The following is a 576,716-nucleotide window of genomic DNA, read 5'->3' as shown; positions in this document are numbered from 1 at the left end:
TGATTACTCTGGCAGTATCAATGGCAGTTATATTGGTTTTCACTGTGTTGTCGTGATGTATTTAACTGATGGTAATATAATATCTTCCAACAAGACACCGTGTGAGGGTCTACAGGTTCTAAGATATCTACCAGGGATTGTTCTTTACATATGGTTTACAGATGGCAGTGGTGGCTTTTAGTATTTCTCCGAGGCCAGAATGGTCATCTTGTCTGGTAAGAACATTGGTTACACTGTTGGATTCGTGTCTGATTGAGGCTAATCTATTCTTCGAAACTTCAAGGCCAGTCCCTCAACAAACTTAGCCAGATTTCCTACGCCAAATGCACCAACTAGCGTTACATTTTCATCAATGAACTCTACAGGGTGGAACATCAAACTAGTTTCAGGAGTATTTGGGCTAGTAGCAAAATCTAGCTTCTTATGAAATATTTAATACTGACCATAGTAGTTGTTATCATTGTTACTTCTTTCTATACTAACTTCAATAAAAAAATGAGGCTTTTGTGCTTAAGTGTGGAATTCAGACTAATTGAAAAATAGTCAATAATTTGATATTAAATAGCAAAAGCTCGTATTGAAAGTATAAAGTCAGATAAATTCCATTTGGTCAGAATATCAGTCCGGTGTATTGGCTGTAAAGTTATATCCATACTACTTTCTGAAACACAACTTTAGAGACGTAATAATTTATTTATAACTGAATAAATTTACGTTTCTATAGGCTTCAAGTGTATTTCTCACACCTTATTCGCCCGTAAAATATGTATCCACCACCCTCTAATCGTGATATAAACAACAACTGGTTTCAGTTGGAAAAGAATAAGACTAGGATTGAAGACGTCTCCTAGACATACAAACTGACTCTAGCTAGGAGACGCCAACCTCTGAACATTGAAATCCACTTATGTGTTTTTTTCATCAATTCTCCCTCGTGACTTTCTTCAGGTACAAGTTTAGCACTAGTGTATTTTTCAAATATTTTAATAACATTGTGATGTTATTTTTCACCACATCTTTAACATGTGCAATCTGTATTGCAATGCATCTTTAACTACATTTGTACTGACATAATGTTAAAATACGTATGAAAGTATGTACTTGCTAAATAGTTCAGTCTGCATACATGAATATATTCTTTCGTAGCTAAATTGGTACGTATTAAAGTTGTTAACATCGTTGAAGTCTTGGCCACTTGACGACGTTCTAATATGTGAAAAATAAACATATTCAAAATAACTGGTAAAGTTTCATTAATACAGTGAAACAATAAGGTAAAAAACACAACCATTAATTCTTGGAATACTCTTATCTGACCCAATTTATATGAGCTGGCGTATATATGTTAATGTATATGCGTATTTTGTTTTGAATTTCGCACAAAGCTACTCGAGGGCTATCTGTACTAGCCCTCCCTAATTTAGTAGTGTAAGACTCGAGGGAAGGCAGCTAGTCATCATCATCCACCGCCAACTCTTGGGCTACTCTTTTACCAAATAGTAATACCGAATAGTGGGATTGATCATCACATTATAACGCCCCCACGGCTGAAAGGGCGAGCATGTTTGGCGCGACGGGGATGCGAACCCGCGACTCTCAGATTACGAGTCGTATGCCGTAACACGCTTGGACATGCCGGGCCTATATGCTTATAGTGTGTGTATGCACAAGAGTTTTACAGTTTATTAGTAGTTAATTTCCATCAAATATTGAAGCAAATACTAATAATTGGTAAATGTTACATGCATATCCCAACATTTACTATAATCCATAGTTAAACCCTCGGGTTTGATTCCCAGCGGTGGCTATAGCAGATAACCAAAACAAACAAACAATATTATAAATCCAAACGAAGAGTAAAGAAATGTTTCTGTGAACATAAATATAATATTGATTAAGAAATAAAGCATAAGCAGCTTTACTTGTTTTTGGCTCTTGGTACTATTGCACTAAAACAGAGAAAAAATAGTTATATTAGATATAGAACGTCTGAGCTCCAGCTTTAGAATAAAATTTCGAATTAGTTTTATTTAGAAAAACTTTTCAAGTTGAGAAGATTAACAACATCAGCGAAAGAAATATGAGTTGCATTTAACAATATTAATTAACCGAAGCATTTTCACACGAGATGTCACCACGATTCGATCTCTTTTTGGGTGCTTGTATGTTGGAAAAGGTGGAGTGTTATGAGCTAATTTTAAATCTTTGTAATCTGCTGATCATTGCGTATAAAATTTTAAATATTGTTATCTGGTTAATATCTCCACCTTTAATTGTCTGCATTTATTAATTTATATATATATATTTCAGGTGACGACATTGACAATATTACCATAATGTCTGACGTCGAAATGTAAGTTTTTTCTCTAAAAGTGTTATAATTTGAATAATTTTTAAAGAATAATGTAGTTTATTTCTGTTGTAAGGAAATACATTGGTAAATATTGGACAATTTGTTGGTTTTTCAGTGAAAACGGTACATAACTGCTATTGAGTTTACCCTAAAATTCGCATGTTGGAGGTTACGTACATAAAGATAGCAATAATAACCAACACGTCAAGTATTACTGCAGTGTTGGGTCCTTTAAGTTCAACATCAGGGCTGTCCTTGCATGAAAATTTGAAAACATCTTATAATTTTCAGTAAATCATCTGTTTTCCTTTTAATTTGATAAGTATTACTGTTAGTTTTCATTGCTGCTGACATTCAGTGTACAAACAAGGCACTATGTTACTTAATGTATCAGAACGGTTGGTATGGGTATTAACACTTTTACTAACAAAGTAGAGAACATTTCAACCTGTCTTTTGGTTAACCTGAATATGACCTAAGAAAGTCGAAACGTTGTTCTCTGCTTTATTAGTAAAAGTGTTAATATCCGTACCAGACGTCCTGAGATACGTTTTTACTTTCAGTGGGTTTCTTGTCATCACGAACTATGCTACTTTATTATTGTTTCAAAAATAAAACTTACTTAATTGGAACCTAGCTTGCCTTTTAAAAACCTTAAAATTTGTCCCGTTTTAAGAATGTACAATGAATTAGAGGCCTTGTATGAAATTTTTAAGAAATTCAAAAATCAAACAAGTATCCCATAATATGAAACTAACGTTTAGTTTTTACAAAGTAATCTATTCTGACTTTTTTTTATTTTGATAACTTACTTTGTATATTTAACATAATTTCCATTTAATATTGTAAGTTATCATTAAGAAGACCTCTTACTCTTCTTTATGAAGAGAAAAGTTGAAAATTGTAAGTTATGCTTGAGATTGGGGATCCAGTAACTTTGCAGTCCTACAGTGCTATGTCTGCATTATCAATTGAGGCAAAGAGGGAAACAATGCAACAAAGGGCAAATTTCATTCATTCTGTACACTTGCCTGCTGTGTAGACTTGTATTTGTAATGAATATTTGTTTGTGCCGAACATTTGTTGTTCCAAAACCTGCAAATGTGGTGAAGAATTGTTACATATTCAGTTGCACCAGTAATAACTTGAAAAGACTTGAACTCGACTTTTATTTGACACCCAGACCTCAGGTTCACCTTAACTCTTTCAGCATGGGCTCAATTCTTTGGACCAACCTTATAACCAGTTTGTACTGGTTATAGCTTTCATACTACTACTTTTAAATTAGTAAGCATATGTTTGTGAAACTAGGCAAGTATCAGTAAACGTTGCAGTGCTTTCATATGCAAAATACTCAGGTTTTTCTTTGTATTAAGTCTCAAGCAAAGTTTTTCTCTTGCCTTTATTTTCACATCTTACATTTTCAACATGCGACATAATTTTCATTGTAAGATTAAAATATTTTTATGCATCAGAAAATTTTCAAATTTTACATAAGAAATCCTTAAAATGATTGTATAGTTTTTCCAGCGTTTTCTGAGAAAAAACTTTATTATGAACGAAAAGATAAACAGTGATGACGAGAAACCCACTTGTTGAGAAATTTATATGCAAAAACGGCTCGTTTGGGCTGAGAAAACACTTTACATAGAAGAGCGAACAACGTTTCGACCTTCTTCGGTCATCGTCAGGTTCACAAAGAAAGAGGTAACTGACCGGAAGCTGACCACATGTTTGAAAGGGGTTGTGTAACTGTGTGTCGAAATGTAGAGGGCGGTATTAGATGTTTGAATATATAATTTTATTTATTATATTAATATAGGTATAAAGGCGTTCCTTTATATTGGTTTATTTTGGGTTTAAGTTGTTGTATAAGTAAGGCTTCTTTAATTTTACGTTTGTTTATGTTTGTTTCTTTATTTAGTATTTGAGTGTTTTCTATGGTTATGTTGTGTTTATTTGACTTGCAGTGTTCGAAAACGTGTGAAGGTGACTTTTATGTTCTTTGAATCTGGTTTCCATTTTCTACTTGTTTCTCAATATAGAAGTCGTGGCAGTTATCACATTGTATTTTATAAATAATGTTGGTGTGGTGTTTGTCAGTGTAGTTTTACATAGTATAGACCTCAGTTTTGTGCCGGGTTTTGAATAAATTTGGTATTAATTGAATGTCATATTTTGTGACTAATTTTTTTGCCAAATGTTGGTTATTTGTTTGCTGATGTCGGGAATATATGGTATACAGCAGTATATGGTTTCGTGGTTTTTTGATTCGTGAGCTGTATTTACTTTAGTTGGTTGATTTTGCTTTCTGTCTAGGTGTGTGCGTATAATGTTTTCTACGGTTTGTGGAGGAAACTTATTGATGTTGGTGAAGTATTGTTTTATTTTGTCTAATTCATCGTTAATTTTATCTGGTGAGCATAGTTTTATGGCTGTGTTTATTTGGTTTCTTAGTATGTTGAGTTTTTTGTTTTGTTTCATGTGCTGAGTCCCAAGGAATGTATAGTCCAGTATGGGTGATTTTTCGGTGGATTTCTGTTTGAAATTGTGTATCAGTTCTTGTAATTTTGAGGTTAAGAAATGATATTTGATTGTTTTCTTCCTGTTCACATGTGAAGTTGATGTTGGGATGTATAGAGTTAATGTGATTGAAAAAATTAAGTATGTGTTCTGTAGATTTGAACCCCGCTACCGTGTCATCTACATATCTATACCAGTATAGTGGTGGTTGTAATGCTGTGTTAATTGCTTGTGTTTCAACTTGTGTCATAAAAATATTGGCTAGAACTGGTGATACTGGGTTGCCCATGCTTAGGCCGTTTGTTTGTATATAGTTTTGGTCGTTGAACATGAAGTTTGTCTTTATCGTGGTGAATTCTATGAGGGTTGCTAACTGGTTACTGGGAATTTCTATAGTTGGGTTAGGGTCTCGGATATAGAGTTCTAAGGCTATCTTGCAGGCTTCAGTGGTTGGAACTTCTGTAAAGAGGGATATAACATCGAAACTGGCCATTAAGGCTTTATGATTAAGTTGATTTAGATTAGACTTGAAATTAAAAGAGTCTTTGATAAATGAGCTGGCTGATGTTACATATTTGGAGAATGCCCATGCTATGTATTTACCAAGGTTGTAATTAAACGATTCATATGTGGACATTATTGGTCGTAATGGACAATCTGGTTTATGAGGTTTGGGGATGCCGTATATTTGCGGTGTGCGTGAGTCGGTTTTACGTAGGTAGGAATAAAGTGTTTGTGAAATTGTGTTGGCTTTTTTCATTTGTAGTAATTTGTTCAGTTGCGTCTCGTGTGTCTTTGTTGGATTTGTGTGTATTGGTTTAAATTTGTTCGTGTCTGATAGGATGTTATTCATTTTGGATGTATTCATTCGTGTTCATTATGACTATAGCGTTACCTTTATCTGCTTTTAGAATTTTTATGTTTTTGTCTTGTTTTAGGTTTTTAATGCAATTAATGTCTCTTTTTGTAAGGTTGTTTTTCAGTTTTCTGTTTTGTGAAATTATGTTGATGGTTTTGTGAGAAAATTCTTTGAAAAAAATCGTTTAAGATGTTGTTTTAGGTGTTTCTGGAAAATATAAATTTGTAATTTTACCTGGGAAGGTTGGCTGTTGGATGTCAATAAAATTATCTAAGTTGTCTTCTTTCTGTTGGTTGTTTTTGGTTGTTTCCTTGTTTTTGTTCTTGAATATTATCCTACTTTGTGTAAATAGTGTATACCAAAGTACCTTTAATTTTTATTGGAATTTTGGCAATTTACTGAACATGTGTAGTACAACAATTTACAAAAAGAACTATGCTTTATTTTCGTATTGCAAGGTTCTGTCTGTTAACCCTTATCCTTTAACTTTACTTTTTGAATATTCTCTTTGTCACTTTAGGTTGAATGGTCCATTACAGTTTTGTTGTCTTTTTTCTTTGAATTGTTCAGATGTATCTGTTTAAGGATTATGTGGAAGAGCATGCAATAGAAAGTCTCTCAAAATATGAAACAGTTAACTAAATTCTTTTGTATCTGTTAAATATTTTTCCTTTAGGTTTTTTGTTTACTTCCATGCTCTTATGTACTGTTTACTTTGAAAAGTTGGTTATTGAAGAATAATTCTAGGGCTATTTTTATAGGTAACTTATATTTGTAAACATATGTTTTGCACTAAACTGTGTTTCAACATTGGTTTCAAGGTGTGCTTTTTGTGTTAGCGGCACTTGAATATTGTATGCATTTAATACAAAAATCTTTGTTTTACTGGCTGTTTATGATTAATTGGGTTCAATGCTTGATATGAATAAAATAGGATTAGCTTTTAAGTTGAACTAGTGAGTTTTCAGCTTTGATGGCTTAGTAGGTGATGTTACACAAGTTTAATCTATATCAAGAATTTTAAAGCAAAATTTTGAATTTTACACAACAAATATTATTCCTAAATATAAAAATAAAACAAACTGAGGTTTTGGTATGTGTAAAGTGAATATTTGTGAAAAATCTGTTTTTTGCAACTTTATCAAATTGACAAAAGAATTATTATATGCTTTACACAAGAAAAATTGTTCCTAAGTATAGAAGAAAAAATTGTTCTAAGAATCCAGTACCTTTAAGGTTACATAATTTTCATGAAAATAATGTTGCATGTACCTTTACTAATGAACATTAGAATTAATATATACAGGGTGGCCTGTAAGTCTCTACCCATATGTTATCATGTTATATTCAATTACACATTTATTATAATTTTTTTTAAAATCAGAAATATGACCAATTTAAGCCCATTTACACTTGAAAATGTCTCACAGAACATGGTGTCGCATAATATTATGCAGTGAGGAGGGACAGCACACAGATAAACTGGATACATAAGATATATGGATGGGGAGGGACTTGCGGGCCACCCTGTATATTCTCATAACTAAATTAATTTAGGTGATTATACAGTGGTATAAAACAGACTTAAAAGCCTCACAAAATTAATATATGCTGCACATATTTATATCTCAAATCTTTTTTATTCTTAGTTATTAAGATTTTAACTTTCATCAGCAGAGAAGGTGCAGTGGCTGGGACCATGGACGTTAACACAGCCCTACAAGAAGTTCTCAAGTTGGCTTTAATACATGATGGCTTGGCACGTGGCCTTCACGAAGCAGCAAAAGCTTTGGACAAGTAAGAGTTTCATTTTAGTTTGTAAAGTTAGTTAAATAAGTTAATGGAATTTTGTTTTCAATTCAGAGATGTGTTTAGTAAATATTATCTCCAAATAGATTATCTTGAGGGTTTGTCTAGTGTAACACCAAATACTAATGTTTTCATAAACACTGGATTTATATGCAACTTAATTTTGTGATAATGTTTTTATTGTAGCTAAGGCACTGTCTTAAGAGTTTTAATTTGTTCCAAGGCATAATGTAATACTTCCATTTTTCACAATCCAGTCAATTTCATGTTTTTCTTCATCCTTACCATTTTTCTTATTCACCTGGAAATACTCTTTGATTTGTGGCAGCTTGCATAACCTCCCATTCACTAATTGGACTTTGAGTGCCTTGTCTTCAGGTTTCACACCTTGCATTCACTTTCTGCACAATAGGTTATTTTGTTTTAGGGATCATGGCTTTTTTGGCACATCTTCTACTTGGCCTCTACAGTGGAATGTTTCTCTTCTACTCTTCTCATTAATCAGTCTTCTTCTTTCCTTTCTGGGGAATTTTGTTCTCCAACACTACCTCTGGCATTTTCTTGTCCTCCCATACTAGGTTTCTATCTTTTTATGAATGCTTTGCTTTTGAGATGGGAGGCATCTCTGATTGGTGGTCTTACTTCTGGCTCTTGGTCCACAGAAGATCATCCTCTACTTGTCACACCTTTGAATTGCTTGTTATCCATCAGACATCCTCATATTTTCTTTCAATCTTTGTGTATCATTTAGTTTTGATTCATTTAGACAATTCTAATATTATGTTTCAAGTCAACTGTTAAGGGAGCATACACTCTGGGTCTTTTTGTTTCCTGAAACTGGACCTCCTTCTTTGGGTCTATTCCAGTTAGGTGAGTTTAATAACCCATAGTTCTGGGTGCACTGAGCATCATCACAACCTGTTTTTTATGATGAGACTGTGTACTCCACACAGTATAAATCCTAAACTCAAGTTTTCTGTTGATCTGTTCTCAACTTGATACCATATAATGCCTCTACTTAAGGCATCCTCTCTTTTGGTTTTCTGTGCCTCATACCCAATCTGGGAGATGGGTAGAGACTGATTGTAGAGGAGGTGATTGTAAAAGGTAAGGTCTGAGCAAGCCATCCACCTGCATTTGCCTCTTCTATTCTTCTAAAGGGTGAAAAGTATATTTTGGATGTGTTCTCACATGGGTATGTCCCTATTGAGCTTCTGCCATTGGGTGTCATATCCTATGGGCTTCATTTGAGCACTTAAGTAATCTTGCCACCATCTTAATGTGGAATTCAAGCTATTCTGTGTAAGAAGATGAGTATTTATGTACAAATGGCTCGTTTGGGTTGAGAATATATTTTACATAAAGGGGCGAACAACGTTTCGACCTTCTTCGGTCATCGTCAGGTTCACAAAGAAAGGAAGAGGTAGCTGACCAGAAGTTGACCACATGTTTGAAAGGAGTTGTGTAACTGAGTGTTGGAATGTAGAGGGCATGCTTAGTTTGAATATATAATTTTATATTATTTGTCTTATTATTATTATATTATTTTTAATATGGGTATAAAGACATTCCTTTGTATTGGTTTATTTTGGGCTTCAGTTGTTGTATAAGTAAGGCTTCTTTAATTTTGTGTTTGTTTATGTTTGTTTCTTTATTTAGTATTTGCGTGTTTTCTATGGTTATGTTGTGTTTATTTGATTTGCAGTGTTCGAAAACGTGAAGGTGACTTTTTATGTTCTTTGAATCTGGTTTCCATTTTTCTACTTGTTTCTCCAATATAGAGGTCATGGCAGTTATCACATTGTATTTTATAAATAATGTTGGTGTGGTGGTTGTCAGTGTAGTTTTTACATAGTATAGACCTCAATTTTGTGCCTGGTTTTTGAATAAATTTGGTATTAACTGGAATGTCATATTTTGCCAAATGTTGGTTTTATTTCTGCTGATGTCGGGAATATATGGTTTTGTGATTTTTTTGATTCGTGAAATATATTTACTTTTGTTGGTTGATTTTGCTTTCTGTCTAGGTGTGTGCATATAATGTTTTCAAATAAACACAGCCATAAAACTATGCTCACCAGATAAAATTAACGATGAATTAGACAAAATAAAACAATACTTCATCAACATCAATAAGTTTCCTCCACAAACCGTTGTAAACTGAAGTGAAAACTATTCTGGAAAGTCTTAATATTGAGTTAGTTACTTCAATGTGATGACGAGAAAAGCGTTTTATTAAGATAGTATTTACAACCATTTTTCTTTTGTTTAGTTTTCTGGTTAAGTAACTTCCCATAGAAATAATTTTATGTGGACATTTTCTGTAATATGATCTATGTATAAAAGAATGTTGAGTTATTCCCAACAAATATATTTTATCTCTTAAAACAAATGAACATGTTAATGTACTAAATAGGTAACTTAAGAATATATAAACATCATTTTTTTCACTCCATTAGCCATCATGTTTTAACATCTATGTTGACAAATTGGTGTACTTAAAATTATCTTGATGATTTGTAATAGCTGATAGACAGTTATGTAAATACTTTAACCATCTTCATCCTTCCAACTATGAAAATTTGGCTCCCTCTACTGAATGTTTGGGAAGAAAAATTCAATACCCACCTGAGGAAAGATGTGCTGTTTAAATCTTTATGATGTTTGCCAGAAGTTACTTCAGACTTCACAGATGTGTCCTTTAATGACTTTTCAGATTAACTTCTTTAATAATCAGTTTTGGTTTTTTTTTTTAGAACTGCAATAAATAGTGACACATTGCTTGTACAGAATTCATAAGTTTTTATGCAACAATAGGAGTTAGTATTAAATGGATGTAATTTATTCATTCTACACAATTTTATCCTAATGCATATTAAGCTATTTTTTTAAGTTATTAACTTCCTAAATTTGTAGAGTAAGTGAATTAATATATTGAAGTGTTTCCTGTGTTTAGTTTGGCAGAAAATTTTTAAATAACTGATTGTTGTTTACTAGGCGTCAAGCTCATCTCTGTGTTTTGGCAACAAATTGCGACGAAGCAATGTATATAAAATTAGTGGAAGCTCTTTGTGCTGAACACCAGATTAATCTTATTAAGGTAAGGTTTTTTGAATCCTTGTTGAGAATCTCAATTCAATCATCTACATTATACTAAATTTATTTTTAAAAACTATTGTGATAAACTTATTAAAAGTGAAAATTTTGTCTTTGATATGAGTTATCTTGTATGAACAAGTTATCTGTTGAAATGTTTACACAGGTTGTAAGCCTTGAATTTTAAAATTTATTTTTTGAGAAACTGGATTAAATATCCTGTGATAAAAATGCTCCTTTTTTCTGATGGGTTAAGTGCAGATTTGTCTGTTTCTATGGAATATTTGAAAATAAAAAAGTTCACTTTGTTAGTGTTTTTCTACTGTAGGTGGACAGTAACAAAAAGCTTGGGGAGTGGGCTGGACTTTGTAAAATTGATAAGGAAGGCAAAGCTAGAAAGGTAGTAGGATGCAGCTGTGTTGTAGTGAAGGTAGGGAAAAATTAACCAATCATAGTAATTTTTTAGGTTTTCGTGTAATATCTATCCATGAACAGTGGTTTAAAATGTTTTAGGTATTATCAAAACAAATTTCCCAGCTTACTCTACTTTGTCAATTTCATTTTTTTTTACCTTATAAAAAACATTTTACTTGTATTTTAAAAAGAATTAGATCAGATTTTTATACATATATACACATAAATATACAGAAAACATTGAATATAATTTTTGTATATATTTTTACATCTGTAGTTTCTATAAATTAGCTTCGTAACATTTTTTATTTTTGCCATGTCTAATTATGTCAGTTTTTAAAATATTTTAGTGGAGATATATTTGATGCATACTGGAAACTTGTCTTAGTTGAACTTATTTAAGAAAAGCCTTAAGTATAAGAAATTATAAAAACATTTGTACTTTGCTGTTAAGTGCAATAGTTTTTAGAATTATTTAAAATGTATAATTTTAAACTTTGTGAACTAGCACAGTACTTTGAAACTAAGAAATGCTTAAACACTGCTTGACAGTACACATAAATTAATGTTGTTTAAAATCTCAATAGATTTTTAGGCTTTTGTCTATTACCACAAAAATAGCCTGCCTTTCATCATTTAGGTTTGTGTGCTGTAAGCTAATTTTGAAAATATAAACTCCGTTTATATTTTCATGCTACCATTGAAAATAATTTAAGACTACAAGCATATCTTTAATCAATGTACAGACCTTATTGTTTTGATTTATTGGCAGGTTAGACCACAGATGCATGTATATGATTTTGTATATATATAAATATTGAATTTACCACAAGTAGAATAAGTTCTAATAAATACTAATTACAGCTGTGTTAGTTTGTAGGATTTAGACATGTTACAGTAAGTGATTCCAAATTTGAAAGAATTTGGCATTTTTAGTTAGTACAACAGATTTTGGTTTATAATATTTATAATGCTTGATGATGTTCTATTACAGGATTATGGTAAAGAAACGCAAGCCCATGATGTGTTGAATGAATATTTCAAGTCTAAACGAGGTTAAAGGCTTCATATGTATACAGAGTAAAAGCTTTCAATAAAGATTTTGTCATATCTTTTCAGTGTGTTTTTTTTTCCAAGAACGTTTCATATTTAACCCTTTCAAAATGAGTTTTTGATTGTGTTAATATGTTTACAAGCTTTTGTACAAAAAATATCTTGAATTAAGTATTAATATTTTTTAGTTAAAGATTTTCATTTTAAAATAAAAATACATTGCATCAGAAAATTTTCAAATATTACACACAAAATGTTTATAACCTCCAGATACTTCATCTGTTATTTTTGCCATTGAATCAATCTCTGTGTGGGTTTGGTTGATTTGAATGACCTGGTAACTACTGTACAGAATCAGGAAATATACATATAAATTAATTTTTTTCTTTCTAAAGTGGCTACACATATTGATTGAAAACACAAATATTCAGTGTAAATAGCTTAAATATCTTGCACATCTGTGTATAATATTTGTTTTTATAGTATTGACCTTTGCTATATGGAAACCAACACATTGCCTTCTTTTCATTCAAGAAGTTAATCACATTCCAACCTTCACTTTGCCAATAATTTGTGATGTAATGAAATCTTAGTTACGAACAATACTGAGTGAAATTTACATATATTAATAGCTGCAGTAAATTTTATGAAACATAGTATCTGGCTACATGTTTCATATTTCACTGAATGATATTAACATAGCAAGTTTACTCTGCCTGAAATTTCACTGAAACAACATACTTCCTTGTAAAAGAAATGTACACCTGGCTTGGAATTTTCAAATTACAGTGCATAAGAATCTGGGTTAATTGATTTTAAAACTACTTACATAATACTTATGTTTGAAGTTAACTGTTTGTCAAAATGTAATAGTTCTTGTTTGTATACAGATAGATAATCTACTCTTGTCTGAGCAACTGTATTGTTAGCTTTAAAGTTCCATATCCATAAAAGGCTACTAAGATTAGCTGTCTTAAATTTGTTTAGAGTCTCCACACAAGCATTAACACCCAGGTGTCTTCTTTACTGCTTGGGAATGACTGTTTTCACTTTGAAAGTGATTAAAACCAGGTCTAGTGTTAGAACATCGTAACATAGCCTGAATTACATATCTCTAAGGAGTCAATCATCCATTCTTGTGACTGATAGTTCCTTCAGTACTTTTACAATATTTTTTTTTCTTTCTCATCAATATTTTATCTCTTCTAGTCCAGTGTTATAAATGCAAATAAATATTGAGTTACTCCTTCAGCTACTGACTTGTTTTTATAATATAGGGGAACTGTGATAATACTAAACTTCTTTGTGTAAGCATCATTCAAAGCCTGCAGCTGAAGAAGAGAGACTCACTTTTTTCAGTTGTGCATGCCCCTCGGTGTGGATTCCTGTATGTGGTGAGGGGATCTCCCAGGGAAGGTTCTGTTCTTTCAGGTTACCCATGTGTTTGCCGTGCATGGCGACCCGTGAAGGGGAGGAGAGGATCCTGGTGGTTGAGGGGGTCCAACCCTAACACACCACTTTGGCCTTGAATTCCTGTAGATGGATGGCCCCCATGGGCTAGGGTCAACCAAATACCAGTGTTGATAGTTCTTAACAGGTGTTGTGGACATTGTGTCTGATCCTGGTGTTTGGGTATAGTACTCACGAAACTCTAGTGTTGCTGCAGTGTCCTTGATTAGCATTGTAATGCGTCTCCATGGTGGGTGGGCACTGAAATTTTTTTCCCTATGAATCCTCCAAATGAAAATTTAAATAAAATAGTGAAAAAACAGTCAATAGCTAAACGACCACATCTTGAAGACTGATCAGCAATCTTCAACATCTGTATCACCAGTTGTACCTCATTTTCTTTTAGAGAAACCTTTAGGGCAATTATCCCACTTTTTTATTCTGGAGGGACTTGCTGGCTCTCAAGTCAGTAAAGAAACTTCAATCTGGATACATATTGGTTGAAACATCCTCATCCCAACACAATGAACTTCTCTTGAATTCAAAGACAATTGGGGATATACCTATTGAGGTTACATCTCATGCTACTTTGAATTCATCATGAGGAGTTATTGTTGAGAGGGATTTGAAGAACATCCCTGAGTCAGAGATTCTCCCTGGTTTCTCCACTCAAGGATTTTCTGCAGTAGGGTGCACCTCCACTTGCAAAGATGGAATTACACTGCTGACAAATATCCTTCTTTTGACATTTACATCACCACGTGCACCTGCCACCATCAAGGAAGGTTATCTAAATTGCAGGGCACGGCTGTACATTCCAAACGTTCTTTAGTGTTTCCAGTGTCAGAGATTTGGCCACTCAAAGATGTCATGGTTCCCTGACATGTGCTCGTTGTGGTGGCAAGGACTACGATGCCTATGAGTGTGAAACGGACCCTCACTGCATTAATTACAATGGCTCTCAACCATCATACTTTTGTTCTTGCCCTAAATGGTTGGAGGAAAAAGAGGTGCAGCATTTAAAAATGACACATAACATTAGTTATTCTGAGGCTCGGATTTTGCTGTCCGCCACTTCATCTTGGACATATGCTGCTGCACTTCGTTCCACAACTACAGTGGGAGTACAGACAGATCTCTGCCTCCAAGAGAATTGTTCTCAAAACAAATTAAAAGTCTTTTTACCTCCATGGCTAAAAAGTTGAATCAACTACAACACCTATTTCTGTCCCTAACATACATTCCAGCAAATCCCAGGATCCACTTCCTTTGGTTCCAGATATGGGCATTTCCTCAGGTACTTCTCCCACCCCAAGATGTAAAACAATCATCTTCCAGCAACAAGGAGCTGCCCAATTGACCCAGGGCAGGATCCATGGAGGTCGACAGACCTTCCTCGAATAATGACAATAAAGAAAAAAGATGTGGTCATGAACAGAAGGGCTATCCACCCAGTTCACTTACACATAAATAAAAATGGCCATCTTGATACAATAAGAGCTGTGGAGGTTTATGTTCTAATCTGGATGACATCAAAGCACTGATTGCTTCCCACTATCCTGTATGTCTTTCCTTACAGGAAACATTTCTGAAACCTGCCAATAGTCACCTTTCAGCAGTTTTCTATGTACAGAAATGACAGGATGTGTGATGGAGGGGTGGCACTAATGGTTGATCAGCATTTTGAGATTTCCTATTTTTAGGCATGTTTTTACATTGTTTCCAAAATAGTACCTCTCATATCACTGTTTGCTTTCATTATTTTTATGCTAAACAATTAATTCGTTTTTCCAATTTGATGCATCATTTTTTCTTCAGTTTATTTGAAAATGAATGGAAACTACTTAACCTTTCAATATAAATTCTTTGTTAGAATCACTCACTTTGTTTTTCTTTATGCAACAAAATGATCATGAAAACATTTGACTGGACTTCATGTATGCACTTAATTTGAATAAGTATATTTCTGTGATTTTTTAAAAACGTTTGTATTTTCTTGATTTTGTATAGAGACAAGTCTTCCATCAATTAAGAAAAAGGGGGGGATAGCTTAAACAGCTTTAAAAAAAAAAAAACAGTTTATCATACTTAGCCCAGTTGTCCAATTTACTGCTTCTATTTGGCCCACTCTCAAATTTATTTAGGGAGCACATAAGGTAATGTTACCACAACCAATTAGCAATTAGGGTGGATGGGAATGTTGGGCATATTTACTGTTTCTTTTAATAAGCTCACTTGACAATTTGGTCCTTACTTGTTCTCAATCTTTAGGGATGTTTATCAGTTGTTTTTTTTAATTAGATGAGAATATCATGCTATAACTAACCATACTTATGAAAAGATTAAAAGTTCCAGGCTTTGATCAGAAAGGATAACCCTGCAATAGTGACATTACTATACCCACTATTATTAAATCCCTTATTGGCTTGACATGGGATTTTGTTAGCTTCACTAAGGAAGCTTTGTGGCATTTGTATTCTTGCAACTAAATGTTTATACTGTCCTTAAAAGATGTCATCTGTATGACTTATGTTGCAATTTGAGTGTAAAGTCTGAATGTGAAATTACCATGTGTGTCACAGTTGAAGTTCCGTAGTAAGCATGAGACTGTTCCACTAAGATTTTGTATCAAACATGAACTTTTGTCACACATTTTCTGATTTATTAATTCACAGATTCGTTTTTTCAGCCAGTGGTACTCTCCTTTGTAACATTTTTTTCTATACACTAAATCTTCCAGTATTTACAAGATTGTGAAACACAGCCTAGTAAATTTTGGCAAGTAGAGTAACCAAGTGGTATCTCTTCTATTTTCTTCAACCTCATACATGACACTTTTCCTTCCTTTTCACTTACTATCCAGCTAAGCGCATTCAATTAACTTAAGGTTAGCATCTCAGTTTATAAGGTAGATGTCTACAATTAGGATAGAAATTACTTTATACATGTTAAATGTTTGTCCTCAGTAATGAATAAACATGCTTCAGCTGTTGAACAATACTTCTCAATGAAAATGTCTTCTACATTTTACAAAGAACAACAGAATAAAATGAGCACACATTAAATGAATTTTTTCTTTTAAGATATAAAATTTCATAACCAAATTACAGGTTCTAATTTCTATTTCAAAAGCCTAGCTTTCAGATATTACTTGTTATTCATGTCTATAATATCCCAAAGCTCTCATTAGCACCCACTACTCCTGGCTTAAACACAACTACTTTCAAATACTGTATACCTTAACAGTGCCTTACAATAACTGCTGCTCACTGAAAACCCTTTGACTTGTTTATAGCTACAGTTGCCACATGTGAATAAAAAGATATTATTCAGAAATATTAATAAATGTGGGTGAACTTATGGCATAATTTCAATTGAAAATTATTTTGGTTCCAATGCTTCTGTAGTATAGAGAAGGATTTCATATATTCAAGTGTTACACATTTGAATAAACACAATTTTTAGGAAGATTTAGAAATCCATTTGTTGTGAAGCATATTATTAGATGAATTCACAGAATAAAAAATATGAATACACTTAAGATGTTCAGTTAATAAAACGAATAAAACATTTTTTGCACAATATAAAAATGGTATTTGTTTTTAAAATAATGAGATATGGTGTTTACCAGTCTTTACAAGTGCAAGATTTGAAGTTCTTAGTAAAATATTATACCTTACACACATATTAGAAGATAAAACTAAAGATGAGTTAGAAAATGTACTTTCAAAGTTTATTTCTCCATACACTTTTAACTTATAAAACAGAAAATTACAAAATATGCTTTGTATTTTGAAAATCACCTCTCCATCTGTAATTTCACTTGGTTCAGTAGCTGTACATGCATATTGTATGGATAAAAAAGTACCTTTACAACTGGAAACATTGGAATTAATGGCAGTATTAGCAAATTGTACTGTTCCAGCCTGCAGACATTCTGGATTTTTTTTTCAAGTCTTGGTTATGTGGTTGAAATACTGAATTATTTCAAGGAGAAAACAAACTATCCAAGTTACTTTAAGGTACAAGTAAATACATAATATGTACATATCATTTTGCTGATATATCATCACTGTAAGTGTGTCTCAAACTGCATCATCCACTACACCATCTGAATGGTCAGTCTGAGCTACTGCCTGTAACTGCACTGTGGGAGCTCCTCCTGAACCAGCTGATGTCAAGAATACAGGTGTAGCTGTTGTTGCAGTTCCTTGGCCAGGTTGTGCTACTTGTTGAATCTGGTACACTGTCTGCAAAGCAAAAAAATAAAAGTAAAATAAAAAAAATAATCTTTTGCTACTACTAACTGAACTGGATATCTAAAAGTGTGGATGATAACATGTAAATTTGATTTCACTCATGAAAAAGGTTATACTATCACATACTATCTTTGGAAATTGTATTTCTATTAGGTGTTGAGATACATGTACCCCAACTGTCTATGTTTAAAAATTGCAAATTACATTAGTAAAAGATTGATTTTTGTTTACAAGAATTTTTATTAGCCATTTAACAAATAATTACATTTTAATGTCTTATTTACACAGGCTTAATTCTTATATCAGTATAATTTGCTATCCAACACACCATGTCTTCAAAAGCTACAACTGCATACATTTCAAATATTTGAAATATTCTGTTACTAAAAAAAAACCACCTAATAACATCTAGCTTTTAAAAAAATATTTATATGCAGGTGACTACAACATTGATTATTTTATGTCAGTGTTATTAGTTTTTGGATAAACCTTTAAATTAAATTTTCAAATAAGTTTTTATACACATTCAAATGACAAGTAAAAAAGTAATGAATTAACATCAGAATAGATCTTCATTGTGTCAACACAGCATTGAATACCACCAATCTTTCTCAGCAGCTTAATTTTGAAGCTATGAAAATCTTTACAACATTAAGTTCTGTAAAGGAAAACTTTTGAGTTGGTAAAATGTGATCAGCTTAAGAATTGTTTTAATGTTATGATAATATTTCATCAAATTTACTATTTTGTCTAAACTTGTACAGTATTCAGTGTTAGTACTCCAATTTTACTGACCATACAAAGAGCTTGAAATACACGATAATTTGTTTACATCTGTGTAACGTATGTTTCAGATGTTCCATGTTAATAACATCTCTGTACACATTTTTTAATTTTGGTGTAGTATTTTTAATTCATTTAGCCATACTACAATATTTTAATTTCTCTCTAAGAAAAAAAAACTATAAATATTTTTTTCTTTAGCTGGGTTGATTTTTATTAAAGTTACAATTTCAGAATATTAAGGAACAGATACTGAAACAGGTTTGTTGAGAATGCATGGAACAGCAAAGGTAACACTTTACTGAGTGAAACACTTCCATTCATAATCATTCACTGTGTGTGTGTACAAAGCGTTTGCAAATATAAAAAATAAGTTTCAAAGTTGAATTGTAAACTGTTTCATAAAATGAGTACTGGTCAATACAACTAAGTTACTTACTTACAAATAGTTACAGTTACGACAGAAAGTGTTTGTACCCCTGTGTCATGAGCAGTTTTTTTCCTCATAACTTAACAAGTATCATGATTAGGATAATGAAAGTATAGTATATTATAAATATTATACTAACACATCTACATAAATTTTTATGAAAATTGAACGACAAATAACCAAACATAGGAAGGTCAGAAAGTGTTCGTGCATCTACTCTAATGGTCAGTTGTGTAGCTTTTCAAGTGAATTACTTGGTGCAATCTCTCCTCATTGCCCTCCATGATTATTTGACAGTACTCAACTGGTATTTTCTTCCATTCTTCTTTATAGAGGGCCTCCAACTCTTGCAAGTTTTTTGGATGATGCTGATGAACCCTGGTCTTCAACTCATGCCAAACGTTTTCACTTGGGTTGAGACTGCAATGGCCACTCAAGAATACTTATATGGTTACTCTGCAACCAGGATTGCATATATTTCGATGTGTACTTAGGGTCATTGTCGCCCAAGCTGCAAGTTCCGAGCATCATTCTTGACATAAATGCCTAATATATCAATGTACTCTTCTTTTTTCATGATTCCGTTGATGCAGTGAAGGCTGCCTACACCAGAAGAGTTAAAGGAACCCCATAGCATGATCGAGACACCTACGTGTTTAACTGTAGGGATGGTGTTCTTTGGATGAAGATTTCGTTCCCCCTTCTTACAGAAAATATAACAAACATCATTGTGCCCGAAAAGCTCGATTTTAGTCTCGTCTGACCAAAGAATACTCTTCCAATAGGTAAAGGGTTTATCTACATGCTTTCTTGCATACCTCAATTATACTTCTAAATGAACAGGCTTTAAATATAGAGCTCTATGAGGACGGCATGATTTGAACCCAGAAGAACATAACATGTTCGTAACTGTAGAGGTGCTTACTTCAACCCCAATTTCTCTTACAAGTTTCTGTATGTCATTACATTTTAAATGAGGGTTCCTACTAACTTCTCTAAAAACTTTCCTCTTGGTTCTCTCTGGAATTTTGGTGGGGCGTTCGAAACGAGGAAGGCTAGCAGTTGATCCTGTAAGCTTTAACTAGGCAATTATGTTTTGAACAGTAGATTTTGGCACATTAAACTGTGTAGTAATAATGGACTGATCATTTATAATTTTTAAGTAATAAAATATTTTTTCCAATAACTAATTTTTTTTTTTTTGAAATATAGTTGACATGTTAAATAATTATATTACCACTACTCACAACTTTTCCTAAAAATTTTCATTTAAAAAATCACACTTTCCCAATTAAGTTCTTTGTTTTAGCTTTTAAATCTTCAAATTTTGAAATTCAAAAGGATTTCAACATACATCTAAGCATTTGACACACACAAAATACCCAGTAAATGTAAATAAGAATATAAAAAATATAGTAACAATTAAGCATAAGATCTGAACCAACTTAAACTCCTGGAAGACCTTGACCTTAGGAAGTGTTTATTTAGCACTCTTCAAAAGTTCCTCTGTTTATGTATGATATGATACATCAGCATAAGCAACCCTAAACTCATTCCTGGATGTAGTATAGGATTATATTATTCTCTTGGCTTATAATCATTTTAATCAAAATATTTACTTATCAAAAACTGGTGAAAGTTCTTCAGAATAAAATGTTTTCATTCCTTAATATTTTGTTACCATCAGCAAATTTTTGGCTGTGAGTTTCACTTTTAAAAAGTTTCCATTTACAGTAAATTTATATAATTAGAAACCTCACCGATTTTGTCAATAATATACATCTAATAAAATGTAATTACACTTTTGTATAGCACAACAAACCTAAACAACTCACAATTAAAGAAACTTCCCTCCTATCAAGTGATTCTCATGGCGATATCACAGCACTAACTAAGACAAAGAGAAGCAGTAACGTTTGTAACATGTACCACTTGCTTAAACATAAAACATCATTAAACCTTCACTCCCATGACATTTCAAAAAAACAAGTGCATTAGGCGTCTACCACTGAAGCATCCACATATGAAATGTCATTAAAGTAACCACACTTGCTTTGGTAAATTAGGTCCTAACACCATCTCAGTAAAAGCAAAATTCTATTTTTACACATTATAACACATCTGAACATGTCTTTTATTAAGCCATGACCTGTATTTCACAATGGCTGGTATGGGTATTAACACTTTTATTGATAAGCAGAGAACAATGTTTTAACCTTCCTAGGTCATCTTCAGATTAACAAAGAGTTTTGCAAGTGACCTCTGTCAGACAGGTCTTAGGGACAAGAGTATAAACTAGTGTAAGATTGTAGGGGGCATTGCACTTGGATATTAAGTTATTAATTAGTATAGGTATAAAGGTGTTCCTTTATATTGGTTTAATTTTGGTTTTTGTGGCTGTATAAGTAGGGCTTCTTTGATTTTGCATTTGTTTTCCTACTTGGTATCTGAGAGTTTTCTGTGGTTATGTTGTGTTTATTTGATTTACAGCATTCAAAATGTGTGGTGTTCTTTTTTTTTGTATCCTTTGAATCTAGTTTCCATTTTTCTGTTTGTTTCTCAATATAGAAGTCATGGCAGTCGTTGCATTGTATTTTATATATTAAATTGGTGTTCTGTTTTTCAGTATAGTTTTTACATTGTATGAACAAATTTGGTGTTTACTGGAATGTTGTGTTTTATGTTGTTTTTTTTCCCAAAAGTTGGTTATTTTTTTGCTGATGTCAGGAACATATGGCATGCAGCAGTGTAAGGTTGTGTAGTTTGTTGTATCTTGGGATTTATTGTTGGTCTAGGTGTGTGCATATAATTTTTCCACAGTTTTTTGATAAACCTTGTTGATGAAGTGTTGTTTTATTTTCTTGATTTCATCATTAATTTTATCAGGTGTGCATAGTTTGGTGGCTGTGTTTATTTGGTTTCTTAACATGTTGAGTTTTTGTTGTGTTTCATGTGCTGAGTTCCAAGGAATGTATAATCCACTATGGGTGATTTTTCTATGGATTTCTGTTTTGAATAGTGTATCAGTTCTAGTGATCTTGAGGTTCAGAAATGCTATTTGGTTAGTATTTTCCTGTTCACAGGTAAACTTAATGTTGGGGTGTACCAAGTTAACGTGACTGAAAAAACTAAGTGTGTGTTCTGTAAATGTGAATCCAGCAACTGTATCATTGTATAAACCATGATCTATATTCTGTTGTATTTTCACATGATAATTATATATAACATATAAATGTAAAATAAAAATCTTGTTTTCTTTTACTGGAAAGTAAAATACATTTTATGAAAATTTATAGTTATGAAAATACACATAGATTTAAAAAGTTACCATGTGAAAGGATTAACCACTTGTTTTATTGATTGTTCATTACACAAGATTTATTTTAGTTACACATAGTAGGAAAAGACGAAAATAACTGCCCTTAATGGTGTAATGTCCTTTAACCCTTTCACAACAGACTGTACAATATATGCGAGTTTGTCTACACATATGCACGTTAGGTATTTGCACTATAGCTTTTGATACAGTATATCTTCACAAATTTTGGTACATTTTAGATAGAGATTACAAATTTTTGTACACAAAAAATCAGATTTTTAATGAAATAATTTTACAAAAGATTTGGTTGTGAAAATATCAAGTCTGTTTTGTTACTAGTTAAGAGTGAAAAGTGATTTCATGTTATGATTAGAAACTATTCTCCATCTCCAAAATCTCATGTTTTACTCGCATAATCTCTAAAACCTTCTAAATACATTTCAAATATTTGTCTTCAGTAATACTTTATGTTTTATGTTATTTTCTATATCCTAACTAGGTGGGGTGAGTTACTTGACCAACCTTGTAAATATCATAAAAAAAATTAAGAAATAGATGTAAATTGTTGGTGTTTTTTTTTCATGCTAGAATGACTACATATTATAACATGTAAATACAAATATTCATATTACTGTGTCCAATAATATAAAACTGACCTTTAGCCCTCCCTGTCTTGGCTGTGTTTTAGTAGTTTAGTATTTTCTAATATACAGTCACTTTTAAATTAGAATACATAAAGTATGTATATCAATTATTACTATTTAGAAAAAAATTATTAAACTTATTTTTCTTAAAATATGAAACAATAAATAAAAAAGTAAAGCAAATAATTATCTCTTCTTACTATAATTTTTGAACTTAGTTCCTGCTTGACATATGTTGCTAAGACTTAAAATTTTGCACATGGAGGAAATCAATTTTTTTTTAGGTTTTATATATAAATTTGAATAACCAAAAAATCATAAATAACTATACTGATACCATAGAATCCCACTATAATTTATAAAGCTTCGTAATTAAGTTGTATTTAGATTTTACAAATATATGACACTTCGACAGACTAAAAACACAACCTACCTTCATGAAATTTTAGTTCAAAAGAATTTGGTAGCCTCTTCACAGATTAATATGGATGAAAACCAATCACTAGAGGGACACTGTAAGCTTTCAACTAGTTACTCACATTTTGTGTATTGAAGTAAATGTATATAAGGAACCATTTCCAAACATGGAAAGAGGTGAAAGGGCCACTGTGTTTGATTCAGTATATAAGCTATATATCAGCAAAATAAAATGATACGAGGTTCTTATTTTATATTCTAGCTTGTTAATATGGGTTTCTAACATGTACAAAACTACATACTTAGTACTTTAATATCCCAAACATCTAATTTTAAACAGTGCTGTATTAACCCCATCATATGACTTGCTAAAAACTATATTTAGGTGTTCTTTTAATATTTATATTAAAATTAAGAAACCAACTCATTTATAATATTAAGGTTTAAATTATAATCTACAGTTTGATTCCAAACTTATGACATAAATTCATAAAATAGTAGTTCAATAAAATTTTGAATTTAACTTATCAAATGCTATGACAGCCAGTTGCTAAAGGATTAACAGATTAAAGGAAGTAAAGGATTATAACCCGTATCAGAATGAGCAGTTAACTGGAGAAGCTCAAAGAGATTATCAGAATGAGCATATAAAAAATAACAACTGAGAACTCACGTGAAACCAAAACAACTCCTGAGGATGACAAAGAATGTAAATTAGAAGAAGATGATGTGTGAGATGATGAGATTATCAGTCAACATAGTAGTGCTCCTCCAAGTTGTTTGTATATGAAGTGTTTACATAAAGTATGTTTCATAATCTTAGTAAATATAATTATGCACATTAATAGTAGATATATTCTTGGATATATCAGAATCTTTGTAGTACTGATGGTGGAAGTTTTAGCTGAATAAAATGTAAATTTTGTGACATTGGGTACTGTATTTGTGGAAGTAGAAAATTTAATTTTGTCTGATGATAAATGAATAACTATAAAAGATATTCAACTTCCACAGTATTTTACATTGTTAACGCAACTGTGAGACAAATTAGTAATGCTTGAACAATTGTTTAATTAAAAGAGAGTATTAAAGGTAATGTATACAGGATTAATAGGAAATTATTAGAAATTCACTAGAAAGTATTGTAAGTGAACCATTATTAGAATCAAATAATACAAAAGATAGCATTAATATCTGATTGAAACTGACAAAAACATGGTTTAATTAACCCTATGACAACCACGTGATATTGTTCATAGCATTAATTAACCCTATGACAACCATGTGATATTGTTCATAGCACCTAATGTCATTATCGTTATACTTTGTTTCAAAAATCAAACTATGGTTGAAATTGTTTGAGATATTAAACGACACTTTCTAAAAGCATGTAGTTTTAGAAAAATAATATAATTTTAATTTTTTCAATTATTTCTAATATTTTTTTATGTAATTATTTGCACTTAAAATATGAATAGTTCCATCTGCAAGATGATTTTCATTTTGAATATAAAAACAGTATTTATTATCTTACAATTTTCATATTTCATTTGTATATTCTCTAAAACCTCTTAAATGAATATTTAAAGTTTTTATGGTAAATGCTTATATTTTATTTTCTGTTTTCTCTACTATATCACTAACTCTAGCTATTATCATCAATGTACAGTGTAATGAAATGTTGAAAATTAAGAAATGGAAATATTTAGGTACTTATTAACTCTATGTAGAATACTTTTCAAACTTCTTTTTATCATGTGAATACTTTCACAGCTTTGTCTTACCAGTTATATGACAATGGAAATTATCTAATTCACTGCTCATAATACTATACTTAATAGTAGTGCTAGTGAGCATACTGTTTTACAAAACACACAACAAGATTAACACAGTTAAAAGATTGTCATATTAAGACACTAATAAAGTAGTCAAAATGTATAATTGTGAATACTCACACAAAAATTACAACATACAGAAAGTGTGCAAATTGAAGACAAAATAACGTTAGCTTAATAACGAACTGATGAAATTAGCTGATTATAAAATACAAGTATTCTCAACAATATTAACAGTAAAAGTTAACAGGATTAGTTGAATCGTTGAAAGCAAAAAAATTAGAACTGCCATAAAAGAAAAATAACTACATCTGAATGTTATATGAATAAACCAGAACTAATAAAAACAAAGAAACAACAATGAGAAGTGAAGAAAGCAGTGTAAATTCAAAATGCAGAAGATACTCAAAACTTTAAATTGGATTTGGAAACATTGGAACATGGAAGATGACACATGAATCAAAAGTGTGTTATAGGGTAACATGAATAACATTTTAATTTGTTTTAACTATATGTGTTACAATTACAGAAAGAGAAAAGTAGCAGCAGAAATAGAAGGATTTTGAGTGGCTGATGTATTTTTGTAAAAGAACTGGTCATCAAACACTGGATGGAATAATATGTACAGTTTTAAGGCTCCTTTTATGAAAGGCATACGAAATGATAAGATGTGTGATATCTAGATTAGTGTATAATGTATCTTTACAACATAGCATGGGGATAGACAATATAACAAATTTACAATTCATAAACTAGAAGATCAAACACACTTGCTACATCCTCTCTTTCACAAACTGCCAATAGTTTTCATTGATGTTTTATACTGTACTGCTTATAACCAATAGAAAACCAATGTATTATTCTATCAAACAACATTAAATTGTTTTTTACTACAAAGAATTGTTTATTTCATCTTCAGTTTGAAAGTTTCTTTTGCAGTCTTCAGATCAACAAGATTCGGGTAAGGTTTAAAGGCTCTCATATTAAAGTTGTAAATCCAGAAAAATGATGATAGTTACAGGACATTATTTACTTTGTGTGTATTATTATTCTATGTTCTTAAGTGCATAAAAGTGGCAAGTAATGCGGGATGGATGTTTATAGTTATTGTACTTGTGTAGTAGTTGTATAAGAAGTTTTAGAGTTCATACAATGCCACATTACATACACACTGAGTATGATGTAAAAGGTTTTCAGAAGGCACAGGTTGAATATTTGTTTTCAATGGTTCAATGTGTCAAGCTTTGTTCATGCTTTCTTACTCATTACTAATTATAAACTACACAAATTACCAGTTAAGGCTTTCTTGCATCATTTCTTTTAGCATCACAACTATATTATTTTCTTATTAATTTCTTCCCTAATTACAACAAACAAATATGCATAACAAAAACATTACGTGAATGAGGCATAGAAATATATATATATATATATATATGCAACACATCTCAAGCCACCTGCTGTACATTAATTTCTGAGACTAATGAGTAGAACACAAAGTGAAATAAACAATGATTATTATATGATTTTTGAAAAAAAACCATTAGTTAAATGAAAGACTGACACTGGTGCACTGATGACCAATTTCATTTTTACAAAGTTATATATAAGAATGTTTGTTAAAATTCTGAACTCATTAGGTGAATCTTCACAATATTTGATAAGCTTTTAGTAAACGTTACAGGTTTGTAATATATAAAAAAAATCTAGTTTTAATAAGTATTTTTACTAAAGTTTTGGTAGTGATCTTACAATGCCTTTACTGAATTAATCTGACTAACAATCACTAGTATGAGTGAAAGATGATTTTCAGGTTAAGACTGAAATTACTTTTTTCATCTTATAGTTTCATTATATCAGTTATATAACGTCTAGAACTTCATAAGTGAACATGAAATTTTTATATTCTATTTATTTTCTCTACCATAACACTAACTGAAACAAAATTATCAGTTGACAATGTAAAGTTGCAAAATATGAAATAAAATAAACAATTTTTACTTTGTCTTTAACTTTTTCCAGATGGGTCACAGGTCAAAGACCATGTCACCACATATACTCTTCAAAAAAAGAAACGCAAAAGGGATATTTTTGTCATTTTAAAGAGAAATATATGTAATAACGTTACAAGCTCAGAGTATGTGATGTAACACGTGTTAAGGCACTGATTGTCAGACCAAAATGACAATAAAAGTTGTGCACTTTGAAAACGGAGGAAAACATCGGATTTTTCGCCAAAACGCATTCGTGTTCAATAAATTTGAGAGATCTGCATGTTCTGCAAGTGCAACATGTGCAAAATCTCTATAAAAGTGACGAGTTCTCGGTTTCCATAGCTCAGTGTTAAACCACCGACACGCAATACAGTTATGCCAAAACTGACTGAAGCACAACGCAACAACGCTATTGGTTGCTTGGAAGCAGGCGAATCTCGATCAGATGTTGCCAGAGCTGTGAATGTCCACCCAAGCACCATCACAAGGCTATGGAATCGTCACCAACAACATGGATCAACTCGTGACCGTCCACGATCTGGCAGACCTCGTGTGACCACGCCCGCACAAGATCGCTACATCCGGTTATGTCACCTTCGGGATAGGACCACCACTGCAACATCTACTGCTTCAACCATACCAGGGCTGCGCAGGATTTCCGATCAGACCGTACGCAACCGTCGACGAGATTCTTAGGCCCCATGTGCAACCCATCATGGTGAACGTCAACAACGTTTTTCAACATGACAACGCCCGTCCTCACACAGCCCAACTCACCACTGTCTTCTTGAGACACCACAACATCAACGTTCTTCCCTGGCCCTCCACATCACCAGATTAAAACCCCATCGAACATCTTTGGGACGAGTTGAACCGATGTCTGCGACGGCGACAACCTCAACCGCAGACTCTACCTCAGCTTGCAGCAGTTTTGCAGGCTGAGTGGACAGCCATTCCACAGGATGTGATTCGTCATCTCATCGCTTCCATTGGCAGGAGATGTCAAGCAGTTATTGATGCTCACGGGGGGCATACTCGTTATTGACGTTGAGTGACGTTAAACTTCACCAAGTGAGCGTAGACTTCGCCTTTACAGACTTTGGATGTTCAGCAGTGAATGTGCAAAGTTTCACACATGTCATACAGAACTACCTGGAATAAACTTGTTAACAATATGTCTCAAATTTTGCCTTTCTTTTTTTGAAGAGTATATGTTGACTTGCATTCAAAATGTTATCAAAGTCATATTTCATTAATTTATAAAATTTATACTTAAGTTTGAAATCAAACTGTAGATAATTAAAATTTTCTTATGTTATTTAATTTCTTAAGCTAAAAGTAAATATTAAACAAACACAACCAAATATTGATTTCTGTATATTGAATGCAGCACCGGCTTAAATTAGATGTTTGTGATATCAAAATGCAAAGTCTATAATTTTGTACAAATTAGGAACTCAACCTATTACTATTTAAAGGCTAGAATATAAAATAAAAACCTTTTATCTTTTCTATTTGCTGAGCTATCACTATATTTAGTGAATCAAATACAGCAGCCCCATTTATCTTTTTCTATTTTTGGAAATATTCCCTTATATGCACTTCTATATACATAGCAAGCCAAGTACCAATGAGTACAAAGGTCACAACATAATTGTTTGCTTTATTTTTTTATTTACTGTACTATGTTTTAAGAACTTCTTTGTAGATAGTAATAATCTATAAACATATACAACATTAAAATGTGACTGTATTTTACCAAATACTAGTCCACAAACACAGTCAAGATAGTTCATTCTGTAGACTAAAGATCTGTTTTATATTACTGGATTTGGTAATATCAGTGCACACGTGCCATGCCATTGTATCTTCTGTATTGTCAGCCAAGCACAGACAAAAGGTCAAAATAATGTTATGATATTTAAGCTATTCAGTTTAAGCATTCATGTTTTTGTTTTGTAATCTGTTGTCATTCTAGAACAAAAGCAGCAATGATTAATATTAATTTCCTAATATTTTATGGTGGTTATGAGATTGGTCAAATCAATTGAACCATACAGATTTTGTTTTAATGAAAATAACAAAAAAAGTTTTTTTTCTTAAGAAACATTTGATAAAACTATATGGACATTATAAGGAATTCACATGTGAAATTCACAGATTTTCTGATGCATAAAAGTATTTTTAATCTTCAAATGAAAATTATTTTGCATTTTGGAGAGACAACTTGTAAAAATAAAAAAAGCATGAGAAAAACATCGATTAACAAACCTTATGGCTTGACAAACAATTTGGATATATTTTCTATGAAAAACCTTGTAGTATTTACTAATAATCTAACAAATTTTATGAACATCTGCTTAGCAATTTAAAAGCAACAACATTAAAAGTATAACAAGCATAAACTGGTTATAAGGTTAGTCTCAGGGATCAAGTCCATGCTGAAAGAGTTAAACATTTCATTATGCAAAATTCACAATTTTATTATATTCACAATTTCAGCTGTTAATCTTTTCTCGCTTGCTTTCTTTTTAATTTATGGTTTTATTGCTTGTATCTTGGATCACTTTCCTCTGTCAAAAGCAATAAATCAGATAAACCTCATCACCCATTTGTAGCAAAAACATGAGCAAAGTGCATTATACTTGTGATTTTTGTATTGATTAGGAAGGCCTCTTTTTCTATTTTTACTGAGTTAATTGTTCAAACAATAAATCAAAGCTTTCAAATATGCATTTTAGATCACAAAAAAATACATTAGACACTAAAATATAATACCTCAAAAGTACTATAACGTAACTAGCTTTCCAACTAAGCCATGAATAGACTAAAAAAAACTGTGTTAGCTTCTTGGAGTTCAACAACAATGATTACAGGTAAATAATCTGAGGCCAACTGTTTACATATGCCTGCCAAAAAGAAGAATTTTAATCAGCTTAAAAAGGACATGACCATCAGATAAGAATGTGTAGTCAGAAACATACATGGAGATTCAAAAAACACAACAGTTTAAGGATTTTGTGGTTGACTACCCAATAAGATTTACTACATATAGTTTCAACTGCATAATATATCATCAGTGTCAATGCTACTGGGATAAGTGCACCAAACAACCAGTAAAAAATGCCAAAAAACACAAAAACTATAAGATGTAGAAATAAATCAAGTTAAAAACTTAACAAAACCTAAAAAATGAGATGAAATTCAAATAGAATTAAAAAGGCCTATGGGCAACAAACATTTAAAAACACAAACTGGACAGTGTCACCATTGCCAATGACACCATCAAACAACAAGGGTAAACCCTTAGAAAATAAATGTGTAAAATTGTGCTGCTACTCACATTCATAACACTATGATGAAAGTAAAACATGGGCAATTGTAACCTGAGCATTACAAAGGCCACACACTGGCATTTCAGTCCCACATAAAAGTAAATTATGAGTTAAAAAGATATGCTTAGCCACAACTTCTTCCAATCAATACTTATGGAAAATAGATGGTCAAACAACAACAGGAGGTGTGATCTCAAAAAGCTTGATATGATGTTGCTCACCCCAAACTGACTGCATGATGTAGCCATGGATCCAGAAAAATTGGATAGAAATGGATAACAGAAAAAAAAACAAAAACTGATCCAGTCATTTCTGAATGTCTGAGATAAGAGAACAGGGAGGGAACTGACATTAAGCAATTTCAAAGCCAATATAGAGCTAAGAGAGTCTATGCAAATAGTACAGTTAGTGTACTGCTTAGCTTCTATGTGATCCAAGACAAGCAAAATAGCACACAACTTTATAGCAAACACAGAAACAGCAGAGGGAATCTTGTGAGCAACCACCAAGTTACTACAAAATATGACAATTCCAACAGTGTCATTTGACCTCAAACCACTCATAAAATCAGAAACAGGAGACTGGTTCAAAAGATGTTTGGCAAAAATAAGACACTACTTCCAATTGGGGATATCCATCTTCCTCAGATGACTCAAAGAAAGTTCATGGGTGGGGATGGTAATGAGCCATAGTGAATAGGCTGATCACCAGACTCAACATCATCATCCAATATTACACCCAATTCAGACCAAGTGAGCTTAAATACACAAGCCAAAAGGAGAAATGGCAGATTGTCTATAAGAACACAATCCATCAAGGAAAGACGACACAACCCCAGGTGGGAAGCTTAACATAAAGCAAGGAAATTTGCAAACATCTGAGATGAAAAGAAAATTCATGAGACTCAGTGCAGCATAGTCAAAGCAGCAGTTGATGTATAGGGTACAAAGAGGCCTTTGCAGACCCACATATCAGAGAGTGCAGCTTGAAGTATGTGAGAACATGACAGATCTTTACTATAGAACATCTACCCACTCCCCAAAAACTGGAAGAGAGAACGTGGGGGATGTTCAGTGCCCATATACAGTTAAACACAAAGCTGCTTAATGTAAGAAATACAAGTCAGCTTGCAGTCAAACAGAAGCCCCAAGAACTTCATTTCAGGAACAATGGGAGGAACACCACCACTGAGATGGAGCTCAGAATCAGGGTATAAACCCCACTGGCAGCAAAAATTAATGCAAATAGTTTTAGAGGAAGCAAAGGTGAAACTGGATGATGTGATCAACCTAACAATTAAGTGAAGGTAGTCTGAAGCTGCTGCTCATTAAACCTTATGTTTGATACCAACAACAAATGTGGAAGGTCTTTGACATAGAGGCTGTTTGCAAAAGTAGGAGGAAGTTACTTAGTAATAGCATTAATATTTATAATGAAAAGGTTGGCACTCAAGACATAGCCCTAAACAATTCCAAGTTAATGTATGAAAGAACAGGATAAGATCAAATCCACACAGACTTTGAATCTCCTGTCAAGTAAAAGTTACAAATAAAAATGGACAAATGACCAACATCAAGAAACACATTCTCATTTCAAATTTGGCTAAAAACAACCAGAAGAAGAGCAACAGTGACAGAGGAAAGATGAGATAGCATTTCATAATGAATATTATCATGCCCAACTTATGTATTGCCAGACCAATGAAGAGCTAGCTTAAGTTCCACCAATGTAAATAGGCAATTATAATCATATATATGATTGGTCTGACAGAAAAAGGGCTATCTCTCCATCCAGGACTTGATGACCAACAAGTCAGGAGAAGAGATAGAAGTGTTGAAAAGGGGAAAAAGCCCTCCCCAAGAGCATAGGCAATGCTCTGTACATCAGCAACTTCTTCACTATTGGACAGCATGATGAAAACGGGATGGAAAATATACTTCCAACTGACATTTTCAATCTTTTTCCAGATGACTGTGAAACTATTGGTAGAAGAGATGCTAGTGGTGAATTTAATCCAGGATTCCTTCTGGCTTTAACATCTCACCAATCATCAAAAGGTACAGGTCTACCAGAAAGCAACATGGTTGAAGGTAGTGAGATATCTGCAAAAGATATCCTAAGCCAATGTCTAAGATTTTGTGTCTGTTGGCAGGCAGGAGACTACCATGAATGAGGATGCCATGGGAAACACTGAGGTTTAGAGGACAGAATGAGTAGCTGCTTGAATCATACAGTTATAGCTTCCATGGAAGATTAATGACAGCAGGATCAAATTCCAAGTGAGAAGTGAAGGAGAGCCAATCAGCCTGCTGACTTTCATACTAACACTACATGAGCTGGTTGCACTGAACACAACAAATCTCCCTCAAAATGACATGAAAATGATCACTGTTCTGTGGGTCACTGTCAATCCTCCAACAAAAATGAGAAAATAGTAAAGTTGAACAGATAGATTAATAGCTGTAAAAAATAGGCAAATGAACCAGTATGAAAGTGATAAAGGTTGTTACCTATGAGCATATTCCTCACAGAATGACCTCTCCCATCAATATCAGCACCTACCCAGAGGGAATTGTGTTTATTATAGTGTTCCAAGATGAACACAGATGGCAGCTGGTAAGTAAGATCTTCAAGGTCTGATTAATCATAAGTATTTCCCAGTGATAGGCAAAAAGTACAAGCAGTCATAGTATAACCCAAGGAAATACAAGTGGCTACCGCCTCAAGAGTGTACTGAGTGGCATGGACACAGTGGATATACACTGATCAACCAGCCATGTCACACCTCCGTAAACTCCTTTATCACACTGTAACAGTATCAACAGGCTGAAGAAGTGTTTCTTGTAAGGAAAAATGGTAAAAAAAAAAAAATCAATCAAGGTCTTACTGCCATCCAAATTAGAATAGAACCTTCGACAGTTCTACTGTATTAAATTGGCCACTTTCATTTAGGAGGAGGAGAACTGGGCAAAGAACCCTTTTGTTTGTAACCATGATGGCAGTCTTTAGTAGAAAGGAGTCTATAGACTTCCATGCACCTGTTCTAGGACAACTGGGCAGATATCTGAAGAAGGAGACTCCAATGACTGATGTCATGGCCAAATAATAAAAGTTCTACCTCTTGGAGCCAAAGGAGATGGATGTGAACAGTTACTGGAACCAATAATAGGAACAAAGACATGAGTAGGCATAGATCTGTCAACTCATGTATTCACAGAAGGCAAAAGACTCTTGACATGAGGGGGGAGAGGAAGGGAGAAGAAAAAAAAGATTCTGATGAAGACACAGAAAGATCTGTCTGCACTCCCACCACAACAGTGGAACAGTGTGCAGAACCATACATCTGAGATGGAACTAGGGACAACAGTGTCCAGGCTCTAGGATAAGAAATGTTGTTCATAGTACATACAAACATTGCATATTTTCTTTCCTCTAACACTTATGGCAATACTTAAAGTACAAAGATTGGGAACCACCACAATTGATGTAACATCTTGAATGAGTTTGGAGACCAGCAAGCCCCTCTAATCCCTTCTGGATGAAAAAGCAAGACATCTGCATTAATGTTTTCCTAGTCAAAAAACTGAGATTGAGGAAACGAGATATATGAACTGACTGGGGTGGTGACTGTGAAACAGTCTTCTATATGTGATCACGTATAAACAGTTTTTGTTTTTTGGATTTCAGGAATCCGTGAGAAACTGTATCTGCTTTATTTCATTCTCCAAATTTAAGCAAAGAAAAATAATTTTATTTGTGAAGTCTTTAAAAAATATATAAAAATACCAAATATCTTACCTGAGGTGCAGCCTGTTGAACAGTTTGAGCAGTTGCTCCCTGAGCCAAAGGAGATGTCTGAATAATCACTGGCTGACTATTTGCAGCCTGTCCTTGCATTTGCATTCGAATTAACTGGAGTTGAGTCTGAGTAAGCTGGATCTACAGAAATTAAACCAACAAGATAACTATAATTTATTGTAAACTGATTCACAAGGGAACTAAAACTGTTTCATAGTAAGGTATTACAGAAGATAAAAAAACTACAAATTACAAAAAATTAATTATCTTCAATCAGTTCAATGAAAATGAACAGGCAACAAAAACATGTGTACTATCAATAACTTACTGCAAATTCAATGTAAAATATACTAGTATACTTCTATTTGTAAGCTTATGACATAAAACATTAATTATCCTATAGTTCAAAAATAATAATCAATATATATTGACTTTTATGACATTAAACTATGATAGAAAAGTTGTTTATAATGCATGAAAATGCTTTACTGAAACAAGTTTTCAATAGGGGTTCCTGCTTCCCCTTATTCCTAAAAATATTTTCATAGAAAACTTTAAAACAAAAAATAATACAATAGAAATAAAACTGAAAATGTATCTTAGTCATCACATAATCTGACAAAAGCCTCATATTAAATTAGAAACACATGGGGCCTAGAAAACCCAACTGTTTAAGGTCTGCAATGGTGACCACTATTTAACACATCTCAACTCTCCATAAAGCAAGCTCATATCTTCTACTTTTTCTTCACAAGCTTCAGTAATGAAAAACTACTAACATGAAACATTTCACTGCTTAAATATGAAACTTAACCAAAAAGCTTAAAACATCACAAATTCTTGTGTTATTTAAACCAGATAAATACTCAGAAAACTAAACTGCAATGATACAGCTGTCATACAAACAAACCTTAGCTACAAATGACAGTTTGTATGTACACACATATAATGAACAGATGAACTTCCTAAATGGCTTAAGCATTTAATAGTAGATCGATATGATCCACATTATTATGTTGAAACCACAGTAAAATTTAATAAAACATGTGTCACAAAAGTCATATTGCAAGACTCATCATTATCTCAGTCATTTGATAGGTTTTTATATATTATGTAATAACAGCTTGTACATTTCACTCTTCATACATAACTCCAGACAAGCCCAACTCTAAAAACATGTCTTAAGCACAATTACTGATGAATTATAGATTCTTCAAAACCTGTTTAACTGAGTGGAAAATGGAGAATCAAGTAACTGGACTTCATATTTCTTGTCAAAAGATGATTAGTCACTGGTCAAGTTAATTCAAATGTTTGTTTCTCAGATACAAAATAAATTAACCGGAACTAACAAAATTCTGTAAAAAGCATTGAAATGAGGAATAGAAGCCCTTCAAATAAGCAATGAAAAGGCACAAGTATTTGACATATACTTGTCAGGTTTTGATATGTTACCTCAGTTTTTATAAGTTTTAAAGTGTTACCAGAGACCAGTATGAACATTATTATAAAGCTAAGAATCACACTCTAAACTCATGAAGAAGCTGCATGACTGCAGAAGACAATGAAAATGTGATTACTTTGAAAAAGATCAAAATCTTCACTATTACAGATAGGCAAATGTTCCTGCTTTAAATATGTTTAAAGACACATTGTATTAACGCTTTCTGAGAGTGTTTAATAATACTAACTTCCACTGTGTTTGTGTTAAACTGTTTAACTTTGATTTTTTTATTTACTTATTTTAATTATTCATAAACAATCTAAACCTTGCTACTAAGCATTTATTTTTTAGTCAAATTAGAATTAAAATTAAAAGGCAAATCTAGGTATTAAGTGAAAATATTTTAATAAAAACCAATTTGACTGGTCATATGAATTAAACTTGATAAAATATTATTTTAAATTATTAACTGAAGTATATTTTTAACACTCATTTAAAAACTACAAACATTTTTATGAAAATAGTAGATATACAAGTTAGAAATAAATATGCAATTTATGTTTGTTTTTCTTTTCATTAATTATAAAATTACTAATTTAATTGCATATTATTTTTTCAGAAAATTTCCCTAACATTAAACTCAACACTTTGGAAAAGGTTATACACTATATCCTATATCAGTGGTTCTCAAACCTTGGGTTGAAACCCCAGTTAGAGTCACGGCAGACTCTGACTAAACAAAAATATACAAGAAATATAAAGCTGAATGGGCCAGTTGAAAAACATTTTTGAACAAACAGTGTCATGTATATTTAGAATATCTTCAATGTAATCAGTAATGAAAAAGTCTGGGAATCGTTATCCTAAAAAACACTTATAGATTTCAGTGTCTTACTACTTTTTGTTTATATTATACCAATTAGAAAGTATAAAATCTTAGCTAATAATCAATATTTTAAGAGCATATATGTTTTAAGTTCTTACTTCTACAATGCAATGAAAAAAATCCCGAATTTCCCTTAGTTAGGCACTCGTGACATATTTTCTCTCAGCTTGTCATCTTTATTTTATCCACCAACCCTAAAAAATTTATGAAGTTAAATGTAAATTACTGTCTATAAGATTATCACTGCTCAGACAAGGCACATTTTCTATAGTCTTCACTATTGTTTAGTTTGAGCTACTAAATAGAAAATCAGACCCTTCCTGCCACACCCACCAGTCAGTCACATCCTCTCTTCCATAATAATAGTTTTTTCTTATGTTTAATTATACATCACCTATAACCAACAGAAAGTCAAGGTTTTCATCTATCAAATGATGTATTGTATAACATTATGTTTTGAACAGTTAAATATCAGTTTCACCCAGAATATCAACGTTATTCCTGTGGAAAAGTTAACAACTGGTTTAGATGAATCTGTAATGGCTCTTATAGCAGTTAGAAAACCAAAAAAATTTTGAGACAAGAGAATTTGTCAACTTTTTGCATGTTATTGGTCTATATTCTTTGGTGCATTACTTAACTGAATAAAAATTAAGTGCATTACTATAACTAGCAAAATTAGGGTTAACTCTCTCTAACAGTTGACAGCAAGAAAAAACCTTGGTTAAGTATTTTCTTATTTTTGATGTGCATTCTTTATATATAATTATAAAATTAACTAAAATGTAAAAATACAGATCCTTTTAGGTTAGCTAAGATTAGAATAGGTAAAATGAATAACAAAATATAATAATGTTTCATGAGGCACACATGTAAGTAGCTCATGGATAATGGAATTTGTTAACTTAAAGTAAACTGCATGTTCCCGGAGTGATTTATAACTTATTATGGCATGGATAGTAGATAGACATGGTTCAAAGGGCATTGAAACAACATTTAATTATAAATAGATGTATACTGTTACAAACTTGGAGCTACTTGGGATAAACAAATGAAGTTTCATGTTACAATCTGAAGTCATTCTAGAAAGAAAAAAAAAATATTTTTCTTTTCATGGTTAGTTACAAGGTTGGTCAAGATGACTTATTCTCTTTTGAGATAGGGTAAAAAAATAACAAAAACTATAAAGTTTCACTGAAAAAAAAAAAAACATTTGAAATGCATTTAGGAAGAGGTTCTAGGGATTACACAAAGAAAATGTGAAATTTTTGAGACAAAGTATTTTTAATTTTAACACAAAAATTACTTTTCACATGGACTATTCAAAACAAATACTTAATGTATTCATGGACAAATCTTTATTTCATTAAAAATATACTTTTCTTTTAGTATGTGAAAGATTTATTGTATTAATTAAAAGACTGCCAAATTTTCTGAAGATATACATTCTACAATGAAAGTTACAGGTATTAAATCTAAAAAAAGACTTTAAATGAATACAAAGAGATCTTGTAGTTGATCAAATCATTGAAGCCTGTATTGAGACAGTTAAATTAGGTAAGAAAAATTAAATAAAAAAATTACTTGTAACAGCACACACACACACACACACACACTTTGCTTTTGGGTGTGTCAAGTGTGATAGTAATTTTACTTTGTGTACTAGTAACTTGATCTTTTATTTACATAGAGCTGCTTGTTGTGATAAATAGATCCTGCATTACTATAAAAGCAACTTAAATTTATTTTGTATTTTTCAACTTTCAATTTTATCCCTACACTACTGATTCCACTACAGTTAGTGCTATGCTATAGTAAATAACTGGTAAGATACAAACTTTTACTGAAAATATTTTGATATCCCTTCAGGAGGTTCTAGAATTTATACACACAAAATGTGAAAACTGTAAGATGGAAAAATATTTTTATTAACTAAAGCATGACAGCTCTTAGAATGGCTACAAGTTTTTACACGCACACAGTTTTAGCTCATAAATCCATCTCTCAACCTATATGAAATCTAATTAGAGCAACAGCTATTGAGGATTCTCACTTCTGTTTAACAGAAAAACCACCTTGAACTCAGATTAGTCAGAGTCTAAGTCACTGACTAGGTATACTCACAGACAAATCTTCAGAAAAATAATTTATCAAAAATTATGAAAATTATTGTCTGTTCATGTACAACTGTAATCAAACTTTAATTCTTCCACATGAGTTTGGCACCATATTTTTAAAACTATAGACAAAAATGTAAAATCTTACTGGAATTTGCTGGATCTCTCCATTACTGTTGATGACTTGCTGAACCAGTTGAACCCCTCCAGTCTGGTTAAGTTGCCCTTGCTGCAGTGTTTGTGGAAGTTGAAGAACTTGAGGTGATGAAGCTGCTGACTTGGAAACAAATATATAAACTGTAGCTGAGTGTGAAAATGAATAAGAAAACACAAACATCTACAAATAAACCCCTTATGGTGTTTATCCTTATCTAGTTGTTCTGTGCTTCAAGATTTGGCTCAAATATGTTGGTGATACATTCACAATACAATCATATATATTACAGAGAAGCTTCAAGAAATTATGAACCATTAAACAGGAAACATCCTGTAATATAGTTCACAATGGAAATAGAAAAAGATGCATTACCATTTGTTAATGTCATGTTTACCAAGATATATAACTCATATACCAGAGTAGCTTACATAAAGCCCAGAGATATGGGTAAATATCTCGGCTATAAATCAAATCACTTTAAAAATGTAGAAACATGTGTCACAAACTGCTTAATGTCCAGAAAAGAAAAATATCAAAGAAACTAATCATTTAAAAGAAAACACACATTAATATGTTTCTTTACAATGGATACTTGAAACACTTGATAAATTTAAAGAATTAAAAAAGACAACAACAAAGGAACAGCCACATGTATTCCCCATGAATTTCAATACACTGGAAAAACAAAAAAAAAGAACAATAAAAGATCAAAACTTAAAGGTAGAGTAGATAAACAACACTCAGCAATACTGACTTATTATCTATCTGGAATAGTTTAACATGCCAGAGAAGAAAAACCTTATTATAAACTGGAATATTACAAAATAATAGGATATTATTGACAGATGAAAACAATCTGTCAACCAAACACAGAAGTTATCAAAATACTGAAAATCCTCATGAAAACATTGTGATAAAACCTTAGGATAAACTACTTAGTAATTAATATCTAGTCACAAATCTATTATCATCAGATGCAGAGGTACTTGCTGAAACACCATAAAATAACCAACAGCTAACCCAAATACTGTATCATTATCAATTCAGTTAACACTTATACTAAATATTGTATCACAATAATTTAGTCATAACTGTTCAATACTATATCAATTCAGTTTATCAAGTGGTGGTGAATGGTATAAAAATAATTCTGTAATTTGAGGATTCAAAGGCAGTTTAGCTGTTGTGTGAATAAATATTATATTAAAAAGTCAATCTCTGTGTTGTGTGAATAGCTATTCTGTTGAAAAGCCAATCTCTGTATTGTGTGAATAACTATTCTGTTGAAAAGCCAATTTACAGGTTGTATAATAACCATTCTGATGAAAAAACAATTCACAGCTTGTATGAATAACCATCCTACTATAAAGCCAAATTCCATGTTATATGAACAACTATCCTGGTAAGACCATGTTCATTATTCAGTAGTCTAAAAAACTTCAAATTCAATTTTAAATTTGCAGTTGGCTGCTCATTTTCCACCACAAATTGGAGAAAACATTTTTATTGATAGCATGGTTTTACAACAGAAGTACACTACTCACAAAAATTAAAAGATAATGAGATGTGTTTAAACTTGGATATTTTTACGTTATTAATTATTATTCAATTTAGAAAGGTTATTTTAAAAGATTACACTAATCCTATCTAAGGCTTGCAAGGTTATGCACCAATGATTCCTTATGTAATATGTCTTTCTTATAAACGACTCAAATACTGGGAAGAATAGTTTTGGTTGATTGAAAAAAGATATTTACAGCTGAAATAATGCTAAGTTTATAGATATGTTGGTACTAGCTTTTCAAAACTGTGTATGAATCATTAGAAACTAATTAATTGAAAGTTAACATTTTCCTAAACTGAATGTTTTTTCAATAATACTTACCTCCACTGACAATACAGCTATTTCTTCATCTCCAGGGTTTTCACTCTTTGCCCATCTACACATTCAGAATTCTTCCTTCAGACTTTTATACCCCTCTTGGCTGCCTTAGGCAAATTCTAATTTGCAAATTTCTCTTCCAATTTTAATGTACCCTCTACCTAAGCACTATATATATATAAACACCCTATCCCAATAATGTAATCAATTTTTCAAAACATAAACCAGATCCATGAGGCTGGGATTAGGTCCAGGATATCAGTTACAATCCCTGCACTACCCCAAGTTACTGAACATCCTGGATGATGTTTGCCCAACAACATGTCATCTGGGCCATTCAGCAATGAGACCCTGTACTGTTCACAGATGAGAGCAAGTTTAGTGCCTCTCCAAGTGATCAGCACATGAGGGTTTGGATATATGAATGAGAGTGATTTTGGCCTGTAATACTGTCCAATATGATACCTTCATGAATGTCTCAATCATGGTCTGGGGTAACATTTCCTCATAGGTTAATACAGACCTCTATGAGATGGATGGAGGATAACAAACAGCAAGACATTACATGGGTAAGATCCTGCTTCCCATTATTTGTATCATTACACCATAAAGAACATGCAGAATTTTAAGGATGAAAGAATAGATACTGGACTGATCTGCTAGGTTGCTGAACTAAAACCCAAATCAGCATGTGTGAGATTTGGTAGGGAAACCAGTTAGGAACTGACAACCTGCTCCTACACCTGTCTGAGAGATTAGAGCTGCCTTCATCCAGAAATAGACTGTGTTTCTCCAGCAAGTCATTGAAAATGTCATCAGCAATAGAGATAACAGGCAAAGAGAAGTCATAAACAACAGAGAAGTTTGTTCTTTTAATAAGTGATTTTTTTTATATGTCCACATTCAAATACTGACATTTTTGCTCATCTTTTTTATTACTTTTAAGTTAATTTTTTGACTTCTTTAATATTTTTACCTGTTTTTTGTAATAAAAGGTTTTTTCAATACTAAAAATCAATGTTTTTTACTTGTCTTCAAATTTTTAAAATACATATCAAATCTTATTATCCTTTAAGTTTCTGTGGATATTGCAGAAACATAAATGAATAAAGTCTACATTTTCCTAACACGAATAACTATACATTCTAATATTTCCTCTTATATTTTATTTGTCAAATTTTCAAATTCACATTATCTTAAAACAAATTAATTTATCTCCACCATAAAAACATTCATATTTTGACACTTTTTAAGCAAGCTATCATGTCCTTACCCATAGCTTATTTACATGTTGAATTAAGCAATGGTTCAAAATAATGATTAACTGAAATAACACATTCCAAAACAATTGTACCACTCATGAAATCAATGCCAATGACACATTTACTTAAACCCACTTGCCATTTGTTTCACTTACTGTCTGAACTTGAAGAACTGAAGGAACTGAAAAAGTAGGAGTTGCAGTTTGTACTGTTAGAGTTGGAGTTGTTGAGGCCATAGTCTGAATGCCACTACTGGTTTGTACAATTTGTATCTAAAAAGATATTTAAGTACTGTTTGTACAAACAAGACTATAAAAGAAAAGAAACAAAATATTAGTGCACTGTGCAAAAAACTAACAATAAACTTGTCACATGGCCAAGCAAATCTGTATACAAATTGCAAAATATTCAACTACTAATTTTCTATGACAGTATAAAGCTAAAATACCATTTATATTCACGTGATTTTCATGTTTTAACAACAAAACTAACATTTTTCTCTACTGTAGTTGAGCAACTTGTTCATACCACAATCAATTAAACATTTACATATCATTTATATCAGCAATCTTAGTATGAAAATTATATATCTTTTCAAGAAGCAATAAAAAAGCAAAAGAACAGTTGGCTACCCAGCTGCTAAGACTTGTGCCAAATATAAATACATGTATGTATATTGCAAAAAATATGTAAAACTGTTTCACCTACGACCTAAAGGGTTGTCTTAATTGTACTATGTTTACAATTAACAGAAAAATAAACATCATTGTGTTCCGTGTATTTTTAAATAAAAGTAGTTCTGTACATAGTCTACAGGTGGAAACACTGTACAACAGCAAGTTATGCCACCCATCCCATAACTGGAAGATTAGAAAAATTTAATATTAAGTGTATTCAACACAAGTCAACAGAATTAAAAACAGGATTAAATGAAACAAAATATCCAGCTGATAATATTCATCAAGATGACCAATCATTTTATGTCAAAAAAATTCACAAACCTTGGAGGAAAGGTGTAAAGTATCCGTATCACAAATTTTTAACAAATTTACATTCAAAAGGTAAACAACTTCATTATTGTTGTATGTTAATACACTTGACTCCAAACATAGTTTATGATTCAATTCTTAATATTATACAAGTCTTACTATCAAAAGGGAACATTTAAATAAATTTTCAATTTATTTCTCTATGCATCACATGACACTTATTCGCTCCAAATTACTCACTTCAGATTTAATTTCTACCAACTGTAAATTCGATAAAATCACACACTTATAGTAGAAATATTGCTAAAACGTAAAATAAATTTATAGCCTCCAATCTTCTTTCTTTACTAGAATACAAAACCAGAAAGTCAAGCTCACATTCCACACCTTCCTATCACTTTTCATAAATGTCAATAATTCTCTGTTATTTATTATTGGATCATTTATTACCAATATTTTGTTTTACTGGCTACAGTGAAATCTGGAGCTGTTGAAATAACTGGTTTGAATAATTTGCCATTGTTTTCATTGCTTTTCAATGAAGGGAACTATGCTTGACCAGGTATGGGAATTATTTTAATCATTCATAGATAAGTTAGAAAGCCAGAAAAAAATAAAGTAGTAGTAGTTTTAGAGCATTCTACTTTACATGCTTGGCAATATTTCATATTCTACATTGTATATTTAAATTTTAAAATGTAATATTAAAAGGCCAGTTTTAATTTTATCTTATGTTTTCAACAGTCATTTCAGATAATTCTGTTGCAGTTAGTGTTAGATTGTATAAAATAAGAAAAACTTTTTAATATTCATTTAGCAGTTTCTAGAATTTAGGTAAATGAAAAATAAGTAGGATAAAGTATTTTTTCTCTTAACATCAAAACTACTTTTTACTACAACTGACTACATAAATATCTCGTCAAGTCATTTGTAAAAATGAGTCATTAAAAAAAAATGTCTTCTTTGTTGCTTTTTTTGCATACAACAGACGTGATGTTTACTAAAAGCTTGCCAATTTTAATGAAGATAACCTAGTTACTTTGAAATTATAGTAAATATTACTACTCCATCAAAGGATAGAGACTTGAAAAATAAAGAACAGCTTTCTCATAACTTCAAAAACTTTTTGATTCATCAGTAAAAGAATCTGCACCATTAATTTTGGTTTTTATAGATACTAGTCATCAAGTATCATACCAAAACAATTTCTTCAGTAAAATATACACTCATAAGACATTTTAAGCAATCCAGCATGTTTTTGAAATTTTTTGAAGAGTAAAAGATATAAAACTGAAACCAAAATAAATCTAGCTCAAGAAAAATACCCATAATATGGCAGTTTATCATTAAGTTAACTCTAATTTGATCAACACATTCTAACAGCATACCTGTTGTGCAGTAGTTTGTTACCAAGTAAATTTAGTTTACTTTATCAACACAATCCATCACCATGACTATAAACTGTAATACAATCTAAGACCAACTGAAACATACCTGTGGTGTGGCAGCTTGCTGTGTCACTGTCTGCTGTTGGGGTGTGGCAACAGTATTGTTCTGTTGTTGCAAGGCTGCTTGGTGTTGCTGAGCTAGTTGAAAGTAGTACTGCACCTGATCTGGGTGCATGGCTGCTGTAGTTCTTACACTATCATCTTGTCGTTTGGTGGGTTTCAACTCATCTCGAGGTACAATGTCAATCAAAAAGTCAAACTGATCATACTTTGTGATTGCCATGGCAATGTCATTTTTCTGGAATTTAAATATAAAATATTGTAAAACAGTTTAATTAATTGTTTGAATAACAATTACTCATTTTATGAAGATTACAATTAGACATTTTCCTCTTCCTCTCTGTCTACAATTTCATAAAATAAATAAAACCTACCTACTGTAAGAAGAACAAAGTTACTATGACACTTATGTACAAGGATATAATGTACAATGTTCTACATCCACTGTGACCACTTCTACTACCTGTCAATAACTTTTCACTCAATTGCTAATTTCTACCTCATTTTATAGAACATAACTTCAGGAATTATTTCAGCACCATACCTACAATATTCATCACTGAACTCATTCTTCTTAAACTTACCACATTTGGTAAGAAAACCAAAGAATACCGGTACAGTTACAGTTCATTTTTCAATCTAGTATATATTATCCACGAAACGTGGTTCTAATGATTAGAAATAAATTAATTTTTTTTAGGTGACAAAAGTTTTTATTTATTATGTCTAAATGTTATAGTTTTAAAAAATGTTTTCTTTTCTTCAAATTTAGACAAGCTATTTGGCTAACTCTGATCCACTGGTACATTTATGTCTGAATAAAAACAGATCAAATGGTCTGGGATGAAAATATCAAAACTCTTCAGTTTCAAGATAAGACATGCCTACTTCTACAGTAGAAGCTGTGTAGATAAGCAACAGCTTTAACTTGAATGCCATGTTTACAAGTGATAGAAAGAGTAGATTCTATGTTGGCACATCATCATATTAATAATAAATGTAGACACATATATCCATTTATAAACGAGGCAAGGAAAAGCTTAGTCTACTGTTGATGGTGGGGTCTCTAGTGTGTGGTTATTTTTTTCTTATACATATTAGTTAATAGACTGTTAAATTGCATTTTGGATTTACTTTTATATTTTTGTTAATTATTCATTATTTGTATTTTAAAATTCACATTTGAAAGGTATAATTTTTTTTACAATTATCCGTTGCCTCTTCTTGATGACAAGAAACCCATTTGAAATAAAAATGTATCTCAGAACAGCTGGTATGGCTATTAACACTTTTATTGATAAGGAAAGAACAACGTTTTGACCTCCTAAATCATCTTCAGGTTAAGAAAGTGTTTGCAAGTGACCATTGCTGGACACGTCTTAGGGATGAGAGTATCAATGGGTACAGGAGTTGTAGTTAGATGTTAGGTTATTAATTAGTATAGGTATAAAGATGTTCCTTTATATATGTTTAATTTTAGTTGTTTTTTATACTCTTGTCCCTAAGACATGTCCAGCAACGGTCACTTGCAAATTCTTTCTTAGCCTGAAGATGGCTTAGAAAAGCAAAAAACATTTTCTCCTAATCAATAAAAGTGTTAATACCCATACCAGCCATTCTGAGATACATTATTATTCTTTGCCTCGATCAATAGGTATTCAAAAAGTTCACAAGTGAAAACCGCCATTCTGTCAGGGGCTAATTCATCTTTGCCGATGTTAATGTTACTTTATCTGTGAGTACCTGCCGACTTATGTCAATAAAAGTAATCAAGGGTGAAGAAAACAAAAGGAAAGTAAACAGTAAAAAATAAACTATTATTGAAAAGGTAAAAAGATACATAATCCAAAGAAAACATTTTAAGATTATTCAACAAAGGGATAAAAGGTACAGATATATTTCCATTTATTAATTTTCTTAAATTTCATGGCACATTAAATTGATAATAGCTAGAATTAGTGATTTTGTAGAGAAAACAGCAAATAAAGTGCATTTATCTTTAAGAAAAACCTTGATATCCTTCTACAAGGTTATAGAAATTATGTAAGTGAAATATGAAAACTGTACCATAAGAAAAAACAGTATGAAAAAACTTTACAGGTGAACTATTGAGAAACCAAGAACAAGTAACTAGATTAAATAAATGTTTGGTAACAGTAGAAGAAAACTTAAAATAAATATTTTATTTTTCTCAAACTACATGTCTTTATGAAACTTCACTTCAAGTTTTAAACAATTTTATCCACTGGTTTTTTTCATTGGAAAGAAATTTAACAAGAATAAACTGACATCACTAAGTCTGAAGCTTGTCACCATTACTGGAGTTAAACTGATATATCATTATTTTAATAGCAGAAAGTCCCAAGTCCACAAGCCTTTGTAACTATATAAAAGCAAACATTTTTCACAGCACTTCTTTAAATTTTAGTTAATCCTTTTAATACAGGTTGGTGGATTCTACCCAACCTGTATTCCTGAAAGTAACCATAAAGCAATTACACTAACTTTTTAAAATGTACATGTTTCTTCACAAAATGTTGTAGATTATGAGTAAACATTACAAAGTATTTGTGCACAAAGTACAAGATTTTTTATTTTTGAATATTACCTATCTAATATGTGAAGTAATTTTGATTCATCAGAAAATTATCCCATTTCACCTGCAAAATTTCTGTAACCTCTTAATATCCTCTAGAAAATTATCAAACATTTTTAGAAAAACAAAACTAAAGCACCAGTTATACTTACTATTGTAAATTTCTATAAATTTGCTTAATTCTACTGAACTTGCAACTACAATAAAAAAACAGGAAAGAGATATAAATTATGTTTCTTCATTCTAAAATCACTACTAATTATAACACAAAACTACAACAACAAATGTTTTGTCTAAAAAAACCAAATAGCTTAAATTTCATAACATTTTACATGTACAAAAAATGTTTTATTTTTATTTACTGCCCTTTCAACAGTGTAACATTTCAGAATTTGAATGGCCAGGTGCACATGCACTCATGTTACTGTATCCAACAGTATAAAACTGTCCTTTACAAAATGACCTGTATTGGCTATATTCTATTGGACCAGTATTTTGTAAAATGCAGTCAAAGTTTGTTTGTAATACATTATATGTATACACATGATTATGAATTACAAATAAGTTCTTGAATTTCAGTTATTTTTTCTTAAAACACACAACAGTTACCTTTTCTAGTTATGAACTTTGTACTCAATGCTGGTTGCCGTAATTTGTTAAGCCTTACCAAATTCTGTACTTAGAAATTGTCATATAAAATTTCTTTCGGTTTTATATATACACATATATATATGTTGTGGTAGAGAAAATAACTGGTAGAATATAAGTTATAAAATAATAACGTTTGAATTCTATTTAAAAGGTTTTGAGGATCATACAAAGGAAATCCGAGATATTTTGAAATTAGGAAAAGCATTTCTAAATTTAGCATGAAAAGTACTTTGTACACGGGTTATTCAAAATAAATGCTCAATATTTTAATGGGGAAATTTTTATTTTAATTTATTAAAAATACTTCATTAAAAGTGATTTTCTTTTGTATGTGAAAGACTTGTAATGTTAACTGAAAGACTGCTCTATTTTGTGATCATATACACACTATACTGAAAGTTAAATGTATTAAATCTATACAAATTTTAAATGGTACAAATGGTAAAATTGGCCAAGCTTGTGTTGAAAGAACTAAAGGAATATTTTATCCCTCTCATCTCCATTAACCCACCTGAATCAAAATGAGCAGAGTTGGAATAACTTTTTTATGGCTTCATAACTGACTAAATCAGGAGGATTTTTTTTACTGTTAACAGAAACTGTGCTCAACAGAGCTAAAAACTATCACATACACTAGTTACTCAAATCATGCTTTTAAAGTTGCTCTTACAGTACTAATAGATCAATAATGAAAAGAAGACACTGCTCAGCAAAGAAAGAGAAAATAATGTGTGCCATTTACCCCTTTCACAGTGGGCTCAGTATAACACACTCAAGTTTGTACACACACCTGTACACATTAAGTATTTATACTGTAACTTCTGAAGCAGTGTGTATCTTCACAAAATTTGCACATAGAAAATCAGATTTTCTAATGAAGTATTTTTACGAAAGATTTGATTGTGAAAACAGCATTTTGTTACTAGTCCAAGTGTAAAGTGATTTTCATGTTATGATTAAAATATATTCTTTATCAAAAAAATCTCATTATTTGTGTAATCTCTACAACCTCCTAATTACACTTGAAATGTTTGTTTTCAGTAAGACTTCATATTTTTTCTGTTATTCTCTCAACCTTATGTGGGATCTGTCAATTTGACCAACATCATTACCATCATAATGGAAGTAGGAAATAAATATAAATTGTGTTTTAGAATGACTATTTAAGGACACAAATGCTTACAATACATAGCTTAAATCATATAACATTGTGCAATAACATATATTTTAATTATACTGACCTTCCAGTCATGTCTGGCTAAAGTTATGGAACTTGCATTGACATGGCACACATGCATTCATATTATTGTATCTAACAGTATAAAACTGACCTTTAGCTTTTACAAAATCAACCTGCCTTGGATGTGTTTTAGTGAACTGGTAGTATTTTGTAATATAGTCATATTTCAATTATTTTACATTATATATGTATATAGATTATTACTATTTAGAAATAAGTTAAACTTATTTTTCTTAAAACATAGAACAGTTAATAAAGATATAAAGCAAACAGTTATCTTTTCTGGCTACAACCTTTGAACTAGGCTGCTGCTTGAGGTAGGTTGCTGAGCCTTTTAAAATTTTGCATGAAACAATTTTATTTTTTTTTGGGGAGTTATACATACAGATGGAATAACCGAAAATCATAAATTACTATTGATAACTAAGCTGTATATAAGTCTAAAAAACATACAAAATTACAAGCAGACTAAAGCCACAACCTAAATGTTTCAAATCTTAGTTTGATAGAATGAGAAAGCCTTCTAACAGAAAATGGCTGAAAAAAATCACTAAGAGGGCATTCCAAACTTCTGATTGATTATTCACATACCATGTACAAAAGTAATTGTATATAAGGAATTGTTTCAAAAATGGAAAAAAGGTGAATGAGACCACTGTATCTGATTCAGTACATAAGCCATATCTCAACAAAACAAAAAGGTACAAGGTTCTTGTTTTATATTCTAGTTTGTCAATATTGTTAATCTGAGTTCCTAATTCATACAAAACTACGAACTTTCTACTACACTGACATCAAGGATGTCCCGATTCTCAATATTTATCAACAACAACAAAAAATAATCTGAGCACTAGACCCATCCCTGATTTACCAAGTACACACCAATTTTTTAAACTCCTGTAAAGTTTTAGCATGTATTTGTTTGTTGTTTTTTTTACAAACATACAAAATGTTTAGTTTCCAAGAACTTTTAACCAGTTATTTGCAGACAACAGTATCTGTCTGTTTGAAATTAAGCATAAATTACACAATGGATTGACTATCTATGCTCTGCCCACCACAGGTAGCAAAACCCAGTTTCTAGCAGTGTGAGTCTGTAGACATTTGGCTATGCCACTTGCAGGCATAAAATAGTGATTACAACCAAAACTAATAGAAATGATAAAGACCTATTGTAATCAAGCTTGGTTTTGTTCAAGATATTGTATTATTTTTCTCTGTGAAACAAGTATACCTGTAATGTCCTACGTTTGTTATCTTCTGTATGTATCCAGGCTCTTAGAGATAGCTCATTGATAAAGATTTCTGCTGCTTTGGCAAATAGTACTGGAGCTTCAGCACTGATCATCTATTGATTTAAAGACAGAGAAAAAAATATTCAAAAAATATAAACATCCTATATCTGAATATTTAAAAACAATCTCAACTGACATAATTCAAGAAGACATATTCACAATCAAGATTTGAAATATCACACTCATAAATATACATACTAAAATGTCTTCACTTTGTTGCTGACAAGTTTGAATGTTACATCATAAAACAAAATCATTCTAATCTTTAAAACAATAAAAGAACTCATGGTTACAAAAAAATTTATAATTTGTTTTTTATTACATTCCTTTGTGAATACTATTATAAAAATTAGAGCCATTTCACAAAAATACTCATCAATGCAACAGTGTAACTAATAAGCAAATCTTTTTCCAAAATTATTTTAATTTCAAAGAACTTTAAAATTTTCATTCAAAAATAACCAAGTTTTAAACAATACTCTGTTTTCTCTGACTCAAACAAAAACATCTAATTACACATCTCATACTTTATTCACACTGCTAATACATTTCTTAATTATAGAATAATGATTAATTTTATAACCAATATATTTTGAAGAGATGATCATTTGGTATAATCTTTTTCATTAATATTTTACAGTTTTTCATACAAAATAAAACAGCATGTTGTAATTACATTGTGGGACCACATTACATAAACTTCAGATAAAGTTCAAAAAGAAAAATTGTATGGAACTAGAAACACAATAAATAAAATATTTTAAGCTCTATTTTTCCTATAAATTTACAACAAATAAATATGCAGGTTGTAACACTTTAAATCATAAAACACACAGTAAAAATAACTAATGATCTTTTTTCCTTGTTTATATTTATAAGATATTTTACATGTAAAATATTTTGAGCATGAAAGTAGTTAAATTCTTAATATCTCTAAAGTTTACCTTAACGTCTTCATCTAACTTCATAATCTTCTTTATTCTTGCCAAAGGTAATTCTTGGTTTTTAAATTCCCCCTGCATTGACAATTATCACAAAACAATTATGTATGATAGCTGAATGCAGGTAAGTTCACCATGAACTGAAATATTAATTCAGCATTATCTTATCACTAGTTTAACTTAGATTCTAAAATCTGATTTACAAGACAATGTAAAGTTGAGATTAACCTGAAACAAAATCACAACTTTAATTTATAATGTGAACCTGTTACGTAAATTCAGCATGCTGCATTTCTTATCAGTTGTGTTCATTTGTTTAATGTTAACATGGAAACTTTCAAATTAAATAAAATTGAATTCATTCTGATTAACCTGTTTATGAAAAACCTTAAAAGGACAAAGTTCTCATTAAAGTCTCTAAAGGTAATAATGACAATACAGACCACAGCCAAAACAAAACATGCAGAATGACATATTTTTGCATTGTAATAAAAGATACATTATTTTATGTTAATCCTTTCAATTCACAGAAACACAATCCAACAAAATTTTCCTGAAAATAAATAATGTGATAATAAAAAACATTCCAAAAATTTCAAAAGAATGTAACAGGTAAGATGAACTCGGGTAGTCATCTGCAATGATTATAAAGAATACTTGATTTCTATGAAAGTGTATAATAGCTTACGGTATATTTAAAATATTACCAGACACACGATAAAGGAGTATTTAACAGTTAAATGCAGTTTTATAAATCACCAAATCTTCAATCCATTCAAAACTACAGATGATATCCTAATGGAGAATGCACATGTCAAACTTTCAGTCTTGAAGATGCTGTTTGATAGTCCAACATTAGTAGTTTGTAAACTCCTGTTCATTTTTGGCTCTTACTTCTTCTATAGTAAAATTATACTTAAACAAGAGGAAAACTGATTCTGTAATTAGATCTTATATCAATCATGAGTTAGTTGGTTGGCTGATTTAGTGTTTTATGGCACAAAGCAGCTAGGCTATCTGTGCCAAACATCCAGTAAAAAGTTAAAATTAAATTTAGTAAAATTCATAAAAGGAAATTAAGGTAAAACAAAACAAAGTTTAAAAAAAAACAAGATATAAATAGCATAAAACCAATGTTTATATCTAGTCTAGAACGTTAAGAGAAAAACTATAGTAATAGAAGTCATAAAGGACTTTCTGTAGCATAATTGTAATTATCATAACCTGTCAGGAAGACTAACAGATAAGTACAAAAACCACCGTCAGACATCTGAAGTTGGCCTTTCCAGTCCTGGTTCCAAGTTATTTGACGTTATGGCCATTTTCAAAAAGTAAAGTCATAAAAGTTTTAAAAGACGTGTAGCAAAATTTTAATAATAACTCACCAGGATGACTAACAGGTAGTTCAAACAAGCAAGTCGGACAGTGTCACCATTGCCAATGACACTATCCAATGTCAGGGTTAAACCTATAGAAAAAACACATCTAAAACTGTGCCACTACTCCTAGCCATAACGATGGCATTGACAGTAAAATGTGAGCAGTTGTGGTTTGAGTGTCACAAAGGGCACACACTGATGGTTCAGTCCCAGATAAAAAAATGTATTAAAACATTGTGACCACTGTATAGCTTAGTTAAGAAAACTTCCTCCCTCCTTCTGATCTTAACAGAAATAATACAGCCAAAGAACAACAGAAGGCTGGATCTGAGAAAGCTTGTTGCAATGTTGCTCACTCCAAGTCAACTGCCAAATAACATGAAACTGAGCCAACGATATGGGACCATAGTCCATATATGGAATAAGCACAAGTTTGATGGCACTAGAACAGACAGAATTAGCTACAGTGTCAACAAGTTCATTCCTGCAAATACCAACATAGTCAGATATCTAAAAAAAAGTGGATATGAACATAAGATAAAGGAAAATGGGCCACTCCTTTTTAGATATCACCAAGAACAGAGCGAGAACTAATGTTAAGCAATTCCAGGGCCAGTAGAGAACTAAAAGAGACAGGATAAATAGTACAATTTATGTATTTGCATAGCTTCTATATGATCCAGGACAAGAGAACTAGCATACAACTTTGCAGTGAACACAGAAACTGTAGAGGGTATCCTGTGAGCAACCATCGAATCACAACAAAAAATAGCAGATCCCACAGAGTCACCTGATTCCAAATCATCCGTACAAACTGAAATGGAAGAATGTTTCAAAAGATGTTTGGAAAAGAGAAGACAGTATTTTCAAATCTAGAATATCCTTTTTCCTCAGATGACTCAATGAAAGGTCACAGGTGACGATATTAATAAGCCATGGTGGGATGGGCTGATCAGTGGAGACAGCAGCATCATCCAGTGACACATGCAACTCAGTCAATTGCAACTTGATACAAAGGCCAAAGGGAAAAGTGGCAGACCATTTATTCCAAAAGAGCATAGCCCACTGAGAAAGGAAGACAACCCCAAGTGGGCTGCTGTGGTAATGATCAAAGTTTCTACAGAAGACATGTAGGGAGAACAAAAGGGGATGGTACAATCTAATGAAATACAGACAGCAACAGCTTCAAAAGGTGTATTGAGATGAAAAGACAGGATAGACAGGTGCTGATCAACCAGCAGTACCACCTCTTCATGCACTCATCCATCGCACAACCTGTCATTCTGGTAAAACTCCCAAAAAGTGACTACATTTGTAGGCTTCAGAAATGTTTGCTGTGAGGAAAGACACATAGGAAAATAGGAGTCAATCAAAGCCTTAATGTCATCCAGATCAGAAAAGAAACCTTGACAGTTCCATTGTATCAAAGTAGCCATTTTTATTTAGGTAGATGAGAACTGAACTCTGTGGAGAACCCTTTGGTTTATGACCATGCCATTTTACTGTATTAGAAAGAGATCTGTCAAACTCAATGGATTTTGCTCTGGGTCAAGTTGGCATATTCTATCAGTAGACAGAGATTCAAATAGCTGAAGACATGAACAAATAATTGTTCTACATCTACAGGCTAAAGAAGATGAACCTGACCACATGCCAGAAACAGATACTGAAGGAAGTGGGCCTGGGCAGAATGGAGAGGATAGAGACATGAGTAGAAACTCACTTGTCAATCTGCTTATCTACAGAAGACAAAAGACCCTCACATGATTTGAGACTGACTCTGTTGGAGGCATGGATAGATCTGTCTGCACTTCCACGACAGCAATGGAACATAGTGCAACAGCACTGTCCAAGATGTATTTGGGAACAATAACTTCTGAGCCTTAGGGTAAGAAACATTGTTAATCATCTTCAAGCACTGTATCTATGTCTCCTCCACCCATCTAAGGCAAGAACAAAAGTAAGAGGGGTGATGAGAGCCACTACAATTAACACAATGAGTGCCAAACTCACACTCTCAGGTGTAATGGTCTTTACCACCACAACAAGGACATGTCAAAGAACCACATGATAACTTTGAGTGACCAAAAACCTGACACTGGAAACATCTGAAAGAGTTGGGAACATGTGACCCTACCTTACAGTTCAACCTGCCATGACAGCAACAGGTGGATATGGTGCTGTAAATGTCAAAATTAGAACACTAATAGGCAACATAATTATATCCTTACAACTGAAGATATGCCTCACTACAGGAACTCCTTAGACACAGAAACCAGAGAAGACCTCAAACTTAGGAAAAGTTCTTCAAATCCATCTCAATAATAACTCCTTGTGAGGAATTCAAAGTAGCATGGGGAGTAACTTCAATGAATATATTCCTAATGATCTTCAAGTTCAAGAGGAGTTCACTGTGTTTTGGGACAGATGTTTCCTCCAAGATGTTCCCAGAACACAGCTTCCTGACTGACTTAGAGAAGCCAGCAAGCTCCTCTAATCCATTTTGAATAAAAAAAGGGGAAAATATTTGCCCTAGAAACTTACCTGAAAAAGAATGTAGTATGAAAAAATGAGGTACAGTTGTAGGAGGTGGAGACTGCTGTTCAGAGTCATTAAAACATAGTCATTTACAGATGATCTCTTTTTTTTATCACTATTTCCATTTCGATTTGGGGAATCCATAATGAAAGAAGAAAGATTCAGTACCCACTGACCCCATCCACCATGGAGTCCTACGAGGAAAAAGCATTACAATACCAATCAAAGACACTACAGCAACACCAGTGTTTTATGAATGCTATACTCAGACTCCAGCATCAGGCATAATGTCTACAACACTAGTAGTCAGCTGACCCTAGCCCAACAGAACCAGCTGACTGACCCTGGGGGGACACCCTAAAGCCACCTGTTTAAAGGAATTCAAGGCCAAAGTGATGTGTTTGGGATGGACCCCTCAACTACAAGGATCCTCTCCTCTTTGTCATGCCACCACACCTGACAAACATGCGAGTGAACATTCAGATTCCAGAGAGGTAAACTGCAAAGACAACCTTCTCTGGGAGGTCTCCTCACCACATACAGGCATCCATAATGAGGGTTTATGTTTTTGTTTTAGAAAACTGCTAAACATATGAATATTGTATGTGTTATTATCAATCAGAATACTATCCAACTGCATCAATATATGGCAACACTATATGCCATGTGTTCCACAACACAGCAAAAAGGTGAATTTGATAACCAATAATGATCATTGCCTAAATCAGCATGTTGCAACTGCCCTAGCTCTATAACTGGAATTAATGCTGGTTCTGAGAACTCTCTAAACCTGTAAACACCTTTTATCTGGTTTCCATGTGAATCATGCTTTATTTGTGAGTAAGATACCTGCTCAATGACAGTTGACCAATCCCAATGTTCTTAAATCTACCAAAGGCAACTGACTTTGTGGTGGTAAGAAGAATGCTACTGGTAATCTGCCCAATAATTACAAAATAATTTCTGACCATTTTCATGCTGATATGCATCCACTTCCTGCTTTAAGTTGTTGAGTTGAAGAGCTGAGGCTTAGTGGTTCACTTTGAACTATCATCTTGGAGAGTCGTTGACAATCATCTACATGTTCAGGTGTATTTTAAGTCTTAAACCAAGTCTAAATCCTACTAGTCACAGTGTTGTTGTTGTTGAAACTACTGAGAATAAGCTGTATTTCCCACACTTTTGTGTGAAGTAAAATGTGCATGTTAGAACATTTATCAGAATACCTGATATATTTTTAAAAATATAATGAACTTAAGACTTCAGATTATTCCATAACACTAGACATGCCTTGTCATAGAAAACTTGGATTATCATCTAATCATTCTGAGCAGTGTATTATAAATTCCTTAAAACATTAAAGATATAAAACAGAATAAATAATGGTCATGGTAAAGTAGTATTCTTTTATTGGATTAGCTAAGATTGATAAAGTATGCTTGAAACAGCTTCTACATTACTGATACATCTTGCACTTTAAGAGGACTTGCCTACAAGTTGTTGGTACCATTCTTCATGAGACACAACACAAATTTAAAATTGCTACTCTGCATTTTTCTCAAGTTATTATGCCAGTCAGAAATGAGATATTTAAAAAAAAGCAATGTATTTGTCAGCTAGACTGCATTGATAACCCACATTTACCTTTAACACTCAGTAGCAAAATCTAAAAAAGTTGTTCTACTTACTAACTCACTGACCCCATTTCTGCATCACTGACCCCAATAGTTTCTTTCCATGCAAACAAATAAACAATTTAAAGTGATTTCTCTCAGCATGCTTACAAAACTATGATTCATCTATTTTTCACTCAAGTAAAATTTTCACCATGGAAAATTCTGTACTGAAACATATGGCACTCCATTTGATATAATTTTGCTTGTTGCAAAATCAGTTATTTATTCTGGATTATGAAAACACAAAGATGCATACAGATCTATAAACATCAAAGTTAGACCCACATGTAAATCAAATCAAATATTAACTGATCTACCTAATTTTCATCAGCATGTAAAAAAAACAATTTTTTTTTAACTACAGTAAAAGTAGCAACAACAAAGACTAGTTAATCACATTCTTCAGAAACAAATGTTTAAAGGTCAGTAATACTAACCACGGTAACAGTAGAGCTGAGCAATTACATCAATGTAATTGATTATATACAATTAGAGATTACATCAATTACTATTATGTAAACTAATCAAAATTATGATTAAGTCAACTGTCACAAATAATAAACCAATCAATATTAAGGTTGCTGATTACCACTATTTTCAACGACTATAATTATCTATCTAACTGAAATATTGCTAGAACTTATAATGGCAACACATTTTCTTGTCTCATCTTTGTTATGCAAGGGCTACTAAGGTTATCTGCCACTTCTGAAAACTTTTCTCAAATAAATAAAAAAAAATTGATGAAACATGACTATTTCATAAACTCTGGTAGCACTCACTGCCAGCCAACTTATGTATGTTAGAAGGAAGATAGACTCTCTGATAGCACCCATTGCTAACTGAAGGAAACAATACTGATCAATTAACTGACTGTAATCACTGAGTATATACAACTGACTACTCATCCAACATTCGTTACAATATAACCAGAGCACAACAGTACTACACTTAGAACTATGATTCACTATGTCAGCAACAAATCAATATAAATTTTTTTTCAGTAGAATCACAGAATCGTAATGCTAGCTATTATGGAAAATTACAATGCATTTTATTCTGCAGTATGATTTTGCAAAAAAAAAAAACTTTGTAGAAACTCATTTTCTGTAGGTATGCAGAGAAACCATGTATTTAATTTTATTATATTACAAAATTAATTTCACAAATACATGAAGAAAACCTAACAACACAAGTTCTGTATGTTCTGTTACCTTTAGCAAGTGTCTTTTGAATTTTGTGCAAAGCTACACAAGGACTATCTTCACTACCCATCCCTAATTTAGAAGTGTAAGACTAGAGGGATGGCAGCTAGTCATCATCACCCCTTCCAACTCTTGGGCTACTCTTTTACCAATGAATAGTGGAATTGACCATCACATTATAACAAACCTGTGGCTGAAAAGGTGAGCATGTTTGGTGTGATGGGGATTTGAACCCACAACCCTCAGATGATGAGTTGAGTGCATTAACCATCTGGCCATGCTGGATTTTTAGCAAGTGTCTTAACCACTTAAACAATTATCAAGTTATTACCACTTTGATATCCAGCGTTTGAAATCTAATCTAACCAAATACGAATTTAAAATATCAAGAGGTTTGTGTTTTATCAAATATTGAAAACTCATTCTATACACAATCACTTATTTTAAAAAATAAATAAAATTTAAGAAACATCAAATGTACTGGTATTTGAATGAGATTTCTGCACGAGGGTAAGCCAATTTGAAACATTCCCAACAGACAGTAGCTTTTATAGAGTAAGAGAGATTCCAGTTTATCTCAACTGTAAACATCTTTCCTAATCAAAACTAGCATTTTGTTTTACAGAATATGGATTATTTCTAATAAAAACCAAGTACATAAGGAGTCGTTAGTGCATAAGTTTGCCAACTCTATGGAAGATTAGTGTAATCCTTTAAAATAAGCATGACAAATGTAAAAAACTGAAAACCTAACGAGTCACAAATTTAAACAAATGTCATTATCCTTTAATTTTTGTGAGTAGTATACATTTCTAATCCACGTTTATTGATGTATATTGGTAACAATACTGTTTAATTAATATGAATGTAATACTGAAATATTATGACATGACAAAAGAAAGTCTAGTTACAACGTGTTAATTTCCATTTCTGATCTCATACTTTCTCCCCTCTAATAAACCAGTACAATTTTCCCCAAACTTATCTTGAAATAACAAGTTTACAAGTGACATGTTATGTTTTTCCTAGACTCCTTAAAGTCACTCCAAAATTTGTGGAATGCTTTGTATGATTATGTGTAATATGCTATTAACAAATATTTTTAAACATTTATCAGACACTTACTTAACTTAATAAATGGACACTCTTTATGTGCATTTTACGTGATGGCTCATTTTTGTTGGTGAGGAGTACCTTTGATTGGACAAATGTTCTTCCTCATCTTTCTTTTTCTTGTTTAATATAATATTGCTCAAGTTCTAAATATGTTTCTAACACCACTATACTTAAAAACAAAAAAAATTCAGTTTTCAAAAAATTTCAGAACACTTCAGATGTTAAAAGTGATGTTAGTGATACAACAAATAATCCCACCTGGTTCATTGTTCTAATTTCATCCATAACATTCAGCCAAAATGAGTCTAGTTTCTCATGGGCTTCTGTCTGACTTTGACCACTACCTGATGTAGCATTATACGTCAGTTCTGTCTGAGACATCTTTTTTCCTAAGCTAAAGTCACAAGTTTTCTTCTATTCTACAGAGTAAAACCTATACATACAAAAATTAAAAAAACAAAACAAAAGCAAAGGTTAAGTACTAATTTTAAGATAAAAAACAAAAACTTAATGTTATTTTAGTTAAAACTACATACAGCTGAAAATTGTGTATTTAGGTTACTCACATTATAACTACAGTCAATGCTTTAAATAGTAATGGATTGACTTTAAATTGAAAAAACAAAATTTTTATATGCAAGTACAAAATACTTGTACATATTCTTTAAATTCAAAATATGAACCATGTTTCCATGTTTAACCTGGATGAAAAATTGAATAAAAATTGTACTAAAAACAAGGAAAGTCAACAAAACATGTCTCCTACAACAAAGTAACAGTGGAGGTAAAAAGCAGATTATAACAATTTTTAAAATACAGACACTTCCTCAATTTCAGAAGTTGGAAATGTTACCAAAATACTTTCATAAATGTATTCCTACAGCTACTTGTTACATAAAAACACATGTACTTGAAATTAAAATCAAGTTCTGCTGTCTCATTTTACTTTGTCATAGTTAACTAATTTCTGCAAACAAAACCTCAGTGTACAAATGTAAAAACGGACGGTATGGGTTGAGAAAATTCTATGTAGAGGAGCGAACAACGTTTCAACCTTCTTTGGTCATCATCAGGTTCACAAAGAAAGAAAGAGGTAACTGACCAATAGCTGACCACATGTTTGAAGGGGGTTGTGTAACTGAGCGTAGGAATGTAGAGGGTGTGCTTAGATGTTTAATTATTATTATTAATATAGGTATAAAGGTGTTCCTTTGTATTGGTTTATTTTGGGCTTGAGTTGTTGTATAAGTAAGGCTTCTTTAATTTTGCATTTGTTTATGTTTGTTTCTTTATTTAGTATTTGGGTGTTTTTTATGGTTATGTTGTGTTTATTTGATTTGCAGTGTTCAAAAATGTGTGAAGGTGACTTTTTGTGTTCTTTGAATCTGGTTTCCATTTTTGCCATTGTTTCTCCAATGTAAAAGTCGTGGCAGTTATCAGATTGTATTTTATAAATAATGTTGATGTAGTGTTTGTCAGTGTAGTTTTTTACATAGTATAGACCTTAATTTTTGTCCCTGGCTTCCGAATAAATTTGGTATTAACTGGAATGTCATATTTTGTTACTAGTTTTTGCCAAATGTTGGTTATTTTTCTGATGCTGTCAGAAATGCATGGTATGCAGCAGTATATGGTTTTGTGATTTTTTAATTCATGGGATATATTTATTTTGTTAGCTGATTTTGCTTTTTGTCTAGGTGTTTGCATATAATGTTTTCTATGGTTTGTGGAGGAAACTTATTGATGTTGATGAATACTGTTTTAGTTTGTCTAATTCATTGTTAATTTTATCTGGTGAGCATAGTTTTATGGCTGTGTTTATTTGGTTTCTCAATATGTTGAATTTTTGTTTTGTTTCATCTGCTGAGTCCCAAGGAATGTATAGTCCAGTATGGAAAATTTTTCAGTGGATTTCTGTTTTAAATTGTGTATCACTTCTTGTAATTTCAAGATTAGGAAATGATATTTGATTGCTTTCTTCCTGTTCATATGTGAAGTTAATGTTGGGATGTTAATGTGACTGAAAAAAATTAAGTGTGTGTTCTGTAGATGTGAATCTTGCAATCGTGTCGTCTACATATCTGTACCCGTATAGTGGTGGATGTAATGCTCTGTTAATTGCTTGTGTTTCAATAAAACTATTGGCTAGAACTGGTGATAATGGGTTACCCATGCTTAGACCATTTGTTTGTACATAGTTGTAATTGTTGAACATGAAGTTTGTCTTCATCATGGTGAATTCTATGAGGGTTGCTAATTGGTTGCTGAGAATGTCTATTGATGGGTTAGGGTCTCTGATATAGAGTTCTGATGCTATCTTGCAGGCTTCAGTGATTGGAACTTCTGTAAAGAGGGATATAACATCAAAACTGGCCATTAAGTCTTTATGATTACGTTAATTAAGGTTAGACTTGAAATTAAAAGTCTTTGATGAATTAGCCTGACGATGACTGAAGAAGGTCGAAATGTTGTTTGCTCCTCTACATAGAATTTTCTCAACCCATACCAGCTGTTTTTTACATGTACATTTTTCTCCACAAGGAAAATCTCTGTGTGCTTCTCTGATACTAGAAATATTTTCTTCTATTTCAAACATTTCTGTAATTTTCTATAACATTTATACAGTACATGAATCATATCAGTATTTGAGTTTTTATTAGTAATATTTGCTGAAAGAAAGAAAATTGTGTTTATTGATTCTTAATTCACAATCTTGAAAGACTCCTTTGAGTGAGAATAATCTCTGGAGAATTATATCGTAAGTAACTATGCAAGAATTAATAACAAATTAAGGAAATAAAGAGTAATATTACAGAAACGAATAGTATTTGTAGGGTCAAAACATACAGATAATATAGGACCTTTTATTGCTAGTCCCAAATGTTGTAAGCTGTCCGAAACACTCACTACAAATAGAACATAAGGTAAAAATTAAACCCACCCTTTATGTTTCAGAAACTCATCAATTTCTCATTTAAACTCCTGTAATATGTTGGCCTCCAACACTGTCAAAGGCAACTCATTCCAAATCATAGATACCCTGTTAGAAAGAAAGAAAATGTTTTAAGCATGGCTCAGCCCCTCTTTTCCAAATCTTTCAGTTTTATCCTCTTGAGAATCCTATTTGTTGCCTTCATAATTTTTTTAATTAACAAACTATCATATAAATTACCTGTATAACCCTGAAAATATCACCATCACTGTAGCATCAGCATGATCATTTCTTCTTTTTTTCACTAACCCTACCCCCACAAGATTTTTCCTACCATCTTCTGAATCATCTGGTATCAGTATTCTTCCTCAAAAGCCCTTCCACTAAGTTAACATTATTTCTCAGATAAGGAAGTCAAAATTGTACAAAAGGAAGTCCAGCATGTCAAAGATATGTATTATAACAAAATGTAATTTGGAAGCCTATTAAAAGTAACTAACTGAATAAGTGAGACCTTACACTTACAGTCATAATAAGATTTAAAAACGAAAATCACAATTTATTTGTTTATTACTGTGCATTTTATTTTTAACGCACTAAATAAAAATGTGTGGATTATTTCAAAATTAAAGAAAACCTTCATCTGGGAATCTGTTGCTCAGACTGAGTTACCACTTGCAAGTTACTACGTGAGGAGAGATCTACTAATTAATTACAAACAGTTCAAACACGTTCGAAACAGAATGATAAAAATAGAAACCACCTAGCATAAACGTCTCTATTCAGTATTCTACACTAAAGAAGTATAAGCCTACGGTGCAACAGAAATTTCGTGTAGTTTACCGACAGGCATTGATACAGGAAAAACAATGTTGTCATCACATAACAAAACTTAATGACAACGAGATTTTACTTGTGTTATTTTAAGATTTGCCCGCGTTTCCAATTCATCAATGAATGTTAGTGGATCCAACAGTGAAGCACAAGGGAAAACCAATCACACGTAGACTGGTCGAGAGGAAGATAACTATTTGCCAGTATGGCGTCGACCGGATTGGATGACACAAAGTCCAACGAACGTGCAAGTTACTCTTCTTTAGCCAATGACCTTTCCAGCCATTAAAACTTTAGCCCGTATTAGCGTATATGGCGTGTTTTAACAAAGAAGCTAAATTATTTATTCTAATACGATAATAAAGAATTAAAACAAAGCTTACCGTGAAAAAACAGTTTATCAATACCGTCTTTCTTTTCACAAACCGATGAAACAGCCTTTGTGTATTAAAGCGCCATCTAGTGGTACGTTATCCATAAGATCCCAACATTTCATTTTTGTCGTGCGTGTTAAAGGTGTGTGGACAAGGGAAGTACTTTTTTACCTTAATAATACTCATGTTGTAAATGCTGTCGATAGCAAACAACTCTTTAAACTTTTATTATAGGAAATCAAATACGATTACATAAAACATATTTTCAACAAATGTATTGGAGTAAATATTTTTAGAAAGAAATATTAGATAAGTCCAACTGCGATTGGAAACGCTCATTCGTTGCGAATAGAGACGATAGGGATGTACTCATTTATCTCTGAGGGTAGACAGTTTGTTGTAGTTTGTGAAGTACTCCAGGGATTCTTTGTTTTTCCTTGCGATATTTTAAATTGTGCACATTCAGTTTTTCTTTATGTTATTTTAAAAACCAGAATAACTTATATTGCTTTTTACCATTTATTTTGTGAAAGGAAGTTATACTACGATTGTGACTTTAAATTTTTAAGTATGATATATATATATAGACATATATTAAAATAACATAATTTGGCAGAACGGGTATGTGTTTAACGGAGTGGCGCTTAGCTCAGCCGATTTTCTTTTGACGGTTGTCTCTATCCAAAATACGATTAATTATTTGTTTTGTTTTTGTTTTTATTTCGCGCAAAGCTACACGAGGGCTATCTGCGCTAGCCATCCCTAATTGAGCAGTGTAAGACTACAAGGAAGGCGGCTAGTCATCACTATCCACCGCCAACTATTGAGCTACTCTTCTACCAATGAATAGTTGGATTGACCGTAACATTATAACGCTCCCACGTCTAAAAGAGCAAGCATGTTGGGTGTGACGGGGATTCGAAGATACGGTCAATCTATCGCTTTAAAATACATTTCCTTGAACATGTAAAATATTGTTTACAGGAAAGGTTGCAAAAATTTTCCTCTTTGGATTCGATAAACCTCGGTTTTAGAGCGTGGCTTAAAATGCCACAACTCTATATATTTTGTTGGATTTCACTTCGTGATTACTAAAAGAATAATATAGTTTGGAAAAAACTGAAATCTCTCTGTTCATGGAGTATGACGAGAATGAAGAAGAGACATATAAATAAAATAAAATAAGTGTTATGTGAATAGATTGTTTTTGTTTTGCTTTCAAAATTTGTAGTGCATACAAGAGAGATTTAGACATTGCAGCAATCCATTTCATTCATCATTTCTCCATTGTGGTTTAATCAGGTCTGTTAGCACAATAACTGTTTGATGTGAAAATATATTAAACAGTCATTGTACTATTAATCGTGGTAAAGCTGCAATAACGAAATGTTGTATATGATAAACTGAATAAAATAAATCGAATAGTTTTCTTCTAACTTTTATTAACTTTTCTAGATGTTTGTTACTTTCTGTGTGTGTAGGTTGATAAATTTTAACAAAAACGTTTTTACTATAAAACTGTTAAATTATACTCTTTCTGTATTACTGTAGTATCACAACTATTTTTAAAACCAATTTTCAGTTATGTTTATGCTATCTTATATTCATGAAAAATATCTTACATTTTTATATTTTAAAGAAAATCATGTTCAATAAGTATGTTTGAACACGTTATGAGTTTCGATTAAATTTATTGTGTAAGTTCTCTTAAAATGTTTAATTACAAACTGAATGTTTTGTTTCGTCATGAGAATTCTGCCAACAAGTGATAAAATATGGATGAATAATTCAGACTTTTGAAAGAGGGTTATTATAAAGTTGTAATGCTTACAGAAAAAAACGCATAAGTAGATATAACTCAAAGTTTGGAGACAGCTTCATTGGGAAATAAAACTTTATTAAAAACGTCTAACATTTTGATAGAATTATGTAATTATCCCGTACAAGCAGTTTACATAGGCACAGAAATATATATATATATACGTACAATATGAAACAAAGAGGTCACATGACCCAAGTAGATTGCATAACAGTTTAGTAAAGGTATTTTGGTACTTCGGGATGTTGAGGAAGTGAATGAGTTATAAGAGTGAAGATCAAATCAAACTATTCTATTACAGTAGCCCAAGAATTGCACTGGGTGGCAAGAGCCAACTGCTTTCCCTAGTGTATCAGTTTAAAAATAAAAGACTGAAACAAACAAAACTAAGAAGTAAGTTGTGAGGTAATGAAACTAATCCAACATAACAAACAAATTAGAAACACTTATAACTTCACAGATTAATACACAAGAAAAAAATATCTGATTAATATGATATGTTAATATATGTGTGATATAATGTAACAATAAAACTGATAATAATTTAATTACATCATTATAATGTATTAAATCATCAGGTGTGTACCTTCCCAGTTACAAATATTTTCGGCCATAATCCCAGTAATATATCATAAGGTTTGATTAACTTTAGAGATTTAGGCTAATACTAAAATCCAGATTAATATATATTAAATGGAAAACACAATATAATCTTCATGGTGTAAAAATTAATGAAAAAATACAAATTAAAAGACACTATACACGTGTGTATGTATGTATGCATATATATAAGTAAAAAGTTCTTAATACTATTAATTACACATAGGTGTGTGTGTGTTTTCTTATAACAAAGCCACATCGGGCTATCTACTTAGCTCACCGAGGAGAAGTGAGCCCCTGATTTTAGCGTTGTAAATCCGTAAACTTACCGCTGTACTAGCGATGGGCGAACATAGGTGGTCAAATTATCACAACGTAACAATGATGGAAGTTAGCATGGGGTATTACAAAATGTTACCCCTTTATCATATGAAATTGAACTGGTGAATCACTTTGTTCCACAGTACAGCCATACTGCCCAGTAGCAGCCAAAGTGCAAATCAAATCATAGCTCCTAGGTCTAAAACAGTGAATGACAATTATGTAGAAATTATATATTATATGGTCAGTTATGCTCTATGAGAAAGAAATGAGACATGTCACTATGTTTCAGCAGAAGCTGAAGCAAGACTCTAAAAAAATACATGAAACTGCCGTTGTTAACAATAAAAGTAGTCAAGGTAGGTAACAAATAGGGCATCCAAAAGTGATGTCAATATTTTAGGGTACGTTCTTCAAGAAATAGACGATGGTTTTACCAACAACGTTGGTGTAAATAGAGATGTGAACGTTTGGTTTGAATTTCGCACAAAGCTACTTGAAGGTTATCTGCGCTAGCCGTCCCTAATTTAGCAGTGTAAGATTAGAGGGAAGGCAGCTAGTAATCACCACCCACCGCCAACTCTCGGGCTACTCTTTCACCAACGAATAATGGGATTGACCGTCACATTATAACTCCCCCACGACTGAAAAGGCGAGCATACTCGGTGCGGCGGGGATTCGAATCGCGACCCTCAGATTACGAATCGAGTGCCTTAGCTACCTGGCCATACCCAACCCAATGTGAATATTACTACGAAAAATAAACATTGACACAAAGTAGCCAAATCAAGAGGTTAAAATGTGCATCGTACCACAAACAGTGGAATAGGTATCACTGGGAGATTTGTTTTTTACAAATCCATCTAATGTATATCTCCGGATGGCAAGATTGCCTGATGTATAACCGATTTCTGCAAAACGTTAACTTCGGAAACTGAACACTGAAATAGGGCATTTAGTACTGAAACAGAACAGCAAAATATATTTTTAAGGGTGTTTTTATTTTTTTAGGCATAAATATTCGAAATTTTATGATCGTTTGAAAATGGAAATTTCGACTACATATTTCGGAAAAATGCCTCCTTTTCCACACCGTCTTCTGTTGATTTTCTTGTTCTTTCAGTTCCTTCTTCTTTCTCTCATAAAAATAAATGCAAGTAAATGATAATTATTTTATTTTATTTCGTTATTTTTGGAATTGATATTCATGTTGACCTTCAAACAAGTACAGAATTCGTAATGAAAAGCTTCCTTGGTCTCTTCCTTTAGCTGCTTGCCTTCCTTTTTTTCTGTTAGATTTAGTAGATCTTGTTTTTTTATTTTTCTCTCAACAGATAGTTCTTCGATGTGGTTTGCTTCTTTTATAATCTCTTTTTTTTTTATAGAACATTGGTTGAATATAGTAGAATTTCAATAGGTTCAGGAAGATCCCAGATTTGGGTTCGTTACATTAAAAACCAAGCAATACAAAAACATTTAGCCAATTTTCTTTTCTTTTTTTTTTTTTTTTTTTTTTTGGTTTAAATAGCTCCATGGGACTGAGAACTAATTTGTACCGCGGAGGTATGTATTACGCGTTAAAAATTCATTATTTGTCAAAAGTCTGTGTGTATATATTCGCTTATAACTGACAAGTCACTGTACCTATTGTCACCAAACCTGACGTACTCTATTACGGCACTCAGCGAGAGACATAAGAGAGTCGTTATTCGAATTTAAAATATCTGCGCCACTTCTGTGGGCCCCCGTGTCTTCCTCGTGCGTTGTGAATTTCGCGCAAAGATGCACATGGGCTATATGCGCTAGTCATCCCTAATTTAGCAGTGTAAGACTAAAGGGAAGACAGAAGTAATCACTACCCACTGCCAACTCTCGGGCTACTCTTTTACCAACGAATATTGAGATTGACCGTAACATTATAACGCCCCATGACTGAAAGGGCGGGCTTGTTTGGTGTGACGGGGATTCGAACCCGCGACCCTCAGATTACGAGTCGAGTGTCTTAACCACCGAGCTTCGTGGTAGAAAAACTGATATAAAGTCTTGTGAAATCAAGTGTCGATTGTTTTTGCGCTAAATATTTAATTTTATTTTTGCATTCATTAAAGTTAATCATCTTAACTAGTGTATAGATATTGTTTCTTTCCTTGATAATTTTACAGCATTTTGTAACTGTTCTATAATCTATTTGCCATTTAGAACGGGTAAGTCATAAGTTTTATGTATTTTTTTTCTCTTCGTTATGGCTTTAAACATGTGTTTGAATAATAATTTTAGCATAAATCAGGTGTTATATTATCTTTTTCGTACTTGACACCAAAACGTGCTTCTGTCTGTTATTCTAATTGTTTGATTCTATATCGTTTTTTATACAAGATCTATTATTTACATAAAATAAATAATGGATCTTTTATATACTGTTGTGTGTATATATACATGTATTTCAAAAAGAAAAAAGTTATTGACTGTTTTCAATGAATAATTACTAATTTCCTATGTAAACGATCAAATTATTCAGTAAGATCTTTCTTTTTAAGTTGCTAATACAGTATAATACTTATTTTCTTTCACAAATTTATATGTTTAGAAATTATTTCCTTAACCACCTGGCCATGTCGGGCCGTATATGTAAGTAAAGAGTTTTTACAAACTAAAACAGTGCATGTTATATGTGCTTAAACGCAAATACAAATTTAGAATTTTAATAAAATTTATTGAAAAAATAGTTCAATTACAATATTAAGTTTACATTATAACACGTGCAATTTTTTGTGAAATGTATGAGGGGCAAATGCCTCCTCTTGCCTCTTCCTGTGAGCACCCATGTATATGATAAACAAAACGTAGTTGAAATACTATTAGTACACACCTTTATGATTGTTGAAAATCCTTAAAGAACTTGATTAAAATGTAGTGTGTGACAGATTTACTGTCATACGTTTATTTTAGTATTTGAGTTTGTTTCAGTTTGATACTTGTGACATATATTGTTGGATGTGTATTGCGCGAGTCCGGCCTGTTCTCTAAATTTGTAAAATATTCTCGAGAGCAAGAATCAACAATATATGTTTACGAAAATATTAGCATATCTTCGAATATTGTTGAAATTCAAGATTCTCACTTCAGAAAATATATAAACCGAAGCGCCGAGAGACAGTAATAGAATATTGTATTTGGTGGCTACAGTCAGTAAACTATAAGCCTCAGAAGCTATAATTATGATTAACGTTTAGCAATCGGAAAACTACAGAATTTCATCAGGAATGTTTATAGATTTCGAGCATTACAAACCGTTTCATTTCAGTGAAATCACTGCGGACGTTGGACAATAGCCTTAGATATTGTCTTCGGCGAAAGCTTACGTGAGCTTTAAGCTAACTAGTCGTCAAGAGAAGTGTACAGGGGTATCAACACATAATTAATCCGTTTTCTGTGAACGTCGATAAAACATTCAGTCCCAGGTGTAAGACTAAGTGTTGTTTGCAAGTTTGTAAAACTCTCGTATACAAACCATTATATGTAATAACCGTTATTATAAGTTGTACTGTTTTTCTTTTGTATATAAAAATATATTTGTGTTAAGAAAGAAAACGGTGTGCATCAATCTTGTTTGCAGATACATATTGACATTTAGTTAACTTCTAAATTAAAATTAAAATTTCCGGCTATTTGTGTGTGAGTTTTTCTTTTAGCAAAGCCACATGGGGCTATCTGCTCTGTTCACCGAGGGGAATCGAACCCTTCATTTTAGCATTATAAATCCGTATACTTGTAGCTGTACCAGCGGGGGACGAGGTTATTTGAACTCGTAATATGTAACGTACGTAACAAGTACTAAATATGTAATAAGTTTAATAATTATGTCTTATTACAAGTATAATTAATTATAACCGTTGTTGTAAAAAATGCCTTATATAAACGGTGTTCCAATCAATAGTCTGTTTGTTGTATGCTAGGTAACCTAATGAACTCTAGATTGAGTGAAATGGTCGTCAGTGAATATTGTGAACATAGTGCAGTTGGAATACTGTTACTATATGTTCCTCTAATTCTTGAAAATTCCTGAGGCACTACATAATGAATGTAGTGTTAACATATATAATAGGCCTAATAACAATGCCTTATGAAAAGTATAATTAATTATAATCTGTATTTGGGCTCTAATCTTTGGAACTTTCTCTAATGCTTTATTTTTGTTTCATTTCGTTTTGAATTTCGCGCAAAGTTACACGAGGGCTATCTGCGCTAGCCGTCCTTAATTTAGCAGTGTAAGATTAGAGGGAAGACAACTAGTCATCACCACCCACCACCAACTCTTGGGCTACTCTTTTACCAACGAATAGTGGGGTTGGCCGTTACATTATAATGCCCACACGGATGAAAGGGCGAGCATGTTTGGTGCGACGGGGATTCAACCTCGAATGTTTTAGAAATAATTTAAGCCATGTATAAAAATCTGGATTAGCCAGAACGAGGTAATTAGTTTGTTAGAGACAAGATAATGAGCAAATAACTTCGCCAATTAATGAGTACTTAATCAATGATTTAAACAATTTGCCTGTTATTGTTAGCTATTTAATTAGTTAAATGCTGTTAATACCAAATTTGTATTTCTACGAAGAATTACAGGAAAACTAGTAAATATTTGGTTAGCGTCTGCTATAGCGTAAGGTCTGTCGACAAATGTTGGTGACACTAACCGTTGAGTGAGAAGTTGAAAACGCAAAATATTTTGTTGTTGTTGTTGAGTAGGTTGTACTTTATATTATTCTTTTCTACCCAATAATCCATTAGAATTCGCCCAACAATAAGAACCGTTTCAACATAAGGTTAGGAATGACATCATTTTGGTAATAATGAAATGAAATGCAAACACAACTTTAGGATGACGACGTGTGCCCAAAGAAGGATTAAAAATTTAATGAAAATGATGAAACAGTGAACAGAAACTCAAGAAGAAAGAGGTAGGGTAATTAAAAGAAAGAAACTTAAGATTCACAAAAAAATTTTGAACAAAATATCAGTTGGATTGAAGACAAAATTAGAGAAGGCATAAAATGTACCGAAGAATTACAACGACAAAACCATACATTACAAGCTATAGGACATCAGCAAATAGCACAATGATGTCAGTGAAGTACAAAATGTAGTACCTATGAAGTATTAAAAACATCAACGAAATACAGAAGTATCTTAAAAACAAACCAGTGAAGTACTAGAAAACATCAGTCAGATACAGGAGTATTATAAAAAAATAAATCAGTGAAGTACTAAAGGACATCAGCAAAATCCAGAAGGAGTTTTAGACAACAATCAAAGAAGACTTTGAAAGTTGTAGCATATGTTGGACATTTTTCTAGATCCCTATTGTTGTTTAGTGAGACAGTAGTTCAACATTAGGAGCTGAAGGTACGTGTTAAGAAAGCAAAAAGTGTATGAAGAACAATGTTAGATAATTTTCCTCTTCATTCTTTCTATTTATTAAATTTCTAATGATCCCATGAAATGCTAGTTATATATTATACTGCTTTGTGAAAGGTAATAACTGACATATTTAAACGTTTAAGTACTCGTGTCTTTAAATTCGAAACTTATATCAGGATGTTTTTATCCACATACACGAGCAAAAAATCCTAAAACAAAATAGTTTTTGTACATTTTTAGACGGTTTCCAGTTATCAAGTATACATATAATTACAGTATTTGAGTCAGCCAACTCTGAATGGGATAATTTTATAATGAGATGGTGGACGTCTCACTAATCTGTAAGATTTTCTCCAATGTCTAGAACCTTATGAAGCAATTTGAGCCATATGTAAAAAGCGATTTACAATACAATGACTTAAGAATGAACGAATTAGTCAGTCAGTTAGCCAGTTAATTAGTTAAGTGGTGTTAATATTGAGTTGGCATTTCAACGAAGAAATAGAGATACAAAATTAGGAAATAAGTGTAATTCCTATTAAACTTCGTTTGTTTGTGAAGTTAGGCAATCGGTGGCACGTGATGAATATTGTTACACTAACCATTAAATTTGAAGTTGAAGAAATATAGTACTTTTGCTACATTTAGTACTTTTGTTACATTGAAACAGACTGAGCTTTTCATTGTTCTTTCTTACTGAATTATCTAAGAGGAATCATTCTTAAAAAAATGTACAAATTCACATCAACATTGGTATAAAGAAATAGAGAAACTGACTGAACAGAGAAATGCAAGGATCAAACCAGCCATGCCTCTCTCTGCATTACGCTCAAGAATGTCAGCCTATAAAACCATTAAATATGCGATAAGAAATATGAGAAATCAAATGTTTTACACTTGTTACTACTACTTTTATGTCACTTTCAACAACAGAACTTTGGTGGACTATTCCAACGACAGCATTACTTCATCATGTTATTGGAGTAAAGTAGGCAAGTTGAACAATGCCACACAATCAACAAATCAATAAGCTATGTGAGAAAGGTACCAAGGAGAGCATATCAGGCACAGTTTGAAATAAAGAAAGCAAGTTATTCATCCTGCTGCCCATTTAAAATTGTCAGCTTTCACAATATTCATTTAAAACGTTTCAACAGAGAGTCATAGAAATCATAAGGCATTGGTTGCTTGCTTTATCATATGGATTTGGATTTTTACACTCGTTTAGGTGCGGATTAAGGAATAAGAACGAGACCTTATCCACACTGCTGAACATGTGAAAATACTTATTCACACTGCTGAACATGTGAAAATACTTATCCATACTGCTGAACATGTGAAAATACTTATCCACACTGATGAACATGTGAAAATACTTATTCACACTGCTGAACATGTGAAAATACTTATCCACACTGCTGAACATGTGAAAATACTTATCCATACTGCTGAACATGTGAAAACACTTATCCAATTCTCTTATCCAGATGCTCCATGTGAACTAATGGTTTTATTTACAAGTGATAAATTCAAAGTCGATGAGAAAATGCAAATTAAACTGAAGCAAAGTATATGTAGATTTTTGAGGGAAGTTGATCCGTTCACAGTGGGACCATAAAAAAACCCGCAAAAAAACCAACAAAAAGCCCTGTCCAGGAGTTATAGAAAGTGTTTGATCAAATAGCATAGAAATATTGCCTGTCTTTACCTGTTGATAATCTAGGAAAACTCAAACGATTAATTACACAACTGTTTACGTAGACTAGAAGAAGTAACCCACAGGACAGTAGACATTTCAATTGTAACTTAAAAAATTATATTACCAGAAACTCCAAGCAAAAGCCTTTATGAAACGGAATGTTCTCAAAGAGTTGCAGGAGGAGAAAACTGCTTTCAGTGCATAAAACAAAGACCTTATAGCCCATATTGTAAGGAATCAGCTGAGTAGGTAGCTTAATTTGATCTAAAGTCAATATTAATGATAAGAAACGACGAAGATGATACCCAGAGAATGACACTTATCACCTGTGTCAATGGATCAAGAAAGGGATAAAAGCAATGTTAAGCAAACATAAGCTGTACTAGTGGGTGAAGATCGTCTGAGAATATTTCATCTTTTCTTATTACTATAAGAAATTCATTATCCACAAAAAATTCAAATCACTCTACAAATCAACAGATTCATCGATAAGAAGCCTTACAACATCTGCTCTGGTTCTATCGAAAATATTGTTCAGCCTTATCGGTAATGAAAGCTGTGAAATTACTTCCAAAGATAAAGCAAGAAACTGGAATGGTATGTGAAAAAAAAAGGAAATAAAGCTCAAGTAAAAGAAAAGTTGTATTTCAGAACGACTGGTATGGGTATTAATACTTTTACTGATAAGTAGAGAACAACGGCTGGTATGGGTATTAATACTTTCACTGATAAGTAGAGAACAACAGCTGGTATGGGTATTAATACTTTCACTGATAAGGAGAGAACAACGGCTGGTATGGGTATTAATACTTTTACTGATATGGAGAGAACAACAGCTGGTATGGGTAATAATACTTTCACTGATAAGTAGAGAACAACAGCTGGTATGGGTATTAATACTTTCACTGATAAGGAGAGAACAACGGCTGGTATGGGTATTAATACTTTTACTGATATGGAGAGAACAACGGCTGGTATGGGTATTAATACTTTTACTGATATGGAGAGAACAACGGCTGGTATGGGTATTAATACTTTTACTGATAAGTAGAGAAAAACAGCTGGTATGGGTATTAATACTTTCACTGATAAGTAGAGAACAACAGCTGGTATGGGTATTAATACTTTTACTGATATGGAGAGAACAACGGCTGGTATGGGTATTAATACTTATACTAATAAGTAGAGAAAAACGGCTGGTATGGGTATTAATACTTTCACTGATAAGTAGAGAACAACAGCTGGTATGGGTATTAATACTTTCACTGATAAGTAGAGAACAACGGCTGGTATGGGTATTAACACTTTTTTTGATAAGGAGAGAACAACGGCTGGTATGGGTATTAATACTTTTACTGATAAGTAGAGAACAACGGCTGGTATGGGTATTAATACTTTCACTGATAAGTAGAGAACAACAGCTGGTATGGGTATTAATACTTTCACTGATAAGGAGAGAACAACGGCTGGTATGGGTATTAATACTTTTACTGATATGGAGAGAACAACGGCTGGTATGGGTATTAATACTTTTACTGATAAGTAGAGAACAACAGCTGGTATGGGTATTAATACTTTTACTGATATGGAGAGAACAACGGCTGGTATGGGTATTAATACTTTTACTGATAAGTAGAGAACAACGGCTGGTATGGGTATTAATACTTTTACTGATATGGAGAGAACAACGGCTGGTATGGGTATTAATACTTTTACTGATATGGAGAGAACAACGGCTGGTATGGGTATTAATACTTTTACTGATAAGTAGAGAAAAACGGCTGGTATGGGTATTAATACTTTCACTGATAAGTAGAGAACAACAGCTGGTATGGGTATTAATACTTTCACTGATAAGTAGAGAACAACGGCTGGTATGGGTATTAACACTTTTATTGATAAGGAGAGAACAACGGCTGGTATGGGTATTAATACTTTTACTGATAAGTAGAGAACAACGGCTGGTATGGGTATTAATACTTTCACTGATAAGGAGAGAACAACGGCTGGTATGGGTATTAATACTTTTACTGATATGGAGAGAACAACGGCTGGTATGGGTATTAATACTTTTACTGATAAGGAGAGAACAACGGCTGGTATGGGTATTAATACTTTCACTGATAAGGAGAGAACAACGGCTGTATGGGTATTAATACTTTTACTGATAAGTAGAGAACAACGGCTGGTATGGGTATTAACACTTTTACTGATATGGAGAGAACAACGGCTTGTATGGGTATTAATACTTTTACTGATATGGAGAGAACAACGGCTGGTATGGGTATTAATACTTTTACTGATAAGTAGAGAACAACGGCTGGTATGGGTATTAACACTTTTACTGATAAGTAGAGAACAACGTTTCGACCTCAGTAGGTCCTCTTAAGGTTAAGAAAGAGAGAGTTTGAATGTGACCGTTGACGGACACATATCTTAGGAGCGAGAGTATAAACGGGTACAGGATTGTAGAGGCGTTGCAGGCGGTTGTTAGGCTATTAATTAGTATAGGTATAAAGATGTTTCTTTATATTAGTTTTAGTTACCGTATAAGTAGGGCTTCTTTGATTTTGCGTTTGTTTATATTTGTTTCCTTACTTAATATGTGGGTATTTTCTATGGTTATGTTGTGTTTATTTGATTTGCAGTGTTCAAAAACGTGTGAAGGTGTTTTTTTGGTTGTTTTTTTTCTTTGTATCTAGATTCCATTTTTCTGCTTGTTTCTCCAGTATAGAAGTCGTGGCAGTTGTTACATTGTATTTTATAAATTATGTTGGTGTTATGTTTGTCAGTGTAGTTTTTACATAGTATGGACTTCAGTTTTTGTACCTGGTTTTAAATAAATTTGGTGTTTACTGAAATGTTGTGTTTTGTTTAAGTTTTTCCTAATGTTGGTTATTTTTTCGCTGATGTCGGTAATATATGGTATGCAGAAGTATACGGTTTTGTAGTTTGTTGTATCTTGGGATTTATTGTTGTTTGTTTGTTGTTGATCGAGGTGTGTGCATATAATTTTTCGAGGAAATTTGTTGTTGATGAAGTGTTGTTTTATTTTATGCTAATTAATAACCTAATATCCACCTGCATTGCCCCCTACGATCCCGTATCCGTTTATACTGTCGTTTCTAAGACATGTGTCCGTCAACGGTCACATTCAAACTCTCTCTTTCTTAACCTGAAGATGACCTAGGAAGGCCGAAACGTTGTTCTCTCCTTACCAGTAACAGTGTTAAAACCCGTATCAGCCATTGTTAGATATATTTTTTAATTCGAGTGGGTTTCTCGTCATCAAGACAAAAAAAGTTGGATGTTACTCTTACTTCGAGAAGCTTCTCTAGACAACGTAATGTGTGGGTAATTGACACCAAGAGAGAATGCATATTAAGGGTATACTTTGTTCAGAAGCACAAGTGTGAGGTTGGATTTGCTTGAAACAATTTCAAAGTCAATAATAAGGAAATCTTTGTGCACTATACAACAATTACAAAGCCAAATTTTAAACATACAGTACTGTCCAAAAGTGTTAGGACAAGATAATATTTTTTGTCATTCTTTCCATTTCATGAGGATAATTCTTCCATGCTATTATAGAATGTAAATTTCAACACTATTGTAATGCTTCACTGATCCCTATTGACAACTAATGAGCCAAGATGATATTACTTGTAATTATTTAGAATTTCTATATATTTGTAAGAAGAAAACGTCATAAGGGTTCCGCTTAAAGCAAATTTATCAAATTTAGGGTCTGAAATATCTATCATGGCACCCTATACAGTGTTCTACTTATATAGAAAGAAGCTAGCAAGGAGCTAGCATATGGCGCCAGTATATGCTAGAAGAAACAAATTTAATAGTACTACACAAATAAAACATTTATAAAAAGAGTGTTTAATACTACATATTAAGGTTGGTCATCATGATATGGCCCAAAAAGCGTAGAAAATTGACAAAATATAAAAGATTGTTGTGAAAGTAGAACATCTCCAAAAAAGGAGGGCCTGGCATGGCCTAGCGCGTTAAGGCGCGCGCTTCGTAATCTGAGGGTCGCGGGTTCGCGCCCGAGTCGCGCCAAACATGCTCGCCCTCCCAGCCGTGGGGGCGTTATAATGTTACGGTCAATCCCACTATTCGTTGGTAAAAGAGTAGTCCAAGAGTTGGCGGTGGGTGGTGATGACTAGCTGCCTTCCCTCTAGTCTTACACTGCTAAATTAGGGACGGCTAGCACAGATAGCCCTCGAGTAGCTTTGTGCGAAATTCCAAAACAAACAAACAAACCAAAAAAGGATAAGCAAAAATATTTAATAAGTTGATTTTTAAATACAAAGCTATGTAATTGTCTGTGCCAACTGTGAGTATCAAACCCAAATGTTTAGCTTTAAAGCCTTAGAGTTTACGTTTTATCATTAATATGACTAAATGCATTACATTATAGATAATAGCTAATAAAGAATATACGATATAATAATTTTATTTTTTATTGACAAGGATTGGGCCCGGCATGGCCAGGTGGTTAAGGTACTCAACTCGTAATCTTAGGGTCACAGGTTCGAATCTCTTTCACATCAAACATGCTCTCTCTTTCAGTCGTGGGGGCGTTATAAAGTGATGGTCAATCCCACTGTTCATTAGCAGAAGGGTAGCCCAAGAGTTGGTGGTAGGTGGTGATGACTAGCTCCTTCTTTCTAGTCTTACACTGCTAAATTAGGGACGGCTAACGCAGATAGCCCTCTTGTAGCTTTGCGTGAAATTCAAAAAACAAATAAACAAATAGACATAATTAACTATCGTTTTTAACGACTTTTATCTTTTACTTAATGCATACTTTTATTGTTTTTATCGTTAACAATAGCTATAGGTTCATACATTATGTAAATAATATGAAGTTTAACCTAACCAGAATGTGTACATTCTGTGTTTCTATTAACATTACCGAAAACTATGGTTTTGTGTTCAGACCTGATTTTGTTTTTAATCTACGGGCAAAGATACGCGGACTTTCGAAGCACGGTCTATTTAAGTTGGTTTCATTCGCATTTAAATTTAATGAAAAACTCAGGATCAAGTTGAAAGGGTTACTAATATGGCAAATTTAATTTTAAATTTTTATAAGAGTAATTGTTTAGAAAGCAGCAGTTTGCTATAAAAAATATGTAGAAGGTGTTTTTATTGCTCTTCAGCCACAAAGTCATGATGACAAATAATTTAAAACAACAAACGTTCAAATACTGATGAGTAAACTGAAATGGACGGCAACTATCAGTCGTAGATAAACAAGCGTAAAGAACAACGTTTTGAAAATCTTCCTTCTTCATGTCTTATCTATAAAATAATATCTAAACATTTATTTTTACAATTGAATGTGCACAAGAATCTAGTTTTTCATTTTGAGAAACTTCGGAATATAACAGACACTATGGTTTTAAAATTGGTATATATAGTAATCCAAGTTTCTAAGGACTTTAATAAACCCGTCATAGCTATTGTTTCTCAGACATTTAAAGTATGTATTAGTCGTGCTAACATGATTATTATTGATTTTTCATGATAAAATAGTTCGCGTTACTGGAACCTAATCGGTCATTTAGTTGATACATCATGGATAATATTATCAGTGAAATGCTTTCTACACTGATAAACCTCGGATTGTTTTATATTAATGTAATACGGATTCAGTGATCTACACCACTGTAACCCAAAAATCTGTTTTTATCAATTTACACATACCGGTTATTATTCATAAAGAAAAGAACATGTTTCCGTAGACACTTCCAAGCATTTGTTATACAAATAAGACAGTTCTATCAATAAACTATAGTTATGAGGTGGTTAACCGGGTAGCGGAGCAGGAGTTACATAAAAGTTGGTCAGTGTGCCATTAAATATTCAATACATTTTATTTGTGTTCAATAATGATTATTCTTCCATTTTACACAATTGTTGGTTCTTATTTTTCGCAGTCTTGGTTGATTTTATTTTATTGTAATAATTAATATATAATAACATTCGATTATTGTAATAATTAATATATAATAACATTCGATTATTGTAATAACTAATATATAATAATATTCGATTATTGTAATAATTAGTTCTTATCAGTTGTTTCAGTTTTGTTTGTGAATATCATGGACTAAGCTATTAAGAATTAATATTCGCTGAACTTTGTTCTGCTTAGCCACCTGGTTGCTATAAATTCAATAGAATAGTAAGTTTTTATACCAAGATTGACTAAATTATTAAGTTATGATACCGGTATTGTAATCAGGTATTTTCTTCTACTGAACTTATTAATAGATTTGTTCTGTTTAACCTTTTGGATGCCGTACAAAATATTTTCTGAGGCCAACCTCGGACTTGCAGGAAGCAGGAGGAAGATGTGGTTGAAAGGTGAGGAAATGATCTTTTCGCCATCTGGACTACAGCTATATCTATTTTTTTTTTTATTTGTCCTAGGACTGACAAACTGCAAGTTGTTAAGAGGAACTACAGCTACTACACCAACTTGCTCTGCCCTTCTGTATTTTGGACAGGATCACCTGAAGCCAGGAAAAGAGTTCAGTTATAAATGGCAGACATTGTTAGTCAGGTGTGTTACGTATTATTATTTATTATTATTATTTATTTCGAACGAGTCTTCGATTTATTATATTACGTATGTTAACGTATTATTATTTCAAATAATCGGAAATTTTAATTTTAATTTAGAAGTTAATGAACTGTTAATATGTATCAAATGTATTTAATTTGTCAACAAGTTGATACACACAATTTCCCTTTTTAACAGAATTATATTTTAAAATACAAACAAAAAAAGCAATAGAATTTATAATAACGGTTATTAATAAGTTATTAGAAATTATGGTTTATATAGAAGAGTTTTACAAACTATATTGATTCTTACGTCCGGTATAGAAATAAATATTTTATCGACGGTCCACCTCCGCAATGAACAAATTAATTCTGAGTTGATATTGTCACACCATGCTTTAGATAACTAGCTGTTGCTTCTTGATTGGTTTCACAAGATGAATCCTTCCAGCGAAAATATTTAATGTCCTCGTAGGAGTAATAACGTCTGAAGTAATTCACTAAAGTTCAACGGTTTGTAATGTTCGAAATCTATAGCGTTATTGGTCCAATTCTGGAGTTTTCTTATTAATAGACGTTAATCACAATTATAGTTTCCCAGACCTACTGCATACTGATTGTAGCTGTCCAAAAATATTATTTTACTGTCTCTCGACTAGCTGTTTTTCATACAAATCAAGTGAGATTCTTGAATTTTCACCAAAGCTCGTGACAATACTGTCAAACTCTGGTATTACATACACATGTAGAATATTGTTGATTCTTACGCACACGAACGTTCTACAAATTTTGGGAACAGGTGGAACTTGCGCAATACATAGTCAACATTATACGCTATTTATAACGTATATATAACGTTTGATAACATCACATCCAAACAAAAACTATAATGAAACAAGCATAGGTACTAAACTAAACTTATAACGGTAAATCCGTTCATGTGAAATAGCCAGCATCTTGTCATAACCCGGCAGTTTCTTGGAGAATTATAAAGCTATTCAGGCACTCTTATTATGTTTTGAGACAATATATAGTGGCTCAGGTTGATGCAGAATGCAATGATTACATGTGTCCCTACTTGTTCTGCTGCTGACCTTACTCAAGAACATTACATATTTCAGGATTTGCATGTATCCAGACTTGAAGAAAATTAGGAACGCCTCCAACAAGCACTACAATTATCGCAGGTATATAACAGTAAAGCAAATCTCACCAGGTACCTACTTTTGCTGCATTTTTTAGTAATTATATGCTTATTGCTTGAAGAGCAACTTCATGACTGATACGACTATCTCTAAGCTGCATCTCAGATTCAACCCTCTGTAGGCCAAAGTTATCTAAATGCAATGCTTAAAAGCATGAATCTAATGAGAATTTGGTCATTGAAGATGACATGAGGATATTGCATAGGAAGATCAAACAAATTAATGAAAACTTTATCATTATCAGTGTAACATACTGAGACAAAGGTAGCTTGTTGACTGAACTACATAGTATCATAAGGGCGTTAAGGACATTTTGTCTCTGACCGGAATATATGTTTGATGACAAATTTCAAAGTGGTCACACTGAGTTTCATACAGAAACAAACAAAAAGAGCTAAAACAATGACTACTGTTATGGCTAATTTGGATCAGAAACGATCTTACGGTTTGACAAAGAATTTACTTATAACACACTGGTACTGACTCTGCAAGTTATAATGATACATATTCCGTAGTTCTGTATAAAACAAGGCATCTGAGGTCCATTTGCATCACTTTTACATCTTTTCTCACAGGAGTGGTCTTTAAGTAGATGATTAGACTCTAAGAGGTGCATTCCTTCTTTTAACTATGTCTTACCAAGACAAATGTGTCATAAATTAACTGCCACATGAACTTATTCCTGCACTCTGCACAGTATAAAAGATGGCCATTATACTTGACAAGGTTACTAATAACTTTCGTTGCATGAATTACGTTTTCAAATATTAATAAAATTAGTAAATATCCTTGATAAGTTTATATCTACTGAAAAACTATTCATGTTGTTTGATAAAAATAATTAAAATGTCTTTGCGAACTCTTAAAAATTACACATCAATACAATGTAGCACATAATTATTTATACTTTTCATTGAAGTAAGATTCATTTAGTCCTCTAGTCTACATGTTCCCAACCGTAGACCTCCTTTGTGATGATTTGTTTATGAATTCTTTCATAAGCTCTTCTATATTTATCTTGTTGACTTCATCTTCGTGGGTGTGACAAACTGCCACATGGTTGAGGTGGCACTGAGACATAGTTGACTTTGACCACGTCTTCAACCGTCTTAATGCAGAAAAGCTGCGTTCACATTCGCAGCTGGATACTGGACATACAAGCAAAATTTTCATGAGAAGAAACACTTCACTAAACATCTGCTGGTTTGTTTCATGCATTTTACAGTAAGCATCCTTCGCACCTTTCAGAGATATTGCTTTTGTTGCTCCTTTGAACATGGGCAACTGAAACTCGAGCCGTTGTGCAGAGATTTCTGGATAGAAGTTTATAACCGGGTTGTCAATCTTCCCAGATGTGATTATGTCTCAAGTTCCAGATATTGCCTCAAGTCATTGTTGTCTGCATTGAATCTAGTGGTCAGATGTTCTATGACTGTGTCCACAAATTCAAAATATTGGCTTCTGTAGTAATTTATAGCTGTTGCAGAAAGGAGTGCTGTGATCCTTCTGGGGGGTCTGCGAATACGTGGTAGTTCAATAGGCACCAGATCTAGGCAAGTTACCTTTTTCTCAGCTTCATCAAATATCTTGTGGTAATTTTCCTCTGTTCGCAATACCTACAATTGCTCAACTGTCATTGCAGATACTTCAATCATGGCAGATACTGTCGCTGATTTTGCTTGGAATGCATGGTTTAGTTCCTCTAATGCAGCTAATGGATGCTGAGCCATCAACAATCCTAAAACTGTCTTTCCTTTGTCAAATCTTTCCAGCAGACCTCGTGCTTTCACTGCTACATCTGATTTTTCATTTGCTTATTCAGACAAAGAATCAACAATGTCACTGTAGTGATCATCAGCACATGTAATTGCAGATAGGCGGCACAACCAGCATGTTGGACACAGTGGGCGGATGTATTTAACTGGACCATTGTGGCTGTCTAACGATACAATATTTTCATAGATTGTCTTGTACTTGCCTGACCTCTGAAGCAAGACACCAAGTTCATGTACCTACTGGACAGAATCTCGAACACATTCACAAGCTTCAACTGAATGTTGCATTATTAAATTAGCCTTGTGTGCTCCGCAATGAAAAAAACAAAGCTGACGGTTGCTTCTCTTTTATTTTTGCCTGGCATCCACTGTACGCACCACTCATGTTAGCGGCTCTATCATAAGTTTGTGCTCTTAATCCTGACAGTGGTAAATTGAGTCTAGTCAGTACATCAAGTATAGTCGAGAATATTGTTTCACCAGTGGTATTGGAAACACTGTACAAACAAAGAAATGTCTCATGGACGTCAAAGTTCTCATCTACGTATCGTACATATATTGCTTCCTGTTCGGCACCTGTAACATCTTGAGTGCTATTAACCATTAATGCAAAGATTTTAATTTGCTGCACTTCGTGTGCTATGTTCCTCAGTATTTGATGGCTGAACATCTCCATTATTTTATTCTGAGTCTGGGGTAATGTGAATGTAGTTTTCTTTGAGAAGCAGGCTGTCAACTTAGGATCTTCCTCTTCCAGCATCAGTATATCCACGTACTGCTAAACCTTGACGCAGTATGAAACGTAAACTTCTGAATATTTTGGCTAGACTTCTTTTGCATTCTTCCTGTCTGCTTCTTTTTCCATCATGTAGCTGGACAGTCACTGGAGTTACACCAAGTGAACCTTCTGGAGATATAGCGAATCTGTGCTGGGAAGAGGATTGGTATTCGTTGAATTTCTGTTTTGCCTTTTTTCAGTTGCAAAAACCGGTGGATATGAAGGTATGCTCCACTGGCCTCTCCAATTTCCCTGTAAAAAGGCCTCTATTTTTCGCCTTGGCACAATGAAAGTATATGACTTTTTGAGTCTGATTGTCGAAGTGCAGCCATGGGAGCTCATCAAACCACTTGCCCTGGAAGTTAATATTTTGAGATTTTGCTTTCTGTCGTGGTATTAGTTGTGCGTCTGGATGATATGGCTTTCCACACTGTATCTGTGGAGTATGAGATTTTTCATTACTGCACAAACTTGTTTCACAACTATTTGGTGGTTCATGATGTGCAATAGTTGCACAAGCATTTTCAGACTCGTCCTCTGATGGACATGGTATTTCCTCTGTATGGCAAGTTTCTATTCCTTTGCTTGAGGTTGTTGGATTATCTGCATCTGCATTGTCACTTGTAGTACTAGTAACCGGCTTGCAGAACTGTCTAATAGAGGAAAGTTTCAGACGCTTGCTTGTCATAATTGGAATATGTTTCACAGATGACTAAACAAGCTAAAATACAGTCTTTATTGAAAAACTCCAACGTACAACGAACGAAGATAGAACAGAATGGAAATAGGACTGAGCTGTACAATGTATTTAAGTCGAACGCGCGAACCTCACAGTGACTACCGAGCCGGCTGACCGCCTGGGCATCGCTAGGACAATAATTTGTGCTAGTTACAACACAAGTAATTGCAAGTTTCTCGAAAAATACTTAAACAATCACAAATATATTATATTCCTGTTAAAGCTCATCAAAAGCAAACACGTTGTGATATAATGTCTATAAGCACGTCTATTAAATAAAAACACCTAAACAAAAATTAGCAATACAATTCGAGTAGAGGCTTCAGGCCGTTGAAATCGCTCCTTTTGTGTTCTAATTATACAAGAAAATACAATATTTTCACTATCTATGATAAGAGAATATATTGTTCTTTTACCATAAAGCACCAGCACTTTATTAGAGGGTGGTGATAATCTGAAATTTCATGGATTAATGAGAGCCACAAACACAGGTCTAATGAGCCCTGTTGTAAAATCGAGGTTCAGACTAAAGGGAGCGGAGGGGGATGATGTAGGGCGCGTTTGAATCCGAGCGGCCCGAACCTGTCGTTAACTGTACTATTGTCAGCGGCTTTGGCAGCTAAGGAGAGTAAGGCGTTCGACAATAAAACCGGCTCGACATGCATAAGAACAAATGGCGTGGGAAAACCGCAAAATATACACATAAGATTGATGCAGCTACAAATGGCCTGCCAGATCTAGATCACAGGAGTTTACGCTTGGGAGTAATATTTTCGAATTTCATGCTCTGTTCAATCTGTTGTGATGAAAAGTTTACTTAATATTACACTACATACAAGACGTAGGTAGATTCTGTGATAGTGTTTGCAAACCTCGCATGTATACTTAGGCCTACTGACTGATACTTACGAACTATCGCTCAGATCGAAAAGCTTAGAAGCACGACTGTATTAAAGATGTACATTTTGGCTACTGAAAAAGCCTACATTTAGGCCTAATTATGTAATTTGATTGGTAAAAAACACGAGAATCACAAGAACAAACACACGATTTGTAAGCCTGTGATGCAATAAAACAATTCAACAGACCAAACTGTAGGAGGGTGATTGTATGCACCATACCCCCAACCTAAAATGAAGGATCTACGCCCCTGTTTGTAATGAGACGTGGATCTGCTACATTGTTACCTGACCTTGCAATATATCATACAAACCATTCATCTGAAGTAAAGAACTACAATCCAGATGTAAGGAGTAGAGACGTACTATCTCTGATTTCAATGTGACATTAATGCTCATTAAACAGAGGTTCAGACATTTGTATTTTAGGAACTGATCCACGGTAGAAATGAAATGCTATTGAAACAATATCCAGTACTACTAATAATGGAAGTGGGTTATTTTTGTTCGAAATAGAACTCGTTCCATGTGTGACTGTGGTATCCAAGGATGAAAAAAAAAATCCAAAATATGTAGTGGTTTCCTTATTATTACCACAAATAAAGGTTTCTACTAAAATTTCTCTAAGTATAAAAATGTTACTTTTGCATGAATGCAGTGTTATATAAAAACAATTATTTAATGAGAAGCAATCATCAAAGAAAGGACGAAATCAATGTTAATAGGAGAGCGGAACTTTGGCAGGAGTGGAAGCTTTGTTTGTCCCACAGACCCTCCGGCTATAGGCTTGAAACGGTTTTGTATGTTGCATTCACAACTTTTGTAAAATACTAAGTAAAGTAATTTAAAAACTTTAGGGTAGTGAAAAGTCGATTTGTTACAATTATTCATCAGAATTAGCTTTATTACAAATATATGGTGTTCCTTTAAAAAGCTTAAGTACAAAACAAGAATTACCAGATAATAACAGATCAGCATGAACTGACTGTAACATTTAGACATTCAATGCTTTGTACACTGTACATACAATGACTTTAGGGAGCCAACCCATATATCATGTATGGAATGAAGGAATAAAAATAAATATAATAAATAAACATACACAATATTAAATTTTATTAAACACATTCGTAGAATAGTTACTTTAAAAGACACGTAAATTTATTTAAATGATGTTTTAGATGTATATGTTTTATTTGAAAAGGCTGTTACTCAACTGGTAAAATTTTATACACGCTTATTAAAGATTGTGTTTAAGTCTAGGCATATATTTGCCTATTGTTATGCATTTTATATAAAGAATTTAGAGCTGTAAATGCTCCTTACATCCTCAAACAAATCACCATGACAGTCTCCAATCACAGCTTAACATTTTACATCTTGTGACTATTACATAATCATTTTAATATCGATATTTGTTTCATTTAAATACGTATTTAAAAATGCATATAACTTATACTATTAAATGTGTATTGCGAAATTTCCACCTACTCAATAAACTGTAGGAGAATCTCAAGTGTGAGAATCAACAATATGTGTATTGTAATAAAATTATTATTATATATTGATTTTAATATTGATGTTTGTTTCAGATAAATATATATACATTTATAAATGCGTGTAACTTATATTGTGAAATTCCTGTCTATTCACTAAAGTTGTAGATTTTTGAGTAAAAGAATCAACGATGTGTTATGTGTGAAAGTAAATACTAGTAATTGTCAGTATTGTTGCCCTAGCTGAAATTTCTAGAAACTTTCCTCTCAAACCTATAAAATTAACCAACACAACGTGTCAAGAGACAATATATATGTCTTGCTATAGTTATAGTATACTATAAACCTCGGAAACTATACTTGTGATTAACGCTTATTAATGGGGAACTTCAGATTTTTTTACCAGGAACGTTTATAGATTTCACTCATTATAAACCATGTAACTTCTTGTTGACCAAAAAACCTACTTGAAATAAAGATGTATCTCAGAACAACTGGTATGGGTATTAACACTTTTATTGGTTAGCAAAGAACAACGTTTCGACCTCAGTAGGTCCTCTTAAGGTTAAGAAAGAGAGAGCTTGAATGTGACCGTTGACGAACATATGTCTTAGGAACGAGAGTATAAACGGGTGCGGGATTGTAGGGTCGTTGCAGGTGGATGTTAGATTATTAATTGGTATAGATATAAAGGTGTTCCTTTATACTGGTTTAATTTTGGTTTTAGTTGCCTTATAAGTAGGGCTTCTTTGATTTTGTGTTTGTTTATATTTGTTTCCCTACTTAATATGTGGGTGTTTTCTATAGTTATGTTATGTTTATTTGATTTGCAGTGTTCAAAAACGTGTGAAGGTGTTGTTTTTTTTTCTTTGAATCTAGGTTCCATTTTTCTGCTTGTTTCTCTAATGTAGAAGTCGTGGCAGGTGTTGCATTTATTTTATAAATTATGTTGGCATTGTGTTTGTCAGTGTAGTTTTCACATAGTATGAATTTTAGTTTTGTGCCTGGTTTTTGAATAAATTTGGTGTTTACTGGAATGTTGTGTTTTGTTGTAAGTTTTTTTTCCAAATGTTGGTTACTTTTTCGCTGATATCGGGAATATATAGTATTCAGCTATGTAAGATTTTATATTTTAGGATTTATTGTTGTTTGTTTGTTGCTGGTCTAGGTGTGTGTGTTTTTTCTACGGTTTTTGGAGGAAATTTGTTGATGTTGATGAAGTTGTTTTATTTTGTTGATTTCATCGTTAATTTTATCGGGTGAGCATAGCTTTGTGGCTGTGTTTATTTGATTTCTTAATATGTTGAGTGTTTGTTTTGTTTCATGTGCTGAGTCTCAGTTCAGCGTTTGGGGGAAAAAAAACAAACCCTTCACACGTTTTTGAACACTGCAAATCAAATAAACACAACATAACCATAGAAAACATACAGATACTAAGTAATGAAACAAATATAAACAGACGCAAAATCAAAGAAGCCCTACTTATACAAGAACTCAAACCAAAATTAAACTAATGTAAAGGAACACTTTTATACCTATACTAATTAATAACTTAATATCTGCCTCCTACAATCTGGTACCCGTTTGTACTCTCGTGCCCGCCAACGGTCAATTGCAAACTCTATTTTTGCTAACCTGAAGATAAACTAGGAAGGTCGAAACGTTGTTCTCTGCTTATCAATAAAAGTGTTAACATCCATACCAGCCATTCTGAGATATAAACCATGAAACTTGATCAGATTAACTTCAGACGTTAGTATTTCTACGAAGACATTTTATAACTTCAGTTGTGAAAAACTCACGTATGATTAGCGAAGATCTAGCTAGCTCCCCATTAAATAAATTATACCTCTATCAATTCAGAATTAATTCGCTCATCGTGAACCCTTGACAACATATCAAGGAAGTTTCTAATCGGATAAAAGACTCAATATGGTTTGTAAAACTTTTGTATATAAATCATTATTTGTAATAACCATAATCATAAAGTGTATTATTGTTTGTTCATTAAAATATATTTATATTAAGAAAGAAAAATGTGTGTATCAATCTTGTTGGCAAACATAATAAATTTGATACATATTTACATTTAATTAACTTCTAAATATAAATTACGATTTAACTCAGTTTTAGACTATTTGAAATCGTAATATGTAACACAATTAATTGGAGGCTTGTCCAAGATAAATCGTAACAGTAACAATCTCGAATTAATGCAGTCAAGTAGCCAATAGATACAGTAGATCATCATGAATTGTATTATCTACCTTCTAGTTACGTTTATTTTATCATTAAAATGTATAAAGTTAGTTGCAATATGAAATAATCCTTTGTTCACAGTGACGCATAAAAAAACAACAACAGTAAACAAGATAAATAAGTTCAAAAACCTGCTACTAGAGATCGTAAAAAAAAGTAAGAAAACATGGCTGGAGATACCGTAAACTATTTATTGGAACTGCAACCTCCTGTTTTGGCTCTACACCATTCCGTTATCTTGGTTTGTTTGTTTTTGAATTTCGCACAAAGCTACTTCAGGGCTATCCGTGCTAGCCGTCCCTAATTTAGCAGTGTAAGACTAGAGGAAAGGCAGCTAGTCATCACCACCCACTGCCAACTCTTGGGCTACTCTTTCACCAACGAGTAGTGGGATTGATCGACACATTATAACGCCCCCACGGCTGAAAGGGCGAGCATGTTTGGCGCGAAGGGGATGCGAACTCGTTATCTTGGAAATGTAGTTTGAGAAAATGATGTCTGTATATGTCTACAGTAATTTTAGTTTTGTTTTATTTCTTTTTTGCACGATTTTAACTTTTCAGTTATCTTGTTTGTAAATGGGTTGACAATAGTTGTTTAAATGTGAACTAGAAAGAATTATTGAAGTATAATTTTTCATCAGTTTTTTCTAAATACCAAATCACAACATTTAGGATTTATGTTTAGTACATTAAATTATTTCAAAACTATTTGTTATTAATTCCTTTAATTAACCAGCTCATTTTTCATCAGCTTAGGGCTCTGGTCGCAAGTATATTTTTGACTGAGTATTATATATATATATATACACTTTCATATGAACTTTAAAAAAATAAAAAGAATAGAGGAAGAGAAAACATACTGTCTCTACCTGTATCATGAATGGTATGGTCTAGAACGAAATGACGTAGTATAAGTGCAACTAATGTTACTTTAAGCATGTGTGTATGTGGTGGAAAGTAGTTTAGTTGATTTTGATGGCGATGTTGTAGAGCCAAAAATCAAGCGTAAATCGTGTATGCGAAAACTATGAAAAGAACACGCGACAATTAAAAACTTTCGTTGTAATACAGATACTAGTGTCGTATTTGAAGTACTACTTTAAAACATGTGGCCCAAAATACTTCTTTATAGTTTCTCTATTTTAGTATATGCAATATTTGGATTAATTTTATTTAAAGGTATGTATAATATTATCTTTGGAATCTTTGTTTTGGCAGTGTTAGTTAAGCTGTATTTGATGTTTTCGACCAGTTTATGTAGTAGCAATGCTGATCTCGCTGGGAAGACGGCCATTGTTACTGGAGCTAACACTGGTATCGGAAAAGAAACGGCTCGAGATCTGGCGAAGCGAAATGCGCGGGTTATTCTCGCCTGTAGGAGTGTAGAACGAGGAAACCTTGCAGCTGAGGACATCATTCATTCTACTGGAAACAAACAAGTTGTCGTAAAGAAACTTGACCTGAGTTCTTTAACATCGGTAAGACAGTTTGTAGAAAATTTCAAAAATGAAGAGTCTCGTCTTGATATACTGGTTAATAACGCTGGAATGATTGCAAAGCATAGATGCAAAGTAATAGTCGAAGGTTTAGAAGAACAGTTTGCATCGAATCATTTCGGCCATTTTCTTCTCACAAACTTATTGTTAGAGTTTTTGAAAAAAAGTGCCCCATCTAGGGTTGTGGTCGTGTCATCTGAAGCTTATCGTTGGGGGAAGATAGAATTTGATAACTTAAACATGGAAAAACGTATAGATAGCCCTTTCATAGTTTACAGTAACACTAAATTTGCAAACGTTCTATTTACTAAGGAACTGAGCCGCCGTTTACAAGGAACTGGTGTGACAGTGAACTGTGTACACCCAGGTGCTGTTAAAACTGAAATAGGAAGAAATGTGGATCGATTGTTGATATTTCTTCTAGTACCATTGCTTACACATTTTTATAAGGATAGCAAAGAAGGTGCGCAAACTTCAATCCATGTAGCAGTGTCAGAACATTTGGCAAATGTAAGTGGAAAGTATTTCACGGAATGTCAAGAGAAACCCTGCTGCCCAAAGCCGAAGATGAAGGGTTGGCCAAGAAACTTTGGGAAGTTAGTGAAGCTTTGACAAAGCTTTAATAGGATAGAAATGTTGTGGATTTTGTTTATTTTCGTTTGTTATAAGTAAAAGAATATAGTATCTAGTAAATATTTGTAATTGCATTGTTTAAAATGTGTTTACTTTGATAACAGATTGTGTTCAGAAACTATAAAACTAAAATAATTGTAAAATAAACCCTAATGAATGACTAGAAACATAAATATTGGTTGGTTAACTATAAAATAAAACGTTTATTTCAAACTGTACCGTATACTATGAAACGCATTTTATATTTCGTTTAAAATAAGAAGTGTCGCCATTTCCGAGGTTAACCATACGTGCACATTTGTGATGTCAGAGGTCAGTTACTCAGTGGTATCAACGAATGTTTCCTTGAGAAAAATGTTCCCAAAAGCGCCCCTATTAAAAAAAAAACAAACTCAAAACATCTTTTAAAATTAGAACAGTACAGTAGAAATAGTTTAAGTGTCTTGCATATAGTGTAGTTTGACTACTCGTGCAGTCAACGCTGTGACTATCTTTGTCAAAACATATTTACACGCACTTTTATAAAACACAACTGATAAGCTTTACCACCACCGCCTGCATTTTAACTACTGTTACCTCAAGCCCAAGTTTCCGGTTTTTGTATATTAAGTATGGTCGTCTTACCGTTTCCTGAATACACTACAAATCGATTTAGCAATCATATTATTAAAAAGTACAATCTTATTTTGTTTTCTAACTTGCATTTTTTGTTCACAAGGTTATAATTTGGCATCTATAATTCTGTTCTCTTATTTTACGCTGGTACTGATATTTCACTTAAGCTACAGTAATTTATGCTTTTTGTGTAAACTTTGTTAACGATTTTATCAAACAAAATGCGGAAACAATAAAACATTAAATAACTGCCTCAAAGAATTTGTGCAAGTTCAGTGTTTTTACTTCAAGAATACTACATTGAGATTATATGCAGTTATTAACATGTTTTAAAATATTTTTTACACCAGTATTACTAATACTATTTAGTTTGAATATCGCTTAAAACGAGAACGTCTGAGACACTGGTGTTTTTGAAGTAATGCAACAACCGTAATTTAACCTCAGCTTAACAGTTACACCCTCGAGGCTATCTTAGGCACTTCAGTCTACCTTCTAACGCTGGTTATCAAACTTCATATAAAATGTCGAGGGCACATACTCGGAAAGTTTTACTCCTGAGTCAGGGGTACCTCAAGGAGCGGTAGTTAGCCCCACACTCTTCATCACGTATGTAATCCACATGCCATTAGACAACTTAAATTACTGTTTCACTTCAGAAATTGCAGACGATGTAGCTATCGGGAAGAATGCCGAAACAACGACAAAAGCGGCCACGAATTTACAACCCTCACTGAATAACACCTCTAAATTCTATTCTAAGAAACGAATACAAATTAATATACCAAAAACACAAGTTTTCGTACAGACAAAAACTAATTCAATCAACCCCAAACTTTATCTTAACGGAACACTTCAAATAGTTGCATCAACGACATTTCTTAGTCTCACCTGACAAAATAACAAGTGAAATTTCAAACAAAATCTGGAAAGAAAGAAATCAAATTAGAAGTCTGCCAGGAAAGAATACAGGAACAACACCAATTAATGAATTAAAGATAAATAAACAATACTTACGACCAATTATAGAATACTTGTCTAGCCTGTATCAAGGTCGCACCCAAGAAAATTACAATTAACCTACAAAAAATAAAAGAATGGAATACTTACTAGTGCATATAAAGTTCCCCGCTCAACTCTAAAATCCTACATAAATACGCAAACACACAACCTACTCAATGACAGACTTTCTAAACAGATCATTCACATACTTTAAGAAAAGCTTTGTTTAACTTGTATAATTTTGCTGTTTTTATCATATTTTTTACTTTTGTACATTTTTGCTTTGCTTTTAATTTGTTCACTTTTTGGTACATTTTTCTAACTATCAAAATTTTTGTCATTATTTCATTGTACATTAAAATTATCTTTTTTGTTTAACTTTGTTTACTTTTTGTACATTCTTTTTTCTTTTAATTACTACTTTTTACATTTGTTTAATTTTTACTTTTTACATTTTTGTTTAATTTTTGTACATTTTTGTTTTTGTATTTTGTGTCATTTTTTCTTTTATGTAATTTCTGTTTAATTTCTGGTATATTTTTTTCACTGTCACCATTTTTGTCATTATTTCATTGTACATTTTGCTTTTTGTACAGTTTCTTGTTTATAATAAACACAAATACTTTCACATACTTTGAGAAAAGCTTATATAAAAATGAAACGTTATGCACAATAGAACGGTAATCATATATGATGAAAATGAGCCACGTTCATCTCACCCTTAAATATCAAAATATGTACTAAAAGTTTAGTAATATGCCACCTACTGCTATACCGACATACCTTATCATTGTTTATTATATAGTGTACTAAGAAGGGTATTTATGTAAATGCACATAAAATAACATGAAAAATATTGGAATATATGGACTATTTATATAGCGAGTGAGTAAATGATAAACATTCGAACATAAACATATATGGCCCTGATAGGGGTTTTGAAATCGTATCAATGAACATTTGTGAAAGCTGTACCTTTTTTATGTTGCGTTCAACATTCAACAGTTGCCTAAACGTAAAATTATTGATAACATCATAAATTTAGAAGGAAGAGTTCAAGATTGTATCTGACCTTGTCAAGTCCACCAAAAGGACCTAAATACCGACAATTAGAAACAGCAGTTGAAATTGAAGGATCTTGTTTAAAAAGCTACTATAAACAAAATTATATTTAAAAAAAATTAAAACAAGTACACAAATGAAATCAACTTCGTTAAGTGAAATAAACAATATTAAAATGCCATGATAACCAAAAATTTAGTTATATGGTCCTTAAAATATCGCCTAACACGAGTAATTTACCAGAAGAATGAGTTTCTAGGTCTTACGTCATTCGCACATATATTATTGACAAAGGAGTGGATAAATAGAGATGGTTTATAAATAATTTACAATGATTGTTTCTTTCCAGTTTTTTGTGACAAAAATGTATTTGACCGGCTAAAACACTGCAGGATTGAAAAAAAAACGACAGTTCTACATTTCACAAAAAATTCTCTTATTAACGACCATGGTTTCGCCGGTAAGTTATGTTTTCACTGGCGAATTGTTTGTTTTTTAATTTCGCACAAATCTTCACGAGGGTTATCTGCGCCAGCCGTCCCTAATTTAGCAGTGTAAGACTAGAGGGAAGGCAGCTAGTCATCACCACCTACCGCCAACTCTTGGGCTACTCTTTATCAACGAATAGTGGGATTGATTTTACATTACAACGCTCCTATGGCTGAAAGGGGCGAGTATACTTGGTGCGACGCGGATTAGAACCCGCTACCCTTGGATTACGAGTCGAGTGCCTTAATCATTTGGCAATGCCGGGCCTTTTGCGGGCGAAACCATGGTCGTTAATAATTGAAGGTATTGTGAAACATACGTTTGTTTTTTATTTTTTCCTCAATTCAGTAAAGTTACTGAAATCTGCCAACACATAATTAACTTAAAGACCAAATACAAGAAGCGTGGAAGTTTGCCATTGACATGCAGCGGTATTCAGAATTCGTTTAGAATCACCTTGATAGTTGTTTTGCAACAATCGGTGCAATGTTGTACCTGTACGTTGTTTTCAAGGAATTCCTGTCAACTTTACTGATATATACTGAATTTATTTCCAGCTGTTAGGCCTTAGTACTAAATAATATAGAAATTGAGGATGCTGTTTATTCAGTTAAAATTTATAAATTAACAAATGAAAACTCGTCTTGAAAAGATACGCCACAAACCACCGTCTTTGAGAGTTTCCAGATTAAACTTTTAATATTCAACAAATTGTAGTGTAAAAACACCCCTTGACTCCTGAGGGACATGTTTAAAGCGATAGTTTATCTCACTTTTGTTCATATAACTGTATTTAAATCTTGCATATATAATAATAGAAACTTCTACGTTTTCTCGTTGTTTTGTTTGAGTATTATTGTATCATAATATTTCGTAAAGTGTAAAACGTTCTAGGCCTCAGCCTCTATAAAACCAGTACAATGTAGTTCAATTAAACAAGAATAGAAAGGAGATACAAGAATTAGAAAGAGAAAAAATAAGAGCACAAACTGAGATTGGACAGATGGAGGACTTAAAAATGACAATGACATTAGGGCCAGCTTGTTCAAGCTGCCCAGAATTGATCAACAGAAAAATAACATGGATGCTTTTCTGGTGAGGTATGATAGGTTTGCCCAAATTCAAAATTCATACAAAGGCAATTGGGCAGTCTGTATCAGTCCTCTTCTCACAGGAAAAGGTCTACAAATGTATGCTGACATGAAATTGGATGTCATAACATTATGACAAGTTAAAAGTGATGACCTTGCTGAAATGCTCAGAATTTATTAAGGATAGATTTTTGCTAGAAGTGAAACTTGACATTCAAGACACTATATTTCAAATTATGTCATGACTACAGCAATACTTCACAAGTTGGACTCACATAGCCAAGTGTGAATAGAGTTGTGGAGAACTGGCAGATCAACTAATATGTGAACAATTTATGATCATTTGCTTCTTTGGCAGTCACTATTCCTCAAGTTGAATGCACCAAAAGATGTGGACAAAATGATCAATGTGGGAGAACAGTATATGGAAGTCAATGGAAGGGGTAAAACTGGCAAGTATGAGAAGAAACTGTTAAAGTTAAAACCAAAGGTGACAAGAAGTCAACAAAAACAAAAGGGAGAAGAAATGCTATGATTGTTATAAAATGGGGCACATTGTAAGGGATTGCAAGTCTGTCACCAACAAGCAACAACAGTAATCTCAACATAAAGTAGCTAGAGGCATTACTGGCAAGAAATAAGAATAGAAGTACTGTCATCATGGCTGCTGCTGCCAGAAGAAAGAGTATAGAGAGAAGTCCTCAGATTCACTACTAGAAGGAAATTCTATCTCTGTGAATGAAGGCCAGCTCAAGTTAACAAATAAGTCAGCAGTATCAGCAATGATTGGAACATGTGGCAAATGTTAAGAGGCACCAAACCACAACATTTTACCAGGTGAAGGCAATGTTGGTTACAAAAAAGTGAAGGTGCTGCAAGACATTAGATGCAGCAGGGAGAACCAGTCTAGTATTTGATGACCAAGGTACATTTATGTGTGCTGGTTGATAGGACAGTGAGAAAGCTTCACATAGCAAGAATACAGGTGGACTCTCCATACTACATAGGAGGCCTTGAGCCTATGCATATGAAGCACTAATCTATGACTTGATGATTGGCAATATACCAGGCAGTAGAAGTTTGGAGGAACCAGATAGAATGGAAATTCATGAATAATCTGCAGTCATCACAAAGGTTCAAGAAAAGAAAAGCATGCAAAATATCAAGCTCTTGCTAGTATCAAAAGGTGATTCCTGGATGTACATCTACAGAAACTGATGGAAGCACAGAAGAAAGATCCTTCACTGCATAAATTTTGGGACAGTGTCCTGGATAAAGTGAATTAAAGGTTAAAAGGGATAGAGACTTACGAAACAGACGATTAGAAGGAAATGTTGCACCAGGTCTCTCAAGGCTGCTCTACTGAGGAAGTTAAACAGATCATGGTACTAACATAATTCTTGGCTCAACTAATGAAGTTGGCTCACAAGTCAACTGTGTGAGAATGCCTAGGAGCAAAGAAGATGGCATACAGAATCACCAGCAATTTTCATTGGCCAAGGGCTATTTGAGATGTGACCAGATTCTGCAGGTCAAATGACATCTGTTAAAAGACAATGATTAGAAGTAAGATAGCTAAGGTGTCACTGGGTGAGATATATCTCATAGAAGAGCCATTTAGTAGAGCAGTTGTGGAATTTATCCGACCACTACCATCTATATCTGACAAGGGCAACTAGTACATGCTGACAGTGGTCAACTGTGCAACATTATCCAAAATCCACAGCAATGTCAAAAGTAAAGATGAAGAGAGAAGCAGGAGCCCTCCTGGAAATGATTTGTAGAGTACAATTTTCAAAAAAGTCCTAAGTGAGAGAGGGATCTAGTTTACTTCAAAACTGATGCAAAAGGTATGCAGGCTCATGAATACTAGGCAACTCGTTACCACCTAGTACAACTTCAAATATTGGACTTTATGACTTTAACTTGCTAAAGATGTACCAGGAGAGATCATGTAATGGAGACAAGTATCTACATGCTTATTACAAGTATCTACATTTGCTTATTGAGAAGTCCCATAAGTAAGTACAGGATTTCCACCCTTCAAGTTGGTGTATAAAAGAATAGTACAAGGTCTGATATAGATATTGAAAGGACTTTGAACAGGAGATAAATATTCAGAAATGAGGAACACATACTAGTACATATTAAATCTCAAAACCGACCAGAGTAGACCTGCCAACTCATTCAAGAAAGTTTGTGTGCATCATAAGAAGCATTTCTATGACACAAAGGCCAAGGATCTCCACTTTAAGGTCAGACAGAAAGCCTTAGTTATGCTACCAGACAACAACAGACTCACCCTCTGGTCAACAGTAGGGAATATAAGGTGAAAGTTGATGGGAGGACCAAGATTTACCATGCCAATCTGTTGAAGTACTTCAAGAGGGAAGATGAAGTTATTGATGCACAAATATACATTGCAAATATATCAGTTATAAATGCAGGACTAGAAGATGTGGACTTACTTGACCTGAAACAACTGGATGGAAGTCAGATGTAGAAAGACATCAACATCAGTGAAGAACTGACTGGTAAGCAGAAAAAAGAGCTACAAGATCTAGTGTGCCAGTATGCAAAATGCCTTTAGGGGTAGATTAGGTAATGTAGACGTGTGCAACACAAAATCGGCACTACAACCAAGGTCCCATTCAAGATGAAACCATATCAGATGCCTTTTAATTATCGTGAAAGACCTGATCGAGCACGAAGCTGTGATAATGTTAGAAGCCTTCAAATTCAGCTTACTGTTCCCCAGTGGTAATCAGGAAGAAGAGGGATGGCTCAAACTGCTTCTGTAAATATTTGTAGAAGCTGAATCTTATGATGAAGATGAATTCTGAACCTGTGGTAAACCCAGAGGTTATTATGGCAAAACTAGATTAACCCCCATAAAGATTATTGGCAGCTCTCAATGGTGACAGGATCTAGCAAGAAAACAGCCTATGTAATACCAGTTCAAGAATATACCATTTGGGTTAGTCAACTGAGCAGTGATATTCAAATGCATGATGAAATGTTGCACAAAACTACTAACACTGATCATTGTGTGAGTGACATTCTGACTCAGACAGCCAAATGGAAAGAGAATCTGAAGAAACTCAAAGATATATTTGGGTGAGTAAGGGAAGCAGGTCTGACCATTACTCCAGTTAAGTACTACATCAGTTATTCTATGCTGGACTTTGTTGGACCACTGATGACCAATAGATAACCATGGAAAAGAAGCTAAACTGCATAAGTGATGCATAAGCTCCAATGACCAAGCAATAAATCAGTCATTTTTTTTTCATGTGAAGTATATTTTTGACTGTGTATTGTGCAAATCCTGCCTGTTCTCAAAATTTATAGAACATTCTTGAAAGTAAGAATCAATAATACTTGTTTTAGAAAAATGTGCCAGAATATTGTTGAAATGTCAAGGGCACCAGAAGCTGTAATTTTGATTTATACATAGTAATCGGAAAAGTATAGAACTGGACCAGGAACGTTTATGGATTTCAAACATTACAAATCGTTCAACATCAGTGAATTAACTCCTGACATTAGTATTTCTACGAAGACATTAAATATCTTCATTTGTAAAAAGTCAGCAGTGTAAGGCCAGTCAAGTTAACTAACTAAAGCGAGATGTGACTATATCAACTCAGTATGAACTTGTTTGTTGTGGACCTGAATCATCGATAAAATATTCAGTTCCATATTGGATATATGATCCAGTATCATCTCTAAGTTTGTAAAACCATTGTATATAAATTGTTATTTGTAATAACCATTATTAGAAATTGTATTGTTGTTTGTATATTAAAATATATTAAGAAAGAAAATTGTGTGTATCAACCTTGTTGGCAAATATAAATTTGATACATATTAATACTTAATTAACTTCTAAATTGAAATTTTAATACATAATAAATTGAAGACTCATCCGGAGAGTAAATATAATACGTAACACAACATACATTACTTTGTTCAATAACCTAAGAGCTCAATTCATTACGTACTATGCTACATAAGGGAATGCAGGCATCACACATATTAGTCTCCTATAACATATCTTTAATATGGTGTAAAATTATTTATATATTTCAAATACTTAAATTTAAAACCTGCTAAATCCAGACTGGGTCACATGCTAACTTAATCCTGGGTGATACAATCTATGCCATTAATTCACCAAAAATGCTGTATTCTGTTTTATGGGATATTTAGTAGGGCTTATTTATTACTGTCACATAAAATAGAGGTAACTCTGGATTCTACTGAATTGTTCAGGTATAAAGATAATTTGTATTATGTGAGTATTTATCGTACTTTTGTTTACCAACTCTGAAAATGCAAGATATACTGGTGAAGTTTTGACTGTATTTCTTCTTAGTAAAGTTAGTGTTTCTGCTGTTGATGAATACCTGTTAATTTAATAATTCAGCTCAAAATGGAACTTGCTCTTTTATATTTCTATTAGTTTTTGTTTGTTTTTTTCCACACAGTATGGAGGGAAGATTTCTGTACGTTTTTCACAGAAATTGGTATTGTTGCGGAAATCTAAATGAGATAAAGCTTGCTGCTCTAGAAACATCTATTGTATGATATAACCATATCATGCAAATTCTGTATTTGTATGTTAATGTAGTATTATTCTAAATTTATTAGTTATATCTAAGTATGTGCAGTTTCTTCATAACAAGAAGTCAAGAAAATCATTACTCTGATTATGTTCTATGTGCTTTTGTTCCTGTGTCATTCTCTGGAGATAACACCTATTCAGACTGTGATGCTTTGTTATAATGTCACACATAATACAAGAATGAAGACAGCTGACTTTGTCAATGGAAGACCAGATTGTTTGCTTTAGGGTATAATCTTCCTTATGTTTTAGAATTTTATGAACAATACAATGATTTCTAAGTTACCTCTCTCTTTAAAGCTCAAACCCCCAATGTGGTAAGTGAAGTTTTACTTCTTCCTGTAAACTGTAATACTTTCCTAAAGTTTGACCTGTAAAGTTAACTAATTTTTATTTACAACATCTATTATAACTTTTTAAATGTTCAGAAAAATAACTATAAAGCTGTTATCCTTCACCTTATATATATTATTTTGATTGTTTCGTGAGCTTAAATATTGTTTCAGTGTGCACATGTGCATTAGATGTGCACAACTGTTTCATATAAATTTAATGAGAGTTATCTGTATAGTTATAAAGTATGAGTGTTAACTTTAATATTGTTAGAAGCAACAATGTATCACTGTTTAGACATCATTTGTTGTGTTGTTCAGTTGTTGTGAATTGATGCCATGTTACTCAAACTTTCTGAGTTTTTCTCATTACTTTAAATGAGTATTGTTACATCATATAATTTTGTACTTTGTAGAAAGTTATAGGTCTCAGTCAGGCAATTTATATATATATATATGTAGGCAACCAGGTTAGTGAAATTAAAAGTGAAGTTAGACTGCATGATTGTCAGTTTAGTTGTAACTGGCAATTTCTGAAGTGATTTTCACAGCTTGTATTGTAACTACAGAGTAGAGGAGAATAATCTATCTTGTAAAAGGGTGTTCTGTAGGTCTAAACCTGTCTGTGTGGGCTTTGACAAAAAGGAGATACTTACTTAAAACATTGGATACAACTGTGGTAACCAGCAGTTATAGCAGTGGTTTTAAAGTGAATATCACAGCTTATATTGTAATGACAGTGTAGAAGAGAATAATTTGTCTTGTCAAAGGTATTCTAAATGAATTGAACCTGCCTATATAGACTTTATAAAAAAGACACAGGCATTTAAAGCTCTGGGTACAATTGTGATAACTAACAGTGTAATGAATTTTTTTCTCACATATATTTGACCTGTTTTGAATATGTTATTTTAAAACAAATATATTGTGTGCTGTCTGTTTATTGTCAAAATGTGTTGCCAATAAGCCACAGACACCTACTCTAAAGAATTTTGCCTTTATTAAAACCTGACTACATTTAAAATTGTGTTCAATCTCTTTCTTTCTCGAACGTAATCATAGTCAGCAAACTCAAATTACTTCATAATAAAGATTTTGTTGAATCTTTTGCTATTCTATGAACCTATCCTGTTGCTTTAAGGGTAATAAATTTCATCTGAACACAAACTGCAGTAATGAGTACACCAGAATACTGGTTTACAGTAATGTAAGAATTGTCTGTATTATTTCTCTCTCACTCTGAAAAAGAAATTTACACCAAATAATTTTTCATGAAATGTAAATGTGGAAAATTTGGTATAGTTAGTTTATCTTTTATTTAAGCAGTTTAAAAATATATGGTAGCAAAACTGTGTAATTGCTTGTCTAACCAAGTGACAAATTTGTGTTTTATAGTAGTGGAATATAGGGTTTACAAACTATATTCTTTCTTATTGTAACATATAGTTTGAAAAGCACATCTAAGTATATTCTGTTTGCTTAAATTTTACATGATTCCTTGATCAAGAGACGTGGATTGTAGTATACATTTTTTTTATGTGTAGTTTTTACATATGCATAATTGATGCCTATATATAAACATGTTTAATAATATTTCCCTACAAGATGTATTTATGATAAGATAAACTAATTATTAATATGAAAAGTAATTTGAAAGTATCAATTTGTTGTACTTCTGAATTACAGTTATTTCACCAGAATTTGTTTCTCATCCATAACGGAAAGTTAATGAATAATTTACAGATTAATTTATAAAAATACCAACTTGAAACTACAAATAAATATTCTTCAATTTTCCTGTTTTTAATGAAAAAAATTAATAAAAAAACTCAATTTTTTAAGTTATTAATCTGTTTCGTATTGAGTAAAGTTTAATCTGAAAGAAAGGGAATCTACTCTAAATAGGATTTGTATCATTTATATAATATAAATTTTAAAATATTAAGAGTTTTAGAACAACACAAACATATTTTGCCTTATGCTATTCATTTTTTTAACGATTTATTAAAAATTTGATTCATTGAACCATGAGACTGAAAAATGTCTTCAAAATTATATTGTATATTTTCTAAGGGTCAACAGTATGACAACAGTACACTATTTGGAACAGTAAAAAGGAAGAAACTAAATTTTCAGTTAATCAAACATATTTATTAACAGAAAAAACAATGTGTAGAAGAGTTTAAGAACTACAAAAAGCTGAATATGGAAATGTATTAAAAAATTGAAATCACAGCCAAACTGCATATTAACAGGAACAAGTTTTATAAATTATTCAGACATTCTTTCTCTTTTAAACGTGACAAATCACAATATTTGAAGCTTATGAAATAAATACAACTACAGATTATTCACAATATTTAATCTTTTATGTAAACAGAAGATTAAACACTCCACAAATACTGAAATGTAGAACCTCGGAGCTATACCTTTGTTATACTAACATTTCTGTAATCCACATATTCTAATCAAACACGTTTTTTTAAAATTAACACATTAATCACAATTTTGTCAAACAGATTTCCATGATTAGCATGGTAGTTAAATTCACTTTTATTTCAAGACTGGAAATTTTAGCATCTGAAGAATATATCAGTTTTAGTTACAAAAGTACATGTTTTATAGCCATTGACAAAGAAAGCATTGCTCAGTAACAAATGTATTAGAATATGAAGTGGAATTGTACAATCTGTTCCATATAACTTTTCATAAAACCAAGCAAGACCCTAGTACAGTGATAACAAGTTATGAATGTGTTTGGATAACACTACATATATACCTAACATTTCCAACATGATAAATAATGAATATTGCATACTATGAAATGCACTAGTAGTTTTTCACTAGCTTTGGTAATAAAATAATTGTTTGTTGGTTTTTTTGTTTCAACAAAAACTACAATCAGTTTTAATAAATGTTCAATCATATGTTTCATAATATTTTTATAAAAGATAACACACTTAAACAATAATCTTAAAAATTCTCTGTTGCTGTATTTTAAAGAATAGTTGAGTATAATTGAGTATTGTAAACAATATGGTATAGAAGCTACCATAACATAAAATCACAACCTACAGTAGATGAAAAAAATTAATTTTGTAGCTCTATGAGGTAATTTTACATCTTACTGAAGTCGAAGACAAAAGTTTGGTATAATACGTTTGAGGCAAAAAGACTAAGTTGTTATTTCCTTCAGCTTTTTAAATATTCTACCATACACAATGTGTATGAAAATATCTCCAATTCTCAGTTAAATAATCATAATTTCAGAAGTTTCTTTAGTTGATATCAGTAGAATGTGCTATAGTAAGTTTTCATTATATACTGTTTGCCACTGATATCAATATCACTGCATAGATGTTTTTATACAAATAAGGATAAAAAAGCAGATTTACAACTGAGGACTTCTACTGGATAAAAATATTTTAAATATGTCTCACATATAAAATATACTGAAATAAGGTAGTTTCTGTTGAAAAAACATTCAAGATCCATGAAGTAATCCTCAAAAAACAAATAATGTGTTCATTGTGTAATAGAGCAAAACTCATGACTTTTCAGGAGTTTTTTCCCTCAATACACTTAATTACTTAAACGTAAGTGTAATAGAAGGGGATAAAAAAACTTTCATTTCCTTTACTCCTATAAATCCTACTTAAATGTGCCCTTCACAAAAATGTTTGTGAAATAGAAAGTATATATTAATTTCAAGGTGGTTCATAATTTCACAATGATCATAAACCAATGTGTACACTTGGAGTTAATTACATATACCTTTCCATAAGATTACATTTGAATGAGAAGGTTCTAACTTTCTACAAACATTACATGAAAAGCTAGATTAAGGTTACACCTATACAGACACTACATGAGAAGGTAGATAAAGATTCAAACTTTGTACATACACCAAATGAGAAGCTAGATAAAGGTTTAATCCTTTTACATATATCTCCTTGAAAGTAAGCACACTTTGTAATATTCGATGTTTAGAAAGAAATCTGAAAAATTTATGGCACAAAAAACACCATCAGCAAGAACAGATTCAATCAAGGGCACAAAGGTACATCAATATCACTCTTTGTAATCAAACAAGGCATTATTAGTTACATTATTTTAATTGCTCTAAAAATTAATATCCTTTTCCAAACTATCTACATCAATGAGATTCACAAACTGGCATTTTTCTAATTATTTTTCATTAGAGCCTATAAAATGCTCAGTAATCATTTGTAGACTATTTTCACACCATACCAAAATGCAAGACATTGGAATTTGGTGGTGTTAAATTAGTTAAATATAAAAAAGATACAGACTACAACAGGTAACAGAACTAAGAAAGATGAGAAATAAGGAAGCTGAATAAGAATACAAAATATTAAGGTCTTAACACTAAAATTTGCATCATAACACTTAGAACCCAAGCATTTATGGTACATTCATCACTACCAACATTAAATAACATTAAGAACTAACAAAAAAATTGTGAATTGAAAAGATGAGGATGTTTGGAAAATCTAAGAGAATAATCTTATATATATATATATATATTACATTTAAAATATATATAAACAAATAAAAAGATCAAAATGTTAGCAAGCCCTTCATCTTGGTTATTGTATAGAATGCACGAGATTACACACATAGTACAATAATAATATTTTTTGAAGGAAACACTTTAACACTATTACTATAATACAGAAAGGAATTTTATTCATAGCTAGAGTAATGGTAATACTGCTGGATTTAGAAAGAGGAAAAACAACGTTTTTCTTAAACCACACATTGTATATTGCATTTACTGTGTCTGAAGATAACTACATAAAACAAATATTTGTAAGAAACTTTACTGGCAAAAACTGAAGTACATGCACAATCTACTAGCAGATTTATAGTAAAGGTTGCAACCTATATAACACTTGATTCATGTCTATGCCGTTATTTTTGTGCTATTAAGCTGATCGGTAAGTCTGATAGTTGTATTTAGTGTTTGTATACTACTTTGATCTAATGTCAAACATTAAAATTTATTACCAAAGAGTATAATACAATATCAAGTTGTATGGCTTATTACACAATGTCTGATTAATCACTATTATCCATTTCAAATAGTTTGTGCTTGGCAACGTCAAGCTTTAACATACACTACCACATAATTGGATCTAATGTTCAGCATTATTACTCATTTTAAGCAATTTGGTTCACTGTCAAGCTTTATCATACATTGCCATACAGTTTGACTTAATTTTCAACATTATTACCCATTACACTATGTAACACAAATTTTGTTCCTGGATAATATGTGTTATTTCTAAATTTCTTATGTTGTAAAAGTGTAGAAAATTACCATTATTCCCTTCAAACTTTGCTTTTGTGACCTGGATAATGAAATTTAGAAATTAACCTATTTTCTATGTAAAAACAGGCAAATTTATACATTTTAATTTACATAAGGTCTGAATAAAACAAGATATGAACCAAGATTTACATGTATTTATACTAAAATTATATAAAATGAACAAAATGTTAGTTTAAGTAAAGATACATTTAATGACGTTACAAGTTCTGTGTTTTCTTGTAGTTTTCAAATTAACAGCAGTGAGATTATGAACTCAAAACTGTCCCTCTGGTAAATATAATTAAATTACTTTATTACTTTTCTAATAAAATATAACACCATTAATGGTTTATATTAAATTTTAATTTTTAAATATTAGCAATTTTTTGTACTTTCTTATTTACACTTTTTTAACTTTGAAGCACAATTTATGACAACTATAGCAAAAAACTTATATATTAAAAGACTTAGTGTAATGCAAATTTCAAGTATATGGTTACCTGATACATGACTTATATCAAAAGTTTAAAATATATACTGAATTTGATGATGATATTGTGATTTCAAGTAATTTTGTTACAGAATAATCTATTTACTAATATTATAAATGTAAATATCACTTTTTAGTGTTTTAAGTTTTTTTATCTGATAAAAGAAATTTTGTCAGTTGTTTGTACACAGAGTAAATTCTATGAGTGACATACAACAATATGCTTTCACTTTTGTTTATTAAATGTAACCTTGTGAAATATGTCTGTGTACATTCTAATTCTAACGTGGTAATATTGTAAAGCCACTTGAAATGGTTAATGATTAAGATAACAGTTCTTCAACATGGTATGCTAAACTGAAATGAGTGTTTGAAAAAATAAACTTTTAAAAATAAAAAAACAACACTACCTTAAAACATACAAGTGTGAAATGTTTCTTATATCCTTAACAATCTGTTTATTATTGCTATAGATTTGTTCCTATGTAATGTTGGTAACCTGATGCACATAGAACCCCCTGATAGATTCTACATACTATCATTCCCATACTAGAAATAAACAACCTTATAACACCAAATTGTTGTTTTCTTATTTGATAAAAGAAACATAGTCAGTTGTTTGTATACAAAGTAGATTTTGTGAGTGACATATAACAATATACTTCCACCTTTGTTTATTAAAATTCCCCTTGTAAAATACATCTATGTATTTCCTAACTCTAACATAGTAACATCTTATGGCCACTTGAAAAGATTAATAATTAAGAAAACAGTTGTTCAACATAGCATTCCCAATTAATGGGTAGAACTAAAAAAAAATTAGTGTTATAAGATCATTTATTTATAGTGTTAAAATGTTTTTATATGTATCACAGAAGTTAAATATTATCATTCTTATTATATCAGCAAGATGTTTGTAATTTGATCCTTGCTTTTTGTAAATAAAAATCTTACAATCTACTAATATATTTAATACACTGTCATTCTCACAATATCAACATGTCTTTATAGTTTGTGACCTGATGTGTGTTTTTTTTTGCAATTAAAGGTGCTACAGTCTCCTGATAGATTTAACCTACTTTCACTGTGTTAAATGAGGAAGATGATTCTTCTTAATGTTGGCATAATTGATTATATACACTGGAGTGTTTCTTGCTTTACCCTTGCAATTTTATAATATTGTCTATGTATAGTTGTTTTACCTTTTTTTTCTGTTATTACATGTGTTACTTATCTTCTTTTTTTTACATGTCTGATTATTTTGGTTGTTTCATAAGATTAATTGGCACATTCTGTAATACCAACTGTATGATGAAGTCTACTTTTTCATAATTATGTCACTTAGTACTGTGAACAAACTGTTCCTACAGATTTTCTGTAGCATCACTTTTCTCTCTCTTACAACAATCTCAGTAAATTTACATCAGTTGACACAAGAGTAGAAGGGAAACCAAGGAGCTGTTTGTCTTGCTTATCTCAAAAGTGATTTAAAAAGAATTACTGCTGCAATAAACATTTTACACAAAAACGAAGAAATTCTTGCTTCAAACACCAAAGTTTCTCCACATAATAAGCTCCACTGCTAAATTATTTTGTAGCATTTGGTCAGTGAGAGGACTGTGGATCACACTGTAAAAGCCTTACAATGGATGGGTCACTTTTTGCTCCTTCTATAAATTCTTCAATGGACAATTTTCCATCCATGTTTTTATCCATCTGTTTAAATATCTTATCTGTTCGCTTCTCTGGTGTTGATTCGTCTTCCGGCATTTTCATTACTGACCCAACCATCTTGTAGATAGCCTACCATAATAATAAATCATTACTGTAACTGACAAAATGGAAATACATCTTTACTGTATTACTAAACATGGGTATAAAATATTTTCATTACTTCTGAAGAAAGATTAAAAAACTATCACTCATAAAGTCGCTTGCTGAATGACATTAGAAAAAAACTCGTACTATTTACAGATAGAGTTTCATGTTAAAAGACTTTATGGAAAGCTGTTACTACTAGTATACAAACACTGACATATTAGAAGGTCTTGACAAAAGTACCTTAGAACTATAATAACACAGAAACAGTAGTCTATTAAAGGGCCTTTTAGAAAGTTTATAAATATAATACACACATAGTTTGGTATCCATAACCCCTGGATACTCTGTATATTAGCTTCATAAAAACAAGAAAGTTCCTTAAATTAGTTGTATACAAGTAAAGTTACATACCAAAATATAGAAGAAAGTATACAAATATATTGGTCTACTAAAGGAATCTGAAAAGAGTTATTAACATCAATACACATAAATATTTGGTTGCTAAAAATTTAGGAAAAGCTTGTACAACTAGTATGCATTCTTTCTGAAATACCATAAAGTGATCTGTGAGTCTAGTGCACACACCTAGTGAGTAGGATATAAGTTTGAAAAACCTTTACAGCAATTTGTTAAAGTTCTTAAAACAAGAACACATACAGAGAACAGTAATGTACATTTTTATAACTATAGCTGTGTAATTTGAGTTATAAGACATTTATCAGGTGAACATTAAAAAAAACACAATAAGTTTTTATTTTGATATTTTCCAAACTATAACGTGAAGGGAAGGAACAAGTACATTACTTAATCCACTGTAGATGTTTAATGATCACATATTTACTGAAAAATACAAACAGGTATAATTAACTTCATTATTCTTCATGTCTGGTTACTTTTGAAGAGAAAGGCTAAGACATAAAAACAAGTTTATAAAATGGCAATAAATATATTAACACACCAAACACTACAACTGTTTAAATAAGCTAATGTTTAATAGTACAAAATAAATATCTAAGATGAAGCTGTGCTCAGACAATGATGAAGTAATATGTTGAAACATGGAAAGTACACAAGACTGTGTTTGGTGTTTAAAATTATACACAAGTGCCATTTTAATTTTAATATTAACACACTTTCACAAACACTATACAGCATTTTATCACAAAAGGAGCTGAATAGTAATAGACTGTCCATAAGATATCAAAACAGTAGCAGAGATGCCAACCATTACGATTTTGGTGTATACATTATAACTGTACGCTCATACAGACAAATGTTACAACTTGTTGCAACTCCCAAATTATTATGTATTATATAGGCCTATACAATAAAGTGATAAATTGATCCCACAGGGCTTGAAAGGGGTGAAAAGAAAATTTCTAGTGAGATACAAATAAATTTTGATAATAAATAAAGGACATAGTCCAAATGGTTACTTGCGCGATAATCATGTTTGTGCTTGAAATAATAAAAAATATTTGTATCTCCGACGTCTACCAGTAGTTTGAGTGCGGTGTTTCTCCATACTGGATACGTGGGGGATTCCATAGTTACGTCATCAGTGCTTGTCAGCCAATCAGCGCTCGCGTAGATGGGTATTTCTCGTTTTCTAAGCGGCATAGAAACACCAATGCAATCGTTCACAAGATGGATAAAAAGAGGCCTCGTTCACCAGATTGTCTTGTTTCTGGCAAATCTAAAAGGACTAAAACTGTGAATCAAAAATTTAGGAAAGAGTATAGTGCAAAATATCTGGTCATTGCATCAAAAGTGACAGTCATGTGTTTTGTACAGTTTGTCACATCGATTTTTCTGTGGTGCATGGCGGGGTAAATGATTGTTCCAGACATACAAAATTGGCATCTCACCAACAAAAGGCTGAGGTGAAGACAAAAACAATGCAGATAACATTTATGAGTAAGAACTTAGAATATGAAAAAGAATTTCAAAAGAATTTTTTAAAATTTATTTATTAAATACACAAAACACAGTCATAAATGAGCAATCTATAGCAGTGATAAATAATAATAGTTATAATAATAATATAATAATAAACAACTTAGACATTTGTCAGGCCTAATAGCTGCAAATTATAAAGGGCTCTGTCTACAATCATTACACTCAGTCATTTGAAATAGTTAGCATTTCTGCAGTAGACTGTTATCAAATAAATAAAACAATAAAATAAATCTTTGTTTCAAAAATTACCTACCATGCTGAAAGGTGTCAGAAATAAAATACTGCTTTACATGACTTACCACTAAGTTACAAAGAATGAATAAGCTTTTGGAAGAAAAATGTTTAATTTTTTCACTTTAATCATAACATTTTCTTACAACTGATATTATTTCTATTATTGAAATGGCATTTCACTGAAAAACTTATAAATTGGGTAATCTTAGCTCAAACCAAATTGTGAACCATATGGTTAGGAACAAACCTCTAATATAAATTATAATATACAAAAACAGCTCACATGAGCCTCAGAAACAAAAATGAAATAATAAAAGTGGTAATGGAGAAAGAACACTACGATTCCAAGATGAAAACAAGCAATACTAGACCAGAAAAAATTTCCAAGATTGTTCAGAGACAGTCACTACAGTGTCTCAGAGTGCTGGGTCTTGAACAAGAAGTTATCTGATATTTAGTATGTTACTAAAATGTCATGGCTTATCAGAGATGCATAAACTAGCATTTTCTTGTATTTGCAGATACTGTAGTTTATAAACAACATCAATGTGCAGTGCTCTTTAAGAGTTAATGAAAATTTACTATTCATAAAATTCATAAGGCAAAGAATATTTTGAAAATGCAACTACTAATGGATGATGCTAGAATGTTCTCGAGAATAATTACTTTCTTGAAAACATCTAAAAAAAAAACAGCCAAACTCTGACAAAACTGATTCAAAATATTATAGGTATAATTAGATATTTTCATAAGCCATTTTTCTCAAATAGTTTGTAATTAAGTGATAGATGCTCTTTTAACAAGTTTGACCTGTGAATCAATAGAAGTTAAACTATTCATTGTACATCTTTTAATAAGTTTAAAATGTCTGAATGCATATAATTCAAGCCATATAGAACATGGAAAATATATGAAATACCTACCATAATATGAAGGTACACAGGTGAATCATCCCAGACCTGCATCCCCAGGAAAACATAAGACCCATATGGCTGATTACAAGCACCGGGAATAGTCTGGTTCTAAGTGTAGGGAGTAGTCTATCTACATAGTTCCAATCAAGGGGTGCATCCACTTGGTTTCATATCAGTAGAATCACACTGACCCAAATGAAAATTCCCCATATTGATCTCCTTATCAGTTTGATACTGGGAAAGTAAAGGCTCCATTAGATGAAAACAGGAGGGAGATATATGTGTGAATATAAGATTTCTATCATCTGCATAAGCTCCTAAACTAAGGAATTGTGCAAAGGGTTATCACTGAATAAGAATAAAAGAAGCTGGCCAGGTTCAAGACCAAGAACCACATCTGGTGCTGTGTGTTTTTTTTTTTTTAATGGGATCAGCAAGAAAGAGAAATAATCACTAATGTATTTCTTTAGGGTCTGTGGAAAGATTAGAGAAAGGTAAATGAAGAGAGATGAAACCTTGACATTGAGGAAACTGTAATAAGATGAAGTAGTGTGACATAAAGGTATCTGGGGTTGGCTGTTTTGTTCCCTGCAATATCACATCCAGGTGATGTCAATGGAGAGAGAAGCTATAAAATGATAAATGGAAGATCACTTGGGTAGAAGAAAGACAAAAAAGAGTTACCTTTTATGGGAAAATGGATAAGTTGAGTTGTTTAACTCAATGGTTCAAGATAAAAAGAGATAAGTCTAGGAAAGGAGAAGTATTCACAGAAGAAAAAAAAAAGATTACTCCAAAAGAGGACAGTGCAAATGAGATAATGGAAGAAAATACATCTTAAGAGAAATAAGTTACATGAAAAAAGTGGTCACAGGTTTGAACAGAAGGTTGGTCAGAACTCTGAAAGGCGAGTAGAGGTTCCAGTCCAATAGAGGAAGTAAAAGAGGTCTACAAAAAAGCAAAAGAAAAATAGCAATGAAAAAGACAGAAGACTGTTGTAACTGTTGATCACTAAAATTGATAGCTGTTCTGGAAAAGCAAGAAACAAAAAGAAAGAGGGATGAGAAAGAATAAGATGACTTTAGTATGAAGGGAGTGGCAAATGGTCCAGTATTGATAAATCATCAGTGTTAAACTGCAAGGGTAATGGCCAAAAAAAAGTGTAATTGGATTTATCATTATACATTTATTTTAATGCCTATGTTTGTTTCAGTTTGATACATGTATATTGTTGGATACATATTGTGCAACTACTGCCTGTTCTCTAAACTTACAGAAGATTTTTGAGAATAAAAATCAACATTTATTTTACAAAAACACTAGCATGTTTTCAAACACTGTTGAACATTCGAGAATCTCATTCCAAACTATATACACTAATGCACCAAGAGATAGTTATAAATTATTGGTCAGCTACAGTCAATATACTGCAAGCCTCGAAAGCTATAATTGTCATTAACACTTATTAGTCTGAAAACTACAGAATTTGACCAAGAACATTTATAGATTTTGAACGTTACAAACTTTAATGAAGTAATTTCAGATGTTAATATTTCTACAAGGTCATTAGATGTTGTTGTTGGGAAAAACATCAAGTGAAGTGAGTATCAACATAAAATTAATTTGCTCGTCATGGTCTGGGGCTGTTGATAAAATATTCAGTTCTAGACTGGACAGAAGACTTAGCACACTTTGTAAGTTTGTAAAACTCTTGTACATAAATCAATATTTATAATAATTATTATTATAAATTGTATTTTGTTTGTATATTTAATTATATTTTGCATTAAGAAAGAAAATTGTGTGCATCAATCTTGTTGGAAATATAATAAATTGTATACATATTAACATTCAGTTTTGAATTAAAATTAAAATTTCCAGCTATTTGAAATATTAATATCTAGGGAAAATAACATAATAAATCAGAGACTCATCTGGGATAAATTATAATACATAACATAATAAGAATGAAAAAGAAAAACCTGCCCATCTTGTAAGAACTGGGTAAAAGCCAGGTGTAAAGATGAAGGTACAGAACACTATGGTAAAAAATGGATGTCTAAAGCTTATGCAAAAGAGAAAGAACTTTCAAGATGGAAGAAATAAGGGTTTCAGGATCACCAATGGATGTATGAATGGAAATCATGATTCAGCTGGCCAAAAGGAGCAATAACAAAAACCTGGCAAGGAGTGATGTGAATTAAAAACAGCACCATGGGAAAAGATGAAGAGAAAGACAGGCATACCTACAGAGGATGGACCAACCCATACTCAGAGAAAATTCTTTCAGGACCATGGAATCTGAGTGACCAAAAAAAGTGGAAGCATGGTATAGAGAACAGTCACAAATACATTGATAAGAGGATTCCCAAAGTGTGAACAAGTTAATAGAAATAATACCAAAAGATGTAAAAACCACTCTGTAGGAAGGATTATACAGACAATGTCACTAAATTCAAAGCTTCCAGAATATGGAAGGCTAACAACAGAATGTTACTTTCATGAACCCTTACATTCAGCTTGAGTACAAGAAAGCAGAGTTCCTACAAATGAGTATCTCCCTGTCAGATGATTTAAAAAATAATAGTGGAGTTGTCATATTATATAAAAACAGGATGTCTAGACAGCTATAACAAAAGATGTTGTTGGATCCATTGAATTGTTACATTTAAAAAATACTGCTATGGAAAGATTGCTCTGTAGGAAATCAAACATCAAAAATGATTGTGATATCCAGAACAATACCTAACCTGGTTAGAGAACCATCCATAAACAGGTGAAAGAATGGATGTGGCATAATAAAACTGATATTCAGAGTCATGTGAAATTATTTTTGTCACGACAGTAAGAGATAAAGAGATGGAGGCAGAGAAATGAGAGAAGATATTGAATCTCAGGATATATTCCAATGATTTTTTCAAAATCCACTAATGAACACATCATGAGGAAAATATAACATGAAAAAGACAACAGATCCAAGAAGAGAGATAACCTTATATTTATGAAGATGAGACATGAGAGCCTTGGAAAAGCAAAAACATATCCATATAGTGGTTGAAATAGGAACCCAGCAAGTACATTGTAAATGTGTAAACCCTCAGAACTTGGTTAAAAACATGCAGATGTGAACTCTGAAAGACAAAGAAAGATCATGAGAGAAAACCTGTGTGTCCCAAGGGTTTTTGAAAAGTGAGTAAACTGGTGGACATATTATATAAGTGAGGATCTCGTATGATCATAGTGGAGGGAGGATTCCAAACAATTGATCACTGAGCTCCATGAATGCTTGCCTTTCAGTAGGGGAGGCACAGGACAACTCTACCAAAAATGTCTGTATGATGAAAGGGTATCAAATAGAGTTTCCTAAGACAAAATTGAAAGCACCTAACCTCCAGAAAATAAAACATCCTAATAAAACAAGAGAAAGAGCAGATTTTACCCTTCAAGATTGTTTATCCTTACACAACACACATAACACAGATCTTCTTTCAGTGTCATTGTAATGAAGTTCATTTTTGAGAGTGAGTTCTACAGTTTGATAGAGATTGCATTTAGGTTTTACTTTCATATTTTTAGGCACTTATATATTATTTGTATTTTAATATTTATATTTGAAAGGTTGAATTATTTTTTAAATTATTTGATACAATGAAATGCTAAAACAGCTTTGAGATATTTATGAGTTCAATACATATTATGCTGGAGGGACTAAGTTAAACAAAGTTAATGTAACATTGCCCACAGACACTTGTTGGTATGTAAACAAAGAACAGAAGAGAAAAATAATACAGCAAAAATAAACTATAAGCAAAAAGATAAAGATATGAAATTAAACATGTCAATCATTGATGATGTTATTAGAATAATCAATAGAGATTTAAAAGGAATGTACCAATTTCTATTTCTTAATTTTAAACATTAAAGGTAGTGATGTTGTAGAAAAAATGACAAAATATAAACATTTGATATTCATTTAGAAGGTCCTAAATATTATGCAAGCAAAATATAAAAACTGTAAGTTGAAAAATTAGTATTTTTATACTTAACATAAAAATCACAGTATGGATGAGCTACTCAGAGTTTGAGTGCAAATAACTACAATAAATAAAAAAAATTTATTTTAAAGCAAATAGAAAAAAATCTTTATAAAGTGTTTTATTTTTCTGAAAGTACATGCTTTTAGAAAGATTCTTGTCAAATTTTAAACAGTTTCATCCATTAGTTTTATTTTGGGAAAAAAATATGACGAGAGTGAAATTACTTTAAAGAAAAAAAAAAAAAAGAGTAGCTGGTAGTCATAGGGTTTCTGACCAAAAACAAGAGACCATCAAATGTGTCAAGAACTAAATGGGTATTTGAGAGAAGATATGTTTGTTATAAAATAGGAGGTATTGTAAGGGAGTGCAGGTCCATCACCAAAATGCAACAGCAGAAATATGAACACAAAGTTACCTAGAAAGATGGTGTTTCCAAAAAAAAAGGTAAAAAATTACTGTCACCATGGATAATTTTACCAGAAGAAACAGAATACAGACAACCTGTCATGTTCATGACAAGAAGGAAATGCTATTTCCATGATTAACCAGTATACAACTGATGATCAAGCTCAAATTTGCACACAGGTCAACATGCCAGTGGTGATTGGATTATGTCGTAAACATTGAGAAGTGACAAAAAATTACAACACACTAGTAGGAGAAAGCTACGCCAGATACAAGAAAGTACTACAAGACACTTAATGCAGTGATGCAGCAGTAAAAACCAATTAGTGTCTGATCATCGGATGACGGAATTGTATTGATTGATGGGACAATGAGAAAGTTTCCTATAGTAAAAATAAAGGTGGATACTTCATACTACATGGAAGATCTTGAAGCTATATGTATGAAAGCACTGATCTATAACTTGGTGACTGGAAACATACAAGGTAGTAGAAGTTTGGAGAAGCCAGACAGAAAGTAGACTGATGAGGCATCTGCAATTATCACAACAGTTCAAGAAAAGAAAAACAAGCAAGATATCAGGCTCCTAAAAGACTCAAAAAGTGACACCTTCAATGTAGGTTCATGGAAACTGAAGGAAGCACAAAACAAAAAACCTTCACTGCAAAAACTTTGCAACAGCACCTGAGAGAAATGTGAATAAAGACAAAGAGACAAAATAGAGAAAACTAAATGCACATCTCGGACAGACATTTCAAGACTGAACCAAAGGTCTTGGTTCTGCAACTTATAGGCAACAACAAACTTACCCTGCAGTGGAAAGGATCTTTTTAAAAGGAGGAAATTATGAACAGAATGTACTATAATGTGAAAACAGATGGGAAACAAGATCTACCATGTCACACACTGACATGGCAGATGTCACACTGCAACCATATTCTTAAACTGTATGTAACTATAATGTATAATTAATTAGTGGTAAGACTGGTATTAAATGGAATCTGATACCATATGGTTTATAAACAGCTTATGTGCATAAAAATTTTAAAATATCTAAATAAAAAAAAAGTTATAAAACACAATGGGTCACAAAGCAGGAAAATTAAATACGTACTGTGACAATTTCTAACATTTCTTGCCTAGATATAAATCCATTTCCATCTAAATCATACATAGAGAATGCCCATTTCAGCTTCTGGTCTAATTTGCCACGAGAGGTAACACTCAGAGCACACAGAAATTCACGAAAGTCTATTGTCCCATCTCCATTAGCATCAAATGTACGAAATACATGCTCAGCAAACTTTGATGCATCACCATAAGGAAAAAAGTTCCCATATATTTTCTTAAATTCATCTACTGATAGATTGCCACTTGGACAGTCCTTCAAAAATCCCTTATACCACTCTTGAATTTCAGTGTCTGTAAATTCAGTATTCTGTTTCAAATCTTCTAAAACTTCTGGTTTCAATTTGCTATTTTGTTTCCCCATTTTGGACCCCTGTTGGGGTGCTCACCAAGATCTCCAGGAGGGTTAATCTCAGACAGAAATTGTGACTGTTTACTTTGTTTCAAAGTGTTTACACCAGCAGTCTGAAAAAAATAAGTTATGAATATTTAATAAGAAAATATAAAACAACATGTCATGATTCTCAAAATATATGAAATTTGAAGTAACTACTTTAATGATTATTCTTTTAAAAAGAGATATAAACTTCCTTAATGTGTGCATAAGACACAAATTAAAACAATAGCAAATAAGTGACTTTTTAATTACAATTTACTTCTTTTTTATCCTGTTTTCTACAGCCCACTTTTTACTCAGGGCTTTCATACAATACGTATAAACTCCTATCATATTCTCCAGTACTTACAATTGAAAACATCAAATGGTATTTTGTACTTACTAACTACATCAATACAGTTTGTAGTAGTAAATATAACCTTGTTCTATGAACGTTAGTATAGTTTGTATAATTCATACTTTTATTCTGACAATGTCAATACAGTTTGATGTAATCAAAACTCATAACGTTGTTTTACAGATGTTAATACAGTTTTTATTATTCAAAATTTATAACTTTGTTCTAAGTCTGTTTCATGAACAACTTTAAATTTATTTTTAGAGATTGTACTGCAATACGTTTTTACTGTTGGCAATAGTAAAGTATGTTTAACACATAACTTTGAAGTTGTTTCTACAGTCCATTTGATAGACAATTTGAAACTTTTTTTTTATAACCTATAATATAGCCTGTCTGAAAAAAAACTTGAAACTTGTTTATACAAGACATAATACAGGCTGTTTGATACAAGTTGAAACTTTTTCATTAATCTTACTACAGTGTTTTTGACAACTAACTTAAATTTTTTCTACTGGTTATACTACAGTGTTTGATAAAAACGTGAAATTTAGTTGTACTGTAATAATTATACAAGATGGTTTAGGGTAAGTGTTATTATTTAGTTTATTTTGTGACTTAATACCTAGTGATCGTTTAGTTTTCATGACAGAAGTGTGAAAGATTAATTGTCTTAAAAGTGTTAGTTGTGACATAACTCTAAATAAGACATACATTGTTTAGGCAATTACATTGTTGTCTAGGCTTCATTTATATTGCTGATGTCATGTTACTTGAATCCTTGGTGTTTTTCTCACCATATTGCTTATATAATTTACAGAAAGCTTGAGGTCTCAGTGAACAATTTATAAATATAGGTAACAGTGCATGCGAATAGAGAGAACCTCATGTAAATATCACTCAGAAAAAGTTAGAAAGCATGGGATTAGTTAGTATGTGAGTGATCAGCTACAATGGAGAATAATTTTCAGTCAGTTCATAGTTTAATAAAAATAAGAACAAATTGTCTTGTCAAGGGTATTCTAAACTTGAAAAATGTTTGTATTGGTTTTACTAGCCTCTGTCTAACACACAAGTTGAATTTTTTTTTTTTTATCCTGGTTGTTCTATGTTGTGTTTTATACACATATTAACATACATATAACAGTCTGTTTGATAAATAACTTGAAACTTGCTTCTACTAGAAGTAATATAGTCTGCTGTTTCACAGACAACTTGAACTTCTTTCTACTACTTGTATTACAGTTTATCTAAAAATGACTTGAAACTACAACCATAAAAAAAACACCCAAATGCTAAATAAAGAAACAAGCATAACAAATGCAAAATTAAAGAAGCCATTATTATACAACTCAAGCCCAAAAAAACCCATACATAAGAACACTTATATACCTATAGTAATAAATATAATCAAACATCTAAGCATGCCCTCTACATTCCTACACTCAATTACACAACTGCCTTCAAACATGTGGTCAGCTACCAGTCAGTAACCCTTTCTTTGTGAACCTGACAATGACTGAAGAAAGTCGAAATGTTGTTCGCTCCTCTACTAGTGCTTTTTCCATCCATACCAGCCGTTTTTAAATATATAAGGTGCTTGAAATAATGGCACACACATACACAATTTATTGTAATCAGAACATTTATTTACTTCCAAAACATTTTGACCTGTAAATCAGCTATGACAAGGTTTGTAATTCCTTTACAAATATTATATAAGACCAAATGCAGTTATGGAGAAAGTGATATCTATTATTTCAGCTGCAAATCTCTGCAAAATAGCTCTGTTATAAAAACTAATGTGTTTCAAGGTTAATGAAAAAGTTTAACAAACATTTGTGAAAATATAACATTCGGTCCAATGTAGTGTTCCACATACATAGATTTTCATATGCTTTCATACTAAGGGCATGGAAGTATTTAACTTTCCAGCTGAATCTTCCATTAGGGATCACACACACACACATACATACATACATACATATATATATATGCTGTTTCTTAATAGATGGTGGAATGGTATTAAACTATTTTTTTTTTTATCAAAATAAAATACTACTACTCAAAATAATTCAGGCAATTTTTCACCCCTACAGTCATATAAAATTATTAGGTGACATAGATGGTATAACAAAAGTATTCCAAACTGTAATTTTAGCTGTCTAAGCTTTGAGTTTTCTTGTCTAATTTAAGTTTTTTTATTCTACAACAAACGTGATTTATTTAGTGACTTACAAAATAATGTTTTTTAAACAAATGAGAGAATTCGAAACCTGAGTTACTACATGAAACTTCCCTACAAAAAATTTAAATGTCTAACTTAACTTTCTTAGAGAAAGATCTCAATTTTCCTCATTAGGTACTTTTTGAACCAAACCTTTTAATTAATTAATTATGTAGTTTTATATGTAGATCTTCATAACAATGTAAAAAAAAACATTAAGTTTCCTGATTAATTAACTTAACTTCTGCTACTGCTCAACAATAAAAAAAGAAAACGTTTTATGACTGAATAAGCTACTGTTACTGTTTTTGTCATGCAAAACTTCCATGTAACTCATGTGTTTCATATACTAGTACTTTTTTATATTAAAAAATGATTGTCTAACTATTATATTAGAAGATATTAAAGAAACAAACCATTCTAGCAGCGCAAGCACTTTTACCAGGTACTTAATGCTTAATCATGGTTAAAATGCAATATAAATAAACAGATAATGAAGAAATACACACCTTTACCAAGAATCGGATGTCTAATTATAGTTATAATGTGAAAATAACCATTTATTGAAAAAATAATTGCAGGACTTACATGAAATATAATGTCTATATTAGTATAATATAAAAACAATCAAATAATAAAGAAACACAATACTGTTACCAAGTATCTGATGATGGTTATAACAGTCATTACTATGTTAAAATAACTAGATAATGAAAAAATACAAGACTTTTATTGGAGATATCATGTATACATTGTTACACTGTGATAATAACCAGGTAAAGAATAAATACAGTACTTTTACCACAAATGTAATGTCCTATCACAGTTGCTATGTGAAAATAACCAGATAATGAAAAAATATGATACTTTTACCACATATCCAATGATCTAATCATAGTTATAATGTGAAAATAACCAAATAATAAAGAAACACAGTACTTTTTCAAGGTATCTGATGTCATTATACAATACAGGAATAGTATACTACTTATTTCATTCACTGATATAAGGAACAAGGTTTATATGACAGAGGTACATACATGTGACTACTAAGAAAGCAAAAAAAAAAAAACTAATCAGATGATATTAACAAAATAGTAGTTTTTTAGCCTACTAAAACAAAACTGAAAGAATATTACTTAGGAGTAAACAAGTACATTTAACAGATTAAAAACTAAAAGTATACATGAAAAATAAGGTTAGAAAAATCAAATAAACTAAAACTGAATAAGAAACTCATTAATACACAGAGATGAAATAAGAAACACACTAGTATGATTGTAGTAAATATTATGATGACATAAAAATCAATATACTTGTAATAGAATCCAGCATAGAACAAGACATTTATTAGTATAATTATCACAGAGGTTGAGATAATTTTATTAGTACACTTAGTACAGAATTTAAGATGGAATAAAAAAAACTCATTAATACATTTAAAATACAACCCAAGGAATAAAACTTATTAATACACTTAAAATAGAAAATTTAAGAAGGTATAAGAAACTCAGGAATATATTGGGTTGAGGAATAATTCGTGAGCATTTTTTCAAGTTAAAAAAATATATTCATAAATGAAACGCTTTCACAAAATATTTCATGTCATTTGGTAGATAATTTTTTGCTCTAATAGATGGTGTGTTTGATTTTCATATGTCTTTAATTTTTGCTTTCATTTTCAGCTCATTAAATGGAATGTCAAGTGGACAAAATCGAGCATTTTCGACACCATCTGCTTTTCGCATTTAATTTCTTGCAATTTCGTTTAAAACAATGCATACTATATACCTAGGTATTACATGAAATAAAGTATCATAATAAATGTTTTGGGTGTAATGTGTTCATGCATTGAAGTATTGTATAGTCTTGCATGTAATGCTTGAATGAAATTATTTAAAAACGCTCACGAATTATTCCTCAACCTAATAGTTAAAATATAATCTAATAAATTTGAACTCTGTTCAGAGAAGGAATAAGAAACTCACTAATACATATATATATGTGTGTGTGTATGTATTATGTAGGATAAGACAATTTAAAAAATACTGAAAATTTTATAAGAAAATAACAAGACAGAAAGTAAATGACAAAAAATTGTAAATAACACATGCAAACTTTGTATTTTATTCAAAAATATCAACTCTATAACAATCAATCACTGAAGGCTAGAAACAATACAATTCTAGATATGCCTTTCATCTGCAATATCAATCCTATAAATCATTTTCTCAAACACCATTTATTTACCCATTTTATAATCTCTCTCTCACACTCTATCTCTCAAAAAAATCTAACCTACTTTATAATTTTAAAAAAATTATACAATTTTTCCTTTACTATTATTCTTTACTAATTTCTGTAAATTAAGTAACAGGTTTTACCTGTTTCTAGCTCAGTATGTGTCAAGTATACAAAAAAGTTGATAGTGAGTTTCAGCCATATAAACATTTAATATTGATTACTCATTTTGAAAAATGTAATTTATTATGGCAGGATTTATTAAAGTGACAATTAAAGCAACTAGTTATTTTGATTTTTATCCAATCCAAAAATGTACCTTCATTACTAGCAGGCCCAAAATTTTATGTCCAAATTTATGAACTCTGAAAAACCCACAACAGTAAAATCTATATTCCATTCTGACTGCCATGTTCAACTCTCACACTTGAAGTAAATACAAATGTGCATATATCTTCCCCTCTCGAACAGCTATGCAATTACAACTGTACACCTGTTTTGAAACCCTACAAAATATGAATAAATTAAACCTTCTTAAAAATACAACATCTTATAGTAAAAAAAATGTACTTTGAAAGAAACAATGATGTAATAGTTTGAATGTTTATAAGAAAACTTGGGTATTTGGATTAGCTAAGTAAAAACTAAACATCATTTTTGTTTAATGTTTATCAATCAGATTATGGATAATTCACAGATAAAGCTACAAAATTAAAAAGGTTTCCAATATTTCTAAAATTAGCAAAGCAAAATATCTTTAATGGATATCCTTACTAGACATTGCTCTCAATGAGTAAAAGAGCACTATAACTAATTAGAAATATATTTGACTTTTTTACTATAAATTTTAATAAAGTGTCTGTTCTTGTTGGAATTAATTACCCCTGTTTTATCACTGTATATTAAACCTGTATTCAAGTATGGCTGCAACATATTCTGCAATATGTCTAATATGCTTCTTTCCAATTCACAAAACCAACCAAACAAGGTATCAAAATGGCAGTCCATTTATTGCTATATACCCAGCATGAGTATTTAGCAAAATTAAGTGACATAACAATCATGAAATCTAGAATACTTAGTCAGCAAATATTACCATATATCACTTACTAGGAATAAAAAAAACCTTGGAACTTTCTAAACTTGCTGCAGCACCCACCAAATAGTTTAAGTACATATCACCTACGTACTTTCTTGGCACTCAACAATAATTTATCTAACCCCTTACAATGACAATATTACCTTGTACCATTAAGACTACAATTCTTTGATGACTTATTACAACAATAATTCTCTTTTCAGCAACACAACATGGGAACTGGTCAAATAGAATATTCACCACTTCACTATGAAAGTGGGTTTCTCAAGGTCCTACAGTTCCCCCACACATCAAAATTTATTTGGTCATTGGACATTTGGTCCCAAGCACCTGGAAAGGGCTGTTCTATCAGTTTTATTTTCAACTTTAAATTATATATCAAATTTTATCACGTTCAAAACTTTAAGTCCATCTGACTTATTACTTTACTTTTTAGGCATTTTTATCATTTATTATTAATATTGAAGAATCTAATAATGAAATAAACTTTACTACTTCAATTCACACTGGCATACTTGGTCCTGAAAGTGTCTCAACACAATCTACCTGACTGACATCATCATCACATGATGCAAACAATTACACTTATTTAACATCTTTACACCTGCTGGTTTTATTCTTTTGCTTTCCCAATTGATACAAGGATGTATCATTCATTCACTCTGTATATACTTTAACCTACCTGATTTTAACCTATTCAGCCCAGTTACTGACTTCACAATTAAAATTCTCAAACAAAACTTCAGTCAGACCACGACAAATCTAACACAAGTATGGCAAAGAGATTAAATGTTTCTGAGCATTCCAGTTCTCTTTCAGGCTTCAAAATTATTTTTGGAGCTTGAAAGATAGTAAGCCTAAACAACTGCCATAATTGAATTGGACTGTTCAATCACTTTTATTAGTCTTCTACCGGTTTACATGTACATTAAACATGTTTGTCATATTGCTTTTGTTACTATTGTCTATCAGTGTATATTACATTGCTTGTCATATTACTTTTGTTAATGCCTTCTAACAGTTTAAATGTACATTACACTTGTTTGTCATACAACTTTTATTATTGTTTTCAATCAATATACAGGCAAATTACACTCATTTGTCATATCACTTTTGTAACAGTTTTTTAAAACTTTACATGTATATTATACTTGTTTGTCATATATTGCTTCTGTCTTGTATCAGTGTACATTACATAACATTTGTTTGTCACATCACTTTTGTTATTTTCATTTATCAGTTTTACAAACATATTACACTTGTTAATTGTAAATATTTTTCTTCACAAATTGACATAAATTATTTCTTTACATAAATTTACAGCATATTCAATTTCATAGTTTTCTTTCCAACTTCTCACTGAGCTGATGTATTTCTGAAACAAGCTGGCTTTCAATACATTTGGAACACAAATCTAATCTAATACATCTATTTATATATATACACACACATATTTACACTTTTAACAACACTCAAATTATGTATAATTTCTTACACTTACAGGAATTTTTCATGTTTAAACTTGTGTACAATATTGATGTAAAAGCTTGTTATATTCTCAACAAAGATAGAGCCTAGAAAGCAATTTTTTTACAGATCAAGCATGTATCATTAATCATATAATATTCTAAGTTATAGATAACAAAATATTCACTTGAATAACACATAATAATAATAATATTTTATATCTCTCTTGAATCATAACAACACATAAAGAACATAAAAATAAAAATAGAAAGATAAAGCATACAAAAACAAGTTTTCAACCCAAAACTTTGGTAATCATTGTAAATGCTTAACGTCCCCCACTGGTACAACAGAAAGGCTACATATTTACAATGCTAAAATCAGGGGTTCGATTCCCTTTGGTGGACTCAGCAGATAGGTTGATGTGGCTTTGCTATAAGAAAACACACACACACACAAATGCATGATGATCTTAAATAGGGCTGAAATATGTCAATGTTATCATAAAATATATTAATTTTTCACCCATAAAAGTCTCTCAATAACATTTCTATCCTACTTCTTAAAATTTACCTATAATAATAAAAGTAGATCCTGAGGGTGTGTGTCTGTATTATTACTTATATAATCCATGTGTATGCAAGCATGTGCATCTTTTTAATGATGCAAGCTAGCAAAAAAAAACACATATAAAAGAAGTGATTCTTTATATAACAACTTCTAATATACAGAACAGTTTTGGTAACAATATGTTCCAGTAATGGATTTTATGTCATGGGTATTACTTATCCACATCCATGCATAAATATTTTTAATGGGGCAAGCTAGAAATAAAACCACATAAAAAAGTAGTAGTTTCTTATATTATAAATAGAAATCACAGACAGGCAGACAGGTATGCATGTGTGCAAACACATGCACATATTTTTTAATGAGGCATGCTAGTGAAAAAACACATAGAAAATAATAGTCCCTTATATAACAACTTCTGATATACATTGGTAACAATGAGTTCTAATGATGGCTTTTATGCCATGCTGTTTAGCAACACAAGTATGACCTAATATTGTTGTTTGCCTACCTACTAAAAGTATAAAGTGAAATGTATAAATTATAAAATTGAAAAATATTTATTGATTTCTTAATTTAGAGTCTCTTTTGATTAAATTCAGAGACAATTTAAGTTTAATACTGGATTAATATTTTTACTTTGATAAATTTTATGTATTTGGCTCTAGGCTAGGTTAACTCACACTTGTGTCTTTAATTTAGGCTTCTTTATTAATTTCTTTAAGTAATACCAACATTCACCACACTTAAAATATTTCATGGTCCCCTTGCACCCCATCACTAAAGTCATAATAGGCAGACATTAAACAAACTTTTCTATCTGAATAAATAGATTTTGACTTTTATGACTTCTATTATTTGGAGAATCAAGCATGAAGTGACACAACACATACTAGCTTTTATACAGATTAGATAATGTGACTTATAGTATCATATATAATAATTTTATTAATATTGTACCTTTATGAATTTTTTGTGCTTCTCGGAAATAAAGTTATCTTCAAAATAATTTTTACTGTTCCTTTATGCTAAAATAGGTTCAGAACACACACATTGGTATAGCCATCTAAAATATATCAATCTAACAATCCAAGTGAAGCCATGCACTATTGTTATCTATCAAATAATTGAATATTATGGAGATGATCACATTAAGTAATCTGAAATTTATTAGTTATGCTTTTAACAACAACAAAAGAGACAGGAATGTTCAATATACCAACATTCATGAGTAAGTTTAAAGTTCAATGTTAAAAAAAAAAACGAAATCTGCTATAAAACATTATAGGGTTAATAGAAATACTTCTAAACAGACTTTAATTAATACTGATATCATTCCAAAATTAATTTTCTCACAGAGAAACTTATAGTTAGTTTCCATTAGAACAAAAAATGATGTGCACTTCATCATTCAGATATTTTCAAAAATTATTATAGTATTTGGAACTTTGCAAAGTTTATTTCATTCAGTATGCATAGAGAGATCAATAAAAGATATTTGTATTTTAATAAATTTGTAAGGCTTTGTTTTACATAGTTATTGAAATCACCTCTCATATACAAACTACTAGCACACCATTTGAAAACCTTTACTGTAGTTAGATTACATCCAGCACATCACATGAAAACCATGTTAAAATTTACTATGTGTTTAAAAAGTATAGACTGCAAACAACATAGGTGATTAAACCATTGGTTAATCATATACTAGACACAAAGGTTAAGTTTACACTTTATAAATAAATAAATAATCTGCCAGAAATACATTCATCTATCTCAAAGCTTTCAGGTTCAGTCAGTCCAAAAGTACATATCACTGTATAAAACAATATTTAAAATAAATAAAAAATAACAATAAGAATTAATCTTTAATAAATATGCAGTGATTTCTTCATTACTCAAAACAAATCTGAAAAAAAAAAATATATATATATATATATATTTACAGAACTATTTTCGAGTTCATTTGGTCAAAAAAGAACTAGACATAATGAATGATACTAGTTGGTAATTTGTTGCCAAAAATTTGCAAAACACAGTTACGAAACAACCTTATTTAATGAATATAAGATAGTTTTTCCTATTTTCTTCAGCAAACAGAAATTTACAATACAGTTTGATAAAACACAGAACTATTCAGCATAAAACATTTCCAAACCAAGAATGAGAGCAGCAAATAACAAAAGTTTTGGCTAGTCTTGGGTTTCATCCCTTAATAGCTGAGGGCAAAGGGGTATATATGTTTTCTAGTGTATTCAAATTAGTTTACTGTTAGAATGGTCAGTAAACTGGACTTTTGTAACTTCAACATGATTCCAATTATCACAATTACTGATCAACTAAAATGCAAGCTGGTCATTTGATGAAATATAATAATGAAACAGATAATACATTCAAGTGTTTATAACTGCAATGATTGGACCTGTTAACTACAAATTGTTTATTTCATGGCATATTAAGGCAAGTAAGCCTTTGTCTTGTAAAATTTAATTTTCACTACAGCAAATTACAGACCAATCATTTACTCAGTATTTTGAAGAGGTGAATAAATACCTATGATTCTTCTAATTACCTGGGAAAGAAAAAAAAAAGTTCAAATAATTACATCAGTGTTAATCGATCTTTTGTGTGTCTAAAAAGCTCTTGGTACCACAATTACACTCTCTTCTTCTATGTGTATTTTATGAGATTAAAATATTTTTGGAAACTGTGCCAGTAAAAAAAATACAAAAATTGAAATATGTTTTCAACAGTAATAAAAAATCCTTAATTATTGAAAACAATTTTGAAAATGTTTTATTCCTGTTCCCCTAGCTATCATCAGATCAAGTCCATCTCCATTAATTTAGACTTTATTTGTTTCATGCATAAAAAAGAGTTTTCGAATGAAAGGAAAGTATATATTCAGTGTAATTTTAAACAAATTGGGGAAAATTACATATCATTAAGGTAGACTGTGAAAACTGAAAGTGTACTTCTATATAGAAGTTGGTGCTTTTATATTACAAACCATTGCATTTTAATGAGTTTTTAATGTCTCCAGTGCTCAAATCTTTCTGTCTTCAAAAAGACATGTTGCAACTGGTTAGTTATTGGTCAATCAGCAAGTTAACAGAAGACTTATCATTGTCAGTTTAGTATAAAGGTAGACAATGCATAATTGGATTAAGCCTACTAGTATTTTGTCTCTGACTTCTAAACTCTATGTTTTTCTCACCAAATTTTAATGAATTTGATGAATGACCAATTTAACAATAGAAATGGCAGAAGTCTGTGACATAATGGCCAATTATCATTCCTGCAAAAACCTATCTTGGAAATAAATACTGGAGCATCTACTACATCTGTTAATAAATAACGTAGCCAACAATCTGTTAATAATAACTTATTATACAGGATAGTGAAGGATTTCTATTAGTCAGCTGCAACCTCTATAATACATATTTATAAGCAGGAACTAGCAACATATTCTTAGCAATTTATTACATACATTAAATGAATAATTTGTACATTTGTACATAAAAAAAAGTCTTGAAGATTCCACGTTTTCAATTTACATTTTTCATTATTCTGTTGAATTGACATTAAGTAATACTGCAAGTGCAGGATCTTCTAAACAACCATTAAGAAATTCCTGTAGAGTGAGACATCCATCTTTATTGCTGTCCATCTTATCAAAGATGACCTGTGTCCGTTGTTCTGGTGTATCCACAGGCAAATTTTTCACTGCTGGACCAAGCATTTCATACAATGCCTACAGAACAATACAACAGAAAAACCTTTACTACTAGGTGTAATGTTCAAATAATGTTATAATATGAAAAAATCAACAAATCTTTGTGATACAGTCTTGGTTCAGCCAATTTAAATGGGAAAGACAAAAACCTAGGAGATTCAAAACATTTACTGCACACATGCAAAAGCTAATTAAAAAAATCTAATAATGTTTGTAAATATGAACTGCATGAATAATTAATAAATAATAGGTCTTTATAATTCTTATTGATATTTTATCTTGAATAATATTCTAATGAAAAACAACACAGCATAAAGAACTTAATACCATGTAACATTCAATCTACATTATGTGTTTTGTTCAGAGCTGCATGCCAGTTTTTATGAAAGTATGGGCAGTTAAAGAATTCTGTCATTCAGTTTTCTGTTCTTCTTTTCTTTAAATCATGTAAGGTCAACTGAAGTTACTGAACATTACCTACAAGTTATTAACAGCCACGGTACTGTAAAAGACACTTTGTAATTATATCTTCATCAGCCTATTCAAAAGTTTCTATTCAACTGATAGAGTTAGGTTTTATTATTTTAACTTTAAAGTAGATAGTAACACAAAAACAGTGTGCAGATGATCACTTTCTGCCTGGGTTGGACTAGTCCATAGGATAATAAGACTATAGACTTAGACAATCATACTTTTAGGTCCTCATTTCCTTTTTATTAAATGCAAACCTTTGTTAGCCAGTAATGACACATCTCTAGACTTGTGCTTTTAGAGCTAATGTTAAGTATGTTGCAATAATGTGATGTACTTTACCCCTTCTGTCCAGTTAATGATACTCATGAAGCACTTGATCTTTGTCTCTAGTTTTCTTTAATCTACTTGACGAATTATATTGTGAACTGAATTCAATATATGTATAAGTGTATGTGTATGTGTTTATATATGTCTGTCTATGACCTTTTTTAAGAAATTCAGAAGTAATAATTTTATCATTTTAACATTTTATTGTATTCTCAGTCTAAAAGTATTAGTTATTTTTCAAAATTGTTTTTCAGTCTTTGTGCATACTGTATTGGTCATGTATCAGTTAATGTCCTTATCTGATAGGGCAAAAACTGAAGGAGGCAAAAGAAAAAGGACAAAGGCCAGGTGCAGCTCTGAAAGGAGCTCCCCTCTGTCCTAACTTTTTTCCTTCTAACTAGTCCAGTAAAGAAGTTAAGGCAACAAACCGTGTAACTGAATTGCATAAAATTAAAATGGAAAATGGCCTTCCTCGTACACTATATAAATTATGTAAAAAGTAAAGGGAGGAATGATATGTTCTGGACTTGAAAACCTTGTGACAAAGCATTTAGGTATTAAAACTAAGCTTCAGAGCTACTGTGAAAATAGTTGGCAGTCAGAATATGACAGGACATGCTGACATAAATTGTACATAATGATATGGCAAGTTTCCAAAATTGGTTTAATATAACACACTCAGTCTCCATATAAAGAAGTTCTGTGCCTGCTATGAACCATGTTTACCAAAGGAATATTGTCTATGGGCACCTTTTTAGACTGATCTCAAGATGGTATCAGTATGTCTTTACAATACATAAATGTCAAAACGTTTTGCTGATATTTAATAAACCATATCAGAAGTTATATATTATCATGAACATTAAGAGTATTACTTTTCTAAACTCTTATTTGTACGAGTGTTCTTATTTTAAAACATGGTAGTTAAAGAATATCAAAGCATCAGTTCAATGTATACTAGCTGAATCAATTAAGGCAAAACACTTGAGTACAAAATACACATTACACATTACAAAATTTCATGTTTCTTCCTTTCTTAACTATATTAATTCTGAGCATAAATCTTGAGGAGTAAATTTTAAAAACAGATAATTAAAAGCCACTTTACCTGGACAATAAGTGTCATTTCAGGCTTTTCTATGTGCCCGTTTCCATTAATATCATACATTCTGAATGCCCACTTTAAACGCTCTTGCATTGAGCCTTCTGATGTAATTGCTAAAGCGAGAAGAAATTCTTTAAAATCTATATACCCATTCCCATCCATATCAAAAGTTCGAAAAACATGTTCACAAAATTTCTCAGGCTGGCCCCATGCAAAGAACATTTTATACAAATGTACAAATTTGTCTTTGGTCAGTTTTCCATTTGGGCAGTCTTGCTGTAATAAACAAAATATAATTATTTTATTAATTTTACTTAAAATACCGATATTGATTTAAATTTCATCAAGCATGTTTGAAAAATTTGTTTAGCTATATCTGCACTTTTTTGTTTTTCAAATTTAAATGTCAGAGTTACAAACAGTACTAAATTTCAAAAAATGTTACAGAAAAACTTGAAACTCACTTGCTTCTTTCATTAATTCATTTTAAATCTCATGCTAATTTGAACTTTTTATCTAATTCAATTCTTGTTACATGAATGTGTTTCATCCTAAACTCTAACCTAAAGGATGATATAACTTTTGTTGTGTTAAATATTTTCTAATTATTTGTAAGTAGTATTCAAAATAATTAGAGTATGAAAGAATGCAAGTTCTAGCTAATAACTGGACTAAGGCAATAATACAGAAATTAATAACCGAACCACCTTTGCATTTTGACACTTAAATGTGGTAAAATCTCCATAATACAGCAATGACGTCACTTAACAAGCACATGCAAAAGCAAGTTTTTTCTCTTAATCAACAAAAGTTAGTATAAATAAACACTAGCATGCTGGCTTATACACATATTGTTCTACAACTCACATCTTAAAAATTGTGATTTGATTCAAAGATATATCCCAGTAAACTGCTTATGTAAAAATGTTTATTCAAAGTCTTTCATAAAATATGACTTTGCAGGCAGTTATATAACTCAAAACTCAAGTATTAAGTGGAAGAAATAAGTGGAATAAGATCTAGATTACATAGTTGGTGAACAATTTCAAACTGCATTCTCACTTGTTAGATTAACTGACTAATTTTCTACTTCAAATACCTTGTATATTGTTAGTTTTCATCAACTTTATTTTGACAATTCACACAAGTGCTTCACTATAAATTCTGCTTCACTTACCAAAAATCCAACATACATTTCATGGATTGTCTTTTCATCATAATGTGTGTATCTCTTTAGGAACTTCATATCTTGACTTGTTACTACCACTTTTTTGCTTCCTATGCAACCCATATCATCTGTTTCTGAACATAACAGTTTATTTAAATAAACTTAAAAATATCTTCATTTTAACATTTACATCTAAACAGAACATTAAACAGTACATATGAAGCACTAATTTATTTCTTTAACAAAAAAGAGAGGAAAGCCAAAGATGTGAATTGCATACAGAAAAACACATATAAACTAGTTCTACAAGTCTTCTGTTCCCAAAGCAACAACTAAACATATCAACAAACAGGACCAGACATTAACAGATAAAGTACTTTTATTATTACAAGTAACACATTCAACATCCTAAATCATTAATTGGTTCATGCAACTGAGAAAATTATTTTGCTTAGAAATCATTACCTTCATGATATATATTTTTACAAATAATTTATTCTACTCATTAGACATGTAACAGACACTAATAAAATTTATAATTTTTAAAATAGGGTTTTAAATTACAAAAATACTAACAACAACAACAAAAAGAGAGATTGGGTCTTTATTTATTCACATTAGTAAGAAAAATAAGTATCAAATTTGAACACAGCACATAGATCCAAAGAATCAGCTAATCAGCTGTTAGTTTTATGTATAAGCTGAATTTTTTACATTAGGCATTTGTAACTTGCTGGCAATATATTTTGGCAATAAATAAACAGCACACATCCACTTATTTTAAAGTAAGTCAAACATATATACAAATGTTTGTTACACAGTTAATCATCACTGGTGTATCTAGAGCTTTACATAATCATTTCTTTTTTGTCAAAATCCACACAATTTGGTTCAGTTACAATAAAATCAGTCATACTTTCACTTTAAAATCATTGATGTACACTTTTTATGACTAAACTTACAAACACAGTCTGGTCTATTTAAATGATTTATCTCCTACTCATTTTGTTAACCTTACTCCTTTCAATTTTACTTTCACTAACTTATTTGCACTAACTTGTTCACCCATATAGTTTCAGTCTTGTTATAACTTAAAAAACAATTATATTAGTGCTTGAACACTTAAATCTAACCCTACTAATTTATACTTCTATATCTGTTACTACTCTTTCATTTGTTATGTGAGACTGGGGAATGTAGGTTAAGACTGATAGATGGTGTATCCCCACGGCAATGTAGTTCCTACGTCCGTAGTCACCTCCAAAACAAAGGGTACATTTTATAACCCCACATTACAATTTGTACCCTGAGATCTTTTCAATTAGTGCAGCGTTTTTCTTTATTTTAGTTTCAGCTTGTATTTTACGTTATAACAAACTACTACGTATACATCGCCTGACTACAGATGTTATGATGTAACAATACTCATTGAACTACCACGAAAACATTAAAGATTCTAGTAACATAATATAACAATATAAATACCACCTACTAGTCAACTGCACAACGTATTATTTGTACACTGTTACTTAAACAAACCTGTAACAAATTATTGCTTCTATAAATACTACATTTAACACTCACGTTTTTAACTATCTAAACCACGACTCTCGTATTAAATTTAAATTTTCCATTCAGTTATTTAACACAATAACAGTACTGTTCAAAGTTATACGAATAGCACTATGCAATATAAATTTTGTTCCTGGATAGTATGTGTTATTTCTTAATTGCTTATGTTGTAACTGTACAGAAAATGGTCATTATTCCCATCAAACTTTGATTTTGTGACCTGGATAATAAAATTTAGAAATTAACCTATTTTCTGTGTAAAAACGGGCAAATTTGCACATTTACATAAGGTTTGTTTGTTTGTTTTGGAATTTCGCACAAAGCTACTCGAGGGCTATCTGTGCTAGCCGTCCCTAATTTAACAGTGTAAGACTAGAGGGAAGGCAGCTAGTCATCACCACCCACTGCCAACTCTTGGGCTACTCTTTTACCAACGAATAGTGGGATTGACCGTCACATTATACACCCCCACGGCTGGGAGGGCGAGCATGTTTAGCGCGACGCGGGCGCGAACCCGCGACCCTCGGATTACGAGTCGCACGCCTTACGCGCTAGGCCATGTACATAAGGTCTAAATAAAACAATATATGAATCAGTGATGTCGAGAAACCCACTTGTTGAGAAATTTATATGCAAAAACGGCTCGTTTGGGTTGAAAATATTTTACAAAGAAGAGCGAACAACGTTACCTTCTATGTAAAATGAAGGTCGAAACGTTGTTCGCTCTTCTATGTAAAATATTTTCTCAACCTAAACGAGCCGTTTTTGCATATAAATATATGGATCAAGATTTACATGTATTTATACAAAAATGAACAAAAATGTTTGGAAGTGAGTAGTTTCTCGACATTTACGACTGTAATATAAATCGCTTTCATGTATCAGCCCCCCAAATATAACCTCCCATCATGTTTTCGTTATACGCTCCTTGGTAACGCCGTTCAAAGTTCGGTATATCTTGGTGAAAACGCTCGCCTTGCTCCTCTGAACGGCCTGGCATGGCCAAGCGCGTAAGGCGTGCGACTCGTAATCCGAGGGTCGCGGGTTCGCGCCCGCGTCGTGCTACACATGCTCGCCCTCCCAGCCGTGGGGGCGTATAATGTAACGATCAATCCCACTATTCGTTGGTAAAAGAGTAGCCCAAGAGTTGGCGGTGGGTAGTGATGACTAGCTGCCTTCCCTCTAGTCTTACACTGCTAAATTAGGGACGGCTAGCACAGATAGCCCTCGATTAGCTTTGTGCGAAATTAAAAAAACAAAACAAAATGCTCCTCTGAGTATGCTCCCATGTTCTCCTTGAATTTATCAAGATGAGCGTCAAGGATATGGACTTTCAGGGACATCATGCAGCCCATTTTACCGTAGTTCTTCACCAGAGCCTCAATTGTGATTGCCCAAGAAGCCTCAAACCACTGCGACAAAGCTGCCCCAAGATTTTTTCCCTTCCTACTGAGCTTCTTGGGGGAATTATGTGCACTCCAGGGTCTTCTTTATATGTGATCCAAACAAGACACCAGCTTTGACCTTTGCCTCAGACAGTTTAGTAAAAACGTTTCGAAGGTACTTGAAGGCTGCATACTCCTTAAGGACCTATGACAAATTGTTTCATAAGACCCAATTTTGGGTGCAATGGTGAAAAACACACATTCTGGATGTCCGCTAGTGGCTCACACTTGACATTGTGCCTCCCCACAGAGAACTCGGTCCATTGTGGCCAGTGCTTCCTGTTGTAATGCACTGTGGTGTCCCTGCTGTCCCAAAGGCAAAGATAACAGGGAAACTTGGTAAAGCCTCCTTGGAGACCCATCAGGAATGCCACCATTTTGAAGTCTCCGATAACCTCCCAACCATACTCATCATACTTCAAGGCTTCTAGCAAGGTTTGACGTTGTTGTATTCATCTTTGAGGTGCACCATAAGATATTTAAATTTTAAAAGGTCTAAAATTTGTATAATATAAAATATTACTATTCAAGCAAGCAAAAATTGTCTGTTTTACCTTCTATAGTGTTTTTTGCAGTGCTTGCAGGTAAAATGAGGTGCCCAGGGTTTGTCTTGATCCCTGACAGGCAAGCCGAAATATGTCTTGTAGGCTTCACATATTTTAGTAGATGTTGTCACAGAGTACGTTTTCGTTCTTCTCTTGACAAATTGGCCACATACATAGCAGAATGCGTCTGGATAATGCATGCAGCTTATTGATGCCATCTCTGATAAAATCAGCTGAAACTAAACTGAAGTGGTGAGCCCCTGTATATATATTATTATGGAAAGTTCTAGAAAATTCTAAAAAGTTCTTGAAAATTCTTGTAAATTCGAGAAAATTCTTTATCAGCTATTAAGCACTGAATCTACCTGGAATGTTTTATAAAATGGGTAAATTTCAAAATTTCATTACCCAGGTCACAAAAGCAAAGTTTGAGGAAAACAATAGGTCTTTTCCATTTACATTAAGCACAAGTAATTGGGAAATAACACTTTCTGCCCAGGAACAAGAAAAAGTAAAAATTTTGTTACATGGTGTAGTCTGTTCTTCACTTGTTCACACAATCTCTAAACCAAGACTACTTACACCAAAACATAACTGCAAAATCAAGGCAATGTGAAGTTTCTTGGAAACGTGATTGTTTCAGAGTATCACCTAACAAGAATTATCTCAAATTGATTTGAATCAGTTTCAATAAAAGTTTTATTGAATCCTACCTACGCTGGTGCAGCCCTTGTCACAAATAAGATTAAGCTTCTTCACATATGTTGTTTAATAGCTGTACTACGTGAATATATTACTAGGATAATATACATAAAACAAAATTGGAACAAACTATGCTGCTTGAGTTCTGTGTTTGTTTAAAAACAACAAAAAAGTGCCTTTTAAATGTGATATTCACGTGATCTAGTGCTATTCTTCCCTTAGACATGGTGACTCGATTTTCAAGTTTCACGGTTGCTTTGATGTGAAAAATTACTAATTACTTTCTTGTCACGGCAGCAACTTAATTACTTAGATTTCTATGCACAATGAACCAGTACTCTGTCCGATCAATAGGCTCCCAGAGATTTGTCCCTTATTCGCTAACAGTATATCAACGATTTCAAATTGTCCTCTATAAGCCAGCACTACATCCAGAATTTTCCAACAATAAATCTTTCATGCTGCTATATACACCCTTGTGCAAATTAATTGAAACAAGACGGATAATTACGATTTTTTCAATTGTTTTGCGTTTTATTTCTGAGAATCCAAAAATTACTCACAAATTAATACATGACATGACCACCTTTATTTTTCATAAGATCATTAATTCGCTTTGGCATCGAGTCCACCAGTTGACTGTAATCTTTATTAATTTTTGGATCGCGTTACCACACCTCAATTATGGTCTCAATTAGCTTATCTTTCGTAGTACAGTCTTTTCCCCGAAGTCATTCTTTACAAATCTCCCAAAGATTTTCAATAGGATTTAAGTCCGGAGAGTTTCCAGGCCAGTCCAGCACCTTTATTCGCGTTGTAGTCATGAAATTCTTTACAAGTTTCGATGTGTGGCACGGGGTCAGATCTTGCTGAAAAATGCCAGATCCATCTGGAAATCTATTTTTCAATTCTGGAATGACTCTTCTCTGCAAAACTTCGATGTACTGTGGTCCTCGCATCATACCTTCTACGATATGTAAGCCTCTGACGCCATAGTAGCCCCAAAACATCTTCAAGGGATGTTTTGCGAACTGATTAATGTGAAATTTTCGAAGTTTCTCACCTGAAGATCTGCGAACATGCGGACTTCTTTGACCCTGTATGAAGAAATGAGTCTTGTCACTGAATAACACCTTCCACCATTGTTCTTGCGTCCAGTTCTTGTATTTCTGACCCCATTGATACCGTTTTTTCTTCATTGAATTGGTAAGTTGTTTTTTTATTGGTCTCCTTGCCTTTCTAACACAATTTCGAATGACGTAATATTCCTCAAAATTTCGTCTTATATCCCAAAAACAGATCGACTGTACTGCAAAACACAGCTAATGACGCCTTCTGTGTGAAAAAAAATGAGTATTAAAGAAAATCAGCGGGTCCAGCGAGCCTACACCGGCCGCCATACTGAAAATATTGTAAAATGACCATTTGTTTCAATTAATTTGCACAAGGATGTATATACACGCACTGGATGAATCTACACAAAACTTTGTAAATTTATTTGTGTTCTGGACGCAACAAATTAGTCCTAGTATTGTACAGAATATTTTGTGCTAAGATCTACGATAAGTAAATAAAATTAGAAATTTTCTTTATTATAATAGTTACTGCAACGAACGTTTTTTCTAAATCGCAAAAAAAAAATATCAACGTTGTAGTAAGCAAATAACTGTTTTTCAAGTACCTGCTGCCAATTTTTTGTATCTTGTTTATATGTAGTGTGGTAAATTTAACTAAGCATAATGATAACAAACAATTAACTAAAAATGCTCAAATCAAACACGAAATATTAATGAATAAATTTCCAAGATATAGAACATTTAGTTGTCAAGAATGCGTGAAAACAGATACCAACGCAACCATCAAACTTTAGTGAACATAACTACCAATTCGAGGACACAACAACCACGATTTCGTGGATACAACCATCAAACTTTAGTGAACATAACTATCAGTTCGTGGTCACAACAATCAAAATTTCTTATATACAACCACCAAACTTTAGTGAACACAACTACCAGTTATAACAACCAAGATTTCTTGGATAGAATCACCAAGATTTGTAGTTATTGTAATACTTTATGATTCAGCTATTAATTACCGGTGAAATAATTAGCTTATTAAAGATACGTATAATCTAATGTACATTACTGCTTGCGTAAAAATGTTTTTAAGTCCTTTTAATCAAGATAAGAGTGCAGTTGGGTAAAGAAACAAACATCACGCAGTTAGACCGTGTTACTAAATCTAGACAATACTGTAGTAGTGAACAATGATTAATGTTAGTCTTTGTGACGTCATTTACTTAGCAGTAATAACTTATGGCAATGCAGGCAGTTGAACAATTATGTACCACCAATTCTTTATTATTCAGTAGGCACATTTTTCATTGGAATACAGTTTTATTATTAAAAGAATATTACACATTTTGTACATTACATGACAGTAACTTGATTAAATTACTATATAATACCTTGGAAAATCACTGAAATTATGCCGTGAATTCATAATTATTTTCGAAATAAATTCTAGAAGAATTTCTATTTAAACACCTGCTTTTGCGCCACCTAACGTTAAATAAATGTATTCGATGTAAAACAAGGTGCTCTGTAATGAAGTATTTCAATTAATCTCGTTACTGCTGGAGTATCTTATGTCATGTCGCTACATGCAAGTTGCATCTCTACGTTTACATATATCTATGTTTCGCCAACAACATAAAATAAATCGTTTTTCTTTTATTTCTTTTTTATTTACGACTATAAATTTGCTGTAATATTGGGTTTTGTAACCGATTAATAGCAGAGGTTGTAATTTTGCATGACGACTGGCAGGTCTCAAAATGTCAGGTGTGTTGTTAAACATGCTGCATACTGTCCCGTTAACAAAGATTATAGTTAAAAAGTTATTAACATTGTTGCGTATAAACTTTTATTCATGTATCAATTACTCATCTGTTGAAGCCCTGATTCTTAACGTGTATAAAAACACGTGTTTACACACTACTGACACACGCCTTTGGTGACCAATTACTAACTTTGTTGTGATTGTTTGGTTTTTGTTTAGCATAAAGCCATACCATGCACTATTTATGCTCCGCCCACCATCGGTATCGAAATACAATTTTTAGCGACTTAAGGCTGTAGACTTACCGCTAGACCACTAGGGGCCAGCATCGTTAAAAATTTAAGTAAATCGTGAAAATCATGTTTCTTGTTAAGTTCTTTGTTTTTGTTTTTTGAATTTCGCGCAAAGCTACTAGAGGGCTCTCTGTGCTAGCCGTCCCTAATTTAGCAGTGTAAGATTAGACGGAAGGCAGCTAGTCATCACCACCCACCGCCAACTCTTGGGCTACTCTTTTGCCAACGAATAGTGGGATTGACCGTCACATTATAACGCCCCCACGGCTGAAAGGATGAGCATGTTTGGTGCGATGAGGATTCAAACCCGCAACCCTCAGATTACGAGTCGAACTTGTTAAGTTATTGTTAATAAAACATTACAACAGTTCAGGAACAACAGCCCAAATGTATTGGGTTGAGGAATAATTCGTGAGCGTTTTTTCAAGTTAAAAAATATATTCATAAATGAAACGCTTTCGCAAAATATTTCATGTCATTTGGTAGATAATTTTTTGCTCTAATAGATGGTGTGTTTGATTTTCATATGTCTTTAATTTTTGCTTTCATTTTCAGCTAATTAAATGGAATGTCAAGTGGACAAAATCGACACCATCTGCTTTTCACATTTAATTTCTTGCAATTTCGTTTATAACAATGCATACTATATACCTAGGTATTACATGAAATAAAGTATCATAATAAATGTTTTGGGTGTAATGTGTTCATGCATTGAAGTATTGTATAGTCTTGCATGTAATGCTTGAATGAAATTATTTAAAAACGCTCACGAATTATTCCTCAACCTAATATATCTGTTTGGTATAACGGCTTTACTAACAATTTGTATGTGAAACTTTCATAAATCATAATTTTGAACATAAATATTTGTTTTTGAGATATAAATCTATCACGAATTTCATATACAAATTAGTTTGCATTTATTTCACATGTACTTAAAAATGTTTAACTAAGTACCTCTAGGCGAATTTGGCATACTGTGTAGTTTTTCTAAATCTGATATAATATAGATGTATAAAATATAACCCAACGTTAAAGAGCAAATAATATGAAGATAATTATGTTTGTATGCTGCTGTAAATATATAAAAGAAGTCTTTACAATTTTAGGTAACTTCCATATCATCATACAAACATGAAACTCTTGCTTGCTTACATGATACTAGAAAAACTTTTTCTATTATGTGATGTGCAACCCCAACTTCGAGAAATTTTCATTTTGTGTGCATGTAGATTTGCAATAAGGATTACGATTTTCCCGTTTCCGTCACGGAGAACTTCATATTTTTTTCCATTTAAATGTACAGAAAAAAATTGGGCAGCTGAATTTGCTGTGCGTAGTGGAGCAAAACGAAGGTGAAGAGGTCACACGCAGATCGACGTTTACGGGGTAGTTGGCATGTTTTTGTCTTTGGACAAGAAAAAAAAAATCAACAGAGATCACTATACAAGGCTGCAAATCATTTATGGTCACCATGCGCTGTCATCTTTACCAATTGCTGGCACCCCAAGTGAGCACTGGCGCCACGGGTAAACGGCTAGTAAATAATAATGAATTTAACAGCACCTTTGCACTTTCGCAGTAACATTATCATGTGAAAAAGGGTAACTAACCTCCATAACAATGAATTATATAAAACTGTAAAGAATCATGGAAAACGCACAGTTAATAAATATATAAAAGTCTCAAAAAATAAGTAACCGTAACTTATTGATCAACTTATCATTAATACATTGTACTATTACATAAAATACTAGTATCTTTTAAAATTATTTTAAATAGAACAGTGCACCTTGTTTTTATACTGCCATACAGTTTATCAACGAATCATTGTGAAATATTTTCCAAATGTCCTGCTTAGCTTATCACATTTTAGCAAAATTGTTTGGCAACCTTTTTCTCAGTTTCCGGTCCCCCGCTGGGACAGCAGTAAGTCTACAGATTTACAACACTAAAATCAGGGGTTCGATTCCCCTCGGTGGACACAGTAGATAGCCCAATGTGGCTTTGTTATAAGAAAACATACACACATTCTCAGTTTCCATACAACCCCAAACAGCCTTAATAACATTAGTTGTTCGGACAATTGGCCTCTTCTTTTATCACCCGTTTACCCACAGTTGTTGCAAGTTTTGCTATAAAATGAATAATTTCCTAACAGGTTTGTTCCTGAAAAAATGGCATAACAAACAGAATCCGTGTGTATCTGTCATCAGTTACATTGCAAGCAACTTTATGTAATTTCCCTTACTTGTACTGGTTTCCCAGCATGCTTCACTGTAAAAGTACGTTGAAAGTAATACTGTTCTCCTCCATGCCTCTGGGCAAACAGTTTCCGATTGTTATCACACAATTCGAACTCGGGTTCATCCCTAAAAAAGCATCCTTTATGCACCTCTCTGTTCCAAATCTGATGCCTTTGAACCTTTCAGTTTTATTATTTCTCGTAAACAAATGTTTTGAGTAGCTATACACCCAGTGAGGTACTCATGCTAATACGTATGTTACTGCTCTGGGGTCAACATTCATACCTACATTTACAACTGGGTGGCTTTATTGTCGTGTATCACGTAAGAACATACTCTGATTTAGTTAAAATTACATTTTAATAGTTCGGATTTCCTCTTGACCCTTTTTATTATTAATATACTCGCTTCAGTTTTTAAAGAAGTTTTTCTCAATATTTCGAATGCAGTAGACTTCATCAATCACACCTTCAGCTTCTGTATTATTTTTACGTTGCATATCTGTCTCTGGTTCCATGAATGCATGTAACTGTTATTGATATTATACTGGTAGAATCGTGTGGCTGGTTGGGTTACAGACAATCAAGCGTATACCATCAACACGTAGTTATATCCTATATTTTTGTAAAACAAATTTCGATACAACAGAGGGGAGTACAATTCCATAATATTTGGATTTTAAATTATTTTAGTTGTATCCATGATTATTTCCAATAATTCACATTTTAATTATTCCTGGTTAAATATACTCTTCCAAAAAAAAAAAAAAAAAAAAGGCAAAATTTGAGACATATTGTTAACAAGTTTATTCCGGGTAGTTCTGTATGACATGTGTGAAACTTTGCACATTCACTGCTAAACATCCAAAGTCTGCAAAGGCGAAGTCCACGCTCACTAGTTGACGTTTAACGTCAATAACGAGTATGCCCCCCGTGAGCATCAATAACTGCTTGACATCTCCTGCCCATGGAAGCGATGAGATGACGAATCACATCCTGTGGAATGGCTGTCCACTCAGCCTGCAAAGCTGCTGCAAGCTGAGGTAGAGTCTGCGGTTGAGGTTGTCGCCGTCGCAGACGTTGATCCAACTCGTCCCAAAGATGTTCGATGGGGTTTAAATCTGGTGATTTGGAGGGCCAGGGAAGAACGTTGATGTTGTGGTGTCTCAAGAACATTTTGGTCTGACAATCAGTGCCTTAACACGTGTAACATCACATACTCTGAGCTTGTAACGCTATTACATATATTTCTCTTTAAAATAACAAAAATATCCCTTTTGCGTTTCTTTTTTTGAAGAGTATATATTGGCAATACAAAAAAAATTATATGTTATATCACATTTTACCTGTTTAGTGCCTCTAAGTTCTACAGTTAACTTACGACACATGTTACACTAGTATTTCTTTGGCTCTACCAATTCTGCGTAGTTATTAAAATTCATATATGTAGAATAATTTAGTTGAAAGGTTTAAGTGAATGATATAAAAATGTTCTAACCGTTATGCACCCTACGTCACTGAAATTATGAAAAGTGAACAAGAAACAGAATTTTCTGGCATTTGGCTGGAACATTGGAAGGTTTCAATGACAGCCTTGTAACCAAAGTTTTATAAAGAACTCCAAACGACAGAAATTTTACCTAAAATTTATGTTTCTTTATAACAAATACAAACTGCATCCAAAAATGGTTGAAACCTCTTTTACTTACAGCTATAGCGAGGATGTATGCTATAGGAGTCAAAATATGCTTCAATGTGTATTTCAGTTTCAACTATGCTAATGGTTCTCACACATTTCAGACTCGTGTACCACTTTGTTTAATTTTTAAAATTACAAACCCAGGCCTAATGTAAAATAAAAAAATCATGTTTTTAATACTTACCCATTAATGCAAAGGATGCGATTGTTTTTTTCTGGCACGACTGATAATATGTAGTACCATTTTTTTCAATTTTAAGGGAATATTTGGTATGTTTTAAATTTCGCAGAATGCTACACGAGAACTATTTGTGTTAGCCGTTCCTAATTTAGCAGTAAAAGACTAGAGGGAAGGCAGCTAGTCATCACCACTCACCGTCAACTCTTGGATTACTCTTTTACCAACGAATAGTGGAGTTAACCATAAAATTACAACGCCCACACAGCTGAAAGGGTGAATATGTTTGGTGTGAGCGAAATTCGAACCGGCAACTCTCAGATTGCGACTAGAGTGCCTTAACCACCTGACCATGCTAGGCGTTGAGAAAGTATGAAAATAAAGACAAAAACTAAGCCTTAATGAATCTCTTTCATCACAAAAAATAATAAAAGAAAACTACCTTATAATAAACCAAACTAAATAAACACAATAATTAAAATCTTTTAATAAAAATTCATGTCCAAATTTATTTCCACAAAGTGGAAAATAAATTTCAAAATGGCAATTCCTTTAGTTTTGAAAGACTAATTCATTTTTAAAGTTTGTAAGTCCAATATTTGTAATACAATACATACTGTTGATAATATATTCGGTTTTGTTTCAGACACCCTATCAATGTTTGTTTTTGTTTCGTAAGCAAATACTAACATTTGAGCGTGAAAGACAATTAGTTTTATGGTAGCTTTAAATAACAAATGTATAATAGTTTTATCCACAATACAATTCCAGTGACATTATATTTGCTTAGACGTCTGCCATATGCTTAACCTAAGGATCTTAAAGAAAAAGTTGCTCACATATGTTTCATTCTATTGCCATACTCTACACCAATAACTAATGCAAGAAAGAAAGGGAGAAAGTAATTACCAGACGACCACGCTAAGCACGAAAGGAAGACGAAATTGCTCGAGCGCACAATTCACAAGAGAACACATACACCTGTGATATTAATAAAATAATAAACTTCGTTCGCCGATTTACTAGTGCATGAATGACTCTTCGAACAACTGACCCAAGAAGAATAAATTATCCACTTCAATTTTAAATATTTGGCAATATGTCAGAAAATCACACAAACATGTAAAAACTTGAAAACTGCTTTAATGTCCCAATGGTTGCCAGTTTCAAGAGTTTAGTGTACTTCAAATGATCCCGCAGTCAGTTTCTGTAGCAACAGTAGGCTGCCATGGAAACTGATTTCATAAAGTCCCATTAAGTGAAGAAATGTTACAAAGATAATGACTTTCAAAAGATTCCAATTAGTGGAGAAGTACTACGAAGAAAACAGTTTTCAAGCAGTCCCAATAATTGGAGATGATAAAAAACAAAAAATATGACTTTCCAAAAAACACATTTAGTGTAAAAATGACCAAAAATATAACTGAAAAAACTGGTTTGTTTTAAATTTTGAGCAAAGCTACACGAGGGATATCTACAATAGTCATCCCTAATTTATCAGTGATAGACTAGAGAGTAGGTAGCTAGTTAACACCATCCACTCACACCTCTTTAATCAATGAATAATGGGATTAAGCAACACACTATAACGCCCCCTAGCTGAAAGAGCGAGCATGTTAGGTGTGACAGAGATTCAAACCCGCGACCCTCAGATGGCGAATCAAGTGTCCTAATCACTAAGATATGCCATGTCTCCTTTAAAAATGATCCATTTGTGGAGGTGTTAACAAGAAAACGACTTTCAAAATATCCAAATTAGTGCAGACGTGCTAGAATAAACTTTCATAAAGTACCATTTAATAGAGAAGTGTGACAATGAAAATATGTTGTTAGCCCCACACTTTACTGCCCAAAAATGCTGCCTGACACTGACTGGCTGCCTAAGAGGGTAACGTAATCAAAGATGACGAAATCATAGTGCCAAAATTGCCACCAGATGGTGCATTGCTCGGCCAACGTTATATCATAGTTCAACAAAGTGTTACCAGAGAGCGCAATTAATCTTATGGAGAACTATAATTATAATTCGATACCAGACAGGCGATCGTGGTGTATGATCATAACACAAAGTATAGAATGCATTTTAAGCCATCTGTCATGGCGCCCATGACCCATACATGTCTCAACAACAATATAATTAAATTGGCATACAAAGGATGCTTAACACTAATTTGTTTATAATCAAACGTCCGAAAAAGGGCATTAATTAGTTAGTTAAAATTAATAAATAATTAACCTACTAGAAAGCAGAGAACATGTTTCTAGGCAGTCACGACTCATACATGTCTCACCTTGTCGATAATTAATCATTCTTAAAAGGACAGTAAACACTACTTCATAAGTTAATTAAATTTCCTGTCCTAAAAGAGCAATATCTTACTTAAAACATACTATTTCAATTACCAATCAAGTGTTTTAATGACATTATTTTACGCAACATGATCTCAATTTTTTACATTTTCACAATACATGACTATAGGTTTAATCACCCTAAAAATGGCAGTATCATAAACTAATGAAAACTTTTAATACTCTATACAACAATTTACACCATCAATGAAGCATTTATTCAACAACACTTTTACTAATTTGACTTCACGCAACAACTATTTTACACGTTACTTTATTTCATGCTTCTTAAAGGCGGAGATATAAAAAAGTATATTAAATTTCCTTATTATTTATACCTCCTACAATTACAATACAATAATTAAAACTAAATTGATCAGGTGGTTAATGATTTTCAATACTAAATTATTTCATTCTGTTTAAATATTTCTACTTTCAACATGTTTAAATCGCCCTAAAAAGGGCAATATCATACAATAACAAACTTATACTTTATACAATACCTTACATCATCAATAAAACGTTTATTATGCGATAACGCTTTTGCTAATTTGAAACAATATAATTTACATGTATTTTACAAAGTCAGGCTTTCACAAAAAGTTAATCATTATTATTATGGCAGGATTTTAACAAATATACTGTGACAGTACAAGTCATTAACATCTAGAATAAATTATTGATTTAATGTATCCGTCCATTTTCTAAATAACCATTGATCACCTCAGGATTCACACAAAAATTGTGAAAGTATGGATAGCCTTTCTAAACTGTTCATAGATGTTTTCAGTGTTCTCTACGATACTTAATGTTTCACAAATCATACATAACCAATAACCACCCTACAGTGAAATATAATAAATGAACGAGTTACTGATTACTAACATTTAGAATACAACAACTTTCAGACTGTATCACTAAACAAGCATATAAATTTCTAGATATCGTTTCTATTATAAATTCATAAAACCAGTGAACCCGAATAAGAGGTCAAACGTGAATGCGCATATAGAGAGTTAATTGTGACTGTCTAAAGTTAAGAGACTAATAGCAAATCACATACAATCTAAAAACAGAAGTTTAAAAATTACATACACAATCACTACGAACACAAACGAGAACACAAGATAGTTTGGAGGGTGTCAGGTGATCACACGTACAGCAGAGGACTGTGAGATATTTCAGTTAATCACATTAAAAAGAACATTACATTTTCCTTTCTACGTCTTTCAAAACTTTATGTACACTTAAACTTAGCTGTTTGTAAATACAAAAAGAATACCAACTGTTTTCTTTGATTATTTCACTTTATTGATAAAATATAAAACAGTATTCTATGCTTCTATATAAAACTCATGTCGTGTTCTAAACATTATCAGTGCTTCAGTCCACTTAGAATGAAATAAAAGTTTTATTCTATTTAAACGTGAGATATTTATATCTACAGAAATGTTTTATTAAAATAAACTAAAATAAAACTTATCATAAAATAAATTTATTGGTGCTGTTAGATAGATCAAAACCGGCCATTATCAATAATTTAAAAATGTCATCTAATATATAGCAAAAACATTTCTAAACATAATAATATAATAGTGAAATCTCACATATTTAGGTAAAATCAATCTTTCATTTTGTTCTAAGCTGACTGATACAGTCTGACCATTTACTGTATGTTGGGTGCAGTATGCTATAATTGCATGCTAACCCGTCATAGGTGAGAATATACAGTTATTGTGTAATACGGCTATGTAATTAACTTACAGGTAGCGACAATTTTTCGTCGTTGGTAATTGCGTCGCATAAACGAACAGTTTAATTGAGTATCACATTTGTATTTAACTGATATACGTCACCACGTATTTACGGCTTTGTAGAGTGAAACATTTATTTTATATAAATTGTAGATACATAAATAGCATTAGTAAAGAATGATTGACTTTTATTTTAATAAAATATCCCTGTAAACATTAAATATGTTGTAAATACTTAGATAGCGATAATGTGTTACAATTAACTTTTATTTTAACTAATTTTCTGTAAATATGACTGTCGCACATTCAAGTTTGGTTTGGTTTGAATTTCGCGCAAAGCTTCACGAGGGCTGTCTGCGCTAGCCGTCCCTAACTTAGTAGTGTAAGACTAGAGGGAAGGCAGCTAGTCGTCACCACCCACCGCGAACTGTTGGGCTACTCTTTTACAAACGAATAGTGGTATTGACCGTCACATTATTACGCCCTTACGGTTGAAAGGGCGAGCATGTTTGATTAGACGGGGATTCACTACCAAAATGGAGATAAGTGGACTGAAACACTGATAAAGTTTTGACACAACGTGAGTTTTATATAGAACCACAGAATACTGTTTTATAATTTGTCTACAAAATAAAATAATCAAAGAAAACAGGTGATGTTGTTTTGTGTATTTGAAAAACAACTAAGCTTAAATGTACATAAAGTTTTGAAAAATGTAGAAATAAACATGTGATGTTCTAATTACTTTGACTAATGAGCAAAGGTTATCAACTGGTTAAATTGAAATATCTCAGAGCCCAACACCGTACTTCTGACCGCCTGACTCCCCCCAATCTTATCTTGATGTTAATGTCTACTCTGATCGCATCTGACCGTTGTAATTTTTAAACTTCTGTTTCCAGATTATGTGTGTGATTCGCTATTAGTCACTTAACGTTGGACAGTCTGAAAGTTCCAGGATTTTAAATTGTAGTCTTAATAATCTGTATACGTGTTGATGACGTCAATATCTCCAAGGCGCTTAGAATAAAGCTTTATATTTGATCACGTTCTGTCACAACTAACTCTCTCTAGGTCTATTCTAGTTTGATATTCAGATATGGGTTTATTGGTTATATGAACTTATAATAGAAACGACATGCAGAAATTTACTACGTATGTTTTGCGATAAAAAGTCTGGAAGTTGTGGTATTCTAAATATTAGTAATCAGTTACTCGTTCATTTATTATATTTCGCTGTAGGGTAATTATATGTTATGTATGACTTGTGAAACATTAAGTGTTAAGTGTTCTACAGAACACTAAAAAAAAGCTATGAACAGTTTAGAAATGTATTCCATACTTTCACAAGTTTCGTGTGCATGTGGAGGTGATCAATGATTATTTGGAAAATGGACGAATGCATTAAGTCAATCACATCTTATTTTTATTGTATATCATGAATTTTAACATAATTAAATCTAGACATAGATGTCTTGTACTGTCACAGTACATTTGTTGAAATCCTTTCGTAATAACAGTGATTAACTATATGTGAAAGTACGACTTTGTAAAACGTATATAAATTTTTTTTCACAAATTAGTAACTGTAATCCTCTCTCCTGAAGCAGCCAATCAGCGTGAGGCAGCATTCTATGGGCAGTAAAGTGGGGAGATAACTACTAAAATGAATTTCGAATAGTCTTGTTTAGTGTAGCAAGAAGAAACTACAACTACATTATATTACCACGAACGTAGCTTCATAAACATATGGAGGGCAAATATTATGAAGCATCCTGAAAGCACTTTGATAAGTTTCCGTCTGGACATTTTCTCTTTATTAGAGTATACACAGTCAAAAAGGGAACTCTGGTGAGATATTGCATATTCTACAACGATGGATCTTGAAACTATATTACTGAAGAAGCTAACAACGTGAAATTTTCACACCTATCATAACACTTATTTGTTATTAACTCACGCTTTTACATATAAACTGCATCATTTACATTTGAACTTTATCTAAGCCTTACCATAATAAAGAGGTATTTCATTTGCATAAAAGTTTTGACCAAATATCACGACCAATCATCTTTTACTAAATCATCCCACAAGAAAAGGGTATTGAAGTAGCAAGAAAGTTTTGACGAGTATTTAACATCAACTTTTATTGCAGTTGGAACCTATTTTGATATTAAGTTGTGGGTATTTTTCGTCAAATCCTACGAAAAACTAAAACGAAGACTGGCAATAAGTTATGGAGGTTAAGTGTAACAGAATAACATCACAAAGTAATCAATGTTTTTTATTTTGCTATGGTGTTCAGGTCTTTAAAATAAGTAAGAAAATCTCAAAGAATAATATACACAAAATAAGTTGTGGGTATTTTTCGTCAAATCCTACGAAAAATCCTGAATTTTCAAAAAAACAACTAAAACGAAGACTGGTAATAAGTTATGGAGGTTAAGTGTAACAGAATAACATCACAAAGTAATCAATGTTTTTTATTTTGCTATGGTGTTCAGGTCTTTAAAATAAGTAAGAAAATCTCAAAGAATAATATACACAAAATAGCTGAATGTTAAATTAGATTTGTAAGACGTAGTGTTACTTTTGGGCATATAATGTTAACAAGATGGTCTCTATTACATACCAGGAATATGTATATAAAGACAGAGACTAATTTGCATTACAACAGCGTACAATACAGTAAAAGAATTGACACATGTTTCTAAATTTCAAAATATACTGACAGTGTATTTATGAGAAATAACTAGTAACAAGGCACACTTCGATTTTGAGAACTGTGTTTTCTGTCTTAATCTTTAAAAGTCAAAAGGTAAATAAGCAGAAGTTCAGTAAATTCAGCACATAAAGATTGCCCATATTACAATATTTCTCAGACAGCTAGTTAACAGTTGCTCATTTCTACAACCAAGACAGAAATTAGTGTTCATGGGTTCTGTAACTAAGGTATGTCTGTTTATTTATTGTTTCTTTTATCAATAACATTGGTATACTATTTACTGTATCGAATATAATTAAGGTTATTTTGAACTTGTCGTTAATTATTTAAACTTGTATTATAAATAATAATTTACATTGTTAACTTAGAACTTCTATAAACTAACCTAAACCTACGCTGGTTGAATCTCATAAGATACAACTGGGTTCACGGATGAAAATACTGCTAATAGCGCGGATACACAAATGAAGAAATATATAAAACTTATTAATAGATACGTAAGTAAAACATATTTAACCAGATACAATAATTTCTGATTGGGTTTTAGTTTTTGCTTCAGGTGCACAGATCACTCTGATTGGCAGTTAGTATTATTATAACAATATAGGTATATCAAAAATGGTAAGACCCTGTAGATAAGAACAGCTGAAAAATGTACTTTTAACACTGTTCATTTAAATCGTTGTTGTTACCCTAAGTAGTAAAATCATCAGAAGAGGGAAACAGCAATATTTTTTAGCTGACTGCTTATCAATACTTTATATCAGAACTATACACATAAAAAGAAATAAGATACAGAATATAGTTGAGTCACAACCTATAACAGAGTTCATTCTCGTATTATGACAGACATAACTTTAAGTTAAATATAACAATCTTAGATCTAGATATTTAAAAACTCGCTTACCTTTCCCTTGGTCCACTGCAGCCGACAATAAATCCGGAAACCAACAGCAGGATAATATTGACAGGCTAAGCCTTCTGTTGTAACTATTATATTATCTATCGCAGTTGTTCATCGTCTCGAGAACATGTTGTTGTCTGAACTTTAAAGCGAGGTTTACAACGAGCTTCTGTTGCAATGCTCAGTGGCCACAAGCATCCACAGAGTAACACCAGCGTGAATCGCCTCTTCTAAGGAAATAAAGCACGTCATCAACGCCTGCACGCGATCAGCAAACGTGACGGAAGTTTTCAGATTTTTTTTTCTTCTTTCTCTACGAATGATTCTTTAGGAGATGGCGCTACAGTGCAGAATACGAAACCGAGGTTACACTTGATCAAATATTGTTTTAAGTGAAGGTAAAACGAACATGTTTTAAGATATTCGCCCAAAGCAGAATATTTATATTTTACGTTACAAGTATGTGAGAACTCTCTCTATTCAGGAGTTCTTGAAATACTTTACTATATTAGAGACACTTAAGCAGCTCTGATAAACTGATCGATTGCTATGCTAAATTAAATGGTAGGATTAGCACAAATACTAGTGAGTTTCAACACGAGGTCTGTTGCTTGTAGAGGACAGGAAACACCAGTTAAGAAACACTAAGAGAAAACGATATTTGAGAAACAAATAAAATAATCGAATGGTTGATTTTGTTGTTCTTCATTTAGAAAACAGCAATAAGAAAAGATTTTACTGAAGACGCCATGCCCAGAACGCTAAGTCTAATATAAATAGACCATTATTTATTAGTTTACACTTGTGTTTGAGAGAAAGAAAGCTTAGAACATGTCGGTATATTTAGAAAACAATTTACAGATTGCCCTTTTATTTTATATATCCAGAAAGCATTTTTGCAAATTAAAAACTCCATTTCAGTCGCTACTCTACAAGTTTCTATAATAAGAAGTAGGGTACAAAGTTATCTTAGGTAATATGCAGCTAAAGTTTAGGAAGACAAAAGCTAATCAAGAATGCAGTGTTTGAAAGAGTAGCCACCTCAGAAGCAACTTTAGTGCTTTCTGGTAAACATTTCAGTTTTGTGTTTCCTTTTATAATTTTAATCCTAAGTAACTTACACTCTCCTATTTCTCCTACAGATTTTGTTCTTCACAGTCTTGACATAGACATATATAAGTGTTCTGCTAACTTCAACAACTAAAGACAGGAGATGTTGTTTTGGTACTCTCCTTATCTTGGTTAACTTTGTTCTGCTAACTTCAATAACTAAAGACAGAAAAGTACCAAAACAGCATCTCCTTATCTTGGTTAACTTTGTTCTGCTAACTTCAATAACTAAAGACAGAAGCGTACCAAAACAGCATCTCCTTACCTTGGTGAACTTTGTTCTGCTAACTTCAACAACTAAAGACAGAAGCGTACCAAAACAGCATCTCCTTACCTTGGTTAACTTTGTTCTGCTAACTTCAACAACTAAAGACAGAAGAGTACCAAAACAGCATCTCCTTACCTTGGTTAACTTTGTTCTGCTAACTTCAACAATTAAAGACAGAAGCGTACCAAAACAGCATCTCCTTACCTTGGTTAACTTTGTTCTGCTAACTTCAACAACTAAAGACAGAAGAGTACCAAAACAGCATCTCCTTACCTTGGTTAACTTTGTTCTGCTAACTTCAACAACTAAAGACAGAAGAGTACCAAAACAGCATCTCCTTACCTTGGTTAACTTTGTTCTGCTAACTTCAACAACTAAAGACAGAAAAGTACCAAAACAGCATCTCCTTACCTTGGTGAACTTTGTTCTGCTAACTTCAACAACTAAAGACAGAAGCGTACCAAAACAGCATCTCCTTACCTTGGTCAACTTTGTTCTGCTAACTTCAACAACTAAAGACAGAAGAGTACCAAAACAGCATCTCCTTACCTTGGTTAACTTTGTTCTGCTAACTTCAACAACTAAAGACAGAAGAGTACCAAAACAGCATCTCCTTACCTTGGTGAACTTTGTTCTGCTAACTTCAACAACTAAAGACAGAAAAGTACCAAAACAGCATCTCCTTACCTTGGTGAACTTTGCTCTGATAACTTCAACAACTATAGGCAGGAGAGTACCAAAACAGCATCTCCTTACCTTGGTGAACTTTGTTCTGCTAACTTCAACAACTAAAGACAGAAGAGTACCAAAACAGCATCTCCTTACCTTGGTTAACTTTTGAAACAAGAGTGTCACAGACTGAAAGAACTGCACATAAAAGGCAGAGAAAACTGGGGTACATTCTATAGTAGAAGGTACATCCAACAGGTGTACAAGAAGTAACTAAGCTACAATGTTACATCTTCTGTCAGATTCAATACTATTTGCAAGCCTAATACGTGAAAGTACATATTAAGAGCATGTATGGGTGGCTTTCAATCTCATAACTTTCTACCATCTAAAGGTAGATGTCAGAAGATAAGTACAAAGATTTGCAGAAATGAAACAGGGTGCTGCAATTGGTAATGGTAAGTAAACCTTATCTCCTAGACCTTATTCCAGCCCCTGAAGAAACAGTATAATATATCCTAGTACATCTATTTTTAAAATTACTACTTAGAATAATGAAAAATAAAGATTTCTTTTTTCCAGATTTTGTGTATTTATGTTCCAGAAAAAAAGCCACTTTAGACTATCTGCTGTGTCCATTACTGAGAATCTAACTCCAGATTTTGGATTGTATGTCCATAGACAAAGATGTTGAGTGTGTGTTTACAACTACTTTTTTTGGAATTTGTAGATAAATACAAATTCACACTCCTTACACACAATATTGGAAATAAGTATTAAAACTGCAAGGAAAATGAGTGAAAATGGCAAATACTTTAGGAATTACGCTTTGATAGTTCATAACGTGATTGATTATCATCCAAACAATTAGAGAGTACCACATTTGTATAAAGCCTATAAAAATACAGGCAATCACACAATGCCCAATAAAGTAATGATATGCACATGTGGCGAACATGATGAAACACTATGCCAACTGTAAAAAGGTCAATGAACATGCCTTGATATACAAATATCTGGATGTGAACATTCTTTAGACTGTCCAAGCTAGGTAAATGCTCTGGAAGTCAAAAGTAGGTAAAAGAACTTAGTGAAATTGTGGGGAATAATAATGAGAGTGAGAACAAAATTTTACAGTTGTAAGTTGACAAGCTATATGGCAGCATGAAAACAAGATGTAATGCTCTGTGTAAAACAAAGGATTTGCCTACAAAATGTATTATACCTTCTATTCACTTTTATTTAGCATTTTCTTTGCTAATGTGTTCTGCTACTATTGAATTAATAATCTAATTGTTGTTACTCATTTAATGTAATAAAGATATCTTATAGGGCTAGAGATCTACAAAGGTAGTACAAATAGACTGGACAATGTATTGAAAGTTTTGTGTTCAGGTCAGGTCAATACAGATTACAAGAGATACAGTGTCTATGAATTGAAAAGGAACTGTTGTGATAGGCTGGGGAACCTTCCATGGTCGTGAAACATTTAAGTTGTTGAATAATAGTAGCCATAAACTGCTGGTTTATGAGTGTGAATCTGTTTAATTAGAGCTTCAGCATTTTAATACATAAAGATTCTTTGATTTTTCGTACTTTCCAAAACCTGTTTGAATTGGAAAGTCTGAAATTATATCATTCTGTTTTGTATTCTGTTAGCATTGTATGTTCTGCAATGATGGAATTTTTGGTTTTATCAACCACATGATGTCTTGGTGCTCTTTTATTCTTGCCACAAAATATCTTCCAGCCTCTTCAATTTGGTTTTTGTAACATCTAGTATTCTGTTGCTTTTCAAGCTAAAAGTGATAAACCTGAAAGAGTAGTCATTTCATTTGAAATGCTGTATGATGTTTTTACATTGTTTCTGATGGATTCAATTTTTACGATGCTTTAGAAGTCTGTTATGCAGAAACTGTATAACACTGATTAGCAGAAATGCAAATATACATAACACTATGAGTTAGTTTTGTTATGAGCTCTTGTCTCCTTCAGAGAATGTTTTTCCCAAGAGAGATAAAAAATTATGAAAATTTATAACTCTCTGAAGATTAATTTTCCATACTAATTGTTGTAATGCACTAAATATTTAATACAACAGAGAACACAAAAATAATAACATGCAAAAGGCACACAATGTCCCATAACTATCCCAATTTTTTTTTGCATTTCTAGCAATGCAGTATAAACTGCTGATATGTCATTTATCTATACAATATCATTCCCATGGAATATCAAAACAAAACATTTTCTTAGGAAGCAATCTCCAGATCTTTATACAAAAACAAAATATAAATTGTCATCTGATAGACAAAAACCTTGACAGTTTATTGGTTAGAACTAACATAGTCATAAACATAAGAGAGAAATTTATGTATTGACAAATTCTGATGTGATAATAAAATTAGTCTTTTTTTTTTCCAGTGATGATTAAATCATTGTGACAATATACATTAAAGTTACCAGTACCAAAATAAAGCACTTACACATCATTCACAGGTAAGAAACAATGCTCTTAGTTACATATCTCCATATAAATAATGTTAAAATTATCCTGTTTAGAGCTTATTCGTTGAGAGCTCTGTTTTCAGAAGCTCTTCTTGAGTGCAAAATTGGGCATTACTGGATTCATCTTTAACATTCTTGCAAGATTCTCAAATAGGTATTACAACCCTAGCAAGTCAAGTTGGAGATAACGGTGTTAAACATCTAATTAAACTTCACACAAGGGACAACCAAGTAAACTAGTAAGTGGACTCATACAAAAGATTACTGAAGTTCACTCAGGAAAATTGAGTAATTGGGATTTACAATGAGCTATCCACACTAAAGTAACTGAGATTTATATGAGAAATTAAGTAAAGTTCACACAAGGGAAAGATTGTGATTTACATGTGGTAATAATTGTGATTGGAAAGGAATAAGAGATGCAGAGATAATGGGGTAAATGGTTCTTACACATAGCACCATGTTAATTCCACACAGATAGGGAAGATAGTGAGCTTAATAGAATAAGCCAAGTTAAGTTGAAACTAGGGAATAACTGAAATAATGTGATTTTAAACTATCTCCTGTCTCTTGTAAACCTGTAGCATAATACATACATTTGTGTTAACTTCATAGTACAAACAACAGCTAACAACCATAAGTCACCACTTTAATTTACAGGCTGTAGTTTTTATATTCTAAAACCATGAGATGGTCCATAACATACATGATAAGGCTATAGTTCTTTATAGACTGGTTGAACCTTGGATCAAAAGGAAATACATGAAATGTGGATTCTCTAATTGTTATTTAGCTGTATTTTGATACAGGAAAGACAGTTTGTGACATTTTGAGAGAGATAGTTGTCTTTTCTGTCTGCAAATAGAATAATGACCTTGAGCTGTGAATGCAGTGAAAGAAGGTACTTTGGTGTGCAAACTTTGTTGATGTTAATTATTTAAAAGCAGGCTTTTACTCTTGTAACACAAATCTCTGCAGACCTCTAACTTTTGCTTACTGTAATTTAAACGCTTGGATTATATTGTAACTTGGCCTATTTTTCTTTGTATGTTTAGATATTCATAATAACTCACAGAAAGGAGACTCACATTGAAATGGTAAGAGAAATATATTTTTCCACCTTTTCTTACCAGTTCAATACACCCACTACAAACACTCACATTTGTTTTCTGTACTATGATTCTTATTTGTATTTTGTTAATAAAGTCTATGGCTGTGAACCTTCTTCATTTTGATTCCTTCCTTGTTGACAAACACTGATAATGTTTAGAATAAGAGAAATGGATTATCCAGTAGCCTGATGTTCTCTTTCATCTTCCAGTTTGCAGCCCTAACTGCTGTACAGAAAATTCATATGCCAATAAAAGCCAGAGAATCTTCATTTAACAGAAAACAAAAAGTTCCAATTATATACACAACTGTCTATCTTTAGAATATGATACAAAAAATAGGCTAAAATTGGAATAAATTAGAGAAGTTAGTATTTGTTCCCTTGGTAACCAACATTTTTTGGCTCTTTGAACCCATGGAAGTAGGGATGTATAAAAATATATCTTCATGTGCATAATAATAGAATTCATGTAAATTAAGAAGGTAATTAAAAATACCCACTTTTCTTTATTGTGTATTTTAACGGTTTTATGTATACAAATAGCTCACCCGATTATGAGATTATAAATGTAAATATAAACTGTTTAATACATAAAACACTTTTCCCTTTGAATTATCAAACTAAGTAAAACAAATGTTTGACATATATTTGGATTATGTAATTAAACGGTTTTATTTACAAACTGCTTTGCACTTTAAATTATATGACTAAAAGTAGGCTTGTGTACAAAATTAACACCTATGGGTTATATAAGTAATTAAAACAACTGTTAATGATATCTCATAAGAATCAAAGGTTTGACACTTTTTTTTTTTCCCCTACTTGGGCTAAGCTACTCAAGAGCCATCTGCACTACCTGTTCCTCATCTTAAATTAACAGACTAAAGGGAAGATGGTTTGGGAACAAAAATTCACAACCAATTATTAGTATACTCTTGTCAGAAAGAACAGTAGGGTTTGACAGTCATTCTTATAACGTATCCACATCCTCAAAGAACGGAAAATGTTTTCTTTTTTCATCAAGATGACAACAATGAACCCGTATATCCACAATCCCACATGATCGGCTGCATAAACTTACAAAAGAAAGAAAAAATTAGATCTGTGTTGACTAAACTAATTTTCGTTGGAAGTATCAAACAATACTTCCGAATCGTGTGATACAATCAATACCTCTCAGTTTTCTATTTCTTTCGAATATTTCCCTTGAGTCTAAAGAAGCCCGATAAGGCAGAAACTGAAAAGTTCGTATCTGATACACAGCTAAAGAAAACCGAATTATGTTTTCATTAATTGTGCTGCAAAACGTTTTCGATTTAAACAACTAACTTGAATGTTTCTATACACATGAATAATTAAAGCGGCACTAAAATATATACGGATAATATAAAAATAAAATTCGAAATAATAACACAGTGGAGTTGAGACTCGTGTGAAAGATACTTCAAATGTAACATACCCATGTCATAAAGTACTAAATGATGGTACTTCACAATTTTAACAAATCAAAAATTCCGTCTACTTAGAACATATGGGGGTATACCATATAATAAAGCGTTTGTGTACACGTAAAGCTTTTGTTTGTTTTGAATTTCGCGCAAAGCTACACGAGGGCTATCTGCGCTAGCCGTCCCTAATTTAGCAGTGTAAGACTAGATGGAAGGCAGCTAGTCATTATCACCCACCGCAAACTCTTGGGCTACTCTTTTACCAACGAATTGGATTGAGCGTCACATTATAATGCCCCCACGGCTGACAGGGCATGTTTGGTGGGACAGGGACACGTAAAACTTAGCAGTGTGCGGAAACGCTCTTAATACAGATGTCCGTGATGACGAGAAAACCCACTTCTAAAGAAAATTGTATGTGTAAAATGGGCTGACGATGACCGAAGAAGGTCGAAACGTTGTTCGCTGCTCTATACAGTGCTTTCTCTACCCATACCAGCCGTTTTCACATATAAATTTTAATATAGATGTATTAATATCTAAGTAAATAGTTTTGATGTGTGAAAGTATAAACGTGAAGAAAGTTTTTGCAGTCTGTATTGCCGTAATTTTGTGAATGTAATAAAATAGTTTGAACTTACAAATAAATCAGTGTGAAGAAAGTGACTGCAGCCTATAACACGCTGATAATAACAAAAAGATTCCAAACAAGTCAACTTCATAATTAATTTTTACCTACTCTAGTGTAATTCGTGTTTTATGACGAAGAAATTGTTTCCCAAATTTTCTACAAAATTGTAAACATTCAGCCTTATTACACGACATCAAAACATTCTCTAGCCAATGGAATACATATAATTAAATAATAATAACACTGTTCTGTCCGTGAATTTTGAAGCCTTTGAACAACCTTATTACGCAAAGAAAACAATAGTATATTAAACTTCTTCAACTGATAATAAAGCAACACTTGACAAATAACATAGATATTACAAACAGAAACATTTCACAACATTTGTGAAACAGTCTACGATCAAAATATTGATTACAAAACAGTAGTTTTATCCGTTTACTTACTTAAAGAGTCCAGTCACTAATTTAACTTTTTGCCGTTTTCCTTTTCGTGAGTTATGGTAGGAATTACCCTCTGCACAGATTTTCCCTAATTTTTTACTTATTTTTTCGTAGACATTGACAGGGTGCGAATGCACTTCTATGTCTATAACAGAAAAAGTGCCGAAATTTAGGAGCTACATTCAATACGTTAGCGATTGAATTTAACTAAAACGGGAACGTGTAATCAAAAGAGGTTGTATTTTTGGAAAAAAAAAGTAGAATTTAACTTGTGTAAGCCATAAAATGTGAAGAAATCGGGAGTGACTGGCTGACTATCAGGTCAACACTTGGCTTTTATAATTATGATGACTTTCATAATTTTTCATTATAATATGATTAAATGACAGTTAAAATATTTCCTTAGATTAAACAATGGACTAATTGGTGAGATAGAGAAATGCCTCGATTATCCGTTGTTTCTGTTATCTTCAATTTTCTACTTTTTCCAGATCAGCATGATAATTGACGCACCAGTGTATATTTAGTTACTTTCACAGCAACTAGAGCACGCTAACGATCACGTGATATCAACGAACAATTGAGAGCATTGCCTGAAATCACTGCTTTTGGTCCTGTCTCAGTCTAAATACGAGCACTGATTGGTTGAACTGGGAGAAAAAGGAAAAACAAATTTGCGCGAAATCAGTAAGATACGAATAGGACAAACATTTTCACTGCTCCAAAAGCAAGGCGAATGCTCTCTCCGCTGGGATCTTCGCCGACAATTCTGTGAACACTACAAGAAATAAAACGCAGCAAAAGGAAGACCACCCACCCGCCCGCCTGGACAACGTGCCGTTCTAATACTATATGCGACTTCGGACAGAAAGGCAAATTCCTAATTAGCAGGAGGAACAACGACCGCATGCACGCGCGAAGGCACTATCGTAAACAGTGCCGCTCTCAACAAACGTGGGAGTCGACACGACGTACAAACAGCAACCGCAAGATAAGTAGACCTACAACCAAAACGAAATATAGTAACTTGGGTGACAAGAAAGAAACGTTAGAACCTAATAAATTCTGTAACTCACCAATAACTGCTCTATGCAGTTAGATTTAATAGAACAAGAATGTAGTTTAAGAAAGAAAAGAAAAGCAAGCAGAAACAAATTAAGCCCTTCGATTAATTGGAAAACTCAGATAATGAAGTAGAAGTGGGAGAAACTGGTCACACCAAGGTAGAGCACGTGACCCTACAATAGCTAAATCACAGGAACTGAGGTCAGCAAATATCAAGGCAACTAACACAGAAAGAACATTGGATACCAATAAGCCAAAATCAAATGAAACAGAAATAAACACTTTAAAGGATGCAGATGGTTTTTACTTCAGTCACATCAAAAAGACAAAGACGAAACTCCACAAAAACACAACATCAAGAGAAACAACCAACAACAACACTGTAACTAAAACACACAATAATTATTGAAGGTATACCTGGAACACATCACCAGCCGCAAGTATAGGCAGAAATCAAGTGATACAAACCGAATGCAATGATAACTAACATAAAATGTCTGCCCAAGGGCGGTATCCTTGTCCGAGGACAAGAGGTCGCTGACCTTAACGGACTATAAAGGAGTAGCCAGAAGACGCATTTAAAACATGTCAAATAAAGGTACATCGACCTGAAGACAAACCACAAACTAAATCTTTTATCATACATGAAATACAAGAAACGTTAACAGAGCAAGATATTACTTATATAAAAGTCGAAAGAATCACATAAATTAACAGAAAACCCCACCAGTCTTGTAAATGTAGATACACTGAACTTAATAAACGGTGGAATCATATTTTGGTATCAAGAATACTTGATCTCCGTTTCAAAACTCATACAACACGAGTCAGAAACCAGTAAAAGTTAATGTGGCAAAAGATGACAGCGATCATTTACCAATTTGGTGTGTCTTCGATCTCATCCACTGTGAAAATATAACTTACCAAACAGAAAGTTTCAACTGCAAAAAAAAACCAGAAACGAGGCCATCGCGTGAAATGATTTGCTAGCGCCTTTAAGAAAACAGCAAATGCAGAAAAAAATGTTGAGGGAACCTACTATGAAACATTTACTCCAAAGGCAGGTGTCCCCCAGTATGGAGGGGTAGTTAGTCCTAGCGTCTACATCATGTATGTTAACAATATACCTCTGAAAGATCCAAATCACGGATACTCGTCACAGTTCGCTGATGACGTAGTGCCTGGAAAAGTTCCCCACACCACCAATAGCAACAAGAAATTTACAACGCCAATTAAATAGAATAAGTGAATATTGCCAAAAATACAGAAATAAAATCAACATACCAAAAAACACCAACTAGCTATATTCGCCAGATTAACTACACTTTGAAAAGAACAACCAAAGCTATATATGACCGGAAATACTCCTTCTCAGTGCTACATCCGCCAAATTTCTAAGGCTAACTTGTGACTCGAAACACATGTGGATAAATTACTTAAACAATATTAGAACCAAAATTGGCAAAGAACAAACTATGCTAGGTTTGTTTGTTTTTCGAATTTTGCGCAAAGCTACACGAGGGCTATCTGCGCTAGCCGTCCCAAATTTAACAGTGTAAGATTAAAAGGAAAGTAGCTGGTCATCACCACCCACCGCCAACTCTTGGACTATTTTACCAACAAATAATGGGATTGACCGCACATTTAAACGTCCCCACGGCTGAAAAGGCGAGCATATTTGGTGTGATGGGGATTCGAACCTGCGACCCTCAGATTGCGAGTCGAGAGCCATGCGGACCAGCTAGATCTGGTACAATGTTTAAGATGAAGTTTGGTGATGTATTTAAATTCTGGTTTAACGTTCCTTTACTTTCAGCTCGGTTCATGAGGTGACAAGAGGGATAGAGGGCTTTTCCACTGTGATTATCACAAATGTTCATGTCTTATATTCAATGTTTCATAAAACTAGAAAGTGTCGTGATAAAAAAAAAATCTATCTATATGAAAGAACTATGTTTCATCTTACCTTTTGTATCTTTTCTTAAACTAAGAAACCACAAAAATCTCGAACTTATCTTTCCTAAAAGTATCAATATTATCGTCAAAAGTAGAATATTGCGTGGCTTGTAAAATGACACGTTAGGTCGTGTTCGTGTTAAACATCCATGAACAGGAACAGATACGTTAGAACGTTACTGTCATACAATATGCATTATACTGGTATCGATTTCGTACAAGCTATTCAGAACAGTGTATGTAATTTTTCTGTGTAAATTTTAAATTACTTCTACCTTTACTAAAGTAAGTTTGAACCGTTATTAAAGTTGTAGAATATTTCTGGAAAATTCAAGTAATGAGTAACGTGATATATATATATAATTATTAAAGTTTTTCACTCTGTTCTTGCTGAGTAATAACTGGCTTTCGTGTACAAGAACCATGGGAACGACATCACAGTACAGGGCAGCTATAGTTATGCATGTTTTGGAATTTCGCGCAAAGCTACTCGAGGGCTATCTGCGCTAGCCGTAAGACTAGAGGGAAGGCAGCTAGTCATCACCACCCACCGCCAACTCTTAGGCTACTCTTTCACCAACGAGCACTGGGATTAACCGTAACATTATAATGCTTCCACGGCTGAAAGGGCAAGCATGTTTGGTGCGACGGGAATTCGAACGCGCGACCCTCACATTACGGGTCGAACGCCTTAACCTACCTGGCCAGGCCGGGCGGTAGCTATAGACTGTGCAAGTTTATCTGACAACTCGACCTTCGCCAGGCTGCTACTAATCCAGGCCTTTCTTTCCTTACGTGATCCTAGACATACTAGTTGCCCTTCGCTTTAATTTTTCTTATTCTATCGTTGTAACTTACGCCCTTTCTTGCAGCCATTATGTGTCAGAAATCGATAAATCTTGGTCTATATATATATATATATATATATATATATAAATACAGTCAGATAAACTCGCATAGATGTATCTTTATTTAATAAAATTTCTAGTACGCAATGAATACAGTAATGATTTTTATAACAACGTACAGAGTAGAAAGAACTTATGTATTGAGTTTGAAACGGTTTTACAACTTGAAACAGAGAAACTCGCAAAAACGAACAATAAAATTCGTGCTAAAGATCTGTTTTCTTATAGCAAAGCCACATCGGGCTATCTGCTGAGTCAACCGAGGGGAATAGAACCCCTGATTTTAGCGTTGTAAATTCGTAGACTTTACCATCGGGGTACCGTACTAAAAGAAGTAGCTAAAATATGTTAATAGCAGAATATGAAGCGAACCAAAGTTAAATGTAAAGTTGTAATAAAGGCAGATTTAACTGAATATGCAGAAACATCCAACTATGTGTTCCGACTACATCCAATCTGAAGAGTTATTTTATTTTAAGATCTCTCGGACCCCGAAGGGGCCTGATAGATAAAAAGGAACAGTCAGAAACTTAATTTCAACTCTGAAGGTGAAACATTTTGGGCTAAAGTCTGGAATTTTGAAAACTTGAAAGGTTTCTTCATAAAGCTTTACAATTGTTTGTTCACAAAATTATAGGAAAATGGTTTTGAAAGAACTGCACATGCGTATTTTAGACCTAAGTAAGTCGAGAACGCTCAGAGCAATTGTGTTTAATTTTCACTTTTTAGAAAATTACACGCGAGTTGAGTGCTGTTTGTGTGAAATACTTTGCAAATACAAAAAGCAAAATTTGAAATCGACGTTAGTCGTAACGTGACGACAACGATACTGTGTCATCGTGTGGTGCACTCGTTGGATTAGAAAGTTTGACTGAACCAAAATCAGGTAAAATGATTCTGACAATATGTAATCCAGACTCCTTGGGCAAAGGCCTTTTTAAATAACAAATGCCCTTTAGTCGAAGTTTTGACCATCTAACTATCTCAAAAATAATCTCTCATGCTGTCAAAAAGTCAAGATTCTTTTAACATAAAAACTTCAACAGCAAAGCAATAAGTTCTTGTTTTTTGAACTACGAACAAAGCTGCTCGAGAGTTAGCTGCGTTAGCAGCCCCTAATGTTGTTAGTCTTATAACGCACCCATAGCTCCAAAGTGTGGAGTACGTTTTTTCCTGCAGGTCTATAGTTCGGCATTCTAATGGGCTGCATTCGACCCGCTAAGCAAGGAGTTAGTAATTAATAGTACTTGGTAGAGTACAATTACAGCCGACGTAATTCGACACCATAGAAGTATGGTAATTAACTATTAAGATTATTTGTTAGACTACATGTATGTGGTCGAGATTACTTGGAAGATTAGGTGCAAGGGACTACGTTGTGTACGAGACAATTCAAAAAATTAGAAGGATATACAGAGATTAGTCGAGGTATGAGGGAAAGGAGCAATTAGAAATTCAGACCCCTTGACAACTTATTAGGGATATAGTTACCAGTAAGAGCATTCGCCAGATTAGAAATAGAGTAAGTAGGTAGACGAGACTATTAGGTAGGTTACAAAAAGAGGTATTTAGTGGTTCAGATTACTCGATATAATAGTAGAACTGACCGTTTAAAGGTTGACTTACTTGACAGATTACATGGAAGAACATTTTGTCGTAATGATTAATCTAAAGATAACAGCAAGAATTCGATACTAGTTGAGATTACCCAGAAAATTAGATTAAATTATACATTAATAAGGAGTTGGAGATTAAGAACAGTAAATAAAACAATATGGTTTGTTTGGAATTTTTCCCAAAGCTACACGAGGGCTATCTATATTAGCCATCCTTAATTTAGCTGTGCAAACTAGAGGGTTGGTGGGTTGATTGTTTGGCGTTTTGTGGCGCAAAGCAACTGGGCTATGTCAAACCAGTAAAAATTAAAGTAAAATTAGTAAAATTTGAAAAAAAAGATACCATGTTAAAACAAGTCAAAGTCCAATTTCTGAATTAACTTAAATAGTGTTAAAAAGGCCAATGGCTCTTAAAAACTAAAACCATTTGTAAGGTGGACAGTGTCACCATCACCAATAACATTGTCTAACGTTATGGAAAAACCTTGGGCCAAAACATGTTTAAAATGGTACCGTCGTTGGGAGTCGTAACAACGGCAAGACAGTGAAACGTGGCTTACGAGGTCTGTTCAAAAAATACGCGGACTGTTTGAATTGCGCGGCTCCAGTTGGTTCCAGGGGAATCCGCTTGGTGTCGCTAGGTTCGCACAGATCAGCTGATTACGACGCCTTTTTCCGATTGCAGATATCTCCATTTGTGTATTAGCTACGCGGTTTTAAGTGAAGTGCGATTTTTTCGTTTGGCGGATTTCAGAATGAATGACCTGAAGGAGCAACCACTTGCTGTGAAATTTTGTGTTAAACTTGGAAAATCTGCGACTGAAACTTTTGCTATGCTTAACACGGCTTACGGTGATGTTGCTATGAATCGTACGGCATGTTTCAAGTGGCATGAACGTTTTAAGGATGGTCGACAGTCCATTGAAGATGATGAGCGTCCTGGACGTCCTTCCACGTCAACTGACGACCCACACGTCGACAAAATCAACACCCTGGTGCGGGCAAATCGACGTCTGACTGCCAGGGAGCTTGCTGAAGAGTGTGGGATATCAGTTGGGTCTTGTTACGAGATTTTGACCGAAAATTTGAAGATGCACCGCGTTGCTGCGAAATTTGTGCCACGCCTGATTATGACGGACGAACAAAAAGCCCATCGCGTCCAGGTTTGTCAGAAACTGCTTGATCGTTCACAAGATGAAAACTTCTTGTCAAGGATCATAACAGGGGATGAATCATGGGTTTATGGTAATGACACTGAAACGAAGGTCCAATCGTCCCAGTGGATGGGTGAAACATCCCATAGACCCAAAAAAGCTCGCCAAGTTCGATCCAAGGTCAAGGTGATGCTGACAGTTTTCTTCGATGTTGCTCACCACGAGTACCACCCCGAAGACTCCACAGTGAACCAGACTTACTACATTGAAGTTCTGAAACGTCTGAGGGACGCCATCCGTCGCAAAAGTCCAGAAATGTGGAGAAGTGGCGACTGGTTTTTCCATCACGACAACGCTCCAGCCCATTCAGCCCTCAGAACTCGTGAGTTTTTGGCCAAACACTCGATCACTGTTCTTCCCCACCCCCCTACTCACCTGACCTTGCTCCTTGCGATTTTTTCTTGTTCCCCAAACTCAAAAGACCCTTGAAAGGAAGAAGATTTGAGACAATTCCCGAGATTAAGGCAAATGCGACGAAGGAGCTGGAGGACATTACAAAAGAAGCATACCAGGACTGTTTCAAAAAGTGGAAACACCGTTGGGATAAGTGTGTGCGTTGGGGAGGAGAGTACTTTGAAGGGATCCCAGACCTGTAACTTCTAAATAAAGTACATTTTGTTTTATGACGTCAGTCCGCGTATTTTTTGAACAGACCTCGTATTGTGACCTGAGTATCACACAGACCAATAATTGGTGCATTAATCCCAAATAAAAGAAAACGATGAGTTAAAAACCTGTGACCAATGCGTAGTCTAGTTAGGACAACTTTTTCTTTCCGATCCTTACGGAAACAAGACAGCCAAAGTCCAATAGAGGGTTTTACATGGAAAAGCTTGTTTTCACGTTGCTCACTCCAAGTCGACTGCCAACTGGCGCGGAGCTGAGCCTTGAATACAAGACCATAGTCTGTATATGGAACAGGCACAGCAGTGATAGTGCCAGATCAGACAGACATAGCTGTTGTGTGAGCGAGCTCGTTCCCGCGAATACCAACGTGGCCGGGTATCCGGAAGAACTGTATACAAATAGATGTTAAAGAAAAATGCGCCAGTTGGTTTCAATATCAGCAAGAACAGGGTGAGAACTAACGTAAAGCGATCCGAGGACCAGTAGAGAGCTAAGCGAGTCAGTATAAAGAGTACAATTCCAGTACTGCTTAGTTTCAATGTGATCCAGGGCATGAGAAATGGCGTATAGTTTGGCAATGAGCAAAGAAACTGTAGAAAGGATTCTGTGAGCTGCCACCGAACCATGGCAGAGCCAATACAGTCATCTGATCTTGAACCATCTGTATAAATGTGAATGGAAGAATGGTTCGAAATATATTCAGCAAATAACAGACAGTACTTCAAATCGGGAGTATCCGCTTTTATCAGGTGATTCAAAGTGAGGTCACACTTGGGGATAGTAATAAAACATTGCAGGATGGGCTGACCAGTGAATAAAGCAATGCCATCCAAGGACAGACCAAATTCATCCAACTGCGCCTGGACACGAAGGCCAAACTAGAGGGAAGGCAGCTAGTTATTACAATCAATCGATAACTTTTACCAACGAACAGTGGGATTCACCGTAACATAATAACGCCTCCCGTGGCTTTTTGGTGGGACAGGAATCCAAACCGGTGACCTTCAGATTACTACACAAGAGCCTTGACTACTTGGTCATATCGAGCCAAGACAATATGAAGAACACCTGGAGAATTATATTGATGACCGAGGGGGCTGGGATGTCGAATAAAGATACCTTGGAACTTTAGACTGCTATTAGTAGAATGTGGGGACTAATTCTATAGTTAAAATATTTTGGAGATTAGATGGAAGAATACTGTGGCTTACAAGGATGTAAGCTAAAGATAACACATGGATATTTTGAGATGGGTAAACAAAAGGAAATTATTAGTAGATGGCATTTCTAGAAAACGCATTATCATAAAAATTACATTTGCATCTAAAATTACCCGGAAGATTAAGGGAAGATGTAAGAAGCCAAGTATTCAGAACTGGTGTAATAAGTGCAGGATCACTGCTTCGAGATTGGGTTCGGTGTGATTTAATATTTTTTTACCTACGTTACTTAAGCTTGTTTCCATCCCTCTGTCCCCTGTTGGTACAGCGGTAAGTATACGGGTTTACAACACTAAAATCAGGGGTTTGGTTCCCCTCGGTGAACTCAGCAGATAGCCCGATGTGGCTTTGCTATAAGAAAACACTCCATCCCTCTTTGTGTGTGTTTGTCACCATGGGTTCTTGTAAAAGGCTGAATGGATTTGGACGAAAGTTGGTATACATTTGGACTATGATGCAACTAAGAAGTAAACAGTTTTTAAAGTGTTAAGGTAAGATCATGAAAAAAAAAATCTGTTTAGACAGGGCGATTTTTCACTCAATTTTTGCTCTAAACTCATCCACACATGATCAAATTTTAATGAGACTTGGTGAACATATGAAGAATACTATTTATCAATGTACTGCCAAAAATGGCTTATATCTGATTGTAACGACAGACATACGGCACGCTTTCGTATTTTGTGAGGGTCGAATATGATCAACGCTACATGGAGGTATGCGTTTTACTAAGTGCCCCTATAAGTTTCTGATGTTTCTCCTCTAATGCATTATGCAGCATCACCTACACGTGTCGCTGAGTATTTGTAAATATCTAATGAACAATGAAAAGAAGAAAAAACAAACAAACAAACTGCATAACTACCTAAACTGTAAACCTTGCTAGATGAAGTCTGGTAGCCTGACTTTACACATCAAACAGCAAGGAAACTAAAAGATCTAAATATCATTTTTCAGATTAATGATCAATAATACGGGTTTGCTAGTAGTTTCTACCACATAGCTCTGTCTCTTACACTTTCATTTATAGCGAGGGTACCAAACAAACAATTGAATATACAGTTACCCAATACAAGTGTGCACAGATTAAGTACAGTTTAGTGTATGTGAGGTGTGTGCATGCATAGTTATGACAGCGTACATATAGTTAGTCCATAAACTTCACAATTTCCATCCTCTACTATTAAACAACAAAATGCTGATTAAGTGTAAGAACTGTAACGAATTTATTATTATTTTAAATATTTATGTTTGTTTTAGTTTAATATATATTTAGTAATATACGACTTATATTGTTAAATGTGTATTGCGCAATTCCCGCCTATTCTCTAAATTTGTAGAATATTCTCGAGAGCAAGAATCAACATGTGTTTTACGAAAGCACTAGTGTATATTCGAATATTGTTGGGCCAACTGAATTTTTTAGAACTTCGCCTAAAGATTATAAATCGACGCGCTAAGAGACAGGTTTACAATATTATTTGGTCGCTACATAGAGTATATCACAAGCTTCAGTAGCTATAACTGTCACAGACACTTACTAATCAGAAAACTACAGATATTTCACCAGGAACATATATAGATTTCGAAGATTACGAACCGTTCAACTTCAGAGAATTAAATTCCGACATTATTATTTCTATGAGGACATTAAATATATATCTTCTTACGTTAAAAGTCAGCTTGTAAACCGCGTTAGGTCAAATACGAATAGAGAGAATGAGCTTAGAATTCCCCGTCAAGTGAAGCGCATTTGTGTATGAACACAAAATTAATTCCCTCGTCGTGGGCCTTGACCGTTGATAAAATAATCAGTTCCAGACCAGATACAATACTGAATATAAAATACATTTGTGTTAAGAAACAAAATTGTGTGTACCAATTAAGATCTTATTGGAAAATATAAATTTGATACATGCTGACGTTAAATTAACTTATAAATTAAACAGTTTCCGGGTATTTGATATCGTAATACGTAACATAATATATCTGAGACTCGTCCGAGATAAATTATAATACGTAACAGAACAAATGATTTATTCTATAAACATAAATGATTGAACTTATTCGTTTTACTACCTTTCATGTTGCTTGTTGCATACATGAAATTAACACAAGGGTTGTGATAACTTAAATTTCCTTATTAGCTGGTTTAATAGTGCTGTAAATCGTTAAATAAAAACAAAATAGTCACAATAAGATAGCCGCGAGCGTCGGAAAAAAATGTTGTTGGTTGTAAATTGATTGTACATTAAGCCACCAGCTATCAATCATCACAACAACAGATGCTGGATTAATAACTTAAGACACAAATCTGACGTTACTGAATAAGTCGGATCTCTTGACGTAAAACACTAGGTAGATGTTTTTTACTCATGAACCTTAAGCTATACGATTTATAAGTGGTCACATGTTTAACAACAAAACAATAATAAAGTGATACTCAGATTTGTTTTGGTTTGAATTTTGCGCAAAGCTACACGAGGCCTATATGAGCTAGCCGTCCCTAATTTAGCAGTGTAAGACTAGAGGAAAGGCAGCTAGACATTACCACCCACCGCCAACTCTTGGCTCTTTTACCAACGAATAGTGGGATTGACCGTATATTATAATGCTCCCATGGCTGAAAGGACGAGCATGTTTGGTGTGACCGGGATTCGAACCCGCGACCCTCTGATTACGAGTCGAACACCTTAACCCACCTGGCCATGCCGGGCCGAAGTTCCGACAGACAAAAGTGAGCATATTATTTACATAAATTAAGTACGGTACAGTTTAGCCCTAAGTGAACTGAAGGAAAAGCGTACACAAGTAAATATAGGCGATTTAGGCCTAAGACAAGTGGGATTACAGATTTCAGTGTCTACTTTTAGCATTATTTTGTAGCATTCTATAAAAAGCGCAATTAAAGAAGTGTTGTTGCAATAAAGTTACTAATTTGATCGCAAATGTTTCGTAGGTTTATTCTATAGTTAATATTTTCATCACAAATCTAAAGCTTTTTCTACTGTGTCTTTCATTTTCTCTCGCCATCCTTTGAGAGTTTCACAGTTGCAGACGTGACAGCCCTTTAGACTCAAACATCACATTCTTTTTGGGACTGACATTCTTTCAAGTTTCAAGACAAAGGGATTTACGTTTCTTTAATACCATTGAGAAATTGTAACATGATATCAGATAAATGTCACATTAAACAATACTTGGAAGTGTAGTACTGTATAAAAACACCACTATCCTACGACCTTAAAGCGATTCGTATTCTTTACTAAAAACTGGCAGAATATTTCTAAAGTGTATTTCTATTTTTATGTAACAATATTTATAAGCTGCCTATCGCCATGCAAAAATATATCGTGACAGAAGAAGTCACGCAAGTGAAGCTAACAACGGTAGGTGGGAGATCGAGACAGCAAGGAGAGAAAGTACATGTGTCTTAAAAACATTTACATGCAGAAAACACGACTATATTAGCAGAGGGCATGAAAAGTACAAACATTCAGCTGTATATGTAATACAAATATTCTCACTTTTTGGAACTTCAACACCGACCGATCGAGAATATTGTTGTAACCGACGTCAGGGACCTTGTGTCCAATTTCAAAAAAGTTTGCATTTTAATTTAATTCTCACAGTATATCATTTATTTTGCGCACAGCTCTACAAACACACATAATTAGTCTTCAAAGCTAACTCATGCAACCAGTCGTAGGATGATTAGTTATGCGCATGTTTCAAGCCACAATAAACGTATTAAATATTATATTTCATGTGTTTTCAAACATTGAGTTAAGAGACACACGCACACATTTTCAGCATTTTTTTCATTTATTAAAACAGAGAATAAATACAACCTGATCACATAACATTTCTTTTATATCAAACTAGCATTATACATATCTAGCTAGTCTCCAGAAAATGATTTTCTACAGTTTACATATCCAGTTATTTTAACAAAATGATATTCTGTAGATAGCATATTAAGTTGATTTTCATAACACGAATGTTTCCAGTTTACGTATACAGTTGGTTTAAACAAATTGATCTACAGTTTACATTATTAGTAGCTTTTAACAAAATGATCATCTACAGCTTACATATTAAGCTGTTTTTCACAAAATGACTATCTACAATTAAATATCGAGTTTGTTTTCACAAAACGACCGTCTACAGTTTATGTATTCAGTTGATTTCAACAAAATGATTGCTTACAGTTTACGTGTTCAATTGGTTTTAACAAAATGTCGTTTACAGTTTGCATATCAAGTTGTTTTAAACAAAATTAATGACTACAGTTCGCCTATTCAGTTGGTTTTCCCCTAGTGGCCATGTTTGTTAATTTCACGAACTGTGTACTTGAAACAATTAACTGAATAAATATTTATTACTTTCATAATTCGTTAGTACTAACCTGTTATTTTGTTTTTTCTTTTCGTGATATCGTATTTTTTTTTTTTGCTGGTTAGATAACGTAAAATAAAGCTTTTATTATAAATTTTACTTTTAATATACATCCAGTTATAAAACTTTTGTTTACAATATAATTGTTTTGGTTGATAAGTAACAGAGTAGTTATTTTTAACTTGTTTTTAAAGTCAGTAGAGTTTCTGTATTTGCTTATTTTAAATTTATATCTGTAATTAAATGAATCTCTACATACCTGTCTGCAATAACCTGAGTGATTCAAATTAATCAAAATAGCAGCTTTATCTTAAATAGTTATCTTCATCAAGTCACTTCCAATAGTTTCTCTTGTTCTGAAAAAAAAGTAGTAATATATAACATATAAAACTGAATACGGCAAACAGTACAGCTCAAAATCAACGCAGTTTAACACGCAAACAGTCAGTTTAATAAATACATACAGGATTACATAAATAGTACACTTTTGTAAGCTATTATTTTCATTGTTTTAATGTAGATGTTCAGTATAGGAAGCATTGCACTGTCCCCCGAGGGGAAAGACAGCGATAAGTCATTGGATTTACAACATAAAAATCAGGGATTCGAATCCCCTCGGTGGACACAGCAGACAACCCGATGTGGCTTTGCTACATAAAAAAATCTACACACACGCATTACATTAAGATCAAGAGAGTTTTTAAAAGTAGTCCTAAAATACCTAGACAATTAATGAATGTTAATGATCAAGAGAGTTTGCGACATATCTATAAACAAGTTTACATTATAAGGTGAAGTTTTAAATTCAGTTTCAGTTTGCAGAATAATAGTCAAAGTGGAGTATTTAAATCAGTGATAATTATTCAATAACTCAATCGAGTATAGGTGAAATGTAAAAGTTTATTGTTGCATCAGTAGTCACTGTTATTTATTACAAGTTAATTTGTATTGAAAGCAAGAATGTTATTTGTAAACTTAGGCCTACAAATGTCTATGAGTGATAGTAACCTGTACAAAAGTTATGGAAGAAATAAACTAATTTGTTATAATTAGTATTTTGAATAAAATAATTTGTAAAAAGAAATTGCTCAACGAAAGAGAACACGTTACAACACCACACACATATACATCATCTAACTAATAATACTCTTAATTGTTATACGCACTGAATTATAAAATCTTCCGATATCACTACATGACGAGTGTTATCAGTCAGATACCAGATGATGCTATAACAGTCGTTGCTGGCACTATTCTAATACTCATATAGCTTCATAAGTATTAATTAACAGTTTTAAAGTTTTTAAATCAAGAAACTAAAATCTTTTCTTCTTCATATACTGAAATCACTGAAATTTAGTAAGAAGTTAATGTTTGTTCAAAACGTATGGCTATTAGTGAGTTGAATGCATTACTAATCTGCTCTTTTATAAGTACTAATTTATAATACGGCTTGTACATGAAATAATAACCTATCTATAAATGGCACAGTGCTGCATCAACTATTCCTTGGTTAATTTATTTCATAATGCTTTGTTTGTTGTGCCAGAAGACAAACTCAGCAGTGAAAGACCACTGCACAACGATTATTACTGCATGTTAAATCATTCTGCAAAGTTATAATCTGAAAAGACATTTTACTGGTAAGGGACATTCCAAAATATTCCAAAGCTTTTTATAAAATCAATGCACAAATAAGGCTTAGCAAAGGGGTAAACTGTAGCAGATAAGCTGTCATCGACCTGAAACGGAACGCTCACTTAAAGACATGCTATGATATAGCGGGTTATTAACAGGGAAAGAAAGATTACTTAGATATGGTTAGTAGTTAAGTATTTAAATATGCTAAATCAAATATAAACTTGACAACAAAATAAAATATCTTTCAAAATTTAAAATCGACTTCAACATAGAAGAAAAAAGTACAGAATTATAGTAGATGAGGTTTGAACTGCCATAACACGAGAATATTAAATCAGATTAACAGAAATCCTACTCTATGAGAAAACGTTAGGAAGATGAAAATATTTCAAATAGCTTGGGCGTATACTCCACTTGTAATAATAAGCATAAATCATGCAAAATTTCATTAGAAAACCTGACTGTAAATGTAAAACAATGCATAAAAACAATTTATTCAAATTCATTATTAAAATATTATATCAAACATCAGAGTCTGTTTTAATTTGCCAAAAACGTCTTTTTGAAAACACTTTTCACAGGTTAGTAAAGAAAAAGTAATTTTTCTAATGATGGTTTTGGGTGATTATTTCCTTATTAAATTCATATTTTCTACCTCATATCATAATCAACAAATTTTAGAAACCATCAGTTATTTTTAGTGACATCTTAATTTGCTGTATGTTAATGAACTGTGACAAGTTTTTAGATTATGAAATGCAGAAATGTTACATATTTGACAACTGAGGCCTAGAACGTTCTACAAACCAAGAGATGCAACAATACTTATTTAAGGAAACAAGAAATATACAAAAGGTTGTAGTAATGTGATATCAAATTACAACAGTTAAACTACACACACAGCAAAACTTGTCATAATTCTCACTTTTAAAATAATTTAATTTAAACAATCTTATTATGAAAACTAAATATCCATTAAATATTAAATCACTAAACAAAGTAACCCTTGCACTAAACAGTCTTGAATATCCAACATTTTGTCTGAGACATGCTACATGTATATATCTGAATCAATACTGTTGTTCTGTGCATTCAACAATCTAGTTTTACAAACACATCAACAAGCAACACCAGCAATCTTTCTAACTATGGTGAGTGACTTGAGTCCAACTTGTCTTCAAAATTTTCAGTCATTAACTTAAGCCTTTTGATAGCAATGATTTTGTTCTTGGGCACATTGCAGCTAGATATATAACTACCTCCAGTACTTTCTGCCTCAAGAACTATGTAAGTAACAAGTACAGTTTGAAGCTGAATAAACATTTATCCATAATTATAAATTAGTAATGACACAAAAGTTGGCATCTGATGGAGGAATAATTGGCTGAGTAAACATATATTATTTTTGGACAACAAACTCACTTTCATGCATTAATTATAATATTGCTGCAAAAGGCAGTAACACATTAGACTGGCTATGTATAATGCCATAAAAAACCACTTGCACAAATTCTCATTTCCTCCCCACATGGTACATCAAAAGCCTATTGTTTCTGGGCTCTGACAAAGCAACACTGTAAGGTGATGGTGTATAACTTCTGCAGCCTGTCCATATCCAAGATATTAAATCTAGGTGTCAAAATCAAAAACTTTAATTTTCAGACAAAAACAGTATTAATTAACGCGAAACACCTTATTTAATAAATTGTATTTTATTTTTATTTCAGTAAAGCCAGTAATGACTTGCTTGAATTGAGGTGTGGGCGAGATTAATTAACAAAAAAATGAAACATAATAATGCCTAATATTTTATCAACACCAGTTTCCATATCCAAGTCGTTTCACACAAGTATGCACCCAAATGTTCAATGTGATTATTTAAATTAATCACCCTATCTTAAATACAAGCAAACTGCTGCACTCACCAAAGATGATGCACAAACCCCATTAGTTGGAGCAGTTACAGCCATAAACTGCCATTAACCCTCTTGCATTTGCTGTAATACTAGTTAGAATAGTCCTAGCATCTGTTGATCTTATCTCATAACAGGAGGTGAACAATCCCACTTCTTTTGTACTGCTAGATTAGTTAAATGAGAGCACTACCTTTATAGAATTTACCTATTGCATATATAGTGCAGCCTTAGCACTACCTGAGTCCAGCCATTTTAAGTAATTATGAACAATTCTTTTGAACACTGGCAGGTTGATTATCCTAATACCACCATTAACAGCTTAAAGAAAAATTTTTTATACCCAACATTCCTACAATCAAAATTCAAAGTCGAGATCCATGGACATTATGGCATGCACTTATGTGGATTTCCTCCATACAGTGCTTCACCCTCAACTTTTAGATATCTTTTGTTGGCATTATTACCAAATATTATTTCTAGTCTAGAAGTATCCTGGTACCCTTAAGAACATTCAATCTTTTGTCAAGATGTTTACTAATTCATTTTTTGGTGTAAGTTCTTGTAGATAAGGTCCATCAAAGCCATTTCCAGTGGTCTCTTGTGACTCCTATCTGTATTATAGCTAGGCATTACTTGTTGACAACCAGTTCAGAGTCCTTTGACAACTATTCTAATTAGTCACATGATTATCTGACATCTCATCTATGTAATGAATCACATCATAAGGTCTTTGATGGTGAAAGAGCAATCTTTGCAAACTGGTAAAACTTTGGTTGGAACAAAAATTTCTTCTTTGAAGGTAAGGTGAAAATTGCAGACATAATCCTCATAATTTGCTGTAAAAGGACTTTCCTTGTCCAACAGTAGATTTATCCATGACAATGCCACAGTGCATAACCTAAGTTTAACCCTGCTTGGTACTTACTTCTCTATTGAAAGCAGGCATCCATGAGGACCTCAGTTTACAAACCTCAACAATGTATAAAAATAAATCATACATAACCAGTAACAATATACAAGATACAATTGTTTAACAAAATAAGAAGGAACAGTTAACCTTTTTAATGGCCAGCTTCTGCATCTAGAACAAATTCACTTTACAAGAAATAATAATTTTGATGACTTCTAATAAAATGTTCAATATTATATTAACAACCATACTTGTTTTGTAAATATTTGTTCTCTACCCATTCCAAAACCCAACCACCCTGTTAGAAAAATAAAACTGTCTTAAAAGAAGATGACTCCTTCCCTGCCCAAATTTCTACTTGTGTCCCATAGTTCTATTATTCTTACTGTTCAGTATGAAAAAGGATGATGCATCAATACTATGAATTCACTTTATCATCTTCAACATCTCAATCAGATACCCCCTAACTCTTCTTATTCAAGAGAAAATTTGAGAGATTTCAACCAGAGTTACATGACAACCCCTCAATCTCGTGTACCATTTCTCTAAACCCTTTACAAAATTTAATGTCTTTCCTCAGACTAAACACAATATTCCAAATGTAGCCTAACAAGTCACCTATACAGAATGAAATTGTAACCTCTTTAGACTTGTATTCAATATTTCTGTAGTTACAACCTAATATTCTATTTGCCCTACCAGTAACAATAGTACACTGCTTGGATGGATTAAAAGACTGATCAATTACTACACTAAGATCCCTTTTTTTTCATGATACTATTAAGGTTATTCCCATCCAAATTATACTTGTATTTCAAATTACAATAACCCAAATACATTATCTTGCATTTATTATAATTAAAACCCATCTGTATTTTATTTGTCCAACTTACTAAATGATCTAAATTCTTTGTGAATAGACAGCATCCACTTCACAGCAAGCAACATCCAAAACTTTAATATCATATGCAAATTTAAATACCTGTTGACCATGTTTTCATCTATGTCACTGATATAAGTTAAAAAAAGCAAAGGTCCTAGAAACCACAAGACTGAGCCTGAGATACCCCACTTGTGACATTAATTCAGTTTGAATGAGCTCCATTTTTAACAACCCTCTGCTTTCTTCCATCCAATGTGCTATCTTATCCCTCACATGTATATATAGACAATTTCTTTTTACAAGCCTTTTATGTAGCATCTTGTAAAATTCCCTCTTAAACTCCAAATCTACAATCTTACCTTAATCTACATAAGCAGGCAGTAACATTTTCAAAGAATGTCAAAATGTTTTTAAGGCAAAAATTTCCAAACTTTGTTAAATTACTTTGCAAAACATCTTTTATCAGGTTTTTCAAAACTTTTCCCACAACACATATAATACTATAAGGTCTATAATTATTTGGACAATTTTTATCACCTCCCATTACAAGAAGAGTTATATTAGCTAGCTTACAATCCTCCAATACCTGCTCACTATTCAAGGACTGAGAAAAAATAGCAAGTGGCTTGCATATCCTACCTTTAACCAGCTATCAAATGTTCAAGATGTGGAGTACTGCTTAAAACTTCAATAGTAAAAACCAAAGAAAAAGTAAAATTTAATAACCAAGTCATTTCATAACCATCAAATACAAGACTTCCTTTATCATCCTTCAATAGTCCTATGCCCATTCTATAATTTTGTTTACTGTTAACGTATTTAAAGAAAATTTAATTTTTACATTTTCAGACAACTTTTTATCATAACTCCTTTCTGGTATTCTAATTTTTGTCCGACCAACATTCTTGATCTTCTACATTCTATAAGCTTCTAAATCTCCTGTCACTCCAATCAACTTAAATTCCTTAAATTTATGATGCTTTTCTTTAATTTTATCTCTTACATTCTTTGTGAGCCAACCTGGTATTTTTTTTACTTACAGCTACTTTTTTTTTTCTATAAGGAACATGTTTACCTTGAAGATTTAAAAATTTTACACATCTGATCAGTCTCTTCAAATAACTCAGCTGCCCAATTCACAACAGATAATTCTTGTCGCATAACTTCAAAATTAGATTTTTTGATCTTTGCAACCAAAATATCATTATTCCTTTTCTCCATATGCAGCAAAACACTAAAGCTAACAGAGCAATAATCATGTGTATCCGAGTGTTCCCCAATAAATCTAAAATAGGATTGTTTCTAGTATGTTCCTTGACTAATTGGTGAAGAAAGCCATCTTGAGCAGTTTCCAAAAACCTATCTTTCACAGTTTGGTTCTTATATTTCCCAATGTGTATACCTGAAATTGAAATCAATCACAATTATCGCTTCATTAACAGCTGAAATATTAATCTCTTTGTAAAGTTTCTCAATAATTTCATCAATATCATTTGACAGCCTGTTACAAATTTCCACTAAAAGCCTTTTCCCTCTATATCCACTAACAGAAACCCAAATGGATTCAGTCTCTTTGCTATTATATTTGATATCCTCAACTTCAACAAGATGTAACTCATATTTTGTACATAAAACCACCTCGACTCACTCCTTAATATTCTACTCTCATTAAATAGCCCATAGCCCTGTATTTCAAAGAGATTTCTGTCATCAAAATCATCAACATGTAACAATGTTTTAGTTATTTTAATTATATGAAAATCCTCCATTCCAACCAGTGCTCTAAGGTCATTTGTTTTATTCTTTATACTTCTAGCATTATAACAGTAACAATTAAGCCCCCTCATAACAAAATCTGTACTCATTTCCTATGATAAAACTTTTCTCTGCCTCTTATTATTTTTGTATTTTGTTTATCCTGGCCCTCACCACTATCTATTCCTAGTTCAAAACTTTCTTTACAGCTGAGTTAAGTCATAAAAACAAGCCATCCCCTATTTTATTTAAATGTAAACCATTCATCCCAAAAGGCACCATTCTTCTAATTGAACTTTCCCACAAGACTAACCAACCAATCTACTTATCCTTACATAGTAACCAAAGCCTAGTATTTAATCCGAGTGACCTACTTCATCCCCACAATTAGTTCTGGACAAAGTTTCCTTACAAAACTAAGTTATGACCTTTATCAACACCTTGTACTAATTAATTAGCTCCTCTAATATATATTTATTCCAACATCATTAGCTCCTATATGCACCATAAAAACTGCATCTCTGCTATCCCCCTTTATTGTACCTCTTACTCTGTCAGTTATATTCTTCATCTGGCCCCCTAGGTAATATATTATTTTCTCCCTATTTACCAAACAAACTATCCTATCCCTATGCTTTGTCAAGGAATAACCTATAACCTTATTATCATCCACATCCTTCTCTCTGACTCTTTTTATTTCCTTCCCTCCAATAATTCATCTGTATCATGCAAGAGCTGAAATTTGTTGATCAATAAAAGTGGCTCATTACAAATAAATCCACTATTTTCAGCCCTAATAGCACTCTAATTTCATGAATGTCAATGTTAGCAGATGTATTCCTTGCATGTACAAGCTCAAGTCCTCCTGAAATCCTGCTGCTATTTCCCACAGTCTACACTTCTATTTATCTATTGACTCTAATGATGATAGCTTCCAATCTACAAACACTACCTACAAATTACACATCTTCATTTCTACATTCCTTAAAAGTAAAACCAGTCCCAACCCTCACCCAAACAAACATCACTACACCCATTACACAAGACAAGTTTTGAATGCTTAATTTCCACATTAGTCTTAACCACCGTATTTATATTTATAGCCTGAAAATAAATATTCAATACCAAACACCGGTAGCCTACTGACAACACTTACTTAGTAAGTTACTGTTAGTGTTAAGTATAACATTTAAGAACTAATTATGTTAGATTTTTTTGTTACTACTATGCCTTCACACTAAAGTAATAATGATTATCTTTAATTATACAGAACTTACAAAGAGAACTTTATTACAATTACAACTTACAATAACTGGCCTTTGTTGTATATGCAATGTTAATAATACAATGTAATTAATAATCTGATTTATATTATAATCTACCTATAATTATAGGCTGAATTTAAACTAATGAATTGGTTCAGGTAAACAACTTAATCCTTACATCACAAAACACAATAAACTAGTTTTCAGATTGTATTTACTTAAATAAACAATGTACTTATTCTGTTTTATTATTTACCAGTAATTTGAAATATACCTAAAATTTAGGTATATTTAGTACATGTAATGGTACTTTAGTCTCAGGCTAACTATAACTAGTTATTATTGTTATTTAACCCAAATTACTATAAATTATAATAATATTAAACAATTTTCAGAAATCTATAACAGCTTAACTTTTCAATGTCTTTTCTCTTCCATAGCTCCCTCTAAAAATATGAAAAATGAGAAGCCATAATGAGAAAGTCTCAATGTTTTAACCAGTATTTGTTTCAAGCAAGCATAAAGTTACACAATGAGCTAGCTGTGCTCTGTCCATCACAGATCAAAACACAGTTTCTAGAGTTGCAAGTCTTTGGACATACTGCTGTGCCACTGTGGACATGTTTTAACAAATGACTAAATGTTTTCCCAATTGTCATGGCTGGGTTTGATTGCTTAAGTGGTAGTTAACGCAGTAGATTAGTTAGCGGACTGACAATTAAAACATTGTTGCTACATATATTCTCCCAGTTGCCAAGCTGTATTCCATGATAAAAGATGTAGTGCTATGGTAACTAATTGATTATTGTACAGTGAAGAATTGTTCCTTGCTATACGTTGGATACAAGACATTGTTCAATTGAAATTACTTACTTTATTTAGTGATTTAATATTTAATAATTATTTAATTTTGATAACAAGTGTTAAAAATAGTTATTTTAAAAGCAACAGATATTTGCAAGTTTCATAACATAACTCCATAAAAGTCTTATATTGTGTATGTGGTTTAATTGTCCTACTAAGCTTTTGTATTACTGTTGACATCATCTTACTTAAAGGATCTACATTTTTCTTATGTGAATATTGTTATCACTAAAGGACTAGATTTTTATATTTTTATGTTGTGTGTTTTTCAGAATTATATACTTTGTGAGAAATGAAGCTGGCACATCTGGTGGTTTTCATTTTCTCATAAGCACACCATTTTTGCAAAAATAACCATTAGAAACTTTCTCCAGTTCATCCTTTGGAGTGCACAGTGAAGAGATCTATGGATCCCATTTCTTGCTCAGCTTTATCAGTTTACTTCTAGCAAACAAAACTTTTCCAGGTGAACTAGATCCATCATGACCATCATCATTCCCCAAAATATTTCCAGTAGGACAGTTCCTCATGAGATCCCTGTTAGATCCAAAAAATGTCTGATACAAATCTATAATATTGTCCTCTAAACATGTCTATATAATTTTTTTTGGCTTAATTTCTTAGACTGTGCTTTAGTCACAGCACACAAGGAAAACAAATCCAGATTCTCTTCATCAACTACATCATACTTAGATGAAACAGTGATTGGCTCATTAAACATTTTGGATTTGGCAACAATTTTTCCTCCAAGTCAAATAATTTCCAAACAATAATAATACACCCTTATTTGAGTAGGTCAAAATCTCCAAAGTCTCCAATCAAAATTAGTCCCAAAGCTAGATCTGAATAAATATTATGAAAAGGAACATTAACCAAACCACCCTCAATACTCTGAACAACAACAGACTCACCAGTGGCAGAACTTGAATCTAAAGGCAATATACCTTCTAACAACAATAACTGAGTCACCCCAGTATCATATGGGATATTTACTGATATAAGATTAGCAGAGTTATTTGTCAAAGACATAGAACCATCAGACATGAAAGGTCTAATTTCCTCCCTCACTACAGCAGCCTTTATACAAGTAGCTAAGTCAACAACATCAGGTGATCTGATGAATCTACATCCATATTTGAACACAAATGTACTGGGTGTTGCCTCATTTTCTTTTTCAATTACACATAATATGACCAGATATTTTAAAGAAATGGCAGACAGGCCTTGATGATTTTCATGAAGTTTTAATCAAATTGTCAGAAGATTTCAAACTATAGAAGTGGGATTTTTTGCAGAAGCCTGAACTTTATTTGATTGAATGTATTCAAGTTTTTATTAAAATGGTAGGAATTTCTTTTTATGAGAAGTGTTTTTGTGTGTTAAAGTGTAATCATTGGAAGGAACTGCTGCTTCATGTAGTGCTTCAACTTTATTTTCATCCAAGTAAGTTTAGAGGTTGTCACTTGTAGAACGTTTAAACTCCTCAATTAGACATAATTGTCTTAATGTGTCAAAACTATTGCCAACATACATAGAATTACACCATCAATCAAAACATTTTTTTTCATGGGCTAACTCCATGTATGTTTGATAATCATGCTTAAGATAACCTCAAAACGTTTCGCAATAATCCACCAGTACTACCTCATATGCTTTGAGAATAACTTCATTAAACATATAATAATCCATACAATCTTATAAAGAGAAAAAGTAGCATAAGCTTCTTGTGTTTTTCCAGTTAAAACACTTCTAATGACCACTTTTGGTGGGCCATTTCATGGTGTGGGAAACCTTCACAAGATTTTGGAAATTTGAAATAGCCTAAAACTGTAATTTGGATTTAGTAGTTAATTAAATTTTGATATATATCAAATTTACATTTTCCAACAGGACTGATACACAGTTTTCTTCCTGAATACAAATATATTTTAATATGTAAACAATAATATAATTTGTAAAACAGTTATTAAAAATAATGATTTATACATATAAAAATTTTACAAACAATATTGAGTCTTCTATTTGAGCTAGAACTGAATATTTTATCAATGGTCTATGATGAGCAAATGAATTTTGAGTTGATATTGATACAGTTAACTTAAAGGCTAGTTAGTTATCTCTCGCTGATCACACATGAATTTTTTGCAGCCAAAGTTATACAATGGTAATCTGATAATCCACTGAAGATAAATGGTTTGTAATGTTTGAAATCTATACCAATTGTAGCACACTAACAACATATGCCATCTCTCCTCCTGTTGCAATGGGTACCTTTTACAATCATCAGTTGAAATTTCAAGATCAAAGCATAGAACTGTTTTATAATCTACACCACACCAAAGGAGAAACATGATGGATCATTGGCATTCGTACATAAATATCTTGCAGTAGAAACAAATGAAATATTTTTAGATTATGTGGTGCAGTGTTTATAAAAGTGAAATTGTTATTACTTGATCATTAAAATTTCAACAAAACAGTATACCTGCTAGTTTTGAGTAGCTCATTTACATACTTAATATCTCGGTATTAAGCTTACTGGACAAAATAATCCACCCAATATGTAGAGACTAAGATAATTATCTCTATTAGTTGTTTTTTTCTGTTTAATATTAATGACTACCTCTTATGAAGGATAGCTTACAATATCACATGCTTTGTCTGACCTAAATTGAAGCTAAGGAGCAACATGTTCTACTGACAAATATGAAGTGTATTTACACAAACTCAAACACTTTGCATTAATGCGTGTGTTCTGTACATATATATTATTCACTTTGTTTACTTGAAGCAATGTACATAGCATACTAATAATGTTTAAGTTTAATACTACATTGTCTGAAGAGAAAACATAATTTACTGACAAAAAGATAAAACCTAACATACATATATATATATATGCAAGAAATAATAATTCAGAAAATTTCACAATATGAAAAATTAAAGAAAAAACAACAGTGAGTAAAGGAAAAGCTTTTGTATATTTATCCACAGCTATACAAAGTTAACCATCTCTAATAATCACAGGTAGGTCAGAGGAAAGGTGATTAAACAACAGCACCACTGCCATCTCTTACACTACCTTAATTGAATAGTGCATCAATAGCCTCAAGGTGTGGAATGCAACTTTGGACAATGGGAAACGAACCAGGGACCCTAAGATCTACAGTTTGGCATGCTAATCACTGAGCTATGCCTAGCTTAGGATAAAAATGATGAACATACTTTAAAAAATGTAACTTAGCAACAAAAGTACAGAGAGTATATGCACCATGAACTTCAATCTAATATAGGAGTTGCTACAGAATTAGTCCTTGATAAATTTTTGTTACTATGTATTTGGATATTTTGTGCACTTCTACTGAAGAGCTACCTGCATTAACCTAACCATCTATAATTTTGAGCTGACAGATTAGATGGAAGACAGTTAGTCAGCAGTACCCACACAAAATTTTGTTGCCAGACAAAATACTGGAACTTGACTGTCACTCTTATAACACGTTCAGTTTTCGAGTGTGAAGTGCAGTTATTTTTCCTTTTTTATTGGTAAGAGCATGTGAACTTGAACCTGCAAATCCAGCATGCTTATCAATTGGACTCCTTGATAAAAACTAAACAGAAAACTATACTTTACAGAAGTAAACTGTTAAAATAAAAACACTTAGAATAACTGCAACATGCAATATTGAAGATGGTTCATAGCAGCACAAAAAAAGGCCTGAAGAGTATGAAATTCTTGATTAAAATATTATCAGCAAACATACTGAATCAGTCACAACTTGCTTTACGAATTTTCACTTGAACTTCATTGCTGCAAAACTGTGTCAAAAACTCATTTAAAATTGGGAAGCATACATTTCAACAAGTTATGAAGTCTTAATAACAGAACAAAAAAATTCTCAAGTTGATGTAAAAAATTTTGACCTTAGCATAATCCTTAAAGACACGTTGCAACACAATACAAAAACAAGTTAGAAAATTAAATTTAAAAGTGTTTAAAGATGTTACTCGATAGTGCTTGATGCATGAAATTTAAAATCCAATGAAACATTGCAATACAATGGATATTTTGAAACTAACAAAACAGGTATATTTCACAGCTCCTATTTTTGAGAAATTTCTGATTTACACTTAGAATGACAAAAATGAAAATGTTCCCTGATTTTCACATACTGATCTTTCTAACATGTGTTTAAATGTATAACAAGTTTCGCCAATCAAGTCTAGGCAGACCTTTCACAAGCTTACACAGACACCGCGAAACAATGTCCAATTAAATGAGCAGAAACGAGACAATCAATATGGCAATAATATTTCTCTCTACACTTCTACAGCGCCACCTATTGTTACAAATCAATAATTTCTAGCTTTCAGATAAGTAAGCACTGATTTACACCTGAAAATATATGGCTTAACTTAGATATCATAGAATTTCATAACAAATTCAGTTTCGAACTACTTTATCTTTGACAATAATATATTATTCGACATTACACTTAACCTATTACCATGAAAAATTTGTTTTTATCTAATACGATCACGTGCTCCACATTGCGTTTACAAAATAATAGATTATGTGTACAATGTTTTATTGTATTTTACTCACTAGGAAAAACCTACAACTTTCTGGATAAATACTGATTTAATTAAAAAAGTGGTCAAATACCGATTTGAATCTCTGGAAAATAGTAAGAAGAAAAAATCATTCAAGAGTTTTCAGATTTCTCTGCGTAAATCTTCTATAAGGACAAAATGTATTAGAAGAATATGCAATATTTAACATCTCATGTTATGATGCATATACTATGTCATAATTCTGAATTAAAAAACACATGAAAATATTACTTCACAACAATAACCTATCTGGACAACAATCGCTGGTAAATCCATGGAAAAGAACATTTACGTGAAAGTATTTTCAACAAATATACTAATAATCATATCATTTATATTATCAGAATTATATTTCTATAATAGTTTGCATGTTGAAAGATATACAAAGGTAATATCCGTAATACACACAAAACATACGATGCACTTGAAATTCATAAATGATTTCACAATCCACTTCAAGTTGAAATTTTGACTCTCTCGCTTACAAGTCTGAAACTACGTCGTTATTAGAAAGATAATTTCGACTTATAATCCTGGTTGTAACGTCATAAAAATGTTAAGTTCAAAACAACTTGTGCATCTAGTTATTCCGCTTATTGTTTTTATGCAGTTTTTAGGATAACGATATCAAAAGTTCTTGACGATATATTTTATTTCTGCATATTATTTAATTAGATTTATCATGTAAGATTTCAATTTTGAGGCTCAAAGAACTAGTTTGTAGCTTAGAACGGCTGCTATGATGATTAACATTGTTATTGATGAGGAGAACTTTGCAAGTGGATGTTAGTGTTCCTTTGTACCTTTACTAATTAATAACCTAACATCCACTTACAACGCCCCCTACAATCCCGTACCGTTTATACTTTCGTTCCTAAGACGTGTCCGTCAACGGTCACATTCAAATTCTCTCTTTCTTAATCTGAAGATGACCTAGGAAGGTCGAAACGTTGTTCTCTCCTTATCAATAACAGTATCAATACTCATAGCAGCCGTTTTGAGATATATTTTTATTTCAAGTGGGTTTTTCGTCATCAAGAGAACTAGTTTATTGACCATATTTTTCGTTCCAAAAACAGATACCTTCCTCATACAGATATTTTAGGGATAACGTAAACTGAAACATAAATAGAGTATACAATAAAACATTGCACTTCAATACAAGTCTAATGCATAACAAGAATTAGAGAGGAGATTAAAATCCTAGATCAATTGGTCAGGCTTGTAGCTAAACATTTATAGTAAACTTCCAAGAGGATTTATCAAAGAGGAAAAGGGTAAAACTGTGAGAATAGTCCAGATGCTGTTGCTTCTCATTGGAATCAGGAATAAAGGGCCATTAAAATAGATTTGTAAAGAAATGTTATCAATCTTATGGCTATGCGTTCATAATTGCATTTAAGGGTTTTGAATTTAACACTGACTTTATAAACCTTCGTTCATCTGAATAAGAATAGTGAACTATTCGAAATTACTCGAGTTTTGGGCCTCGTTTGAAAACCATTACAATTTTTGTATGTGATCCTGTGTTATAACTTCTTAATGACACTTTTTGTTGCTTTTTAATTTCGCCCAAAGCTACAACAGGGCTATCTGCGTTGGCCGTCCCTAGTCATCACCACTCATCGTTAACTCTTGGGCTAATCTTTTACCAATGAATTGTTGGATTGACTGTACATTATAATGCTCCCACAACTGAAAAGGCGAGCATGTTTGGTGGTACGGAAATTCAAACCCGTGATCCTCAGTTGGCGTGTCAAACGCCCTAACCATCTGGCCATGCGGGACCTAATCAGACCTTACCAATTATGGTAATACTTCTCCATGCCTTTCCATATTCTTATATTAACTTTATTCTATCAAAAATGGTACGAATTATCTGCTATTACAATAATTTAAACATTGAAGAACTTTACAAAATGGTACAGTGAAAATGCATAAAACCACGCGAAAATATAAGAGACAGCTAAGTTTAATCTAAAACTGTTAAGTTATTTTACTGAAGTTCTAGCAACACAGATAGTGAAATAACATTCAAATTGGGATAAAGCCAAAAAGGTCATGTAGTGGATAAGCTTTCAAACTCTTTAAAATACAATTCCAAGAACAATGCCACCTCCACCTATAAACAGTTGCATTTTTTTTCTAGTAGCAAATATATTTTTGTCGTAGTGTAATCACTAACTATAAAGGCTTATTCCTTTTGTTACTCTGTCAAGAATGCTGTTTTTTTGTATTGCTCAACAATATATATAGTTGCTTAACAACAAAACTGTCACATGATTGATCGTTTGTTTAGAATTAAGCACAAAGCTACACAATGGACTATCTGTGCCCTGCCACCACGGGTATCGAAACCCGCATTTTAGCGGTGAGAGTTCCAAGACATATTGTGCTGTTGGAAGGCATCACCTGATTATTTTTAGGCCAATTATGGTGTTTATGTTGAATTTTCAATGTCCATGTTGATTTGTTTGAATTTCTTCTTAATCTTTGATAACTGTTGATATAACAGCAAAACAATAAACAAAATTTAATTCAGAAGTTTGATGAAATTGAGTTGTAGCCAAAAGCACAAAAATATAGAAGTAGTGTTTCAAAACCAAGCCTTACATTACGTTTACTTATTAGGCCTAGTGGTTAAAACAGACTTCAAATATGTCTTTATTACTAACTTCATAGTATCAGTGTCTGAAAATATTTTTAGTGGATAAATGTTATATAATAAGTACCATTTCGGTATTTTAACACGTTATCTACTTAAGTCTTAAAACATAAAAATACACGTTCAGTAGCACCAAATATCTTTTATAAGTCGACACTATGTTTTCTGCTTCCTGACCTACAATACAATGAAAAGGCTCAAGAATATTTAAGTTTCATTCACAGTGCACAAATACTTTTGTTTACAATATTTCATTTTTCTGCGTAGTTTTACTAAACAATTATTAAATAAATACTTCTTGACTAATGAAATAAGTAGAGTAGGTACATTTTGGAGGTACTGACAAATTTGTTTTAGTTAAATTTTATAACTTTAGTTTGTCATCCAACAATAGTTTCCTGGTATTTCTGGCAGATGTTTACAATAGTGTAACATAAATTGCAACTGTTTATGAGAAATTTGATGATATTAATTCTAAAATTCATATTGAAAATTACTGATCACCTTAGTTTTTGAGTTATGATAGATTTATTCAAAATTCCTTAAATATTGTGAAAAAACTTTTCTTTAATAATTTTACTTACTTATTGAAAGTTGTACTTTAAAATGTATAATTTACATGCTTTGATAAGTTTCTTTCATGTTCAGAGCATGAGTAACAGGAATCAATAGCTTAGTTTTCCCATTGTGCAAAAGTTCAACTTTAAAACTAATTTAAATGAGGCAATAGAAAGTCTTCATTTTTGAGAATGATGTTCACTGACAAATTCTTCTATCAGCACATCATCATTTGTACAGGAACAAAAAGTATCTTGCATGCTATAAAGAGAAGAAAGACTGATGATGACTCAGGAAATTGAAACTCATGTTCCTGGAGCTAATAAATTCCATCACTGGAAACTGGATCCAAGTTTCTTATGCTGCTTTGTTAAAGACAAGTCATGAATCAGATAATATAGCTTCTCTTGTGTAATCACAAGGAACAGTTTATAATGAGATGCCACATGAATAGAGTACTAGATGAGGATGATGAAGGTGATTCACTGTCTTCTTTACAAGATAACTTTTCTGTTTCCCAATTCGCTGTTGGATTGGGCACTGCAAGACCATCCTTATGAGGTTCTGGTTTCACTGCAGATAAAACATTTGGATATTTTATGTACTTTTCAGTTTTGCCTAAATATCCAGAAACATTACTATAACAAAGATAACAGTCAGTTAGATGATCTTGAGGCTTGTGCCACATCACTGGAACTGCAAAACATACTTGCTCTCTTCTTATTCACCACTTTGTCAAACCAGATGTGCAGACTACAGAATACATGTGTGAAGCCTAATGTTTTTCTTGGTCACCAATTTTACATCCAAAATAGTGGCAGTAAGCTGCCTTTACTTTATGTGTGATGTTTTTCCTTCGTGAAACTGTAATACGGTTTTCCAAAATGTAGCTAAAACCGTTTGGGTGATTTTTCCATTTCCGGACTATATTTTAACTGGAGGTAACCAGCACATCAAATGATTACAAAAAAAAAGTATGCTTATAAATGTGGAGTTTAAAATATTAAAAAAAGTAGAATATGATTATATCAGTTATGATGTGAGAAAGAAGATAAAATTTTGTTGAGCTGGGTGAAGTGAGGTGAAGTGACCAACTAAGTGAGTGAGTGAGAGAGAGGCTGGTGGGTTGGTTAATTTGGTGTTTTATGGCACAAAGCAGCTAAGCTATCTGTGCCAAACATCCAGTAAAAAGTTAAAATTAAAGTAAAATTAGGAAACTTATAAAAGGAAATTAAGATAAAATAAATAAAGTTAAAAAAAAGCATGAAACCTATGTTTACATCTTGTCCATAGCATTAAGAGAAAAACTACAGTAATACAAGTTGTAGAGGACTTTCTGTAGTATAACTGTAATTATCATTACTCGCCAGGAAGACTAACAGGTAAGTACAAAAACCACCATCAGTCACCTGAAGTTGGCCTTTCAGGTCCTGGTTTCGAGTTATTTAACATTATGGTCATTTTCAAAAAGTAAACTAATGAAATTTTAAGAGAGAGAAACATTTGGTTTGCCTCTTTTATGCTAAGTCAATGGGCTTCTCAAATGTTCTACCAGACTGAGTACATGAGGGTTTCATAGTTCCTGAGTGGAGCAGGTGAACATAGAAATAAAGCAAAATTGGAGCAATCTACAATTATATTGAGAACAGCATATATGAAAAATATAGTTGTCATTTTACACCAATGCAATACAGTCAATGTTTGAAGTTTTCAAAAATGTATGCTTTACACAATTTAAAAACATAAATCTATTGTACTTAGCTGATTGCTTAAGATTTCACATAGTGCTGATAAAATACTCAAATATTACAATAATTCAAAACCTAGAAGTGATGGATAATTCTGACTACACTTTTGAAATCAGCACCATCAAATTATTCAAACTCACTTGGGCTTTTTTTTGTAAAAGGTTTTTGTTGTCCAGTGTTATTTATTATCAAAGAAATTCAAAGTTTTAATCTATCAAACAGCATATTATACCATACTGTTTTCTGTACAAAACTGTATTTTTTGCTTCCAGTTTGAAATTGTTTTCTCACATGAATCACATCAACAAGTTTAGCTGAATTATTAATGGTTCTTCTTGCAGTTAGAAAGCCAGATAAATCATGAAAAGTATGGGGCATTGTTTTGTGTATCTCATTATTCTGTCATCTTATGTACATTACTTAAATTAATTACAAAATTAGGTGTAATAGGAATATTAGTATAGAAAAGGTATGCTTAAATTTCATCAACAACAAAAATTTTCAAACTTTGCTAGTTTCAGATAAATAATCAAAGAGTATAATATCTGACTTTTATTTTATAATGTGTACTTAAAAATACTCTTTGTACAGTAAGTTATTGATTTATAAACATGGCAGTGAAAAAGTCAGTGTTGGAGTATTCAGGGACATAGAGTCTACATAGATGTCTGAGTATTTAAAAGGTTTTAGTATTATTATCATGTGGGAAGATTAATCAGTACTTTCCAAAATGTTATTTGAGTATACTACAGAATTTGTGCAAACATATGAGAACATTTGCCCATTAATTTTGAATTACATTTTTTTAAAAGAACCCAGGTCAAACAAGATTAAACACAGGCCTGATGATGTAATGCAGGACTGACTGTGTGATAACAACTGTTCAAATCACACAGGATTCATGAGCAAAACAGAAAAGGCAGAATTAAACTAACTGATGTTATTAGAACTAGTGGAATCAAAAAGGACATAGACAGCAAGCAGCAAAGATGGATTTAGCATAACCAATGTTGTTATAACTAATGGAAACAAATATGACACAAGGATTAAGTAGGATCAGGGTAATCAAAACACCACTTCAAATGATGAAACTTAATTAAAATATTCATTAGGAACTCCATTTTCACTGAAGTTCTAGCATGTGTGTTTCACTCTGAGTGTAAGTTTCTATCTAGTACACATGCCCACGTTAGCATATCCATGTCTATTGAAAATGAAAAACATTATTCTTTTTTAAAAAGTGTCTTATAATAATTTGTTCGAAAGACATCACTTAGGTACTGCTGATGTTTCTTCTTGTGTTTACATTCTTACAAATCACAAAGGATACTTTTTGTAGTGAAATACAAAATCCATGCAGAAATGACATAAAACAGGAATAACAAAACATATGAATAATGTTTAGTATTTCTTTAAACAATTTTAATATATTTAAAAATAAGGAATTCCTAGAGGTTAGAGATAATTTTACAGACTTTATTTGAGTAGTGTTTATGTGATGTTGACTCTTCTGTGTGTTCCTAATACTGTTTAGTTGGATAATGCATGTCATTTGATTCACTTGTGTCTTCTCAATATTGCTTATTTGGAATAATACATCATCCAAACCTTTTTCATGTTTTCAATAATGTTTAGTTGTGATAGTGCTTGTATTGTGTACACCATTTTCTGTGTTCTCAATACTGTTTAGTTCAGATAACATTTATGTTATGATAAATATCTTGGACATTTCTCAGTATTGTTTATTTGGAATAATAATTATTTCATCTGATTCTTTTAAATTTTCTCAATACTACTTAATTGGGATGGTACTTATGCCATGACAACTCTCTTATTTGTCCTCAATCCTGTTTAATTGGGATAATACTTATGTCCTGATAACTCTTATGTGTTCTTAATACTGCTCATTTGGAATAGTACTTATCTCATGATGAATCTTTTGGGTGTTCTCCATACTGTTTAGTTGGGATAATACTTATGTCACGATGACTTTTGAGTGTTTTCAACATTGTTTAAATGGGAAAATGCTTATATCACCCTAAACTATAGTGTGTACTCAATGCTGATTAGTTAAGAGAATGCTTATACCATGACAATTCTGATGTGTTCTCAAATCTGTTTACTTGGAATAATGTTTATGCTATCTGACTGTTGTATGTGGTCTCAATGCTGTTCAGTTGAGATAATGGTTATAACAATTCTCTCTTCTTTTCTCAATATTGTTTAGTTAGGATAGTGATTACTTCTAGGTGATTTTCATATGTATTTTCAATACTGTTTAGCTGGGATCAAGTTGTTTACTTGGAATAATACTCATGTCACATCATGAAAACTCTCTTAGAAGTTCTAAATAAGAGTTTAGTTTGGATAATGCACAGTTATGACTCTTGCATGTTCTCATTACTCTTCGGTTGGGATAATGCTTATGTCACAGTGTTTTCAATACTGTTCAGTTGGGATACTGCTTATGTTATGAGAACTCATAGAGTTCTCAAAAGAATTTAGTTGAGGTAATGCTATCTCATGATGGCTTTTTGTTTGTTTTCAATAATTTTTAGATGGGGTGACACTTAAGATGAATCTTGTGTGTGTTTTGAATACTGCTTATATAATTCAACTGTTCTGTTTTCTCAACAGGGTTTAGTTGTAATAGTGCTTATGTCATCTGAGCCTCTTATATAATCTGAATACTGTATAGCAGGAAGAATGCTTATCTCATTTGACTCAATTGTGTGTTCTCAGTTCTGTTTAAATTGGATAGTACTTATGTCATGACAACTCTCATGTATTCTGAATACTATTTAATTGGGATAGTGCTTATGTCATTCAGCTCCTTTGTGTGTTGTCAGTATTGTTTAGTCGAAATAATGCTAATATCATCTAGCTCTCTTGTGCATTCTCAATATTGTTTATACATGATAATGCTTATTTCTCTTATGTGTTCTTAATACTGTTTAGTTGGGATAGACCTTATGATTGCTCTCTTGCATGTTTGTCATTTTGTCTGAAATTTGTTATACGAGTATCTCAATACTAAGTCATTTTAGTTTGAATGTTTACACATTTTAGTGTACTACTTCTCATGCTTACTCACTGTACTCTAAAAACACATGAAAACTGACTTATTTTGTTATATTCTATACAGAGCTAAAACACTCAAAGTGCTCTAAATTTGTGAGAAAACATACCTTTTGTTTACTTCTATACAAGGCTGAAAGCACCACTAGTAGCAACTGTACCCAATAGATGACCTAGAAAACAGTGGTTACAAAAGTTAATTGTATTTTCCCAGCTACTCAAATTAAGACTATTATAATTATTGTTAGACTTTTTAGCAGTTTTTGTCATGTAATTGTTATATTAAATATTTTTTAACAGTCCTACCTATGTTTTAAGTTACAAGTAAAACAGACATTACTAACTGTTCATACCATTTCAAGGAGAAATCAATGGCACAATAATCAAAGGATGCAGTCCTCTGTAGCATGCTCTGCGAGTCAGTTAACACAAAAACTGTAGTGATTATAGTACATCCAGGTGGGAAAGTAGGTGCCAAGAGATGATGTCATTCTAACACTTCCACTCTGCTCAGGCAATATGACAATAAAAAGCATCCTTGTAGCATAATAGGTTGCTAGATTTAAAATAAAAACAAAAACAACACTCTAACAGAGAACTAGGCAGAAGCATAAACAAAATGATGGAAACATACACAGGTAAGCACCTACACATTTAGTTTAGAAAAAAATGGTTGAATAGTACACAGTGAAAAGTCAGTCTAAACCACACATGGCATCTCAATGTAGATCAAATAGCAGGGTACCATGATGTCCATTATACATTCCTACAGCTACAACAGGTGAAACAGATACACATGATTTAGGCTTGATTTCTCTTGAAATCAATTTCTGCCTTTTCCAAACTCAAATGAATCCTTGATCACATATTCATAGTGTTTTTGAGGTATGGAAAGCAGAATAAAATCTTATAAAATGGACAATATAGTAATACACCAGAGGTTTAATTGTACACCCTAGACTTACTATAATAACACTAGAATTAAAATATTATAACAAAACTAAATCACACAAGCTATAGCAACAAATGTAGAAACTGTCAAGAAATGTTCTGTATGATACCAAACTTAAGACCTTGTAAAGAAACATGATGTACACATAGAATCAGTTCTCTGCATAATAACAATACTAAATGTAAGGTATAGTACCAAACACAGGCACTCAAGAGAAAAACTTATTATCCATGTACTATGTACATTAACAAAGTTAAGATCATGTAACAAAACTAGATCACATAATAGCAATTCTCTGTACTGACAAATATACTAAATGTAAAGTATAGTAACAAATATATGCACCCATGCAAAAAATGTACTATTCATGCACTATGTACACTAACAAAGTTAAGATCATATACCAAAACTACATCACATAACAACAGTTCTCTGAACTGAAAGCAATACTAAGTTTAAGGTCCAGTAATAAAGGTATACATCATAAGAATATTTCTTGTTATTTATGTACTTTGTAAACCACCAGAATTAAGATTTTGTAAAGAAAGTTACTTAAAGAATTTGCTGCTTTACAAGGACTGAGTTAAACTCTAGTAATAAAAAAATATGGAATCTTTTCCAAGGACAGACCAAGCACACAGTTACTTGATCTTTCCAACAACACTGGGTTTGCAGATCCACTATTTAGAATACCAGGTATTAGTTTACTTCTGTTGGAATAAAAATATAGAAGGCACAACATGAAGATGAAGAACAAAACAAAAATTAGTATTAATGAAGACAGGAAACAAAAAAGTTTCTAACCTTCTGGTTGTAAAACTACTGCATTGTTGAGTTACAGATGAAAAGTAAAATAATGAAAATAAACTTTACTGGCAGGTATGTTATTCAATATAATTACACACCATTAACATGCTTAATGTTGTGACAATTACACACAAAACTGCATTTCCTCATACTATTTCAAGACAAACAAAAATATGGTTTAAATTCTCTCAACATTATTTGTAGCCCACTAATCACAAAATTGAATGAAATGTATCTGGAAATATATTTGCTAGTTGCAAGGGATTTTCACATGTACAAAGTAATGTAATATATAAATGTAACCTTTCATTAAGTAGATAACTTTCTTGATAGAATCCTGTTATGTAAAGTAACACCCAGACTTGAATTAACACAGCTTCCTAATTAGCATTCTAGAATATTTAAAGTTCTGTATAATATAGGACAGTGAGATGTGGTATTTGTATGTTCCAACAGCATCACCTGTGGTATCTTTTCTTCCTTCTCCACAGTACTCAAGTTTCAATTCTAGTAGTGGAGTATGATTATTTTTATAAATGCTTGGAGTATTTTGACTTTTAACAGCCTGCTTGAACAGGACATATTGCCTAACATGCTGTGTATAAAATGATACATGACAAAACTGCATAATACCAAGTTAGTATTGCAATCACCTCCAATAATGGCAATAGTACAGATTCAAGTCACAATAATCTGGCAGTATACTGAAGGTGAAAACTACATTTTCTTGTTCAAATAGATAAGAATGTATAACCTGTGAAATTAAGACAAGTTGTAATCAGTACAAAAATCAAAACATGGTCTCCATAAATTATGACCCAATTTACAAACTAATAACTTTAAAAATATTATAGGTATAACACACTCCTCTTTCATTTAATTTGACAAACAACTCAAAGTTTTTCTTGTCTTAATATACAGTTACACATACACTGTTTGCTGCTTTTGATATCTGGGAGTTTCTGAATAACATATTCTTAAATATTTCAATTAGTAGAGATAGATCAGAGTGCTAGCTGAATCTGTGCAAGAGCTTTTGCACAGTGTCTGTCACATGCAAAGGTTGTCACTTTTGCAACTGATTTGTGGTTAGTTACTTTAAAAGTGACAAACAACACCCATTCCTGTATATGAGGTGACAACAGAAGGTCTTTCAGCATGGTTCCACAATCCATTTGCATTAAACTGTTGGACTATGGGATGCACAACTCCAACTGAAAACTCAATGATTTGTGTACAGACTGACTAGATTTGTGTCACCTATTACTCTACCATGGATAGACACAGATATATAACTTTAACATATTTTTAATATCACTTTGATTAGTTGATTAATAATGCTCACTCTAACAGTCTTTTTATTTCAATTGTTCACATAGGATATACAAATATACAGCCAAGTTTACTTTTTGCAAAGGTGATCAAATTATTATGCGATGGAACTATAATTTTATGGGGTAGTTGTACATATTTTAGAGGTATAAATAATGAATAACCCATTGAACAATATCATAAGGAGCATCTGAGTAAAATAACTAGATAAGTTTTTTCAAATCTTTTGCAAGTTTGAGTAAGGTTTTTTTCCCAACATATACTGTTCTAGAACTTTGCTCTGGATACTTCCTTCTAATTTGTCACTCAAAATTTAATATTCTTCTATTCTGAAAATGTAATTCTGATAGTGCTTACTTCCACTCCCATAAAGAGCTCTTCTTGTTCAGTGCTTTTTACATTCAACTAAATCTCACATGCACATTACCATGCAATAACCCTCTATAAATAGGAGTGCAACACACTCTCCTAATGCATGTGATTCCCATTATTCAACTTCATCAAACTAGCATTTCAAGTTTTGGCATGAAGTGGAAGTTCAAGTTTTCAGGGCAGAGGAAAGGTGGGAAATGTGAGAAAATGTAAAGAATTTGTCAAAAAATACATTTCCAGTAAAGGAAATTTACAACTTTTGATACTGTACATTGCCTTTTATCGTATAAATAGCTAGAATCTCACATTGAATAGGTGAAGGGACTGGTGTGAGGGAAGAAAAGAAGCATCCTTCAAAAGCATCTGAAGGACCTCATAAAAAACCAGATCCTTACAGGAGAGAATCATATGTGTGAGACCACACACTACTTCTGTACCAGATATACTCTTCACTTAGTGAAGTAAGAGGTGTCACATAATGGACAGAAATGGGAAGGAACACATCCAAAAGGGTGAGAACAATGGTTGTTTTGAGAGCTGAACTACATAATTTTGAAATCACAATCCTACAGAGTACATAAATGTGGGAGAGAGTAAAAGGATGTGCTTCTAGGTTTGGAGAGATTAGAGTAGGTCAGATCATACACAACAAGTCAACTGCATCCAAAATCCATCTTCCAGGAACTGATGTCCATGCTGGGGTAAGATGAGAACCATACTGTCATTAAGCCAACTACAATACAAAACCCAGCCATCTGGTGAGAATAGAAAAGAAGATCATACCATCTTCACCTCAAGTTCAGCAGACTGGAGAGAATCTTGTACCCCACGATCTGTGAATGGAACATGTAATAGCAAAGTGATAAATTATTTGATTGATCCAGGAACCCAACATCCAACTGATCTTTATAGTAAAGATGATTCTGTAAAGAAAACTATCTTACTCACAGTGGTGGCACCAGGATATTTTTGTTCGAAGGGGGGGGGGTCTGAAGTAAATGTGTAGGGGCTTCCCAAAATGCCATCAATATGAAGTATAGATGGTAAATTATAATAATGTAAATACCAAGGTACATTTCAGAAAGGTGTGCTATTTTGAACTGCATTTTCAAAGCAGTTTTCATTGGAAACTCATACTCTGATTAATAATTCATTATTACAAATTAGAAATAATCTGTTTATGAAAATATTCATATATGTAAAAGAGGAAGCTCACCTAAATTCCACACAAGGTAATACTTAATAATAAAGAAAATCAAGATTAGCTTAGATTGAACATTTAATATACCATTAAGAGTAAAGCTACAAATCTAAAGAAATATAACATAAAGACATAGTTTACATAACAGAAATGAATTATCCCATGTGAAGTTAATACACTCTGAAGAAAAGTAAGGTCACTATCAGGCTAACTGTCTGTCATCATGTTGTGTTTATAGTCAACATAACTTCAAAACAATATGCCTGTTCTGGTGATTGGCAGCAAATGTGTCTATAACAGTATCAATATCGAGTTGTTTTGCCCTCCTGGAGTTTACTGATATGACAACAAGGTTGCTGGTGTAGTTGTTACCACTGCTGTTGCACAAGTATGTCTTGAGAAGCTTCAGACATGAGAAACTTCTCTCACAGGCAGCTGAAGTGACAGACAGGGTCACAGCGATGCATACAAGTTTGTGGAAATCCACAAAGGCATCCTTGTATGGCTCCAGAATGGTTGCAAGCTCCAATGGTGTGGATACTTCCTGCCCCTTGTCTTTCTTCCTGGCAATTAGCCAGTTCAGCTGGTAGACCTCCACTGCGAGGTCATCCTCTGCCACACTATAGTTTACTGCCATTCCTAAGAGTGCTTGCTTGTCCAGAAATGTGGAGTGTTTGGGGTTCAATGCAGTTGCACCATCAGAACACTGCAAGCATCAGAGGAGAATCTTCTATTCAACTCGTTGAGCATCCTGTCTATGATGGTATAGAAAGTGTGTCTCCTGGCATCTGGTGTTGCTTCATCTCTTTGGCCAGTACTAGGTGTGATTATTAATTCGTCCAGGTGTCTGGGGCAGATCGCTGTCCACCTCGACGCACCATCTCAGTGTGTATTCCCACTTTCTTACATATATCCTCAGCAGACTCTTCCAAGTCTTTCCATGCTGCTTCAGTTCTCATTTCTGAGAAACCAGAGATGACAGATTGTACTAGGTTTCTTCATAAGTTCACATTATTCACACAGGCCAAACTGTGATTGTGATATTGTTCTTATTATCATAAGTGTGACAAGTGCCTGTTACAATAATGTAACTATTACATTACATTAAATTAGGCACTTCTAAATAGCCCAATGACAATTTCAAAATTCATTCTAGAATAGTTTAGAAATATTATTTGGTCAGTTAACATGTAAGGTTATTATCTAATCATAAGTATAACATTAACTGGATTGTAAGTCACAATTTTAAGTGTATGCCACAATCATCAGTGCAATTTTGGATAGCTGATACACAATGCAAAATGATCTCTCAGAGGACACAACACCGGCTAAATGCTTCATTGTTTTGACCTATACACAATACACTTATACATGCATGATATGTTTTACTTTTCAATAAAAGATAAATGAAATTAATGGTTAAATGCCTGTGAACCTTTGGTTTATCAAGTAAAATCCCTGATGATCTGTTGTAACTTGAAATCAACGTGGTTGTCTAATCTTCGTTAAAGCTCAAGATAGAATGGCATTACACAGGGAGCAGCAATAAAGAGCATGAGTTTCAATGCATTCAGTACCTTGCTATGGGACGCATGACACACACTTCAGTCTTAATGAAGATGTTGCATTCTACAGATCTATGTCTCTTTGATGTTAATTGTTAAGCAACAACGATGATTGTGTTTTCCATATTTTATGAATATATGTAGGTAACAATATGGGGGGGCTGAGGGGGCTCATTTGGGTGGGACTCAAGCCCCCCTTTGTGCCACCACTGCTTACTCAAAATCAATCCAGTAGGAACTGTCCACAGTGCAGTAACATCCTCAATATAAGAAAATCATTGAGGAAAAGTGGAAGAGGAAGAACCTTATTAATCTGCAAGTTCCATCACTATGACCCACAACCTGGATGGTGGAAACAAGAGTATAAATGAGTGAGAAAACAGACACGCCTATAATACATGTGTGAGGACTTATGTTGATTGGTTCAGCTCTGAATCCAAATCCAGCCACTAAGAACTGAATTCTATGTGGGGAATAGGATCAATGATTCCATTCAAAGGGATGAACTGCAATTCTGAATTCTCACTTGAAAGCTACATTTCCTCAGATAAACCAACTGAAGGAAATCTTGTTATCTACACCAGCAGAACAACATTGCTTTACTATCAACTGAATGGTTTTATCATATATTATTACCACATTCAGGAAGATGCCTCCATGGTCCACCACCCAAGCAACTAGGAACTGGAAAATGGTAGGGACTCCCATAATTCATTGGAGGTAAAAAAAAAAAAAAAAGAAGGGGAGAAATGTGGTGGAAAGCAGACTATTCCTGATTTATTCAATCTATGGATTGGAAGTTATACATTTCTGCTTTACCCATGAATCCATGGTTTAGTGTAGTCTGAAACAAGCATCTGAATGAAGCAAACATATTTCAAGGAAAACCTGCAAGAGATTTTGGGCAACACCCCACCTCAGTGGCCATGGAAATTATAATTATTAAGTCCATCATGGCCTTACAATGCAGATTTGCCTAGTTTAAGTATACCTGGACAAGCACCATTTGTCACAGAATAGGATCCAAAACATAAAAATGGGATATCCCCAGAAAAATAAGAATTATATATACAAAAACATAACTTACTTAGTCAAAATTTTGCCAAAGAGTGAAGGACAGTGACACACAGAAAATGGTAATCTGATAAGGAAGAAAAAGCCATCCAAAGCAGATAATGGGAGATAAAACATATGATGTGTAGTCTCATGAGCCACCAAAGTGAAGGGTTGGAAGACTTAATCTAGAACAAAAAACACAGATTGAATTGAAGTAGCAAAGAAAACCAGAACTGTGTTAACCAGGAAGAAGTATTTAGAAAGACTATACACAAAGTGGCAAGATGAACAAAATCATCTACAGACGATGATAAAGTGCAAGAACAATTATTGTATAAATAGGTCCCAATCCTATCTCTATGCATCAACAGCTAAGGCTAATGGATGAGGAACCAGAGAAAAAACATATAGATCTGAAACAAGCACAAAACTAGTACCCAACCCCACAGTAAACAAACTGAGGACAGTGCCACAAGAAATGAAAAATAGGAATCTAGATGTAAGAATACAAAACACCACCCATGATCACTCTCAGTCCTGAATAAAAAAAAACATCTTCATAATATAGTAGATAACAATACAGGAAAAAGGGAAAGAACCAAGAAGTGAATAAAATGGGACACATCAATCACAGAACTCCAATCTCAATCAAGAATATATGACTTAAAGAAGAAGACATGGATGCAGAGCAAGTTAATAATGGAAAGGTGCCAGATATGGAACATGAATAAAGAATGCAATAGCCAAGGACACAAAAGATGAAAAAAAAAAAATCAAATGCAACAATGCAGGTACCCTGTGTGAATCTAAAGGCTAGTGCATAATAGCCCCAAAACATGGACCAGCAGAGGAAAAGAACTGTCCATAAGTCCCAATTAGAAGTGGAAGGAAAAAAACTTTATTCCAGACAGTGTCTCACCCCAGAGGATCCCCCAAAACAAAGAAACTATATTTGTAGGGAGCATACCAAAGATGAAAATTGCCCCAACATGGAGGTAAGAAGGAAGGTATTCCACAAAAATCACCAAGAAATAGATAGAATGCCTCAGAAAGGAGGTATATATGGTAGCCAATCTCAGTAGAAGAGGTGATAGGGGAAGATGAGGGCCAGAAACTTACCTTGGGAGAGTGGAATAAGATTAAGAGATTCTGTCTGATAGTAAGCTTAGGTAAAATGATTTAAAAGGCCATGGAGGGCAAGGCACACCAGCATAATCTCTCAAAAAGAGAAGAAAAGGCTGAGCATGAACTAAAAATAAAATGTCTGGAAAAAGAGGGAAAAAACAATTGTGAAACGTGTATAAAAAAAGTAGACTCCATAGTAAAGGCCTGGGAAGGCCAATTTATAATAAGGTGGAGGAAAACTGGGAACCTGACATCTACTATCGAAAAGATCTCTATGTAAGTAAAATTTACTCCCTCAACAGCAAAATTGACCAGAACTATCCAATGAGCAAAAACATTCTGAAATAAAGATACATGAGGGATAGAAAAGAGATAGGACTGGAACAATTTCCCATATCTCTACTTCAACCCACAACACAGGGAAAGGACAATCGAAAGAGAAAGATAGACAACCTTGAATATGCATTGATAAATTCACTCTAAAAACAAAACCCTGCTGCAGGGTACTCACATCTACATGGAAATAGGATGAGGGTTCCCAAAGGAAGTGGTGAAATTCAAGAGTCACAAAAGGCAAATGTGTGTGTGTGTGTATATAAAGGTGACTATAATGAAGTAGAATTAAGATAATTCTAACAAAATCTTGGTAGTTTATAAAGTACAAGAGATATCTCCACCTTCAATAATCTAAATCACCAGTCTAAATACATCTTTATTATTGAAATATATGTAAAGGGCTGTTACATATCCTTCCCAAAAGTGATCAATTAGTAATGTAGCATACATTACTTATAATATGGCAATGTTAAGTTATAGTTCTGATGCATGTTATTTCACTGGAAATTTATATTAGTTGTGGTTTCTCCTGTGATTTACTTGTTAGCATATTCCACATCATTAATATATTACACTTAATCCTTTGTATAAAACAGAAGAGTAATCTATATGTATGACCATTTTTCATGCAGTCATTTTTATTTTTATTTTTTTTAATGATCTCAAACAAACATGGCACATACCCTTAAGATCCCAAAGGGACTGTTACAGGAGGGTTAGCACATGTAACCATATATGTTACCTGCACTCTGTTATAAATCTATACTATTTAATCATACCTTTAAAATTAACATATGAAAAAGGAATAGGTGAGTCACCATATGAATTTGACATCCTCATATCACTCCTAATGGGTCTCTACATTTTCCCTATCCATTAAGAAGGTATGGTAAACTGGTGTTGTTACAGAATAAGTTCAATGTGGTACATGATCTTTAAAACAACTGAATATACAGGTATAAAAATTATATGATTCTCAAAATATTAAAATACTAAAGAAACACAATACTTGTTGCTGCTAATAGTACTTAAAAATAGTTTTAAATAAAGGCTAAATGGAACGATTGAACAACTAACCAAAATCATGGTATTTTAATCTTTATAACTACTTATTGTAATATACATTACACAACTATGTGTATATATATAAACTGCTAAACAAAATTATAGGAACAAGTACATATTTCAGTATATTTTTATCATAACTAAATTTATGTATGAAAAACATATCCTTTCATCTACAAGTGTATTTTTTAAGCTTGTAAGTGAAGTTTGAAGCAACTCAAACAAAACTCACCTCACTCAAGGAGAATACAACTCAAGGTACCCTATATATAAGGCTGTTATGTGAAACTATGCATTCCTCATTAATTCTCAAAACAAACACCAACATGGATCTTTTGCAGCTCATTTTGTCAGTGTGTACCTTCATCTTGTGTACTCAAGCAGTCAGGTGTCATCTGATAGAGAACGAGGTGGTCACGGCAGTCCAGAAGCTGGGGGATGGCCAGACCAAAAGGAGGGTGGCACAGCTCATAGATGTGTCACCAAGAGTCATCGATTGACTTTGGCGACGCTTCCAGGAGACCTAGTCAAGGCCGTCATCAGTGCACACACAGCCAGAGAGGGCCACTACATTGTGACTACCACTCTGCAGGGTAGGTAAGCTATGGCAAGGTCACTGCAAAATGACCATCATTCCAATGGAACCTGTGTGTTTACCTAAACAGTTCACAATCGTCTGCATGAAGGACGCCTTAGGGCCAAAAGGCCTGCAAGAGGCATTATTCTAACAGTGAGACACCGTGCAGTCAGGTTGGAGTTTGCTTGTCAGCACCTAGATTGGGAACTTCGTTGATGGGTCACCGTGTTGTGGACAGATGAGAGTAGGTTCACTGTTTCTCATGATGATGGATGTGTGAGTGTGGAGATACCGAGGAGAGCAATTTTCTGCCTGTAATATTGTACAAGTAGACGTTTATGGAGTAGGTTCTGTAATGGTTTGGGCAGGCATATGCTTGGGTGGCTGCACAGACATACTCATACTCGACAGGGGTGCTCTTAACGCATGATGATATAGAGACGAAGTTTTGGAACCCATTGTGCTGTCGGAAATTGGTTCATTCTCATGCAGGAAAATGCACAAGTCCACATCGCCAGACTATTTATGGACTTCCTTGACGAGAAAGGAATAGAGACTTTTGGGTGGCCTGCCAGATCTCCAGATTTAAATTCCACTGAACATTCTTGAGATATGTTGTCAAGGTGTGTCAGTGAACACCAGCACCCTACTCAGAATGTACAGGAATTCCAACAAGCCCTGGTAGACGAGTGGGGTGCCATATCCCTAGATAACATTGATGGACGTATTTGAAAAGTGCCAAATCGATGTCAGGAGTGTATCACAGCCTGTGGGGGTCACACTAGATATTGAATGTTTTTAACATTTCTTGAATAAATGCATGTAAACTGTTTACAGTATTGTTTCATATGGGATATCAGTTTTGGTGATATGGTCATTTTTAAAAATGTTATTTCTCCATGTTTTACCATCCATCACACATTAAAAATGGATACAGATGGAACTGAAATGAAGCAAATTATCTAACAAAATAAAATTATCATTACATTTGGAATACTGAGATAAATTATATACAAAAACATACTTGTTCCTTTAATTGTTTTGAACAGTTTATATATAACTTAGTTTTAACTATGCCAATATTTTTTCATTATACTTTGTCATAAAAAGTAACTGGTAGCTTGCTTAACTCAGTTATTTTTTATTAGTATTGGGATTGTTGGAACTACTATTAAAAGCTCTTTTAAATTATTCAGTAACAAACTAAATTGCAGAAGGCATTTTATTTCTTCAACCACAAGTCTGTTTATACAGCAATAAACTTAATTTCACAAATAATACTAATAACTGGCCAACTTCTCCAGATACTCTAGTACTTTGTTGAAACTTAAACTTTATCAAACTAAAGTAACAGAAAACTAATTAACCCATACTAACTCAATAATCAGTTAAAAACTACTTCAAGTCTTTTATATATCATTCAAATCATTTCTCAAACTCTCAAAAAAATGCCAGACATCACATAAAAAATTCCTTTACTCAAGCAAACAATACAAATATCTTAAAATATCAGAAACACATTCAACACTTAACTGCTTCATTTGTATTTCATTTCATTCACACTATATTTTAATAAAACTCATTTATTGCTTTTCTACCAACCAACACTGCTTCACAAACACAAAAACTAATCATCAGACAATACACTATATAAACACTACATCAGTAAACTGTATCTTTGGTATTCTCCCTTTTCATATTTCAGTTTTATCTTACTACTACTAGCAGTAGAAATCTGCATAGGTGATGCACTAACTGAAAGCTTGAGCTATATTCAGAATGATAATTAACTTTATACACATACACACAAAAACCAAAACCAAGACATCTACTATACATCGATATATAAGGATAAGAAGCTATTAAATATTAAAATTATTAAAATGTACAAAAATAAAATTTACACACACCCTTAAACATAAAAAAAAAATAGCTCATGTGAAAATTTTAATAGTTTACCTAGTTCTAAACATCACTGACAGCAACATAACTTAATGGAACAATTCATTTTGATTGTCATATGAAAGAAAATTTGAAAAGGATATTTGTTTAGAAAAATTCATTACTGAATATTTATATTTAATTCTGATCTATCTTACTTGGTATCTTACTTAGATCACACATCAGTGTTATTAAAATTGGATATGGAATTTTGCAGAGTAAAAGTGTGCTGCCATCTACTGAAGTTTAAAAACATTAGAAAAGCTGTTCATAAACATTTATTTCCACACAATGATAAGCAGTGGTGCCTGACATTTAACGAAAATTTGACACTCTTGCTCTTAATCTGGTATCTAAATAGCAATAACAACACAAAATTTCAGTGCAGTTTCTTAAATAACTTGCTGCTAAACAGGAAAAATGAAGTTCTCAAGTCTTTCAGTCATGTCTCTTGATTGTTGGGGCTCCAATATATCTTGATAGTTTACCTTGAGCAAAATTCTATTTTTTAACTGCAACATAGCAACTCACAGAATGACTCTGACCTTTCTTTTTCCAAATACAAACTTTTAGCTCACAGCTCAATCTCATCACCAGTTTGAGATCTAATTACAGCTTTGAATATAGAGGATTCTTATTTAGAATTTAAATAAATTTCAAACAGGTACTTACTTCTGAAATACTGAGTTTTTTTTTGAGTTTTTTTTGCTGAATTTAAACTTACGCTGTCAAGAAAACGTGTGATTCAAAATTTCCAAATGTTCTTTATGTATTATGTAATATACCTCATTTACTCATAATTCTCCACTATCTCACCTTTAACATGACTTACTGTGTAAGCACCAGAGGATTTTATACAAATAATGCTTTCTCTACAAAGTTTAAATTAGTTTGAAAGTTACAATAATGATAGAAATTTGATAGCAGGGGAAAAGGAAAGAAGACTATTCAGAAGTAAGAACCCATTTGAAAGTTAACCTTTCCCTAAATTGAAATTGTATTTACAACAATGTTTACTTCCTCCATACTTACAGCTATTCAGTGATTGCCAGGGTCTCTTCTTTTGCTCATCTAAGCATTGGTATGATTTTTTCTCACTTACTCCAGTCTTTTATACCCTAGTTAATTGGCTTTGGTGATACTCTCTACCTACATCAATACTCTCTCTATCCCGGTACTGTATCTAAGCATCTTTATTCATATGTTTAACACTTTTTTGAAACAGTTCATTACCAATCTCTAACACTGGATGTTAGTGGGGCAGAAAGGCAAGAGAGTGTGAAAAGATGCAAGTATTACAGAAAATAATTTCGTTTTAAGAAAATATTAACTTACAAAATATACTTACTTCCACTTTCACCTAGAATCCATTGTCAATAAGGTGATGGGGATAGTGAGGGCTTTATCCATACAAAACGTGTTTGCATAGATTGTGGGTCTATTTAACAGAAGATCTGGCAACCTAGATGGAGAAATGCACTACATCCAAAACAAGTATGTTCTTCACCCTAAACTTAATTCATGTACTGTTGGTGGAAGTTTACATGATTTGTCATCACTACTGGCCAGGCTTCAACCAGAGAACTATTCCACTACTTGAGGTTGGAATTATATAACCAAAGTGAGTGGATCCCAATCTGTAGTCTTAGAATGATGTCTTCTGAACCATTGGAATCAAGAAGAGAAGGTAAGCAACACTGAAAGGAATAATCCTTCACCTTAATGTAAAGGCAAGAACCCAAACTTCTAATGAGAGGATCATGTATACCTTACTCAACTAAAGGAAACAAAACTCATCTGGTTCTGGAATTATTAATATCCATTCTCATTGTCCAACCATACAGGAAAGGTAACTTTTACCTTCCCCCAGAATTATGGGGACAATGTAGAACAGACTGTGCTCAACCAAGGACCCAGGATAGGGCTACTCTCTATTCAGAATTACAATGAAATAATGGACCCTCTTCAAAGTACTGAACCAATACTAATAAAAAAGAAGTGTCATGCTCAACCCAACTGAATAGTAGAGCATCAAATCTGAAACTGTGTTACATGTAGGTTCCTATGTAGGCTGATACCTCTCCTACAGACATCTGGGGAAAAAATTAAAAACATACAGAGAACCAAGTAGGAAGGACCCCAACTTTATCCTATACTTCAACACAAGAAGAACTCACTCTAACACTGGAGAAAAATCCTATTTCCACCACCACAGTGAACAGAAACTGGGTGTGGCAAGGCTCCCTATTTCTACCAGTAGAATTTGGGATGAGCTAATGCACATTAGTGAATCCTCATGAGCAGTACTCTGGAAATAGTACAATAGGTGAACCACATTCTCCAAATTTTTAAAAGCAAACAAAATCCAATTTATTGAATCCACTGACTGACAGGGAAGGGCAGAATCCCCTTAAGCTTTACTCATGATAGTTCAGCATCATATGGTAATACCACCTGGTCAACCTCTAGATGGTCGTATAGAACACCTCATTTCTACAGAGCTTGTTGCAACCTAGATAAAGTATGTTGAATTAGTTGCTGCTAGTGTAAATTGGTTCAATAAAAGCACACCTACCAAGGTAACACTTGATACAGAGTAGTATTCTGAAAGGTAGCAATTACAATATCATCTCTCTATATAATCTAGCAGAAGTGGATAAGTTAGATACAAGGGGTAGGTGAAAAACCTTCAGATGAAGACACTGCCAGATAATGCAAATAATATAAGATAAAAGTAGTTATGGAGGTCCACATACCTGTATGCATAACATCCTTCAGCAAGCAATTCAACCAAGCTGCTAAAGACAGTGAAATATGAAAAATCTGATTAAACATGAATTGCAGAGGATTACTTGTCTTCAAAAAAAGCCCAGAATAAAAAGTAATTGTATATAATCATTGTAGATATTTGTGCAGGCAACAAAACCTTCAAGACCCTCAATGAACAATGCAATGATCAAAATCTGATTGGTAACAGAAATGAGAAATAGTGATCAGAAAAACTGCTGAAAAGGATTTATCTCCTTTCCTCTTTTTGGTAAAAACAACTAGTCTGAGATAGTAAACAGAGTAATAAAGTGGTCTGGGACATACAGTGCAAATTAATGTGACCACCAATGTCTGTAGGTCAGTTGCAACTAAACATAAATCTTCAGGCAAAGATGATACAAGGCATATAAAAATAAATTCACAAACAAGTGTTGAGAAAGGGCATATAATGTAACCTTAACATAATAGTTAATTAACTGAAATGTTCATTTAGGACAAAATACCCAAATTCATGAAGAAGTGAAACTCTGGATCAGGTGGTGGCAGAGGAACCCACGTCTTAGTAGTGTCTTAACAACCTTTCAAGACTGAAGAATGATTCTGACTAAAGGAAACTAGAGAATTCAGAGAATCAATGTCTATGATACTTTGATTCCATAAGTACCATTAAAAGGTTCTCTTGTGCCCTCGTTCCAAAGGCATGAGGGATTCAAGCAATGTCCATATTCCCAGAAGAGAAAGAACCATCCATGCAGTGGGAGAAGGAGAGATAAGAATCATGCTTCCTGTTCAATCTTATAGGGCCAGACAAGAGTCAACTATGCCCAATTAATAGACTTGACAAAAAAATAATAATCTAGATATTGATATAGACAAGAAAGATCAATGACTTGATATCTCCTTATTCTTAGGTCTAACAATTGATGAGAGTAAAACCCTGGAAAACCTAGCACAATTCTCTCACTACCCCATACAAATCACACTCTGTTAACCATACAACTAAAGAACTGTGGAAGAAGAAAACCCTAAGATTGGTTGGATAACACTGGTGAAGATGTAAAGTGAGTGAGTAATACTGGCTCAAGGACCTATAATGGTCCTGAATCCATAATTAATATTACTACATATCCAAAAATTCTCAGAGTCAAACCCCCGCAAACTTTGAAGGCATACAATAATCACCGACTCTGCTGGCAGTGATCCAATCAAGCAGTAGAAGTCTTGGATATAGGTATCCTGAGTACCAATGTTCTGAAGTGTTGATGTTGGGGGTTCAGACTCTCAAATAGGTGTAGAAATATGAACATCTTTAGGATCTGATGAAACTTAAGATGCCAACAACAACAGGAGTGAATGTACAAGTCAACAATCAAACCAATGTGCATGCTAATAATCGTTCCAGTTTATCATCATCAATGAAGTTGGTGATCTTAAAAGTCTTCCAAAGTGTAGTGTAAGGAAAACAAAATATCACACTTCAGAGTTGTAGGTCTGTAGACCTACCCTGTCCTACCAGAAGACATTGATCTATTCAGGTTAACAACAAATTCTGCTTTAGAACCCCTAAATTTGAGAAGCAGATGTATTATTTGAGTCAGAATATGCTTCCATCTGTCAGTAGTAGGCTAAACACAAAGTTCTGATTACTATCTCAGTTAAGACAAATGTCCTTTCACATGACTGAGAAGTAAACCTCGATGCATGAACCACAACACCCATGGATGGAGAGAAAACAAAATAATTACTCCCAGGCCATTTAGCCATCAAATAAAGTGCAGGTTCAAAAGCAACTGGAGAAAGATCTGCAACATCATACTCTCGATGAATCAACTCAAGAAAACAAATCAAAGGCAGCTTATCCCAAAGAAACCTTTTTCTTTTCTCACTTAAAAGACTGTGTTAATTACTTTTGATTGGAACAACATTTACTTAAGTTTGTTTTGTTAAAGCAAAGCACTGTTAAGCTAACTGCCGTATCCACCCTAGTGAGCTCAACCCCAGACTCCAGAGTTCCAAGTCTGAAAACTCACCACTGTCTCACAGGGAGACTGAAAAGTCAGACTCCATGGACAGATTTGCCTCTTTGCTAGAAATAATAATCTGAGAATTCATACCAGAAATAGTAATAGCTGTAAGTATAAGAGGATGGAATCATTATTGGAAATACATTTTAATTCTAAAAATATCAAATTCAAATTAGGAATACTTATCCATAAAATACTAAAACCCAAAATATCTACATTGTAACTGATAAACTACAAACTATAAGGCAGAAGGATGATCTACGTAGACTACCAAAGAAAATACACAGCTAAGCAGAAGTAAATTCTAGAATAAGAAATGAATTCACAGAACTTGCTTTGAGAAAATGAGCAGACCAGCTTTAAAAAAAAAAAGAACCTAGAGATATTAAGAAAGAAAGAATTATTCTCAGTTGAGTATCTCTCTTTACCCCTTCTCTTCAAGAATAGGGACCATTTTTGTGAAGATTAACAGGTTAACATGTACAGCCAATAATACAACACAAGTAACATCATATACAGGTCGAGTAGGGGAATATTACCCTCTGCTCTTGCAGTGTATAATTCTTGAAACAACAGTCCAGGAATAAAAAAAGATGAAGGTAACAGTATTTCCTAACTCATACCAAACCTGGCAAAGGTGTAAGCTTAATTAATGGATGCTCAACAAAAAGAATATAAAGCATACATGATATGTATCAGGTTTGAGCTGAGCCATAGAGTAATAATACAGTTTTGTTTTCAAATGTCTAATGCCACACAAGAGAATTCAAGTGGAAGTGGGAAAGATATTCAGTGAGGCCTCAGTTTTCAAGTGGGACCTTTTTTCCACTTCCAAAAGGCAACACCCTTTCATGGAGCTGCAACAGAGTGGAGCGTGCATTTAAAGTTAACACAGATATATTTTGACTTGCAATAATACCAAGTTTTTTTTCTTGTTGTTTGTATACATACAATAAACACACCTACATATACACAATAAACAATTTCTCAATCTCAGAAATTTATTAAGATGAATTGATTTATATAGAGATTTTGGATGGAAAAATTAAGTCAAAATGATTTACAATCACTAACTATCTTTTCAACCTCTATGGTTAAAATATACAAAACGTCACAACTGATGGATTCCAGTCAGGAGAAGAGCCAATGGTGGTAAAGGAATTCTAAAATTGAAGATATAATGACACTATGAAATAAAGATACCAAAAAAAAAAAATCTCCAGAACAGGTTAAGGTAGTCTCTAAAGACAATAAGAGATCAGAAGGCCAAAAACATTGCTAAATATGAAGCTGCAGATTACACAATTCATTGTAGAAGATAAAGCAAATGTAATGGAACATACTGTCCCTGAGACAGACAAGAGGAGTAGAAATTCCAATCCAGCATGCCAGCCAGGGCAATAAGAACTGGACAATAGATTCAATTGATCTTGGTAAATATCCAAGGAAGAAGACAGATGAAGAGGGTAGGAATAGAGATAAAAATTCTTTCATGGTGGGTTCAAAGCATCCACTGCTACAGAAGCTGGACCTGGAAAAGCTGATGCACTGTTGTTAGAAATCAAACAAAAATACAACCATATATATGTAAAAACGGCTCATTTGGCTTGAGAATCATGAACCTGACAATGACCGAAGGTCGAAACGATGTTCACTCCTTTACGTAAAAAAATTTTCTCAACCCAAACAAATCGTTTTTACATATATATTTTCCTCTAAAAGTGGGTTTTCTCGATATCACTGATTAAAAATACAACCAATGAAATAACAGCTTAGAAAATTACATGATATGAATGTAGCAAAAAATGCAAATAAAACATTGTAAACAAGTGCTATGGGAGTGAGTTCCTCTCTGTGTTAATATATGTTACTTATTAGAGTCAAAGTGTTTGGGAATAAAAACATAGTGATGGTGTAACAAAGACAGAAACTCCCAATGTACATTAAAAAAACTCTGATGTCCCATTCTTATGTTAGACCACAAACCCCAATCACACTAACCTTGGAAAGATAAATTGGTGAAAACATCCAGTTTTAGATGAGATGAAAGAAGAGAGAACCTACAATGGGAAGCTCGAGCTACACTTGAAGGTAAACTAGGATAACTGGGATAAATTTCAATGGAAACAGTCTAAAAATAGATTTTATGTAGGAGCATGATCCCTTTAACAATGTTTGATATTAAGACAATTCACTGAATTGCTACTTATATAGAAGTCATCATTCAAATCAGAAAATCTGTGTTTAGCACAAAGAAAAGTATACAGAGCCATACAAGATCTGAGATAAATAAGATATGGTATTAATAGAAACAAGCTGATACACTGACTAGTGAACAATCCAAGAGAAATAAGGGACATGGGAAAACAATTCACTATGAAACAACAATGTAATAATGACAACAGATAATAAATGTACAGAAGGTCAGTGAAAAGTGTGAATATCAAGAGAATTAAATTATAAACTGATAAGTCATTCCATCATATGTAAAGCACAAAAATGGGTGAATTAGTATGTCATTTTAAACCTTCATTTGCCACCCCTAAAAACTAACAAAGAAACTTTCATTAGATTCTCATAGATTCCATTTAGAAATAAGTAACATATGGACAATAAGTAAGATTTAAATGCTGTGAGATCAGTCTTTAACCTTGTGTTACCTGTCACATCACAAAAATGTACGAGTAACCTCCCAAATATAACAAAGTAAAACACAGATATCTCTTTAATGGAAAAAGTTTGAAACTTCCAGATCTAAAATAATATAAAATGGAAAATTCAAAACTTGGATGATCAATATCTAATCAAACTGAAAAACTGATCACAAAGTCATAGGCCTATAGATAAGCAAACACTTGAGATGTCATACTAAGGTACCTTATAGTGGTGTAAGTTTTGTTTTGTTTTGAATTTTGTGCAAAGTTACATGAGAGCTATCTGTGCTAGCCATCCCTAACTTAGCAGTGTAAGACTACAGGGAAAGCAGCTAGTCATCATCCTCCACTGTCAACTCTTGGGCAACTTTTATCAACGAATAGTGGGATTGACCATCACATTATAACACCCCCACGGTTGAAAGGGTGAGCATGTTTGTTAGGAAGGGGATCCAAACCTGCAACCCTCGGATTACGAGTCAAGTGCCTTAACTACCTGGCCATGCTCGGCCAGGGATGTAAGTACACCTTATGGGAACTACTAGTTAAATAAAAGATATAGTTCCAACCAGAAAGTCTGTGTTTGACAGATGGAAAAATGCAAATCAGAAGAGATGGTAAAGAGTTCAAGAATTATGTATGAAGTAGATACAAACAATACAAATTGATACATAGGAGCTATGAACAACACATATATATTTTCTCAACCCAAATAAGCCGTTTTTACATATATATTTCTCTACAAAGGAGTTTTCTCAACATCACTGATTATGAACAACACAGTCCAATGAACTAAAGTGTCAAAGAACATAAGTCATGTGGTACTGGAGTGAGCCTTCAAATTTGTTATCATGAGCAACATAAGTAGAACATAAGCAGTAAAGATGCAGAGAAAAATTTATCAAAACAAGTAAAATCACAGTGTGCACAGAAGAAAATTGACCACTGGTCAAAAGAAAAAAAATGAAAAACACCACCCCCTTCAAAACATGAGAAGGAAGACGAGAAGAGTTTCAGTATGAATGACAAGAATATTTAGCTACCTTAGAAGAAATATCCACAACATAAAGTCATTATAAGTCCATGATGATGAGAAATAAACTATTCAAGTAAGAAAATAATCTCATATGACACAAGTGCATTCAGGTATAACTGAAATAGATTCAGCATTTGAAAACAAAGTATACTTGAGAAAAAAAAAGAAATGAGACCAGCACCAACATCATCAAAATAAAGGTTAACAATGTAGCAGACAAAAGAAGCTCTGTAAACAATGAAAGTGATTAGACCTTAACAATAAACCATCATCATAAACATAAAAATGGCTAATGTTATGCATAATGCCCTCAACATTGTCATGGGAATTTAAGTAGTAGTGGAAGTAGTTTATTCAGTAAGAACTTGTTAGCAAAGTGAAAACAATTCTAAGTTGTAGCAAGAAAGCAGAGCTAATGTAAGATCCTCCAAAGCATGAAAATAAATCACATGGAAAATGGAAAAATTATTGGTAAGTGATGCATCTATGTAATTTGTAAAAGATGTTTAGAAATTAAGTTATATGCTCTGTTGAAAATATCAGTTCAAACTAATGAAAGAAAAGCTTTCAGTATTTCAAAGGTAAGTCTGCCAGAATGAAAATTAATATTAATTGTTGAATAAGATAATGAATTCTGCAAAACAGCATAAAAAAATTCTAAATCATCACATCATCTGCTCAAAGTTCAGTTTACTACAAACTCATGATAAATGGTGCCATCCAGTTCTAAATTAAAATGTCAAACAATCTTGTTTTTGATAAAGTAACTAAATGAAAACAACAGTGAAAACCTAACATTTCTGTATGTTTTGGTTTTTTGTGTGTGTGTTTTTGTCTGGATTGAATACACTGCACAACAAAGCTTTTGCTTCTTGAATACTGTTGGGTGTTCCTTATAGATTTTTGGCTGCTTATCATGAAAATCACATCCAAATTTGCTCATCATGTACTGTTTCATTCAAATCTTCAGTTTAACTACAATGGAAAAACAATATCAGGGTAACTGGAATCCATCAATGCTTGCTGACTACTGTTGGACACTGCAACGTGATGCACAGGACATTGAATACAAATGAAAATCAGGAGCAAAAAACTTTTAATTATGTTGAACTTAATAGCGTATTTGAAACATAAACGCAATTAAACATGTTATTGCTGATAAACAGTTAACTGTCTATTTCTCAGAGTTCCTACATGATGAAGCAAAACCAAAACTATATTTGTGCATACCCACCAGGTACTTGTCACAATCAGCAAAAATTTTTCAGGAAGCAAAACTAAAAAAAAAAAAAAAAGTTGTGCAGTGATATTGAAGAAAAAAGAAGTTGTTAAGTTTTTTTCAGATTTTAATCTTCAGACTTACAGAGGTCTCACAAATAGTTAATTTATCAAATGATTCATGCTTTGTTATATTAGGTTTTATTGTTGATTTTATACAATAATGACAAAACAATATATAGTTCCTGCAGAAATAAGTTGACAAATGATAGCTTACAATGAACACAAATGTACCAGCTGAACATTGTACAGGGTGGTTTGTAAGTCCCTACCCATCCATATGTTATTATGTTATATTCAATTACGAATGTATTATAAATTTGTTGTTTTTTTTTCAGAGAAATATGGCCAATGTAAGCCCATTTACACTTGAAGAGCGTATTGTGACATAATCGTTGCATAATATTATGCAGCGAGAATGAGGAACAGCACACAGATACATTGGATACATAAGATATATGGATGGGTAAGGACTTATGGGCTACCCTGTAGTTTCTGAGAAAGGAATTCCTAAAACAAGATTTACAACAGTTAAAGTATGTAATATTGTACTATCAACATCACAGCTGCATGATCTACATTCTTAATAAAAGTTTTCTTCTCTGTTATGCTGGAAATTATATATTTCTGTCAAAACAACAGATACTTTGCCAATGTATACACATTGCACTTACAACTGTAAAAAGCAATAAAAAGTTTGAATGGCACATTAATCCACATACAATTAAAAGCTAACTTTATAAATACAAATTAAAGCTACAACTGAAAGGTTACAGAAGCCCCTATAAATTAATAGCTACCTAAGCTATTTTGCTTTGGACAATGTCTTTACATGAAAAGTGTAAAATAAGAATCCTTACATAAATTTTCTACATTACATCTGCCTCTATGGTTAAGAAGATCAGATTATTAGATTTTTCCAGTTCTTTCATTTTAATCTCTTTAAGATGTGTGTCCACCAAACAGTATTACTTCATATAATACTACCTTCTACAAGAGATCTTTATGAACACAGTATAGAAACATGTGGAAAAGTAACCAACATATCCATGTACTAACAGTATTGTGGATCTCTCTTTAATATGCAAGCGTTAAGATTTTCAAATTTAGTGGCTTTAAAGACTGTGATTTTGGTTAATTAATTAATATGAATAAATATAATAACAGTGTTCACATTTGGATAAGTATAGTATTGAGACAGTAAAGCTTAGAATGGAGCCACAAAATGGAGCTACAGTTGAAACAAGTCTAGGTGTAATATTCTGCTAATAGTGTCTTTCCCAGAAGTAACAAACACAAGATTATTTAGTCAGATCCTTGTTTGTTGACCCAAATTGTGCTTATGGCCTATCAGAGAACCCATTAGACCTCTGTCACAGATTCTCTTTTCAGTTTCACAACTGGTAAAAAAGAAAATAAATCTTTAAGATATGTATATATAATTTATATCTATAATATTAAAAATCATCATGCTGAGAAACAGTCTCAACATTCATAACTAATGATCTGTATTTTGCCTTGTAAGGTTACGTACTGTGATTCCCATGGTAATGTCACTTTGGTGTCATCTTTAAGTACAACTGAAGAAAAGTCAAGAGTTTACTAGTAGGTGAAAATATTGAATGATATGTACAGTTAAACGCATTAATGTTGAATGTGTGACAAAGAATTAATTGTGATGCATATTTACTGAGCAATGGATTAACATTTTATCTATTAATAAATAACAAAGATGGTTTTTAACTGATATTTGCATACTAGTTAACTTAAAAACTAACAAATATATTCCAATAAATTATTGTTTTTTACAGAATTTTATTGTAAATAAAAATAAAATCTGCCAGTTTCATTTATTTTACATAATTCAAGAGAAATGTTACATTTTATTAGCCCCTTTGCTACAAGCTTGAAAAAATATACATTAGTTTGTCTACACATTTACACACATTAAGTATTTTCACTATAACTTCTAATACAATATTTGTATCTTTACAAAACTTGGTAGGCTTCTGGTAAAGATTACAAGTTTTTTGTGTACAAAAAATCAAATTTTAGTATGAGATATTATTACTAAAGATTTGTTTGTAAAAATAGAGTCTGTTCATTACTAGCCTGAGTGCAAAGTGATTTTCATGTTATGATAAGGAAAACTATTCTTAAAAATCTCAGATATGATTTGCAAAATCTTTAGAGCCTCCTAAATACATTTTAAATGTTTGTTTTGAGTGAGACTTTATATTTTATGATATTTTTCATACTTTAACTATGTTGGGTCTGTTGCTTGACCAACCTTGTAATCATCATAAAAACAATAGGAAATAAATATAAATAATACTTTTATCATGCTAGAATGACCACATATTATAACATGAAAATACAAATGTTCAGTCTAGGTAGTTTAAGTTTCACAATACTGCATATATATATACGTTGTTGTTGTTGTTTTATAATATTGACCTTCCATTCATGCCAAACTAACATTACATAGCCTGCACTGACATGGAGCATGTGCACTCATGTATCTAATAATGTAAAACTGACCTTTAGTCTTCTCTGTCTTGGTTATGTTTTAGTGGACTGGTATTTTGTAATGTACAGTCACATTTCAATTATTATACATTATTTATGTATATAAATGATTACTATTTAACAATAAATGATTAAACTTATTTTTCTTAAACTACAGAAAAATAAATCTAGAAGTAGAGCAAACAATTATCTCTTCTCACTACAATCTTTGAACTTAGTTCCTGCAAGACATAGGCTGCTAAGCCTTTTAAAATTTCACACATGGAGGAAAACAATGTTTTTAGGTTTTCGTTTATTCAACTGTATGTATAAGAACCAGAATAAAATTCTATACTGATACCACAGAATTTCACTATAATTTATTAAGCTTTATAAATAAGATGTATTTAGATTTCAAAAAAATACAAAACTTTGAGCAGACTACAGACACAACCTACTTTCATGAAATCTTTCGAGCCAAGCCTTTTCACAGACTAAAATGGCTGAAAAAACCCACAGAGGACATCCTAAGCTGTTGATTGGTTATTCATGTCATATACTTAGTAAGAGTATGTAAGGGACTGTTTCAAAAAATGGAAAGAGTTGAATGGAGCCATTGTGCTTAATCCAGTACACAAGCTATATATCAGTAGAAGAAGAAATAAAGTTATTATTTTATACTCTAGGCTTCATAATATTAGTAATTTGAGTTTCTACAAAACTATCTATTATATCCATAAACAGAATATTTCACCATGTTTTAATAAGTACTATGAGAATTCTCAAATAAATGCTATATACCCTAAAACAATTACAACTTTCATTTCTCAAAACTATAGACTTAGCATTTGGACATCACAAGCATCTGATTTTAAAGTGTTGCATTCAACATACCACATGACTCACTAAAATCTGTATTTAGGCATGTTTTTTTAGTATTTACTTTTAAAGTAACTCATATATACTATTAAACTTTGAATTATAAAGTTTGATTCCAAACTTATTGACATAAATTTATAAAACAGTACTTTGAATGCAAGTCAACAAACATGACATTGCCATTGACCAATGACCTGTTGCAAAATAATTAATAAATCACAATTGCTATACGTTGTTTCACAAATTACAGTATACAATTTCCCCATGAATAAGGTTATGTTTTATTAATGTTACATTTCATAAACAATTTCCATAAATTATAACTTATACAATTTCATGATAAGAAATTTTATGTTATAGTAAGAAGCTATAGTTGCAATATAATTAGAAATGTTACAAAATAAAGATAAAAACTAATTTTCTGAACTACTTTCATAAATTTAACATGCAAAAACCTAAAGAGAACTAGTGATTACTACAGTTTTATGCCACCAAACTATAATCTTCTTATAGGAAAGTAAACTTTAGCTTAACTATCTTACAATCATGACTATGTTTTGAGGGTTAAATGGGAAGCTATACATCATTTATCATTATGTAACCCTTATGCCTACTCTTACCACATTAATGAAGAATTAGTGTTACCAGCTTGAAAAATATATTAACTCCTCTCAGACACAGTCCAATAACCATTCAATTAAATCATGCCATCATATAATAACCATCTATGAATATATTACTGTAAAGAGGAAATTTATCATATTTTAATTATGAGTAAAACAATGTTGGGGTTAAATTCCTTAACTAGTTATAGTTATATTTTAATAATTGTAAAGTGATTTTATTCTAAAAAAAATACAAGCCTTTTTTATACAAATAAAACAGGTTGTATTACTGAAAGTTACTTAAAAACCAATGTGACAGAATGCTTTTTGACCCACAAATTCACCCCTTATCTTATGCAAACAAATCCAAATATTACCATCCACACACACATTCTCCAACACTTTAAATAAAATATACATATCTGTTGTCACCTTACACAAACAAATCCAACTGTCACCATTTGCATATACAACATATCAAACCCTTTCAAAAATTCAGTAACTCAAGTGGAAGATAATGATATTAAACATTTCACTATCTATAATATCCATAAACAGAATATTTCACCATGTTTTAATAAGTACTATGAGAATTCTCATATAAATGTTATATACCCTAAAATAATTACAAATTTCATATTATGTTTCAGTCAAACAACTGTAATGTAATGTGTTACACACTATTATTACATACTACATGTTTATTTTGTCAGTACTAAGAGAGAGTGTGCTATACTTTCTCACATAGATTCAGTATAATTGTTGAATGATAAGTTAATTATAGTTTACCACTATAAAGTATACATAAATATATTTATGTTTAAGGTAAAATGTTGTAGTCTAACTGTTAAACAATCATAAATCCTTCTCTTTTTGACAAGAAGTAAATTTTCTATCAACTAATTTTCCATCATTTCATTTGGAACATAACTTATTGTCTTACAATATTGTTTACTTGTTCAAACACTGAGTTATTGCAATTTTTCACACAACTTTATGTACTGATGGAAATTTTTATATATTTATTATTTCTTTCTTCTCCATCAAGTACTTCTTTCAGTTTCATACACATTTACAATAAAACATTATATTATGTTCTAGGTTTATATTCTAGAACTAGTAGAAACATTACTGATTTTACGACTATAACTATACTGGCAAACTGTTCTGATGCTTAAACTATTGATGCGGTTGTATTTTTGTACTATTGATTAATCTAGTCAATAGTTATAATTTTCTGAAGTTCTCAGTGTGCCTGTAATTTATAAATACTTAGCCAATAATTTCTAATTACAAATTTATGATAGCTCATACCTGAGACCTATTACATGACTTTATGCTTTCACTACTGGAGAGAAGACCAGTAATAAATAAAATTATACAGAAGAACCCTAAGCTTACTGCAATAAAAAAAAAACACAGTTAGATATTGAACAACTCTTACTACTTCACTACCCGAACATCTCAATCGAAATGAGAAAGTATAAGAGTAGGTTCTAAAACTCACTACGAGATGGGGTAAGAAATCCGATCTTCTATATAATTCGTGAATTATTTAATCAAGTTTTTTTTTTTTAATTTCACGCAAAGCTACTCGAGGGCTATCTGTGCTAGCCTTCCCTAATTTAGCAGTGGAAGGCAGCTAGTCATCACCACCCACCTCCAACTCTTGGGCTACTCTTTTACCAACGAATAGTGGGATTGATCGTTACATTATAACGCCCCACGACTGAAAGGGCGAGCATGATTGGTGCAACCGGAATTCGAACCCGCGACCCTCACATTACGAGTCGAACGCCTTAACCCACCTGACCATGCCGGGCCTATTTAATCAATATACGTTTACTACATTAATATTTAAATAGCTATATATCTGTGATATTGAATCTCAGTGTGATTAATGATAATATAATTCACATTATTCTTTACCAACTGGTCCCGTATTCTATTCTGTAAGGCCTTGAAAATAGGGTACTTGCTAGAAGATTACAATTTACTTCTCTTTTCAAGTGTTTGTTTGTTTTTTGAATTTCGCGCAAAGCTACTCGAGGGCTATCTGCGCTAGCCGTCCCTAATTTAGCAGTGTAAGACTAGAGGGAAGGCAGCTAGTCATCACCACCCACCGCCAACTCTTGGGCTACTCTTTTACCAACGAATAGTGGGATTGATCGTTACATTATAACGCCCCCACGACTGAAAGGGCGAGCATGATTGGTGCAACCGGGAATTCGAACCCGCGACCCTCACATTACGAGTCGAACGCCTTAACCCACCTGACCATGCCGGGCCTATTTAATCAATATACGTTTACTACATTAATATTTAAATAGCTATATATCTGTGATATTGAATCTCAGTGTGATTAATGATAATATAACTCACATTATTCTTTACCAACTGGTCCCGTATTCTATTCTGTAAGGCCTTGAAAATAGGGTACTTGCTAAAAGATTACAATTTACTTCTCTTTTCAAGTGTTTGTTTGTTTTTTGAATTTCGCGCAAAGCTACTCGAGGGCTATCTGCGCTAGCCGTCCCTAATTTAGCAGTGTAAGACTAGAGGGAAGACCCTCAGATTACGAGTCGAACACCTTAACCCACCTGGCCATGCCGGGCCATTTTTTCAAGTGAAGCGGTATGTTCTTGAACAGTTGAGTTCCAAAGGAGGTAATGAAGATTGTCGCAGTAACTATTAGTTGAATATCTGATAAAAGATATTTTCAAAGTAATTTAACAAACTTTACACTCTTGTTGGACACCTAACATGCTTCCACCAGAGGAATTTTGCTTAAATAAATAAAGGTGTGTTTTTGTTGTATCTGGACTTTCAAAATGTATCTGACAAGATGTCACCTAAAAGGCTTGTATAATAAAGTATGAAGGATAAAAAATGGCTAGATGGAAGAAAGTATAAGGTTGTTTTACATCGAATTCAGTCAAGTTGGATTAATATTATAAGTGGAGTATTTCAGGTCTCTGTGTTATGACATTTACTTTTTTATTTACATTAGTTACAGAGCAGAAGGAATAATCAATAAATTGTTAACATTTGCTGATGATATTAAGGTCTTAGGTTTAACTGGTTTTGACAATGCTGCTTCTGCTTTACAAAAAGATATCGACTACTTGGTGAGTTGAGCGAATAAATGGCTGATGACTTTTAGTTATAATAATGTAAAGTAACACATCTGTGTTACCAACATTTACATTATTTACATATTATTTTGATTGGAATAACCTTAACAATGTTACGGAACAAAAGGTTCTTGGTGGTTTGGTTATTCAGACTCATAAATAATCCAAGCGCAGGTGCAGTTTCTAGTGATAGGACAAATTCTACTGAATTATAGTTCTAAAGAGATTACAATTTCAATGTATGAGATACTCGTTAGGCTTCTTTTTAAGTATTGTGTACCGTCTTTGGCTCCTTACCTTAGTAAGAACTTTGAATTCAGCTTACACAAACAAATCCGAATATTACCATTCACACACACATTCTGTTGTCACCTTACGCAAACAAATCCAACTGTCACCATTTGCATATACTACATATCAAGCCCTTTCATAAATTCAGTAAATCAAGTGGAAGATGATATCAAACATTTCACTATCTATTATACCCGCTTACAATAAAATATTATATTATGTTTTAGGTTTATATCCTAGAACTAGTAGAAACATTACTGATTTAACGACTATATAGATTACAACCAGAATTGTAAATAATATACAGGAGAACACTAAGCTACAAAATTAATGGACAAGGATGGTAGTAATTATGGTAGAAATGAATAAGATGTACAATATATATATATTACAAAGTGAAATCTAAACCAGACAACCACACAACAAATAACATGTAAAATACTTTATAAACACTTTATACACACTGTTGAGTGGTAAATAAACCATATGCAGAGTAACGAGGCACCAAATTCTTGAGAAAGTCTGTAGAGTAAAAGCAAAACTTTTACAAAACTCCAAATTTATAAATCTGACTATCTGACTGACTGATTAACGTTGCTGAAAGAGCATAGCTCTATCTTGCCTTATGCAAATCTAAATTCACCTGACTATATTACACTACCTTGGCTAAAAGTGTTTTCTTAGTTTTACTTATGACGTTGTTAAAAATAAAAAAATAACAATAACAATTAAGAAAAAATTTTAAGTGAAACAATTTAAGTACGATTTGTTTGAAATGAGATTGTTATGGATTCAATTCTTCATTCAGTTTGGATTGCCCCCCGCTAGTACAGCGGTAAGTCTACGGATTTACAACGCTAAAATCAGGGGTTCGATTCCCTTCGATGGGCTCAGCAGATAGCCCGATGTGGCTTTGCTATAAGAAAACATACACAGTTTGAATACCAGTTTTTTTTTTAAACACTTAATATAGAATAATGAACAACTTTCTGCTGACTGGAGAGGGTATTATGCTCACATACAATACTCTGTAGATAGATATAGATACTCCCATTTGAAAATACTCTTCATTCTTTAATTGCAAGGTTATTTAAGTTTTTTGTTAAAGTGGTATTGCATTATGGCATAAGTTCAGAACTGAAAATAAATTTTAAGGAAATATTAGTTTACAGTCTATCAGTGTTGTGTATATATTAGTTTACAGTCTATCAATGTTGTGTATTTCTTCATGTAATGTATGCCGTATAAATATTTTGTTACACTGTATATTTTGCATATGTTTGAAAGGTTTAAATATGTACAGAAGAGTAATATGTGTACATAACTGACAAACTTTATACTTCACATACATATAATTGAGCTCCATTAAAGCAGAAGTTACTTAAGATTTGCAAACTGAAACAGAAACATCTAACATTCTTAAACCAAATCGAATTTAATGTTTCCCTCTAGAACTAGTACAGTTTTCTTATAATATAAAGAAAGTATTTGATCATACATTAGACTGTTCCCTGGAGCTTTCAAATCAGTTTTTTCTTAAGAGTCAATCCTTATTATTTCATTTCTGAGTTAATGTGGTGTCTCTCGGAAATATGTAGAAAGGCATCTATATTTAAAAGATTAAAACGTAAGTATGTGAATGAGATAACAGATATTGGTAATCTTCTAGATATGATTATAATTTGTAAGTCTTTCTACATCACAAACTGTTCATAATATTTTAGGTACTCATCCAAGTAGTGTAGTTATGAGAAAGGAACACATAGATAATTTTGCTATAAAATTAGTAAGTTGTATGTGTTTTATGTATTATGAAAGATTAATTAAATATAGCCTTGATCTCTTCATTTCTAGTTAAGCATCAAGCTATACACTATCTGAGCTCTTCGAGATGAAGAGAAATCAATTTGAAGTAAAAATGTTAACCTAAAGATGACCTAAGAGGGTCGAAACAAGTGACTCATACAATAACATTATAGCTTCTTTAGACTTACTTTCAATATTTCTGTAGATACAACCTAAAATTCCATTTACCCTACCACTACCAACAACACACCGCTTTGATGGCTTTAGAAACTGATCGACTATTACACCAAGAGCCCTTTCCTTCATAACACTGTTAATGTTATTTTCATCCAAATTATATTTATAATTCAAATTATGATAGCCCACGTGTATCTATTATAATTAAAACCCACCTGCCTTTTGTTTTCCTAACTCACTAAATGATCTAAATCCTTTTGTAAATCAGCAGCATCCTCTTCACATCCAGCAACACCCAAGACCTGTAAATATAAGTACTTTTTTTACTATTCCTTTATTTGTGTGGGCGTACCTTTTCAAAGAACATCAAAAGATTTGAAAGGCAAGAAGATTCCTCGGATTACGATTAACAACCTGGCCATGCCGGGCCTCAGTTGAAGAGTCAAGCTTTAGTCTGTAAAAAACTAAACCTGCTCTACATTTTTACCTGTCACGGTTAGTAATCTCGTTGTTTGGTTTTACGTAACCATTACAGCCAAAGGGAATAGTTAGTTAGTTAGTTTGTATTTAAGAGCAAAGATGCACAATGGACTATCTCTGCTATGCCCACAACGATTATCGAAACCCGATTTCTAGCGGTAGAAGTCAGAAGACATACTACTGTGGTGTTATTTGAACGGTTACTTTCTGTCTCGTCATTAGTTTTTAAATCTTGGGATTTCTGACTTGACCATGTAGCCCATGTCTCATAAAAATGTATTTAAGTTAAAATAACAAATGTTCTTATTCCACTTAGAGTTCAATTTTGTAAATGAAATAAATTATTAGTTTTGTGTAATCAGCATAACATAATACTTAGGGTAAAAACGTACTTTGTCAATTCCATTAAAAAGTATATGTTGCAGTATTTAGGTGTTATTACATTTTATATTCCTACCTTTCGTGGTGTAATGATAAGTTTAATAGAGTATAACATTAAAAATCAGATTTCAATTCCTGCGGTGGGAAAAGCACAGTTTGTTTTGTGACTTACTTTGTACTTAACAACAAATATATATTTATACATATATAGTATTAAGAATATCATAATAACTTTACGATTGAAATTCATTCTAAATATTTCTTTTTAGTCACGTGAATAGCTCCGTGTAAAGGCCCAGCATGGCCAGGTGGTTAAGGGTCGCGAGTTCGAATCCCCGTCGCACCAAACATGCTTGCCCTTTCAACCATGGGGGTGTTATAATGATATGGGAAAGTCCACTATTCGTTAATAAAAGAGTAGCCCAAGGTTCGGTGGTGGGTGATGATGACTAACTGCCTTCCCTCTAGTCTTACGATGCTAAATTAGAGACGGCTAGCGCGGATAGCCTTCACGTAGCTTTGCGCGAAAATAAAAGAAACAAACAAACAAAACAAAGTCCCCCATAAATATTTAAAAATTGTAATAGAAAGAGGGTTAATGATTGCATTCTGTATCATCGTTCTAATTCTGTATTAGAAAATTCTATATATGCAGCACATTATGTGAACATTGATAATTTTGGTTAAGTTAAAACTAAAAAGAGATTTATCAATGTCTTTATATTAGCATAGCAGACATGATAAATGCTTCATTTTTGCAATTCTATATAAAAAGTATGACTACATAAGAACAATAATTCACTTTGTTATTTAATAAGTGTAAAGACCTTAATTTTCAGTTTCCACGTTCCGATAAGATATTCCTTGTAATCACGACATGCTTTACATCTTCCATTTCTCTCTCCCTCTGACAGTTTTCCTAATTACGCAGCTTTTCTCTTAATGAAAATCGATATTATCTACATTTCCGCCTGAAGAGACTGGCATTGTTCTGGTGCTGAACAAGTTGAAGTGAAGTAATCTACGTATTGATGTAATAGAATTGATCCCTTGTGACATCATCCGGATCAAAACGTCACGAGCCGTCAGTCCTCAACCTCATCACTTCTATTGGTTTTCATCAGAAGCTCTCAAATATCACGAATTTTCTCGGTAAGTGGGCGTGTGAACTCTACAGAAAGGTAATAATGATTCATATCACGTCAAAGATATGCCCGTCACACTTAATTTAAAAATGTTTGATGTAGATTTCAGTGAACGACCGATTTTAAAACACTTCCCCCTTTATGGAAAATATAATTATTTAATCTAAGTTTAGTAAGTACTACTTTCATGCAGTTTTTTAATGGAAATAAGTATTCATGCAAATATTATGAGAGTCTTTGCCTTCCATTATAAAGGAACTTTCTGCAGTTTTCACATACAAAGAATAAGACAACATTTTCTGAACCAAGAACTAAATTACAAATAAAAACAACAGTTGGATGTTTTATCTTATGATTCATGTAGTCAGCTTATAACTGAGTTGTGATTTGCTTATTTCTGATTCAGTTTAACACTCTCCCAGCCATTACTCTTTATGCAACCAGCATGTATAATTGTCAGAAATGAATCTGGTTGTGAAATATTTTTTTTTTTTATATTTAATCCAAATTGGATTAGGTTTATTCTTTTCTGATCTACGAAATGATTTGCTAGTTTAAAAAACATCAAAGAAACATATTAAGAAGTGGCAATTCTATAAAATAACACAATTTCATTTTAGATTATTTACAATGTTGTTGTTTTTTCATTCTAAATTACTTTTCAGGAGTTGATAAAGTTATAATTCACAAGGATTAAAACGAAAAGAATTAGGAATAATACCATAAGAATTTCACATGTAAAATAAAAACGGGTAGATAATGTACGCTTGGTAAAAAAATAATCTTTGGAACCCTTACAGAAAACTGGTAATTTTTTAATAAATAAATTATGTACAGTTTGTTCCTATGAATATTTCGAAGGTATTTATATTAAAAATTAGTAATTGTTTACGACTTGAACAAAATATGCTTCAAAGTTAAAAAATATGCAAGGTTAACCATATTTATAAGAGGCAGTAACTATCCTACACGTATAATATAATAACGAAACATATTCTCCAATGATAGTTGAGTATCATTTATGTACTCTAAGAAAACCTAGCATTCAGTGTACATATTATATTGCTATTTAGATTATCGTGTGCGCATTTTGGAAGTTAATCAGAGCCATGTACGACTTTTCTAAGATAAATAAAAGCATTACCCTCATTATGAAATATGTAACGACCTGGGTAAAATCTTTGAGTTTATATGATTCTTCTCGAAGGTTAGCAAAAATGTATAATACATTCTGTAGTGGTGGGTAAAGTGTTGTCATTACAGTTACAAATGGACTCGGTATGGCCAGGTGGTTATGGTGCTCGACTCACAATCCGAGGGGTGCGAGTTTGAATCTCCGTCACACCAAACATGCTTGTTCTTTCAGCTGTAAGGACGTTATAATATTATGGTCAATCCCACTATTCGTTGGTAAAAGAGTAACCCAAGAATTGGTGGTGGCTGGTTGTTCAAAATTAGAGATAGCAGCAGGTATTGAAAACTCTTAACAACTTTGCTGTAAATACAAATATGAAAACTACAATATGAGTGTAAAAAAAAACTTACGAGTAAGAAAACTCTATTGTGACAAGCAATCCATTGTGGTTGTTGTATTTCAGTTAAATTGTCCCTAAATATGAACATGTACGGGAAGTAAAAAGAATTGTTTGTTTTGGAATTTCGCACAAAGATACATACTCGAGGGCTATCTGTGCTAGCCGTCCCTAATTTAGCAGTGTAAGACTAGAGGGAAGGCAGCTAGTCATCACCACCCACCGCCAACTCTTGGGCTACTCTTTTACCAACAAATAGTGGGATTGACCGTCAAATTATAACGCCCCCACGGCTGGGAGGGCGATCATATTTGGCGCGACTCGGCCGCGATCCCGCGACCCTCAGATTACGAAGCGCACGCCTTAACGCGCTAGGCCATGCCAAGCCCCAGTAAAAAGAAAATAATGTGATTTTATAATACTGCCTACGAGAGGAGGGTCAGTCAGGTAACACGTCCCAGACTTAAGAATTCAGGTCATGTCGATGCAAACATCTCATTCGATATACATTCCCGTATTCAGTTTTGCTGAGAAAAGGGTGTTCTGTTCAAAGCATTCCAGAGGAGAATTTAGCAACCACATCTGATGCAGCGTATTAGGGAAGTGTAATCGTTTTTGTACTGTCTTATAAATACAATAAAACATCCTAATGAAATTTAGCCAGTGTTGAACTGGTGAACTATGTTGTTTTGAAACTGTCACACATGTGTATCACTGTCATGTTTTAAGTATGTGATGCATGATTGTTGTATAGCAAATATTCATTTAATCACTTCAGTAAAGCTACTGTATCTAGTTGAGAAGTATGCATGATGTATTACAGTGCGGATTCATAAATCAGTTTACTGTATTAGTATTATAGATAATTATGTGCAAAGTACTCAGAGTTTTACTTTACTATTATAGCCATAATGTAATTCATATTGTATATTTCTGAAAGAATGGGCCTGGCATGGCCAGGTGGTTAAGGTTCTCGACTCATAATCCGAGGGTCGCGGGTTCGAATTCCTTTCACAACAACATGCTCGCACTTTCAGCCGTGGAGGCGTCATAATGTGACGGTCAATCCCACTATTCGTTGGTAAAGGAGTAGCCCAAGAGTTGGCGGTAGGTGGTGATGATTAGCTGCCTTCCCTCTAGTCTTACACTGCTAAATTAGGGACGGCTAGCGCAGATAGCTCTCGAGTAGCTTTGCGCGAAATTCAAAACAAACAAGTTTAGTAACCTTTTCAGTTTCTACCACGTGAAATCAACGTCAAAAGACGTTTAATGTTTAAACTGACGTTTAATGCTACGTGTAATACAAATGACTACTCTCGTTTTCGGTAAGCTTAAATGGTAATTGAGGCACAAGCACGTCGTCCCACCATCCCCGTGAAACCAACGAAATTAATACCAAACAACAAAGTAAGAAGAAAATTTGAGACAATAAAAAATATGACTCGCTAACCAAATGCTGATTAATTTTAAGTACATATAAGTAATATAAATTATCCCCCGGTGGGACAGCAGTATGTCTTCGGATTTAGAACGCTAAAATCAGTGGTTCGATTCATCTCGGTGGGCACAAGAGATAGCTCGATGTGGCTTTGTTATAAGAAAAAACACGTACGGACATGTGAAATAAATTCCTTTCCTTAAGTCAAGCCTTGGCTTCTTCAAGTGTATCCAATATTCTTAGAATAAGTAACGTAATTGTATAAGAAAAATGTTCTTATTTTTCTAAAAGATAACGGTTCTCGACAGTAACAATAAAATAATGTTGTAAAAATGAACATACTCAAGTGTTAGTGTTTAAAAACTGCTATTCTTACGGCCCGGCATGGCCTAGCGCGTTAAGGCGTGCGCTTCGTAATCTGAGGGTCGCGGTTTCGCGCCCGACTCGCGCCAAATATGCTCGCCCTCCCAGCCGTGGGGGCGTTATAATTTGACGGTCAATCCCACTATTCGTTGGTAAAAGAGTAGCCCAAGAGTTGGCGGTGGGTGGTGATGACCAGCTGCCTTCCCTCTAGTCTTACACTGCTAAAATAGGGACGGCTAGCACAGATAGCCCTCGAGTAGCTTTGTGCGAAATTCCAAAAAAACAAACAAAAGCTATTCTTACGTTTTATAATTTGTGACAAATAATAGGCTTGATTAAATCTATGAGCTTTGTCATTCAAAAATGTCTTTCATTTTATTTAACACGAATACAGAAGCAAAAAGGGTGCTTCTAATGGTTTAGTGAGGCTTTGTATTTATTCTAGCGAAAAGGGTGCTTCTAATGGTATAGTGAGGCTTTTTGTTTATTCTAGCAAAAGGGGTGCTCCTAATGGTCTAGTGAGGCTTTTTTTATTTATGCTATTTTTTTCATGGAATCAATAAATCAAACTTAGTTGATCACTAATTTTCGAAATATTAATTTTATATGATGTTCAACGTGAGAATTATTATGTAGAAAATACCTAGGTTTGTAAACAGGAGTACTCTTTTCTCAGTTGCTGGCGTTTGCGTATTGGTTTCTTTTTTTGTTTACTTTAATACAAAGCAAGCAGTTTTTTTGGTTTTTTTTTTGGTTTTTACTTAAGAATATCTTTCACTGGAACTTTAATTACTTCCATTTTTGCATCCTTCCCCACACCAAAGTGTGAGACGCACATAAACCTGATCTGATTTTATATCTCAACTATGATCTCTACCAGCCTACCCTCAAATTGAAAATCTTTAGGTAGGATTATAATAAATTAATCTATGACACCTTTGGCATCATCAAATACATCAACCGAAAGGGTTTGACCTCCTGAGTCTAATTGTTTGTGTGCAATTAAGCACAAAGCTACATAAAGAGCTATCTGTGCTCTTCCCACCATGATAATCGAAACTCAGTTTTTAGAGGTGTGAGTCCGTAAGCTGTACCAATAGGGAACCCTGAGTCTAATATTGTGATTAGTTCTCATATTGGTCAAGCAGTGACAGAGATATGCCCTAAAAATTTGTACTTAGTGAAAAAAACAGTCAGAGCCGCCCAGCCGCTGCTAAAAATACAATGACTTTCCATCTGAAGGTTTGTTTGTTTTTGAATTTCGCGCAAAAATACATAAGAAAAAATTGAAGGTATGAAATGTTATTTGGTATTGAGAAAGTTTCCTTGACCTTGTAGTTTCGACTCAGCAGATAGCTGCTCTACGTGGCTTTGCTGTAAGAAAACACACTTTTTAGTTTATCACACTAGAAGATGATAAAGGCTTAAATATGTAATGCTTAATACACAAGATTGTTAAGTTATCATTTAGCAATCAATCTTTACGTAATGCTCAAAAATTCCTCTCATAATATATCGAGTTCATTTTCTAAAATTAATCCAACTAGAAGCATTTCTTTATTTGGAATTGTAAATAAAACCTACAGTTGTTGTATTTTTTTCAATAGTTGCTTCTTTTCGCCACATGTTTTAATAGCTAATTTAGTCAGCTATAATATAAATTAAAAATGTTTTACGGATTTGTGCTGAATAATCTTTTGGATATGAAGCTGAAGTATATAACAAAAGTTGCCATCTTTCATAATCAAACTCAAAATTTCCTTTTTGTGAAGTAATATTTACAAATATATCTAAATACAGAAAGAGATAGACAGAAGAAATGAAGACGGTTGGTTTGTACAAGTACAACATTCAGTCCATTGATGTAATTTTGAACTGCCTTATTTTCTTTCTTACTACTTTTAATTCCTAACATTGAACTAAGTTACAATCGAATGTATAGGTTCATCTTCTTCTAAACTTCTAAAGGATATTACGCTGGTTTTCCTGACGTCATGAAAGCCAAAACAGTTACCATGTGAACGGTTTATGTGAATATCACGTGACCTTTTCTTTCTGTATATTCCGGTATAATAATACTATATACCAATTACTGTATGTGAACAGTAATATGTTTGCTGAAAAACATATTGTACCGTAAATAACCAAATACGCCACATGCACGTGAAATTAGTCTAGGATGACAAGTTAGAGCTGATGACATTAGGCTTCATTTACAGTTGATTGTGTTTGTATAACAGTTTCTACATGAAAAATTCGTCCACCTGGAATAGCCTTTTGCCATAGTATAATCTTATCTTTCACAAGCACGAAGTATAGTAATAAGGTTTTCGGTGTATATCAGCAACTATACTACGGAGAAATGGAAATAGAATAATCTTTATTCTCTTGTTACTATGACAGCTATTAGAATTGTACCTGAAAGACAAACATGCTTTTAAAATAAATGTTAATGGCACGAAATGTCAAGTAACAAATAGTAATGCAGTATGACAAAGGAAATGTTCATAGCCATATAAATATGGGTTTTTCTAACAGTATTTCATTACAGTTGCATCAGTCATTCCTATGGCAAAGACACTAAACCAAATCAATGTAGGGAAAAGTTTCTGCAGAAAATTTTTAGTACCAGTAAAAGGAAGGATGAACTTCCTCTTCCAGGACTTTCCCATTTGTAGGAGAGTCTTATAACATAAATTCCACTGCACTGTCTGTATAGTAGTCTTAGTGAATGTGTAACTGTTAATTATTTTCATATTGTATGCATGAAAATTATTTGCTTTAATAGTTGAATGTGGCAGGAAGTCATATGAAGAATCAGAAACAGACTTTTCTAACTTGTCTGGTGGTGCTGCTGAAATCCAAGTTGATGGAGGTACGTTCTTTGGAGGCCATATAATGTAGTATTCTTGTTTGTAATCAAAATTTATAGAAGGTCCTTTAGGCATTTCATTATCAATTTGTCCAGTTTGAACTTTTTTGTATTCTTAAAATTTTAGATATTACATGTTGATATGAAAATGGAATGGTTTCCCATTCATACTTTTTTAGTTTTATTAGTGCATTTTACCTGATTTTTTTTTGTTAGTATTATTATTTAAAGTATGCTTTTTATTTTATTTTTATCACCTGAACCTTCTTGTTTCTCCAGGAGAGAAAGTCTTGGCTTCACTGCAACCTGACATGAGCCGAGATCATGCTGAAGTTATAAACGTTGATTTCCAGGCCCTTGACACGTAAAATGCTTCAAATACCAAAGAGCAGACAGAGGATTCTGACTTGTAAGTACTTTCTGCTTTTAAACATAACAAAAGACTTTATTTTGTAAATGGTTTAGTTGTGGTTCATATTTACTGTTTTATCTTCAGAGTTGTGAAAGTACCTTGATCCAACTGTGACTGATCTTACTGTGGTTGCAAGTCAAATGCCCTGTTGTGTTTATAGACTCTCATTCAGAGTTTATTGAACTACTATTTTATGAATGTCTGTAAATAAGTTTGGTATAAAATTGTAGATTATAATTCAATTTTTAGTGTTATACATAAATTAATTTTAATTTCAAAGTGAATGTAAAAAAAAAATCTTATTATTGTTACCATGTGTTATGTGGTATGTTGAATGCAGCATTGGTTCAAATTAGATGTTTGCAGTCAAATACAAAGTGTGTAGTTTTTTACAAATTATGTACTAAAACTTGAGATAGAGAAAAGCTAGAATATGAGAACCTTCTAACTTTTCTATTTTCTGAACTAATATATTGAATCAACCAAGGTAGTCCTGCCCATCTCTTCCATTTTTGAAAATGCTTGCTTATTTACATCTGCTTTACCCAGTAACATTTGTATAATTAAATGAAAGCTAAGAATGTCCTCTTGGAGGTTTTGTCAGCCTCTGTGAAATATCTGTGCAACAAACTCTTTTCATGATAGATTTCAAACAGCAAAGTAAGATATTAGTAAAATCAAATGTTTGTGATTCAAATATAGCTTACTTACTAACTTGGTAAATTATAGTTGAATTATGTGGTAGGATATAAAAATTTGTTTGTTTGTTTTTTGTTTCAAAATGCATATATAAAACATAAAAAAAATAAAAGAATTTGTTTTAACCCTCCACGTGCAAATATTGAGGCTTAGCAACTTGCAGGAAGCAAGAAAAAGTTCATAACTAGAGGAGATTTTCTATACTTCATTATTTACTGTTCTGTTTTTTTAAAAAAAGGTAAGTGAAAATTAAGAACTTATTAGTAAATAGTAATGTATATATAATGCATTATATCTAAAATGTGAGCCTATTTTACAAAATACTAGTCCACTAGAACACAGTCAGGACTGGTTACTTTGTAAAGGTCAGTTTTATATTCTTGAATATGGTAACATGAGTGCACCTCAACCTCATCATTGCAACTTCTGTGATGTCAGTGAGGCACAGCTGAATGTTAATAAAATAAAAAAGTACAAGTGTATAATATATAGATTTTTAGCTGTATAGACTAAACATTTATGTTCTTCTGTTATAACTTTTAACTCATAATGGGGAAAAATAGCATAATTTATATAAATCCATTTCATAGGTATTTATAGTGGTTATAAGATTCAGTCACATCAACCAAACCTGTAAATAGATAATATAGTGGAAATAACACTTAAAAACATTTAATTATCTAGAGCAAGGGTCTGCAGGCTACTGCCCACAGGCTGAATCCTGTCTGCCAGCCAAAATTATTCAGCTCTTATTCTCCACAACAAAATATCACATCCACCTGTCCAGTGGTGGCTGTTAAAAAGAATTCAAGTTTGTGTAGCTTAATGTGGCTCTCTATCTGCTCGCAGACGTGGCCTCTGGCCCCTGTGCAGAAAGAGGTTGCTGACCCATGATATAGAAGTTGCAAAAATTTTGTATGTGATATTTGAATATTTTCTGATGCATAAAAGTATTTTTAATTTTAAAAGCAAAGCTACTGTGTTGTTGGATAGTCAACATTTGAAAATAATAAATAAACCTGAAAAACATTACTTAAATAATCATAAGCTTAATTTAAAAAAAAAATCTGATTTTGTGTACAAAAACCTTGCATGTTTACTGATAATCTGCAAACTTTTGCAGAGATTTGCTTATTGTATTAAACGTTATAGCATAAACTGTAATATCCACAAAATGCTTACAAGGTTGGTCTATGGAACTGAACCAATAGCGAGAGAGTTAACCAATATTATTTGGCCTCTGCATTCTCTTAACTGTGCTGCTTTCAAAAACTTCAAAAGGGCAAGTGTTATTTGAGAAATGCTGTTTTAGTTATAATTTAATTTTTGTAACTTTCAAATTACGCTTGTGTATTTTAATGGAAAACTATTCATGCTTTAAATTTTGAATTTCTAAAGAAAGATAATTGTTTTGCTGTGCTTCAAGCATGACAAGATTTTACATAATGTGTACATCCGAAACGTAAATGAATTTATGATGACAAGAAACTCGCAGCTTTGTTAACCTGAAGATGACCTAATAAAGTTGAAACGTTGTTCTATACTTTATTTCAGTTGAAGTTTTAATATTCACACCAGTTGTCTTTTAGAATAAATAAATGAGTTACAATGGAAATTTTGTGCTGATAATTATTGTTCATTAGAATGAGATTATGATTATAGAATCCATTTTTTTTCTTTTTCTAATGTAATTCATAAACTTTTTTAAAAACTAACTGGAGTATTCCCTGGATGGAAATTATGTAAGTTTATAATTTTTCTTAAGACATAAAGTTGCTCCTCTTCTATGTAATTGTAAACAATTGCTCATAAAAATTACAGAACACAATGTGAAACTACAGATTTGTATGTATCTGCATGGATCCAGCAAACCTTCATGCCAAATTTGGTGAAAATCCATCAATAGGGGGCAAAGTAGTAGTAAGAAATTCCTATAAAAACCACAAAATCCAGAACTGAAAATGTGTGTGTACCTCTTCACTAATCTGATGAACTTCCATACCAATTTTATTGAAGATCCATCCACACCTTGCAAAGTAATTACATGGAGGGATAATAGACAGTGCTATTATTTATATAGGTCCCATCAAAATGGCAGTTAATGGTTTTGTTGATAGTCAGTTGCTATATAGGTCCAATGCTGCATGTTACTCAGTTTCCAGAGAAAATTGTTTAACCACTTCTGACACAGTAGTAACATGTTCCTCGGGAGCCAAGGGCTGTCTTTACATTAAAATTTCTTGAATAATGATAACAAGTTCAATTGGAAAACTCCCAAAGAAGGTAGTTTTGGATGTACATTTGCAAGCAGGTTTATTTGTTTGTTAATTGTTAAACTTTTGAGTGAAATAAAGCATATGTAAGCTTCCATACTAGTTTGTGTTTGTCTTCCCACTGGGAGTAAATTCAATATATATATCAAAGCCACATTTTCAGCTTCATTAATTAAGCAGTTGTCAACCGTCCGTACTTCTACTATTATCTTTTTGTGCTTAGCTTTCAGTTGAGATACAAATGATTTCACCTGCAATTTAGTAGGGAAGATTGAAGTATCACAGTAGTCAGCAGTAGGATGAGCAGACTGAAACACCTTTAAAAGCAGCTACAAGAAGCATCATACAAAGTTGGTTCTAAATGGTTTCTTCTGCATGTCATTTGGAGACTTCTATGCTTATTGTGCTTGGCTGTTAAGCTTGTTTTAAAATGACAGATTTCAGTCACCTTACCATTTCAGATTAATTTTTCAGCCCCCAGCACTAAAAGAGTGTGGGAAATGCTTTCTTTTTAGTCAATAAATTTGTCGAAAGAGTTTCTGTTGAAATTAGGAAAAACTTCCCCATTCGTTAGAAAGTGCCTGTTAAAAAATAAACTGTACTGAGAGGTAAATTTTTATATTTTAAACTTGTTCTTTTAAGAAAGGCTCGGCATGACTAGGTGGTTAAGACACTCGACTCGTAATCTGAGGGTCAGGGTCACTGGTTTGAATCTCCGTCACATCAAACATGATCGTTATAAAAATAGAAAAGCTTTTGTCTAATCATGCAACGTTTTAACGTATAGTATTTAACTGAATCTTAAAGGATATGAAAATATATTTATAGCTTCAAAGAATATCACTTCAGAAGAAACTATTAAACTATGTTTGATTTATATTAATATTGCAAAAATGTCAAAATCTGAGGTTATTTTGAACTTCCCAAGTTATGTCTTTTTGGTTTTTTTTAACTTTGCGGTTTAAGTACAAGGTTATGAACAAAGGTTCAAATTCTAGTTTCCTGAATTCGGTTCGTGGCGATGCGGTTCTTTCCAGATTATCTGTAATTATGAGCGATGGTTTTTCAATCAGAAACCAAGATTATATCAGTAGACAACGTTCAAGAGTATTCATTAATCAAACAAGTTTTATCTAGCATATTTTACTTGAAATCATAGTTAGGAAGCATAAGGTTGAAAGGTCAAATCGTGACGGAAACTAATGATCAATACTTAATTTTGCTTAAAACTGGGTGAACGAACGTGTACTGGTTGATGTGGTATACACTACATTAATTTTTCTTTTCAAGCCAACAGTACAAAGTCTCCTACATATTTCTCTACAAGTGGGTTTTCTCGACATCACTGATTAACAAACAATAAACTGTGTCTCGCATAAGCTTTCACATCACTGCCAATCCATTAGCGAGACAAATGAACTGAAGTAATACACATGGCAAACATGCATTCAGTAATCCGAAGCTGCAAACAGTTGTTATCTGTAGGTTTATTTTATTTTATTGGTATGTTTATTCAAGTTTAATAACGGATATTAATGCATTAGTACTGGACATTTGTTTATTTTTTACCTTTTTTGAATTTATTCCCTGGTTTAGCCGTCCCTAATTTAGCAGTGTAAGACTAGAGGGAAGGCAGCTAGTCATCACCACCCACCGCGAACTCTTGGGCTGCTCTTTTACCAACGAAGAGTGGGATGGACCGTAACTTTATAATGCCCCACGGCTAAAGGGGCGAGCATGTTTGGCGAGATGGGGATGCGAACCTGCGATCCTCAGATTATGAGTCGCACGCCTTAACACGCTTGGCCATGCCGGGCTCTGCTCTTAGAAACCACTCATTTTCATCAAATGCCTCAGATGAAGAGTTTGAATCAATCATAAAAAGGTAATTCCAGTTAGAAGGTGACCGTCATGGAGGCAAAAGAGATTGGTTTGGTTTATCCTGAATATCAGGCAAGGCTACGCGAGGACTATCTACGCTAATCAGTTTTTAAGGAAATTTGCTGATATTGATGAAGTGTTTTATTTTGTTGATTTTATCGTTAATTTTATCAGATGAACATAGTTTTGTGGCTGTGTTTATTTGGTTTCTTATTATATTGAGTTTTTGTTTTGTTTCATGAGCTGAGTGCCAGTGAATGTATAGTTCAGAATGAGTAACTTTTCTGTAGATTTCTGTTTTAAATTGTATATCGGTTCTTGTTATCTTGAGGTTGAGAAATGCTAGTTGGTTAGTTTGTTTTCGTGTTCACAGCTAAACTTCATGTTGTGGTGTATCGAGTTAACGTGATTGAAAATATTGAGTGTGTGTTCTGTAGATGTGAATCCAGCAAGTGGATCGTCAACATACCTGTACCACTATAGTGGTGGATGTAAGGAACAGCCAAATGATTTTATGTATATAAACTATTGTAGATTCAGTTTGAAATTCATGAAGGTATGTTTGTCTTATTAAGAATAAGGTCGAATGAGAATAAATATTTACACGAGGATTTAGTGGTGGTAGCAATTTTGTTGACGTCGAAATTGATATGGGTATGCCAGGCAAGTTTAGTGTTCATGGTTATGCCTAAAAACTTTAGTAGCTTTTGAAAATGTGACTGGGGTATTGTATAGGTTAAGTTTGACTAGTTTTAGGCATTTTAATCTTGTGTTTAGTCTACGATAGAAGATTATTGCTCGAGACTTGACAGGTTAAGTACTATTCCGCACAATTTATACAGCAGATAACCCAATATAACTTTGCTCTAAACAAAACAAGCAAATAAAGTTTTACAGTTTAGGATATCAAGATGCATAGAAAGTTTTATAACTAATGATTTTCAGAGACAAATAAAGTGTCAGTTTAAAATGTCCAGACATGCCGAAAGTTGTATAGCTTAAATATATCAAAACATTTTGAGAAATTAGAAAATAAAAAACAAGAAGTTTGAGTGTTTTCTTATAGAAAAGCCACATCGGGGTTTCTGCTGTGTCCACCATGGAGATCGAACCCATGGTGGTAGCGTTATAAATCCGTAGACTTGCAGCTGTCCCAGCGGGGAACCGGAAAGTGTGACAAATTAGGAATATCAAAATGTAATTAAAGTTTCACAGAAGGTGTAAAGATACACAGAAAATGTGTTAAGTTTGGATATCAAGACTCTGAATGAAATAAAAATTAGTTTTTCAATACATACAGAAATCCTGAAAATTAGGATATCAAGATAAGCAGATTATTTAAGAAAGTAGATAATCACGTATACGCAGAAAATATGATAAAATATGACATCAAGACGCTCTAAACCTCTGAAAAATATTTATTAATAACATGCATGATTAGAGGCACGGATTATATATTGACATCCGTATTTTTTGCTAATATATAGTGACTTATTTACTTAACGAAATATCATTAGGCCTCACTACTTGCAAAGAAATATATGGATGAATACAGCGACTCATAGAGCCAATACAGACAAATATATATGAACAAAATATTTACAGAATATAGTGGTAACGTAAAACAAAGCATTAAATAGCTAAACAACATTCGATATTCAGAATCAGTAAAAGAGAGCAGTTGCTTCAAGCTGAAAGATCAAATGGAAATTACTTCGTGTGGAATTGTCAATGAATATAGTAGTTACTTCATGTGGAACAGTAATTGAGTACGGTAGTCACTTCATGTACAGCAATCAGTCAATACAGTAGATACGTATAGTAGAACAGTCAAGGAATACAGTGTTCTTGTAGATTAATTGAATACAGTAGTTAGTTTATGTAAAACAGCCAGTGAATAGAGTAATCACATCACGCAGAACAGTCAATGAATATAGCGGTTACTTCACGTTAAAAGTAATCGAATACAGAAGTTATTTCGTAATTAACAATAGTTGAATACACTATTTATTTCTTGCAGAACAGTCAAGCAACACAGTGCTTATTTCATGTACAACCATCAATGAAAACAGTATTTACTTTTTGTAAAACAATCAACAAACACAGAATTTATATCATGTCGAACAGTAATTGTATACAGTAGTTACTTCATGTACAACATACATCAAATGGAATATATTCTTTGTGATGAATACACTATTGTATATTATAAAAGCACCTGTCTCTAGTTACGGGAAAGTTGAACTTGATTTCTCAATTGTGTCATTTCAAATACTTTTATAAAGTTAATTGTATTACACTCTTGGGTTCATTGAGAGCCAAAACTCTGAGCTATTTAAACTGCCCACTGCAAACAGTAATTGTTGATCATTTCTGTCATGATAACAGCCGCTCAACGACAACAAACGGTAAATCAACGTTTTCATTCTTTGGCACATTTTGAAATATGAATGATGGTATGGTTCATTCCTATAAGTTACTGTATAATATCCTACCTGAGAAATAAAGTTGGGTTTTAACATTATTCATGCATGTTTACCAGTCAGTTCAAAAGTGAATAGTTAAACTTTGTCTTCGGGAGACAGAGGAACACTTGAGCAGACACTGGAGTTCACAATGTATATAATATAATTTTTTTAGGCCTAAACGTAAAGATGCGACACAAAGGTGACACATTTAATTTTCACTCCTTAATTTACACTGTCTAAATAATCAAAAGTTCAACCAAACTCACCTAATGAAGACGCTGAAAATATTCACATAAGTTATGAAAACAGACATTAAGACAAACATGAAAATAATTTCTGAACTCCATTCCAAACAATAGGAAGCAGAGCTACATTCCTATACCTTAGGAAAACGAATCAGATAAAGATATACAAAAACACAAAGAGTTCTAACAAATATATATCAATATAATAAAACCCGTACAATATGAATTTTAATTGACATTATGACAAGTCTGCCTCATTACCATATATATATATATATATGCTTAAAATACATTTGATGGCTATTTATTAGTATCGTATCCTTGTTATTCAACAATGATAAGCTGGTTCATTATGAGCAGCCGAAGACGTCAAACAAAACTTATGTCATTAAAGTTTATTGTGCTCGGAATATTTAATAGGAACTGAATAGGCTCCTTCTTGCGTCAGTTCTCCTATAGTTTCAATGTTGTCGTGTATTGCTTTTGGCGAAATGCGTGGGGTGATTCCAGCTCTGAAACGCTATAGAGAAACAAATTAATAAATTAGCACAATACTGAACCTCAGATGCTTGATAGAGATTTGTATCATTAGAAAGAAAATAATGAAGCAAGTAACGGGAGTATGGACAAAGAACAAGAAAACAAGAACGGAGAGAATAGGATAAGGTTTGAATTTCGCACAAAGCTACACAAGGGCTATCTGAGCTAGCTGTCCCTAATTTAGCAGTGTAAGACTAGGGGGAAGGCAACTAGTCATCACCACCCACCGCCAACTCTTGGGCTACTCTTTTATCAACGAATAGTGGGATTAACCATCACATTATAATGCCCCACGACTGAAAGGGCGAGCATCTTTGGTGCGACGGGTATTCAAATCCCCAACCTTCAGATTACGAGTCGAACGCCTTAACCCACCTAGCCATGCTGGGCCACTTATAGGATAAGAAATTAAAAATTTCAGTAAGGGGAGAATATTATAAGATAGGTGTTAATGTTTTCTTTGAACAAGAATACACCATGTTTACCACTCGGAACCCAATTCCGGATTTTAACATTGTAAGTACGTAAACTTATCGCTGTTCCACCCAGGATAAGAAGAAAGTAGAAAATAATTAAAGAAAATATGGTACAAGGAAACTAAAATAAAAATACAATTAACAAAAACATATTTTTTATTTTTTTTAAATTTCGCACAAAGCTACTCGAGGGCTATCTGTGCTAGCCGTCCCTAATTTAGCAGTGTAAGACTAGAGGGAAGGCAATTCTTGGGCTACTCTTTTACCAACGAATAGTGAGATTGACCGTCACATTATAACGTCCCCACGGCTGAAAGGGCGAGCATGTTTGGCGCGACGGGAATGCGACCCTCAGATTACGAGTCGCACGCCTTAACACGCTTGGCCATGCCGGGCCACGAAAATATAAAGAGAATCAAAGTAGAATTAAAGAAAATATGTCATAAGAACCAGATAATCAGAATTTGTGTAATTAAAGTATAGGATAATAAGAAAGAGAATGCTAGAAAGGGAATATAAAGCAAGATGTAATAATTAGTGAAGTAAATATAAGCGCTCTCAGTAGTTCAATAGTAAACTTGAGAGCTCAAGTTATAATGCTATAATTTTGGATGTGATACCTTCGACAGGTTCAGTTCAGCTGACCTAATGTATAGTTTTGTGATAAACTAACAACAACAAAATGGAAGCAAAAGTAACTAACATAAAGTAGAGAAGTGACGTAACACTGAGACATGAAGAAGAAAATAATAATACAAATTTATTTTTATGTTTTATAACACTCAATGTCGACAGAAATAGAACACAAAAATAAAGAAAGAAATTACGCAAAAAATTATAATAAGGTGAAATAATTATTTCTAACAATAAAGATGATACTTATAAAACAGTTTAGTTTACGAATAGACGATATTTGTTCATGACACACTTGTACCTGTTTCAGTGTTCCAGGTGTTGTCAAAATAAAATAAACGAAATAACCTGGTATCCACAGCATTGACGCCATAGCCATACCCCAACCCATAAACTCTCCCCACCAGGGATAAGTGTACGTAGAAGCATAAGTCAATGGCTGGTAACGTAGGGCTGAAAACAGCAAAATTGCCTGAAAAAAAAAAAAACGTTTGAAAATAAAGATACAAGTTTCTGAAACTTAAAACATTCTTAAAGAAATGTTCATAATAAAATACAAATACAACGAGTGAAACATTAAGATACATGACAAAAATGTGGTTAGTTAACCAGAACTGTGATTTTAATAACTGTCAGTGCTAATGAATGAACGAAAAGATAATGAAAGGGGTAATTCTAAATTTATGTCATTAGGATTTACAAGTTTTACCTGTTCTTGGGTTTTGTAATAAAATAATAGTTAATGAGTAAATAAACGCAAACAAAAATATTACTACTAAACCTAATTTGTATTGATAGTTACGTTTTCTTTCGTATGTTTTGCATTATATGTTACAAGCAGTGTACATTCTTCTACAACTTAGCTTGACTATACAAATGTGAGAGTTTTACTGGAGCGATTTATTTTGGTATATACAAATATTCAAATGTTGCTGTTATTATTATTATTAGGGACGGGTATTTTTTGTTTGACACTTACAACACAGACTGCTGGAGCGACGAAGAGCCAACACACGATAAAATACCAGTTAGGACTAAAGCCGACCATAGTTCTAATATTTTCAGAAAAAATTTTCACGCCTATAAAAGAAAAATATAGATAAAATGTATTGTTAAGTAAAAAAATATATATAATATATTTTGTATATAACATTGTAATTTCCTTCTCCGTTAAGCCTAGCTAATAAAAGAATATGAAACGAAGATGAATTTTCAAAATAGGGAGTAATAATCTGTAATATACTTCGACGATATTTTATTAATCTTTCAATGTATTTTATATATAAAACCTCAAGAATTTGTCAAACAGTTTTTTTGTTTGTTTGTTGTTGTGTTGTTTTTTTGGTGAATATTATAAACCAATTATTTTGTTTAGCCACACAATAGAAAATATATAAATTGCCGCAGCCAAGTGATTCTTAAAAATGCATGGGAAAATATGTTTGTAATAGTAGCAAATTAATAATAGAAGCGAAAGAAACGTATCATTCTCGTCATAAAAACCCGTAGCTTTTAACATATAACATTTATTTGTACAATAATGAAATTTCATTTGACTCACCATAAACCCAGGCTATAGTTATAGTTTGAAAGAACACGGTAAAAAGAAGAGTCATTCCACTGGCTGAATAGTAGTCCATCAACTGGAATACGTACATCCCACCCTGTGGATTTCAACTAAATTAGTTTTCTAAAGATAACAAACATAATAGCATTACCAAAGACACGAAAGACTAACTTTACTTTCCGTGGAACACATAATTGTTACCAACAGAAATAACACTTTCGAGTTAAATATTGTATAATTGATATTTGAAACCGTTGGTACTTAGTGAAACTACTTAATAACATAAATGAAAAAAAAACAAGACAAATGCATATTTCATAAATACACCATGACCGTGGTTCTCCAGTAAAAGCATAATCAATTTGTGGACATTAACGAAAGGAAACAATTATATAAAATTCGACATACAACTGTATGTGACTCGTCCTCTAGTTGAAGTTTAATTAGCATTAAAATTTTCTTATGTTTACCATGATCCTAAACTGTTACTCTTTTTAGCATGCAGAAAGAAATATATAGGTGTTATAGGAAAGAACTATTTCTAACAAAATTAAAACTAATTCAAACGTAGCTCAGGATCATCATAAGGAAAACCGTTAAGATATTTCTCACCATAATGGGCTTGATTCGAGACTGTACAATAGAAATAGCATTTATGTCTTTCTCATAACAGCTTGGTAAAATATAATTTTCTATCTCTTCTAAAATTGTTAATTTAGACGTGATATTAATTTATTAATTAAAATTTGATTGAATTCAAATTATCATATTTTCTTGCTGTGTTATAAGTCAATGAGAATATAGGAAATGAAGGCATGTTATAGTGGGTGCGTGTGTGGGATATATTGAAAGTTGAAGACGATAAGACTTACCTCTGTCATCATGGGTAATCCCATAAGAAATAAGAAGATAACGACACAGATAGTGAAGAGCTTCCGACGAGGTCGTAATACAGACGCCCATTCATCCACTATACCCGTAATTAGAGCTTCTACAGTACAAAACTGTTTGAAAATAACAATAAAGAAACTAAAAATTAATAACTACTCATTATTGATTAATGCTAGACCACTTTAGAATCATCATTTCTTACATAACACAAAATAAGCAGGAACATTAAGATGAAAGATATAGTTATCCCAAGTTAGTTTGATTAGAACGAATAAACTAGTTAAACAAATATTGTTTAACATGAATAAACTGGCTAAACAAACATTATTTAAGATAAATGAACCAGCTAAATAAATATGGTTTAAAACAAAGAAAGCTGCGAAGCAAACATTATTCAAAATTAATGAAACTTCTATACAAACCCTATTTTCATAGACCATATCACGACATTCCAAAATATGCACCATAAACAGAAGAAATTGGTACGAGAAAAGTTTCAAAGCTTGTAATTTCTTTCATCAGAAAAAAATAAAATAAAACACCATTTAATGAACGATCGGTGAAAAATCAGTAAAGGGTTAGAATAATTAATCAGCAGGCCGGAGTCAAGACTCTGTAGGAGTGTATATATTCAAACAGTAGACTTGAGTCAAGACTCTGTAGGAGTGTAGATATTCAAACAGTAAACCTGAGTTCAGATTATGCAGGAATATAGATATCCAGAGAGCATTTAAATCAAATGTTGTGTAAACAGAAAAACTAAATAATACATTAACACATGTATAGTAACTGTTTGACTAATTAAATAAAAGGCAGTTAGATAATGAAACCTATACCTCACCTGGCTATCAATACCAAGAACCAGTAGCATAATAAAAACATAATTGACCACAAAGGGGCTAAGGGGAGCTGGAGAACTGCTTCAGGATACACAAGAAAAGCTAGGCCTGGGCCTGAAAGAAAGGTGAACACTTTAAATGGTATGAATATCTTATAAAACGTCATATTTCCTTAATATATATATATTATCTATCATACTAAAATCTATTATACCCACTAGTATATTATCATTAATCAGATTAAAACACCCCAGTTTTCCATGCTGGAGTGTTAGAATTCATGCTTATATTGATCATTACTATTCCCAACAAAATCTGGCATTAAATAAATAAATTAGTAGTTCTTTATCATCGATAAATATTTACACATTATCTGAGTCTCAGGCAGAAATTTAACACTTTAAAGGTGTCCTTATTTTAGTTACTTTCTCTCAGAAAAGCGAAAAGTTTGCCTCATATCATTCAATCGCACACGTACATAACAGTGTTAAAATGCTGAATAGAAAGTTCTCGGTGGTATAGTGATAAGTCTTCGGAAATAAAACGATAGAATCAGTGGCTCAGTTCCCCTCGGTGGACAAAGCAGATAGCCCGATGTGACTTTACTACAAGAAAACGTATACTTAACACAAGTTCATGTTGATAAAGCAGAAGGTTATATAAATGATTTCGTAATTTAAGACCTTCGCCACGATTTCAGTGTCTTCATGTTATAAACGTAAACTATTTCAATATTAAAAAAGCAAGACAACAAACACCATCCATCAGAACTAAGAATATACACGAATGAACTGCGTAAACTTAATTCACAATTCTTAATTTCTGCAAGGAATTTTTTCAATAATCTGAACTAGTAAATATTGGTAGCTTCCCGTCCATATAATTTACCTTTATAGACGTTAAATAGTAAGTTAGCATACCTTCTATAGCAAAGAAATATAAACTGTTGCTAGAAATTCTGTATCTACTGTTTGTCAAAAAAAACAACAAAAATATTAGCTACAGATGGTGCTAGTGTGGAAGCTACGACAACACCACCAATCTGACCATAAAACTTTCCATACAGAAGAAAGTGAAATTTTTTAGATGCAAAATTCAAAAAATTATTTCATAATAGTCACAGCAATGATAATTTTGGTCGGATTTTCCAGTTTCTTCAGTATTTGAATATCCAAGCAGTAAATCAGAGACTGTGCAGGAGTGCAGATATTCTAACAGTAGATCTGAGTTGCGACCAAAGATATATTAAAACGGTAGATTAGGAATAATACTCTGCAGGAATTTATATATTCAAACAGTACACCTGAGGTAAGATTATAAAGGAGTGTAGGTTTTCAAATTGTAGACTGGAGACATGCGGATATGTATAAGTAGGCCGAAATTAAAACATTACAGGAATGTATATGTTGAAACAGTATACCTAAGTGAAGGTATTCATATAATAAATCGGAGACGTGCAGGTATTCAAACAGTAAACTTAAGTGAAGATAAACCCGAGGTAAAAGTGTGTAGGTAGTTAGATCTATATTAATTCAAATTGATTCTTAACTTAATGATGACCTAAATAGATTGAAACGTTCTTACTTGTTTTCTGTTTCAAATTAAAAGTTTCATATAAGCCTTCTCTACCATAGATTTAGTTCTCTGGTTTAAACTATACAAGAGTATTGATATTCAGGTAGCATATTTGAGTTAGGTCATTTCACCAAACTATTATATTTCGGGTTATTTAGGACTAACGTTGGTTACCATCGAATGTCACTTTTATATCTGTGTATTGACAAAGTTAAACATAATTAAAAACACTTTAACTGTGGGAAAAAGTGTGACTAACAAATAATTGAGCATGCGACTTAAAGGAATGAAATAAAAATTAACACCTAAGCTGACAGCTACACTTATAGCACTGATGATAATTTTACAGCCAATATTCATTCATTAGTTAGCCATGCCGCGTATTTTTTATAGCAAAAACAAATATACCTGATTTAACTACATCGGCTACTTCCACATCTTTCACATAAGCCATGTGACCAAGAACTGAGAAAATAACCGCTCCGGAGAAGATACTCGTGGCTGGGTTGATAATACACAATACCAAGGAGTCTCTGAAAGTAAAACATTTGCTTTAAATACAGGCATGCGAATTTAAACTTCATAAAAGTTGTTTTGGCTTTAATTATGGATTTTTAATAATTCAGCTACATAAGTTCTGGAATAATATTCTTTTTTAAAAATCGGGAAAAAGAAAACTTACTAAGATAAAATTATTATTTTATTTACAACACTGAATAATGTTTACTAATAAAAAACAAAGAAATTGGAGAAAAGAGAAGAACATTGGTGTCACATGAATATGCATCTCCATTCATCCTGATTCTTTGTTATTGTTGTGAAATATTCGTATTTTATTATCAAAACTACGTTTCAGTGATCAGCTTGATATCTTCTTTTCATTTCCGTGATGTCTTGATGAAACATTTCCAGATGTTTCAGGTTGAAAACAATTCACATCTTCATTTCTATTGACATCAGAATCAGATAAAACTGTATCAAGAGTCTATAGTGAACTAGGTTCAAGTACATCAGGTCCATGAGTAACAGGTCCTACAGCAGACTGAAGGTTAGGATAAGAAATTTCCTTTTCATTTCAAGTGTTGTAGCACGTTACAAGACCAAAATAGCAGTCATTTACGTGGTCTTTTGGTTCATGCCAGACTATTGGAATTCCAAAAGACAAATACTTTTCCTTACCTTTTGTTCATTTTCTTAGCTCTTCAACACAAATGGTGCAAACTTTACGCGGATCCCACGATTTATTTTAATTCCCAAGTTTTAATCAAAAGTACGTGTAGTACCTTTTTAATGAATTCTGTCATGTTCTGCCTTTGCTTCTTTACAAAAAAAAAAACACGAACAGAATATGTTGGGATCATTCACACAACTTCTAGTTAGAATATTGACGAATAAACAATATTGAAAAGAAAAAATAATGTCCAAGTGCACACACAAATACACAAATGAATATTTTCCAGAAATGTATCTCAGAACGGCTGGTATGGGTGTTAATACTCATAACAACCGTTCTGAGATACATCTTTATTTCAAGTGGGTTTCTCGTCATCAAGAATTATCCAGCATCTTAACCATTTATATACTAGCGGTATGTTACTCATGGGTTCCAGAACGATCGATAAAACTTTCACGTCGCGATTAGCCTAGAGAAATCTATTGCCAATTGTGACTTAATTTAAGTAAAATGATTCACTTATGTAAACGTATATATGACATTCTATGAAAAATCTACATGTGATGGAGAAAAATATACATCATTTTAGGATTCAGCGTACAGGAATTACTGTAGACAGTGTAAACATTTCAAAGCAACAAAAGCATTTGTTCTGACATGCACATCTTGAGACACGTTTTAAGTAGTAAAATAAACATGAGACACTTTTTAAGAGGACGAAAAGGCTGAACAACGTTTTTAAATGTGAATAACCCAACAGCACACAAAACGAACTGAATGTTCTAGCCCTGCTACTGATAAAAAAATTAAAGTTTCAATTGAATATCAGTTGCTTTAAATAACTAAAAGAATATTTGTTTTATTGCTTATCGTTCTTTTGTTCAGAAAACTTACCTAAAAAATTTGTGATTAAATTTGTTGTAGCTTCCTAGCGTTATAATAGAACCAAAACCGATACCAAAAGTATAGAACACCTGCGTTCCTGCAGCAACCCATACCTAAAACAAAATACATTTTTTTTAGTTTTCTTCACAGAATAACCTTTACCTGAAACATAAAAACAAACTAATTCCAGATAATTGATTCATTAAAAACTACCATTAATGCATACACACAAAATATGTTTGTGTACGTTTATTTTACCACAAAGATTTTGATGAATACATAGTTCTTACTAAACTCTGCTGCATTCCATCAGGCTAGTTGTTACATTCCATTAAGACTTTGTGACAATAATGCTATTCTTTTGTAAAATAAAACGAGATGCCTATCTTAAGTATGTAAACAACCTTTCTAAATTCCTTCAGTAGATCACACTGAAGAGAATATAAAAGCTTTCAGAGATAACCGCCATCTTGAAAGATTGACACAAACGCTAGAGCCTGGTAACACTTCGTCATAACCTTCAATAAGGGCCGGAATGATCAGGTGGTTAAGGCACTCGACTCGTGATCCGAGGGTCGCGGGTTCGAATCGCCGTCACATCAAACATGCTCGCCATTTCAGCTGTGAGGGCGTTATAATGTGACGGTCAATCCCAATATTCGTTGGTAAAAGAGTAGCCCAAGAGTTGGCGGTGGGTGGTGAGGACTAGCTGCCTTCCTTCTAGTCTCACACTGCTAAATGAGGGACAACTATCGCAGATAGCCCTTGTGTAGCTTTGTGCAAAATTAAAAAACACAAAAACGTATGTGTTATTCAGTTTAAAACACAAAACTTTCTTTATTTTAATTTCCAATATAAGCTTAGTTCTTTTTTCACAAATACCTTGAAAAATGAAGAAAGTGGTTTATCTACATATTTGTGGTGATACTTAAAATAGGATCAAACATAACAACTGTTAACACAGGCCTGGGAATTGGAACTTCATAAAGTTGTTTTGGTTTTAATAACAGTTTATTCGCAATCCAGCAAGGCAAATTTAGAAAATATTTTTTTGCAAATCAGGAAAGAACATTTATTTATTATTATGTTTAACAAAAAAACATTCTGTAATACAGAATAGTTCTCATTGCAATTTAAATTTTGATAATCTTGCAAAATATCATATTAATTTATTAAATTACAAAATGATTCTTCATACAATTCTAAAAAGCCTAATGTAGTATTTCACGAAGAATATTTTCTAAAAGAAAACCATAGTATATATAAGCTACACGAAAGCTATCTGCGCTAGCTGTCTCTAATTTAGCAGTGTAAGACTAGAAGGAAGGCAGCTAGTCATCACTACCCACCGCCAACTCTTGAGTTACTCTTTTACCACCCAATAGTGGGATTGACCGTCACTTTATAACGTCCCCACAGCTGAAAGGGCGAGCATGTTTGGTGGTTGGAGATTCGAACCCGCGACCCTCGGATTACGAGTCGAGGGTCTTAATCACCGAGCTATGCCGTGCTGAGTGTAACCTTACCCTGCAATGGTAGACGTGAATTGTTAATGTAATATTATCCTACATACAATAGTAGACATACAATGATACAGTAATATTTTCATATGGCAGAGTAATAATATCATGTGATGTTAATGAAGAAACAACTATGCAATATTTTGAAATGGAACACATTCTCAGATCGAGTTGCATATGATTTTTAAACCAAAATGTATGTGGAAATGTTTTTAGATTTAAGAAAATATTGTTTATGAATTTACATATCATAGATGTAATTCTAGATATGTTGTATCTGCCGCCAGATGGTTAAAAACACGTGCACAAGAAATGCAAATCTATAAAGTTCGAATAAGTCTGGTATAAGAGATCGCGTTGTTCGGGGTTGTGACGTATCAATACTTTTATCAGAGTTTAAGATAATATCCAAAGACAGCGATGAGCGAAGTCTTCGCATAAAATAGACACTGTTAATCGGTAAACTAAGACCGCAAGTGCATAAATATAAAAGATTGAGTGTTGAAAATTGAGCTTAAACCGATTAAGTAAAAAACAAAAATATCAAAAATACATTTTTCTTTTCTCTCGGCTTAAAATATTTTATGGTCGGTCATAGCAACAAAATGAGGCGTTTACTCCTCCTGGAATTTAAAAAGTGAAATAATAAGAGCGAAATGAAAGAATATAGATAACTGCTCATTGCTTATTATTGTGACTTTAGAGATAGCAGAAAACTAATATTATTGAATGCTTCTCATCCTGTTTAAAAAAACCCTTCAGTATTGTTTTGAAAATAGTTTTATTTCTTTTAATATTTCAAACTTATATTTGTTAATTCTTTCTGTATATTTTTATGTTTTTAATCACGTTCCCTTAAACTTAATCCATAGCTTTTCACTATTTTCTTTCAGTGTCTTATATTATCATTACCTTATTGTTTCAATCTTGTGTTTATATCCCTCTTTATAATGTGTTTTTGTGTATTGGTTCCTTTCAGAACGCCCCCCGCTACTACAGCGGTAAGTCTATGGATTTACAATGCTAAAATCAGGGGTTCAATTCCCTTCGGTGGCTCAGCAGATAGCCTGATGTGGCTTTGCTATAGGAAAAACACACACAAACACACACCTTTCAGAACATTCTGTGTTAGTTTGTTATTAACTTACAGGTTCATTTCTGGCTTCAAAAAAAGCATTTGCTGTAAACATCGCCACCAAAGTTATAAAAAAACAACAACTAAATTATTGGTAATTTATCTCTAATAGTCTAATTTATTTAGTTTTCACATTCATTTCTTCATTGTACCTTGATTTGTTTAAAAGTACACAGCGTCATCTAATTACTTTGCAGATTGGGATACACGCCAGTTTTTTAGCTGAAACAGCCTAATAATTGATAATATTTGCTTGAAAACCAGTCTTTGATGAAATATTGAAGAAACAGGACTCGTTCTTTTAATACATGTAGTAATATGACATCCCAAATATATTTTTCTTAATCCTAGAATAGAATGACTCACGCTTCTACTACTTCTGTGACAAGTAATTAATATTTAGAAACAGTCTTATGTTGTTCTGTTTCACTTTCATTTTTTATCCAAATGAATATTCGAGATAAATCTTAAAGTTTATGTTTTTCAGCAAGTCATGATAGATTATTCTTTAAAAAAAGATGTTCGTCTCAATAAAACAGATTACTAAAACACAAACCTTCGGTTGAAGTAATTTCTCAAATTTCGGAGTGAAGTAGAATTGTAGTCCTGATAGAGCGCCTTTCAGCGTCACTCCACGGCAGAACAATACAGTCAATATAACATATGGAAATATTGCAGTAAACCAGATAACCTACAAAGATAACAAACAAAACAATAGCTAAGTTTAAATTATCAATATATGATCGTGTGAGACAAAAATAAAATGTTAAATACACATGAAGTGTAACCAATTTATTGTTTGTTTTTGAATTTCGCACAAAGCTACTCAAAGGCTATCTGTGCTAGCCGTCCCTAATTTAGCAGTGTTAGACTAGAGGGAAGACAGCTAGTCATCACCACCCACCGCCAATTCTTGGGCTACTCTTTTACCAACGAAAAGTGGGATTGATCGTAACCTTATAACGTCCCCACGGCTGAAAGGGCGAGCATGTTTGGCGCGACGGGGATGCGAACCCGCGACCCCGGGATTACGAGTCGCACCCCTTAACACGCTTGGCCATGCTGGGCCCTGCTCTTAGAAACCACTTATTTTCATTTTTTCTAGTCACTTCATGTTCATTTGAAGTCTTTTAACACTATATTGCACATAGTAACGTAAGGTAACAATTCTATCTTTTTGCTTAATACATATACAAATGCCTCAATTCTACAGTTAAATGCACTTAATTCCAGGTAACAGTATAAAACACCATGGAATTATTTTCATTTGTTGCTCATCGAACAATGTCACTTATGCCCATTTATAATTTACCAGATTATATTTCACAAAAACTTTTTGTGCAATATAGATCTTTAAGTAAGAAATTCAAAGGAAGCAATTTTTATATTCATAGTATGTCCGAAAGAGGGTTAAAACATCGAAAACCACACGGAAACTGGGATTAGCTTATCTGTAAAACAGGAGAATAGCTGGAAAAACAACACCTACTTTGCCACTGTTGTGCAATCCTTTCCAGACAACGAGGTAGACCAAAGCCCAAGCAAGCAGGAGGTAAAGACTCAGCTCCATACGTACATCTCCCATTTCTTCAATACCGGAAGTTATGCCAAGCACTCGTTTTCTAAAATGAAAGTTTTCTATATTTTATTCACGACAGGTTACATCTCAGCTGCAACATACAAATTTATACAGTGGTATGTCTGCGGACTTCTACTGCTAGAAACTGGGTTTCAATATTCGTGAACAGAGACTACAGGTACCTCTTTGTGTCGCTTTGTGTATAATAAAAAAAAACTGCACGAAATAAGAGTAAATATGTTATGTTGTGTTTCACGGAAGATGGGATATATTCATTATAAACAGTAACTTTTTCTAAATGAAATACGAGTAAATATGTAACCTATTTTTTATTCCACGGAAGAGGGTGTGTGTACAAACTCTAAGTCTATCCAAACGTCCCGAAGGTTACGTTTCTTTGATTTTCCTTTTTTTTTTTTTTTGCTTTCAATCAACTAATACATGTAAACTAAAAATGAATGAAACACATTGGATATGAATACACATGAATCATGTGTTATGAGAAACACACAACCAGGTTTCATCATTCAATAAAAAACTGATGATTGAGACGTGTTTATTTTTCCATCCGTAAAAACCATGTGAAGAAGACTTCCTGCTAAGATGAGACTTGCATAATACTCGTTGGAAGTGATAAGTCACGTTCTTAGAATTCTATGGATAAGTTGCTTTCTAAATCATTTAGAAACGATTATCTTGCTCGTAGCACTTTGATGAAACTAGCTTAGGTCAAGTAGCGCAATTATAACTACAATAACATACCATAAATCAGAAAACTTTACGTCTAAACTTTTCAAAACAAGTAATTTTGTTTAACTTAAAACAAGTAGGAAACTCATGCCAAAAAGCAAACTAGCGTACATCAAAAATGCTAAACTCTTAACATTTCAGAAAGTTTCTCTAAATTAATCCAGATCACGTAGCAAAACCATGACTACTCAATACAGTTTTCTAGATTAGTTCTGTTCAGTCGGAAAATCATGACTAAAACAATTTAACATACATAGCCGTATTGGCAGATTCAGCGCCCCAGGGGTGGTTGTTTGTGCCGGTAATTACTATTGTAATATTCATAACTTATTTAAAACATTTATAAAAAGTGAACGTTTTCTTTAAAAAGCTATTTTACTGGGATGTACCGCACAGAAAGATCGGGTGGATTGTGCTCTTCAGTCATTCTTAATTTATGACATCAAAATGGTTCAACGCTCGATGTTTTGGTGATGTTTTGGAATTTCGCACAAAGCTACTCGAGGGCTATCTGTGCTAGCCGTCCCTAATTTAGTAGTGTAAGACTAGAGGGAAGGCAGCTAGTCATCACCACCCACCGCCAACTCTTGGGCTACTCTTTACCAACGAATAGTGGGATTGACCGTCACATTATAACGACCCCACGGCTGAAAGGACGAGCATGTTTCGTGCGACGGAGATTCGAACCCGCAACCACCAGATTACGAGTCGACCGCCTTAACTCACTTAGCATTGCCGGGCCTAAAGAAAGGAAGCGTCCAATGTGCCAGTTTTTAAATGTCAAACTACATATATGGATTTATCATTTTCGACCATTTGTTGATTCAGATAAATCAGAACCAGGTATTTTATACTAATTTACATTTTAGTTATTTCAATATTTAATTTTTATTTCCAGCACACAGCCATATACTGATTTCTAGTTAGGAATATGATATGTAAAAACTTTAAAGTTTATTTGCAATGACGACCGTGCAACTCACTACTGAGACCTCTTGTTGGGCATTTTCTACCCTGTTTAGGACTTCTTTTTGGTATGGTCTTAAACTTTTGACCAGCTAGTATTTAGGCTAATTTCATAGTGTTCCCATTTTCCTTATTAAATGCTAAAAAAGTTTTTTATTTTTATTTTCCCTTTTCTTATTTTCATCTTTCGGAGCTCTACTCAAATAAATGGTTGAGTCTATAAAAAGCAAAATGCATATTTTTTCTTTATGTTCATTGGCCTTAAAATTTTGGCCAGCAGTGTACCATACTTGTACTTCTAAGTGTCTGAATCTTGAATACTCAAAGTGTGAATATTTTATAGATTTTTACCTTTGTGGTGCCATTCAATAAATGGCGCAAGAGTTTTAGTTACATTGATACAGACATATTCGCTACGTCCATTATAGTAAGATGTCTTTAACGTGATCATGGAATGTAGCATAAAACATTACAAATTACCTTTAATGTTATGAGATTTTTACTAAACTTATGAAATGTATTTAAAAATACTGGTTCAATGTGTTTGGAATAATATTTTAGTTCACTTTATGTGATAATTTTTACTAAAGGAATATTCGCATTTTATAGTTTTCTTCTGAAGCATTTATACAACGCGTTTAGATTTATACTATAATATGCTGCATGTCTATCTTTTCAATCATTAATACACGGTGTTTAGGCTTATCCTAGGAAACACTATGTGTCGGTGAAAAGCTTTCCCTCTTTTGAAATGAAAATTGTTTATATAATCATGCTATGATGAATCTTTGCGATTTTCCTGCAATAAATTTATATTTTCCCCATGTATTGAGATTTATCTCCAACAAATAATAAAGGAGGCTCCACTTCCCCCTGTACAATGAATCTGATTTTTGCCTCCCACAAATCATGAATCATCCGCTTGTTAGAAATAAGAAATGTGATTTACTCTCACAAAATAGATTTAATTCCACAATTTACTTAACATAATGTTTAGGGACAATAAGGAACCTGTTGGTCCATCTTGGCTGTCACATCCTTTAAGACAAATTAAAACTTTTAAATAAATAAATTTAAAAAATAATAATTTAAAACCAGCTCTTATCATTCATATATTTATGAAACTTTCTTTTAAACTCACTCAAATTTACTGCCTCCACAACATTCAAAGACAGCCCATTAAATAGGCTAACCACCATATTTGAAAAAATAAAATTGTCTTAGCAGACGACAGCTTCTACCATGCCTAAATCTATATCTGTGTCCTCTAGTCCTATAATTTTTGCTGTTAAGTATGAAAAATATTAATGAATCAACATTCCCAATTTCTTTTACAATCTTAAACACTTTAATCAAGTTCCCTCTAACTCTTCTTTTTTCAAGTGTAAATAATGTTAAGAATCTTAATCTCTTTTCATGTAACTACCCCCCCTTCATTCCAGGTACCATTTTAGTAACTCTCCTCTGAACTATTTCCATCAATTCACGTCTTTTTTGAGATAAGGAGCTCAAGACTGAACATAATTCTTAAAATGTGTCCTACCCAGTGATATGTGTAACGAAATCACAACCTCTTTAGGCTTGTATTCAATATTTCTATAGATAATAACATAAAATCCTATTTGCCTTAACACTAACAAATGCACACTTCTTGGATGGCTTAAGAGACTGATCAACCATATCGCCATGATCTTTTTCTTTCATAACATTGCTAAGGTTATTCTCATCCAAGTTATAATTAAATTATGATAACCACTAATTAATCTCACTATAAAGTTTCTCAATAATTTAATCAGTTTCATCTAGTGATCTGTAACACATTCTTACTAAGAGCTTTTCCCTCTTAATATCCATTAAAATGAATTATTCTCCTTACTATTACCTTTAATATTCTAAACTTCAACTAGTTTAAAACTTCCAATACAAACACGTCAGACCCTTTCTTGCTTCACTTCCTTCCTGCCACTGGACTGATCCCACCAGTGCAACCAGCAAACCATTTTATCTTTACATATTAATTTTATCCTAGCATTTAGCTCTAGTGACCAACTCAAAATTTCATCTCTGCAATTAATTCTTGGCAGTATCCCTGACACAATTAATTAATGACCTTTACATTTAAATGTTTTTATCAACCCCTTGTGCTTATTAATTAGCTCTTCTGACTCACTCTTCCTTACATCGGTAGCTCCTACGTGCACAACAAAAACTGCATTGTTGCCAGTTCCCTTCATTATATCTCTTGCTTTGTCAGTTATATACATATATGTATCCAACCTTTGCTCCAGTGTAGCATAATTTAACTCTTTTCTCCATATTTACCCCATAAACTGTTGCCCCATGTTAGTACAGCGGTATATCCATGGATTTACAACGCTAAAATCAAGAATTCGATACCCCTCGATGGACTCAGCAGATAGCCCTTAAGAGACTGATCAACCATATCCCCATGATCTTTTCTTTCATAACATTGCTATTATTCTCATCCAAGGTATAATTAAATTATGATAACCACTAATTAATCTCACTATAAAGTTTCTCAATAATTTAATCAGTTTCATCTAGTGATCTGTAACACATTCTTACTAAGAGCTTTTTCCTCTTAATATCCATTAAAATGAATTATTCTCCTTACTATTATCCTTAATATTCTAAACTTCAACTAGTTTAAAACTTCCAATACAAACACGTCAGACCCTTTCTTGCTTCACTTCCTTCCTGCCACTGGACTGATCCCACCAGTGCAACCAGCAAACCATTTTATCTTTACATATTAATTTTATCCTAGCATTTAGCTCTAGTGACCAACTCAAAATTTCATCTCTGCAATTAATTCTTGGCAGTATCCCTGACACAATTAATTAATGTGCTTTGCTATAAGAAAAACACAAACACACCCAATAGACTATTATATCAACATGCTGTATCAAGGAATCACCTATAACTATAACATCTTTAAAATTCATATTATTCTTTATTATTTTTACTTTTTCTCTGTCCATTACAAATATTATTCTCCATGATATTTACACATTTCAGGATTCAATTCCAATTCAACAAGGCGACCTTGATCTAAACTAACTAATCTATGAACTCACCATATCTACCAAAACTTCCCACCTATCTTAATCAGTTTTTAATTTTTTAAATCAATAGAGAAATGGTTTGTTTGTTTGTTTGTTTGTTTGTTTTAATTTTGCGCAAAGCTACTCAAAAGACAAGAGGGAAGGCAGCTAGTAATCACCACCCACCGCCAACTCTTGGGCTACTCTTTTATCAACGAATAGTGGGAAAGGCTGAAAGGGCGCGCATGTTTCATGCGACGGAGATTCGAACCCGCAACCACCAGATTACGAGTCGAACGCCTTAACCCACTTAGCATTGCCGGGCCTAAAGAAAGGAAGTGTCCAATATGCCAGTTTTTAAATGTCAAACTACATCTAGAGATTTATCATTTTCGACCAATTGTTGATTCAGATGAATCAGAACCAGGTATTTTATACTGATTTACATATTAGTTATTTCAATATTTAATTTTTATTTCCAGCACACAAGACCATATACTGAATTCTGGTTAGGAATATTATATGTAAAAACTTCAAAGTTTAGTCATGGAATGTTTAACAGTTGTGATTTTTCTAAAGTTTAATTATATACATTGTGCATTAGCATAAGCACACAATGAAGTAAAACTGAGACGCTCGCTGTAATCATAATTCGTCTATCGCTCCCAAATACAGAAACATTCGACGATTTATCGTGAGGACACTTTCGTTTTAATAGATACGCAGGATTTCTTAGTGGGTTCCTCTTTAAAAATGTATTTCAAAGGAAATGAATAAAGAAAACGTTGGCAACCTTACAGATCTTTAACATTAAATGTAAAAGTGTGAGAAAAGCGTGAAGTTACAAGAAATATAGAAAACAATACAACTTTATATAACTGACGATAAATGCTGTTGTTTTAATAATTAGATATGAATGTAACTATTCGTAAAACAAGTGGTACATTTCTACTTGTTCGTAACGTTATGATATCTACAGTGGAGCGCCAATAAGCCGCGGACCAGTAAACCGCGAAATCGCTTAAGCCGCTATAGCAAGTCTTGTCCCAAAATTTTTGATGTATTAAATCTACTACCTGGCTTTTTTAAAGTTTCTCACAATCTCCTTGTCTATATAACTTCAAGGGGATATTTAAAAAGGATTTGCTTTAATTTGGGAAATAAATAAAATATATTACTATAGAAATCGACCGTTAATCTACCTTATCCGCTCTCTATGTCAGTTTTATGGAGACCGCCATTGTTACCGAATCACACCTCTCCATACATTAAAGTTAATCCGCGGTAAATCCGTGAAAAAGTGATCAATAATTAAAGTAATATTTTTAATTCGATAATCCGATATTTTTATGGAATTGTATAAATATTGGCCACAAACCCAATAGAAATCACTTCAGTTTCTGAATTAATAGTGAGCATATCATATTGACATGGCGGCCTGCATGTAACACGGGAAGACGAAATTTTACAGGGAAAAGCGAACCATCGCAATGCATTGGTCGTTTGTGTTAAAACGGCACTTGTCAATTGTATCTGAATAGTCTATACATTAATATTATAATGATCACGCAATGGCCCGGATGAGGCTCCTCGGCGGAGCTGTTGGCGACTTCGGCTTTTCAGTCACAAAGGTTTAAGCCGCGGTTAAACAGGTTGACCCCCCAAATACCGCGGCTTAACGGCGCTCCACTGTATGCAACAATTTTTTATGGTAATGACCTATTCGTAACTGTTCGTAAGTTAGTGTTATATTTAATTATTCACGAAGTCATACTGTTTCTCCTCTTTGAGGCTCGGCATGGCGAAGTGGTTAAGGCACTCAACTCATAATCTGAGGGTCAGGCTTCGAATCCCCACCCCACCAAACCTGCTCCCTCTATCAGCCATGGAGGCATTATAATGTTACAGTAAATCCCACTATTCGTTGGTGAAAGAGTAGCGCCATAGTTGGTGCTGGGTGGCGATGAGAAGCTGCCTTCCCTCTAGTCTTACACTGTCTAGTCTAAATCGGGGACGGCTAGCGCAAACAGCCCTAGTACAACTTTGCGCGAAATTAAAACAAAACCACCTTTTTGTTGTTGTTTCAATTATTTGTGAGGCCAGCGGGAGATTTCTACATGTTTTGAAGTCAATGATATTTCTATAATTGTTCGTGAAGTCAGTGATCTATCTTTAATTTTTTCCCAGGATCGGTGGTATCTTTGTAATTTGTATTATCTACACAAAATTCATTGTCAACAACAACAACAAAAGAACATTACGTCCGTAGCATTTGTAAACTTATTCAAATGAATTAATACTGTTTAGAAAAAAAGAAAAAGCTTTATTTGTCACTTACTCCCAAAATTCCTGAATGGGTGATGAAGAGTCGTTGAATGAAAGATTTTTTCCAGTAATATTCTCAAATTCAGGATCTAGACAGTTTTCAGAATTCCATGGTTGGTTACAACCTTTCCAGGGAAGATCGCTCGTGAAGGATGACACAAGGTAAAAAAGAGTCCACGCAATAATTACAGCATAATAGATATTGCAGAAGCAGACGATTGTCATGGAGGCAAATCCAACACCTAGTGTGAAAAATCAGTTTGTGATTTACTGCATTACGCAAAGAACGTGAAACTGAACAAATCTGTTGAATTGTAAGCTGTTGTTTCTAAATGAACTATTAGATAAAAAAATCTATATAAAAAGACCGTAGAGCTTTGAAAACAACGCAAAGATATAGTTATCTATGACAAGAATTAGATTTGATGAAAACCTCTTATGTATTATTGAAAATATTATATGTTAATTGAGCATGTATATAAACAAAATCCGTAAGTCTCCTTAGCGTTATCTGATCATTCCTCTGAGGACGAAATAATTGGTTTTGCTAACCAGTTATAATAATTTATTTCTCTTCAAATCAGATATTTGAAATTATTCAACTGAAACTCATAATCAATTAAAATAAAATTAAAAAATAAGGATAATAAATTATTTAGAGTTACAGTGAATGAAAACAAACAAAGTATAACAATGGAGAAATATCTCTTATTAAAAAGACCCCAACGTTCCATCTTTCCAAATGCATTTCTGAACGTAAAATGAAAAACGAGTAAGCCAACAGACGAAGTGGTTTTGCATTTGCCTTATTTAGAACTATCACATTACAATGTACCTTCCATGCACCAGTAATGTGCTTTAATTTTTATCATACATTCTTCTAGATGTCTTAATTTCCTGGGGCAGATAGCCTAATTGCTTTGCGCCATAAAACACCAACCTAATTTTCTGTTTGACCGTTTTACTGATATAAACGGTAATGTTTTTGTATATTAAAAATGGTTTTATTGAAAAGAAAACAGTTTAAGAACTACATTAAAAATTTTCATACATTGTATATTTAATTACTGGTATTAATATATAAGCTACAGTGACAGTAAAAAATTAAACTATTCTGAAACATGCATGTAAAGAAAATGCCATTTCCTAATATATCCTTTCATTAAGATACAAGTTTCACAAAAGTCATATTATTTAGTGTCCTTGAACTTTATAAGAGTGGAAACTTCCAGCTCAAAGTCCGTGTTTCGAAATCAGTAGGATTACTTACAGAACGTGTGATCTGCATTACAGGCAAGTGAAACGGTTAGATAGGTATTTCCAGTTCATAACAAATTATAGTGAGAATACGTGTGCATTATATATAAATTTGAGCAATGAAACTTTTAAAATTCTACTTTAAATATCACGAAGTCACTGGTATATATTTAATTGTTTGTAAAGTCAATGGAATTTTAATGGTAAACATTTGGATCGAACGTGAAAAATGTCTTAAAGAATTTATTTGCAATTACACGCATCTGTTTAGAATCAGTTAAGCGTCAGAAAATGGAGTGAGATTGTTGAAAATGTTCTTGCATTATTCATTTAGTGTATACATCTATGGCCTTAATACTACATAGCTATAAATGTTTGTACATGCCGCTGTTATGAATTATATGGAATTCCAACATCTGCACGTGTCAGGATTCAATTCCATTCCAACAAGACGACCTTGATCGAAACTAACTAATCTATGAACTCACCATATATACTCAAATTCTCACCTATCTTACATAATTTTCAATTTATTAAATTAACAGAGAAAGGCAATTTAAAATATAAAACAATCAGATGAACGAAAATAAATAAATATATCATAAGTATAATTATTGACTAAAGAGATAGAAAGAATGTGAAACTTACCTTTGAACATCGGTACCAAGTTCCAAACCCCAATACCTCCGCAATTCAAATACTGGCCAAGGGCTACTTCCATAAAAAATAAAGGAATAGCACAAATAATCAAACAAATGACGTACGGGAAGAGGAACGCACCTAATAAGGAGAGACATAAAATTCTAAATAACAATGTTTTCTGTTAAAAATGAAATCACGAAAATTATATCTGAATGGCAGACACACTACTTGTCAATCAAATATATATATTGCAGCTATGAGTACTTAAACGGTAAATCTGAGGGTTTATAACAGTGGTTCCCAACCAGGGGTGCTCGCACCCATGGGGTGTGAGATAACATTTGTTTTGGCCACCTTCACCTTTATTCTTAAATAAATAATTACTGTGAGGGGTGCGAGAACATATTAATTTTTTTTAAGGGTGCGGGGCATAAAAAAGGTTGGGAACCACTGGTTTATAACATGACAAATCAAGTTTCGATACTCAATGTTTAGCTTCGAGTTTAACACCAAACAAAAAAACAACAATAAAAATGACGTATTATGTTAGTCACTGGTTGATTTGTTTTTAAAAAATCCAAAATTAAATAAATTCCATACTAACAAACGCAACTGTGGCTCGTGTAATGATTTACACGTCATGACATGTAACATACTATATGCAATTCAATAGGTTTATCTCATGTTAGAACTATTTGCACTTCCTAATCGGCCTAATGCGTTTAGTGTTTCAAAGTCCCATGGTTCACATTCCTTAATTAATATAATTATTTTACTAAGTTGTTAGTTGGGTGTCTATACACTATAACTACAAATCGACGCTAAAAGATAATCGTTTTTGATGAATTGGTTTTTCTTCAAATGTAAGGGCACTAAATATAGCTTTACAAGTAGTCAGCCAGAATAGAATATCTTGCACGTTACGCTTTCATATATAAATGTTCGATATAACAAACCGACTTTTACCTTTATAATATAATGCGCATGTAATGCATTATATTATTGACTGGCTCTGTTTAATTTATCAAACTCCAAGTTTAATTTGCCTCTGATTATTCCAAGATATTGGCTCCTCGTAACAGTAAAGTTTTGGATACAAGCCAGAAGAATATTGTGAATGAAGTAGTATAATATAGCCTAACCTTTCCAAACTTTTCAATGAAATTACTTACCGAATACATTCTAAAACTTCTTTAAATAAGTGCAATCTAAATAGGATATCAACCATTGAAACAGGTAAAATAAGTAGATTTACTTCTACAGTGTTCTCGAAAGTGTTCTGTTTCAAGAGTAAGTAAAACCACAATAGAGATTAACAAATACATTTATGTCTTGCTTTTGAAGTTCATGTGTTATGATGTGTTGTACCCTACTAAATGAAAACTTTTATCGTGACTTATGGCATGCGCACGTTTTAGTACAAATTGCAATATTAGCGTCATTATAGTTTGTAGTGGCTGACTGACAAGCAACACACTACTGTATTGTGGTGGGAGTGGTTCAAACAGATGATTTTTCCTGGAGGCATTCTGCCATCTTTCGGTAAAATTAAAGTAGTTTAGAGATATTAAATGACTTGTTTTTAAGATTTTATTCCAATAAAGTACTGAATGAAACAGTTAAGCTACAATTATAACAAATCATAAAAATTATAATTATTTACTATTAGTAAAACAAAAGTTCTTCAAACTTTACAAACTGGGGGGGCATATAAGGCAAAGTATTTTTATTAGTTTTAAATTTAGCAACTAAACTTCCTTTAAACTTAGAATAACAGGCTTTATCGACACTCTTTTCTGTTCTTACGACTTAATATTCGTTGATAACTACAATAAAACTGATATCACTCAATTAAAATTTAAGTGTTATATTTCCATTCTTAAAAGGTAGATTGACTCTTTCTGGCTACGAATGCTGTATAATGAGTTAAAGATTCATATTTTTATGTGAAGTAATGATATTGTATAGTCTAAACATATGGCATGAAATACTGAAATTACATAACAATAAAAGAGAAACAAAAGTTATAAATATTTGGTATGAAAGTTTCGTCCTAGCTCCCCCTGTAAAACATATTTGTGCAGATGATTGTGCATAAGTTTTAAATAATTTCAATTAATAGCATACTCTCTGATTACAATGCTCGAGATGTGCGATTAGGAAAGATAATAAATACATGGAGTCATAAAATGTTTGCACCTTCAGTGGCACATAAGTATGTCTGCGGACTCACGTCGCTTTAAACTGTGTTTCGATACCCGTGGTGGACAGAGCACAGATTGCCTATTATGTAGCTTTGTTCTAAATTCTAAACAAAAACGAACCATTAAACGTTTTGTTTATTTAGTGAAAAAATATTTTACTAGTCTATTGAATTAGGCCTAACTTAAGCGTGTCGAATTAATTGTTATGCGCATCTTAGTACTACTTGAAAAAGAACAGACAGGGGCGTCGAGAGGCAGGCCTGGTCCTGGGGACAATTATGTCAACTGGCCCTTTTTTGAAGGCTTCTTAAATTCATGGGCGTATGAAGAATTTTCTGGTGGGCCGAAGTCAAATGTGTTGAGAATTTACGTTTTTTAAGGCAAAGCGATTTCCCGCAGTACTGCGATTTTTCCTTAGGTATATAGTGAAAATGATAATACGTTATTCTTTATACCATATTTCCCCATGACTGTAGTCCTCACTGACACCTCCTCTCGTCAGGCCTGAGAACAGGTTGAGATAAAATTGCAATTATTTGAATATCTAATAAATTGAAATACGTACTTTACGTTATTTGATATTAGCAAATATTTGCATTTAGGGCTAAGCTATAAGTTTGCCTAATAACATGTGAACTGAATCACTGCTGCGACCTTCAGATGTAAATAAATGCCTTACATTTTATGTTGAAATTCGTGTGAAATGACACATTACGTAAGTTACAGCAGAAATTGTACCGAAACTTAACCAAATCTTTTAACATGTACACTCAAGGTCTCGCTGATAGTGGATGATACCCTAAACTAAAAATTTTAAGGTCAGCTTAGCCTTAAGTAGCGTTACGACTGTCGTGAGTTACCGCGAAAACTAAAAATTAATAGTAGTAATAATATGTATCTATCTATCTATATGTATATTTAACAGCATTGAAGAGTTCCTAGTTCAAGTGAAGTTTTTTTTAACACGCCTTCTTTTTTGGCTTTGAACTCATCCGTCTAACAAACAAGAGATTACTAATGGTATCTGTTTTAAATGTAAATTTATAAGTTTAGAGTTGTTTTGATTACTTACTTTGTGAATCAATAAAGTTGACTTCTCATGATTGGATTTAATCGTTTTCTGCAGGTATTTCGGCGTTAGCACGTTTCACAAAACTGATAACATTAACTATTGATATCACAATACATGACACCAAACAGCTAGTGCGACACTTAATTACAATAACTTTCCCCTTCCCCCTCAGTGGCTCAGTGGTGAGTCTAAAGGAATAGAGAACTATAAAGCGGGCTTCGATACCCGTGATGGGTACAACAGAGAAAACCACTTGTATAGGTTTCTGTTTCTTCATTTATTATCTGATAATTTAATTAATATCTCTTTTAAAACACAGTCATTAAGCAATTTCAGTTATTGTAATACTCTCATATGATAAAATTACTGCATCACAACACTTTTAAAATACGTAATAATAAACAATGAACATGACGTAATGACATTTTATTTATTTCAACACAACTTGATTTCTCTGGCATTTTGAAAACATTGGAGAACTGGTAAATACCAACACACCACATTCCCACAACAATATTAAACTTTATTTGTGTGTCTAAAACATTTTCTATTGAACAATCAACATACAACTTAAGTAAAAGTAAGTAAGAACACTATTTTCTTACAACAATATTGAATTTTATCAGTATTTTTAAAACACCTGATACTGAATAGTCAACACAACTCTCAAGTCTCAAGTAAGAATAAATATGATCAACCTATTTTCCTACAGCATTTTACTGAACTACTGCTTCCAATAAATTTGGTGTTTGTGTTCGTGAGATAGCTAAAATAATATAATATTTGCAGAACCTATAAGAATACGCAGTTACATCCGAAAATACAATTGAGGAACAAACATTAATCTTTTGATAGGATTCGAAAAAGAATTCGAAGTTATGTAACATTATAACAGAAAGAGTAAGTGCCATATAAAGAAATATAACACTCAAACAGATGTGTAGTAAAGCTACGAGCAATAACTTATAGCTACAGAGTATTGAGATTACGAGTCATGTAATACAACAACACTCAAACAGATGTGTATCAAGCTGCGAGAAACAACTTGGAAATATAGAGCATAAAAGATAATCATTGTGTTATACAACAATACTCATATAGATGTGTATGAAAGTAATCAATGTCTTTGTGATACAGATGACAGTAGCTGCTTATAATACAACAAACAAAGTAACAATAACAAACCTTAGTTATGTATTATATATATTTCTAACACACGTTTTAAACTAATTCGTGTCACATGTTTGTGAAAAGAGAAATATTTATTTTTCTTACCTCCGCCATTTTCATAGCATAGGTAAGGGAATCTCCAGACGTTTCCTAAACCTACAGCATAACTAATGCATCCCATGATAAAATCTAACTTTCCGCTCCAGTGGCCTCTCTCAGGTAAGCTTTTGTCATCTATGCTTTGTTTAAGACCCATCTTTTTTAGAGGTACTATTACGGTCGTTGAAATAGGTTCTCTGGTCGATTCGGTCTCCTTGGACATGTCGGTATTCATTTTTGTTTTATAAGTTGACAACACGATATGTCTACAACTGGATGTCACGATAAAAGTTCTGAAAACCGTGGCCAGAATTTTGGACTTTTAAAGCCTCTTAACAAAGTAAACAAAAATAAATGAGCTCCATATACGACATAAATGTTGCCGCAATAGAGGTCAAAGTTCACAGTAATGATTTTAACACAAGAATCTCTTATTTTATCCGTGCACGTGAAGCTCACTTTCGTGTTGACAGTTCTTCCCCCTTTTTTTATACTCTCCCCTCTCCCCGAACATTTCACTCATCGAGACATTCCTGTCATTCCTGGCGCCATTCAGACGAGCTTTGAAGCTATGTCATAGGTTGTTTCCATGGTAACACATACGCAAGTCATTCATAGTTTATAGTAGTTTCATTTAATTTTCATGTTAAAGTAATAAAATTAGCTGATCATGCCATTTTAGTTATTCATTTAATTTCAAATTTATCTGAATCATTCTAAAATAGGATTTTAATCTGTTTTTCGCAAATACGATAATTTTACTGAACACAGAGGAAAACCCGTATAAACCAGTCCTGTCGGGTATTTCCATTTATTCTCAGAAAATGAACAGTTTAATGATTTGTGAGTTTTGAACTAACGTACTAAAGTACTTCTGAAATATGAAGTTTTTTGACATTTCACTCCAGAAGAGTTTGGGAATATCCTAATTTCCAGCTAAGTCTGGTAATTAGCTCTTCTAACATTTCACAAAGATGCACTTACATAACTATAGTATCGTTTTTATGATAAACTAGCAAAGTGTTTTTATGCCCCTTAAATCCTTCATTTACTCCATTCAGCTAATATTTGTTATAAATAGATGGGCATTTATTCAAAAATAATCCAGGCAACCTAGATAACGTAAAAAGGGCTTTGAAAGATTACCTTGTTTTTCTTCTCAACCCCTATTTAATGACTGCGTGGCTTTTCCACTTTGGTTTCGTTACGTATTTTGTCGATTAATGTACGGCTACGTATTCACAATTACCTTTTTATGGTATAGGGCCCACGTATTTTGAGTTACCAAGTTATAGGGCAAGTTTTGTTACTTAATTAGGGAATACATGCTTTCAGTTATCTATTTATGGTATGATTATTGTCACTTTATCAGGGTCCACGTGTTTTCAGTTAGCTGATTTTGCTCTATGTTTTGTTATTAGTGAGTCTGTTTTGTTTTTGTAGTAAGTAGCATGGTCAAGTTATGAGAACACAATGTAAGTCTATGTATTTTCCGTTACCTGTTTACGGTATGAAGTTTATTAGCTTAATATGAGTTTAGGTATTTTCAGTTAGGTATTTGCGTTACTGGTTACTTGGGGTCAGGGGCGTAGATCCTGGAGGGATGGGTAGGATACATCTCCCCTTCATTTACGGTGGGGGGTATGGTGCATACAGTTATCCACCCTACAGTTTGGTCTGTTGAATTGTTTTATTGCATCACAGGCCTACAAATTGTGTGTTTGTTCTTGTGATTCTCGTGTTTTTGCCAATCGAATTACATAATTAGGCTTAGATGTAGGCTTTTTCAGTAGCCGAAATGTACATCTTTAATATAGGCGTGCTTCTAAGCTTTTCAATCTAAGCGATAATTCGTATCAGTCAGTAGGCCTAAGTATACATGCAAGTGTCGTGGCAACAAGATTACTCTGTGACTGCATGTTTACAGCTTTCAGGTTCACGTAATCAGAGATTACCAATTTGCAAATTGAACAGCCCACATAAGTGGTTGCAAAAATCATCACCCCCATCGGGTGTAAAAAATCTACGCCCCTGCTTGGGGTAACTCTCACTTTTCGTACAATATATTACTTAATTACGTGATTTCAGTTACTTGTTTATGGTACGAATATTGTTGCTTAATATGATTATACATGTTTTTAGTTAGCTATGAGATTTGTTAATAAACGTAAATCCATGTGTTCTGTTCTGTGTTACTTGATGTGAATTTACGTGTATTCAGCTATTTATGTTATCTTTTACTTAAAGCGAGTCTTCGTGTTTTCAGTAGTCGGTTATGGTATAAGGTTTGTTACTTATTCCAAGTCGACATGTTTTTAAGTTACCTGGTTATAGTATTTGTTTTATTGTTTAATATGAGTCTGCGAGTTTTAAGGTAGCTGGTTATAGAATATGTTTTACTTCTAAGTGTAAGTGTATATGTTTTCAATTAGCTGTTTATGTACTGTTTTACTTAATATTTCCAGTTAGCTGTTTATTCTATGAAGTTAGTTAATTAACGTGAATAAATGTGTTTTCAGTTAGTTTTGTGATATGCGTTAATTAGTGTCGACGTATATTTGGTTAGGTGGATTTAGAACGTGATGTGTTGCTTAATTGTTTTAAACTAACATCAAGTTTTTACTAATTATGAGTTACATGTTTTCAGCTACCTGTTTATGTTATGTGTTCCTTAATGTGAGCCTAAATGTTTTAATTTAGATGTGTGTGGTGTAAAGTTTGTTTTTTATTATGTTTCAACATGTTTTCAGTTAGATAATTATGTTTAGAGTTTTGTCACTTATTTACGGTCGTATTAGCTGCTTTTAATATGTTTTATTATTTATTGTGAGACTGGATGTTTTCAATTAACTGTTTACGTTATGCTTTACTTAATGAATTTTTAGTCTGCTGCTTGTGTTATGTTTTTATCGCTAAACATGTATGTATATGATGTTTTCCGCTAGGTGGTTAAGGTATAAGTTTGTTACTCACGGTCAGTCTTGGTGTTTAACTTTAGTTGACTATGACGTAAGTTTCGTTACTCATTATGAATTCATGTGTGTTCAGTTAGTCAGTTATGTCATAACTTTATTACATAAAAGTTTTGATTAGCTGGTTATTATATGACCCTTGTTATATAATACAAGTTAGAAATCTTTGACATAAGTTTTATTAGTTAATATGAATCTACGTTTTTTTCACTTAGCAATATTTCATTTTAAATTATTTTTATTACCGACGGTCCTTTCTTTTGTGCCCTAATAATATTAGAGCAGAAGACGCTCTGACCTACTCAGTTAAAGATTTTCCCCTTGACATATGTTGCACATAGGATTTTTGATGTCCTAATTTCCTTCTAATCTGTTTCCCAGTGCCCCGTTTTCTTTAAAACACGAACAGTTTTTGATTTCTATACCATGATTTCACCAACAATATTCAAATTTCTCTAAAGCTGGAGGTCAATCAAGAGTTTTTGTTCCAGTCAGTTCATACTTAGTATCGTGTTTTTTAATGATCCAGAAAGTACTTCTCGAAAATTAGTGTACTTTCGAAGGTATGTTGCGAAATAAACCTTTTTAATGTGAAACAATAATTCAGTTGTCTTACGCTCATGAACATGGAAATATAGACATTAAGATGAACAACTCATCTAATTCAGTTCAACTTTCACTCTGGCCATGTAGTGTCAAATGTTATTACATGGAATTAATAAATACTTCAGTCTAACAGGTCTCGAAAAAACCACAAAACATCTTTATTCTTTCTTCATTATTTTTCCTTTAAGTTGGGAATACATTTTTATTTTAGAGCTTTAATATGTAATTGTACATAAAAAATAGAAAAAAAAATCACGGTATTGTACTTTAAATCAGCACAATAAAAACGTTAAATAACGACAAAACTGCTAAGCTTGCAGCAGGAGTTGAAGACATATCAAAAATCTTAAAATATTATTACCGACCTCAATTTAAAAAGTGAACTTCACACAGTTTCTTATTACTCTCAAATAAAGTACCTTACTGGGCTAGACTTTAAATCCTAAGAGCTGACTTCTAAACTGATATGAAGGAGAATTTTTGCAGCACCACAAGATTTAGTAAGACTATATTTTTCTTCGAAATATTCACTGTTCCGTTTTTCAAACTTCAGTCACGGATCAAGAGTTTTGAATAACAACTTTAAGTTACAAAACAGCAGATCTTAAACGTGATTCACCGCTAAGGATATATACTGCGAAAAGAAATTTAAATACAAAATCAATATTTCACCAACTTCATCTTTTAAAAAATACGTTCTATTCCACAATAATATGCCAAATGTTCCATTACACAAACCGCTTAAAAAGATAATACTCCCACACTGTTTTCACTCAATGCGTTATTAGTTCATAATAAGAAAAACAAGCATGTATTAACGTGTAAAGATACAAGTACTATTCATTATTATCTTGTGTAGAAAATATTCGTATAATAACACACCTGCTTCCTCTTAAATTATCCGTTCAAAACCAAAATATTCATGTTACGAACAAGCAAATACCCAAAAAAATGTACATAATGTTCAGTAATACCAGCTCTAAAAGTAGAACATTCAATGATACACTCTGCAACACAAGAATACTCCATAATATCACTTCAAATAGCAGTATGTTCGGTTATACTAACTCAAGAGTGTGGAAAGTTAAATAATACCAACACTAATAGAATAATCACTCGTAGTGTTATCTAGTAGAACGTTCAGTAACAAGGAAAGTTACAATAAAACCAAAACTAATAACAGAGCGTTCAGAAATATTATATTTAATAGTGTAACATTTAAAAATTTTAAGTGCATAAGTAAAACGCTCAATAATGCTAAATCTAACACTAGAACTACAATATCATTTTGTTTTATTTTGCGACTAGTCAGTCCTATATATATATGAGCTTGTACATAATGAAGGATCGATTATTATTAGGGAAAACATCCTGAAACTAAAATAAATTTCTCAGCTTGAAAAACTTCTCTGTCTTATTTAAATTTTGTGAGTGATTTCTCCCTATTACAGAAACTAGCTTCTTTTTACTAATTTGTCACGTCTTGTATATCGCATTACTAGCTATTGAAGCATCTGAGGGTCGTGGGTTCTAATTCCGGTCATACCAAACATGCTCGCCCTTTCAGCCGTGGGAACGTTATAATGTACGGTCATTCCCACTGTTGGTTAGCAAAAGAGTAGCCCAAGAGTTGGCGGTGGGTGGTGATGACTAGCTGCCTTCTCTTTGGTCTTACACTGCTAAATTATGGACGGCTGTCTCATATAGCCTTCGTGTAGCTTTACGAGAAAGTCAAAACAAAACAACCCAATGAAGTAGATGACGTCACCAATAATACAAAAGCTTACTACAACGACTACATTGTAAACACAGCGCACGACTCTTACCGAGTTACCTGAGAAAACCCGTCATAACTATTACTTTTAAAATAAATAACTGTTAACACTTTTGTTATGAAAACTAAATAATAACTGTTAAACTAAACAGTCTTGTATATCCAGCAATAAGACCCTCATCAAGAAACTATTTGCAGTTTTATTTACCATATACAAAGACTGTTCTCAATCTATACATGAAGTCTCCTCTTATGATCTGCACCATCAAAGCCTCAACAAGGGTATCCCTCATCCTTCTTTCTTTCTTTTTTTTCAAGAGATAATAAACTGAGAGATCTTAGCTTATTCATTCCTTCTATTTCTGATGCAATATAGTAGCCTTCTTCCGAACATATTCCAATGAGACAATATTCTTTCGTAGCTAAGGAAATCAAAATTGTACACAATACTCCAAGTGAGACTTATATCAGCTGATTGTTTGTCCAGCTAATTAATTGATACAAGCCATTGTATAGTACATCAGCATCCTCAACATATCTGAGTTTCATGTCATCAGCAAATTTTATTAATATTATAATTCAATATCTTTGATTTGAATAGTAAAAAGCCAACGCTATGACTCCTGGGATACAAACTAATGTAACCGGTCACCATTAACAACTTTGCCTTTTCTTATCCAGCCATTTTACAATCCAGTTTACTAGCCCTCTTCAGCCCCTACAACATTTATTTCATTGGCTAACTGAAATGTAGAACTTTATCAACTGTTTTCGTTTTTTTTTCTAATCTAAATATGCCCACTTCATACCCTACTAACAAAAGTGCTCTACTGTGTAGAAACATTACTTACAAAATGTTAACTTAATTTGTATTTTAAGAAGAGTTTATTTGCAATACGAAAATAAACACAAAATATCTGTAAATTATCACACTCAGGAAGAAAATCTTAATTACATAGCACATATAACATCGAAAAATTCACCAAATGCCAATTAAACGTTCAACAAATGCGAAATCTAATAGGGAAATTTAATTTGATGTCAAAAACAAGATGGAATCCTCAATAGCCGCGGCTATAATTAGATCTCAAGTTGGTCAAGAGATGTAGCTATGAGCTAAAAGTTTATGCTCGAAAAAATCTCAGAGCTATTCTATGAGCCGCTATGTTACGGCTAATAAAACAATTAGGTTTCAGTCAACTGGTTCTAGTGGTAGGCGGGTTATTCGATAAAACGTGGTGCAAATTCTTGTACATTTAATGCTATGAAAATATTGCACTTTTTCGGCTACATGTTTTACACCTACTCAGTTTTACGAACTAACGATAAACATAACATCACAACTTACCCCAATGGGATAGCGGGTAAGTCTATGAGCTTACGACATTAAAATTCAGGGTTCTATTCCCTGGAGACTGCATACAACAAACTATGGCTTTGTTATAAAACAAAAACACAAAAATAACCCTAAATAATCACTTCCAATTTTTTCACATCTACGAAATTCGTATCTCTGTATCTTTAGTGTAATGTGGACACATACTCACGAAGTTGATATAACAGACACATCGACTGAGAAACTCAATAAGTCAATAATAAATCAACCAATAAAACATACTCACTAATCAAAGAACGAATCTCTTTTAGCCTCGTCTTACTCATGTGTTATATCGTTCAACTCCTGTCGTCAGCTTTCAAGAAAATTCAAATAATTGAGTGATACGCTTATCACTCGTTAAACAACGGAAATAAATCTAACTTTGATCAAAAACAAAGGTATAGAGAAACATCGCTAAATATAACAACTGACTTTTAATTATAATATACCAAATTTAACAATATTCTCTGAATATTGAATCTAACAAAGAAACTTTTTATAAACACCAAATCTAACTTTCTCTGAAAGTAACATCTACTAAAGGATACTGGTAACTTTACAGTAACATTTGCCATGTTTCTGTTCTTCCATAATTATGGCTATTCATACATATTTTATTCTAAAAATATAAGTTTATTAATTCGTATCGACACAAATAAGAAAGCGATAGTTATTTTTAATAAGAAGGCTTTTAATTATTAGATCATTGAGAAGAGCCTCAATCGCCTATAATATATGAGAAAACTAGTAATTGACTTTGAAAAAAATAACAACTTCCACATGGACGGATGTCACTGGTAAATGTTTGGAATCTTTTAATGGAAATTTCCCATTAATACATAGTAAGAGGTTTAACAGAGTTGAAGGTCCCTTGCCATGTCAAACCAACTCGATGTAGTGCAAACCAGTGCTAGGACAGTGGGACACCGGATGGAGATAAGCCAAAAGGCTTAACGTAATTTCCCCGGGTCTCCCCCTAGGTTTCAAGTAACAGTGTTACTCTTTAGTCATTAATTAACGTATTTAATTGATGCTTTAGAAGGAAATCGAGATCATATTAATGAATATGTTCACATCAAAAATCATAATATATGTTGTAATTCATTTTTATATGGGTTCCCTGAATGCATGGCTGTGAGAAATAATAGGCTTCGTGTAACCCATTGCTGAAGGAAAAATATAAACACTTTTATCTTGAAAGTTAAAAGTGTGTCCTAAGTGACATAATGCCATGACCACAATTGTTCAGTAATGAGAATTAAATGTTTTAATGTCAGTATGAACAACTATATACTGAAGTGTGTTTTAAATGTCGTAGCATAATTATAACAACTTTGTTTAATAAAGTGTGAATTAAATGTTATAATGTCACTATCAAGATTTTATTTCACTTCATATTCAACGATAAGAGTTAATATTATGACAAGGTGGAGTCAAGATAATGCACGTGAGATATAATTATTTCAATTATGACTTGTTATATATATAAGGACGCCCAAACTGGCTAGTTAGATTTGTGGGATCAGTTCAACGGAAACAATGAAGCTTTTTTGGAACAGATGGTTCACATTTTACGAGTTTCAGAACTAGGGCACATAAATATTGGTTTTGGCAGGATAGAAGCCATCTTTAGCAAGACAGCTTTATTTTCTAACAGGATGGTTAACCTTCAAAATTGGTTATTTTCAGATGTGGTAGGTACAGTTAATTTAAGAAAGTCTGAGAAAGGGTTTGATAAATATTTGTATGATAAAGGCTGGCTTTAAGTGTATTATTTTTATTTGATAGTTTATTATAGTGGATGGAATGTATTAGACGAATCAAAAGGTCCCTCGTTGTCATTAAAGTATGCATATGTGTTCCAAGAAGATGTAGCTTTGTTAATTGAACTTATTAACAGCTCAACTGTTAATCTTTCCTTACACTTGATAATTTTTACTTTCAAACGTACTTGGTCTAAGGACTAACCTTGTTTTCAACTGCTCTATATCTTCCATATTTGTTTAGTTTCACAGGCTTTATCTTTAATTTAAAAGTAAAAATCTTTGATTTGAGGTTGTTTGAACTACTTTATTAAAGAAGCACCATTTGTTACTAGTAGACTTAACATAAAGGAGTTTGGGAATAAGATGTTCAGTTTTGCAAAGTGCATGAAAATTGTCCTACAACATTTTTGTCCGTTTTTAAATGAACACCTTGTACGTTTCTAAAACTTTGTTGAGTATTACTATAAGCTCTGTGTAAAACAATATTGGTAAGGTTTTGCGTGCAAGAAACCTTAAAGATCAGCTAAATTTCATAAGTTGTTTTTTATTTTTGAATTTCGCGCAAAGCTACACGAGGGATATCTGCACTAGACGTCCTTAATTTAGCAGTGTAAAGCTAGAGAGAAGGCAGCTAGTCATTACCACCCACCGCCAACTCTTGGGCTACTCTTTTACCAACGAACAGTGGGATTGACTGTACACTATAATGACCCCACGACTGAAAGAGCAAGCATATTTGGTGTGACGGGAATTTGACTCGTTATCGTCAGATTACGTGTCGAGCGCCCTAATCACCTGGCCATGAAGCATTCGAGCCGTTAACTGTAGAAAAGTATGTGAGGAGACGTGGCTAGATACAGGGTAAGCTGAACAGTGTAATATGATTCAGCGATAGGGGAGAAGGGGATTGACAAGTATGAATTCCAGTATTTCTAACTTGTGTCAGTAAGGAATAACATATGCCGAAGAATATGCCGAAAAAACAGTAACATAAAACCGTGGTTATATACTAAATATAAGAACATGCTATTAAACTCACAAGTTAAAAATCATAAAAAATAAATTAAAAACCTACAATAATTGAAATACATAAAACTAAACACTAAATAAAATCACAATAAAAAGAACACAATTACAAATATCGTACAGTATCTGCCAGCTAATCTTGACAAGTTTTTATCATTTGTTTAGCCATCTTCAGGCCTCACACAATACAAGGCTTTGAATCTGAAAAGTTAGTCAAGATTTTGATCTACATCATAATGAAGGATAGAAGCTTATGTTGTGTTAAATAGTGACAACACATTTGGATTCTGATTAACAACCGGTTTTCTTAGCTTAACAACAAGATAATCTATCATTCTAAAATCGAATCAATTCTGAGAATGAAGATTGACGGGGAAACAGATAGGGGTAAGCATACATCGCATTTGTTTATGTGGTTATTAATACTACTAGTGTACATTTTAGCATTACTGTGTTATTTTATTTAACTACAGAGCCTTCTAAAGGCTGATCCACTAAATCCTAAGTTGCATCTCGGGCAAATATCCAAAAACGTTTAATGGTGATATTAATGTACCAATTTTCTATGTTATATACAGCTATGCACGTGTAGCACATGATTCTGCACAAAATGAACGGTGTTATCGTAAATTTCTCCATAGTATATACATGTGTGTGCAGTGGATGTAATAAAATATGTAAAGTAACAGTAAGAACTCGCAAGAACAAGATGTTACTGTCAAAGATGGAATCAAGCAATAAAGAAAACTCAAGTTTGGTTTGTTTTCAATTTCGCTACTAGAGGGCTCTCTGTGCTAGCCGTCCCTAATTTAGTTGTGTAAGACTAGAGGGAAGGCAGCTAGTCATCAGAACCCACCGCCAACTCTTGGGCTACTCTTTTATCAACGAATAGTGGAATTGAACGTAACATTATAACGCCCCAACGGCTGAAAGGGCGAGCATGTTTGGTGTGATGGGGATTCGAACCCACGACTCTCGGATTACGAATCCAGTGCCTTAACCACCTGACCATGCTGGGCCCTCAAGTTTCAATGCATCTCCATGAACCCTGCATTTAACACAGGAATTATTTTCGATTTGAAAGGCTAGGTGATTTCAACAACTGATTCAACAAACAGCTTGTATTCATTCAGAAATTAGAAGTTCACAGTTGATGTTGTGTATATAAAAGTTGGATAAGACTTTAAACATGAAGGTTTTCTCTGTTTTTAGAGACGCTAAATCAGTGGACATTAAGAATAATAACAGATTTTAAGATAATCAACTTTTTAATGCATCGTTTTAGTACTTCAAACTGGCGGTGACGATCTTTGCCATTTAAATCAATATTCACATTTATTTATCAAAGTGAGTATTTAATTGTACAATAAATCCTTTACAGCTCATCGTTAATCATATGACAATAATGTGTTCCGTGCTGTTCAGGCCCGGCATGGTCACGTGAATAAGGCACTCGACTCGTAATCCAAGGGTCGCAGGTTTGAATCTCCGTCACACCAAATATACTCGCCCTTTCAATTATGGGGGCGTTATAATGTTATGGGCTATTCTTTTACCAACGAATAGTGGAATTTGTTGGTAAAAGAATAGCCCAAGAGTTGGCGGTGGGTGGTGATGACTAGCTGCCGTTCCTCTTATCTTACTGCTGAATAAGGGACGGCTAGCCTATATAGCCCTCATGCAGCTTTGCGCAAAATTCAAAACAAACCAAATCAAACCGTGCCGTTCCGTAGGGAGAAAAATAAAAAGACCGCCATCAAACTAGATTTCCTACTGACGGAGCAAATTATATCGATAAATGTACGAAAATAGTAAATGGACATTGTCCTGAAATGGGTTGGAGTAAACTCAGACTACTCTGACCCTAAAGCAGTAGCCATACCAACTCATACTGCATGATCATGAAAGTGATGGAAGGAGGAAAAGGTCAAAGCGTACCTGACCCTTCAGGGTACATAAAATCACCTAACTCTCGCGAGAAAGAGCTGTTCCGTGTTTCAACATGCCCCTTTACAATTAACCTTGTTTGTTGTTCCAAGATTCTCAGTGAGTGAGTATCACCAATAAGATTTGGAGTGTGTGTGGGGGGATGCTGTAATAGAGTTCTTAATATCGGAACTGGCCAATTACGTTGCGATACAAACAAAACAACTTCCACTCTTTAAGCTGCAGGTACGTTATAAGAGTGGCAGACAGTCTTAGGCCGTATGATGGATGATAGAGCGCTGCTGGTTGTCTGTCCTCTCTGTGGTAAGAACTGAAAAAAGCGGCTAATATCTTAGTAACTTTACCATGTATACAAATACAATACTTCCTGCTTCTCTTTTGCAAAATGCTTAATAAAGGTTTACGGTTTACTAAATTCTCGTGTTTTTATGGTTTAAGATCAACACTTGAAATTGAAATGGATCTAAAAAAACTTGGTCCTCTATGGTCTGCCAAACCCTGCAGGGTATGTTTATCCGATGGAGTCTGAACCACGGTCTGATTTGCTGTCTATCTGGTATAACCACTTCAGAAGAAAATCTGCCATGATGTGGCGAAACCTGAACACGTCAAGATTTTATGAGGTACTTATAGAATATCCAGACTGTTAGCATTTAGTACTCAAGAATAGCACGTCTGCTCAAAATGCTCGTGCGTTTGGCTAATAAGTTATTTTTGTTGGTTGAATTCAATAAATCATAATATGTGAAGTCTGATACCTTCTAAAAAAATTGAATATAGAATAGAACAAGTTACCAGTGACTTCTTGGATAGCTAGTAAATGTACTTTGTTCAGCCAAACATTTGAACTGACAAGGAATCTGTTGTCATTGACATTAAACTGATATTGTGGAATAATAGAAGAAGACACTTCTATAAAGGAAGTTGGAACCTCTTTCTTAACTGTAAACTAACCTGTCGTTAAAAGCATAAATGTCCATGTTCCATATTAACTCTGGAATGAAGTAGATTCTCTTATAATATTAAAGCATCCAAGCAGTAATAGAAAAGACGAGCACATATAATGACCACTATAACTCACCTGCGTTAAAATAGCAGGATTAAGGTAGAGTTTGGATAATGAACTAAGCTGGGCTTTGGAGCTAAGTACAGCTTGGAGCTTCAACTAGACACAGAAACTTGCTAAAACCAACCACTCCCACCTAAGTTACCACTTCAGCCAATAATTTTTGTGAATGAAGAGTGCAAAGAAAAAAAATGAAGTTCACACAATATCATATTTATTAAAGTTACCACTCAGTCAGTAACTGTTGTGAAAGAAGGGTGACACAGCAAAAAAAAGGAAGTTCATATAATGTCATATTCATTAAGTATAAGGTATAATAAAAACCAGTTACATTAGCGGCAAATGTGTCACCCATGACGTCACAGCAAGAACACACTATAGCGTTATACATTCAAATAGTTTTTATAACGAGTCATTATAACTGGTAATTCTACACCGCATCTTACTGCAACAACTCTTAACATCCTTTCAAAAATTAGATTCCCCTCCCTGTTCTATTAGAGAATTTGGGAGAATTACGTGTACACTGAGGTCACGTGATATCAGTGAGTAGGTTTGCCAATATTGTACCAAGCTGTTTCGTATATATACGTTTTAAACGAAAATATTAGGTTTTTGCCAGTTTTACAGTGCGCTAATTGGTGTGATTAACGAAAGTGCAAGAAAAAAGTATTCTTCTCTCATGTTTTGTATTAAATAAAATTAGGGCGTTTTTCTTTTGAAATAACCCAAATCAGAAGAAATAGAATTTATACACATGGACCTAGTTGAAACTGTAATTGTTTTTAATTTTTTAAAAATGTGAATATTAAAAAAATATAAATTTTTTACCTCTTAATCATGATACCCAGATTCGAATCGTTAAAATCTAAAATAAATAAAACTGTACTAAAATTCGCCAAGGACAAGCGTTTAACTTTTCCCGTGTGCATTTTTTTGGAATGAATAATTATAATAGTAATTAGGCTTAAAGTCAAACATAGCTATATCAACGCTTAGTACAGAAAACAGTAACAAATGTAAAACGTATGGTTATATTCACCGACTTATTGCATTTCCATTGAACAAGCTCCTTCTCTGTACATACACACATAGCTTAGATTTATCATCACTTTTCTAATGACGTTCCTTCATAGTCAATAGTTGTCACATAGTCAGCGTGGCGTTCAGTTTAAATGTAAATGGCTCTTGGAAATTGTTTTAGTTTTTGGTTTGGTTTATTATGAATTTCGCGTAAAGCTACTCAAGGGCTATTTTCGCTAACCATCCCTAATTTATCAGTGTAAGACTAAAGGAAAACAGCAAGTCATCACCACCCACTGCCAACTTTTGAGCTACTCTTTTACCAACGAATAGTGGGATTGACGGTGACATTATAATGCCCCCACGGCTGAAAGGGCGAGCATGTTTGATGTGGCGGGGATTCGATCCGGGGACCCTCGGATTACAAGTGGAGTGCGTTAACCACCTGGCCATGCCGGGGCCTGTTTTAGTTCATTACATACCCTGACACCCATTGGTGACTGGGGAGTTCATTGCGTACCCTGACACCTATCAATCCTCAATGACAGGAATTTAGAAAACATGTAACCAGTAAACCGTAACTTTTAAATATTATCTGAAAATATGCTTAGCACTTTTTGGTAACACATAGATACATATCTAACCTGTTTTTTTAAAGTTTCAATAATTATACTTAAAAAAAATCAAGCAAACACTAATGTATGTTTGCTTATGGAAGATTAAAGACAAGTAAAATATACAAGGGTTGAAGTTAGATAAAAAAAAAAGAAAGATGTGGTTTGTTTGAAGGTAAGCACAAATCTGCACAATGGGCTGTCTGTGATCTATCTATATCGGATATCGAAACCCGGTGTCTGGTGATGTCAGTCTACAGAGATGCCGCTGTGCCATTGGGGGGCTGAAAGAAAAAAAACAAAACTTTCATGTTTGCAACATTTATTTATATTACTGTTTTACTATAAGGTAACTAACAGGTAAAGAAAAATTTAATAACAAGTAATAACTTGGTTTGGTTGTTATTAAGCGCAAAGCTACAAACTATTTTATCTGAACTATGTCTGCTATGGATATCGAAACCCGATTTTTAGCGTCATGAGCATGCAGACTTACCGCTGAGCTACTAGGGGGACAAGTTGTAACAGTAACCACAATATTTTCCAAAGTTAAAAATTAACTTTCTAGATTCAAGTTAGATCAGGAATATTCTTTATCAAAAACATCTAAATCAAGAAGTTTAGGTTTGGCTCTTGGACTTTTTATTTGAAAATGGATTTTGTTTGTTTTTTTCCCATTGAGAAACTTGATTAAAAGAGTTGATTCAGTTTGAGTTTTTAAGTATTTGAAAATCGAAATGTGTATACTTTGTATATAGTCTGTAAGCACGATCTTGAAATTGAGGTTCTGTGCACACTTCGTGTTATCTTCGGTTGCCTTATGTTTTATTAAATTTCAGACCTACCTTCTGAAATCAGTGTACCTCACCCGAAAACTGAATTTACTGTTGAGCCTATGCGATCTCCGAGAGACGTTTGTCCTATATGTTAAATTTCTTTCTATTTATGTCAAAAATGATGCTACACATAGAAATTTCGAACCACAAAGTACAGAATGGTAAGACCCATGCAGATAAATAGTACCTATATCGATATATATATATATATATATATATATATTTCCTGCTGGAAAAGGAAATATTTTAAAATTATTGGTTGGAATCTGTTACGATTTAGCCAATGTTGAATTTTAAATATCTATACAGTTTTAGAAGTGAGATATGACATACCTTAAAAACACCCACTTATGTTTATATTGCACACTAGCAGAAAATTGTTGAATGTCCATAGTTTTATGCAGATACTGACCAAAACAGTAGCTACCCCTAATTATAAAAGTTACAGGTGTCAAAGCCTTATTTTTTCTAAATGTTAATGTTATTAACTTTATAACTTCACATGTAATAAATAATAGCACTATGATACTTTTCACATTTTTATAAACAGCACAACATTTGAATGCTAAACGCATTTGGCGTATGCCAACGACACTGCTATTGTGGTTATGCTTGTTTATTGTGCAAGCAGTATACTTGATGTGATGGACATATGGCTCAGAACATTAGCAGACCAGTAAAAACTGATCCATGAAAATCAAAGTTACTGGGCCAACAGGACTATGCTCTTCCCACCTCTTTGTATGCATCCGCAAGGAAGGATGACACTAGCTTTGTGACACTGAAGCACCGCAAAAGGAAGTGGACTTACAGTCTATTAGTACAGTATAGAGAATCCGCGGAGTATGAGGTAAAAAATAATCTCATATCTACTCCCAGAATCCTTCGCATGGTGGAGAAAGATTTTCTTTCTTGGCAGCATCACACACGTACCTCTTCAGGAGTAGAAAGTTGAACGATTTAATATGTCTCCCACCGAAAGCAAACTCTTTTCAGCAATATTTAATGTGCACTCTTTATTCAACACTTATCCAAAAATGAGCTGACAGAGCAAAGATGGATCTACCTTCTATCTTACATTTGGATGTTCGAAACCAATCTAGGTGACACAACAACGATTTTCAGAAGTTCCAAAAGACACTTACTCACTGAAAATGTGTTGGAAAAAGATAATTAAGCAACTGTGCATGCAAGAATTCTAAGGTATTTTGTTGCATGGCATGTAAATACGAGAGTAAAGAGGAAATGTCCACTACTCCCGCATATACTCACTGAAAACGTGGTATCAAACATGAACGTCTCAAATGGCAATAAAATCGATGATGGCCCCAGTTAAGGCATACAGTTAAAATTGATTTAAATGTCACGTTAACTGTATACTAATATGTAACAATGAATTGAACAATGTCAGCAAAAGCACCTCCAAAGAGCAATTGTTGTAGAAGTGAATAACATTTTGGAAACCTAAAATTGTTGTCATTCTGAAATGCCGCCTTCATGATTGACAACAGAAGCTGATCATGTGATTTTCAAAGGTTTATGAAAATACTAATATCGTAATTGGTTTTATCGAAGAAAAATGTACGGGTTGATAGTGGAGACAATGATAATGCTTTAGAACATGATATATGCTTTTCACTTCCTGTGTAATAAAAGTGTGTTTGTGTGTGTTTTCTTACAGCAAAGCCACATCGGGCTATCTGCTGAGTCCATCGGCGTAATAAAAGAAACGAAGGACAATATGATTAGCAGAGAAACGAGAATATGCAAAAAATAATGGGTTAAAGTAGTTAGGACAATCTATTATGAGTATTATCTACAAGAGTTGTGTTAAATGTATGCATATAATGTTATGTTTGTGTCCGCATGAATATATATATATTTGAGCACACCTGAGAAATGGTAAAATGTAATGAAAACGAATTCTCGAAAAGAAATTAAAACAAAGACAACTGATGGTAATATCTGAGCAAGGGAATACACAGAATCACTTATTCATTGTTTAGTATAACTAAGAAAGAGTTGATTTAAAGCATACCGAAGATTTGACACACATTCTCCGTTTAATATAAGACAGAAATGTTTCTGTTGACTTAATTCTCTTAATTGTTGTTAGGATTTCTACAGCTTATCAAAAGGTTTGATATCTATTCTTCGTTTAATATAAGACGGAAATGTTGATGTTAATAGCTATCTCCTAATTTTTGTCAAGTTTTTTAAAAAAATCATCTAAGGTTTAACCATGTAGTTTTTCTTTAATGTTAAAAGAAAATGTTGTGCTGTTAACAGCTTTCTCCTGGTTGCTGTCAGCATTTATGCGTCTCATTGGAGTTAACCACCTCTCTTTGTTTAGTCTCAGACGGAAACGTTGATGTTATCAGCTTTATCCTGATTGTTGTCAAGGTTTCTACAGCTCATCGCAGGTTTAAAGTTATATTATTTGTTTAATATATAAGACAGGAATGTTGCCATTAACAAGTTTCTCCTAACTGTTGCCAGGGTTTATACAGCTCATCGAAGATTTAACCATATGTTCAATGAAACCATCCATCATATGCATGGGAGTTCATAACTACTACACTCACCTCGGTTGGTAGTCAGACACAACTCAGACTTAGCTAATTTGATCTAGTTTCTAGCCCGTAATGACCTTTTTGTACCCATTTGGACTTCATCTGGTACAAAATCTGTGCACACTGATTCTGCTACCAATCTTGCTACCAGCATGCTGTAAAAACACAGCTAGAACAGGGATGATCTTACATATCCCCTAGGCGTCTTCTCGGGGGTTTCTTCTGTTTCATTTATCTTTGTCAGATGCAAGATTCACTTATTTCAATTTGCTAATTTGTGTCTCTACCAGTTGCTGACGAGACCATCCACAGGGTCTACAACACCAGCATGTTTGAGTATGCCTACCTATTAGACGTCACAGATTAGTCTGTAAGATACAAAAAGCTTTTCATTTTTGAGCCTTGAACTGAGCCCTAAATCCCAACACAGCTCACTGATAACTCTGGTTGTCTACTAAGCGCTCAATAAGGTTGAATGCTAAACAATCCAGACACAAATCATGCTGATTAGCAACCATTTTGATTTTTCATGGAGACTTTCATTGTCAGTTTAATGTTGCTTTAACAGTTCCTTTTCGTAGAAACTCGTTTTAAATGTTTGTTCCCTTCTTAGGAAATGAATTATAGAGGTTTTGCTGAACTCTGTTGTGTGGTCGCTGATCAGTACCCAATCTTAAGTCTGATTCAGGAATGTTAATATAGTTCTTCTATTGCAAATCTGATTGAAGAAAGGATTTTTTCCTAAACATCATCCATTAATCTGATCTTATTTCAACCACAGGTTTATTTTCTCCGCCATAAGATTTGCATGTTCTAAAGAAAGAATTTTCCGTAATCAAATATCACTAATAGAAAGTAACAATAGAAAGATATCAAATCTTTTTTTGTAAGTTACTCATTTGTTTCATAGGTCGAAAAAAATGTTTTATGGATAATAAACCCAGCATAGACGAGGACGGTGCTGTGTAAATAGAATAACAGTCGTTACTGTTACATTTTCAAGTATACAGACGTTTCACTTACTTATTATATTCACTCTACTCAGACTTCACAACTGACCACCTTCTCATTTTTTTGCTTCTCCTCATATTCAGTTTTACAAGTGACCACTTCTCGCTGTACTCAGTTTTTAGAACTAACCAGCTCCTCATTATGTTTAGTTTTACAAGTGACCACTTCTCGCTGTACTCAGTTTTTAGAACTAACCAGCTCCTCATTATATTCAGTTTTACAAGTGACCACTTCTCGCTGTACTCAGTTTTTAGAACTAACCAGCTCCTCATTATATTTAGTTTTACAAGTGACCACTTCTCGCTGTACTCAGTTTTTAGAACTAACCAGCTCCTCATTATGACCACTTTAGTTTTACAAGTGACCACTTCTCGCTGTACTCAGTTTTAGAACTAACCAGCTCCTCATTATATTCAGTTTTACAAGTGACCACTTCTCGCTGTACTCAGTTTTAGAACTAACCAGCTCCTCATTATATTTAGTTTTACAAGTGACCACTTCTCGCTGTACTCAGTTTTTAGAACTAACCAGCTCCTCATTATATTCAGTTTTACAAGTGACCACTTCTCGCTGTACTCAGTTTTTAGAACTAACCAGCTCCTCATTATATTCAGTTTTACAAGTGACCACTTCTCGCTGTACTCAGTTTTTAGAACTAACCAGCTCCTCATTATATTCAGTTTTACAAGTGACCACTTCTCGCTGTACTCAGTTTTAGAACTAACCAGCTCCTCATTATATTCAGTTTTACAAGTGACCACTTCTCGCTGTACTCAGTTTTTAGAACTAACCAGCTCCTCATTATATTTAGTTTTACAAGTGACCACTTCTCGCTGTACTCAGTTTTTAGAACTAACCAGCTCCTCATTATGTTTAGTTTTACAAGTGACCACTTCTCGCTGTACTCAGTTTTTAGAACTAACCAGCTCCTCATTATATTTAGTTTTACAAGTGACCACTTCTCGCTGTACTCAGTTTTTAGAACTAACCAGCTCCTCATTATATTTAGTTTTACAAGTGACCATTTTATCTTTGTACTTATTCTTTACAGCTCACCAGCTTCTCACTGTAGTTGTCTTTACAACTGACCAGCTTCTTACGTATATGTCTGTCTAGCTGCTAGAAGAAAGTTCTTCTTCAGATAACAACGCCCAGAAAAATTGTTATGAAGGACTTTAAGTCGAGTAAAATGTCATTTTGGGTCAATATCCAACATTTCTGACTGACTTACATCAGGGATCATACTCAATTTATATTCTAGAAAAAAAAAAAAAAAGTCTATGCTTATTCTGACAAGGCCTGGCATGGCCGAGCGCGTAAGGCGTGCGACTCGTAATCCGAGGGTCGCGGGTTCGCGCCCGCGTCGCGCTAAACATGCTCGCCCTTCCAGCCGTGGGGGTGTATAATGTGACGGTCAATCCCACTATTCGTTGGTAAAAGAGTAGCCCAAGAGTTGGCGGTGGGTGGTGATGACTAGCTGCCTTCCTTCTAGTCTTACACTGCTAAATTAGGGACGGCTAGCACAGATAGCCCTCGAGTAGCTTTGTGCGAAATTCCAAAACAAACTATTCTGACAAATCTCGCGCTAGGTCGAGTTGACTATATCCTGATTAAAAGTACACTAACTACTATAAAAATACCTGCATGAATATTTCGAAAAATTCTAAATGAATGTATATGTATCAAAATATAATCATATTTGAGTTATGAAATGGTAAACTAATGACATTGCGCGGCTGCCACACTCGTTATATCGAAACCTATAGTGTAACACTTCTAAAATTTTAGTTTAAACATTGCCATTTTTGAACTTTATAAACACATTTTTAAATGTTGAAAACGTTCTATCACATCCTACACACAGTTGCTTATAGAATCTTCTTGCAAAGTTACACAAAGAGATACTCTTGTTTAACCTAATAATGGAATTTGGCTGTCGCTTTTATTGCTCACCTATTGCATCAAATTGTGGAGTGTGGTTTTTTGCGTCAACTGGTTTTGAACCAAAAATCTACGAGTTCAGAATTCAAGCACACTAAACTAACAGATTAAAGCTAGTCCCCGTCATACAGCAAAACATCTTACAGTTCTTACGTATATTTTTGCAGATTTAAAGCAATTCTTCATTAAAAGTGGTTACTCTAAATAACCTGAGTTTGATTAATTGATTTTTGTTTATTCTATTGGTTCAGGGCCCAGCATGGCCAGGTGGTTACGGCGCTCGACTCGTCATCCGAGGATCGCGGATTCGAATCTCCGTCACACCAAACATGCTCGCCCTTTCAGCAGTAGGGGCGTTATACTATGACGGTCAAACACACTATTCGTTGGTAAAAGAGTAGCCCAAGAGTTGGCGGTAGGTGGTGATGACTAGCTGCCTTCTTTCTAGTCTTACACTACTAAATTAGGAACGGCTAGCGCAGAGAACCCTCGAGTAGCTTTGCGCGAAATTCAAAACAAATCTATTGGTTTGGGTATCACGTCTAATTACTTTTGTTATAAATAACGTCATTCAATTTGAAAATATTCCGAACAGATGATTACTCATAACTTCGTCAATGTGTTTCTAGACATTATGCCAGCAATAGAGTTATCTGAACCAAGTGTGTGTGTGAAATGGAATTAAAAAAAAGTTATAATTTTATATCAAAAGAAACAATGCTGATTGAACTGTAAGGAAAAGATCACATGATAAATATTTTATGCCGTTCTTAATAAGACCAGAATTTACAAACACTATTTAAATTCATATGTGAAGCACTAGAAGGTTCAAGATAATTCAGAGTAGAGAGTTACAAATGATGGCTGGCGGTGGACACCCCTGAAACGTTGTTGCTCACATCCCCTCCTCAAACTATTACCGTTCTTTAATTTTAGCTTTAAACTCATTAGACTGGCTCCTCAGTTAAGAAAAGTTGAAGTATGGACAGGCAAAAAAGGTTTATTTTCAAGTCATTTTACCAACTAACCAATTATTGGAACCATATTGATACTCACCCCGATAATATAGAACCTTTGTTTTTAACAGCAACATTGAAAAGATCCTTATTTATTTGAAACTTTTTATGAATTAAAAAAAAGTTAACATAAGTGAAATTAATGTTTGCTTCACTACTTTACAGTGTATACTGGAATTATAATGACAATAACCAGCAAAGGAGACAAAATGAAAACCGCTTATTTATAGACTTTGAAGTAACACATAAATATCCACAAAAGAGGATTTGCCTTATTGTACGTACAAGCTTCGTTTTGAGAAACTTGTAGAAAAGAATTAGGGAATCTATGTCTAAGTAAACATCTAAAAACAAGTCTTCACAAATTTTCTAATTAGCAATTAAAGGCTAATATAGCTACACACAATAAAGTGAGAAATAGTGAGAAACTAGTCCTCACGAACTAAATAGATGTCAGCAATAAATCAATGTAATACGTTTACATACAATGGAGTGGGTGCTAGACATCTACAAAAAAAAAAAAGATCCTGGTGAACTAAGTGTTGAAAATATAGTGTTCCTGTTATCCTTTTATCCCGACTGTTTTCCGGAATGGCAGTATCTCTCTTTAAATCTTTCATCTAGTATTTAAGACCACTATCAAACAAACGTATCTGAATTTGTATTTATGCCACGAAGACCTTTCGTCGACGAGTGACACAAAAACATTTTTACACAGCCTCCTTCTCACAACAAATTCCTTGGTTCAGTAATATTGATAAGAGTTCAGAATGTTTTGATACTATACCTCTTTTCTCCCCGTAAACATGCCCAACATCATCAGGCTTCGTGATGTTCAAACTTTCCGAGCTTCTCATGGACTTTGGCTTATTGAGTAGAGATCACGATGAATTGTGTTCCGCGGTTTAAAGCAGACTGTGCCGGATTTATCTAGTTGAGAAAGTTGTTTATGATATTTAAGTCAAAGTTTGAAAAACGTCGATCTATTACGTAATTGGTGTAGTTATACCCTGAGCTCGTCTTTTTGTTTATCATGTTTACAGATTTTCATTATGAATGAAAAGGCTTTTCAAGAAACATTTTATAACCACGAGAGTAAATGAGCTTATCAACTTCTGTCAAAACATTAATTACAGTAGTAAAAGTAGATTACATACTTGTTTTATATTTCTAAAAACCTGTATAAATAAAAAATCTGATTCTTACATAATATCTAACAAGAAACCTAATTAATACCGTGATTTTCGTTATGGATTTTCATAACTTTATATTTCGTGGGTTCCAGATGAAAAAATCATTCTAGGTGTTACTTAAAGTGACTGCTTTGAAACTATTATACAAAAAGTAAGTTAAGTCTCACCAAAGAACGGGCTGGGAATGGCCAGGTGATTAAGGCACTTACCTCGTTATACGAGAGGCGCGGGTTCGAGTGCGAGTTTCCACTGTTGAATAGTCCTTTTTAGCCAGTTATAAAATCCGAACGGCTCGACATGGCCAAGCGTGTTAAGGCGTGCGACTCGTAATCTGAGGGTCGCGGGTTCGCATCCCCGTTGCGCCAAACATGCTTGCCCTTTCAGCCGTGGGTGCGTTATAATGTGACGGTCAATCCCACTATTCGTTGGTAAAAAAGTAGCCCAAAAGTTGGCGGTGGGTGGTGATGACTAGCTGCCTTCCCTTTAGTCTTACACTGCTAAATTAAGGACGGCTAGCGCAGATAGCCCTCGAGTAGCTTTGTGCGAAATTCAAATCAAATTAACAAAATAAAATCCGAATTAAAAGATTCAGAAAACATTAATATTATATTTGATTTGACAATTGTTGATTCCGTGTCTCTATCAACCGTAAAAGAACTTTTAATTAGTTAAAAATATAAGGAATAAAATAATACTAAAAAGCTTGTTTTGAAATTGTTACTTTGGGCGTTCGACTCGTAATCCGTGGGGACGTTATAATGTGACGGTCAATCCCACTATTCTTTGGTAAAAGAGTAGCCCAATAGTTGGCGGTGGGTGGTGATGACTAGCTGCCTTCCCTTTAGTCTTACACTGCTAAATTAAGGACGGCTAGCGCAGATAGCCCTCGAGTAGCTTTGCGCGAAATTCAAAAACAAACAAATTACTTTGGGCTTTTCAACCACTGAGGAAGGATTATTAAGCAGTTTATAAGCTCAGGATTCAACTAATATTATATAACTTGTTTCAACACCCATTGACTTGGGCTCTGTAACAACAGGGATGGATTGTTAAGGAGTTTGAAAGCTTAGTGATAAGTAATATTAAACAACTCATTTCAACACCTATTAATTATAGGTCTGTAGTGAACAAGAAATAAAGAAGTTCTATAACTTGCTTAATTGCACATTGCAGAGCATCACAAATTACGAACACGACTGTCCATGAAAGAGAAGACGAGCGCAATGGTGTAATCTTTCAGTTTTTGTTTTTGTGGATTTAGTTAATTTTTTTATCTCTGTTAGGAACTGGACCAGACTTCATCGTCTTGTACCAGACATCTTAAACTAGAGTTTGAAATCAAATGGTATACTCCCTTTTACCCCTCGTTACATCACCATTATCTCCGTATCCTCATAGAACTACAGTACGGTCTTATGAACTCACACTTGTCTTACCTTTGTATGGTTGTAAAATTACCGAATTGTCTTATGAGTTTACAGCAGCATCACTTCTGTAAGATGCAAGAGTTATGGTAGTATCTTATGAAGTTAGAGCAGCATTACCTTTGTATACTAGCAGAATTGTAGTGTTTTCATATAAGATAACTGTTCCATTACTCTTGTATGTTTATAGAAATATTAGGACATTGTCTTCTAAGCTTACATCAGCATTACCTTTGTATGTCGGTAAAATTACGGTATTCTTATGAGCTTCCAGCAGCATTACATGAAAATACGGATAACATTATGTTGTCGTCTTATAAGTTTATAACATCAGTACATTTGTATACTGCTAAAAATATGATATTTTGTTCGTGAGCTTTACATTAGCATTACATTTTACACTGGTGGAATTAGGGTATTTTATTATGAGCTGACTATAACATTAACTTTGTACGTTGGTAAAATCGTAGCATTGTCTTATGAACTTACAGAAGCATTACCTTTCTATATTGACTTATCTTATAAGTTTAAGTAGAACTGCCTTTAAATGCTCTTATAATTTATGTATACTATTATGAGCTTAGAACAACAATGTTTTTGTATGACTTGTGTTACTGTCATGAGAAGTTATATTACCGCTACCATTCTAAGATAGTATTGTGCTACGAACTTATAGAAGCACATAACTATGTGTAACAGAGAATTGTTGTACTGTCTTATAAGCATACACTAGCATTAACTTTCTATGCCAGTAGAATCATTGTATTATATTATGAGTTCACAGTGATATTACCTTTGTGTGCATGCTGGTAGAATTATAATATTATATTATTAACTTGTTTGTTTTTTTTTGGAATTTCGCACAAAGCTACTCGAGGGCTATCTGTGCTAGCCGTCCCTAATATAGCAGTGTAAGACTAGAGGGAAGGCAGCTAGTCATCACCACCCACCGCCAACTCTTGGGCTACTCTTTTACCAACGAATAGTGGGATTGACCGTTACATTATAACGCCCCCACGGCTGAGAGGGCGAGCATGTTTGGCGCGAACCCGCAACCCTCGGATTACGAGTCGCACGCCTTACGCGCTAGGCCATGCCATACCATATTATTAACTGATAGGTGCATTACCTTTATATGCTGATATAATAATGAGTCTTCTTTATGAGCTGACAATAGCATTACCTTTAAATGATGGTAGAATTGTTTTGTGAGTTTATAGTAACATTGCCAATGTACGCTTCTAGAATTACGGCATTATCTTATAAACATATAACAACATTATCTTTGGAGGCTACTAGAAAAGTGCTATTGCCTTACGAGCGTACATCAGCATTACTTTTGTAAGGTTTGTATATCTGTGGTATTGCCATTCGAGCTTACAGTAGAATTATTATGAATAATGATGGAATTACCTTATTATCTTACGAGTTTAAAGTACCATTGCCTTTCTCTGGTGACAGAATTAGCCCATTCACTTACTAGCTACAAATAGAGTTATGATATCGTCTTACGAGTTTACAGTGGTATTAACTTTAAATACAGGTAGATTTGTGACACTGTCTTATGAACGTGGAGCAGTGTTGCCTTTGTACGCTGGTATAATTGGGGTATTGTATTATAATTTCAGAACAATATTGCTCTTTATGCCAGTAGAACTGAAGTAATGACACATGAACTTACACTAGTAATATCTTTGTAAGCTAAATAATATTTGTATTGTCTTATGAAATTATAGTGGCATTAACTTTGTACACTGGAGAATCGATGTATTGTTTTATTAGCTTACAACAGCACTATTTTCATAGAATTATGATGTTCGCTTATCAGCTTACATCACATTTGCAAGCAGGGAAACTATAGTATTGTCTTATGAATACACAGTAGCACTGCTTTTTTGAACTATTGGGTTGAGGAATAATTTGTGAGCGTTTTTTCAAGTTAAAAAAATATATTCATAAATGAAACGCTTTCGCAAAATATTTCATGTCATTTGGTAGATGATTTTTTGCTCTAATAGATGGTGTGTTTGATTTTCATATGTCTTTAATTTTTACTTTCATTTTCAGCTCATTAAATGGAATGTCAAGTGGACAAAATTGAGCATTTTCGACACCATCTGCTTTTCGCATTTAATTTCTTGCAATTTCGTTTAAAACAATGCATACTATATACCTAGGTATTACATGAAATAAAGTATCATAATAAATGTTTTGGGTGTAATGTGTTCATGCATTGAAGTATTGTATAGTCTTGCATGTAATGCTTGAATGAAATTATTTAAAAACGCTCACGAATTATTCCTCAACCTAATAGTAAAATCGTGGTATTGTCTTACGAAAATACAGAAACATTACCTATATGTGCAGATAATTTATGGTATTATCTTACGAGCTTACATTTCTTTTGCATGCTGGTATACTTCTGATGTATGAGCTTACAGTAAGATTACATTTGGTAGACTGGTAGGATTGTTATGGTACGCGGAGCTTACCACAGCACTTTTCTTTTTTTCCCAAAACAAGTTTGTGAGAATTGTTCACACTTTTTTCTCTTGAGAGTGAAATTATTGGTAGTTGTTGTGCAGTGTTACACTTTGTTCTCTAGAGCCTTTGAGACTATTCCTAACAGCAATGCATCATCACATTTTGTGTTCTTACAGTAAAGTTATTCCTAAATATATAATAGAACACTGTTATAGTTTAGTTTCTTGGAGCGTGAGAGACAAGACCAACAAAAATGTACTATCACAGTTTATCCTTACTTTTCAAATAATGAAGTATTCACAAAAGCTCTGTAGGCGTCACAATTCAATTTTCTCAAGTCTGTGAAGTAATCTTAGTAACAGTGATGTATCACAACTTAATTTAAGTCCATACAAAATTTCCAATAGCAGCGTAGTACACGTGATTCAAGTCTGTAATGTACGCCCGACAGTGATTTTATTTTCACGTGGATCAAGTCTCTGATGTACGTCCAATAGTGGTGTTATTTTTATGTGGCTGAAGTCTATGATGCATGTTCGATAGTGGTTATTTCTACGTGGCTGAAGTCTATGATGCATGTTCGATAGTGGTTATTTCTACGTGGCTGAAGCCTCTGATAGTGGTGGTGTATTATAATTTTTTTTTTATTCATGAAAAACAAATACGCAATGTTTTCAGTTAACAGATTATTAGTAGGGATTGCGGTGCATTTAGGCACCAAGTTTCACCCGAGGATTTTTGGTTATGAGGCCATCTGAAATTATTGATGTTGTATGATTATCTCCATACGACTATTGACCTTAGGAACAGCATTCACCGACACGTTCTTGACATCCATAGTAGTCAATAATATGCAGTTACCACACGAGAACTTCTGGTTAGAGAGCTATCTGAAAGTGTTGGTGTACCATGTAGCATCATACCGAAGTTGTTACTGAGAATGGAAGTGGACTTTGTGAACACTTAATGAAATGATAAAACTGTTCAGCAAATTGTTAAATACTTTTTCAATAAATTTGTGTTGGTAAAGCAGCTAATTTAAGTTGAATTTGCAAACTGATTTTGGCACTATTTAAGTGTAAAAAATTTGCAGTCTGGGAATACGTTACCGCTACATAGATACTAATTTCGTTAACCCATGCGTTACAATTTGGGGTACACAAGTGAGCAGAATGCGTGCAGTAAGTTTATAATCATCCTGTACTTATTAACTCATTTCTTTAAAGTTTTGTACTTTGTTTTCGTCACATGTACCTTTACATGGTATAATAATTGTTATTGTGACCGGGTCACATTTTGCTTATTCTTAGATATATTGACAATCATTGCCTATATATTTCTTTAGACCAATCGCGACACGAGTTTTGCCATCTTTATAGAAACTACTAGAATATAAACGGTTAATGGGTCAAGTGACATGTAATTTTTGGACAATATTTGTTTATACGCGCCACTCGATATTATTTTTTTTTTCTTTTCAATATTATTTATTCCTCGCTATGGCAACAAGAGTTTGCGTAAGTGACCCAAACATATTCTTGTTATAGTTCTGGTAAATTTGTTGTAAAAAAAAGAAAAGCGAAACATTACAGGATTTGTCAAAAAAGCATATTATGAACATTTTAGAACAAAACTTATGGACCAATATAAATAATATAAACCATTTATGTCGAAGAATTGAAACAATGAACAAAAGGTAAATACTTTTTCTTACCTTTTGTTCATTGTTTCAATTCTTATCAGAACCTTCAATCTTATATAAAACCTGTTGTTCATGGACCTAATGTACATACTCCACCAAAGATTCTTTATAAGTATCATCTGATTCTGAAGTCAATAGAAATGATGATATGAGCTGTTTTCAACCTGACACGTTTGGAAAACCACGACTTTCTACACAAAAAGAACTATAAATGTGGTGAGAGATTTCAGCCTTCCAAATAATTCTTTAGAGATTTTGAGGTCAACTTCAGCCTAAGAACTTCCTTCCTTCGGGGACATCAGTTTAATGCGAAAGGAGACATGAGAAAGAGTTTATTCTATAGTTTTTGGAAGAAGGTTTACTGCTGTATTGTAAGAACATTGTTGGATTAATACCAGTGCTGGAAGCTGCTATCCATGAACCGCGTAAGAAAGATTGTTCACTGATTCCTCCAAAAGAAGTCTAAAAGGTGTTCTCCTTCACAATGTAATATATGTGCATCTGTTCCTACTGCTCATCTGGTTCGTTTGGAGGAAACTTACAAAAATCTTGAACGTCTTAATAACATAAAATACAAAGAACGTTGTTGGTTACTGTGTGGAAACTTAGAAATTCTTTATATATCACTGGGTCAACAATTCAGTTATACAAAGTTTCAACGTTTTTTGTTATGTAAATGAGACAGCAGAGCACGAAATCAACACTGGATAAAGACAAAATGGCCACCATGAACAAAAATACTCAACGTAAAAATTTGGTTGACTCAAAGACAGTCCCATTACTTCCACCTCACATAAAACTTGGCTTGATGAAGCAGTTTGTAAAGGCCTTAGAGAAAGATGGTGACTGTTTCAAGTATTTATGCAGGCAATCCCCATCTCTTTCAAAAGCGAAACTTGAAGAAGGAATTTCTGTTGGGCCTCAGATTAGGATATTGACTTCGGATGAACAATTCGAAGGGACAATTAAGAAAACTGAAAAAGAAGCACGAACTGCCTTTAAAAATATTGTTGACAGATTTTAAGGAAACAACAAAGGCCCAAATTAAGAAAATATTGTCAATAATACCCTCGATAAATTTAAAGAGTTGGGTTGTAATATGAGCTTGAAAGTTCATTCCTTACATTAACATATTTCCCTAAAAATCTGGGTACCATCTACGAAGGACAAGGGGAAAGGTTTCTTCAAAACATAAGAGGAATGGAGAGGAGGGAACAGGGAAGGTGGGACATCAGCATAATGGTTGATAACTTCTGGTCCTGGAAACGAGATGTTCTAGGCGCACTACGTAAAAAAAAGATTACAAAACGTAGTTTTCAAAACAAAGACGCAAATTTCACACAAAAAAAAACACATCAAAATGAATAAGAATGCATGTTCGTTTGACATCAATGTTCTTCCTTTTTCTTCGGTTTGTATTTTTGTTAAACATAATAAATAAATGTTATTTGTGGTAAGCAGAATAATAATTTGATCTAAGTAAAGTTTTTTCCTGATTTGTAAAAAATATTTTCTAAATTTGCCTTGCTGGATTACGAATAAACTGTTATTAAAACCAAAACAACTTTATGAAGTTCCAATTCCCAGGCCTGTGTTAACAGTTGTTATGTTTGATCCTATTTTAAGTATCACCACAAATATGTAGATAAACCACTTTCTTCATTTTTCAAGGTATTTGTGAAAAAAGAACTAAGCTTATATTGGAAATTAAAATAAAGAAAGTTTTGTGTTTTAAACTGAATAACACATACGTTTTTGTGTTTTTTAATTTTGCACAAAGCTACACAAGGGCTATCTGCGATAGTTGTCCCTCATTTAGCAGTGTGAGACAAAAGGGAAGGCAACTACTCATCACCACCCACCGCCAACTCTTGGACTACTCTTTTACCAGTGAATAGTAGGATTGACCGTCACATTATAACGCCTCCACGGCTGAAAGGACGAGCATGTTTGGTGTGAGGGAGATTCGAGCCCTCGACCCTCAAGATTACGAGTCGAGCGCCCTAACCACCTAGCTGTGCCGGGCCTAACACATACGGAAACTAGTAATAATTTACAGAAAGGGCTTCATTTAAAATCAACTTTAATACAAAATGTGATAGTACAAGTCTTCGACACTAAATTACCTGAAGGCTAAGCGATCAACACGGAGAGTAGAACGATTCAACAAACAGCGTAAGTTAACACTTTTATTTCACAAAAAAAAAAGGAATCTGTACATCACAAATCGCTTCTTTAAACACGACCGTGTTTACAGATATTAAAAACACAAAACAATTGAATATACAAAAGAACGATGGGAAAAAACGTAACGATGATTTGTTAAAAACAAATACGCATTACCTCGCATGGCGATAACGCACGAGTAACATTTCATTCTTCAACCTATCTAACCATGAAACCTTCAACAGCCTACGTACAAAATGTGCCATACAACTGTATTTATAACTAGATATTATTAGCATTTCTCTAGTTTGGTTTCCAGTATTGCATACATAGTCGAGCATCTTCTGTATAAAAATAAATGAATTATAAAGCAACAAGTTCAATAAAAATGCAGGCAAATTAACAAAGTAATTTATATCATACGTTACTTTAAGCATGTATAAAAACATAAAATTTAAATACGCGAAAAACAAGGGAAACTCTAATAATGTACTATATTTTGCTAAATTAATTTGCATTTATATCACACCAGCTGTCCATCCAGGCCAGAATTGGTAACGTGACATGCACTTCACCTTGTTTTTGTGGTAAATATACATTCTTTATGTCGTAGCTTCGAGAAAATGGTCTTGAATTCCTTAACTATAAAAATCAGCTATTCCTACTAGATCTATCCGACCAAAAACAACGATTGTCACAGTTGGATTTCACATTAATCCATGTCGGAAAGACTTGTAGTTTTTCAATTTAAAACCGACTTTATAAGGATCATTTCAAAGCTCTCCGAGAGGTTTCAATGCATGGAATAGACTTTAAAACAGAACACTTTTAAAATATTTACAAAAAACAACACTATTAGTTAAACATTATTTTCAAAATTACTTGCTAAATATATTTCTAAGACATAAATGTCTTCAGTAGCCAACATTTATACATTCAATCTTGCATTTACCACACAATGTATTTTATTATGTCACAACCAGATCTTTATGAGAAATACTTCAATATGTTTCAGTCTTATCGTTACAAATATTAATACATTCAATAGTTCTGAAGTCGCAAACATTTTTACCAACACGTTCTATAGACTTTCCATTACAAATATTTTACAATGTTCTTTAATACTATTGTTACAAATATTTTACCAATAGGTTCTAATTTTATCGTTAGTGATTTTAACAATACGTTCTTCTGACTTTTCGTTAGAAACATTTTACCAATTTATTCTAGTATTACCATCCAGAATTATTTTACTAACGAGCTTCAGGAAGTTACTCGTACAAATATGTTGGACAATATACTCTAGGCACTCGCAACCTTCACACGTTTTACTAATAAAAATCCAATCTGGCCACTACAAATACTTTACCAGTGTACTTCAGATATCCTTTCAAGGAATACTAAAAACGCCACTTAAATTCATATTGAAACTTTATTTCTTTACGCACGTGAATAATTTTGTGGCAAAAGAGATTGAAATATTTACACAAGACTGATATTTTAAATGATTTTTCTTCACAGTGAAAAGCTGTCAGACAAAACATATTGCACACACTTGAAGCTAAAGTTATACTTATGAGTTCGCGGAACCTTCCACCTTATTTTAAAATATTTGAAATACAAGTACTCCATTGCTGATTCAGTTTTATCTTTTAAGTTTTTGTGTTAAGACCAAATACATTTAGCGCTTACAAAATAATCTACCAAGTCTAATTGACAGAGTTGCATTCCCAGACTAATGAAGTTAAATGTGTACGTTGTGTTGGAACTGTTCTGCACTCATCAGAACTGATCCATACGTATAGGTTAAACTAAAAGTAAAACAGCATAAAAATTTTCTACTGGAGATTTTGAATTAATATATGAAATAGATTGTGGTTTGAACATTTTGTTCCATTATTACTCGTTTCTTTGTTTTTTCCTATTTGCACAGGGATGAGAGACTTTAGAAATAAACTTCATGAGTTAAATCACAAAACCAAATTTTAATATTTCAGTATTTTTCAAACACTTTACAGGTTTTCTAGACTAGTTATTTATGCAAACTGGTTATGCAGTTGTGTGCAGTTCCTTCTGGATTTTCTTATGTGTTCTAATGTAAAAAGAGTCATTCGACTAGAAAATATATAAATGTTCAGATTCCAAGACCATAATGTTAGTAGGGAGTATAGGTCATATTTAATGATATTCAAAAGTAACCAGTTGTTCAGAATCAGACATGAATTTCTACAAGGTGCCACATAAGGAGGTATTGTTAAAAAGGGCTTGTTCTTATTTTAAATTAAATTTTATGACAAATATTTTAAAGCAAGTTCTGATAAGGCCAGAGGAAATCCCCATTGATAAAAATATAAGATTTTCAAACCAACAACAAAACAAAACAACTAATGCAGTTAACTACAACATTTAGAAATAAACAAAACAGAGTTGTATACCTATTTTGAGATCTAATGTCTCACCTATTAAGGAATACATAAAACTCCTTTAACACTAATTAATGCTGCTTAATATTTTACTCCAATTCTAAGCAGCATGTTTAGAGTTCCAGGGAGACAAACCCAATACTTTCTTCAAAACTTAACAATAAAACAGAAACAAATTATATGATGTCATACAGGATGTACACTTGAGATGTACATATCCTTAATAACAATGACCAGACAAAAAGATGAAATTGACATAGCTTAGAAAAAAACAATTTACTTGGAAGACAATTTCATTAGATGGTGTCTTTGGTAGTTAATATTAAGTGTAATACTTTCAGGTATATAAAACAAACATTTTCATTAATAGGTTAAAAAAACGTTAATATTCAAATATCTGATTCATTTATTTGCAACTCCAATGATTTAACTAATAACTAGTCACTCACAATATTAGCTCCCATCTAATCATAATACTACTAATTATTTAAACTAGCAATCAACTTTATGGTTGTTTGTTGAATTATCCAGAAATCTGTTACAGTTTACCAAATTAGTTGTCCCTAATTTTTACATAATAAAGTAGAAGGAAGGCAGCTACTAAACAGCACCCATCACAAACTCTTGCCAAACAAAATAGTGAGATTTAGCTGTCACTCTTACACTTATGTTCTCAAAGATCATAGCACAGTTTCTGTTTTCTTTTTTTTTTATAGTAGTTGAATGCAAATCTCAGATACACACTAATCACTGGGCTGATTCTGTGTGAAAAGTTAATATATATATACAGTAACGACCCCTGTAAGCTCACATGTAACAATAACAACACATAGGAGCAAACAAAACCTATCAAATTGCCACAAAACCACAATCACACACTATAACAAAAGTACAAAATTTCTTTGGGAAAATACAATTCATCAAATAACTACACAACAATATTTCATCACACATAACAGGAGTACAAAGTACCTTCAAGTATGCATATTAAATAACTACTATAGCATCTTAGTCGCATATAATAAAAGGAATACAGCACAACTTTGGAAAACCACAGCATCTTGATTCCACATAACAATAACCTTCAGTAATTCCTGACAACTCTGATGTTCAACACTGCAGACAGTTCTACCTGACCCTCAGAAATTCCTAAGAAACCTGGTGTTTAACAAAACAAATACCTCTACTTGGCCTTTAGTATTCCAAACAAACCTAATGTGGAGTCATTAGAAAATATCTTAGCAATAAGAGAATTGATGTTATGGAATGGCCAGCCCAATCACTTATTACATAAATATGATCAAAAGTTTATGGGTCGAGTTAAACCAATTAATCAAAGACTGCAAGCCAAACACAGAAGATAAACTTTTTGAAGTACTCAAATAAGGATGGCAGTTAATTACCAAGGAATATCTGCACAAACACACTGAAAACATGCCATGTTGATGTAAGGCAGTACTGGAAGCCAAGGAAATGCTTACAAAATATGAATTTGTGAAACTGGTTTGTGTTATTTTGAGTTTCAGTTTTATGTTCAGTTATTTCAGAGAAACTTGTTTGATAATCTTGTAGGCTAATTGTAATAAGATCTAAGTAACTAGAGAAGGTTTTCAACACTTTTTATGAGAAAATGTAACTAAAATCATGAAAGGTTCAGGTATTTATGAAAGCCAGTGTTATTAACTTAGGATTTAAAATCATATTTGAACAGATCTCATAAGTGCATTCTAAAACATATAGTTTTACATATTGTTTTGCTATTCAATAAAAACAAATATAACAAATTAACAACATTTTCAGGGGGGACACTTTTTTCTGTCCACCTCCTGTAGTGCTATCTGGTCCTCAACAATTCTTAACACCTCTGGTATTCAATGCTGGAGGTAGTTCAACTTGACTGTCAGTAATTCCTAACAGATGTGGCATTCGATAATGCAGGTAGCTCTACCTAGCCCTCAGTAATCCCTAACATACCAAGTCTTTAATGCTACAGGCAGTTTCACTTGGTATTTAGTAATTACTAACTGATCTGATCTTTAATACCAAGGGCAGTTTTATTTGGCATTCAGTAATTCCTAATAGCTCTGGTGTTAACACCGTGAGTAGTTCAAACTGGTCATAAGTAATTCCAAATAGTTCTGGTATTTAACACTAGGTATTCTATCTGGAATTTAGTACTTTCCAATAGCACTGCTATTCAACACAGCAGGTACTTCTACCTGGCTTTCAATACTTCCTAACAGATTTAGCATTCAACACTGCAGGTAATTCTACCTGGTCCTCAGTAATTCTTAACAGCTCTGGTGTTTAGTAATTCCTAACAGCTGTGATGTTCAGTGTTGCAGGTAGTTCTACCTGGTTCTGAATTATTCCCAAAAGCTATGATGCTTAATGCTGCAAGACATTCTAGCAAGTCCTTAGTAATTCCTTACAGCTCTGGTACTTAACACTGCAAGACATTCTAGCAGATCCTTAGTAATTCCTGACAGCTCTGGTGTTTACTGTTGCAGACAGTTCTACCAGGTCCTCTGTAATTCCTAACTGCTCTGGTGTCAACACTAGGGATAGATCTACTTGGTCCAAGTTAATTCCCAACAGATCTGGTGTTTAACAGTGCACATATCCCTACTAGGTCCTCAGTAATTCCTAACAGCTATGGTACTTATTAATTCCTAACAAATCTGGTATTTGAGACTAGAAGTAGTTCTGTACAGTGCTCAGTAATTCCTAACAGCTCTGGTGTTTAACAATGCAGGTACCTCTACCTGGCCTGTTGTGATTTTTAATAGCTCTGGTATTCAACTCTGTGGGTAGTTCTACTTTTCTATCATGAGTAATTCCTAACAGCTCTGGTGTTTAACAATGCAGGTACCTCTACCTGGCCTGTTGTGATTTTTAATAGCTCTGGTATTCAACTCTGTGGGTAGTTCTACTTTTCTATCATGAGTAATTCCTAACAGCTCTGGTGTTTAACAATGCAGGTACCTCTACCTGGCCTGTTGTGATTTTTAATAGCTCTGGTATTCAACTTTTCTATTATGTTTTGGCTCTTGCAGTTTCCAGTAAAAATTATTCTAATAAAATTATAATGATGCTTTTACTCTTTGAGGACACTTTTATCTGTGCCTGTTTTGAAATAACTGGAAAAATAATCTTTTTCCAACATTCAATTAAACTATACAACTCACATTCATCTACAGTAAAAGTTACCTACAAAACTACTATAGTAAAATCCATACTGTTAACATTTCAGAAAAGTGTACACATAGCAAATACAGGATGAAGCTTTTAAAACAAAATTTTAACTATTACAATCAGGAGTTATTTCATAGAAGATCAATTATAAAGGTTAATGTATTTTAATACATAGTAAATTAATGTAAGAGAAAAATATTCAATTCCAGAGCTCTATCTCTACGTAAAATGACACTATGAAATATAACAATAAGTTTATAAACACTTTCACCTCGAAGTACAACAAACTGATCATTTTTCTAAGCCTGAAGCACACAGACGTTTATAAAAATAAACAGTCATACATTAAAATATTGTTTGATGTTGTGATTATGTCATTCCTGTTTATCACGACTCTTCGTAATTTCTTTTTATGATTTGAATTTCATCTTTCACATGTTTAAAATATTTGCAACATTTTAATAAACATCAAAAAAGCTAGCTACACACCTTGTCAAGAGGTTACATAAGTTGTGACTGTCTAGAGTACATTAGGTTGCATACCTCTTAGCTATCTAGAGTACATTAAGTTAGACAAGCTTGAAATATGTTATATGCATCATATCTTTATACAGTATATTAGATTATATGTGCATGCTTTGTGTTTGTCTAAAGAACATTAGGTTAAATATGTTGTGACTCTCTAGAACACAGTTACATATGTTGTGTCTGTCTACAGTATATTAAGTTACATGTGTTGTATCTTTTCACAGTATATTGAGTTATGTGTCTGTCTAGAGTATGTAAGGTCACACAGTTACATATTTCATATCTGTCTAGTGTACTTTTAAGTTACATATTTGATGTCTTTGTACAGTATGATAAGTTAAATATAATTGTATGTGTCGAGAGTATGTTAGGGTACGTATTTCATGTCTTTATACAGTACGTTTGATTATATATGTCAAATCTGTCAAGAGTATGTTAGGTTAAATATCTCATTTTTGTGAACTTCTCTTACATTTTTATGTTCACAAAATATCTAAATAAAAAGATAGACATGAAGATGGTGTAAGTAGTTAGTTATCTCTGGAGAAGCAAGTTTCAGCTCTAGGCAACAACTACAGAGGGAGATTACTATGAAATACAAAAGCATGAGATACAATTAAACAGAAAAACATTTTAAACTACACAGCTATGCCAGTCTTACTAAACATGGAGGAATAAGCTGACAGAACAAGGTAAGACAGCTCAAATATGTGGCAGTGGACGGATTGGCACAGATTGGAGAGGGAGAATTCAGGCTTGGGCTTGCCGATCACCCTGGAGAAAGACAAAAATAAAAAAAACATTGGGAAAGGCATTACTGTAGTATTTAATCAAATATTTAAGAATAAACAAGTCTATAAATTAAGAAATTTTTCAAGTCAGCACCTTTAACAGACAGGTTCAGCTAGTTTAAACTTAAAAAAAGTGTTACACTTATTTCATAAAATTTCAAATTGTTTACTGAGATAAGGAGCAACACAATTTGTTAAAACTAATTTGAATTCATAATACATTTTGATTTATAAGATTGCTACATTATTATCACTTTGTAAAATATTCTTTGTGCATGTAAAAAAATCAAACTGTTATATATATTTATTGAAAGTTAAAGTTAAGCCTTGATGAGTTTGCTACAAACTTGACAGAACTATCTAAAAAAAAACAATGTAAATTTTTCTTGTTCAATTATCAGTATAAAACACTAAATTAATTCAGTCCATAAGTTTTATGTATATATGAAGTTATTTCTTTTTTAAGGACATTAGTAACCCATGCATTAGTGTTCAACATATTGTATAGAAATCTACCGAAGTCTGTGTGATAATAAAATATATGATTATTATAATAAAAGCTTTCTTTTCATGCTGCTTATTCAACATTTTTCATTTCTGAGATTTATAACAACATATCCTATAAAATCCTAACAAACAATAGAGTACATTTCAATGATTCTTAATTCTATTATAATCAAACAGTGGACAGATTAGCGTATCCATATTAGAGAGTAACTTTTCGATAGTTAAACGCATTCACTCTCTCTAGTTATTCATCATGTAACATGATTCAATGTTACACAAAATGCTAATATTTTACTAAAAATCTAATACACAGGTGTAAAATTGTCCCATAAACAGAGCTAATTGATATCTTACTGATAACATATTTTTGATGCGAGATTTTAAATCCTTTAAAAAGTGTGTAATAAAACTGGCAGTCTTATTAATAACAGATTCTAATATTTAAAATTCATAATTTTATTAATTATATTTTCATAATTACTTTATAATTTTTTTCTAAAAATCTGATTCAGATTATCATACAATGATCCTACAAAAACAGCTTAAAATTTCTTATTTTCATTTTCTAAATTAATCATTTTAAAGTTCACCCTTAAAGGAAAAAACATGTTTTTATCTTTATATAGCATCAGACTAGCATTTCATTTCTCAGTGCAGTGTTTCATAAAAACCCTTCCGTGTTTTGGGTGGTACTGGAGGCGGTGCTTTTGGAGGTAAAGGAGGAGGAATGCTGGGTGGGAAGTTTCTTTTTGCAGTAATTTCATCATTAGGAAGTTCACACTGTAACAAAGCAGTGATTTTATAAAAATTAAAAATAAAATTTGAATGATCTTAGAAAATCTATCAGAAATATTTATGTATTTCAACAAGTTTGCAAGTTTTTAATAATTATATTTAATTTCAAGATAGTTTGAAAATTATTCATATTTATTCTGATAATCAAAAGGTTTAATTTAAATGTACATGAATACCAAAAATGTCCTTTAAGACCACTAATAGCTTTTTCTTGTTTAGTGCTGCCCTCTGTACCTGCATTTTTCACTCATCATTAGACTTGATACCTCCCCACATGTTTACATAGAGTACAGCTGCTTCAAAGCATTCAAATAAACTTGTGACAGCCCTCCACCAATAAGAATTTGACACACCCACCTGGTACAGCTCCCTCTACATCATGTAACCTAATTTTTTAACTTTGAATTTTGCAAAAAAGAGGCACTGAAAGTGGGGAAAACAAGTGAGAAGTGTGGACAGAGGTATCTATTAGAAATACATAGTGTAGAAAAATTATAACTTCAATACAATATTTTATATTTTCTCACAAAATAGCTAGAATACTATATTAAACTGGTGCAAAATATACCAAGGTAAGCAACCTTCAGAAATTGTCCTAAGAGAATGTGCAACTTCAATGCAGAAGGAAGACCACAACACCTCTGTACTAGAGATGCTCTTTGCTCATTGTGAAAAAAATATGTTGCTAAATTAGGCAGAAAAGATATACATCAAATGTATAGCTGGGTGTATCAAACCCTATTCGATGAGTCAACTCGAATCCACTCCAAGGTGAAATATACATGGTGGAAAATTACCAGTCCAAGACCAGGTGGCATCATGAATTTTCTGTCCATTCCTTAATAGAAGGAGGGTTCACACGATCCACACCAACAGAACATCACTACCTTGCTCTCATCTGACTGGAACTGAGCACAGCCCAGAAGATGCCTCTATGGTTCACCCCTCCAGTTGCTAAGAACTGGTAAGTGTCAAGGACTTTCATATACTCCACTCAAAGGGGACAGAGTGTCTAAAGGAACCCTACACCAGAGAAAGTTAAATGGGTGCCCATGAAATCCTGTTTTTAAAAGCAGACTGGTCCCAATTTATTCACAATTGTCCATGAATTGATATGGTCTGGAATGGACTTTAATTATGAAGCAAAAAACTGGGAGGAAACCTTCAGCATTTTTATGGAACATCTCATCTCAACAGTAAGCATTACAGACCTTAATGGCCATAAAGTGTGAATTTATGTATTAGCATGTAAATTGGACAGGCACAATCTTGCTACAGCATGTAAACCCAATGAGTAAATGTTCCACTATAATGAAAATAAAATAGAACAATAGTTACCTACTCAGAGTTTAACTAAGGTGTATAGAATGGCAACAGGTTGTATTCAATGTAACGAGGAAGAGATAGTCAAGTGATGAAGATAATGAGTAATGAAGGTGTGTGGTGTGGTTCACATGTCAGCCTGGATGATCTCTCCAAATGAGAGATTCCAATGAGCAACTAAGGAAAGTGTGAACTCATGGACATGGTATGAGGATACTTAGCAAATATGACATGTATCAGGAGACAAGGAAGAATAAGCCAAATAATTAAGATGACAAATCCATACTCAATGGGTACCAAAGGAAATGTCTACAATAGAGGAAGGGTTCCAGTGAAGAAACAGACAAGAAAAGGAAACATGGGAAGAAACTGTGTGGGCAGCATAACAATGGAGAACATGAAAGACATAGAATATGATCTAGCTCAGAGCAGGAAGACAAATGGTAAATACAAGGGAGGGAAATAGCTACAAATGTAATGTTAACTTCATGAGTTGCTGAAGTCTTGAAGAAAAACTGCAATCCAAAGTCAGAAGAACATAGGTGCTTTGGTAGAGAATACATGAAACATCAAGAGTGAAAGCATCCAATCAATAACAATCATAGACAAAAATAGAACAAGAAAACAGATTTTCAATAACAGGTGGTATAATGAACAGGTAGCCAGTGTTTGAAAGGATGTTGGATGAGGACATGGAGAACTAACACTGAGGTCACAATCTGAAAAGGGTGTAGGACAAGGTGAGCAAAGAAGCCAAAAGGAGCAAAACAAAAGAAAGAGAACAGGAAAGGAAAAACTACAAAAATGGGAAAAATACAAGGTATTGGGTAAGTGAGTGATAAACAACAATGGTAAAGACACAGAAGGACCATTCTCAGTGAGGTAAAACATTCTGAGACATGAGGAACACGAGAATAGGAAGAGAAATAACCATGGTACAGAGACAAATGGCAAACAATATCCCATTTTCTCTGATAAACATTAAGGATGAAAGATATACTTTACTGGAAAAGACAGGAAGCTACATGTATGGACAGTCCAAACCACCATGGATGCCAAAGTCCCCAGAGAGATAGAACCTTGCATGCAGTGAGAGAAGATTAAACTTTAAGAACTAATAACTATTAATCCCAGTGGGAAAGGAAAAGGATGGGCCCAACTGGGATAGAAGCTGAAGGACACTCCCAAATGGAGGAGCTATTGGGCTGATATGAGAAAGAATTACTCCAACTTGAATATCTAATTCCCATGAGCAGCTAGCTCCTCAGAAAAATAAATGTATCTGAGAGATTTGTTTTTTTTTGGATTAAGCTAAAATCAGCCAGTCATCCAAATAATGGTGAAACTACAGACTATGAGAATAAGATGGGCAGAGGCACCTGACAGAATACACATAAAGCAAAAGCTAGACCAAATAGAAAAGCACATTTCTGATATATTCAACCATTGTGGACAAAACATAGGTATTTCAATGTCTGGGAAACAGGAATGTGAAGCTAAGCATCCAAGACAACTATGCTTGTCATCTAAAAGCTAGGAGTAATTAGGAGGAGTGAAGAAAAACATGTCAATGAAACAGTTAATAATAATAGATCTTAGGAACTACAAACAACCAGGAACAGAACCCTGAAGAAGGATGACAGATGTGTTCAATATTATCCTCATGAAGATACTCAACTGTTTCAAATAGATGCTGGCAAAAAAGTGGGTCCCAAGGATGAGAGAAGGGAATGGGGTGTGGGTATAATAGAGGAAGTGTTACAAACAAAGACAGAGCCCTTCAGATAACATCTAAAGCACCCAAGAATCTGTAATGAAAGCACTTAATAGATGAACAAACATGCCTCAACCATGCCAGAACTAACAGAAGAGTCAGTGGTACTGATGGTTAAAAAAAAGACCCAGCAATAAACAAGGACAGAGAGATAGGCAAATGGGAGCAAGGAAAAGGGCAAGATATAAAATGAATGCAGGAAAAGGCTGTAAAAGCTGAGAGACCATGGAGGAAAGAGAAGAGTGTTGATAAGTAGCCTTCATCCTAAATTCCAATAAGTCAGTAAGATCTCCAAAGACTGACTGGTGTAGAAATGGAACAATTAAAAGGTCTCACAAATAAGCAGCAGAAAGGTGCACATCAGCTGAAAGTGCATCCCTACTCAGGAGATCAACACAGTAGCCAAATCTGGATGAAAAGTGAAGAGGAACCTGAACATGTCCACAGGAAAAACAAGAGGGAGTTTGTATCTGCCAAAAATCTCTCAGGAAAATGGTGGATAGCCTCAGATAGAGGAGAGGTAACAAAGAAAAATGGAGAGTGTTGAACAGAGATGGGGAAATTGGGCTTTGGGAAATCTCACAGTAATACCAAGGTCAGCTCCCCACAACTGAATAAAAGAGTCATTCTGAGGATAGAAAGGAAACTTCCAAATAATGATATTAATGTGCAGAAATCAGAGAAAAAAAAGCATGCTCATTCCAAAAAGTAACTGAGCTTTAAACTGATCAAGATGAACTATAATATCAAAAGAAGAAAGGAAAAGGAAATGAGAGTAAAAATTTTTTAAATCAACCTACATTATGAAGTTAACAAAGAGAAGAAAAATGAATAAACTGCAGATAATGTTCCACAATATCTTAGAAAATCAAGTTAAAAAAAAATTGAACCAAACGCAAGTGAAAATTAGATACATTTGCACTCTCGTACATGAAATCAAAAAGTGAAGACTGGGTACAACAATACAGAGAGTCAGATGAGCCAGAAGGGAGTGTCACTCTTCTGTTGATGAGGAGCTATCACAAGCATACCTATACTTGCATGCTACAGTGTAGAGCAAAAAATGTTGCATATTGGCAGCACAGAATGAAATATCTGTTATGTAAAAAGAGGTAAGGAATAGTATCAATAACTGACTTAACATACAACCCCTACAACATGGTAATACTAAAAATCAATGTGGTTAGCGTTAAGCCTATACAACAAATTACTATTGAAAACTGGCTCAGTATTCAGTTTATACAATATTAAAAACTGACATGATTAACAACAAGCTAAACTACAGTAACACTGAAAATTGACTTAGTTAATATTCAGCCTCAAAAAATTGCAAATTTATTTAACATTCAGTCTCAACAATGTGTTACAACTAACAGTTGAATGGGTTGATGTTTAATCTCTACAACATGGGACTATTGATAACAATTAATATTCAAGCTTTTATTGCATGGTGCTACTGAAAAAAAACATTTGGTCCAAATTTAGCTTCTATAATAAGGTACAACTTAAAACTGACTTGGTCAATATTCAGCCTTCACAACTTAATAATATTGTAAACTGACATAGTAAAAATTCAGCCTCTACAAATATGTCACTATTGAAAGCTGGCATGGTTAACATTTCACCTTTACAACAAAGTCTAACTGAAAAATTATTTAATATTCAGCCTCTACAACATGGTAGTATAATAAAAGACTTAATATTGAGCCATTACAGCATGGTTTCACTGAAAACTCACTTATTATTCAGGTTTCAAAAAAGTTGCTTCTGAAAACTGACATGATTAACATTTAGCTTCTACAACATGGTACTAGAAAAGACTAATTTAACATTCAGCTTTTAGAAATATTGAACTACTGAAAACTGACTTAATATGCAGCCTGTAGAATATGGTACTATTGAAATATTGCATCAAACCTCTGCAACACAGTAATACTGAAAATAGCTTAGTTAAAAAATCAGCCTTGAAAACATACAATTCAAAACAGATTTGATTAACATTCAGCCTCCACAACCTAGTACTGTTGAAAACGTATTTAACAATCTGCCTCTACAAAATAGTAGTATTAAAAGCTCACTTAACATTCAACTAGTAGAGCATGTTACTACTGTACAAAAAACAAAACAAAATACATAATATTAAGCCTTTACAACACAGTATAACTGTAAACTGCCTTAATACTCAGGCTTTACAAAATGTTACTATTATAAAATTGACTTTATTGATACTTCCACAACATGATAGTATTGAAGAATGATTTAACATTCAGCCTTTAGATTATGGTATTATTAAAAATTAAGTTGGTTAATTTTCAGTCTTCACAAAAATGGTACTATTGAAAGCTGATTTAATATTCAGTCTGTACAAAATGGTGCAATTAAATTAATATTTAAACCTCCACAACACGGTACAAGTAATAAATGGCCTGATTAAAATTCTGCCTCTTATAACATGGTAATAGTGATAAATGACCTGATTAAAATTCTGCCTCTTATAACATGGTAATAGTGATAAATGACCTGATTAAAATTCTGCCTCTTATAACATGGTACTAGTGATAAATGTCCTGATTAAAATTCTGCCTCTTATAACATGGTACTAGTGATAAATGGCCTGATTAAAATTCTGCATCTTATAACATGGTACTAGTGATAAATGGCCTGATTAAAATTCAGCTTTTGCAATATAGTACTACTGAAAACTCACTTAATATTGAGTTTATAAAACATTATATAATTGAAAATTAATTTGGTTCAGATCCATGACTACTGAGAACTCCCTTGGTTGACATTTAGCTTTCACAAAATGGTACTATGGAAATCTGAATCACTTAACATCCAACCTCCATGACACTATTATTAAAAATTGACTTAATATGGTGCTACTGAAAACTGAATTGACATTTAGCTTCTATGACATGATAATACTGAAATCTGACTTACTTAATGATCAACCTCCACAATATGATACTACTGAAAACTGACTTAACATTTAGTCTTAATAATATGGTACTATTCAAAAACTACCTTTGTTAACTTTAGCCTCCACATCATGGTAGTATTGAAGGTTAACTTGTTACTGTTCAGACAAGACAACATGAAATACGTTTTAAGCCAACTTGACTGACATACAGACTTTACAACATACATTAACCCATTGCTTACAATATAAAATTAAATTACTAATTGGAGTCAATAAGAATAAGTAATCATACACTATAAATAAAAGATTATTATGATCATAGCCTATTTCGTAACAAAATCTACAAGATGTTTGTGTCTAACTGAGCTAATATGGTTACAAGAAATTCAATTAGGTGTTCACATCCCAACAAAAGTGATATGGTTAAAAAATACCTATATGGTGTACAAGTCTCAACCATATAACTCATAAAGGCTAGAAAAAGATCCATACGATATTCAAGTCATAATCAAACTGGTATGGTTACAATAAACACCTATAATATGTTCAAATCCACACTTAACACCTGATACGGTGATAAGAGCACATATAACGTGTACAAGTCCAAATTGAATGCCAATATGGTTAAAAGAGCACCTATAATATGAAACAATCATGTATTTAAAGATTAATCAAGTGTATTTACAAACAATAATTTAATATACTTATTTAAAAGCTAAAAGACATATTCCTAACAAATATCCTTCAGATACAATCATGTATTTGAATGCTAATACAGACAGTGCTTACAAACAGCAGTTGAATATAATCATCTGTAAAAATTCTCAGAAAGACACAGAAATCACAAAAACAAATGGACATAATTATGTACTTAAATGCTGATAAAAACACAGATCTTATAAACAACTGATATATTCATGTATTTAAGTGGTATAAGAAAATGTTAAAACACCCGTGGTACTATAAATTGTTTTAGGATTAATTCACAAAACCTTCTTTTTCCATTTTATTTAAATTTTTGTGAAGTGCATGTATACCTCATACACTTTTATTATTCATCAGAATTTCTACCAACCTATCCTCAAATTGAAAATCTTTGAGGCAGGATTAGAGTAAATTAAACTATTACACCTTGGTTATCATTAAATATAGCAATCAAAAGGGTTTGATGTCCCGAGTCAAAACCTGTAATAATTAGATTTCAAATTGATCAAAAAGTGATGGAAATATGACTAAAAATTTGTTGTTAAAAAAAAAATCCATCCTTTGAGCTGCTATGCCATAGGTAAAAAGACAAAGATCATAAACAACAACTAGATACCATCAGGTATTTAAAGGCTAATACCAACACAGGGGTTACAAACAGCAGATGGATATAATCCTATATTTGAATTATAATATTATGTAGGGATCTCAAATGACAATTCGATATAATCATTTATTTAAATGCTAAAAAAATACAGTAGTCATAAACAACAACAATGGACATAACCATGTATTTAAAGGCTAAAAAGGCACATTAATTACAAAAAACAACTAGATAAAATCAAGTATTTAAGTGTTAAAAAAGAGACAAATTGTAAATAATTTGTTCAAATGTTAAAAAAAACACAGAAACAGTATTTAGATATAATCCTGTATTTATATGCTACAAAAACTGGGTTCACAAAAAACAAGTGGATATAATCATGTATTTGAATGCTAAAAAAAAACAAGGCTCACAAACAGCAATGGGATAAAATTATGTATTTTAATGCTAAAAAAAAACAAGGCTCACAAACAGCAATGGGATAAAATTATGTATTTTAATGCTAAAAATAAAAAAGACACAAGAGTCACAATAACTGGACACAATCATTCACTTAAACACTAAAAACAAAAAAAGAGACCAGACTCCCAAACAACTGGATATAATCATGTATTTAAATTCTACAAAAGACACATGGCTCAGATAAAAAAAAAAAAAGGATATCCATGAACAAAATACTAAATCTCTGTTTTTGTTTGCTTGCTTGTTTGTCTGTTGTGTTCACTGCACAGGATGCACTTCCCTCATGTGTAGGTACACAAAACAACAATTTTTCATTGATATACACATAACACAAATAACTATTTTCAGTTTAGAGGAATTTCATATTTTTTTTTCATGTGATAATGAATACACTGTTAGATATTTATTTTACGTGGTTGTAATTCTAAGCAGACTTGACACCATTTGGTAAATATAACATTCAATTTAGAATATGATATTAGACCAGAAAGGCCTACTTTGTTAGAAATCATTAGTTATATATCTACTAATACATCATATATTTAACTGTACACACAAAAGAAATGTATGCAGAATTAGAACGTTGTGTGTGAAAAAGCAAACAGTATATCTACCCTACAAAAATAAAATTATGCTGGCTATAAAACAAACTATGTTAAAACAGTAACAATTACATAATAATACTTATTGGGTACAATGAATTTTAAGTCAAATCAGCATGTGTATTTTATTCTACTTTTTTCCTTCAGGTGATTAGATACATGTACTTACAGCTATGATTATTGGGTACAAAAAAGTAAAACAATTAGTCAAGGAAATCCCTACAGAGATGCGTAAGTTGTTGGTAAAGTGTATGATACGGTTATAAAGATTAACCAAACACCTATGGACATTATCAAATTTTCCTTACAAACTGGAGAGTATGATAAGGTCAGCAAGCATTCCTAGTAGCATTTATAATGTGATCATACAGATTAGCCAAACACCTAAAAATAGATTGGTAAACTTTCCTAGTAAAGTATAGAATGTTACTGTACATATTAGCTCAGCACCTATAGATACAAATGTTTCTAATAAAGTCTGGAATAGGATTATATGGACTTGCCAAATGTGTGTGGATAAAAATAGGAGCAACTGAAACAAAGTTTTTATGCACAATAATGTAAGAAGTAACTGAAAAAAAAATTATAAACTGTCAATTGTAAAATAGAGGATTCAGTGTTGTTAAAATAAGATAAATACAATTAATAAAATTCATATGAAGTTCAATGATATGAAAATTTCATGAAAAACTTTTGTTTTTAAAACTGTCATGAACAAAGAAACTACTTGTAAACTAATAATTTATAAAAAGTTACTTTATATTCAATGCCAAGTTACATATGACCATGTTACAATATTTCCTAAAAAAATCGATCTTTTGAAAAATTAGAGAAAACTGAATTTAGTTTCTGTCAACAGAAAATGGGTGTCCCTAATTCTTTCATCAAAACTTTATTAAATGTAGCTAACATCCTACTACTTTTAATGAAATTTTCTAAATATTATTACTGGATTACCTTGTCCAATGTTTTTTTTTTATGGATAAAAAATTACTATTAATACATGTTTCTTAATAATATATATTAAGTATTAATTTTGTTAACACCCACTAATGTTTCTTAATGATACACATAGAAAAAATGTTTGTTGATGTTACTTTGTGATACATGTTGAGTATAAATGTTGCTAATATCTGCTATTAATTATATATAAAGTATTAGCAATTTTACTTAAAAAAATAACACATCACAATTAAAGAAATCATCAGTTTGTAAGTGTCATTAACACAGCCATTGTTAGATGCAAAGTTCGAAAGTATTCATTATGTAGATTACATGTCAACATTTTTTAAAGTGTCAAATATAAGTGTTGTAGATCTAACTTTATTAGCAGGGAAAACTGTTGAGAAAAGAATGTATTTTATTTCTGTTTGTGTATGACAATGTTTAGCTCAGACAAACTAACTTAGAAGATTCTCTGCTTAGTGTCAAGGTCAGGTTGTCTTATACACAAGAAAAAATTACAACACAAAAAGCAAGAGAGCTGTAACAAGGACTTACAACAATTAACAATCTTTACAAATGCTTTATTGAGTTCAACATTCTACTCTTTACATAACAATAACATCAATAACAGGGCCACTACTACTTTTAAGTACACTTTATCCCATGGATACTAGGACTGCATTCAATAATGAAAAGGAAAACAAGTAAACAAACAAAAGTAATGTATATTGGTCCAATTTCATAATATAAAATAATAAAAAATAAAGTTCTGTGGCCTTTGATATTTTCTGCAAGAAAATTTTCCTCTGCATAAATGATTCCTAAAAACTTTGTAAAAAAAATACCTTTTGAAAAAAACATGTAATGTTTGAGCCCCCACCACCAAAGACTTTTGATAGATATTTATAAGATAAAAGTTAGCAATATATCAATTTTCTGTGTGTGTACATGTGTGTGTGTGTGTGTGTGTGTCTATGTATACATATCTTTATCAGGCCTATCATCTGCAGTTGCTCCCAACTACATGTTGAACTAAGGGAAAATACACAAAATAACAATATACACCTAAATTAAATTAATTCTTTACTATGTATAAACACACACACACACACTTTTCCAAAAATTTGTAACAAGTCCATGTCAAATGTCTCTTTGTACATATACTTTGTTTCTTAAGCTTTCTGTACAAGACATAGTTTTATGTGCATTTAATTTTATTAAAAGGATTAAATGTAAACATTAACTTTATGTTCCTAAGCAATTCTGATTTTGCTTCAAATAATAACAGAAAGCAATTAATATAAAAAAGTGAAAAACTGCATACAAATAAAAGTTTGTTCCATTTATTTTTGACATCATGTAGACAAAAGAAATTTAATTTTTGTACTTGAACTTATTATTGAATAGTTTCACCTCCACAACATCTGATCATAGTTAACTTCTGTTTGTGTAATTATAGGACAAGCTAGGCTTAACCTTTCCTGTTTAAAATTCTGTAAAACAATACAGAAAAAATGACAACCACTGTAATTTTACAAAGATGCAAGATGCAAGCCCCATTTAGGAATTATTCTTAATTTCTTCTCATTTCTTTAGAATACAATAAAAGAATACTTTCCTGATACAAATTAATTTGTCACTACAGTTTTTCTCTAATGAAATACCATATTAATTGAACTCTGTAATGTTTTTAAACATTTATAGAAATAAAAAGATTTAGCTTACACTAATGAATGGGCTTGCATCTAAATTTTTTTATCAACATATATAACAAGTAACTTTAATTTTTCAAACATAGGTAGTAATAAAAATTTCAATCTAATCAAGAAATTTTACATATTTCATGCAATATTTCAAGGTTTTTGTATAAACACTGTTTTTCTACAGTATTATGGTATGCCCATGTGTGACCTCAGTAATCAAACTAAGGAAAGACCCATTTCCATCAAGTATACGGATTTCCCATAAACACAAGACTTCCAGTCCTTTCATCCATTCGATACGGCTCTACATCAGTCTGGAACAGCACATAAGACTATGCTGTAATAAGAGCTCTTAGTAACAAATGTATAAGGAATCTACCTAAAAAATTCTAATGTTGTCACCATATTGTAAATACACTGAAAGCTATATCTATTTCATTAGCTAACACTTCTTTAATTACAGCTGTTTCCAAAACTATGGTGGTAGGGAGTTACAATGCCTCACCTTCCACTACATTTATAATTCCATCCTAAGCTAAATACTCTGAATATTAATGTATAAAAATGGAGCAATCAAATAAGCCTATTCCAGCACTAGCAAATATCATTCTTGAAAAAGTTTCTTTTAAAAAATTTGGTAAACAATGACAATGTTAAACACTTTATTATTTCTTCAGATTCATGTCTCTGTATGTGGCAATACCATAGTCAGTCAATTTCCTGAGGGAGTCATAAAAGAAGACAAATAAAGGTTTTTACATGTTCATCACCAAAAGCTATTGAGAAAGGCACCAAAAACTTTTGAAGGCCCTCAATTTATGCTGGTAAAAGTTATTATTACTCCCTGTCACTTGAATACAAGTAATAAATGGTAAATAATGTTATAATTATTATTTATATGAAAAGAAGTCTAATTAAACAATGTTCAATCAGTGTAAGGTACCTACAACTGATTTACCTTTACATGTATAACAGAAGTGATTAAATTTTCTTAAACCTGGTTGCAAACTAACAAAGATCTTTTCTATCATACTTTATGCACAGGAAACATATTTCAGTATCTAAATATGAGAAGTTTTATATGTAACAACAGTGCAATAACTTTAATATCTTATTAGGAGAAATTATTCATAACAAAACACTAATGTTTGAATGGAAAATACTGTTTAAATGTAAGAAATTAATGTCCATGTTCATTTCTCAGAATATAGAAAACATTTCAGTGTTTGACTAGAAGATACTTATATTTCACAAAATAAGTACATTATTGTTTAAATGGATGTTATTATTTATATATACCAAAACAAAAACATTTTACTTTTGTCATATGTCCTAGACATAGCAATGCTAATAACTGTGAATCAGGAAAAATACTGCTGTACGTTTTTTAACAGTAATTAGTTTTAGTTGTACCTTGTCAAACTTAATAGCAGGAAATGTTCTGAGTTAGGAGAAATGGTAATGTATTTTGCTGTTTGACATATAGCAGTTTTTAATGAAGCTTTCTACATGGTCTAGAAGCAAGCTCTACTTATACTAAATGTCAAATAAATATATTGCACCATGACTGTTGTTCATTTAAGCAGACACTGCCTCTGAATGTAGCCTCCAACAATGTCTGAAAGTTAGCTCTATTAATACTGCAAAATCAACAAGGATTGCACTGTTCATTTAGTACATCTAATGACAATACCTTTTATTTTGGTTTATTGTCTATAACTATAATTTTATCATAAAGATGGGATTGCACTGTTTATTTAATATATGTACTTAAGAATAGTCTAAATCTCCTAAGCTAGCCAAGCCTTGCAAGATATTTTTGGGATTACAGCATAAAATATTATCACCATGAGTATCTAACTCATAAAACAATAATGTTTATGTGTAGACTTGTAACAAATGTGTATTTAAGTAGCTATAATGAAAGCTATGCTCATTTTTGGTTTTACACCAAGTACATAGTTTACTCTGATTGGAAGTTATAATTATTAATTAATGTACTCAAGGTTTAGTTATTTATAAATAAATATATTTCAAAGTAAGGCCACTAGAAACACATTATGAGGTATAATTCATGCCATACATATATAATATTACTTAATGACTTGCATTATCCTTGTTTAACAAGTTATGCAAAAACACCACTACAATATAGAGATGATAATGAAACATCTCTCATTCTGCATGTGAATACTATTTAGTTAGTACAGTGAGTTTTATCAAAAAACACTTTCTAAGAAAAAATAGTTCATAAACTACCAACTGCTAAGAACTCACTTAACAGAAACTATACAATGAGTTGAATAATCTCTTTCAAAAATGTGAACTTTCTTAATTGACTGTCTTTATTTTCTTTGAATCCATAAAATCATATACCTTATACAGTCTGCAGTAAAGGTTATCAACAAATATAAAAAAGTGGAAAAACAGGGTCATAGTTTTATGTGTTCTTTTTAGAATATATTTTCCCATTCTTATACAAATATTAATGAAATTAATATAACATTTCAAAAACAAATATAATGTAGGGCAGAACTCAAGCCTAAAATTATCATGTCTCTGTGGTTGGAGTTCACATTTTACTTACGTGTTGGGTTTGCTCATAGACCATTCAACATACTTCCTAAAACATTTCACAACTTTGCAAGGATACACTGTAATGACACACACATAGTTGCAATTCTATACTACATCTACAGTTGTAATAAAGAGCTTCCCAGTGAGTCTAAACCAACTATCACCATGCAGGTGATAAACACAGAAACTGCAGTATTATAAACTGTAAAATTGCAAAAAAAAACAGCTCCATGATGAATGTAAGCAACATTAACACCATGCAGGTAACAAAAATACAAAGACTGTAATTTTACCACATCTAAAGTTGTAATAAACAACTTCTCAATGAAAGTGAACATTACCACCATGCAGGTGATAAACACACACAAACTGTAATATTACCCCATCTAAATTTACATTAAAGAGATTCCTGGTGAAGGTTAGCTACAAAATTGACAAGTAGGTGATAAACACACAAGAATCTGTAGTATTGCATAGCAGCTGGATATTAATTAAACATAATTAAAAATGAATGCATAAACACAAAGGGGTCCAAGTGGTATCTTAATGTGCTACTCCTTGCAACTTTCTTCTCAACATGATGTATTTGACACAAAAAAGTTCAAAATGTACAACTACTAATTACAAATATCAACGATTTGTACCATAAGCAACACTAACAGTTCTGCTCCATTTCAGGTGAAGTTTTGTTGGCAAATGTGTCATACATTAAAAAATCTTTAATACCAACGTTTTTGGGCAATATTCAATTTTTTTGTAAAGTTTAAGGTACATTTTCCTGTCACAAAATGAATATTTTGAGCAGCATATAATTAAGACAATTATTGAGAAGTAATTTTTACTCAGTACACTACTCATACCAAAATGACAGACCAATAACCTTAACATTTCATAATAACAGACATATATTTGTGCTGGCTAACTTTTAAAATTGGCTCTCAAAACAATGAACTAGACTGTTTTGAGTTCTAGCACTATGACTTATTCTAAATTATCTTGAATTTTTTATCATTTTATAATGGTTTTCTTTCCAGTACATTGTTAACTTAAAGTTTCTTCCATGAAAGGGATGTGTGCATTATTAATCATTACTAATATAACTAATGATTTTCTAATCACCTCAACAGATTATTCTAAATAGCCAAAATTCTTATATAAATCTGCTTGCTCTATACTATTTTTTTATGCAAGTTTTTTTTTGTAACAAAGCTTTTATTTTGGTTGATTATTTCATAAAGGACAGAATATCACAACAATAATAAGAGAATGAGAATCACCCATTTTCACCACATCAGTCTTACAACACACATACACGTATATATATAAAAATTTCATTTCTGGACTAATAAGATAGATGTAGACCCCACATTATAATAAGCAGAAAAACTAAACTGAAAATAAATTGGAGAAAAAAAATCACAAAAATCTACAATACACAGAAAGTTTTCTAGAAATTATTAAGATTGGTTCCTAAGCTCCATGCAAGATAAAAGAACGTGCAAGACACAACTTTTCTGTGCACCAACCATTGCTCAAAAAACAAAAAAACAAGATTATAGTTGGCTCAGCTGATTTAGGGTTACCTCGCTCGTTGATGCTAGTGGTACAGCACTGTCAGTGATTGGATAGTTGTCCTCATGTTGATCCTCTTCCTCTGGTTCCTCTGTGTTCATTTCATCCATTGTCTATTGAATAAGAATATAAAAAATGTGTGTGTGTGTAAATATGTAAACATGCAAAATACATTATTATTCTTTTTTTCGAAGATGACATATTATGGTATAACAGGTTTTATTTGATCCGAAAACAAATCAAAAATACAGTTCTAATTTTTCTCAGTACTTTAAGTTTTAAAAAAAATGTATGTCTATGATGAAAAGAATTTTCAGACTATTAAAAAACCAAAAACTTGTAGTTTGACCATATTCAAGTGATTTTCTTATTAACTTAAACAAAAGGTGTTATAAACTTTAGGAAATATACAGAAACATTTCATTTAAATTATCACACACAGAAATTAAAAATAAAGTTCAAAAGAGACTCAATTCCATAACAGCATAACAAGAAAGATTTATTATTCCTTATCTACCCTAACAAGTTTTTAGCTTTTACATTTTACTTACTTTCATAATAATAAATTTTGTTTATTTTTGAATTTCGCAAAAATCTACACTAGGGCTACTGTTCTAACTGTCTCTAATTTAGTAGTGTAAGACTAGAGGGAAGGCAGCTAGACATCACCACCCACTGCCAACTTTTGGGCTACTCTTTTGCTAATGAATAGTGACTGCCACTTTATAACACCTTCATGGTTGAAAGGGCGAGCATGTTTGGTGTGACAAGGGGTGGTTGAACCTGCGACCCTCAGATTGCAAGTCGAGTGTCCTAACCACTTGGTCATAATAACAAATAAAGAATACACATGGAAAACAAAGTACTTACTTGAATGTCTTTTTTTTTTCTTCTGTCAACTGTCAATGACACTTAACTGTACCTTTTTATACTAATGGCACAACTGAATTAAATAATGCACCAAAAACAAAGAATAATAACATTCAGAAAACAGACAATGTTTTATAACTATGATATATATTTCTAGCTTTCTAATTATGTAAAAGAGCACTTCAGCTAAGCATGTCAATGTGTTTCCTATGTGAACAAAGTTCGAACTGGAGGTAAAACAGGCAATTCTCTGTACAATAAACAATGTAATATGATATGCCACTTGATACCTTAAAACCTTGACTTTCTATTAATTATAAATAATATAGTACAAAATGTTAGAAAATTTTTGGTTATTTATGAAAGAAAGGATGTGACAAATGGACATGGCCAGATGGATCTGGATTTTTAGTTTATGGCTCTGAAACCTAAAAAGATTGAAAGCTGTAAAACCCATGCTTTCCCAAGGAACGACAACATTACAATGAATAATTTATGTTAAATTTCATGTTTCTCAGAGGATGGTAAAACAATTAGAGAAAAGAAAATGCATAGAAAGCTAATGTCACAATTATCATACCAGTGGAAACTGAGGTTGTTTTTTAAATACTGCCTTACAAGTTTAAGAACATAAAAATTATATGATATTAAAATTTGGATCATTAGTTATGTTTTGACGCCAAGTTTTTTCATATAACATGATGATAAAGTACTTTAGTTAAATTTTGAATGTAACTCAGTAAGACCTTGTGACATGTGCAGAAAACAATGACCATATGAAAAGTTGTGAGGATAAACTAAATTTCTCTTAAAAAGACCTATTTTCATAATATATACAGTGAATTGTCAGCACTTACAATTATGTGATCACTAACGAGTCACCACCAAATCACATTTTGTGCATAATACTGCTATCTAGCAATGGAAACTTTTAAATTGTTTTAAAAACCACTTTCACTGATCTCACGAGGTGACAAAAAGACTCTGTCAATATTGAACAGCTGAGAACATTCTAGATTATAGAATTTTTCCAATTTCTCTCTACAAAAGCTCCACCCCTCTCCCCAGAACATTTAGTAACCTGCTGAGGCTATTGTTGTTGTTTGGCATTTATTGACACAAAACAACTAGTAAAAAAATGCAAAAATAAAATTATAAAATGTAAACTTAAATGATGTTAAAATGAAACAATGTCAAAAATTTGTATAAAAGATTCAAATACAATTTAAAAGACCAGTGGCTTGCAAAAAGATAAACACAATTAAGTTAAACAGTGTCACCATCCAAAGACAGGGGTAAACCCACAGAAAATACATGCCTAAAATAAGACCACCGTATAATCATAATGACAGTAAAATGTCGGCTATTGTGACTTGAGTGTCACAAAGGGCATACATTAGTGGACCAATTTCAAATAAAAGAAAACAATGAGCTGAAAAACTGTGACCTAGTTAGAACAACTTCCTATTTGTGATCCATACAGAAACAAGACAAGAACAGAAGATGTGATCCTGAAAAGCTTGTTACAATGCTACTCTCTCCAAGTCGACTGACAATTGGTGCAAAGCCAAGCCTTCAATACAGAGCCTAGTCCATATATGGGATATGCATGGCTGGGACAGCACCAGAACAGATGGGACTGAGCTGCAGTGTCATGGCCAGGTATCCAAAAAATCTGGATTCTAATATAAGATAGAGAAAAATGGGCTATTGTAGAATATCAATGATAACCAGGGTAAGAACTAACATGAAGCAATTCCAGGGCCAGTAGAGAGCTAATAGAATTGGCATAAATAGTACAATTCATGTACTGCATAGATTCTACATGATCCAGAGCAAAAGTAATGACATACAACTTGGCAGTGAATGCAAAAATTGTAGAAGATATCCTGTGAGCAACCAATGAGCCACAATAAACCAAAGCACAGCCCATAATCACCTGATTTTGAGCCATCCATATAAATGGGATGAGGAAAATGGTTTAAATATGTTCAGCAAAGAGAAGCTAGTACTTTCAACTGGGAGAATCTGGCCTCTTCAGATGACTCAAGGAAAGTTCACATCTGGGGATGCTAATAAGCCACAGCAGAATAGACTGATCAGTGGGTACAGTAACATCATACAATTCCATGCACAATCCATTCAATTTCACCTAGATATGAAGGCAAAATAAAGGAACTGCAAACAATCTATTCTGAAAGAGCATAGCCCACCAAGGAAGAAAGGCACAACCCCAGGTGGGATGCTGTAGTAAGGATCAAAGTTTGGTAGCATATTTTAGAGAAAGTTGCAAATGGTGGAAATTTATGGGCTTAGTGTACAAACTCAGAACTGGAGAAGTGCATAAAGCCCCCATGCAGAGCTTAAGCCACAGATGGTAAAGGGGATCCAGCACTTTCAAAGCTAAAGTCCTAATAGAAACACAGACCAGAGTCTCATAAGTCCAGTTTGGATGGAATGAGGGCACAAAAGATCTTGAACACAAAACTCTTTGTTAACCTAAAGATGACTTAAAAAGGTTGAAAAGTTGTTCTGTACTTTATTTTAATGCTAGTCATCTTTAGAGTAATTTTTTTTACTTCAAGAGAGTTTCTTGTCATCATGAAAAACATTGGTCTACTCCCCCAAGATATGGAAAAGAAAACACACAAGTACTCTTGTATACTTCAGATGCAGCTTCCTGATTTGAAGAATGGAAGAAAATCCCAAAAACTTTGCCACAGGGACCATGGAAAGAACAATATCACTGAGACAAAGCTCAGGATTGGGTGAGTACCCCTTTGGCAGCAAAAGTGCATGCAAGTCATTTTTGAGAAAGAAAATGTAAAACTGTTTGCTGTGGTCCACTTCATCAAGTGATTTGAGGGCATTCTGAAACTGCCATTCAAATAAACCTCATGTTTAATGACCTACATGAGATGTGAAAGTTATCCACATATAACCTGTTTCCAACAGTAGGAGAAAGCTATGTAGTGATAGCATTAATCTCGATACTGAAAAGTGTGACACTCAAGAAACAGACCTGAGGAAATTCAAATTCTTGTAGAATAAAAGAGACAGTGTGGAACCCACACAAACTTAGTATTGCCTGTCCAGTAAAACATTCAAAATAAAAATGGGTAAATGGCTATGCAACCCATAAGTGTTGAGGTCCCACAAATGCCATACCGCCACATAATGTCATAAGCCTTCTCAAAGAACACGTAAACAAGACATTCCCTCTTGAAGAAACCTTTTCTGATCAACATTTCAAATTATTCACAATGGAATGCTGTCGAGAAAACCCACACTAGGTGGGCGAGAAGAGGTTGTTTGATTTGAGAAACCAAATGAGATGAGCATTTACAATCCTCACTAAAACTTTACAGAGGCAGCTAGTCAAAGCAACTAGATGATAAATAGAAGGAATCTTGGGATCCTTCCCAGGCAAAAAGAAAGGGAACACAACAACTTGGTGCCAAGTATCACCAAAAACATTCTCCTGTCAGATCCAGTTAAAAACAACCAGAAGAATAGCAAGAGAGACAGAAGAGAGGTGGCACAACATCTAATAGTGATCAACATCAGGCCCAACCAACAAATTGCAAGATTGATAAAGAATTGTTTATGTTCCATCAGTGTAAAGGAGTGATTTATAGTCATAGAAATGATTGGCCTGAAAGGAAAGTGGTGATCACATTGCCAGAGACTTGATGGCCAAGAAGGTTAAGGAAGAAAAAAAAGGGTTGGACGCATAATAAAAGTTCTCACCAAGAGTGTTGGCAATGTTCTGCAGATCAGTGACTTCTTGGCCATTAGAGAACAAGATGGAAAATGCATGGATTGCATACCTCCCACTGACCTTCTGTATGTTGTATCAAATTATTTTGGAACTGGTGGTAGAAGAGATGCTAGTTGTGAACTTAATCCAAGATTCCTTTTGGCTTTAATGGCCTGACTTGCTGAAGTTGGGTGCAGGCCCACTGATAAGTGATGCAGTTAGAAAGAAAAGAATACTGTCAGAAGGTATCCCAAGTCCATTTCTGAATCTTCTATGTCTCCTAGCAACTAAGACTCCACCACAAATGAGGATACCATGGAAAATATGTCGAGGTTTTAGAAATAGATTAAGCAGCTTCTGGATTATATAGTAAGTCACTATGCAGTCATCTATCAATGGCAAACAGACAACAGCAGGATCAAGTTTCAAAACTGAGGTGAAAAATGGCCAGTTCATCAGGTCCAGCTTGCACCAAGGCACACAGCTTGGGTGGCATTGACCAAAGCCAATCTCCCTCAAAACGATAGGAATGTAATCACTGCCCCATGTATCACTGTCAACCTTCCAAGAAAAGCAACAAGAGAAAAACGAAGGGAAACAGACAGATAGGTCAGTGACAGTAAAAAACTGACTAGGTGCATGAAAATAAGTACAAGAACCAGTTCTGAAGAGAGAAAGATTGTCACTTAAAAACAAAGACTCTGTAGAATGACTCTTCCCATCAATATCAGCATCACCCCAAAGGGAGTTGTGTCCATTAAGGTCTACCAGGATTAAAATGGGAGATGGCAACTGTTCAACGAGAGCATCAAAATCTGATTGACCACAAGTCTTTCTAGTAGACAGGATAAACAGTGATGCATATCAAGGAAACACAGATGACTATACCCCTCTAAGGGTGTAACAAATAGAAAAGACAGGGTAGGCATGTGCTAGTTGACCAGCAGTGCCACTACTCTATGCACTCAATTTATCACACATCTTGTCATTCTGGTAAAAAGGTATATGCCAAAATGTGACTGTATCAGCATATTTCAGAAAAGTTTCCTGTAAGGAAAGAAACACAGGATGATAAGAATCAATCAAGGCCTTAATGTCACCCAGATTAGAATGAAAACCTCAACAGTTCCATTGTACCAAAGATCATTTTCACTTAGGAGGAGGAGAACTGGTTGGAGAAAACTCTAGTTTACAACTTTATTATAAGGAGCTGTCAATCTTGAAGGATCCTGTCCATGGTCGAGTGGGCAGATCTCTGTCAGTGGATATAGATTCAAGTGATTAATGGCAGGAAAGACCTAATCGTTCTACATCTCAGGACCAAAGAAGGTGGATCCAAGCAGGTCACAGAAGCCAGGGCTGAAGGAAGTCGATCCAAGCAGTCAATGGAAGGAATGGCAAGGACAGAGACAGGAGGAGATGTTGCCTTGTGAACTCACTTATCCATAGAAGGCAAGACTTTTGATATGGTTAGAAAACAACTCTGATGAAGGCATGGAAAGATCTGTCTCCATTTCCACTGTAGGAGTGGCATGAAGTGTAGCAGCTTATGTTCAAGATGAATTTGGTGACAATAACTTCCAAGACTTGGGATAAGAAATGTAGTTAATTTTTAAACGATGTACCTCTTTCTTTTCCACCCACTTAAAGCAAGAATTGAAGTAAAAGGGGTGGAAACCACTACAGCCAATGCATTGAAATACCAGTTCACACCTGTAAGTTTCAAGGTCTTTGCTGCCACAACGAGCACACAAAGAACAATGACACAGTGCCTTTAAATGTCCAAACTGTTGACACTGGAAACATCGGAGGGTTAGGAATGTAGAATGTATGGCCTTACCTAATAGTTCAGATAACCTGCCTTGACAGATGCAGGTAGAAGTGATGATGTAAACATCAAAATTAAGACACCAGTTGGCACAATAATTCCATCCTTATGAGTGAAGATAAGGACCATAGCAGAAATGCCTTGACTGGAAAACCAGTGATTATCTCTAACTCTAAGATGTTCTTCATATTCCTCTCAGCAATCACTCCTCAGGAAGAATTCAGAATAGTATGGGAAGTAACCTCAACAGATATATCCCCAAAGGCCTTAGAATTCAGAAGAGGTTTATTTTTTGTGTAGATCTTTCTCCAAGATATCCCCAGAACATAGCTTCTTGATGGACTTGGGAGAGCCAATAATTCCCTCTAATCCATTCTGAATGAAAAAAAACAAACAAAAAAAGAGACATTTGCCCTAGGAATTTGTCAGATAAGAAATGAAGGTTGTGGTGACTGTGTAACAGAGTTGTCTATGCATGGTCATTTACTCATAAGCTGTTTTGTAACAATATTGTTTTTCAAGAATTGTGGTATTCATAATAAAGAGAAGACTCACTAGCCCCTCCCACTACACCTACTATAGAGTCAAAAGAGGGAATGCATTAAATTATCAAACAAGGACATTGCAGCATTATTAGGGTTTCATAAGCACAACACACAAACATAAGCATCAGATACAGTGTTCAAAACACCTATAGAGAGCCACTGTACTACTGGGGGTAGGGAGGAGTATAATAAACTAAGCAGCACAACTTAAAGTATCATAAACACCACCAGAATAATAGCTACACAAACAATTAAAAGAAATATTCTAATGAAGTTAAGACATTTTTTTAGCATGAAAACTAAAAACAACTAGAGTGTTCACATGTCTGTTTAACCAGATGTTGCATCACTATCAAGAACTGTTAATTGCACATCATTTCAACATAGGAAGGTTTGTTGACTATACAAGTTAAAACAATTAGCACAAGTGAAAGTCCAAATACTCATCAGCTGCCTTACAATGCATACATTCAGCTAAAAAAACTCACTGGTGGGCTGAACAGTTTACACACAGAAACTATAAAAAATGGATATCAAAAACAAGTAAAACAAATGCTGATAAAGTCAATAATATTAAAATGGTAAAAGTAAAGGTATCCTTGTTCTACCTCTCCAGGTACTTGGGCAGTTAAGACATTATTAAAAAAATTATATACACAGTTAAATTAGCATATCTTACATTCCACAATACAGTTAAAAAATGTGGAGGGGGGAAGGAGAGAAAATAATATCATTACTGGAGCAATGTAAAAGTTGCCTCACCATTTGTGGATCATAAATCCATCCTGTATGAGCATACATAAACACAGAAGGAGACAGAAAATGAATATAAATTGGAATGATTAAATTATAGGGCTGACTGTAGTTTGATGATTACTGACAGTTTACAACTCCTTACCATGAGATCAGTATCAGCAGCAGGATCCCATTCTAACTCCTGTGAAGATGAAGGTCTCAAAGGAGCCATTTCTATTGCATCCACTTCATCTATAAAGAAAGCTCTGATTCAACTTCAAACTGCTTATACCAATTAAACATGACTTTAATAATCAATACTTACACAATGACCAGTACTGGAGCTGTTACATACTAAAAGAGTGTATTACCATCATTAAGGAGTAAAAATATCAGATATCCTGATTATAACTAGTCTTTAGCTTGAATGTTCTTCTATACCCAATACTGGAGAAATTGTTTTCTCAAATGAGTTTCTTAAAATTTATAACAAAGCCAAATTTAAAAACTCTCAATGCAATAAAGAATTACTTTATGTTTACTACCATATTTCACCATGATCACTCTTTACTGATAAACTTGATGAAATATTGTTATTTAATTAACAATTAACTGGATCCAGCAATAAACAGTAAGCTGAGGTTAACTACAAGTAGTTTGGCTTAATTTTCACAGCAAAAAGATTTACTATTACCCACATGGTTTCAAGTATTGTTTTTACTTGGTTAAATATACTTCTGAAATTGTCTTACAATTCAAAGACACATTATTTAGCTTAGCAAATGGCAAGAAGTATATACAATACAAATTTAATTAGAAGTATGAAACCATGCCTTAATTAATTTTTGTATTTAGATATACAAGGACCATCTGCACTAGCTGACCCACATTTAACAGTGTAAGACTAGAGGAAAGATAGCTAGTCATCACTACCTACTATCAACTCTTAGGCTATTCTTTTACCAATGAATAGTGCAACTAACCATCACATTACAATACACCAACAACTGAAAGGGAGAGCATGTTTGGTGTGATAGGGATTTGAATCTGTGACCCTCAGATTATGTGTTTAGCACCCTAGCCAATTGGCCATGTCAGGCCCTTGGATTTAGAACTGAAGCTGCTACAGCTTCTCCTGCTAATGTAAAGCTTGGCATGTCTTTAAAAAGTTAAAAAAACAAAAAAAAAAAAAAAAAAACTACATTACAGTAATTAGATGTTGGAATATTTTCCAGGCATATAGCTTTCTTTAACCTTCACTATTTTATTTTTGTTTTAATTTTAATGTACTCTGTTAGACAGGTGTGGCTAAGTACAAAAAAGTCTATTGACTGGAATGAGTGGAAAATTTATCATTTAGCACCCAATATTAATTAACAACAATGCAGAATTAAAAAATGTAATATTTTGAAAAGTTAAACAAGAATTACAAAACATTACAATCGGACTTTTAACATGTGCATGTACTTCATTATAAAGCTGACTGCTATAGGGCAATCAACCACCTAGATTCTGGTGGGAAATACACTTATCTACAATACCACCCATTTTGAAGAAAATCAATTTACCTTCACTTCGTTGAAAGCTTGGAGAATACTCTGGGTCTTGGAAGTTTTCCTGGTTATTCACATATGACTTGGTCCTCAGTTCTGCTAGTTCTGGAGCCTCATGCAATGGATGAGTTTCTGGAATGGGATCTGGATTACCATTCACGGAGCTGAACGTCACCTCTTTGTACAGCAAAACAAATTCAATTTTTTTAAGATTTCCACAGAACATAATCCTTTGATAATGCTTTTCGTCATTACTTTATTTAAATGATTTAACTCTTTCATTACAGGTTGGATGGAATCCACCGAGACCAATCAGAAAAGTATCCATAAGAGTAATTATACTATGATTTTTGATAATGGAAGCATGTGTTTAAGACCATCTTGCAGGTTACTGGTAAACATTACAGGGTTCTCATAATCCAAATACTAAGAATTTTTTTTTTCTAATTAAAGATTTTCTCATAAATGTTTTCTTTCACAATATTAATTATCCAACATGCGCAGTAATTTTCATTTGAAGATTAAAAATACTTTTATACATCATAAAACTTTCAAATATCACATGTAAAATCTTTAACGTCCAGATAACACTCAAACATGTTTTTAAGAAAAAAGCTTTATATTCTGTTTGTTATTTTCACTACTAATTTGGAATCTCTGTAAGTGTCCCATAAGTTTGACCAATCATGTAACCACCAAGAAAATATGAAATAAATGTTATTTTTCTTTCTAGAATGACTGTCAATTACAACTTGAATACACAAATGTTTAGTCTAAATAGCTTAAATCTCATAACATTATGCACCAATATATATTTATTATTTTTAATATATTAATCTTTCATCCACTGCTTCTTAACATCACAGAAGTTACAATGACACAATGTACATACACTCATGACACCATATCCAAAAGATAAAACTAACCTCTATGAAGTGACTTGTCTTGGCTGTATTTTAGTGGAGTAGTATTTCATAAAATACAGTCACATTTCAGTTATAATAATATATACATATACACATTATTCCTATTTACAAAAACATTTTAAAACTTTTCTTAAAACCCAGAACAATAAATGAAGTAAAGCAATTCATTATATCTTCCAGTTACAACATTTGTAAGTGGTTGTTATATATCATAAGTTGCTAACCCTTAAGGAAATTCATATGTGGAGGATGTGAAACAAAATGTTTTTAAGTTTTATATGTACAGTTCAATAGAATCCATGAAACTTTATCAAGTTTAGTAACTAAGTTTTATTTGGGGTCTAAAAAGATAATTTTAAACAGATTAAAGACTCAGTTTACCAGCATAAGGGTTTGTCTCAAAAGGAAGAGATGACGGCATTATACTTGAAAACAGCTGAGAAAAAGCACATGTGAGTGTGTATAATACACTATTTCCAAAAATGGTAAGCACATGACTGGTATTTCAGCATACAGAAAAGATAGGAGGTTCTTATTTTATATTCTACCTTTCTAATATTATTAATTTCAGCTCCTAATCCATATAGAACTATAAACTTTGTATTTCCACATCACAAACATCTAATCTAAACCAGTTTGAGACCAAACTCAATAACACAAATTCACAACAGTAACTCCATCAAATTATGAATTTCAGTCAACAAATATGATGACATGGCCTTTCACCCTTGGCCCATTTAGATTAGGTTAATTAGATTACTGCCAACGACCAATGTATGTATCAGTTGATGTACATAATTCAGACTATTTTAGAATTGAATTTACTGAAAAATAAGATTACAATGCTTGTTTACTGGGTATATAAGGTATACATATTTCAAATTAAAAATAAGTTACACAACACTTTCAAACACTTCACATATCAATTGTCAACTACCCTACAGCAATTCATAGTTTCAGTAGGTTTACAAAAATATACAAATGAATAGCTTATAGTTTATATAATTCTCTTCCACAAAATAAATCAAAACTCATTACATATGTCACTGCCATTATCAAGATATTGGGTTGAGGAATAATTTGTGAGCGTTTTTTCAAGTTAAAAAAATATATTCATAAATGAAACGATTTCGCAAAATATTTCATGTCATTTGGTAAATAATTTTTTGCTCTAATAGATGATGTGTTTGATTTTCATATGTCTTTAATTTTTACTTTCATTTTCAGCTCATTAAATGGAATGTCAAGTGGACAAAATCGAGCATTTTCGACACCATCTGCTTTTCGCATTTAATTTCTTGCAATTTCGTTTAAAACAATGCATACTATATACCTAGGTATTACATGAAATAAATATCATAATAAATGTTTTGGGTGTAATGTGTTCATGCATTGAAGTATTGTATAGTCTTCTATGTAATGCTTGAATGAAATTATTTAAAAACGCTCACGAATTATTCCTCAACCTAATATATAATTATTCACATACAATATCTTGGCTAAATACAAACACACGTCACGTACCTCACCTACGCTTCTGAGAATTATCTTAATATTTTTTATTGTCACATTTACTTACTGACTTCATATTTCTACATTACATTTAATGACCAACAGCCAATGAGTACCTCAAATCCAGAACTTTACAACTGAAATTAGTGAAGAGGTATATCTTGTGTTCTAGAAACTTAAAATATGAATGTGAACTAAAAAATTAAGTACAAAACTAATGCTTTAATTTTAATGTTTCTGTGTCATTAAAAATTCTCTAAGTTTCTTAATTAAATATAAAAAATTTCTCTGTAGCTGTTATGGTCTCCCAGTACATACATACATATATTAGTTTGTTATAACTTAAAAAACAAGCCAAAACATAAATAAATTAAACAAAAATGTTGCACTAATTGGAAAGATCCCAGAGTACAAGTTATAATATGGAATTATAAAATATACCCTAGGTTTTGGAGGTGATTAAAGAAGTAGAACACCCATTGCAGTGGGGATACACCGTTTATCAGTCTTAACCTCCATTCACCAGTCTCACATAAAAAATAAGAGAGTAACATTAGTTATATAAATAAAGATTAGGAGAGCAAGATGTGGGTGCTCAAGCCCACAACATTGCACATTTATTTCACCATTCACTGCCTGCAGAAAGTTGTGGGAAGGTAACTGCTTTCCCAAATAAAGTAAAAAGAAATAAAAAATACGAATTAGAAAATAAGGTACTACTCTTGAAGTAAGCACTCCATCACCCAGTACATACATAACTATTACTTGAGCAAAAATAAATGTAAATTTCTATATCCACCTATAAAATTTCTATGAAGAAATCCATTCAAGTTCAGCCCATTACTCAGTGTGTTGAAAGAAGTTTCACTACATATGATAATGCTGAAACATGGAAGTTGCATCTCTCATACTGTCAGAGTGGCTTCGATATCATGAGAACACATTAGTTCTATGGCAACATCAAGACAATGTCATTCCTGGACCATATCAAATCCTTGATCATCAATCCAGCTCACCACAGAATTTAAAAATAACAAAATGCTACTGTTCTTTGATATCCAAGTGGAAAAAGTACAACTCATTTCAAAACATCTGTTTACTATAAACCAATATCCATTGGTAAATACCTCCGACTAGGGTCACATCATCGAGACACTATTAAAAAAGGCATCATGAGATGCGTACAACATCTTGAAAATGCCATTAGCGCTGATATGACAGTTACTAGAAATGGACCATTTAACAGACATTCTAGAAAAATGGATACCAAAAGGTTTCACAGAGTATAAACACAGAGGACATACTGAACAACAGGCACAGCCCCAAGAGAAACCAGTAGCATCTGTATCACTTCCATATACTACAGGCCTATCAGAGAAGGTACAGAGAATCTGTAAATGATACAACCTCAGAACCATCTTCTAAAGTGATACAACACTTCAAAAAACACTCACCAAAGTAAGACCATCAATATTTGAGCAACAAAGAACTACATATATGATTTTCCTTGCAGTCATTGTATATTGAACAAAGGTGAAAAAGTAATTCTCAGTCTGTCGGAATGGAAGAATATAGGAAGGCAACCATCCAGGTTGAGATGCACAAGCCTGGCACAGCACCATATGCATGGTCTGATGGAGAACAGAGGCAAGCATGGGATGAAGTCACTATCATCTACATGGAGCTACATTGGAAAATAATGATCAGGAAAGCAGAACACATAGCATTGATTGCTAATTGCATCAGCACACAAAGTGTACACACAAGTTGATATTACTCCTAATATTACAAAACAATACTAGACATAAAAAAAATGAAGTACTTCCAGAATATGTCAAAAGTGACTTCCTGATAGCCAAGTGGTTAAAGTGCACATATTCAGGATTATAGGTTCCTGGTAATTTTACAAAAAGCTCTTTAGTTGTAGCAAACACACAAAAGGTCTGACATAATAATGATAGCAGAATTCACCTTTCATTTGAAATTAAGAATGTAACAAAATGTAAACATTTTATCAATTTATATAGAAACATTTTATTTTCATAACTTCAGTTTATTAAATAAATCTCAGTTTATTAATCCTTTTGCAATGTGTCACAGGTCAAAGGCCATGTTGTCACATTTGTTGACTCACATTCAAAATGTTATTTAACTATTTTTTCATGAATTTATGTCATTAAGTTTGAAATCAACTTGTAAAATATCATTCAAACTTTAATATTATTTATAAGTTAATATCTTAATTTAAACATAAGTATTAAAAGAACACATCTAAATATAGATTGCAGTGAGTCAAGTGGTATGTTGAATGTAGCACTATTTAAAATTAGATGTTTATGTCAAAATACTTAGTATATCCTTTTGTACAAATCAGGAACTCCAATTACTGATATTAGAATATTAAATACAAACTATGTATATTTTTATTTTGCTGAGATATAACTTATGAAAAACAGTCTATTATACAGTCATTTCAATATATGACATGTGAATAACCTATCAACAGCCTAGAATGTCACCAGAGTGGTTTTATCAGTCATTTCATAATGACATGTGAATAACCTATCAACAGCCTAGAATGTCACCAGAGTGGTTTTATCAGTCATTTAAGTCTGTCAAAAGGCTATCATGTTCTTTCGATCCAAGATTTCAAGGAGGTAGGCTGTGTCTTTAGTCTGCTTGAAGTTTCATATTTTAAATCTACATACATCTTAGTCACAAAGCTTAATAAATTATAATAGAATTTTACAATATCTGTGTAATTATTTTAAGATTTTTGGTTATTCAATTATATATGTAAAAAACCTAAAAAATTTTTGTTTGATATCCTATATGTGCAAAATTTTAAAAGGCTTAGCAACCTATGTCAAGCAGCAACCAAGTACAAAGGTCATAGTGAGAAGAGATTGTTTGCTTTACTTCTTGACTTATTGTTCTACATTTTAAGAAAGATAAAATGAATAACTTATTTCTAAATACTAATAATTTATATACATAATATATAATAACTGAAGCTGTATATTACAAAATACTAGTCCACTAAAACACATGGAAGACTAAAGGTCAGTTTTATATTACTAGACACGTAACGAGTGCACATGCAACCTGTCAATGCATCTTATGTAATGTTAGAAAGACATGACTGGAAGGTCAACATAATAAAAAATAATAAATATATATGTAAATATATGGCATTATGAGACTTAAGGTACTTAAACTAAAAATTTGTATTTTCATGTTATAATATGTAGTTATTCTAGCACAAAAAAAAGCATAATTCATACTTATTTCCCAATTTTTTATAATTATTAACATGGTTGGTCAAGTACCAGATCCCACATACAGCAGAGAAAATAACAAAATATAAAGTCTTACTGAAAACAAACATTTGAGATGTATTCAGGAGGTTTGTTTGTTTGTTTTTTCGAATTTGGCACAAAGCCACTTGAGGACTATCTGTGCTAGCCGTCCCTAATTTAGTAGTGTAAGACTAGAGGGAAGGCAACTAGTCATCACCACCCACCGCCAACTCTTGGGCTACTCTTTTACCAACGAATAGTGGGATTGACCGTGCATTATAACACCCCCAGGGCTGAAAGGGCAAGCATGTTGTTTGGCGTGATGGGGATGCAAACTCGCAACCCTCAGATTACGAGTTGCACGCCTTAACATGCCTGGCTATGCCAGGCCATTCAGGAGGCTTTAGAGATTAAATAAATAACATCTGAGATTTTTGAAATAAAGAATAGTTTTTTAATCATAACATGAAATCACTTTACACTCAGACTAGTAAGAAAACTCTATTTTCACAAACAAATCTTTAGTAAAAAATAGTTCGTTAAAAAGACTAATTTTTTGTATGCAAATACTTGTAATCTTTACTAAAAGTCTACAAAATTTTGTGAAGATATACATGCTATGTCAAAAGTTATATTACAAATACTTACCATGTGCAAATGTGTAGCTGAACGTTTTTTTTGTTATACTAAGCCTGTTGTGAAAAAGTTAAATAACAGTAGCATCCAAAACGTTAATGAAGACGTATTATACAGTGAAATTTTTACAAAATCACTTTAAAATAGTCATGACACAGCTTATACAAGCTTATACTATAAGATTTTCTAGAGAAAGTGTGGTATAAATGAAAACCTAAGAAAGATTATATGTAATGTATCCAGTTTTACTGATACTGGAACTACCACTTCAATTTTGATCTCAGTATGATAGCTTTTATTACAAACTAAAGCCCAAAATTACTATTTCTATAGGAATAACTTACTGTGAAGAACAAAACTATCACAGACCTTCCACTATATACGAGCATCAGCTTCCAAGGCCATAACTTAGTCAAATGTCTAAAAGCCATTTAGGAATCATAGAGAAACTTGTAAGATTGTGGTTGAGGTATTCTTCTGCAATTTCAGTTTCTCTGCCAACCTTTCTCATTAAAACAGTAATTGGTTTTCAGATGTGAAGGGAAATCATTGTTTATCTTATTATGTCTAGCTTTTGTGGAATAGGTTTTATAAGTCAGAAGGTTCAACTTTTATAATCTTAGACTTGAGGTATTGTTTCAGAGACCATTTCTGTTTCAAGAGCTTTTATGAAGAAAATGAAAAACTCCCTTTTTCAAAATGATATATCCTCTGGCTGGATCTAATCCTTTACCAGTCTCAATATAAAAACATCTCCTTTAGCAATGGATGCAACATACACTTTCAGCACCTTGTGGCAACACTTCATATCAAATCATCAGGAATTTGCCAAAGACTACTGAAGATATATATGATGTATATATTACCCTTAGCACCACAGCTCACACCTCAAATTAAGCATCGCTGTATTGCACACACAAAGCATTTACATAAAGTGTGATTAACAAAATTAAAATCAAATCAGTTAAACTGGGTCACTAGCTGGCAGAAAAATTAGAATCTCTCATAAAATAAACACACATGAAAAGTAATCAGAAAAGTTGTGTCCATAAAGGGTGATGCTTAAAAAAATGCTGTGGCAGAACTGGTAAAAGCTGAATAGTGACAGGGATTAGGATTTCTATTAATGGCCAGAATTAGAACTATTAAAACAAAATGTATCATATATTTTGAGTTTGAAAAATGAAAACACAAGCTTGTGAATTATATGTTCGTACCGTAATACTTTGACTGTAACACTTTGTCTGGTAAATCTTCTTTTAACACAGTTTGCTGTTACAATACCAACACATATTGCTTGCATTACTGTTGTGTAATCTTCAAGCCTAAAAAACACATTTTTAATACACGTCTAATCTTTTTTATATTAAAGGTTTTTTTGTAAAACCCTTGTGCCAACCATATCATTTTCTGTGCCAGGTATTTTTTATCTAAATGGCTCTTACTTAAAATACAATCCAACTTCTAGTTTATTATTTTTCACACCTTAGGTATAAAGGATGAGATTCTTGTAACATATGGATATCTATTTAATAGTATTTGTTCTTTTTTGCTTATGTCCTAGATATTAAAATAAATTCATATTTGGTTTTTGCAAATAATTTTTTTTTCATTTGCACTTAAGTGAAAATGTTATGCAACTGCCTACATCTCAGCTTTGACAAGCCATACAACACATGTAATGAAATTTTTTGTCCTGTTATTTACAGTTGCATAAACCAACTTGTCTTCCATTTTAAAAAAAAGATCTGTGTAAAAATCAGAACAAAGTGACAAACGTTTTCATGGCGATACACAACCAAATGTTTCTGAACAGGTTCCACCACAATTATAGTGCTGCTTTTTCTTCTGAAACTGTTTCGTCATTCTATACCTCATTTGAATTAAAATGTTGCAATATAATAATAAAAGAAATGTTTTTCATGAAACAAGATAAGCTTAAATGACTATGTTAGGCCTTAAAAGCCTAAGCAACTGCTTGAATGAACACAGGAAATAACCAAAATATGTATATAAATAACAAAATGGTTGACAAACAGATAAATATTAAACATGGTAGCACGTAGCATTATGTATATTTATATACAGTAAACCAAACTGCTTAATTATCACTTAATTTAAAATAACTATTATAACACAGTAGGCATCAGTACATATTTTAAAGTAACTACACCATGTAAAAGTTAAGATAAAGTAAGTTTTATAATTATAACTCTGGTGATAAAATTACTATTCTAATTGAAGATTTTACTAAAAATAAATAGAGATGATACATCTGACTAATTTGTGATGATAAAGTTAAGACAGATTTCTTGACAAAAATATATTTTTCTATAAATATAACCATCTGTTACTAACTACTGACATTAACTTTATTGCTTCATTCAAACCTTACCTTTAGGTGGAGGGCTTCTTTTTGAAGTGTGAACAAAATTTGTGTACCTCTTGTATTTTTCTCTTTTGTAACGCTGTTGAGTGCGATACACATAAATAGCAACACCAAGAATAACCAAACCAAGAATGACTGCCAAAACTGCTGCCACTTCTAAAATTAGAAAAAAAATTCAAACTGGACAATTATAAAATCAACACAAACAACAAGTAAAAGCAGTTTTAAAAACAAGAAAATGGAAGACAATGATGTAGATATATGTCTAAGGCAAGACCTATAATCTTAAAAGGAACTTCGGCTCTCCAAAACTGTCCTCCCATGGGTTCAGAGTATGTAAGAAAAAGTTACTCATTTGACCTTTCATTTGCATCTCAAACAATACCAAATGTTTGTTTGCTGGAATTCCAAACTACACAAAGATTATCTGCCCTAGGCATCACTAATGTTGAAGTGATATACCAAGTGAAAGGCAGCTAGACACCACCTTTTTGGTTACTCTTGTTAGACTGAATAGCAGATTTGATCTGTACCCTTATAATGCATTCACAGCCAATATTGTGAAGCATAATTCTGTTTTGATCTTTTGTAGCAACTTAATTCAAACCATGGAATATCAACTCCAAAGTCCAGTGTGCTAACCACTATGTTGAACTTAGCCATCAAAAGTAATAAAACACTATAAGCCAAAATTCATTTAATAAATATGTGTAGCCTTAACTTGAAGCACAGACACTGTTTCAATTTGGAATCTTACATTTAGTGTATTCTCATCACTACAATACTAAGAATAACAAAAATCAAAACACGAGAGTGTGTAGATAGAACTGTTATACAGTAAAACTTGTCTAAGCTGGAAACTGCATGAGGCAAAAATCTATATAAGCTGGAAATATCAAAATTTTGCAGCATTATCTTAAGATTTTTTTTATAAAATATCCTCTAAATGGCTGAACCTGCGTAGCGCAGATGGAAAACTATCTTTCACCTACCTAATCTATAAACAAATAGGATTAAAACCTGAGTAAGGTAGAAAAAAATTTTTGATTAAATATTAATTTCTTATTTAATTAATAATTACTTTAAATATTAATAAATACTTGTACATTTTGTTAGAGTAAGTATTGGTTAAATACATTTTGTTCTTTTTTTCTGCCATCATTATTCTGGAGGTCGCTATTCAAAAGAACAACCGACTGTACTTTTGGTCGCATTTGCTGATGGAAAACTAGAGAAATCATGGGAAATATGTAAAAGTGAAAATTCGCACTGTTTCAAAAATTTAAGGAAGAATCATCTTCTTGTGGAATGGAAAGCAAATAATATAGCTTGGATGACTATATTCGAGGAATTTTTGAACAAATTAAACAAAAGAATGCAACAAGAAAATAGGAATATTCTACTTTTCCTAGATAATGCAACTTATCATTCAAAAGTTCAACTTTCAAATGTTTGTTTAGTCTTTCTACCTCCATGTATAACATCAGTTCTACAGCCAATAGATAATAAAATTATAGTATATAAAATCAAAATACAGAAAATTGATGCTTCAGCATATTATTGCAAACATGGACAAATGAAATGACCATGAAAATTGGCGTGTTAGATGCAATTGCATTTTTAAGTCATTTAACCAAATGCATAAAAGATGAATGCATAATAAAGTGCTTTCAAAACTGTTAATTTATTCTTCAAAATAGCAGAGATTGTGGAGAAGTTGTTTGTTATGAAAATTCTATTGAAATACAAACTCTGAGAAGATTGATGCAGATGATTCTGTAAATGTGGAAAGTTTTGTGAACGTTGACAAGAATGTTTTAACAGAAACTGATGATATTGATTTAAAACCTATAATAGAATCACAAAATAAGAAAGATAGTGAGGAAATTGAAATTCCTACTTCATTGCAAGTGTTCAGTTATATTAATGCTAGCAAATTGTATGCAAGAATGAAGGGGGAAAATTAATTTCATGAAAAGGCCATAGAATTGGCTTTCTCTTTTAACATGAGAAAACCTATTAAAAGAAAGTTGAAATTGAACACTTTCTTCAAATAACTTTGATTAAGGTTTTGTGTACTTACATATATTTTGAATGCCTATTTTTGTTCTTGTTCTAATAAATATAGCATAATCAGTACAATAGCTTTATCCATAAATATCTTACTTCCCTTGAGTCAAGCAATTATAACGTTCCACTCAAAAATTATATATAATTAAGGAAATGCATGTTCACTGAAATAGCTGGAAATTTCACTTGGTTCCATGTGATTCTACCTTAGACAGGTTTTATTGTATTTACATTTATTAAAGAATGTAGCAGCAAAGTCATACTTTTTGGTATACAATTTAAGAAAACAACATCTGCAACAATATTTCTCAAATTGAGTGATTTCTGCCAATGTTGTACTTACTTGTTGTAGCAGTGTACACCTCCTCCAGAGTACTGGACTGACTACCAGATACACCTGTGTATGGAACCATCACTGGATGTTCAGGATTCCACTCAAGTCCTTTAATCTGCAGAACAGAAGTGAATGCCCATCCAAAATAATCACAAACTGTAACTACATACAGCATAAAATAAACAGACAATCAAATTAAAATGTACTCAGGATCCACAGACATATTTGATTTAATAACAAGTCCATAACACACCAACAACATATATAATACACACAAGTTATCTACACAAGACAGATTTTATGGATCTAAAGTATGTTTTTCAGTAAAAAAGGAAAGCAAACCATGGAACTAAACATTCACAGTCCAGAATATCAACCACTTAGTTGCACTCAAGTTCTCTTACTAAAGGACTCACAATTATTTATTAAATTACATCATATAAAGACAATAAAACAGAAATTTAGAAACAAAACATTCTGACACTCTTAGCATTCAAAATTGTAGTTTATAATTTACCATTAAAAACTGGATGATTACACAGACCAATGTCTCACAAAATGACTTATTAATGTCACACAAATAATCAATTAATTGAAGTTACTGTTCTCAATTATAACTATTTTTCATTATTCCAACTATCAAAATCTCATAGAAGAATAATCAATTTGTTGAATGTAATTGATCAATGACTTCAATAATTAATCACTTGTGAAATTCATTGAGATGCTCGATATACTACAGACTGTGTACTTTCTCAGATACTACATTAAATATCAAACAAGGTTTTACATTGTCTGGACTCCAAAACCTTCATAAGGAAACTGGAGATACTAACATAATCTTATGTAGTAATGGTTCACCACTTTATGGTACATTATACACTGTATAACTTATACAACACTGGTTGACTATTCTCTTGTATGTAATACACAATGACTGTTATATGTGGAACTGGTTGACTGTTCTCTACTATGTAATACATAATGACTGTTTTACATAGTATTGGTTCACTATTCTCTGCTATGTAATATAGAATATGACTATAATATGTAGTACTGTAGTACTGACAGACTTTTTTATGTGCTGTGCAATACACAACATGACAGTTACATACAACAACCCCCAGTGGCAAGTCTGAAAATTTCTAATGCTAAAAGCTGGGGTTCAATATCTGAGATAAGCACAGCACAGTCCATTGTGTAGTTTTGTACTTAATAAAAAAACAAACAGTTACATGTATTACTGGTATCTGTTATACAATAGGTTGATTGATTGATTTAGTGTTTAATGGCACAAAGCAGCTAGGCTATCTGCGCCAAACATCCGATAAAAAGGTAAAAATAAAGTAAATGTAGTAAAATACATAAAAGGAAATGAAGATAAAACAAAAAAGTATAAAACCAATGTTGACACCTAGTCTACAATGTTAAGAGAGAAAGCAGAGTAAAAGAAGTTGTGAAGTATTTACTCTAGCAAAATGGTAATGAACATAACCCGCCAGGAAGACTAACAGGTAAGTTCAAGAACCACCGTCAGTCACCTGAAGTTGGCCTTTCCAGTCCTGGTTCGGGTTATGTGTCATAGCAGCCATTATCAAATTGTAAAAGAATAGAAGTTTTAAAAGACACATAGCAAAATCGTAATAATGAGTAGCCAAATGTCCAGTAAAAAGATAAAAGTCAAATAAATGGAGTAAAATTTGTAAAAGTAAATGAAGGTAAAAACAAAACAGCAATTAAAACAGAAAATGGCATAAAAACCAATGTTGAGATCCAGTCTACAAAGTTGTAAAGGACTACCTGTAGCAGAATGGTAATGATCATAACCTGCCAGGAAGACTAACAGGTAAGTACAAGAGCCACCGTCAGTCACCTGAAGTTGGTCTTTCCAGTCCTGGTTCCAGTTTATGTGTCATTATGGTCAGTACCAAAAGGAAAAGTAGTAAAAGTGTGAAATGTCACGCAGCAAAAGTGTAATAACAACTCGCCAGGATGACTAATGAGTAGTTCAAACGGATAGTTCAAACAGCAGCGTTAGTCACCTGAAGTTGGCCTTTCCAGTCCTGGTGTCGAGTTATTTAATGTTCTGGCCATTGTCCAATGTCAAATTTGAAGGAGAGAGATTAAAACTGTAAAAAAGGAACCACAATTAAAAAGGTGTAATGAAGAAATATGCAACACTTAAATGAGATTAAAAAGATTAATGGCCATTAAAAAATTAAAAACGTTATCAAGGTGGACAGTGTCACCATCACCAATAACACTGTCCAATTTTACAGATAGACCCTGGGAAAAAATATGTTTAAAATATTGCCGTCGTTGAGAATTGTAAGGATGGCAAGAAAGTAAAATGTGGCTGATAGTGATTTGAGTGTCACACAAACTACACATTGGTGCATCAATTCCAGATAAAAGAAAACGATGAGTTAAAAAACTGTGACCAATGCATAGTCCAGTTAGAACAACTTCCTCCTTCCGAACTTTACGGAAGCCTGATGGCCAAAGTCCAATATAGGGTTTGATTTGAAAAAGCTTATTGTTGCATTGCTCACTCCAAGTGGACTGCCAGCTGGCACGGAGCCAAGCCTTGAAAACAAGACCATAGTCCATGTACGGAATAGGCACAGGGGTGATAGTGCCGGAGCAGATAGATTTAGCTGCCGTGTCTGCAAGCTCGTTTCCACGAATACCAACATGGCCTGGTATCCAGAAAAAGTGGATAGAAGTAGCTGTTAATGAGAAATGGGCCAGTCCGATTTGAATATCAGCGAGAACAGGGTGTGAGCCAACGTGTAGTGATTCCAGGGCCAGTATAGAACTAAGCGAGTCAGTATAAATAGTGCAGTTGGAGTACTGCTCAGTTGCGATATGATCCAGGGCAAGAGATATGGCATACAGATCAGCAGTGAACACAGAAGCTGTAGAGGGGGATTCTGCGTGCAACTACTGAACCACAGCAAACCATAGCAGAGCCCACTGAATTACCTGATTTGGAACCATCTGTATAAATGGGAACTGAATGATTGTTCGAAAGATGTTCATTAAATAAAAGATGATACTTCCAATCTGGAGTATCTGCCTTTTTTAGATGACTGAAAGAAAGGTCACATTTGGGGGCTGTAATAAGCCATGGTGGGATGGGCTGACCTGTGGAATCTGCAATGTTATCCAATTGCGCCCGCATGCGAAGGCCAAACGGAGCAATGACGGATCGTCTCTTTTGAAAAAGTACGGCCCACCGAGGAAGGAAAACACATCCCCAAGTGTGATGCTTTGTTAAGGAACGAAGTTTCGAAGTACATTGTAAAGATAGTTGCAAACGGCGAAGGTGCAGAGAAGGTTCATGAGATTCAACGTATAAGCTTTGAACTGGAGAGGTACGGAAAGCCCCAGTGCAGAGTCGAAGTCCTTGGTGATGAATGGGATCCAGCATCTTTAAGGCCGAGGGTCTTGCAGAGCCATAGACCATTGATCCATAGTTGAGTTTTGATCGAATAAGAGCACGATTTACCTTTAACATCGAACATCGATCTGCTCCCCAACTGGTAGAAGAGAGGACATGGAGGATGTTCAGTGCTCTTGTGCATTTGACCCGAAGCTGCTTTAAGTGTGGTATAAAGGTCAGTTTACGATCAGAGATAAGCCCCAAGAACTTGGTCTCCGGGACCACTGGCAGCAAAACTTCACAGATATGAAGTTCAAAATCAGGGTGGATACCCCGTTGACGGCAAAAGTGCATGCATACAGTTTTAGAGAGAGAGAAATTAAAGCCGTTCGCCATAGTCCACTTCAGTACACGATTGAGGGCAGTTTGTAGTTGCCGCTCAATATATCTCATGTTCAATGACTGAGATGAGATGTGAAAGTCATCAACATACAGCCCATTCGCAATAGTGTGAGGGAGTTGTTCAGTGATGGCGTTTATCTTTATACTGAAAAGTGTGACACTCAAAACACAGCCTTGAGGAACTCCAAGTTCCTGTACAAAAGAATGGGAAAGTGTCAAACCCACACGAACTTGGAATCTCCTGTCCATTAAAAAATTTTTAATAAACATGGGTAAATGGCCACGTAACCCATGTGCATGGAGGTCTCGCAAAACACCATACCTCCATGTTGTGTCGTAAGCCTTATCAATGTCAAAGAATATTGATACAAGATGTTGGCGTTTAAGAAAGGCTTCTCTGATAGATGTTTCAAGACGAATTAGGTGGTCTGTGGTGGAGTGCCGTCGTCGGAACCCACACTGGGTGAACGAGAGTAGGTTGTTTGATTCAAGGAACCAAACAAGACAAGTATTAACCATCCTTTCTAAGGTCTTACAGAGACAGCTCGTCAAAACAATTGGACGGTAGTTTTAAGGAATCTTGGGATCTTTCCCTGGCTTAGAGAAAGGTAAAATAATAGCCTGGTGCCAGGCATCAGGAAAAACATTCTCCTGCCAGATCCGGTTAAAGACAATCAGAAGGACATCAAGAGAAGCAGGAGATAGATGGTGCAGCATGTCATAATGAACATCATCAGGTCCAACAGATGTACTGGCAGACCGATGAAGGGCCATTTCAGTTCCACCAGTGTAAAGGGCCAATTATAGTCAAAGAAACAGTCAGTTCGAAAGGAAAGAGGTGAACGCTCTGCCCAAGTCTTTATGGTCAAGAAGGTGAAGGAACAAGCAGAAGTGCTAGATAGCCGGCCAAAGCTTTCACCTGGAGTATCATCAATGCTCCGGACATAAGCCACCTCCCGACCATCAGAGAGTAAGATCGAGAGGGGGACAGAATTATAGTGCCATTAACCTTTCGAATCCTGTCCCATATGATCTTGGAACTGGTGGTAGAAGATATGCTAGTTGTGAACTTAATCCAAGATTCCTTCTGGCTTTGTCGTCTTACCCACCTAGCATGTGGACGGGCCCGTTGGAAAGCGACACGGTTTGAAAGTGTGGGATATCTACAAAAAGTATCCCAGGCCCGTTTTTGAGCCTTCTGTGCTAAGTGGCAAGCAGGATTCCACCACGGACGAGGATATCGTGGAAAACGTGTCGAGGGTTTAGGAATACACTGAGCAGCTGCTTGTATAATACAGCCAGTTACCGCTACTACACAGTCGTCTATTGATGGCTAATTTACGATGGCAGGATCAAGTTCTGTGAGAGCAGTGAAAGTGGACCAGTCTGCCTAATCCAGCTTCCACCAGGGCACGCAGGTAGGGTGGCATCAACCATGGCCAGTCTCTCTCAAAAGGATAGGAAAATGACCACTGCCTAGTGGATTACTGTCTTCCCTCCATGAAAAATGGGAGAATACTGAAGGGGAGCAAACCGAGAGATCAATAGCAGTAAAGGACTGACTAGGTGCATGAAAATAAGTGGAAGAATCAGTATTGAAAAGAGAAAGATTGTGATCAGAGAGCATACGCTCTACAGATCGACCCCTCCCATCAATAACAGAGCTTCCCCAGAGTGGATGATGTCCATTAAAATCCCCCAGGATTAGAAATGGAGACGGCAACTGTTCAATGAGAGCATCAAGGTCTGATTGCTCATTTGTCTCTCCAGGGGACAGGTAGAGAGAACAAACAGTGATGGTATGACCCAAGGAAACACGAATGACTACGGCCTCTAAGGGTGTGTTGAGTGACAAAGACAGGGTGGGCACATGCTAATCAACCAATAGTGCCACCCCTCCATGTACTTCGTCCATCACACAGCCTGTCATTTCTGTACAGAGAAAACTGCCGAATGGAGATTGTATCAGCAGGTTTGAGAAATGTTTTTTGCTGGGAAAGACAAACAGGATGATAGGAAGCAATCAGTGTTTTGATATCATCCAGATTAGAACGTAAACCTTGACAGTTCCATTGTATCAAGGTGGCCATTTTTAAGAACGGGTAGGTGAAGTGGCTGGAGAATCCTTCGGTTTACAACCACGTCTTTTTTCCTTACTGTCCTTCGTCGGAGTAGGACAATCAACCTCTATGGATCCTGTCCTGGGTCGATGGGGCAGGTCTTTGTCATTGAAAGGGGATTCCAGTGACTGAGGACGTGAACAAGTGATTGTTTTGCCTCTTGGGGTGGGAGAAAAAGATGTATCAGAAGTAATGCCTGTATTTGAAACAAAAGGACGTGGATCTTGAGGTTTGTTGGAACGTGTGGGAGGAACAGAGATGGGTGTGGAAGTCGATTCATCAACCTTTTTAACCACTGAGGTCAAAAGGCTTTTCAGTTGTTTTGAACACGATTCTCTTGGAGGCACAGAGAGATCTGTCTGCACTCCCACTGTAGTTGTGGAATGAAGTGCAGCAGCATATGTCCAAGATGGAGTGGTGGACAGCAATTTCCTAGCCTCAGGATAACTAATGTTATGTATCGTTTTCAAACGCTGAACCTCTTTTTCCTCCAACCATTTTGGGCAAGAACAAAAGTAAGAGGGTTGAGAACCATTGCAGTTGATGCAATGTGGGTCCATGTCACATTCATATCCATCGTCGTCCTTACCCCCACAACGAGCACATGTCAGGGAACCATGACATGATGTCTTTGAGTGGCCGAATCTCTGACATTGGAAACATCGGAGAGGGTTTGGAATGTATGGCCGAACCCTGCAAATGAGATAACCTGCCTTGATGGTGGCAGGTGCACGTGATGAAGTAAATATTAAAACGAGGGTATTTGTTGGCAGTGTAACTCCATCTTTGCGAGTGGAGATGCGCCTCACTGCAGAAACTCCTTGAGTGGAGAGACCAGCGAGAATCTCTGACTGGGACGTTCTTCAAATCCTCTAAACAATAACTCCTTGTGATGAATTTAAAGTAGCATGAGGTGTAACCTCAATAGGTATATCCCCAATTGCCTTTGAATTCAAGAGGAGTTCACTGTGTTGGGACGTGGATGTTTCAACCAATATGTCTCCAGATCGAAGCTTCTTTACTGACTTTGGAGAGCCAGCAAGTCCCTCTAGTCCATTCTGAATAAAAAAAGGGGGACAATTGCCCTAAAGGTTTTTCCGAAAGAGAATGTAATATAAGAAAATGGGTAACGTGTGTTACAGATGTTGAAGATTGCTGCTCAGAGTCTTCAAGACGTGGTCGCTTACCCAGTGACTGTTTTTTCACAATTTTTATTAATTTTTTTAAAGGAGGATCCATGGGAAAAAGGAAATATTTCGGTACCCACTGACCCCACCCACCATGGAGCCCTACAAGGGGACGCACTACAAAGTCATGCAAGGACAATGCAGCAACGCCAGGGTTTCGTGAGCACTATACCCAAACACCAGCATCTGGCACAATGTCCACAGCACCCGCTGAGAACTTCCAACACTGGTACTTGGTTGACTCTAGCCCAAGTGGACCAGCCGATTGACCCAAGGGGGGCCACCCAAAGGCCGCCCATCTACAGGAATTCAAAGCCAAAGTGGTGTGTGCGGGTTGGACCCCTCAACCACCAGGATCCTCTCCTCCCCTTCACAGGTCGCCACGCACGGCAAACACGTGGGTGGATGTTTAGATCCCAGAGAAGGTAACCAGACAGAACAGAACCTTCCCTGGGAGGTCCCCTAACCACGAACAGGAATCCACACCGAGGGGTTATACAATAGGATTTATTCATGAATATTAATGTGTGTTTCACAATTAAGTTACACAGCATGATGTTATGTGCAGTAACTGGTGTGTTGCACAATATGACTATTAAATGCACTATTGATGCATAATATTGTTTTCACACAGCCAGTTATTTTACAGTATTTTAACAAAGTCAGATTTGAAGTCCACAAAAAGGGCAAAATTAGAAAATCAACACTTTCTTAATTAAATGTATAACTATTTAAAACAAAAATAATTTGAATACACTAAATTACTGTTGGCAGCTTGTGGAAACAAACTAAAAATATTCTATAATTAAGACTCCATATTCTACCATGAAAATATTTCCAGTGAAATGACCATCTGAAAGTAACATGAAAGAAAACGTTTTCTTCAAGTATACTTTGAAACTGTTAAACTTCAGTAAGCATATTGAACACTTTGCTTTGCAGTAAGTATGCAATAAAACAAGCTCCTTAAAGAGAATACCAACTGTTTCTTATTACTTACAATACTATAATATTTATAACCAGAAAGATCAATCCCATATCTCACAAACAGAATCACTTTTGTTTTTATCCTATACAATGAATAATGCATTTGATAACCTAATAATGTAATACAACATACATTATATCATGGAATGAATCAGTTGAAAAATGAAAATATAAAATATTTATCACAATATAATTAAATGTTTAATTTCTTTCACTAATATTTTATCCCTATATTATAAACCACTATAAAATATAACATACATACCTTAATACATATGATTTATAAACTTTACTTTTTTTTCTAAATGTAGAAATACTTAAAACATTTCACCAGGTTAATTTGAGATCAATAGGTGAAGTACATGAAATGAAGATCTCTTGATTATACAAAGTTGATCCAAAAATACCTTAAAATATCATGTTTAGTCTGGAGTTTACTGAGCAATAAATAAATTATAGATATTTTATTTCACAGGTATTGCCCAGAAATACAGATACTCTATTAACAGGAAAGGTCATATTCATATACTAAGTATCATCTTAAAGTTTTAATTAATAAATAAACAACACATCCAGATGCCCTACCTCTGGAGGAATTACAGGAGGTTCAGTAATGGGAGACAGTATAGGAGAGAAATCTGCACATTTCTCTTCCTTTGACTGTCCTTCCACTTTCAAATGTGAATGTTCATTATCACTTTGCAAGCTATATCCAAAGGTTTCTTCCAGAGGCATGATTTTAGTGTTCTTCAGCATAACAACAACATCTGAAAATCAAATGTGCAAGATATGAGTAAAATCTCCTAACATGTACAACAATAAAAATGTTCAAACAAAACCCTCCCACTTTTGGAAGGTAATTTCTCAGGACCAGAAGATTTGAGTGCTGAAACTTTTGGATTATTTTGGACTTTTATAATAATTTAGTAGTGAAATATACTGTTTAACTGTTTACAAATAGATGAAATGAAACTTCATACAGATGTCAAACCTAGATACTAAATTTTAGGAAAGTAACCCTGTTTTTATAATGATTTTAAATAATTAATAATATACATTAACATTTAACTATTAGATTAATGTTAGCTCAAATATAATACAAGTAGACTAGATTCACAATAAGGTGTGAGAACCAGTCTTCTAACTCATACTTTAACACCAAACATCTGTAAGCTGCAAGATAACATTATACTGCATAATTTACTTGAAACCAACAGGAAAACTCTACAAAATATTTTAACTCTTTCTCAAGAAGATAAAACAGAAATATTATTTTAATAATTTATAAAAAGGAACTTCACCTCTGGAAGAGACTTTACAAAACACAAAGCTTAGAAAACGTCATGTAAACACATGTAATAACAGAAACTTAATTTATTCAGTTCCATCATTCTCAGTGTAACATCTTATATGTCATACCCGACTGCCTCGGGGAAAATTAAGAACATGATACTTGACAACTTCTATAACATACTATGTTTTGTCTGACCATCTTTTACACATACAGTACATCTCACTTTCTATTGGACATGTATAGTATATCTGACTAACTGTGGGGCATACACAGTATGATATACCTGACATTCTGTGGAGCGTATACATGTTATATATATATATATATTGCTTTCTATAAGACATATACAATATGCTATATCTATTACCTCTAGACATATATTGTATGCTATGCCTGACTGCTGCTGTAGGTATACAGAATGCTGTGCCTATCACTTACGGACATGTACAATATGCTTTATGATATGTTCTATGCAACATGTACAGTATGTTGTAATTAATTGTAGTTTATTTTGTTTGAATTTCAAGCAGATTGCCTTCATCAGGCACTAAAGGCCACAAATAATATGTCGTATAAAATAAAACTAGAAAAAAGTTTTCATTCAGACATGTTAATTTATTCATTATTATCCAAGTTTTTCTACTCATGTCTTGCAGAGCAATGCTCATTCAGGAATTCTTGCATACAGATATTTCACAAGATCCAAAATAAATACATTACCAATCATGACTACACAACTTATAGTTATCGAAGCAAAACAAACATGTATTCAAGTATATACAGGTATGACTGAGATAACAAAAACAGGAAAAATGGTATGTTTTCTTAGCAAACTACTCCTTCCCAATAGAAGCAACAGCTTCCAGATTTAAGTTGTTTTTCTTCATATTTACTTTGTTTGAAAAAAGGTAAATGGTGCATCAAAAAAAAAATACAAATAAAGAATTGGTTCTTGACTCACTGCTGACTGTATTAAACAGATATAAGGTTAATGCATAAATTGATAAGCCTGAGGCATATCAGCACACGAATAAAACATCACTGTCAACCCCAACTTTATGCAAATAGCATGCTCTTTGAAGATGGGACCGAAAATGTGGATCCTGTCCAAACCTCTTGGTGACTATGACTAATATAATGATTAAATAGATTCTTCAACATGAATTACTAGTCTTGCTTATTGATTTGCCATAAGTTCCATTTACATAAAAACTGTAAAAAGTAATATTACAGTTGTACTGTGTATTCACTGGAATAAACATGAAAGTTAGGAACAGTGATAGTCAAACAAATGTTCATTAGTGGAGTTTTCAAGGAGTACAGATTTTTATTAAAAGAAAAAAAAAACAACCTAGAATTACATGTTCTACAAGTCACCACCAGATTTCAATGATAAAAAGTTGTTGGTTTAACTAAACTAAGAAACATTATATGAGTAGATGTGAACAATCACAATATAAAAAACAAATCTCAGGCACTTTAAAATAGATAGATAATTTGGTACACTGAAATATAGAAGAAGGGCTAAAAGGTGAGATTATAATGTGCGTGAAATACCATAAATCAAGTTAAAATAATTTACTGTGTGTGTTATCTTAGTACTGTTGGTTACAGAATAAGATTGCAGCCAAAATTAATATTTTGGCTAGTTACTAACTTAAATGTGTATTTTAGCAATGCAAGAAATATGAAGTTACTTCTAACATTTTACAGTCTAAGTAATGTTTCGACTAGTAACCAACTTATGTACAAGTTATGTGGAAGTTGTTACACTAACCAAGAACACCCTTTTGAAAAAATTCCAATGCTATGTATTAAAATAAATAAAAAGATGATAAAAATGTATCAAACACATTTACAAATGTTGCAGCTCTGGTTCTTGGGTGCTAAAGTAACACAACAGTAAAACAGTATACACAACTTGACGACTGAAAACACAGAGAAGTCTTTGAGAAAGTAGTTGTAATACTAACATGGAGTAAGTGTGTGTTATCAGTCACATACTGACAATAAAACTCTAATAGACATCTTATGTAACACACAAAAACAACTGTTGTTTAAAATTTTTATCCAATTAAAAATATGGTAGTGCAAGGTAAACATTTAAGACTTAAACACTAATCCTTAACATTTAATGTGGGACTAGATATCTCTTTGTGGAATCTATCAAATCACTCACTTGATATGCAGCCTTTGAAGTTGAAATAGTCTCCAAATCGTGGGTCATTTGGTATTCCCACACTTCCAATAACTATCAAGTCTGATGTGAGGGGTTTTTCTCCAACAATAGAGCTGCCCCCTATATCTCGAAACAACGTAACTACTTCTCTTCTGTCAACCTAAAGAAAAAATTCTTAACTGTTCTTGTGAAGCTAGCCTAATTTTGTAAAACTTCTTCAAAAATTAGTTTTTAATAATTTTCTTCTACCATGAAGTACAAACATTTATCAGAATAAAATGCACAAGAAGCAAGTAAAAAATAACAAATGTATATTGGGCAAAATTACATTTCAGAACTCAACAGAAACTCTTCTTGTCAATAAAGTCAAGTACAAACAATCCCTCAAAAAAAATTTAATTTATAAGTTTGAGTACATTGTATTAAAAAAAAACCAAAAAACTTATGAATGTACAAGTTAGCAAATTACATGACAACCACAGCATATACAAAGTTGTAGTAGAAAGAAATGTTTCAGAAATACATTTTAAAACTTCTTGTATTGTGTCAGTAATATGATACTAAAAAATTTACTGCTTTTGGAAAGTGTAACAGTCCTCTTTGTTGCAAAATATTCATACACTCAACTTATAAGGACATGTTCATTTGAAATTTACATGGGGATATCCCTTATACTTAAAGCACACTGGAAGAAAAAACAAACTGTGATTAGCATTGGGTACCAGGATCATCCAGAAACAGACCTACAACAAGTATACCCCAATCAGGATAACTTAAGCATGATATATTTTAACAACTGATAGTCCATTAAAATGTAGGTTAGTGGTAAAATCCACTTACCTATACCGAAAATAACATTATGCAACGTAATTAAGAAAAGTCTTCATTAGGAAAAGCAACACAAATTGTATGTATACAAGTTGCTTCCACTATATATCAATTCAATAGTTGCATACATCAAGCAGGTTAAGAATAAAATGGATAAACATGCTATATTATGCTAAGTAATACCAGTCAAGTAGTCAGATGCAATATCTCTGTAGTTCTTTATGATCAGACTGTTGAAATGACTGCTGGAAAACACATTATTCTCATGTACTAGACAAAAAATGGAAAGCTGGAGAAATGGAGAGTATGCTCTGAGCATGACAGTTTAAAAAATAGAGCATTTTGCAACACAAACTATGCTACAGTGTTATTAACAAGATGCAGTCATCTGAGAGAGCACGACCAGATCTGATAGCATGGACTATAATAGCATGGGAAGTTTCTGGAATTATTTTATTGTAATGTACTCAACATCAGCAGAATAAAAGCACAACACTAGACTAATAAATACAGGTACAAGTCAGCAAGAATTCACATTCATACAAAATAAAGAAACACAAGGAAGAAGCTTTACTATTAAGAGTTCATACAATACACTATCTTACCATTATTTTAGTATTTGTTCCTTTTCGCTGATAATAAACTGAATGTCGATATCCATCATTAAAATTTTCCTTCTTAACTGTTGTGCTGAGGACTATTAAAAAAAGAAGGAAAAAGATCATCCTGTGACCTTTCCCAGTGTGATATGCTGACAACATACAAACATCAATTAACGTTACAACTTCAAGTCTGGTGTTATTAATACCTGAAAAACAATACTACTGGTTGTGTAAAACTGTTTAAAAGTGAACTAACAATTACAGAAAATACCCAATTGAAACTAAAAATATCCACCATTAGAAAATTAAGTAACTTGAAACAAGTTATTCCCATTCTTCATTATAAAACAAATACACATCACCTTAAACTTGTAGACAACAGAGGGTCAAAGTGTGTATGTCAACAGTTTCATAGTTTCTTTCAAAAGCAGATTAATCTACTTTATTACAAATATTTTTTTGTTTTATCAAATTCAGCATCAAAACATAAGTTTATAATTCAAATATTTATGTTACCCAAGTTTTAATTTCTTAATTTCAAAAATAAATATTTAAAATTCTCAATCTTCACCTCTGAATGACATGATTAGGTGATACTCTAACTTCTTTTATAAATATTTTCTCCTCTTTATAAGATTTTCAGATTGTGCAACCTATCAGGTCATTCCATAAGTAATGTCCGAAAATTTAATACAGAAAGTGCATCCTAATTTGTCTTTGTAGAAGGCTTTAATGACTAAAATATGTAGTAGGACATGTATCAAAATGTTCAGACAAAAAAAAAAAACACTAATCCACCTCCACTTTTTCAAATCATTAATCAAATAAACCCTTATGAAGATGGATGTGTCCGAGGAGCACATTAGGAATGCTTTACGAGTTTAAAAAAGGCAGAAACTACACGAAACATTCAAGGTGTTTATGGCATGTAGTCTCTCAAGGAAAAAAAATGTCAAAGGTGGCATCAAAGTTCAGCTCAAGTGACTACAGCTTAAGTAATGTGCCACATTCAGGTTGTCCTGTTGAGTTTAATGATGACTTGCTGCTGGCTGCACTTGATGAAGATTGTGCTCTAACAGTTGAAGAACTAGCACAGAAGGTTAATTCAACCCATTCAACAGTTCACCATCATCTGCAACAGCTTGGAAAGGTGTCAAAACATGGAAAATAGGTCCCCCATGATTTGACAGAAGCCAACCTTAGACCAAGAGTGGACATTTGCACTTCTTTGCATTCTCGTGAAAGTAACTAACCTGTTTTGGACAGGTTAGTGACTGAAGATGAAAAATGGATATTTTATAAAAATGGTAAGCACTACACACAATGCCTCAGTGCAAGTAAACTGGCTAAAGCACAGCCTAAAATGGACCTCTACCCTAGGAAAGTAGTGTTAAGCATTTGATGAGATATTGTTGGTGTGATCCACTTCGAGTTGCTGCCACTTAATGTAACAATTACATCATACTTCTATTGTCAACAGTTAGAGCACCAGAATGTTGCACTGAAAGAAAAGAGGCCTGCTTTCATCAATTGTAAAGGTGTTGTGTTACACGTGGATAATGCACAGCTCCATACAGCAAGGATCACATCTTCAAAGATTGAAGAGCTAGACTAGGAAAAACTTTCAAATCCTACTAATTCTCCAGACCTTGACCCATTTGATTATCACCTATTCCAAAGTTTGCAGAATTATCTTAATGGAAAAAAGAGCTTGGAACACATGAAGATATCAAAACTACACTTTGTGCTTGTTTGTAGTTAAGCACAAAGCTATACAATGATTGTTCATGTCATACCCACCATGAGTATCAAAACCAGTTTCTAATGTCATATGTCCCCAGCCTTGCCACTTGGAAGTTATTATACAAAATATACTCACAAGCAAGTTGAAGTAATACATAATGATAACTATATTTTAACTTAAAAATTTTGTTTTCAGAATGTATGAAAATCTTTTTTTTTCTTGCAATTTGAATCAATAAAATAACCTGTCTTCATTCAAAATAATATAAAACTATTTTATAAATTTATTGCATTTCCTTCTACTTGCCCTTACATTTTAAATGCTTATTTCTAGTCTTAGCAGATTTTTTTTTATCTCAGTGCATATACATTCTGTTCTACATCTTTAAAAATTGTGTAGCATCAAAATCCCATGGTATCTTGCACTTACCAACTGAAGTCATTCTGATTCTAAAATGTGTAAAACTTTTTTAGCTTTTTATTCATTAATGTTTCATTATCTTTTCTTTTCATGCCAGAATCTGACTTTTTTTTTCCCAGTGGGTGTTTCACCTCACAAAATAGCTAGAGACATTCTGAGTCAAGAAAAATCCCAGTATCACTACTGACATAAAAGTTTAATTTGACTGCATGCTTAAAGTTAGTTTTATCTGTAAATTGAGTAAATACAATGTATGATTGTACCACTATGGTGCATACCTTGCATAATCGATTACCTCCTGTGAAAGATAATCAAAAAGATATCTTTTCCAATCACCTTTAATACCCTCCTGTGATCTACTGATTGTGATAATAATTAATCGAGTTATATCCATACAATTTACAGCCAACTTTTTTGTTCTGATAAACTTCCAGTAACACCTGGTACATGTAAATGGAACTCGCATACCTTAGTGTAAAGATCAGATCAAGTGTGTTAATTAGCTTATGTCTACACCATACAAACCAAATTTGGAAAATATGGGTAAGTATGCAGTTTCTTAATTATTTGATTGATATCACTAGATGTGTGACAATACTGCCTTCGGTATGATAATTAAACAATTGAACTGAAAAATGAAAGTGAGTCAAATTTCAGAACAGAGAAAAGTAAAAAGCAAACAAAAATTTGAAAGCTAAGTGTAGATACATTTTGTTTGGTCACATGATTCCATTTCAAAAGTAGGTTAAAGCAGATGCAAAACTGTCAGAAGCCTGAAACTGTTTCAAGTAAACAATTGAAACTTTTATAATCTGCATTCATTCAAGAAAAAAAAAGGGGTATTTTTCATTTTATTTCATATTCTTTTAACTTTCACAACAAATTATTTTGCTACAGTTCATGTTAGAGTACAAAAACAATACAAGTAAAAAATTGAGAATTTAAATATCTGCAGGGATCATAAAAAAATGTAAGGAAACAAGACTGGATATACTGCAGACATTATCTATTCAAACTCCACCAAACAAAATTCTAGGTAACAACCCAGAGTCAAAATAAAAATTTGTGTTTCATTAAATAATCTCTACAGTATGTACAGTCCATTTCCTTTGTTGTTGTTGTTTTAATGATCACCATTTGAAGGTTAATAAATGAAATTTTTATTTATTTTGTTTGCTGATTTTTTTTCTACTCAGTAGTGGACAAAGGATTACTTGATACAGTAGCTAACTTTATTCACAATGGTATAAAGAACACAGCTAGTAGCCAGCTGCAGGATTACTAGCACTTTTTGGTAACAAAAATATAGGAATACAGGGTCTGTGAAAACTATGGGTCCATGAAAATTTCCCTTAAAAGTTCATCTTTGGTTTAACTTATACAGCTGGTTGGGCCTATGAACAGAAGGCATTTTGGCTCTAAGATCATCTTGATCCTGCACTGTATATGTTTAAAACAACAACAAAAGCAACAGTATATCTGGCATTCACAAAATGAAATGGCTTGCACCACCCCTTACATCCATCACGTCCCAGCCTTTTACTACAAATCAAATGGGTCGAAATAATTTTATAATATAAAAAGACTTGCACATTTCAACTTTGATAAAACAAATTTTCAATTTTTTTTCTTTAAATTCAACACTTGGTTCAACAGCAAACACAAGTTCTGTCTGCTTACTACTATTAATTTTGCTTTTATGGGTTTTAGTATTTGTGCACTAAAATAAAGATGTATTTTCAATCTTATTCACAGTCAACTGTCAACAAAGGCTATTGTATGCAATATATTAATCCTTGGTGGACTTGAGCCACTCTTTTTCTTTGCATCCAAAACTTCTAATGATTGGATTTTGAAGGTAGTCTAACCCATCTGGCAATTTGATCTACTAACCTACTATTATCTATGAAGCAAATGAAGTTCATATGCTATCTGGAAATGAAAAGCAAAATTAATACTCTCATATTCCATACTATATATTCCTTTAGTATGAAATATATTCCATAAAGAAGTTTCAGATGTAACATTTGCCAATTGTCAGTTAAAGGCTTCTACTTGTACTTAATAGTACAAATACATACTATGTAGATTCTTCTGCAAAGGTGTTTGAGTTGTTGGCAATAAATTCGAAAATAAATGAACATGCACTCCACTTGTTTTCAAAATGATATATACATATTCAGAACTAGTTTTAAAAAAGTACAACAAATTCTTTGTGTTATACAGAACACAGAGATATATAAAAAACATATGATTATCTTCTTCTCATCAAAAATCCACTTTGACCTATTCAGTTATTTTATAATTTCAGTCGACAAGACAAACTACCTTTCCCCTATTTCTATTGCAACAATTTTCTGTATATCATTCACTCAAAACTGTGAAATGAATTACTACAGTAGTATACTGCATTTCTAGTATTTGTTTTGTCTTTCGTCAAAACATCCTCTATTCCTTTTCCAAAAAGCACTTTAGAAAAATTCTTTGATGGAATAAATTGTTCTTATCTTCTTTTTTGTTTGTTATGCATACATTCAAACTAGTTTATATTATATATATATATATATATATCATTATATATTATTTTGAAAACAAGTGATGATTGTGCTGTTTGTTCATTTTTGAATTTATCACCAACAAGCCACAGAAACCTACTGCAGAAGAATCCTAAACCAAACAACAAAACAATGTATATTTATCAGTGATGTCAAGAAAATCCACTTTTAGAGAAAAATATACATGCAAAAATGGCTCGTTTGGGTTGAGAAATTTGTTTTACTAAATAAAGAAACAAACACAAACAAATGCAAAATTAAAGCCATACTTATACAACAACTCAAGTCCAAAATAAATCAATACAAAGAAACACCTTTATACCTATATTCAAAATAATATAATAAATAATAATAATAAAATAAATAATATAAAATTATGTATTCAAACATCTAAGCACGCCCTCCACATTCCAACACTCAGTTACACAACCTCTTTCCAATATATGGTCAGCTTCTGGTCAGCAGTTACTTCTTTTCTTTGTGAGCCTGACGATGACTGAAGACGTTCAAACGTTGTTCGCTCCTCTACGTAAAATTTTTCTCAACCCAAACGAGCTGTTTTTACACATATAATATATATTTATACTATTAAAAGGTACAAGTAAAAGCCTTTAACAACTGACAAACACAACAGAACCTTTAACATATGATGCTGTCTTGTGATTAAAAAAACACTAAACAATCATAATATATTCATAACAAAATAAACTAATGAATAATATCTACAATCTTATATGACAACATAAACTTCTCTTCAATTTAAATATTTACAGTATTTATTCACTGTCTTCAGTTTATACACAAAGTCTGCTGATACAGTCTGCTCCAACATTTGCAGTCTCTTTGATGGCTTCAATGCAGAATCTGTAGTTCTGAAGGCACAATGCCCACCTCATGATCCATGCACTGTCAGTCTTGCATCTATGAACGTATGCAAGTGGTTGATGGTCTATGTGGATAATGAACTCCTTCCAATGTAGTTAGTTCTTGAACTTTCAAATGGCAAATATGACGATCAGATACTCTTGTTCAATCACAGAGTAGTTCTCCTCACTACTTAACAGCTTTTTACTTATATATGTTACTAGAAACAATCTGTCTTCATGTTCTTGTAAGAATACTGTCCAAATACCAATATCTGAAGCATATGTCTAGAAAATGAATGGTTTATTGAATCTGGCATTATAAGAATTGTAAAACTTTCCAGCATGCTCTTTAATTTGGTCAAGATAGTCAATGATGAAGTAATTTCAGCATAATTTCAAATGAATTTCCTGTAGTATCCTGCAAACTGCAAAAAACATCTGACTTGATGCTTGGTTGTCAAAGCTGGTGTATCTTGTAAGAAAGTTATCTTTTCCTTTCTCATGGCTATCTGCCAATCTCCACTTTATGTACAACAAACTCCAGAACAAAATATCTGATGTAGCACTTCAATAATCTGATGGTGAAGCCTGCTACCCTTACTTGCTGGAACAGGACTCTAAGTCTCTTCAGGCAGTCTTTCCATCTTGCAGCATCATCCTCATCATGCAGTTGACCACTGTTGCTGATTTGACTAATCAAAATGGCATCTGCTTAAATTGGTAACATTCATTTGGGGTCACAAATGCTGTCTTCCCTTTAGACCCTGTTTACATTGGAATATGCCAAACTTAACTGAGATATCGTTGAAAAGAGCCTGGCTCCATCTAATTTTGCCATAATGGCCTATATATTTCCCACAGGTTCAGAGTCAAACTCTGCCACAAGAATCAGCTTCCAGAAGTCCATGCAGGAAAGGTTTGATCTGCATCTCTTCTCCACAATTATAACTGATGAAGAGTAAGCTGCATATGAAGGTTTGATGATTCCATCTTCCAACACAGTCTCAACTTTGACAGGGGTTCACTCTGACAGGATCCCTGATTGTGGTCTCAATCTTGTGTTGCATGATGTCAGTCTTATCCATGAAGATATCTGTTTACTAGCAGAGCATGTTTTGTAACTTTTGTTTTCCTGCTTGCTAGTCACTTCTTCACTGATGTTCACATTTTGTATGTCTCATCTCCTTCTCATAGTCTTAGGTCTAGTAGTTCCTCATCTTCTAAGACAAAGTGACTGTCTTCTAGTTCTGCATCTATGATGGAGACACCTTCAACGTTCATCTTTGTTTCAATAGCTGCATCTTGATCATAACATTCACCTTGTAGTCCCTTCTGTTGAGTATTTCCTGTACTTCAGATGGTCCTTTCCATTGTGAGCTAGTTTTGCTGCCCTCAGACAACCACAAGAAAGATCTCTCCAATATGCTCACTTCTTGCTTAACTTCCAGCCAGGACCACACACTACCATGCTTACATTTTTGGCAAACTACTTATCATTTCTGCCTTTTAAATAATGGAATTTCTTCAATAAATCATGTGAAATTATATGCATAAGCAAATAACTTGTTCAGGTGGTTTCATTTATTAGGGAATAAAGAAAAATGTCCACATTATCTAATGCTGCCTTTGCACACATACAAGTGAAAAATCTGTACAGGCAGAGAACACAGTTTTGTAGATAAAATATTCATCTAATTTTGTCTCTTAGCCTGAGTCAATGTAAATCTTAATACAATGCTTGAATTACAAAATGCCTCACAAAAGTAAGATCAGAAATACAACCAAATCCCTAAATACAGCACATTCATGTCTGAAAAGTTTATATATAACAAGTTTGAAAATTTACTGCTGGCTCAATAGAGAATACAGAAGTTTAGAATCAGGGCAGTAAACATTCAGTTTTCCTTTAATGTTACCAGAATCAATACAACAATAGTAGTATTTTAAATATCAACAAACACAAAATTACAAGTGAGAAGTTCATCATGATTATCTATTTCACAATTTTCACCACAATTCTGTCCTTCACATAGTACTAGTTAAATACAAATATTAATAATTAACCTACTTTTACATTTGACCTTAAAGGTGATATGCAGATAACTATTCAATTTTATTTTAGTGTTTCTAACTACACTTACCAGTTGAAGATTCAAAGTATTCTTCAATCAATAGCCCCTCTTCAGATGACAGTGAAATTAAGAAATATCTCTTCCTACAGTTAAAATATAAATAACAATCACAGAATTATCTACAAATGTAAGCCTAACTTGCTTTACTGCATTAACTCATTTTGTCTGAAGAACTTCAATTTATGTATATAACAATGAGCTTTATTCTTACATTCAAATTTTTGGGAAAAATGATTTCTGAAATAATGTGACCACTGGAAGTAAAAATTTGTATTTTACGGACAGAATGCTGTAGGATATAATGCAAAAGTTCAAATACAGTTGTACATAAATACACAGAAATCATGGATACCAAAATCGATTTTTTTTGTTGCAAGTATAAAAATAAGTATGATCAACAAATTAGAAAAACATTTTTTTTCAAGAATTCCAAATCTGAAATGGATTTCGATCATTCCAAGGATTGCTTAAATCATTTCATACAAGAAATGTACATCTTTAATAAACTTTCAAAAGTCTACTATTGCTTCAATAAAACTAAATGAAATAATTGGATTTGAATTATGGAATGAAATGTTACAACTCACCCTGGTGCAAAACTCATAAAGAATAAGGCCTGCTTTGATGTTGATTTACTGCTGGTGCTAAAAGCTAGGGATATTTTTATATCATCTTTTTCTTCATTGTCTGCTGTAAATTCATATTTAACTACAGAATCTCCATTAAAAGCTCCACCAATATCTGAAAACATTGAAACAAAGATTAAATTTAAAATTAACTCTCTCCACATGGATTGTCAAATTATATTAACCACAAGCTACTTCTAGCTGCTCAAAATGCATGCCTCATGAAATATTTTCATCATGTTAACTTACTTAATCTAACTTTAACTAACCGAGAGAGATCTCTACTTTTAAATTTTAGTTATTGTTATCGTAATATATAAAGAATAAAGTACTTACACATGTATTCTGTTTCTTGCTATCAACTGTTGATGACAGTTAATCCTACTTTTTTGTGCTAACGGCAATAGTGCATTAAACAACTTTTATTTAAATAAACAATACATAAAAAACAGACTAATAACATGCATAAAGCAGACAATTTCCTCTAACTATCATAATTTTTCTGGCTATTTAATTATGTGGCAAGAATCATTACAAATTCATCCAAGCTAAATGTTACCTTTCCTTTGGGAATGAAAGTTGTGTTGTAAGTAAAATTAATACTTATCTATTCAGAACATAACATAATACAATACAGCATTTGATAAATGAAAACCTTGATTTTCTATTGGTTATAAGTAATATATAATTAAATGGAAGAACTAACTATTAACAAATCTTAAAAGAGAGGATGTGACAGGTGGATATAGCAGAAAGGTTCTGATTTTATATTTTACAGTTCTGAAACCAAACAAAATTGAAGTCAGCAAAATTATGACTCATCTTAGCAAAAACCACTGAGTAATTTACATTTATTTTCATAGTTTCAAGGGAGTAGTGGATAAAATAGAAATGAGAAGATACTCAGAGAAAATGTGCAATGTGTCACACCACGGGAAATTAAGGATTTATTTTAATATTGCACTATAAAATCAAAAATTTATATACTCTTAATATATAAATTATTATCCAATATTTTATGCTATACCATTTGGTATAACTAAACCAAACAGTATTTTAATAAACTTTTCAATGTGAGACACTAAAACCTTGTGTCATGTGCAGTAAAGGATACCTGTAGTAAGAGAGTTGACATAACTGAACTGCAATATAATTATTAAAGTATAAATAAAGTTCACTAACTTATATCTGAAAACCTTAAATAAATGTTTTGAGAAAATCTAACAAAATGTTTTATCAAATATATTACTCTACAAGTTCAGTACTCACTTCTTAGAAATGATATACACATTGCAATGTACTACATTACTATTTTATATTATTTGGCAAAACAAACATGCAATTGTGATATTTTATAAAGATAATCCCAGTGTTTACTTGTTTTTTTTTTTTGTTGTTTTTTTAATAGGGATCTAATTACTACCCAAATGAAAAAAAGTTGATAACAGAATTTCACACAGTAGATGTACACTATTCTTAACTTGGCAATAATGAGTGCTTGCTCATTTCTCTTTATGTATGGGGATTGAATGGTCTGATAGCTGCATTGCATAGTTTGCTATTTAAACATTCTATTTACTATCACTAAATACTCTACAAGGTGAAAAACAATCACATGGTTCTTGTTTATTTTTCTTTGTAGGAATATACTTAAACACACATTGTTTATTGAGTAAATCAACAATTTGAATATTTTTCTGTGATCACAATAGTAGAACCTTTGAACTTTTTACTGTATTTGGATTATGATGAACAGTCAATGGTTTATGGTTTTCTCTTATCTAATAATAAAACACTTCAGTTAGCTTGTTACATTGGAATAAAGCACAATTTTAAACATCTACACTTACCATAGAATTATTACAAAATGTTATCTTGATTACAATGAGAAAAAATGTATAGTGTACCATCACATAAATTAAAAATTTACTGAGAATAAAATGCATGAAACAATACAGCTTTGTGATGTAGTAAAGTATATGTGATAAATAAGCAAGCACTTTTAAATAATATAATGCTTACTATTTCTATTACTGACAAGTGATAAAAATTGCTAAAATTAATTGACACAGGGATAGCAATATGAACAAGTACAGGGATTAATGCACAAGACCATACAAAAATAACTACATAAGCAGCCAAATCTTTCCAAGAATAACTTATCTACAACTAAATATTGAATACCTGTCAGTAGTATAAAATCAGGTTTGAATACATGGATTTAAATTGAACAGTGCAGTACAGTCTTACAGCAGTTAATAAAATTATCCTTTTAAAATAGACTCATCACTTATTGGCTACTCCTGTAGTGATTTTTGTATGGTTTAATTCCTATCTTGTTTCTATTTTCTTCAGTATTGCCATCACTACATCATACTTAATGTTTGGCAAAAAAATTTTAGTTGTTTCTCTTCTTTTTTAAATAATTTCATTGAAACAAACTGATAGGTGAACATCTGTTTTACTTTTATAATTCTATGATAATGTATATTATTAATATAATATTAGTTTTGTTAGTTTCTCTAATTCTGGATTACAGTAAATGCTAGTGAAGATGAAGAGGTTCCTCCAGGATGCTACAAGTCATTTTAACATGGAAATAATATATTCTTATAAAATGAACTCATTGTTAAGTAGCAGTTTTCCATTTTATTTCCTTACAAGAATATGTTTGTTAGAAGAATAAAATAATATTATTATTATACAAGCTGTAAAACCCTCAAAAATAGTTGTAATTGGATGTTCAGATAAGACTACAATTCAACTTTAGCAGTCATTTTTAAGCTTCATAAAGTATTACAATGAATAGTGCACCCATTTTTTTTAACATCTCAACACACAGGCATTACTTAGTGATGAAGAGTAATGTACCCCATAATATGCTACTTACTTCTTTCACATGTCTCCCCCAAATAAGAAGTAAGAGAACAGTCACATGTAGTAGCATTATTCTTGAAATCTTCTAAACATGTACCCCCATGTTTGCATGGTTGAGTGTCACATATCATGTTGCATCCTGGCCGAAACTCACCTGGATATGAAAATGCACACAAGTGTAACATATCATAATAACAATACTACTTTTAAGACTTTGAACATACTGTCAGTTTCTATAAATGCAAGAAATAGATTTCTAACTATTAACACACTAAAAAATGACAACATTGATGACATAACAAATAAAACATTTATAAAAAAGACACTATGTAAGCAAGAGGTCAATAACTAGCAGATAAATATACATATTAAATATGCATGTACGTACCATTAAAATCTACTTTTCAAACAAAGTTGAATGAAAATCACTAAACTAAAATCTAAAATTAAGAGTAAAACTTACAGCCTTATAAATATAATTCCTATTTCTTTAATAGGAAAAAAGATTTTTGTTAAAAATTTAAAAAAGGTAATTTACATTTATTCATCTTTTTTGTTTCTTTTTTTCCTTTGAGCATCAATGGCTGAAAATATGAATCACTCAAAAATTTGAAATATTAATTATATGAATAATAAACCATATGCAAAATTTAATCTAATACCAGTACTATAAGCTTACAATTATCTTTTGGCTTTTCATAATCTCACAAATAAAACTAACATTATAAGTTTGAGCTAAGATTTTAGGTTATTTCAACAAATTAAATGGTACTTACAAATATTCAAGTTGATTTACCACTCAGATACTATTTGCTATGACCACAATGATAGATTTTCTTTAGGAAATAAGTATAAAATATTTTAAGATTTTAAATGTATTTTTTCCTGTTTAAATCTATATTATCTCTAATAAATGAGATTTAATTCCAATTAAACAGTCTAGTTTTGAATAATCATAATCTATGAAAGCAATATAATGAAAAAAAATTATTTGTCACAAGCAAACTCTTAAACTAGCATTTGTGACTTTATGAAATCTGATAGGATTATCATGTTTTTTTAATAGGTTTGATGAAATTGACTTTGCCAAGTTTCATACTTGTAAATTTAAATTCAAATAGTTCTAAAAAATGTGTTTATTAGTGGAAAAAATTAGAATTTAAAAATTTCTATACTTTACACAAACAAGACATTGGCTTGCATTTAATCAAGTAACACACACAATAAGCATTTATCTGGTACATTACAACAATACCCAGGGTTTTATGCCATGGCTCTTCAAAACTCTTTTACCTTATTGTAATGTAAAAGGTCAAAATAATTAATACATCAGTTGTTTATAATCCTTCAGAAAGAGGTATATTTGATTACTTGATTTATCAATGTTTTAGCCATTTTCCCCAATATGGAGGTGAGAACATACTTTGCATTTGCAGGAAATAACAAATCGTTGCCTTTATGCAAGTTTCTAAGTTCAAATAAATGTTATCTCTTATTGCAAGACAAACTTTTTTTCGTGGTAGAAGAGACATAAAACATCATATATAAAGTTTAAAACAACAGTTAATAAACTGACTTCAGTAACATAACTTACAATTCAATATTTCTATTTCATTTCAAAAGTTACTTTAAAATTTGCTAGAAAAGCTACAAAATGTACAATGTGTTTGTAAGTTTGTACTTTAGAAAAACAACAAATATACTTAAAATATATTTTAGTTGTGAATGCAGTAGTACAACTATTGTCTCATTATGATACTGTAAGTGATCAGTTTTTTAAAGTTAAAGAAATCTCGTTTTTCTTTTTCAAAACAACATAAATAGTAACAAATCAACCTTTCTCTGAACTTTCATCTCTTGCTATTGCTTCCAAGTCTAAACTAGAATCCCCTATTTGAAGTCCTTGTAGACAACCTACAAAACCAGGAAGTCTTGAGACCAATGTTTCTGTATTTACTCCACCGAGGAAAGTTTCACTATGAGGCACAGTTGGATAGGACCCACGGGCAGGTTCAACTAATTCTTCAGAAATCAAACAATACATTATTCACAGTTAATCCCACAATAATACAAAAGCAAAATTCTGTTTAATTATGCATTACCAACACACTTACCATCATGAAATTTTGAAAAATGGTACTCACTACTGGGATAAGGAAAATAGCAAAAAATGTCAGTGGTGTCACTATTAATTATGTTTTATTTAATGGTTGCTAATTATATTGCATTACTTATTCAGAGCCTTGAGAATGATACAATATCATTTAAGTTTTTGAATACTCATGCTGAAACTTCTGCTTGCTATAAATGCTTATTTGTTGGAATCACTGGGAACAAAGCACAACCAAGTTTTTTTTTATTAAGTGGAAAGCAATGAATTATTTCTGAAAACTTATTTGTAGGGAAAAAGGTCAGTGAAAAAAATTCCAGAATTTTGCATAAAATTATAAAATAACAAAATTCATTCAAGTATAAATTGAAAAGAAAAATTCAAACAATTACAGCTATATTGTAAGAGTTGGTGGAGCAGTACCAAGTTTTTAAAAGATATAATCAAGACTATCTTCTACTTTGACTACATAATACTGGAGTGAAATTTTTAATCAGTGAGTTTGAAACTTGTATCTGAAGTACACAATAAAAAACACACACCTTTACAATCAATGCATGTGAATGAAATTAACGTTATAATGTGCAATTTAATTTAAAGTTTTATATTACCTAAAGTTTATTTTGTTTATTTTATAATTTTATGCAATATTCTGGAATTTTGGTTGTAGGTTGATAACAGTAGCTAGATTTAATGATATGGTAGAAAAAATAAAATATAAACATTTACCTTAAATATTTTGATATTCATTTAAGAAGTTCTATAGATTATGCAAACGAAATACGAAAACTATAGGTTAAAGAAGAGTATTTTATACTTTACATAAAAATCACCTTGCATTCAAATTGAGAATTTAAGTTCAAGTACCTAAATAACAATTTTAGTAAGAACAAATAAAATAATGTTCTACTTTGTGTACAAGATGGTTATAATCTTTAATAAAATATCAAAAGTTTTTGAGAGGATAAATTATGAAATCTTAGAGATACAGTAAGTATTGTTGCACAAGTTAAATTACCAATACAGTACAGTACAAATTGCATGAACCCATTGAGAAAAGGTTACTAGCAAACTGATTCAACAGAAAAGACTAGAATCTAACTTATTCATATATCAAATATAGAAAAGCATTACAAATAAAGCATCTCAAAGAAGTTCTTGGGAATTTCAACTGAACAAACACAAATGCTAATATTTATTTCTCAACAAACTGTTTCTTTCTTTAAACATGATAAAAAAAAATTCTAAAAGCACACACAGTTGTTTACACAATTTCAAATTTCTTTCTGAATTAATTCATTATAGCAACTAACACAACACAAATAGTATTTTTTAAGATGTGGAAAATTTATCTGAATATACAAACTTGCCTAATTCCTGTCCTTCCCTCCATGGCATCCTTTCATACTTTACTAGAAATTTTATAGGCTTCTCTATAGTGATGGTTTCACTATTTACAGTAAGAACAGTTTTGTCTTGGCCCCTTTCTACTTTGATTTGCACTGGCTGCCCATTAGATATATCTATAAGTAAACCACAAAGAGAACAGATTCTAAATCATATATCACAATATGCTTCCCTAGAACTAGAAAAAATTTTGTTATATATGATAAATATCAAAATATGGATTTTTAATCAACATATTAGCATTGAATTGAAAGTGTATTAGTGACTTCAGTTACTAAGATTTACAACTGACTTTCTGTACTATGGGGCCTGTACAAGACACTATTTCCATTTCAGTGAATCATTCTGTTTAACTTACATCAACAATTTACACTCTTACTAAATATAAAGTAAAATAAAAAATCTGAAAAAATGAATTAAGAAAAAAACTGGTTTGTATCAGTAAAAAAGTCAATTTGCTAAGAAACTCTTGGTCTAATGACACATTTAACACAAAAACAAAGCCATGATAGGAAAACAGGTTGAAATAAAGTTCTTTTTGGCATCTGAAGGATAAATCATTTTTTGTAACTCTACTACTAAAATAATCTATCTAGCAAAAAAAATATTAGTTTCCTCAAGTAGTATACATTGTTAGAAACTAATACAATTTCCTCTTTTAGAAATTAATGCTGAGTAGCTTTGATAATAGTCTGCAAGTTTTAAAACATAGACTTTTCTTAGTGACAAATATTTCATGTACTCTTTGTTAAATTTATGTTTCCCTCTATTAACAATTTGTGAAATAACATAACATGAGTTTGAAATGTTATTAACAGGCATTGTTTCGTACCTGGAACTTCTACTTTCCCTTGAACAATAGATTTGAGAGAGTTAAAAGTGAAAAACACTGAAGAGCCTTTTTCAAAATGCAGCATAACAAAATTATTCAAGTGATCAAATGCATACAGCAAAAGAGCTTTCTTCAAAAATGTTCGGAAACACAGCAAAATATTTTCTTCCAAAACTGGACTGATAAAATCTCCCTCTGTGACATTATGTATGTAGGCTCTTGGAGTTACAAAGATCATTCCATTGGAGTTGATATCTAAAAGGAAACAAAGTTCTTGTCAGAAAGATAATGGTTTAGAATGAAAATGCATTATTCAAAAATTGTGTGAAAATATGCCATATATGACTTCAATTTCATCAAGAATAAAAAAAAAATAATGGATAGGTTAACAATGGTATATAAAAATATATGTTTGACTTTTAATATATATACTAACTGCTTAGGTATTTATATCTCCAAATTTTGATTTTCTAGCTAAAGTAACTAAAGTCATAGCATATAGGATACAATTTACTACCTAAATCTATATTAGCTATAAATTTTGGTTTTAAAATACACATAAAAACAGTTTAAACAAAGGACTATGAGCCAAGGAAGTATAAAACTAAGTTGAGATAGTAGATTTTTATATTAAGGAATGTACCATTACATTCTTCAGTTAAAAGATCTTTTATAAATATGATCTGAGTAGGCAGTCAATAAGTAATATTACTAGTGTTAAACAAAATAAAGATAAAATTTAATATCAAGCATTTATTACTGTTACTTTACTAGTCCAAGATTTAATCTATTATGGGTTTATTTAACAATCCACAATGTACACTGTTATTAGTTGTTCTAGCAATTCATGATCCAATCTATTATGAACTACTTTAGCATCTATGATTTGCACTATTATAAATTGATTTAATACTTTTGCTATGGGCATCTTTTTACACACATATCGCACTGTTTTACTGAGTTGCATTCAAAATTTAATAGAAACAATAATACACAAATAAATTTGGCACAAAAATGAAGTTAATGATGCAAATAATAACAGTATTATTAAGGTCAAAACTTAATTAGAAAATTTAAGTTTCTAATTTTATAAAACAATAAAAAGAAAATCCAGGATTTCCAGAGTATGAGAATTGTGACATTTTGTGACTTTTTTGCTTTAAATCTAGACAAGTGTTATAAGTTTTATAACGTACTTCTGAAAAGTTAATAATCTATAAACATGTATAATGTATAATAATTGAAATCTGAGGGTGTATTAAAAATACTAGTCAACTAAAACACAGCCAAGACAAAAAGTCAGTTTTACACTATTGGATATGGTAGCATGAGTATGTACATGCCATATCAATGCAAGTTCTGTAATGTTAGTCAGATATAACTGAAAGGTTTTTGGTGCGTTTTTCTTATAGCAGAGCCACATTGGTCTATCTGCTGAGCCCACCAAGGGGAATCAAACCCCTGGTTTTAGCATTGTAAATCTGTAGACTTACCACTGTACTTGCAGGGGGATAACTGAAAGGTCAATATAACAAAAATAACAAATATCTTAGATTATACACTTGTATTTTTCATGTTATAATCTGTAGTCATTCTGGAATGAACAAAGCATAATTTATATTTATTTCCTAATTATTCTATGATGGGGTAATAAAGTTAGTCAATTTTACACTGTTAGGGTAGAGAAAATAACAGAGTATAAAGCCTTACTGGAATATCTGAAATATATTTTTGAGGTTTTAATGATTACAGAAAAAAACGTTTGAGATATTTGGGACAAAGTTTGTTTTTAGTTATAATGTGAAAATCACTTTGCACTCAAACTTTTAACAAAACAGACTGGATGTTCTCACAAACAAATCTTTAGTAGAAATACTTCATTTTTATAAAATATGTGATTTTACTAAAAGTCTAGAAAATTTTATGAAGTTATTTATTAGCAAGAATAACCCAAAAGTTGATAGCTGGTGCTGACAGCCATGTGCTTTTTCTCTCGTTAGCAATACAAAAGTAAAAATGGAAGCTTTGTCATACACAAACAAACATTTTTAAAGCAAATCACAACACAAACTGTGCACTGCAGAAATATCATACCATGCTAGCACAATAAAATATTTCCTATTGCAGAGTGGATTCTTTTTTATTATCTTTCAAAAATGAATGATGCAGTCCTCTCAAAGTTTGAACAAAGTTATTCAAGGGCTATATTTGCTAGCTGTTCCTAATTTAGCTGTGATAGACTAAAGGGAAGGCAGCTAGTCAACACTATCTACTGTAAACTCTCAGCCTATTCTTTTAGCAATGAATACTGGAATTGAGTGTCACATTAAAACAACCCATGGCTAAGAGAGTGAGCATGTTTAGTTATAGCGGTTCAAACATGGGACCTGCACATTGCAAGTGCTCTAACCATCAGGCTGTGCCAGGCTTGATACTTAAAGAAATGAAGATATTTTATTTCTTCAACCTAAATTTCTAGGAATTCAATCAGCAAAAAATGTATCAACAATTTGTTAAATTTCCTATTGTACCTGTAGTGCAAACTCAAAATAAGCTGATTAATAGAGCTGCTGATTCAGTAATCACTTAATTCTAACAAATGACAACTCTCATATTTCTATTTTATTAAATACTTCCTTTGTGTAAATATAAAACTTACTGTGTTCAGATTTGTCTACAATTAGATATCAACCTGGTAATGTAATATACATTTGTTTTATAAAAAGAATGTTGTGTAAATATAAAACTTGCTGCATTATTCAGACTTATCTACAATTAGCTAATATGCTAATATGATATACACTTTCTTTATGGCAACCATTTTGCATAAATACAAAACTTACTGTGTTCAAACTTATCTACAATTATCTAATTTCTTAATATAATATACAGGTGTTATATAACATACTGTAGCAATATAAAATGCTACATTCACATTCATCTACCATAAGCTGCATAATAACTAATATGCAAAATATGTATCTAATAAACATTATGCAAGTATATATCTCACTGTGTTCACAGTTATCTCCAGTGTGAGCTATTGGGTTAGCACAGTAACATTTGTATGATCCCCAGAATTCTTCACATGTTCCTCCATTCTGACAAGGGTTTGGAGAACAAGAAGGACTACAGTCCTTAACAATGTCAGGAGCACTAGGAAAATAAAAACAACTTTCTTTCAAATGATTATCACTTCAAAATAAAATATGGAAAGCAATTTAAGATGAACAATGATAACTAACTTTACATTTTCAAGGCACTAAGAAGTTTAGTTTTCAAACATATAAACAATTATTTTCGACACCCAAACTTAATGGATATTCTATAGTTTTGAATATAAACACACTATTACAATGTTATAGCGTGTTACCCAAACATTAATACAAATCAGAATTACCAGAACAATACAGATAATATTTGAGTAAAAAAATGAACTAAATGTATTAGTGAAATTTACAAATTTCATTTTTATTAACTTTTTATATTAAAACATATGGAACAGTTTGACGATTTGCAACAGATATTAATTACACAACACTGCACGACACAAATCTTATTCTTTACACAAGTGTACATATCAGGTTGCCAAGCCTGCATACTTCTCAAGTATGTGGGCTTCATTTTTATTTTTTACATTCATTTAAACATTTGTTACTATTTCTGTTACTACAGCATTTTAACAACTGTTGACTGGTTAACGAATGGTTTGAGTGTCCCTAGGTTTGCTATTTGTTGAAAAACCTAGCATCCCTGGTATAGGTCATATGCAACTTATTCAGTACATAGTAGTTCCTAACATTAGATGGTATCCATTAAAACATACACAATACTTTATTCTATGCATAACAGTGCTTCACACTACATCCTGAACATAAGCAGTAAGTTATGCAGACTTGCAACACACACACAAAATCAGGTAAAAACTCCATGAAAACTCCTTTAGTACCATATTACTTTAACCAAATGCCTAATTTCATGTGTGACATATTACACAATTACAGTCATTTATTTTCAGTTATGTCAATAAAAACTCATTTTAGAAATTAAAATTTCAAATTTTATCTCAAAAATTCTAAAATTAACGTACTCTTCTCACATTTATTGCTTATTATAAATTCTGGCTAAAATACTTAACTTACAATTCCTAAATTAATCTTTCACAAAGGGTAGGTCAAAGTGTTCATCACAACCTTTTAGTGTTAAATTCAAAATTTAAACTATTTTATTATCCAAACCTGTGAATAAACTTTGCATCAAAACATGGTTAATAAATCAAATTCTACTATTATATATGTTTTAAGTTCTTGATTTCACAAAGAAATTTTTTTCCAAATGCCCAATCTCCCATAGTATGAGAATTGCAACATCTGCTCTGCGAGTTTTCCCTCTTCTCTAATTTACCACTCCTAAAAGTATACATTTTAACATATACTACTTGGTATAATACATACACTATTCAGGCAAAAAATAATTTTTATATCCTTCAATCTTATTTGTTGAAGGACCCATATGCTTCATGAATATTTCTCTCTGATATTTAATATTACAGGGTGTTCTGAAAGTCACTGTGCAGTTTTGAAAGCAGCAACAGCATTCATTCAGTCTATTTCAAGTCAGCAACTAACAGCAGTGTTTAGAAACAAAATAAGAAGGATCTAAGCCTGTATTGATGCCAACAGGGGGTCACTTTCAACATTGTTTATAATTGTCATTCATATTTACCTGTTGTATTTTATACTGAAACATGTCTGTTAATAAATATATAAGTGCACAGCGACTTTCCGAACACCTTGTATATTATTCATAACCAACAGAAAACTAGAATTTTAATCTATCATATTATTAAAAGATATTGTTTCTCTACAGGGTATTGCCTATTTTGTCATTCAGTTTGACATTTCCTCTCACATGAATCACATCAACGAATTTATCTAAATTTTCAATGGCACTTCTTGCATAGTTAAAAAGCCGGAAAATCATGATAGTTACAGAGCATTATCTGCTTTTTTGTGTTATTATGGTGTGTTCTTAGATACATTATCTAATTAAATAAATTAATAGCAGTAGTAGCTGAAGAAAGTATAAAAATATAGGCTAAAGTTTCATTGACAGTCAACTATATTTCCTGTGTATTCTTTATTTTTAAAAAATCAACCAAAATGTAAAAGTTAGAAACTTGTTAGATTAAGGAAAAATAAAAAGATAAATATATAATTCTTCTCCATGAAGTATGAATTTGCTGAGTGATTTACAACTTTTGTGGTGGAATTATTACTGAGACGTTTCAAAATCAAAATAACATTAAGCATATACAAACACACACCATTATAAGTGTTAAGTATAGACAACTATGATTTTCTGTTACATTTGACAAAGAAAAATGGGTAATTTATATTTCCTTTTTTTTTTTTATGATGATTGTAAGTGCAGTCAAATCAACCAATTCTGTATGGCATTACAGCAGAGAAAACAAATAAAATAGAGTTTTTCTGAAATAAAAAAAAAGACTGACATTTATTTAGAAGTTTTTAGAGAATATGTTAATATTTTATCATAATATAAAAATCCCTTTGCACTCAGAACAGTCTAATTCCATATGTTAACAGAATTTAATAAAGATACTTAACTAAAAAAACATTTTTTATGCACAAAATAAATGTAATGCCAAATGAAAACAGTATTTTCTGAGTTACAGTATATAAACTTATTGTTACATACTGGTTACCATACCATGTAAAATACAAGTCTGTTGTGAAATGGTTAACAATAATTTTAAGCAATTCTACTTTAAACACTAAGATAAAATATACTCTCTCATAACATAGCCTAGGGCTAAGACAGAAAAAGAAAACTTTGAACAAAACTATAACGAGCTTTTAGTTATTGCACTTATTTCTTCCACATTTCAAAGTGAAACTTATTCCTGTTTCCTACCATATACTGCAAGAGACTCAGACACATCCATGCAACAAGTTCCCATGATAATTCACACATGCAAATGTGTAAACTATTTATATAGTTCAACAAACTTCACTCCAATTAAATCCCAAGTAACACATACTAACAATGTCAGTAGCCAAAATAATTAAACAGAGTACATTCAAACATAACCAACCAATAACCTACCCAGAACTGTTTCTTAAATATTTATTACAGCATCTCAAAACACAGCACACACACATATAGAAGCATATGTCAAACAGATCTCACAGATTACATATTTCACACATACAGAGGAAAACTCCAAATGGATCTGACAGAGTACATAAACCATACATACATCCCAGACAGATCCGGCAAATACATATCTCATGCATGTAGAGAAATATTCCAAACAGCTCTGATATTCAACACATGGAAAGGTATATGTTAGCATATGCAATTACAGCTTATAGCCAAGTCTCGAGTTTTAATCACACCTTCAACACACATCCCACATATGTGGAGAAATATGCCAAACAGATCTCATATAGTAAATATCCCACACGTAGAGAAGTACTGACTGACTGGTTGGTTGGTTGGTTTGGCATTTTATGGCACAAAGCAACTAGGCTATATGCACTCACATCTCATGTCAGTCATCGATCATGAGGTACATTGAGCAGAAGCTACAGACTGGATGTTTAGTAGTCGACATAGAGCCCATTTCCAACAGTAAGAGGGAGTTGTTCAGTGATGGCATTAATCTTTATATTGAAAAGTGTGACACTCAAAACACAGCCCTGATGGACTCCAAGTTCCTGTAAAAAAGAACAGGAAACTGTCAAACCCACATGCACTTGGAATCACCAGTCCATTAAAAACATTTTAATAAAAGTGTGCACATGGCCAGGTAACCCATATATATAGAGGTCTCACAAAATGCCATACCTCCATGTTGTCATTTGAGAAATGCTTCTCTGATTGACATTTGAAGTCAAATCAGGTGGGTCCATGGTGAAGCACTGTTGTTGGAGCCCACATTAGGTGGGCGAGAGGTTGTTTGATTTGAGGAACCAAACAAGATGAGCATTAACCATCCTCTCTAAGGTCTCACAGAGACAGCTCGTCAAAGCAATTGGACGATAGTTTGAAGGAATCTTGGGATCCCTCCCAGGCTTAGAGAAAGGTAGTAAAATAGCTTGGTGCCATGCATCAGGAAAACACATTCTCCTGCCAGATCGAGTTAAAACAAGAAGAAAAATAGCAAGAGAAGCAGGAGATAGATGGTGCAGTATTTCATAGTGTATATAGTTAGGTCTGACTAATATAATGCCAGACTGATGAATGGCCAGTTTGACATCCACTAGTGTACAGGGACGATTACTGTCATAGAGATAATCAGCTCGAAAGGAGATAGGTGATTGCTCTGCCTGAGTCTTGATGGCTGAGAAGGTGGAGGAACAAGTAGAAGTGCTAGACACCCAGCAAAAGCTTTCACCTAGTGTATCGGCTATAATTTGGGTATCAGCTACTTCCTAGCCATTAGAGAGCAAGATCGAGAAGGAGACAGAATTATATTGCCCACTGACCTTTCAAATCTTGTCCCATATAACTTTTGAACTGGTGATAAAAGATATGCTGGTTGTAAACTTAATCCAAGAATCCTTCTGGATTTGACATCTTACCCACTGAGCATGTGCACCGGCCTGCTTGAAAGTGATGCAATGCGAGAGTGTTGGATACCTACGAAAAGTATCCCAGACCCATTTTTGAGCCTTCCGTACCATGTGGCAGGCAGGATTTCACCATGGGCGAGGATACAGTGGAAAACGTGTTTAGGTATTAGAAATACACTGAGCAGCTGCCTGTATAAATACACTCAGTTACTGCTGCCACACAGTCATCTACTTATGGCTTACAGATGATGGCAAGATCAAGTTCTGTAAGAGCAGTGAAAGAGGGCCAGTTTGCTTGATCCAGCTTCCACAAGGACACGTGGGGTGGGTGGAATCAACCACGACCAGTCTCTCTCAAAAGTATAGGAAAATGATCACTGCCTCGTATATTACTGTTAATCCTCCATGAAAAGTGGAAAAAAAGTGAAGGGGAGCAACAGTGCCACCCATACACTACTCCATCGCATCTTCTCATTTCTGTACAAAGAAAACTACCGAAAGGTGTCTGTATCGACAGGTTTCAGAAATGTTTCCTATAAGGAAAGACATACAGGATGGTAGGTATGATACAGTTCCATTGTATCAAGGTGGCCATTTTTATTTATGTGTAGGCAAACTGGGTGGAGAGCCCTTCTGTTTATGACCAAGTCTTTTTTTCTTTGCTGCCTTTATTCAAGGGAGGTCTCTTGACCTCCATTGATCCTGCTCTGGTTCAACTGGACAGGTCTTTACTGTTGGAAGAGGATTCCATTGACTGAAAACGTGAACAAATGAACATTTTGCATCTTGGTGTGGGAGAAGAAGATATACCTGAGGAAATATCCACACCCAAAACCAAAGGAAATGGATCTGGGAGTTTGCTGGAACGTATGTTAGGGACAGAGATGGGTGTTGAAGTTGATTCATCAACTTTTTATTTGGTTTGAGAACAATTCTTTTGTAGGCACAGAGAGATCCACCTGCACTCTCACTGTAGTAGTGGAATTAAGTGCAGCAGCATACATCCGAGATGAAGTGGTGGACAGCAACTTTCGAGTCTCAGGATAAGTAATGTTATGAATAGTTTTCAAATGTTGCACCTCTTTTTCTTCCAACCACTTAGGGTAAGAACAAAAGTAGGACAGGTGAGAGCTATTGCAGTTGATGCAGTAAGGGTCCATTTCACACTCACAAGCATCATGGTCCTTGCCACAGCAACGAGCACATGTTAAGGAACCACGACCTGACATCTACAAGTGACCAAACCACTGACACTGGAAATATCTGAGAGGGTTTGGGATGTATGCCTGTTCCTTGCAATGAAGATAACCTGCCCTGATGATGGCAGTAGGACATGGTGATGTAAATGTCAGAATGAGGATACTGGTTGGCATCTTAATTTCATCTTTACGAGTGAAGATACACCTTACGACAGTAACTCCTTGGGTGGAGAAACCAGCAAGAATCTCAGACTCTGGGATGTTCTTCAAATCCTCTCAACAATAACTTCTTGTGATGAATTCAAAGTAGCATGAGGTGTAACCTCAATAGGTATATCCCCAATCACCTTTTAATGCAAGAGTAATTCACTGTGTTGAGATGTGGATGTTTCCAACAATATGTCACCAGATCGAAGCTTCTTTACTGACTTTGGAGAGTCAGCAAGTCCCTCTAGCCCCTTCTGAATGAAAAATGAGACATCTAAACCTAAAGGTTTTTCTGAGAGAGAATGTATAATAAGCAAAAGAAATACAACAGGTGTTACAAATGTTGAACATTGCTGCGTAAAATCTTTAAGACATGGTCATTTACCTATGAACTGTTTTTTCATCATTTTAGTTAAGTTTTTATTTGGAGGATTCATAATAAAAAGAGAATATTTAAATGCCCACTGACCCCACCCACCATGGAACCCTACGAGGGAATGCACGACAATGCCAAAAACAAACATTGCAACAATGCCAGGGTTTTGTGAGCACCATACCCAAACACCAGCAACAGATACAATGTCCACAACACCTTTTGAGAATGTCCATCACTTCAGCCCAAGTGGACCAGCTAATTGACCCAAGGAGTGCCACCCAAAGACTGCCAGTGTACAGAAATTCAAGGCCAAAGTTGTGTGTTAAGGTTGAGCTCCTCAACCACCAGGATCCTCTCCTCCCCTTGATGGGTCACCATGCATGGCAAACACGTGGGTAGATGTTTAGATCCCAGAGAAAGTAAACTAAAAGAACAGAACCTAATAAAAAAGAGTGGGAAATAAGGGAAGGGTAAAGAAGAAAATAAATGGAGTTGATGCAAATGAGGAAACTAAGGTTGAGCTGACCAATATGAAACTGTCAGAAAAATCTGGCATAGAGTAATATTGATTAGGAAAACCACCCAATAAGGCAATTGGATAAGAGGATAAACATACAGGAATTTGTGGGACCAATCCAGGCTGAAGTCATTGACAGCCAAATCTTGAAATTGAGGCACCAGAGACCAAAAGAAGGGGAATTTGGGAAGCAACATATGCATCAATGTGAGAAAAACCCCATCAACTTCAAAACCATCAGGAAATGAAAGAACTGAGGGACCACTCAACTAAATAAATCTTTTCACAGTGTAAAAGACAATCTGATACAAAACTAAAAGCACCCAGAACATGGCCCACAATTAAACAAATGTAGTGTATGAGGGCCAAACAAAGGAGATTTAACATAATAAAACTGTATGCTACTTTGGTGATTGACATATGCTACCACTAACAAACTGTTGGTATGAATCATCATCAGATGTCTGGTTAGAGAGAGAAATTGATCTAAACCCAATGGATGGCTAGAAGCTCAACAACACTGATATGTAAGGACTGCTTATTGACAGACCAATGACCTGAAGCTTCCTGGTGGTTGACCCATGCACCCAAGCCCTGAAAGAATGTGTCTAAAAACCCAGGTAAATTTTGATTAAGAGAGGAAGTGGGATGCCCACAAATGTACAAGTCCTGTCCAACTACCAATGCAGATCATCCATTAAGGAAAAAAGGAATTGTAATGGGAGCAGTGAAGAGATCCTGAGGAAGGGGCCATTGATCATGCAAAATCCATTGTAGGGAATGCATATATGCATGGTCTAAAAGAACCAGTGGTGTTATGGAAGACCACATTCTCAAAAGTGATAAAACCCCACATGCAGAAAGTGAGAAAACAAACAGAATGTGGCAAACTAACAATTCCATGGAATGAAGTCAGAAAAGAGGAGGTTGGGCCTAACAGAGGAGAGTGTTGAAAAAGTCTCTCAAAGAACAAGAAGTTAGGTAGGACTTCTCCAATTTGATTAACCAGCCCACCCAAGCAGCCACTTGAATGAGCTGATGAGTATGACTGACCAACTCCAGCTTGGAATTGATTAGAAAAAGCCAGTTATCCACATAATAATGAAATGCAGCAACATGGCATGGAGATGAAGAAAAAAGCCCTGACCCCCCAACAAAAAATACAAGGTTATAAAATGGGTATACCACTCCATGAAGGGATGTCAAAGATATGGACAAGACCACACTGAGATTAGAATACACAGGTAAAAAATGGCAACATCCATCTTGTTCATCCATAAATATGGTAAAAATGCCCAATAAAGGGTGAGATATGACTCCATGATAAAATGGGGAAGGTGAATAAAGTTATTGAGACAGGACAAAATCAATGCAGTGGGCAGCAATTAACAAGAATAGCTAATTTTGTGAAAGGATGGAAGCATCATATCGAAATATAAAGGTCTATTAGATAAAAGTATGAAAATAATTTTGGAAGTTTTAGATATGTAAATAAAATTAAGATATTTTTCAGATGAAGAAAAGTATTTTTAATCTTAACATTAAAACCACTTTTCACAGGGGCTTGTATATTTTTTCATGAACAAATCTTTAGTAAAAAATACTTCATTAAAAAAAAAATTGATATTTTCTGTACAGAAAACATTTGTAACATTTACTATAATTTTGTCAAATTTTATGAAGATACATGAGATGTATTAAAAGTTACAGAACAGGAACTATAACAAGTACAAAATGGTTACAAAGTCAGTCAATTCAAATGGCATCTAAGCAAAAGAGTTAATGTACACATCACAAAAATGGTATCAGCACCTTCTTGTTAAGTACTTATAGAGATCCACAACTTGATCGTTCACAACAAGACCTCGGAAGCATCCAATGAACCCATCCTTAATCTCCAAGTCTACAACTTCATGCCTAAAAGAAATGTATGAGCAGTATTCTTAAAACTGAATAAAAAATAATAAAACTCTATAAAGCCAATCTCAAGTATAATATGTATATGAAGTTAAAAACTAAAAAATTTTCAGTTATATTTTATGTACTAAAAAATTAATAGTTTGAAAGTACCAAATCAAATACATTTAAGTATATTGTTCAAACATACCTTGGACTTCACACAGCAAATGATTTTTTTTGGTTTATATCAACTTCATTCTACATTCAGCACATCATGTTAATTAAAGTTTAGTGTGGATTTTCTTATACTATGCAGAAGAGGTAGGTTCGTATTGAAAGTTTTTTTTTATTCAAGACATACAAGGGTGCTTAAAGATCCTAGATCTCATTTCTTGTTAAAGTAGAACAAGATTCCTTTAACATTCTGCATTTTTTTCCTCTATGCTAACAAAGTTTTAACTATGTTAGAGTAAAACACAAGATTTATATACATTCAAACAGATAAAGGTACAGAACATCTTTTCTATTGGCTCTATTCTTAAAAATCCTATCCATGTCACAAGGGAAAGTAATATTCCTTTAACACTCTACACCTATCTTAAGCAATTTGTAGCTAAACTATGGTTGTGAAGTCCTTAAGTAATATAAATAATACTAATATATTTGAGCATAAAGTTATATAACTATTTGGTATCTTCTGGCACAAAGATATATAATAACGTAACTGCTGGCATAGTGATATAACTACTGTTAATATCTTCTGGCATAAAATGACAGAGGTAGTAATGGTATTTTCTAAAGTAAAGTAATATAAACAATGATTGTTTCATCTGGTATATGGTGACAATAATCTTCAAAGCCCAAATTAACATATAAGTAGACATTGCACAGTTTAAAATGTATACATAACAGTAAAAAATTTAGTCATTCCAAAACAGTATATTAGTTTTAGTTGTGTTGACATACCAACCAGTTTTCTCAAATTTTAATACATCAGTTAGCAATAAAGCTTTGACATAAACCAAGATAAACTGTGAAAAAGTTAAAAATGTGTTATAGGGCTTTAATTTATTTTTTCTCTCAAATCTGTAGGTTTTAATAAATGAGTAAAAGTACCCATTCCCAATGATGGGAAAAATATAAGTTCATCTGTAAATTTAAATTATTTCATGGACTTTAAAAAGGTTAATTTTGTTGCACTCTTGGGTTCACTCAGAGCCAAACCTCTGAACTACTTATACCATCCACCACAAAAAGTAATTGTTAAACATTCTAGCCATGCTAAGAGCTACTCAACAGTAACATATGATAAACATATATTTTTTTTAAGTTTCATCATATTTTGAAATGAGAATGACATGTAATTAATTTCATTAATTCCTAAGAATTTTATGTAGAATATCCTGCTTGCAAAAAAAAGAGAGAGGCATCAACATTACTCAATCCTGTTTTTCCATCAGAGTGTTTGTCTGCTTTCCATTTGAAAGGCTGAGCACACAGGCAAACCTCAAAATTCATTTTGAGACAAACAAACACTCGGACATATACCATGATTCACAATATATACGTGTATGCGTGTGCGTGTGTGCAAAATGAAAAACAAAAAAACTCACTTTGGAGCACCCCCAACATACAACGGACCTTCAAACATAGCAACCTCTTCATCTCCTTTAAGATCCATCATAAACGATTCCAAGTTAACAGTGAACCTCATGTGACGGTTATCGTGGTCTACCCAGACCTGCTGCCACTCACCCGAGTTTAGTTTTCTTTTTGATACAACTTTCTTGCTCACAAGTTTATTGTTCACAGCAAATTCAAAAGCCAATTCGTAGTCTATGTGAAGAAAGTAATAAAATCATTCTAAAACATAGTTATTTATAACCATTAAGTGTAATACAACATAATAAAAGATAATAATAATAGAAAACATTTAGTGCTGTTAATGGTTACCTTCTATAACTTGTGAAGTGGCTTATGTTTCTTATTCCCTATATCAACTTAAAAACAAATTGTATTTTAATGAAAAATTATACACTTTTAATAAAACAATCTATAACAAAAGAACAAAATATAAAAGTTTTTACTAATAGCCTTATTTTGAACCTGAAAACAATTTTATACCAAAGAGTTAAAACACTTTTACTTATCCTACAAGATATAAAACTAAGTAATGTATTTATAACACTTCAAAACAAGAATGTGTAGTGAATAAATGTTATCCAAACAACCTAATCAAAGGATTAGGATACTATCACAAACTTGTGTATCACAAAAAAATGTATGCAAACCCAAATTATAATATATCAATAGCTTTTGAAACAACATATATGTATTAAGACAACACTAAGAGTGCAAAGACTTCTATAATATGAGCTAAATAGTAAATATAGAATACATAATTACCAAATACTGGAATAAAGGTTTAATTTTTGCCAACAAAAAACAAAACTTTTGTAGCAACTCAAAATTAGAGGAAACATATCCAACACAGTCTGGCTTCATATCTGATGTTCATATTCTAGAATTCTTATGTTTCATGTAATATATGCAACAACTCCAGTAATTTCTTCTTAACTTTTTCCAAAAGTTTTACTTTATTTGTAATGCCAATGTTTAAAAACTGGAAAATATAGAAATTTTACTTATTTTTCACACAGTACTTACACATTATGCAGATAATATATATAAATCTCTATCATATTTCACAATCACATTTGTCATTATTGTTTTTAATTTTCCAAAATTCTCATTAGAAGCATGATAAGTCCATTCAGAATTACTTACCTAAAAGTATTTCTTTTTGTTGCATGATTCAATCAAGAAGGCTATCTTGTTTAATTTGGATAGTTGTATTCTAATTTATGTGATTGTTTGCTTTGTGACTGTCACCTGGAACTGATATACTTTTGGATAATTATGACTGTTCAGCTATGATGAATCATGAATGAAGTTTGGCAGTTTCATTCTAGTTTGTCATTGATAATTGTTTTTGTCCTTGCTCTTGCAATTTATAAGCACTCATTAGTTGTGTGTGTGTGTGTGTGTTTGTATTTCCCATTTTCAACACAGCCAACAGTTTCTTCTGCTGGTTTATTGTAATTTAAATAAAGTTCAATCATTTCTTCTATTTTAACAAGTTGATCAGTCCCAAATCCACTAACATAACAGTCCTTTCAATCAGCCTTAAATGTCACAGTATAACTGCTTCTTAAAAAAAAGATGTTCATTTCTGTTCAACTTCTTATCAGGTCTCATCTCTCATTCTACCAGCAACAAATCATTACACTAGTCCTTACATAGGTTGTATCTGTGAACCTCTCATTGTTGTGTAGATCAAGGAAACTGAGTGCTTTGGTCATTTCAAACTTTAAAATATCACAGCTATTTTTCAAAATTGTCATAATTCAAATAATTTTTTTCCAGTGGTTAACTTTTAATATCGGTGTGAGTGCACTTACTATTACTATTGATGCATCAAATGAAATGTTCTCTTTTAATACATTCAGTATTACAATTTTAACATTACAAACAATATTTGGTATTTTTCAATTCTCTCAGTCACTACTGGCCAATTTCTTGTACTCTTACTTTCAAACAATGTGTGCACACACACGTGCACACGCATGTACATCTCTATAAAGGGTGAAATAAAAAGTGTGATAGCAATGTTATATTAAACATTCTGACTTTCACAAATAAAGTTTTCACTTTTTCAGCATCCAGTAACCTATTTTCCCTCATATTCTCAAATTAACAGCATTTTGACAACTTTTTCATGCGATAAAAAGGAGGATATGCAGATTATATCACATGTTCAAATACTTCTGATAGAGCAGAATTACTTAATAATCAACCCATTCCTTAACTTAATTACTGAAATAAAAACTTGGTGTCTTATCAGGCTGTTGCATATGAAATGTGAAACCAATTACATCTTTTTTTTTTCTTGTTTAATTTACTTAATCAAACTAAGGTCCTTATGACTCAATACATTTCTGCCATTGATTTGTAAGTTTATAAATGCCATCTTTAAAGAACTGGACATCTTTTAATGCAGTCATTAATGAAGTCTTCAATGGTACTTTCAACTGACCTTTCATTTGTAAACGTTTTTTCTTTAAGAAATATCCAAATGTTTAAAAAAGCGATAATCTGTCAAGAAAAGATCTGATGAATATGGTGGATGAGGTAAAGTGTTTATGCTGAAGTTCGTTTATTTTTTCAATAGTAATGAGTGAGACACGAGGTAGAGCATTGTCATGAAACAGTAGAGGTACACTGTGACTGACTATTGCTGGATATTTTCATGACAACTTCTGACTATAATTTCAAGTTCACAATATATTTTTTTTTCTGTGATTGTTTCTTTTGGGTTTAAGAATAAATAATGGATCACACCTGATGATGATCACCAAAGGCTGACCATAAGCTTCTTATGGTTTTGACATATGTTTTAGTGCTTCTTCATACACCAGCCACCATCCAAATTGTCATCAACTGTCATAAAGAATCCATATTTCATCACAGATAACAATTCTATGGAGAAATTGTTTTGTTTTTATTGAAAGTAAGGAGTGAATAATAAATTTCAACTCATCCTATTTGATGGTTTTTAGTCAATTCATGAGGTACTCATTTATCAAGCTTTTTTACCTTACAAATTGCTTCAAGATGTTGGAAAACTGTTGAATAATGAATATAAAGTTTTTCAGTAAGTTCTCTCATGGTTTGGTGGGTATCTGATTCAACTGAGGCTTTCAATATTTTCTCATTTATGGCTGTCTGAGGTCAACATCTGAGGCTCATTTTGAAGGTTTGTGTTACCAAAGTGAAATCTCCTAAACAAATAATCTGTTGTACACTCATTTACCAAATTTATGATTGATATTACGAGCTGCTGTCGTCACTCTGTGACAAAACTTGAAATCATTTGAAAAAATTACAAAAACATAAATCTTATTAATGGTGACAAAAATCAATATAATGATTTAGTTTCTCTGAAATAAAGTGAGCTTGAAATGAACCAGACAATTAGTGTATTCTGACAAGTTTGTGATAATGCTTCTCTTTCAGCCACTAAAAATCAATTTTCAAATTTGCACATGAATTTCTGACAATTTCAAATGCAACAACCTGATTTATGTAACTTGTACTGATCGCTTTTAATCTCTAACCTCTGCTACCTAAATTTAATTACAATATCATAACTAACTTGTACCCACTTTCAATCTATCCTGACAAAGATTTACTATAATTTTTAGAAAAGAAACAAAAGACATGATTTCACAAAGAAAGTTCTTAGTATCATTTGCTCATAAATAAAGAGATCACTCAATAAGTAGCTCAACTAAGACACTTCAAAAGTAATGCATTTATACAAACACACAGTTGACACAATTTTACAATTAACATTTTTATTAGATATTGTCAGTATCCAGTTAAACAGTCAAGGATTGCTTAAAAGTATATTCACCGCCTGTAAGCAAGACTCTGAAATACCCGTGTCCTGGATGAAGTGGGGGTTGGTAGAGTATAATTCCTCTACTGGACGACGTCCGAAAACTAAATGCCAGATCACCACTACGCCAGCCTGGTACTTTCAAGTAGGAGAAATATGTCTTAAATGTTATCACATATTCTTGAGTGTCTGAAACGAAAAATTACCTACTTTATTGCCCAAAAAATTTATATAGTGCAAAACATGTTTTATGTAATCAAGGTCATAAAATGCTTCAACTCCTGTGAACATCCACAACTGAGTAATGTTTTTTTCTTATAGACTTACCCTCTTACTTACATGTATATAATTAGTTGCTTTCTTTGTACTGCGCATGAACTTCAAACTTATCCTTAAGGTCAAGATAGATTAGGTTACTGTAAACATAACTTGATTATACTAAAATAATATATATATTACATTTGACAATAGAAATTGCATCTTAAACTTTTCAACATCCTGATCTTAAATATTAATATTTATCTAAAAAAAAAATTATACAATGCATTAAAAACTCTAGAAGGTTATAAAACAAAGAATTATATAAATCATTTTCTTAAGGCAGATGTACAAGTTAAATGAAAGAAAAAAGTGTTGATGTACAACAAAGATCCACTTGTGATATGTAAGTATTATATCTTAATTGCAACCAACTTGATATAACCACAGCAATACACACATTACTGATGGAACACAACTTCACCAGTAACCTAAATTTTCCAGTAATGAAAATGAATAGCAAGTAATTGTTAATGGACAAGCCATTTTAATGCTTATAAAATTACATGAGGAATTCAATGAGCTACAATTTAAGTTACACAATCTCAGACATGTAGAAGTAAAGGAAAAGCTTAACAGGTAAAACAAATGTTGCAATCGTTTTCGGTGATTTCTTTGTGATAATTTATTTACATCTTTAAAATAACCACAAACTTATTTAGAATAGAAAGAGCAACAAACATATCATGACATAACCAAAATATAGAGGTTTTGAATAAGATGAATATAAAATAGAATTACAACCATTGTTTATTCTATCCTGTAACTCAACATCAACACTCATCAGATTAAAAAGTTTGGATTTTTAACCAAATCAGACTGATGAGCACTAGTACTGACGATCTATATTCCTCTTGGCACGAGAAAGAGATCCTAAATTATTTTGCATAAACAACAGAGTACTCTCACAGTACACAAGAAAACTGATATCATTAGCACAAAAAGACAGTATTCTTGTTGAGAGGAATTATGGAAAGTTTTCACACTAATTCAAACATAATTATGTTTCTTTGATAGACTGTTTAGGCAGAGTATTCCTGATGAAACTTTGTAGCATGAATGGCAACTGCATGTTCAGGAGACACAAGTGTAGAATATGAAGACTTTCAAAATGCTGTCCTCTACAAAGATTCATAATGATGTTTCATTTGTTGATGCCATCTTATTTTTTTGTTATGAAAAATGTAAAGAAACCTTGGGAGGTTATTTTTTCCCATTTTGCTGGAGGAGGGCAAAACAAGATAACTTTGTTAGTTTGTTACAAACTTACAAGATTTTAAAGCAAAACAAAGGTGTTTTTTTTTCAGCTCACTTTAATGTAACATCATGTTTAACACAAAATAAACTTTTCAGACAGCTGTTTCCACATGTTCTGGAGTGATTATTAACGATTGGATAAAACCGTGAATAATAACTAAGATCTTGCAAGCAATTGTTTTCTGTATGTCCTAAAGTGGTTACTAATGACTGGATCAAGCTTACTGTGTGATAGTTCATCAGCTACACATTGTTAACATAATACACTCAGCAAAGGATGAATGGATGCTAATAAAAAAGGAAGCACTCCTGAGTCTGCAACCCAAGTTAAACAATCAACTAGCTATTTTATCAGGCAACTCATTGTGCCTGATATGGGCAAAAAAGTGAAAACTTCTACCAGTAAACAAGTGTCAATATATTAATACAGTTGCTCAGTATCACACCCTCTTTATGATAAAAAAACATATGGTTTGAACAACTACTAGTGAATCTCTGCTTTGAAAATAGCTGTAGTGAAAACTGGATATAGCAGACTATAAACTAGTTAGGTCATTACAGATTGAATAAAATATTGTGAGAAGTAATTTATGGTTTTAAGGGAAAGTTACACAACATAGCTCCTATAAGCATGAAGTAGCAACTTGATTGATCAGAAAAATAAATCTGAAAAAATAAATTAAGGAAAATCAATAAAGTTAAAATTGACAAAATACATTAAACAGCTTTTTTATCAAAATTTTTAAAACTTTAAATCAAGGATGAAAGGAAGTTATTTTAAAAACGTCTCATAACAAAATTTTGCAAATTTGCTACAAAAGGTTTCAGAAAAACTAAAACAATATACACATATTTTTAAAAACAGAACAAGATACTGTTTAATAAACTTCTTTTATGTTTCATGTAGTTTGGTTGAGTATTTTACACCATAAAAAAAATAAATCAAGGGAGATGAATCACACCATTCTGGTCCAGAAAGAGCTAACTCATTTTTGTACAGTATTTATGCATCAAACTGCTTGTAGGTCACTGGTTTTATTAATCACATGGTCCCAAATCAAGTACAAATCATTGGAAAAATTTAATCTCCAAAGTGAACATGATGTATATATACATCATAATGAAATATTCCCAGGTTGTGCACAACACATATGTACATTACTGACATTTTTAGTTCCAGTTCCATGTCTATGCCATTTATATTCATAAAACTGTTTCTGTGGTATCTTACTCATCAACTTTTATCCTTAAACTCACAATTCCTTTGACAAGTGTAAACAAATATGGTCATTTCTCTAAAACAGTTGTGTGCAAGACATGAAATACAATACAGCTATTTAACTGTGATACTTGGGAAGATTCATCTGATAAAATTAATGAAAGTGATGAGAATGAAATCTAAAATTCTTTGGAATGCTCAATTTGACTCAAAGGGGAAGATTAAAAGATTACAAATGAAGAAAAAGCACGATTCCAATACTGAAGATGGACCTTCTAAAGTAGAAAGAAAGCTTCATCTGAGTATTGCGAGAACAACTCAGTGCAGGTTTCTATTGAAAATGTTGAATGTTTTATTTAATAGTTTAAACATTTATTTAAGATCAACTCCTCTGATGTGATTGCACAGTACCCTGCTCCAGGACATACCACACAATAGCAAACTATTAGGTAAGAAATGTGAACCAAAGACTGTACTTCACCATCAATTCAACTAAATAACTTCTAAAGACAATCATTATTACAACAATTAGAAGGAAAAACATATCCCACTATAAGATGGATCTGTTCCAAACATTACTTACTCACTGATGGGATAAACAAAAAAGTACTACAAGTAATCCCAATAATTAATACTTAAATCCTTTAAGTGCTTTACATATGAGTGAATTCATCCAATTTTCTGTTCAGCTGTTCAGAATGACTGAAGTACCAGATATAAAATTTTAAATAATTAATCATGCAAACATGCTTATCAAGCTACCACCCTTTAAGACTTTGTGTAAAATATTACAAGTTGAATAAATACTGGTATCTCTTTTTTTATAGAAAAAAGATGGCAAGTGCCAGTTTAACAGAAAGATGATGGTGTTTTCTTACAGTAAAACCACATCAATCTACCTGCTGAATCCACCGAGGGGAATCGGACCCCTGATTAACAGATGAAGAAAAACCTTATGTTCCAAATTGGTAAGTTATATTTTTCCCTAATAATTGTTAACAGGTAAGGGGCAATTATTTGCATTTTTGACATGAGATTTATAAATTCATTCTTTAACATAAGTTTGCCATTATTCCAACATACATTTATATACAATGAATACAAGATAATACATAAATATTAATAGTATGAATTAAAACTAAATCTAGAACTTAAGAAAAATAATGTTCCCAGCAAAGTCTGAAATATATTTAACGTACATAATAAAATATTTTTGGTTATCTTAGTGATATGATTTCTTTTAAAGCCTTCCAAAATTTTTTTTCCTATTCTTTTTGGATATCATTAATATTACTTTTAACTTCAGAGCAATGAATTATTATGAAAGGAATAATGAATAATTTGTTCTTTTGTATGACCTTTATGATTATTTTCTTTGTCTATTTTAGCTGAGATAAAACTATTTTTGGATAACGACAATTTGATGTAAGATTTTAATTCCTTTCTTCAAAGTTAAAAATTACTTACTTGTTTCCACACATTCAACTGGTCCAAGTGTAAGTCGTGCTTCAGAATCTGATGGCATATCATGGGGTTGTAGCACATAAAGCCTAGTGATCCCAAGGTCTTTACTCTTGGTGAAGGTACCTTCATCGTATCTCCAACGTTCATCACCAGCATCACAATTACACTTCAAAGTTGAATTGGCACAGCTGTAGTCTTCCCCACACTTGCAGCGATCTGGGCTAGAGTCGCCAAAACTGGTGACATAATGTCCCTCCATGGTAGATGTCATCCAGGTGTAGGATCGTAAACTAATATGAATGTATAAAACAAAATATTATGTTTAAATACACACTTAACAAGATATGCCACCTACCTTAATAATATATTTACCATCTAAAATTAATCCATACAAATCTCTACTAATGCTAAAAGAACAATATCTCAGTTCCTGAATCATGTTTAGTTAGTTCATGTGGTGTCATTCTTCACTGTTGTAGTAGCCAAAGTTTTAAGTTCCTTGTTGCATCAAAAAATCTCTTACTGAAAATATAACCATATAAGATATGGTCTTCAGGAACCATTTCAATTCAACAAACAAAACTATATATTTACTTGTACATACTACTTGGCTTTTCATTGTAATTAAGTTATTTGTTGTATACAAGCAGAAACCATTTTACTCTTTTTATATTTGAATTTTCTTGTGCTATCATTTTTTGTTGATTTAACAACTTTATGAGTATTGTATTTCAATGAATCTGACTGTGCAACTCCTTTATTTAATATAAATCCATTCAATCTTTAAAATAAAAAACCATTACAACACAAACATATCCTCTTATTTATAAACATATTATTAGGCATAAACTAAAAGTTTAATGCCTCCTCTACACAACAACATTATTCTATTTTCAATCAAAAACTATACTAACTGAAATGAGTTAATTTAAGCAAAATGTTCTGGAGCTTTCTAATCAAAACCACACTGTTCACAAATTCTTAATTCAACACATTTTCCAGTACAATTATCATCAACAACAACAAGAATTTTAAAACAAACCTCAGCACACCCAAAAAGAAAATTATCAAACTTGATGATGTCAACTAAACGCTTCAAAACAAAGTGTCCTAAAACAACACCCTATATTCACATTATAAAAAAAAGTTTACTTTTATATTTTCTTTACTTCTAATTTTACAAGAAACATATTGCATGATAAAGAACAGATGTATCTTTGTTGGCTGCATATAACAATGATTTATACAGAGCTCAAAATTAATGCTACTAAACTAACAAATTGATGGTTAGTGTTTTGCTATAAAAACTTAGAAGACACTAGAAAAAAATTACTAGTATGCATTTCTGAGAGGAAATTCACAGACATCTGTTTTCAAGTATCAATAAATTTATGATGTTTCAGTCATTTATCCTTCAAGATTCTGAACACACAAAATTAATATCATTGTAATTTAAAAGAATGTTTAACTTGCAGTTTTATCATCCTCATTTGAACTGCATGGCATACCCAATACAGTTTCAACTCATAAGCTAGCCTAATGAGCTTACTTCAACCAGTGTCTGCAGCGTAATTTTCTTACAATGTATTTGTAAATAATGAATACAAATGGTTGCTTGTTGGATGTAATAATAAGGTACAATTTATGTAAATATTTTTTTCACATTCTTTTCACTTTGTCCATAATCAACACATTAGCTTCTATTGCTTAGCAGCTTTTGTAAATTAAGCCATCACTCAAAAAAACAGAATACATTTTTTAGTATTGGATGGCTACCAAGAGTACGGTTATGTATTTTTTCAATCATGGTACTTGTGACCTAGGTATTCCAGTTTCCATCCAAATCAACCATATTTCAACCTTTGTGAAACAGTCAAAATTAAAACATTGTTTCACATAGTAACAATAAGTCTGATATACAAATAAAACCTGACATAGTAGATTCATACATATAATTATGTGAAATACTTAATTATGACACAGTTAATTTTAACGAATAATGTTGTTACAATTAACATCCCAGATTTGCTAGCAATCATTTATTAATATCTTCAGACATTAAGGTCAAGGTTTGTTATATTTTATATATAGAACTAATGTTTGCCTCTGCTCTGAAAGCTCAGGTAACCTAACCTTCATGACATCACTCAACTCCCTTCATATGTTACTCATTCAGTTACACTATTATTTCCAGTTTAAATGTGAAAAAAAAAAGTCCCCCTTTTCAAAGTGCTTTGGTTATGGGGTTTTTACCATTTCATATTAAGACTTTTTGAGCTATGTGTTTTCCTGACATGTTTATATCTAGGAAATATTCTTATGAAAAATGTTTCATACATTAATGCTACATTATTCTATAAACTATATAATATTTTTCAAAAAAAGAGATTTTAAAACATCAGTTACACTATGGGACCAGATCTGTGTAATAAACACTTAAGTTTTCAAGCTAGAAGCTTACTTTCAAAAGTTTTCCTAATCTTGTATCTCATTGTACATTGTCACTCAATACTCTAAAAAAAAACATGTAATCAAATATCTCAAGTTGAGATAACAATAATGATCCTCTTTTTAGATATTTTTAACAGAAAACTTCAGTACTTAGTTTAATTAATCCTTTCATGACGGGTCAAGGGTGAAAGGCCATATCATAGAGTCTGTTGACTTGAATTCAAAATTTTATTTTACTACTATTTGATGAATTATTTTGGTATCAAATTGCTAATCATAATTCAACCTTTAATATTATCTATGAGCTAATTTTTTTTAAATTTAAAAGTAAATATTAAAAGAACACACCCAAATATCAATTTTTGTGAGTTATGTGGTATGTTGAATGTAGCACTGGTTAAAATTAGATGTTTGTGATATCAAAATACCAAGTCTGTAGTTTTGTACAAATTAGAAACTAAATGTAACAATATTGACAAGCTAGAATATAAAATAAGAACTTCATATCTTTTAATTTTGTTGAGATATGGCTTTTGTACTAAAGCAAACACAGTGGCCCTGTTCACACCTTTCTATTTTTGGAAATGGTCCCTTACATACACTTATTCCAATATATGACATGTGAATAGCAAATTAAAAGCTTACAATGTCCCCTAATGGGTTTTTTTCAGCAATTTTAATCTGTTACAAAGCTACAACAGCCCCTCAAACCAAGATTCAAAGGATATTGGTTGTCTCCCTAGTCTGCTCAGTGTTTCATTTTTTTAAGACGTAAGTACAACTTAATTACTAAGCTTGATAAATTATATTGGAATTCTATGCTATTCAACAGAATAAATTTGTAAAACCTAAAAAAAAAAAATTTGTTTCACATCTTCCATGTGTAAAACTTACAAGGCTGAGCAACCAATGTCCATCAACAACCAAGTCAAATGTCATAGCCAGAAGAAATAATTGTTTCCTTTATTTCTTTATTTATTGTTCTAAGTTTTAAGAAAAATAAGTTTAATAACCTATTTCTAAATAGTAATAATCTACAGGCATATATAATGTATAATAATTGATATGTTATTAATTATTATAAAATACTAATCCACTAAAACACAGCCAGGTCAACTTGTAAAAACAACCAAATGTTAGTTCTGTATTATTGGATATGGTAATATCAGTGCACATGCACCACGTCAATGCAAGTTATGTTATGTTAACCAGGCACAACTGGAAGGTCAACATAATAAAAAATAATAAATATATAACGTTAGACTTAAGACACTCAAACTAAGTATTTGTATTATACTTTATAATCATACTATACTGAATAAAGAATAATTTATCTTCATTTCCAAATTTTCTTATGATGATTATGAGGTTAGTCAATTTTACAGACCCCACACTGTTAGGGTAGAAAAAATAACAGACAAAATAAGAAGTCTCACTTAAAACAAACATTTGAAATGTCTTCAGAAGGTTTTCGAGATTGCACAAATAATGTTTGAGATTTTTGGGATGAAGAATATTTTTTAATCATAACATGAAATCACTTTGCACTCATGAAGAAACAGATCAAATATTTTCACAAACACATTTTTAAAAAAAATGCTTCATTAAAAAAGTCTATCAAATTTGTGCATATACATATACTGCATCATAAGTTATAGCAGAAATATTTAACATGTGCAAAGGTGTATTCAAACTCATGTGTATTATACCGAGCCTGTTGTGAAAGGGTTAATTTCATCAGCTGGTGTTTAATACCAGTGTTTAACAAAATTTTTGCCCAGTTGTATACTCTCAAGGAAATATTTTTTTGTAGAACTTACCCCAGAGGACTTTTGAAGCAGTCATATTTGATATACTGGCTACAGTGTTTTGATTGGTGAACCAAAGATTGTATCATCTTCGGTGTGAACTCACGATAAGTTACATCGATGTAGAAGTCAGATAAATCAGCTTTTCTAATCTCCTACAAATAAACACAATTTTCAGCACAAACATTCAGGCCAGGCAAGAAACTTGGATATTTAAGCAGCCCAGGTAGTATGTGCAAAAACATGTTAATAAAAGGTTATTTCAATAACATAGCTTCAAGTCCACATGTTACTCTAAGACAAGATGCTTCAGTACATTAATCCTTTTGACCAAAAAACTGAATTTTCAAAATCCAACACCCATGCAATCATACTCTGTGTTTAAAAAAAAAAAAAATTAATAAGTCTGTTTAATTGGAAATCTGAAAGGTTCATGTTCACTGCATAAAAAATTGTAAGTTAAGCTACAACAAAATATTATTATACAAGGTGATGCAAAATCTGCATACCACTATGATATTTCAAAGTCCCACCCTTGCTATGATTTTCTTCAAAGCCATGTTTGTATTTCTCTTTTATTAGGTTTGCATGTCACTAACCTTGCACAAACTGTGGAAGTTTTCCAGTTGAGACCTTGTGTCATGGTATCTGTTGTAATTTTTGAACAGCTGTCAAGGCAGAACTTTGAAAACCATGTAGTGAACTTTTGCATCACCTTATACACACTTAAATATAACTATAAAAGTTATAATTTATAGACACTAATAGAGTTCATGCCCTCTAACATTTAACTTCCAAAACATACCTACTAAACAATTACTTTTGCTGTAAAGATACAGATGTCTGCAATGAATCATTTTTAAAATGGGCACTTACAAAAACTGAAGATTTGTATTGACACAAATAAAACATTTTGTTAATAGTATCAAACTTAAAAGCACACAAGATTCATTTCATATTAAAATATTAGTCAACTTTTAAAACATATACGAAATGATATACACTTCCTAGCTATAAAAAGTGCAAATCTCCCACTAGGCCACTGGAACACATAGGTCTTTTACAGGTTCCTTCTTCTAAAAGTATAGAGCAAACCATAGTTTCAGAAAACAAAATACAGAGTTAAATATAACTAATATTAGACTAATAATAAACACAATTTTCTATGACCATCATAAAGTTATGAAAAAATGTATTAATTTGTGTGTAACAACAGATTTCAGTATGTAATCTCTGAAAATGTTGAAAATGAAACCTGATTTATTTCCCCGCATCAAAAATGCTGCAAAATCATTTTAGTTTCACGTACCTGTATGGGGATAATTATAGTAATAATGTGAATGTACAATACAATAAATAATATCTATAGTTAAAATACAAAATTACTTTCAAATGGTTAATATTTTAATGAATATTTGCTGTATTCTGAATAAAAATAAAGGAAAAAGAACTAGACAGTAATATATAGGTTTTCACTGAAAGGCATACAAGTAGTTAGAAATAGGTGAAAAATTAGATGCGTTAGTACAAAAAAATTAATTTTTGCATTATCCTGTGCTGCTATCACACCAAATAAATAATGTAATGTTTTTATTAAACAAACAATACGTCTTACCATCTCTGGAGGCACGTTGTTCTCAATTCTTGTAATAATAGCACCACTCCCATCATGACTCATGTCACAATAAACATTGGACGGAGGTAATGGACCATTCCTATCAATGTCAATCTTGTAGACTCCCGATTCTCTGTATCCTACCAAAAACAGTTCTTGGCAAGTTCTTTTGTATATTGCTGCAGGTCAAAATAAAAGAGACCCTATCAACTCAGAAGATATTTGGTGCATAAATACAGCATAGTTTAAAAAATGCATTTAAAAAGTCAATGGGATATATATAGTCTATAGCCTAGAATCATCAAGCAAGACACTCAGGTATGAGAAAAGAATAAAAGTATTTTAGTCCAAACACAAACGTGTGTGATAGTTTCTATGGTCAATATTAGCACATCTCAAGGTTGAGTAAATCCAGTTACTCTAAAATTTGTAATGAAAAAAGTCTTTGGTATTTAGATATCAAATGATGAGATAAAAGAAAATTATGCTAATATCAAGCATTGAAAATTAAAACCAAAAATATAAATAGAAACTTCTTCATGTTTCAGTTACTTTTGTTCAAAATCATTAATGCCCAATATTTAGAAACTTTCAACTGAATCATCATAAAATTAATTGAATAACAATCCTACATCAACCTCACCCTTCACTGAAATTTCAAAAACACTGAAGTCACCTTTAGCATGTTAAGATAACATTTTTTTTCTGGTAATAGTCTTACTAATATTTTTACTAATTTGTTTTTCTAAAATTTTTCAGTTCAGGAACAAATTTCTTAATAAAATCACCCTGAATAAACATTAGATGCTTTCTTTTTATTTTCACTATTTTAGTTACTCTGACTGAAACATTAAAGTCTCTAAAATGCACAAATGGCTAGAAATACTGGATTCAGATAACATCAGTGTTAAAGTATCTTAAGTGCAGAAATAGCCAAGAAAACTTGATTCAGACTATATCAGGCAGATGGTAGCACTGTCTAAGTAGGGATAGTTCAGACTGTTCATTAAAATAGTGTTTTAAATACCTCCTCAACAGGTCATTAGGGTTTACTTTTTTAACAATATTTATGTCACTACTGAGAAACAGTTTCTGAAATGTCTGTAAATATCATAACAAAATGTTTGAATTTCTTGTTTTCCTTTCTTCTATTTCTTTTTCATCAGTTAGTAACTCAAAAGTCAAAACAATCGTGTTAATCACTTTCAATAAAGTGACAGTTTCAAACAGAGTATCCACTTTTATAAGTATTTTTAATAATCACTTATAATTTTTGAAAAATCATAATTTTAGTGTAAATGATATGATTATTACATGTTGAAGTTTGCTTTCTTTAAAAAATTTGGTTTTTATTTAAAATGTTTAAGTTAAACAATAAATATTACAGTTAAAACCATACTGTACTTAGGAATTGATAATAAATAAAACCTTCCTATATTTATTAAAACACTGCATTAAAAAAACAATAAAGAAAAAAGTAAATGTGAGGGATGGATAATATCAATACTACAGAAACAAACAAAACACTATGGATGAAATTTAAATCATCCTTATATAATAGCACAGGCAGTAATTAATATACAGCAATATTATATATATCCAATTACAATTACGTAAAATTTATCCTATTTTTTCTATTAATATTTTACTACATGGAGTGCCCATGCTATTATGTACTGATGACGCAAATGTCATTCCTACTATCTTGTTTGGATTATTTTTTAAGGACTGATTGATATTAGCCATGCCATACATTTATATCTTTTTTTTGAAAAGTTTTTTATTTGTCAGTATTAAAGTCTCTAGGGTGCACAGGCAGATTCCAACACTAGAAACAGACTATGTTAATATTAGTGTTTAAGGTGTGCAGATGGCATGTAACACTGCACAAAGGCTTAATATCATAGTTACTAGAGTGCACGGATGGCTAACAACACTGAATTCACAAAATATATTATTACAGCATTTATGGTACACAGCTGGCTAGCAACACTCCATTCATATTGCATTACATATTACTATAAATACCATTATAGTATTTTTGGTGCACACATAGCCAGCAACACCACCTTCAGAATATATTAATATTACACTCTCTAGGGTGTGTAGAATGCAACAAACACTGGATTTAAACTACATTAATATTAGGCTAAAATATACAAATAACTTGAAACACTGGATTCAGACTATATTAATCTTGTCTCTAGGGTTAAAGTTGGGTAGCAACACTACATTCAGACTATTAATATTAAAGTATAGGATTTACAGATCACTAGCAATTTTGGGTTCAGAATATATTGAAGTATATAGTACAGAGATGGACAGCAGCAATGGATTCACATTGTATTAACATTACAGTCTCTAGGGTGCACAGATAACTAGCAACACAAGATTTAGACTAAATATTAATATACTATAATCCCTATGGTACACAAACAACTAGCAACATTGCATTCAGGCAATTAATTTTACAGTCTCTCCAGTGCACAAAAAGCTTAAAACACTGAACGCAGACTATGTATTAACATTACAGTTGCAAGGGTGTACAAATGGCTAGCAACACTACATTCATAGTGCTAATATTACAGTATCTAGGGTGTACAAATGAGTAACAACACTGGATTCATAGTGTTAATATTATGGTATCTAGGGTGTACAAACGAGTAACAACACTGGATTCTCACTATGTATTAACATTATAGTATACACGTTGAGGTATCCATCCGTTGTTCACAGTACAAACTTAAATACGTGGGTGGATGCGTTGATAAATCCTAACTTTCACACTATTTATAACAAACATATTACACTGCACAACAATTTTTTTGAAGTTTTGCTTCCTGAAAAGTTTTTGCTGATTGTGACAGGTACCTGGTGGGTATGCACAAATATAGTTTTGGTTTTGCTTCATCACGTAGGAACTCTGAGAAATAGACAGTTAACTGTTTACAGACAATAACATATTTAATTGCATTTATGTTTCTAATACACTTAAGTTCAACATAATTAAAAGTGTTTTGCTCCGGAATTTCGTTTGTATTCAATGTCCTGTGCATCACGTTGCAGTGTCCAACAGTAGTCAGCAAGCATTGATGGATTCCAGTTGCTCTTATATCATTTTTCCATTGCAGCAATGTCCTGGTGAAACCAAGATTTTGATGAAATGATACGCGATATGCAAATTTGGATGTGATTTTCGTTATCAGTAGCCAAAAATCTATAAGGAACACCCAACAGTGTTCAAGAAGCAAAAACTTTGTTGTGCAGTGTTATTACAGTATTTATTATTATCTTACTCAGAGTTTTGTAAACTTTAAGAACTCATTATGTATATACTTAAAATATGGTATGCATTGTGTAATGGTTAAGGTGACATTATATGAAGAGGTAGTACCCAAAGTAACGTCAGTAAGGATGTTTTCTGTTACCTACTTTCAACTCCCAACTCTTAATATTTTTCCACACTGTTTTACATTATTAATATTAAAATATATTAATATTACACAATTGCAGGGCACAGCTGAATTTAGATATATTAATATTACAATCTCTGTGGTACATAGATGACTAGAAACACTGGGTTCAGGCTATAGTAATATTACAGTCTCTATCGTTTGTAGATGGCTACAGACTAGATTGCTATTACGACCTATAAAGTGCACACATTACCAGTAACACTGAATTCAGATTACATGAATATTAATATTTTTAAAGTATACAGGTGACTAGCAACACTATATTCAGACTATTATAATTAGTCTGTAGAATATACAAATGGCTAGAAACACTGAAATTACAGTATATTAAAACTCCAGTCTCTAGGGGTGTAAGATGGCTAAAACTGCATTCATACTTTATATCAATATCATAACATATAATGAGCACAGACAACTATTAATGTTGCAATCATACCTCTACGATACACATATTAATAATACTGATTTCAGTCTAGGATATACAGACAACTGGCAACACTGGATTCAGACTATATTAATATTAGTCTCTATGGTACACATGTCTGGCAATAATGAATTCCAACTAATTAGCATACAATTAAATATACATATTCCTGCTGATCTCCCAGAACTTATTATTATGTCCTTATATCTGGAAAGGACTGTAATAACAAGAGAATAACTACCAACTGGTTTTCATTAATATCTGTTATCAAATTGATAAATATTACACAGCAGACCAACTGCATTAATGTTAAAGATTTTTTTTCACCAGACATGAAATTGAAAAAAAGTCTATAATGTAAAGGCTTAATGCATTTTTGATTAGCCATACCTTCTGCTGTGGACTACAATTTTCCTTATTCAAAGATCATCAACACACCATGGGTCAATAAAACAAAAATTAACCATTAAGCCTCTTACAAATGTGAAATGTATATAATATCCATGAGGTATTGGATGGATGGATCCTACCAGTAATTCTTCAGTTAGTGTAAGGAAGTTATTAATTTTTAAATAAAAATATGTATTTCAAAAAATTTCAATGATACCTATCTTCCTTAATTTTAAACACTTATGAAATACATTTAATTTTGGCAGGTGGTTAATTCTGCCAAATGGCAGAAATTTAATAAAACTTAAGATATATAGTCATATTATCTTCAATAACACTGGTAAGAAAGATACTAAAGGTATGATCAATCTACTGTTTCAGACTTCTTGGTTAGACGGATTCTGGTGATTATCATCTTTTACTAGAAATGTTGGGCTACAATACATGAGAAAAGACATCATTTAAGAGAAATTAAATTATTTATTTTATTTAGGTTTCTTATAAAAATATTTTGTATATTAACACTCAAAACTAAGAATTTTATTACACTGTTTTTGTCTGTCACTCAATCCATAGACAAACACTGAAATTACTGGTGAAAGTATGTGAATGAAATAAAATCCAATATGGAAGAAAATTTATGTTGCAATATGTCAGCATCTATCTAGCTATCAGTCATGTTACAAGCCTATCTCACTTTCTATGACTACATTTTCAGTCACTTTGGTCAACTCATAATCCTGACAAATGTGGTGAACAACAGAAATGTCAAGCTTCAAATATTTTCCTTCCCATAAAAAATTAATGAAACAAATATCAATAAAACACAAAAAGTAATGTTCTGTTCACTGACATAAAATAAAAATGAAAGTGTAATGTGCTGCTGAGAGTGATGAAGTGACAATAATGTCTGTTGAAAGTTGAGAAATGAAAGATTTACATTTACACCATTATTTCTGCAAAACACATACAACTGAATGAAAAAAAAAGTGTTACAAATTACTCTTGGAGAAGGTTAAAGAACAATTATTCAAAAATTTGTTCAAGATTTTATAAAAACACCTCAAGCATCTATGTATAAATATAGCAACTCACAGAAGTAACAAGTGTCTCCAGTATATCCTGTCCCAGAACAGTTACACTTAACTTCATTATTCTTGAGATAGCAATGTCCTCCATGTTCACATGCAGATGGGTTCTTACAGAGATCCACCAACTGACAATTATCCATAGACACCTTTCCTGGTGCATGTTTTGTCCCCACAACCGTGCGTGGATCTATCCACTTTCCTTGAATGTAAATGTCTCGCAAGCAACCAATCAGGCCTATAAAGGAAAAAGATCAGTTTCATGGGTTAAGTGCAAATATTTAGAAAGCAATTAAAAGTCTAATATACATTTTACCACAAATAAAATACATCACAAAATCTTTAGAAATAATAAGTTTAGTTGATTGTACATTATTCATTTAAATAAACTTTATTGTTAACATATAAAATTGTTATCCAATATAATGCACTGATTTTCTACAATGCACAATAAAGATTTCCAAATAACTATAAAACCTCATCACTCTTGTATGAGAACAGCTTTTCTTAAAATGATTGATTTGATTGACATTGATGTAAAAGTTTAGATCTTGCCAGAAATGAATCAGTTAGGTTTAGTGGAAATAATAAAGCTTCACGGAATAAAAAGAACTGAAGATATTAAGAACTGAAATAAAGTTATAATCCAGTAACATGATTACACTAATTTCTCTTTCTACTCCTTATTACAGTTTTTTGAACATTCAGTACTTATTCTAAACTCATCTCTTTCACAGACAATCAATGAAGTAGCTGTTTAGATGTACCGACTAACTTGTGAAGTAACTATTTTGTTTGAACTAGACGTATTTGTAAAAGAGAGGATTAGCATCAGTTAGATGGATTAATCTACCTGTGAAGTCGACATTTGATATTAAATAAGTGGAGTAACTAATTCTGGAATAAAAGTCAAACTTTATCTAATTAAAACAATACAAGAAAAAACTATAAATTAAGAAAATAAACATCAAAACTAATCATTTTTATTTTATCACCCTAGAGCCCCTCAAACTTACTCTCTGGGAAAATATTGCACTAAAAATTAGTAAAATGTATGTAAAATATTTCTTTGGAGAAAAAGGTGGAGGTCCTTGATACAAAACCTTTTAACCTTTGACTTACCATTGCCAAGAACAAAATTTACTGGTTGCACATAAACAATGTATATATATATTTTTTTTTTGTATCAACAGACAAAATTATATCCTGTAATACTTCTTGTGTGAACAACAGAAGTAGTGAAAAAAGTTTAAAAGATGTTATTACCTAAAGATGATTATTGTCAGAACTTTTGTATTGAAACATTTTGTAATATATGTAACTATAGTGTAAACCATTACAAAATAATACGCATTAATTGAGATCACAGTCTATTCATTGGTTGCCTATGCATCATTTAGTTCAAGTTACAACATTGTGAACCATTTTAAGACTGCATGACATATTTTACCTTCCTACACATATCTTGATCCAATTACAAAGATCCATACGACTGGGGAATATCATGTTACAACATAATGCATAATGTTTGTGCAAGAATGACTGTAGGATCAATAGCATTTAACAGTGATATTCTGATAGCTTGGCCTTGATGTTATGGTAGACAAATTGAAATGACTTTCATTAATATGTGAATGGTTGGCACATGCATATTATTTAAAACTTAATAAATAATTAAATCAACATTTCATATTTAAACAGTTTTAAAAACTTTATTGAAGCTGTCAACAGCTTCCACTTTAAAAACACACTCTACATACACATTGTTTCAATGTTCCCCCATCTCTTCTTCAAGAGTTATTTGCAATACACAATAATTTACTTTTTGCCATATTAAAATTATTACTTAAATAATTCCTTGGTCGACCTTTATAATACTTCAAACTAAATATCAATACCCTAACTTGATGGCTTTCATCTCTCTTTAATGCTTCATTTTGTTTTGTTTTTAATTATAATTTTTCCTAATAACAGTGTAGGCTGTGTTGCTTTTACATGTTCTGCCATAGCTGAGTTTTCTCTTTTATTATTTCTTATGGAATTTTTATGGTCCTGTAAACTGTTGTTTAAATTCCTTTTAGGTTGACCAATATAAATACACCCACATTTACATTTTATTTTATAAGTCCCAGTTTTATCTTCTAATTTTATCATTATATTCCCTAACATTTTCTTAATCTTATTTATAGGTTTAAATACAGTTTTATAGCTTTTTAAAAGCTTTAAATAACTAACCTGTTAATCTTGAAATATAAGGTATACTTACAGCGTATTTCTTCAATAGTAGTTCCTAATATAGTATTTTGTAACTAACATTAAATCTTTGCTAAGTTTCTTAAATGCTTTATCTACTATATTTAATTCAAATCCTCTTTAAACAACCACATATTCAATTAATAACAACTTATTACTTAAATCTCCCAATCTTGAACATATTTTTAAAATTCTGTAAACGTGTGTATAAAATGCTGAATTTTTTTTTGTTTTTATATAATATGAAGCAACCAACAGCCTAAATTTTATAAAATTGGAAATATCAGTTTATAGAAAACTCTTTGCCACACCTGTCATCTGCAACTGAACACAAGGTGCAGCAGGAGGTGCTATATACCACTGACACCTGCAGAATGCTGCTGCCCTGTTCTCAACTAAGTGGTATGATTCATCACTAAGAAGGACAGGCCTCCATGGTTCATCATCCCTGCACTAGGAGAAAGAAGGAAAACACATTGGAAAGTCTAGAGGACTCTATTATTACAAACAGTGCACAGGGGTGACCACAATACCCTATTTTGAAAAGCAAAGCTAACACCTCAACAACAGTCATTCAATCAAAACCTAGCAGCATCTGTAATTTTACATCAGAGCCAAAGTAGGAAAAGTCTCAATGCTATGTAGCATCAGAGATGGGCAGCAATCTTCATCTGTTTTACTCATGTTAGTCCATGAGCATATGGTCCAGGACAAACATACTTATGAGGCAAAAAACCACCAGACAGAACTACTATCAGTCCAATAGAATAATCCATCTCTATGGTGAACAAAACCCAACCCTGTGACATACGTATTTAGGCATAGTTGACAATGGAATGAAAACATACAACCAATAGTTGGTGGCACCTATACTTATACATCAGGTCCATAATAGTAAAGGGTATAACATAGTTGACATCAAACATTGTCACAGGATGGTCAGTGCTGTTTAATAAAATGAATAAGTGGTCAAACACCATTTGCCACAGAGAGGGATCCAGAATACACGAGTCAAAAAGAGTCCCTGAAAAAGTAAGAAAAGTTGGAAAAAGAAACCTCTCAGAATTCCAAAATACAAAAATTGAAATAAATAGCAAAGATAAACTAAGTGTGCAGTATAAAGAAAAACACTGATAAATCCATGAACAAAAGCCAGTACATCTGAATGGTACAACTGTCAACTGAAAAGCAATTAACATGTGTAAATGTAAAGAGAGCACTGATTACAAAACGGGTCATGTTACACTCCTATTGGCAGATGGCTGCTGCATGATTATTTACGTGTGGATATGCAGACGTGGGAGGCTAGTGGCAAGCATTGAACATTTGTGTCCCACATTTGTACTAACTGTTGAATCCTTTTATGTAATATGTATATTAAAACCTTACCTATTTTTGGATTTTTTGGATTCCCAGCAAAAAACACTTCATCTAGGAATTCAAGAGGGAGTGTGTATGTTGCAAGAACAGCCTTTTGGTAGTCCACAATCAGGTGAATCTCCCTAAATGAGATTAAATATAATTTTAAAATATTAAAGTAGTATACCTTCATTGCATAGCATAGTAATACCTGTTCAAAAAATAATACAAGAATTAATACATGCTGTAAATGAAGAAAGTGAAGATTTTAAAAGACAAGGTAATAAATTAGTATTAAACCATATTATAATCAAAACTACAAATTACTAAGCATCTAAGCCAGCAGTTCTTGACCTGTGGTCTGTGGAAAGGCTGCATAGTTGTGAAAGTGGCAGCACAATGTTTAAAATTAGAGGTGGTACACCAATCATAGAAAAAAATAGTTGTGAAAGTGGCAGCACAATGTTTAAAACTAGAGGTGGTACACCAATCATAGAAAAAAATAGTTGTGAAAGTGGCAGCACAATGTTTAAAACTAGAGGTGGTGCACCAATAATAGAAAACATTTAAGGTGGTTTGTGAAAAAAAACAATAGAAGTTTGAGAACTACTGATTTAAACTTGTCTAAATGTTAACTGACTAAAATGTAGACCAGCTTATTTTTAAACTGTATTAAGTTGTATTTTATTGTTGCATTCAGGTAGCATAGATTGTGATTAAACATACTAGGTAGTTCTGGGTTGTTTTAATCAGACAAAAAGATAACATTTGACTCTATTTTCAAGATCTAGACTGCCACACCAGATTCAAAAGCATGACATTCAACATGCAGTTAATTTTCAAATGTAAAATAATGTAGCAATGAAACATGCTTTAAAATGTTCTAGACGTGTTTGTGAATGTGAAGTTTTAAGTATGGTAATTGGTCCAGGCTGGAAAAGGGAAGAACTTATTCGAAGATATTGCAATTGATTTGACCTACCAGTTGAATTGGAGATTTGTCAACTGATGACAGAGCTTACAACAAAACATTAGAAAAAACTGACACAAAAACATAATTAACTTCAAAAAAGGGGGATTGAAATCACATAAAAAATTATTAGTTTCAATATTTCATGAAACTAGTAGGACAGTAAACCCCAAAGATGAAGTGTTGTAATTGAAGCCGATACATGACATGTTACAAGATAATTTCTATAGCATTCTCAAATTTAAAATGTTATTTCTACAATAAGAGTAAATATAAAAAGGATAGTATAATGCTCAGTATAGTACCACCATAGTATAATCCACAAAGATTTCATAATCTCATATTTTCATGACGGCCATGCAACTCACTACTGAGACCACTTGTTGGGCATTTCCTACCCTGTTTAGTACTTTTTTTTGGTATGGTCTTAAACTTATGATCAGCTAGTATTTAGGCTAATTTCATAATGTTCACATTTTCCCTATTAAATGCTAAAAGAAAATTTTTTTTCCCTTTTCTTATTTTCATCTTTCAAAGCTTTACTCAAATAAGTGGTTGAGTTTAACAATGCAAAATGCATATTTTTTCTTTATGTTCATTGGCCTTAAAATTTTGGCCAGCAGTGCATTTTGTGTAAGTTCTTTTAATTGGCCACAACAGAAAGCTCTTGGAATGCAAACTTACTGTATGTAGCTATATAATTACTGCACTTTTAAAATATAAAAAAACAACACATATTCATACGAAGCATTTATTAAAACACCTTAGAATCAAAATTCTATCGTTAGTAATCTAGAGGTAGAAAACAAGCAAAATAATAAATAGACCAGAAATATACTTTGTGATAAATAATAAGTAAAGAATTTGAATACAAAAAAGTAGAAAAATGGAAAATTAAATGTTTGTAGTGCAAATAGATTACTTAAATTAAAAAAAGATTTAAGTCAAATGCAAAATGTATATTACTTAGATGGAAGAATAATTTTTATGCATAACTTATATCATGCTTGGCTGCTGAGAGAAATCAGGTTGGAGAGAGAAACTGGATGTTGTTGTTCTGTTGTGTTGACAGATATCAGGGTAAAAAAGGGTTTGTAACTTTTCTTCCAGATTTATAAAAATACTCATGTTTAAATGTTCATATTTTAAGATGACATTTAGCTTTACCAAAATAAGGAGCCTTACAGTTTCTGCACATGTACAAGACAAGATTTGAACAATGGGCAATCAGCAAATGATTTCTGTAGCAGAAAAATGTTTTAACCTGAAATTAGATTTGAAAACTTTTTAGATCAATTTGAGGACAGAAAGAATTACACAATCTTTGAAACTATTTCATGATAAAGAAGCTCTGTCTTCCAAAATATGGTAAGCATGTATTATAAGGGTAGTTTGGAAATATATATATCTTAAGTAGGTTGGGAAACACATTAGTTAAGAATGATTACTGTTCTATGAAACGTAAGTTTAAACTATACATAAGTATCTAATTTATATAGTCTATACATAAATAAAAGGATTTAAAAACAAACCAGTATTTATGGCAACATTATCACTAATTTACACTAATTAGTGCTGTCAAAAATTTGAAACTTTCTTTGTTAATGCATTTTGAACATTTTAAACAAAATCTACCCTTTGTTACAGCCCTAACCTACTTAACTATGATTGAAGTGGATGACAAAAGTTTATATACCCGCCATCATATTTAACTCCCACTTGGTGCCACTGGTGATCGTTTAAATTTTTTCCTGCTTTAATTATCCATTTGTCTCGTGGATTTGTCTTATCCGATACAATGCTGAAAATCAAAATTTCTTCTGCCAAGCGGATCTAGAATAACAGAAATCATGAAATGCTGATTCAGAGTTTATTGCGAGTATGTAGACATATTATTTCAGTTAAATGAAATTCTATTATTTACAGTTCTTCAGAAGATCATAAAAATAGACAAGTTTATTTCTAACAGCAAAAACTTTATTCAAGATAGATAGAAAGAAAAAATTTATACCACATTCCTTTATTGTAAAACACAGGAAAATCAAAACTGAATCCCACATTGTTATAAGTGCTTGTTTATTATTATTACATCAAATCCTCTTGAATGTTAATCAATTTAAATATTTTACTGCAAGTTAGCAAGACTTTTAAATCACAATGACCAAGTTAACGTACAAGACTTTTGTGTCAAACATATATATGATTTTTTTAACACAAGGACTACACCAGATATGTACATGGTCCTGTAATTTTTTTAAAAATCAGTACAAAGTAATTCCTTATCTCATCACCAAAAACACTTAGTGAAAAAAGATTCACAAAGCCCAGTATACCAATTAAGTCAGTAGATATTGTTGGGTTAAACTGTCTTTTGTCTTCTGCTAATTCCAACCTTCACATAACAATATAGTACACAACAAAGCAAAAAACAATAGACTGAACTTCCCAATATGGTGTTCTATAGGGTTAGATAATAGCTGTAGCTCGTATCATTTTGTATATTTATTTGAAACAAAATATATTTATAGCTTTAAAAGTTTAATGACAATAAGTATATCTTGCCATAATTAATTTTTTAGACACATACCATAAATTTAACATTAATATTAAACATATCCAAAATGAAACACATTCAGACCTATAAAAGTTCATGGAGGAGCTGTCTAGTTTTTCAATATACCTCATTGCTCAAGATTGGATTATCATAACTATCACGTTACATTCTCTCCAACTTCTACAGCAATGAATCAGACTTAGATTTATCCTTCCTAGTTTAAAGTATAAATTAACAGATAATTTATATTCATACTCACTTCCCAATAACCTAGACCCTTCTCAGTTTTGATGTAAGCACTTGCAATGACAGCTTCATACTGCTTGGTCTTGAACTCTAGTGACAACTGCAAGTGTTTACGACTTGGCTGTTCCAGAGCCAGATGCGACTCCAAGAAAGGAAATGTCATGGGAATCACTGTAACAGGTTCACACCCATATTCTGGTGGGAAAATACTGTGATATTTGACAGCATTATCACCTTCATGAAGACCATATAGAATATTCTTCTCATTGAAATAAACAGTCTTTAAACATCCAATAAACTTCAGTCTTGTGGGCAGACCTAACATATAATGGTAGATTTAAAATTCACAAATTAAAAAAAAATTAATGAATTTCATCTGTATTTATTCAATCAAAGTATATACAAGTCTGAACAAATAGTTAATTATTTAAATTTTAAATAAACTTTCTTAAACTCTTTAAATTAAACTCTTTATTAAAAAAAATAGATTAATGGAATCATTAGTTTTAAAAGAAGACTGTTATGAAACAACACTCTCGCCACTAAATTCTGTAATGAAGATGCTTCTGATAAATGTCTTCTCTCCTACTGTATGTCCAACATCATGTAAGAAGTTATTAACTTTTGGAGAATAACAATAAATTGGTGGTGGTCAATAAAATGGGACACAGCATAGCCCAGTAGTTAGAGCACTACACTCATAATCTGAGGGCCATGGGTTCAAACCTACATTACACAAAATATGATCGCCCTTTCAGTCATGAGGGCAATATTATGTGACACTCAATTCCACTATTTGTTGATAAAAGAGAAGTCCAAGAGTTTGCAACAGGTGGTGATGGCAGGCTGCCTTCCCTCTAGTCTTACACTGCTCAATTAGGGATTGCTAGTGCCCATCCAAACATTAAAACCAAAACACTAAATAGATAATTTGAAATGATTTTACCAAATACAAAACAGTATACCAATCAAACTTTTTCAATCATTAACCATTTACATCATGGGCACGCTGTTTTGTACACATAATGACCTTTTACAGCACTACATTCAAAATCTGATTAAATACTTTATTATCAAAGTACATTGATAAACTTAAAATAAAACTGTAGTTTATAATTCATATTTTTTATATTGTTTAAGATTTTACTTCTCAATTTCAAAAAAGAATTGTTTAAAACATTTCCATTTTTCTATGTGAAATGATGCATCTGAGCATAGAAATCTCAACAAAAGAATTTTTACTTCAATAATAGGCTACCAACTAATCAGAAACAAATGATATATAATTTCAAGCAAAACATGAATAATTTGCTAAAATATAAATTATATATTCCAAAACCACCATAAAAACCTCTTCCCTCTCTCTCTGACTTTTGACATTATTTGCCAAACAACCTTATAAGGCTGAGAGGCATACTTAAAACAAACAGGTTTTCCACTATGTAAAGCTTATTACAGCTATTTGATTTCATTGTCCAAAGAATAATAGTCTATCTATCATTGTTATTTAGTGATAAGAATATAATAAAGTACAGATATTATCCTCAGTCAACTATGTTATAAATATAATAAACACACTTCTAATTAGTCAGCTATGATATAAATATAATAAACACTTCTAATTAGTCAGCTGTGATAAGAATATTAAAAACTAAACTAACACAGAAGAGTAAGCAAATATGTCAAATCTATCACTTTCTAATAACTACGTTATTCTAAAAACAGCTTCATTAGGTTTATGTTTATAGTAAAGTGCATTACATCACCATTGCATCTTTACTTTGCAGTTTAATTTTATTATTATTATTATTTTTACAAATTCAGCAAGTTGGTTTTAAAATTTGGTTATGAAAATTCTAAGTTCGTTATTATCAACTATAAAAATATACTTTCTTAACAACAATACCTTTGGCTCCCACTGGAGCAGCTCCAATAAAAAGTTCAGGGTCAAGATGCAAATGATGATTCTTTCCAAAAATTTCTATTTCTTCTGAAAATGTTCTGTCTAGCATCACATACACTTTCTTTCCATGATGTAACACTGTGACATTGTGCCACCTGAAACAAAAGCACATTTTTTATTATATAATGTTATTGTTGTTTTCCAAATAAACCTTCAATTTTCATTTTGTCTCTAACATAACAACTGTAATAGTTTCTTTTAGATTCTGACTTTATTGAGAATTTGTCTTCTGCTTATAAGCCTAGGTACATTTAATGCACAGCAAGTACGTAACATATTATTACACTGCAGGTCTTTCCAAAGTTGACTGATCAGATACACCTGATGACAATAATACCATCAATCTCTGAAGTTTTGGTGTACACTACAGAAGAGTATGACCCATAGTATCAACAGGAATGCTACCTGTTCCCTCATCCTCCAGTGTATACCACAGCAAAATAAAGTATGTAACAAAAGTTTGAGACGATGGTTGTAAATGAATCCCTCTAAGAATACAAATAAGAACTTATTCTACAGCTACATCTATTTCCAGGTTAACAGCAAAACAATAACATTCAAACTTACTGAACAGCCAGCACTCTCATTTCTAATAACTTTGCAAATAGATAAATTACCATACCATTTTACACCATAATGACCTAGCAAATGTCATACTGTAAAATTATGGTCTAGCTATAATAAATCTTTCATATTTTCACATATGTCAGAAAAAAACAACAAAAAACATTTCTTCAGAAGACTACTTGTTCATACTTACGTACCTCTACCAATTAAATAAGTACGACACAGTGCTTAAACTGGAGAATTCTAACAGCAGTGTGCCCACTTTACATAATAATTTACAAGATAATTAATCAAAGATTTACATTAGTATAAATTTAAATAACACAAGCTTAAATTAAGTATGGGGTGAATATTATTCAATTTATTTTTAAAACTTGGAGAAATATTTATTTCAACATAACTTGTTCATTATTCATTTCTTGTCACAACATGTGCAATTTTGTCTGTACATATAGATATGAATACATACACACACTCACAAAAATAAATATCTATCTAAGAAAGATCTATCATGAACATAAATACCCGTAAGGAAATTTTGTCAATGCCAATGATGTAACACTAGCACACTTGATAACTAGTGCTATCTATTCTCTGGTATGCACTACGGATCAGTGAGGTAGGTGATAATTGCATGCTTGTTAACAGTTAGGTAATATGTTCTTTGATATGCACTGCAGGACAGGTAGGTACGTAGTGCTTGCATACTTGATATTAGTAAGGAAACATGTTCTATGATATACATTACAACTACAGGACACTCAGGTAACCTGTTCTTTGATATAAAATAAAGGAGAGTGAGGTATATTGTATATGCATACTCAATAACAGTAAAATAATGTGCTTTCTAATATACTTATCACGGAAAAACAATTGAATCAACACGTTATGGTGTAAATGTCTTTTCTAAGCCAGCAAAGCATGATTATAATTAAATATAACTGTCATAAGACATTAATGAAATGTTTACGTTACATTTTTTGCTCAGTACCTTAGTGTTTTTCAAGAAGTAAAACAGTGTATAGTAGTATTTTAGCTATTATGTCTGACATATCCATTCCTAACAATGTGTTAATGAATACAGAACTCAGACTTGTTGGAACACAACCAACACAGCAATGGATAAAATATCATTTCATCATTTCAGAATTTCTAGGAAATATTCAATTTTTTCTGATTGTCTAATAACTCTCATTTTTCACTTTCAAAAAAAACAAAACAAAAACAGCAGCAGTTGTATAATTCCACACTGACCTGCATTTTATTCATAATTATGTCTGATAAAAGTAACTATCTTCCCACAAATAGTAGTTGCAGATAAGAAAAATTACAATCTTGGACATTTCTGCTTATTCTTTTTTTGTCCCCTACATATGGCACTTGCAGTTACAGATTGTGCACCTGTATTTTACAAGTAATTTTGTTGTTGACGGTATTGTTTGAAAGGTTGTTTCATATGTCATTAAAGATAATATATGATACATTTATTATTTTTTTTCCCATTACATAATAAAACTAACATGTAATGCAATCTTACATACACAGGATAACTGCATGCTGAAGTATATTCAGTTGAATATACTCCAGTTTTGGACCACGTTTAAGTCTTTGTAAGATGGAGCACAAACAACATTACATTTGGCAAACAGTAAGCAACATAAAATAGCAAGATAATCATGAGTTACTGAAATCAATGTCATGGTGAGACAAGTAGGCCTAATTCAAAAATTAAGAATTTATTTTAACTTCTCTGTTTGTGTAATACACAATAAAATAAGTAATTTTTCCAAGAGCATATCTTTGTGCTCTTGTCATCATTGCAGATGAATATTACAAAGAGAATGAAACATTGTAAAAGAAAAATGTTTTGAACAGCTAAAAGTAAGACAAGTTTTGTGTTGGAATTGGTGGCAACTGCCTTTTGTAGAAAAATTGTAGAGGATGCCATTTCAATTCTTCCATCTTCAAGACCAGAAAATGCAAGACAGAAGACTTTCAAAACATTGCCCTCTACAACTGTTTTTTTTTACAACTGGCATTTGCCACCCATTTCAGTGTACTCATAATGAATACTTTGCCAAAACAATATCAAAGAAGAAAAGTTTCATCCAAAAATGGCAAACAAATGTTAGTTGTGAAATTTTATAAAAAATAAACATTAATCTAAAATAAAGAATAATTTATTTAATTTGTTTAGAGGGTCTGTAAATGTTTAGCACAGGAAATTCAAATTGCAATACATGCAAAAGAGGTTTATCCGAACTCAACATGTTGGACAAAGAAAGTTTAAAAGACGCTAAAAAAAAAGATTGTGTTCATTATTACTAATAACGTCTGACTAAAGCAATTTCTCAAGTGGGATCACATGACTACAACATTAAATGGAAAGTACACAAAAATCATGAAATGAGTCCTTGTGACTATAGCTTCTAAACAAAAAGATACAAAATTAACTGCTAACTACTTTTGGTTAGAGCAACCTGAGTGTTGATCACAAAGTAAGTTAGTGTTAATTCAGCATTAAAAGATCACACAAAAGTAACTATTAATGACATCTGGTCAAAGAAAGGTACAGATGTCAGGTAAGACAGTGCATCATTACAAAAAATTCATTAAAAACAGTATGTTATTGTAACAAATATTATAAAAATACAAAAAAAAACTGTTACTGCAACAAATGACTTGACTGTTAATATAGGCTTCTAAGTTTATTCTTTGAGTGTTTTGTGATCTAATAATATTTTTATATATTAACTATGCCTCATAATAGAAAATTTAAAACTAAGCAGAATGAATAAAACACCAACATAGAAATATATATCTGTATTGTGTTCATGACACAACAAAACTTAAACCTTTTACCTTTTATCATCTACATAATCTCCTAATGTAATATTTACAGGTCCATCACCAAAGTTTATCTCAAAGTAAACAGAACCTCCAGCTATACTTAAAGCCATGTAGTTTGCACGAGGATGTTCTCCTGTTCCATACATAAGGACACCATCACGAACATAACTCTAAAATATAAAACATAAAAAACACACTTGCACTATATCTTATACAGTAAAGAATTCTTAAGTTCAGTGTACAATTTCTTTTTAATATAAACCCGCAATATCACACAACCAACAAGTTGCATACTGGTGCATTACTTCTTTTGCTGAAAGCTTTTAGTTTAATAATAATGTTTATTAAACAAGTGTTAGCCACTAATTCACAATTATTATACAAATGCCTTTATCAACTGTTTCCGAGCCATCACAGTGAAAACAAATATGAGTGGGCTGAGATTCTTCTACAGTACATGTCTCTGACTTGTTAGCGATAAATTTGAACAATAAATAAATAGCACACAATCCACTTGTTTTGAAAGAACATATTCAAAATACATCAAATATATGTTCAAAAAGTCTTTAGTTGGTAATTTTCTTTTCTTATTAAAAATCTACAAAGGTTGATTTAATTATTTTAGAATGCAACTGGCAAGATGAATTATTTTTCTCTACTCTTGTCACAATAGTATCAATAAGTAATTCAATTGTTACACCATGTGTTACCACAATTGTATTCTGAACTATAAACAGTTGTCTCCTTTGTTGTCAAAGGACACACACACAGACAGGTTTATTTGCTTCAGAATACCCTTTGACTAAGCAAATTATTTCTGCTTATCTCAGTTAACTGTAAAAGAGTTTAAAATATTGCCCTTTATGGCTAAAGTGACAGTCAGACAGTCTAACTTTACTTTCATTAACTTAACTTTATCTGATTTCCTTTTTTTGTTGTCACAGTTGTATCCAGAGCATTAAATAAACATCTCCTTTTCACTGAAAGTCCACATAGGTTGTTTTAATTACTTTTCAACCCAGAAGACAATATAAATTATTTTTCCTACCTTTGTTGTTACAATATAACTATGAAACATGCTATAGATATCATATGTTCAAAAAATGTGAAGTTAGCTGATGTATAAGTTATCAGTCTAACTTTTTGTTTGCTGACTGAAATTTATTTGCTTGATACCTATATATATAAAAGCTTCACATGAAGGCTGTTTATTTGCAGTTACGTGTTTCATGCTTCACTGATCACACTGCATCATAAAATGGTGTGAAAATACAGAACATTAGAATGTTCGATTGTTGATGAAAACGTCAGTCATGTTATTTGTAAAGTTTTCATAAAATTATTCATACCACTATTTTAAAGGAATTTCATTTAATTCCAGCTTATATTTATGGATAAAATGTTTCTCCATAATTTTTCTGGTTTGCTCCCAGTCTTTTCCAACCTTATAGAATGGTATTACATTGAATTTCGGGTGTTTTTCCTTTGCACATTGGTCGAAATGTTTACTCAGTCCAATTTATCACAATTCTGGGTGATTTATCTGTTGTCTGTGGAAGGAAAACAACTGACATTTAGGTATTTATTTGAAGATAATTTATAACATATGTAATGTGTGGTACCCAAGTTTACCACAAGTTTGAAAATGCCTAGTTAAATTTGCAATAGAGAAGGCTATGCCAAAAATACAAGACCAATTAGAACTATCCATATTTATACCACAGGAAACTACACATTCATTGGTTACTGTGTAAGCACAGTAATATAAGAAACAAGATGTTCATAAGCACTTGTACACATTTACACCTATACTAACACTAAACTGATCACCCAAAAAGATAAATTGCATCCAAATACTTAAGTTTATTGGGTTGGATAGAACTTTGTACAGAGCCATATCATAAATATTATATTCCACTTTAAAAAATAGTTTAGACAGTTCTTTGTTGCAACCATCATACTATGGAAATTCCACACTACTGTGTTCTCAGAGCTGGACTTCAAATAGTTTCTGTAAAATGTATCCACTGACCAACTTTGTGGAACAAACCCTAGACTTACTACAAAGTCCTAACATAAACACTTTATAATACTTTAGACAATTGTTGTGGATACCAATATACCAACATGTTGATAAATCCTACCCCATTGTGCTTTCAACCCGAAATTTCTAGGGATTGCACATCAAGAGCTTGTTTGACATTGACAGTGTCAAATTAAACAAGGAACAGCAATTCATTGCTTTATATTTGGCAGGTTTATACTTTAGCCACTAACAGTAGATAAACATAAGAAATAGGTTTGAAAAACTAGAAGAAACTCTCACAAGTTACTTTAGAGCTTAGTGTTCCACACTGATAAAAGACAGACAATGCTATTCATTTTGTTTCTAAATCAGATCCCAACTGTAAAATTACTTTAGAAAATCAGTGTAAAAAGATGAAAAGCACAAAATCTTAGAAAGCATGCAGTCAGTATTACAATATCATACATTTTTTGAAAGTTTGCAGTCAGTATTACAATATCATACATTTTTTGAAAGTTTGCAGTCGGTATTACAATATCATACATTTTTTGAAAGTTTGCAGTCGGTATTACAATATTATACATTTTTTGAAAGTTTGCAGTCGGTATTACAATATTATACATTTTTTGAAAGTTTGTAGTCAGTATTACAATATTATACATTTTTTGAAAGTTTGTAGTCAGTATTACAATATCATACATTTTTTGAAAGTTTGCAGTCAGTATTACAATATTATACATTTTTGAAAGTTTGCAGTCAGTATTATAATATCATACATTTTATTTTGCACATTGCTAACTTTATTTTTGTTATACAACCTGGAGAATCAAGAAATAAGAGATAAGAGAGTTTAAACAAAAAAGTGTGATGTTTAGTTACAAGGTTATTTATTTTGCATTTGTTTCATGTTTATAAAAATAACTAAATTCATAAAAATAGAAACTTGGGTAAAATGAGAAGAGAAAAATAATCTTCCTAGGGTATACTAATGAGAAGTTTATGCATTACTCTATTTAATACAACAACATGAGATGCATGTGCACTTCTTAATTTTCAACTGGTGTTAGGATATTTCTAATGAGACAGTTCAAAGTTCAATGAAAAATTAATAAATAGATATATATATACTGTTATGAGATTTAAGCTATTTAGAATCAATATTTGTGTTTTCCTGTCACAATTTGCAGTTATTCTAGAACAAAAGAAAGGGTAATTTATATTTATTTCCTAATTTTTATGATGGATACAAGAAAAACATCATGAAAAAATCTGTAATTAAAAAATTTTAGCACGTAATTTAAAAATGTAATTTTGTACAAAAACCTTGTAGTGTTACCAATAACCTGCCAAAATTTGTGAAGACACACATACATTACAAAAAATTATAGCATGGTTACTGTCATGGATATATTTCTGATCACATGTTGGTGGATTCCATCCAGCCCATAATGAAAGGGTTAGCATTCATTTTTTACACATCAGTTCTTTGGCTGAACTTTATTTTTTGTAGATTAATGGATATGTTACCACATTGTCACATTTATATGACTTCCCAATTTTAGTCCTTACCAAAGAACATTTACTAAACTTTCATCCCTAGATATTTGTTTTTAATTTGGCTTGGGCATGGTTTGGGCCATAAAGATATTTTCCAAATGTCACACTTTATAAGTACAGTTGAAGATCTATTTACAACTCATATATACACTGATATTCTAATGCAGTTATTAATTTTGTGATATGAACCATTTAATGTTTTTATTATGGATTAGTGTTTATATATGGGTCATGAATACACACACACACACACACACACACACACAATAATAGTATTTTTTTATATTAACTATTTATTTACTCTTGTTGCATGTACAATGACAATGGTGCCACAATTGTTGTTGTTTTTTACCATTTAACACTTTTTATTGTTTATTATGGTGGACTTTATTGAGCATGTTTCCTATTCTACACATACTAATGCTAATTTCCCATTACTTTTGTTAATTAACAAAGAAATGGTTTTAATAATGGTACACATTCAACATTCAATATACCTGTGGGTGCAAAGTTTAAACATTTCTCCAGAGAACCCATCTTTCACTTTTGAGTAGTCCTCTCAATAAAAGATCAATAATCCCCCTCTTCTTGTTTGTATTATCAATATTGATGGTGATGTTTGGATTAGTCTTCAAAATGAAAAGCTTGATTCTCATATTCTTTAGTTCATGTAAGGTTGTCAGAGTTTCTATGAAACTAAAATGTTGAATTAAGTTTCCAATATGGTAAATAACTTTCTTGTTTTGTGGTATTCATTATTTGAGCAGTTTCACATAGGTGTTTTGCTCAAGTTGCAATTATGAATACTAAATCTCAAAGAATCACAATGGTTTCATACATCAACAGTAAAAAAGTAAAATGGTTTCTGAGTCAGTATAGCATTATCTTTCAAATTTAAGTTTCCATATTTTATACAAACTTTCACAATCATATTTTGTTCAAATGTACTTATGAAGAATAATCATTCAAGTATTGCTCTTTTATCTTAATCATTCACACTCAAACCAAGTGTGCAGTTAATTAATTTTTCAATAAAATTGTGTCAGTGAATGCACAGTTCACAAGCACCACAGAAATCGGTTATTATCAGATTCATACTCGAAACAATGAAAGCATAGCCTCACAAAACATGCCATTGGGGGAGGTCATTAAAATATTACAAACATGGCTTACAACAGTATGTAGTACACTTAAAACTACTAAAAACACTTAGCTATTTGGATATAAATATGAGAAATTATAGAATACATTTAAAGCAGTCTGGTTAAAATACCAATAATAAGTATTTAAATATGAAACCTGGAGAATTATAGGCTGCATTCAAAAACACCTGATTAAAACACAATCAGTATTTTCATATAAATCTGGAGAATTATAGGCTACATTCAAAGCTGCTTGGTTAAAAATACATAATTAATATTTTAATATAAAATTGGAAAATAATGACATGCAGCTGTAAAATGATTGGCCATATTCAGAGTCATCTGGATACAAGACAAAACTGGTATGATGTTATGGCCAGCTTCATATTTCCAAGTGCATTAATAGGAATCTATTAAATAAATCACACTTAAAAGTTTCTGGTGAAAATACATTTTATAGTCAGATACATAGCTGATGCATTATAGTTCTATGCCATCTTATCTAGTTCTAAGCTGATAAAAGGCTGCTAGGTGTAAGAAATCATTTGAAAAGAAAGTTATGTTTGTATCGCACAACTTGTTATTAAAATATGATCAACTGCTGAAAATAGATAAGATAATTGTTAGAACTTTCATAAACCTGCAAGATATTAATATAATAGCTTTTGTCCTACTTTGGATCATTTTAGTTGTCAATTTCTTCACTAGTCAAACTAAAACTTTACTTTTCTGTCATAAATACTCAAACAAAAAATTAAATGAATCCTCATAAAGCTGTATTTATGATGAAGAAAAAAATTAGTATGAAATACATGGAATTTTTTACAATCTCTGCATAATAAAGTTGTAATAAATTCTTTCTCAACATTAAAACACAATTCACTGTTTACAAATTAAAGTATTAGACTGTTACTCTCATACTAGTTGAGATCTACAAGCCCTTTATTTCAGTTTTTATTTAAATAGTAATCACACAACACTTTGAAATTCATTAAAATTCTACTTATCTCCCATTTCAATATGTTTTTTTTTGTTTTGTTTTTGTCATTCCATTTAGGGCAACACTTGTACTTGTAAAATTTTTTTTATATTAATTATCTATTTAAATACCTAAATATTTCATATATTAATAAAAAAAATGGAATTTTTCTGATTTTAACTCAATAAGCTCCTACAAAAGTAAATTACAATATGCAATTAATTATGGAGCAACAATTTGCACCTAAAGGAAACAAACATCCAACTTATGAGATGAAACAAACTTTTTACAGTAAAAGACACAATTTCAACACACAGATAAACATAGCATAACAGTGAGACTTATCTGCATTTCTATTTATGTTTCACTGAAACAAATAATCAAATATCATTTTCATGTTTTCACAAAATTATCATCAATTAAAAACTGAATGGCTATACAGATTCTCCTTCACAAATAATCAATAATTTGTCCTTATCTTACCTTGAACGTTATGCTGAATTTATTGACATCTGAATGAACCCTATCCTGCCAATCATAAACCCTATAACTTAAGTACGAATAGCCTCGAAGTGTGATGGTAGTCAAATCTGAAACCATATAAGAAAGTGAAATTACCCTAATTCCTTTTAAGAAAACAAATACCAGATTCATTTTTTAAGAAGTAAAAAAAAAGTTTTCCAAGTTAAACATAGGTTTAAAGGTGATAAACAAATGCATTCTACAAAAATATAAACAAATTTTTAAAAACAGGAAGAACAGCGAAATAAATTAGAATGAATTTTCTCCCCTCTGTCGTATATTTCAAATATTTAGATGATAACATCATCCAAAATTACTTCCCAAAGTTAGAAAAATTTCAAAAGAAAAATACTGACTGTTTTGTCCACATATCCAATCTTCATGACCTGTACCAAGGCAGTCGCAGGTTGTATGGGTGTAGTGATTGATACAACGTCCACTGTGAAGACAGCGATCATATCTGATACAAAGGTCAATACAGCCAATCTTGACATTTTCTGATGAGCTAACACTAACAAAGTTACTTATTTCTGATGAGCAACCAACTCGAATTTCTCCCAAACAACCCACAAAAGGTACATAATTGTATTTTTGGCCCCATATGGGTTTATTTTGATTGGTACCTAGAAAAAAAAAGCAGGTATAATTTGTTGTCATAGAACATAAAAGAATTTTTTAAAAATCCTGTTCATTAATAAGTCTTTGACACACAGTTTCATAATTCAAACATTTTACCTAATTCAAGAAAATGGTGATATTAAACAAACTTAAAAATACAGACTGCACTACATATTCAATAATGAAAAAAACACTGCTTATCTACACTGTAATATGTTCCTATTTAGCACATCTTTGGTAACAATGTTAGTTGTCCTCAGTTTTAGATGACACATATGCCTTTACACTTTTGATATTTTCTTATTTGCTGTTGTAACAATGTTATATCATTAAGCATAAAACAATGCTTTTAGCTCTGTATTCATAGTGTAGTAAACTCCAGTGTATAGTTGGAAAGAGATGTCTTGGATAATCACCTTATACTGGACTATGAACCCATTCCAGATAGATTATTTCAGTTATCCTATGGCATGTCCAGTTAAAATAATGTTGTGTGTTAACTTTGGTAAACTTTTTAAGTTCCATCTTCAACCATGGAAAATGTTTTAAACATGAAGTTTAACTGAAGAACTTAATCAGCCTGCCATCTGCAATTCATTTCTTGAAGATGATGGCTCACCAACTTCTGAACCCATGAAAACAGACCAACTGCTACCAGTATCACTTTTCATTGAGTAATACCATTGAACAACAAAAGATCATTAAAAAAAAAAAAATCAAGTGACTGTTCAACTGACCAATCTCCAAGGCACTTCAAGAATAGTGGTCCAGATGTCTGCTATTCCAAAACCATTTGAACAAAAATTAGCACTAACTAAAGTAAGCCTTATTTTATAGGAGTAGATGTTAATTATTAATTTTTTTTTGCAATAATTTTATATTATGAAAGTAAGTGCTTTGAATTTTAAAGAATTTTTATCGCCATTTTACAATTCAAAAAGTTTTGAAAATATTTTAAAAGTTTCTTTTATCAGTTTTTAAATTTTAAAGAGCAGACTGGAGGACTGAAACCATGTTTATGAACACAAAAGACAAATCTTACTCCAGAAAAAACCTTTTCAGTATTTGGATTCATGATAATAAATTTTTCTTAGGATTTCTTTGTTTCCTTAACTTGCATCCTTAATTTTACTGTTTCATACACTGGCAATTCTTTCAACACATTATCATCATGATCTCTGTTGAAAATAACGAACTTTTTACAAAACCTGTGATAAACCACTGATCTTTACATTTACACTCACACCATACACCTCATACTAAGTTCAATATAAAAAAACAAGAAAACTGAAAGAATCTGCAACAAACAGTGGTAAAACAACCACAGGCTTAAGAAACCTTCTACCCTGTAATTGTAGCCCTGGTAATTAAAATTCAAATTTTTTAAAAGGTTTCTTTCAAACAAAGTTGGACTAAAGCAGTTCAGTAAGCCTTTACAGATCAAAAATGTCATAGTGACTTTACCCTTTGTCAGAAAGTCCCTCACTGAACCTTTATGCAAAGCTAAGAAAAATCTGGTTTATATATTTACATTACACAAAACCTGAAAGTAACACTAGGCAAATTATTTTTTAACATGACTTCAAATAGAAAAATGATAATAGGAAAACAAATGGACTGAGTGACTCTTGTACTGTTAAAAATGTAATAAATGAAATCACATGCACCTGGTGTGAATATAAATACATTGATGAAACCAGTCACCCAATACACAAACATTTGGAAGAATACATCCATACCACTGTAAATCGTGATTCTAAAGAGGCCACTAACGAACACTAATGAAGCACGATACAGTAGATAAAATATCATTTAACATTAAGCTCTTCAGCAAAATATAAATTCTTTTAAATTTACATACTCTCTCCTTATACAATCTTATAAATCTAAAATGAATGGAAATACATTTTGTTCTTTGTAATTAATTTTTTGTGTTTTGTTTGAGGGTTTGCAGTTTTCTGTTGTTTAGTCATTCTAATCCAATTTTAATGTGCGAGCAATGACATTACTATTATCAAGTTAGTTTTTAACTGTTGTGTGTTTTCTTTTCACTTACAAGTTTGTATTTGTATGTCACACTTATCCTTGAGAAAGGTATGAGCTGAAACATTTAGTACAAAAAAAAACTTTGTTTAATGCAAGTGTTGTATTTTTTATAAACAAGACTTATGTTTAACTTTGAATTTTCTGTTCCACATCCCACCTTTTAAGACTTTTTATTGTTGCGTGTATTTTAAAGATCCCATTTGCATAAATTTTGTATTTTGATCTTGAAAAGTCATGTTTAAATTTCCTTTTTATGGATTTTTATCCTTTTTAACTTGATTGATATTACTGAACTTTCAGGTTTAATTCAGTTCTAGTTTACTTAGTAATTTTTCATTTTGTATGATAGACATTCGTGTTTCTTCCTAACTTTTGTATATTATTACCCTTTCTTATACATTCCCCAATATATTCTTGATATTGTCCCTATTCAAGCTCCTTTCTTCTTTTTTCAATTAATAATCATCATTACTCATTACAATTTTAGCATACAAATAATGATTAACTAATAGTTTCATTTTCATTATTATTAGTTTGTCTTTTAAACATGTTTATAGCATAAATTTAAATACAGAATTAATATCCCAGCATGTATCATTTATGACCAGTTTACCTTTTCAAAAGGTTTGTTTTTACTGTTTTATATTTTAATGGCTTTTTTTTTAACTTGTAATTTTGTTTTTAAATAGGCTGCATTCTTTGTTTTCATTTAAAAGGTTTTTGCATTACCTTAGTACACACACATGCCTTATGAAAATGCTCATAAGGCATGTCCTGTTTGAACAGTTTATTTAGTGTGTTACTATGTTGTGCCAACTCATGACGTTTGTGTCCAATGTAACCGAAGGTCACAAGTTTATTGCAATTTCTCCTGATTGCACTGTAACTTTTTCATCAGTATTAAAGCTAAATTAATATCCACTGGTGAATAAGTCTAAGATAAGGAAGACAAACGTTCCAATATAATGATAGAAGATATTAGAACCCACTGTAATTATTTCTTAGTTTTTTTAAAGTCCTAACCCATAGCATTCTAAATGATGATTTTTTTTTTGAAGGGTAAAACTCCACATTATATAAAAGTTGAGTAACTAAAGCTAAAAATGAGTCTAAACTAATTGAATGCTTTAAAGTATGATAATGTTTTTATGCAGATATTTACGATTAAAGTCCCCTGAGAGCCTCAAGATGTTTGTAAAAAAACATGATTTTACTTCCATTGTCATATCCAAATGATTTTATGCACAGAAAATATTTGGCTTACAGGTGCTCTGTGAATAAGTAAGATTTTAATTTTTACATTTTATTCTGTAAAATATCTTGTTTTGAAAAAAAAGCTTTGGAATACAATACAACATTGGCAAATGAACCAACTAGACATATCCAACATATCATCATCAAGAAATGAACTGACTGTTCCTGTAGAATTTATATAGTAATCATATATCTAATAATGTTGGATCATTACCGATAGATAACTATTAACAACCCCTGTAAATTCAATAGAAACCATCAAAAGTAGTAATACCTATCATATTATGAACTGTTAACATCTTGAAAATAATTTTAGAAATTATAACTAGATGGAAGGTATGACATGATTATTTTGTTATTGTATTTATGTTTAATTTATATCTCACTAGATGGCCCTAATATACTTTGTTGGGTAATTACAACTGAACCACATCAATTACTGAAAATGTTTATTTCAAAAAAAAACTTCATTTTGTCAAACTGAAATAAAAATGTATGTACAATTTTACAACACAAAATATAGAGGATCTTACTATTTCATTGCTACACCTTTCTCCACGTACCAAACAATATATATATTGTAACCAATGGCATACAGGTGTGATAAAAATATATTTATTAGTGCACGTTAAATAATAGCAAAAATTAACACACATCTAATTTGTTGTCCATACATACATGTTTATGTTATCTTTGTATTTCAATGTTCTTCTCAGTTAAGATATTTTACAATAAAAGAAGTCATAGCAATGAAACTACTTGCTGTAATTAGACATCTTATGAAAAATAGTTGTAGAAAATGGTTAAGATAACAATATAAATGCAAATATAAGCTAATAATATTTTCATCAATGATAAATAACATTCTGCATTTTTCAGTGCACCTTGATGTGTATTATCATATAACCCTAGTTTATTATTTAAAGAAGTTGGTCACGATATTAGGTAAAAACATCAAAATTGATCAAATGCTGAGAAAAATAACAATACATTTCTTGTATATGTACACCACAGTTAAATTCAAGACTTTTGTTCTCAAGGTCAACTTCAATAGATTTTCACTAAGGTATTTTTCAGTATGTAACTTCAATAATGCAAATAACATATCTAATGTATTGTACACAGCTGTATCTTTGAACCTTTTTTACAACATTAATTAAAACCATACTACAAACCGATAGATATATACAAGCGTTTCAAACATACTGTTGTTATAAAAAATACCTTAATTTATAATCTTGGTAAACTGTCCATTCCAGTCACCTAAACACAAATTGGAAACATAATATTATCTGTAATTTGAAATTTTAAAAAGTCCAAACATTTCTTGTTACAAATACTATAGACTGGTAGCAGTAAAGTCAATATTGTCAGCAATTGTTTCAACAGAAAGACTTGAGGCCAAAACACTGCATGTGATCAATATGCAAGTCATTACAAGTGCAACTTTGTTGGAATAGTGTTCTTCTGAAAGCATTCTAGAATGTTGACATCACCCAAAAGGTTGGGAAGAGATGCCACAAATACACTATCTGCACTAACCCCATATGCAATATATACCTTCCAATTCACTTGGAATCAAGATCAGTACATAACACATCATATAATTTACATATATTATTTTTATGTGGCATTTTCAAAACTACCAAATATCCAGAAGAAAAAGTGAGATCAAATGTTCTTAAGTAAATCGTTCAGTTACAAAGCTAAAGAAAAATCAGTTATGTACTTTAATAAACTGGATAATTAAAAAATGTTGTCTGTATTGTTTCACTTCTCAGTAAAATACCTAAACATGAACAACATATTTTAACATATCCACCAAGTTCAATAAATGACATCAAAGTAGTAAATATTAATTACCAGTGTATATATATTAGAAAATACATGGGAGAACTTGGTTTGTTTTCCCCAGAGGACAATGTATGCTAGTCAATAACCAGTTCAAACATAGCCTTTCCACGTAACTTTTCTCATTATCAGTTGTCAAGGTAGACTTGACAATATCTTAGAGTTAAAAAGATAACCTACTGAAATAGTTGTATTTTTCAGTGTACTTTTCTTATATAATATTAAGGATCAACTTGCATTTCCATTGATAATCCATATCAAAGTATGTTTATCATTGATTGGTGTCTACTTGAAAACACTGATAACTCAGTGGGACTTTGATAAATCTTTACTCGATAATAGATGAATGATTGTTATCGTAAAAAAATTGGAAGTCAAATCAGTTATCAGTGTTTCTATGTGAATATTTCAAAGGTTTATACAGCATACCAATATTCTGAAAAACATGAGAAAAGTATTAAATACACTTACAGTTGTAATCATAGAGAAGTCAAAGGTTCATGTTTAATTGTGTTATATAATATTTCCTTCATTGTACATCTCATTCTTTCAGGGTTTAACATGTTTCACTGGGTGTGAAATATTATGTAAAAAGGATACATTTTCTGGCAACTGAACAACTGTCTCACACACACACACAGTGTGTGTGCACGTGTGGTTAATGTTACAGAGCAGGCATAATGTCTAAGCCAGAAGTGGAGAATGTGGCTGTAAGTTCCTCAGGATACATGATCTTGTGATCTGTTGGACTACAATGGTATGGAGTATGTAATTTGTTTTGCTGATACACCAGTTTCAGTAAAAGAAATCATAATCTCTTCAAATTCGATAGACAGACTTTGCAGATGTCACGTAAGAGTTCCTTCTTATTCTCACAAAATATTTTGTCACCTGATTTATTTATTTTGTGCAAAATGTCATGATGACAACCTACGATCAAAGACCAATTTTTTGAAAGCCAACACATGAAATGTCAGTACCAAACTGGTCTCTTGTAAAGTAAGTGTATAAATTATTTTGAGTTGGATATATACATTTTTCAGCCTTTCTTTCAAAATAAACACCACAGCTCATAATTCCAATTTTGTCTTTTTTTAAGATTTTAATGAAAATGGCCATTTGTTGGTTATTATTTCAGAAAATAAGATATTTCTGAAGAAGAAACAAAAACAAAATTTTATAATGACTGATCAAACTTATACTTTCAGCTAAACAGAATGCTATGACAAAGTAATTACTGCAGGACAAGCAAGGTTGTGAATGAGTATACATAAAGCTACAGAAAATAAATTTTCAAAATCAACCAGAGATGCAAAAGCACCATTTTTTACCATTTTGACATTTGTCACAGCAAATTAGGGGACAGTATATAATTGTTGTATGCCAAGAGGAACTTACACCCATGTGGATAGCCAAGTCAGTTACAATACAAGGCAAACAGATTCAATGGCAGGGATTCAAGCTTGTAATCCTCTGATTTCAGCACCCTAATCAATAAATCACACATCTGTATGCATACTAATAACACAATTGTGATCTTTATATGAAAAGAAACCCACCCTCTTTTGTGTGGCAATATAATCCCATATCCCTTTTTTACACTTTTACACATCACCCTATGTACTGATCAAACACATACTAAAAGTTAAGAGTACATAACATGTGATAAACAGTTGCCAAACATAAGTTTGTCTGTTACTATTGGGTGTTTGGTGTATTAATCAAACCAATGGTATTTACAGATTCTGAAATGAACAAATCTTATTTGCACAATTATTAATGTTACATTACTCTTTGTCATTGATTTTGACTGACCAATTATAAAAGTGCTATTGTGTGATTTGACCTAGAACTGAATTTCATTAGTCACAATACACCAGATTTTCATCGGAAATTGGTTACTGAAATATCCAGCCACCTTTTGTTTTTAAACAAATCAAATTACTAGCAAGATGGGCAGGTTAACTGCACTGCTGAGTTCTTAAAGTCAGATTATTATTAGAGCCAAGTTAATCATACCCTGAATAATTAACTGCAAAGAGAAATGCACTGTGAAAGCATTTTTTATCCTGCAGAGGAGTAGTTCAGCTTACTGAAAGAACCAAGACTATCTTGTGAGAGGCTTGTCTTTGTTTCACTTTGTTTTCAATGTTCTGGTTTTGTCCATTTTATCTTAACTTCAAGTCATCTTCAAATAAAGTTTGTTTTAACACGCTGAATACTTGATATGTTTCATTTACTTTACTTAATAAAGTAAAATTTATACTGACTATCACTTACTCATCTTCAAACTATTTTCAGCAAATAGTTTTCTGTTTTCATTTTGATCTCAGTGACATACAGACTTAATCTATCACAACAGCAAACTTGAATTCCAAGAGCCCATGAATGAAAGTAAAAGAGAATATGTTATAATACATCAACCACATTTTCCTATATCAATGCTAACAAAACTTGACCTATTGAAACAGTGTGGAGAGCTCAGCCTAGACCTACAAACAGGAAATTAAGACTCACAAAAAATGTATGAAAGAAATTTGGCTGAAAACAAAAATTAACAAAAGTTTGTTTTTTTATTTATTTATATTAAGGATAAATAAAATGAGAAAACAGGGATGAGTCTTGAGGGATGGCAAAGGAAGCCTTGTGTCTCATGATTATGAAATTGACAAGTTATTAAATTCTGCTTTTTCTTCACTTTTCATTAATGATGACTTAAGCAGTATTCTTCATCTTGAACAAGTGATGGATGAAGACAAAGATGAACAGGACATCTGCATAAATTATGAGATTATTAAAATAGAATGAGAAGTTTAAAGAAAGATAAAGCTCCTGGGCCAGATATTTCACTGAAGTTTTAAAGGAGGTTAAGGATCGGATATGTGAGTCACTTACCATAGTTTGTTTTAAGTCCTTGAAAAGCAAACAAGTACCAACAGGTTGTAAATTAGCTAATGTTACTCCTATCTTCACAGAAGGTAATAGAAGCTTAGAAGTTGTACCAGCAATTAGAAGCATATTAGTTTTACACAAGTTGTGGGCAAAGTTTTCGTATGTCTGATAAAATATACTTTGCAAAGTCACTTAACAAAGTTTAGAATTTTATTAAATAGTCAACATGGTTCCACTTAGGGAAAATCTTGTCTTACAAATCTTTTGACATACTTTGAAAATATTACTGCTTATGTAGATGAAGGTAAGGGTATAAATTTGATGTGTAGTGATTTTCAGAAACCATCAGACAAAGTGCCACATAAGAGACTTGTATTGAAACTTATCTCTGTAGGTGCAGAGAATAAGTTAGCTAACTGGATATAAGAGCAACTTGATGGAAGAAAGCAGAGAGTTGTAATAAATGGAGTTCAATCAAACTGGCTTAATGTCACAAGTGGGATACCTCAGGACTCATTCTTAGGACCATTGCTCCTTTTAATTTACATTAATGACACAGATGAACAAATGGTCAACAAATTATGTAAAGGTCTTGGGTGTTTTAACTGTAGCAATTGCAAAATACTGCATGTGAATTATAAGTATAATTTGCATGAGAATTTAGCTATTTTTAACTTTTGTTTTTTACTTAATAGTTAGGCTTAGAGAATGGGACAGCCAAGATGGACAATTGTTGTCGCTAGACATTATGTTGTTTTCTGCTGCCAAATATCATACACGACACATTGACATAAATAATAAGGCAGTTTTGAGATTAATTAATGCATATGTAACTAAAAATATGCTTGCAGTAAAAGTATCAGTGTAATTTTAAAGATTCAGCATCCTTGTTTTATCCAACAAAAGATTCCCATTGTCAAAATAAATAATAATTACTATTTTACAATTAAAATAAGTTATGTAATAAAAATCTTTAACCCTTTAAACATGGACAGATGAAATTATCATCTGCTCAAGAAGATGAAAAATATGGTAACTCATTGTATTCCTCAGAAAAGCTCTTAAGATTTTGTTAAACTTATAAGTACATTGTATGCAAAGAATGATGCTCTTCTAACACTCCTTTCTAATAGAAATGTTATTTATCTTTAGTAATTATCTACACTCAGCTGGTAAAAAAAGTTTGATTGTAAAATGACTTTCATTTTAAGTATATTAATATTTCTTCAGGAGATATGTACAACTTTTCAGTAAAACTTTTGTTCAGCACAAATATTGTACAACTTGAGAATGCATGCAAAGTATGATGTACATTTTTAAAATATTTTAAACTTTTAATTTTTTAAGACGTAACTAACAGATAATTAAATAAAATATAAAAGTGAAACCTAAATACAATTAAAATATTGTATTTTATATAACATATAACATGTTCAGGAACGAAACAACCAAAAGAGCAATCTATAGTCGATCAAGCAGTTAACAATACTAGTCAGTTACGTGTACCCCATGATAATATTTGGTGCCAATTTCAAATTAACTGTTGTTAGGTTACAATGTAAAATGAACTCTTTCTAATGACTATACACATGTGTATGTATCATCCACATGGAAACTATAAAGCCCAAATCTGTTGAAAGGCAGCTGTCAGGAATTGAAAAAAAATATTTGTTTCAACTGCATTCATTCACAGAACTGTGAAATGAGCAAGCCAAAAGATTACATAAGCAACTTATTGTCTAGACATACCTCTACTCAAGTACCACTGTATTACTAAAGACACAGAATCAAAGTAAAGAATTTTCATACCTTGTTGGTTATATGAGAATATATTTGAAGTTTAAGTATGTTTTTCAAAGGTTTCTTTTGAAATAAAGGACTTAAAACTTAGATAACACATTTTTGAATCATAAAATATTATAATGTTAATTTCATTCACATACATTGACAATAAAGGCATTTAATTAAGCTTTAAATGTAACACAGTTACTTGCAAACAAAAGGGTTTAAAAAGATGCCTGTTGCAAAAGGGATGAATTTCAGTGCAGAAAGTTATTCTTACCCTAAACATTCAAATAAGTAATGTTTAACTTTAAAAAGTAAAAGAAGAGAAGATCATTTTACTTGGAAAACAAAGCTTTCCATCCTCATGAAGTTTAAGGAAACAAATGTTTGACTTACCTGAAAGCAGAAGAAAGGTTTTTTAAAGCATATACAAGAAAGTATTCCCATATTTTTATAGCAGAGCAAAAGTTTTTCTTTTCAATTTAAAAGATGTAATAAAAGCATACACAAAAATATTATTCTTTATTCAAAGTTAAATTAAAAGAATATTGCATACCTCCAAAATAAAGGAAAGAATGGCGTTTGTTTCCTCTCAGATCATAGAATGGATGCTGTATGAGAGATGGAATGGTTATCTCTTCTTCCAGGTTATCTATCTGGATGACCAGTTTTCCTGAACCTGGTTCAATTCTTAGAAACACTTCATGCCACTTGTCACGATTTAGCCCTAATTCAGGTATAAATAATGAATAACAAAACCTATACAGCTTGCAATCACTGTATAGAAGAGAACCATTTTACTCCATTAAACTAGAATTAATGTGTAATAAATGGTGCATTAACTGACTAGTTTATTTAAAGCTAAGCTGTTCAAAGCTAAGCTACCAATGGATTAGACTCATCAATAAAACATAGTTTGCAAAGAAATTTCTTCTCCTTTCATTTTTATAAATTTACCTTGGTAACTGTGAAATATTAGTTCAAGTCTGCCAGAAGTTACATTGTGCATTATTTGAACTTTATTAAAATGTTTCTTCATACCATATAGACTTTACATGAGTTCAAATCATGGAATCATAACAAAAGAGCCAGTGTTTTACAGGTTTGTTTGCAGTCCTAATTCACAAATAAGCTGCTTAACATTTTATTATTACTTTCATATCTCACTTCAATACTAAAAACTATAAAGCCACTTCTTAACACATTCACTGCCATGTGCTCCACTGGTGGGTCATAACTGACCTTTAGTTATGGACTGCATTAAATACTGGTGGGTCACAGACAATCATGTTTCAAAGTCAAACTTCTCTTGTAGCATACAAGTTTGGAACACTGTGACTGCTCCTTGGCACTTCTTTAATAGCCCTAGGATAATAATTATTAATACTACTTGTGGCTGTGAACATGTTAAAACAAAATTTCAACACTCTGTTTTTACCTTTTCCAATAAAGTAAGTCTCTTCAGTTCCACCATGACCAAAAATATGGATTATTTTTAGTCTTCCATTCTGCAGCATTACATAAAGATCATAGTTTGGAAACTCTCCACCATGATATACAAGTAGTCCATGAGGCTTATGTGTTCTTAAAAAACAAAACAAAAAACTATTTACTAAAAAGCATTGTAGGTTCAGCATCAAATATATTTCAATGTGAAATTATTCCAATTTTTATAGTTGTAATTTATTTTGTTTGAGATTAGATTGACTATCATGGAACAACTTGTCTAAAAACAAATCCTCTTAGATCTAAGCTTTGCTTCATATGAAAAATCTTCATATCAATTAAAAATAGTGCTTCAAACAATGATGGGAAATACAAACTTTGAGATGTATTACCTTTTGTTTTCTTTTTATTATTCTGAAATATCAGTTAGCACTCGAAGCACACTACTGTGTTTTTTCTGGGAGTTTTTGCACTGTTCATCACTACTACTTATAGATAAATCTTCACCAAATGAACCTCCACACAAAATTTGTCAGATTTGCACTTTGTAGTTTTTACAGACGTCTTTGCATTTTTTACCACTAAATGAACCTTTTCTAAATTTGGTATGGGAGTTCATAAGGTCCATGAGAAAATACATACAAATTTTCAGCTTTGCATTTTGAAGCTGTTATGGGTATCTTTGCATTTTTCACCACAAGATGAACCTTTTCTAAATTTGATATGGAGGTTCATAGAATTCATGAGAAGATACATATAAATTTTCAGCTTTGCATTTTGAAGCTGTTATGGGTATCTTTGCTTTTTTCACCACAAGATGAACCTTTTCTAAATTTGGTATGGAGGTTCATAAAATCCACGAGAAGATACAAACAAATTTTCAGCTTTGCATTTTGAAGCTGTTATGGGTATCTTTGCATTTTTCACCACAAGATGAACCTTTTCTAAATCTGGTATGGAGGTTCATAAAATCCATGGGAAGATACATACAAATTTTTAGTTTTGCATTTTGAAGTATTTATTGGCATTTTTGTATTTTGTACCACTATTTTGCCCATTTTGATAGATCATCACTAAATTTAGCATGAAAGTTTGTTGGTTCCATGAGAAGATAACATTTTTTTTTTAAGTTTCACATTAATTTACCGCTACTTTACTCCCTGTTGATGGATCTACACCAAATCTTGCATGAAGTTTTGCTGGGTCTATGCAGATAAATATGCAAACTTAAGGTTTCATATTTTCTATGTTGCATATTTTATGGGAACATTTTTATATTATTTTACAGTTACACATAAAGGAAGCAGCTTTTCAAGTCCAAAGAAAACACCTTTCATTAATCATGAATCTACATAACTTTCATCCAAAAGACAGGTACTTAAAGTTAGTAAGAATATTTTTAACTGTGGAAAATTTACTTCACCTTATGTCATTAAAAAAAAAAAGCATTAGATAAATTTTGAATACCAAAAAACTTATATTTCTTCAGTTTGGCTTTATTTTATTTATAAACAAATTAATCCATACTTTAAACTTTCTTACTCTGTCAAAAAGTGTTATACAGCACAGCAACATTAAATGATTATATTCATTTGGTAGTTTATTGCAAACGGTTTACATATCACAAAGATAAAATGCTAACATTTTTTTATGTGTGTGTCTGTGAGGAAATTCTTAAAATACTCAGGGATTAATCACATTTATCTACATTTTATCACTGATCAAGATCTAAAAGTGTCCAAAATCACACAAATTTAAGATAATCAGATAAGTAGAAATAACTACCAGTAATATGGTTTGTTTCGAATTTCATGCAAAGCTACATGGGGGCTATCTGTACTAGTTATCCTTAATTTAGCAGTGTAAGACTAGAGGGAAGGCAGCTAGTCATCACCACCCACCACCAACTCTTGGACTATTATTTTACCAACAAAAGTGAGATTGACCATCACATTATAACATCCCACTGCTGAAAGGGCAAGTATGTTTAGTGTGACAGGAATTCAAACCCTCAACCCTCAGATTACAAGTTTAGTGCCTTAACCACCTGGCCATGCTGGACCCAAGTACCAGTAAAGTTAAGTGATTTAATTGATTAATCAGAGTAATCAATTTCCTATAAGCAGCAATTACAATGATTCTGTCTCATAAACTAATCAATTAACTATACTGACAATGTATTTCCAATAGGTACTTACCTTCACTCTCAAGATTAGCTATTCTTGTTGGTGCTGCCATCTATATGCAAACCTTTCTTTATCTATTCCACCAGCTTTTTGCACTCCCACCTTTGCTGGAATTAGTACATTCTAATGCATCTCCATGTTGCATTATCTATTAACCAACAGTAGCACAGTATGTTCACTTGATGCATGTGACTCCCTCTACACTCCTCTACTGAACCTTCATTTTGAAATTTAGCAGGTGTGCACACCAGAAAAGTGGGAAGGATAGGAAGTGTTAGGGGAAGTAAGTACCAGCCAGAAATACATTTTCATTCAAAACAGAAAAATAACTTCTGAGACAGTACTTACCCTCATCTCACAAGATTAACTAAAATCCCACATTGATGAGGAGGAGGAACCAATGCAAGGGAATAACTAACAGAAGCACTTCTAAAAGCATCTAAAGGATATCTCCGACCACAACAGAAGGAGATCTAGAGATCAGAGAAGAGAAACTGCACCACTTCAGAACCAGGTATAATCTTTGCCTTTACAGAAGAGCAGAAATTGCAAAATGTAGTACGAGTGACGTGCTTCGGACTGTATTCAGCAAGTCAACTATATCTGAAACCTCCTCTATCGGGTACAATCACCCATGTAAAGGTATGATGAGTATACCTTCTTCACTTCTAACCCAAGAAATGGGGATTAAAATTTGCCCTAATTCCTGAGTACTATACAAGAATCAACACCCTAGAACAATTCAAGACTGACCCATCTGGCATCAAGAGGATGGATTTAACTCCTGCAAGGGCTTATGGTGATTGGTTCATTCAAATCCAACACTTCAACTCTTGAAACCAATATTCACACAAAGATAGGATAAGGGCTACTAATGAAAGGGAATGAACTCCATGTGCAACAGATTGACTCCAGGTGGTATGGAATATGTAACAGGATGCCACATCCACCAATAAGTTGACAAATCAACTCAAATGTAAGTAAAAATGAAGAGTAAGCCACATCAAACAGTTCAGTAATGGATCAACTCCACAGTAATATAAATAGCATAAGGAGGTCCCCTCACCTTGTAAAGTGGCAGAACAATTCCAGTGATTGTGGAAATTGTAGAATGTGTAAGTAGCATTAGAAGACCATGTCCATCCAGGAAGGTATTGGATTAATTCCTGTAACAGTGTTAAGTGGTATCACGAGGTCACATCTACCAGGATGGGGACAGATCATCTCCTGTGAAGGCCATGCAGCATCTACACCAGCAGAACAACAACATCCAACTGAATGGTTATGGCCAACTTTATAGTAAAACCCATTCAGGAAAGTGTTTCCATGATAAACCATCACAGCAGCTTGGAACATAAAAGTGGCAAGGACTCCCATACTCCACTTGAATAAGGGGGGTAAGAATACATAAGATAGTAAGGAGGAACATCTTCACTGGATACAGTGCAATGGGTGACTATGATACCCTATTTGAATAACAGATGATACCAAATTACTCACTCAAAGTACAGTAGGATAGGTAGATATTTCATGTTTATTGGCACAAAGCTACTAGGCTATGTGTGCCAAACAAGATGTAGTACACTACAATAGTATATGCAAATGAAGGTAAAAATATTTAAAATATGTAAAATTAAGACCTGCCAGGAAGACTGAAGCATTAAGTTCAAACTTGCTGTCAGTCACCTGAAGTTGGCCTTTCCAGTCTTGGGTTCAGGTCAAAATAAATTTAAAATATGTAAAAGAAATCATTCTAAAACAATGTACAGTCCAATAAAAATTTTACGTTAAAAAGACCAATGGCTCTTAAAAATGTAAAAACATGAGTGAGGCAGCCTGTATCACCTATGACATTGGCTAATATCAAGAGCAAACCTACCTTAAAAATATATTTAAAATGGTGTCGTTCTTGGTTGTAACAACAGCATGATAATAAAATATATACAATTGTGACCTGAGTGTCACACAGACCACACATTGGTGCATCAGTATAAGATAAAAGAAAATGGTGAGTTAAAAAACTGTGACCAATGTATAGCCAAGCCAAAACAACTTCCTCCTTTCGATCTTTGCAGAAACAAGATGGCCAAAGAGAAAAAGAAAGCTTGATTTGAAAAATATTATTTCGTCGTTCACTCCAGGTCGATTGCCAACTGGTGTATTGTCATGTTTTGATAAGTGGACCATAATACATATATAGAATAGGGATGGTGGTGATAGAGCCAGAGCAGATGGACTTTGCCACTCTGTCAGCTAGCTCATTCCCAAGAATACCAACATGGCCTGGTATCCAAATAAACTGGACAGAGATAGATGATAGAGAGAGAGAGGGGGGCCAGTTTGTTTTGGATATTGATAATAATAGAATGGTAACTAACATAGAATGATGTCAGGACCAATAGACAGCTTTGTGAATCAGTATAAATCGCATAATTCGTATATTGCATAGTTTCAATATGATTAAGGGCAAGAGAAATGGTATACAATTTGGCAGTGAACACAGAAACTGTAGAGGGAATTCTGTGTGCTACAACCGAACTGTAAAAAACCATGGCAGAGCCCACACAGTCACCTGATATTGAACCATCTGTGCATATGGGAATGGATAGATTGTTTGAAAGATGTTTAGCAAATAAAGAACAATATTTCCAATTGGGAGTACCAGACTTCCTCAGATGATTCAAAGATAGGTCACAGTTGGGGAAGTAATTAGCCATGGTGGAGGAGGCCAATCTGTTGATACTGCTATGCTATTCAAAGATAGATCAAATTTTTCTGATTGTGTCCAGATATGAAGGCAAAAAGGTACAATAGCAGATTTTCTATTATAAAAAAGTGTGGCCCAATGAGGATGGAAAACATAACCCCAAGTAAGATGCTATGGTGAAGAGCACAGTTTGGAAGCATATGTAAGAGACAGTTTCAAATGGCAAATATACAGAGGAGGTTCATAGGACTGCATACAAACTTTGGACTGGAGAAGTACGAAAGGCCCCAGTGCAAAGCCAAAGCCCCTGATGGTGGATAGGATTCAGCATTTTCAATGCTGAGGTTGGGGCAGAACCATAAACCACAGACCCGTAGTCAAGTTTGGATTGGATGAGGGCACAATAAATTTTAAGCATGTAGTATCGATCTGCTCCCCAAGAGGTGGAAAAGAGAACATGGACGATGTTCAGTGCTCTTATACATTTGACATAAAGTTGCTTGATATGGGAAATAATGTTTAATTTACAATCAAATAAAAGACCTAAGAACTTTCTTTCAGGGACGACAGGACTTGGCATCATAAATAAGAAATTCTGGATCTGGAAGAATACCCCGTTGGCAGCAAATATGCACACAAACAAATTTAGAGAAGGAAAGTTGAAAACCATTTGCTGTGGTCCACTTAAGTATATGATTGATTGCAGTTTGTAGCTGCCGCTCAATAAAAACAATGTTTGATGACTGACATGAGATGCGAAAGTCATCAATGAAAAGACCATTTGCAACAGTAGGGGGTGGCTGTTCACTGATGGCATTAATCTTTATAATGAAAAGTGTGACACTCACAACACAGCCCTAAGGGACTCCAAGTTCCTGTGGGAAAAACCGGGAAAGTGTTGAGCCCACACGAAACTGGAATCAGCACTTCATTAAAAATGCTTAAAAAAAGTGGCAAATTGCCACACAATCCACATGAGTGAAGGTCTCACAAGATACCATATCTCCATGTTGTATCAAAAGCTTTCTCTAAATCAGAAATTTAGAAACAAAATGTTGTTCCTTCAAAAAGGCTTCTCTAACTGATGTTTCAAGGCGACTTAAGTGGTCTATCATGAAGCGTTGTCTCCGGAACCCACACTGAGTGGGCGAGAGAAGGTTGTTTGATTCAAGGAGCCGAACAAGACAAGCACTAATCACCCTCTCTAAGGTCTTACTGAAACAACTCGTAAAAGCAATGGGGCAATAATTCAAAGGAATCTTTGGATCCTTCCCAGGTTTAAGAATAGGGAGTACAATAGCTTGGTGCCAAGCATCAGGAAAGACATTCTCCTGCCATATCTGGTTAAAGACAGCCAAAAGAATAGTAAGAGAGGCAAGAGAAAGGTGGCATAGCATCTCATAATGTATTGCCAAACCAATGTAGTGCAAATTTGAGTTCCACCAGTGAAAGAGGGCAACTGTAGTCATGAGGATGGATCAGTCGAAAAGGAAAGAGTGTTTTAGTAACTAAGAAGGAAGGGGATGAATTTGAAGAGCTAGATACATGAGCAAAACATTCACCAAAACTATTGGCAATGCTCTGAGCATCAGCAACTTCATGACCATTAAATATTAAAATAGAAGGAGAGGGAGCAGAAGTATAGCATCCACTCTCCTTCCAGATCTTGACCCATATGACTTTTGAACTGGTGGTTGAAGAAATGCTGGAGGTAAATTTAATCCAAGATTCCTTCTGGCTTTGAAATCTAACTCACAAAGTCTGTGCATGGGCTTGCAGAAGTGCAATAAGGTTTGCAATAAATTTATCCCAAGCACGTTTCTGAACTTTTCATGTTATAGAACAAGCAGACTTCCACCAAGAATGGGTATGCTATGTGAAAGATGTCAAGGTTCTGGGGATGTACTGAGCAGCTGCTTGGTCAATACAGTTAGTTACTACTACTACACAATCATCTATCGATGATTTACATAAGATGGTAGGATCAAGTTCCGAGAGATAAGTGAAAGAGGGCCAGTTGGCCTGGTCCAACTTCCACAGAGACACACGGGTCAGGTGGCACTGATCACCACCTGTCTCTCTTAATATGATAGGAAAATGATCACTACCCCATGGATTGATGTCAACCTCCCAAGAAAAGCAAGTGAAAAGGGAAGGGGAGCAGATAGAAAGATCTATAGCAGTAAATGACTGACTGGGTGCATGAAAATAAGTGTACGAGCCAGTATTCAAGAGAGACCAGTTGTGATTCAGGAGCATATGCTCTATAGCATGACCCCTCACATCAATGCTAGAACTACTCCAGAGGGGATTATGCCCATTAAGATCCCCCAAAATTAAAAAGAGGGTTGGCAGTTGCTCAATGAGGGCATTAAGGTCTGAGGGATGATAATGTTTTTCAGGGGTAAGATAGAGAGAGCAAACAGTGATGGTACAACCCAAGGGGATATGGATAGCTACAACCTCTAAGGGCATATTCAATGAAAAGGATGGGATGAGCACATTTTGATTAACAAGCAGTGTTACTCCCATGTCCTTGTCCTAAATATGACCTGTCATTTCATGATAAGACTATTGTCAAATTGTAACTGCATTAGTAGGTTTTAAAAATGTTTCCTGTAAAGAAAGACCTTGGGATGATAAAAATCAAATCCTTGATGTCATTCACATTTGACTGAAAACCTTGACAGTTCCCTTGGATTTGCATGGCCATTTTTCTTTATTTTGGAGGAAAATGTGGCATGGAGACCTTCTGTTTGCAACGGGCTTTTTTTATTTACTGGATATGGGCCGTTCACTCTCTAGTGATCATGTTCTGAATTGAATAGGCAAGTCGAAGTTTGTAGACATACGTTCCAGTGATTAAGGTCATGAACAAATGGGTTGTTTAATTAGTGAGGTGTCAAGAGAGGAAGACCCCATGGAAACACCTGGGCTTGAACAAGGTAAAGTTGGGCAATGACTAGAAGATGTAGCAGGGACAGAGATAGAAGTAGATACTGATACATTAACTTTGTTAATTTTGGAGGGTACTAGATTAAGATGCACTGTTAAGGATTCTGCAGGAGGCACAGAAAGGTCTGTCTGGACTCCTACTGTTGTAGTGAAATGGATCACAACAGCATAAGTCCGAGATGGAATTGGGAATAGTAATTTCTGAGCCTCTGGATAAGTAATATTATGAACTGTCTTGAGACGTTGTACTTCTTTCTCTTCCACCCATTTAAGGCAAAAAGTAAAATAGAAAGGATATGGACCATTACAGTTAACACAATGCAGTTCTAGTTGTAATTCAAACGCATCATGGTCTTTACCACCACAACGGGAACATGTTAAGAAACCACTGCAAGATGTTTCCGAGTGACCAAATCGTTGACAATGAGAATATCTAACAGGGTTAGGAATATAAGGCTGTACCTTACAATTCAGATATCCTCTATGTTGTCATGCTGGTTCATTTTTTTATTTAAGGGATATCCATAATAAATAAAGAATATTTCAGTGCCCACTGACCCCACCCACCATGGAGTCCTACGAGGGGATGCACTACAGTGTCATATGAGGTCACTGCAATGACACCAGAGTTTTGTGAGCACTATGCCAGAACACCAATGTCCACTACATCTGTTGAGGAACTCCTATGCTGGCACTCAGTTGACCCTGGCATCTTGGTGGGAGGGGGCACCCCAAGACCGCTCGTCTACAGGAATTGAAGGCCAAAGTGGTGTGTTGGAGTTAGACCCCTCAGCCACCAGGATCCTCTCCTCCCCTTCATGGGTCACCAAGCACGACAAACACACAAGTGGATGTTTAGATCCCACAGGAGGCAAACTAAAAGTACAGAACTTTCTCCGGGAGGTCCCCTCACCACGTACAGGAATCCACATTGAAGGGCATAGCAGGGATAAGCAGCTATTCCCTTCTACTTTATCCATGCATTCTATAGGTGGCACGGTCCAGAAAAGACAATTATGAAGAAACTATTGCAAGGTAAATAATAAATTCAATAAGTTGCAGTGAAAGCAAATCTTGAACCACCTCCAACAGATGCTGGGCAAGTCCCAGATCTTTGAGGAGGAGGAAAGGAAATGGGGTGAGAAGAAACAGAAGGTGGGGAAAGAAACATGGGAATGGGTCCCTCTGAAGAAGACAATTTTTTACAAATTTTATATTAGGAGATTCTGTGTGCAACTGAATCATGGCAAACAATGGCAGAGCCCACAGAGTTATCTGATTTCAAGCCATCTGTATAAATGGAAGGATGGTATGAAAGACATTCAGCAAAAAGGTGATACTTCCAATCAGGAGTATCTGTCTTCCTCAGATGACTCAAAGAAAGGTCACATTTGGGAATAGTAATTAGCCACGGTGGGATGAGCTGAACTGTAGATACTGCTATGTTATCCAAAGATAGACCCAATTCATCCAACTGCACTTGGAGACGAAGGCTAAGAAACACAGTGGCAGACCATCTATTATGATAAAGTGCATCCCACTGAGGAAGGAAAACACAACCCCATGTGGGATGCTGTGGTAAAGATTGAAGTTACAAAGCATACATTAATGTATGACAGTTGCAAATGACAAAGGTGTAGAGGGGGTTTATGGGAATCCGAGTACAAACTCTAGACAGGAGAAGTGCAAAAGGCCCCTGTGCAGAGTCGAAGCCCCTGGTAGTGAACAGGATCCAACATTTTCAAGGCTGGAGTCCTGGCAGAGCCATAGACCAAAGACCCATAGTCAAGTTTTGATCGAATAAGAGCACAACAGATTTTTAGCATGGAACATCGATCTACCCCCGAAGAGGTGGAAGAGAGGACACAAAGGATGATCAGTGCCCTTGTACATTTGATGCATAGCTGATTGATGTGTAGAATAAAGGTCAACTTACAGTCAATTATAAGCCCCAAGAACTTTGCTCAGGGACCACAGCTTCACCAATACGAAGTTCAGGATCAGGATTAATACCCTGCTGATGGCAAAAGTGCATGCAAACAGTTTTAGAGAGAGAAAGGTTGAAATCATTTGCTGTAGTCCACATCAGTAAATGATTGAGGGCAGTCTGTAGCTGCCGTTCAATATACCTCATATTTGACGACTGACATGAGACGTAGAAGTCATCGACAAAGAGACTGTTTGCAACTGTAGGGGGTAGTTGTCCAGTGATGCCATTAATCTTTATAATGAAAAGTATGACACTCAAAACACAGCCCTGAGGAACTCCAAGTTCCTGTGGGAAAGAATGAGAAAGTATGAAACCACATAGACCGATCTAGAATTGCAGATTCATTAAAAAATATTTAATTAAGATCATTAAATTGCCATGCAGCCCATATGAATGGAGGTCTCAAGATAACATACCTCCCTGTTGTCATTTGAGAAAGGTTTCCCTGACTGACATTTCAAGTCAAATCGGGTGGTTCATGGTGGAGTGCTGTCTTTGGAACCCACACTGAGTGGGTGAGAAGAGCTTGTTTGATTTGGTTGGTTTGGTGTTTTATGGTGCAAAGCAACTTGGCCATCTGCACTGTTTGATTCGAGGAGCCAAACAAGATGAGCATTGACCATCATCTCTAATATCTTACAGAGACAGCTCATCAAAACAATTGGATGGTAGTTCAGTGGAATCATAAGATCCTTCCCAGGTTTAGAAAGAGGAAGTATAATTGCATGGCACCAAACATCAGAAAAAACATTCTCCTGCCAGATTCAGTTAAAAACATATCAAAAAAATAGAAAGAGAGGCAGAAGAGAGATGATGCACCATCTTGTAACAAATATCATTAGGTCTGACTGATGTACTGCCAGACTGATGAAGAGCAAGTTTAAGTTCCACCAGTGTAAGGGGGTGATTATTGTCATAGAGATGATCAGTCTGAAAAGAAAGAGATAATCATTCTTCCCATGTTTTGATAGCTAAGAAAATGGGGGATGAAGCAGAAGTGCTAGATGCATAAGAAAAGCTTTTGCTGAGAGTACTGGCAATGCTCTGGGTATCAGCAAATTCCTGATCATCAGAGAGCAATATTGAAAAAGGAGCTGAAAAATACTGGCCACTAACCTTTCGAATTTTGTCCCATATGACTTTGGAACTGGTGGTAGAAGAAATATTAGAGGTGTATTTAATCCAAGTTTCCTTCTGGCTTTAACGTCTGACCTGCTGAGCACGTGCACAGGCCTGCTGAAATGCAATATGGTTTAAAAGTGTAGGATATCTACAAAAGGTATCCCAAGCCCATTTTTGAGCTTTTCTTGTCATGCGGTAAGGCAGGATTCCATCAAGGACGAGAATACTGTGGAAAAGGTGTACAGGTTTTAGGAATACAATGAGTAGCTGCCTGGACAATACAGTCAGTTACTTCTGCCATACAATCATCTATCAATGGCTTACACATGATGGCAAGATCAAGTTCTGAAAGAGCAGTGAAAGAAGGCCAGTTAGCCTGGTCCAACTTCCATCGAGGCACATGGGTTGGATGGCATAGACAACAACCAGTTTCTCTCAAAATGACTGGAAAATGATCACAGCCTTGGGAATTACAGTCAACTCTCCACGAAAAGTGAAAAATGAAGGAGAGCAGAGAAAAAGATCTACAGCAGTAAAAGACTGACTAGGTGCATGAAAATAAGTATAAGAACCAGTACTGAAGAGAGACAGGTTGTGGTCCAAGAGCATATGCTCTATAGCACCACCCCAAAGGGGATTATGTCCATTAAAATCCCTAGTTTTAAAAATGGGGATGGTAACTGCTCAATGAGGGCATCAAGGTCTAACTCATTATAGATCTCTTCAGGAGGCAGGTAGAGAGAACAAATAGTGATGGTATGACCCAAGGAAACACAGATGTCTACATCCTCCAAGGGTGTATCAAGTAATGCCACCCCACCATGCACTTGTCCATCACATGAACTGTCATTTCTATACAATTAAAATTGCCAAAGGGTAACAGTATCAGGAGGTTTCAGAAACATTTCCTATAAGGAGAGGCACACATGATAGTAAGAATCAGTCAAATCCTTAAAGTCATCTCAATGTGATTGAAAACCTCAACAGTTCCACTGGATCAGAGTGACCATTGTTATTTATGAGGAGGAGAATGTGGCGGGGAAATCTTCATTTTTTTCTTTATTGGACGAAGATCTATCAACTTCCATGGATCCTGCCCTGGGTCAGGAAGGCAGGTCTCTTTCTGTGGACAAAGATTCCAATGATTGAGGGTATGAATGAATGGTCAATTTACATTTTGGAGCTTCAAAAGAGGATTGACCTGAGGAAATGTTTGAACCTGAAGGAAGCAAAACTGGGCAGTTACTGAAAGGAGTGGTAGTAAAGACAGAGATGGAATTAGACACAGATGCATCACCTTTTTTAATTATGAAGGGCACAAGATTCTTAAGATGTTTTGCAAACAACTCTGTTGAAGGCATAGAATAATTTGTCTGCACTCCCACTGTGGTAGTGGAATGGAGTGCAACAGCATATGTCCAAGACACAATTGGGGACAATAATCTCCAAGCCTCTGGGTAAGTGGTATTATTAACAGTTTTCAAGCATTGTACCTCTTTCCCTTCTACCTATTTAGGGAAAAAAAATAAATAGAGGTGTGGGCCACTACAGTTAACATAGTCTAGTTCCAGGTTGCATTTGTAAGTGTTGTGGCCTTTACCACCACAATGAGCACATACCAAAGAACCACAACATCATGTTTTAGTGTGACCAAATTGCTGGAACTGAAAACACCTAAGATGGATAGGAATGTCAGGCCATACCTTGAAGTTCAAATAACCTGATTTGACTGTGACAGGAGGGTGAGGTGATGTAAACGATAGTATCAGAACATTGGTAGGGTCCATAATTCTGTCTTTATAGGTGTAGATTCAGAGTACCATAGTAACGTCTTGGCTGAAGAAACCAGTGAGGATTTCCAACTCAAGAATATTCTTTAAACCCCTCTCAACTTCAACTCCTCTAGAAGAATTCAAAGTCACACAGAAACTAAACTCAATGAGTTTAGCCTCAATGGCTTTTGATTTCAAGAAGAGTTTGATAATCTGTTGTGAAGATGTTTCCACCAAAGTGTCTCTAGAGCACAACTTCTTTACTGACTTTGGGGAGCCAGAAGTCCTTCTAATCCCTTCTGAATGAAAAATGGAGACAACTGCACCAAGAATTTCTCAGATAAGGAATGGAGAATCAGATATCGAGGTGTAGAATCTGGCTGTAATGTTGACTGTACAACAGAGTCGTCCATGTATGGTCGTTTTCCAATTATCTGTTTTTTCAAAGCTTTCATATTTATTTATTTTGTTAGAAAGAGGGGCATCCACAACAAAGAAGCTACATTTCAGTGCCCACTGACCCCACCCACCATGGAACCCTATGAGGTCATGCACTACAGTGCCAAACAAGGACACTGTAGAAAAGTCTGGGTTTCGTGAGCACTATACCCAAACACCAGCACCAGATACAATGCCCACAACACCTGTTGAGAACATCCAACTCTGGTACTAGGTTGACCCTAGCCCAACTGGACCAGCCCATTGACCGTATGGGGGCCAACCCAAGGCCATGCATCTACAGGAATTCAAGGCCAAAGTGATGTGTTAGGGTAGGACCTTCACAGGTCACCACGCACGGCAAACACATGAATCGATGTTTAGATCCCAGAAGAGTTAAACTGAAAGAACAGAACCTTCCCTCGGAAGTGCCCTCACCACATACAGAAATCCACATCGAGGGAAAAGTGACAAGAAACAGCAAACTCAGAAGAAAGAAAAAGACAATCAAAATCATCAACATGTTGTATATTGTCATCTGAATCTGAAATGGGAAGCATGAAGCACAAAAGAAAATGACTGAACTTAAAAGATGGTTAACAAGAGGTAAAGGTTTGGTAAAGGAATGTAAAGGGAGTCACATACATCATATGAGCATTATGCTACTACTGATAAATAGATGACACACAATCATTTGCATGAGACACATATTGAAATGTAATAATTCCAACAGGGGGAGCAAAAGGCTAGTGGCATGCTTAAAAAAAAGGTTTGCATATAGAGGGCAACACAGAAGAATGTATAATCTTGTGGGAGGCAAGTACCATATCGGAATAATATATTATTACAATTAAGCATCTTTTATACTCTAAAAATCATGAAAATGTTGTTGCAGTGTAATATGGTTAACTATCAAAAGGTTAACTAATAACATACTGTTGTAAAAAATGTAACATTACTACAGCTGGTGAAGAAAAATTAAACAATGTTACTTGTTTACACAATAAAACTACATTATTTAAACAGATTTTCTAGTTTTATCTTAATTTATTCCCTGATGGTTTTCAAACTTTGTAAGATATAATTATAGCTATCAAAACCTATTTTACAAAATAACTGATGTTATTCTAATTTTTATGTAGTTTTCTTTCAATTTAGGACACTTGAATATAAAAAAAACACTGTTTAGTTTTTATTCTTGGGTTATGTATTTGTTTCCTTAATGAATAAAATGGATCATGATTATGATTATTTCTCTTTGTAAGTTACAAAGTGCTGAAGTAACTGTGTAGTTACAGATATAGCACCAAAAGCCTCAAACATTGTTATCATTATAATTAAAAATATGTGAAATAACAGAACTCTTAGGTCTGGAAATGATAACACAGTACTCTTTATATGTGACTAGAGAGGGAATAAAATTTGTTTCTAAATGCTAAAAAATGCAGTTACATTGAGGGTTAAAATGCATTTTCCTTTATAAATTTGGAGGTTAAAAATGTAACAACATTTATGCCTGGAATCTAAAGAAAGTTTTATTCTGACATTTAATGTTTGTTTTTGTCCACCACTTGACACAAAGGTCAGTATATTTTATATGTTAATTCTAACTATATTTCAACAATTTTCACTCAAAACATTTTAGAATCAATATTCTATTGTTTTCTGACAATGATGTCGAGTAATTCATAAAGCATTAAAAAGTTCAAATTTCCATTTTTGCACAGCTACAAATTTGCCTGTAAACGAAACAAGCCACTTGAACTTTTATTTTCGAATTTATTGCTTATTCCAAAAAATTCATCATCCCTTAAAAAGATATTTACCCATTTATTTTTCCAGTGCTTCTCTTATACTTTCATTTAGTAATAAACACAGCTTTGAAAAGAGATATCAAATTTAAAAATGACTGTATAGAGCATGAATTAGACTATCACATAACAATAAACATGTTTAAAAATTATTTTTACAGTTAAAATTTTTTCTTCACATGAATATGTACACAGTATAAAATATTTCTGGAGATTACATAAGGTATCTTGTTGTTTCTTTTTTAAAATTACTCTTTTTTACTTACTAATAGATATACTATGGTTTCATTGGAGTTTTTGTAATCAAGCTTTTGTTTATATGTTCAAACCATTATCACATCAGAAAAGTTTACTATACAGTTAATACACAGATTAAGTACCAAAATATTCTGATAATGCAAATCTTCATTGAATATTATTGTTTGTTCTATTATAGTAATGTGCATAAATAAATTGGCTAGATCACTACTTAATTTTTTGTCATTGCAACTGTGATGTTTTAAAGAAAAACATTATAACCATTGTGTTTTCATTCTTTAATTATGAACTTATTTGACTGACAGAAAATCAGTGTTGAATTTCTGCATATTTTAAATAATGGGATAATCAAATAAAACAAAGGTGATTGAAAATACTACAAAAATAATTTTAGAATATTGCTCTGGTTGGGAATGTTATAAAGGTTGCTTACCATTTTTTTTACTTTTTTTTTTAGAGGGAGAGTTAGTTGCAATTAGCAATCAATTATCTGAATCTAATTCATTAACAAATCCATCAAATAATCAGTCACCACCAACTACCACTAATCACTCATCTCTACTTATAATAGCAGGGTTCAAACATTGGCTTACATATTTAAAATAAAGTACTCACATTTACAAAAATAAAAAAAGATCTACATTTCAGGGTATGTTAGTGTTAGTCTAAAATGAATACAGATTAACTTTAAACATCAAACTGCTCCTCCTAAATAGTCAGCATTATGAGCACCCTTAAAAAAGAATTCTCTATTCTAGTCTATCTCTAAATTTATTCATTCTTACAGTAAATTAAAAAAGGTTTAGTGAATCTACCTTCTAGACTCTTGGATTTTTTGTTTAAATTGAAGAAAAAGAAACATCAACACATTAAAAACCTATCAAATTTACAAATTCAATATGTCAAAAATCATCTAAAACTAATGGAAAGAGGAATTGCAAAAACTAAATCTATCCCAATAGTCTGACAACCACATTTCAAAATCTATAAGCATATTTTTTTTAACACAATGGGGAAGAGAACTTTGAAACAAAGAACTTATTAGGATGAGAAAGACCTGGTTTTTAAGAGATCTCTCTCAAACTACCTGATGTATTTTGTACTAGTCATATAAGCTTTATAAACCTTCAACCATCAATAGCTGATAAACTCTGTAATCTGTAGCAAAGTGAAACAAAAATAATATAATTTACAAAAACCAGAGAACAAACCGAATAATCTGGACACTTTCCTTCATTGTGAGGTAAATTGAAAGAGTACTAACAGAAATTTTAGTTTCACTTCAACTCTCCAACCAGTATTAAATGACTGAATAGATCAAATACAAGTAATGGAAAGAAACAAAATGTACAAATCCCACTGAAGCTCAAATAACAAAACCACAATAACAAAGAGGTGAAACCATTTGTTAGTAGCTCCCACAATAAAGTATAGCACTTCCTTTAAATTTAAGGTGGAATGCCATACTTTAAGGTCAAACCTTCAACTAAGTGAAACAACACAAAAGATCTTTCACGATTAAACACTGAAGATAAACTTAACAAGTGCACACTAGTAGGGAATCCAGATATATCCATCACTTAGAATCAAAGCATTCATTCACATACACTCCTCCCACTTAAAATAATATTTAAGTTTCCCACCAGATGGTTGGCAATACCAGAGTGATTAGCAGTTTAAGACACTCTTCTCACTGTTATTTTTTTAGGAAATTGGTTTTGTCTCTACATAAAAAATAATGGATGAGGAAATCAAGGGTTAATCAAAAGTCATACATAAACAGTTAAAAGTATAAATCAATACACTTCTATAGTTCCTTTCACAATTAACCATGAACTCCAAGTCAAGCTATATCAAAATAAAGAGTAATTGAAAATTTCAACCATCCTGCTCATGAATGAGTAAGCTTTCTTTTATACACAGGTTTGCTCATCATTTACCCTTGTTAATATCTTAAAATAATTTGAATGGATGATTATGTCACATTCACATAAGGCATCCTCCATTATGCATGATTTATTTATTGTTCTTAAATTTGCATGTTCTTTCACCAGTGTCAGTAGCTTTCTTCCAGTAAATCATGATACTTTTTCAACAAAGAAATGACATTATATATCTGAAAAAAATATTTAAGCTGATGTCCTCCATGCTCTACAAAGTAAGATGTACAGTTTTTTTAAAGATAAGAATATTATTTACCAATATAACAAGCTTATATAGATTCAACATTTAGAAACTTCATTGGTTGGTAGTTTACTGAATTTGTTTGTTTGATTAAATTATGCCTGAATATTTAAACAATCACATGAATTGGAAAAACATTTTTGCATACAAATATTTCTACATTTTCAAACTGAGTAAAAATTCATATGTGCTTGTGAACTTTAAATAAAGGTCAGTAAATGTTGTGTGTGCATTTAAAGCTATCATCATAATTATGAATTAGTGTGTCTAAAATGGAAGCTTATGATCTTCCTGATGTTCAACTATGAATTTAAGAATTTTATGGTTATCTGTGCCTTGAACAGGGAATTGTCACCCACATACCTTCAGTAACATAATGAATTAATAGGTTACAAAATATTATTCATGAAAACAAAGAAATAGATTAACTAGAAAAGAAACCAAATACAAACTCATACCATCAATTTGATCATACAAATTACTAATGAATAAAAAATGTTAATCCCTTAGTAGTAAAATTCATTAAGTTCAGAAATAGATTTTATAATGCATAACATTGTATAACAAAATTTTTACTTTTTCTTGTTCCTGGACAAACAAGTGTTATTACCCAATTGCTTATGCCTAAAGTAAATGGAAAAGACCTATTTTTGTCTTCAAACTTTGCTTTTGTGACCTGGGTAATGCAATTTTCAAATTTACCCATTTTCTAGAACATTCCAGGTAGATTCAGTGATGAGTAGCTGAAAGAGAACCTCAAACTTTCGAGAATATTCAAGAACCTTTAGAATTTTCTAAAAGTTATATATATAGGAACTCACTACTCACCACTTCAGTTTAATTCTTGCTGCCTAAGTGAACATAGACTTATCTGATTTTATCAGAGATAGCATCAAGAAGCTGCAAGCATTCTCCAGACCCATTCTGCTATGCATGTGGCCAATTTATCAAGACAGAGTGAAAATGTACTCTGTGACAGCATCTTCTAAAATGTGTGAAGCCTATAAGGCATATTTCAGCATGCCTGTCCCCCGACATGTTATCAAGACAAACCCTGGGCACTTCATTTACCTGTGAGCACTGCAAAAAAACTCTAGAAAGTAAAACAGACAATTTTTGCTTGCTTGAATAATAAGATTTTATATCATACAAATTTTACACCTTTGAAAATTTAATTTTTTTTTTAATTTCCAATAGTATAGAAAACATATCACAAACTATTTTACATAAACCTCTTACACATTAGCTGTGGATGAAAAATTTATTCTTCACAATTTTATTTAGCTCTTTTGCAGGATGTTGAGGGGAAAAAAAGAGAACCATGAAGTTTGCTATTTCAAGAATTTGGCATTAATCCACTAAACACTCAAGCAATTGCTACTTCTGCATGGTGGACCCTTCCAAATGTCGGGCTGACAAGAATGCATCTGCTATATGTTATCCAGACCTTTCATCATCCATTGCCCCAGTACTACACTGCCCTGAGCTCCCTGTACCCACTCCACCAGAAAAAAGCAGCCATTCTCAGAAGACAACAGCAAATCAGAAGAGGAGGTACACATTGAAGATCCAGATTACACTTTCAGAGATGCAGCTGGTGAGAGAAACCCATACTACCTCAACCAAAGAGACCTCAATGACTTGATCAGAGATCTTGGTTCAATAAAATTGAATGCCAAGATTTTGACAGCTAGGCTTAAGGAGTGGGATTTGTTGGATGAAAGTGTACAAGTCGCAAGTCAGAAAAAGTGTCACCAACATTTTTCAAGCTTCTTCACTCATCAAGGTGGGCTCTGTTTCTACCACAATGTATCCAGTTTGTGCGAGGCAATTTGAATTGCCTGTAACCCGCACGAGTGGTGCCTCTCCATTGATAGCTCATCCAGAATCCTCTAAGCTATGCTGCTCCATAACAGAAATAAGTATTTGTCTCTTCCTCTGGCTCATTCGGTGCACCTCAAAGAGGGATACAACAGTGTCAAAACCTTGACTGAAGCTTTGAAGTATGATGAGTATGGCTGGGAGGTTATCAGATACTTCAAAATGATGACATTCCTGATGGGTCTCCAAGGAAGCTTTACCAAGTTTCTCTGTTATCTTTGCCTTTGGGATGGGACAGCAGGGACACTGCAGCGCACTATAACAGGAAGCACTGGCCACAAGGAACCGAGTTCTCTGTGGGGAGGCACAATGCCAATTGTGACCCACTAGTGGACCTCCAGAAGGTATTGTTCCCACCATTGCACATAAAATTGGGTTTTACAAAACAATTTGTCACAGCTCTTGATAAGGAGTCTGCAGCTTTCAAGACTTCTTCCCTAAGCCATCTGAAGCAAAGGTCAAAGCTGGTGTCTTCATTGGACCACAAATAAAGAAGATCCTGGGGTGCACAGAATTTCCCAAGAAGCTCAGTAGGAAGACAGAAAAAGCTTGAGGCAGCTTTGTCGCAGTGGTTCGGGGCTACTTAGGCAATCACAAGGCCGAAAGTTATGTGGAACTGGTTGAGGCTCTGGTGAAGAACTACAGTAAAATGGGCTGCAGGATGTCCCTGAAAGTCAATATCCTTGATGCTCATCTTGATAAATTCAAGGAGAACATGGAAGCATACTCAGAGGAGCAAGGCGAGCGCTTCCACTAAGTTATATTGGACTTTGAACGCTGCTACCTAGGAGCATATAATGAAAACATGATGGGAGACTATATTTGGGGGCTGATACGTGAAAGCGATTTACCTTACAGTTGCAAATCTTGAAAAACTACTCACTTCTAAACATTTTTGTTCATTTTTGTATAACTTTAGCATAAATACATATGAATCTTGTTTCATATGTTGTTTTATTCAAACCTTATGTAAATGAAAATGTGCAAATTTGTCTGTTTTTACATGTAAAATAGGTTAATTTCTAAATTTCATTATCCAGGTCACAAAAGCAAAGTTTGAAAGGAAAATTTGTGTTACACAGTGAAATTCATTTAAGTTATCATTAAAAAATAAATCTGCACTTTACTGTATTGTTTCTCCCAAATATGTTAGAATTCAATGTTAAAAGCAATGCAATAAGCCTTATTAAATTTAGATTTTCTATTTCACTAGAAAATTCAAAATTTCTTTTTCAAGGTACATCTATTAGAAGCATATTTCTTCACAAAACCAACTAAATAACCTGCTAAAACATGATTATAAATTTAACATCTCATTTTTCACCTACATTTAACATTTTTTCAAAGAATTTTTGTATGCATTTTAATTTCATCAAGTAATTTTAAAAATTAAGATTTTCATAGACTACTGTATGTCTTTTATCTGACCTCCTATTTTTTGTCAAAAAATTTCACTTATAATAAATTATTTCTCAACTTATTTTTTAACATTTATGGTATTTTACCAAACTGAAGTAGATTTACTACAATATTTTATAATAATGTTAGTATTGCTCATTTTCTGAAAACCTGTAATAGATAATACATTTTACTACTTAGAAGTCTATTTACCACATATTACAGTTAAATACTATTATTAATTATTGTTTGTATGCTACAGACTCTTATTGCAACCTGAAATTAGAAGAATTTACTGGAAACAAATAATGAAATTAATGCATAATTAAATGTTGTCCTACATCCATATTTTATTCCAATTATGATTAACTATAAAGATCCACCCTACTTTAAATTTAGGCACAGACATTTTAAACAGAAGACCAGAATTATGAAATGGTGTGTAACCCTGTCCACGACCCAATTTAATCATGTCAGTTCAGCTTACTGTTTTATAACATTAAAGAAACATTTTGTCTATTTACAACTAAAACTATGGTGACTGCACACTATATGTTAAAGTTGATCTAAATGCACTAAATAATCAAACTTAATGTTCAAAAATAGCTTGAACTTCCTATCTTATATCACAAACATCAAAAAATATTACCCAGTTTTTGAAAAACTAGTTAAAATTAACACACTACTGTATACCATTTTACTGTTTTCTGAAAGAATAAGAAATTTAAAATTTCAGTGAAATCAGCACAAACATATTATGTCCTAAAAGTAAATAAGAACAAAACAAGTTACTGTACCATAAACTAAAAGAAGGTCACAAACTATTAACTCCATAAAACCTTACCTAAACTTAAAGCTCAATTCCCTTCTCTCTGGTAAAGGCCAATCTGGTTCTATCCTAAGGAAGGCCTTGGGATGAGCAAAGGTAAAAACTTGACTAGTTGAAGCCACAGCCTTCCCCTCTCCAATACTTATGAATACAATAAATAGAAAGATGGCCACTATAGGGGTACCATATGATAGGCACATGGCTGCTTTTGCACCTACAAAAACAGAGGTAAGAGAGTTATAAAATGTGTTCAAATTACATTAGATAAATTACAGTTCTAATCAGAACAGTATGACAATACAAAATGAATATGCAGAATTAAAGCAATAACTATGGAAGAATAACAGAAGTTCTAATAAACTATCTTAATTTAAACTGTTAACACTAAAGAATAATCAAAATACTGCATAACAGAAAATTTTACAAAGTTTTTTTTATTATTTTCCATACTTTGAGACAGCTAGAAATTTTTTACAGTTGATTATCAAATAATTTACATGCAACTGGAATAACAACAGCCAATTCATAACTAGATAACTTGTGTACACCTGAAAAAACAGTACCAAATTTGTTACCAGATAATGTATGTGCAACTGAAATTACAGAAGCCAATTTGTTACCAGATAACATATGCAACTGGAATAACAGCCAATTCATTACCAGATAACTCCCGTGCACCAGAGAGAATAGACAATTCATTACAGAATAACTTCACCTACAACTAGCAAAACAATGGTCATGTTTTGTATACCTTCAGTTTTATTTACTATAAACTGAAGTTAGATAAACAAAAGTTGTTTTTCAAAAAGAAAAGTTTCACTCTAAGTATGAAACAATCATCAACAAATACAACTTTAGTTAGAAATACATGACCAAATAGCTTTGTTCATTTAATTAGGTACAATATGTTTTACTTTAGAAGTTCTTCAGAAGTTTTCCACAAAAACAAACTTACAGTACAAAGTTTGAAATGATTTGTTAGTATGACCAATAAAAACAAACATACTCCATGGATTAAATAAACAATTAATGAGACAATGTAACTTTACACTGAATGTAATCTTCCTGATAACTTTCCCTTGAGTGCATATAATTTTATTTCATTACTTTCATCCCTGAAAAACTGAGTAGAATTCTGGAGAAGAATAAATGCAGTAATAGCTTCCAAATGCATTTGGAATAGCTTGTCTCTCCAGTTATCTATCCAATAAAACATTAATGCAAATATAAGTTACACAAAAAAATAGATATATTAGTAGTAAACTGTGCATAGTTATGTTGTTACTTTGTTCATGTTTCACTTGAGAGGTCACACATTAAGAAAAAAAGATGTATATATTTCCACAATTAGCTTCTTGGAATAGGTGAAACAATTACTTTTCAGAAGTATTTATAAGTGATGATCTATATACCAGGTAAACTACTGTAGAAAAAACAAAGGATCATGATATCAATAAAAGAAAATAGTTTCCACTAAAGAAGTCTGGAGAAGTTAAAATAATTACATGTGGGCCCCAAGCGGCAAGCTACACTATTGACACTGTTTAATTAGTGAAGAGGAAACTATATGCATTAACTATTTTATTTGTATGACAGTGTAATCCAGGCTTAACAATTCTGTGGTATTCATAGGTTAAGCAGCATACTGTAACAGATTCCAATTAATGAAGGAAAAAAGTGAGACTATTTAATTGCAATAATTAGTTAAGTAACAATTCCTGAACCCATCTTACTTTATGCATTAGAACAGGAACTTTTCATAACACAAACACAATTCAAAACCAGACTTAACTTCACTTAGATGAGTTTATCCCATTGCAGTACCATGGTTTCAGAACTACTACAAGTGAATTTCAACTTTCTAGAACTCTAAGCTCCATCAGTTTGACTTAAATTTCTAAAAAAAACTTCAGACTTTCACACAAGTTTTATGGCTTTTAATACTTACTCAACCTTTATATCATTTTCCTCTTTAAAGTTTAGAAATGTACTTTTATAACCTAATATTTGACTTTTTTTTTTCAATCACAAAATTTCCAAAATCCTATCTGCTTCCATCAGTTACATACCACATAGTGACATCTACTCTCAGAACTCAAAGTTTGTTAACCACAACTTAAATAAAAATCTACACAGATGTCAATTTCAGTTGCATAAATTTAAACATTTACCCATCACTCTCAATTATCCATTGTATATCTGGTAATTTATGTGTATGTCACGTTCTACATATTAATCTCTTTGATTTCAGTTATTGCTTTATACATTTAAGGACTTCTACACCAAATTTATCTACACTTAAAAAAAAATATTTTATTCCATAATGATTATGTCAGAAAAAAAACAGTTGTTTTGCCTATTCAGAATACAAATATATTAACTATAGTTAAGCTTCTCAATGAGTTGCTTACAAAGTTATACGTTTAAAAGAATTAAACTAATACTCAAGATTTCAAGCTACACACTAAGTATTCATATAATATCAAGTAATAATATGTAGAGTTACAATACTCAATATTAACGTAGCATTAGGTAATATTATATAACGTTATAACAGTAAATAATCGATGCTTATTATTTTTTTTCAATAGAACATATGTTGTTAATTTTAAAAACTAGTAACGCAACAAAAGAAAAAATTAGGGCGACAGACATATGAATGTATAATACTTAATAGCATCTGTCTAAACAGAAGCAGCAGTGAGTGGCTAAGGGTGGCTTGATGCTGTTCTGTAAGTTCTTGCACAAGATACAAGGAGAACCGCTTTACGTTGAATTGACCTTGCACCCACCCTGCTATGTACGCAAGACTAATCGGTGAAACCATACGTGCCAGTCGATAAACTATTTAAAGCTGGGTTGTGCTCCTTCACGTCCGAGACTCCCTAACCTTGTTTCTCTTTTGACCAAGATTCGCCATTTAGCAACACTCGCACTCTAATGGAATTAAGAAAGCATGTGCACAATAACAAAATAAAATTACACTGACAAAATACAGAATGTTGACATAACTTATATAAAAATACAATATAATTTGAACAGCAAATCTTCTCCAATATAATAGCTTCAACACAGATAGTGTTCATTCAAATGTTTAAGCCACCAAACTGGCGTTGATGCAACACCTCAAAAGATAGCAGAAATCTTTATTAATGAAGAGGAAAATGTCTAATATTAACAGAGATAAAATTCTACCCAAGACATATGTAAGGACGCATATTTTCCACTGTTTTATATCCAATGAAGTTACAGTACAAATACGTTAAAATATTGACACTAGAGGCGTAGTTAAACACTGACACACGGGACCCATGCCCCGAATCCCCGAGTTCGAGTTTTTAAAATCAGAACATAAAACTATGATCTCGGGAGTGGTAGGTCAATAAGCCAGAGTTTGTCTTTTAAGTAGCTAGCGATGTCTTTGATTGGCATAAATAAAGCAAACTTTCAGAAATAACGTATTTCTGGAAAATCTATTTGTATCTTATCACATCTGTCGATAAATTTTTATCTTAAATACATACCTTCAAGTCGAGTAATTGTATTTGTTGTTCAGCACAAAGCTGCACAATGAACTGCCTGTACTTTGCTCATTAAAGGTATCAAAATCAACTTTAGACGTTATAAGCCTTCAGAGTTACCGCTAACATAATTGGAAAACTCTTCGAAAGTGAACGAAAAGAACTGCGAGATCTAATGCTAAACTAATTATCTTCAATCGATTTACAAGCAGGACAGTGCTATAGTTAACTTCAAAGTCAGTATCAAAGTCATAAAAATAACTGAACATACTGTCTGTAAGCGCTGGAGCATTTTTATGTTACGTTTCTTAAAAATCAAGCAATGTTGAAAATATTTTTTTATTGTGAATATAGAAGGCGCTGTTTTATACTCACGATAGAACCTGGATGATGAAATGCACTAATACTGACTTGCATATATAACACAACGGTTTCTAAGCATAAATGTTTTAAGTTTCTACGCGTCTCAACAATCCATTAGCCTGTCTTCTTCAAGTGTAATACAAATTCAAGTAAACAGGTTTATATAAAAACAAAATTTCCCTTGGGACTATGCGCAACACGATGCATCAATGGGGTTTTATCATTCGACAGAATAAATTGACAGTATCAAATTAATTCTTGCACGTTTCGCAATTATATTATGATAAAGCCTTGTACGTTTTTTAACTTCTTACTTTTAACAAAAGTTATCGTGGATTAACACCAGTTATCTTAATCGTTTCAAATACTATATTTCTGGAAGAAAGTTTACCCTAACTTTTAATATGTTAGTATCTAGCCGCAGTTTGACATTAGCCTGAGCTTTTCATAATCACAAAGTGAAGTTTCTTCGTTTTCTACGGTGTTCTAAATTTTACCAGTTTCTTTCTAGAACTGAAGTTCGTCAGCAAGTAAACAAAGCCGTTTATAACGCTATCCATAAACCTGTTCTCATTAGAATTGCAACGTTTGTAACACTACTCCACAAATATGTACTTCGTTAATATACCGTTAGTCCCCATACCCAAAATAGATTAGAACACCATTTATATCGCATAAACCCACACTTAATTACAGTTTCTATCGATATTCCATAAACTTGTACTTTATTACAATAACACTGTTTGTACCACTACACAACAAACATGTACTTCATGAGACTAGCGTCGTTGGTATCACTAGTCCAAAAACCTAAACTTCATTACACTAACGCCATTAAGTACCGTTAGTCCTCATACATCTTATAAATTAGAATACCATTTTACGTATTATAATTTATCTCAGACGAGTCTGATTTACGACGTTAAGTATTACGATTCCAAAAAGTCGGGAATTTGAACATAGAAGTTTATTGAATATCAGTATATATAAAAAATTTTTATTTTCGCCAACAAGACATACACACAATTTTGTATCTTAACACAAATATATTTTAATATCCAAATAATAGCACAATTTATAAACAATTATTTCTAATAACCGTTATTATCTACAAAAGTTTTATATACTTACCAACAATACTAAGTCTTCTATTTGGTCAGTAACTGCATCTTTTATCGACGCTTCACGGACAGCGAACTAATTCTTTGTTCATACGCACATGTACAATTCACTTGATGGCGAAGCTAGCTAACTGCTTTACAGGCACACGCAAGTTTTTCACCGCCGAAATTATACAATGTCTTTGTAGAAATACTAACATCCGAAGTTAATTCTCTGAAGTTAAACGGTTTATGATGTTCGAAACCTATAAAACGTTGTATCTGTAGTTTTCCTATTAATAAGCGTTTATCACAATTATAGCTTCCGAGATTTATACCATAATGTCTGTAGCGACCCAACAATATACTGGCTCCTGATACGTCAATTTATAAGCTTTAGGCGAAGTTCGAGAAATTTCAGTTGACCCAACAATATTTGAAGATACGCTGGTACTTTCGTAAAACATATTGTTGATTCTTACTCTCGAGAATCTTCTACAAATTTAGAGAACAGGCGGGACTAGTGCAATACACATTTAATAGTATAATTTATATAAATTTCTACATTCATTTTAAACTGAAACGAACACTGATATTAAAATAGTCTATAATCCTTCACACCTTCCTCTTTAGAGAATTAAAAGTTGTCTAACGTCAGTATTAATTATATTATATATTATACACACACAAATACATCGCAAACAGCATATTAAATATAATACATTATCAAATAATTATACAACTTAAATATACAATACAATAAATACAAATAACCTTATGATTACGAAATTACAAAGCACGTGAAAGTGTTTAACATTTGTATTTATCTTCTTGGGTTAACCCATTCAACAGTCATACAAATGAGGTGTTATTCGAAAGCTGGGATAGAATTCTAAAAAGTAACTGGAATATTCTGATTAGGTTTTCCAATCAACTGACATGAAAGACAGGTTTTTATAAAACTGAGAAACATGCCTAACTTTTGGCGAAAAAAAATTTATCATAAGTTTGTCATACATTTTGTTAATACCCGCATGTCCTCTCATGGGGAGATCATGGTCAACTTTCAATATATCAGAATATGCTTTTGGAACATCGATTTGAAAGCTACAGCCAAGTCCTCTGAAGTTAGTACATTTGGTGGTCTCGATTTTCTTATGAGCACAACATTTTTTTAAAAAAGTATCCATATGGAACTTTCTCCAGTTCATCTTTTAGGAGTGAATGTTTAAATAGCGAAGAAATATATGGATTCTTTTCTTGCTTATGAACCAGTTTGCTTCTAGCAAACGGAACATCACCAGTTGAACCAGATTTCTCACATCCATCATTGTCACCAATAAATTGTTTCTAAGACAATTATACACAAGATCCCCATCACGTCCAAAAAACGTCTGAGACAAATCTGTGGATTGCCCCGGAAGAAGAAAGGTTCATCTCTCGAAAGCTCTCGGGTTGTAGGGTTTTAAATTCATCACTATCATTCTTCAGCCTGTGTGTTTTTCTTAACATCATGAATGAAACAAATCTATAATGTAGTCCTCTGAACAAGTCTATCATTTGTTTTTGGTTTAATTTCTTTGCCACAGCTTGAGTCACAGTTCACGAAACAAACACGTCTGAATTCTCCTCAACATCATCATCCTTATATGAAACAGTGGTTGGCTCGCTAACCAACTATGGTTCGGCAACAACTTTTCCCCCAGCCAAATCGTTTCCCAACAATAATAAACCTTTAACTGGCAGAGAAGGTCTTACTCCAACTATAAATGGTTCCGAAACTAGGTCTGATGTGAACTAAGTATTATAAACGAGGAACATTAACCAAACCGCCCTCAGTACCCTGAGCAATAACAGACTCACCAGTGGCAGTACTCGAATCTAAAGGCAATATATCCTCTAACAACAACTGAGTCATCCCAGTATTATGTAAAATACGTATGGGTATAGAATTAGCAGTGTTAATTGTCAAAGATAGAGAACCAACAGACACAAAAGGTATAAATTCCTCCCTAACTACATAAGCCTTTATATCAGTGGCCAAATCAATAATATCGGGTGATATGATGAAACCACGTCCATACGTGGACAGAAACGCACCGAGTGTGCCTCCTATCCTTTTTCAAACTGTAACAATTGGACATAACATTACCAGTTTTTATAGAAATGGCAAACAGGCTTTGATAATTTGATGACGTTTTATCCTGACTGTCAGAAGGTTTCGAACTAGGAGTTGGATTTTTTTTCAGAAAAATCCTCAACTTTAGTGGATTAAAGAGGTACAGGCTTTTGCTTAGCTGGCAGGAATTTCTTTTTATGAAAAACGATTGTGTTAAATTGTAAGCATTGAAAAGAAAAGCTGCTTCTGTATTGTTTCAACTTTCTTTTCATCCAAATAAGTTTTGACGTTGTCACTTGTACAGCATTTAAATTCTTCAAAAAGACATAATTGTCTGTTTGTCGAAAGTGTTGCCAATATGCATAGAATTACACCATCAATCCATTTAAACCTCTTTATCATGGATGAATTCCATACAAGTTTATCTTGCTTGCGATAACCTGAAAACTTTTGGTGAAAAGCATCCGATACTAACTCGTATGTTTTGAGAACAGTTGCTTTAATCTTATAATTTGTATAATCTTCCAGAGACAGAGCAGAATAAGCTTCTTGTTCATCACCAGTTAAAACATACTAATAAAACTTACCATTCCCGATGGACCATTCCATTGTTTGGGCAATTTTCTCAAAATGTTAGAAGTATTTATCAACTTCATTTTCATGAAACAATGGTGCTTTAATATATTGATCGAGTTCGTAGTTGTCGTTTTGCCTAGGTCGATCAGAGTTGAGTGTAATTTCGTTCTCGGCTTCAATACAGACTCATTCGGCCTCGAGACAGTTACTTTTCTTTCTGCTTTGATCAAGATTGCACTTTCTCTTTTTCAGCTTCGATACAGGCTTGTTCGGCCTCGGGACGTTTATTTTCTCTTTCAGCTTTGATACACGCTTGTTCAAGCTCGATTAATTTGATTTTAATTGTATTTCTAATTTATCACTTAACTCAGTTGACTAGTGGAAACACTAAAGCATTCCCCTAATACTTCCCCAGACAATAAATCACCAGTTACTAGTATTACATTACACTTTTTAGTTATTTTTCTCATTTAATTCTTACCTTCTAATTTTGAAATTTTGACATTCAAGCAAATCAGTTTCTCATATTTTAGTTGTTCGTGTGTGTTTTTCATAGCAAAGCCACATCGGGATATCTGTTGTATCCACCAAGGGGAATTGAACCCCTTATTTTAGAGTCGTAAATCCATAGACTTACCGCTTGGGACTTTATTTGTTCGAGAGAGGGTGATTTAAAAAGCCTCCATAATTAGACATGATCAAATCTTGTTGGCATTGATAACTATAAATTGAATACGAATTAAATTTTTATTTAAAGCAAATTTTGACTCTCATTCAGATCTGACACGAGTCTCCAATTTATTGAGTGGCAGCAACTGAAAGTGGATCACACCAACAATATTCCACCAAACGCTTAACAAGAGTTTCCTTGGGTGGAGATCCATTTTTGGCTGTGCGTTAGCCAGTTTACTTGCATTAAGTCATTGTCTGAGGCGCTTAATATGCTTATAAAACACTCATTTTTCATCTCCAATGACTAACTTGTCCAAGAAAGGTGAGTTACATTCACGAGAGTGCAAAGTAGTGCAAATGTTCACTCTTGCTCTAAGGTTGGCTTCTGTCAAATCATGAGGGACCTATTTTCCAAGTTTTGACACCTTTCCAAGCTGTTGCAGATGACGGTGAACTGTTGAATGGGTTAAGTTAAGCTTCTGTGCTAGTTATTCAATTGTTACACCACAATCTTCATCAAGTTGTAGTAACCTGACTGAACTTCTGAAACCACCTTCGACATTTCCTTTCACTGAAAGACTCCGCACCATAAACACCTTTAAAGTTTCGTGTAGTTTATGCTGCACTATTGCCTTTTTTAAAACTCAAAGCCTTTTATGCCTAATGGGCTCCTCATACATATCCATCTTCATAAGGGTTTATTTGATTAATTATCTGAAAAAGTGGAATTGGGTTGGTTTCTATTATTTGTCTGAACATTTTTACGAACGTCCTACTGTATATTTTAGTCATAAAAGCCTTCTACAAACACAGAAATAATGATGCAACTGTATTAAATTTTGGGGCATTACTTACGGGATGACCTGATGCATGTTTTTCTAACATCACAAACATATTTACAAACAATACTCAGTCTTCTATTCGGTCTGGAACTGAATAGCTTATTGATGGTTCACGAAGAGCTAATTAATTCTATGTTGATACACATGTACAATTCACTGATGGCGAAGCTGGCTAGTTGCTTTACAGGCACGGATAAGTTTTCACCGTCGAAGTTATAAAATGGCTTCGTAAAATAATAACGTCCAAAGTTAATTATCTGAAGTTAAACGGTTTATCATGTTCAAAATATATGAACTTTGTATATGTAGTTTTTCTGTTAATAAACGTTTATCACAATTATAGCTTCCAAGGTTTATAAGTATACTGATTGTGTCGACCCAACAATATAGTGGCATTTGGTGGGTGAATTTATAATCTTTAGGCCAAGTTCTAAAAATTTCAGTTGACTCAACAATATTCTAAGATACGCTAGTACTTTCATAAAACATATATTGTTTATTCTTACTCTCGAGAATATTCTATAGATTTAGAGAACAGACGGGGCTTGTGCAATATACATTTAACAGTATACTGTACACACGTTTCTAAATATATGTTAAACTGAAACAAAACATTACATCGGCTACAACCGTTGTTTCGTTATTCCATACACTTGTACTTAATTAGAATACCGTCTCTACTTCTACCATAAAAAAACATAACTTGATTACGATACCGTAATTAGGGCTACTAAAAAACTCATTAGAATACCTTTTGTATCGCTCGCTAATCCACAAACCTGTGATTAATTACGATAACATCGTTTATACTGCCAGTCCACAAACCTGTACTTGGTTATAATAAAAGTTTATACAAAAATAACTATACTTAATTAGAATATCGTTTGTAGGACAACTCAAAAATTTTATTTGATTTGAATACCGTTAACAACTCAAGTCCACAAACGTGTGCTTTATTAGAATAACAGTTTGTATCGCTAGTACATAAACCTGTACTTAGACCAGTGGTTCTTAACCTTTTTCAGTGTTTGCACCCCTTTCAAATCAGTAATCATTTCTCGCACCCCCTGGAAACTTCTTAGGAGAAATATAAAGCATACTCTTATGTAAAAATATAGATTTGCTTTAATTATTCATGGGCATCCTCGCACCTCTTGGGAATCATCTTCGCACCCCCTAGGGGTGCAGGCACCCCTGACTTAGACTGTGTGTATCACTACTAATAAAAATAAACTATACTTGACTAGCATACCGTTTGTAGTGCTACACAAAAATATCTCTTGATTAAAACAATGTTTGTACCGCTTGCCCACAAATCTATTCTTAATTAGAATAATACCGTTTGCATCTCTTGAAAAGTTAGGTTTAATAGTCATCTGTGACAAATATTTGTAATTGGCAGAGCTCAAATTGAATATTCTAAAATGAGGGTTCCAACGTTCACGTGTCTTTTTAATAAATTCATTCCGAAGAGCTGTAACGAAACTGGACCTTCCCAATAGCAAAACAATGTCGTAACAGGAGAACTGAAACCAGGCACACAAATGGTTAATGGTTCTTTATAATAATTTGTATGTAATTATACAGTACCTTGTAATTAGTTGAGTCACAATGCCACGAACATGTTTGACAAACGTTTTCATTTACATGAATTTCAGGCCTGGAACAAAATTACAGTAGAAGAAATATGTTAAAACGAGTTTAAAAGGATATTTGTATTATGGGATTTTTAGATAAAGCAAAGCCAAAGGGCATGACATTTCGAGAAAAAAAAAAAAAAGAGGGTGAGCGCGCTTGACCTCCATGGAAGGAAAACAATGAACACTTTAACACTGAGGATAATAAGTTCTAAAACAATCACTACCCCAAGTCAGTTTGGAGCAACGACCTCATCAGCTATTATGAAGGCTGTGGTTATGGAAGAGAACCTTCTGACCCAAACTCACTGTGATAAAACTGGGCAAATCTTCTTGTATCATTTACAATATAAAAATAATTTAAACCTAACAAAGGCTCACAGGTTTCCAATCACTCTCAAAAATCAGTTTCCTTTTTAAGTGAAAGATAGCTAAAGAAACAGAGCGACAACAACTTGGTTAATCCAACTCATTTGTCAAGCCCCCGATACAGCTGCTGTGGATTCCTATATCTCGGGATTGATTAATATTAATGTTGAGAGCCAAAATCTACACATTTAGATCATGAAACCTTTTTCAAGATGTGGTTTACGATTAACTTTACTTTACTTCACAGACTGACAAAATGGGCCTGAAACAGAATTCTTAAAAAGATAATTTAATCTTTACTTCATTAGAAAATTACATTTTCAGCTTCAACAACCTTGAAAACGTATCCCATTAACACCCACATCATGGTACTCTACAATAGCACATGGTATTATTCTGCTGTTGTTGACTATTCGCGTTATAGTAAATTATTTAAAACGAATAAAAAATAATAGTCGTTCCTATACATCTAAGACGTACATAGCTGCTACAAGATTGATGGCAAAATATAAGTTTGCAGTGAAGACGATGGGACAAACTCCATATGTAGAGAGCAAAAAGCTGGTTGGTCAGTCACAAACCACAGCATAGTGTAGCTTCACAAAGGGTTGTTGGAGGGATGTGGATTCGCCTCCGAACCAGGGATAATGTTACCCAGAGACCTGAACTGGGTATACACTGTTGATAACTCCGTTAAACCACTGCTATATTGGATGATGGGTTCGACTCGACATGGTCTTCTCTCACTTTTCAGAGGCAACTAACATTTCATAGCACCACTGAAGAAGGTTGATCTTTATGCAGGATGGCCAAAATTGCACAATTATTTAGCCCATAGTCACAAAACAGCTCATCTCTAGTATTGTCAAGAGTACGTGGATTCATCAAACGGCATGCGTGTGAAAGCCTTGTTTACAAACAAATCGCGTTTAGCACTGAATCCAGATATGAAGTGTGCAAATCTGGAAAGTGGCCATTGAGGAACGTCATGGATACAGTGGTGGTGACATACTGGTACGAACTTAAACCAGTCCTGATAATCACACTGACATTCATGTACTAAGATACAGTACTATATATGGCATACAATACAGTTTTATAAGCATATGTACCGCATACGCACGTACAGTTATAGTTCTGTATTTACCTCAGCATTCTCACGATAATAATCTGGCTATCAACACCCGAGAATAAAAGGATGTGGAATGAAAGGGCTTGCAAGCACGTTCACTGGGTTTGAGACTGTTCGAACGTAAATGAAATATTCTGAGAAGGTACTTACAGTATATGAAAAATATATGATATATAAATATATCATTTATAAGTGATTAACTTGAAAACAAGATGAACTGAAAGCAACTCTGATGGAGAAGCCACAATGTCCCAATAGTTCACTGCTTCACTTATTTTAAACTTGCAACATCGAGATACGACTTACACATGTGTGTGAAATGATACTAAAACTAATAAATGTTTTTTGGTAAGTTATTAAGCTGCAAAGTCCAAATGAACATTTATGCACATAGGTTCCAACATTGGACATTTCAAACATGACAGTTGTGTAGCATTAAAATATATTTAGAGGCGCCATTAATAAGAAATATCAGATGCTGTGTTTTGTCATAGTAATAAAACAACAAAAAAATATTATCCCTTGGATGTGTGCTTAGATGCTAATAAGACATTTAACTCTACCTTGTCATAATCATTAAATGCGGTAATACACAACAGAAAGAAGCGTGGCGAAACAAAAAAAAAACATATTTAAAATGTGTGGATATTAACAATGACTACTTCATATTATCATCTAAGCAAAACTAAAGCTTGCTGTATATGCGTGTTCATGGAGCAAATCAGAATTTCACCATTTTAACAAATTTTCTTCTAAGTAAGAATTATTGCTCTAACTCTTTCCCAGAACTCTTCTGTCTGGGATCTCAATAGCTTCTTTCTTGTACAAAAAAAAAAAGATCAGTGTGTGTGTGTGTGTGTAAACGCTGAATTACCTCTTTTATTGTTCGTTTGTTTTTGAATTTCGTGTAGAGCTACGAGGGACATCTCCACCAGCCGTCCCTAATTGAGCTACTCTTTTGTCAACGAATTGTGGGATTGATCGTAACTTTTAACGCCCCCATGGCTGAAAGGGTAAACATTTTCGGTGTAACAGGGATTCGGCCTACGACCCTCAGATTACGAATCGAGTATCTTCACCACCTGGCCATGCCGGGCCTATTTTTACAATATCTCATATCAAACTAAATCGGAAACTAATATGAGCTAGGCAAGTATTACGCTCATCAGTTGAAACTAAATACGACATAGTAATTTGCATACGTATAAATGTACATTGATATGATAAATGTATATGCATGTGTGATAAATAACAAAAATAATTTCACACAATTTACTTATAACATTACAACATTCATCATTACCTTACAAACTGTTTTGTACAAGCCTTAAAATGCTCAATTTGTGTGGTTTTTGTTGTATTTCAAAATCTGTAGTGCATATTGAAGGGACTTGCACATTATGAAAAATGTTGAGAAAAAACTACCTGTACACTCCAGATAATATAAAATAATATATTTTTTTATTTAAACCAACATTTCGCTTTTATGACTTCTTCGGGTTAACATATACAAATGTATAAAATATTTTACGTTTAGCTAGAGCGTAAAGGTAATTTTTTCTCAACTATTATCAACATATATATATATATATAAAGTGGAGCGCCATTAAGCCGCGAACCAGTAAACCTCGAAATCGCTTAAGCCGCTGTAGCAAGTTTTGTGAGCGAGAATTATCGCGGCTCACCGCTAATTTAAGGACGTGTAAAAACGCGGCTTACGAATTTAATCCTGGCTTTATAACTTCAAAGGGATATTTAAAAAGGATTTGCTTTAATTTGGAAAATATATTACAATAAAAATCGACCGTTAATCTACCTTATCCGCTCTATGTCAGCTTTATAGAGGCCGCCATTGTTACCGAATCACACCTCTCCATACATTAAAGTTAATCCGCGGTAAATCCGTGAAAAAAGTGATCAATAATTAAAGTATTATTTTTAATTCGATAATCCGATATAATTATCACGCAATGGTCCGGATGAGGCTCCTCGGCGGAGCTGTTGGCGACTTCGGCTTTTTAGTCACAAAGGTTTAAGCCGCGGTTAAGCAGGTTGACCCCCCAAATACCGCGGCTTATCGGCGCTCCACTGTACTTAAAACATAGTATACACTGTGCGATGGTAGGATAACTAACTAGACGGAGGTAGTAGCGGTAGATGTGCTTTCTATTACCCGCCTTCAACACAGTTCTCAATATCATTCGATACTGTTTGAGTGTGTTTTCTTATAGCAAAGCCAGGTCAGGCTATCTGCCGAGTCTATCCCATAATGTTTAACACGATTAAAATATTGACAGTAACTGGCCTCAGAAGTCTTTCATAACAAAGTTGAAAGTCTCAGTTCATATAACTCAAGAAACAGCTCTTCATATCAGCCTTATTGTGGCTGTTGAAGAAGAAACTTATTTGACTTTATGTACTATTGGTCATTCATTTATTACATTCCTCCATAGTCAGAGCTAGAGCAATGTCTGAGATATACAATACTTTTGTGTGGCCTTCCCTTACACTGTATGTATGTTTTGGTATAGAAAATTTAATAAAGTCTCTGTGTGTGTAAGAACATGACACCATCTATAAATGTAATCAACATTAATTTATGTTAAAAACCATTATTGCTCAATAACAGCAACAATGAGGAGATGAAGGGGGTTGTGCGCCCCCATTAACATTGGTCCTTGTTCCAAAATCTTCAAAGTTTGAACGACATTGGCAGGAGATCTAGGATAGTTACATAACGGACAAACATATATAAGGACAAAAAATATGTCTGAGTAAATGGTTTGTTTTGAATTTCGCGCAAAGCTACAGGAGCACTATCTGTGCTAGCCGTCCCTAATTTTGCAGTGTAAGACTAGAGGGAAGGCAGATAGTCATCACCACACACCGCTCACTCTTAAGCTACTCTTTTACCAACGAATAGTGGGATTGACCGTAACTTTATAACGCCCCCACGACTTAAAGGGTGAGCATGTTTGGTGTGATGGGAATTCGAACCCACAACCCTCGGATCACGAGTCGAGTGTCTCAACCACTTAGCTATGCTAAGCCGCTGAGTGAAGGACGATAGTAGTTGCTACGTTATACTGATTAACTGCTTCGGGAGATAGGGAGGGTTGATGTCATTAAAGATAATGAAGTCATATTCCAAAAACTGTCACCAGATGGCTCGTCGTCAGAGGTGCGTTGCTAGGCCACCATTACCTCGTAGTTCAACATAGTGTCACCAGAAAGCGCATGTAATTTATGTAGACCTGAAATTATAGCTTAATACCAGACAAACAGACAGCCATAACGGATGATTAAGTAATAAGTACCAGTAAGAAAAAAAACGTATTTATTGGCCGACGTGTTAGATATTTACAATATATTGAGGTAGATGGTTCACTTTACAAAACTGTCAATGCGTATTGATGTATATTAGTTAAATACAGCTTGTGTACTTAATTAAAGTGTACGTTTCTAAACTGCAGTTATCAATGTTAAAACATTGTCGCTACCTGTGTAAGTTTATTACATTGTCATTCGAAACACAAACTATATTCTCACTATTTGACTTGCTAGCGTACAATTATATCACACTGCACCGACATACAGCAAATGGTCACTGCATCAGTCGGCTTAAAACAAAATGAAAGATCGATTAAATATGTGAGACTTCGTCATTATTTTATCTCATGTTTTGAAACATTGTTGCTACATATTAGACGAAGATTTCAAATAATTTACAATAACCAGTTTTGATATATCTAGCAGTAGCGATAAATTTATTTTATGACATTTTATATCAAAGACAGGACGGTTTTGTTTTTGCGTAAACATTTACATCAGTATTTATTACAATTACACACAGAAAGTGCTTATTGTCTAAAATATCTTGAACAACACCATTCACCATGTTAACTAAACAAAATCACATTTACGTTATTTATCTAATAATTCATTTTTAATAGAACTAAACATAGTAAGTGAATGACTTACTGATTATTATTTTTGATAATTTACTGTTAAAAGTTCAGAAACATTGAAACTAACTGATAAACGCGATCTCCAACTTGTATCAAAGATGATCACACGGACACTAATGCTGTGAAAGAATATTAATGACGTCATTGTCTTAACGTCATCAATGGTGAGTTGTAGGCTGCCACTGTTTTAGGGTATCGTCACATTTATTCTTTAAACAATTAATTTACTTATGCTTAAAATAGCAAGACGTACCATCTTTTACAGATTGTTCACTTTGAATCATACCATTCAAATAAAACAAAACTTTGCAGTCATAATTGTATGTCACTGAAAACCATTAAACATGAATAAAATGCAAAGTTCTATTTCATCAGTAACATTACAAACTTGACACTTCTCTGTTCTTACGTGCTCACAACAGTTGAAGATAAGATTGCCCTTGTGTCTAATAACTGCTGCATATACTTGTTTTATCATTAAGAAAAATCACAATACCGAAAATTTAGTGAACAATCACAATCATGAAAAAGCCTGTTGTTACAAACCAAATAAATATTCTTCAAAACAGTTATACATCCTCACGTGATTTTGAAACTGTTACCATAACAAGAATTCTTTCATTTATACTTTATTAAATGTATGAAAATCACCAGAGGTCGTGTCCACACTGTTTGTGTCCGACTTTCGTGATTCTTAAACTTCTGTTTCCAGGTTGTATGCGTTTGATTTGCTGGTAGTCTTAACTTTAGACAGTCTGACAATTCTGGTATTTTAAAAACTACTAATCAGTAAATCGCTCATTTACTATATTTAGTGGCAAGTCACTAATAATAGTTATATTATAACTATTGGTTATATTATAATAACTGTCTCATTCAAATGATATGTATGATTTGTTGAACACTCAATGAAGTTGTATATTCATAACTTTAAGTCAGATCAAAATTATCCAAATTTTAGGACGGGCAATACAGTTATTTCTTTACACGCTTAAAAGATTACACCGAGAGATTAAGACTGTGTATTTAACTTTGCGTGTTAAATTTAAACGACATACAGTGGAGCGCCGTTAGCCGTGGTATTTGGGGGGTCAACCTGCTTAACCGCGGCTTAAGTGGTCTTCGGCTTAAACCTTTGTGACTGAAAAGCCGAAGTCGCCAACAGCTCCGCCGAGGAGCCTCATCCGGGCCATTGCGTGATAATTATATCGGATTATCGAATTAAAAATAATACTTTAATTACTGATCACTTTTTTCACGGATTTACCGCGGATTAACTTTAATGTATGGAGAGGTGTGATTCGGTAACAATGACGGCCTCCATAAAGCTGGCATAGAGAGCGGATAAGGTAGATTAACGGTCGATTTCTATTGTAATATATTTTATTTATTTCCCAAATTAAAGCAAATCCTTTTTAAATATCCCCTTGAAGTTATAAAGCCAGGATTAAATTCGTAAGCCGCGTTTCTACACGTTCTTAAATTAGCGGTGAGCCGCGATACTCCTCGCTCACAAAACTTACTACAGCGGCTTAAACGATTTCGCGGTTTACTGGTCCGCGGCTTAATGGCGCTCCACTGTATATACGAGTTCTAGATCGAAACTTATTTCATAGGCGTAACAGTTTATATAGATTTTAAGCATACGTGATTTATAAAACGAGAAGGAAAAAGTACGTATCTTTTATCATAAGATACTGGAATAAAATGTTCAGGTTGTTTGTCAGTTTTATATAAATGATCGAAATACTTGTTTTTGGCACGTTCCCAGTCTATGCGTCTCTAATAGACTTGTTTTACTTACACCTTCATATGAGGCCCGGCATGACCAGGTGGTTAAGACACTCGACTCGTAATCCGAGGGTCGCGGGTTCAAATCCTTATCGCACCAAATATGCTAAGAGCCGTGGGGGCGTTTAATGTCACTATCAATCCCACTGTTCGTTGGCAAAAGAGTAGCCCAAGAGTTGGCGGTGGGTGGTGATGACTAGCTGCCTTCCCTCTAGTCCTACATAGCTAAATTAGGGACGGCTAGTGCAGATAGCCCTCGTGTAACTTTGTGCAAAGTTCAAAACAAGCCAAACCTTCATGCGAGTAAACATTGAAATGTTCCCTAATATGTGACACATTACAAGTTATATAGTGAAAGTCAGTTTTAAACTAAGTGCACAGATGATTTAGTTTTCAAATGTTTTGTACAATTTCTAAAACACAGTAAAATGATTACTTGTGTAAAGTAAATATTATATAGAGGAAAAACAGTGTGAAAAATATTTTTTTTTATTTTCGTGACCTTGACCCTCCAAAAACTAATCTCTAAGTTGAGAGATAGTCCAAATGTATGTCATCATTCGCCCAAATTCATTTATCCGTTTTCGAGAAACCTTGCTCACAAAGACACGAATATACACGAGGGAATAAAACATGATCTCCGTTACCCTCAGTGGAAGAAACAATTGTTAGATTTTGATGAAACTTGGCGAACAAGTGTAGAATACTATTATTCATTATCCTGCAAGAAATGATTTGTGTCCGTTGATAACACGGGGGAAAGGACACATTTTCGTATTTTCTGGGAACGAATATAATCAACATTGCGTGACCGAGTATGCGCTTTACCGAGTGCCCCTCTAGTTGATCTCACGTTTGTCTTTTAAGTTGGCCCTGTGCCAAAAGCCAACCAGTAGAGTCTTCTATAGTCTTGTTTCATGTTTTTATTTACGTCAAAGACCTGCTTTCATATGCTTGTATCTCAGCCAGTAATATCGTGTGTTATCCTCAGGTTGCCCATAAAAGTGTTAAACAGAATTTTGACTGTGTTACCCCTCTAAAAAAGTTACATAATCTTTAACTGTTGTAGGGAACGCAACATAAACGCTAGGATCAAAAAACATAATCCCCTATCACAGATGTATAAACACAACACAACAAATCAACATCCAATAAACATTTCCAACTTTAAAGTATTACACAATGAGAACAAAATTAACAAAATATAATTAATTAAAAGAAGCATGTATTATTCCTGAATTAAGACCAAATTTAAATAAAAACACAGATGTCACCTTACGTATTTTCTAAACTGAAACAAAATTCTCGTGTCGTATTTTACAAAACAGATACATTTTCCTAATAATGTCCGCACAATGGTCAAAACATCATAAAAATATGAAAATAAACAGTCCACTCAAAAGTTGTATTTTTGGACTTTTAATATTTAACTCTACTTCTCACACTGTATTTCATCCAACAAAAGCTTCCATCATAACTCTCTTTACACAACTGTTTTTCTCTGTCGTTATTCACGTTAAAGGTACTTACTTCTCGCGTTTCTGTTGCTCCTGGTTACACCTAAATATAGTGATCGTCAGTACAGTCTATCTTCAGAACATGTTAACCAAAGATAATCTTTCTCTACTAGTGAGTACCTCAACTTTGGACAAATATTCATTGGGATTCCTCCAATAACGGTTGTTAGATATTCACGACTGTTTTAAGTACAGGGCGATTGTTACATTAAGTTATTTTTAAGTAGCGACACTATTGATACGTAAAGGTTTATGAATCATACATATTGTGTAGTTCCATTTTTATGAAATGACGCTTGTTGTATTGTTGTCATGTTACTTAAAAACTTCAAATTTTTATCGTTGTTTCAATTTTATATTATTGCATCATATTATAGTGTATAGAACAGTCTACGCCACTATCAGTCTATAAATACGGGTGCAAAATGTTCTGCAAGCACCTTACGCAAATTTCGTTGCATAGAAAGTTAAGAAACATATAGCCAAATGGATCTAGACCGCGTTTTTGTGAGTTTAATCTTCAAGAAGGTATAATGGAATTTAAGTGAAATTATCCCAGATTGTGTTGTAACCGAGTAAAGAAAAATTGGTCTTGTAAGTTGTGTTCTAAAGTAATTGAACAAAATTGTATAGTCTTTTGAGGACAAAAAGAATTATTTAAAGTTCTTGATTATACCAATAATAACCAACAGTGTAACTTAGGTGAACTGTATTACAATATCACAGAAGAGTAGTTCATTTTATCAGTTGTGTTGCAAGGTAACTGAACAACCCTGAATGGAAAAGAGATGATTATTTAAAGCTCTGAATACAACAATGGTGATTGTTTAACAAACATCTGTATGTACGTTTGACTTGTTTCAATATACATTATTTTGAAACAAGTGGATTGTGTGCTGTTCATTATTAAATGTTATCGCCAACTTGTCACAGACACCTACTGTAAGGAATCTTGGCTAATGAGATGCAACAAAAAAGTGTAATTAAAAATTCTTGCAAACACTTTATCCTAGGCCTGAAGTGCTGCTCAACCATACGTATTAAGTACTAAATATTTCCTTTTTCAAACTGAAATGTATGTACTTAAGTGAGAAAAACAGTGCAGTACATTAATTTGCATACGTGTCTATCATAAGAACATGTAAAACTCCTTAATAATTAGGCATTTAAGTTTTCGCATATTATGATCACATCACACAAACAGAACATAGTTATTTCCCTGTAAATTATAATAATACCATAACATATTCTGAAATCAGTAGTTCAAATTCATTCTCGCCTTCTTTTCTGTGTTGTTTTCATGTTTATTTTTACACTGGCTGCTGATTTCTCACACTTCATAGTTTAAACGAATTGTTTCAAAACGAAATTAGTTTTAGCTTCTTACTTCATTGATCCAGTTCAAAGTAATTAGTTTGAATTCTGACAGTGTAATTTAATGTCCTCGTTACTTCCAAGCGAAACAAACTGCACAAGGAAAAAGCAGTACATGAAATGACCAATGGTAATTGGTTATAAAAGTTCTACAATTAGTTTCTGCCATGTACAGTCCGTTTCACTTCCATTATTTCCTTTAATTCTCATTTCAGTTGGTTCAGTTTTAATTACATATTTGTTATCAAAGTGTCCTTTCCACGCACATAAGTAAAACGAACCCATAAAGGATTATCATTCTAACTCGATTGATTGGAATATTTATTTCGAGTCCGGCATGGCCAGGTAGGTTAAAGCGTTCGACTCGTAATCTGAGGATCACGGGTTCGAATCCCCGTCGCACCAAACATGTTCGCCCTTTAAGCCGTGAATGCGTTATAATGTGCGGTCAATCCCACTATTTGTTGATAAAAGAGTAGCTCAAGAGTTGGCGGTGGGTGGTGATGACTCGCTGTAGACTAGCTCTAGTCTGCGAAATTAGGGATGGCTAGCGCAGATGGCCCTCGTGTAGCTTTGCGCGAAATTAAAAAAAAATTTCTTTGGTAAGAATGTCACATCGTATACATTTAAATTAAGTTTCTCAAGCCGCAGACGGTCAGAGTAGTCTGTTTTATGAGCTTCTTTTTCCAATGTATATTTGTAGACTATTAACATAATTATTAACAGGTTGATGATATTTTGGGATATTTTACTCATGTTGAATCAATAACGAACTGTACAAAATCTCTATGTCGTTGAACTATTTGCAAGTTGGTAGATGTAAACTGCAAATCAATGACTTACAAATACTGTACACACATTATATCGAACATGAAACTTATTCTAAAGCAAGAACGACTAACATACTAAAATGTATTGGTATAAAAAAAAAAACCAACAAAGCCTAATATTTGTGGTTAAAATCATTTAAGGCTACATTTATTCCACATTTCCCTTAGATTGGTTATTACGTCTTCAAAACCAAGAATATGTAAAAAATAGCACAACAGAGCCATTTGTCTTTCATTGTCCAGCCCCACTGACAACTTCCGGTATATTGCATCTACCACGTTTTTGCCTTTGAAGCCGTTTGTTCAATAACATAACTCACTAGTTGAGTTAATGAACTTGGAGAAATAAAATTTTATCCGAAACAATATTTTCATATCCCATACACGAATTTCATAGTTATGATTAAAACGCCGAAAGCTAACGAAGTATTGAGGTTCTGATAAATGCGCTCCTAGCGGCAGTAGCACTGAAACATTTTATATTACGATTTTTGAAGATCTTTTTTGCAAAAATGGTTAAGTTTTTAGTCCATTGTAAACTGGTTTGTTCTCTTTAGATGTTTATGGAAGGGCTGTTTGTTATCATTTAATAAAAAAAGTTGCCAAAAATTTTCACAACCAATAAAGTAAATATTTTATACTTAATTTGAAACGTTGGAGAAGTCAAAGTGTGGAAAATTCACTAAGTGCCTTCCACAATAGAAAATAAATAGTAAATCGAAGCCTATAAGCATGTTATATTCAAAATCTACATATCTCACATTTACTGACACCAGTGAGAAAAAAAAAGTAGTAGTGGTAACGTTTTCTAGAACCAAGCGAAATAAACTGAGAAACGAAAGAAACTGTTAACATTTGAAATACAAACATGAATATGTGCCTACAACTATTAACCTACATATTGGATAGGATAAAGTTTAAGATTAAACTTTAACACCTCTATTTACAGAAGAAAATTACTTTGCGAGAGTAGAGTAATAGTGTTTTACAAAATGACTGTTTATCTGACTTCCCTAAGCACTTCAGCGACATCAATTTCCTTATAAAACCATTTACGTACATTCTGGACTTTAACGTATCTTAACTTACTTTATCAGGTTCACCTACATTCTGGACGTTCTTTAATGTCTTTCGTTTTCATTTGTCAGATTCACATACATTCTGAACTTTCCATAAGTGTATTTTGTCTTAATTTGTCGAATTCACATACGTTTTAAACTTTAACATGTCATTTGCTTTACTTTTTCGAATCGCATCTTTTGGACTTTAAAATATCTTCTAGTTTAGTTTGGTGGTTTCACGTGCATATTAGACTTCAACATGCCTCATGCCTCACTTGGTTAGATTCACGTACTTTATTCAAGATCTCTTTTAACTCACTTTACTATTTTCACGTACTTTATTGTCTCTTGCCTCACTTTTAGAGAAGCCATAGCTAAATTACTTAATGAAAACGAATATGATCGTTGGGATGTCTGTATTTCACAGCAAGAACAAAGTCAAAAAGCATAATGAATAGTTAAAAAGGAATACAGATGAAAAATCTATATAAATAGCCCCAGACATTGTGGATGTTCATATCTGGTTGAAATCCGGTTATAAAATAAAAGTACCGACATAGGATCAAAAGCCTTGTAAAGAATGAGAAGTGCATGCAATCACCAACACAAATAGAAAACTAATTTGAACAAGTAGTAAGACAATGTCCTATTTTCACCAGCTCAGTTCACACTCGAGTTATTGAGAAAATTACAAACTTAGATGCTTAAACAGCTTTTAAAAACACTAGTTTAACCATTTTGAAATGTATTGTCAACTGACTTCCTTAACAGTTCGGATAAAATTAGACCTTAGTCGATATACGACAAAAATAATGATGAACATATACACAATACATTCTGGACCCTGAAGGAACACATTTTGAATAGTTGCTGTAATTGATCAGACGCCAACAGACACCATTGGTGGCAACATGTGGCAAATGTGGCATTGGTATCTGCAAGAAACCTCTAACACAACTGTGCAATCTCTCCCTTCTACGTCATGTTATTTGTGAGGTATGACGCGACAAACTACACAGAACTCCTTTATAATCACTCTGTATACTAGACATACACACAGACACAACAAATCTCTTTTCTTTTTTGAGTGTGTGTGTGTTATATACCTACAGACATTTTCGATGGATTGCAAATAGCTTACCATCGCTCAAGCTCAGCGAAATTTTCGACTATACAAAAACAAAATAATCCAAAATATTTAATGAAAAAAGATGAGAACACTTATATTTTTAAAAGTTAGAACTAGAAATTATGTAAGTGATAAAAGCTGTTATTAGATAACCACATCTGTAATTCAGTCTGCACAAAAGTAGACAACTTCCGTTTTAACAGTAATTATCTTTCACTGTATGTAAAATATACTCTTATTCCTTTTCTGTACAGCTAAACAGAAAATTACTTCTTGGAAAAACACTTCCCTCTTCTATTTTTTCAACTAAAATCGCTTCGCATACTGTTCCTCTTATATTACTGATCATCCGTAAGAATGCATTTGAATGTTTTACATAGTCCGTGGGCTGTTAGTAAACTCATTAAATATTTTATTTTAAATTAACCAAACTAAAGAAAAGTAAATTTTATATAGATCACCTGTAGTGTGTATTTACGTTTTCTTATAGCAAAGCCATATCGGACTATCTTACCACTGTACAATCGAGAGGAATCGAACCCCTGATTTTAGCGTTGTAAGTCTCAAGATTTACCACTGTCCAATCAAGGGGCTTATCTACAGCAAAAGTTCCGAACTTTTCAGTGCTGATTCCATTTCAGGCGTAACGGATTAAAAACTTTTTTCCAATGTAATGTATATTACATCCAATCTGACAGTTAACAATGGATCATATGCACACTACAACGGTTCGTTTGTTTGTTTGAGGCTAAGACGAAAACTATACAATAAGTTATCTATTCTTTACCCATTAAGGGTATCGAAACACGGTTTCTAGCGTTGTAAATCTACAAACATACCGTTATGACACTGCAGAGTCAATGCAACTGATCACACACTTTTAGCAATGGATCAGACAATGATCAAATGTACGTCAAAAGGGTATTTGTTAATGGATCAGATATAAATCATATTTGACTAAACACATTTAACAACAGATCAGAAACATTACATTAAATTATTCAAACGATCAGACACGTATGTTACATCGGACGAGAGACAAATATTAAGAAACTACGTTCGATAATATTGGTCAAATTCATATCGATGTAGTCTCCCAAATTATTTAGATTTTTTTTCTAATTGTTAATTTGAATATTAATTTAAACATTTGTCTTGGGTCCAAAGTCTTAATAGCAATCGATTCTCATAGCGACTACTAATTATTTTCTAAATATTTCATTAAACAAGTCAAAACCAACTTAGTCTCAAAATCATTTACTTGACAAAAAAGGAAATCGGTTCAGTAATGTTAACCTTTGCTGCCTCAACGACTGTAACATGTCCTAACGAAAACGTATTTCTTGATGCATCATGAATTACATTTTATGTATGTGTTTAAACTGTTTAATTATATTTATTCTACATTTGGGAATTTCTTCTTAAGTTTAGCACTAAAAATTAAAACTTGGAACATGAATCTGTCTTAGATTAACATACCGATCTACCATGATGTATTCCAGATGTTTCATGGCAATTAAGTGTTACTAAAACGTGTAGTTCAATGTTATCACTTACTCATTAAATAATTTTACTTGTACACTGTGATAAAAATTAATGCGCAACTGCATGACAAATACTTCAATAACTGAATTAAAATACAATAAACTATACGATTATCACTGGAAAAAAGAAACAACAAAGAACGGGCTAAAAAATATATCACAAGACCTTTACAATTGAATTTTCAACGCGTGTATCGAGTGGCTTGAGGGTTCATGGTGCAACTGGTAACCAGGATACCAGTTGCTCTTCGCCCTTTTCAGGTTGACATTCGGATCTCTCGACAAATTTTTCACAAGTCATCTTGTCGATAACTCCTGATAATCGGAGGAATTAACCCAATAAATAATTCAGTTGATTTAACAAACCACTCTTAACTACGTGTATGAAATATCACGACACAAAAACTTAACGATCAGAATGCATTTATTCATCAGTTAGTGATCATTTTGACCGAATTCCCAATAACCCACTGGCTATGATTTCACAGGTTTCCCTTGGTGTCTAAGACTAGTTTTAACTCACTGGCAATTATTTTACAGAATTATCTATATGTCTAAAACTACTTTTAATTTTCAAAGAGAATGTGGGTGGAGTTGACACAACCACCTAATACAGTTTATGTTATTTTGTGGGTAACTGTATTACCTATACTTTCCTAGTGCTTGCCAGAGGCTCATCACGATAACTACAGCGTGAAACTTCAATGTTTTTCAGAAATTTCTTTACAATGTACACAAGTAACACAACCGCTGACTAGTGTGTGTTAATAGTGCGTTTGTATAGCTTATTATCCTACATCAACATAATGTTGAAAATTTGTGGTACCTACATGTTAGTACGAAAGGTTAATAATACAAAAGATAACTTTGGTGATCTTAAAAAAACGAACAAAAAACGCTATGGGAAAGGTTTTATTTATTTACCACTATGATCCTAATAACGGTTATTACTTTACAAATAAAAGAGTACAAAGTGTAATATCGATAGGTGTAATAATAATGGACGATAACACAGAGTTCTGCATTATTTCTATTACAAGTCCTGCAAACAATTTCATTATATTTAGCGTTCAAGTTCATAAAAAGATAGCACTAAATTTTCTGAAGTAATTTGTGTTCATGTTTTGTTTTTATGCAACGAATATAATTTAAAATAGAACAGGAAAAATTCCTAGCCGATATTCAAACCTCAATTTCTGGGGTACGAAGCACACAACCAAGTCTAGTCTAACTTATGAAATGTATGTTTGTTTGACAGGGGCTATTTGTATATACGATTAATGGCTACTCGTACAAAAGGATGGCGTTGTTTCTATATTCTCATACTAAAATTAATTATTTATTCTAAAGTTTTCAGCAGTGGCGTTGCTGAACTACATAAATAATTGAATGCACGATGTTCTCTCATGATCACAGCAGCACGCCAAGCGTTAGGTATTTTCATATGGTTTTGATCGAACCACCAATGATACATGAAGATATCGGATCGATACTCTAAGTTTTCTCTTGACGATCGACCTGCAAGTACGATAAAACAAACGTTCCCACTCCATACAAACACGCTATCTACCAGTGGACTAAATTCGACTGGATATGAAGCACTTTCGTGTAAATTAAACAAGAGCACACTATGCACTGGAGAAACCTTGCATGGAGTTCAATAGAAATTCCATTTCTTAAGTTGATTCTACACTCTCCCTAACGAAATACCTACAGTTTCATATACGTAGCAACCAATACACTGAAAACCAATCATTAGTATTTCTGCAAATACTAGTTGCCTCAGATACAGGAATAATTTACGTATTAGTACGTGAACAAGACAATGACATTTGGAGATAAAGTACGAAGTTCCACACGAAAATTATGTAGAAAAATCTCAGTCAGTTCTAACGAAAAGCCCAGCGACGTTACATCTTGACGCAGTTCAAAAATTCATGTTTCCATTTTTAAAATTCTCTGACGTCGGAATGCAGTAATTTTTTGTGGTTTTTTAAAATAATATACATATTTTAACTACATTTTCATTTTAACCTTAATGTACATAGGATCAAAATCACCAAAAACATTCATACAGTTACGCTTAAAACGATAGAACTTATCTCGTGGAAATTAGCCTAGTTTAAATACTCCGTGTAAATGATAATATTCTCTGTAGGTTATGTATCATAATGATAAATGGTGATATTGGGTTTTGGTTAGATAATACAGTTACATGGGAATATCAGCTGTTGTTAAGATAGTATTACTACACTTAGGCAAGAGTGGTTCGTTTAATTAACGTTTCTCACCCGACGAAACCGAACCGGTTGAGGTTGGTTCGTTAGCATTTCTTCAGTACGAAACTAAACTACACGTATATATTGGCTTGGTTAGTGATTCTCAAAACGATGTTACCGAACTACAAGTAGATATTGACTCGAGCAGTGATTTTCAAAGGACGAAACCAAATTCGTTTACTCACAAAAACACGAAATACACAAACCAGTAAAAAAATAAAGATGAGCTATATGGTTTATGCGTGGTTTAGTACTTACCATAGAGCAGTTTTCTTTATAGTTCTTAGAATGCCTTACCAATATTTTACAAAAGGTTTCAGCACAGTTATTTGTATAATTTATCATCGAGCATATATCTTAACACAGTCTACCACTCAATCTTCTCGTAAAGGCTGCTAAATACAATACCTACGAGAAGATTCTGAAAGTTGCATAAACAACCACGAAACAAAAAACGAACACCAATAACGTTCTCCAGTTATTTAATGCAGAGATAAGAATGAAAACAGAAAACAAAGTAGTTGTACATTGAGAGCAAGTTCTTTGTCGTCGTTGAATGTACGAGTGGAATGTGGTTTTTGAACCTTGTTCTTGTATGCACGTTATTAATGTTAACTCATGGAACGTGCTTTTTTGTGTTTTGAATAACAGTATCAACATGCTATAGCAATCAATTGTTGTATATATTACATCATAAAGGTGTTACTGGATTACTTTGTTGTTTTCTTGTACACTGTTGCTATGAGTTGTTTAGGGGAAGTTCCTGTCCGGAAATCTCAGATATGTAACATCATCCCGAAGTCATTCTTTTATGTAATACTGGTGAAACACCGCCCAACATACCTGAATAATTCTAAACTCCCATACATGTCTATGCATTTAACAAATTTTTACTTTTTTTTCGGTTATTTTAGAGGGTTAAAAAAATGGCACCAGTAATAATAACACTAGTAACCGAATTAATAACAACACTTAAATTTGGCTGACTAACTCTAAACTCTCAGACAAGTCCATGTATTTAAATTGTTGGGTTTTTTTCGGTTATTTAATAAAGGATTTTAAAAAAAACCACCAGTAACGATCGAATGTGAGGAAAAATAGCACTGGTAATAAAAACCAGTGACAACCCTAATGTTACCTCTATGGTTTCTTCTTCCTTCTAATTCATATGAAAGATTTATAACAATATTTACTGTTCAAATCAAAGTGCATTTTTCGTTACCATTATACAAATACCACGCTGGTGTTCAATAAGATAGATAAATATAATTAACTGTACAAATGTGATATGTGTCTTGTTTGAACTTAACTGTAGGTGGGTGGGAGCAATATAAACAGCATCTGCTGAACTTGGTAACAACAGTTCCAGCCACGTGCTAATGCTTACAACAGCAAACAAAAATGGACACTAAAAGTGTTTCGTAACAAAAAACGACACATATTATCCAGCTGAGGGTTATATTACATCCATTGATTCGTGTGCTTTTCATGGGAACTTAAAAAAAAAAAATCCGATTTTGGTAAAGCTCAAACGTTCAGTGTTTTGTACCAGTACGTTACACTGCTGTATGCATGTTGTGTATACAACACTTATTTGCACAGTAAACCTCTTAACTGTATTCATTCAACTAAGTCAGAATATACAGCTTCTTGAAGCGCTGTACAGTCACCAAACAAGCTCGGAACTACATCTGTGGTACTGATTTCAAAGCTAAACTTCATGTTACACTGACGTTAACCAGTTTTAAGTTTCATACTGCGAAACCATAAAATATTGCATTAAGATAAATTCCACAAATATTTACTCTACATATATTTGAAACTCCACCCATTATTGTTTTCTACTTAGACTACTCTTTATTACTATCTCTTGAATTATAAGCTACTGTGACTGAAAAACCGGTCATAAACCAACACTTTCACTTCAACGGGATAATGAAAACTTCAAAACAGTCAATACTTTACAACTTAAACTTGATGACATTATCAAACAGCTAGGCACAAGGAAAGTACAAGGAACTGATACTCAAAGGTAGTCATATTTACGGCTTCAAAATATAAAAATTACACATTTTGAATCTCCAAACACAACAGATCTATACTATCGTGAAATTCCCGATAACCAAAACTATTTATAGTGATTAATATCTGACTTTTTTTTTTACAGGATATGCCTTGTGTAAAGTGCTATCCCTCCATAAAGAAAACTCGAGTGTGCCCACGCAAGTAAAATGAGGAATACTAGTACCTCCTGGAAACAAAAATTATTTAATAAAACGAGCCTGAAACGTAATAAATAACAAATCCTGCCCAATAGCGTTTTGTTTTTAACTACAGTGTCGCTCGATAAAGTTGAGATTTACTATCCACAAAGAAATCTGTTCCACTATACATAGTCTGGAAGTGAGTTTGCTACAATCTGACCGGTGATTCGGTGTTTTAACAACAAATGAGATGCCTGCTAGTGCAACAAAGTGCCACCACTGATGGGGTCAAGGTCAAGAAACGAACAAGTTCGATGTAACTTAGTTACTGCCACTTTGGTTTCTTTTTTACGCTCGCAAACTCTCGCTATTATCTGCCTTGACCATACCTGAAATACTCAATTCTTTGATCTTTGTATTACCTTCAACTTTAACATCTTGTATGAGAAATTTTCACACGGGAATTCTGTAATCTTCAAATAAACAGCAAAGAGGTCATACAACTGTCAACCAATAATCAACAAAAACTTAATATCTATCAACACACTGTCACGGTGGGTTTTTTCTATTATTTTTTCACTTACACACGTCTAAACTTATATGACAAAAATACTGAACCAACGTATATATTCACTAATGATAACATTAATACTGCAATGTTGAACAAGGAAAATACAGGGAGCACATACTCAAAAGCAGCCATGGCTTCAAGATATAAAAATTACACATTTTGAATCTTCAAACACAAAGAATCTAGTGTTTAATGCAGTACTTTTATACACTAACTTGTTTAAGGAGCTAAATACCACTGTTTAATAATTTATACAATTATATTTAACACATTACATAACTTTACGTTTAATTTAATTGAAAACAATAAAGAAATGAAATGCTACCAGTTAGCGTCGACATACTTTAGACTTAACACGGGAATACGATTACTATTATACTTTAAGAGGTACACTAGTCCTCATGTAAAATATATCGTTACTGTGAATGGTGCTATACACAAAACCTTTTATACAGGTAACAGCTTCAGACTAATTTAAATATATGTCTACAGTACCAAGAATGGATAACCAACTTAGTTTTTACATTTGACAAAATAAATATTTCTTTAAAACAGTTTTAATAAATTATAAGACTTCATTAACCATCTATTAATGTAAACCTTCCAGATAGCAAAGAATATTGTGTACTGTTTACTAGTACGGTATAACTACGCATAATACAGCAATGGGCGTATGAGACAAGATCACTTCTTAAACTGCTCATTGTCAGCTGTGCAACAAGAGACATCACACGACTCGTATTGTTGATAACTGGTAAGCACAAAAACGGAAGATGATTGTGCAGTTTGCAAGCTTACCTTTAGGACATATACCTGGTCAGTGCTGCGACGTCTACTTGTACGAACTGTTCTAAAACCTGCTTGAATGAGATCAAGACCTGAACAAGTAGAAACAACTAGTTGCTGTACTGCACGTGGACCAGACCGCCCTTTGGACTTTCACAGTAACGCCAACAGCGGCACTGTTGACAACATATGTATTTGGCCGATATAGTTCAATTGACTCGTGGTATGTATTCACTGGTCTAATTTTATTTTCTCAGTACGTCGGTTGTAGATAAGGCTTTTTATCTTCCTGATTAAACTGCATTTAACCACATACACAAGAGGGAGAGAGATACACGGCGCCTATATGGTTCCGACAACAACGATGCCTTTATAATCAACTAGGCCTTGCAACATCCCATGTAGTTATACACTACAGTTTAGTGTGTAAACGTTACATCTAACAGCTATATGGATTTAACATAGAATTAACCAACGCACATACGGAATAAAAATACATACACACAGTTTTTGGTGTATATCAAAACACTGTAACACAAATTTTGTTCCTGGATAGTATGTGTTATTTCTTAATTGTTTATGTTGTAAAAGTACAGAAAATGGCCATTATTCCATTCAAACTTTGCTTTTGTGACCTGGATAATGAAATTTACAAATTAACCTATTTTCTATGTAAAAATGGGCAAATGTGCACATTTTCATTTACACAAGGTCTGAATAAAACATATGAATCGAGATTTACATGTATTTATACTAAAGTCATACAAAAATGAACAAAAATGTTTACAAGTGAGCACTTTTTGGAGATTTGCTACTGTAATGTAAATCACCTTCACCTACCAGCCCCCAAATATAGTCTCCCATTTTGTTTTCATTATATGCTCTTTGGTAGCGACATTCAAAGTCTTGGTGGAAGTGCTCACCTTGCTCCTTTGAGTATGCTCCCATGTTCTCCTTGAATTTATCAAGATGAGCACCAAGGATATGGACTTTCATGGACATCCTGCAGCCCATTTTGCCATAGTTATTCACCAGAGCCTCAACCAGTTTCACATAATTTTTGGCCTTATGATTGCCTGAGAAGCCCCAAACCACTATGACAAAGCTGCCCCAATCTTTTTTTCCTTCCTACTGAGTTTCTTGAGGAATTCTGTGCATTCCAGGATCTTCTTTATTTGTGGTCCAATGAAGACACCAGGTTTGACCTTTGCCTCAGACAGCTTAGGAAAGAAGTCTTGAAGGTACTTGAAGGCTGCAGACTCCTTACCAATAGCTGTGACAAATTGTTATATAAGACTCAATTTTATGCACAATTGTGAGAACACCACCTTCTGGAGGTCCACTAGTGGCTCACACCTGGCATTGTGCCTCCCCAAAGAGAACTCGGTCTGTTGTGGCCAGTGCTTCTTGTTGTAGTGCACTGCAGTGTCCCTGCTGTCTCAAAGGCAAAGATAACAGGGAAACTTGGTAAAGCTTCCTTGGAGGCCCATCAGGAATGTCACCATTCTTAAGTATCCAATAACCTCCCAGCCATACTCATCATACTTTAAGGCTTCTAGCAAGGTTTTGACACTGTTGAATTCTTCTTTGAGGTGCATCGAATAAGCCAGGGGAAGAGATGTATACTTAGTCCTGTTATGGAGCAGCACAGCTTAGAGGATTCTGGATGAGCTATCAATGAAGTGGCACCACTCGTTCAGGCAATTCCAATTGCCTCGCACAGACTGGATACATTGTGGCAGAAGCAGAGCCCATCTTGATGAGTGAAGAAGCTTGAAAAATGTCAGTAATGCTTCCTCTGGCATGCGACTTGCACACTTTCATTCTTGAAAATTCTTGTAAGTTGGAGGAAATTCTCTATCAGCTACTCAGCACTGAATCTACCATGTTCTGGAAAATGGGTAACTTTGAAAATTTCATTACCCAGGTCACAAAAGCAAAGTTTGAAGAGAAAAATAGGTCTTTTCCATTTACTTTAGACATAAGCAATTGAGAAATAACACTTTTTGCCCAGGAGCAAGAAAGTAAAAATTTTGTTACATAGTGTTATTGTACAAGGTACATGTAAAACTTAAAACATTTATCTTGGTTTTAAAAGTTTACATTTTCTAAAGGTTTAAATAAATTATTTCATTGTACTTATAACTGTATTAAAAGTAAGTTTTACAATACATGTTGTCATTAACTAATATACCACACAAACATTTCAGCTGATATATATTTAAAATCAGTATGCAGTGATGCACCAGTACACCTTGACTCAGATTTAATGGGTTTTGTTTTCATATCTTTGGTTTATATAAATGTGGTCTTGAAAATTAAAGTACCATATTACAACACATTTGTTTCTTTATTGTACTTTATATTCTAGTTTAATATTACTCTCACTATCAGAGATTTAGGGGATGACAAAGTTTTACAATAAATGTTGTCATTAACCAATACATGATACAAATGTTTCAGCTAATATTTTATCAATCAACATAACAAAACCTTAATTCCCTATATAAATTATATGTGAAGAAGTACAGAGGGTTAATCAGGGTTAAGAATGAGTTGTGCAGTGATGTAACCAATGGAAGATGCTAGCTGTAGTAACATGGGGAAACAGCTTCTGTGTTTTCTAAGGATCTCCCTATTATCAAGCAATAGGTAACAAACCTTACTTCCCTCAATAAATGACACATGCTGAAGTATATTTAGAAGATAATATATTGATATATGATACAAGACTTTAAAAGATTTTGTTTGCTAAACAAAGCATATACATTCTCTAGTTACACATATACATAGATGTGTACTTTGAGGTATTTCAAATACAACATAATACCAGGCACCATAATACTACTATAATACTAGATATTGTATTTAACATTTGTAATTTACTTAATGTATACATGAATTGTATTATATCCTTGTACATTTTGAAAGTATGCATTTAATTTAGATTATGTTAAGTTTAAGTGTTATTTGTACGCATTGTTTTTTGTTACAGATTCTCAGTAAAATACTTTCCTAAGAGTGACCTTTGTTTGGAATTAAGTATAAAGCTACACAACGGGCTATTTGTGCTCTGCCCATCACAGATATCAAAACTTGGTTTCTTGTGGTGAAAGTCTGCAGACATACCACTGTGCCACTGGTAGAAAAAAAAAATGAAAAAGTCTGACATTCCTGTGTTTCCTTATTTGTATCCACAGATGAATGTTACTGATGTTTTTGTTATACAGGTGTATATGTATATATACAATAATTTCATGATCATATTAGTCCAAACTCTTTCTTCTGTAACAAGATAACTTAAAAATAATAGTTTAACAGGATAGCTAAACAGTTAAATCAGGCCTCAGCTAATCCCTGGTGCCATGTTGTCATGGTGACTAAAATTTTCAATGCAGCATCTAGTATTTTCCCACATTTTAATCATGCATATGACTGTTCTAAATTGAACAAGTCTAAAATAGTTCTGAACTTTTGGAAGTCACATGTTCACTGCATTTTTTTTAATGTTTGTGAAGTATTTCCTTATCAAACAGTAAAATTAATGGTTTATTAATTCACAAATCTTCAAAAGTCATTTGAAACTTTTATCCCTCAGAGCTTTTGGTCTTACTAACAAGAAATATACAGTACAATTCATAATTTTTTACCTGTTCCTTTTCAGGAAACATCCTACACAAAGGTAAATAAACTACATCAAGCGTATCCCATTCTCATTCAGTTTAGAACAATAACATTTACAAACTTTTAGCACAAAACCTCAAGACCTGTAATTTTCATTAATGTCTAAGGAACAACATGTTCAAAATTTCTACATAACATGAAACTGTGATCTAATATTAATCCAACCACAAAATGGAAACAAACTATTATCCTATTTCCATCCATTACCAAGAAAGAACACAAATAATGGCTCAAACCAAGTAACACTTTAAAGCATATTACTGACTTTATAACATAACCATGTTAATTTTGTAAGACCTGCTAACTACAATAAGATATGACATAAATGACAATTTTGGCACTTCTCCAAAAGTTTATTACCTACCTAAAAACACATAGTTATACACACCAAATTAATCATGCAATACATATTTTATGCACTGTGTATTTCTCCTTCTAATGTATAAAATAATCCAAATTTCAAAATGTATTACAATGACGTTTACATTATTTGTTTAGCTTGACACAAATTACCACAAGCTTCCACTTTCTTCTATGCCCATGATACAAATAGCAAAGATTTAACCCTTAAACAGCAGAAATGTTACAGGTAGCACCATCAGTTGATAATGGCCACCGTTTAATAGTTAAAAGGCTGCCTGTACAATGCGAGTTTTTCAAGTTTCACAAAGCTCAAATTCACTATAAAATGTGAAACGTGTTTTTTTCAAATGTTATTTAATGTCACCGTTAACTCCACATGTGTGTGTGTATTATCTGCATATATATTTATAAATAGATGGCAATAAAAAAGAAACTTTCTCTTATTTATCTGCTTAGCAAATGCACTGAAGCATTATAGTAGGTTTCACTGAAGTACTTTCATTTATATGATTTTTTGCCAATTCCTTTAAAAATTGTCAAGCTATTGATAATAGTAAAACATTCAAACTCATACACTTTGTACTAATACTACATGTGATCAACTTCAGTTTCTGTTCTCAAGACTGTTTTTAACTAGACAGCATAACCACTGTTTGTCATTCATTTCTGAACTATGAAACAAATCTTATACTAGGACTGCATTTCTGGAAAATTCTATGCAAAATCACTTAGATCAGTAAATGTACATAACTATACAATAATGTGTATGACAAAATTTACTGGACTAATAGTGCCACAATAAGTTGTGTCATTATGTTCTAGTAGACAAAAACGAGTTTTGTGAGATTATATGCTAAATTCAAACTGATGTGTTACTTTATGGAGACAGGAATCTCATCCAGTCCTTTCTTGAAGTCCAAAAGTTCTGGTTCATCACCTCTTCACCCACTGATCGTTTAAGTTAGCTTGTGGAAGTATAGCTTGAAATGAATGTTAAAATAAACTAAAAGGAAATCAGAAAAATAAAACAAAAGATACCACAAACCTCACAAAATCTATTAAATTTAAACTTAAAGGAATATTTCCATTAAAGGAAAGGCTTAGAATAAGAATGAACTTAACTTGGTGTGTGTGCATGCAAGTGCTTACAGGGATCTACTGTGCATGGAAGGCATGTTGCACTCCTATTGGTGGAAGATTACTATTGCATGATGATAATATTATACACTAGCACAGTTCATGTTACAATATTTCTTGAGTGAGAGATAGTGCAGGAGTAGTAGCATGTGCAAAATCTCAAAGGAAGAAGCATGAGGAATAGCTACTCTGGACTGATAAGTAAGCCTGTCATTTCAAAATTAGTCATTATTCTTTTGTTCAAACTATTAAGAATTTCTAAAAAAGATCAAAAGAAAATACATTATTGAGATGGATAACCCCAAGCCTGTGTGATGACTGATGTTGATTGGCCCACTCACTACCCAAAATCAGCCTGTGGGATACATTCAGGCAAGAGTAATGAGGGTACCTAATTGAAGGGGTGAGCTGCACTGAGACTTCTCACTCTGTTGTATGTCATTAAATTCAGAGTAAAGTACACATTCTATATCAGCAACAAAATCATCACCCTAATCTGAACTGAATGGACATAGCCATTTATGTGGAGCCCATCCAGCCCAATACCTCCATGGTCAACCACCCCAGTGGTTTGGAATTGCTAAAGGATAAGAACTCCCACACTCCACTTGATGAAAGGAGAGAAACAAAGCATTGGAGAGTCCACATGGACTGCTATACCCGAGACAGTGCAATGAGTTATCACAAAACCCTATTTTGAAAAGCAGACCATAAAATTTATTCAATCAAGGCATGACAGAGATGGGCAGCCACCCCTTTCTACTTTGCACATCTCATCCATGTGTAGTATGGTCTGAGACATGCCTGTTTATGAAGCACATATCACGAGGTTAATGACCTTCCAGTGATCTTATGAAACATCAAAGTTTATTGCATTCATATTATGCAAAAATAGTTTGCAGAAGAATACAGCACAAAATAGGAAAAACCTAATCTTGTGAGAGAGAGAGAGAGAAAGTACCATATCAGAATTTCATGTACAAAGAAACTTTTCCTTCTTTACTTACTATTAATACTGTCTTCAATGATGAACTAAAGTTCTAAATGTCTCTTACAAAATGTAGAACACTTAAAAATTTGCCCACTACTTTCTTTTTTCACCTTCCACTTGATTTGTTTGAGCTCCAATGGAAGGTTATATATAAGCAACACTTTCATTCCATAATTCAGAGTTTTTAGTTGCAGTTGTGAGGATGGAAAACCATTTATCTCCTCATTTTAAGAAGGTGGATGGTAACATATTCCCAAAATAACTACCTTTTCAAAAATCATTTTAATTCAAAACAGGCAGACTTGCCTTGAGAAAGAAATCTGGAAATCATAAGGACCACCGATTCATCACAACTTAAGGAGGACGCTAACAACATGGACCACAACAACTAAAATTCTGATTAAGCAAAGTCCAAGTACATTCAACAGACTGGATTTATGGAACAAACGAATGAAGAAACCAGCATCATAAAATAATGGACAAATAAGGACACTTGGAAAAATGATTTCTTCTCCACAAGGTATTTAGTTGTCCTACATACTCTTCAGAGTTAAACCATTACTGGACAAATGTCTGTTTTAAACTGATGAACTGCTAAACCAATTATCACAAATCTGATATGTATTCTTAAAGCCCTCTGGAGAGTGACATGGTGTCCAGATCTGACCACCTCATGTCTTTCCAATTTGAACAACCATATCAGTTAGTAATATATAAATGAAGATCAAACAACGTGTATATAGTTGTGGAGCCATCAGTACTTTCATGTATTGTCACAAGCAGTGGCATAACAGATAATCTGAGCCAGATTTCATTACATTATCCTGAACTTGTAATGGAACTTGTTTAGCAAACAGAAGTACATACTCCAATATCCATGTCTGAAAATGCCAGTAAAATCATAAAACAAGACTGCTATAATTAGAGACACAAGGCCACAGGAAACAATGAATATTTAAAAAAGTATAACACATTTTTTCATCCTGGATTATGTTTCAAGGGTAGTCATCTTGTTTATGATGCTGCAATTACAATATAAAGGCATGCATGCAAAAGTAGGAAAAGTAATCACTCATTTGTAAGCCAAATGTTACCATAACCATTTACAAAGCACAAGCAAAAAAGAGTTGAATTTAGTATATAACATACAAAAGTTCCAACTGGACAGATCCATGTTATCAACTAATTACCGCACTAAAATATACAGGTAAACATCGATATAAAACGCATCGATAAAGCGCGATAATCAGTTGGGCGCAATGGGGTCTTAGGCCCCAAATTTTTTTGGGTTTCTACAGAGGCCGCCGCTTAATATTACCACTGCTTAATGTAATCAGCCGGTTCTTTATTTCACTACAAAACGCGTAAATTTTGCATTATCGCTCACCCCAAGGGTCAAAAAAATATATAATCAAATCGGTATAAGGCGCAATCAGATACAACGAGGTCGAATTTTTTGGACCCCAACTAGCGCCTTATATTGATGTTTGACTGTAACTGTTTTAGAATAAGTTTTATTTTAGGTTAGAATTTCTCATAAGACCTAAAATAAACTGCCAAAGGTTTGATATAATATATGAGAATAACTTTTGCATGATGAAAGTAATAAAAATATTTGAAGTAACAATTATAAAAGAAATAAATTGAAAATGGTTTAAAAGGGGAAGAAGCCAAGAAACACAAGAAAACCTTAAAAAGGATTTATGGACAAAAGAGAATTGTTTTCATGGCATCCAAAGGTGGTAGGTGAGAAAGCTCTAACCAGCTATGGAGTAAGATAAACCATGATCATAGGTAAATACAAAAGAGGAATTGGTTGAGAAATCTGAGATAAACATGGTATGTTTTATGCATGAACTTTGTAAAATAGCCCAACAAGATTAACAGAGAAAATAGGCTAACAACTTAGCCACCCAGAAAAAATAGAGCTAAGTTTCTGCAAAAAAAATACAACATTCACCATAAATGACAGAAATAATCTGAAAAATAAATGTCATTTCATAATCCTAAAGGCATTCTGATGGTGATATTGGAACTAGTTCCACATGAAAAAGTTGATGCAAAAGAGAGTAATAAGAAAAGCCCTGAATTTTTTGAGTAACTAATCTTAACTTTGGGAAGATGGCAGAAAAGGGCAGGTATAGAAGGTGTCAAATTGTTTATCCCACTAGGAATATCATAGGCTTCAAAGCAAACAAAAGAATGAAACCAATAAAACAGTTGAACAGCAGCAAAGCAAATGCTTCAATAAAAAGTACCATCTTTTGTGTAGATGAACTCTGCTGCTGTGAAATTCTGTATACTGATACAGAATGATAGTGTAGAAGAGCAAAAAGGCAAAAGTTCTAACACATTAAAGTGATCTATTACTTCCTAAGGAGGAAAAAAACCACAATGACACAAGTACCCTAACACAGTACCTCAACTAAGAGGCAAGCATCCACAAAAAGATTACCTAAAGGACAAAAATAAGTGGTTACCTGATGGTATGTAAAAAATTTAATGGACAAAAAGGTCAGAATAAACCAACTATCAATATAAAAGTAAAAATGCATAACAAATGAAAAGCTAGCAAAAGTTAGACTACTATCATGAGGATAGATGAACTGCAATATGAAGATACGCATCTCATTATTCACCCATCATCCAATGACCATAACATAGAAACTTGTAAATATCACATTTAACATTTTCAAATGAGGTGTCTCCAGAAACAGATGAGTTCAGATATGTTTCCAATCACCTAATATCTTTGGAACCATAAAGTGAAGAAAGTAAAACTGAAAAATTGTAATATGCTACCAAATACTCCTTTAAAAAATGATTTGATCCAGAATCTGCAACTGGATTGGAAAGAAAAGATATTAAGACTGAAATGAAGTATTGGTCCAAACCAAGGTTCTTAAACTAATAATCTCAAATTACCCACACTCAACTCCCAACATTACAGATAAAAAGTTCATACAGAATAGAAGAGTGTCAATAAGCATTTAAAGACCAACCTTAATACTCACGTGTATTATTGGCTACTTGTAAAAAAAGGAAAGAACAAAAGTAATTAACATTGACCAAATAGATAACAGAGGGAAAGCATGAAGATAAACATCATTTACTTGTGATGTCAAAAGGAATGACAGAAAAAAGTTAAAATGGTAAAACAACAAGTTCCATCTTATATATTTTTACTGAATGAGAGAATAACATGAGTAAAATATGTGTGACACAGGTAAGAAGCCCCACCAAAGTACTGTAAAGGAGAGAGAATAGTAAGAATGTAACAAACTACTCCATCTACATAATTTTATAAACTTTATTATAAAGAAATTGTGTATGTACAATAAGCACTAACAGAACCTTCTTTAGATAAGACTGATTTACATTTTGGAGAATTAATGTAAGGAAGTTTGTATTTACAAAACACAAATTACTCAGTCTTCAACACAAGTATTGCACTAATTTATTTCAGTAGTAACCAGAACAAGATTAAAAAAACGAACTTAAAACATTTCAAGATTATTAGATTAATAACTTTCAGTTCCAGTACAGACCATTTCTATCTTTTTTAAATTGAAAGAAACCAACAAACATTTTATTGAAAGAGCTCCCTGACCCAAAAAAAATCCTAAATTAAACAAGGTAAACACTCCAGTTGTAGATAAAAACCAATAAATTATGATTTTTTTTATCAATATGATGACATGAAACTAATTTTGAAACAGAAACACACATACACACACAAGACTAAGATTTGCAAAGTAAAAAAAATCAACTGTCATCTTTCTTGCACAATATTTAAAAAGAAAAAGGGCAAACTGTTTCAGGGAAAGTCCCATTCTTGGAATTAATACCAACCCATACAAAAAATGAAACCTATATGTTCATTAGAGTGCAAACACAAATGTGCATGTACGTTACTTTCAACCAAATACAAAAAACAGGCACACTAAGCAACACACTTGAATGAGCCTTACTGAACAATTAATGCAAGGAAAAACACTCAACAGCTGCATCTGCACCTCCATTAAATCCCTGTCACAGTTGACCGATTCTTTACGATCTGCAAGACTGTATTGACGTACACATCATTAAGCCTTATTTTCCTTCATTTCTGATAATATCATAACAGATCCTATTAAGTAGACTTTCTTAGAGCTACAAACACCACCCAAAAAATTAACTCAGTCATCTAATGGCCACATAGTAATTCCTGTAAAGAACAAACATCAAGAGAAAAAGTCAGAAAGAAATGAAGCAGCACATTACACATACAGTGGGCAAGAGAACATGCCTTCAAGACAGCCCTAAAGCATCATGTTTAAAACACAGGAAATATAAGAGAAGTAAACTAAACTACGTGGTTTCATTGAGTTATTTAAGAATGACAAAGCATGTTTCTACACTGAAAGTTCAAATGTAATCACCTAAGAACACACACAAAAATAAAATTTAAATAACAGAAAATGAGCATTATTAACATTACTTAATATTCAACACCACTCTCATAAAGATACAATCTTAACCCTCCCATTACAAGTTGCAACTTAAGTAATTAGGAAATGGGTAAAGGTTAACATTATGTTCAAAACATTCAGACTTAAGTTATCCATGCAAGACCATTCACACATTATATGGCTTGCTGCATTTCATGGTCCAGTTATCTTAGCTGTTTTAGACTTGCATGTAAGGTATGCTTTTCTGAAACTCTAAACACTGCAATATGCTTCCTACACTTGAAATGTTTAAATAATTCATGTAAATATCCAAGAAATGCATAATATCATTCTACTTGTAGATTAAGTTGTTGTTTTTTTAACAAGTTTAAGTAAAACAAAACCAGAAATACAATAGATTTACTTAGAAATTTTAATTTTCTACTTATAAAATATTAAGTTAAATGAAGCTTGATATTCACAATATATTAAAATAAATTTACAGTACTGGCAGAGAATAAGATGTTTTTATTAAGTCAATTTTACAAAACTTTAATTTTGCTTCAATACTGGATCACAAATGGGTAAAAAAAATATGACTATAGGCCTAACCAAGTACTTTTTTATTTTAAGACAAGGATTACAGATAACTTTAACAGTTTTTCATGCATCTAATGAAGGAAGAAGACACTGAAGAACTGATGTGGTTTGGATATCTAAAACTTAGTCTTCAAATATTAACTAGGAATACCTTTTATTTTACACCAATAATGGTTTTGTAATTTGTAATGAAAACGTGAATAAATGAGCACATTAAATAAATCTGTTTTTATTCCTTTCCAATATTTCTATTGTAACTTTCTACTAATGATGAAGGAACTGGTGTTTAGACTTCAGACATAAGGTGTTTGTGAGCAAGTTCTTAAGTAAGAAGTTACTTAACTGGTTACTTTGATTCTTTTAATAAATTACGAGAGCTGGGTATTTAGATACTAATTGGTTGAGCACTTCTGTTGGTTCTAATTCTTCCCTCAAAATGTAAATAAGCATTATTAATGCACAAATATGTAACATAAGTACGACTAGAGGTATCTATAGGCTTTTTGCTGATTTTCCTACAACTGACCTCCATTTCATTAAAAAGATTTATCTTTAAAAGAAAACAGTTTTATATTTCTAAGACAAAATAATTAAAAGTAACTCACTAAAAGAAATATTAATAGTAAATATGAATAAGAATAAATCTAAAAATTGAAAAAAAAATGGGTATAATATGATACTATACAAAAAAATACAAGCCTCAACAGATTTAGTGATTTCATGAATGTAATTGTAGGAGTTAAGCCAAAGATTAACACAATCTTCTGTAAATGTAAAGATAGATAGAGGAAATTATTAATAAGAACTGTATGAAAGAAAAAAAGTGTATATGTCAACCACAATATACCTGCCATATCTAGTGCTTTTCAACCAATAACAGGGTTCTTCAGGCCAGATACAATACAACAGACATCATAGTAAACAACTTGATAACTGTTATGTAAACCAGATCACATTGGTAATATTCTCTCTTTTGTATGTCTTTACACATCACAATTATAAGAAAGACTTCTGAACACTATATTATTCATTTTAACACCATATATAATTAATTTTCCTGAATTAACCTGCTCATTATTCAAAGCTAGCAATCCAGCAAACTATTCTTCTTGGAATAAGCTTTAAAGCATTACTAAATTAAATGTGTTTTGTTTATGGCTTGAAAATTTATGGTTATAATACACACACACACACAGATATAATTTAATGAGAACAAGTGGTCTGTTTATCCATCTGGTTTATCTCATCAGCCAATCTTTATCGTCATTCAAGTCTCCACTTAATTTCCATTAAATTAACTACATCTATCATATCTGAAGACAGCCCCTTCCAATGGCCAAATCACCCTGTTTGAAAAATAAAACTGTTCTAGCTTAAAATAACTCCTACCCTGCACAAAGTTATATTTGTGTCTTATTCTATCATTCTTACCATTTGGTACAGAAAAGATGCATCACAAAAACTGTTAACAAACAAGAGGAGACTGAATAAAATTTAGAGATTAGAATTGGTAATAAGAAAAAATATATATGTAATTTGTTTGACATATGGTCACACAAGTATTGTATATATTTCTGATGAAAAAATAAACATTAAAAGGAATACTTTTGATATGAAGATTTCTTTTTGTGGAAATGTTACAGCTCATATAGGCAACCTTATGTAGGCATTAAGAAGCTATTGACAGAAACAGATTGATACAAGTATTGTGAAATACTTCCTTGAAATTCAAGTTCAGTACCTATATAATATCACATCACATAAAATGGAAATATGAAAATGACTGCTTTAACACTTCCAAAGTTCCATAACATACCACAAATACTTGCCTAATATTCCCTTGTTGTCAAAATGTTATATTAAAAATGTAATAAAAGCAGCAAATTATATCAATAATAATGACAAAAATTACAAATTAACCAATATGCAATTGCATTAAATGAGCAGAAAATTTATGAAAAAAATAAATAAAATTACAGCAATTCTTCTAGTTTTCACTAATTGAATTTTTTTTTTACAAGTCTTGCTAAAAACTGTTAAAATGTTATTCCAAATTGGTCAATATATACATACTATAAATTTTCAATCGTAAACCATAGAGAATGAAAAATACAAAAAAAAAAGGTGAAGTTGGTGAAGATTAGGAATTCAAGAAATATACAGAAAATAAGTTACATAAAATTTAACATGCTTAAACATAATACACCAAAGGAAGCCCTGGCATAAAATACGTAGTTAAGACACTTCAGGCAAGCCCAGCTTACAATCCAACTTTAATACAGCTTTAAACGGTTAACAGTACTAATTTCTAAACTACAGCTTGTGGTTAAAAAACCAGGCTCTGGAATCACACTTATGAGTTTCACAGTCACACTTAATACTAGTTATAACTGCATTATAAAATTAATCTTAAAGGGTATTCGTACTAATAGTGGTATCACTGTTAGAATTAATATTATACCTCACTAGTCATTGGCTTTGGCCTAAGCTCTAAATCTAATCTTTATTTGATCACGCTAAAAATTAATATCTAAAATTACACTTACCTTCGTCAGCACAGTAGTTACCGAGTGTCTGAACAACGATAAACACCAATATCTGCAGAAAGAAGACCAAACCACAACTAGCGATAAATCGGTTTGTAAATTAATACTAAAAACTCACCGGTTAACCACACGTGAAGTCAATCCGTTACCAAACAGCGAAAATCGACATTCTTGCATAACCTAAGTCGCATTCGAAAGCGACATCTGTTAAGCTATTTTCAAAATTAACAAATAATTTAGTATTTTAAGTCAGAATCTGAGTGTTGAGACTGTAAAGATACAATACATTGTTAGTATATTATTTTAACAATAGAAAAGAATACGGTATCAAGTAAGGCATTATTCAATCATTTTTCTAAAACTTTCAGTGCTAAGTGAAGGACGAAAACCATTTTTAATGAAGGCCACGAAAAAAATTTAGATAATTGTTCATTTCTTCGACCCGACGTTTCGTTTTACATCTTTTCAAGGGTCTGTGAATGTCACGAATTATAACATTGAATTTAAGTAGTAACATAGTAACCGTTTGTTTGTTTTGGAATTTCGCACAAAGCTACTCGAGGGCTATCTGTGCTAGCCGTCCCTAATTTAGCAGTGTAAGACTAGAGGGAAGGCAGATAGTCATCACCACCCACCGCCAACTCTTGGGCTACTCTTTTACCAACGAATAGTGGGATTGACCGTAACATTATAACGCCCCCACGGCTGGGAGAGCGAGCATGTTTGGCGCGAACCCGCGACCCTCGGATTACGAGTCGCACGGATAAAGAGTACAAAAAGAGTTGTCTAACGGGTCACAAACCATAAAAAAAATATTAATTTTAATATAAATATTTATTGATATAAATATAAAAATAAATAAAGAATAATAACATTACAAGTGCCAGATATTGTATCAGTTAATGAAAGAGCGGTTGGATTTAATCAGAAAAGATTATTTGAAAAGACTGTTTATTGGACGAAAGATTCACCTATGTATGTGGCTGAACTCTATGTACACGTTCTTTCATAGACGGTGTTCCAAAATGGGCAGGACTTCTCTAAGCCTTTGGTCTTAGCGAAACACTTTTGGGATTTGTGGATCGAAGGCTGAACGAGTAAATATATCCATCAGTTTTTACTGTTTTTTATATGATGTGGATATACAAACTAGATTGTCTAACTGCTTGACACAGAGGCGTAGCCAAGGGGGGTTTGGGGGTTACCCCCCATGGACCCAAACTTTTTAGATAAGTTCAGTTGCCATCTGTGAAGTTTAATAAGGATCCGTGATTACATAGCAGATAATTTCACACACAACAAATGGTCAAATGCAAATTTCTGATTAAACACTTTTAATACAGCAAGTTTTGTTAGAACTAGAGAAATACAATCGAATATCTATGAAAGGCTCAAACGACTGTTCGTTCTTGCCAGAAAATCTACAACATAGTTTGGTTCAACTTTAATATCACGGTGAATGTATAATGAGGCCAGACCATTCAATCGATCTTCAGTGGTGGTATTTCTCAAATACGTTTTGAGTCTTCTGAGAGCTGAAAACGAACGCTCCACTGAGCACGTTGACACAAGCAGCATGGCAAATACTTTCAACAGTCTAGAAATGACTGGGAACATTTCTGCATTGCACATTGCATATGCATCTATGACATTTTTTGGTCTGTTGTTCGCAAGTGATTTGTACCAAACCCTCAGTTCACCTACTGCAGCTAGTGAAGTGCTGTCAATTTTTTAGCCTTGTATATATTGACCAACTCTTTAATTTGGTCACATTGTTGTGCTGTAGGTTCTGACCGTTCTGTGGTAGATCCTGATGGTAGTAGACACATGAAGTTTGTAAGGAGAGTTTTGTGACTGGACAGACGGTCACATATTTGTGAAAGAAAGTGATCAACAAATGGTACAAATACAACAATACGAAAGTACTCCTCAGGGTTAGTGGTTTGTGGGTTAGCGTGGTACATCTATCTTTTAGCCTGCCTTGGCATTATGATGTCAATTTGAAGCTCATTACACAGAGTTTAAGCCTCACTGAAAATGTTGTTAAATTCATTCACAGTATTATTTCTGAGTGAACGGATTAAATCTTCCACAATTTCTACGTGATGCATCGCAGCACCTAAATCAATGTTCTGTTGCTGCAGTAAGTTGCACAGAGGTAAACTAAAGGAAAACAATTTAGCAATGGTAAGTAGAGTGATGATGAATTCTGGCTGTGTTATAGAACACAACAATTGATTGGCTTGCGTGGCAGAATCTCTGTCTTGCCAACGTGATATGATCTCAAGAGCATCTGCAACTGCATGGATTAATTCTAGAAAGACAATGAATTTGTCATGCCTCTCAACTCATCGGGTGGGGCAGAGACCTTTCAAACTTTTTTTTCGATTCAGGTGCTTTATTCTCCACCAAAAGAGCCAAAATGTGCTTTCGTTTGGGTGTATTGAGAAAGTTTTCAATGCTAAAAATTACTCCCATGCAATTTCGCACAGGAACTTCTTTACAAGCATCACAAATTACCAAGTTTAGGGAATGGGCACAGTAGTGTACATGGGGTGCAAGTGGGAATTTATCAGTTATGTGTCTCTGGACACCATTGAATTTCCCACTCTTAGAGGCAGCACCGTCGTACCCTTGTCCTCGCAGGTAAGCCATGTCAGTACCATATTTTGTCAGATTGGTTATGATAACATCAGCCAAGTTTCTGCCTGTCACATCATAAACAGGTGTAAGTTGCAAAAAATCTTCTCTCATTGCAACAGAGTTGTCATTGGCATGCAAATATCTAACACACAGCAAAAACTTTCAATGCCTGAAATACCTGTTGTTTCATCAGCTAATATTGAGAAACACTTTGCAGCATTAACCCTGTTGACCAAAGCATCAAGAACATGAGTATTACAGGCATTGATGATTTCATTTTGAATTTGAGGACTCAGATACGTAGCATTCCTCTTTGTACTCTTAAAGGCGAATTTTCAAAAAATTTAATACTTGCCTTAGAAACTGTACTTTGGTTAGGTATAATTCCTGTGGGGTTGCCATATTTTAAAACACTTTAGTTTTTGAGTAAAAAATGAAACAAAATATGCGGGTCCTCGAACTCAAGTTCCTCTCAGTCGTTCAGCTGTTTCCGTGACGTTTTACAACTATGACGGAATAGTTGCCAAACTTGCTTCGTTGCGCGCCGACCATTTTATTCCTTTTAGTGCTGGTGTTTAATGTAAATCTATCGGTGCTTTTTTCGGATTACATACTTTGTGAGACTATTTTTTGTCTTGATATTGCTACTTTATGTTTGTTTTATGATAACATGGTTTACTGCGTTGCTTATGTTTGTAAAAACGGTTTGGCATCGGGCAAAAACTTCTTTTTGTTTCCGTGCAAGGAGAAGAAACCAGCAAGGTGGCGACAGTGGGTGCGGACGGTCAATAGGAAGAACTGGACTCCTTCACACCATGTAAAGCTTTGTCAATATCAATTTGAACGCTCATGTTTTGTGTCGGATCCCACTGTTTTGGATTCCGTGGGTTTCAAGCCAGGCAGGGTGAGACTGAAAAAACCATCGGCAGTAGACAGGATCGTCCCCACCATTTTTCCTCGTGTAGAGCTGAGGACTGATCTCAGCTTGCAGCGTACAAGTTCCACCCCTCTGAAGCCATCCATTGTCATCACGAAAAGAACAAACTTAAAGGTATGTGTGCAGTATAAAGCGATAAACAATAAATAGTATAATATAATAATTTAAAAAGTACAAGTTTTTGAAGAATGTAACTAGACATACACATTTCACATTCATGAGCGTGTTTTGCATTTGTGACACCTGAAAGTCAGTGAAACCTTGATTTCCTAGTCTGGACAGTGGACAAATCTATCCCAAATAGAGTATATTCCCAGTTTAAAAGCTAGTAGACCATTCTGTAGATGTTTTTGTATCATTTTTAAATATGGAAAACTTTGAATAATTTATAAACACCAGACAGGTTTCGAGATGCTTAAAATTGCACGTGAAATAATACAGACCATATTTGTTGTCATGACTTTGGCTTACCATTCTTTCACTGGAGGTATGATCGACTTGCAATTGGATTGGGCGGTACTAGTATCACTCGCAGTTCCGCTACTCTCACTCATGGAACTGTCCTCATCACTAGAACTTATCAGATCTATGTCAAAAGTAGCTGTTCTAGATTCGTTCAGAGTAGGTTCAAAATGATATGGCGCTACTCGACACTGTACAAAACACAAAGTCAAAACAGACACCGCCTCTGTTTCTCCGTATGCACTGGCCATGTTTATTTACATTCAACGCGCTGGCGTTGGCGGTTTGTTTGGCAACTATTACGTCACAGTACTTTTCCTAGCGGCAAACGTAAAAACTAAAACGTTCGGATTGCCGCTCCGAAAGGGCTCTTTCTGCACCAAGTTCTATGTTTCAGTTATTAGCACATATTTTTTATAAAAAATGCGAACCTGAAAAATTATTCAGTATGAGTAGTTCTTTTGACTGCAAAGTTTTCTTTTTTCTGTAAAATTCACCTTTAAGGCTTGCTCTTGCTGAAAGCTTGACATCACCCTTTTCTCTGTAGCGCAAAATTGCCCGAACATTTCCATCATTACTGATGAGCTCCTCATCAGTTTCACCAAGAAACATTGGACCAGAATCATATTTTCCCCTCAAAGTTAAACCCTGTCTCCCACACAGCAATACAGTATCAATAATAGGCATTAAATATTGCCAGTTCTTTTCAATTTCTTGCTTGTAAGTTGCAGCAAGTGCACAGATGAACATTTGTTCACGACCTGTAGAAAATTGTTAGCTTTTCGTTCGCTGTCTTGGTGGTACTGTTTCAATTCATGTGCCTTGAAGTCTTCAACAGCCTCCTCTCAGTTTGTGTATGGAAATTTCACTAGTTGTCCCAATTCCTGGCTTCCAACACCAGCACCATCAGGAGCAAAAAGACAGCAGTACTTGCAGAAAGCACCCTTTGCATGTTGACTGTTGCGTAGCCATCTCCATTGTGAAAGCCAACGATGCTTTCTTGGACCACACTGGGGGAAAGTATAATCACTTCCTGGCTTCCAGGCATTTTCAAGGAGGCATTTTTTGGTTTCAGCGTTTATCTAAAAGAGACAGAAAGACATAGTTCTAATTGAGTTATTTTGCACATAGGAAAGTTTGTTATGAGAGTACAATAACTTCGAAGAGAAAGGCTAGAGCTGTACTTCATAGAGCAGGCCAAACATCCTGTGGCTGTAGGCCTACAATCACTAGCAGCAATGAATATTCAGTCTAAAACTCATCAGAGTGTTTGTATGATTTTTAATACAAAATTAATATAATGAGGAGTCGACTTACCTGTTTATCAATGCTGACATTATCAGAAATGTAAATTCCAATGTCCCAGACTGGATCTGAGGTGATGGTGGCAGCACTGGTAGAGGGCCACGGTGATAACTCTTAACAATTCAGTTGACAATTCTGATTCAACCTGATTGGCTGCAGCAGATTGATCAGGGTCAGCCTTATGAATGGGTTTAAAGAACCCATACAGTGTCTTTTGCTTTTTCAGGCTTGACATAGTGAATGATTGTTTTTCGCAACTTCTGTTTGTCAACGTCACATTCACAGTACCATTGGCGCCATCTATAGTGAATAATTAACTATAGATAACGCCAATGGTACTAGATCAGTGCCATGGTGCTGCCAGCCTGCCACGATGCCATCCACTGTTCATTTGTGAAGTTAATTCTTGAAATCCAGATAATCTGAACATACACTGTCCATGATATTTGAATACAGATTGTAGACACTATACATATATTTTGCACTCTCCTGAGTAACTACATTTTATATGTTGATGACAGGACTGTAGGCCTACTTTGCTGGGCCTGATAGCTTTAAGTTATATATTATATATATAGGCCTATATATTTATTTATAATTTAAAAAATAAGACAAACACCTCAGTGTGCCATTCTGAAATTTGCCTAACAGGTGGTCTCAGAATGCATAATTCAGGCTTTTCTTTTATGTTTTTATTTAAAAATTTCCCGGGGGGGGGGGCATGCCCTCGGATCCCCCTAGTATGGCTTCGCACCTGCGGCGCTTGCATCAAGCACTCAAACCAAAAAAAACAAACCCAATGGCCATTTCTGGCTATGCTCCTGGCTTGACAAGTAGTGAAATGTTTATCAATAAGGGCATAATCCAAGAGACAATGTTTTAATTGATGTTTTTTTTTTTTTTCTACTGTCGATTGTTAAGATCTTTGAAACTGACAAGAGCCACAACACAGACTGGTTTCTTACATTCCTGCAAAAATCATTAACTGGTACTTTTTGGTTTAACTCAAGTGGTACATCTTCTATATTCCGTCTTAATAAAAGTAGGTATCTCCGTCACCATAATATATTTTCAAATGGCATTGTTCGTGACATCACTGATGCCATGCACATTAATAAATCAAAGCACATTACCCTAATTAAGTCTAGCCAAGAAATCTCGAAGTGTTACGAACTTAGTCTCCGATAAAGGACAAATAACATTACTAGCCAAATCAAATCTAAATAGTATGAAAACAATACTACTACGCTAAAAAACATATTTAAAAGACTAACACATAGGAATGAGAAAGAAATCATGTATGTAAGTAATTACGATGACTGTGATTTGAACGACAGGATTACAATTCTAGATAATCTAAAACTTCCTAAGGCCTCCATTTTCATCATCTTCAAAGGTCCTAATTTTATTATTTCGGGGCAACTTACCAATGCTTCTACAAATTAAGATTTTGCTTAAAATATTCTTTCTTCGATATATAAATAATTCCGATAATAATGTGGGTGAAATACAAGTTAACATTCTCTTGTACCTTTTTATATTTCCAAACCCACACCTCCCAATCATTGCCTTAATACGGAAAGAAATCGAGAAACTTAAAAATGATACTGACGGGATTTTAAATAGCTTTAAGAATTATCATGTAAGATCCAATCTTTCAAGAAATGAGTAGTTAGGTATCAACAAGTTTTAAAAAATGATCACATAATTGTGAAAGTGAGCGATAAATGTAAAGTTTTTGTTTTAATCAACACATTACATACGTAAAAAAATGAATAAAAAATTACGACGCATTTCAATGATGCATCTAGTTACAAACCACTGAGTAAGACCTCACAAAAAACTGGAAGAAATGCTAAAGACATTTTGAGGAACATTAAAAGTATAATTTTCTATGCCCACGTAACTTCTAGACAATCATAAACTATCTAATTCAAAAACCATTGAAGTGAATGGATTACCTAAAAATCATAAATTTAACATACCTTTAAGATTCATAGTCTCCAAATGCAACTCTCTATTAGCGTCTTTACATTGGTTACTTGAAGAGTTATTTCATCCTCTCCTTAACAAAATCATTTCACATCTAAATGGCACTGATAACTTTCTCAACAAGTTACGTGTAGATAGTTTACATTATCACAAATATGTCTTTTTATAGACATAAGTATCCAACTTACCCATACAGCTTCATTTACACATATCTTATGTCAGATTACCTATGCGCGTGCACTATTATCATATTAACTAATGGAACCTACTTTCATAAGTTATCCACTAAACGCTGCAGTCTGGTAACATGCTATTATCTTTGAGTGTTGAGACTCGACAGATTTTTCTAGTTACAAAATTATTTCCTCGTGGGATGTATCTGAACTATTAATCAACCAAAGTTCCCTACATCATAATTAATATTCCAACTCTGTTGCTACCTTTCACGTCAGTATACTTCTCAGGAGCACAGATCTCTGCTTCACATGAAAGAGTTGCACGTACGACAGTAGAGCCTTGCCTCTGGAGACCTCAATGTTTGTTCAAACAAACTGCCACTATTCCAATAAGGTTAGTGAAATTCTTTCGGAAAATAACTTGAGCTTTTGAAAGAGGGGCAAAACATCCTTTTTAATCATTGAAAAATCTACCAAAAAGCTGTTCTAACTATTAGTCAAGTGGTAATAATACAATGAAATGCAATAAATCGTATCTTACATATCACCTTGGAGACAGAGAAAGCAAGGGTTTATAAGCACTTTCATTCATTGCTGGCACAACCAACGACCATCCTACTTTTCAATGACCACATGTAAACAAGAAGAAAAGTCTATCATTGAAATAAGATAGTTGTCTGAGAGAGGCGAAGAAAATTCTCTTATAGATGTAAGACTTTGATTGATGCTGTAAAAGTTCATGACTCCAATCTTGCTGTAACTAATAATCTAAGAAGACAAACCGTTGATTTCTGGTATACCTACATAAGCAGTCTATACTCTTACCCTGAGAATTGAACTGGTACGAGAAAAGACACAGACTGAGGATGAAGCAGTTTGTATAGGACTCTCAGACTTTTGTAAACAAGAGTAATTCAATCCCAACAGAGAGACTGAAAGCACCAATGGTTAGCGATGTCTGCCAAACATAAATACCTCACCAACAGAATGAAAAGGTTATTGGAAACTTATCACTTTCTTCCAAGTTTAGTTTCGTTTAACATCCATTTCGCTTTTTTTTTTTCAGCAAGAGCTCTTCAAGTTTTAATAGAATGTTACTTTCGTTAAGAGTGTCCATAAGACTTTCCACTGTACCTATGAGCTTTATTTACATTTGCCATACACAAAAGAAATTGAGTTTGCTTCTCATTAAGCGTGAAGCATTGTTAATGTACTATTTGCTCCACATTAAAAGTAAAGTACAGGAAAATCTATTTAAGATAAATTCAATGATAGTAAAATCTAGATAAGATATTAAGAACTCAAAACCGATGAGGATTAGTGGGCCACACAGGAAGCCTCTCCAAGAAAAGAGGTGCCAAGCTGTTCCACAGTTAAGGAGGGAGGTACTTTTGGTAGGTAAAATCTAATTATGAAATATATTTCAGTGTTTTGATGAGACAAGAAGTTTTTTCATGCCGATAAAGTGGAGTAAATGTACCCAGTTAAACAAGGAAAGAGGTACTGTTGGTGGATCTACAACACTATCTAATGATGCAACGAATTTTTCTCCTTATAAGAATAAAGGGAGCTGATTAGTGGTCCAGCAAGACCTGCTGATGAAGCATGTCTGTATCTTATTGACAATCAATGATTTTATATCTCCCAAAACAAATTCTTGACCACTTCCCAATTGTGTTGAACTATTAAATCCAACAAGGAAAAATATACATCAAAACGAGCCTTTACTGGAGACAATGTAGATCTCTCTCCAAATGGTTCGATTACTCTCGGAAGACTTAGCAAATAGCCCGATGTGGCTTTGCTATAAGAAAACACACGCAAAACTGTTCATGTGGTAGACAGAGGAAAGCTGTATCTACTACTACGGTATTTGACAAAGCATAATGAGAGCATATGTATATGGCAGCATATGTATGTAAACAAACATGTGGGTATGGTATCACAACGTATTGGTCCAGCGACATACGAGTCACAAATAGACACAAAACACGCGAAAAGCTCGTGGAACATGTTAATAACTGACATGCATACTTTATAGATGTATCTCTTGCACACTGGCTCGACTAGGAAAGAAGTAGAGACCAATGAGTCAGAGGAAGATAAATACATTGTTTCATGTCACATTAATTCTACTAAGCTCAAAATTATTATCTAAATGTTTATGATGAGCTAAAGAAGTAAATACTAGAGTTAAAAGCAACAATCAGCTGAGTTACTATTGGCTTCATGTTTGCTATTGTTGGGATTAACATCAATTATCAGACACTTGGGACAACTACTGTTAGTAAATACAGTGTATGGCAAATCATCAATCTCTACAAATGAAAATGATAGGTAGGAGTTCAAAAACTCAACTGAAAGTAATTTGAAATTCTTGTTGTGTGAGCAGAATTTCATTGAGGAATATCCATCAGACATTGAGTGATAGCTGCTTGATTATTCAAGAGCTAAGATGGTCTTATGGCTCAAAGATCAATTGCTGAAATGAAGCCACGTTTCTTGCGTCCCAATCTATTGTGTAGTTATGTTTCATTATTATTAGTCTCTTAACTGCAGCTATAACATCCTGTAGAAGAAGTAGAGTTACTTACATTCTGAGCTACCAAGGGACGAGATCTTTCAATGTTTGGAAAGAATAACTCATTTTGGTAGATACCTTGAGAAGGTCACTTGAAACTACTGGTGTACGGGGACAATGTATATTGTTGATATATAAACAAGGTATTATATGTTTATACAAAAATGCATGTGATCTTGCAAACATGTATTAACATCACGCAATGATATTCATAGATATTAAATAACACGAATTAATTGCACAAAAAATACAAATGTTAAGCAACGTGTGAATTAAAATAAAAAACTGATTTGTATGTTAAGATTTTATGGAAGGTATTTGATGCTACAGTTTACTTGCTATTTTCATTAATGCTAGTAAAAGAATTTTCAATTTTGATGTTTCGACAAATTATGAATTTTCATGGAAAAATAATAGTAACAAATAAACTCACTGTGTTTAAGAGAAAACGTTTTTTTCCAGAAAGAATTATGCAAGACATTTTGATCAGGTCGAATCAAAATATTCAAGAAGGGGTAAAATTATTAGTAGTAACAGACATTTGTGTATATGTATCGTACATTATCTCAGATATGTATAAACTTCGTGTAATGATTTTGTTGAACATTTGTTTGAACAAATTATTTTGTTGTAATAATATATTTGGTTGTGCATATTGAAATATCTTACAAACGCATACAATTTTCTGAATATTTTCTTAGCATTGTTTTAGTACACGATGTAGTTAAAATGCATGCAAATGCAGACTGTTGGAGGCAGAAAGTAATACTCCCATGGGGCTACTCTGTCGGTCACATCTGGCTAGTAAAAAAATTTATATTTGGAAAACGTTACTAAGAGAGAGAAGATGTGTTAGTAAACTTAATGGTCAAGAACAAGAGAATGACATTTTACAGTGGCTAACCCTAATAATTTATTGTATATAAAAAACAGGTTTCTACAGCCTTGACCTCATGTCTTTCTTGCTGAACCAGAGATTTGTTCACGTGATAAAAGGCAGTACTGAATAGAATGTGATTGAATTGAAGGATAATATGTATCATTACAGAGGCTAAAGAAGGCAGCATGGCTAAAAATATTGATCAAGTGAAGACCCATTGAAGCCTGGGTGACCAAGAACCACACAGAAGTAAATGTACATATTCTATATGGTGAAGATAGGAATGAGTACATATAAAGCTTATAAAAATGTCTTTTACAAATTGAAATAATTTTTATGGTCTACTGGTAATTCCAAATTGAAATAGGCTGTAACTGAGCAGTTATGACCATTTTCATAACCTACACATCTGGCTGAACTTCTGACCTTAAGTTTTCAGTCTTGACTTTTACTATTTTAGATCAGGCTCTTGGCCTATCTATTTTTTTATCCAATAAGCCATTGGTCAATCATTTTAATTTTTGCCTACTCCTTGTATTTTATGCAGCACAACGAAAAAAAAAATCACTTTAGTAAAAACAGGTACTCTAAAGACTTGTATTATAGAGCTGATCCTCAGACATGGCTAGCCTCATATTTACCGTAGCTAAGCCCCTTAATTAAGATGCATTATTTATAGATACATCTTCGTGAACGATCCTATTGTATCTGTATTGTGCTATCTCTGAAGTCTATCAAGCTCAGGAAGCTCCATCAATAATCAAAGTTTGGACAGAGTTCAAACCCACACTAAATGTACTTATTGTGTAAGATTGAGCCCAGAGAAGCCAATCATTCAGACAGGTCATCAACAGGTTATCCAATCATCGTTGATTTCTGTAAATAGAAGTTGGTCAGGAAACATCGTGTGCCAAAACTAAAGTGTCCTCATACAAAATATCAATAGGCTGGCCCTATTAATTAATTAATTTGGTATTTTCTCTTAATGTTTGAGCGGGTCATAACCACAGTTACAAAGGGAGCTTGCAGTGAGTGAATGGGCATCTACGCTGAACTAACCAATTCCCACCATGCATCTGTTAAGAAAAGGAATATCTATCTTGATAGCAACCGATAGTGGAACTTCTGACTACACCGCCTCATCACTGAAAATCCTACACCGAGGCATATTCCATTCTCAAGTGGCATCGTCAGGAAATGGCCTCCTAATGGACTGAGACCTCTGTAACAAGGAAGAACAGCTTCGATAAAGACTTTCTCAATCATCATGACTACTACAGATAGAGATTCACTAGTTGAGGACCAAACTGGACAAAACACAAAAAAAAGACTGGTTAAAGCTGAAGATACCATTAGGGTTACCACAGTAACCAACTGACTGACAACCACTAAGTTGAGATGAAGAGTTGGACCTCGTGTTTAATATCGGTGAATGTATATTTTATATGTGTAGGTGTATATACACACCCATATGTTAAATTTGAATACAGATTTTGTATATTTCTTTAAGTGTAAGCGTTGTACGTTATATGATACATCTTACTATCCTATTTTCAACATTTCTTATTCGCATTCACATTTAATGGTTTTTATTCTCCTTTGTTATTTATTTTGTAGACATGCTTGTTTTTCTCTTATTTTGAATATATGCATCTATTTATAGGGTATTTCATAAACTCTTTTCATGTGATAGTATACAAGATATCAATCATATTTGAAGGTTTGCTTTATTCTTTTTTGATTTGTATAACCTAATATCAGACATTTTTTGATTTGTGAAAGTGTCGCTTCATGTTTCATAGCGAGGTGATACTACGTTTATGTGACTTTGTGTTGGCAGTATATCAACTCAAATACTTTCACTTGTTAACGAAAACTTTGTTTCCAACAAAATGTCTGTTTTCGTTTTATCTTTTTAATTTTGTTTTACTGTGTAATAATACAATTTTGAACTTTGTTGTTACAAGTAAAGTTTGTATTTTGAAATCACTGCAAGTTTTTTTCTTTCTTTAAACGAAAAGTTTTATTGTTTGTTTGGAATTTCGCGCAAAGCTACACGAAGGCTATCTGCGCTAGCCTTCCATAATTTAGCAGTGTGAAGCTAGAGAGAAGGCAGGTAGTCATCACCACCCACCGCCAACTCTTGGGCTACTCTTTTACCAACGAATAGTGGGATTGACTAACCACCTGGTCAAAAGGTTTTAATAATGTAACGCATACCTTTGTAACATTATCTTTTTATTATAATTGCTATTAGTACACCAGATGATTTATTTTCTAGTGTCAGTTTGTATTGTCCCTTGTACTGTTGTTTCAATGAGTGTTTATTGATCGTGTGATCGTCAAAGTTAATAAATGTAAAATGGTTTCGTTTCTTAATGTATAAATACGTGGGTGTATCTATGTCACAAAGTTGTGTCGTCTGCTTTGCATACATATGTTTTACAGTAGAGAATGTACAGCCATTCCTTAACCAGTTAAGTATATAATTTTAATTGGCTTTACGTTGAAACTTAAGGGCCACCTAAAATTCAATAAGGAAGAAAAGAGTAGTATATCATATTTGTTATATCCTTCATCAACGCAGAAATTTTCCAAATGTTTTGTTTATTCTATGTATATGCAGTTTTCACATTACTTACACATGTCAAGTAAGTCACTGATTACGTTTTAGCTGCCTTTAACGTAGCATGCGTGTATGACTGTAGTGATGTATACTGAGTAAAATGTAGACAACAGTGTCCTCAAACGGTAGGTAAGATGATATATCAATATTACAACCTCCCTTATGCGTGACTGAGAATAACGAATCACGTGACAGTGCACCCCAGTTTGGGTAAATCCGAATTTATCTGTTGAATAAGGAATGTTAGTTTAAAAGTCTCATATGTACTCTCGACTGAAAAGGTCTGTTAAAAGATCACGAGAAAGCTAATTACGTAGATGACCTAGGACAAACAACCTTCCTTTGTCAACCAAATCACGTAGTCGGCAATGGCATATGTTGTTGATTACTATTATACATCATTTTTTCCAGAAAACCTGTGTCCGAATAAAGAATATAGTGTTTAAAATAACAAGTATAATGCTATTGTCTCATGGCAAATTTAAGTAATGTAAAAGGTGTTTATTAAAACAAATAATTTACAGAAAATTAAGGCAATCACGTTCTTATATTATGGAGTTTTTAACAATAGTGGTTCTGTTAGACCAATTGCTGCTTGTTTTCATCTCAATTTCTTGGAGAAAAAATTATATTATTAATGTTAGTTTTTTTTTTTTTGGGGGGGGGAGGGGATATAAATATAATACAGAACTGCATGATAGAAGCAAGGTATCTAGTCAACAGCACCAACCACTAGATCTTTGGCTAGCCTAATAGCATTGGGGAGGTTTCGCTGTCAACCTTGTAACGTACTCGCAACTTACCATTTAAGCTACTGTTTTGTTTCTCAACATATTCTCTAATTTTATAAAATTTACTTACTTTTTGTTTAATACTTCATCCCTTCAGTAAACCTAGTTTGTTTTTTACTATGGTAACAATTTCTGCACAAGATTGTGACTAAATAATAAGACCACTTTTGAATACCTACGACACTTAATTACATATTAACTTATTTATCTTACCGTTGGAATTGTGTTTCTATTGTCAGCTTATTCCAACATCTAATTTGATTTTGAATTGCATTCTGGTTTTATGCACTAAAATACCATTTATTTAAATTAATTATTAACTTAAACATAATACTGGTGTTATTTCAGCTAAATTATTTGCTATTATGAAGAAGTAATAGGCCCAATGTTTTTGTTTTTTTCATCTACATTTCCTATTGCTTTCTCCCAATTTCATACTAAATGACAAACTGCACCGTGAAGTGATGAGATTTTGTTGTGCTATACAGGATGTCCCAGATGCCTGGATCCATAAAGGAAAATAAGTTATTCTTCATTTATTTATCAATCAAATTGCTTACCACTAAACAACCGTAAACATGTAAATTCTTGGTATACTATGCCACGACAATATTTTCTTTTCTGAAATATGTATAACTGATATTAGAAATGTTCAACTTTAAGAATATACATATTTTACCAAGTGGTAGTAGTAGGGTACTCTTAATTTCTAAAGCACAAACCAGTATGTAACGGTTATATATTGTGTCGAATACTTTCTTAAACGTAAACATACCAGCAGGTATGTAAGCAAGACTTTCCACTTCCACAGCTCTATCCACATTGTGATAGTATGAGGTTTAAAGGATTAACACTTCTTACGAGTTTCATTACCCACTTCCTTTTTTAAAATTAGGTTGAGGAATTTCCAATTTATCAGCAATAGTGAGTGTTCCATAACTCTACATTCTATTTCTTTATCAGTTTCATTTAGCATTGTCTTAACTCAGTTAAAATATTATGTCCACCTACTTAGCTTCACTTTAACTTCCTTCAATAACACACCCTCACCCAATCTGATTTATCTCCTTGTTTCCACTGCGCTAGTGTTGTCTCTATTTAAAACTGTTTAAAGTCACAGGCATTCTTAGCAAATCCATGAATCCAGTTATCACTTACGACCTAGCGTGTTAAGATATTCTGTCAGATATTGATAACGTGTTAAAAGAGAGCACATATGGTTCCGAAACATATTCGATTTGTTTGTTTGTTTGTTTTGAAATTTCGCACAAAGCTACTCGAGGGCTATCTGTGCTAGCGGTCCCTAATTTAGCAGTGTAAGACTAGAGGAAAGGCAGCTAGTCATCACCACCCACCGCCAACTCTTTTACCAACGAAAAGTGGGATTGACCGTCACATTGTAACGCCCCCACGGCAGGGAGGGCGAGCATGTTTGTCGCGACTCGGGCGCGAACCCGCGACCCTCAAATGACAAAGCACACGCCTTAACGCGCTAGGCCATGCCAGATAACATATTCGAGAAAAAGTCACAAAATATAAGAATCATCATCTGAATTCAAATATATCATTTCAATATAATGTAAATTTTACACAATAATGGAATTATGAAAGGAGGGAAGAAAATAGGTATAAACAGCAAATACTATGGGAATTCAATCCTTTACTAATTTTATATTTGTATTTCAACATTAACGTTGTTGAAGTAATTCGTGATGATGAGAAACCCACTTGAAGTAAACATATATCTATATCAAATCAATTGTAAGAACGACAAGGAAAAGGAGATCCGCAACAACAAAAAAGACGCTAATCCGACGAACCATCAACCAACCTCGTAATTAACAGATCCGACCGACAAGCAATGAAGAGATACATCTGCTGAACAAAAACTAATCTTTGCAGTAACACCTAGAAATAACCCATTTGTCAAAATGAAAGCGTCTGGAAGACCTAGCTAAAAGCCTGGTGATCCATTCTACACAAACTAAAAACACCAAAAAAAAAAACAACGGAAAACCACCACCAGAAAGAAGACAACTTCGACAACTGCATAACAACCAACAACCTTCCTTTTCAGGAAGAACTGAAAACATCTATTTCCCCGAAACACCTTAAAGCAACTTTTTAAAAGAATTTCCACACACAACCATCAACATAATTTCACATAAAACTAAAAAACAACCTCACATGAAAATATATTAATTCTATAAACAACCTAAAACAAAACAAGAACATCAAATTTCTAGAAGCAAATAAACAGTAGTAGTAGTCATAATGAACACGAAAGAACACATTCAAAAAATGAACATCTTATCAGATATAAATTGAAACTAATACAAATGAAACAAAAAAACATTGAAAAGTAATTAAACAAAATAGTACTACAAATGAAAAAAAAAACAATCTCCGAAAACCTTTATTCTTACCTACGCAGGACTGACTCATGCACACCACAACTATAATACACCTCCAAACCTCACAAACCAGATTGTCCACTATGACCCATAATGTCGACCTATAAATCATTTAACTACAACCTCAATAAGTACATAGCGTGGACATTTTCTAAATATGTAATATCATCCTGCTCCTTTTCCAATTCTTTTAACTTGAAAACTATTTTAATCAACTAAATCATAGAGCCAGTTTTGATGCAACTTCCCTCTTCACCAAAGTCTCAACCACTGAAGCCTGCAAGATAGCTTTAAAACTTTATATCCAAGACCCCAAACTATTGATACACATTCCCAACCACTTAGCAACCCTCAGAATTCACTACCACCAAAACTAACTTATGTTCAATTACGAAACCTACCTACAAATAAATAGCCTAAGTATGGGCAACCCCTTGAAACCAGTTCTAGCCAACATTTCTATGACACACGTTGAATCTCTAGCGATTAATTCATTCTTACACCCATCACTATATTGGTATGGGTATGTTGATGATACGATTACTGGATTCCCATCTACAGAACACACACTTAGTTTTTTCAAGCATATTAACTCTGTACACCCCAACATTAAGTTCACCTGTGAACAGGAAAAAAAACTAATCAACAAGAATTTCTCAACCTCAAGATCACCAGAACTGATACATAATTCAAAACAGAAATCCACAGAAAAATCACCCATTCTGGACAATACATTCCCTGGGACTCTGCACATAAAACGAAACAAAGCAAAAACTGAACATATTAAGAAATGAAAATACATCTACAAAACTATGCTCACCCAATAAAATTAACGATGAAATCAACAAAATTAAACACTTCATCAATATCAACGAATTTCCTCAAATAAACCGTAGAAAAAAAATTATACGCACACATCTAGACCATACAAACCACAAAAACGGATATTGCTGCATACCATATGTTCCTCACATCAGCGAAAAAAATAACCAACATTTGGAAAAAAAAAAAAACTTGTAACAAAACACAATATTCCACTAAGATCTAGATTTACTCAAAAACCAGGTACAAAACTAAAGTCCACACTATATAAAAACTACACTGACAAATATCAGTTTCTTCCTGATCCTTGTATAAATCTCTTCAACCCAAGTTCTCAGGCCTGGCATGGCCAAGTGGTTGAGACACTCGACTCGTGATCCGAGGGTCGCGGGTTCGAATCGCCGTTACATCAAACATGCTCGCCCTTTAAGCCGTGGGTGTGTTATAAAGTGACGGTCAATCCCACTATTCATTGGTAAAAGAGTAGCCCAAGGGTTGGCGGTGGGTGGTGATGACTAGCTGCCTTCCCTTTAGTTTTACACTGCTAAATTAGGGACGGCTAGTGCAGATAGCCTTCGAGTACCTTTGCGCGAAATTCAAAACAAACCAAAACCAAACCCATGCTCTCGTTTTTACTTTAATTTGATCACCATCTGTACATCGTACAAGAGAAAAAAAGAAAGAGCCCTCGGTAGTAGAATTAATTCCTCTCTTCCAACTTCGAAGGAACTTGTCACTCCTCTTTACACCACATTTACCAGTATCTTGTTTCATGATAGAAACTCTGGTGCGATCCTGCTTCATGACTCTTGTCAAGACCCATGGTAGTGTGTCAAGCAGACAAAACAACCTGTTGCATGACACTGTTATTAACATGAGTGACAATTTAGCAATGACCCACCTTCTGTATCTTGAACTGTGTTAACCAAACTGTCATATATTTATAGTGAATATGCTTTACTAGACTTTTATTTCACATACCATACTTCAAGGCAATTCGTTAAAAAATATAATATCTACAATGTAATTGAATTTTTTTTCTTTGCCCCAAAAGTACGGAAACTTTAATTGATAGATAAACGTAACGATTTTTTTTTCAAATCTGATACACTGACAGGCGTTTTAATTTACTATAAAGAGTCTCATTTGGTGTAAATATGAACCACATATGCACAGATTAAAAAACCCAGCTCGAACTGGACGAATATTTTTTTGCACGCGCCTGCATCAAACGTGGACAGTTTTTTTGTTGTTTTTTTCATTCGGGTTAAAGACAACTTATTTTCACAGGTAAAACTACAGGGTAAAAGGGCATGCAGATACATAAGTATTAGTTAGATCAAGCAACTAGATTAGCGGTTTCTAACTCTAGTTTTCAAAATAATCACATGGGTATATGGTTATTATTTATCGCCAACTTTTTCAGAACAATTCACTAATTTTTTATGAAATTATCCAGATTAAAGAGCGTTTAGCATTACGTGATATTAACTGAAGCATAAATAACGATGTTTGATACAGATGTACCGAATGCTTGAGGAGCAATAATGATAAACTGTTAAATCCACGGAATGGAAGTTATTAACATTACTTTAAACAGGAAAAACTACCACCATATATTTAAAGAATCTGGTTGGTTCTGTAAAGATCTGTTCCAAATAATGCGACTGCGACCATAAAACCAATGATGGCTACCATCGAGTGTTACGTTCTTACCCACTGTGGTGGATGTTGGTGTGTATTGACAATAATTCACAATACTGATAAAAAAAAACAACCTTAAATGTGAAAAATATACGTGCAGCAAAGACATCAAGTGTGTGACTTAAAGGCATGAAATCAAAACTATTAGTTAAACTAATAGCATCAACGAAACTTTTAGATTATATATTCATTTATTAGTTAGATATACCACATTCTCGTTTAACCTACCAACACGCCCAAAGTTTAAAAAACACGGCCATGCTAGTTCTTGTAAGAATATTTATTGAAAATTCTTATCAATGCTATAAGTTTAGTTATCAGTTTGGCCACCAACTCTGATTTCATTCATTCAAGTAGAGAACACATTTCTTTTCTTGGCCCTGCACATTTATTTTTTTTACACTTCAGGTGTTGTTTTTATATGTTAATTACTGGCACGTTTCCATAATAATTTCAATACTCTAAATAAAATTATAGTTAAACAAACATAATTAAGTTTAACATACATTTAGTATCTACTTTCCTTGCATATTTTAAAACTTGTGAATTTAGTGGGTTGGGCAAGTGAATGGAAATAAATGTTAAGTTAGTGCTTGAAGGAAACATCAGTTTGCAATTATTTTATAAAATATATTCTTATTTAGCAAGTTTAAAGTAAAATACTATAACCATTAAAACAGAGTATGAAAAGTTAGTTCTCACATCTTCCTCAGTAAGAATGAAACATTTCTTTAATTCATCAAACACTAAGGTATTGTCACATTAACAAGAGTTTGTAATCTTTTTATAAGTTAGTTTTCAATTTCCTACAATTAAAATAAGTTAAAAATAACAACCAAAAACAAAGCTTAAGTGTAACAGGTTCAAAATTCTATATGGATGAGATTTTGTAAGTTATCTGATAAAGGATGATTATATGTTTCTTTATAAAACTTACATTAAAGTATTTTCTGTGGGATATAGTTAGAAGTAATTAGAAAATAAAATTTTAAAAATTTCTCATTAGATTAGCATGAAAGACAACACTTTAATACACAATTTCCACACACACACACAGATATACTATTTATCATTTGATTTTACTTCAAAATTTAGAATTACAAATACTATTATTTTTGGTTAATTCTGTTAACAGTTTAATGTTATAATTATAACTGAGACAAGTTACTAAAACAGGCATAACCTAGCTTTATTAACAGAAGAATGTGAATAATCACAAGCACTTATTAGTAGCTGAAATAAAATTGCATGAATAAATAATATTCTGTGATGGAACTATAACTTGGTATGTCAAAATAAATCAAACCTATAGTTACTATTACCACTGCTTATACATAGACCAACTATGAATAAAAGTTCTCACAATACACAAAGATAATATGGATTAGGCTCACACAAATATTCTATAACACATTTACAATTACTTATCCACTAACTAAACTTTCAATAGATATTATGTTTTAGACCAAATCTAAATCTCCTATGTCGGTGTTGTGAGGCTCATTGAGTTTATGGATAAAAATATGTTACAGACAAGATTATTCGACTGATGATTTAATTCAATATTGTCATTAAAAGTTTAATGACCTTTGACATTTAAATTTAAGTTTATGGTGGTCTTTTTAATACATGCAAGTTCTATCACAAATGTATTTTTAAGTTAATTGTGATAATTAAATTTACACTACATTTATGGCCTAAAAAAATTTATTAACTAGGCTTTGCCTTGCTTGTTTTCCAAGTTTTTTAAAATATACTTCATATGTAACTTTATTTAGATGGGTAAATTCAAATACCTATGCGAGTCATTTAGTAAATAACTTGTATATCACAAAATTGATGCTCAGAAGTCACTAGCAACTTTGAATTGTACCAAAAAAGCCTTATGTTAAGCTCATTTCTTAGAGTTGGAAGTTACTTTTTGAAATAACAATTTAAATCAATATGTAATAAATTTTGTGGTATATATTTCAATAGCATGCACTTCCTTTACATATACAGTAGATGGCTATATACAATTTGGCTCAGTTTTGGGAAAAAAGTGCAAGTGTTTTTGCATTAACTTTTATTCTTTTCTTTGCTGGTTCATATTTTATGACTTCAGGCTAAATTGTACACTTAGAATATTGTTTCAGTAAAGAAAAGATTGTTTGAATATAATCAGTAAAATGTTTTAAGTCTGTATACAAGTCCACACATCAGTTCCAAATATACACTTTATTATGACAATTGTTTGGTATGGGTTCTCATAATGAGACAGCAATGATGACTTCCCATATTTGGGCATGGTTTCATTTTTTTCACTCTCTTGACACACAACACACTTAACCTTGCCTACCGAGGTAGAACAGTCTATTAAAAAGATTACAGGAAAACACTACAAAAGAACAAATTATGGACAAGTATATTAAATAATTCAAGTAAAAGTATTAAAATGACAGTTTTGTAAGAACTGTACACTGTCAGAGAGTGATGACATTAACAAACCTGGATCATGGTATCCACAAAATCCCTCCAGGGGGAGCCAAAACTTTGTTCTAGTCTGTGAAGTAAATATGAATATTAAAATGTACTACACAAATAAAGTAGCCAACTTCTATACAACATTTCTTGTAACAATAACATATAGGGTTTCAAATTATGTTTAAATAAAACTAGGAACTGGTTTTATCACTGGTTACTTATCCTTAAATTTCCACAAATCTAGTTTTGAAAACTTGAAAGTATGTGCATGTTTAATGCAACAATTATTTACTTTCTTCATTTAAATAATACTTCCATACAATACGAAATAAACACCTCACATCTTACACAAATCTCAAATATAAACATGTTTAAAACCAAACAACTTGGTGTATCACACCTCACATCTTATACAAATCTCAAATATAAACATGTTTAAAACCAAACAACTTGGTGTATCATTTTAATTGATATAGTACACTAAGTAAAAGTAGCTAAAAAAAACCAACCTTGATTCACACAAAATGAGAAGTCTACCTGAAGATCAAGCTAGAGGTCTTTTTTATTAATATCTCCAATATCTTCCCTGATAGCTGGTTCTCTAAACAGCAAGATTTCAAAACACTGCTTTGAAATGTTAATTTATTTTAATAAATAAATCTACACAAAGAGAGTCAGAATTTAAAAAGATATGAAAAAAATACATAAATCTAAACAATCATATTAAAACATGTAGCAGAATCTTGTTACATATAAGACCTACAAAAATACACAAACACTTGTTCGTGAGACTAATCATACAGAACCAGATACTTGTTTGGTTTTCTAATAATGTGTACAGGATATAGTTTGACAGCATAATGGAGTTTGAATCAACAATCCAATAAGTTTTAAAAAATAATTTATAAAAACACAAAACATTTCTAGAAACACAATTGTTTCTAAATCCATAAGTTAGTTCCACTGTCCTACTATGTTTCCACAAATAATTCTATGCAAACACAAAGACAACAAGAGCACCTATATGCTAACAAGAGGACAGATAACCTGAAGCTCATGGATGCTAACACCTGAAGTACATACATGTTAACAAGAAGACAAACCCCGTCAAGTGTGTATACGTTAAGAAAACAAATCATGGTAACTACGAATGTGCTAACAATGAGGAAAATCACCCAATGCTAATTAGAACATGATTACCAGAATTAAACATTTGTTAACAAAAATGACAAGTCATCAGCAACAGGTATACACTAACAAGAAGACAAATCATCAGAAGCATGCAAATATTAACATAGGTGGCCAAATTCATGCACCTGAATACAAGGCAAGTGTAATACTTCAATCTCTAACTACTACTTACTACATCCAAATGTTCTTAGTTTTAGTCTAAAGATTACTTGTATGACCTGGTAAAACTGCTTTTAGACAACTCACATTTTAACATCTTGTTTCCCAGCAGCATTTTCAAGTTTCTTCTCATCCTTCCCTGGAATGTCAAAACATATATATTAGAAACCCAATAAAAACCTCAGAAATGTTCAGACACCTGAAGATGCTTTCCCACCCTAAAATAAAAAATTTAGTTATAGTTTCAAATATACACAGTTTCAGTTACAATGCAGCATTTTGATAGGCTAAACATAAATTAAACACTGGGCATGATATATTAAATTGATATATTTTTATGTAGCTAATTTGGCCCTTTACCAGGACGTCTTTTCCAGCACAAAACAAGTTCTCCAAAGAATATCAAGATAAAGGTTTACTTTGTGGGCCATATTTTGGATAGATATAGAAAACACACAAAGTTCTGTATACACAGATTGTGCAAATACATATTACACATCAATAGCCAGATGAGGCAAGCTTATAGAATGCTGCCTATGAGGAACTTCAAATCATGCACACTTATCTTGCTACAACACATTTAAAGAAAAAATTACTTCTTAAAGTATTCACATCAAAATTTCATGTTAAACTGATAAAAATCTACGTAATATTTCAAAGCATATTACAGCTATTTACTGTTATTAGACCAGCTGCACTACTTTAATACATAATGGATAAAAACCAAGTTTCTTCTCTGTAGACAAAGCTTAACTACTAGTTTTTGATTAGAATGGTTTCGAATTACTTAACATTTTCTTCTGTTTGGCAATAACTCTGAAAAACTTTTCAGTGACATTATGCAGTACTTTTGTTTGTAAAAATAACTTTTTAATAAATTCTGCAAGTAATATCCACCTTAAGTAGGGAAATTAAACTTAATTTTGTATTATGGTAACAGGTCAAGCCTGTGTTTTTATAATACCAGTGTGTACTTTCATATCATTTTATACACAATGAGTCATGACTGTATATTTTTACAACAACCAGTGTTTACTACTATAAACAATGGATCAATACCACAATATCTCTACCTTTACTTTCCTCCTCTTTTTTCAGTGAGCCTTCTTTTTCCTTATCACTTTTGTCTATATCTCCAATTTCTTCTCCTTTATGTTTTTTTTTAGGTCGATGAGATTGGATGTTGCGTCTCCCATTACCTTCGTCCTCACTATCAGAATATTCATCATCTCGAGCAATTCTTTTGTCTGATGCTCGAATACTAATTCTCTCATCTGGGTCCTGTTTATCCTCATCTTCACTTTCTTGGTCTATTGTATCTTCGGGTATGGCTGAAAAACAACATATAAAAATATTCTGTGAATTTAGAAACAACAAAAACACTTAATTATAGATTTAGAAAAGTGAATTAATTTATGGTTTTGAGCTTGAAACTGTGTTAAACCGTCCAGAATTGTGTGTGTACAAACACACAAGGCCACAGGTCTCCCAGGTTTGTATATGGAAACCTTTAACAAGTCATAATTAAATAGACAAACAGATAATTATTTTAACACCACTAGTATTACAGAACTTATATCACTATTAATATTTTTACTTTTTTAATTCTTATTCTGGTAAAATCTAAAATTAAATTTATACTGTTAATCTTACAATCATAACCATTTATTCTATGACTGAAATATCTTATGAAAAACTTAACTTCCTTTCATGTTCATAAAACATTACTTACAGCTAAATGTAAGATTTAGTGATGTGACAATTTTCACTTAGAGAATTACATTATAATTAGTTTCCAATCCAACTTTATCTTTCTTATTTTTATATACAGATTTTTAATGAAAATGTTATTACAATGAAAATAGCCAATTCACACCACTTAATGTTCTAACTCAAGAGACCTGTAAGGAACTGGCTAAACTAAATTTCAATAAAACTTTGTAGAAATGCAGGTGGAACATAATGACCAAGTTTAAATAAACTGAGATTAGTTACCTTTCCAATTTCACAAACATAAATGACATAAATAAGGACTCAACTGAGTGAGAAGGTTGCTAGCAAAATGTGAATTCAACACCTAATGAAACGATGTTTAATAGCACATATAACTTGAGTGCTCTTCCACTGGATGACCACTTCATGTGTTATGATTCAAACTAGTGGAAGTATGCGTATGCTGATATTCAAATTTATAACTCTTAATTTTTAAAACTGCATTGTCAGGTAGTATAATTTGGATTTCATAGAAGACTACTGATCAGACATAAAAATGTAGACAAGAAATGAAAAAAGATGAAAGATTACTATTAAAGCCTCTACTGCAAAGGTAGAAAGATAGATATTACCTTTTAAGGTCTTCTTTGAAGCTTGGACACTTGTTTGCTATTTACAAGGCTATTTATTCTAAGCATAAAGTATAAAGGTCATGATATATCTGGCTTTAATACTTCCCACAGCCAAACCAAAGAGCATGTCACGATTGGTTTAGTTGCATTAAAAACTGAATGAAATTACTTCTTGATGGTATAAGAATAAAAATGACATCATAACACAGTCAATAAATGACATTTCAATTATACGTGTTTCAAGTTCTTAATTTTATGAGGATATATTTTTAAAAATCCTCAATCTCCCAAGAGTTAGAATTATAACATTTATTCTCAAAGTCTTCCCCCTTTTCTAATTTATTTACTACCTCCCAAGAAGTAAGAAATTTAATGTAAATTACTCATTATAGTATGGATATTACTCAGTCAAAGTGTAATATTTGTAGCCTACAATCTTATTTTTCTAATGAGCCATAAACTAGAATACAAGACCCACTTGCCACAAATTGTCAATATTTTTCTCCGATATTTAATAATATATTATTTATAACCAATAGATAGCTGAAATTTTAATCAAATAATGTATTATATACATTTTCTGGTTCAGTTTCAACTTAGTTTTCACAGGAATCATATCAAGTAGCTTAGCTGAATTTTAAAGTCTCTTATCACATGATTAGAAAGTCACAGAAGTTATGATAATTACACAATATTATTATTCTGTGTTCTTATGTACATTTAATTATATACAAAATTATTTAGTGTCATAGTACCATTATTATTATTATAATAAGAAAGAAGGTTTAAGTTTCACTAACAGTTACCAGCAAAAACACCAGGTAAGTACTACATTTCTTGTTTTTCACATGTGTACAAATCAGAAACATATTAGGCTAGATGTTGTGATTAGATTAGGTAAGGTAATAAAACTATATCAACAAATAAATCCAAATTTCTTCAGGAGACATCCTTACAAGTTCATGCATAATTTAATACAATAATTAAACTACATGTTAACCAAGCAATTTACAACCTGTATACCGAGGTAATTAGTTAGATAGTTCAAAGTTCATTAAAACAAAGGTATTAAATAAATAGTTGTGCACTGTTATATGCTTTAACCTAATTGAAATAAACAACTGTAGTTTCATCTTACAATATAAAGTTGTTCTAAAAAGAAAAACAATAGTAACTTAGCTTATTTATTATTATTATTTTTTTTGTAATGGTGATTACATGGTTAGTCACATTGACTGAATGCATGGAGTTAGGGTAGAGAAAAGTATGTTGTCTTATAGCAAAGCCACATCGGGCTATCTGCTCAGTCCACCGAGGCAGAGAAAAGACCAGATAAAATGTAAAGTTTCACCAACAATAACTCTTATTAACATTAGGAGGTTTTAAGAGATTATGCAAAAGAAATCTGACAATTTTCAGATGAAGTATTTTTAATTTTAACATGATACAGTTCAAACTCAGTGCATTCAACACACACTGACACTTACAGGCAAACTTTTCATGAAAATTCTTAATTGAAAGATCTGATTTTTTTTCTTATGTACAAAATACTTTGTCTCCTGAAAAGTTGTAAAATTAATGTGAAGAAACACAAAATATAATAATTTATAGAATGGACACTATGGTGGTTACCTTGGGATCATTAAGAGATCAGTCAATTCAGCGAAGTCTATAGCAAAAAGGTTAAACAATAACCAAAAAACAGACTCCACTGTCAAGTTATAAATTTCTTCACAAGTAGCAAATGAACATGAAAGGTATAACAACCAGAAGTCAGTTCAAGACAAATCTGGTTTAAGATTACTTAGTATAATTTTGTGTGGATATACATAAAATTAGACACTTACGCTGCATTTGCACTCCTGGGGCATGAGGTAGCATTCTCAGATTTTCAAATAACCTAGTTCTAAAATAAAAAGATTTATTAACATTGGGTATATGAACATTATCTCAACAATAAAATGCCTTCAAAATCACCCTGATGCCAGAATATAGTACTGAATAAAAAATGGGTACATTATGGAGCATAGTACAAAAACACATTCTTCTGTCAGTAAAGGTTTAGTTTATTTACACAGAAAGTACACTTAGTAAGTTCAAGATATTTATGAACAACAGCTTAAGATCAGAGATAAGAACAACTACTCATAGAATAAATCCATAAAAACAACTCGCATACCAGAACAAAAACCTAGACATTCAGTGACAAAACAGTATAAAGTACTCATTTGATTTTTTCTGGTTATTTTAGTATTCTAACTATATACAACATACAATAAGAGGTAAATGTAAGTATTCATATGACTTTCTCTACAAACTTAGGAGTAATTCATTAATATTTTGGAAAATGTAATTCAATAAGAAAGTAAAACATTAACATCAAATTCCATCTTCAGTAACATAGAGGCACAAAAACAATGGTAATTACCTCAGAAATAATAATAATAGATTGTAACAAATAGTAAATAAAATATAAAAAATATAACAAAAAAATTAAAGAACATAGCACAAATGAAATACTTGAATTAAAAAAGATTTTCGTCAAATGAATAATGTACATTATTTAAAGATGAGAGAAGGGTTTTTATGTACAACTTCTGTTTCATTATAAGTTTGGTATGATATTTGGCTGTGTAGAGAATTTTACAGTTGGAGAGAAACTGGATGCCTTGTTTTCACACTGTGTTGGTAGATAGAGTTGGAAGGGTTTATAACTTCTTGCAGTTTCTATAGATATACCCACTTATTCAAACACTCATGACCTGATATTTTATTTTACCAATGTAGGAGGGCCTTATAAGTCTCCACATGTTTAAACAGACAAATATGAACAATCAGTGATGTCGAGAAAACCCACTTGTAGAGAAATATATATGCAAAACGGCTCGTTTTTGCATAAATATGAACAATGTGCAATCAGCATGTTTTAAGTCTAAAATTAGGTTTAAAAATAACTTAGGTCAATTTGAGAATAGCAAGATTTAAATATGTTTTATAGTGAATAATAAGGGATCTTTTGTCTTCCAAGATATGGTAAGCAGATGTATAAAGGTAGTTTTTGAATACAGTAGGTATCTCATGTGGCTCGATAAACAAATTGCTTTGAAACAAGTAAATTATTTTCTCCAAGAAATGTATAAAGTAGCCATATCAAAAGAAACTTCCTGACAAACAGATGGATAGGAAGAGAAAAGGTTGTAGACCTTATTTAGTAGGCAGAGAACAACATTGCATTTGAAAGAAAAATTATTAAGCTTTCAAACTGAGTGAAAAAAACCTGTAAATGTGTTTCTACAACAGACAGAGGTTATAAAACCACTAGCAACATAATTAAACCATCCAGAAAAAAGTTATTCATCTCAATTTCATGAGTGAAGTGTTTGGAGGAGCATTGTAAATTAAAATAGTCATGAACGAGGTAGTCACCTATCTTATATACAGTATCGTTGAAGATGAAAACATGGTCTTTAGACTAAAGTTCAAGAATAGTTAAGAAATTAAATTTAGAAAGTCCACCAGAAAGAATGATTTTATCAAAGAGATTGAAAAGTGCAGAAATAATAATTTCATCCAGGGAAATATTAGTAAAAAGTGGTGAAGTGATATTAAAAACAGTAATCACATGATATTTAGTGTAGAGAGTTGATTAATTTCACAAGAAAATGAAAGGAGTCAGGTGTTGTAAATTCATACTTAGTATACAGTTTCAAGATAGTACAAGGAATTTAGTTAAGTTATAACTGAGTACTTGAAGTAGAAAGTATAGGGTAGAAAGTCTTGTGTAAACATTTGGATCTTCAGGTTTAAAATTGGCAGTCTGTGAGTGTTATAATCACAGAAAGTGGAGAGTTCCAAGTTTTTGAACTTAGAAAACACTTATCATACTTGCTCAGAAGTACTCTTGAGAAAGTACACAGGAGTATTCTGATTATATATTACAGCAAGAGATAGAAGTACCTATTTGATTTTCACTAGTTATTTATGAGTAATCCAACTATACAGAAACTTATTAAAAATATTAGAAATACTCATGACATTTTCTACTTTATTCAAAAGTAATCTGATTCTATACAAACTTGCAACATGAGGTAAATAAGATATTCAATTTTATCTGATTATTCAAGAGTATTCGAAGTATATACAAAAATACTACAGTAAACTCACAGAAGAGGTAGAGTCCTCATTTGATTTTTTCTAGGAACAAAAGAGTAATCTGCTACATACAGATGTAGAAAAATAAACTTTATTATGAAGAGTTTGAGGAATTAAATAGTATTCTGACTATATACAAATGTACTAAAATAAACTCTCAGAGAAAGCAGAAGAAAGTCTTCACTTGGTTTTTTCTAACTACTAAAGAATATTCTGACTATATACAAATGTACTACAAAAAACCAAATAAGAGGAATCTTCATACTTGTTTCTTCTAGGTACTGAAGAGTACTCTGATTGTAGAGTATTAATGACTATACACAAATCTACTACAATAAAATCAGAGAAAAGGTTGAAAAAAATCCTCACTCCATTTCCTTTATGTACTAAATGGTATTCTGACTGCATAGAAACCTACTACAATAAAATCACAGAAAAGTCTTCACTTCATTTCCCCCTAGATATAAAATAGTATTACAACACACTAAGGAAAGGTAAGTGTGTTCTCAACTGGATTATTCTTGGTACTACAAAGTATTCTGACTGCATAAAAATGTACTACAATAAACTCTCAGAAAAAAAAAGATTTCTCAATTCTTCTGGGTACTGAAGAGTACTATGAATATATACAAATGTACTACATTAAAAACTTACAGATAAGGTAGTGTCTATACTTTGGTCATTTTTAGTGAGAATATTCTTTAATATTTAGAGATACACTAAAGGAGTATTTTGATTATAATGCAATTTACTAGAAGAAACTTAAAAAAAAAGTCCCCAGTTTCCTCAAGGTGCTCATGTGTATTATGTGTACATAAAAACTTGTTGACGAGGCAAAGTACTCACTTGATTTTTGCCAGGTGCTCAACAGTGCTATAATTATGTACAAAGTTGCTACAACAAACTCACTTTATAGGTGGAGGACAGTACTCACTTGATTTTCTCTAGGTACTCTGGAGTATTCTGGTTTGCCATGTTTGATGGACTTATGTGCAGCTTAAAGTCTGGTCCAAAATATTCAAAATAGTCATTGTATGGAAGTTCTAAAAGTATGAAAAATATTTGTCATCTTCAGATGTGGCAAAAATGTAAAGAAATATAGTAAGTACTGTTGTTATCATCTTGTTTGTTTGTTTATTGTTAAGCCCAAAGCTATACAATTGACAATCTGTGTTGTGCTCGGTATCAGTAGCAAAATCCAACTTTTAGTGTGATAAGACTTCAGACTTTTGACAAGCCCCTGAAATACAATGTTATTGTTATTCACTGTAAAGTTAACACATTTTAGGGTTAGGGTAAAAACACAAATAGTGTGAAACACTAAACATCAAAAGAAAACAGTACAAATTACTGACTGAATAATCTCTTGTAATGTCATTAACATGTACCAAAGGTACATTGTTTTTTTTAAACAATTTCTCAATTGTAAGAAAAATTTATACTCTTATTGTACAAAATGGTCAGAGGAAATAATTCTGCCAGATACTGGTTAATATTAAATTTGTGCAAAACTACCTTATTCTTATCAATATACTGCATATTAATTCTATCAGTTAATTATTAATGATAAAATTATATAAAAATTCAGATTACAATTAAATCTATAAATTAACAAAGGTATCTTTCAGGGCTCATGTCAAGAGGTTTTAGTGGTTTACATTCAAAAGTTTATTGAATTACTTTTCTGTTTGTTTAGAGTTAAGCACACTGCTACAGAAATGGGCTATCTGTACTATGCCCACAATGGGTATCAAAACCTGATTACTAAAAGTGTGAGTCTGCAGACATACTGCTGTGCCACTAGGGTGGGAGTTACTTTTTATGTTATATCAATTAGTATAGTATAAAATTGTGGCTATTAATTCATATTTTAACCATATACAAGTTTTAGGTTATTAGTTTTATAAAGCAATATTTAAAAAATCCTGAATTTTCCCTAGCGTGAAAAAGGTCACAGACTTTCTGTCGGTATCTCATCTTCTATATTTCATCTACTCCCCCTCCAATAAACATGAAATTTGACATAAATTCCTCAGATAAACCATCATCTTTATGGCTTTCAATTCTGTTTAGTTACAGAGCCATCAGATAGAAAATAAGACCCCTCCTGCCACATCCTCTCTCTTAAGATTTGTTAACTCTTTCCATATGGGCTTGGTCAGACTGATTGACCACTTGATCTTTTTGTAATTGTGTAGTCTTTATAGATTTGATATTTCTAACTTTTGATACAGTCTGTATCAAAAGTTAGAAATATCCACAAATTTTGATAGTCTTTCACATACAGAAAATCACATTTTTAGTAAAGCATCAAAAGTTAAAAATATCCACAAATTTTGATAGTCTTTCACATACAGAAAATCACATTTTTAGTAAAGTATTTTCAATTAATTAAGAAAGGATTTGTTTTGACTAGTCTATGTGCAAGGTGATTTTTATGTTTGGATTAACAATACTTTTCTTCAACTCAAAAATACCAAATTTCATTTGTTTGATCTTAAAACCTTCTAAATTTTTTTCTAACGTGTCTTTTTTTTAAAAATAAAACTTTGTTTCATCTGTTATTTTCTCTGACTTATTCTCTGTACAATATTGCTTACTTTGGCTAACCTCATAAACCCTACCCCACCCAAAATAAACCTCAATTTGTCTCCTTTTCTTTCTAGAAAATTATTTCAAATATGCATAAAACTGCATTAATTTTTCCTAAGTAGCTTTAAACTTGTAACAGTATACAAATGTCTATACTTATGTTTCACTATGTTAATGATCTTTGAATCATACCTAACAAATATTCACACCATCACAAGTTGAAAATCACTTTGGAGAATGTGCAACTCATGTTATGCAATTGAATTACATTATCCACAAGCTACTGCTTGCTGGTGTGTCTCATGAAACATTTTTATCATTATTGTTTATCTTACCTAATTTAACCTTAACTAACCTGAAAAGAACTATTTTTACATTTTAGTTACTTTTATAGTAACAAATAAATAATAAACACAGGAAACAAGAAATAAAGTACTTATCTGGGCATTCATTTTTTTGTTGTAGGATACTGATAACAGTTAACCCTACTTTATTTTTAGTACTAATAATAGTAGTGTTAGATAATTTTTATTTAATTATTAAATAATGCATCAAAGAACAAACAAATAGCACACAAAAAGTAGACAATTTCCTCTAACAAATCACAAAAACAAGAGTTATTACAAATGCATCCAAACTTACCATTGTGATTCCCAAGGGAGCCACAGTTCAACTAGAAGTTAAATTGACTATACTAGGTTCAGAACACTATATTATACAACACATTATCTGATGTATGAAAACCTTGACTTCATTTCTTACAGGCACTAGAAATTAAACCTAAGAGAGAACTATTAACAAATCCTGAAAAAAAAAGATGTGACAGGTTAGTGTGGCAGAAGGGATCTGATTTTCTATTTGATAGCTCTTTAACCAAAATTAAAGACAATAAAAATAAACATCATGGTTTGTCTCAGCAATGATGATTTTAAAATTCAAAATTTTGTTAAAAGTATTGTCTTATAAAATTAAGAACTATAACTTGTATACTAGTAAAATATTGATTAATAACTAAAGTTTTATGCTATACTACTTGTTATTACATAAACAAAAAGTAGTTTAATAAAGTGTTGGAGTGTAAAACACTAAGAAGTTTGCAGTAAGGGATAACCAGGGCAAGAGTGTTAGGTTTTTTCCTTTGTTTAATTTTATAATCATATATAACCAATAGAAAGGCAAGATCTTCATCTATCAAATCACATTATATTACACTGTGTTAAAAGAGAATTTTCAACTTCTGTTTTAGTACAAACTTTATTCCCACTGGAAAGATAAATAGCTTGGATAAATTTGTTGTGGATTATTGCATAATTAGATAAAATTGCCTTTTGAATGTTATTATTCTGTGTGTTTTGGTGCATTATATAATTAAAATTAAAAAATTGTGCATTTCTAGCATTAGTATAACAAATAAAAAAACAAGTGTGTTATTTCTTGTTTTTTATGCCTGTTCTTTATTTATAGTTATAAAGGTAACTGAAATGTTAAAATAGGGATCTTTTTAGTTTGTTAAGGTTATATTAGGTAAAATAAAATAATTATAAAATGATAAAAATATTTCACAAGCTATGCAAGCAAGCAACTCAGAGTACCTCAGTTTTATGCTATCAAATTACATTACCCATAACTTCAAATTTCCAAAGTGACTTACAATGGTATAAATGATAGAATGGTTCAATCAAAAGACAATAAAACAATAAAATTTAATTATACATAGATGTATACTGTCAGGAGTTTAAAGCCATTCTAGGGAGGAGTACGTAATTTAGATTTATTTCAATTGTTTTTTGGTGATTATGAGGTTGGTCAAACTGAACAACATTATTAAGAGTTAGGGTTGAGAAAATAAAAGATAAAGTTTTACTAAAACGAAACATCTGAAATGAATTCATTTAAGATTACGCAAGTGAAATCTGAGACTTCTGAGACAACAAAAAATATATTTAACCCTAACATGAAAACTGACTTTGCACTTAGACTATTTAAAACAAATACTTGATATATTCACAGTTGAATTGTTTTTCACTTTATTAAAAATACTTCACTAAAAATATAAATTTTCTTATGTAAAAGACAATGTTTACTGAAAAACCTAAATTTTGTGAAGATATACATACTATATTGAACATTAGAAGTATTAAATCTATAAAGACTTTGAAGAAGTGTAAAGAGATCATGTGGTCAGTCATATTGACTGAACCCATACTGAGAGAGTTAACTAATGTTAGAAATAAATAAATTTTCTTTATAAACAAGATGCACTGATCACTGGAGAACACACAAGACAAATGCATACATACCATTTGCAATATCTTGGTTTAAAGCAACCGAGGTTTCGTATGTCCAACAACGGGCAACATTTCTGATTGTGTAGCCACCTCCACCTAATTGGAGCATGGGCATGCTGTACTTTTTAACAAACTCTACACACTTTCCATGACCCTTGAGGGTCAAATTGAAACATCCCAGTCGATCCCCTGATAAAGAATCTGCTCCACACTGAAGAACCACAGCACTTGGTTGGTACATTTCCATGACTTTAGATACCAGCTACAAAAGTTAACTTTCTTAGTATGCTATGCATGGTTGTTACATTTTTCATGATATCAAACATCATCTAGTAATTTTATTAATCTACCAGTTAACTGCATATGGTTGTTTACATCTTTAATTTAGATACCAGCAACTCAAGTTTAATTGGTACACCTTCATGATATTATTTAAAAAACTAATTTAGTTCTCAGTAAACTTTACATGGCTGTTACATATCTACTTTAGATATAAGCAAATTAGTTTGTTAGTTCTTCAATAAACCACAAATGTTCATTACACTTTCATGATACCATTTACAAATGTAATTATTTTATTAGTTATATATGGTTGTTAAGTCTTTACTTTAGATAATAACTATGAATATTGTTAATTCTTTCATAAATTAACATGGTAATTACACCTTTGTGATACCACATATAACACTAAGTTCTTAGTAATCAGAACTGTCTTCTTCAAATCTGTTTTATAAAAAAAAAATAATTAAATTTAGCTGAAAAGTTAAGTTACCATAAAGCATCTTCAACAAAAGAAAAATCTAGAACACCAGCAGGAAACATGAGCAATAAGCACTGATTAATTTAAAAAAACACAAACTTCTTTCTTCAAATTAAAACTTACAGGTTGAAATATGCTTTCATATGAATCATCATCAATACCATCACGAAGTGGGAAGTTGACAGCATAATACTTTCCTTTTCCAGCACCAATATCCTATTTTGGATAAAAAATAAAATAAAGTTAATTAATATACTTCTTTATATCAATTAAACTAAAAACAAAGCCACATCATGATTCATTTTAGTTAGTCTGATGTTTTTACAAAACATTTATTTATTACATACTCATAAATGCAAACATTATGATGTTTCAGATTTTAATGAATATCTTGTTCTGAATAATTATTTTGAGTAAAAAATGTTTTGTTTTTCAAATACTAATGAAACTTTATTATATGCAAAAAGTTATGAAATAAGCTTCACAAAAAACATGCTTGTACACATTGTCACCTGTACCAACTAGCAAAATAAAATATTTATATTATAAAAAAAAAAAAGAACATATCACTTATGCATGGAACTTCTCTTAAGCATCTTCACCTAGTCATGTTCACAAACACTGGTTTTGGGATACCAATTTAACTGCATATTTTCTTGGTATTTCAGCTTTAGACTACTTGAAAATATGCCATTCCAAAGTATAGTGCATAATATTTACATCAACAAAGATGTGTTACTGTACCAGTAACTTACAATTTTAGTAACAAGGTATATTTTTGACTCAGAAAAAAAAATCAAAAAGAAAATCAGTAAATATAGGTATCTGTGGTTTTTTGTTGTTGTTTTTTTAATGACAATGACTCATACATTTGCATTCTACTTTAATTTTCATCCTGAATTTGGAATATTACTTTTGAAAATCACATGTAAACATTATTTTTACTCCTGAAAATCAGAGAATTTTCACAATTACATTTGAAAACCTTATATCTAACATTCAGGAATTCTTTGTTAATTGGATTTTGTATAAAATTACTTAAGGATTACTTGCCCTAACTTTAAAATGATAGATTAAAGGGAAGGCAGCTAGTCAGCACCACCTATTTTCAAATGTTCGGCTATTTTTATCAATAAATAATGGGATGGAATATCAAATCATAATGTTTAGTAAATGGAATCAAGTCTGTGACTCAAAGATTATGAGTCAAGTGTTCTATACACCTTTCTTATTCATGAAATATTGAAAGATCTGACCATAAACATATATTACAGCCACAATAACAAACATACCAAGTAGAAGTGATTACACAACTTCATTTCATATAATTAATAACATCCAAGGCATCTGCAACATTACAATACAACAATCATGACAAAAAAGCCCAGATTAAAGCATCCAACTGTACAGTGCATGGTAAACAAAATCTGTAATGATTAAAACAATTTACATTTATTGTGGAACACTAGTCAAACCAAAAGGTACGTAATTTGAATTTGGAAATGATAACAAGCAAAGAAGCAAATAATAATATTTAATAATTTATTATAATTTTAACTATATCCTATTTAAAGATTGTATTTAATAATATTAAACAAAAATATAACTGCAAACAAAAATGACAGATAAATCAACCTTACTCTAAGATCTCCTGTTCCAGGGAAGTACTCTCCATATTTATGAAAAGATACAGTCATTACTCTGTCTGTTGTATAGAAAGCTTCTTCTACTCCATCACCATGATGAATATCAATATCTATGTACAGGACTCTCTGATGATATCTTGAAAAGGAAAACATGTAACAATGGTCAATAAATATCTATATCTTTCATTAGCTTTCAACAATAACAAATATACCACCCTAATAGTTATATTATAAATGAAATATAATCAGTAGATTTTATTTAGTATTTTCAAAACACATTCAAGTGTTGATACCAATGTAACAAAGAAGAACACATATGTAGTGGCACCTAACAAGTTTGACTTCTTATTTCAACATTGTCTAGATCTTAGTACAATACACAAATTACCAAAATGTTTTAACAGTTTTCCTTTATAATTTAAGTCTCACTATGGGCTTGATTGATTCCTGAAATTGACACCAAATTGATCTTTACAGTTTTCATCCTATAGTTTCTGTGTTTTGTGTCTCTTCACAAAACTTTACAAGCTTTCAGCAATCATTTTTAAGAAAGGGTTTTCATTACAAAATTCTCCATGAATATATAGAGTCAAACTGTTGACTGCTCCAAGTGAAAAGTAATTTTTCACTTTAAGATTAAAAATACTTTTTTCATCTGAAAAACTGCAAATCTCATTTGCATAACTCAGAAAACTTTATATTTTATCCATTATTTTCTCTACTCTAACTCTATGCAAGTCAGAAATTTCACTGACCTCATAACTACACATACAACACACAAAAAAAGGAAATAAATCCAAATTACACTTTTTATATACCAGAATGACTTCAAATTCTAACATGAAATTACATTTGCTTATCCTAAAGAGTTTTAAACTCATAACAGCATACATTTCAACTTAAATTTTATTCTTTTATTGCTCTTAACAACGTAACTGATATTACAACCACATGTCGAAAATCACTTGGCAAATTTAGATCATATTACCCAAACGAAATGCATAATGGGGGTCCCTACTTGCAAGTTGCTTGTGAATGTACCATATGAAAAAGTATTATTATTATTATTATTTATTTTAACAGAACATACAATATTTAGGTACAACATGAGACTTGCTGGTCCATCTTGGCGGTCACATCCTCTAATTCAAATGAAAATTTATTTAAAACCAGTCCTTATCATTCACTTATCTATCAAGATATTTTTTAAACTTAATCACACTTACTGCCTCAACAGCATCCAAAGGCAAACAATTCTATATGCCAACCACCCTTTTTGAAAAGTAAAATTGTCTTAACTGAAGACAGCTTCTACCTTGCTTAAGACTATATTTATGTCCCCTAGTTATATAATTCTTGCTCTTAAGTATGTAAAATGTTGATGCATGAACATTTTAAATTATTTTTACAATTTTAAACACTTCAATCATATCCTCAAGAAAAAAAACAATTGTAATCTATCCTCATATGACAACTGCTCAAGATGAGAAATACTGCTTAAGTCTTCAATAGTAAAAACTGAAGAAGCAGAATTAATAAACCTAGCCATTTCATAATAATCAAATACAAGACTACCTTAATCATTACTCAATGGTCCTAATACCTGCCTTAACATTTTGTTTACCTCTAATGATAATCCTTACTGTTAATATTTACGTTTCCAGCCAAATTTGTTTTCATAGTCTTTTGCATGTCTTAATTTCCTGTTTGACTAACTTTCTTGTATTTTACAACTTTATAAATCTTCTTTAATACCAGTCCATTTAAATTTCTTAAATTTGTTATGCTTTTCTTTAAATTTTATTTATTGTACTCATTTCTTTCTGTAAGGAATATATTTCTTTTGAATACTGAAAAATATTTTCTTTAAAAATTTTCCACATTTGCTCAGTGTCTCCAAATAACTCAGCTGTCCAATTCACAACATATAATTTGCACTGCATCCCTCCTAAATTAGCTTCAAATCTAATACAGCAATAATCACTTGTATCTAGGAATTCCCTAGATTCCACCTTTTCAATCATTTCTGTATCAAAAGTCAACAATAAATTTAAAACAGCACTTTCTAGTAGGCCCCTTAATCAATTGAAGAAATCCATCTTGAACACTTTTGAGAAACCTTTCTAACCTCATGGTTTGACTAAAGCATTTCCCAATCAATACATCTGAAATCGACTATAATTATGGTTTTATTAATAGCTCAAATCTTAATCTCACTGTTTTCCCAGTTTCATCTGGTTGTCCATAACAAATCCCTACTAAAAGCTTTTTCTCTTGATATCCACTAACAGACACCCAAATGGATTCAATCTCCTTGTCATTATCCTTAATGTTCTCAACTTCATGAGAATGTACCTCAAACTTTATATAAAGAGTGACTCCTCCTATTCTCTTTACCACTCTGTCCCTATTAAATAACCAATAATCATGAATTGCAAAGAAATTTATGTCCCCAAAATTGTCTAAATTTTTCATGTTTCCATTACCCTTGTTATACAAAATCTTCTATTCCTATCAGTGCTCTGAAATCTAATTTTATTTCTTATACTTCAAGGCATTACAATAGTAACAGTTAACTAGTTTATACTGATTTCCAATGCTACTCTTTCCTCTATGTCTCAATTTTGTTTCATTTAGTTTATCTTTGCCTTCACCACTATTTAGTCTCAGTTTAAAACTTTCTTTACAACTGAGTTAATACTCCTTGCTTGTAAATGTGCCAGACCATTTCCTACTTAAGTTTAAACCATCTATTCCAAAAGGTTCCCTCCTCCCACTGAACTCATCCCACAAGTCTAACCAACTAACCTGCTCATCCTCACCGATTCATTTCAGCCTAGCATTTAGCCCTCGTGATCTACTCAAAATTTCATTTCCACAATTAATTCCTAGCAGTATCCATCACACAATTATTTTATGGCTTTTACCTTTAAATGCTTTTATCTACTCCTTGAACTCATTAGTTAGCTACTCTGATTTACTCTCCCCTATATTGTTAGCCCTACTTGCATAACAAAAACTGCATCATTGCCAGTCCCCTTCATTAATCTCTTGCTCTGACAGTTATTCTTCAGATTTATCCTTGAACATTTTACACATTTGTTTTGAATAATTCATGTACAATGTTATTTTCATGTTAAGATTAAAAATACTTTTATTCATCTCAGAAATTCTCAAACTGCCTATGTTTCAAATGTTTATTTTTAGTAAAACTTCATAATTTATCTGTTATTTTCTGTACTCAATCTCTATACAAGGTTGGTCAATTAGACTGGTCTCATATTTATTTTTAAAAAATCCAAATAAATCTAAATTACCCCCCCCAAATGACTTCAAATTGTAACACAAAACTACATTTTCTTATTCTAAGTACCTCTAAACCAGTAACAATATATATATATTTTTGTCTATACTTAAATTTTATTGCCCTTTGAAGTGTGTCTACTTACAATTCCTACCATTGTAAGTTGTAAATGACTTTGGGAACATGTGGCTCATGTTACATTTTCAAATTACATTACCCACAAACTACTCTCATGAGCACCTGGTGAAAATTTTTTTATTTATTATTGTTATTAGGTTATTATTTATTTTACTTAATCTAACTTCAACTAACCTAAATAATTTTCTATTTTTACATTTTAGTTACTTTTATAACAAATAGAGAATACAAAAAAAAAAGTGTACTTACCCAGGCATTCATTTTTCTCTCTCTCTCTCATGACTGTTAATAATACTTAACAGTATATTTGTTATATTAATAGTAGCTGTGTATTAAGTAATTTGTATTTAACTAAATAATGCACCAAAGAACATAGAATAACATGCAAAAAGCAGCCAATGTCTCATAACTAGTACAGTTTTTCTGGCTTTTTAACTACGCAATAAGAACATATATAAATTCAATAAAGCTAGTCTATATGTTTCTGTGGGAATAAAATTTGTACTAAAAGAGGAACTGACAACAACATAAAACAACATTAGTTGATAGATAAAAACCTTGGATTTCTATTGGTTATAAATAGTATAATATTAAACAACAGAGAAAACTATTAATAAATTCTGGAGACCCCTGCTAGTTTATCAGTAAGTCTATGGACTTACAATGCTAAAATCAGAGGTTCGATTCCCCTCAGTGGACTCAGCAGATAGCCCGATGTGGCTTTGCTTTAAGAACACACAAATTCTGGAAGAGATTATGTGACATGTGAGTGTGGCAAGAGAAGTCTGACTTTCTATCTTATAGTACTGTAACCAAACAAGATTGCTATAAAAATTATACATGGTGTGAGTGGTGAATAAATCAGACAAAAGGGGCTGCCTTGAGAAAAAAAATGTCGCATTTCTCACACTAAGAGAAATTCAGAATTTTCTTAATAAAATTAAGAAGTTAAAATTCACATGCTATTAAAATATAGATTATTAGCTGCTTTTATGCTGTACTAATTGGTGTAACAAACAAATACACAATTATGATAATGGAGTTGAAGCAAAACAGGGAGAAAAAGACAGGACCTAAGAAGATAAAGATGCGAAAGATAAAGGGAGAAAAGCAAGAGAAGTACAGAGACAGTGAATCAAAAATTAAGGAGGTTCAGAAGATTGCTGAAAATGTAGAGTTACTGGAAAATACTGAAGGAATGCCTGATTTGAGATGCAGAAGACATTTGCAGCAAGGACAAGGACTTGGACAGAAGGAAATATGGTGATGCAGCTAAAAATGTACTCACTTAAGAAGTTCCAGAATGGCAAGAACTATGTCATTTACATAGCAAAATCCAGATGCTTCTGATTTTTTAGCATGGTGAAGACCCCCAGCCCAGTTAATAGCAATATCTGCAGCTTGTTTGTTAAGTTTAACTGCTCCAGCTGCAAATAGAAAACCTGTACTGAGTTTCTTTGGAAGAATAACTGCATTGGTCAAGTTAATACTAACAAGTAAACTAGTTCATAAAAACCAAATGTATGTTTTTAACAACAAAATGTTTATTCTATCTTCATATTTACTTTTAATATTACATCAAGTTGGTTCAAATTAAAAATTATTTAATTCTAAACATAAGAAAATACCTGCCTTTTAGCACTGAAAACAAGAAAAGACAATTTCAAATATAATTATAATTTAAACTTAAGTCATTTTGAAATGTAGCTCTAAATAATTTAAATGCTTTTTATAACTTTTTTCAGTATTTCTTATTTAAACAAGAAGTTTCTGGAAAACAGTGACATTCAGAGGCTTGATACAGAACCTAAGATTTCACGCCTCTCCTGTGATTTTGAGTGAAAGTGTTCTTATGATAGATTAATGATAAATATGTCACACCAGAATTAACACTCCCACACAAGTCTATAATTTTAAAATTACTAGAGCTAAACTATAGGCAGTAACTGCTATTAAGAATAAATTACATGATCCAAACAACTATAGTTTACTAGTAAGCTAATCAGGAATAATCTGCTGTACAACTGTCATCACATACATTACCTCGTGTGTGTTTGCAAACTATGTAGTAATAATTACATATGAGTCATCACATTGCATTATTGTGGTTAAATATAGAAAGTCACATCACAAAATATTGGTTACATACACAAAGTTATCACTTGAAGTAATGACAGTTATTGATAGATTATCACATCAAACTTGCTATTTACAAACAGTAAGTCACTATTATAAAACAATAGTTACTAAATTACAATGTAAATTAATTATTTCACCTTAGAAAATATCAATGAAGAATTATAGGTCTCTAGATCACAATGTTAGTCATACACAAGACAACAGTTCACACAATGTTAATGAAGAGTTAAGGATTACCAAATCACATACTGTTAGCTTTATACATAGAAAACACCATCTCATAAGGTTATTTAAGAATTATAGATCACACACCACATAATCTTAATTTCATATCAGAGACAAACAATGCACATAAAACATTATGGGTCACCATATCACATAATGTTAGTTTATAATCATAGGTCACCACTTTACATCATTTTAATTATACGTAACACCATTTCTCATGATGTTACATTCACAAGGTAGCAGCTCTCAGAACGTTACTCACAAGACTCCAACTAATTAAGAACTACAGATCCGTATACAAAATTTATTATATAAAATAACACAATGGTGTTTAATAAGTTAGCATTTGCCTAAATTGAAAATGTATTTCCAATAATACTTACCTCTACTGACACTATCACTATGGCTATTCCTTGATGTTGGCTTTGCCTATCTAAGCATTGGTCTTACATGATCCAGTCTTTTATACCCCACTTAAATGCTCAAACTGATTTGCAAATCTCTCCACCCACAACAGTGCACACATTATCCTGGCAGTGTATGTAAATACCTCACTCACATAATCACTTTTTCAAGATTTACACCATTCAACTCACTAACACTGGCACTTAGGGGAGAGGAATGGTGGAAAATGTATTACTACAGCTAAAATCCCACACTGAGAAAGTGGAGGGGTTGGAGAGGACATTATCCATACAGAAAATATCTGCACAGATCTAGGGTCTACCAAAATAGTGGTACCTGAAAAGGAGAACTGTACTACATTCAAAACAGATATGCTCTTCACTCATAGTATCCTTCTTGCATCAAGGGTGGAAATAGTACATGAGTGATTATTGCTATAGGCCAGTCCCAACCAAACAGCCAAGGTTCCACTACTCATGGTTGGCTAGGGCATTTAGATAGCAATTTTATATATATATATAGAGAGAGATAAGGAGTCAAGCCTTCCAAACTACCAGAACCACAATGAGAAAATAAGCAACATAGGTGTGAATAAACTTTCTATTCACCCTGAAGTCATTTGAGACACAATACCCCAGACTCAGAAGGACAAGCTAGTGTATGCCTTACTCAACCTCAAGAAAAAATAGTCATCTGGTCTGAAATTATAAAAATTCATCCTTAATCTCCAACAGAGTGAGTAAAAAACATTTTTTCTCCCTGAATTATGGAGAGAGCATAGAACACTGTACTCAACTGAGGACCCACAATGGGACCACTTCACATTCTGAATTATGAAGAAATAGTGGAATTCTTCTATGAACAGTATACTAAACTGACATTGATAAAAAAAAAAAAAGCATTCTGCACACCAAAACTGGATAGCAAAGCCTCAAATATAAACCAGTATTATGAGTAGGCTCCTGAGAAGGCCTGGCACCCTTCCAACTGACACATGGGAAAGACATTCAAGGGCTTGAGTAAGAAAGCTCTTTTCTTTGCCCTCTTTTACAAGAGTGAAAGAACATACTCTGGAAGAAAAGCCTCTGTCCACCACCCCAGTATGCACTGGAAAGCCTAGAGGAACAGAGCTCTAGAAACAATGTAATAGGTGAACAAAATTCCACTGATTTATTTTAAAGCAAACAAATCCCAATTTATTCAATCTGACAATTGGCAGGAGCAAGAAGAATCTCATTTAGCTTTACTTATAATAATCTATGAGTGGTGGTCCATGATAATATGGCAACACTATCTGTTAAGCATCTAAATGGTCTTATGGAACATCTCATTTATACAGAGCCTGTTGCAACCAGCATTAAGAAGTCAACTTGGTTTCTAGTGTGAAACGAGATTGCTAAACATACACCTGTATGGGCAACACTCTCTGCAGAGAGGGATGAGGTGAAAGCAAGATGTAATGAACCCTGGGAAAGCAGAAAGATAAGATGATGACAAAAGTACACCTTCCTTCTTATAAACTAGTAGTTGTTGTTAAAATGGCCTTTGGGGTTAGTGAAAAACCCACAGAATAAAAACTACCAGATAATGTGAAGAATGCAAGACAAAAGCATCAAAAGAAATCCAAATACCAACCCCCAGAAAATGTGCCCCCAATTGATAAATGAAATGTGCAACAAAAAAAACAAATCTGCTGAATCTGATGATACACAACTCAGAAGATTCCTCACCTGTAAAGTCCACAAAACAACTGATTGTAGAAGTGAAAAATAGATAGCAAAAGATTGTGGAAAGAGATATATCCCTTTCCCTGGTTGCAATATTTAAAAAGAAAGGGCCTATCAGGGTATGGCAGAACCTAAGAGGAGAAATAAGTTCTACAAGCATGCCAAGTCCAATCTATGCCATCAGTATGTCAGCAGTAACAAAATTTCCCATTAAGGGAAATGTGACATACAATACACGAGGCTTAAGGATCAAATGGTTGAAACAAGGCATGTTATAATTCCACCCTAATATTATGATTAGGTAATTTAAAAAGATATTTTGAAATAATGGTGGACAGCACTGAGAATTTCAAAACCTTAAGATGTTTAAAATAATTAAGAATAGTTGGAAAAATTTATGTAACCTAAACAACAAGAGAAAAAACCAGACCTAGGAGAAAATAAGGTCAAACAAAATATGGTGGAAACATTTGGTAAAGTCGGTACAAACTCCTTGTGAAACATACCCCAGGAAACTGTGTATGTCAAACTCCAATGAGCTAGGAAATGTCTGGGTGTAGGATGTGGGATTGAAATAAAGATTGTCAAAGTGAAAGATGAAGAGGTAGACTTAATTGAAAATAGTGTAGAAGAGGAAATCATAGTTAGGCCAGCTAATCTGGTGCTAGCAGCATCTCATAGATAGAGGATCAAAACATAGCCAGAAATCTGAGTAACAGATGAACTGGAAGAAAGACAGATACACAATCCCATACAATCAGGACTGAATGCACCTACCACTTAAGCTTGAGAATGAGGTACTACAGACTCCAAAGCTTGTAGCTGAGAGTATCAGTAAGTGGTAAAACCTCACAACAGAGAATCCATTTGGTCAGGATAGAGTGAGGGCTGAGATTGACAATTTGTTAAAAACATCATCATGCCAAGGGTTGGATATGATTGGAATAAACCCAGTAGAAAAAAAAAAATCATTTCAAAAGCAACAGCCCTAAGAATACTTGTCTCCATGACAGTAAAATGAAAAAACCAATAGAGAATTGATGAAAAGTCTCATGAACAGATTCCCATACAAGATATCTACACCTTGCACAACTGCCTGTTAGATAGCAGGATCTAAATTACTGATGCAGAATGAAAATGCCCTTCATTCCTACATCCTGGATTACCTAACCTGTAAGATGCTCTCTTCATCCCTGAAGAGAAGTAACATTTAGAGATACACTCAGGACTGAGGGTTGGTAGACATTTGTACACACAAACATGCAGATATACTGTCACAGAAGGGTTGATCTAAATCAACAACCACTCAAAAATGAAAATATTGCTCCTGATGCAAAAGATTGGAAGATCCAGTGGATGGAAGTTTCAGATCCATTTGCTGCCCTGGAACTATTGAAAGGATAGCATGTGCCCTCACTCCCCCTCCAAAAAAAAAAAATCAGATTTGAGAGAAGCCTACAAATGCAAAGAGACAACTATTCCTGTAAGCAAGAGCCTGAAATCTATTTCATAGCCTGGAGGTGGATGGTTGAGCCAGGATTAAAACATGGTGTAAACTGGTACAATCCAGTAGAAAACATGTGGTGCTGATGCTAAACCAAAGGCTAGATTTCTGAAAAGTAGAACCAAATCTTTGTGTGTGACGTGTAGCTAAAGGCAAAATGAATTTGCTATAAGAATAGAGAGATATGCCTTGGCCACCTCAAATTTGTGCATTCACAGACCTGGTGAAGAATACCAATATGAGATGGGAAAGAAAATGCCATTCAGGGCCTGGGAGGATAAAAAAAAACAATAATAATCTGTCAACTTCCCCTTGTCCCAGGCACAATATGGAAACAGGAATAACCCAAAAGAACAGGATCAACTGTAACTACCATCTCCAGAACCAGTATCTCTAATGACCATGAAACAAAACCTGACTGTTTAGGTGGGGGTTAGAATATAAGAGATAAGGATGATAATGTAGATGGAGAATTGAATGAGAGAGCAACTTCAACACCAGAACTTGAAGCACCCATGGAATTTTAGTGAAGGAATACAAGGTGTCCATCAATAACTAACTCACTCTGACCTGCCCACCCACCTAGAAAGATACAAAAGCTGTTGACATCAGTTGGTCTGAATGGAAGGGTTGTAAAACTGAGGTCTGAATCTAGTCAGCTGCTAGGTTCAACTAATATATAGAGGTAAAAAAAGCAGAAGGGTGATGTCAGTTCTTGATACAAATGTTTCTAGGACACCAACAAACATCAAGTAAAGAAAAAAAGCCACATATAATATACAGAAGGAAGAGAAGCAGTCAATCCAACAAAGACAGAAGTCAGTAGAAGACTTCACTCATCCACAAGTAGATGCAAGGACCACTAAAGGACTGAAAGGGGAAGAAACACTGTGGAGCAAGAATGAAGATCAAACAAATAAAAAAATGTGATTTGTTAAAATTGATAACATGAACCATTGTGGAACCATACATGTTCAAAAAAAAACATTTTTAGTCTGTTGAATCAAAATATATGTCCACCAGGAGGTAGAAAACCAATATATGCAAACAGATAAAAGAGAGTGCAAGATCTGTCTTTCCAATCACGTAAAAAATCAGTAAATCTCTCAGTATGAATACCACATGCAAGATGAAAACTAAACAGTCCTCCCCGCCTACCCACAAATGAGGAGTTGACTCAAAAGAACAGAGGAAAGCCCAAAACCTAAGTGACAAATTGTAGAAAAGGAGTTTGAACCACACTAGACTCATGAGAAACCAACTCAGTAAAGAAAGGTATCACGAAAACAATCCAATTCTCTTCAGAGTGACCAGAATCTACAAAAGGAAATTTCAGAGGCTCCAGAAAAAAACACCCTCCAATGCTGAATGCATATCTTCACCTTCCAATATTATTACAAGTAAATTATAGTTATATAAAAATCTACAAGAAGACATGAAATTAGCAATCTATAAATGGAACTAGGCACAGCACTTTGTCAGAGAAAACAATGTGTTTGTCAAGAAAAGGTGATTACATTATCTGGATGAGGTGTTTATACAGTGCCAGGACAGAGGGTGCATTGATGTAGGTGGAGAGATTTGTAAATCAAATATTTCCAAAAGCATTTACATGGAGTATAAAATACTAAAGCATACAAGCCCAACGTTTAGACAGGCAATGCTAAAACTGGGGAATAGCCATAACTATATTGTCAGTGGATGGTATGTTTTGAAAGTAGTTTGCCATATTTCAAAATGCTGCACACAAGCAATAGATCACAACATAATGTTAATTAAGTACCAAAATCAGGTATAATCTCAGACAATCTAAGAGTGATGGTTAATTATATTACATAATATTCATTACATTTGTTAAAGTATCACAAACTAAGGTGAATCCTGCTCCTAATTGAAGAAGCTCATAACTATTGATAGTTCCTGCCTTTCTATTAAAGTCAGGATAACTCTTTCTTATTAAAATGATTCAAAACACTTTAATGTGAGGCAATGTTATAAATATTCATATGTAGAGTTGGGTGATTATAGGATGACTATAATAATCAAACATACAAACAAAAAATGTTCATGTGTTAAATTCTTGAAAGTGATTATCCTTATAAAGAAACTGAGTGATAAGCAAGTACCTAATTCCACACACACACGCACAAAAAATTATAATATTTCGAACATCTTCAAGTTTCTGAAAATAACAATAAAAAGCCACCAGATCATTAATGTTTAAAGCTAGTTGGTCTTATTAACTACTGGATTTAATTTTTGATCCTGAAACAGATTTGAAAAAGACATTATCACATTTTTGTATTTACCATTTTTTCCAAAATCAAAATATTTATTTGAAAGACCATTTTACTTCAGTATTTTCATCACTTAGTCTTGCATACAAGATTGGACTAATTTTAAAAATGATTTTGAAGGCAAATCGAAATTAGATTTTATGAATGAAAGTACTACTACTTACATAACAGTAGAGCTGTTTAAGAGAAACTAAACATCTTGTACTCAATATAATTTGTATTTATTTTCTAATATTAACTTATTAACATTAAAAGGTACTTCAGATCTTTAATGCACACTTAGAAAGATCATATCAAAAGAGATAATATTAACCTCAATGGATAATAGCTTCTTAAAAAATACACACACTATGACATGGGCAGAAAAACTGAATAAAAAAAGAAACTGACATAATATTTACAAGCAAGACTTTTTCTTAGAGTTACACAAAGCAGCAGTTTTACATTTCCTAAAAACTATGCTAAATGTTAAAACTGATAAAGCATCAACTCTAAAATATTTCTGAATTTAAAACTGTTGAAATAAGAGTTAGAATTATAACTTTCACTTAAATTTTGAAATTAATAGACAGATATGCACTCATATTCACAGGTTAAGATATAATAATCATACATGTAAAACTTCTCCAATGTTATATCAGAACTAAAAATCCCAATATATTTACAAAATGCAAATGGAAAGACCAAATACAGGGTACACAAAAAAAAGGTTTTAAAACTTACCAACTGATCCCCCTGTAGACAACTGACAGAATTCATACAATCCATCAAATACTGGGCAGTCTTCACCTACATTAACTGCAAAGAAACTTATCATTCAAAAATACATTTCTCATTTACAATATCAAACATTTAAACATTTTGCATGATGGACAATATTTTAATACAATAAGTACACTGAAACATTTTTTTCAGTGTAGAAAAAATAATCTCAGATTATAAGATTCAAATATAACAATCTAGAGCAAGGTTCAGCATGGAAACTACCTGCTTGGACTTAAGTTCTGCTGCTTTATGTCAACTGAGAGCCCTGGGTTTGTACTTTGGTCAGAAGAGAGTTCCTAACATTAAGACGTTATATACTGAAGTTCAACATGGAGTCATTAAACCCAATTAGGTAGTAATTAAACAATATACATATATCTTGGCAATTTGGTCATTTATTTTGTTATTACCCTACTTTGGTTTGGTGTGTATTTGAGGACAAGAAACTATTTCAGTGGTGCTAAGTTTCCGTAATTGTCAAGTAGGGAACTTTTGCTAGAAACTTGAGCCATATTTGTTCAGTTAGAAGTGTACTGCACTTCCTAAAGAATAAAAGCCCCTTCACAAAAAATGTAAAGAGGTGTCTTCTTCAAAACAGAAGCTTTTTAGTTCACTAGGAAAGCAATTTAAAGCTGTTTGTGTCTCCTTTGAAGGAATTACAGCCTTTTACTTCATTTGGAAAAACTATTTCAAGCTGTTAAGGTATTTTTTTGCTCCTTTAAAACCTATAGCATCTTACTTCATTTAAACAGTCTGAATGCACCACTTTGAATTCATTTTTATTTCACTAGGAAAAGTATTTCAAGCTCTAATACCAATCAAGGAGATTTTGCAATGTCAGTATCTTCTAACTTCATTAAGAAAACTATTTTAATCAGTCAACAGACATTAATCACTTTCATTCAGAAAGTTAACCTATCTGTACATATCATCTTAGCAGTAATCTGTTTTGTTTTCTTAAGGAAATGTTAGGATCTAATTTGTTTAGAAAATTATTATTTTCAGCTGTCATTTGGTATGTTTCTTAAAATGAGAGAGAGAGGAGACAAAGCTTCTTTTAGCATTTTGTAAATAACTCTTTGGAAAGAGTTAAAAGCTCCCATTTTACTTGGAAAACTTGTATGTTCTTTGTAGAAAGTTAGTTCCTTTCAATTTCAAACTACCTACTGGTGTTTGTTTGTTGTTGTTGTTTTTTTTCTTTTGGAAGGAATTACCTCTTTTACTTTACTTTTAAAAGCTTATTCCATACCTTAAAAATCTCCTAAGGAGTAATAACAACTTAAGTCACTAACAATTATTTCAAACTGCTTGTCCCCAGAAAAAGATACTACTAGTGCACTGAGAATACTACTTTAAGTCGTGTATATATTTCTTCCTGTAACTGGATCTATAAAGCCACAAGTAGTTTTTAATTATCCTTTTGTTTGAATTACAAATGAATTGGTAAAGAGTTAATTTTTTGTTTAAAAATAAGGATAGTAAGTTTCTGTTTACAGCTGAATCATCATTATCACACAATGTATGTTGGTTATAGTAAGTTTCTGTTTACAGCTGAATCATCATTATCACACAATGTATGTTGGTTATAGTAAGTTTCTGTTTACAGCTGAATCATCATTACCACACAATGTATGTTGGTTATAGTAAGTTTCTGTTTACAGCTGAATCATCATTATCACACAATGTATGTTGGTTATAGTAAGTTTCTGTTTACAGCTGAATCATCATTACCACACAATGTATGTTGGTTATAGTAAGTTTCTGTTTACAGCTGAATCATCATTACCACACAATGTATGTTGGTTATAGTAAGTTTCTGTTTACAGCTGAATCATCATTACCACACAATGTATGTTGGTTATAGTAAGTTTCTGTTTACAGCTGAATCATCATTACCACACAATGTATGTTGGTTATAGTAAGTTTCTGTTTACAGCTGAATCATCATTACCACACAATGTATGTTGGTTATAGTAAGTTTCTGTTTACAGCTGAATCATCATTATCACACAATGTATGTTGGTTATAGTAAGTTTCTGTTTACAGATGAATCATCATTACCACACAATGTATGTTGGTTATAACCGAAACCTTTATCAAGTACTGTTTAATTATTTACTTATAAATCTCAATATTGCTATTACTTGGCAAGACACTTTCTTGATAATTGCACTTTACCATTACATAAAATAAGTCCAATTGTATCTCAGACTTACAATAATTTTCTAAAACTTTTATCATCATCTTCTACACAGTTCAATTATGTATTTTCTTATGTGTAACAGATACATTCATATACTTTATCCACTGTTCCCAAATGTTACCTAACATTTGATTGGCATAAAAGTATTTTTCAATGGATTTCAATTTAGAATTACATATCAGTTCTTGTGATCTTGAGGTTGAGAAATTCTAGTTGATTAGTTTTTTCCTTTTCACAGGTGTACTTAATGTTGGGGTGCAGAGTTAATGTGCTTGAAAAACAATAAGTGTGTGTTCAGTAGAAAGGAATCCTGCAATTGTATCGTCAACATACCTGTACCAGTATAGTGGTGAGTGTAAGGCTGAATTGATTGCTTGAGATTCAACCTGTGTCATAAAAATGTTGGCTGAAACTGGTGACACAGGATTGCTCATACTTAGGCCACTTACTTGCAGGTAGTTTTGGTGGTAGTGAATTCTATAAAGGTTGGTAATTGGTTGCTGTGGGTGTGTATCAATGGCTTGGGTTCTTGGATACAAAGTTCTAAAGCTATCTTGCAGGCTTCAGTGGTTGAGACTTTTGTGGAGAGAGATTGCATCAAAACTGGCCATTAAGGTTTCATGATTTAGTTGATTAAGAATTGACTTCAAATTTTAAAAAAATCTTTAAAAAAGGAGCTGGCTGATGTTACATATTTAGAAAAATGCCCACACTATATATTTACCAAGGTTATAGTTAAATGATTCATAGATCAATATTATGGGTCATAGTGGATAATAAGGTTTGTGAGTGCATCAGAGCTGTGGTGTGCAAGTCAGTCCTGGGTAGTTAAAAATAAAGGTTTACTGAGTTTATGTTGTTTTGTTTTTTTCATTTGGAGTACGATTTTGTTTAATTAGTTTTCAATGTTTTTGTTTCTTTTTGTTAGTTTCAATTTGTATCTGACAAGATGTTCATTTTTTGAATGTGTTCTTTCGTGTTCATTATGACTATTACTACCGTTTATTTGCTTCTAGAATTTTGATGTTCTTGTTTTGTATTAGGTTGTTTTATAGAATTGATATATTTTTGTGCGAGGTTGTTTTTTAGTTTTCTGTAAAATTATGTTGATGGTTTTGTGAAAATTCTTTGAAAAAGTTGTTTTTAAGATACTGTTTTGAGGTATTTTGGGGAAATATATGTTTTCAGTTCTACCTGGAAAGATAGGTTGTTGGTTGTCAATGTAATTGTTGAATTGCTGTTGAAGTTGTCTCCTGCTCGGAATGTTCTCCGCTTTATTTTGGTAAAAATGTTAATACCCATACCACCCGTCCTGAGATACCGATTTACAACTTGTATGGCAGGATTATTAGCTAGACAGTTCAAAGAGCAAACAGAACAGTATAAGTAGATGTAGACTAACGAACTTAAGTTATTTAGGACAAACAATTATACATTTCATATTAGAATGTAGAGTTATTCTTGATAGAAAAAAAAGTAATCTAGATTTATTTTGTATATTTACTGTGATTACAAGGTTGGTAAAATCAAATACAGTTTTACTAAAAAACCCAATGAATATTTATCTGAGATTTTATACATAATGCAAAAAACATTTCAAAACTTTCAGATGAAAAAAAGTACTTTTAATATAAACATGAAAATAACTTATATTTATGGACAAATTTTTAGTTGAAATACTTGTTTAAAAAATCTCATTTTTTTAATACAAAAGACTTGTAATGTTTACTGAAACTTGACATATGTTATGAAGAAACACAAAAGATATTAAAATTTACAATAAAGAAACTCTGATGGTTACTTTATGATTGCAGAGTTGGTCACATTGACAGACCCTGTATAGAAATTATTAAGTAAATTTGGAATTATAGAATTTACAGCCAACATTATATATATCACACATACTAAAAGTGCTTTCTTATTAAGATCACTTGTATGTTAAAAAATTATGTTTAAGCTATTCATAAAAGAAAAAAATGCAAACAATGAAAATGAGGATAAACATGCAGGTAAAAGTAACAATGATGTTTTACTGAGATATAATAACAAACAAGATGAGAGGTTCCAAATTTATATTCTATCTTGCAAATATGTTTTGATAAGTTAGCCATCTAAACAATTGTTTAAAGTAGAAATAAAACTAATATAAGCAAGTCAGATCACAAATATATGTCTCATGACACAGTAAAGAAAGAATTCATAATTTCTTTGAATGTTTCTTTTGGAAATTAAAACTTAGCTAACATGAAAATTGGAATGATAAATTGGATTTTGAAACTAAACTTTTGACATATGTTGATGGGAAAGTTATTTGATTAAATTTTGAATGTAATTATGTAAAATACAAACAAACAAGACACTTGCACTTTGTCCCTATTGTATGCATAGTGTTAAACATTAAAATTATTATTTGCAATATTAATTCTTAAATGATATTGATAAAGTGTGCTTATCTTTAGATTTTAATTGTCATAAGAACTTAAAATAAATATGTTATGTGAAAGACCTTCAACTTACATCTTTGCATTTGTTTATTATATTCTGACATGTTATCTGGCCTTATGCTACGAAGAAAACGGATGTAATCATCACTGTGGTATTTTGTCATTTCTTCTTGAGTTGCTTTGTGTGGTCTCTGTAATACAAAAAGAAGTTCTACACATGCAAGCAACTGCTGTATCTGTAAATATGTGATTATTGCAGATAAATAACAAAAGATGATAATACCATAAACACTTGTCCCAACTGATGCACAACATAGCATATGGTATAAATACATGATCTATGTACACTCTTTTCTGTCATAAATGTTTTCAAAAAAAAAAAATTTTTTTATCAGTATCAATTCAACAGAACCATTGCTTTATGTGCATGAAACATTTCAACCATCGAAAATACGTAATCTTTCTATAATATGCAAAATTTACGTAATTCTAGTAGTAAGCTGATATTGAAGTTAAAATAAACTACAATGTATTTTAATGGAAATGTACAATTCTAAACAAGAAATTAACAATATGGATAAGACTACATCAGTTATACTTCCACAGTTTGAAGACCAGTGATTACTTGAAAATAAACTAAAACATAATACTCTCACATTTTTTACAACATAGCAATTAGAAAACTTAAAATCAGTCATTTAGCAGCACTGAACTGTTACTGTTTTCCAGCATATTCTGCAATTTTTATACTTTAATACTTATTAGAATAACAACTTAAGTCTTTTTCTGCTCATTTTGCTAAAAATAAAAATTAAGTGTAATATTAAAGTTCCCACGATTCTGGTACTATTAAAAAATATATAAAACTTTGGGAAAGCTCCAAAATATTAGACTGCCAAACAAGAACTTTCATGTCTAAAACCTGTAATATTTAGCAGTCAAAATAGAAAATAATGTCATTACTGTCTAAAACTTTAAGCTTGTTTTTCTTTCTCTTGAAATTGCATTTTCACTAAGTTGCTTACCTATCTTGTTTCTGTATTTTTTTAAGATCTCCATAACTACTTTTTTAAATTAATAATTTTCCATATTCTTGTTTACAAGTTTTTTATATTCATTGTGGACATAAGCCTGTATAATAGTAATACTGATCTATTTGAAAATTTAATTTAATATGCAGTTGGTGCATGATGCTTATCGAGAAACAGTGACAACCTCTGGATTGGATGGCTATATTACTTTTGACATCACTGCCACAATGTTACCACTCACAGTGGTATTGCACGTATGACAAGTATTATGCGTGGTGATCAACAAACCATGTTATGTACATACATGTAAAATACAGGGTGTTCGGAAAGTCACTGTGCACTTATATATTTATTAACAGACATGTTTCAATATAGAACACAGGAGATAAATATAAATGACAATTATAAATAATGTTGAAAGTGACCCCCGTTGGCATCAATACAGGCCTGGATCCTTCTTTTGTTTCTAAACACTGATATCAGTTGCTGGCTCAAAATAGACTGAATAAAATATGATTACAAAACTGCACAGTGACTTTCCGAACACCCTGTATATAAATAACTACTATATTTACACCTTTTAGCTATATGGAAAGTAAGTAAACACTGGATTAGAGGGACTACTGCACTACATTGGAATGATGCATAGACTGGATTTTGTAACTACAAGTTTTAGATATGCACATGCACACACCAAATTATAGTGAGGCTTTATAGTTTTTTAAGTTATGTGTGTGTCTTTTTTTTAGACAAACTTGATACCAATAAAGTTAATCAAGCTTAAACAAAAATAAAAAATAAATGCTGCACAAATAATTGAAAGGATCACAGGGTACAAGCTATAATGTGAGATATAGCATGTATCCTAGGTGACTGTGGAAGTAAGACCCACATTGCAGTGGGGATACACAGTTTATCAGTCTAACTTCCATTTGCCAGTCTTACATAAAGAAAAATATATGATAAGCAACAGAAATAATAAATAAAGAAACAGAAATGAGGATAACAAGACGTGGGTGCTTAAGCCCAGAACATCCCACATTTACATCACCCTTCATTGCCTGCAGATAGTTGTGGGAAAGAGACTATTCTCAAAAGTAAAGAGAAAAGTTAATTGAAAAATAAGAATAAGACTAAGAAAAATAAAGTACTACCACTTAGGGATAAGTAAGTTAAATAAACTACCAACTGAATTTAGCATTCCAGCCCCCATTATGGTAGAAAGTCACTAACTAATAGACAAGTAAATAAATTGTACTAGTACAAAAGGGTCCCATACAGTTATCCAAATTAACTACTATAGCTCCCAACCACCACCCATCAAGTCTGCTGTAGCTATCATGCTCTAAACAAGCCTTTATATGCAGTAAGGTGTACATCTGTATAAAGTAGTGCCAAGTTGTTAATTTACCTTATTTGTAACTAAAAATATTAGGAAATTTTAGTAAAATTTAATTTTTATTTATTTATATTTATTTAATACATTATTATATTTATTACAAAATAGTTTAATAATTATATTTAAAGTGTCTTTATTAAACCCATAAACTATTAATATTTGTATCAGTATTTCAACATTACTGATAAAATGTTGCAATATATTACAAATTTTACAATATCAAAATAATTGCAAAGTTATAATATTTATAACAAAAGGATATGTATAGTGCATTACTATTAAAAGAGGGTAAAACCATAAATTGTAAAAGCAAAATATTTTCTTTTATTAAAAAATATTTGTATTGATATCCTTATGAATTATTTTTATTTCTAAATAATGTGCTTCTGTATTAGATATTCAAGTATTTTCAATTCCTAATTCTACTGGATATATTAGTGTTAATAACATTACTTATTTCAAGACTATTTATACTAATTAAATCATCTATATATCTAAGTTAAGGTAAAAATATCTGGATTTGTGTAGTTTAATAAATCTATTCTCACAATAGTACAGATATAAATTTGCTATAAAAGTAGAATATTTAGATCTCACTGGGACTCCTATTGTTTATAAACCTGTTTATTGAAAATTACATAATTATTGTAAATACAGAAACTTTATATCTTTTATGCTTTTGGAACTAAATTTTCTTTCTTCCAATTCTAGAACTGGATTACACAAGTCAGAAGAAAAGTTGTTTGTGTCATCTGACCATTAAAAAAATCTGTTTCAAAATTATGAAAAATTTCATAACATAATTTTAGTGAGGAAGATCAATAGAACAGAAGTCATACTTAATAATATAAGACTATTTATTTTGGCAGAAAACATGTCCAGACAAGAAAATACAATTTATTTGCCTTTGAATTTATGTCTGTCAAACTTTACCATCTTTCTGGAAGTTACTCTTAACAGATTAGGATTGCTTATCCCCCTTATCTTATTGGAATCTTGTAAAATTTGATGAATCAGATTCCTCTGAGGTAGTGTTCAATTAATATAAACATTTTACTAGGACTTATAACACCATCAGTAATGTAAAAAAGGGACACTGAGATGCAATGAAGCAACAGTTTTTCCAAATTTGTTAAATTTATGTAACTGAAAGACAATAGGTTAATTTGGAAATTAATACAAATGGTTACTAATTTAGAAGTTTGTTGTTTAAAAACAGTGAGCAAAGTATTCTCTTTTTCATACTGTTGCAAGACATTCCTGCATTAAACTTAACCTATTTTAGTGCCTTAAAACTACCATTATTCACATTTTCATAAACAAAATGCTCATAATTCTTTCCTTAACTTTGATAATATTTACTCTGACAAAAAAAATTTATATAGACACTTCTTACCATCCATTAATGTATCTTTATAAACTTGAAATATATAACATATATGTAGTCCTTTAAATGCAGCATTCTAAAAACTTTATAGGGTCCTATCATACTTATAACAGTCTACCAATTCTTGAATTCTCTCAAGCTTAAATTTAAATCAGAGAACTTTGTTTATCCTTGAAAAAACAACAAAATTGTAATAAAACTTTATTCAAGATACATTTATTCTTCAATTAAATTACGAAACAAATGAGTTCTCAAACGAGACCTTCAAAATCATACTTGTATGAGGAGTTAGTAGTAATGTAGATATATGGTAACAAAATTCAAAAAGAAAAACAAAACATAAATTAATTGAGGGCACTTCTCTTTCACATTTCCTTCACTTATTTCCATTTCTCCAAATGGATACTTATCTTACCACTTTGTAACAGTACCCAAGCTGGTAGAGTCCTTTTGAATCTTAGTAAAAAGGTACAGAATTGCCTAAGCCTGAAGCAGAATAAAAGCTGAAATCCTTGAGCTTTTGTGCACAAATGTTTTCCTTCGACTAAACCTACCCTACCCCTCTTTCAATCAGTTTACGGGGTCTATGCAACATCCACTGGAAGAGACATGTAAACAACCTAAAGAAACAAGTGGTTTTAGTAAAGCCAGAGTCCAGAAAGAAGAAACTTCCATGTAGGGTGAAAATAAAAGTGCAAATCTTGGTGACAAAACAATCCACTGTTTACAGTCTGAGCCCACGTAAGGTAAAGATCTATCAAATCTTGGGTATATGTGGAAAAAAAAAAAGAATTAATGTGTGAAAGGAGTCCTCCCAAGAAGGGTAAGAAGCCAAGTGATCATGATATAACAGAATCTGAGAAAGCCCTTATCCAGAAAAACTTTAGGCAAATGCCCTAGGACTCAAATGAAAAAGAGTCGTGTTCATTGTGTTTATTTCACAGCAAGCAAACATTAGGCTATCTGCTGTGCCCACTATGAGGAATCAAACCCCAAATTTTAGGATTGTAAATCTGTAAACATACCATTGCTCTATTGAGGGGGGATGAAACAAATCCATATGGACCCTAATAAAAGAAGATAAAGTAATACTGAATATGAGTTAAGTAACAAGGAAAAGAGGAATCAAAAGTAATTTTCAGGGTTCGAATTATTATATTCCTGTACTTCTGAGAAATTTGTATATGTTTGAGGAATTTCATCTTTTTAATTAGCTTTTCTAATCAGGAATGCATGGTCTATCCACATTTGTTTAGTCATGATCAATGAACGTGAATGTATTGCATGTATTACGTAAAAAACTATAAACAATTTGTGAAGCAATGCAACTTTGCATGAGGGAATGTAATCTTCCCGATACCTTTACCTGGAGCAAATATAATTTTATTTCATTATTTCTATTCTTGACTATAGAAATAGAAAGACCATACTGACAAAACCATACAAGAAAAAGGTCAGAAGGGTAAGGATTTTCCTCCACTAATAAAGTGATACCAAGAGCAAACCTTAGTGGTGGTGGTGTTAGTACCAAAGAACAAAGTTGCAGTCATTTAAAAATTCATAACAGGTAAGCATAGAAAAAAAGTTGTTTATACCTGAATAAAATTCTGTATAAAACTATTGCAAATTTTGCATAATTAATTAGCAATTTAAAAATATGTCCATTCAAAACAATGCTGTGAAAAAGAATGAAGTCATATCAATGTATGTGATTAGGGGATTTAATGCAAAAGGAGATTTTGTGTGTGTTTTTAATTATAGCAAAGCCACACTGGGCTATCTGCTGTGTCCACCGATGGGGAACAAACCCCTGATTTGATCATTGTAAATCTGTAGACTTACTGCTGTTCTAGTGGAGAACAAGAGATTGTGTCACCTTCCTTTTTGTGGAGGGCTACTGTTGCATAAAATTATTACACACAAGTGCAATTCACATTAAACATCATTTGTAACTGGAGGTTAGATCAATGCTTGTGGCATGCAAATTTCATAGGCAGATGCCTGAGGAATCAAGATATTCTAAGTGAAGATGAGGTATAATCTTGGAAGATCAACTTTACAACTTGCAATTGTCCCAACTGTCCTGAGGAATCAAGATACTCTGAGTGAAGATGAGGTATTATCTTGGAAGATCAACTTTACAACTTGCAATTGTCCCAACATGCATTTTATAAATATATTTGCAAACCTAAATTTTTTTCATTTGTTAAAAAGTAAAACATAATTTCAACTTTTATTTTTCTGGATTTATGCAAAAGGCTTCAAGTGAAAATGATTTGTAAATTGCTAACTTAAACTTTTAACCCATCAACTGCCAAAATATCAAGCAGACATATGTTACCAACATGATTTATTTATGACTCTTTTCAATGTGTTAATTCTCTCAACATGGACTCAGACAAACTGACCAATCACATGATGACTTTGTACTTGTTTAGTCATGATAGTTTTAATACTACTGACTTTCAACATAGTATGTACATCTTCACACAATTTGGCAGAATTTCAGTAACATTGTAAGCATTTAAATATAAAAAAAAGGTTTTTTAGTAAAATATTTTTAATAAATTATAGAACATTTGTCCATGAATATATTTAGTACTTCACCACTGTTTCTTTCATAGTTTGTGTGCAAAATGATTTTCATGCAAAACTCAAAAATACTTTCCTTCATCTCAACAAATCTCAAATTTTACCTGTGTAGTCTCTAAAACCTCCTAAATGTTTGAAACATTTGTTTTCAGTAAAACTTTATATCTGTTATTTTCTCTACCCTTAGTATGTAGGGTCTGTAAATTTGATTGACCTTGTAAACACCATAAAAAAAATGAGAAAATAAATAATGCTTTTAACTTTCTAAAATGACTTAAAATTGTAAACATGAAACTACATTCATTTATCCTAAGTAACTTTAAACTCATAACAGTACACATCTATTTATACTCTTTACTGACCTTTGAATATGGTCTTACAGCCATTCATGTCATTGCAAGTTGTAAATAACTTGGGGAATGTGAATCTCATGGTATGCCATTGAAGTATATTATCCACAAGCTAATCCAAGCTGCTCATGTGTGCCTTGTGAAATTTTTATTATTTATTTTATTTATCTTTAACTATCCTAAATTGATTCCTATTTTTACATTTTAGTTACTCTTATAATAATAAATAAAAGAATAAATATGAAAAAAGTTATTATCTTGGTCTTTTTTTTTAGCTGTTGACTGTCAATGATGCTTAATTTACCTTTTTTTTACACTAATGGTTGTCATGCACTAAATTTTTATTTAATTAAATACAGCACTAAAGAACACAGAATAAGAACTTGCAGAAAATAGACTATCCCATAATTATGACAATTTTTGGCTTTCTAAATATGCAGCAAAAGCTGTCACAGATTCACTCAAGCTTGTCTATATGCTTCCTGTAAGAATAATTCTTAAACCAAAAGAGTAATTGAAAATTCTCTATTCAGGAAACAACATGAAATAAGTCATTTGACAGATAAAAAGTCTGGCTCTTTTATTGATTATAAAAATAGTATTAAAACATAATAAAGAACTATTAGAAATTCCTGAAAGAAATATTATGACAGGGAGGTATGGCAAGAGTGGTATGATTTTGTATTTTATGGCTCTATAACCAAACAATATTGAAGGCTATAAAAAGTATGGTTTGTCTGATCAATGACAATTTTAAGGCAAGCAATTTACATTACATTTCTCAATTGTGAGAGGGGTAGTAAATAAATTAGAGAAAATGGTATGCCAAGAGAAAACTCACATTTCTCACACCAGAGGAAATTCAGATTTTTATTTTAATGTTGCCTTATAAAATTAAGAATTTAAAATGTACATTTTTATATTATTGCAATGTATTACATTAAAAAGTAATATTAGTAAAATAGTGATAATACAATGTACATGTTAATAATAAAAGATTTTAAAATGTACACAGGTGTCAAGAACATTCTTAAATTTGACCACTAAGATTTACAGTTTCAAAACCAACACATTTTACATTTTTACATAAAAATGTATGGTAGTTAAAGGAGTATTTATGTTTTGAAATTCAAATGAAGAGTGCACTTTTTACAATTTAATAGACAGTAGAATATACAATTATATTATTTCAATACTTGACAATATTTTTTTTTTTTACTTACCCAAAACTGTCAAGATTTTTTTTCTCTCACTGACATTAAGTACTTACATATATTTCCATTTTCCTATAAAGTCCATAGTTCAAGATCAGATTATGTGCCATTCTTATACGGTGTGGCTTCATAGGATGACCCTGTCCGTAGTAATAATTTCCAATGTCACCTATAAATAACATAAAACAACTAGCATATTATTCTTTAAATGTTAACATTAATGATGATAAATCTTGTTTGTATGTCTCTGACTAACAATTAACCCTTTCATGATGGGTCACGGGTCAAAGGCCATGTTATCACATTTATTGACTTGAATTCAAACTTTCACTCAACTACTATTTTATGAATTTGAGTCAATAACTTTGGAATGAAACTGTAGATTATTATTCAAACTGTAATATTATACACAAGTTAATTTCTTAATTTAAAAGTAAATACTAAAAGAACACACCCAAATATAGACTTTAGTAAGTCATACTGTTGAATGCAGTACTGTTTAAAATTAGATGTTTGTGATGTCAAAATACTAAGTCTACAGTTTCATACAAATTAGAATCTCAAATTACTAATATTATCAAGCTAGAATATAAAATAAGACTCGTATCTTTTTATTTGACTGATATATGGCTTATGTGCTGAAACAAACACATTAGCCCCATTCACTTCTTTCCATTTTCGGAAACAGTCCCTCATACACACTTACTTCAATAATTGATGTGTGAATAACCAATCAATAGCTTAGAATGGCCTCTTGGTGATTTTCTCAACCATTTTAATCTGTAAAAAGGCTACCATGTTCTTTAAAACCAAAATTTCAAGAAGATAGATTGTCTTTAGTCTGCTTGAAGTTTCATATTTTTAAAATCTAAATACATATTAGTTACTAAGCTTAACAAATTATAGTGGAATTCTGTGGTATCAGTAGTTATTTACATTTTTTTTTCATTATTTAACTGTATACAAAAAAACTGTTTGATATCCTCCACACATCCAGCAGCAATGAAGTTCAAAGGTCACAGCAAGAAGAGATAACTGTTAGTTTTACTTCTTGATTTATTATTCTATATCTTACAAAACACAAGATTAATAATTTATTTCTAAATAGTAATAATCAATATACATATATAATGTACAATACTTGAAATATGACTGTATATTACAAAATACTAGTCCACTAAAACACAGAAAAGATGGAGGGCTAAAAGTCATTTTATATTGCTGGATACATAATATGAATGTATGCACACAAGTCAATGCAAGTTATGTAATGTTAGCTAAGCATGATTATTATATTCACCTTCCAAAAAATAAATATATAGCATTATAATACTTAAACTACTTAGATTACACATTTGTATTTTCATGTTATAATGCATAGTCGTTCTTGCACGAAAAAGCATTACTTATATTTATTTCATAATTTTTGTTATGGTGGATACGAGGTTAGTCAAGTGACACACCTTACATGCAGTATATAGTTCCTTATTTGCTAAAGTCTTACTGTAAACACACAGTTGAAATTTTAATATATAGTATTAAACTTTTAATTATAATCTACAATTTGGTACTAAACATAAATTTGTAAAACTGAACAGTAGTTCAATAGAATTTTGTATGCAAGTCAACAAATGCAATAGCATGGCCTCTGATCTGTGACCTGTTGTGATAAGGTTAATGAAGTAATAGTTATGAGGAATTTTAATGTGTAATAACTGGAAAAAGTTAAAGGCAAACCACAACTATTACAGGTTCTCAGAAACTGTTAAGGATGTTTTTTCAAACAGTTGCTCAGGGTACTTATTAGAAACAATACTACATTAGATTTCTTATTAACTTCTAATACAGAAATCCAGACTATAAAACTAAGGCTTTATTTTTCAGTTAAATGCTGGACTTACAGAACAAGTTTCTTTAGCAACAGTTGTAGCTAACTTTAGAATAGCCTTATAAGAGAATCAATGAATTCCTATAAAGTAAAGAAGGCATGTAGGTATCTAACTGTAAATATATTTTTATTAGAAGATCCAACTGGCTAAACATATCTCTAATACAATAGAAAATTTGTTAAATCAGGTCAGATGAATGCATCTTCCTGGTCAGAGATAGTATGATAAATCATATCTACTGAACACATCTTTGTGTTGTATCTTATTGACCAAATATTTTTCTCAGACAATGTAAAATCTGTTAAATGAACTCTCATGATTTTCTGACTATTTTAAATCTGATACTGAGCCAAAGACTAGATACAATGTCCTGAGATCTAACCAGTAACTTATACAATAAAAGTATTACATCTTTAGATTAATATCCAATATTTCTGTAGACAAAAACTAAAATCCCAGTTATCCTTCCACTAACAACAGAACACTGCTTGTATGGCTTAAAAGACTAATTTATCAGAATACCTACAGTTTTCAAATCATAAGAAATGTTTCAATAAAGTAATCAGGGTTTTTGGAACTGCTAGAAAACTAGCAGATGAATCATGAAAAACTGCAAAGAGGAGAGTAAGTGTACGGATCCCCCCTCCTCCAAAATAAGGGCTATTCCTACCCTGCTATAAACTATAAGTACATCCTAAAATTATATCAGACAAAACTAATTAAAGTGATTATCAACAGCACCTTCATGGATGACTAAAGAGATGCATTTCCTTGCAATGAAAAGGATAAAATGACTACTATTTGATGTTTTTATTTTTTCACTATTATACTAACTACTGAGTTGATCACTTCACACAGTATGTAGTCATACATAGTTAAATCTTAAACTGGTGACAATAAATGTCACATTACTTCTACTGCTTATTCAAAACACATGCCATTCATCTCCAAGACGATGTTCAAAAGAGTTAGTTTAATTTTAAACTTTACAAAATACTTTGTGGAGGAGGTTTTCATTCATTTAACCAAGTTCATGTGTAACATATGCACATTTTTTCTCAAAAAAATGTTTGGTCAAGTCGAAGCAATAACAGCTACTGCTGTTTATTCCCCACTCAACATTTGTAATTTTTTTTTCATTCTTGTCTCTTGCTTGTAATTCTTGTTCAGCCTTCCAACATTTCTAGTTACTTTTTAGAAAACAATGTTATTACAATTCAAAATTAACAATGCTCCTTTGCAGTGACATTTAAGTAAATAAAAGAAAATGTGGGAAAGTGATGAAAAATGATACAACGTAAAAATTATCAGATACATAAAGAAATAAAACATGAATATGACATTATTCAACAAGTATCTAGATTTGCTATTTAATGTTCACTTTTCTTTTTCTGGGGTGGGGGTGGGCTTAACTTTATGCCCAGACTACTCATGCATTACAAATGCCATAGAATGAGCAAAATTCTATCTATATTGAACATGTGACTCAAAAGATCTGTGTTCATTTGTTTTTTTTTAAATTTCACACATAGCTACATGAAGGCTATATGTGCTATGATTCAGAGTAAAACTCATGGTATGGTTCCAGGAATACAAAGGTTACATGAGGAAAAGTTTCTACTTTACTTGTTTTCTCTTGGCAAAAAGATAATAGATGCTTTTATGAAGGATACAACTAAACTAAGATTTTGTATTTATTTGTGCTAAATCATTCTTTATCAATACCATTAAGTAAATAATGAAAAGTGGAACTCTACTTGTAATAAGGGTTAGTATGACAGAATTCTATTATTAACAATCTTTTTTTCTAATCCAACCACCACACAATTTAACTAACTAGTCCTTCCCTAATCCCTATCAACTGTTATTTTCTTAGTTAACCTCTGTGTAGCACCTTATCAAAAGATTTTTGAAAATACAAGTACACCAAGTCCAATAACATTCTTGAAAAGAAAGGTAACATTTTTAAAGGTAGTCCCTTTAGTGTACATTTTCATATTTCACTTTAAGTTTGTGAAACATCAGTTATCAGTCTCTCTCTACAATTTTCACATTAAAAAAGTGTGACTAAGTGCCACAATTTCTAAGGAATTTCATATCACTGTTAAAAAGATAAAAACAAAGTAACATTAGCAACTCATCTTAACCATGTGTTCAATATTTACTTATTTCATTATCAAAAATGAAATAAATACTCACATATTTAATATTGCAAAGAACAAAAAAGAATAAAAGTTCAGTCATCTTAATAGGCTTCAACAGAAACCTTACCATCTGCATTCTTTTGGGCTTGATCTCTATTATAATATTATGCTTGTCTTCAACATACTTAAAATTCTTGTCTTGTGGCCTCAAAAGTGAACTAAAACTTCCTTTTTGTTTTACCTCAACTTGTTTCAAATGTCATGCAAAACTACAAGAGGACTATCTGCACTAGTCATTCCTAATTTACGGTGAAAGAATAGAGGGAAAGTAGTTAGTCATCACAACACACCACGAACTCTTAGTGGAGCTAATCATAACATTATAAAGCCCCCACAACTGAAAGGGTGAGCATGTATAGAGGGACAAGAATTTCAAGTGCACTCACGTTACATAGCATCATTCTTAGTTAGTTATCTCTGATAATTTGGAATCAAAAATTTGTGAATCACCATTAAATATATCCTAATTATCTGATTCCATATAATTCCAATTAATGTCAAAATTTAAAATTTAGTAACAGCCCTAAAGTCATTATAAAATCTTTTATTACCCATAGTTGTCATCAAGAGGCATGTAATAACTGTCAATTAAAAATTTTCTACCTTTGAAACCCCTAATTATAACCTATATAGTTTCAAACTAGTCTTAACTGGCTGTAGTTCATCCTTTATAAAGTGCTTCCACACTCTCTTAAAATGTCTATCACAATTAAAAAACTTAACCTGAAACTTTAAATTAACTTTTATAATCAAGGTTCTAGACAAATCTAGCCATATTGTAATTTCCAATACATCATAATGTTTCCTTCAACTACAACATTGAAATTTGTCCATTTTGAACCTAATTCTCTAAACAATACAATAATGTTATTTTTGATTTACTATTTATCTTTAAACTTGACAGATGTATATTTTTAACACTATTAAACTTGTTCTGCTCTCAAATTCTTAAAAACTTCATTGTACAGACTATCCTAACTCTGTTTATTTTCCATTTCCTCTGGTCTGTTATCATTATGCAAATTTAGTTTAAATTATCTTTGATGTGTGTGTGTGTGTGTACATACATACATATACACACACACACACATATTTATTACTTGATTTTGTATACTTAAACATTATATTATGAATCTTTTACTATTCCTTACTTTTAAAATCTGGTTTATATACTTTTTTGACAAAATAAAGTTTCAGAATGAACTTTATTACCATGATAAATACTAATTAGAGTACTTATAGTTATTGGATTGCTTGTACAATAGATATTACTTGGCCTTCACTATTTACACATATAACAAATATATATAAATAACACAAACTGAAAAACTGTATTTCAAAATTAAACATAAACCATTAATATTCTCTGCCAATACTAAAACCATTTGACTTTAATTTCTTATTCTTTGTTACAAATTAAATAGTTTGCACTTCTTTAATAACTTAGTAAAGACCATAAGTTATAAGCTTGAAAATTTTTTGTCAGCAGTCAGTTTCCTTTTCTCTTTTAGCTGTTAAAGTTTCTTAATTCAGAGATTACTTTTTGACTCAACAGAGTAAATTTACTTTCATTACCTTACGAATTTTAAAAAAAATAACAAAAATAAATAATTCATTTGAAACCTTTTATATGTGGACAAAGAGTATAGTACGTGTTAAACGCCGTAGTTACATATGAGACGAAATCAACATCGAATCTCACTTAAGATTTGTCGATACATCGGAAATACGGAGGCGTTGAAGTAATAGTTACGGTACCCAAAAACATACAACACTCTGAAGTACATTTAAACTATATCACAAGTTTTATACAATTTGAAAAATAATGAAAACTTTTCTTCCTATTTGACATTGAGATATCTGCATCTAACAGTAGTGAAACAATTATTTTGGAAACTCCATTGTTTATGCTTACTTGTCATAATACTATTGTTATTAAATACTAAGCCTACTAATATTATACTATAGATCATTGTAACTTTTAATTGTATGACATGAAAAAAAATAAATACAGTTTTAAAAAAACAAAATGAAATGAACAAGATTTTATCATTTCAATATACATCACTTTCGAATTTTTTATAGTTGGATTAGGTACAGACTTTTTGTTATAAAATTCCGTGTCTTACCATCGTAATAATAGCACACACGCTTCTTCGTACCTGCCGCCATCTTCACGACCACTTACGAATTGAGCGGCAATAATGTGCGTATAGTGTTGTTCTATAAAGTGAATAGATAGATGCCACAGATTAAAAAACGAGAGAAAGAGTTCGCTTTATCTCATTTACTTTTTTATTCGAGGGTATTTTGGAGATATTGAAATAGAGGATATTTTAGCCATTAGCTGTAATTAATGAGAATACGACAAAATGTATTACACACACGCATAAAATAGGCACAATTACAAAAAAAAGTACAATGACGCTATGAATAATTTTTTCTGAAATTTTTTACTTGAAAATACTGAAATTTAAGTTACGTAGTTTCAAGTCAAAAATTTCAGAAAAATATTATCAACAATATAGTCCATACATAAACGCTTTTACCTTCATGTCAGACCAATAAATTGAGACAAATTAATTTTGAATATATCATGTATATTTTTGGTATTGTTTATTTTAAGCGCAAAATTACACTATGGATTATCTACGCTACGTCCATAATCGATTGGCCCGGCAATACGAGGTGGTTAAGGCACTCGACTTGTAATCCGAGGATTGAGGGTTCGAAACACCGTTGCACCAAACATGCTCACTCACCCTTTCAGCCGTGGAGGCTTTATGTGACGGTCAATCCCGCTATTCATTAATAAAAGAGTATCCGAAGTAGCAGTATAAGACTAGAGGAAAGGCAGCTAGTCATTACCACCCACCGCCAACTCTTGGGCTGCTCTTTCACCAACGAATAATGGGATTGACCGACACATTATAACGCCCTCCACGGCTGAAAGGGCGAGTATGTTTGGTGTGACGGTGATTCGAATCCTCGACCTTTGGATTACAAATCGAACGCCTTAACCCACCGGGTCATGCCGGGCCTTACGAGTAGAGTATACTTTGCTTACTACAAGTTGTTAGGAAATAAAAACTTAGTTTTAAAATAAATGGCACGCAGAAACTAGTAAAAGAATAATAAATAATTTTGATATGGTCTTAAGAGTTAATTGGAAAGAATTCACTTTTTTAGTTTTTAGATGTTAAGAGCGTTTGCAAGATTGATTAAATAGGAATAAAAATTTGGTTGGAATTAGGCACGGAGTTACATAACTGGTTACCTAAGTTTTGCCCCTCATAGGTATCAAACCCCAGTTTCTCGCATTTTAAGTCTGCAAACATACTGCTGTGCCATTGGGGGAATGAATAAAAGAAGGTCTGTTTACTTGTTTTAGCTTTTACGCTGTATACCAGAGACAACACCCCTCTCCCTGAAAAAAAAGTGGGGCTTTCCTTATGATGTTTGAAAAAATATTCTCGCTTTATTTATGAACTCCCATACTTTTAATTTCCTCTTTAAATTGTTGAGCATTTAGTGTTCAGAAGAATGCCTTACAATAAAGTAATGATCGAACGGAAAGTGGTTTAACGTCTGGAATATTTTCTAAATGTGTGTTTTTCTTATAGCAAAGCTACTTCAGGTTATCTGCTGAGTTCACTGTGGGGAATCGAACTCCTGATTGTAGCGTTGTAAATCCCTAGACTTACCGCAGTACTAGCGGAGGAAATATTTTCTGAAGTTTAAGAATAATTTAAGTAGTATAAAATGTGATTCAGGCTAGAGTAGATAACACAGGTCTGTGATGAATTTGTTGAATTCTTGTGAATATATACATACCTGAATCTGAAAATGATATTCGTTTTTCTGCATCACGTAAAGATTTTTTACAAAACTTCATATGTATTTGTACATAAGTGAATCATTTTCATTTGAATAGGGTCGTATTTTGTTATGCTTAAAATGTTGAAAACTACCAACTATAGAATGAAGATAAGATAACAGTGGATGATTTTTTTTTAATACAAAGTTGGTAATAGTACAACTTTGGCCGAATGCCTGCATACTTTCGTGCAAGTGACTACTGCGTTATCGAAAACTGACAACCAAGATAACAAGTTTTAAACATTTCCCTATAATTAGTAAACAACACTGGTCCATTGACAGCATGTACATTGCCCTTTAGTTTCCCATCGTGCTGGTTCATTATTTCTACGATGTAGAAATCCATTTTCGAAACTAATGGCCGAACTTTGGTATACTATCCGCTAAAAGTTCATTTTGAACAAATGCTCTGTGTAAAGCCAGTCCAAGAAATTAAATAATGCCTCGTTAAATTATCAGCTCATTAATTAGTGTTTGATAAGCAATTATTAGTAAAGGAATGTATATTTATAGATGTAGAGGAAGACAAACATTTCATTTGTTACGACCAGGGAAATGTCCATGTACTATTTTCTTACATTTGTCGATATGATTTGCCCTACCATATGCCTTGTGTTTAAAATATATGTTGATCGGGGAGAGATGTTTTGAACTATCTTCATCGTGTATGCGGTATCCGTCTAGTTCGTCTGTTACATTTGTTTGCATGTTTTTGTAATTTAGCGCAAAACTTCTCGAGGGCTAATATTGAAGTGATAGGCGAGAGGGGAGGCAGCTAGTTATAACACTCATCGCATACATATGATTTATTTGTTTCTGCTTAGGTTTTTTAGTTAAACGTTTACGAAAGTTATATTCTCTAGCAAATATTTCTCTTTCATTCCTATTGTTACGTATTATAATTTATCTCTGATGAGTCTCTGACTGATTACGTTACGTACGTTACGTATTACGATTTCAAATCAATGGAAATTTTGATTTCGATATTTATGAAATGTATTATATTTGCTAACAAAACTGATACACACTTTTCTTTCTATACACAAGTATAATTTAATACGCAAACAACAATAAATAATAACGGGTATTACAAATAATGATTTATATACGACAGTTTTACAAACTTACAGACAATACTGAGTTTTATATCTGGTCTAGAACTGAATATTTTATCGACAGTCTAAGTCGATGACGAGCAAATTAATTCAGAATTGATACTGCCACACCTCACTTAAGCTACTTAGCTTCGGTGGCCTCATACAGGTTACAAGCTCACTTGTTACCGAACAAGATGTCCTTGTAGAAATACTAATTCACTGAAGTTGAATGGTTTGTAATGATCGAATCTATAAACGTTCCTGGTCAAATTCTGTAGGTTTCCGATTAATAAGCATTAAACACAATTATAACTTCCAAGGCCTATAATGTACTTGCTGTAGTTAGTTGACAAATAATATTCTATTCCCGTCTCTCAGCGAGTTGTTTTGCGTACGAATCACAGATGCGACGTGGGCAATACACACCAACAATACATCTCACATGCATAAAAAACTATACTTAAACAAACGTAGTTATTAAAATAAACGTATAACTTTGTTTGTTTGGGAATTTCGCACAAAGCTACTCGAGGGCTATCTGTGCTAGCCGTCCCTAATTTAGCAGTGTAAGACTAGAGGGAAGGCAGCTAGTCATCACCACCCACCGCCAACTCTTGGGCTACTCTTTTACCAACGAATAGTGGGATTGACCGTCACATTATACACCCCCACGGCTGGGAGGGCGAGCATGTTTAGCGCGACGCGGGCGCGAACCCGCGACCCTCGGATTACGAGTCGCACGCCTTACGCGCTAGGCCATTAAACGTATAACGGTAAAGGTGTTACAATACCTATCAGAAACTTTATGAAATCGTCTGTTTGATAAATTTAATGCTGTCAAACCGGAAACACTGAATATTAACATCACAATAGAAGTCATAATTTTTCAGATATACAAATAATATATTCTTTAAGTACTTCTCCATTTGTTTCTAATGGTTGAAATTCTTACTTTATCTCATTTTTGGAGAATTAAGAACTAATGATAAAAAATCTTATTCTTGTTTAATAGTTTGTTTATATATTCGTTTCAATTCATCAATACACTTAATTCCATCAATTTTTCTAACGTGTTATTTCTCTGAAATGTTTGAAAAACATGAAATACTTATAGTTCCTTTTGATATCAATTAGAATTGAATAATAAACCTGTGATAAATGAGTTACTGATTCGTTTTCTTCCTCTGATGAAGTCGCGCCAAACATGCTCGCCCTTTCAGCCGTGGGGGCGTTATAATGTGACGTTAAATCCCACTATTCGTTGGTAAAAGAGTAGCCCAAGAGTTGGCAGTGGGTGGTGATGACTAGCTGCCTTCCCTCTTGTCTTTTGAGTAGCTTTGCGCAAAATTAAAAGCTACTCGAAATTCAAAACAAACAAACAAACAACCAAATCCTCTGATGAAAAAGTCAGCTATTTTACTTGTTTTATTTACACTATACAAAAATCAAAAACATTCTTTTTATTCACTGGATTTAGTTTTTTGAATTTCGCGCAAAGCTACTCGAGGGCTATCTGTGCTAGCCGTCCCTAATTTAGCAGTTTAAGACTAGAGGGAAGGCAACTAGTCATCACCACCCAACACCAACTCTTGGGCTGCTCTTTTACCAACGAATAGTGGGATTTACCGTCACATAATAACGTCCGTACGGCTGGGATGGCGAGCATGTTTGTTGCGACCGGGATTCGAACCCGCGACCCTCTGATTACGAGTCGAACGCCTTAACACACTTGGCCATTCACTGGATCTAAGCTATCAACATCTATAACATCTTCCAAATTATTAGAGAACAGTGTTTTCTTTTTAAATCGTGTTTATAATTCCATAAATTTCTCTTTCTGATGTTCAATAAATTTGATATCATTAAAGGCTGTAAATTCCTCCTGTAATTTTAAATAGTTGGGCTTTCCTATATCTTTTACACATAAGTATAGATTATCGAAATTTAACTGATCGTAGATTAGATTTAATAACAAATTTGTTTTCCCACAACAATGGACCAACAATTAAAAGTAAAAATGGATGTCTAGGTAGCAAAGGATTTCGGTTAAGATCTTCAAATTCTGCTAATTATGTGTAATCTTTAATCTTTGTTTTTTAGTTCATTATAATATGAACACCTTTAACTACAAGCTGAAGTATAAATGAATTTGTTTTGTTATAATACATAACAAGATATAGTTGGTGAAAAACGCAGAATGCAAATAATAACCATGACACAAATGAAAGAACCCCGGAAATTAATTGTATTGTCAAGAGATCCAATAATTGGATAATGAAAGAACACTCAAAGTCATCGGAAAGTGTCAGATCATTCACAGCTCTGCTGGCCACAGTAATAATGAAGTTCTAGTCAAGTTATAGAACAACAGTTTCTGTATGAAACAGGTACCCAGATTAACAAAATAAACTCTGTGAGACAAAAGTATGTAGAGTGCTTCACATCAAACGACCATTACTTCTTCAAGATAGGTGAAAGTTGTCCCAGTGCTATCAGAAGTTTTCAGCATTTTGCCATAGCAGATTAATCAGGTGAAAACAATTATTCATTTCAGACGATACGTAAATTTATATTCCAAGGCATATTTTAGAAAAAGAAGTAATAACAAAATTAGAGTGTGACTTATATACGTATGAAGTGCTCTGCCATACAAATATAAGAGCTTCTAAAACCAGTGGTGTATACATATAGATTGTGTAAAAATAAATATATTTTTTATTAGTTTGAGACTTGTTTACTAAATGTGTCTCTGACACTACTGGTAAATATTTAAACTTTTACCAAATGAAAATACACAGATACTAAAAATTGTATTACGTTGTGAGAACATTTAAAAGCATAATGGAAATACAGTGTTACCTCAGTTCTCGAACGTAATCCGTTCCAGATGGCTATTCGAAAACCGAATCAATTTTTCTCGTAAGAAAAACTGTAAATTAAATTAATCCGTTACAGACCTCCAAAAGTTACGCATTATGAAGCATTTTAAGTAAAAATATTGCTTATTTATACCTGTACAATAATACTTACATGCATAAAGTCAACCACAAAAACTATAAATACAGTAAAAAAAAACAATAAATGAAAATTTAACTGCACATTACATGTGCTGAGGAGAGCTGATGGCGTAAGTAAAAGGTGGTTAGGAATATGGAGAGTAGAAGGGTTATTATTGTTTGGAAGGGGAGTCACCTTCCATAAAGTTGTCAGGGGCTCTTTCTCTTTTCTGTGTCTTTGCACCGCTACAACCTGCTTGAGACTCACTGGACCTATTTCTCACTAAAAACTTGTCTAATGAGGTTTGTTTCTGCCTGCATTTTAAAATGTTTCTGAAGTAAGACATGGCATTGTCATTGAAAAGGTTTATGCTGCGGTTTTCTACAGCTTTATCAGGGTGAAATTTTTCCACAAAACTTTGTAACTCTCCCCATTTTCCACACATTTCCTTGATTAGTAAACTAGGAACATCCTCTCTTCCCTCCTCCTCATCTGAAGACACTTTCTCTGTTGCTGCTCCTTCTGAAGGTCTTGGAGTTCATCCGTGGTGAGCTCAGTGTTGTGGTCTTTCACCAACTCCTCCACATCATCACCACTCACATTCAAGCCAATACACTTGTCTAGTGAGACAATATCCTCGACAACAGGCTCAGCCTTAAAGCCTTCAAAGTCTCTATCTGCTACTGAGTCTGGCCACAATTTCTTCCAGGCTGAGTTCATGGTCCTCAAAGACACTTCTCTCTAGGCTTTGTCTATGATCCTCAAACAATGGAGGATATTAAAGTGATTTTTCCAGTACTCTCTGAAGGTTAACTCTGTGTCAGAGGTCACTTCAAAGCACCTTAGAAACAGTGCTTTGGTGTAGAGTTTCTTAAAGTTCGATATGACCTGCTGGTCCATGGGCTGAATGAGAGGAGTCGTGTTAGGGGCCAAAAGCTTCACCGCAATGAAACTGTACTCCTCCACCAACCCGTCCTCCAAGCCTGGTGGGTGAGCAGGTGCATTGTCCATCACAAGAAGGGCCTTCAGTGGCAACTGTTTTTTCGTGAGGTAATTCTTTACACTTGGGGCAAACACTTCATGGACCCACTCCATAAAAGAATTGCCTGGTTACCC

General features: G+C 32.7%; 5 protein-coding genes, 3 long non-coding RNA genes and 2 pseudogenes across 29 annotated transcripts; 3 read left to right on the top strand and 7 right to left on the bottom strand.

Moving 5' to 3' along the window:
• Positions 1-2,067: 2,067 nt before the first annotated feature.
• On the top strand, positions 2,068-12,166 carry LOC143235558 (small ribosomal subunit protein eS12-like). 2 transcript variants are annotated; one of them, XM_076473804.1, is made up of 6 exons: positions 2,068-2,176; positions 2,311-2,353; positions 7,413-7,532; positions 10,542-10,644; positions 10,969-11,070; positions 12,049-12,166. In XM_076473804.1, the coding sequence occupies exons 2-6, from the start codon at positions 2,337-2,339 to the stop codon at positions 12,112-12,114; spliced, it is 408 nt and encodes a 135-aa protein (XP_076329919.1). In that variant the 5' UTR covers positions 2,068-2,176; positions 2,311-2,336; the 3' UTR covers positions 12,115-12,166. The 2 variants fall into 2 exon arrangements, with proteins under 2 accessions (XP_076329919.1, XP_076329918.1); XM_076473803.1 differs by having other exon boundaries at positions 2,080-2,176; positions 7,410-7,532.
• A 5,101-nt stretch (positions 12,167-17,267) lies between these two features.
• Positions 17,268-63,537, bottom strand: LOC143235543 (nuclear transcription factor Y subunit gamma-like). Of its 2 annotated transcripts, XM_076473787.1 has the most exons (10): positions 63,402-63,520; positions 62,194-62,292; positions 59,511-59,685; positions 51,342-51,413; positions 50,337-50,450; positions 44,602-44,853; positions 42,274-42,390; positions 38,966-39,094; positions 34,371-34,511; positions 17,268-17,806 (listed from the first exon to the last, which is right to left on the bottom strand). In XM_076473787.1, exons 3-10 carry the CDS (start codon positions 59,631-59,633, stop codon positions 17,642-17,644), a joined length of 1,113 nt encoding a protein of 370 aa, XP_076329902.1. In that variant the 5' UTR covers positions 59,634-59,685; positions 62,194-62,292; positions 63,402-63,520; the 3' UTR covers positions 17,268-17,641. The 2 variants fall into 2 exon arrangements, with proteins under 2 accessions (XP_076329902.1, XP_076329901.1); XM_076473786.1 differs by lacking the exon at positions 62,194-62,292 and having other exon boundaries at positions 63,402-63,537.
• A 26,361-nt stretch (positions 63,538-89,898) lies between these two features.
• Positions 89,899-93,377, top strand: LOC143235542 (retinol dehydrogenase 12 pseudogene; annotated as a pseudogene).
• A 9,098-nt stretch (positions 93,378-102,475) lies between these two features.
• Positions 102,476-221,718, bottom strand: LOC143235540 (neurocalcin homolog). Of its 7 annotated transcripts, none has more exons than XM_076473781.1 (9): positions 221,558-221,711; positions 194,515-194,717; positions 194,272-194,334; positions 172,524-172,620; positions 151,076-151,412; positions 131,827-131,951; positions 130,653-130,925; positions 128,565-128,761; positions 117,019-117,134 (listed from the first exon to the last, which is right to left on the bottom strand). In XM_076473781.1, exons 6-8 carry the CDS (start codon positions 131,938-131,940, stop codon positions 128,573-128,575), a joined length of 576 nt encoding a protein of 191 aa, XP_076329896.1. In that variant the 5' UTR covers positions 131,941-131,951; positions 151,076-151,412; positions 172,524-172,620; positions 194,272-194,334; positions 194,515-194,717; positions 221,558-221,711; the 3' UTR covers positions 117,019-117,134; positions 128,565-128,572. The 7 variants fall into 7 exon arrangements, 5 of the variants coding, with proteins under 5 accessions (XP_076329898.1, XP_076329900.1, XP_076329896.1 ...); XM_076473784.1 differs by lacking the exon at positions 221,558-221,711 and adding an exon at positions 207,523-215,467; XM_076473782.1 differs by lacking the exon at positions 151,076-151,412.
• An 11,117-nt stretch (positions 221,719-232,835) lies between these two features.
• LOC143235538 (uncharacterized) lies at positions 232,836-237,341 on the top strand. Of its 2 annotated transcripts, none has more exons than XR_013019274.1 (3): positions 232,836-233,865; positions 234,142-234,271; positions 235,658-237,341. It is a non-coding gene; the product is annotated as an uncharacterized LOC143235538 (long non-coding RNA). The 2 variants fall into 2 exon arrangements; XR_013019275.1 differs by having other exon boundaries at positions 232,837-233,865; positions 236,795-237,341.
• Positions 237,342-240,527: 3,186 nt separating this feature from the next.
• Positions 240,528-268,526, bottom strand: LOC143235537 (sodium- and chloride-dependent GABA transporter 1-like; annotated as a pseudogene). The gene is made up of 13 exons (XR_013019273.1): positions 268,211-268,526; positions 263,666-263,797; positions 261,774-262,002; positions 254,565-254,697; positions 253,632-253,766; positions 250,430-250,533; positions 248,770-248,894; positions 246,789-246,900; positions 245,929-246,060; positions 245,051-245,153; positions 244,469-244,569; positions 243,791-243,961; positions 240,528-242,360 (listed from the first exon to the last, which is right to left on the bottom strand). The product of XR_013019273.1 is annotated as a sodium- and chloride-dependent GABA transporter 1-like (transcript).
• Positions 268,527-271,918: 3,392 nt separating this feature from the next.
• Positions 271,919-291,297, bottom strand: LOC143235536 (uncharacterized). 2 transcript variants are annotated; one of them, XR_013019272.1, is made up of 4 exons: positions 291,156-291,297; positions 290,541-290,683; positions 273,765-282,660; positions 271,919-272,416 (listed from the first exon to the last, which is right to left on the bottom strand). It is a non-coding gene; the product is annotated as an uncharacterized LOC143235536 (long non-coding RNA). The 2 variants fall into 2 exon arrangements; XR_013019271.1 differs by having other exon boundaries at positions 271,919-282,660.
• Positions 291,298-298,731: 7,434 nt separating this feature from the next.
• axo (axotactin) lies at positions 298,732-501,655 on the bottom strand. 10 transcript variants are annotated; one of them, XM_076473775.1, is made up of 35 exons: positions 501,479-501,642; positions 492,651-492,754; positions 456,358-456,556; positions 434,804-434,949; positions 433,922-434,092; positions 423,276-423,542; positions 422,881-422,987; positions 416,706-416,863; positions 413,220-413,371; positions 411,327-411,631; positions 410,210-410,346; positions 407,574-407,686; positions 403,939-404,169; positions 398,554-398,732; positions 396,951-397,093; positions 392,683-392,969; positions 388,437-388,610; positions 384,574-384,796; positions 382,874-382,978; positions 374,175-374,317; positions 371,162-371,416; positions 370,293-370,445; positions 368,649-368,834; positions 366,826-366,966; positions 363,897-364,050; positions 363,319-363,392; positions 355,596-355,687; positions 354,163-354,322; positions 351,275-351,456; positions 342,618-342,723; positions 340,211-340,360; positions 331,458-331,619; positions 330,053-330,141; positions 322,163-322,264; positions 306,686-306,946 (listed from the first exon to the last, which is right to left on the bottom strand). In XM_076473775.1, exons 3-35 carry the CDS (start codon positions 456,540-456,542, stop codon positions 306,815-306,817), a joined length of 5,364 nt encoding a protein of 1,787 aa, XP_076329890.1. In that variant the 5' UTR covers positions 456,543-456,556; positions 492,651-492,754; positions 501,479-501,642; the 3' UTR covers positions 306,686-306,814. The 10 variants fall into 10 exon arrangements, with proteins under 10 accessions (XP_076329894.1, XP_076329887.1, XP_076329884.1 ...); XM_076473779.1 differs by lacking the exons at positions 306,686-306,946; positions 492,651-492,754; positions 501,479-501,642 and adding exons at positions 298,732-305,642; positions 487,740-487,876; XM_076473772.1 differs by lacking the exons at positions 306,686-306,946; positions 492,651-492,754; positions 501,479-501,642 and adding exons at positions 298,732-305,642; positions 459,013-459,247.
• LOC143235535 (uncharacterized) lies at positions 355,697-363,299 on the bottom strand. Its single transcript, XR_013019270.1, has 2 exons — positions 356,911-363,299; positions 355,697-356,390 (listed from the first exon to the last, which is right to left on the bottom strand). It is a non-coding gene; the product is annotated as an uncharacterized LOC143235535 (long non-coding RNA).
• Positions 501,656-523,013: 21,358 nt separating the features above from the next.
• Positions 523,014-570,043, bottom strand: HDAC1 (histone deacetylase 1). Of its 2 annotated transcripts, none has more exons than XM_076473765.1 (14): positions 569,757-570,043; positions 563,591-563,703; positions 555,635-555,752; positions 550,873-550,947; positions 543,138-543,276; positions 538,402-538,543; positions 536,885-536,977; positions 536,014-536,263; positions 532,056-532,164; positions 528,817-528,875; positions 525,698-525,955; positions 524,712-524,763; positions 523,784-523,875; positions 523,014-523,353 (listed from the first exon to the last, which is right to left on the bottom strand). In XM_076473765.1, the coding sequence occupies exons 1-13, from the start codon at positions 569,797-569,799 to the stop codon at positions 523,824-523,826; spliced, it is 1,503 nt and encodes a 500-aa protein (XP_076329880.1). In that variant the 5' UTR covers positions 569,800-570,043; the 3' UTR covers positions 523,014-523,353; positions 523,784-523,823. The 2 variants fall into 2 exon arrangements, with proteins under 2 accessions (XP_076329880.1, XP_076329881.1); XM_076473766.1 differs by having other exon boundaries at positions 523,812-523,875; positions 569,757-569,913.
• Positions 570,044-576,716: the final 6,673 nt, after the last annotated feature.

This window comes from Tachypleus tridentatus, chromosome 12 (genome assembly GCF_004210375.1).
Source record: "Tachypleus tridentatus isolate NWPU-2018 chromosome 12, ASM421037v1, whole genome shotgun sequence".
Lineage (NCBI taxonomy): Eukaryota > Metazoa > Arthropoda > Merostomata > Xiphosura > Limulidae > Tachypleus > Tachypleus tridentatus.
This window is presented reverse-complemented; position numbering and strand designations above follow the sequence as displayed.

Coding starts and splice junctions, on each gene's coding strand:
- LOC143235558 (XM_076473803.1), top strand. Junction 10,645..10,968: donor ACCAGATTAATCTTATTAAG/GTAAGGTTTTTT, acceptor TTTCTACTGTAG/GTGGACAGTAACAAAAAGCT. Junction 11,071..12,048: donor GCAGCTGTGTTGTAGTGAAG/GTAGGGAAAAAT, acceptor GTTCTATTACAG/GATTATGGTAAAGAAACGCA.
- LOC143235543 (XM_076473786.1), bottom strand. CDS start 59,633: ATGTCTCAGACAGAACTGACGTATAATGCTACATCAGGTAGTGGTCAA. Junction 42,391..44,601: donor AGCAAGCTGCCACACCACAG/GTATGTTTCAGT, acceptor ATATCTTTTTAG/ATACAAATTGTACAAACCAG. Junction 34,512..38,965: donor GAGAGATCCAGCAAATTCCA/GTAAGATTTTAC, acceptor TAATTTCTGTAG/ATCCAGCTTACTCAGACTCA.
- LOC143235540 (XM_076473783.1), bottom strand. CDS start 117,033: ATGGGGAAACAAAATAGCAAATTGAAACCAGAAGTTTTAGAAGATTTG. Junction 107,975..116,655: donor AAATGTTAGAAATTGTCACA/GTACGTATTTAA, acceptor TTATTATGGTAG/GCTATCTACAAGATGGTTGG.
- axo (XM_076473769.1), bottom strand. CDS start 459,169: ATGGTTTCACCGATTAGTCTTGCGTACATAGCAGGGTGGGTGCAAGGT. Junction 456,557..459,012: donor GTTTAGACAGATGCTATTAA/GTATTATACATT, acceptor CTGTTTTTGTAG/GTGCAAAAGCAGCCATGTGC. Junction 322,265..330,052: donor CTGCTGATACTGATCTCATG/GTAAGGAGTTGT, acceptor CTTATTCAATAG/ACAATGGATGAAATGAACAC.
- HDAC1 (XM_076473765.1), bottom strand. CDS start 569,799: ATGGCGGCAGGTACGAAGAAGCGTGTGTGCTATTATTACGATG. Junction 536,264..536,884: donor ATGAAAGCATATTTCAACCT/GTAAGTTTTAAT, acceptor TAACTTTTGTAG/CTGGTATCTAAAGTCATGGA. Junction 532,165..536,013: donor AAACCAAGATATTGCAAATG/GTATGTATGCAT, acceptor TCATACTTTTAG/AACTTCCATACAATGACTAT.